The 576,716-nt window shown below is 43.9% G+C and overlaps 1 protein-coding gene across 1 annotated transcript; it reads left to right on the top strand.

The window, feature by feature from the left end:
- The first annotated feature begins 164,044 nt into the window (after positions 1-164,044).
- On the top strand, positions 164,045-553,256 carry LOC145356556 (ran GTPase-activating protein 1-like). The gene is made up of 12 exons (XM_080209327.1): positions 164,045-164,063; positions 164,950-165,077; positions 270,264-270,323; positions 372,940-373,119; positions 484,573-484,707; positions 497,856-498,014; positions 520,967-521,080; positions 535,433-535,551; positions 539,266-539,565; positions 541,350-541,450; positions 542,150-542,217; positions 553,011-553,256. Exons 1-12 carry the CDS (start codon positions 164,045-164,047, stop codon positions 553,254-553,256), a joined length of 1,629 nt encoding a protein of 542 aa, XP_080065453.1.
- The last annotated feature ends 23,460 nt before the right edge of the window (positions 553,257-576,716 follow it).

The raw sequence follows: 576,716 nt of genomic DNA, 5'->3' as shown, positions 1-576,716 counted from the left end.
CTGGATAACATCGATGCATTTGTGGAAACTGACCCACGATGATGTCAGATAGAAAATTAGCTATGAGGAGAGAGTGTAATATAGAGAATAGAATAGTCACATGGGAATAAGAAAAGCTGGTAGATTGAAGAGTGAAGGAACATATCCAAGGGTTAGGGGTCATTGATGAGGAGTCAGGAATTTAAAATTGAGAGCTCAGAAAGAAGTCTGGACTAATTGGAACATGGAACAACTTTCTATTGCATCTTTTAAGGGAAAATTACATGAATGTTTGTAGCAGTGGATGCTGAGGAGTTTTTGAGGAGTGCATGAGATGGTGAGTGTCTGTAATGCTTGTAAAGGTCATCATGGATGTGATGAATCAGATCAACGCTGCTGGTACCTGCTGTGTGACTGATAGATTAGAACTGTACTCCAGTCAGAGATAGCACCTTCAGAAGAGCAGAACATGGTCAGAATGAACGTTTATTTTGGCTTTGATTTTCTGTCCCTGCTTTAACAGTCTGTCCTTTGGGGGTGAAATTGTTAATCAGTACTTATAGCTCTGCTGGTCATTTTGGCTGAGATTCACCTGGGTAAGCACTAAATGCAGGATGTCACTGCACATGAGCGTTTGTTGACCTGAAACATTAACTGTATTTTTCTCTGCAGACGCTGTCTGACCTGCTGATTACTTCTGGCATTTGTTGTCTTATTTCTGATTTCCAGGAGCTGCAGTATTTTGCTTTGGTAACACTTAAATGAACTCCTCTGTTGTACAAAACAGTTCATGTAAGCTTGCTTATAGGTCAATTAGTGACATTTAGTAATGCTATAACGAGAGAGAATTCAAAGGGAAATTTTAATATGTTGCAATCACAGATGGCAGGCTACACAGGTGGTATTTGTATAATGATGCAAACAAAATGAAGGGAAATGCTTTGGCATCATTGTTGGCCAGTATGTGGTATTATTATGAAGTGGAAGAGAACAGGAAGCTGCCGGGAGGACCTGTATTTCAGTTTGTGTTGAACTTTCTGAAGGTCATCTATTTGATGCTATTTTAGCAGCTCTTGTTCCATCTCCACCCTACCACAGTGGAAAAGCTGCTCTTCGGTAAGTCTGCTTGAGATCATAATACCAGCTCTTGGCTATTTTTAAACAGCTATTTTCCAGTGTTAATTATGGATCGGTATAAAGAAAATAGGAAAACTGTCAATAGAAAGGATGCAGAGGAGCTTTTCCATCATGGTGTCAGGGCTGAGGGTGTTCAGTTATGTGGGGAGGTTGGAGAAGATAGCATCGTTCTTCTTTGAGCTGAAGATTGAATGGTGGGAGAATAATAAGAGTAATGGCAGGAGGGCCAGTATATAGAGAACATAGATTTAAGATAATTTGCAGAAATGTCAGGAAAGAGATTAGAATTTTTGCATCGTGTGGTTGCTTGTTGTGATCAGAAAGGATGTAGAAAGCAGCTCCAATAGTAACGTTCTAAATAGAATTGGATAAATATATGCATGGCCAAAGGGGATAGAACACGGGACTAAAACTATTAGCTAATCCTTTTAAAAACCTACATGAACTTGATGGGCCAAATGGCCTCCTCATTTTTTTTAATCATTGGTAGGACATTGGCATCACGGCTGGCCAGCTTTTATTGCCCATCCCTAGTTGCCCTTGAGAAGCCAATGATGAGTTGCCTTCTTGAACTGCTGCAGTCCATGTGGTGTGGGTTGACCCACAATACTGTTAGGGAAGAAATTCCAGGATTTTGACCCAGTCATTGCAAAGGAATGGTGATATATTTCCAAGCCAGGATGATGAGTGGCTTGGAGGGGAACTTGCAGGTATGGTGTTCCCATGCTGCCCTTGTCCTTCGAGATGGAAGTGGTTTTGAGTTTGGAAGATGCTGCCTAAGGATCTTTAGTGAATTTCTGCAGTGGATCCTGTAGATAGTACACACTGCTGCTACTGAGCGTCAGTGGTGGAGGGAGTGGATGTTTCTAGATGTGGTGCCAATCAAGTGGGCTGCTTTGTCCTGGATGGTGTCAAACTTCTTGAGTGTTGTTGGAGCTGCACCCATCCAGGCAAGTGGGGAGTATTCCTTCACACTCCCTTGTGCCTAACTTGTGCCTAACTTGTGCCTTATAGATGATGAACAGGCTTAGGGAAGTCAGGAGGTGAGTTACTTGCTGCAGTATTCCTAGCCTCTGACCTGCTCTTGTAGCCAGTGTTTATGTGGTGAGTCCAGTTAAGTTTTTGGTCAATGATAACCCCAAGGATGTTGGCAGTGGGGGATTCAGTGATGGTAACAGTGATGTCAAAAAGGGGCGGTGGTGAGATTGTCTCTTATTTATGATGGTCATTGTCTGGCATTTGTATGGCATGAATGTTACTTGCCACTTGTCAGCCCAAGCCTGGACATTGTCCAGATCTTGTTGCATTTGAACACGGGCTGCTTCAGTAACTGAGGAGACGTGAATAATTCTGAACTTTGTGCAATCATCGGCAAACATCTCCACTTCTGACCTTATGGTGGAGGGAAGGTCATTGACGAAGCAGCTGAAGATGGTTGAGCCTTGGACACTACCCTGAGGGACTCCTCCAGAGATGTCCTGAAGCTGGGATGACTGACCGTCCACTACCACAACCATCTTCCTATGTGCCAGGTATGACTCTAACCAGTGGAGAGTTTTCCCCCTGATACCCATTGATTCCAGTTTTACTAGGGCCCCTCGATGCCTCATTCGGTCATAAGAACATAAGAACATAAGAAATAGGAGCAGGAGTAGGCCATCTAGCCCTTCGAGCCTGCCCCGCCATTCAATAAGATCATGGCTGATCTGTCGCTGCTCAGTTCCACTTTCCTGCCCTCTCCCCATAACCCTTAATCCCCTCTCTTATCAAAAACCCATCTCATCAACCCGCGTCTTAAAAATATTTAGCGATGCAGCCTCCACCACTTCAACGGGCAGAGAATTCCAGAGATTCACCACCCTTTGAGTGAAGAAGTTCCTCCTCAACTCCGTTCTAAACCGCCCCCCTTTTATCTTGAGGCTGTGCCCCCTAGTCCTACTGTCTTTTTTGAGCGGGAAGAGTCTCTCTACCTCTATCCTATCCATCCCATTCATCATCTTATACGTCTCAATGAGATCTCCCCTCATTCTTCTAAACTCTAATGAGTACAAGCCCAGTTTATTCAGCCTCTCCTCATAGCTCAACCCCCTCAACTCCGGTATCAGCCTAGTAAACCTCCTCTGCACTCCCTCCAAGGCCAAAATATCTTTGCGCAGGTGCGGCGCCCAAAACTGCACACAGTACTCCAGCTGCGGCCTCACCAATGCCCTATACAGCTGCAGCAAGACCTCCCTACTTTTATATTCAATCCCCCTCGCTATGAAGGTCAATGTGGCCTTGATGTCAAGGGCTGACACTCCCACCTCACCTCTGGAATTTAGCTCTTTTGTCCATGTTTGAACCAAGGCTGTAATGAGATCAGGAGCTGAGTGACCCTAGCAATACCCAAACTGGGCGTCACTGAGCAGGTTATTGCTGAGCAGATGCTGCTTGATGGCACTGTCGATGACCCCTTCCATCATTTTACTGATGATCGAGGGTAGACTGATGGGGCAATAGCTGGCTGGGTTGGATTTGTCCTGCCTTTTGTACAGAACATACCTGGGCAATTTTCCACATTGTTGGGTAGATGCCAGTGTTGTATCTGTACTGGAAGAGCTTGGCCAGGGGAGCGGCAAGTTCTGGAGCACAAATCTTCAGTACTATTGCCGGAACGTTCTCAGGGCCCATTACCTTTACAGTATCCAGTGTCTTCAACAGGTTCTTGATATCATGTGGAGTGAATTGAATTGTCTGGACACTGGCATTTGAGATGCTGGGGACCATTGGAGGAGGCCGAGATGGATCATCCACTTGGCACTTCTGGCTGAAGGTTGCTGCGAATACTTCAGCCTTATCTTTTGCTCTGATGTGCTGGGCTCCTCCATCATTGAGGATGGGGATATTTGTGGAGGCTCCTCCTCCAGTGAGTTGTTTGTCCCCCACTATTCACAACTAGATGTGGCAGGACTACAGAGCTTAGATCTGATCTGTTGGTTGTGGGATTGCTTAGTTCTGTTTATCACTCGCTGTTTATGCTGTTTGGCACATAGGTAGTCCTGTGTTGTAGCATCACCAGGGTGACACCTCATTTTTAAGTATGCCTGGAGGGCTGCTCCTGACATGCCCTCCTGCACTCTCCATTGATCCAGGGTTGATCCCCTGGTTTGATGGTAATGGTTGAGTGGGGGATATGGCAGGCCATGAGGTTGCAGATTGTGCTGGTGCACAATACCACTGCTGTTGATGGCCCACAGTGCCTCATGGATGCCCAGTCTTGAGTTGCTGGATCGGTTCAAAGTCTGTCCCATTTAGCACGGTGATAGTGCCATACGATGGAGGTTATTCTCAATGTAAAACAGGATTTCATCTCCACAAGGACTGTGCAGTGGTAATCCTCACCGATACTGTCGTGAACCGATGCATCTGCTGTCAGCAGATTGGTAAGGATAAGGTCAAATATGTTTTTCATAGAGTCATAGAGGTTTACAGCATGGAAACAGGCCTTTCAGCTCATCTTGTCCACGCTGCCCTTTTTCTTAAACCCCTAAGCTAATCCCAATTGCCCGCATTTGGCACATATCCCTCTTTTCCCATCGTACCCATGTGACTATCTAAATGCTTTTTAAAAGATAAAATCATTCCCGCCCCTATTTGTTCCAGACACTGACCATCCTCTGTGTGAAAAAGTTGCCCCTCTGAACACTTTTGTATCTCTCCCTTTTCACCTTAAACCTATGCCCTCTAGTTTTAGACTCCCCTACCTTTGGGAAAAGATATTGACTATCTACCTTGTCTATGCCCCTCATTATTTTGTAGACTTCTATAAGGTCACCCCTCAGCCTCCTACGCTCCAGAGAAAAAAGTCCCATTCTATTCAGCCTCTCCTTATAACTCAATCCATCAAGTCTCAGGAATCTTTTCTGCACTCTTTCTAGTTTAATAATATCCTTTCTATAATAGGGTGACCAGAATTGCACACAGTGTTCCAAGTGTGGCCTTACCAATGTCTTGTACAACTTCAACAAGACATCCCAACTCCTGCATTCAGTGTTCTGGCCGATGAAACCAAGCATGCCGACTGCCTTCTTTACCACTCTGTTCACCTGTGACTCCACTTTCAAGGAGCTATGAACATAGCTATTATATAGATATGGAGCTACTTCCCTCTTGTTGATTCCCTCAAACCTGCCAAAGGCCCAGTCCAGCAATTATATTCTTTAGGACCCGACCAGCTCGATCTCTTGTGCTGCTGCTGAGTCACTCTTTGTGATGGACATCGAAATCTCCCATCCAGAGTATATTTTCCACCCTTGCCCTCAGTGCTTCCTCCAAGTGTTGTTCAACATGGAGGAATACTGATTCATCAGCTGAAGGAGGACAGATGGTATGTGGCAACCAGTTCATTGCCCATGTTTAACCTGAAACTATGGGGTCTGCAGTCAATGTTGAGAACTCACTTCTGACTGTATATCACTGTGCTGCTACCAGTTCTGCTGGGTCTGTCCTGCCGGTGGGACTGGACATATCCAAGGGTGGTAATGGTATTGTCTGGGGTGATGGGCGGCAGGTGGCACACTGGTTAGCACAGCTATCTCATGCACCAGGGACCTGGGTTCGATTCCTGACTTGAGTCACTGTCTGTGCAGTCTGCAAGTTCTCCCTGTGTCTGCGTGGGTTCCCTCCAGGTGCTCCAGTTTCCTCCCACAATCCGAAGGATGTGCTAGTTAGGTGCATTGGTGGTGCTAAGTTCTCCCTCAATGTACCTGAACAGGCATCGGAGTTTCGTGACTAGGGGATTTTCACAGTGGCGTCATTGCAGTGTGAGTTTATTTGAGACAAATAAATAAACATTAAGCTTTAACTTTTATCTGTAAGATATGAATCTGTGACAATGACTATGTCACGCTGTTGCTTGACTAGTTCTTGAGACAGCTCTCCCAATTTCGGCACAAGCCCCCAGATGTTAGTAAGGAGAATTTTGCTGGGTTTACAAGACTGCATGTTTTGCCGTTGTCTTTTCTGGTGCCTTGGTCGTGCCAGGAGGTCCATCCAGTTTAATTCCTTTATTGAGACTTTGTAGTAGTTGATACAACTGAGTGATTTGCAAGGCCATTTCAGAGGGCGGTTTAGGGTCAACCACATTGCTGTGGCTCTGGAGTCGCATGTGGGCCAGACCAGGTAAGGACGGCAGATTTCCTTCCCTAAAGGGCATTAATGAACCAGATCAGTTTTTTCCGACAATTGACGATCGTTTAATGGTCATTGGTAGATTCTTAATTCCATATATTTTTATTGAATTAAAACCCCACCATCTACTGTAGCAGGATTCGAACCCAGGTCCCCAGAACATTGCCTAAGTTTCTGGAGTAACAGACTAGTGATTATACCACTGGGCCATCATCGCCTCCCCTCCTGTGCTGTATCATCCTGTGATTCTATGAAATAAGCACAGAGTAAAACGGAGCCACAGTGAAATAGTTATCCAGATGATGAACTTGAGATTTCAGTGATTGGCAGTTCTGAGGCATTTTCACACCATGGTCCCACTGAAATGCAGAAAACGCTCAGAGAAGTGTCAGAATATGGTGAGATACTGCTGTTAGCAGAGATGAGCGGGGAGTGGGTTGACTGGGCCTGTATTCACTGGAATTTGGAAGAATGAAAGGGGATCTCACTGAAACATATAAAATTCTGACAGGGCTGGATGGAATAAACTCAGATGTTTTTTCCACTGACTGGGGTGGCTAGAATAAGGAGTCATAGTCCCAGGATATGGGGTAGTCCATTCAAAACTGAGAGGAATAAAGATTTCTTCATTCAAAAGGTAAGGAAACTGGAGAGGCCAGGGAGGCTACATCAGTAAATGTATTTAAAGAATGCGATAGATAGATTTCTAGATTCTAAAAGTGTCAAGGGATATGGGGAGAGCACTGGAGGATGGCATAGAGGATCTGCCAAGAATGGCTGACTGCTCCTATTTTCTATGTTTCCATCAATTTAACATTGTGTAATATTTTATAATTAGCGATATAGGTGGCTGAAGAACGTATCCAGTGTATTTCTAGCTCTGTTGTCAAGATCAGAAAGGGTTGATTTGATTTGATTTATTATTGTCACATACATTAGTATACAGTGAAAAGTATTGTTTCTTGTGTGCTATACAGGCAAAGCATACCATTCATAGAGAAGGAATGGAGACAGTGCAGAATAAAGCGTTACCGTCATAGCTAGGGTGTCGAGAAAGATCAATTTAATGTGAGGTTGATCCATTCAAAAGTCTGACAGCAGCAGGGAAGAGTCCTTGAGTCAGTTGGTACATGACCTCAGACTTTTGTGTCTTTTTCCTGATGAAAGAAGGTCGAAAAAAGGATGTCCGGGGTGCGTAGAGTCCTTGATTATGCAGGCTGCTTTGCAGAGGCAGCAGGAAGTGTAGACAGAGTCAATGGATGGGAGGTTGGTTTGCTTGATGGACAGGGTTTTGCTCATGATCTTCTGTAGTTTCTTGCGGTCTTGGACAGAGCAGAAGCCATACCGAGTGTGATACAACCAGAAAGAATGCTTTCTATGGTGCATCTGTAAAAGTTGTGAGAGCCATAGCGGATATACCAAATCTCGTTAGCCTTCTGAGAAGGTTGGTGGGTTTCTTAACTGTAGCGTTGCATGGGAGGACCAGACAGGTTACTGGTCATCTGGACATTTTGAAACTTGAAGCTTCCGACCATTTCCACCTCATCCCCGTTCATGTAGATTGAGGCATGTTCTCCTTTATGCTTCCTGAAGCCGATGACAATCTCCTTCATTTTGTTGACATTGACGGAGAGATTATTATTGTCACACCAATTCACCAGATTCTCTCTCTTTCTTGTACTCAGTCTCATCGTTGTTTGAAATCCGACCCACCACGGTGGTGTCATCAGCAAACTTGAAAATCAAATTGGAGGGGAATTTGGCCACACAGGAATAGGTGTATAAGGAGTATAGTAGGGGGCTGAGAACATAGCCTTGTGGGGCACAGGTGTTGGAGATGATCATGGAGGAGGTGGTGTTGCCTGTCCTTACTGATTGTGGTCTATGGGCTTGGAAGTCAAGGATCCCGTCACAGAGGGAGGAACTGAACTCCAGGCCATGGAATTTGGAGATGAGTTTTATGGGAATAATGGTGTTAAAGGCTGAGCTGTGGTCAATAAATAGGAGTCTGACATAGGTGTCCTTGTTATTTAGGTATTCCAGGGTTGAGCATAGGGCCAGGGAGATGGCATTTGCTGTAGACCTGTTGTGGTGATAGGCAAACTGTGGTGGATCCAGGCAACATGGGAAGCCAGTTCCGAGCCCAGAATTGATTTGTGCCATGACTTTCAAAGCATTTCATAATGATAGATGTCAGAGCCACCAGGCGATGGTCATTAAGGTACACTGTCTAGCTTTTTTTTGATACAAAGATGATGGTCATCTTCTTGAAGCAGATAAGGACCTTCGATTGTTGTAAAGAGAGGTCAAAGATGTTTGTGAATACCCTTGCCAGCTGGTCTGGGTGGGATTTGAGTGCTCGTCCAGGTACCCCATCCAGGCTAGTCACCTTCCATGGATTGAGTTTCGCAAAGGCTGATCTGAGGTCTGTGGTGTGAGTAAACTCTCCACTCACCTGATGAAGGAACAGCGTTCCGAAAGATAGTGGCGTTTACTACCAAATAAACCTGTTGGACTTTAACCTGGTGTTGTGAGACTTCAAACTCTATGCAAACAGTGAACTGACACCACCTGGACAGAAGGTGAGCAATAACAGGAAAAGACTAGTCTACCAGTGCACTAAATATGCTTACACTGTATTACTATCATATAGTGCAATTTGGAAGGGTGTTTTTTGCCCTCTAAGCTGTTAATGCCCACCAGTCAGTTTATAGATCTTATACCATTGTATAAGAAACCAAGCTTCTGAATATGAACCATTTTTGTAGTGGAAGTGCTTGCTGTTTGTTAGATACACAATATTTGACTCCAAGTAAATTCCTTACTTTTCTTTATTATAAAACTTCAGCTTTACCGACTAATGAAAATGTTTTATTTTGTTTAGTACACCTTGCGATCTTTGTGTGATATATGCCGTGGGGTGGAGAGCATTGTTGATGCATTTCGCTCTGTTTAGTCTCTTAGGAGAGTATTCCGGTTTGAAGCCAGTGTGTTTCATATTTCTCTCTCCTACAATTATACTGTAACATGCTGAGTGGCAAGAGTGGAATTTGCCCATGCTATGAAATTAATATCAGAGGGATTGAGAGAGACTGGGCACTAAGGTTGATTAAAAACACTGTTTTAATTATACCTAATCACCAATTTCTCAGCTAGCATCCTGTCTTCCTGAGGCAACCTTGTTGTTCAGGTCAGGGCTGTTCAAATTGTTGCCTTTTGCAGACCACATGTGTGGATACTGTGAGGATATAGGTCATTTTCATCATCCACTTCAGAAATATTTCATTGGCTGTGAAACACTTTTGGACATCTTGTGAGGTGATGGAGCCGTCACATCTTTCTCCACTTCACTGATTGCTGAGGACATTGCAGGCCAGTGCTTGGGAAGGGAGTCAGGGAGAAGGGAGTGATTGACGAGAAGCGGTCATTGAACCTGACAACGTGTAAAGCAAGTTGACTCTGTTTTTCAGAAGTTAATTGACAGTGGGGAGGAATGGATCCCCAAGTGTGTCACTCCGTAGTTGGTCTTTTACCCACTTCGGCAGTCAGTTCTAAGTACAAGTATCGATTGTACATTTTCACCCAACTCGAACTGAATGGTTTGTAGATTTGTTGTATATATTTTACTCACTGTAAAGGGGCAGTGTGTGGTTTGAAAGTTCAGCCTGAACAGTGATGGAGAGATATTTGTATCTTTTTTTTTAAATCTTTCTAATTGATACAGCAGGTTATGCCGTGAAATGGTAGATTTTTCAATACATCAGTGCAGCTTTATATTCCTAATATACACTGAGGATTGCAGGAATTGATTTAGGTCAGTCTAGCCCGATGGACTGGCTGAAAATCAGATAGTAATCATGACATTGAAATGTACTGTACATTACCAAATTCTTAAATGTACAAAGTACGAAGATGATGAGACAAATAATCTCAATGGCATCCAACTTTGGAGTGGTTAAAAAAAAAGTGCATGTGAATACCATCACCTCCAAGTCATACACATCTTTAGATACTAAGGGATAATTTAGCATGGCCCATCCATCTAACCTTCACATTTTTGGAGTGTGGGAGGAAACCGGAGCACCCGGAGGAAACCTATGCAGACACCGGGAGAAAGTGCAGACGCCAGACAGATAGTGACTGAAGCCGGGAATTGAACCCAGGTCCCTACCGCTATAAGGCAGCTGAGCTAACCCACTGTGCCACTGTGCTGCCTCTAGAAATGAACCTCCCTGTTTGCTTTTTTGTTCACTAGCCTATGACTTTTAGTTTTTTGTGTTATCTGTAGCCACTGATTTGTGTATCTACACATATCCTAAGAGTTAAATATCCTGGAACTCTCTCCCTATCAATGCTGTGGAAGTGGCTTCACCACACTGACAGTAATGATTCAAGAAAAACACCACAAGCTGGTGTGGCAACATAATCTCTCCCTCAATGTCATCGACTTCAGGAAACGTAAAGGAGAACATGCTCCGGTCTACATCAATGGGGACAAAGTAGAGAGGGTCGAGAGCTTCAAGTTTTTTAGATGTCCAGATCATCGACAACCTGTCCTGGTCCCCCCATGCCAACATTATAGGTAAGGAAGCCCACCAACGACTCTACTTTCTCAGAAGACTAAGAAAGTTTGGCATGTCAGCTACGATTCTTACCAACCTTTACAATGTACCATAGAAAGCATTTTTTCTGGCTGTATCACAGCTTGGTATGGCTCCTGCTCTGCCCAAGACCACAAGGAACTACAAAAGTTTGTGAATGTAGCCCAATACATCACGCAAACCAGCCTCCTATCCATTGACTCTGTCTACACTTCTTGCTGCCTCAGGAAAAGCAGCCAGCATAATTAAGGATCCCACGCATCCTGGACATTCTCTCTTCCATCATCTTTCTTGAGGAAAAAGATATAAAAGTCTGAGGACACGTACCAACCAACTCAAGAATAGCTTCTTTCCTGCTGCTGTCAGACTTTTGAATGGACCTACCTTGCATTAAGTTGATCTTTTTCTACACCCAAGTTATGACTGTAACACTACTTTCTGCACCCTCTCGTTCCCTTCTCTGTGAACAGTATGTTTTGTGTGTATAGCACACAAGAAACAATACTTTTCACTGTATGTTAATACATGTGACAACAATAAATCAAATCAAATCAAAATCAACTAAGGATGGACAATAAATGCTAGCCTTGCAGGGATTCCCAAGAATGAAAATCAAAAATATGCAGCTATATTAAATTTGAATATCAATCAGTGTATTTTATATATGTGAATTTTATTACCTTTTATGCTTTAAAATTCAAGGAATACTCCTCGTAATGAGAGCGCGATGTCAACACATCAATTTTGTATTGCACACATGCTAACAAGTGCAGCAAGATACAATGCTCTAATGATTTAACCAGCAATGTGGTTGAGTAATTTGGAGGCAGTGATTAGTCTTTGCATTCGTTCCAGAAATCTTCATACATAAAGCAAATTAAATGAGCTACTTTTGAGGATGTGAACCTCTGTTTCTTCCGTGGCTCTGAAGGTTTTCGCTGCAGCTGGTAGCAATGTTGTGCTGAAGTTGGCAAGAGGGTTTGAGAGGACAGCAGAAATTCTTTGAATTTCATCTTCACTCCAATGGGACCATGGCTCAAATGGCAAAGTGTGTGTGTGGAAATTGTGAATCCACTTCCTGCCACTCAGATGCACATATGCGTCAATGTGCTATTATGCTGCCTAAATGGAAATTTTTAATGAAATATTCAGTGAACCAAAGGCAATGTTTGTAACTGCAGTAAGTTTAATTAGCTCTGGGTGTTAAAATATGATGGCTCAAGCAGCAGTTTTCTTTTTAATTGTATAAAATTAAGCTGTCCTGATCGGATATATAGTAAACGTGGAATGGCATTTTTCTCAATTAAGTTCAGATATGTACTATCACGCTTTAGTCAATTCATCTTTACCCAAACTAAGTGGATGTTCTCCATTAAGATGTACTCCCCACCCCACCACCCCCCCCCCGCCCCCCCCCCCCCCGCTTCCCCGTGATCATTCTTCATGTGGTCACTGGCCAGGTTTTGGTGATAGGGGCACCACAATGAGTCTGTACCTCAGCCAGCATTCACGTGCTTAAAGCAAGGCGATCAAGGCCCCTCCTGATCTGGCCTTCAGGTGACTCCAGATCCACAGCAAGGTGGTTGATTCTTAACTGTTCTCTGAAATGGTCAACCAAGCCACTCTATCATATCAAACTGCTATGGAAAAGTCACAGAGGACTAAAACTGGATAGGCCTGCTAGCATCAATCTAGGCACTACAAATGAGAAAGGCACACCCTGCCTAATCGACCATCCAAAGTCCTCCTCATTATCATCTGGGAATTTGTCTAAAACTTGGGAGAGCTGCCCCACAGACTAGTCAAACAATTGCCTCATAAGGTCATGCTCACTGAGTCATACCTTGTAGCAACAGTCCTAGGCTCTTCCAGAGTGATCCTTTGGTTTGTTTACGCTTTACATAGATGATTTGGAGTTGGGGACCAAGTGTAGTGTGTCAAAATTTGCAGATGACACTAAGATGGATGGCAGAGCAAAGTGTACAGAGGATGCTGAAAGTCTGCAAAGTGATATAGATAATCTAAATGACTGGGTGAGGGTCTGACAAATGGAGTACAATGTTGGTAAATGTGAGGTCATCCATTTTAGTAGGAATAACAGCAAAATAGACTATTATTTAAATGGTAAAAAATTGTAGCATGCTGCTGTGCAGAGGGATCTGGGTGTCCTTGTGCAGGTATCACAATGAGTTGGTTTGCAGGTGCAGCAGGTAATTAAGAAGATAAATGGAATTTTGTCCTTCATTGCTAGAGGGATGGAGTTTAAAAACAGCGAGATTATATTGCAGCTGTGTAAGGTGCTGATGAGGCCACACCTGGAGTACTGTGTACAATTTTGGTCTCCTTACTTGAGAAAGGATATACTGGCACTGGAAGAGGTGCAGAGGAGATTCACTAGGTTGATTCTGGAGTTGAGATGAGGACAGACTGAATAGACTGGGGCTATACTGGTTGGAATTCAGAAGAATGAGGGGAGGTCTTATAGAAACATATAAGATTGTGAAGTGAATAGATAAGATAAAAGCAGGGAAGTTGTTTCCACTGGCGGGTGAAACCAGAATAGGGGGCACAGCCTCAAAATAGGGGGAAGCAGATTCAGGACTGATTTGAGGAGGAACTTCTTCACACAAAGGGTTGTGAATCTGTGGAATTCCCTGCCCAGTGAAGCGATTGAGGCTACCTCATTGAATGTTTTTAAGGCAAGGATAGATATATTTTTTAACAGTAAAAGAATTAAGGGTTATGGTGAATGGGCGGGTAAGTAGAGCTGATTCCCCAAAAAAATTAGCCATGATCTTATTGAATGGCAGAGCAGGCTCAAGGGGCCAGATGGCCTACTCCTGCTCCTAGTTCTTACGTTCTTATGTCCTGTCTCAAAGGCAGGATAGATATGATCATAGGAGATCAATCTTCTCAGTCCCTGGACACTGCTGCTGGAGTTCCTCAAGGTAATGTTTTAGATCTACCATCTTCAGTTGTTTCATCAATGATCTTCACTCCATCATAAAGTCAGAGGTAGAGATGTTGACTGATGATTGCACAGTGTTCAGTACCATTCATCATTTCTCAAGAAATGAAACAGTCTGTGCCTATATGCAGCAAGACCGAGACAACATTCAGGCTTGGTCTGGTAAGTGGCAAGAAACATTCATGCCATACAAATGTCAGGCAGTGAACCACCAACAAAAGAGAAATCAACCATCTCCCCTTGATTTTCAATAGCATTACCATCGCTGAATCCCCCAGTATCAATTTCCTGGAGATTACCATTGACCAGAAACTGAACTGCACCAACTACATGAACGCTGTGGATACCAGAGCACGTCAGAGGCTGGGAATTCTGCAGCAAGTAACTCACCTCCTGACTCCCCAACATCTGTCCATCACACACAAGTCATGGCTGTGCTGGAATATTCTCCACTTACCTGATGGATGCAGCTTCAACAACACTCAAGAAACCCAACACCACTCAGGACAAAAGCAGTCTGCATGATTAGCACTCCGTCTACTACATAAACGTTCACTCTCTCCACCCTGACACTCAGGAGTGTTGCTTCCCCTCCTGCACGGGAATTGAAGCGAGTGAGGGGCAGAACATGGGAAGGTCCATTGACCTCGAGCGGGATTTTATGGTTTTGAGACGAGCAAGGTCATAAAATCCCGCCCTCAATGTCAGCGGTGCGCACCATCTGCTAGATGCACTACAGCAACTTACCAAGATGCCTTTGACAGCAACTTTCAAACCCTGAACCTCTTATCACCTAAATAATCAAGCTCTACAGCTGGTTGGAACCCAACTGTTACATTCCTTACTAATGAGGAGTGGCCTCAAGAACTCACTCCACAGACAAGCATCAAGAACACAGATATTTATTGCAGTCTTACTCACTCCAGACTCCAAATGACAACTGCCCTCTCAGTCTGGTTGCCGGGCAGATCACCCCACACCCTGGGTCTCCTGACCCATTCCCTTAAAAGGGGCTATGTCCAACTACCACCCACCACCTGCAATTTTTCCTCAAACTAGCGCATCACCCTGTCTTGAAACAATATCTTCATTCCTTCACTGTCACTGGACAAATTCTTGGAGTTTCAGAGTCAGTTTCAAGACCAGTGACAGTGAAGGAATGAAGATATTGTTTCAAGTCTGGATGGTGCACGGCTTAAAAGAAATTAATTGCAAGTAATGGTGTTCTCAAGTATCTGATGCTCGTGTTCTTTGGGTGGAGAGATCATAAGATTTGAACGTGCTGTTTAAGAGCATTGGCTGTAATGCACCTTGTAGATGGTATGCTTTGCTGCCATTGTGAGCTGATGGTGGAATTAGCAGGGGTGATTCTCCCACCTCGCTGTGCTCAACTTCTCCAGCTTCCACCCTAAACACATTAAAGAAGCCATCCCCTATGGACAAGCCCTCCGTATACATAGGATCTGCTCAGTTGAGGAGGATTGCAACAGACACCTCTAGATGCTGAAAAATGCCCTCATAAGAACAGAATATGGCGCTCAACTCATTGATCGACAGTTCCTACGTCCCACAGTGAAAAACCATCTTCAGAAGACAAACACAGGACACGGCAGACAGAGTACCCTTCTTCGTCGACTGTTTCCCCCAAGCAGAGAAGCTATGACATCTTCTCTGGAGCCTTCAACATATCATTGATGAAGGCTAACATCTCGCCAACACCCCTATTTCTTGCCTTCGAACAACCGCACAACCTCAAACAGACCATTGTCCGCAGCAAACTACTCCAAAGATGTGCGGGTTAGGTTGATTGGCCATGCTAAGAAATTGCCCCTTAGTGTCCAGGGATGCGCAGGTTAGAGGGATCAGTGGGTATAATATGTAGGGATATCGGGGTAGGGCCTGGGTGGGATTGTGTTCAGTGCAGACTCGATGGGCCGAAGCGTCTCTTTCTGCACTGTAGGTTTCCATGATTTCTACTCAGCCTTCAGGAAAACAGTGACCACGACATCACACAACACCACGGCAGACTCTGCAAGATGTGCCAGATCATTGACACGGATACCATCATCTCACGTGAGAACGCCAACCATCAGGCATACGGTACATACTCTTGCAACTTGGCCAACATTGTCTGTCTGATACGTTACAGGAAAGGATGTCCTGAGGCATGGTACATTGGGGAGACCATGCAGACGCTACAACAATGAATGAGTGAACACCACTTGACAATCACCAGGCAGGAATGTTCCCTACCAGCCAGGGAACTCTTCAGAGATTGATAGCCAAGTTCCGTGCACATGAGGATGGCCTCAACCGGGATCTTGGGTTCATGTCACATTATCTGTAACCCCCGTGACTTACCTGGGCTTGCAAAATCTCACTAATTGTGCTGGTTGGAGACAAAACGCACCTCTTTAATCTGTGCTTGGCTTGACTTGATTACCTGTAAAGACTCGCATTCCAACCATTATCTTGTAAATTGAGTTTGTGTCTGTATATGCCCTGTTTGTGAACACAAGTCCTCACTCACCTGATGAAGGAGCTTGAGACTCCAAAAGCTAGTGCTGTCAAATAAACCTGATGGACTTTAACCTGATGTTGCAAGACTTCTTATTGTGCTTACCCCAGTCCAATGCTGGCATCTCCACATCATGATTCTCAATGGGCCAGCTGGATGGGCAGTTTTTCTCTTGTATGTGTACACATTTTGTGTGAGTGGGGATAACTTGCAGTCTGTAGTTGGATTACAATTTCTAGTTTGCCTTAATAAAATAATACTGGCTGCAAAGCCTGACATAGTCTGAAGGATTTGGTCTAGAGTCTATAACCATCTGTATTGCCTTGCATTTCTATTGGTACTGAGGAAAAAAAAATTACCTGAGTTTGGTTTCATCTTAGCTTTTCCAATAATTCAGAGGATACAAGTTAAAAAGTTGGTAAAATTCAAGAAAATGTAATCCTTCAGCTGCACTAAATTCACTGATTCCAGTTGGCACACAGGAGGGTTTGTATAAATTAACTCGGGTTAGGTAGGAGAATATTGGTTAGGCTGCACTTCACAGTAACTTCATTGCCGTGTTAATTTCTGCCTACCAAATAAACTTTAAACTTTAGAGTGTTGGGTTCAATTCTGTTGCCACACTACAGGAAAGTTGTGGAGGCTTTGGAAAGGATACAGAAGAGGTTTACTAGGATGTTGCCTGGATTCAAGGATATGAGCTACAAGGAGAGACTGGGCAAACTAGAATTGTTTTCTCTGGAGCGGCAGAGACTGAGGGGAGACCTGACAGAAGTCTGTAAAAAATTATGAGAGGCGCAGATACGATTGACAGTCAGAGTCTTTTTCCCAGAGTTAAAATGTCTAATACCAAGGAGCATGCGCTTAAAGTGGGAGGAGGAAAGTTCAAAGGAGATGCGAGGGGCAAGTTTTTTACACAGAAAGTGGTAGGTGTATGCAATATGCTGCCGGGGTGGTGCTGGAGGCAAATGCAAAAGGGGTATTTAAGGGGCTTTTAGATAAGCACATGAATATGAAAGGAATAGAGAGATCATAAAATCATAGAATCCAACAGTGCAGAGTGAGACCATTTGGCCCATTGAGTTTGCACCAACCATAATACCACACTGGCCTTATATCCATAACCCCATGCATTTACCCTCGCCAGTCTCCCTGACATTAAGGGGTAATTTAACACGGCCAATCCCCCTAACCTGCACATCTTTGGACTGTGGGAGGAAACCGGAGCACCCAGAGGAAACCCATGCAGACACAAGGAAAACCTACAAACTCCACACAGACAGTGACCCAAACCAGGAATTGAACCCAGATCTCTGGTGCTGTGAGGCAGCAGTGCTAACCATAGTGCTACCATTCCACCCCTAAAACAGGTCTCGCCCAGGATATGAACCCGGGACCTTTTGCATACTAATATCATCCCCTGAGGGAGAATCATACTCCTCGACCGACGAGACAACTGGCAAGGGAATAGACAAAGGACAGGCGGAATGGATTAGTTGAATTTGTCATTATGTTCTGCACAATATCATGGGCCGAAGGGCCTGTTCCTGTGCCACATTGTTCTATGTTCAAATATTGACCGAGATTCTTGCTCCTGATCATCCAATAATCTTTTCTGAAAGTGTGAAAAGACTATGACAGCCCCTATGGAAAAAACAACTTGCTACCACTCATTGTTGCAGTTTGCACATGCATAATGAATGTTTGGGTGAACTAACAGAGGGTTTTCAGCACCATGGAATGATAGCCCAATAAGGAGTTGATGACTTCAGAAAGAGAAAGGAGAAAACTTGAGAAAAGGGAAGAAATATAAGTTAGAAGGATGAAGAAAGATGAGATGGACCTGATCAAGGGCAATGATAGATGGGCAATACTGCTGGCCTTGTCAGCAATGCTCATCCCAAGAATGAATACACACCCAGAGGATAACACAGTTAGAGTTTCTTACCAGTGAAGGTCATTGTATCATTCACAACATCGCACTTTACATTTGGTGCGAGTGAGATGTCCTGATGATCAGGCTACTCCGTGTCTCCATACTATCTGCCCAAGCCTGTGCCCTGGAGAGGACCTTCCTGCTTCAGACTTTACATTGCTATAACACAAGAAGAAATAATCAGTGGTTATAAGCTCTCAATTGGTTGACATAGAGCATGAGTGCCAGTGACGTGTTCCACTGGCGACTTCTTCCATTGTATCTCACTGGATAGCTACTGCCTACCTCAAGCTGGCAGCCCCCAGTCAGTCAGGCAGGAGCTGGCCCGCCAAGACCTGCTCACTTAGAGCTCAGAAAGTCATCTCTCAACAGATAGGTTCTGAATCTACGTAGCAGGTATGACAAATTCAACAAAGATGACATCAGTCTTTCGCAGGAACAAAGCTGTAAACAGCACAGACCATTCAACATTGACCTCAGCAAGGGTCATAGAATCATAGAATCCCGACAGTGCAGCAAGAGTCCATTCCGCCCATTGAGCCTGCAATGACCACCATCACATCCAGAGCTTACCCCTGTAACCCCATGTATTTACCCCACTAATCCCTCTGATACTGAGGGCAATTTAGCATGGCCAGTGCACCTAACCTGGGAAGAAACTGGAGAACCCGAAGGAAACCCACGCAAACACGGGGAGAAAGTGCGAACTTCACACAGTTATCCGAGGGAGGAATTGAACTCGGGTCGCTGGCGCTGTGCAGCAGCAGCGCTAATCACCATGCCACCGTGTTGCCTTTCGTTGACTCTGTAAGCAGAGATGGACTTTTTAAATTGCTGCGGAAATGAAGCTGCCTGCCTGGAATCCTCTGGGCCATCTCTTCTTTCAGCAAGAACATTCACACAGTTTTGTCAGTTACAGTGGAACATATCCGTGCTTTTCATGATCAGAAGAGGGATAAAGCAAGGCTGCACCTTACACCAAGTTTCTTTGGCATATTTTTCTTCCTGCTGCCGTTGTACACTTTTGGCAAGCCAAATGTGAGAGCCTAAATTTACTAATTTCAATATTTGCCTACATTCCACATGTTAAAGAAACCCCTGATTGAGCAAAATAGAACAAATAAATTCATCAGAAAGCCCAATGGAGATGTTTGCTCATATGTTAAAACTTGATAGCAAGCTGTTCAAGCTGGCAGGACCGTGTATCAAGACCACAGTGTTCAAGTTTGTGAATTGTTTGCTGATGGCACTGCACGGGCAGTCCATACTGAAGTTCACTTGCAACTTCTTATATTTTGGTTCTCCCGGACCTGCAAGGAGTTTGAACTCACAATCGGTGTCAGAAATATGAAAGTAATGGACCAGGACAGAGAGACTTCACCTTTCAACAACATTGGTGACCTCACTGTGGAGGTCATTAACAGCTTCACACACCTCTGAGCATCAATGATCAGAAACCTATCTCCTGATGCCAAATTCAGCACCAAGATTGCCAAGGCCACAGCTGGCATCTCAAACTTGAGAGGTCAAGTGTGGATCAACAGCTAATTAACCAAAAATGCAAAGCTCCATGTGTACCAGGCCTGTGTTATCAGCACCCTCCTTTTTAGGAATGAGGCATGGACAACTTATGTAAATCAAGAAAAGTGGCTGCACCTTTTATTCCATTTCTCCAACAAATGTTGTGTATCTCCTGGCAAGACAAAATGACAAATATGGAAATACCTCAGTGTGCACAGATCCGTGGAATACTTGTCCTCTTGACTCAGCAGCAACACCATTGGTTGGGTCGTGTAAGTTAAGTGCATCATGGTTCCACTTCCAAAGACATACTGATAGCAAGCTTGCCATAGTGCATGAGTCCAATAAGAACATAAGAACATAAGAAATAGGAGTAGGAGTAGGCCATCTAGCCCTTCGAGCAAGTTGTCCATGTCTGTGATACAAGAATATCTGTAAGCAAGACTTCAAGTTGATCAGGATTAGAGTTGATACATGGGCTGTCCTTGCTGATGACCAGGGTGCCTGAAGACAAGCAGTCAGGAAAGCGTGGGAAAAGCGAGGACCAGTGCATTCAATACTGCCAGTTGCAGAGAAGACTGCCACTCAAACCAGCCTCAGATAATGTTCAGTTTAGCAGTGACATAAACCCTGGGTACAGTCCAGCATGTAGGAGATGGATCAAAGGATGCATCAACAGTTGTGTTGAACCAGGTTGAATTGTAGAGGTAGTGCCTCGACAATGGCTTGTAGCAGGGGAGTTGTAAACACTGTGCAGGTACAACCATTTGTTCTGCTTTATGGTCTTTGTGTGCAATTTTTGTGTTATTTATTACCAACTGAATGAACTTGGAATCGCAACCTGGCTATAGTTTCTCTTCCATTATTTTGTTATCTCTCCAATCTCACCCCTAAATGTTTTCCCTCATATCTGGCTCTCCTTGGAGGGTTGCAGATCTTGTAGCCTGCACTGCAGAGACTTAACCATCCTTCCTTATTAATTCCTGACCCTTCTGCTATCTTGAAGTGTTCTCAGCATTTTGAAGTTGACTATCAATGGGGTATGTAAATAGTGTGTGTGGAAATGTGCATTGATGTAATGGTTTGCAGCAAGGGAGTTGTTGTAAACACTGTGCTGGTACCATCATTGAATGCTAATATTTGAAGACAAGAAAACAAGTTTTAACACATGAGCAAGTATCTCCGTCGGGCCTTTCTGATGAATTTATTTGTTCTATTTTGCTCAGTCAGGGATTCCTTTAATACCTGAAGTGTAGAAAAATGTTGAAATTAGAAATTTCAAGTGAAACCAGTTTATAATGACCACCTGTTGGAAGTAATTGAAGGTGTCCCACCAATACTGAAATGTATCTCTGCATGGGCGGTCTTGGGACTAACTGTTTCTTTTACTGAATGCTGAATAAGAGATTCTCAACCCTTTTTCTGTGTAAAAAGTTTGCATCTTATTCTAACTTCCAAATGTATTCTTTTGATGTTTTTTCCTCTCCTACAGCTGTTAAGCTGACTGGTCTGTAATTCCCTGTTTTTTCTCTACCTCCCTTTTTGAATATTGGAGTGACATTAGCTACTCTCCAATCTGCAGGGACTGTTCCAGAGTCTATAGAATCCTGGAAGATGACCACCATTGCATCCATTATTTCTAGAGTCACTTCCTTAAGTACTCTGGGATGTAGATTATCAAGCCCTAGGAATTTATCTGCCTTTAATCCCATCATTTTTTCCAGCGCCACTTCATTACTAATATCGATTTCCCTCTGTTCTTCCCTCTCACTAAATCTTGCATTCTCCAACAGTTCTGGCATCTGATTTGTGTGCTCTTTTATAAAGACAGAACCAAAATATGTATTCAGTTGCTCAGCCACTTCTTTGTCCCCTATTATATATTCCCCTGTTTCTAAGTGTAGGGGACCAAATGTTTGTCTTCACCAAACTCTTTCTTTTCGCATATCTATAGAAACTCTTATTGTCAGTCTTTATGTTCCCTGCAAGCTTACTTTCGCATGTATTTTCCCTTCCTAATCAATCCCATGGTCCCTTTTGCTGAATTCTAAACTGCCCCAATCCTCAGATCTATTGTTTTTGTTGGCCAACCTGTATGCCTCTTCCTTAGGTTGGAAACTCTCTCTAATTCTGAGTCTTTGTCCAATTCTACAGTTGCTTGTTACACTCAGCTTATGCTCAGTTTAGCTAGCATCAGAGGCTATGTTGATTGCACAGGGCATTATAGCAGGACCCAGACTTATTTTCAATTAGCACCCAATGCGATTTGTGCATAGATGAAGTGACTATATGCAAGGTATTTTCAGCACAATCAGAAATGGTTTGCCGGACACATTTCTGTTGGTCAGTCTGCACGCAAATGAATGGTTAACCTTCCAAGCAGCTGATCAGGAGAAATTACTAGTAGAGTTGAAGAAGATGACTGGAACTGTGTGATCAAAGAGTAGATTTTGAGGAGGCTTTCAGAGATGGAAAGAGAGATGCCCAGATACTGCAGTTTAAGGAAAGTGCCTACAGCCAGACAGCTGAAAGCTCTCCCATTGAAGTCGGCCAGCGCTGGGAGGATTTAGCATAAAGGACTGGGAAAGGATCCAAAGGCAGAAAGAAAAGGCCATAGATGGGTTTTTAAATGAAGGGGACTTTGAATTTGTTCTGATGGGTAGTCAGGAGAGGTCAGTGTGTAATAGGCAGCAGGCAATCAACATTCACTAGAGGATGTAACATGGGAGACAAGTGTGTAGATGTCAGGTGCAGAAATCCATTACATGTTTTGAGTCAGCTGCTGAAATCCACGTAAGTAGAGCTTGTTTGCTTGATATGCAGTGCACTTTGTGCCTCTAGAGGACACTTTCTACATGCTCAGAACAAGCACAAGACTTTTGATAAAAGCAAATTACTGCAGATGCAGGAATCTGAAACAAAAACAGAAAATGCTGGAAAATCTCAGCAGGTCTGACAGTATATGTGGAGAGAGAATAGAGCCAATGTTTCAAGTCAGGACAATCCTTTATTGGAGCTTGGGATACTGGCTTGAAAGGATATCTGAAGCCAGTGAAAAGATCTAAGTCATAGTGATGGGACTGAAGGATTTAATTATCAATGAACCAAGCTAATTATTAACCATCAACAGCTCTGAACCTCTTTAATTTGAGTGCACATTTTGGGACAAAGTATGAGTAATTTGAAATGATTTAGGTGGTCTGTGTGGTGTGTTTAGGAAGAAAAAGGGAACTTTGGTTCTATGATCCCAAAGCTGTATTTCGCTGTATTTTTCCTCCTGCCAGTTTTTGTAATTGTAGACAAATTGAAACAGATTTATTGCATGGTTAATCAGCAAGTCCAGAAATGAATGCTGTGACTAGCAAAAGGTGAACAAGTTGGATATGGCCTTTTATTACTTAGCAATTTAACAATGAACAGAATTTTCCCCATAAATGGCAAATAGTATCAGATGCTGACTAAAAACCAGCCTGTTTCTCACCACAGCAAGAAGCAGGCTTTCTTTCCAGATCTTCTGACACTGTGAGTGAGACTCACTGGCCTCCCTTCAGCATGATTCTCGGTGGCAGGAGACAGTGCGCTGTTCACTGGCAGTGGGATACAGCATACCATTCACTGGTGGCGGGATACAGCACGCCATACACTGGCAGCGGGCTACAGCACACCGTTCACTGGCGGCGGGATACAGCACGCCATTCACTGGCAGCGGGATACAGCACGCCATTCACTGGCAGCGGGATACAGCACACCATTCAGTGGCAGCGGGATACAGCACACCATTCACTGGCAGCGGGATACAGCACACCATTCAGTGGCAGCGGGATACAGCACGCCATTCACTGGCGGCGGGATACAGCACACCATTCAGTGGCAGCGGGCTACAGCACACCGTTCACTGGCGGCGGGATACAGCATGCCATTCACTGGCAGCGGGATACAGCACACCATTCAGTGGCAGCGGGATACAGCACACCATTCACTGGCAGCAGGATACAGCATGCCATTCACTGGCAGTGGGCTTCGGCACGCCATTCACTGGCAGCAGGATACAGCACGCCATTCACTGGCAGCGGGATACAGCACGCCATTCACTGGCAGTGGGATACAGCACGCCATTCACTGGCAGTGGGCTTCGGCACGCCATTCACTGGCAGCAGGATACAGCACGCCATTCACTGGCAGTGGAAGACAGCACGGCAGGAAACAGCACACCATTCACTGGCAGTGGGATACAGCACGCCATTCACTGGCAGTGGGATACAGCACGCCATTCACTGGCAGTGGGCTTTGGCACGCCATTCACTGGCAGCAGGATACAGCACGCCATTCACTGGCAGCAGGATACAGCACGCCATTCACTGGCAGTGGGATACAGCATGCCATTCACTGGCAGCAGGATACAGCACACCATTCACTGGCAGCGGGATACAGCACACCATTCACTGGCAGCAGGATACAGCACGCCATTCACTGGCAGTGGGCTTCGGCACGCCATTCACTGGCAGCAGGATACAGCACGCCATTCACTGGCAGCGGGATACAGCACGCCATTCACTGGCAGTGGGATACAGCACGCCATTCAGTGGCAGCGGGATACAGCACACCATTCACTGGCAGCAGGATACAGCACGCCATTCACTGGCAGCGGGATACAGCACGCCATTCACTGGCAGCGGGATACAGCACGCCATTCACTGGCAGTGGGATACAGCACGCCATTCACTGGCAGTGGGCTTCGGCACGCCATTCACTGGCAGCAGGATACAGCACGCCATTCACTGGCAGTGGAAGACAGCACGGCAGGAAACAGCACACCATTCACTGGCAGTGGGATACAGCACGCCATTCACTGGCAGTGGGCTTCGGCACGCCATTCACTGGCAGCAGGATACAGCACGCCATTCACTGGCAGCAGGATACAGCACGCCATTCACTGGCAGTGGGATACAGCACGCCATTCACTGGCAGTGGAAGACAGCACGGCAGGAAACAGCACACCATTCACTGGCAGTGGGATACAGCATGCCATTCACTGGCAGCAGGATACAGCACACCATTCACTGGCAGTGGAAGACAGCACGGCAGGAAACAGCATGCAGTTCACTGGCAGCCGGATCCTCTGGTCCCACCCTGTCAACGGGAATTCTCATTGAAGCCTCCCATGCAGCCAGGAAACCCGCGGGAGGAGGAGCAACACAGGCAGAACCACAGAATCCTGCCGTGAAAGGCTGGAGACTTCCAACTTTGTCAACAAAAGGCAGGGTGTGTGTCTTTCACCATCATTCCTGCTGGGCAGGGCCTATAAACAGCAGCAAGGTAGCTCCACAGCTATTAAAGAGCACCTCGTCTCAAATTGAGGTTAAAGACCTCTCTGCCCCATCATCAACAGCATTGTGGCATCAAAGCCCCATTCCTCCTCCTCCGGAAAAACAGGCACCACCTCCTCCCACCCCATTGCAGTCATCACCCTCCCCTCCCTTCCCCACTCACCCACAATGCAGGAATCTGCACCCACCCCCTCAATGCATTCATTTGTCCAATCCCATTCCCCCCCACCAATGCAAGATTCCTCCCACATGTTGGGAAGCCTGCCATGAGGTTCCGTAGCAGCCAGGTTGACAGTGCCTGGCTGGCACTTCCAGATTACAAGGGGATAGCACCCGACCATTTCTCTCACCACCCGAGGGCTACATTCACCTCTGAACCCCCTGGCGCGGTCATCATCACTGGTTTCCATTTTTGGAAAGCAGTTGTGAAAGCAGCATGATGTCAAACTGGTGAGAACACACAATGAACCCGGAAGGTAAGGTGTTATGCCATTTAAGAATATTTAAATCTATTTAAATGGATACATTTCCATGCCGACACTATCGTTAATCCCTCTACTTTCTCAGAACACGAAGGAAATTTGGCATGTCAGCTACAACTCTCACCAACCTTTACAGATGCACAGGAAAAAGCATTCTTTCTGGTTGTATCACAGTTTGGTATGGCTCCTGCTCTGCCCAAGACCACAAGGAACTAAAAGAGGTTATGATTGTAGCCTAATCCATCATGCAAACCAGCCTCCCTTCCACTGACTCTGTCTACACTTCCCACTGCCTTGGAAAAGCAGCCTACGTAATGAAGGACCCCACGCGTCCCAGACATTCTCTCTTCTACCTTGTTCCGTCGGAAAAAGATACAAAAGTCTGAGGTCATGTACCAACTGACTCAAGAACAGCTTCTTCCCTGCTGCTATCAGACTTTTGAAAGGACCTACCTTGCATTAAGTTGATCTTTCTCTACACCCTAGCTATGACTGTAATACTACATTCTGCAGTCTCTCATTTCCTTCCTTATGAACGGTATGCTTTGTCTGTGTAGAGTGCAAGAAGTAATACTTTTTGAATCAAGTCAAATCAAATCAAAAATCAAATCAGGTTTGCAGCCTCACTGGCCGCGAACCTTGATTATGTCGCTGGCAGGAGGTGGGGAAGGGGGCAGTGCTGCAGCAAAGACCTTATTTTGATTTGCTGCAGCAAATGGGGCTGAAATATCATGCCCAAAATGCATTGGGTACATATGAAATGCCCCAGATTTGTTTTGGCAGCCAATCCTGTCTCAGGGTTAGATTTTGTGTCATGTATAAAATGCATTGCAACAAGAATGCTTGTTCTGGAAAGGTGTTGGGAATGGAAGTTGTAAATAATGTGTGATATCCCAGTCTATTCTTCCGCCATATTTCTCTTTGCCTTCTGCTAGCACTGGGAACTTGCTATGTAAATAAACAGAAAGTGAAACTGTGTCACTGTTCACAAGAGTTTAAATGAAGCATCATGGTTGCAGTGTGGGAATTTAAGCCGCAGAATTTGGTGCCCTCACGCCTGTAGTTTCAGCACTATACTTGTTATTTTGTGGAGATCAGCAGTATGGACATTACTTGGGCATGAAATGCAAGTGTACCTATTTAGTAGATTGATTTGATTTGATTTATTATTGTCACATGTATTAGCATTCAGTAAAAAGTACAGTTTCTTGCACTCCATACAAAGCATACTGTTCATAGAGAAAAAAGAAGAAGGTGCAGACTGTAGGATTATAGTCATAGCTAGGGTGTAGAGAAAAATCCACTTAATGCGAGATAGGTTCCTTTCAAAAGTCTGATGACAGCAGGGAAGAAGCTGTTCTCAGACTTTGGTATCTTTTTGGGTCTTTAATTATGCTGGCTGCATTGCCGAGGCAGTGGGAAGTGTTGACAGAGTCAATGGATGGGAGACTGGTTTGTCTGATGGATTGGGCTACATTCATGGCCCTTTGTAGTTTCTTGCAGTCTTGGGCAGAGCAGGAGCCATGCCAAGCTGTGATACAACGGAAAGAATGCATCTGTAAAAGTTAGTGAGAGTTGTAGCAAACATGCCAAATCTCCTTTGTCTTCTGAGAAAGTAGAGGCAATGGTGGGCTTTCTTAATTATAATGTCGGCATGGAGGGACCAGGATTGTTGGTGATCTGGACACCTAAAATCTTGAGGCTCTTGACCATTTCTACTTCATCCCCATTGATGTAGACAGGGTCATGTTTCTCCACTATGCTTTCTGAAGTCAATGACAATCTCCTTCATTTTGTGACATCAATCAGTATATTACATGGATTTGGCAGCAGCACTGCTATTCTCGACCTGGCCACTCTACCTAGTTTTTGGGTCTTATTCAATTTCTCCCTTAGTCGTGTCTGCATTTGGACTGTTGTAGAGCTCACAGTGACACAGAGTATTGATTACAGATGTAGGTTTGTCTCAAGTCTATATAGGGTTCTACCTCCAACAGAAATTGCCTTACTCCATCATTTGGATGCCCACGGATGCCATTTTCAAACAGTCCTGTAAATGGGTGCCCTGCAACCATCCCAAAACAGGCAGGTGGCTGCATGTATACACAAATCTAGGGCTGATGCTGGTTCTAAAGACCCATTTGCTTTTTCAAGTAGAAATGACTATCCGGTGGATAAGCTACCTAATCAGCAGCTGTTGAAGGCCGAAGGCTGGAATCTAAAATGGCCCAGAACACATTCATGCCTCCAACAAAAATACGGTGGTCCAGTCCAAGCTGGGCCTTCCTCTCCACTGCAGTATGTTTTACTGTCTTCTCTTCTTAGTTGACATGCTGCTTGAGCACTGGGTAGCATGTCAGCTGAATTTGATTGGAGCATGAACTTGCCAAATGGATTAGGCAGGCACAGCAAGTTCATTGTTGACTTGGAGACTGCTTTGGATGTCTGTTTAAAATTGTCCCTCCCACACCCCTTCCATTACGCTAAAGTGAAATACAACGAGTTACAAGCCTGTCACCAGCGAGCGCAATTTGAGTATTATGCTGCCCAAAGATGTGATAGAGGCAGATTCAATCAAGGGTTTCAAAAGAGAATTGAATCATTTTCCAAAGAGGGAGAATTTGCAGAGCTACCAGGAAAAGGCAGGGGAGTGACAGTTGGTAAGTTACTTCTGCAGTGAGCCAGCTTAGACATGATGGCCGGATGGCTTCTATAGTGATTGTGGTCTCTTTAATACAGCACAACACAAAAGGGTCATCTGGCTTGAGAGACTAATAGGAACTGAGAGTGAGTGATCACCTTAGACATCTCTTGGGCTGAATGCATCTGGAAACCATGCAGTAAGCGTGTAAGGACTGGAGTTCAGAGCTGCAAATTTTTTATTCAATAAATTCTTTTCATTCCTAATGAAGCTTGAAGTCTCTTGACGACACCTGGAGTGCCACTACATAGTACACTGGTGACGAGGTGGATCAGTTAGATGACAAAGCCTACCTGTGACTGTCAGATTTAATTGAAGTTTGGAAAAGAGAGTTACTCACCCGAGTGCCTATTTTAGAATGAATAGAGTCAGAGAGTTGTTGAGGTACTGCCAGATCCTAGAAGGCAGACAAAGTCACCAACCTCACTGTGATAATCCCCAGGACTTGCATGATTACTGATTAACCTCCCTGTAGGACTCATACAATATGAGCTCCCTGGTGATTGGAAATTACCTTACTTAGTGGAGCTCGTATTCTGAGCCCTTATAAAGCAGGCCCCTGAGTGGGTCCATTATTGAATTGTCCTGCTTGCCACCCGTTGTGTTCACCACAGGCTTGTACTCTTGTTTTACTTAATTTTAGGCAATAAAGCACTGTTCCTTCACAGCTGACTCCTGGAGTTATTATACTCATGTGGCCAGCGAGGCAAGATGTTCGAAAAGATATAGAAAATTGAAATCAAGACAGAGTAGCTCTCAGGACCAAGTAAAACTTGAGTGAAAGAGAAGAGGACAGGACTTGCTCCAGCATTTGTTTCAGGAACAGAGGATTACACAGGAAACAGAGCAGTGTTTGATGTAAAAATGAAGACATACCCAGCTAAAGGACAGCTGTATTTCAGGTTTAAAAAGATTTGGAAAGAAGGCAGAGATTTGCTGCAGTTAATGAGACTAAGAGGAGAAATAGGGGAAGAAAAGCCTCAGGGAACTTGTCCCAGAAACACAGGAAAGTGAGAATCTGAGATCTGCAGTTCTCCTGACCCGAACAGAATCTGAAGAGGTCTGGGTAGCGATCCCTGCATCGAGGGTCTGCAGCCAGTGAAGATTTGAAGTTTTGGAACAACTACCTGCTAAAAACAAGATAAGAAAATAACTTACGATTTTTTTAAAAGAAGATACTGTTCCCGACTGGACAGTGAGGGAATCACAAGTGAAATTGACAAAATGATCGCTATTCGAACAAGGGGACAACAATGGACTCTCCAGCCAGCCTGAAAAATGGGAAAACTACAGAAACTGATGTAGAAATTTTCCACCACCTAAAAAAGGGAAGTTAAAGAGTTTACGGGTCCGAGGAGGAGGAGCTCTAGTTCCTGCATGGGAAAAGCACAGTAAGAAATCTCACAACACCAGATTAAAGTCCAACAGGTTTATTTGGTGGCAAGAGCCACTAGCTTTCAGGCCTCTGACCCTTCGTCAGGTGAATGGAGAGTTCTGACTGTGTTTAGCCCAGTCCAACACCGGCATCTCCACATTGGGAAAAGCACAGACAGAGAGACGAGAGAGAGATAAACAGCAGCTGTGGCAGTTGACAGTCTTAAAGTGGTTATGTATTTAAACTTGTACAACATTTAATGCAACAACCACTAGAAGGAACAAAGGACAAATGATAGGAAAATCAAAGAAGACCCCAGATAGAGGAGACTCTCAAAAGGGGGTGTGTAAGCAACACAAGACCTCAGCAGTGGAAATTAAAACCTCAAAGGAGAGGCAGTGCTGGAGCTCAGAGAAGATAAAAAAGAATCTAAGAGAGAGGAGGAAGCACTGGAAAACTCCAGAGGGGAGGAAGCACTGGAAAACTCCAGAGGGGAGGAAGCACTGGAAAACCCCAGATAGGACAAATCACTGGAAAATCCCAGAGAGGGGGGAGAACTGGAAAGCTCCAGAGAGGGGGAAAGTACTGGAGAAGCCCAGAAAGAGTGAAGCACTGGAGAATCCCAGCGAGGAGGGAACACTGGAAAACCCCAGAATGGATAGCACTGGAGAACTCTGGATGGGAGAAGCACTGGAAAACCCAGAGGGAAGGAAGCACTGTAAAACCCCAGAGGGGAGGAAGCACTGGAGACCCCCAGTGAGGAGGGAGCACTGGAAATCCCTGAATGGGGGGAAGCACTGGAGAACCCAGAGAGGAGAGAGCACTGGAAAACCCTGGACAGGGAGAAGCACTGGAGAACCTCGGAAGGGGTGAGGCACTGGAGAATCCCTGTGAGGGTGGAGCTCTGAAAACCTCAAAGATGTGGGAGCATTGGAAGACCTCCAAGAAGAGGACACATGAGTAGAACTCAGAAAGGGGCAACTAGAAGTGACTGAATGAAGAGCTGAAGCAGCAAGGTTCTGTTGTGTTCCATCATTTGGTATTGTAATGAGAAGTTCCTTAAAAATTTAGCATTAATCTGAAGCAAACAATAAAGCTGTAATCAGTCAGGAAGTAAAATAAGCCACAGCAGAAGGAGTAAGAGTGAAGAGAAAAGACTTGGATAAACCTAATCAAGAACTACAACAAATAGGAAATGTGGTAAAAAGCTGTAACCCTAATCTAAATGAGAAACAACCCAGCTATATCAAAGCCAAGACAAATAACTATGGAAAAAGGTGGAAGCAGCTAGGAAATCTATTAGTATCGACAGTACAACATTCATCAGCAAGTGGTGAAGGAACTGACTTTAGAGCACGAAGATGTGAATTAAAAAGTAAAATGGATTGAGAGAAAAAGCATAAGCAGAACTCAGTAACAGAGGTTTTAGCATGGAACTTGAGAAGAACCGAGGAAATCCAATGTAATAACATAGAAAGTAGAAGCAGGAGGAGGCCCTTCAGCCCTATGAGCCTGCTCTGCCATTCATTTTGATCATGATTCTCCCTTTCCTCCCATATCCCTTGATCCCTTTAGCCCTAAGAGCTATATCTAATTTCTTCTTGAAATCAGACAACACTTTAGTCTCAACTACTTTCTATGGTAGTGAATTCCACACATTCACCACCCTCTGGGTGAAGAAATATCTCCTCACCTCTGTTCTAAAAGGTTTACCCTTATCCTCAAACTATGACTCCTAGTTCTGGATTCCCCCACCATTGCTGACATTATTTCAGAATCTACCCTGTCTAACCCTGTTAAAACTTTATAAGTTTCTTTGAGTTCTTCACTCACAATTCTAAACTCCAGTGAATATAATCCTTTCTGACTTAGTCCCTCCTCATATGACAGACGTGACATCCCAGGAATCAGCCTGGTAAACCTTCGCTCTGCTCCCTTTATAGCAAGCTGAGGAAGGACATTTGCAGCAAAACATCCCTATCCCTATACTCAAATTCTTTGCTATGAAGGCCAAAATACCATTTGACTTCTTTACTGCCTGTGGTACCTGCGCGCTTACTTTCAGTGACTGATGCACGAGGACTCTAAGGTCTTGTTGAGTATCCACTTCTCTCAATTTACACCCCTGGATGCTATCGATTTTGTGATGGGTACAAGAACTGCTAGTTTCAGAGTAAAACGCATCAAAGATTTGATCCATGTTACTTATGTCGGACATCCTATATCTTTTACTACAACACTATATCGTTGAGGCAGGGCTATTATTGGGAATTCTCTACAGGTCCAACTGAATGATCGAGCTACTGGTCTTCCATCTGGAATACACAAATGAGCTGGAGAAATTGGCATTCTGCAGAGAGGCAGAAATTGTCCAGTGTTTGGGAGTACTGAGGAAGACATAGCAATGGACAAACTCAAAGAGGGAACATGTTAGCAATTCAGGAGAATTGTCTGATAAGTGTAACAGGAAGAAGAAAGAAATGTTGAATGTAGAAGTCGAGTTCAATGCATCTACAAGAAAAGGAACATGGCAGCTATCTGAAGGGAGAGATCGTTATCGAATGATGTTACAAGGAATAATCAATTTAACTGGGAAGGAACTCAGAAACAGATAAACTAGATGAATTACAAAAGTAGAGAATGGACTGAAGAATGATTGTCATTCTCTTTGACAAGAGAAAGTAAATCTGATTGAAAAATTAGCTTGAATAAGAACTCCGATGGGCTCAGCAGTAGAGTTTTAAACTGAAAAAGAATGTCAGTAGCCTGCACATTTCTTACAAACGAAGCTGGAAGTTGAAGTTGGAATGTTGAAGGAGCATTGCTTACAAGAGGCAATAAGCTGAACTCCATGGAAAAATAACTAGAAAAAAAAAGTTTTAAAAGTTATTTATTAGTGTCACAAGTAAGGCTTACATTAACACTGCAATTAAGTTACTGTGAAATTCCCTAAGTTGCCACATTCTGTAGCCTGTTTAAGTCAATGCACCTAACCAGCATGTCTTTCAGACTGTGGGAGGAAACCAGAGCAGACATGGGGAGAACCCACGCAGACATGGGGAGAACATGAAAACTTCACACAGACAGTGTCCCAAGCCAGGAATCGAACCCGAGTCCCTGGCGCTATGAGGCAGCAATGCTAACCATAATAAGAGCAAGTTCAGTGAAGAATTGAAACAGGAGAATAAGAGCTTGAAGAAGAGAAGTTTGGCAATGAGAAACTAACTGAAGAGGTAAAAAAATCAACACTGACAGCAGAATCAGCAATTCAGACAGAAGAAGGTAACTGAGATTGCATTCCAGAAGAAGATTGCTGAAATGGTCACACTAATAGAAAAGCACAAGAACCAATATGATCAAATGGCTGATCAAAAAGATGCTGAATTGAAACGCTGGAAAGAAAAGAACTTTATCACACAGCCTAAGTACCAGAAATAGAGTAACATGACCATTTCCTTCACAAATAACGGACTGAGTTCATGAATGAAATGTCAGGATATAAGACTGTGTTGTGTTGTGATGATGGTGCCTGAATGCATTGTAGAGTAAAAGTTTAAAGTTTATTTAGTAGTGTCATGTGTAGGCTTTTCAATGAGACCCCTTCTCATTCTCCTAAGTTACATTAGTTTGAAAACCTTCTAGCCACTAAGGTGCTTGATTGAGAAAAAGGTCAACAAATGATTGGAGGCTGGCACTGTCCACAAAGTATAGTAAGTAATCCATGATCAGTGCACAATCTAGGACAAAACTTGGAAAACAGCACGCCTGTGTGGAAGAATCCCATGCATGACTATATTGAGAACTGTACCTAGTTGAAGCCCACTAGTAGAAATGCTATGTTAAATGCAAACCTCAAGATCTCATCATTGAACAATCACTACATCAATTTACAAATGTCTAATATGTGGTGTATAATATTTATTTAGAGTGTGGGTTTGAGGAAATCAATTTGGAAGATTGTATAAAAAAGTTAAAGGGGGAGGAATGTGGTAATTGTGACATCTGTCTCTTTAAGGCAGCACAGCAGAAGTGGGTTACCTGGGACCAATGGAAATTGTGAGTGAAAGATCACCCCAGACAGTGAAGTCCTGTCTAAAGCAGAATATATCTGGAAGCCATATAGTAATGTAAGGACTGGAGCAGCCAGGGAGGCTGCTCCAAGACAGCCTAGAGCTGCAAACCCCTGTACATAGTTTCTCCTATTCAATAAATACTTTTCATTCCTAATGAAGTCTGAAGCCTCTTACGATGCCTGGAGTGCCACTACATAACAGCCTCCTCCTGTACTCGAGCCATTCAATGATTCTCTGTTTAAATCCCTTTTCCCCAACATGTGTTGGTATCAAAGAAACATAAAAATAAGAGCAGGAGTAGGCTATTTACCCTTTGAGCCTGCTCTGCCATTCAATATGATCACAGCAGATCCCCTATCTCAATGCCATACTCCCACACTCTCCCCATACATTTTTAGAGTCCCCATAAGCCTTTAGAGTTGAGAAATCCAGCTATTTGCTTCTTAGGTAAATTCAGTGACTTGTCCCCCACTGCCTTCTGCGGTAGAGAATTTTAGGCATTCACTACCCTCTGAGGGAAGCAATTTCTCCTCACCTCAATCTTAAATGGCCTACCCTGTATCCTGAGAATATGACCTCTTGTTCAAGTCCTCCAAACAAGAGAAAACAACATTTCTGCATCCAGGATGTCCAGTCCTGTCAGAATTTTATTCTTTTCAATGAGATCCACTCTCATTCTCCTAAATGCCAATGAATACCAGTCCTGTCCACCCATTCTCTGTTCATATGACAATCCTGCCATCCCAAGAATCAGTCTGGTGGGCCTTCGCTTCACTCCTTCTCTGGTAAATGTATCCTTTCTTAGATAAGGAGACCAAAACTGCATACTATACTCCAAGTGTGGTCTTGCCAAGGCCCTGCACTTTACAGGGCCTTGTTCCTATACTCAAGCCCGCCTGCAATGAAGGTCAACGTATAATTTGCCCTCTTAACTGCTTGCTCTACTTGCATGCTTGCTTGCAATGACTGATGTACAAGGACAACATTTCCCAATCTATCACCATTTAAATAATACTGTCATTCTGTTTCTCCATCTAAAATGGATAACCACGTTTACCCACATTATACAGCATCTACCATGTTTTGCCCACTCACTCAACTTTTCTAAATCACCTTGACTTCCTCCTCATCACTCACATTTCCACTGAGTTTCATTCATCAGCAAACTTAGAAATATTACATTTGGCTCCCTCATCCAAATCATTGATATATATTGTGGAAAGCTGGAACCCAAGCACTGATTCCTGTGTGATTCCACTAGTCACTGCCTGCCACTTTGGAAAAGACCCATTTAGAATCAGAATCACAGAATTAGAACTCCTGCAGTGCAAAAGGACGCTATTTGGCCCATCGAGCCTGCACCGGCTTTCTGACACAGCATCTTATCCAAGCTCACCCACTGTCTGATCCCCGTAAAAATCCCCCTAATCAACACATCTTTAGACACTAAGGGACAATTTAACAATCTACCTAACTTGCACATCTTTAGACTGTGGGAGGAAACCGGAATACCCGGAGGAGGACCACACATTCCTACTCAGTGTTTGCTGCCTGCTAACCAATTCTCAATTTGTGCCAATATATTACCCCTAATCTCTTTTTAATTTAGTATCAGTGCATTAAATTATACTAGCAATATCTCCATGTGTCCTGTTTCCTGCAGTTGACCTGATTGTGTGTGTATAGGTAGGTTCATCTTAAACTTCAAGAAAGCCTTCTCCTTTTGATTTCCTGTAGTGGCACTCAGTGGTAAAATGTAGCAATGTGTGAATGCATCCTAAACAAAATGAGTCATATCTTCAGGATTATGCAGATCTTTAATTGATTTTTGTTTTCTCCTGATTTGAAAAGTATTTTGTCTAAATTTTTCCAATTTATCTGCAGCTGTACTGAAGATGGGATGTGCAGGCATCACACTGTTACAATGCCATATGCCCTTCAAGTATAATGTGCTCTGAGCTGCAGCCTGTAATCAAACAGCACATTCCAATTTGCAGTTCCCTAACCAAAAGAAAATATATCTGCTTTTATATTCCACCTTTCCCAAGCTCACTGCATCCGAAAGCACTTTACAACCAATGAAATGTTTTTGAAATGTGCTCACTATTGAAATATCGAAAACATGGCAGCTTACTCGATGCACAGCAAGCTCCCATAAACAGTAATGTGATAAATGACCACAAATATGTTTTGATCATAAAATGTCAAAGGCCAAAACACCAGAATGAATTCAGACACAAAATGAATGTTTATGTAATAATTTGACACCTTGGCCTGAAGAGAAATAGCCCAATCTTAGCAGCACAATATTATACCATGCATTAGATTATGTAATGGCCCTGTTTGTGTACAAAGTCACACCTTCCGACTTACCAGGGGCCATGACATACAATCCCCACCAGTTAATATTAAACCACTAACAAGTGGAGGAGGTCAGAGCACCAGACAGTCTGGGTACAAAAATGTTTTTCTCTGGTTTCCAATTGCTTTTGATTCCGTTATGCCATATGATGATACCGGGTCCTTCTTGTAGATGGAGCTCACTGCATCCTATGGATTAGACAGAACATTTAGGCTGGATTTGTGCAGAGTCAGGCGACTTAGCAGACCTTTAAATTGCAAGGTAAGACCTGGGTATAGGAGTCCAACCAACTCTCTTTTCCAATTGATCTTATTTTTGCCAGCAGGGTGGGGTTGGGGGGGGGGGGGTGCGGTGGTGGGGGAGGGGAGCAGCAGGATATGAATCACACAGGCAGGAAACCCAAACTCAGCAGGGCCACTTGAACTAAGTACAGAGTTCAACAAGCACAATTCTGGCTTTGGCATGGGACTTAACCCGCAGTGTGAGCATTATGAATTTGTGGATTAGGTGTAAATGCTGTTAAAGAATGGATAATGTCTGTTGAGTATCATGTTGTAAAGTCACTACTCTTTGAACATGAAAACACAGGCTTAGGCCGTCAACTGTCAGTGAGAATTAAAACAGTTGGATTACTTGGACTGGCAGGCTATCTGAAGTAAGTTACATCATGTGGTGCAGTTTCCATAGAGGTCTTTGCTGACATTTCTCCATGAGTTATCCTTATTAGGTAATTATGAATGCTTGGCTGTATTTCAAATCCTCCAAATTATCTCAGCATGGTTTCTGAGTTCACAGTTTGACAATGGGTCGGTATTGGGATACTTACTTTTCCTGATACATGATCTCGATCTTGGTGTGCAGGGGATAATTTCAAAGTTTGCAGATGATACAAAACTTGAAAATGTCGTAAACCGTGACGAGTGTAGAACTTCAAAAGGACATAGACATGTTGGTGGAGTGGGCAGATAGAGGCAGATGAAGCTCAACATAGAGAAGTGTGAGGTAGGAAGAACCATGGAGAGGCAATATAAAATAAGGGGTAAAATTCTTAAGGGATGATAGAACAAAGGGTGTATATGTGCATAGATCATTGAGGGTGGCAGAACAGGTGTATAAAGTGTATAATATTCTGGGCTTTATTAATAGGGGCCTACAGTACAAGAGCATGGAGGTTATGCTGAACTTATACAAGGCACTAGTTAGCCCTCAGCTGGAATATGTTATAGGAAGGATGTGAACACACTGGAGAGAGTGCAGAAGAGGTTTACAAGAATCATTCCTGAGATGAGAAACCTTACATATGAGGATAGATTAGGGAGTTTGGGACTGTTCTCTGTTAGATTGAACCAATGATAACATTTGATCCGTTGTAGTGTGAACAATAATAACATGCTGTGAGGGTCAGCTGACCCAGTAAACTGATGACAAAATGATTGGCGGTCAGCTGACCAGCTGACTCAGTATAAGTAAGAAGCTGTTGGAGTTTGTGAAAGCTTGGAATGATCCAGGGTGAGACCTCAAGTGTTGGAGTAATGAAGTTTCTTTATTAATCCTTTTTCTTTGATTTATAACATAGACTCCTACAGCACAGAAGGATGCCATTTAGCCCATTGAGTCTGCACTGATCACAATCCACCCAGGCCCCATCCCCACAACCCCATGCATTTACCGTAACTAGTCCCCAAGACACTAATGGCCAATTCACCTAACCTGCATATCTTTGGACTGTGGGAGGAAGCTGGAACTCCCAGAGGGAACCCATGCAGACACAGGGAGAATGTGCAAACTCCACACAGACAGTAACCCAAGCTGGAATCGAACCTGGGTCCCCGTTGCTGTGAGGCAGCAGGGCCAACCACTGTGCCACCGTGTGACTCCAAAGTTGGAGTCAGCCTTGTTTTATTTTACTGCCCACAATTGAAGAGTTCCTTCTGCTGAACCAACATTCTTCTTGGAGAGAAGAAGGTTAAGAGGCGAATTGATAGAGATGTTCAAAACCGTGAGGGGTCAGGACAGAGTAGACAGGGAGGAACTGTTCCTACTCATAAAAGAATAAAGAATGAGAGAGCATAGATTTAAAGTGATTTGCAAAAGAAGCAAATGTGATGTGAGATAAGCTTTTTCACACAGTGAGTAGTTGGGGTCTGGAATGTTCTGCCTAGGAGTTTGGTGAAGACATGTTCAATCGAGGTATTCAAGAGCGTATTAGATGATTATTTGAATAGAAACAAAGTGCAGGGGTACGGGGAAAGGCAGGGGAAAAGCACTAAGTCACGATGCTTGTTTGGCAAGCCGGTGCACAAACAATGGGCTGAATGGCCTCCTTCTGCACCGTAACAATTCTGTGATTCTGTGAATGTATGAAATAGGGATCAGTTTGGTCAGCATTTTGCTACCAGTTCTGTGATTACATGTTATTACTTGGCAAAGTAATGGATCACTGAACTGTTTCTATACCAGGTTTAAAAGCTTTCCTGTATATTGAGAGACATATCCAAAAGGTTACCGTGCAAGCACTTTGAAAAATCACTAAAAGTAACAGCAAGACCTTGCATTTATATAGCATCTTTAATGTAATAAAGATCACAAGGTGCTTCACAAGAGCAAATCTCAAATGAGATTTGTCACTGAAGCATGTAAGGAGATATTAGTGCAAATAACCAAAGGCCTGGTGAAAGAGAGAGGCCTTAAGGAGTACCATAAATAAGGAAAGAGAAGTGGTGGGACAGAGAGATTATCTCTAGGATTCTCTGGCATCACTGCAGTGTTTTTCTTGGTGGAGGGATGTTCTGCTCTCACTGCTGTCAATTTGATTTCCAATGGCACCCCACACATCTGGGAAACATGCAGTGGGTGTGCGCTGTCGGCAGGACCAGAAGATTCCGCCAGGATGAAGAGTCAGAAGATCACGCCGTTGAGGCAGGAAATCCAGAGAAAGGGGCCAGGCAGCTGAAAGCTGCCAATGATGAAGTGATTAAAATTGGGGATGAGCTTTGTGCTGGAGTTGGAGAAATACATAGGAACATATATAGAAACTAGAAGCAGCAATTGCCATTTGGCCCTTAAGAGTCTGCTCTACCATTCATTATGATCATGGCTGATCATCAAATTCACTATCCTGATCTCGCCTTCTCCTCATAGCCCTTGATCCCTCTGGCCCCAAGAACTATATCTAATTTCTTCTTCAAATCAGACAATACTTTGGCCTGAATTACATTCTGTGGTACTGAATTTCACATATTCACCATTCTCTGTATGAAGAAATCTCTCCTCACCTCCATCCTAAAAGGTTTATCCCTTATTCTCAAGCAATAACTCCAGGTTCTGGACTCCCCCACCATTGGGAACATTCTTTCTGAATCTAACCTGTCTAACCCTGTTAGAATTTTATAAGTTTCTATGAGATTTCCTCTCACTCTTCTAAACTCCACTGAATATAATCCTAACCGACTTAGGCTCTTCTCACATGACAGTCCTACCATCCTGGGAATCAACCTGGTAAGCGCTCGCTGCACTCCTTCCATAGCAAGAAAAACCTTCCTCAGATAAGGACACTTAAACTGCACACAATACTCCAGATGTGTCCTCACTGACGCTCTATACAATCGCAGCAAAACACCCCAATCCCCATACTCAAATCCTCTCGCTATGAAGGCCAACATGCCATTTGCCTTCTTTACTGCCTGCTATACCTGCACATTTACTTTCAGTGACTGATGGGCAAGCACACCAAGGTCTCACAAAGTATCCACCTTTCTCAGTTTGTAACTTCAAATGGTTAGTACGTCTGTGGAAATGTTGAGATTGTATGAAGTTAAAACAGTCTTTCCATCATGAAAAATCAGGAGTAGGCCATTTGGCCCATAGAGCCTGATACATCATTCAGTAAGATCACAGCGAACCCTATCATGGCCTCAACTCTGCTTTCTTGTTTGCCCCCAATAACCTTCGAGTTCCTTGTAAATCAAAAACCTGTCTGACTCAACCTTCATTATATTCAACAATCCAACCTCCACTGCTCTCTGGGATAGAGAATTCCAAAACTTAACAATCCTCTGAGAGAATAAATTCTTCTTCATCTCTGCCTTCAATTGGGGCCCCTTATTCTGAAACCATGTTCCCTAGTTCCAGGTTCCAGCACAAAGGGAAACATTTTCACAACACCTATGCTGCCAAGCCCCTCAAAATATCTCATGTTTAAATAAAATTTCTCATCTTCATCCAAACTGAATCTGCACCTTGATCTTTCGAGCCAAGATCATTTCACACTACTGTACTGATCTAATCCTTTATTAATTCAGCTATCCACCTCCTTTTCATTTCTATCCTTTTGATATATTGAAAACTGTTGAATATTCACTTCCCAGCTTTAGTCACCTGGCAACCATGTTTCTGTAATTGGAGATGAACTATAGCCGTAATGATTTGATTCAGTATTTAAAGTGTATTCTTGAATTCAGGGATAAATGAGTGGAAAGTTGTTAACCCCCACCAACAATTTGTTGGAAACTCATATTTGCTGTTAAATCCCTGTCTTTCTGCTTATGCCCTTTCACATTGGAATATAATGTTGTCGGTAGCATGAGCGTGAGGGAGACACTTGATGGATATAACGATGGGTTACTGATCGATGGGCAGCAAGTTTCAAATCTTTGATCTGCTGATGAGATTATTCTGCTCACTAACTCAGTGGAGGAACTGGTGGATAACAGAGATGAGGAGGAATTTTTTCAGCCAGAGAGTGATGAATCTGTGGAACTCTTTGCCGCAGAAGGCTGTGGAGGCCAGGTCATTGAGCGTCATTAAGACAGAGATAGATAGGTTCTCAATCAATAAGGGGATCAGGGGTTATGGGGAAAAAGCAGGAGAATGGTGATGAGAAAAATATCAGACACGATTGAATAGTGGAGCTGACTCAATGGGCCAAGTGGCCCAATTCTGCTCCTATATCTTATGGTCTTCTGGCTTATGGTCTTATGGATGGTCTTGATCAAATTATCCGTAGTCTCCTGATCAGTGTCAGCAAGCCAAAGGTGATGGGAATGGGTGGAAAGAGCTGCAAGATTCTGATTAATGAGTATCAGGTTGAACAGGCTGATACCATTCACTATTTTCGGTCTCATCACAGAAAGTGCAGTCTGTGAAAGAAATTTGGGCTAGATTTAACAAGGATCATGCATTTTGAACTCTCTTAAACCAATATTAGTAGCCACAGCACCTTGATCAGGACACAAATTTTCCTGCTGAAAAATCTTATGTAGAGCATTTGAAATGAAAGGACTGAGTTGGGTATTATGTGTGCTAAGAGGACAAATGAATGGATGCTCAAGAAAGTCAGTGTTAAGAAGAACTTGTTTGAGGCAGTGATATTAAGGAAGCTCATACATTTTAAACTTGTGATACAACCAGGAGAGGAGTGTTGGAACAAGAGGTTAAAACATTTGGGCATTCTTCATTCATCAACCTGAACAATTATCAAAGGACCATTCTGTGCATAGCATGTTAACCTGCTTGGTTAACAAATGGGAACTCATGCTGATATTTTATTTATTTTTTATTTTTTGATTACATATTATCCTTTGCTTGCTATTGCACTGACTGAAATGACAGAAGATAACAATCTTCTCAGATAGCAGTCTGTTTACCTGTAGACCATAGAATTGTAGAATGTACACAGAGCCAGGCCCTTTGGCCCAAACTGGTCCATGCCGACCAAAATGCCCATCTAAGTTAACCCCATTTGCCTGCATTTGGCCCATATCCCTCTAAACCTTTCCTATCCATGTATCTGTCCAAATATCTTTTAAATGTTTTCACTGTCCCCGCCTCAACCACTTCCTCCAGCAGCTCATTCCACATACGTGCCACCCTCTGTGTAAAAAAAGCTGCTCCTCAGGTTCCCATTAATTCTTGCCCCTTTTAACTTAAACCTATGTGCTCTGATTCTCGATTTCCCAATCCTGAGAAAAAAGACTGAGTGCATTCACCCTATCCACACCTCTCATGATCTTATACGCCTCTATATGATCATGCCTCAGTCTCCAAAGCTCCAAAAAAAAAGTCCTGGATATACTTGCTCAGGGCCAGGGGATTTATCCAACTTTCAATATGTCCATAATGGTTACTGTTGACAGACTGTGTGTAGGCCTCGAGCTCAGGATATGGACTTAGACTGAATCCTCCTAACCACCTCCTCCACCTACTAAATATATAACTATATATACATGTAATAGATGTAATTATTTTAGATAAGTACAGTTGTATGACTGCTAGTTGCTCTCTGGTGTCTCATTCAATATAATGTGTAAATTTGGACATTATCATTGTGCACAATTGGACCTGGGCAATCACACTCACCTCTTACCAAAGGTGACAATAGGATTCATTCCCCAGTCCAGAGACATTGAAACCAATTTGACATTTCAAAGGACAAAGAAAATTATAGCACAGGAGCAAGCCCTTTGGCCCTCCAAGCCTGCTGCTCAACTGAACTAAAACCCCCTACCCTTCCGGGGATCGTATCCCTCTATTCCCATCCTATTCATGTATTTGTACAGACGCCCCTTAAAAGTCACTATCGTATCTGCTTCCACTACCTCCCCCAGCAGCGAGTTCTAGGCACCCTCTGTGTAAAAAAACTTGCCTTGTACATCCTCTTTACACCTTGCCCCTCGCACCTTAAACCTATGCCCCCTTGTAATTGACTCTTCCACCCTGGGAAAAAGCTTCTGTCCACTCTGTCCATGCCCCTTATAATCTTGTAGACTTCTATCAGGTTGCCCCTCAATCTCCGTCGTTGTAGTGTGAACAAACCAAGTTTCTCCAACCTCTCCTCATAGCTAATGCCTTCCATATCACCCTTGTAAATCTTTTCTGTACCCTCTCCAAAGCCTCCAAATCCTTCTGATAGTGTGGCGGCCAGAATTGAATACTATATTCCAAGTGCATCTATCTAAGTTTCTATAAAACTGCAACATGACTTGCCAATTTTTAAACTTAATTCCCCAGCTGATGAAGGCAAGCATGCCTTATGTCTTCATGACTACCTTCTCTAGCTGCATTGCCACTTTCAGTGACCTGTGCACTTGTAAACTCAGATCCCTCTGCCTGTCAATATTTTTAAGGGTTCTGCCATTTACTGTATATTTCCTATTTGTATTAGACCTTCCAAAATGCATTACCTCACATTTGTCCAGATTAAACTCAATCCGCCATCTCTCCATCCAAGTCTCCAACCGGTCTATATCCTGCTGTATCCTTGAATGGTCCTCATTACTATCTGCAATTCCAACAGCCTTTCAGTCATCTGCAAACTTACTAATCAAACTAGTTATATTTCCTCTAAATCTTTTATAGACATTACAAACAGCAAAGGTCCCAATACTGATTCCTGAGGGACACCACTAGTCATAGCCCTCCATTCAGAAATGCACCCTTCCACTGCTATCCTCTGTCTTCTGTGACTGAGCCAATTCTGTATCCATCTTACCAGCTCACCTCTGATCCTGTGTGACTTTCACCTTCTGTACCAGTCTACCATGAGGGACCTTGTCAAAGGCCTTACTGAAGTCCATGTAGACAACATCCACTGCCCTACCCTCATCAATCATCTTTGCCTCATTTCTCTATTGCTGCACGGTGATGGAGTCTGGGTCCTTATGGCCCAATATTATAATATATGGCACATTTATCTAGCAGGGATTTCACAGTATTTTTTTCACCCAGTGTTTTGTTAACAATGAGCAGGTTTAAACATTGGTGTTGAAGTAAATTCCAAACTACCCTTGATCGCATGAATGCCCCATAGATTTTCTTCAGAAGGTACAAAGTGTTATCGATAAAAATTGTGTGCTGGCTAAATGTAATGATTCTCTATTGAGTGATTTGAAAGTCAGTCTTTCATTGTGTAGCCTTGTGTATTGTCTGGCATTGGGTTCATTGGATGTAACAATAAGCACAGGTGCAAGTTTTGTACAGTATGTGCTAATCTGACATTATTCATCTGTGCTCGGAGAAAGATCTTTGATTCCTTGCAGTTTCTATGAATTCTAAAATGTATATTTTTCTGCCAAGTTTCCTTTGCTGATATTCTCACCTTCTCACCTAAAGCCCATTGAAAGGTACAGTTGAGGGAGGCCATTCAACCCATCTTTCTATGGTAACACAATTCTCAGCACAACATTTAACATGGTTTTTGTTATCCCACCCTCAAAACCATTCTAAGGATTGAAAAAGACTGTTTTGTATGAAAGTGCTTTCTGACATCATTCTTTTGTCAGTTTGCAACCATAACATGTTGTCCTATAATTCTCATTTAATTTAAAATGATGCATGGGATCTATCTTTCCTATTGTAAGTATTTTATGTTATGATGTTATATGATGTTTGTGCTTCAACTTGAAAGAAAGAGCAATTTTTCTAGCTATCGTCAGGTAAGGTTGGAAAAGTTGTCAAATACATGTTTTTTTTTAATAATTCAGTCTGCTGGTACTGGACATTAGCCCTGTGATCCTTCTCTGTGTCTGACTGGGAGTTTTTCCATGAACACCCTGCCAAAATGGTCATTATTAATGTGAAAACCAGCAGGCTACAGGGAAATGAGGGTCACCACAGTGAGACCTGATTATGCTTTTGAGAAAGTGTTAATGTCCAGAAAACCTACAGCACAGGAACAGGCCCTTCAGCCCTCCAAGCCTGCACCGATCACATGTTCCTAACTGGACCATCCATTTCTGTCCCTCTATTCCCAGTCTGTTCATGTGGCTATCTCGATAAGTCTTAAATGATCCTAGCATGTCTACCTCAACCACCTTGCTTGGTAGTGCATTTCAGGCCCCCAGCACCCTCTGTATAAAAACGTCCCCCGCATATCTGTATTGAACTTGCCCCCCTTGTGTTTGTCATTTCTGACCTCGGAAAAAGCTTCCAACTATACACCTTATCTATGCCCTTCATAATTTTATAAACTTCTATTAGGTCACCCCTCAAGCTTCGTCTTCCCAGGGAGAACAATCCCAGTTTACTCAGTCTCACCTTATAGCTAATACCCTCCATACCAGGCAACATACTGGTAAACCTTTTCTGCACTCTCTCCAAAGCCTCACATCCTTCTTGTAGTGTGGTGACCAGAACTGGATGCAGTATTCCAAATGTGGCCGAACCAACATTCTATATAACTGCAACATCGTATGCCAACTTTTATGCGCTATGTCCTGTCCAATAAAGGCAAACATGCCATATGTTTTCTTCACCACCTTTTCCACCTATTCTGCCACCTTTAAGGATCTGTGGACTTGCACACCCAGATCCCTCTGTGTGTCTATACTCCTGATGGTTCTACCATTTATTGTGTCACTCTTCCCTGCATTAGATCTACCAAAATGCATCACTTTGCATTTATCTGGATTAAATTCCATCTGCCCTTTCTCCGCCCAATTTTCCAGCCTATCTATATCCTGCTGTATTCTCTGACAATGTTCATCACTATCCACAACTCCAGCAGTCTTTGTGTCGTCCGCAAACTTACTAATCAGACCAGCTACATCTTCTTCCAAATCATTTATATATATTGCAAACAGCCGAGGTCCCAGTACAAAGCCCTGCACAACACTACCAGTCACAGACCTCCAATCTGAAAAAGACTCCTCCACTGCTACCCTCGGTCTTCTATGGCCAAGCCAGTTCTGTACCCATCTAGCTAGTTCACCTTTGATCCTGTGGGATTTAACCTTTTGCACCAGCCTGTCATGAGAGACCTTATCAAATGCTTTACTAAAATCCATGTAGACATCCATGGCCCTTCCCTTATCAATCACTTTTGTCACCACCTCAAAAAACTCAACCAAATTTGTGAGGCATGACCTCCCTTATACAAAACCATGTCGTCTATTGCAGTGCTCGAAAGACTGGAGGGACTGATTGTGGACAAGTCCCCAGGACAGGATAGAATGCATCCAAGGGTTCTGAAAGAAATGGCGGAGGTGATAGTGGATGCCTTGGTGATTATTTTCCAAATGTCGCTGGATTCAGGGGAAGTGCCAGAAGATTGGAAAACGGCTAATGTTACGCTGTTGTTTAAGAAGGGTGGCAGGCAAAAGGCAGGGAATTATAGGCCGGTTAGTTTAACGTCTGTTGTAGGTAAAATGCTAGAATCCGTGATCAAGGAGAAAATAGCGAGGCATCTTGAGGAGAATTGTTTGATAGAGCAGACGCAGCACGGTTTCATTAAGGGGAAGTCGTGTCTGATGAATTTATTGGAGTTCTATGAGGATGTGTCTGGGGCGGTGGATAGAGGAGAGCCGGTGGATGTGGTGTTTCTTGATTTTCAGAAGGCGTTTGATAAGGTGCCGCACAAGAGGTTATTACAGAAGGTCAGGGGGCATGGAGTTGGGGGTAGGGTGTTAGCGTGGATAGGGGATTGGCTGTCAAATAGGAGGCAGAGAGTGGGGGTCAATGGGTGCTATTCGGATTGGCGGTTGGTGACTATTGGAGTGCCCCAGGGGTCGGTGCTGGGGCCTCAGCTATTCACCATTTATATAGATGATCTGGAGGAGGGAACCGAGTGTATGGTGTCAAAATTTGCTAATGACACCAAGATTGGTGGAACGGCAAATTGTGCGGAGGGTGTGGAAAGTCTGCAGAGGGATCTAGATAGGCTGGGCGAATGGGCCAGGAACTGGCAAATGGAATTTAATGTTGGCAAGTGTGAAGTTGTCCACTTTGGTAGGAATAATGGTAGGAAGGACTATTACTTACATGGCAAAAAACTGCAGCGTGCGATGGTGTAGAGGGACCTCGGGGTTCTTGTGCATGAGTCGCAAAAACCCAGCCTGCAGCAGGTGGTCAGGAAGGCGAATGGGATGCTGGCCTTCATCGCGAGGGGGATTGAATATAAAAGTAGGGAGGTCTTGCTGCAACTGTACAGGGCACTGGTGAGGCCGCAGCTGGAATACTGTGCGCAGTTTTGGTCGCCGCACTTATGCAAGGATATTTTGGTCTTGGAGGGAGTGCAGAGGAGGTTTACTAGGCTGATACTGGAGTTGAAGGGGTTGAACTATGAGGCGAGGCTGAATAAACTAGGCTTGTACTCGTTAGAGTTTAGAAGAATGAGGGGAGATCTCATTGAGATACATAAGATGATGAATGGGATGGATAGGATAGAGGTGGAGAGGCTCTTCCCGCTCAGAAAGGACAGTAGGACTAGAGGGCACAGCCTCAAGATAAAGGGGTGGGGGGGGGTGGTTTAGAACGGAGTTGAGGAGGAACTTCTTCACTCAAAGGGTGGTGAATCTCTGGAATTCTCTGCCCGTTGAAGTGGTGGAGGCTGCCTCGCTAAATATATTTAAGACGTGGGTTGATAGGTTTTTGATAGGCAAGGGGATTAAGGGTTATGGGGAGAGGGCGGGAAAGTGGAACTGAGCCACGACACATCAGCCATGATCTTATTGAATGGCGGGGCAGGCTCGAGGGGCTGGATGGCCTACTCCTGCTCCTATTTCTTATGTTCTTATGTTCTTAATAAGACTATTCAGTTCTAAATATGTACAGCTCCGATTTCTAAGAACCTTCTCCAACAATTTCCCCGCCACGGACGTCAAGCCCACTGGCCTATAATTACCTGAGTTATCCTTGCTACCCTTCTTAAATAACATGACCACATTTGCTATCCTCCAATCCTCTTGGACTTCATCTGTGTCCAGTGAAGAAACAAAGATTTCTGTTAGAGGGCCAGCAATTTCATCTCTTGTCTTCTTAGTAATCTTGGACAGATGCCATCTGGCCCTGGGGATTTCTCTACCTTAATGCTTCCTAAAATACCTAACACTTCCTCCCTTGTAATTGTGATTTGTTCTAACAGGTCTACACATCGCTCTGAGATACTACCAATCAACGTGCCTCTCTCCTTTGTGAATACTGATGCAAAGTATTCTTTTAGGATCTTATCTACTTCCTTGGATCCTAAGCATAATTCCCCTCCTTTGTTCTTGAGAGGTCCTATGTCCTCTCGTACTTGACTCTTCTACCCTAGGAAAGAGCATCTGACTATTCGCTCTGTCCATGCCACTCATAATCTTATAGACCTCCATCGTTCCAGTGAGAATAAACCAAGTTTATCCATCCTCTCCTCATAGCTAATACCCTCCAGACCAGGGAACATTCCAGTAAACTTCTTCTGTACCCTGTCTAAAGCATCCAGATCCTGCTGGTAATGTGGCAACCAGAATTAAAGTCACAAGTTTATTTTCCTGTCCCGAATCTGGGGGTGCTGTGGTCAGTGTGATGCCCTCATTACTGCTGGTGTTGTGAACAACCCAGTTGATACAAATCGGAGGAATTGAATGTGGAATTCTCCTTCCTGTGGTTTGTACTCACAGCCTTGGCAATTTGTGCTGTCAAGAAGGGCATTAAAATGCAATTTTAATATGAAAGTTTCATTGACCTGGAGAACAGAAATCACTGTCTACTTAGAAACTGTGAAGTTGAAATAGTATGTGGGTGCAAGCAATTGAGGTTCTAATTAAATGTCGCAATCTGCAGATTGAGATAATTTATCTCTCAACTTTGCCAATATTTTCTTAAACATATTGAAGGATTGCTTTTTCGACCTTGCTTAAAGAGTTGCCACCTCTTGTTGAGAAACAATAATTTCTGTAATTGGAATGGCTGAAACAGAAGATGTGATTCATCTTCGAGTTTGTGAAGTATACAGGGCAAGCAACTGTTGTACTGGGGCAAGAGGGATGTTTATTTCCTTGCTAGTGTTCTCCCTGCAGTATCTGGAGTTATTTATTTCAGAAAATAAGTCTCACCGCATCACTGTGCTCAAAGTATGGACCCCGTTTATTTTTAATTTCTTGCCTCCCTAGCTGATCCTTGGACTTCTGCTCACACCCTGACTGAACTCAGCAAACCTGATAGGACTGTAGGTGTCTCTCTTCATGACAGAGAGAGAGAGATACATTTGATTATATATAGCTTGAGGGGCAGCACTCCATAAGCAAGGGGCAAAGCAAAAAGGCAGTCCCCTATCAACTACTGTAGCTGGTATAAGGATTGAAGCTGGACATTGGCATCACTCTGCATCACTTCCTATAAATCTGCCCAGCTGAACTAGCTTGCTCCAAAGGATCATACATAGGCAATCTTGACCTGTACTTAATAAAATTAAACTTTCAGGGTGTCCTAAATTAAATGTTTGACTCACTGCCATTCGGCAATGTTCTTGCTATGAGCGTGGTAACTGCATCATGTTTCTATGAGGTGAGGCCTAATACACTGATAGGTTGGGAGCTACTGCAGAATTAATCACCAATCTTCTTCTGTGTAAACCTTGTATAATAAGTATCTATTCCTATTCTGTTGCATTACACTTTCAGACATAAGCAGCTCTGGATGGTCGGCACTGTTTCATGAATCCATCTATTAATCTTTAGGGGAAGTTAATCCAAATTTAATTGGTCCACATACAAACACATTGATGAGCACAAATTTGAGGTGTGATCAGCAACTGTCTTTATTCCTGACCTTCATTCCCGTGTTTCCGGTTTAAGTTCAGGTATTGAATTATTTTTGTACTGAGGCCTGAGTAACTATGGAATTGCACACAATGGCCCATGTAGTCAAATAGACTCTCATCTGTGGTGGGTAAATTGTTGGAAGGTATTTTGAGAGACAAGATCTACAGGCATGGCTTTGTGAGTGGAAAATCATACCTCACAAATTTAATTGAGTTTTTTGAAGGGGTAACCAAGGAGGTGGATGAGGGCAGTGCAGTTAATGTTGTCTACATGGACTTTAGCAAGGTCTTTGACAAGATACCGCATGGTAGATTGTTCCATAAGGTTAAATCTCACAGGATCCAGTGTGAGGTATCTAAATAGATACAAAATTGGCTTCTTGACAGAAGCCAGAGAGTTGTTTTTCAAACTAGAAGCCTGTGACTTGCGATGTGCCTCAGGGATCAGTGCTGGGTCCACTGTTATTTGTCATTTATATTAATGATTTGGATGAGAATATAGGCAGCATGGTTAGTAAGTTTGCAGATGACACTAAGGTTGGTGGCATAGTGGACAATGAAGAAAATTATCTTCAACTGCAATGAGATCTTGATCAATTGGGCCAATGGGTTGACAAATGGCAAATGGAGTTTAATTTAGACAAATGCGAGGTGATGTATTTTGGTAGATTGAACCAGGGCAGGATTTACCCAGTTAATGGTAGGACATTGGGGAGAGTTACAGAACAAAGAATTCTGGGGGTACATGTTCATAACTCCTTGAAAGTGGAGTCACAGGTGGACAGAGTGGTAAAGAAGGCATTCAGCATGCTTGATTTCATCGGTCAGAACATAGAATACAGGAGTTGGGATGTCTTGTTGAAGTTGTACAAGACATTGGTAAGGCTACACTTGGAATACTGTGTGCAATTCTGGTCACCCTATTATAGAAAGAATATTATTAAACTAGAAAGAGTGCAGAAAAGATTTACTCGGATGCTACCCGGGACTTGATGGATTGAGTTACAAGGAGAGACTGGATAGACTAGGACTTTTTTCTCTGGAGCGTAGAAGGCTGAGGGGTGATATTATACAGGTCTATAAAATAATGAGGGGCATGAATCAGCTTGATAGTCAATATCTTTTCCCAAAGGTAGGGGAGTCTAAAACTGGAGGGCATAGGTTTAAGGTGAGAGGGGAGAGATACAAAAGTGTCCAAAGGAGCAATTTTTTCACATAGAGGATAGTGAGCGTCTGAAACAATCTGTCAGAGGTAGTAGTAGAGGCGGTACAGTTTTGTCTTTTAAAAAGCATTTAGAAAGTTACAAGAGTACGATGGGTATAGAGGGATATTGGCCAAATGCGGGCAATTGGGATTAGCTTAGGGATTTAAAAAAAAGGGTGGCATGGACAAGTTGGGCTGAAGGGTCTGTTTCAATGCTGTAAACCTCTATGACTCCATGACTCTATGACCATTGGGGTTAGGTACTGCAGTGTGACTGCTACCTGTGGAACAGTACCTTAGTAAGGAGTCAATTCCTTCAGGGGAATTGCACTGAAAAGAAGTAGCAAATTGAGAAATATTCATGCTATTTAATGTGGTAGCATCAGGTATTTGGGCATAGGGTAGCTTGTTGTTCTAGAGCTTTGTGTAGGTAGCAACAATGAAAGTCACCAACAACCATCTAACAATTTGTGGACATCAGACTGAGAGCCAGTGCCCTTAATTCACGTTATCATGGAAACAGGCTTTTTTCATTTTTAACTGTTAGACGTTTGGGAGCTCAGTGATTTGAGTTTACAGACTTCAGTCTGGGAGGCTACATCAATTGGCAAAGTATAAAGACTGAAAGAACAGAGGAATTGTCAGAGAGTGAGATGGATGGATACTAGGGGTGGGGCTAAATGCGAGAGACAACAAAGTTGAGAATGTTTGTAAATAAGACAAATGGAAATATTAAAAAATTGCCTGAATTCATTTTGATTTGGCACAGTTCTATTTTGTTTCTCTTCCTTTTGCTTGTTATATGATTCCTTTTGCATTAGGTACACTTTTGTGCCTTGCCCAAATTACCTGTTTTGAATAATGAGCCTAAAGATCCCAGCAAGTGATTCAACTTTAGAAAGAGATGGAGTCTGATGGACTTACTGATGGCAATGAAGACTTGCAACCTCTTCTTGATATGTTCTTCTCTCTCTTTCACTATCTCATGGATGTTTAGATCAGTTTGAGCATCCTAACTCCTATACAGTATCTGCCACTACAGAGAGTCCCCCACCAGCTGCAGTGCTTGCTGCTGCCTGCACTCGGACCCAGAGTCAGAGCTAAGACCAGAGGCCAGCGCTCTAACCAGGTCTGTCCTGAGAGGCCGAGGTTGGACCCCATGAGCAGCAGCAGCCCCCTCCGCCCCCATTGCCCCCCCACACACTCCTAGCCCCCCCCCGACCCGAAACACAAAATAACCACCATGAAACAACTCCCGATGAGCAGCACGGAGCAGTCTTAAAGCAGAAACTTCCCTCCTTGTTCACCCTCTCCGCTCAAGCCTGCGTGCGACTTTTATACTTGAGGTGTTTCCCTGACTGATCTGGTTGCAGAGGTGGTTAAGGTGGGTGAATTGGGATGATTGGGAGTGAAGCTTACTGTGTACATTGTGATGAATGCAAAAAATGAAAATTAACCCTTCACCCGTTTTGGGTGTGGTCCCGATCGTGCTGATTTTTTTTTGAATGGTAAAATGGGAATGGGAAAGAAAATGTGCGCCAGTCCCACTAGTCACATTATGCCCGATTTTACAACATTTTCCCACCGCAAAACAGGCACAATGAGGTCGTATCATTCCGCCCTGTGTGTTTTTGGAGCAGCCCTTAACTTGAACAGAAACCAAGTGCAGGTTTGTGGGAGGAGGCGGTTAATTGGATTTCTTGGATATGACCTTAGCTTCCTGAGTGGTCAACCTGTGGCCGAGGAAGCTGATTGGCAGAAAAAGACAAAGAGTGGGCTGAGAGGTCAAATAACGCTGAGAGTCGCTGAGCAGAGACTGATAGCCAAGTTCTGCACACATGAGGACGGTCTCAACAGGGATCTTGGGTTCATGTCGCACTATCTGTAACCCCCGTGACTTGCCTGGGTTTGCAAAACCTCACTTACTGTACTGTCTGGAGACAATACACATCTCTTTAACCTGTGTTCAGTGCTCCTTCCACTCACATTGTTAGCCACTTTAGGACTTGAACAGCAGGTTAGGTGTAAAGATTCGCATTCTAATCAGTAATCTGTAAACTGTCTGTGCTTTATATGCTCTGTCTGAGGCCAGAACTCTCCATTCACCTGACGAAAGGGGTAACCTCGAAAGCTAGTGAGTTTACTATACTCCTGCTCCTATTTCTTATGTTCTTATGTTCTTAAATCGGTTGGACTTAAACCTGGTGTTGTCAGACTTTTTACTGTGTTTACCCCAGTCCAACGCCGGCATATCCGGTCAAATAATGGCCAGTGGTCAAAGCAGGCAAGGGCTTCTTGAAAAATTCTGAATCTCAGCAGAAGAAGAAAAGAGTAATGGTGAAAATGTGAGCGTAAGGCAACTTAGGTAAAAGTCATAGTACGGCTAAAGAAGGAGAGCAGGAAAAGTAATTCCTGAAGCAGTGCTGTGAAGCATCCAGAATAGTGAGCAATTGGGTGGACATTGTACCACATAAGAACATAAGAACATAAGAACATAAGAAATAGGAGCAGGAGTAGGCCATCTAGCCCTTCGAGCCTGCCCCGCCATTCAATAAGATCATGGCTGATCTGTTGTGGCACAGTTCCACTTTCCCGCCCTCTCCCCATAACCCTTAATCCCCTCTCTTATCAAGAACCCATCAACCCGCTTCTTAAAAATATTTAGCGAGGCAGCCTCCACCACTTCAACGGGCAGAGAATTCCAGAGATTCACCACCCTTTGAGTGAAGAAGTTCCTCCTCAACTCCGTTCTAAACCGCCTCCCCTTTATCTTAAGGCTGTGCCCCCTAGTCCTACTGTCTTTTTTGAGCGGGAAGAGTCTCTCCACCTCTATCCTATCCATCCCATTCATCATCTTATACGTCTCAATGAGATCTCCCCTCATTCTTCTAAACTCTAACGAGTACAAGCCTAGTTTATTCAGCCTCTCCTCATAGCTCAATCCCCTCAACTCCGGTATCAGCCTAGTAAACCTCCTCTGCACTCCCTCCAGGGCCAAAATATCCTTGCGCAGGTGCGGCGCCCAAAACTGCACACAGTACTCCAGCTGCGGCCTCACCAATGCCCTATACAGCTGCAGCAAGACCTCCCTACTTTTATATTCAATCCCCCTCGCTATGAAGGCCAGCATCCCATTCGCCTTCCTGACCACCTGCTGCACCTGCAAGCTGGGTTTTTGCGACTCATGCACAAGGACCCCGAGGTCCCTCTGCACCGTCGCCTGCTGCAGTTTTTCGCCACGTAAGTAATAGTCCTTCCTACCATTCTTCCTACCAAAGTGGACCACCTCACACTTGCCAACATTAAATTCCATTTGCCATTTCCTGGCCCATTCGCCCAGCCTATCTAGATCCTTCTGCAGACTCTCCACACCCTCCGCACAATTTGCCTTTCCCCCAATCTTGGTGTCATCAGCAAATTTCGACACCATACACTCGGTTCCCTCCTCCAGATCATCTATATAAATGGTAAATAGCTGAGGCCCCAGCACCGACCCCTGGGGCACCCCACTAGTCACCAACCGCCAATCCGAATAGCACCCATTGACCCCCACTCTCTGCCTCCTATTTGACAACCAATCCTCTATCCACGCTAACACCCTACCCCCAACTCCATGTCCCCTGACCTTCTGCAATAACCTCAATCCAAATTCAGGCCTAACTCCTGTGTGAATAAAATAATTGAGACTCTACCTGGAAAGAACAGTGATTTGTGAGATTGCAAGGCTGAAATTAGTACCACATATGTTGAAGGGACATTGTGAGAATTCCATGGGGCCTATCTTTATTCTATTGGCTATTTAACGCGTAATTTATTGTTTCTACAAAATACAATTTACCTACCAATTCATGCTTGATTTATATTGATTTTCATTTGCTTGCAACAGTAAAACTTCTAAGCAATAAAATCTTGTTCATCAGTTTCTTCTTTTGGGCTTGTTTGGGAAATCCAGTTCTTTGATATTATTGGGTGCAGGGAGATGGGATTAGAAAGGGCACCTGGGTGTCTTTGGGTTGGCATGGACAAGATGAGCTGAATGGCCCTCTTCTGTGGTGTATCATTTCCGTGGTTCTTTGTGTATCAGAACACCAGTCAAAATGAACTGGGCAGAAATGTGATCAACAGTGGGAAATCTTAGAATATATAGAAATATATCCAATCTTTAATCTATGAATAGGTAGGTAATAAATACAATAGCAAGTAGTTACTGGTCTAATACTCCAGAGGCCTGAACTAATGATCAATGATTAGTTAAATAAATAGAACCAGAGAACATTACAGCACAGAAACAGGTCTCTTGGCCCTCCTTGGCTGTGCCAAACCATTTTTCTGCCTAGTCCCACTGACCTACACCCGGATCTTATCTCTCCAAACCCCTCTCATCCATGTACCTGTCCAAGCTTTTCTTAGATGTTAAAAGTGAGCCCTCATTTGCCACTTCATCTGGCATTCCACACTCCCACCTCTCTCTGTGTGAAGAAGGCCCCCCCTAAACTTTTCCCCCTTCACCCTTGACCCATGTCCTCTAGTTTTTTTCCTCCCCTAGCCTCAGTGGAAAAAGCCTGCTTGCATTCACTCTATCTATACCCATCATAATTTTATACACCTCTATCAAATCTCCTCTCATTCTCCTGTGCTCCAGAGAATGAAGTCCCAACCTATTCAACCTTTCTTTGTAATTCAGTTTCTCAAGTCCCGGCAACATCCTTGTAAACCTTCTCTGCACTCTTTCAACCTTATCTGGAATAAAACATTGCTATCGGTAATAGTGATTGTGAAACTATGAGATTAGGGGAGGGGAGGAGGTGGTTCCATTCTGCACAGCTGTGCACTCAGCCCCAATGTATGCACATAGCTTTGATTTGAAGTTACTGAGGCTTCTGAGTAAGCTGAAACATTAGAAAACCTCCCTATTCCACTGAAAGCCTTGACCTGTCACTTTAAAAATTCAGATGTGAGAGGAGCCTCCATTCATAGCTGTGTTTATTGACCTTTCCCTTCATGCTTGAGTGCATCCCAAGTACCTTCATTGATCCTAACCGTAATGTTTACAAAGATTCTAAGCCTGATTGACAGTCTGTGGTTTCTCCAAAAGAAATGAGTGGTTTGCAAAACAGGAAGTTAAACCACTTATTCCTTTTTATTTTTTGATATATTGCCGCATTTTCTCCATCGCAAAAGGTGTGATAATGCTTGTGAATAATTATACAATGCTAGTCAATGTGAGTGTTGGCTTATCTTTGCAGGACAAATCCCTATGATGACTCACCACATTAAAAACACATCTACATTACAGTACAGCACCTAATAGCAATACTTTGCAGACTGTGGGCATTGCTGCCTGGGCGATATTTATTGCCTATTCCTAACTGCACTTGAAAAGGTGATGGTGAGCCACTGCCTTATACCACTGCAATCCATGCAATCAGATACATCCTCATTGAAATCAAACACTTAGAGGTGTCAAAACATAGAAACATAGAAGATAGGAGCAGGAGGAGACCATGCTGCAGTTGTAAATGCACCTAGTTTGGGGGCGTTTAAGAGATCTGTGGATAGGTTTATGGATGGAAAGGGAATGGTTTAGGTTAGAGGGTCATTGCTTTTTAACTGGTCGGCGCAACATCGTGGGCCGATGGGCCTGTTCTGCGCTGTAATGTTCTATGTTCTATGTTCTATTTGGCCCTTCGACCTGCTTTGCCATTCACCACAATCATGGCTGATCGTTCAACTCAGTAAGCTAATCCTGCTTGCTGCCCATAACCTTTGATCCCTTTCGCCCCAAATGCTATATCCGGCCGCCTCTTGAATACATTCAATGTTTTGGCATCACCTACTTCCTGTGGTAATGAATTCCACAGGCTCACCACTCTTCAGGTGAAGAAATGTCTCCTCATCTCTGTCCTAAATGATCTACCCTGAATCCTCAGACTGTGACTCCTGGTTCTGGACTCCCCCGCCATCGGGAACGTCCTCCCTGCATCTAACCTGTCTAGTCCTGTTAGAATTTTAAAATCTCATTGAGATTCCCCCCTCAGTCATCTGAGCTCCAGAGAAAACAATCCTAACCTAATCAATCTCCCCTCATACATCAATCCCACCATCGCCAGAATCAGCCTGGTAAACGTTTGCTGTAAGAACATCCTTCCTCAGAAAAGGAGACCAAAACTACACACAGTATTCTAGGTGTAATCTCAGCAAGGCCCTGTATAATTGCACCAACAAACACATCTCTACACTTGTACTCAAAACTTCTCACAATGAAGGCTAATATGCCATTTGCCTTCTCTACTGCCAGCTACACCTACAAGCTTACTTTCAATGATTGGTGCAGAAGGACACCCAGGTCCCGCTGCACACTCACTTCTCCCAATTTACAGCCTTTTTGTTTTCGCTTCCAAAGTGAATAACCTCACATTTATCCAAATTATGCTGCATCTGCCATTGATTTGCCCACTCACCCAGCCTGTCCAGATAGAACAAAGAACAAAGAACAACCCAGCACGGGAAACAGGCCCTTCGGCCCAACAAGCCCGCGCCGCCGCATCACCCTACACCTATTCTACCCTGCGTATCTACAGATAGAACCCCTGACTTAGCCAGATTCAGGGGAGAATAGTGTCAATTTGGTAAAACCAATCAGCCTAAGAGCACATCTTTGGGGTGTGGGAGGAAACCGGAGCGCCCGGAGGAAACCCACGCATCCACAGGGAGAATGCACAAACTCCCACAGACACAGGCCCAAATCCATGTATCTGCACAGCTAGCAGTGCTAGTCACCGAGCTGTTGCGGCGCCCTTCTACCGGTCCAGGATCAAGCACACACACCAACACAAAGTAGTAGGCCACTCCTGGAACCTCCAAGAGTAGCCCACGCATGACCCACCGTGTGCATGCCCCTCGTTTGACAACGAGGTGGACCTCCACCTGCAGAATAAAAGACAAAAACGTTAATCACAAGCCTGCCTTTCCGGTGTCTCCCGAGGTTCTAACCCTTATTTAATAACCCCTACCATAACCCTCCATCCTCGTTTCACTCATGTGCCTATCTAACTGAACCTTAAACGAGTCCAATGTTCCCGCCTCCACCACCCTACTCGGTAGCGCGTTCCATACCCCCACAACTCTCTGCGTAAAGAACCTTCCTCTCATATCCAAATTATATCTCTCCCCCCTCACCCTTAAATCATGTCCTCTTGTATTTGTAACCAATCTAGGGAGCAGTCTCTCACTATTGACTCTGTCTATTCCCTTCAGTATCTTATATACCTCTATCATGTCCCCCCTCAATCTCCGACTTTCCAAGGAGAACAGTCCCAGTTTCTCCAACCTTTCCTCGTACCCCAGCCCCTCCATGCCAGGCAACATCCTGGTAAACCTCCTCTGCACCCTTTCCAGAGCCTCCACGTCCTTCCGGTAGTAAGGTGACCAGAACTGGACGCAGTACTCCAAATGCGGTCTAACCAACGTTCTATACAACTGAAGCATTAGACGGCAGCTTTTAAACTCTATACCCCTTCCTATAAAGGCTAGCATTCCATAAGCCTTCCTGACAACATTCTCCACTTGTGTCGCAACCTTCATGGATTTGTGAACCTGCACTCCCAGGTCCCTCTGTGTTTCTATACTCCTAATTTGTCTACCTTTAATCTCATAGCTCCTCTCTACATTATTCCTTCCAAAATGCATCACCTCGCATTTGTCAGGATTAAATTCCATCTGCCACCTATCTGCCCAATACACCAACCTATCTATATCCTGTTGTATCACCTCACAATCCACTTCGGTACCCGCCAACCCTGCCATCTTGGTGTCATCAGCAAACTTGCTGATCACACCACCTACGCTCTCTTCCAAGTCATTTATGTAGACTACAAAGAGGAGAGGTCCCAGTACTGAGCCCTGCGGCACACCACTGGTCACTGGCCTCCAGCCGGACAAAGTCCCCTCCACTACTACCCTCTGTCTCCTATTACCCAGCCAGTTCTCAATCCACCTAGCTATCTGACCTCGTATCCCATGCGCCTTAACCTTTTCTACCAGCCTACCATGAGGGACTTTGTCAAACGCCTTACTGAAATCCATATAGATGACATCAACGGCTCTCCCATCGTCAACCGTTTTTGTCACCTCCTCAAAGAATTCCACCAGATTCGTAAGGCAAGACCTCCCTCTAACAAATTATGCTGAAGGATCTCTGCGTCCTCGTCACACTTCAGCCTCCCACCCAATTTGGTAACATCTGCAAACTTACATGTTACATTTTGTTCCCGCATCCAAATCATTAATGTATATGAATATGTTATTTATATATAATATATATATATATTTTTCACTGAGCTTTCAGAATGTTCCCAACTGCTCAGCAGGCTTTGTAGTTTCTTCAACAATTCTTAAACCTGGTACTTTTAAATTGAGAAGCTTACATCACCAGGCAGATTGTATGCAGGTGGAGATCTAATTTTTGCACCCCACCTCCCAGCACCCCCCCCCCCCCCCCCCCCCCCGCCACACCACCCTATTTAAACTGGGAAGCTAACCTCAGGAGAAGCACATGTGCATTTTGTATCCTAACCATTCCCGAACCACAAAAAGGCCAGAGGAGAATGGTACAGGGTGAGGGAGGTTGAGGAAAATCTGATTTTCCTCCAGAAGATTCAAAGCATGGCCATTAACACACCTGAAACATGCCTCTGCCCTTGAATGAAAATTTGGTCCTTAGAATCTATAATTAGAGATAAAAATATAAAGCATGGGTTAATTGCAGATAACCAGCCAGATTTGTTAAAGGCCTATCATGTTTGACAAATTTCGTTGAATTTCTTTTTGAAGAAATGACTGACTTCTTGAGAAGGACCTCCATAAAGTGCCCCATGAAACCTTTCAGAAAATTTCAGATTTATACTAGGGGGAAATGGGGGCATTTGCATAGAAACTTGGTTTATGGGCAGGAAACAAGAGTTGAAGAAGTGGGTCTTGTTTGGTTTGGAAATATTTACCCTGGTGTCAGTGAAGGCCCATTTCAGCTTCTTTAACTAGAGAACGTTTGTACTTTTGCATAGGAGGACAATGTTGAAACTGTCTGACAACACAGAAATAAGAATTTTGGCAAATAGAAGGACAGTAAAATCTTCAATAAAATAGATAGTTTAGAGGATGGAGAGGGAAGTATGAGATGCAACATGATGTGGACGAGTGTGAGTTAACAGATTAAGGAATGCATATGTATATCTGTGGGAAATATTGAGGGGTTTGGGTGAGTAAATACTTGGGAGCTCGAATAAATATTTCTTTGTGTAAGCGTTGGTTGAAAAAAGTGTGAAACTTGGAGAAATAATTGACGTAGAGGAAGATAGAGGTTATGGGAAGAGTGCTGGGCAGTGCAAAACTAGGGCTAGCACAAACAAGATGAGTTGAATGGCCAACTTTAGTGTTGTAAGTGCATGGTTCTGCATTTCTATGACTCCTTATCGGTTTGACCCCAGTCTGTGTTCAGTTATAATTCTATAATTTCTATAATTTCGAGGGTGCTACAATTTGCTTTTGTCGTTGGGTCAGTCCCCAGTGATCATCCCACCCCCAGCACAGAATTGTTGCAGTGCAGAAGGAGGCCTTTTGGCCCAATGATTCTGCATTGGCTCTCCAAATGAGCAATTGACATTTTCCCATCTTCTTCCCATAACCTTGCACATTCTTCCCTTTCAGATAACACTCTAATTTCCTTTGGAATACCTTGATTGAACCTACCTCCACCACAATCTCAGGCAGTGCATTCCAGATCTTAGCCACTCGCTGCATGAAAAAGTTCTTTCTCATGTCACTTTTGGTTCTTTTGTCTTTTGCCCTTTCATCAATGCCCTTTCATTCTCAATTATTTCTCCCGATCTAGTGTATCTATAGACCTCTCATGATTTTGAACACCTCTATCAAATCTCCTCTCAGCCCTCTCCAAGGAAAATAGTCCCAAACTCTCCAATCTATCACCATAATTGATATTCCACATCCCTGGAACCATTCTTGTGATCTTTTCTGCACTCTCTCCAATGCCTTTACCTTTCCTAAAAGTGCAATGCCCTGAAGTGGATGCAGTTGCCCAGTTGCACCTTTTTCTTTGCTTTGGATATTCCTGTGTGGCCACCAGTTGTGGACAGGATCTGCCTCAGCTGCTCACCCTGTCCTTGGCCTGCTCACCCTCACTGAATAAGTTTCCACACAGGAAGAGTGGGTTCTTGAGGTAGGCTTCTGGAGGGCTGATGGCATTGCTGAAACCATTCCTCAGCAAGTACCACAAGGAGAGACGATTGTGGGTGGTGGAGCAAGTTACAGAGGAAGGAACTGACTAAAACTGAGGTTTAAATTACCAACTTGCTTCTGAGTGTTTTTTTTACAGCACTCTTGAATGCTTTCATTAAAAGCATTGTCATTGTTTAAAAGAAAGATCAACACTGTATTCCTACAAAATGTCCACTTGTTAATACATGAATTACAAAGAATGGTTGGTGATTTGCTTTGTGTGGATATTGATCCGATCTTAATAGTTCACTGCCAACTGTACACTTAATCCTTACTTAATATTGTATTTTGCCAGTTCAGTAGAAATGTAGTGGGGATTTGTATAATTGTTTGGCAAGGCTAGTGTCAGATTATCATATTCATTGTGACAATAACTTTTGGTTGCTCTGGGCAAATGACTAAATGCAGGTATTCCGAGATGAATACTGAGTCTGTTGGTTTGCAGTTCTGTTATTCTGGCATGGTGCCAATCGGCCACTGGCACTCTTAATCACTTTAAATATGTTTTACATTTTGTGTTTTCATTTAGCCTTCGTTGAAAACACAGAATTAAAAAAGAATTGAAGATGTGCAATTCTGGCTTTATGGATCAGAGATGCTGAATTGCTGTAACGCGGCTCATGTAGCTGAGAATTACTGATGTGCTCCCTCGCACCTTCCCCGTCTCCTCATCTTTTAATAATAAAGCATGACAGATTTGCTGAGATGGTCTTGAGAGAATACTTAAAATATTGGGAAACCCACCCGCACCCCCCCCTTCCCACTTACTGTTCAGATACATCTCTGGAGTGCCAGGCAGTTGATGCAGTTTGTGAATTTACCCTCCATTGCATGACAGGCAGAAAGAAGAAGTGATTAGCTGTTTTGCTGTACAGATCCTAGATTCTGTACTAGAATGCTAAAAACCACAGCTTTCTTATTGGCATGAGGAGTGGTGAAGAGCATGGGGGTGACTAGGTTCACCTATGAGACTAGATTTTCCTACCCAATTCATTGGGAATTAATCTTCCAATATGGTGGACAGGGAGTATACACATGAAACAAGCTTGAAGCGCACTGCTCACTATATTGTCAAAAATCAACGTGTACCTATGCCCAAAATGGCGTCAGATCCGTTGCACATGCAAATAAGGGGTATGATATCTGTTTAGGCCCCTCCACTGCAAGACTAATTTTCTCTGAAGCAGTCGCCAGCAGCTGCACGCAGGAAACCAGGCTTATGCCAGGTCTACAGGTGATTCCCAAAGGGCTCACTGCCACAATCAGCAAGGTCAGGATTTAAAATATACCTGTTTGGTTAGCCGAGAGGCGGAGGAGGGGGAGGAGGCACCTGACTGAATATTCAAAAAACATGGGCCACTGACGCCACTGGGAGCTCTCTCATTCCCGCAGTCCCTATCAATACTTCCTTCCCATGTTGCAATAGTTAAGGATGAACTACAAAGAAATCTTGAGTCTATCAAAAGATCAGCCATAATCTTATGTTTCACACAGAGCAGTGAATGCCTGGAATGCGCTACCGGAGGAAGCGTTGGAAGCAGATTCTATAACAACATTCAAAAGGCAGGTGGATAGATAAATGAATAGGCAGGGAATAGAGGGATATGGATCACCTAGAGACAAGAAAATATTAGATTAGAGAGCAATCTGTGCAGGCACAGACTTAATGGGCCAAAGGGCTTGTTCCTGTGCTGTACTGTTCTTTGTTCACTTTGTTCTTTATTGAATGGTGGAGCAGGTTCGAGGACCCAGATGGCCTACTCCTGCTCCTAGTTCTTATGCTCTTATGTTAGTTTTGATGTTCAATGTATTTATCACTGTAGATCAGTAATCAACAAAACAAATAGTATTATTTAAGGCCAAAAGAGACAAATAAAAGCTAGAGCAAATCATCCTCAAACTGCTTTGTTGAACCATTCCTTGAGTACCAACTACAGTCTGGTCACCAAAGCAGAAGGTGCTGGTGGGAGTTCAGAGGCAGGCTGGGTTCCTGGAGGCACAGACCTCAAGTATAATAAAAGCTTGAAGAAACTTGTCTGACTGAGTGGGGATCATTGAGTGGAATGCAAAAGAAAAATGCAAGCAGTAATTTCAGATGAAACTTTAACAGTTAGACAAGATGGCATAGGTTCAAATTAGTAAAAGTTAGGCTTAAGATTAGATTCAAGTAGATTGTCACACACTCAGATTAATATACGGAAACAAGACTTCAGTTGTAGGACTGAATAGTCTCTGGATTGAACAACTGTGGTGATTAAATATTGAACAGAATAATGGCCCTGAAATTGCTGAAATTTTATTAACTTATCTATGAGGCATTGGAGAGTGCGCAGAAGGGATTTACTAGAAAGAGAGGCAACCTTGAGTTTTTGGAGGATGAAGTGGAGATTGGACAGAGGCATCCTAAACCATAGATGGTTTTGATGAAAGCAGGAAACTTGATTACGTAAGGAGATCAAGGATTACAGGGAAAAGACAGGAGAATGGGGATGAGCAAAATATTAGCCATGATTGAATGGCGGAGCAGACTCGATGGGCTAAGTTTGCGTAATGCTGTTCTTATGGTCTTATGGTTTCTAGTGGCACAAATGTTGGTAAACAGAGGACACAATTAGGGGATTGGCAAAGAAGCAGAGGTGATATGAGTAAACATTGTTTTACACAATGACTTGGTCTGATGAGGAATGTACTGCCTGAAAGGATGTTGGTAGCAGATTCAATGGTAACATTCGAATGGGAATTGTATAAGTACATTTGGGAGATCATTCATAGAGCTATCTGGAAAGAGCAAGGGAGCGAGTTTAGTTCATAGCTCTACCAAAGAACTGGCACAGGCACAGTGAGCTGAAAAGCTTCCTTTGGTACATTATAATTTTATGAGTAACAGAGACAAATTCCCTGGAGTTATTTAAGAAACAACAGGATGTTGCATTGAGAGAGAACTGTAAGTTCTATTTGGTTGGATTGATTAAAATGGACTGAATGGCCTTCACCATCTGGACTTATCTATTATGAATCGCACAATTAGTGGACATAAATAAAAAAAATTAAACCAAGTCTGCACAGGTACGATGGCTTACAAATGGTGCTCTTCTTCTGGGAAGAGAAAGTTTGTGATTCCTTTTCTCTCTGCACTATGGGGATTACTAAAGCTGATAAAGGCACAGATGTACAGTTGTGCCACATAGCAAGCACTTGTGAGAATTTTGCTGACAAAACATTTCTATGAAGGAAAGAGCTTTCACTGTTAGAACTGGAAAGTTGTCATGGGGTTGGCTCAAGGCGGTAACCTTAAGAGTAAGGTTTTTTCCTGTGGAATAGGAAGGGCTGAGGGAGGAATAGGATGAGGGCAAGCTTAGGTTAGAAATAATAGGGAAGCCATGCAACTTCCAAACTGAGAATTGTTCTAATGCTTTCTGTAAGGTTCTCATTCAGTGTTTTTCCAAACCTCACTTTACAGTCAGCAACTATAAAAATAGTTTTTCTTTGTTTCATCAGAATGTTTGCAAAAGGATTGCTTTTAGGGATCATTCTCCCCTTGACCCACGCTGATATCTCTTCTTTATTTTCCTCACTCTTTCAGAATAAGAAAATTGAAATAATGTAAAGCACTGATGGAATTTTTCTGCAGTCGGTGCAGTTTCATATAAATTGCAGTTATTGGTCCACTGTATCACATTTTATTTTGTATTTTAGGCTAGTTTTTACTTGCTCTGGGTAAATAATATTTGTCACCTGTGACCCTGAAGGGCAATAGCACGACAGAAATCTAATTTCATTGCCTCTTTCCTCTTTTTTAACTCTTCCATCTTTCCACAGTGAATGACTCTAACAACAACTTGCATTATAAACTGCATTTGAGGCAAGAGAATGTCTGAGTGCATCACAAAAGCGATGTCAGTAAAAGTATTTTTGACACTGAGCTATTGAAGAAGATATTAGGGTAAATGACCAAGAGCTTGGTCAAAGAAGAAGGTCTTAAGGAGTCTCTTAAAGGAGGAGAGAGAGTTGAGAAGTTTTGGGAGAGTGTTCGAAAGCTCAGGGCTAACACAACAGAAAATTTGTCTCCACCAGTGGTGGATGGATTTTAAATTGGGCATGCACAAGAGGCCAAAATTAGAAAGAGTCCAGAGATCTCAAAGGCTGGAGGAAGTTACACATTACCAGATATTTGAAAATGCTAAATGGCTGCGTGGTAGGACTCTCACTTCTGGGCTAGAAGCTCATGGGTTAAATCCCGTTCCAGGAACTTGAACCATGATTCCTATTTGCCACTGCCAGTGCAGTATTGAGAGAGTGCTGTACTGCCAGAGGTAAGATTTTTCAGATATGTTTTGTTTCCCAAATATTGAGCTTCCCTTCTTCATCTCTCCAAGCTGAGAGAGTAAAAGAATGCCTCCAGTATTAACGGATAGTTTTGTTTCAGCTTGCCATTTATTTTGAATCTAACATTACAATGAAAGTATACATTTTATCAATAGAAGCTTTTATTGATTTTTCCTCCTAAGCTTTGCTTTCTAAAATGAGTTTAATTTGCCATATTTCATGTCTATATACCTCTCAGTGAGAATCTTCATTTAAAATTTACCTTAAATATTTCTTACATTTTGAATGTATGACCTGTAACCTGTATTGCCGAACGAATAACTGACTGGATGTATGGGATGCAGAATCCCATCTTGGCAATGTGTTGTTGATGGATTCTGTTTATTTTATTAGCTGTGGTGCTCTGGTTGATTGCTTCACAGAACTTGTCTGCTGTACAATAGTTTTTCTTTCACCTTATTCTCTTACTGCTGATGAATTATTTTACTGGCAGTATCTGAATTTTGCATGGGCTAGCAATACCCTCATGACTGCTTTAAAACTTGGCATCATCCATTGTGTTTGCTCAGAATACATTGCAAACTTTGTTGCACTCTCCACAACCCCAACCCCTACCCCAACTCCAACCCCAATGCTAACCCCAACCCTGACCCCAACCCCAACCCCTACCCCAACTCCAACACCAACCCTAACCCCAACCCCAACCCCAGCCCTAAACCCAACCCCAACCCCAGCCCTAAACCCAACCCCAACCCAAACCCCAACCCCAACCCTAGCCCTAACCCCAACCCCAACTCAACCCCAACCCAACCCCACCCCAACTCCAACCCCAATACAACCTCAACTGAACCCCAATCCCACACAACCCCAACCCCAACCCCAACTCCAATCCAACTGCAACCCATACCTCAGCCCCAGCTCAACACAACCCCAACCTCAACCCAACCCCAACCCAAACCCAACTCCAACCCAACCCCAACCCCAATCTAACCCCAACTCCAAACCAACTCCAACTCCAACCCCTACCCCAAGCCCAATGCCAACCTCTACCCCAACCCCAACCTCAACCCTAACCCCAATCCCACCCCATCCCCAACCCCAACCCTAACTCCAACTCAACCTCAACATAACCCCAACCCCAAACTCACACCAAATCCCAACCCCAACCCCAACTCAATACCAATCCTAGCATCAACCCCAAAACCAAACCATAACCCAACTCCTACCCCAATGAAAACCAAATCATAATCTCAACCCCTACCCCAACCTCAACTCCTATCCCAACTCCAACCCCAGGAAAATACCACCCCAACACCAACTCCAACCCCAACCTAACCCCAACACAATACAACCCCAACCCCAATTCCAAACCCAACTCCAACCCCTACCCCAAGTGGAAGCCAACCTCTACCCCAACCCAATCCCTACCCCAACCACAACCCAACCCCAACTCCAACCCTAACTCCAACACAACCCCAATCCAAGCCCAGCTCCAACCCAACCCAATCCAATCTCAATGCCAAGCCAACACCACTCCCAGCACCAACCCCTACCCTAACTTCAACCCCAACCCCAACCCAACTCCAACCCCAACCCCAACCCAACCCTAACCCAATCCCAAACCCAACCCCAACCTCAACCCTAACTCCAACCCAACCCCAACCCAACACAACCCCAACCCCAATCCTAACCCCAACCCAACACAACCCCAAACGCAACCCCAACCCTAAACCCAACTCCAACTCCAACCCCAACCTTCATCCCAACCCCTACCCCAACCCCATTTCCAACCCCAACACAACACCAACCCAACCCCAACTTCAAACCCAACTCCAACCCCAAGCCATACACCAACGCCAACCCAACACAACCCCAAACCCAACCCAACTCCAATGCCAACCCCAGCCTACATCCCAACCCCAACCCAACACAACCCCAACCCCAACACAATCCCAACCCAACCCTAACCCTAGCCCCAGCCCCAGCACAACCCCAACCCCAACACAACAGCAACCCAACTCCAACTCTAACACCAATTCCAACACCAACCCCAACCCAACCCCAAACCCAACCCCAACCCAACCCCAAACCCAACCCCAACCCCAATCTAACCCCAACTCCAATCTAACCCCAACCCCAACTCCAAACCCAAATCCAACTCATACCCCAAATCGAACCCAACCTCCACCCCAACCCCAAACCCCAACTCTAAACCCCAACTCCAAGCCAAACTCCAACTCCTACCCCAAACCCAACCCCTACCCCAACTCCAAACCCAAATCCAACTCATACCCCAAATCGAACCCAACCTCCACCCAAACCCCAACTCTAAACCCCAACTCCAAGCCAAACTCCAACTCCTACCCCAAACCCAACCCCTACCCCAACTCCAAACCCAAATCCAACTCCTACCCCAAATCGAACCCAACCTCTACCCCAACCCCAAACTCCAACTCTAAACCCCAACTCCAATCCAAACTCCAACTCCTACCCTAAACCCAACCCCTACCCCAACCCCTATCCCAACCCCAATCCCAACCCCAAACCCCAACCCAACTCCAATCTCAACCCCAAACCAACTCCAACTGCAAACCCACCCAAACCCCAACCCCAACCCCGACCCCTACCCCAACCCCAACTCCTACCCCTCTCCACCACTAATTTTCTCACTTTACCTCCTGAAGGATACCATTTCATGACACCCTGTGACCTTTTTCTCCAAAGGCTATTCATGTGAGCAGACAGTGAATTTTGGAAGGCTGTTACCATAGATTGCATCATAGCAGAATCTGTTCTGTCTTGCATCCATGTCTAACAGCAAGAGTCACAGGTTAGTGGGCAAGACTGGAACTGTCACTGATTTATTTTTGTCCCTCTTTGAGATGAGATGACGACCCTGAAGTCTTGAATTTCTATGGTCCTTTTCTTAACCTCAGGAAGTCCCAAAAGCATTTCTCATCCAAGAAAATATTTTTGAAGCTTTGGCAGCTTTGTAATAATGTAGGAAAGGCAATAGTCAATTTGTACATAGCGAGGTCACACACCAACAATGTGATAATGATCAAATAATTTATTTTCAGTGATGTTGTTGAAGGGTTAAATACATATAAGCATATAAATTAGGAGCAGGAGTAGGCCACTTGGCCCTTCGAGCCTGCTTCAGCATTCAATAAGGTCATAGATGATCTGAATGTAACCTCAACCCCGCATTCTTGCCTACCCCCGATAACCTTTCAACCCCTCATTAATCAATAATCTATCTAGCTCTGCCTCAAAATGTCCAAAGATGCTGCTTCCATTATCTTTTGAGGAAGAGAGTTCTAAAGAATCACAACCCTCTGAGTGAACAGAACATCTCATCTCTGTCTTAAGATGAGCCCTTATTTTCAAACAGTGCTAAATTTTTGGACAAGAGGAAACATCCTCTTCTAACAAGATCTTAAAGTTTTCGGTCAAGTTGCGTCTTCCTCATTTAAACTCTGGGAGATACAAACCTAACCTTTCCAACCTTTCTTCGTAAGACAACCCACCCATTCTCGATGTTGGTCTGCTAAACCTTCTCTGAACTGCTTCCAACACATTTGTACACAGTACTCCAGATGTGGTCTTATGAGTGCCCTGTATAACTGAAGCATAAACTTTCCCTATTTTTGTTTTCAATTCCCCTGACAATAATTGATTACATTCTGTTACTTTTCCCAATTCCTTGCTATACCTGCACACCTGCCTTTCACAACATTTTCATCTTTGGATGTCTGCTTTTCTTAAGCTCCATATTTCAGTCCTGTATAAGACAGTCCTGATCATTTTTTCCTCTAATTTCTACTTGTTCCTATGCTGGGCAAGTCTTAATGTTTGGAGAATGCATTCTGTGCTATTGCAATTCTGGCTCAGATTTCTTTATGACAGTGGCTATCTTCTGACAAGATGTTCCTCAGGTATTTAAATTATGATACCTGTTTCACCTGTTGACCATTTACCTTGACTTCTAATTCTTCACTTGTACTTTGTTACATTAATTTTCATTTTGTAAGCTTTCGCCACTTCATTCATTCTATCCTTTAGGACTTGTAGATCTTTTGCTGTGTTAGCCACTTCTTCTCAGACACTCACTCAGAGTAGATTGTGATTTGCTTCCACACTAAAAATGAATTCTAAGGTGACTGAGGAGTCCAATGAGTGACCTCCAGTCTCTGTCACAGGTGGGCAGACGGTAGCCAGAGGGGCAGATGGGTGGGTGCCTGGGTTGCCACATGATCTTTTCGCTGTCAACACTTGGTTTCAGATTGCTCTCAGCGAAACAAGTCAAGGTGTTCAGCGCCTTCCCAGATGCTTTTCCTCCACTTTGGGCAATCTTGGGCAATGTGTTCCCAGGTGTCAATAGCAATGTTGCTCTTTTTCAAGGAGATTTTGAGGGTGGCTTTTCCTCCTGGGACTTGCTTGCTATGTTGAATCTCCGAGTAGAGCACTTGCATTGGGAGTCTCATAAAAGAAGGAATTTCATAGAATCCGTATGATGCAAAGAGAGGCCATTGAGTCCATTGAGTCTGCACCAACTCTCCAACAGAGCATCTTACCCAGGCCCTATCCCAGAAATTTACCCCACTAATCCCCCTAAGCTACACATCTTCTGACACTAAGGGGCAATTTAGTATGGCCAATCCACCTAACCTGCTCATTTTGAAGTGTGGGAGGAAACTGGAGCACCTAGAGGAAACCCACCCAGCCATGAAGAGACTGTGCAAACTGCACGCAGACGGTCCCTCAAGGCCGGAATTAAACCCCTATCCCTGGAGCTGTGAGGTAGCAGTGCTAATCACTGTGCCACCATGCTGTCTCGTGTCAGACATGTGGATAATGTGACCTGCCCAGTGGAGCTGATTGAGCATGGTTTGATGCTGGAGATGTCGCCCTGAATGAGATACTGACATTGATGTCAGTGAATGTGCAGGATCTTGTGGGTGGTGGTACTTTTCCATGGGTTTTGAGATGCCTGATGTACATAGTTCACTTCTCTGTAGTATCTTTAGATCCTTTGCTTTGTTAGCTACTGGGGCTTGTTCATCCACAAAGAACTGCACCACAAAATTCATTTACACACTAAACCACTAGGAAACATTACATAAATTCTAACAGGTGAATTAAATGCTTTATGGCTGTGTGAATCTGCAGCTGGTCGGATTTCCTTGCCGGCGTGCAGAGTTCGTAAGTATTGCTGGTAGTATGCAATGATGCAGACTAATGGTCTGATCTGGGTGAGCGATGAGCTGATACAGCAAGGCTGGCGGCACTAACACTTCAGGAAGAACTCATCAATAGGACAAGCAGAAAAGATAATGGGATCCAGGACAAGTGAAATACATCTCCTCTTGTCTGGCCGTGAGTTTCCACTGAAATATGGTGTAAGTTCCAATTCTCCCTCTAATCAGTTTTGTTTTGCATCAGCAACATTGCTGAAATTGATGAAGAAGGGTTGGCTTGAAGCATGTCCTACAAATTTACAAGATCAATAAAGTCGTAAGCTCCAGGGAAACATGCAAATAATGACAATCTCTAGTTCATAATAATAATAAAAAAGTCTGCTCTCAGTTGCAGACCTTAAAGTCTCACTACCTTCCCAGTCTTATTAACTTTCCCTCCCAATATGTTGAGTGTGTCGAATTTCATCTGATTTAGATCCTGAATTAAACTTTTGATATTGAAAGAAACTTGTAAAAGAATTGACTTTTCAGAGCTAAGCAGCTGTAGTTAGATGATGGTTTTTGTGCTGTATGATCCGATTATGCTGCATTCGCTCTGCTCTTGCATCCACAGCATCCTCCTTGATTTTGCAGTGGGCTGAAACTAGATGTGCCTGACATGCTCCAATCTACTTCAACTATTGTGCTCATGTGCACGCAGTGTTTTAGGTTAGCTCCCTTAAATAATCCAGCTTCAGTTTGATACTCCCATTAACACTTGTCCCACTGTGCCACTGGCGGCACTGGGCACAGTGGTTAGCACTGCTACTTCACGGTGCCAGAGACCTGGGTTCAATTCCAGCCTCGGGTGAGTGTCTGTATGGAGTCTGCATGTTCTCTCCGTGTCTCCGTGGGTTTCCTCCGGGCGCTCCAGTTTCCTCCCACAGTCTAATAATGTGTGGGGAGGTTGATCGGCCATGATAAATTGCCCCTTATTGTCAGGGGGATTAGGTGAGTAAATATGTGGAGTTATGGGAATAGGACATGCCCTAGGTGGGATTGTTGTCGAGGCAGGCTTGATGGGCCAAATGGCCCCCTTCTGCACTGTAGATTCTATGAACTATTAGATCACTTTATGGAATGGAAAAATTTGAGGCCAGATTGGTCTAAAGAGTCCCAGAAAATACTCATCTAAGGAGAGGGGTAAAATGGTTCCTACTTTCTTGGACTCTGCAAAATGTTTAAGGAGGATATACAAGGATTGGAGTAAAATAAGAACATAAGAACTAGGAGCAGGAGTTGGCCATCTGGTCCCTCGAGTCTACTCCACCATTCAATAAGATCATGGCTAATCTTTTTGTGGACTCAGCTCCACTTACCCACCCACTCACCATAACCCTTAATTCCCTTACTGTTCAAAGATTTATCTATCCTTGCCTTAAAAACATAAATAAACTGTTGTTGTTCGTCCATCGTCATTGATGAAGACCTCGACACCAGTAGTCATTTTGAAGCTGGTTGCGGTGTGTCCGAAGATGACTGATCAGGCCAGTTCGGGCACAGAATGTCCTGGCACATTCTGGACAGGCTTGTGTAGACACTGTAGTTGTTGCGCAGGTGGCTGTGGACTTGCGCAGCTCGCGCTTAAGTTGTGCTTCAGCAATACACCTTGCTTCATGAGCTTGACAGCCTTTATGGATGGGGCAGCACCAGGTAGGGCGGTTTTGTGCCAGTGTTTCCCAGGTGGTCGTGTCAATGTCAAGCAACTTCAGGGAGGCTTTGAGTGTGTCTTTGAAACGTTTCTTCTGTCCTCCATGCGAGCGTCTTCCAGCAGAGAGCTCCCCAAAAAGGAGCCACTTGGTGTGCGCTCGTCTGACATACGGATGACATGACCTGCCCACTGGGTCTGCACTCTCATCAGCAGTGTGTGGACTGATGATAGACTTGCTCTAGAGAGAACTTCAGTGTCTGGTACTTTGTCTTGCCATCAGCTGCGTAATACTCTGCGAAGACAAGTCATATGGAAATGATTGAGCTGTCTTGCATGTCTTCGATACACAGTCCATGTTTCACAGGCATACAGGCATATAGTACCACAGCACTGTAGACCTTCAGTTTTGTTGCTGGGCTGATTCCTCAACATTCCCATACAGTGGAGCGCAGACTACCAAAAGTAGAACTTGCTTTTGCTATTCTGCAGTTAACTTCTGCATCAATAGTCACTGCTTGGGAGAGGGTGCTGCTAAGATAAGTGGTCCACTGCCTGTAGTTTCTCCCCTTTGATCGTGATTATGGGTTCTGTATACGGTGCATGAGGAGCAGGCTGGTGCATGACTTCGGTCTTTTTAATGTTGATGGTGAGTCCAAAGTTGTCACAAGCCATGGAAAATTTGTCCACACTGACTTGCATCCCTGGCTCTGAGCCAGCATACAGGGCGCAGTCATCGGCAAAGAGGAAGTCTCTCAGAGCAGTCTCCTTCACTTTGGTAATAGCTTGAAGTCTCCTCAGGTTGAAAAGCTTCCCATCCACTCTGTACTTGAGACAAATTCCAGCAACACTGTCCTGGAAGGCATCATTCAGCATGGCAGTAAATATATGCTGAACAGTGTGGGTGCGAGCACACAGCCCTGTTTGACGCCATTGGTGACTGGGAATGCCTCAGAGGATTCTCCACCATCCAGTACTCTGGCCATCATGGAACTGAATGAATTTGGGGGCGCAGCCGAACTTTGACATGATCCTCCACAGGCCTTGTCGGCTTACAGTATCGAAGGCTTTCGCGAGGTCAACAAAGGTTGTGTAGAGCTCGCGATTCTGCTCCTGACACTTCTCCTAAAATTGGTGCGCAGCAAAAATCACGTCATAGTCCCACGACCTTTGCAGAAGCCACACAGTGATTCTGGAAACAGGCCCAGCTCCAGATGAATGACCAGACGATTTAGCAGGACTCTTGCGAGGGTTTTTCCTGTGATGGAGAGCAGTGAGATTCCTCGGTGGTTGTCACATACTTGCCGACTGCCCTTCCTCTTGTAGAGGTGTACGATGGAAGCACCTTTAAGTACCTGAGGAATGGATCCTTGCTTGAAATGGACTGGAATGGGAGTTTCTGGTCCAGATGTAGAGATGCAACCCTGTGCTGCAAGACTTCACACACACACACACACACACACACACACACACACACACACACACACACACACACACACACACACACACACACACACACACACGCGTATAATTACTTAATAAACATTATATAACCAAGCGAGTAAAGAGCACACAGCTATCAAAAGTCTCTCCTACACACTGCTTTTTATTTCATTATTTGACAACAAAAAATATAAAATACAAAAGCATTCAGGATCCGCTAACTCCCACAAAGTATTAAATTCTCGCTTCATAGGAGCCTCATATTATTGATGATGGATTTGGGGAGAAACACAAAAGCTCTGGCCCCAACATATGAAATGGGACTTCAAGGCTTGATCACTAGCATTTGACGATCACTGAGGGATGCAAACATAAGGGCCAGAATTTTACACTCATCTCTTCCAGCTGCCTCAGACGGATTCTCATTTGGGTTGCATTCCCCTTCGGGATCTGGGAGCTCCCGCCTTCCCTCCCTCTCTCCTGGCCTACCCCTCAAAGCTGAGATTGCCCCCCCAACTTGACCACCCAGGTCATCGCCCACCTTCCTGCCGCCAGGGCCCCTCACACTTCCCTGAAGTGCGGTCCCGGAACTTAGGCTGAGGCATGGAGCTGCAGTACCTCTTCCAACCACTACAGCGCTGTGTTTGGGTTGGCCAACAGCCCTCCAAAGTGGGATTTCTATCCAAGAATGGACCGAATTGCCACTTATTGCTAATCAATGTTCAGTTCTGTGTAAAGTAGCAAATGTAGTGGACCTGTTTCACACAGAGGGTGGTGAGTGTCTGGAACAAGCTGCCAGAGGCAGTCATAGAGGCAGGTACAATTTTATCTTTTAAAAAGCTTTTAGACAGTTACCCAGGTAAGATGGGTATAGAGGGATATGGCCCAAATAAGCTTAGGGATTTAAAAAAGGGGCAGCATGGACAAGTTGGGCTGAAGGGCCTGTTTCCATGCTGTAAATCTCTATCACTCTATGACTCTATGACTGGGAAGTGTTCTTCACCAACTCTCAGGACGGTGCATGCCCATGTTGTAATCTCTCTCGCTTGCCTTAATATTGGGTATTAGAAGATATTCTCATATATTCTTTACTTCTGATACTAGGTTGAGAACTAGGTAGCACTAAAAATTTGTCTAAGACTCTATTAATTCAAATCAATGATATAATGAAACGTACAGACAGTACACATGAAATATAGGTAGCAATCATCACATGCTAGACATTCTCATGATTTTATTTTTGATTTGATATGTTATTGTCACATAGAGTCATAGAGTTTTGCAGCATGGAAACAGGCCGTTCGGCCCAACTTGTCCATGCCACTCAGATGTATTTTGATGCAGTGAAAAGTATTGTTTCTTCCGCAGACAAAGCACACCATATATAGGGAAGGAAATGAGACAGTGCAGAATGTAGTGTTACAGTCATAGCTTGGGTGTAGAGAAAGATCAACTTAGTGCAAAGTAGGTCCATTCAAGAGTCTGACAGCAGCCGGGAAGAAACTGTTCTTGAGTTGGTTGGTATGTGACGTCAGACGTTTGTATCTTTTTTCTGATGTAAGAAGAAAGAAGAAAGAATGTCCAGGGTGCGTGGAGTCCTTAATTATGCTGGCTGCTTTTCCAAGGCCATGAGAAGTGTTGACGGAGTTAATGTACGGAAGGCGGGTTTGAGACAAACTATTGAAACAATAAGACTTTGAATCTGACTCAAGTATAAAAACTCACAATCTGAACTGCTGCACCAGCTTGGACTAACTAATAGAAACCAGCAATTTGATCCTACTATTTCTGTTGTATGTTGTGTACACCAGTTATTGTTATTGTGATCCCTCATCTATATTACTGAGTTATAGTCTGATGAAATTCTCCAATAATTGACTCACTGCAGCCCCAGGTATGTGGCGCTCAGGGTAGAGGTCAGTCAGGAACAGGCTGTTGATTTTCCAACATCTGACTCACCTGAAAAAAAGGATGTGGTCAAATGAATACACCATAATGACGAAATGCAGGGCAAAGAGAATCATACACAAGCTAAAAGAATGAAGAGAAAACTTTGACAAGGTAGGTTAAATCTCACAGGATCCAGGGTGAGGTAGTCAATTAGATACAAAGTTGGCTTGATGATAGAAGACAGTGTGTGGTTCTAGCAGGTTGTTGTATTTAGGAGGTATAAATTTGCAGATGACACCAAGATTGGTGGCATAGAGGACAGTGAAGAAGATTATCTAGGATTGCAATGGGCTCTTGATCAATTAGGCCAGAAGACTGATGAATGGCAGATGAAGTTTAATTTAGGTAAACGTGAGGTGATGCGTTTTGGTAGATCGAACCAGCGCAGGACTTGCTCAGTTAATGGTAGGTTGATGGGGATAGTTATAGAACAAAGAGATCCTGGGGTACTGGTTCATAGCTCCTTGAAAGTGGAGTCACAGGTGGACAGGGTGGTGAAGAAGGCATTCGACATGCTTAGTTTCATTGGTCAGGACATTGAATGCAGGAGTTGCACTCTTGTTGAAGTTGTACAAGACATTGGTAAGGCTACACTTGGAATACTGTGTACAGTTCTGGTCATCCTATTATTGAAAGGATATTATTCAATTCGAAAGAATGCAGAAAAGATTTACTAGGATATTACTGGGACTTGATAGTTCGAGTTATAAGGAGAAGCTGGATTGACTGGGTTTTTTTTCCTGGAATGTAAGAGGCTTAGGGGTGATCTTATAGAGGTCTATAAAATGGGGTATAGGTTAGCCAGAAAGTCAACATCTTTTCCCAAAGGCAGGGGAGTCTAAAACTAGAGGGCATAGATTTAAGATGAGAAGAGAGAGATCCAAAAGTGTCCAGAGGGGCAATTTTTTCACAAAGAGGGTGGTGAGTGTCTGGAACAAGCTGCCAGAGGTAGTAATAGAAGTGGGTACAAAAATCATTTAGACAGTTACATGGGTAAGATGGGTATAGAGGGACATGGGCAGGCAATTGGGATTAGCTTAGGGGTTGAAAAAAAAGGGCGGCATGGACATGTTGGGCTGAAGGGCCTGTTTCCATGCTGCAAACCTCTATGAGTCTAATGATTATTCTCTAGATTAAATAAATTCTCTTACAACATTAGCATCAATTTAATTAAATTCTGTGTAGGAGCCAAGGTATTCAATGTGAATCTGCTGACTATCAAGTTTTACAGACCCAACCCAATGAATATATTCAATTGTTCTATCTCCTGTGGGCACTTTACAGCCAAAATGCAATTGTGAGATATCCATATGTTTTATCTCCTTTGTTCTTGATTGAATTTCAAAAGTCATTTCACCTGTTCTCTGAGCCTGTCCACACAGGGGCTATACACATGTGATTCCAATGAAATCATATATAACTTATCAAACACACACAGATCTGCTTTTAGTGCTACTACATTTCATGACATTGTGTGTCTTTCTATTCTGCATTCATGCAAGGATTGACAATTGAACCTCTCATGAAACCACCTCCATCCACTGACTCTGTCTACACACGTCATATGGGCCAAATGGCCTCTTTCTGCAATGTAGGGATTCTATGATTCTCCAGATTTCAGGCTTGGTGCGAGAATTACTACTGGTCTCCACCGGCAGTAACCTGGCACAATGATTACGCCGGAGGCTCAGAGGCCCTTGTACCGCCTGGCTCATTGGGGGCATGGCTAGGCAGTGCCCATCGGGTAGAGTTCACCTGATAGGGCCCACCTGACAGTGCCCACTGGAAACCCCAGCACTGGCCATTGAACATCATGGAAGTGGCCAATTGGCACCACTGGTTTGCCATTTGCGCATCAAGTGTCTGAGGAGCAGTGTCGAGGGGGTGGGGCCTGAGTGGGGTATGCAGGTGATGTCATGATGGAGGTCAGGTCAGGGTCATGGGGTTATGCAATTGGACCCATCAGAAGAGCCCTAATGCTGGTGACCCATGTTGGGAGGTTGTGGGGGGGTGGGGGGGGGGGGGGGGGGGGGCGGCGGTAGGGGGTGGGGGTGGTGCAGATGGGGGGAAATCTGCCAATGAGATGGGGGTAGGTGTTCCAATATCGGTGGGTGGAGGGACGTTGTTTCCCAGTGCAGTTAGATCAGGACCTCATGGTGAAACTGTGCCTCTGTGCTCTGAAGCTGGGCTCGCCACTGTATTTATGCTGGGAATCTGCAGCAAACAGGAAATGTAAGAACTTTTTCTAAACAAAATTTTAAATTATGAGGTAAAATGAAGTAAATATTGTTTCCAGAGCTTAACATTCAAAGTCAGCACTATGTTGCCAAACTTGCTGAGGAATGAAGTGTCATTGATGATCAAGCTAGATATTTATATCTTCTCAAGGACAAAATTACAAATATAATCCCCAAAACCACCAGTTAATGTAATCAAACTGAGTCTGCCTTCTGTCTCGTAGGTGTATGGTTTGTGCCTTGGTGGTCAAATCTGGGTTAAGGGTTGCCGGTGTGCTCAGGATTCCCACCCTGGCATGGCTGTCTGTGCTGCAGTTTGCTTCAGGGGAGGAAAGTGGTCTCAGAAGGTATCTGATTTGCCTGGGCTCATTACTCAGCCAGCTGAGCTTTTCATTTGGTGAATTGGTGCAACAACAATAATCTCCCCCTCAATGTCAGTAAGAAGGAGAAGATAGTCATTGACTTCAGGAAGTGTAGTGGAGGATATTTTCCTGTCCACATCAACAGGGACAAAGTAGAAAGGGTTGAGACCTTCAGGTTTTTAGGTTTCCAGATCACCAACACCCTGTCCTGGTCCCCCCATGTCGACACCATAGATAAGAGAGCCCACCAAAGCCTCGGCTTTCTCAGGACGGTCAGGAAATTTGGCATGTCCGCTACAACTCTCACCAACTTCTACAGATGCACCATAAAAAGTATTCTTTCTGGTTGTATCACAGCTTTATATGGCTCCTACTCTGCCTAAGATAGCAAGAAACTACAAAGGATCATGAACAAAGCCCAGTGCATCACGCAAACCAACATCCCATCCATTAACACTGTCTACATTTCCCACTGCCTCGGAAAAGCAGCCAGCATAATCAAGAACCCGATGCACCCCGAACATTCTCTCTTCCACCTTCTTCCGTTGGAAAAAAGATACAAAAGTTTGAGGTCACATACCAACCGACTCAAGAACAGCTTCTTCCCTGTCGCCATCAGACTTCTAATGGACCTTCCTTGCCTTAAGTTGATCTTTCTCTACACCCTAACTATGTCTGTCACGCTACATTCTGCACACTCACCTTTTCTTCTCAATGAACAGTATGCTTTTTATAGTGCACAAGAAACAGTACTTTTCACTGTATACTAATACATGTGACAATAATCAATCAAATCAAATTGTTTCTGCTCACCTCTTCCAATATCATTCCAAACAGTTGGTCTTCAGAGGTCATGAACATCAGCTTCTATCCCCCAGTTGTCAATGTCATTATCCATCACCTTCATATTTCACTGGCAGACATATGGATGTCCAGAAGATTGTGACCACAGAAGGTATTTGGATATATGGCCATCAACCATCCACTGAGCATGGCCAAGCCAATACAGACATTCTTAGCTTCGTAATGCATGTATGCTGATGGAATGAGCACACTCCATGACCTTGTCTTGCTAAGAGATGCCGAAGATACATCTGAGACAGTGAAGGTGGAGTCTGTTCACCTTTTTCTCCTGCCTAGCATGAGCTGTCTGGGTCTCACCACTGCTGAGGATTGCATTGAGGATTCAGGCTTGGCAGACTTGCAGTTTGCTGTTCTCAGTCAGGTCCTTGTTGTTCCACACCCTGTTACTCAGCTTGGACTGAATAGCTGCAGCTTTGGTGATATGCGTGTGTTGATTTCAACATCAAGTGACAGATTACTGGTGATTGTGGAGCCTAGATATGTACAGCCACCAATAGCCTCCAGCATCACATTGTCAATGCTGATAGGTGATGTTATGGCAACACACTAGACCATGACATTGTCTTCCTGATGGTCAAACCAAATTCTTTACAGACAGCAAAGAGTCTGTCAATTTGCTGCTATTCCTCAGTCTGGTTTGCTAGGGTGGCATCATCAGCAGAGATCTATTCTTTGGTGAGAACTTGGCATTGTTTTGTCTTGGAGCTCAGGTGAGCAAGGCTGAACAGCTTTCCGTTAGTTCTGATGTGTATGTCGACACTGCCTGTAGGTGAGCTGAAGACAAAATGACACCAGAGAGAAAAGAATACACCAAAGAGTGTTGGTGCCAGAGAAAAACCTGTTTGACCTCGCTCTGAATCTCAGAGTGTCAATGTTGCCCCGTCATCACTGATCCTACCCATCATGGTGCTACAGAACGAGATTACATTGGGCAGCTTTTGGTGGACTGCCAGTTTTCTTGAACAGTTTATAAGCTGCCTTTGCTCACAAGGTGATTGGGAAGATTGATGAAGGCAAGATATAATGTTAGAGTGTATATAACCCTTTGTTCACAGCATTTCTCTTGCATGGCAGATGCCGTATAATGTGGATAAATGTGAGGCTATCCACTTCAGTAAAAAATAGGAAGGCAAATTATTATTTGAATGGGGGTAAACTGAGAGAGGTGGATACTCAGCGAGACATTGATGTTCTCATGCATTAGTCTCTGAAAATAGACACAGCAGGGAAATGGTATGTTAGCCTTCGAGTGAGAGGATTTGAGTATAGGGAGAGGGATGTTTTGCTGCAATTGTATAGGGCATTGGTGAGGGCACACCTGGAGTATTGTGTGCAGTTTTGGTGTCCTTATCTGAGGAAGGATGTTCTTGCTTTAGAGGGAGTGCAGTGAAGGTTTACTAGACTGATTCCTGGGATGCAGGACTGTCATATAAGGAGAGGCTAAGTAAGTTAATATTATATTCACTGGAGTTTAGAAGAATGAAAGGAAATCTCATAGAAACTTATAAAATTCTAACAGGGTTAGATAGGGTAGCTTCAGAAAGAATGTTCCAAATGGTGAGGGAATCCAGAACCTGGGGTTATTGTTTGAGAATAAGGGTTAAACCTTTTAGGACTGAGGTGAAGAGAAATGTGTGGAATTCACTCCCACAGAAAGTGATTGAGGCCAAAATATTGTGTGATTTCAAGAAAAAATTAGATATAGCTCTTGGGGCTTGAGGATTCAAGGGATATGGGAGGAAAGGGGGGATCAAGATATTGAATTTGATGATCAGCCATAATCAAAATGAATGGTGGAGCAGGTTCAAAGGGCTAAATGGCCTCCACCTACTCCTAGTTTCTATCTGTGTTTCTATGTATGTTTCTATGTACCACTGAAATGAGATAATGTCAACTGTAAATCTTCCAGTTCTCAAACTTCACTGGGGTTCAGGATATTGTTCAGCCAAGATCTATTATTTGACAACACTTTTCCCACAGTGGTAGATGCCTCAGTTGTTGAGTATGCCGAGTTACTGCACTATGAGTTCAGTGTAAAACACATAAAATTATGAAGGGAATAGATAAGATATAAGCAGGGAAGTTGTTTCCACTGGCAGGTGAAACCAAAACTAGGGGGCATAGCCTCAAAATAAGGGGAAGCAGATTTAGAACTGAGTTGCGGAGGAACTTCTTCACCGAAAGGGTTGTGAACCTTTGGAATTCCCTGCCCAGTGAAGCAGTTGAGGCTACCTATTTGAATGTTTTGAAGGCAGAGATAGATACATTTTTGAACAGTAAAGGAATTAAGGGTTATGGTGAACGAACGGATAAGTGGACCTGAGTCCATGAAAAAATCAACCATGATCTTATTGAATGATACAGCAGGTTCAAGGGGCCAGATGGCCTACTCCTGCTCCTAGTTCTTATGTTCTTATGATGTGCAACATTGCCATGACAGGCTGACTTTCTATGTTGTCTAGCTTCCATGGTGACAGTGTTTTCTTTAGAGTACAACTCAAAGTAATGTTCCATGCAGCCAGCATAATTAAGGCCCCACACACCCCGGACATTCTCGCTCCCACCTTCTTCCGTCAAGAAAAAGATACAAAAGTCTGAGGTCTGATTCAAAAACAGCTTCTTCCCTGCTGCTGTCAGACTTTTGAATGGACCTACCTTGCACTAAGCTGATCTTTCTCCACACTCTAGCTATGACTGTAACACTACATTCTGCACTCTCTGACTTCTTTCTCTATGAATGGTATGCTTCATCTGTGTAGCGCATAAGAAACATACTTTTGACTGTATATACTAATACATGTGACAATAATAAATCAAATCAAATCAAACCAAATCAAAATGCTTCTCTCCAACTGTTTATCGCAATCAAAGACATTCCTGTGGGTCCGAAACAGGATCTGTGTGAATTAAAATAAAAGATGGGATCAATTGTACTAATAGGAATAAACTACAGATCACCTAAGAGTGACAAGGAAATGGGAAAAGAAATTTGGAAATGAGTAAAGGATATAAAATAATAATCATGGATGATTTTAACGACTTCAAATGCATTTAAGGGGAGGCTGGATAAGTATGTAAGTGAGAAAGGAATCGGAAGATATACTGATGAGGTTAGATGGACTGGTTTGGCTAAATGCCCTGTTTCTGTGCTCTGCACTCTGTATAATTCTATATAAAAAGAAAATTAACAAGAATAGGCAGCAAAAGGGACACAGGAATGGTGTTTTTAACAATATGTGTAGTATTCCTTTCTTATCCAGTGTGCCAAAAGCTCAACAAGAGAGGAAGTATCGGTGCATTAGGAGGCCAGGAGAAGGGAACAAGCTGAAGCAGTGAATACTTTGGTGGGGAGAGGTTAACAGCTTGAATATTATTAAACAGTGATAAATTGAAACCACAAGCTGATATGATCACACCATCAACAGTAAATATATGTCTTGTATGTAAATTAAACCAAAGCCTTCTGAGATACATGAGTTCCAACCTGGACCACAGCTCTCACACAAGTCCCAAACGAAACAGTTCTCTCCTCCCAAGCCATTCACCATCTGACTTGGAAATAATTGCTATTCCTTCACTGTCGCTAAGTCAAAATTCAGCAACTCCTTCCCTGACAGCACTGTGTGGGTACCTACACCACATCGACTGCGGTTGTAGTTAATCAAAAAAAAGCTCACTATCACCTTCTCAATGGAAATTAGGGATTGGCAATAAATGCTGTCCAGCCAGTGATTCCCACATCACATAAATTTAAAAAAAAATAGATTGGTGTTTTTAAACATAAGAAATAGGAGCAGGAGTAGGCCATCGAGCCCTTCGAGCCAGCCCTGCCATTCAGTAAGATCATGGCTGATCTGAAGTGGATCAGTTCCACTTTCCCGCTTTCTCCCCATAACCCTTAATTCCCCTGTCTGTCAGACACCTATCTACTCGTGACTTAAATATATTTAGTGAAGTAGCCTCCACCACTTCAACAGGCAGAGAATTCCAGAGATTCACCACCCTTTGAGTGAAGAAGTTCCTCCTCAACTCCGATCTAAACTACCCTCCCCTTATTTTGAGGCTGTGCCCTCTAGTCCTGCTATCCTTTCTAAGCGGGAAGAATCTCTCTACCTCTACCCTATCCATCCCCTTCATTATCTTATATGTCTCTATACATCCCCCCTCAGCCTTCTAAACTCCAACGAGTACATACCCAGTCTATTCAATCTCTCTTCATAGGCTGAACCCCTCATCTCCGGTATCAGCCTAGTGAACCTTCTCTGCACTCCCTCCAAGGCCAATATATCCTTCTGCAAGTGCGGCGACCAAAACTGCACACAGTACTCCAGCTGCGGTCCCACCAGTGCCCTGTACAGTTGCAGCAAGACCTCCCTGCTTTCATATTCTATCCCCCTCACTATAAAGGCCAACATTCCATTCGCCTTCTCGATTACCTGCTGCACTTGCAGACTGGGTTTTGCAATTCATGCACAAGGACCCCCAGGTCCCTCTGCACTGTAGCATGCTGCAGCTTTTCGCCTTTTAAATAATTATCCCTTCTACCATTATTTCTACCAAAGTGGATAACTTCACATTTGCTAACATTATACCCCATCTGCCAGGTCCTCGCCCACTCACTCAGCCTATCTAGATCTCTCTGCAGACTTTCCACATCCTCCACGCAATTTGCTTTTCCACTTATCTTCGTGTCATCAGCAAATTTCGTTACCCTACACTCAGCCCCCTCCTCCAGATCATCTATGTAAATGGTAAACAGTTGAGGCCCCCCAGCACCGATCCCTGCGGCACTCCACTAGTCACCAACTGCCAACCAGAATAGCACCCATTGATTCCAACTCTCTGCTTCCTGTTAGACAACCAATCCTCTATCCACATTAACACCTTACCCCCAACTCCGTGCACCCTAACCTTTTGCAGCAACTTTTTGTGAGGCACCTTATCAAATGCCTTTTGGAAATCTAAAAACACCACATCCACCGGTTCCTCTCTATCTACCGCACTAGTCACATCCTCATAGAAATCCGATAAATTCGTTAGACATGACTTCCCCTTAACGAATCCATGCTGCGTCTGCTTGATCGAACTGTTCTTTTCTAGGTGCCTTGCTATTTCTTCTTTGATTTTATGTTCCACAGGAATCTCGCCTCATCTTCCCTCACATAACTACACCTTTTTTTATTTTCTTCTATTTCTTTCTTTGTTGTGTGCTCATCCAGCTTTTCTTCGATTCGATCTTTGCTTTTTGCTTCAACTATAACTCGTGGTAGCGAGTCTCACAGTCTAAACAATCCCTGGGTCAATAAATTTCTCATGAATCCTCTGTTGGTTTTATTAGTGATTTCTTTATATTGATGGTTCCTAGTTCTGTCTCTTGAAACATCTTTGCATTGACACTATCAAACTCTTTCATCACCTTCAAGACCTCCATCATGTCACCTCTTAGTCTTCTTTTCTAAAGGAAAGAGTCCAGCTGTTCAACTTTCAGTTCTGGTATCATTCTCGTCAATCTTTTTTATGCACTGCATATCTACATTTATTTAATAATATGGCGACCATAACTTTTATATATAGACATTATATTAACTGTCTGCCAGTCCTCTGCAATATTCACCTCTGTAATGGATTTATATATATATAATGATGTCACTAATATGCATCAAAGAAATCCACGCCTGAGAGGATGATGGGGGCAGAAACCTTCACCACATTTAAAAAATACTTGGATACGGATGTGAAAGTGCCACGATCTACAATTTTGTAAATCCAAATACATTACATCGACAGCATTTACCATTTCCATCCTATCAATAAGGTGAGCCATGCATGACCTTCCCTTCTGGAATCTGTGCTGACTGTGTTGTTATTACCTTTTCAGTTTCCAGATGCTTTGCTGTTGCACCTTTGATTAAAGATTCCATTATCTACCAATGACTAAGATAATTGGTCTGTATTTCCATGTGCTTGTTCCATTTGCACTTTTATATATTCAAGCTATTAACCTCTAAAAGAAGCTGCTGTTGGCTATCTACCATGTTAAAGGGCTTGCCATGGTTTTGTGTCAAGATTGGACTAGTTGGGCTGAATGACTCGTTTCTGTACTGAAAATACGTTGTACCTTATATGTGTTCTTGAGTAGCTTGAGGCATGTCTAGCATCTGTGAGGAGAAAGATTAAGCAAGTAGTTTCAGCTTGAATTATAATGTTATTGGACCATAAGATGAGAAATTCAAGTTCCCTCCAAGCCTTTCACCATCTGACTTGGCAATAATCACCATTCCTTCACTGTCGCTGAATCAAAATTCCGCAACTCCTTCCCTGACAGCACTGTGTGGGTACCTACACCATATGGACTGCAGTTGCAGTTGATCAAGAAGACAGCTCACTATCATCTTCTCAAGGGAAATTAAGGATGGACAATAAATGTTGTTTAGCCAGTGCTTCCCACGTCCCATAAATTAAAAAGACAGATTGGATCCATCCAAGGTCATCCTCCCAAGAAAAATTGTATTACTTTGTAACTGAAATCTTAATGTCTTCATTAGCTTACCTGGAAGATGATTTTAAATGTTTGTTCAGAGTTAGAGTGAGTTGATCTGACCTTTCCTTCTAACGGTATTAAAGAAATGAGGGAAGCGTCATGATCCTCCTTCATACCTTTTCAGGATGTTGGCTGCTTCTTTTCCTCCTTAGCCAGCAGGACTGTGCCTACTGCTGAAAGTCAGGTTCGAGGAGAATAATGTGCAGTTTCATGACATTATCTTTGTCTGTCACTCTGCTTATTTGGTAATATCATTCAGCATTCTGTTTGCTTTTTCAGTGCTGTTCACTGACTGGATGCATTAAATATTGACTCAACAATCACTTCCAGATCTCTCCTTCACCCTTTCTCTCAGCTAGTTCGACATTGACAAATTTACTGGAGTTCTATGAGGATGTGTCTAGGGCAGTGGATAGAGGAGAGCCGGTGGATGTGGTCTTTCTGGATTTTCAGAAGGCGTTTGACAAGGTACCTCACAAGAGGTTATTGCAGAAGGTCAGGGGACATGGAGTTGGGGGTAGGGTGTTAGCATGGATAGAGGATTGGTTGTCAAATAGGAGGCAGAGAGTGGGGGTCAATGGGTGCTATTCGGATTGGCGGTTGGTGACTAGTGGGGTGCCCCAGGGGTCGGTGCTGGGGCCTCAGCTATTTACCATTTATATAGATGATCTGGAGGAGGGAACCGAGTGCAGGGTGTCGAAATTTGCTGATGACACCAAGATTGGGGGAAAGGCAAATTGTGCGGAGGGTGTGGAGAGTCTGCAGAAGGATCTAGATAGGCTGGGCGAATGGGCCAGGAAATGGCAAATGGAATTTAATGTTGGCAAGTGTGAGGTGGTCCACTTTGGTAGGAAGAATGGTAGGAAGGACTATTACTTACGTGGCGAAAAACTGCAGCAGGCGATGGTGCAGAGGGACCTCGGGGTCCTTGTGCATGAGTCGCAAAAACCCAGCTTGCAGGTGCAGCAGGTGGTCAGGAAGGCGAATGGGATGCTGGCCTTCATAGCGAGGGGGATTGAATATAAAAGTAGGGAGGTCTTGCTGCAGTTGTATAGGGCATTGGTGAGGCCGCAGCTGGAGTACTGTGTGCAGTTTTGGGCGCCGCACCTGTGCAAGGATATTTTGGCCTTGGAGGGAGTGCAGAGGAGGTTTACTAGGCTGATACCGGAGTTGAGGGGATTGAGCTATGAGGAGAGGCTGAATAAACTAGGCTTGTACTCGTTAGAGTTTAGAAGAATGAGGGGAGATCTCATTGAGACGTATAAGATGATGAATGGGATGGATAGGATAGAGGTGGAGAGACTCTTCCCACTCAAAAAAGACAGTAGGACTAGGGGGCACAGCCTCAAGATAAAGGGGAGGCGGTTTAGAACGGAGTTGAGGAGGAACTTCTTCACTCAAAGGGTGGTGAATCTCTGGAATTCTCTGCCCGTTGAAGTGGTGGAGGCTGCCTCGCTAAATATTTTTAAGAAGCGGGTTGATGGGTTCTTGATAAGAGAGGGGATTAAGGGTTATGGGGAGAGGGCAGGAAAGTGGAACTGAGCCACAACAGATCAGCCATGATCTTATTGAATGGCGGGGCAGGCTCGAAGGGCTAGATGGCCGACTCCTGCTCCTATTTCTTATGTTCTTATGTTCTTATTATTATTCACTTAAGAATTTCCTCATTTTTTCCTTTCTATTGTGGAACATCTTGCACTTATCTCTCCACTGAATTTCATCTGCCACTGTTTGCCTATTTGCAATTTTATTTTCCTTTCTTGTGTAATTCCTTTAGCTGCTTCATAAACCTCATCTTCTCTCTCTAAATAAATTCCATCTGCAAATATGATCAACTTGTTTCTATAAACTATCAACAGTGCTCCCAACTTTGGTCCCCGGGGCAGTGCACACAATCTATATGCGGCATTAATACATTTTTTATTGGATTTTGGTCTTTATTTTCTGCTGAAGTCTTTAAGCAATTACTGAGCAATCCGGTTGTCCAGACTTGACGTGACATAATGTATAGTCAAGTTATTTTTATTATGCTTAGTCACTAGATTTGACCCATCTGAGCCAGACTAGTTTGTGAAAAAATTAAAAATGGCCTCAAGTTTGGAGTAATGACGTTTCTTTATTAAACCGTTTCTTTGATTTATCAGTTGGGGTAAGTTTTGTTGCATTTTCGGTATCTGCAAATTAGTTGGGACTCATACTGTGCAAATTGTTATCTGCTTTGCAATCTTATTGACCAGTGAAGGAACTTAGATCAACACTTAGATCTACATACAGTTTTTGAATGTGGTCAATGGATGCTGCTGAGAAAGTATTTTATTTAAAAATAAGACTTGTATTTATAATGCACTGTTCACAGCCTCAGGATAGCCCAAAGCGCTTTAAAACCAGTGAAGTACTTTTTAAAGTGTAGTTTCTATTCCAGGAAATTGCAGTTTGTGGAGTTTGAGAATTTTTGTGAACTTCCACAACACTTTGATAATGATTGGATAATCTATTCCTATGATGTTAATTTAGGGATAAACATTGGCCAGGACACCAGAGATCATTTGAAATACTGCCAGAGGATCCCCTATGTCCAACTGATAGGGCCGATAGGGACTTGGGGTCATGTCTCATTCACCTCTATAGCTCCCTCAATACTGCATTGGTGTGTCAAGTCCTGGACTGGGCTTTTTCTCATTACCTTGTGACTTAAAACACAGGTGTTACCAAGTGAACTATGTTTGATTTCTCCCTGGTAACATTCATTGTAAAGCATGTCTAATTATATCCTTGGACTTCCTAAATTGCTTCACAGACAGTGAATACTTCCTGACATTCAATACTAGTCACAGATTTGGAAAATAAAAGCAATCATCATTGGCCTCTCTCCACACCCTCAGAACCCTGGATACAGAATCTACATCCTCACCACACACTTTGCACCCTCACCACACTCTCCACACCCTTGCCACAGTCCACACCCTCTCTGTACCCTTGGCACACACTCCATGTTAGAATGAAACCGGTGACAACTTTGTATTGCATGTAATGTGACCAATGGGAACAAGATGTAAGGGTCAGCTGACCCAGTAAATCGTTGAACCAATTCCAGAGTGGTGTAATAGTCAGCTGACTAGCTGATTCACAATAAATAAGAAATTATGTAGAATTGTGGGGAGCTTGGAGTGGCCCAGGGCGAGGCCTCAAGTTTGGAGTAATGATGTTTCTTTATTAATCCCTTTCTTTGATTTATAAGTTGGGGTAAGTTTTGTTGCATTTCGGTATCTGCATTTTTGAAGAGTTCCTTCTGAAAAAACACTCCACACTCTTGTCACACACTCCATATCTTCACCCCCCCCCCCCCCCCCCCACTCAATGCTGTTAGCTACCCATTGTGTCAAGTTGAACCAGATTGTTTATAACTTTGCTATTCGATTTTACCCCAAGTTGAGCTTGCAGGCCTATAACTCTCACTTGTTTACCATAACCCTGCATTCTACCTAACTCAGCCCATCTGCTGCATAAGCTCCTCATGCTTTTGGCACTATTTAATGATCTATTTTCCAAGAAGATTTAAATGTTTAAGTTGCAATAAACTACGTCTCTTGAATTAAAGAAAGATCTTCTATTTATATCGTGTCTTTCATGACCTCAAGAAGTCTCAAAGTGTTTTATAGCCAATTAAGTGCTTTTGAAGTGTAGTCATCCTTGTAATGAATAGGATGAAAGTTACAAAATCTTATTGATTGCATTCAGTTACTCTGTCAATTTTTGAAAGAATGTTACACAGAATTAAAGAGGATCGCTGATTGGAAAACAGACATTTAGTCCTACAGGCTGGGAAGTGGGAGAGATCCTAAAAATTGTAGCAGGATGCATTGGAAGGGAAGACCTATGTGTCTTCACTGCTGCCAAATATTACCAAAGAGGGAATGGGATGGCTTATGGTGGCAAATTAAACTAACTAATTGGATTTTAATCAGTGATTTTACAGCCTTGCTGGCATTTTGCCGTTGTTGTAATGGTCTCCTGTTTCAGCTTCACCAAGGCAACCTCCCAGCAGCTGCCAGAGCAAGAGGCGGTCTGGCATGGCTTCTTTCCCAGCTCAGCGACCCACGGGCGGCAATGGACATCCCCATGGCTCCCACACTGCGCCTGGAGGGGTCACTCGTCTAATCACTCAGATCTACCTGCCTGTCCGGTCCAGAGACAATATTGCTTTTCCTGCTAGCCCTTCAGAAATCTCTCCATATAGAGGAGTTCTTTCCATCCCTTTACAGCTTCAGTAGGCACCACCTCTATCAATGGAATTCAGGAGAATGTGGGGGATCTTATAGAAACATAAAAGATTATGAAGGGAATAATAAGATAGAAGCAGAGAGGTTGTTTCCACTGGCAGGTGAAACTAGAACTAGAGGCCATAGCCTCAAAATAAGGGGGAGCAGATTTAGGACTGAGTTGAGGACGGACTTCTTCACACAAAGGATTGTGAATCTGTGAAATTCCCTGTCCAGTGAAACAGTTGCGGCTTCCTCGTTGAATGTTTTTAAGGCAAGGATAGATAAATTTTTGAACAGTAAAGGAATTAAGGGTTATGGCGAGTGGCAAGTAAGTCGAGCTGAGTCCACGAAAAGATCAGCCATGATCTTATTGAGTGGCGGAGCAGGCTCGAGGGACCACGTGGCCTACTCCTAGTTCCTATGTTCTTATAGTTTCTCCAGTTTGCGTTGGGTTCACTAGAACATTGCGAAAGGCCAAGGATGGACATGTGGACAGGAAAGAGGTGATAGAGGTTTATAAAATGTTGAGAGGAATGGATAGGGTGGATTCTCAGAGGCTATTTCCCCGGGTTGAAATGGTCGCTACGAGAGGACACAGATTTAAGGTGCGGGGAGGAAAGTACAGAAGTGATGTTAGGGGTAAGTTTTTCACTCAGAGGGTGGTGAGTGAATGGAATCGGCTGCCGTCAGTGGTGGTGGAGGCGAACTCGCTGGGGTCTTTTGAAAGACTTCTGGATGAGTATATGGGGTTTTATGGGATTGGGGGTTATAGATAGGTGTTGATGTGATCAGCGCAACTCGTGGGCCGAAGGGCCTGTTTGTGCTGTAGTGTTCTATGTTCTATGTTCTATGAAAGCAGGATGGTGAATTGAAGTGGCAAGCAACAGAAAGGTCTGGATTCTGCTTACAGACTGACTAAAGTTGTTCAGCAAAGTGGTCACCCAGTCCATGTTTGGTCTCTCCGATGAAAAGTAGATGGCATTGGGAGCCGAGAATACAGTAGACCAGATTGAAGAAAATGCTTCACCTGAAAAGAGTGTTTGGGCCCTGGGACAGTGAGAGGGAGGAAGTGAAGGGGCAAGAGTTGCACCTTCTACAATTGCCTGGAAAGGTGCCGTGGGCAGGGGGTGAGGTGTTGGTTATAATGGAGGAGTGGACCAGGATGTCCCAGAAGGAATGCTGACAGGGAGAGTGTGGGAAGAAAAGTTGAGAAGTGGTATCATGCTGGAGTTGGTGGAAATAGCAGAGGACAATTCTTTGAACGCAGAGGCTGGTGGGGTGAAAAAGGGGACCCTATACGGGTTCTGGAAGGGGTGGGGGTGAAAGCAGAGGCACAGGTGGTGGGTCAGACATAGTTGAGAGCCCTGTCAATCACAGTGAATAGTAAGCCATGATTAAGGAAAAAGAACGACATGTCAGCAACGCCATTTTGGAAAGTGGCATCATCAGAACAGATATAAAGGAGCTGAAAGAGTGGAGATGGATTCCTTACAAGACATGGCACCTGGAGAGCTGTAGGCAAGGCTGCTGTGGGAGATGGTGTGTTTGTAATGGATAATGGATACTAAATAGTTTATTTAAACCTATATAATGCCAGTGACAAAGGCGAATAGGCGAGCAGAGTTCTGAGGCTGAGTTCTGCAGCCTCAGAACTCTGGGATCAGCTCCAGATCATTAACCAGGTGCCTGTTTACATATTCCGCATGAAATTTTCTGGATTGTTAATTGTCTATGGTTAGACTGAAACTTGCGTAAGTGATAGCTCTGGAATGTGTATCATTCGGCGATGCAGAGTATTTGTAGCATTCAAAAATATGTATGTTGTTTTCTAGCAATGCCAGTAAGCTAATAACCCTGGCTCCTCCTTCACCAGTAAATATCTTCCCCGCACCCCCGCTGCTCCATCCCCATCTCCCCCCAGCCCACATTGCTGAAAATAAACTGTTAGTTTATACTGCTCCTACAAAGAAGTTAACATTACAGTGTGCACTGTCAGATATGAGAATAAGTGAATACATTCCTTAATATGCACTATGTTTTGAAATTGTATGATTCATCGGCAACACAACACACTGTCAGATGTTGGCTTCCTTGATTTAGTGAATTCAGAGCTCACACAGTTTATAAAAAGCAATGTTGACATTGAGTTACATATGAGCCATAGGGTAGCAGATGTTGGTGAACTGCCAGGTTTTCCCTGGTGACTACTGCATATGTACAAGATTCGACACAGTGATGCACATCAACTGTACAATACCAGATGGAAGTGAATTGTTAGTTATTGTCTCGGGTGTTGGATGCAGATAGAAAGAGAAGGTTTTTTTTTCCATCTTCTCACATGTAAGGTGTTTGGAGATGTGAGGGGTGGGTTGGTAGTTTGGGGGGGTAAGTGGGTGGGTGTGATAGTTTGAATGCAGCGGGATGGAGCACTGATTCAGTCTTGACTTTGTTCATTCCCTGTCAATCAGCTGAGTTAATCAGCGATAGTGTGCCAATCTGAGGGGGCATGAAGTGCACACTAAGTGGTCCCTGACATGAAGATATCTCTGTTAAAGCTAATGAAGTGTATTTGAAGTGAGTAAGCTGTTGTAAGTGTAAGGAACACAGCAGCCAATTTCCTCACAGCAAAGCTCCACCAACAGCAATAGACTAAAATAGAAAAATCTGTTTCCATTGGCAGGAAGGATGATAACCAGAGGGTTGTCACAGATTTAAGGTGATTGACAAAGAAAACCAAAGGCCACATGAAGATCAGTTGTATTACTTAACAATTGGTTAAGGTTTAGAATGCACCACTTGGTAGGGTGGTGGAAACAGATTCAATAGTGATTTTTAAAGCAAATTGAAGAAATACTTGAAGGAGAAGAAGTTGTACAAATATTGGGAATGATCCAGAGGAGAGGGCAAACTGGATCACTCTACAAAAGGGGCAGCACAGACACAATTGCCCAAATGCCCCCTTAGTGCAGTGCCATTTTGTGATCCTCTATAATAAGCAGATAATCTGATCCACTGATGTTGGTTTAGGGAGAAACATTGGTCAGGGACACTGGAAGAGTACTCCTTTGTTCTTCTTCAAAAAGAGGATTGGGATCTTTTATGTCCACCTGAGGGGAAGACTCTCACGGTCTTTCATGCCAGTGGGGTTTTCTGGTCCGCTGAAGTCAATGGACATTTGGCTGGACGCCAAATTCTCCGTTCTCACTACAGGGGGAGCGGGGTGGGAAGGTCATTAAGATTGCGCCCTCCCTCTCAAAGCACTCTGTCCGTAGTACACTGCAAGTGTCAGCCTGGATTATGGGCTCAAGCCTCATTCTGACTCAGAGGAGACATTGCTACCCACTGAACCACAGCTGATATTTAAATGTGTCATTTCAACACAATTTTAAATGCTGTGCAGTCTCCCTCCTGGTCCCTGCTGATGTCTAGCAGAGCAGCAGAAGACAAGAACTAGTTTTCGCCCTCAATTTTGTTTTGTCAAAAACTCACCTGGAACAGATCTATTGTCATTGAATTATTGCACAATTTATATCAGCTCATTTTTGCACTTGCATCTGAAATTTATTTACAGTTTGCACTGGAAATAAATTGGGCATGAAAAGCAGCATTAAAAACAAAAGCTTTCCAGCTTAATAAAAACTCTGTAATTTGTGTGTCATTTGTGCCGAATCAAATTTATCCCCGACTCAATTTCATACAAAATGCTTTGGACTTAATCCTGCATCCTACGGGTTGTTGCAGGGGGAGTGAAGCCTCTGGAAAGAAATTACTAATGCAGCGTGCAAATTAAATTTTAAACATATGAGGAATAACAGAAATGATTCTGGTACATTAGCTTGAAACGGAGGTGGTTTGACAGGACTGGGTCATACCTTTCCACATGTGCCAGTTCTCCCAAGCGAGTCAAAGAGCAGTGTGCACTCCTGGTTCCACTGTAATTTTGAGGAGACCAAGTGGAAAGCACTGTTTTTACTAATGGATCTAGTATAAACTGGCCTGGGGAAAAGAGTTCATTTCAATGGCATTGAATTTTGTTTAATGAAATGATGGTTTTTACATTTGTTGTGATTACCCCAAGAACACTGTGGAGTATTTGCTGCTCCATGTAGTGGATTTCCAATACAGGATGACAGTGTTGGCCAGGCATTGGGTGGAGTTTGAAACACTTCTTCTCGTTGCCTGGGGAAAAGCTGTTTATGATTATGGAAAACCAGAAATGTTCAGAAAGAGTAGGACCTAAAACCCCCTTTGCTAAGTTAAAATGCAGCATTTCGCCATTTCTTGGTCCTGTTTGGTTCATGCTAACATTTATAATGACAGGAAATGAATTAGGATGGAAAGTATTGCATGGTATAATAAATAAATAAATATAATAATAAATATAATTTATAATAAAAAATACGGCGACCTCCTGGAAGACAAGTTTCATTACTACCGGAAAATGTCCACAGCATTGGTCCCATTCACCATGTTGCTGCTGCTCTCCTGGCTTTGCAGCAAATGGTGATTTGATTTGATTTGATTTATTATTGTCATATGTTAAAATACAGTGAAAAGTATTGTTTCTTGCATGCTAAGCATGCTAGACAAAACATACCATTCATAGAGAAGGAAATGAGAGAATGGAGAATGTAATGTTATAGTCATAGCTAGGGTGTAGAGAAAGATCAACTTAATGGAAGGTAGGTCCATTCAAAAGTCTGATGGCAGCAGGGAAGAAGCTATTCTTGAGTCAGTTGGTACGTGATCTCAGACTTTTATATTTTTTTCCCAATGGAAGAAGGCGGAAAAGAGAATTTCTGGGGTGCATAGGGGTTCCTAATTATGCTGGCTGCTTTGCCGAGGCAGCAGGAAGTGTATACAGAGTCAATGGATGGGAGGCTGGTTTGCGTGATGGATTAGGTTACATTCACGACCTTTTATAGTTTCTTGTGGTTTTGGGCAGAGCAGGAGCCATACCAAGCTGTGATATAACCAGAAAGAATGCTTTCTGTGGTGCATCTGTAAAAGTTGCTGAGAGATGTAGCTGACATGCCAAATTTCCTTAGTCTTCTGAGAAATACTTTCTCAAAAGATTATGAAAAATGTGGTTTCCACATTATTCCCATTCCCTCTATGGTGTTGTTAACAGTAGATATGAAAGTATATAAAAGGGAAATAAGGCCAGTGGAATTATCAAGCTCACAATCATTTCCACCTCTTGCTCATTCAATTTTGAAAAAAAACTTTTTTATTCAATCATGGGAAATGGATGTTGCTCACTGGCCAGCATTTATTGCCTATTCCTAGTTGCCCTTGAGAAGATGGTGGTAAGCTGCCTTCTTCAAACACTGCAGTCTACTTGCTGTGGGTGGACCCACAATGCCATTAGGGATGGAATTCCAGGATTTTAACCCAGCGACCGTGAAGGAATAGCGATATATTTCCAAGTTGGGATGATAGTGCTTCCATGTATCTATTGCCCTTGTCCTTCTTGGAAGTGGTCATACGTTGCTGTATACCTGCTATGTTTCTCAGTTGAAAAATAATAGGTGCTTGTTATTTCAACAGTTGTTTGTTGCCTTTAGCCTGAAGTTATCGTTATAGTATTAAAACTGTTTTATTGCTTCCACAACCTATTATTATCACAGTAGGGTGTTTGCAAGTTCACAGTTTAATTGACCTTTCCCAAGTGGTTATGGAGTGATTAAACATCTTTGAGATGGGGTTCTGAATACAAATGTTTGTTTCTATCTGGGATTAAGTACCTGAAGGGGTTCAGATGTATTGAATGAAGTTTATCAATCAGAGCATTTTTAATGTGGGAAGTCTACATTAGATACTTATTTCATTTTAGCATGGTTTTTAAGGTCTGCCCATGGTGTGTACTCGGTGACCCGGCATGGAGGAGGTAAGGCACTAGGTTTGCATTGGCCGTTGCAAAGAACCATGAGAATAGGAGTCATGAGCAGGCACTAAATTGGTATAGATCTTTTAAAGTGGCCCATGGAGATTAGGTAGAGTTGAATATGTTGGCATGGAGGGTAAGAGGAGGATGGGGGCATGAAGCAACATGAATTGGCATGGGTGGGGCATAGGACATATGTAAAGAATGAGTGTTAAAGAGCCTTACTGCTTTTATTATAACTGGAACAAAGTTCTAGAGCACCAAGGTAAGCCTTTTAAACAGCATGCCCCAGCATTTGAGCAGCCCCTGTGGCTGCCTCCAAACTGTTTCCAGAAACAGTGGGTCTGACTCCAGTCAGCACCTGCTCTCCCTGGATTGAAAATCCGGCCGTTCCGTGAAGTTCCTCCCAAGTTGGGTTCTTTGTGCACCCATCTTGGGAATAAAACTTTGAATCCATATTTGGAATATTTTGGAGAACATTATTTGCCCTACTTCCAAAGAACATCAATGCTTTTGAGAGGATTTGGGGAAGAGTGGGTGATGAGGATGAATCAGTCCTAGGAAGAGAGTCACAGAACTCAACTTTCCTTTTGTTAATATTAAAAAGGATGAAGAAGAAGCTGAACCATATTTTTAACAGAATGAGAGCCATATCTGATGTAAGTGTAAGCAACTTATTGAACTTACAAAGGCCACAGGTTTGAAATTAACAAATCTAATGTACAGCTAGAGATTGGAAGATGTTACCCTTCACTGTATTCTGTGGCTATATCGCCAAGCTTGTTGAATATAGAGAATCCCAACCAATACCTAATTGGGGATAGCGCTGAAGGTTACATAGGGATAAGTGTGGCCTAAGCTGGTAAACTCTTGGGAGGTATTGGTTATTGGGCAACAGCCCAGGGCATATGACAATATGAGGGTAAGAGTGAATGTTATGAAGTTTTGACTGATGATTGTTTTTATACACAGAGAGTACTTATGCACAAATTCCCCTGGGGACATTACATGAATAGGGAAGGAGTGGGAGAGAGATTACACAACTATGTACATTATACATGGTAGGGGGATGAAATATATTTGATATGCCAAACGGCCTCCTATTTCCATGCTTGGTTTCTTAATTTAGGACATTTGTTATGGCAGAATTGCAACATTATTCATTTAGATCTGTCACAAGTGCTGCCTGCAGTCTTTTGAAAGCATTGATGAAGGCACTGCCTGAGGCTGGTGGAGTAAGTGTCTGTCTTTAGCTCTGAGTGCTGCTCAATACAAAGTTATTTTATCCTCGCTTCTGTTGAGTTGTGTCTGTAATACCCTGAAAGGCACTCCGTTTACTTGTGCTGTGCAATATTGATTGAACTTGTAACACTGGCAAGGTTGCAGGTGTATCGAAGGCACTGCCTTAGGCTTCCGAGATTGTATTCTCATCAGAAACATAGAAACAAATTGAATGCACAGATTGCTTCATATCCCAAAATAGTGCCACATGCTGGGATTTCCAAATGCTGTTGCATTAGTGCCAGCACACAGCATTTTGAAATTCATAAACTGTTTAATAATTCCTCTGGTTATTTCTCATGAAAAATTAGACTACAGCATTTTTATTCCTGATTTCATCAGATCGATCTGGCTTTGGTCAAATTCTTTCTCATTGTTAGAGTAGAGTGGGCCTGAGGGAAGTGGGCCAGAGAAGACATCTGGAGGGCAAAATTCACCTGCATCGAGGCACTCAGACCCACAGCCTGCTGCCTTCACGTCGAATTTCAGAAATATCGCTGAAGAACACCAAGGGTTGCTCAGGCTATGGCCAGCAGTGTTACCTGCCCCCGCAACACCGCCCCCCCCCCCAACCCCACTCCCCCTCTCCTCCTCCCACAACCACAGGGATAGGTGCAGGAATACCTACCACCATAGTCCCAGATCTTCAATAGGATAAGCCTAGTTGGATGTGGCACCAAAAATAATGTTTTGTTTCATCAGGTTTAGAGCTGGTTTCCCTCCATGACTCCATCTTATTCAGTGATAAGTCTTGAGCTATAAGGTTCCAGTTTCAATCTCAAGGCTGTACTAAGATAGTTGATCGAAGCTTGAAAGGACAGAAGGGGCACAGTAATTACCTGATGAGCCTGATTTAGGAGATAAATTAGGCTGCATTTTTTATCTTGATTGTTATGCAGGAACTTCAACTGGAACTGAATGTGTGAATGCTGGATGTGACAGATCACTTTCAACTACACCTTCCTTTTCTTTGCTGGTGATTAGACTAGACTGATGGGGCAATAACTGACCATGTAGGATTTGTCCAACTTTTTGTGACAGGACATACCTGGCAATTTTCCATATTGCCAGGTAGACGCCAGTGTTGCAGCTATATGGATTGGTTCAGGCTGCAGGTGGTTCTGGAATACAAGACTTCAGCATTGCCAGAATGTTGTTAGGGCCCATGGCCTTTGCAATATCCATAGTCTTCAGCTATTTCTTGATATCACCTGATATCAAGTGGTTAGCACAGATGCTTCACAGCTCCAGGGCCCTGGGTTCGATTCCTGGCTTGGGTCACTATCTGTGTGGAGTTTGCACATTCTCCTCGTGTCTGCGTGGGTTTCCTCCGGGTGCTCCGGGTTCCTCCCACAGTCGAAAGATGTGTGGGTTAGGTTGATTGGCCATGCTTAAAATTGCCCTTAGTGTCCTGAAATGCGTAGGTTAGAGGGATTATTGGGTAAATATGTAGGACCTGGGCGGGATTGTGGTCGGTGCAGACTTGATGGGCTGAATGGCCTCTTCCTGCACTGTAGGCTTTCTATGGTTTCTATGATGCAGACCCCTGTGCATGAAGAGCACAGGGGGAAAGAACAAGGAGCAGAAAGGCCACAAAAGCTACTTCTTCAGCACAAACTGTCAGAGCATTAGTGTGGCAAGAGGCTTTACCTTTCCAGGCAAGTAATTTCTACCTGAGATTTACCTCAGACCTTGCAGGTTTTGTGAGCATGCCAATAGTTATCAGAGGCACTTTTTAATTTCTTCACTTTGGGATCTTTGCAAGGATCGGTGGTGGACCTTGCTGGTGTTTTTCAGGCAACAGCACATCATTGCATGAAGAAAGTTAGTAAGGATGCCCTGTTTAAGACAGTAGGGGAGTGCATGGTGTTTCTAACAAATGGGGCAATGCAACCAGAGAGGACAGTGGAAGCTAGCCACTTGACTACTTTCTTTAGTTGATATTGAAATGTTCAATTGGTTTCACTTGGTTGTCCATTTGTACATTTATTTCTTGTACATCACAGACTCCGACAAGGTGGTCATGTTTTCTATGAGGACAGCCCTTATCATTATACCAATAGTTTCCATATAGTTATACGAAGGGTTCTTTGATCTAGTATCAGTTTGCTTCTTGTCACATTGCATACTTGCAAAGATTGTACTGAAGGGAAATAAATTGCCATCTAAACATAGCTTCCCTAATCTCCTCAGTTTGATGCTTGGGAATGAACAGATGCACTCAGACATTGTAGGAGAAGCTGACTGCCATTATGTGTGCATTCATCTGAGATTCAATCAGAGAGTCATAGGATGACATTCAGCCCATTGATCCTGTGCTGGCTCTTTCAAAGAGCAAGTCAGTTAGTCCCAATTCACTGCTCTTTCCACATACCTCTGCACTGTTTGCCCTTCAAGTCTCTACAGATATTACTGAAGGAGAATAATTAAGGTAAAGAAATTAAACATGGGGGTAAAAGAAAATCTCCGTAAGAATTTAACTATTTGAACTATTTCTATTTCTAGGCACAATAATTTATCTCTTTTGTTTAAACATTTAGTGTTGCTGAAGGTAATGTTGAATGCATGTGAAGAAATGTCCCCCTTTGTAAACTGAGTGATGTTTGGTTATTCTTACCCTTACCCCTTTGGTCAATGCCTTGAAGTGAAGTGCTATTAGATATTGATGACTGATGCATGGAACTTACAGGTTAATAAAAGCACATAGGAATGGTTGAAAATCTTCAAGTAATTGGGAATTGTCTTTCAAATACAAATAAGGCAGGCACAGCAAAGGAGATAAACACTTGGGAGCACACCCCTGCAAAAGCAAGCTCACATCAACAGCTCTGCTATTAGATCAGATAAGCGAGAAGAGGCAGTTACTTCTGCTTTGTCGCAACACTGTTCATCCATGTTTAATATCATTATGCTGGGCAGGAGTCCTCCGGGTTAGCTCCTGTGTCAATAAAGGTGTGCTCATAGAGATTACAACAGTGGAGAAGGAGAGGAGGCAGCATAATGCTGTTGTCCCAGGAGTCTTTTATTATCTAGTTTTTGATTGAGTCTGTGGTTCCCATCTTTACTCTTCTAGAATGGATGTTGCTATTAGTTGTTTGCATTTTCGAGCCATTATTTTTTCTTGCCTGTTTAATATTACTCTAGCTGACGTATTGTGATGATGAAAATAATTCACTCATTTGAAGCTCAGGGGTATTTCCACTCAGTCAATTGGACCTTCAGATTAGGGACTTGGATGTACAGAATTGGAAAGCATAACATCTTTTCCCATTTCCTCCTCCTTTCCTGAGTCTCAGCCTTGGAGAATTTACAGCACAGAAACAGGCTATTTGTCTCAATAAGCCCATACTCGTATTGGTGCTCCGCATTCACCCACATATGTTTATCCAGCTTCTCCTTAAATACAGCGATGCTATTCACCTCAAATACTCCCTGTGATAGCTGAGCGCACAACTCCATATCTTCTCTGTTACCAAGATCACCTCCTCCCATTGTTAGTCACAACATGGGAATTTAGTTCATCGTGCTGATAAAGGGAAAGAAATTGACGAACAGATAAAGACCAGTTGGTCCATGAAACCTGTGCCATATAGTCACAATGCAACTTTATACATGACCCCTATGGCTCTCCACCGAAAAACAACTGTGCCATTTCCTGGGAGAGGTAAAAGGTCAGCGGGAAAAATAACCCTAGGCCAATGGCAGATGTATGGGCGATTTTGGGAAATTCCTCCCCTATCCCTGAAAGTGATAAATGACATGGAGACATGTCACCCAATAGCCCACCTACCTTTCATATGCTGTGGCATCACCCATGGTTGTGAGTGTGCACAACTCTGTTTCGAATGCGGAACAGAGGGTTGCTGCTTGCCGGAGGTAACCTTGAAATGGTGGAGTCAAATGCCATAATAAATGAGTAGAATTGAACCATTTAGAAAGATCCATCACTGAAAATTATTTGAAACTTTGCTTGCAGTTGCCTTGCGATTCCCAGTTTGACCTTTTGGATTTCTTGTTCTGTCTTTTTCCCAGACACTCAGCCATTTCAGTAAAGTTTTATCTTTAATAGGTAACTGCAGCTGTCGCTATGAGTGCGAGGTAGCCCAGTTTATTTAGTTGGATGTGATGAGTACTGTTTGTGCAAATCAAGAAATGAAGATTTGGAAGGATATCTGTTCCTGTTTCATCCATTGCTTGTAGACGTGTCCTGTCCCATAACTTTGCTGTTACAGAACAAATAAACCTTGATGGCTGTTGGTTGCCTTTGAAGTTGTAGTTCCCAGAAACATTAGGTAGGCATAGAATCTGCACTCTGGTATTTATGGTTCCCAGTCACAGTCAACTTTCTTCAATATATTGACTGCTGTAGTATTGGTCGACGTAATGAGAAAAACGATACTTGTGAAGACAGAAGCACAAATTAAACTGCACAGATATTAATGTGTTCCTATTCGCAGTGTGAATTGGACATGGCTTGGTAACTGCCCTATAATATTGGGGAATTAAGATAATGACAAGAGAGGGATTCAGGCAGGTTTGTTGCCTCCTCTGCATTTGTTGAATGTTCATCATTACTGCCTTACTGCTGCTAAAGAGATTATTAATAACACAAAAAATCAGACATGGGCAGACTGAAAGGTTCATGCAGCACAATTTTCACCCTTTCACTCAGTAACCTTGTGAAAATTGCATTGCCATTGTATGGTAAAAATTATAATATTTTAAAGATGGATTGTCAAACTCAATTTGAAGAAAAGTCGTTGGTAATGGAAAGGAGGAGAGAGATGATGCAGGGGTTTAGACCCTGCCCTTAACACCTGGCATCAAGCTTCAATTCAGCCCCAAACAGCCTTTGTTTAAAAACGGCTGCAAGGAAAAGCCTGGAGACTATAGGCCAGTGAGCCTCACATCTATGGTGGGTAAATTGTTGGAAGGTATTTTGAGAGACAGGATCTACAGGCATTTAGAGAGGCAAGGACTGATTAGGGACAATCAGCATGGCTTTGTGAGTGAAATATCATGTCTCACAAATTTAATTGAGTTTTTTGAAGGGGTAACCAAGAAGGTAGATGACAGCAGTGCAGCTGATGCTGTCTACATTGACTTTAGCAAGACCTTTGACAAGGTACCGCATGGTAGGTTGTTGCATAAGGTTAAATTCTCACAGGATCCAGGGTGAGGTATCTAAATGGATACAAAATTGGCTTCTTGACAGAAGCTAGAGGGTGGTTGTAGAGAGTTGTTTTTCAAACTGGAAGCCTGTGACCAGCGGTGTGCCTCAGGGATCAGTGCTGGGCCCACTGTTATTTGTCATTTATATTAATGATTTGGATGAAAATTTAGGAGGCATGGTTAGTAAGTTTGCAGATGACAGGTGACAATGAAGTAAGTTATCTCCAATTGCAATGGGATCTCGGTCAATTGGGCCAGTGGGCTGACGAATGGCAGATGGAGTTTAATTTAGGCAAATGCGAGGTGGTGCATTTTGGTAGATTGAACCAGGGCAGGACTTACTCAGTTAATGGTAGGGTGTTGGGGGGAGTTACAGAACAAAGAAATCTAGGAAAACATGTTCATAGCTCCTTGAAAGTGGAATCACAGTTGGACAGGGTGGTGAAGAAGGCATTCAGCATGCTTGGTTTAATCGGTCAGAACATTGAATACAGGAGTTGGGACGTCATGTTGAAGTTGTACAAGACATTGGTAAGGCCACACTTGGAATACTGTGTGCAATTCTCGTCACCCTATTTTAGAAAGGATATTATTAAACTAGAAAGTGTGCAGAAAAGATTTACTACGATGCTACCAGGACTTGATGGATTGAGTTATAAGGAGAGGCTGAATAGGCTGGGACTTTTTTCTCTGGAGCGTAGGAGGCTTAGGAGTGATCTTATAGAGGTCTATAAAATAATGAGGGGCACAGATCAGCTAGATAGACAATATCTTTTCCCAAATGTAGGAGAGTCTAAAACTAAAGGGCATAGGTTTAAGGTGAGAGGGGAGAGATACAAAAGTGTCCAGTGGGGCAGTTTTTTTCACACAGAGGATGGTGAGTGTCTGGAACAAGCTGCCAGAGGCAGTAGTAGAGGTGGTACAATTTTATCTTTTAAAAAGCATTTAGATAGTTACATGAGTACGACGGGTATAGAGGGATATGGGCCAAATATGGGCAATTGGGATTAGCTTAGAGTTTTCAAAACAAAAAGGGCAGCATGACAAGTTGGGCCAAAGGGTCTGTTTCCAAGCTGTAAACTTCTATGACTCTATGATTCTGTGAGATGGAAATGAAAAGGGTGGTAAAGTGGCACAGTGGTTAGCACTGCCGCTTCACAGGGGCACGGGTTCGATTCCCAGCTTTGGTCACTGTCTGCATGGAGTTTGCACATTTTCCCTCTGCCTGCCTGAGTTTCCTCCGGGTGCTCCAGTTTCCTCCCACATTCTGAAAGATGTGCTGGTTAGGTGCGTTGACCCGAGCAGACATAGGACTGTGGCGATTAGGGGAATTTCACAGTAACTTCCTTGCAGTGTTAATGTAAGCCTTACTTCTGACTAATAAATAAACTTTAAAAACAAAACGCTACGGTGTGAGGAATCTAGATGAGAACCGCAAATTACTCAGCAAGTCAAGCAGCACCTCTGGAGAGAGAAACAAAGTTAATGGCTGAGGTTGTCAAAATTAATGTCTTCTGTCAACTGCTTTTAAAACTGCTTTTGTGAAATGTACATGGTACAGGCTCAGTTAGTTGCCAGTCTTGGCCACTGTATTGCTGGTCTGGGATTATTGGTAGAATAGAGGGTGTTCTAGTAGGTGTGTAAACTGACCTAGGATTTATGGTTACCTGTGTTCCATTCTCCAGCACAACACTCCTCACTGTCTGAAGTTTAAGGTGAACAGTAGTACAAAACTGTAGTTTTTGTTAATTAAGTACAGCTTTGTTAACAAAGTTTTGTAACTGAGCAGTGATTGGTGTGTCTGGATTAATGATTTGGAGCCAGGAGTTCAAATCCCATCATGGCAGCTGGAGAAATCTGCCACCCTTACCCAGTCTAGTCTGTGGGCAGCATAGTGGCACAATGGTTAGCACTGCGACTTCACAGTGCCATGGATCTGGGTTCAATTCCAGTCTTGGATGACTGTGTGAAGTTTGCACGTAAAGATTGGCCATGCTAAACTGACCCTTAGTGTGAGGAAGATTATCAGGGTAAATATGTGGGGTGATGAGGGTAAGGCCTGGGTGGAATTGTTGTTGGTGCAGGCTCACTGGGCCAAATGGCCTCCTTCTGCACTGTTGGGATTCTATATGGAATTCTGGACCCACAGCAAAGTGATCGACTTTTAACTGTCGTCCAAATTGTCCTAGCAAGGCACTAAGTTGTCACTAAGGCTCATCACCACAGTCTCAAGGACAGTCAAGGATTGACAATAGATGCTTGCCTTTGTCAGTGATGTCCATATCACTGAGAAGAGTGCATTATCAAAGATTATCAAGGAATCATAACTCAGTATTTGGAATGCAGTAGTATAATCAAACTAAGTCAGCATGGATTTACAAAAGAGAAATCATGCTCGATGAATGTATTGGAAATTTTTGAGGCTGTAACTAGTAGAGTTGACTGAGGAGAACCAATGGATGAGGTTTATTTGGACTTTCAGAAGGCTTTCAGCAAGGTCTCACATACCAGACTACTATATAAAATTAAAGCACGCGGGATTGCGGGTAATGTCTTGAGATGGGTAGGAAGCTGGTTAGCAGATAGAAAGCAAAGAGTTGGCATAAATGGTCTTTTTCTGATTGGCAGACAGTGACTAGTGGTGTACCACAGGGATCTGTGCTAGGACCCCTTTATATATTAATGATTTGGAAGAAGGAACTGAATGGATTATTTCCAAATTTGAAGATGATACAAAGTTGGATGGGAGGGTGAGCTGTGAGGAGGATGCAGAGATGCTTCAGCATGATTTGGACAGGCTGAGTGTGTGGGCAGATGCCTGGCAGATGTAGTATAATGTGGATAAATGTGAGGTTATCCACTTTGGTAACAATAATAGGAAAACAGATTATTACTTGATGGGTGTGAATTGAGAGAGGTGGGTTTTCATTGAGACCGTGGCGTGCTCGTGCATCAGTCACTGAAAGTAAGCGCGTAGATACAGCAGGCAGTAGAAAAGGCAAATGGTATGTTGGCCTTCATATTGAGAGGATTTGAGAAAAGGAATAGGGATATCTTACTGCAAATGTATAGGGCGTTAGTGAGGCCACACCTGGAGTATTGTGTGCTGTTTCGGTGTCCTTATCTGAGGAAAGATATCCTTGCTATAGAGGGAGTACAGTGAAGGGGTTTACTGGCCTGATTTCAGGGATGGCAGGACTGACATATGAGAGAGATAAAGTCAATTAGGATTAAATTCACTGGCGTTTAGAAGACTGAGAGGGGATCTCATAGAAACTTATGAAATTCTAACAGGTTAGACTGGGGACATTCAGAAAGAATGTCCCCAATGTTGGGAGAGTCCAGAGCTAGGGGTCGTAGTTTGAGGATGAGGAGTAAAGCTTTTAGGTCTGAGGCGAGGAGAAATTTCTTCACCCAGAGAGTGGTGAACGTGTGGAATTCACTACCACAGAAAGTAGTTGAGGCCAAAATGTGTGAGTTCAAGAAGAAATTTAGATGTATCCCATGGTGCTAAAGGGATTGAGAGAAATGCGAGGAAGGGGGTACCAGGATATTGAATTCGATGATCAGCCACAATCATCATGAATGGGGGAGCAGGTTTGAAGGGCTGAATGGCCTACTCCTGCTTCTCTTTTCTTTGTTTCTATATCAGTGAATGAATAAGAAAGTACTCAGAAGGACCATATTTGTTCCTGTGCTATATATATTGGTTTTTAATTGATCTTTTCATGCTCCTTTAAATGATTAAAACGCAGAATCACAGCATTCAAGGCAAATGAGAGAACATAGATTAAACTAATCGTGTTATTAATTATAAAGACGTAAAGATCTAGGCTAGAATCTTCTGGTCCTGCCTGCAGCAGGAAGCTTGGCGAGCAGGGAGCTTAATTTGGTATGAGGCCAAAAATCAGTTTCCTGACGGGGGGATGAACTTTTGCAATTCTGTTCTTGGGACTGTAAAGGCAGGTCAAGATTCCTAATGAGCAATGTCAAGAAGCTCTTTCTCATGCATTAGCAAGTCATGCTAGCTCATTAACAGGCCAGTTCCCAGAATTAAGTGCCCCCTTCCAATTACCAAAGCTGGCAGAAAGAAATTAAAACCTTCACATTTGCTATTGTGCGTAAGTAGCATCCAACGTGTAAGGATGACTTCTCCCTGGGTTTTAAAGTGAATAACTGCTGCTTTGGACATCTTGTTGACCACACAGAAACGTCAGCTTCCTGATTAGATTGAATGCTGGGAAGGCCAGGATGCATGAAGGCTGGACAGGTGGGAGGACCAGCTGGAACCGGTGAAGCAGAGACTGGACGGGGGGGGGGGGCAGGATTAGTGGGGAGTGTGGCTCAGAGGCTGGTCTGAATTAGAGAGGATCAGCAGGAAAATATGGATCAGAGACTGCACAGGGGGCAAGATCAGTGGGGAAGGATGGAGCAGAGACTGAACAGGTTTAGCACACTCCCAACTCCAAACCTCCATCTTCTCTGATAAATGGCCATGGATGACAAGGATTTATGTGGTAAATCTTTCTATGATACGAAGGCAATGGTCTCCCTACAGAGTCTCGAAGATAATGGAAGGAAGCTGAATAGTGTCTAATGGAAGGTTCTCCCACATGACTGTCATCACCTTGGTCAATGTGCAATGCCTCCACACGCAGTCATATCTGAATGGAAGGAACACTCATCTCTGGTCTCCCAGGATGTCCTTACCTGGAAAGGAGTGGGGATGCCATAGCTAGATGGAAGTCAGGAACAGGACTTAGCAACAACTTTCACTCAGCAATGGAGACAAACCTGAAAAGAATCTGTTCGCTAGATGGACCACTGCAATTCATTCATAGATCTGCTGAGGTAAAAATGATGAAGACTCCAGGCATCCCAGCCTCTCTACTGGCTCTCGTCCAAGTGAGAAGGAAGCTGCACAGGTTAGCCCACAGCCAGCTGGAGCAACAGCCTGAGCATTAAGACGATCAGTATTCTGATAACCACAGGCCAGTGTGACAATGAGGTTTGGTTCAAATTTTGGATTGGAAGATCCCACCAGTAAGAACGGCCTGAAAATTCTGACTGATATGTTTGATACGAAAGCAACATGAAATCTTACCTGAGGAGTACCCTCATGTCACCCTCACACCTGTTCCCAATGAGCAGACTTTGCAGAGACTCTTTCAGGTGGAACCAGATCTTTGGATGTACTGGGAAGAACAGCACGAGTAGACCATTTGGGATCGCTCCTCCATACAGATCGATCAGAGACGTTCTAGTTAATGGTCCACGATCATCACTTGCCCACCGTAATCCAATATCCCTTGACATATTTATCATCATGAAAAGTTTTGAAGCCACTTTGCAATCTACTCAATGACATTGCTTCATCTGCACTAGGGCGTGCTGAGTACCAATCTTTCACAACCCCCCCAGTTGCAAAGAACTTCCAAATCTCAGTGCCCTTCCTATTACTGAACAACTATGCTCTGTCATTCTGCACATCTCAGCCCAAATTAAACATCTCTCCTGCATGGATCTGCAAAGCCATGGAAAAGCTCTTGATGCTTCACAGGGATATACTCACAATCTTCCACAAGGCCTAGCATACAGACCCATTCTACTTACCCTCATCTGGTATTACCCTGGCCGTTCGCTATGGTTACAATCTCCTCATGCAAGGTCTAATCCAACTCTTGATAAGGAAATGAGCAGGCCAAAGAATTCTCCACATGAGGTCTGACAAAGCTGCAGTCAACTGTACACACACTGCTTTAATCCTACATTCAATCCCTCTTGCAGTCAAAGTCAGCTTGTTTGTGCCACCCAACTTGCAGCCTTCAACTGCGTGTTAGCTCAATGTGACAATTGAACAGGATAGCAAGGATGATTGACTCAATCATTTTCCTCACATCCAGGGAAGCCTCTGGTTTTCTATTATTAAGACCATGGTGGAGAACTTCAAGTTTCAACCCGCAAACGACATCTCCAGTCTTTCTTGCCACTCACATAACCTACTTATCTCTCCTTGAGGATTCTGCAAATATCTCACATCAGGGGAACAGCTGCAGGAAATGCAATGATTTCGCGGCACACTCTGCACAGCTAATTCTCAGAGCTCAGAACCTGGTGAGCTGCAAGTAATGGATTACATGATGTGTGCTCAGGCTGCACACGCACAAATGATGGCAAGTGCCTAAGCATCTTCATGTCAGAATATTCAGTGATCACAATGTTGATAATGTGAAAGAAGTGACTCCACAGAGGGACATTATCGAAGCCTGACAGAGAAACATATTCCAGACCTTTAAATGCCCGTGACCATTCAAGCAACACGCAGCAAGACGAGAATTCAGAATACTTCCAAACAGTGCAAGTGAACACATATTGACACATTTTTTGCTTTTATTCATTTTTCAGGATGTGGGTGTCACATTTATTGTCCATCATTAGTTACCCTTGAGAAGGTGGCAGTGAGCTGTGTTCTCGAATCACTGTGTCCAAGAGGTATAGGTACACCTACAGTGCTGTTGGGGGGGGGCACCATGATTGTGACCCAGCAACAGTGAAGGAACAGTGATTTATTTCCAAGTCAGGATGATCAGTGACTTGGAGGGGAACTTGCAAGTGATGGTGTTCCCAGGTATCTGTTGCTCTTGAGATATTAATGGTCATGGGTTTGAAAGGTGTTGCCTAAGGAACCTTCAGTGAGTTTCTGCAATGCATCTTGTTGATGGTACACACTGCTGCCACTGTTTGTCAGTGCTGGAGGGATTGGATATTAATGGAAGGGGGTAGCAATCAAGTGGAGCTGCTTTGTTCTGGATGGTGTTGAGCTTCTTGAGTGTTGTTGGAGCTCCACCCATCCAGGTAAATGGAGAGTATTCCATCATGTTCCTGATGGTGGATGGTGGACAGGTTTTGTAGGGTCAGGAGGAGCGTTACTCGCCAGAGGATTCCTAGCCTTTGACCTGCTCTGTTAACCACAGTACATATATGGTTAGTCCAGTCCAGTTCAGTTTCTGATCAATGGTAACTTCCAAAATGTTAATGGTGGGATTCAGGGATGGTAATGCCAATGAATGTCATGGAGCAATAGTTAGATCCTGTCTAGTTGCAGATAGACATTGCCTGGCACTTGTGTGATGCAAATGTTACTTGTCATTTGTCAGCCCAAGCTTGGATATTGTTCAGGCCTTGCATTTGGACATGGATTGCTTTGGTATCTGAGGAGCTGCGAATGGTGCTGAACATAGTGCAATCATCTGTGAACATCCCCACTTCTCACTTCATGATGGTAGAAAGGTCATTGATGAAGCTGCTAAAGATGGTTGGGCCTCGAACATGATCCTGCGGAGCAACTGCAGTGATGATTGATCTCCAACCACCACAAACATTTTCCTATGTACCAGGTATGACTCCAGCAGAAAGTTTTCACCCTGATTCCCATTGATTCCAGTTTTGTTAGAGCTCGTTAATGCCATACTTGTCAAATGCTGCCTTGATACTCACCTCTGGAGTTCAGCTCTTTTGTCCATGTTCGAATCAAGGTTGTAATGCATTGAGAAGCTGAATGACCCATACTGTGCATTCATTAGTAGGTTATTGCTGAGCAGGTGCTGCTTGATAGCGCTGTTGATGACCCCTTCCATCACTTTATTGATGATCGAGCATAGACTGATGGGCCGGTAATTGGCCAGGTTGGATTTGTCTTGTTTCTTGTGTGTATGACATACCTGGGCAATTTTCCACATTGCCAGTGTTGTAATGTACTGGAACAGCTTGGCTCAGGAAGTGGCAAGTTCTGGAGCACAAGTTTTCAAAACTACAGTCGGGATATTGTCAGGGCCCATTGCCTTTGTAGAATCTAGTGCCTTGTGCCATTTCTTGATTTCAAGAAAAGTAAATCAAAGTGGCTGAAGATCAACATCTGAGATGCTGGAGACCACTGGAGGAGGCCGAGATGGATCATCCACTTGGCGGTTCTGGCTGAAGATTGCTGAGAATGCACTGATTGCTGGACTCCTCCATCACTGAGGATGGGGATATTTGTGGAGTTCCCTCCGCTAATGAGTTGTTTAATTGTCCATCACTGTTCACGACTGGATGTGGCAGGACTGCAGAGCTTAGATCTGATCCATTGGTTGTGGGATGGCTTATCTCTGTCTATCCCTTACTGCTTATGCTGTTTGGCACTCAAGTAGTCCTATGTTGGAGCTCCATCAGGTTGACTTTTCATTTTTAGGCACAGCTGTGCTGATGCTGGCATGCCCTCCTGCACTCTTCATTGAAGTTGATCCCCTGGCTTGGTGGTAATGGTGGAGTGGGGGATATGCCAGAGAATGAGATTACAGGTGGTTGAATACAGTTCTAGTGCTGCTGATGGCCCACAGTGCCTGATAGATGTCCAGTTTTGAGTTGCTGGATATGTTTGAAGCCTGTCCTATTTAGCACGGTGATAGTGCCACACAACACGATGGAGGATAACTCAATGTGAAGACAGGACTTTGCCTTCGTAAGGATTGTATGGCGGTCACTCTAACTGATACGGTCATGGACAGATGCATCTGCAGCAGGCAGGTCGGTGAGGATGAGGTCAAGTATTTATTTCCCTTACCACCCGCCACAGTCCCAGTCTAACAGCTGTGCCCTTTAGAACCTGGCCAGCACAGTCTGTGGTGGTATTACCGAATGACTGTTAGTGATGGAGATTGAAGTCCTCTCACAGTACATTTTGCACCCTTGCCAACCTCAATGCTTCCTCCAAGTTGTCTTCAACATGGAAGAGCACAGATTCATCAGCTGAGAGGGAACGGTGCGTGGTAATCAACAGGAGGTGTCCTAGCCCATGTCTGACCTGATGCCATGAGATTTCATGGAGTCCAGAATTGATGTTGAAGACACTCAAGGCAATTCCCTCCTGACTGTGTACCACTGTGCCGCTACCTCTGTTAGTTCTGTCCTGCCCACTCATGAGTAGTGATGGTGGCCCCTGAGGCATTGTCTGAAAGTTATGATTCCATGAAGATGACTAGGTCAGGCTGTTGCTAGTCTGTGAAACAGCTTTCCCAATTTTGGCACAAGCCCCCAGATGTTAGACTTTGCGGGATCGACAGGGCTGGGTTTGCCTTTCTGCGTTCCCGGTGCCAATGTCGATGCTGGGTGGACTGTCCAGTTTCATTCCTTTGTTTTTCTTTGCAGTGGTTGAATGCAACTGAGTGGCTTCCTAGGCCAATTCAGGGGGCATTTAGAGCAAATCACATTATTGTAGGTCTGGAGTCATATGTAGGCCAGACAAGGTAAGAACAGCATGTTTCCTTCCCTAAAAGATATTAGTGGATGAGATTGAACTTTACAACAATTGACAATCATTTCAGGGTCATCATTAGATTTTATCTGCAGATTTTTTAAATCGAGTTTTTAAATTCCACAATCTGCCGTAGTGGGATTTGAACCCAGTTCCCCAGAACATTAGCTCTGACGAAGGATCATGTGGATTTGTAACATTGGCTCTACTCTCTCTCCTAAAAGGCTGTCAGACCTGCTGAGATTTTCCACATTTTTCTGGTTTTGTCCCCAGAACATTACCCTGAGTCTCTGGATTATTAGTCCATAGCCAAGATATATCCAATGGTTGCATTCCTGTGCCACCTATGTGCCTTCAAAACGTATTTATTTTTCTTTTCCTATTACTATACCTTAGTATAACTCTGACATCCATTGAGATGAAGGCAGCCTGTTGACTGTGAAGATTTGGGCAGGTGACCACTGGCCCAAGGCTGAAATGGCCCCAGCATGCTCAAGGTCTCCTGATGGACCCTCCTCAGCCAGATGTGCTGGAGTCAGTGACAGAAAGGAGGTGGAATGGAAACACACTCTTGGAATTTCAGTGGGATAAAGTCCCTAGGATGCCTTGTTGGTGCTCCTTCTTCCTGTGGGTGCCTGACCTTCCTGGCATCTTAAGAGGCACACCTGGAGAGTTGAGGTGCATCAGAGTGATGGAGTGCTACTCTGCGACATACTGTAATCTGCAGGAGGTATCTAAGAACATAAGAACATAAGAAATAGGAGCAGGAGTAGGCCATCCAGCCCTTCGAGCCTGCCCCGCCATTCAATAAGATCATGGCTGATCTGTCGCTGCTCAGTTCCACTTTCCCGCCCTCTCCCCATAACCCTTAATCCCCTCTCCTATCAAAAACCCATCAACCCGTGTCTTAAAAATATTTAGCGAGGCAGCCTCCACCACTTCAACGGGCAGAGAATTCCAGAGATTCACCACCCTTTGAGTGAAGAAGTTCCTCCTCAACTCTGTTCTAAACCGCCCCCCTTTTATCTTGAGGCTGTGCCCCCTAGTCCTATTGTCTTTTTTGAGCGGGAAGAGTCTTTCCACCTCTATCCTATCCATCCCATTCATCATCTTATACATCTCAATGAGATCTCCTCTCATTCTTCTAAACTCTAACGAGTACAAGCCCAGTTTATTCAGCCTCTCCTCATAGCTCAACCCCCTCAACTCCTTCTGGAACAATAGCCAGCCTACTGCCCCTAACTTGCAGTGAGTAATGACTGTCTGGCTGACCTTTAATTATAGTGCCAGGACCTTCAACCTTATGCGGCAACAGAAGCAGTGACATCCTGCCCATCCCGACTGTGGGATTCACTGTGCTCCTTGCTCAAGCATAGGTAATAAGCTAAACAGCACAAGATTGTGCAAAACCAGCTGTCCAGCTCCTGTATAGGAATCACTCTCATTTCCACTCCCACCATCCAACTAATACTCCAGAACGAAAGTTACTGCCCATAACTTCGGATTTACTGGACATCCTATAAGTCAAAAGGATATCTTGTGCATTTGTGAGATTCTACTTCAATATGATTTCCCAGAAACAAGAAGTCAGGCTAAAGGGGAATGCAATGTGATCTCATTCAGGTTTACAGTATGTTTATCTAAACACATGAAATGTGGTAAGTGAAGTTGATGAACAGCAGGTATAGATAGTTACATGAGAATATGATGTACCGATAATGGAGACCTGGCTCGATAAAAGGGCAGGTCTGGCTATAATTAATATTCCTGGATACAAGGTGTTCAGCAAAGATAGGAAAGGTAAGAAAGGAGCAGGGGTGATGGTATTGATTAAAGAGAATATTACAGAGCTGGAGAAAGAAGATGTTCCAGAGGGGTCAAGGACAGAATCTATTTGGTTGGAGCTAAGAAGCAATAAAGGGGTAAATTCTATTAGCCATCAACTCATAGGAAAAACATAGAGGAACATTACAAAGAGGGGCAAAAATTTGAAGAGTAATTATAATGAAGTGCTTTAATTATCCTAATTGAGACTGAGATAGAAAGAATGTAAAGGGCAGAGAGACGGAAGTGTCCAGAGTGTCTTCAGGAAATGTTTCCATATCTGTTTCCAAGCTAATGAGCAAGGAGGCATTGTTGTAGCTGGTTCTGGTGAATGAGGTAGGTAGCTGAAGTGGATCAGTGTCAGTAGGGGAGCATCCAGGTTACTGTGATGATCGTATCATAAGATTTAGGTTAGCTATGTGAAAGAACAGGACTGGGTTGCTGATAGACATGTCCCAGGTAAATTGGTATCAAAGATTGGCGTGGTAGACTATAATGGAACAAAAAACTGCCTTTTGAGAGCAGATGGCTTGGGAACAGTTGGAATGCATTATCATGATGGGGGAAGAGAAGGAAACTGAAGCTAAAGCTCCCTAGCTGTGGAAATAGATAAAGAATGAAGTGAAATTGTAAAGGCTGAGGATGCAGATGTCAGGTTGATAATATAAGTGAGAATCAATTTGAATATACAAAGTTCAGACAGAAGTTTAACCCCAATAAGTGTGAGGTGATACACATTGGAAGGAGTAATTTGACAAGGGTATTAGGAAGTTCTGTGGAACAAAGGGACCTTAGCGTGTTTGTCCACAGATCTCTGAAGGTGGAGGGCATAGGGTGATGAAAAAGGCATATGGGACACTCGCCTTCATCAATCGAGGTATAGGTTACAAAAGCATGGAAGTCAAGTTGGAGTTGTATAAAACTTTGGTAAGCCACAGCTAGAGTACTGTGTACAGTTCTGATCGCCACATTATCAGAAGGATGTGATTGCAATGGAGGGGGTGCCTGGGATGGAACGTTTAAGTTATGCAGGGAAGTTTATAGGTTTGGGTTGTTTTTTTTGGAGCAGAGAAGATGCAGGGGCAACCTAATCAAGATGTACAAGATTATGAGGGACATGGACAGAGTGGATAAGGAGCAGCTGTTCCCCTTAGTTGAAGGGTCAGTCACAGGGGGACATAGACTCAAAATGAGGGTAGGAGGTTTAAAGGGGATGTGAGGAAAACCTTTTTGCCCTCAGGGTGGTGACGGTCTGGAGTGTGCTGCCTGGGAGGGTGGTAATGGCAAGTTGCCTCACATCCTTTAAAAAGTATCTGGATGAGCAGTTAGCACATCATAACATCCAGGTTTATGGGACAAGTGCTGGTAGATGGGATTAGGTGGGAGTTCAGATGTTTCTAATGTGTCAGTGTGGACTCGATGGGTTGAAGGACCTCTTCTGCACTGTATGATTCTATGATTCTCTGAAACCGGAGGTGTTAGTGATAGACATCAAAAGAACTTAGACAGGCTGGTGGAATGGGCATTGAAATCTAATGCAGAAAAGAATGAGGTGATACATTTGATTGGAAGAGTGAGGAGAATAAAAGATACAATATAGTGTAAAATAAAGGGTACAATTCTGAAGGATGTGCAAGAACAGAGACATCTGAGGGTATATGCACAGAAAGCATTGAAGATGGCAAGGCAGACTGAGAAAGAGGTTAAAAAGGCATACGGGGCTCTGGACTTGATAAATGCAGGCATAGACAATGAAAAAGTGAATCTTCATAAAGCTCTGACATGGCCTCAGTTGGAATATTATGCACAATTCTGGGCTGTACACTTTAGAAAGGCTTTAAAAAAGGTATAGAAAAGACTTGTCCTTGAACCAGAGTAGAAGTAAATCATCCACAGCCTCAGAAGAGAAGGAGGAAAGAAAAAATTTAAAAGATGCTTCCAGGGATAAGGAATTCAATTAAGTGTATACTCTGAAGAAGTTGGGACTGTTCTCCTTGGAAACGAAACGAGGGTGAGATGAGATTTTATAGAGGTACTCATAATTATGAGTGTTCTCCACAGAGTAGAGAGGGAGGAAAAGTTTTCCACTTGCCAGACGCATAGAGAGCCAGAGGCCATAGAGAGACCAAGGCAATTGGGAAGAGAACCAAGGCCAACATGAGGAAATTCAAGTGGTTAAGATCTGGAATGCATTGATAATGAGAGTGTGATGGAGACAAATTCAATGGTGCTTCCTAAAGGGAATTTGAGAAGCACTTGGAGAGAAACAGAATGCAGGCTGACAGGGAAAGGCAGGGAGTGGAAATAGCTAAGCTACTGTTGTAAAGAACTGGCACAGACTTGACTGGCCAAATGGCTTTCTTTTGTCCTGTCACCATCCTATGATTCCATTAGACCTGAGGTTTGAATCACTAGGAGAATAATTTTGGCCAATTTGTTCTGAAAATGGATAGCATACATGTTGCCATCATGCCTTGCAAATTTGCGAGCACATTTTTGATAAAAGCATTTCTAGCATTGCAGAGGTAGACTTAGTGATCAACATTGAACAGGAGAGATTACATTCAGCAATATTGACAGGGCTTCTGCACAAAGAGTGGGGATTTATCATCCCTAAAGTTTGTTCACTATCAACAGATTAAGTTGTGAATTGTATAAGATCCCTTGAGAGGAATGGCATAATTTGCCCAAATTCCTATTTCTTGTTCCATGTCGTTTGCTTTTTTTTAAAAAGAAAAATCAATTTCAGCTGAGCTTGCAACTGACTAAACTCCACTGAATCTTTGGTCTGATGGAAGAATGAAACAAAGGCTCAGTTACATATCCCTCTTTAGTATTCTATTCCCTCTAGCTAGCCTCCTTTTCTTAAATTTAACTGCAATCGTTATAGCGTGTCATTCACCTTCATAAGGCTGCTTCTCAAATCATGTCTCCAGGATAGCTTGAGCATCCTAAGGTGGAATGAAAGAAGTGCTGTTATCATTTTGTTATCATGTTCAATTGGGCAGCAGTAACGGCATTGTATGGGATATGACCAGGAAACAGCCAATACTTACACTGTAGACAGCAAACCAATAGCAGCCCAAATTTATTTCAACAAGAATTCAGCCAAGAATTGTTGTCAAATTATGAGATGAATCAGGAAACAAAGGTAGTTTTGAGTAACCCATGTTTGCATTTATGGGTATCAGAAATAAATCCTAACTTTAAGTAGGTTCAAGTTTGTGGTTCTGCATTTGAAAGGATTAATGACTTCAGTTTGGTTGATGTGCCTGTATGGTACTGAGAGTTCATATTAGGAAAAGTATGAGGGGGTGATTTGTTTGAGGTTTATAAAATACCCAATGGGATTGAAAAATGTTAACCAAATGTTTCCCCTTTTAAAACAGTCTAGGACAAGAGGTCATAGTTATAGAGTAAGCAGGCGGGGGTGGGGCATGGGGGGCAGGGGGGCTTCAAAACAGAGATAAGGAGAAGCAACTTCTCACAGATGGTTGTGAGTCTATGGAACTCACTGCCCCAGAGTGCAGTGGATGCAGAATCCATCAATGGATTCAAGAAAGAGATAGATAAATGTTTGATCAAAAGTGGGATAAAGGGCTGTGGGGAAAAGGCAGTGGAGTTAGGGTGAAATGGAGATCAACCACAATAATATAGAATGGCAGAAAGCTCTTTTGAAGGGCTGAATTGCCGACTCTCGCTCCTAATTCCTCTGTTCCGATGTTCCGAACTAGATGGTTGCTGAACAACCACAGCCCACCTAGGACAGAAAGAACTTCTGAGTTAGTTTTAAGCCAGACCACCATTATACAGTGGTTAGCACTGTTAACTCAAAGCGCCTGGGACTTAGGTTCAATTCCAGTCTTGGGTGACTATGTGAAGTTTGCACGTTCTCCCTATGTCTGTGTGGGTTTCCTTTGGGCACTCCGGTTTCTTCCCTGGGCCAAAGGATGTGCAGGTTAGGTTGACCATCAGTGTAAATACATGGGGTCATGGGGATAGGGACTGGGTAAGATTGGTGCAGACTCAATGGGCTGAATAGCCTCCCTCTGCACTGTAGAGCTCTATGATGCTATGATCCTGTTCATGAAAATTCAAGTAAAAAGCAGAGAAAATGCTCTGAGTTAAAGAGACAGCTGCAAGAACCACATTGAAAGTCAGCTCAGTAAGAAACCAGACATCCGAGATAAATCAAATGTTTGGTGGCTATTGCTTGTTTAACAGTGTTCTGTTGGGTACCTGTGTGAAAGCTTGAATGTATGTGGCAATCCAAGGAATGCTGAAAGGAGAGATTGAAATCCCAAAAGTGGATGCTTGGCGAAGGCATCTGAGAAAGAGCATTGTTTGGGAGAAGATTCCAAGATGTGTTTTTTTGAGAGTGATGGTTGGGAACCCTTGCATGGAAGTGAGAATTTCAGTGAGACCAGTTGGCTCACAATATGGCCAACACCTGGGGGGATTTGATGAGAAATCCACAGAAGTTTTTTTCAGGTGGCATCTGCCACTTCAGTCCAGAGTGTGGTGTGTCTGACCTGTTAGGTTACCATGGACTGTGAACTTATTGAGAACATTAGAATAGAAGATATATTTTGTAGTTTTTCTTATCCTTACACACCTGTGTACATCTGTGAAAATACAGGTGGAGTGAAGTAGTGTATGATAGTCAATATTTTCTTGTTTAATCAATGTTTTATTCTTCTGTTATGAGTTAATCGGCAGTCAAAGAACAAAGAACAAAGAAAATTACAGCACAGGAACAGGCCCTTCGACTCTCCAAGCCTGCACTGACTATGCTGCCCGACTGAACTAAAATCCCTTACCCTTCCAGGGACCATATCCCTCTATTCCCATCCTATTCATGTATTTGTCCAGGCGCCCCTTAAAACTCACTATCATGTCCGCTTCCAGTACCTCCCCTGGCAGAGTTCCAGGCATCCACCACCCTCTGTGTAAAAAACTTGCCTCGTACATCTCCTTTAAACCTTGTCCCTCGCACCTTAAACCTATTCCCCCTAGTAATTGACTCTTCCATCCTGGGAAAAAGCTTCTGACTATCCACTCTGTCCATGACCCTCATAATCTTGTAGACTTCTATCAGGTCTCCCCTCAACCTCCTTTGTTTCAGTGAGAACAAACCAAGTTTCACCAACCTCTCCTCATAGCTAATGCCCTCCATACCAGGCAACATCCTGGCAACTCTTTTCTGTACTCTCTCCAAAGCCTCCACAGCTTTGTCCTGCGACTCTGTTCACCCACATCTCTAAACAAAAACAACTGGTTATAATCTGTTGAGCTGGAGTACCACTCTGGGATCTGACCTCCCAGTGGTAACATCGGCTGGGATTGTACCAAGTGAAAGAATTAATCTAGGATTACATTAGATTAGGGTTCTGCTGACCCCTCACTATATCTCTATAAGGGTACTTGAGCTTTGGACATCCCTGAGAATGGATAAAACTGAGTAGCGTGAAAGGTAAGTGAATCACTGAGATCCAGAATTAATTAAAGGATTAGTGAGATTTTCTCAAAGATCAGAGTTGATGTACTTACATCTGTTTGGTGACAATGTGAGTGTTTAATCACTGTAATTGGGTTGAAGGTGGTACTTTACATTCTTTTTATGTCATAGTGTACTGTGTGATCAGTTTATTATTTTAAAGAGGATTGGCACCGCAACTGGGTGTGGAAATATTTAGATGTACAAATGGGCTGATTACACGTGAGTAAATGGCAAATCATTTGATGTGTTAAAGCCTACTCCATCTTCAATTGTCAGTGATGTAAGATGATGAAGTTGGAAACTGATTATTATTCTGGAAGCATTATTAAGTCCCTGATGTAAAACACACTGAGGTAAAAGTTCATATCCCATTGTGGTACAAAATAAGAGATATTGATTGAAATAGATTGACCCAGATGGAATTGAATATCAAATACTGCTTAGAGCGTGGCCAATCCAATAGCGTCCACTTTGCACCCAACATCCAAGATGACTTCACCCCAACTGTGCCTTTGGGTGACTTCCAGACATCTACATTTAACCTTGTGGATGGACGAGTAACTGCAATGTTACTTATTTGATGATTTTTTTCAGAGTTCCATCTCTCATCCTGTGTTGAAAGTATTGATGCGTTACTTGAGATCTGGTTCCCCAAAAATTGAGCGCACCTCGAGTATCTTACTAATTGGCTATGTGTACACTTGGCTGGGAATACTGGCAGGCTATCTGGGGATATCACATCTGGGAGCTCTTTCTTGTTTCTGTCTTTTTGGGCTCTTCACATTCCTCCTGATACTCCAGCTGTAAATATGTAAGTCAGCACTGACTGCCGATTGAATCTAATTGTTGAACCCTTCGAAACTTTTAGTCACTGTGATTTTTATCCGTATCTCACCCTGTGTTATACCTGTCCTAGGAATGATTGATGGGGACAGTGTAGAGACAGCTTTACTCTGTATCTAACCAATGCTGAAGCTGTCCTAGGAGTGTTCGATGGGGACAGTGTAGAGGGAGTTTTACTCTGTATCTAACCCCATGCTATACCCATCCTGGGGAGTGTTTGATGGGGTTGGTGTGGAGAGATCTATACTCTGTATCTAACACTGTGTTACGCCTGTTCAGTGAGTGTTTGATGGTGACGGTGTAGAGGGAGCTTTACTCTGTATCTGACCCATGCTGTATCTGTCCTGGGAGTGTTTGATGGGGACAGTGTAGAGGGAGCTTTACTCTATATCTAACACCGTGCTGTACCTGTCCTGGGAGTGTTTGATGGGGACAGAGTAGAGGGAGCTTTACTCTGTATCAAACCCTGTGCTGTACCCATCCTGGGAGTGTTTGATGGGGACAGTGTAGAGGGAGCTTTACTCTGTATCTAACCCCGTGCTGTACCGGTCCTGGGAGTGTTTGATGGAGGACAGTGTAGAGGGAGCTTTACTCTGAATCTAACCCCATGGGTAAGATTTTCCAGCCCGTGTTTGCCCCAAGTCCTGAAAATCCCATCTGAGGTCGACGGACCTTTGCATTGTCCATGTCCCATCCGTTACGATTCCCGTGGAGGGCGGGATGGGAAAATTCCACCTCGTACTTCTTCAAGGAGTGAGTGACAATTTTTGCTTGGTGGAATAAGTAGAATAAAGTTTATTTTCTGATGTGCATAAAGGTTGCAGAGATTTTAAGATAAAAAAGCTGAAGTGCTGGTGCCCTGTAAATATTTTATACTTAAATGGGGGTAATGAAAAAATTAAAATGCAATCCTTGTGTTCTGGTTAGATACATTAATGTTAAATATTGGCTCAGTGCTGAACAGTTGTACACTGAATTTTTATTGAGAAATTAATTTTCTAAAAATTGATTTTCCTGGTGCATTTAATTTTAATTATAAAATGTGCAGTTATAACCACAGGCTGGAACATATCCAAAGTATGTTGTAGTGCGTGGTGCTGTTTAAAAAAATTATAACAAGAAAATGGCACAGTAAATGAAGCTTATAAATCTCTTCCTTCCGAGTTACTGAATAAACCCTGATGACGACGGAAATTACAGTGTGTTGTGATGGTTCACACCATCTGCAGTGATGACAAAGAGGAATTGTACAGTGGCAAACTACTGCATTTTCTCCTGCTTGCCTGTTGTGTGATAGAACCTGGCTCAGTCGACAGGAGATCCTTCACACCTTGCAATGTGGCATTAGTTCAATCCTTTTGCAATTTAGTGATGTAGTGATGCTTCAGCCTAAACCGGGCCATTCCTGATATCTGTCTTATCCCATGTAGCACCCTGGGCTGATTGCTGGAAAGAAATGAAGAATCCTGCGTCGCGTTTTAAATTGCTGTCTGGAGGCTATAAGCCAAGGACCGTTCTTCATGATTTTATAATGCCATTGTATGATTGAAAGGGTAGAATTTATTCAAAGGCCCTTAGGACATAAAGCAAAGTTGAAATTCCACCTTGAAACTACAACCTGCCCCATCTAATTCAGTGCTATTAATGAGATACAGTCCCTGTCCCTCTTTTTTTGAGAGTCGACATATACTGTACAAGACTTATTATTGGTTTCTGACATCGCTGGCCAGAAGGTCAAAAGAATAGAGTCGTTCAGAGACAGTGAACATTTCTTGGGAGAGTTTCTTGTTTCTCGTAATCCTAAATTTTAAATTGTAACAGTGCCATTTGCTGACCTGTCAACACTGAAGCTGGGGAATGAAACTTAATAAAGCCTTTCAGTTTTTTATTGAATGCTTTGTCCATATGTACTGTTACAGATAAAGCAAAGCAGCAGGTCCCATACAATTGAGGAATGTTCTTCAAACATCTAGTTCCCATCACTGATTCATTTTTATCATTTTCGCCCACGCGCTGCAGGGAAGAAGTCCTTCCAAAACTGAATACTTTTTAAGTTACCTGCTTGTAGCAGCTAAATGCTTATTGAGCTATTGTCAGCACCTTTCCAATTGCAGATGGAAAATTCGGAAGCTTGATGGTGTGCAACCCTTCTCAGAACCGATTCAGAATTTATATTGAAGAGACACATCTACCTGAGGCAGTGGCATAACACGGGACCACTCTGGCCCTGTAGAGCTAACCTGTTCCACTGAATCCCTACAGTGCAGAAGGAGGCCATTCAGCCCATCAAGTCTGCACTGACCACAATCACACCCAGGCCTTATTCCCATAACCTCACATATTTACCCTGCTAATGCTCCTGACACTAGGAGCAATTTAGCTTGGCCAATCCACCTAACCTGCACATCTGTGGGAGGAAACTGGAGCACCCAGAGGAAACTCACACAGACACAGGAAAAATGTGCAAACTCCACACAGACAGTGACCCAAGGCTGGTATTGAACCCGGATCCCTGGCGCTGGGAGGCAGCAGTGCTAATCACTGTGCCACCTCACAAACAAAAAAGCAGCCAGGGCTCAGATATTAATCATGTAATTACATACAATTTGGAGCATGGAAACAGGAGATTTGGAAATAAACCAACAGCTCTACATTGGCTCTCAAAGGTCAATTTCCTGAATACTTTGTGTACGATTTTCCAGCATTGCCACATCTAGTACAGATCGGATTGGGAGGGGGTCTCTCAGTGCAGTGTGAGATTGTGGCATTTCTTCAGAACAGCGCCCGATAGCTTTGCAGCTGCATTCACTGGCATGTTTCAGCCCTGCTAAGAACTGGCCCGCAACTCACCACTCTCCCAAAAAATGATAAGTATGGGACAATTGTGGTCCGAACCGCGTGGGACAGGCCTGTGTGGATTGCTCCTGTTTTCTTGCTGTTATGATACTTGTTTGCAGCCATGAACTGTTTATTTCCACAGATGCTGCCTGGCCTGCATTATCTGATTTTATTTCAGATTTCCATCATTTGCAGTATTTTGCCATTATATTTAACTCAAAACTGGTGTTAATACTCCACCAGAATCTTTTCCTACTACCACATTGCAGTCCATCTTTCTATTGCCTATGAAAGACCTAACCTGAGGTTTTAATTCTGTTTCTCTCTTCACAGATGCTCATAGATCTGTGGAGGATTTCCAACATTTCTGGTTTTTATCCCTCTTAAATGCATCCACGGATTCACTTCAACTATTCGCTGTTCCACATTCTTGTCACGTAAAGAAGTTTCTCCTAAACTTACCATTAAATTAACCTAATATTTATGGTTCCTAGTTCTGGTCTCCCGAACAAATGGAAGCATCCGGCATGTAAAGGCAGCTCGAACAAAACATATTAAACGGTGTCTTGGTGCATCTTCTACCTGGATGATGTGTTTGAACTTTGAGCCAACAAGTCTAATGGAGCTAATCCTGACGATATTGGCAGTGAAGTGGCACTTGTAACATTGAAACGGATTGTCTATTTTGCAGTGCTGCGCATGAAGTGAGCTTTTGTGGTCACAGTTATACAGTAAAGAACAGAAATGTTTAACTTCTGGCTGCTGGATTTTTCCTGATAACTCCAAGGAGTTTGCCTACGTCAGGAAATTGTAAATCATGTCCGTGCCCTGTGTCAGGACGCAGACTTTCTAGCTCACCATGACCAGTAATAAATGGCAGCTCAAGGCTGTGTACGTTGCTGCTCTTCCTTAGCTGTCTTTGGCAGGTGGAAGGTGCAAACTTTTATTATTGCTTGTCTTTAAAAGTCAGCATGAGTTTTAGGAGTGAATTGCTAAACTCCCAGTGCCACACTCTGCTTTTTCTCCTTCCATCTGTTGCTGTGCCTCTTATGACAGATGAAGACTTGACTCTTTTTTTTGATGATGGATTTCCAAGACCTGCCCAAGGTTGATCTCCCTGACTATCAGGACATAGGATTATGTGTAGTTTATCTTAGTTAAGAAGACAGCAACACGGTGACATAGCCATTAGCACTGCTGTCTCACGGCGTCAGGGACCCGGGTTTGATTCCCAGCTTGGGTCACTGTTTGCCGGAATCTGCATGTTCTCCCCGTGTCTGCGTGGGTCTCCTCTAGATGCTGCGGTTTCCTCCCACAGTCTGAAAGATATGCAGATTAGGTGCATTGGCCATGCTAAATTCTCCCTCAGTGTACCTGAACAGGCGCCAGAGTGTGGTGACCAGAGGATTTTCACAGTAACTTCATTGCAATGGTAATATGAGCCTTCTTGTGACACTAATAAAATAAAAAAGAGGAGAGGATTATTTAGGACCCAAGATGAGAGTCTAGTTGCATAGAGTAGTGGAAATATGAAACATTGTGCCACAGTATCTATATATGATGGTAGAAATACTCCTGGAAGATATGTACTCCTGGGGTGGCACAATGGCACACTGGTTAGCACTGTTGCCTCACAGTTCCAGGGACCTGGGTTCAATACTGGCCTTGGGTAATTGTTTGTGTGGAGTTTGCACATTCTTCTTGGGCCTCTGTGGGTTTCCTCCGGGTGCTCTGGTTTCCTTCCACATTCCAAAGATGTGCGGGTTAGGTTGATTGGCATGGAAAATTGCCCCTTAGTGTCAGGGAGACTAGCAGGATAGGTATATGGAGTGACGTGGATAGGGTCTGGGCAGAATTGTGATCGGTGCAGACTTGATGGACCAAATGGCCTCCTTCTGCATTGTAGGGATTCTGTGATTCCATGATTTGGAACAACTTTTAGGAATGATTTAAAGAAGGAATCTGTTTGGAAGAAAATTAGTAGAATTCAAGACTGATTATTCATTGGACCTAGATGACCCTGGATTCAGAGATTTGTCTCAATGCTTCACTCATATTTAGATGTATAAATGATGCTGTGGGACTGAAGGGTTGCCAATTTTGTACCTCTGTTTAAAAGGGAAGGGGAGGGTATACTGGATAATTATGGCTGGTTACTCTAACACCACCTGCGAGTTCTTAGAATTTATAGTGAGAGGAAAGATTAGTTTGTTAAAAGCAAGCTTTACTTAATGAATATGAGTTTTTGGAAAAGTGACCAACTGCATAGAAGAAAGGAGTGCAGTGAATATAGAGTTTATGAATTTTCAAAAGGCATCTCATAAGATATTTTTCCAGTGGTTTGTTAGAAATATTTGTATGGTGCAAGAATAAATGTCACAGCATGGCTGGAAAATCAGTTGACAGTTAGGGAAAAAAAGTGTTTTGAATGTTGGAATGTTGGGAGAAGTTTGGAACAGATGTATCCTAGAGTCAGCAGTTGATTCATTTTTTTGTTCTGTTTATGTGATTTGGACTTTAATAAGGAGGATAATGTTGAAAATTGGTGACCTAACAGAAGTAGGAGGTTTGACAAATGGTCAGGATGATCGTAAAAGGATTCAGAAGAGATCGCCAGGTTAGGAGATCAATCGACAAGTGACTGATTCAATTTATACTAGATGAATGTGGGGTAGTACATTTTGGCCAAGGAAAGGGAGTATATCCTCAATGGAAAGATGCTGAGAATATGGATGAACAAAGAAATGGAGAGGTTCAAATACATAATGATGTGAAAGAGCGAAAACAGGTTTATAAAAACAAAAGTCTTGACAGCATTTTGGCTATTATATGGGCAGGGAGTATCAGAGTGAAGGATTTCTGATAATTGTATATAATGCATTTGTTAGGCTACCCACAGAATATTCTGTGCTGTTCATTACAGAAAGAACACTTACAGCCATGAAGTGCTTAGTTTTATCAGGATGACATCGGGGCTGGGGAGCTGAGTATGAGGAGAGACTTTAGATAATGGGACAATTCCCATCAGAACAAAGAAGATTAGGAGGAGAATAAATAGAGGATTTCAAAATTATTAATAATTTTGATGGTTTCTGTCAGGCAAAACTGTATCCTGTAGCTGGGCATAAATCCCAAGGGGCCATCATTTAAAAATAGTGACTGAGAAGAAAAGTTGAGAGAAATGTTTTCATGCAGCATGTTATTGGAGTATGGAATGCTTTACCACAGAGCGTAGTTAGAGTCATAGAGTCATAGAGGTTTAAAGCATGAAAATAGGCCCTTCGGCCCACTTGTCCATGCCGCCATTTTCTTTAAACCCCTAAGCTAATCCCATCTACCCACATTTGGCCCATATCTCTCTATATCCATCGTACCCATGTAACTATTTAAATACTTTTTAAAAGACAAAATTGTACCTGTCTCTACTACTACCTCTGGCAGCTTGTTCCAGACATTCATCATCCTCTGTGTGAATAAAATTTCCCCTCTGGACACTTTTGTAGCTCTCTCCTCTCACCTTAAACCCATGGCCTCTAGTTTTAGACTCCCCTACCTTTGAGAAAAGATATTGACTATCTACCTTGTCTATGCCCCTCATTATTTCATAGGCCTCCTACGCTCCAGAGAAAAAATGTCCCAGTCTATCCAGCCTCTCTTTATAACTCAAACCATCAAGTCTCGTAGCATCCGAGTAAATCTTTTCTGCACTCTTTCTAGTTTAATAATATCCTTTCTATAATTGGGTGACCACAACTGCACACAGTATTCCAAGTGTGGCCTTACCACTGTCTGGTACAACTTCAACAAGACATCCTAACTCCTGCATTCAGTGTTCTGGCCGATGAAACCAAGCACGCTGAATGCCTTCTTCATCACTCTGTCCACCTGTGACTCCACTATCAAGGAGCTATGAACCTGTACCCCTCGATCTCTTTGTTCTGTAACTCTCCCCAACGCCCTACCATTAACTAAGTAAGTCCTGCCCTGGTTCAATCTACCAAAATGCATCGCCTCGCATTTGTCTAAATTAAACTTCATCAGCCATTCGTCAGCCCACTGGCCCAATTGATCAAGATCCCATTGCAATCGGAGAAACTTTCTTCACTGTCCATTATGCCACCAATCTTGTAGTTGATACAAGTCTGGTATGTCTTGTATGGGGCTGGAATAACCGTTTAAAGGCAATGAAACTGAAGGGGTATAGGGCAAGCCTGAGGCATTGGGGTTAGCAAAGAGGTGCTGGCACAGACACAGTGAGCTGAATGGCTTCCTTCTGCTTTGTAAACTTCTGTGATCCTGTTACTCGCTGCAAACAAATAGGCAACTGACAACTGGGAAAAGGCTGGCTGCCGCAACAAGCAAGAGGGCAGAATGTTTGCCGTCTTTTGCAGTTTTTAATTGTAAAACTGGCCTTATAAAGATGTGACTATAGCATTGTGGTGCTGGGGAAGACAGCACTCGAAGGTAAATGCAACTTTAGCTTTCTGTGTTCTCCCAGCCAGCAGCAAGCTCTATTAGATTGTCCAGCAACACTTTGTCACAAATGATCTGTCCAAAGCTATTATAATACCTTCTATCAGCTAAATGGAAAGAGACCATTTAAAAATGTGTTCTTGCTGTACCTGGCAAAGGGAAAAGTGGAATAAAGCTAGGAACTAAATGGTGGCCGGGGGTAATAGAAAGAGAAAATATAAACAGCACATGCTGGAAATCTATTTAAGTGTAAAGGCTGCTCAAAATGTACAGCAGCTCAGTCAGCATCTGTACAGAAACAAGCCAGGTTAACATTTCCAGTCCCTTCTTCAATGTTCATATTCCATACCTAGAGAAAATTGATTATTCAGATCTGATCATTTTTGCTCCTTGCAAAATGCAGGTAAAATCCAGTAAAACTGATTGTCGTGTTTTATGCCTGAAGCCTGAAAATCAGTTAAATCAACTCTGATGAAGTTCCGATAAAAATGACACAAAGAGTGATAAATGGTTCAGATCCAACCGCCATAGGCTGGGATTTTCCCATTACGGAAGCAGCTCACCATTGACCACCGCTTGGATCTTCTACTCCCACTGAAGTCTACGGCATTTTGCATTGCTTGCCTGCCCCATTGCCAGGAAACCCACTGAGGGGCGAGGGTAGGGGTTCGTCTTCAGCGGGACCAGAAGATCTTGCTGGCGGGCAGGGCTGGAAAACCCCACCCAATGTTGCAAAGTGACCAACGTAGGGAAATACATCTTGCAGGGTACAGGAATTTTGAAAAGACAGGCACGGGAAGGAGGAGCCCTGGTAATTAAAAATAACATAATGACATTACTGAGAAAGGATCTTGGTTTAGAAAATCTGGAAGTAAAATGAGGATGGGTAGAGATAAGGAATAGCCAAAGATCAGAAAACACTAGTAGGAGTAGTTTATCGGCCTCCTAATTGTATTTCTACCATTAGACAGAGCATTAAGCAAAAGAAAATGGGAGCTTGAAGGAAAATCAATGTAGTAGTTGTGGGAACTTTCATCTTCATATAGACTGGATCAATTACATTTTCAGAGATGGATGAATTTGTAGAATACTTTTGTAACAGTTTCCTGGAACAATATGCTGTGGAACCAGCTAGGAATAAAGTTATTTTAGATTTAGTATTATGCAATGGGCAGGGTTATTTAGTAAAGTTATTGTTATAGGGAAATAGCGATCATAATACGAATTCAAAAGTTAAGTTTAATAATGACATATTCCAATCACAAACAAGAATCCAAGACTGAAACAAAGCCAGTTACCATAGGTATAAGGGAAGAACAAGCTAAGGATGATTGAGTAAATAAACTGAAAGGTATGGTGGTAAACAAATAATAGGAAACTCTTAAAGAGGCAATTTGAATGTTCAGAAAAAATATATTCAATTGAAAGACTAAAACTCAGTGGGAAAAATCCATCCATGTTTTACTAAAAAGTTAAGGATAATATTATTAGATTAAGAGAAGTTATAATGTTGCAAAGAAAAATAGCAAGTGTGAGGGTTCAGAGTGTTTTAGAAACCAGCAAAGGGCCACAAAAAAGATGATTAAAAAGTGGCAAAAATGATATGACAGTAAACTAGCAGAAAAATGAAAATAGATTGTAAAAGCTTTTGTAAAAATATAAAAAGAATGAGTAGCTCAAGTAAACGTTGGTTGCTTAGAACAGAGACAGGAGAAATGATCACGGGTGAGGAATTGGCAGAGACATTAAACAAATATTTTGTCTCTGACACACCAGAAATAGAAGGTAATCTGGAGGCTAATAAGAGTGAGGAAATTAATGTAATTAATATCAGCAGATAAAACATACTGGAGAAACTCAAAATGGCCAAAATCTAACAAATCCTGAGAACCTAATGGCCTACATCCCAGGGTTCTAAACGACATACTTGCAAAGATAGTATATGCACTGGCAATGATTTTCCAAAATTCCTGAAATACTTCAATGGTTTAGGCAGATTGGAAGTTAGCAAATGTTACACCACTGCACAAAAAGGACAGCGAGAGAAAAGGGAACTGCAGGCCAGTTAGCCTGACATCAGTCACTGAGAAATGCTGGAATCGTTTGGAAGTCTTAACAATACACTAAGAAAAGTATACCACAAGTAGAACAAGTCAACTTGTGTGTACAAAAGGGAAACCCTTTTTGACAATTTTTAAAAAATGATTCATGGGATATGAACATTGCTGGCTGGTTCAACACTTATTGCCCATCCCTGAGGGCTATTAAGGGTCAACCACATTGCTGTGGGTCTGGAGTCACATATAAACCAGACCAGGTGAGGACAGATATCATTTCCTAAAGGACATTAGTGAACTGAATGTGTTTTTACAACAATTGACAATGTTAATGTGGTCGTCATTAGACTTATTAGGGTTTATTGAGGAGGTATCTAGCAGGGTAGATGAAGAGGAACCAATAGATGTAATATACCTGGATTTCCAAAACACATTCAGTAAGGCGCCACAAAAAAAGGTAATAGTCAACATAAGGGCTCATGGAGTTGGGGGTGATATATTAGCAAAGTTAGAGGATTGTGTTTACGGATAGGAAGAAGGAAGTAGGGATAAATGTAACACTTTCAAATTGGCAGGTTCTGACTAGTGGAGTACTGCAACAATTAGTGCTGGGACTTCGGGTATTTATAATCAATGTTGGTGGGTTAGATGAAGAGCCTGAGACAAATGTATCTAAGTCTACTGATGGTACACAGCTAGGTGGGACTGCAAGCTGTGAGGAGGACACAGGGTGGCTGCAAGGGGATACAGACAGTGGCAAGGTGGCAGGTAGAGTATAATGTGGGGAAGTATGAGATTATTTTCTTTGCTCATCTGAATTGTAACAATCACAGCTGATATTATTACTGGGTGGTCAGGTCCTCACTCGATAAATCCTAACATTTATTTTTTGTTTTGAGATTTGGATGAACAGAGTTTGTCTCTGCCAAACTGCCAAACAACAGAAGAATAAAAGATTTATTAAACAAAAGTGCAATGGCTTTAACGAGATTCAGGAGCTAGACCTGTTAGAATTTGAGCTCCCTGATTGAGTTAGTTAATGCTGTCGAATCCAGGAGTGTCCAGGTTACTGGCAGTCAAGGTGTATACTCTGTTCTGGGAAGTACCCTCTGAGAAAGACTAACTGTTGTAAATAAATTGGGATTTGGTGAAGGGACACCAGCTCATGGGAGTTATTTCAGTGGCAATGAGGATGGGATCATGAAACCAGTTCAATCTGTGGAATGGGCAATATTGGCTATAAAGCTGGAGGGATCAGTCTGCCTTTGCAGGGGTTTGAAACAAACTATTTCTCACAGCTGGATAAATGCCTGACCCCTCAGAATGAGGACTTACATGCAAAGTTAGCAGGAGTACTTGCATTTTTGAAACCTGATGTGAGTCACATTACAGCGAGATGTGAATTCCTGAGATATTCAACAATTAATATTTATAAAGACCTTTTCCAATACACTTGATTGCGTTTTGGGCTACCATCAGCCTGCACAGTTTTCCAGCAAATGATGAAGAACATTTTACAAGGTCTACCACAGGTTGCTATTTATCTGGACGACATCCTCATAACAGGAAAAACAGATAAGAAACACTTAGAGATTCCTGAGGAAGTCCTAAGTTAATTTTCCAAGGTAGGCATACAACTGAGAAGGGAGAAATGTGTTTTCCAGGTTCCCCCATGTGACCTATCTGGGCTACAGAGTAGACAAGTCTGGTCTATACACTTCAAAGACAAGGTACAAGTGATCAAAGACACCCCAGCTCCCACATCCATCCAGGAGATAATATCATTTCTGGATATATATTTCTGGGGTTGATAACCAATTACAGGAAATTTATACCCAATCATTCCTCCATCCTGGCTTCATTACACCAACTACTAAAAGAGGATCAGCCCTGGGAGTGGTCTTCCAGTCAATCTTTGGCTTTACGAAAAGGAACAGATTTCCCCATTGAACGTTTTGACACATTACAGTCATGGGAAAGAGCTGTTACTAACCTGGGAACCATCGCCAAATGAAATCAGGGTGGCATTGGCACATAGGTGGCCCAATTGCATATGCTTCCAGGATCTAGAGAATCATGGAATGCAAATACACCCACATTAAAAAAGAAGGGTTGCTAGTGATATTCAAGATTTAGAAATTCCACCAGTACCTGTCTGGGTGAAAAATCATCATTATCATGGATCACAAGCCATTACTGGGATTGCTAAAGGAAGACAAGATGGTGCTGCCTATACCATTGGCCCGAATCTAGCAGTAGGCTTTATTACTGACCACCTACAATTATCGATTGGAACATCATCCAGGAGACCAAGTAGCCAATGCAGAAGTCTTGAGCTGGCTATCGTTAGCAGACACTTCACCAATAGCACTCTAATGGAAGAGGAAGTGATGACAATCAACTTTTTGGAAACTCTACCGCTGGCAGAAAATAATATGTGGATGCAAAAACCCCCATCCTCACAAAATTGAAACAGTTACCGTTGACAGGGGAAACAAAAAGGCCATTACAGCCCACATTCCACCCATACTGGAGACAGAGAGAGCAGTGGACTGTGGAAGATGGCATTTTCCTATAGGGTTCCAGAGTTGTCATCACAAGCCCGGGCCACTACCCCATCCTGGCCGAACTTTACCATGGCCACCCAGGAATGACAAAAATGAAAATTCTGGCAAGGAGCTTTATCTGATGGCCAGAAATGGATCATGACATAACTGTGCTTCTGCCTCAGTGTCAGCAATGTCAACTAGGGCAGAATCTACCGCCAGCAGCTCTTCTGCACCCTTGGGAATGGCCGGGAAGGCCGTGGACTCGGCTACACAACAACTATGCCAGTCCATTCATGCGTTTAATGTTCCTGTTAATAATGATAGATAACCATTCAAAATGGATGATGTACACAGGGTCAATTCATCAAACACAAGAATGACAGTGGAGAAACTTGTGCCTCTTTTACATCACAGTTCTGGAGTTTCCATCACTGAATCATCCTTTATCAGTGAGGAATTTGTTTATTTTGTGAAGTTGAACAGAATTTGACACATTGGGACACCATATCTCCCATCATCTAATGGCCTGATAGAAAGAGCGGTCTGAATGTTAAAAGAAGGTTTAAGGGAATAGCCCACAGCTTCCTTGGACACCACAGTGCCCAAATTCCTTTTCCATTACGGAATGACTCCTCCCACCCCCACACCCCCCATGCAACGACGGAATAGCCCGAGTTGAGTTACCCATGGACTGACGACTCTTCATTAGGCTGAGGCTGAGCCTGATTATCCTGAACCTGGGGGGAGGGTGGAAAGGCATCAAGAAGCTGATTACCAAGACCGCAACAACAGCAGCCGGGAAAGACACCTAAAAGCGGGCAATAGGGTGTTATTAAAAAATCATGGGAATATCCCTGTGTGCTTACAAGGTAGAGTTCACTGAATGAGAAGATCAATTTCCTACAAAGTCCAAATGGGAGATACTATCATACAAAAACACCCAGACCATTTAAAAGCCATTAAACCCCAGGCTGTGCCAGAACAAATATCCAGCACATCAGGAGCCTTGGAAGAAATTCCAGGAACCGCCAGCTCCCACTCTCCATCTCTGTCATTAAAACCTTGGAATCGAAAATGGCTGTGGCTCATTTTGCCGTATTGATTCCCTTACCACCTGATGAAGAGAGTGAATCCATGTCTGGATGCTTGAGATGAAAGGGGCAAGTTTTGGTCCGCTGCACCATGTCTACTTCCGACACTGAGCTGGAGGAACTGGACCCAGCGTTGAAACACCGCAAGAGGCTCACAAGGCTCACAGGTCCCTTTGAAGCTCCTCAGACCTAGAGAGGGAGTGATGTAATGAAGAAGTCCATGAGATAAATCTGTTAAAATATGAGCTCTCTAAATGAGGCAGTTAATGGTATCCAATTCAGGAGCCCTGCAGAGGTATATAACATGGAGTGCCTGCGTTACCGGCGCACAGGGTGTACACTCTGTACTGGAAATACCTGTCTGAGAAGCACTAACTGTTGTAAATAAATCTGGATTTGATGCAATTAACTCGTGGGAGTTATTTCCAAAAAATTAATTATAACGCATTACTCCTTCACCCCAGCTGTACATTTACATATATACCAGCACTGTGGGTGTAGCTATTCCTCAGGGACTGCAGTGGTTCAAGAAGGCAGCTCACCACCACCTTCTCAAGGGCAACTAGGGATGAGTCATAAATGTTGGTCTATCCAGCAATCCCATGCCCCATAAATTTATTTAAAAAAAGATCTTTAAGGATAACACGAGTTGCGAGTTATATTCTGTTCTCAGTCAGTACACAGTTTACAGTAAACCAATTGGCCAACTTTGGTCAGAAATACCTCGGCCACAATTCTCCCATCATTATGTGGGATTTGTGCAAGAGTTCGTGCCCTTCTAGTGCCGGATTTCCAGCGTAGTCTGCTACATGCTGGAAATCAGTGGGGAGGCAGGGTTAACATTTCAATAACATTTTAAATATCATTTAAATACTACTGGTGGATTCAGGATTGAATTCTCTGGGCCTGCTACTCTCTCCCACCCCACCAGAGTGGTTCACTTCAGCGGGATTTAGAGTAAAACTGCACTTTCGGGCAATGAGTGAGAGACCCTGTTGGAGTAAAGGGTGAGAATTGGGGCCCTCCAGGTGATTGGGCGGTGAATCAGGTGCTGCTTCCTGGGCATGGGCACCCTGGCAGTGCCAGCTTGTGCCCCCGGCACTGCCCAAGTAGCAAAGTGCCAATGCCCAGGGGGCATTTTGACACTACCTATCGGGTATGGGGCAGTGTCAAGTGTGCATGGCTGGCTGGGGCAGGGGCTAGGGGTGGGGCCTGATGGGGCAGGACCTGATGGGGTGGGGCCTTGGGGTAATCAGTGGGGTTGGGCGGCCCTGCTGCCACTCTACCATTGGGATTAGTGAGGGCAGGAGAGAAGCCAGCAATCAGGGCGGGCTGGGGAGGAGGTTAAGCCGGTGGGGGGAATGGGCTGGGGCTGGGTGGGTCAGCTGGCAGGGGGTCGACCTGCAGGCATGGTGAACGGCGCTGTTGGGGGGTAATTTTTGAATGGGGGGGCTGGAAATTGGGGCAGTCCAGGACGGGGAGGAGGGTGGGGACTTTCCCAGGAATGGTCAAGGGGGGCTGCAATTGGACCATTGGGGGATTGGGGGGACAGGACTGCTAGGGTCCCGGGCTCGCCAGCAATCGGAAGGCTGACAGTTCGGAACCACCATGCGTGTGCAAAGGCCTCCTGGTTTCAGTTTCCTGGGTGGAAATAGATTTTTAATGATATTCAGGCTGGTGGCCTCTGCAGTGCAGAGAGTGTGGGAGATTCTCCTCTGAGCTCCCACTGAAAAAAACAGCGTGAATTACTCCAGATTTCCCGCAAATTCAATACTTTGAATTTTTGGGGGAGAATTCCACCCCACATTTTGAAACCAAGTGACAGATGCCACCCAGAACAACCTGTGTGGATTTTTCAGCAAATCGACAGAGTCTTAGATCAGAGTTGAGGAGGAACTTCTTCAGTCAAAGGGTGGTGAATCTCTGGAATTCTCTGCCCATTGAAATGGTGGAGGCTACCTCACTAAATATATTTAAGACATGGGTAGATAGGCTTCTGATAGACAGGGGAATTAAGGGTTATGGGGAGAAAGCGGGAAAGTGAAACTGATCCACTTCAGATCAGCCATGATCTTATTGAATGGTGGGGCAGGCTCGAAGGGCTAGATGGCCTACTCCTGCTCCTATTTCTTATGTTCTTATGGCTCATCACACTGTGAGCCAATTGCAACTCTGGCTTCCAAATGAGTGTTTCCAAACTCCTCTCTCTTGAAGTACACGCTTGCAATTTTCTCTCCAAACAATGCTCTCTCTCAGATGTCTCCATCAAGTATCTACCTCCAAGATTTCAGTCTCTCCTTTCAGTGTTCCCCTGTCTTGAATTGCCATGTGCATTTGAACTTCCACACAATCTCTCAGGTACCCAGCCATGCCAACTGAACACCACTGCAGCACAGGCTGTGTTTGATTTACCCTTGACGCCTGGCTTCTCACCAAGCCAACTTTAAACCTGGTTTGTGCAGCTGTCCCTTCACGCAGTGCATTTTCTCTGCTTTTTATTTTAACTTCACTCAACAGTACCTTGTTCAACTTCTTGTTTTTTGTACTTTTGACTTAACTGTCTTCCTGAGACATTCTTTTCTCCAAAGCCTCTAGTTTCTGGACTTTCTTTTGTTATTTTGGGCAGTCTGCTCCTTGTAGCTCCCTTATCCTGTCCGGCTCTTCCTCGTTCCAGCTTACAACTAACTCAAAATCTTTTTGTGTCCTCAGATGACCTTTGGTTGCTAAGCAACAGCCTAGTTTTCCTTTAAACCCTGTTAGCTTTAATGTCATAAACCTTCATTACCATGCACGCAGCTAAACCAAACTGAAGCCATTAACTATTTTAAATACAGAAACAAAACTTACTTTAAATGATATTCTATTTAAATGATATCCTATTTCTAATACCCTCAAATTTAAATATAAATTATTTAAACAAGCTCTGTTTCCTGACAAATAGCAAAGCACATTTTTTTTAAAGTTGTGGAGCTTGTAAATGTTGATGCTCAGAGACTTGGGTGTATTCATACAAGGGACACAAAGTTAGCACACAGGTACAGCAAGCAATTAGGAAAGCAAATGTCATGTTGATCTTTATCACAAGTTGATTGGAGTACATGAATAAAGATGTTGTACTACAATTGCAAGGGACTTTGGTGAGATGACACCTGGAATAGGTAGTGTGTGCAGTTTTGGTCTTTATATTTATAGAAGGAGACACATGCATTGGAGCAATGCAGCAAAGATTCATCAGGTTAGTCCCTGGGATGAGAGTGATGTCCTGTGAGAAGAGGCTGAGTAAATTCGGTCTACACTCTCTGGAACATAAGAACATAAGAAATAGGAGCAGGAGTAGGCCATCTAGCCCTTCGAGCCTGCCCCGCCATTCAATAAGATCATGGCTGATCTGTCGTGTCTCAGTTCCACATTCCCGCCCTCTCCCCATAACCCTTAATCCCCTTGCCTATCAAAAACCTATCAACCCGCGTCTTAAATATATTTAGCGAGGCAGCCTCCACCACCTCAACGGGCAGAGAATTCCAGAGATTCACCACCCTTTGAGTGAAGAAGTTCCTCCTCAACTCCGTTCTAAACCGCCCCCCCCCTTTATCATGAGGCTGTGCCGTCTAATCCTACTGTCCTTTCTCAGTGGGAAGAGCCTCTCCACCTCTATCCTATCCATCCCATTCATCATCTTATATGTCTCAATGAGATCTCCCCTCATTCTTCTAAACTCTAACGAGTACAAACCTAGTTTATTCAGCCTCTCCTCATTGTTCAACCCCCTCAACACCGGTATCAGCCTAGTAAACCTCCTCTGCACTCCCTCCAAGGCCAAAATATCCTTGCGTAAGTGCGGCGACCAAAACTGCACACAGTACTCCAGCTGCGGCCTCACCAGTGCCCTGTACAGTTGCAGCAAGACCTCCCTATTTTTATATTCTATCCCCCTCGCTATGAAGGCCAGAATCCCATTCGCCTTCCTGACCACCTGCTGCACCTGCAGGCTAGGTTTTTGCGACTCATGCACAAGGACCCCGAGGTCCCTCTGCACCGTCGCATGCTGCAGTTTTTCTCCACGTAAGTAATAGTCCTAGAGTTTAGAAGAATGAGAGGTGATCAGGTAGATAAGCCAGTGGATGGGGGGGAGGGGGTGGTTAGTGGGTGGTGGGGTAGGGGGGTTAGTGTGGGTGGGTGGGGGATGTGGGGGGGGTTCAGTGGAATGGGAATGTCAGTGATGGTTGTGGGGAGGGGGGAGATGGGAATGGATAGTCCCTTTTGTGGTGATGCAAGGGGGAATTAACTTTTTGTTCTGGTTGGGGGGGTTCTCTAAAAAGTGAAATGGGTCTTGCCGGGTGAATGAGGACCCGCCTCGCCAGAGGCTCTAAATCTGGAAAGAACATTGGCATGTGGAGCTGGGAAGCTTCGCACCGGCTCCCTGTCCGAACGTCACATATACAGAGGTTTTGGTAAGATTCCCCCGTGGATACTTAAGAAATAGTTTTGCTGCGCCCCACTTCCAAAATGCATTTCTTGGTTGGGTTGAGGGATAGGATGAAGCTGACTATGTGAATTCACTGTCAATTTTGATTTTTAATAGTGTGTTTAGTGTACATTTCAGTAACTTGGAGCAGTAAGTGTTGATTGTTGTCTATATCGATTGCACTGTGTAAGCAGCCATAATTTTATGGTTCTATTTTTTACTAACAGTCACCATAGAAAATGTATAATTTAGTTTGTCCATCATGAATGGCTGTGGCTTTGCCTCTTCCACTGCCTAAATCCAAACTCTGAAATCCCTCTGCAGACCTCTTCATCTTAATAAATAAAAGCAAATTACCATGGAGGCTGGAATCTGAAACCAAAAGAGAAAATGCTGGAAAATCTCAATAGATCTGACAACATCTGTAAGGAGAGAAAACAGCTGACGTTTCGAGTCCTGATGACCCTTTGTCAAAGCATACGTCCGTCAGTGTAACAGCATCGACAAAGGATCATCAGGACATGAAACATCAGCTCTTTTCTCCCCTCACAGATGCTGCCAGACCTGCTGAGATTTTCCAGGATTTTATCTTTTGGTCTCTTTATCTTACTGTTTTGTTCACATCCTTTGGGATGCTGCATGCAACCCAGAATTTTAAACAACTGTTTGGTCACCCGTCCTAACACCTCATTTTTTGGCTCAGTGTAAGTTTTGATCTGATTAAGCATCGTAAACTGCCTTGGCACAATAGGAGTTACTCAAATGAATGTTATTGTTGTTATTGGAAATATACGCCATCATAGCTAGATAGTAGCTGGCTATAATGGCAAACTGTTTTGTTGTCATAATCTGTTAAGAAAATTCAATGCCCGCACCTAAATCTTTTTGAAAGTTGTTTCTTGCTTTTCCATTCAGAGCAAAGAAGCTTGAATCAGTAGACAAGCTTTCCCTGGCCAACTCAATGAGATAATAAATCAGGCATATTCAAAAACAAATCTGTTTTGATTTTTCTTGGTATGTCTTTCATCTGTATTTTAGTTATCTAAAATCACTGAAAACAAAATCTGCGGGATTCACGATGTGCTTTTCTCACTAACCATCAGTGCATTAAAAGAAATGAAATAATGTTTTTATCAAGTAGCATGAAGCATTAAGCAACTGATTGCATTAACTGTCACCGTTCTTCATCTTCAATAATTCTGCATTGTGCTGTGCACAATAATGTAAGCGATAATCTTCTCAGCTTTGTAATATAAGACCAGTATTTGAGATGAAGCACTGCTGTTTTGTGATCTAACATTATTATTCATTTATGTTAACCTGACCCCGACCGGAGAAGGAACTGGGAAGAAAGAAATTTATAGCGGGCCACCAGGCAAACTTGCAATTGCCCCTCACAGCAGTTTGTGGGTGATCAATCCTCAATTCCGGGAGAACCCTGGACAATTTCGGAAGCTCAGCAATCATGCTTTTAATCATGCTTTTGACATCCTCAGGACATGTCAGTGGATTGCTTTTGAAATATTGTGTGGGAACACATGGTGGCCAATTTTAACACTTTATTCCTATCAAGTGCGGTTCCCACCAGCCTGAGTAAATTGTGGCTCAGTGGAGATCACCTTGATCTCCAAGTCAGAAGAATTTGGATTCAAGGCCAGAGACTTGAATACAAAATCTTGACTGACACTCAGTGCATTACACTATCTTTCATAAGGGACAGTAAACCAATGGCCCTGTCTACCTTCTAAGATGTAGGTAAAAAATACCATGCCTTTATTTTATAGCAGAGCAGGAAAGTCCTTCTGGTTTTGATGGAGTGCCACATCAAATGTTACTACACAAGACAAGTGTACATGGAATAGAGGGTAACATATTAGTATGGGTGTAGCTAAATGGAAACAGAGTAGGAATAAATGGGTAGTTTTCAGGTTGGCAAGCTGCAGTGTCGCAGGGTTCAGTGCTGGGGCCCTAACTATTTATGATCCATAACAATGACTTGGATGAAAGGACAGAATGTATGTTAGCTAAACCTGGCACAAAATATGCAGGTAAGAAAGTTGTCAAGAAGAGGTAGAGTCTACAAAGGGACAGATAGATGTTAAGTGAGTAGGCAAAAAATTGGCAGATGGAATATAATGTGGGAAAATGTGAACGCGTCCATTTTGGCAGGAAGCGTAAAAGATAAATTTACTACTTAAATAGAGAGAGATTGCAGAATGGTACCAAGGAACTGTCTATTCTGGTATGTGATTAACAAAAAGTTAATATGCAGGTAGAGCAAGTGATTAGGAAGGCAGATGAAATGCTGGTGTTTATTGCAAGGCAATTGGTATATTCAAGGAGTGAAGTTTTACTGCAGCTGTACAAGGACTTGGTGAGACCACATCTGGAATCAGAGAATTGACAGGGCAGAAGGAAGCCATTTGGCCCATCAAGCCTGCACTGACAACAATACTACCTAGGTACTGTACTATCCCTGTAACCCCACATATTTACCCTCCTAATCCCCTGACATTAAGAAGCAGTTTATCACAATCAACCAACCTAACCCACATATATTTGGACTATGGGAGGAAACCAGAGAATCTGGAGCAAACCCACACAGACATGGGGAGAACATGCAGACTCCACACAGACAGTGACCCAAGGCCAGAATTGAACCCAGGTCCCTGGCACTGTGAGGCATCAGTGCTAACCACAGAGCCACCATGCCGCACCTGGAATACTGCGTACAGTTTTGGTCTCCTTATTAGAAAAAGGATAAAATTGTGTTTGAAACAGTTCAGAGAAGGTGTCACTTGACCCATTTTTAAAAAAAATTCATTCATGGGACATGGGCATCGCTGGCAGGCCAGCATTTATTGCCCATCCCTAGTTGCCCTTGAAGGGCAATTGGGAGTCAACCACATTGCTGTGGCTCTGGAGTCACATATAGGCCAGACCAGGAAAGGATGATAATTTCCTTCCCTAAAGATGGGTTTTTACAGCAATTGGCAATGGTTTCATGGTCATCTGTAGGTTCTTAATTTTTTTATTGAACTCAAATTCCATCATCTGCCATGGTAGGGTTCAAACCGCAAGCCCAGAACATTAGCTGAGTTTCTGGATTAATAATCTAGTGATAATACCACTAGGCCAAAGCTTCCTGGGATGAGGGCTTACCTTAAGAATAAAGGTTGAACAGTTTGGACCTATACTCACTGGGGTTTAGTAAAATGAGAGGTGAACTTATTTAAAGAAATAGCACCATGAGACAGTTGGATACCAGGGATATCTGGAGAATATTTCCTTTTGTCGGCGAGGCTTGAACTAGTGGGTACAGGTTAAGGGTAAAACATTTCCCTTTTTAGACGGAGATGGGGACAATTTAATTCTCTTCCCCAGAAAGCTGTCAAAGCCAAATTATTGGATTTATTCAAGGCTGAATTTGACATCTTTTGAATAGACTAGGAGTCAAGAATTGTGAGAATCAGACAGGAGAGTGGAGTTGAGATCACACCCAAATCACCCATGATCGTACTGGATGGCAGAGCAGGTTTGAAGGGCCGAATGGCTTATTCTTGTTCCTAAGGTCTATGTTTCTATGTACTCTGGACAATGTTTATGCCTCAGCCTCAGCTCATGATCTTTTCATTTATCCTATTTTTGTGGGTATGAGAGTTACTGTGCATCATATTGCCTGCCAGGTTTTCTACATTATAGGAATGACTGCAGTTCAAAAATACTTAATTTTAAATATTTTAGGATACCCTAAGATCATGAAAGACTTGATATAAATGTAGGTTATATCTTTAAAAGCTGGATCAGAATGGCGACGTTCAGCTGTGAAAGTGAAATTGTGTGGAAGCTAACTCACCACTCCAGATAGTTACTGAGAACAAAAAACGAAGAAAATTACAGGAGCCGGCCCTTCAGCCCTCCAACCTGCACTGACCACACTGCCCAACTTAACTAAAAGCCCCTACCCTTCCAGGGAACATATCCCTCTATTACCATCCTGTTCACATGTATTTTTCAAGATACCCTTTAAAAGTCACTCCGCAACCGCTTCCACTGGCAATGGGTTCCATGCACCCACTACTCTCTATGCAAAAAATCTGCCTCGGACATCTCCTTTAAACCATGCCCCTCGCACCTTAAACCTGTGCCCCCTAGTAATTGACTCTTCCGCCGGGAAAAAGCTTCTGACTATCCACTCTGTCCATGCCTCTCATAATCTTGTAGATTTCTATCAGGTCGCCCCTCAACCTCCATCATTCCAGTAAGAACAAACCACGTTTCTCCAACCTCATAATGAATGCCCTCCATACCAGGCAGTATCCTGGTAAATCTTTTCTGTACCCTCTCCAAAGCCTCCACATCCTTCTGTTAGTGGGGCGACCAGAATTGAACACTTTATTCCAAGTGTGGCCTAACTAAAGTTCCGTATAGCTGCAACATGACTTGCCCATTTTTAAACTCAATGCCCCAGCCAATGAAGGCAAGCATGCTGTATGCCTTCTTGACTCCTTCTCCATCTGCATTGCCACTTTCAGTGACCTGTGTACCTGTACATCCAGATCTCTTTGCTTATCAATACTCTAAAGGGTTCTGCCATTTACAGTATATTTCCTATCTGTATGAGACCTTCCAAAATGCATTACCTCACATTTGTCCGGATTAAACTCCATCTGCCATCTCTCCGCCCAAGTCTCCAACTGATCTATATCCTGCTGTATCCTCTGATGGTCCTCATCGCCATCATCAAATCTACTAACCTTTGTGCATCCACAAACTTACTAATCAGTTACATTTTCCTCCAAATCATTTACATATTATTATAACCCACAGAATTTGCATGGGGAATCACTGATTGATCTTCCTGTAGGACTCATTGAATATGAACTCCCTGGGATTGGTAATTAATTCACCAAGTGGAGTTCGTATACCAAACCCTGTATAAAGCAGGCCCAAGTGGGTCCATTATTGCGTTGTCTGAGTTGGAACCTGTGTGTATTCATCATAGACTTGTGGTTTTGCTGTACTTTATTTTATGCAATAAAGCACAGTTCCTTTACAGCCGATTCCTAGAGTTATTATAGGCACAGACAAGATGAACTCAGAGAGGGCATGAAGGGAGATAGGAGAGAAAGTGGAAAAAGATGTGAGTTTAGATGTAGGGTAGGAGGGATCTTCAGATTAATTTTGTTCTGGTGAGCTGGTGGAAGGGGCAGGTAGAGGCAGCTGATCAGATGGTCTCGATCTTATTGAATTGTTGGAAGCAAAGCTGGAGGACACTGGGAAGAGGAATGTTAGACAGGGAAAAAAGTCCCAGTTGATCCAGCCTCTCCTTATAACTCAAGCCATCAAGTCATGGTAGCATCCTAGTAAATCTTTTCTGCACTCTTTCTAGTTTAATAATATCCTTTCTACAATAGGGTGACCAGAACACAGTATTCCATGTGTGGCCTCACTAATGTCTTGTACAACTTCAACAAGATTTTCCAACTCCTGTATTCAATGTTCTGACCAATGAAACCAAGCAAAGAATGCCTTCTTTGCCATCCTGCCCACCTGTAATTCAATTTTCAAGGAGCTATGATCACGTACCCCTAGATCTCTTTGTTCTATATCTCTTCCCAGTGCCCTACCATTAACTGAGTAAGTCCTGCCCTAGTTCAATCTACCAAAATGCATTACCTCCCATTTATCTAAATTAAACTCCATCCACCATTCATCAGCCCACTGGCCCAATTGATCAAGATCCCATTGCAATCCTGGATAAACTTCTTGACTGTCCACTAATCTTGGTGTCATCTGCAAATCTATTATCCATGCCTCCTAAATTCCCATTGAGATGATGATTAGGAGTAGAGAAGTTTCTTTGCATTGCAGTGTAATCCTGGAATAGTGAGGAGTTTGGGCCCATTCTTGTTTATATGAACCAATCAGACATGATGCTTCGTCATACCAGTTCAAGTTTGCTTCCCTTTGTCTCTGGGAGTGGAGATAAGGGTCACTCAGAGTAAGATCAAGGAATGATGTTATTGGGGATTAAGGATTAAACATAATGGTGATGGTCTGGTTGAGTAAATCAGTACTTGCAGAAATGTTAGTTCAAATGCAGACCAAAAAATACACAGTTAGGAATTTAAAAGCGCAGTTGTAAGTGAATTAGGGATAATTTTTTGCAGCTATGTGTCATGGAAGGGGAATGAGGGGGGAGAGTGATTCAAAGAAGTAATCAGAGATGGCCTAATCTGTGACTGATATGATCGAAGTAGTGAGACCACATGAGGTGGCAAGGACAAAGTTGTGGCTGTTAATATTTGTTGGAAGGGCAAATTTTCCAGTTCCACCCACCATGGGAATTGTAATGGGCGAGGGGCGGACCATGGAAAGGTCCATTGACCTCAGGCAGGATTTTCCGGTTTCAGGTTGAGCGGGGCCAGAAAGCTCCGCCTGGAAAGTTTACGTGGTGGGAGAGATTATGGGAAGGTACGAGAGCAGGGGAGAAGGAAGATGATGAGATGGAGATTGAAGCCACCAAGGATTCAGCGCAGAGCCTGAGGGAAGGAAACATGCTTTATCATACGTGAGTGGGTGGTAGAGAATGAGGTGCGAGGCTGGAAACAGGAGAGAATGCAAAGGAGGAGAAAGTGTCAGAGAGATAGTGGTTCAGCCTAGGAGTGATTCGTTGATGAGAGCCACATTGTCACTTTGACAGTCTTGATAGTCTTGACAAGTGGTAGAAGGTATAGCCAACTAGGAAGGTTCATTTAAGGAGAAGTTGTCATCACTCCTTCACAAAATTTCAGTCAAGGCCATGATTATTCAGTGTCTGTAAGTTCCTTAGGTCCAGGGCAATTTTCAAAATTCCCACACTAACTCAAACCCAAAATGAAATATAGCCAACTTGGTTATACTGTATACTTCTGGCTCTTTTGTATATAGATAGATTTACAAGTGAATGCTGGCACAGGTGGTGAGTACTAGCGGATAGCAGATGTTATCCTGATGCTTGAAAGAAGAGTGAGCGTGGGAATTATAGGCCAGTTAGCTGAACATGTAATAGGTAGTGTTCCTGAGAGCATTAAGGTATACTGCCAATTTTAATTTAAAGAGCACAGAGGCCTGAAGGAGCTATTGGCATTGATTTAGAAGTAATAGTTCATGCCTTGCTATCTGGTTAATGCAATTTGCCTGTTTTTTTAGAAGGTATTTGATAATATTCCAGAAGTGGGACTTCAATTGTAGATTAAAAATTGTGTCAGTAATGGAAATTGTGCCACTTGGGTTAGCAACTAGGTTGGTAAGAGGGAGCAGAAAGTGGTGACAAATGGAAAATATGGTGTCTGGGAGCCTGTGCGTTGTGGAATTCCGCAGAGATATGTTTTTGACTCCCTATTGCTCACACCATTTTGAGAATATTATTTATAATATTGTAGAATTTGCAGAGTGTATTAAGCTAAATAGCCAGGTGATGCGAAGGAAAGAGACACCATTCAAAATGTTTCAGATTTAAATAGATTAAGAATGTTGGATGGAGTTTAATATGGATAAATATATATATGATACATTTTGGAAGAGAAACATGAACACAGTGATGTGAGTCCATGCAATGTTGGTGTTTTAGAGGCAGGAATATTTGATTATGTAACAGAGGTCTGAAACAATTAATCAGATGGTGTAAGAAATGTTTGATTTTAATTTAGATAGCGTGTGGTAAAGCATGTTGGAAGATAAAAGGGTGTGTCCATTCATAATGATCAGAAAAGATAATGCTTTGGGATTAATTAATGATGAACAAAAGAACCTTGCTTGTATTTCACAGACCAGAAGGTTGTGATAAACCATAAGTCTGCCTCTTCAATAAGTACTTAACAATTCTGGCGTGCGGCCAAAATAGGTAAAAAATGTCCAGCATAGCTCACTTTTAGTGATGCAATATTATTTAGTTGCCAGCTTATTAATGCAATTCGAACACCTTGCACAATCTAAAATGCATCTTAACTTGGCCAGATGTGTAATTTTTTAATGTTTTGTGCTTTAAGATTTGCACAGACTGATTAGAATGATTCATGCCCACTAACATGATCTTCCATAGTGTATGGGGTAGTTGTGTAATGTTTATCATCATAGGTGAGTGGGAGATGTGATTAATTATCTCCAAAGTGTATATATATTGTATATATGTAACTTTTAAAGTACTCTCTGGACAGTTGAGGCACACAATGTAACTTGCACAAACCGTTTATAACTTATTTAAAGAGTACCTTCTATAACCCATTATATTACATGATGGCATGAAGGGATATGAAAATCCCCTCAGAGAAAAGCTAACATTTCCTTTATGAAATGCGAGACTCCAAAATGTTCTGAAAGCAAGTTGCTTGTGGCATGAGATCTGTGAAGGTGTGCCTTCAAACTTTATTGATTCAGAAGACCCTTTGGTTCCTAATATTTCACTCCCTGGAATCCCTTTGACAGGGGAGTTTTATGATGAAATCGCAGTTTGTGTTTGGCAAAAAGCCGACCCTATTGATTTTTAGTAAATTGTTGAAAGGTCAGGGTTTGTTGTGGAAGAGTAAGAAATGAAACTGGAAGCCAAGATCTATCAAATTCCCTTTGGAAGACTGTGTACACAAGCACGGTTCTTAGTACTTGGTCACAACTCTTTTGTTTTGTTCTGTTAATGCTACTTTGTGGTAGTCCCAGTGACCATAAGGAGAGATCAATGCATCAATGCCAGAGTTACTCAAGAATCTTTTCTTTAGGACAAGAGAAGACTTTGAGGTGACCGGATTGATTTTTTTTGTTTATGGAATGTGGGCATCTCTGGCTAGACCAGCATTTATTGCCTTTGGGAAGGTGGTGGTGAGCTGTTGTTGTTTTCAAAATGATGAATGGGTTGGTCAGGGTAGATGTGGGAATGGTGCTTCCACTTAGGGAGAATCCAAACCTACTGACCATAAGTAGAAGTTCCTTTACTAATAGATCCAGTAGGGAAATAAGGAGAAATGTCCAGAGAGTGGATAAAATGTGGAACTCATTACCAGAAGTGGTTAAGGCAAATAGCTTAGATGTTTACACAGGGTAACTATATGACAGAAAAGTATTCTGAAAGGGTGAGATGATATACATGGAATATGAGAAGGTTCTTGAGGCAATAAACACCATCATTAACACATTAGGCCAAATGGACATTTTCAGTGGACATTTTACATTCTATGTAAAAAGGGAAACCTGCAACACCAAATCTGATTTTGTGTGGAGTTGCTTGAATGAACTTTCTTTTGTGCTTATTTTGTTAAAGAATGTTGAGCTGAGAATGGCTAACACACAGAAGGAGGCCACGCAGCTCTTTGGATCTATGTGGCCTCTCCACAAAAACAAGCCAGCAAGTTAAAAGTCCCCACCTACTCCTTGAAGCTTTGCAAATCTTTTCTGTTCAGGGGTAAAATTTTAAAGGGGTGCAGGAGCAGAGGGAACTGGATGTCTCTGTACATAGATCATGGAGGATGCCGGGGCAGGTGGAGGGAGAGCAGTTAATAAAGCATAGTATTCTGGATTTTAGTAATAGGACCTTAGGGTAAAAGAGTAAGGAGGTTGTGCTGACCTTACATTTGATCTCAGTTGGATGTCTGCAGTTTTGTGCCATACTGGGAAGGATGTGAAGGCATTGGAGAGAATGCAGGTGAGGTTTACAAGAATGGTTCCAGAGATGAGAAACTTCAGTTACGAGGATAGATTGGAGAGGCTGGGACTGTTCTCCTTGGAGAGAAGAAGGTTAAGAGGAGATTTGATTGAGATTTTCAAGATCATGAGGGGGCTAGACAGACTAGATCGGGAGAAACTGTTCCTGCTCGGAAAAGGATCAAGAACGAGAGGACACAGATTTAAATGATTTGTAAAAGAAGAAAATGTGATGTGAGAAAGGCTTTTTCACACAGCGAGTGCTGGGGTCTGGAATGCTCTGCCTGGGAGCATGGGGGAGGCAGGTTCAATCGAGAGAATCAAGAGGGCATTAGACAATTATTTGAATGGAAATAATGTGCAGGGGTACAGGGAAAAGGCTCAAAGTCATGTTGTTTGTTTAGAGAGCCAGCACAGATATAATGGGCCAAATGGCTTCCTTCTACACTGTAACAATCCTGTGATTCTGTGAAGTAAATGTTGAATTCCCTTTGAAAGCACAATTAAATATTATTCCATCACAGTCTCAGGCAGTGCATTCCAAATCCCCTGAAACAAGGTTTTCTCATCCACCTTTAGTTATTTTGCCATTCACCTTAAATCTGTATCCTCTGGTTCTCTACTGTTCCACTAATAGATCAGTTTCTCTCTGTCGACTCTGGCCTCAAGAGTTTCAACATCTCCATCAAACCTCCTTTAGCTTCTCGTTGTGCAGAACAACTCCAGCTTCATTGATCCATCTTTGTAACTGAGGGAACCAAGCTCACAAATCTTTTTTGCTCCTTCTTCAAAGCTTTCACATTATTCCTAAAGTGCAGAGCCCAGAGTTGGGCACAATACTCCATCTGAGCGCAATCAGTATTTTATAAAGATTCATCATCACTTCTTTACTTTTACACACTTTGCATCAATTTATAAAGCCCAGGATCCCAAATGCATTTTTAGCCACTTTCTCAACTTGCCCAACCACATTCTGTGATTTGTGCACATATACCCAGCGGTGTCATAGACTATCTCTCCCTCTTTATTTATGCATTCATGTGTTCTGAGCATTGCTGGCAAGGACAACATTTATTGTCCCAATTGCTTTAAACTGCTATAGTTCATCTGCTGTAAATAGTGCTGTGAAGAAGGGAGTTCCGAGACTTTGGCCCAGCAATAGTGAAGGAACAGCAATATTGTTCACGACCAAATTGGTCTGTGACTTAGAGGGAACCTCGTGGTCATGGTGTTCTAATGCAGCTATTTGTCCTTTTGGATGGTGGAGATTGCCTCTTTGGAAGGTGCTGTTGAAGGAGCCTTGGCTAGTTGTTGCAATGTATCTTGTAGTTGCTACCACTGCGCATTGCTAGTGCAGGAAATGAATGTTTAAGGCAATGGATGGGTTTCTGATCAACTGAGCTGCTTTGTCCTGGACAGTGTCAAATTTCTTGGGTGTTGTTGGAGGCTGCAGTCATCAAGGCAAGTGAACAGTATTTTATCATTCTCCTGACATGTGCTTTGACAGGCATTGAGGAATGAGGAGGTAAGTTACGTGTTGCTGAATTCCCAGCCTCTCACCTACTCTTGCAGCTACTGTATTTATATGGCTGTTCCAGTTCATTTAAGGCTGGACTCTTTAGTTTGTCTTGTCTTTCCCCTTTCATTGTGTTCATCTTCACACTTACCTGCATTAAATTCCTCTTAAAGCTTCTCACTATCCCCAAACTGTTGACAATATTTCCAAGTTTTGTATCATCTACAAATATTTGAGCATAAACATAAGAAATCGGAGCAGGAGTCGGCTGTTTGGCCTTTCGAGCGTACTCTATCATTCAATAGGATCAGGCCTGATCCAATCTTGGCCTCATATCCACTTGCCTACCTAGTCCCATTAACCCTTCACTCCCCTGCCCTGCCTTGTTCCTCAGAAATCTGCCTAATCAGCCTTATATGTTCAATGGCGCACCTTCTAAAGGTAGAACATCTTTTTGGCTTGATGGCAGTATTCTATTGATGGAGACTGCTTCACCTTTGTGAAGACTATACAAGATATGCATATTGCTAGCAATGCTGTGCCCATGTATCTGACATTGCTAGCCCATTCATCAATATATTGCTCAAGGAAGCTATAGACAATTGCACTGCATCACTAGATAGCTTTTAAAATTTACTTATTATTGTCACAAGTAAAGCTTACATTAACACTGCAATAAAGTTACTGTGAAAATCTCCTAGTTGCCAGACTCCGGCGCCTGTTCGAGTAAACTGAGGCAGAATTTAGCATGGCCAATGCACCTAACGGCACGTCTTTCAGACTGTGGGGGGAAACTGGAGCATCTGGAGGAAACTCACACACACATGGGGTGAACATGCAAATTCCATGCAGACAGTGGCCCAAGCTGGGAATTGAACCTGGTTCCCTGGCGCTGTGAGGCAGCAGTACTAACTGTAGCTACTGTACCGTGCAGCTCCATTGTAGCGATATAGTTGCCCAACAATATCTGAATCTGAAGCCAAAAGAGAAAACGCTGGAAAACCTCAGCATGTTTGGCAGCATCTGTAAGGAGTGCAAAGAGCTGATGTTTCGAGTCTGGATGATCCTTTGTCAAAGATTTGACAAAGAGTTAGCTGGACTCAAAACATCAGCTGTTTTCTCTCCTTATAGATGCTGCCACTGACGTTTTCCAGTGTTTTTTCTTTTGGTTTCAGAGTCCAGCATCCACAGTAATTTGCTTTTATCCAGTATCTAAATCTGTGTTCAATAAGCTTATGGATTCAGCAGTTGAATTCAGTTTTAACAATGCCATGTTTGCCTAAATAGATTGTGTATCCGTGGATTCCCCTCTTGACTCAGCGCTACTAAATACCTTAATCATTTTCCATGAAAAACGTATCTTCGATGGGATGAAACTAACCTCCTAGCCCTTGCATATTTCTGATACATAGATAGTGGGCAGGGTTCTCTGGCCTCCCAACTGCTTCTTTCTCAGCGGTGGGAGGTTGCATGACATTTGCTGGCCGCGGAATTCTCAGGTCCCTTTGCCGTTAATGGGATTTCCGCTGAAGCCACCCCACACCACTGGGAAACCCACAGGCAGAAGCGCACTGCCAGCAGGAGCAGAGAATCCTGCCCCCAGCAAATGGCCAGAGGATCCCACTCAATATGTTTGCTCTATTGGAATCCACAACTGCATGTACGACCTTCCCCACGCACATTAATGGACTTCATCCTGCACTCAAATTCACCTGCAAAATTAACCAGTCAAGTGAGCTCCCTAAATGGAAATCTTTACCACAGAGGGATACGGAGGGTGGGTCATTAATTTGATTCAAGGCTGAGATAGACAGATTTTTCATCAGTAAGGGTTATGGGGATAAGGCAGGAAAGTGGAGTTGAAGATTATCAGCAGATCGGTCATGATCTCATTGAATGGCAGACCATGTTCATTGGGCCGAATGGTCTACTTACACTCCCATACCTTCTGGCTTTATGGTCTTTCCTCAACATGCTAATTGAGAAATCTGTCAGTGGGTTCTCTACTATTGTCTACTTTAACCTTAACTTCACTGCTCAATGCACACTTTAGCATTCACAGTTCTACTCACTGTAAGATTGGCCTTATCAACGACCTCATAAATAGGGCCTTAGTCATTTGCTCACTATACAAACTTTTTATTGAAATACTGTGTATCCGCTATGCTGCGAGATAATGGCTACCCTGATCAGATCATTGCTCATTGTATATCACACAAGCTCATGAATAGGCCTAATGCCACTACTTTGGGTCTTGAAAAATGCCCAAAAATTACCCTCAGAAAGCTATCTCAAAGATTTGAACAGCAGGTGAAGCTACCCATTGCACATTATTACTATGTAGTAGCAATACAAGGGATAATCTCCAACATCAGGATGCTGTCTTCCAGTAAAAAAGACATTCTGTCGATGACACAATGAGCAATGAGAGATGTGAATTTCAGTGCTGGTGTGGTGCCAGGTATGTAAGTCCCAAAGACTGCCAGAAATAGCACATCACTTTGGCCATTCACAACAGGTAAAGTACTGACTGCACTGAACCAACCCATGCTTGCAAAGAATAGAATAGAATAGAACTTTATTGCCCATGCAAAAGTAAAATATTGTCTTTGGCTTCACTTCCAGGATGACATATAATCATAGTTATTTATTTAAAAACAGTGAATATTTCATATAAACCTGCATTCATACATTTGTGCATATATAACATACATCCATATCATGCAAACAACACATTGCATTCTGCCATTACAGCACTTACTGCAGTTGAATAAATAAAGTAAATAAGAACAGCAGGTTGAGTTTACATTATGCCATTTAGTAAACGTATGGAACTGGGAACAAAAGACTTCTTGAACAGATTTTTCCTGGTATTAGGCATTGTAAAATCATTCCATTCCACCAGCAAAGAGGAAGTCTTTCAATTTGAGAGAGATCACCAATGATAACTCAAACCAGCCTCCCATCCATTGACTCTGTCTACACTTTCCACTGCCTCAGCAAAGCAGCCAGCATTATTAAGAACCCCATCCTTCCTGGACATTCTCTCTTCCACCTTCTTCCGTCTGGAAAAAGATACAAAAGTCTGAGGTCACTTACCCGACTCAAGAACAGCTTCTTCCCTGCTGCAATCAGACTTTTGAATTAAGTTGATCTTTCTCTACACCCTAGTTATGACTGTAACACTACATTCTGCACCTTCTCCTTTCCTTCTTTATGAATGGTATGCTTTGTCTGTACAAGCACACAAGAAACAATACTTCTTATTTTATACTAATACATGTGACAATAATAAATCAAATCAAATGATGGCTTGAGCTTTCCTAGGAATTGTGTTGTTAAATAGGTTATCGTGCTGTGTCCACCATCTTCCAATGATTTTACCTGCCGTGTTTGCAGTTCTGGCTAGCTTACTTTAGTATGTCACACTTAGGTTTCCATACCAGACATGTTGCCAACTTGGAAATGACCCATTTACCCCAATGTTTAGCCAAACCTTAATCCATGCGAACACCATGGGCTCTTACAATATATAGTAACCATTTATGTGGCACCTTACTGTTTTAGAATTCCAAATATACTACATCTACTGGTTCCCCTTTGCCTATCCTGCTTGTAATATCCTAAAAAAAAACTTAAACTAATTTTGCAAATACAATTTCCCTTTCATTACACCATGTTGGATTTTACTTGATCCTATTACAACTTCCTAAATGACTTGCTACTACTTCCTTAACAATTGATTCCAGCTTTTTTCTCAATGGTAGATATTAGACTAACTGGTCTATAGTTTCCTGCTTTTCATCTCCCTCATTTCTTGAATAGGGATGATACATTTTTACTTTATTCTCTCTACTGGGACCTTTCCAGACTCTAGGGATTTTTTGGAGATTGCAACCAACTATTCCACTATCTCTGCAGCCACTTCTTTAAAAATCTTTGGATGCAGCCATCAAATCTGGGAACTTGTCAGCATTTAGTTTTGCAATCTCGCTGAGTATTTTTTCTCCAGTGATTGTGATTACTTTACATTCCTCCACCCCTTTTGCTCCTCTTGATTTTCTATTATTCTTGGGATGCTTTTAGTGACTTCTATCATAAAGAGAGTTGGAAGATATTTGTTCAAAATCTCTTCTAGTTCCTTATTTCCTATTATTAATTCCCAGTTCCATTCTCGAACGGAACAACATTCATGTTAGCTACTGTTTTATCTTTCTGAAGGGTTGTAGAAGCTCTTGTTGTCTTTATTTTTCTTGCTAGTTTACTAAGGCAATCTATCTTTTTCTTCTTTGTTACTGTTTTAAAATTATCCCTTACCGGTTTATAAACTTTTCCCAATCTTTTGCACATTCACTAATCCTCACAACATGATGTATCTTTTCATTCAATTTGATACCATGCTTAACTTTCTTAGTTAGCTATGGATGATATACCCTTCCCATAGAATCTTCATTTCTCACTGGAATATACCTGAGAATTATTAAATATATCCTGAAATGTCTGTCACTACTTATCTATCATAACACCTTCTAATCTAATTCTCCCATTCTACTCCAGCCTTTGTTGAAGTTTAAAACACTAGTTTCAGACCCAGATTTCTCACCTTCACAATGAATATGAAATTTTATCTTTTGCCCAGAGAGGCTCCTTTAGTTCCTAGTGATGTAGATCACTAATTAGTTTTGTCTCATTACACAGTACCAGATCTAAAATAGCCTCTTCTCTGGTTGATTCCATAATATATTCTAAGAAACTGACCCAAATACAGTCTATGAGCATGTCTTCAAGGCCACCTTTGCCAATTTGATTCCAACCTCTGTGAAGATTAAAATTTCCCTTGATTATTGCAGCATTTTCTCGCAAGCCTCATTATTTTTTATTTGATGCTTGTACACCAGTCGCTGAAGATAAGCGCACAGACTCAGTGGTTGGTAAAGAAGGCAATGGTATTTTGGCCTTCATCGCAAGAGAATTTGAGTAAGGGACAAGGATGTCTTAATGAAATTATACAAGATGATGGTGAGGCTATACTGGAATATTGTGTGCAGCTTTGGTCTCCTTATCTGAGGAAGGATGTTTTTGCAGTAGAGTGAGTGCAGCGAAGGTTTACCAGGGTGAGTCCTAGGATGGCAAGACTGAGAGATTGAGTCAGTTAGATTATATTCATTGGAGTTTGGAAAAATGAGAGGATCTCAAAGAAACCGATAAAATTCTAACAGGTCTAGACAGGGTAGATGCAGGAATGATGTTCCTGACGGTGAAGGAGTCCAGAACCAGAGACCACAATCTGAAGATAAGGGTAAGCATTTTAGACTGAGATGAGGAGACATTTCTTCACCCAGAGAGTGGTCAGGCAGTGGAATTCATTACCAAAATGGTTGACACCAAAAAATTGTTGGGATGAAAACAATTCTAAGTGTTGAACAAGCTTGAAATTGGGAGAGTTTCAGACCCGTTTTTTCAACCAGAGTAAAAAATCAGATTTTATGATATTTAAAAACAAAATGAGGAAAAGTGTGGGAGTGAATGGAGTCTATCCACGCTGGGAAGCCAGCTGCTGACTGCTGGTGGGCACTATTGTGCATGTGCCATGATCTCCCACCGCACTGTGTCAAGAGTACACATTGTATTGGGCGATTATCACTTACCCACCCCCACAGACGTCATCGCCTCACCCCCCTCCCCCACAATTGCCATCTCAAACACAGCCCCCTAATTGCTACCCCTCCCAATTGTGATTCCCCCCAGCCGATCACCGTCCGTGATTACTTCCCCTTGTCCGATCACCATCCTTGTTCACCCCTTTTCCCTGCTCAATTGCCATCTCTGTTCACCCCATCCCTAGCCAATATCCAACCCTTTCAACCCCCTCCCCCGACTGATCGCCATTCCGGTGATCCCCGATTGTAGATTGCATCGTGCCCACATGGTGCCTCCCCTTCAGTCCCCTTATGCCCCACCCTCTTCCCTTGGTGGGCATTGCCAGGGTGTCCAGTGTGTGCTGCCAAGGTCCCAGATTGGCAGTGCCAGGCTGGCACTGCCCACCCCAGCCCCCGACCACCCAGGGGTCCTCAGTGGCCTCCAGCTTCAGCCATTGTAATGTAATTAATTTCAGTAAATAACTTCCAAGTTCGCCCCGTGTATGTTTTCAAGGAGCAGTTAGGTATAGCTCTTCGAGCAAAGGAGATCAAAGGAATGGGAAGAAGGTGAGATCAGGCTACGGAATTTGGTGATCAGCCATGATCATAATGAATGGCGAAGCAGGCTCGAATGGCCTACTCCTGCTCCTATTTTCTATGTTAAGAGCAGGGGAGTTAGTTACCAAAATTTATTCCTCAATCACCATCACTAAAAGAGGTTATCTGGCCATTGCATTGAATATCCTTTACCTAAGACTGATAGTGTTTTGGATTTCAGATGATTCAGATACCGCATATAGGCCTCGGCCTAATTACATTACAATGGCCAAAGCCAGTTTGAGTCTAAAGTAATAAAAATGACTCAAAGTAAGATGTATCACTGAATACAGGGTGCAGTTGGCAAGGTTCATGTCAGCTCGGGTTTTCCCAGCTCTGGGCAGGTTTCCCATGCTAATGTCAGTGAGATTCAAATAAGTGTGGATTTTGGACGTGTTCAGTTTTTGGAATTGTGGATGAAGGATATTAGACCTGCACTGTGTGAATTTCCTGCTGTCCTTCCAATGTTACAAGTCATTAGCTGTAAACACTGGGGCCTGGGTTGCTGAATGCACAACCACCAGTGATGGAGGGATTAAAATCGAGCACGTGAATGTGACCATAGTTGTAGGAGCTACAGGAGGCTGCAGAGATCGGGAGCAGTGAAGCCATGGTGTATAACAAAATGCTGCCAACAGTTAAATCAGCCACGGTCTTGTTAGCACTGGAGTAGTTATGTTTTTCATCTGTTTTCCTTTTTTTATTGCTGTTCAGAGCAGAGAACATCTAATTTTATTTATATAGAGAATATCAAATGTTGTCGAAAGTAAAGGCAAAATACTGCGGATGCTGGAATCTGGGACAAAAACAGAAAATGCTGGAAAATCTGATTCGGTCTGACAGCATCATTTTGAGTCTGGATGACCCTTCGAAGGGTCAGCATTTTCTGCTTTTCTATCTAATGTTGCTGGTTGTGTTCACACTCCAGGATTAGCAACTGTAGTGTCATCCCTGTAAATTAACACAAAAATATCCATCAGAATACAATTAACCGTTGTCTAAAAATGTTGCCATTTCTGTTGGAACATTTCAGGTATTCAGTTTGAAATTGAGTTCTGCGATGAAATGAAGTAAAATCAGTCTCCGCTGACTTTAGTGTCAGTGTTAGATTTGAAGTTTCTTTCGTGATCAGGAGCTCATCTGCTTCTAGTTAAGAGAAAATCGTTGCTGTTGAGAAATGTACGTATTATCAATCAGAGTGTTATTGTCTGCCAATCCCAGTAATATGACCGGGATTTGGGTGAGGCACAGACACAGTCCCTGGTGTAATCACAACACAACCATCACTGGCTGTTGGTAATTTACATACCTTGAGGTGGGAATTGGTTGCTCTTGGGGTCACAGCAGATCTTTCAGTAAGTAATTTTTTTTTACACACTCTGCAATAATGCCAAACATTGCTTTTGCTTCTCTCGAGTGTTTAGGAGGGAAGCACAAGGAATGTTTTGGTCATGGAATTGAACAGAACCATGCTTCATTTTCTGTTGTTGCAGGGCCACGTACTGCTGAGGCAGCTCCAAGATATTTTCAGATTCAATGGCAGCGCTCTTGTTTGAAAATTTAATTTCTCTTCTTCATTTGTCTATTTTAAAGTATTAAATACTCTGCGTGGGAATTTGGAGGGAAGTGTAAGGAATAGAATCCTACTGTGAAACTGGGATTGCTGCTTCTGCGGAGTAACCCAAGTCAGATTGGATTATTGCAGACTGATCTGTATTTTGCAGTTGCACGTTGCAATGGGGGAAACTGGTTATAGAGTTATAAAAGCAAATTACTGCGGATGCTGGAATCTGAAACCAAAACAGAAAATGCTAGAAAATCTCAGCAGGTCAGGCAGCATCTGTAAGGAGAGAAAAGAGCTGACATCTCGAATCCAGACGACCCTTTGTCAAAGCCTATGTTATATTCACTGTTATTCTTCTGACCAAGCGGCTGTGGGGGGAAGTTTAACATGGGGGGGAGCGGGGCTGGAGTCCAGTACATCATTATAGCATGTTGACGAGAGACAGCCTCCCACAAACAGCGACTGCAATTTCTAATTCACTCCTCCAGCACAGAGTGCTCAACACTTGGGAAAACTGGGCAGTAAAATAGAGGTGAGTAGAATTTCACAAGATTAGTAAAAGAGCAAGAGTCTCAATTTTAATAAAGATTCATCTCTCACAACTGTTCTCCCTGTTGCATCTGGTAAGTGATTTGCTGGGAGGTCTGGTATTGACAGAAATGTTGGTAAAATTCACATTTGAGAGCATCGGAATGGCAGGTGCCATGGCTGCCTTAGACTATGGTCACAAAATCCAATTGCCATTTACAGCAGAAAGTGCTGGGACTTACAGCTGGGCAGTGATATACAGATTTACAGATAGAGCGTGGACTTTCATGAGAAAAATTCTAAGTATCTAGCTAGTGTGAAAATGTGAGAGTTGCAGATCTGTTTTTTGGGTAAGATTTTACTCCCAATCTTATGCACTTTTCTTGTGCAAGAAAAAATGGGCTAGACTGTTTCTAGCTACTAGACACAGTGGGCGGGGCTAAACTCACCAGCCAGCTTGCTCAGGCAGCAGAGGGAGCTATTGTGCATGTGCAGACTCTGTGGCTGTACATGCACATTTGCAATAGCAGAGAGAGAGATATCTGTCAGGCCTCTGCTGTTGTAGTCAGCCTCACCCCAGCCCCCTCACCCCCCCGCCCCACAATCACAGGGGCCCATGGCTGATTACGAGCTCCACACCACATGGAAATATAGTCCTGCTGACCCCTCCCCCCCCGCTGCCCAGACCAATCATGTCCCTCCCACTGATCACAGGCAAAGCGACAGTGGACCCCGGTGGGCATTGCCAAGGTGCCAAACTGGTAGTGCCAAGGTGTCAGGGTGGCACTGCCCAAGATACACCACCTCTTGCCCTTGACCTCCCCAAGGACCTCAATGGCCTCCAGTTCCATGGGCGAGGGCAACACGACTGTTCCCCATTCTTGGGGAGCAGGTGTTTTCCTCGCCAGAGAGAACCTCTCCCGGCAAAGCCATAAAGGCAAGTGAGCCCGGACGATTGAGTGCCAGGCTCGCTGATCACATGGTAATGATGCTTAACATAAATTTAAATAATATATTCAGCCTCTCACTGGAAATAGGCGAGAGGCTGACCACGTTGGAAATCCAGTGCCGGTAACATTGCAAGAGGTGTAAAATTGAGTGTGACCCTGATTCCTCAGCTCTCGTGCAATTTTACTGGCTCACTATGTCCATTGGAGTAAGCCGGTAAAATCACGAGGAGAATGAAAGCTTCCCTGACCACTCAGAAGAACAATGCTTCCAAAGACAGTCGTAGACATCTACGAGCCCTTGGAATGTTGCACCTCAGATCGTACAACAGAATAGAATCCCTACAGTGCAGAAGAAGGCCATCCTGCCCATCAACTCTGCACTTACTCACTGACAGAGCAGCCCACCCAGGCCCTATCCCACATAATTTTCCTCTCGAATTCCCTTGGGACACAAAGATACAATTTCCGTGGCCAGCTACCTAACCTGCATATCTTTGGAGAGTGGGAGCAAATTGAAGGAAATCCATGCAGCCATGGGGAGAATGTGCAAACTCCACACAGACAATCACCCAAGCTGGGAATTGAACCCAGATCCCTGATGCTGTGAGGCAGCAGTGCTGACCACTGGGCCACCGAGCTGCCCCTATGAGCTAATAAAGGATGGAACTGGAGCCTAGTCTTGCCACAACTACAAATTTTATTTATAGAGACACACATTACATATTGTGCATAAGTAACCACAGTTTCAGCTTGTTTCTATATATGTGATTACAGGTGAACTCCCAGTTAGTCTGTTTTAGAGAGTGGGGGGAATGAGGTTTCTCAGCATCAATTGCTGAAGACATTGCGACATTAAGACATTTGTCTTAGTTCATAGCTATCACACAGTACATGAATCTATCCAATTAGTCTTGCTCCCTATGGACGTGTTTACCATCTCCCCCACTCCCGTCCAATTCCTGTTTCCCTTTCAGGCAGCACATTCAAGATCACAACAACTGTGGTTCCCTACCAATCACCTGAAATCGATGTGTAATGACTCAGAATCCTCTACAACTGGATCCTGAACTTCCTAACTCACAGACCACAATCAGTAAGGATAGGCAACAACACCTCTGCCACGATTATCCTCAACATTGATGCCCTACAAGACTGTGTTCTCAGCCCCCTACTATACCCCTTATACACCTATGAACGTGTGGCCAAAGCCCCCGCCAACTCGATTTTCAAGTTTGCTGTTGACACCACCATAGTGGGTCAGATCTCAAACAGTGACGAGACAGAGTACAGGAATGAGATAGAGAATCTGGTGAACTGGTGCAGTGACAATAATCTCTCCCTCAATGTCAACAAAAAGAAGGAGATTGTCAAGGACTACAGGAAGCAAACTGGAGAACATGCCCTTGTCTATATCAATGGGGATGAAGCAGAAAGCGTTGAGAGCTTCAAGTTTTTAGATGATCAGATCATGACCACCAACCTGTCCTGATCCCCCCATGCCAACACTATGGTTAAGAAAGCCCACCACATACCTCTACTTTCTCAGAAGATTAAGGAAATTTGGCATGTCAGCTACAACGCTCACCAACTTTTACAGATGCACCATAGAAAGCATTCTTTCAGCTTGTGTCACAGCTTGGTATGGCCCTTGTTCTGTCCAAGACCACAAGGAACTACAAAAGGTCATGAATGTAGCCCAATCCATCACACAAACCAGCCTCCCATCCATTGATCCTGTCTGCACTTCCCGCTGCCTCTGCAAAGCAGCCAGCATATTAAAGAACGCCACACACCCCGGACATTCTCTCTTCTACCTTCTTCCATCGAGAAAAAGGCACAAAAGTCTGAGGTCACATATCAACTAACTCAAGAACAGTTTCTTCTCTGGTGCCATCAGACTTCTGAATGAACCTAACTTGCATTAAGTTGAAATTTCTCTACACCATAGCCATGACCGTAACACTACTTTCTGCACCCTCTCATTTTCTTCTCTATGAGTGCTATGCTTTGTCTGTATGGTGCGCAATAAACAATACTTTTCACTGTATGCTAATACATATGACAATAATAAATCAAAAACCAAATCAAATCAAAGAAAGCCCAACTGGAAGGGAACATTGTTCTGTCCAGAATTCAAAGTCACTTCGCAGTCGCTGGGTCAAAATACTGGAATTCCCTCCCTAATGGCATTGTGGGTCAACCCACAGGACATGGACTGCAGCAATTCAAGAAGGCAGCTCACCACCACCTTCTCAAGGGCAACAAGGGGTGGGCAGTAAATGCTGGCCAACCAGTGATGCCCATGTGCCACGAATGAGTAAAAAAAGTGTAAAACCACTACTGTAGTGTACACACATTAGGACATGCTTGGGACTACAGTTCAGCAGGCCCAGTCCTGGGCCTGCTTTATAAAAGGCTCAGGTAATGAGTTTCAGCTGATCAGCCTACTTGCCTGTTACTAGGGGAACTCACACTCAATGAGCACCACAGGGAGATCAGTCAGTGATTCCCCACGGACCTCAGAGAGATCACACTGTGTCATCCAGTTGTCAATTACTCTGCCACGAGAAACAATTTCTACTCTGCCCAAGACCGCAAAGAACTACAAAAAATCCTGAATGTTGCCCAACCCATCACGCAAACCAACAAAATCAATCATATTTTGAACACCTCCATTAAATTCCCTTTTAGCCTTCTCTGCATTAAGGAGAACAACCCCAGCTGCTCCACTTCCTCCACATAATTGAAATCCCTCATCCCTGCTACCATTCTGATATATTTCTCCTGTACCATTTCCAATCCTTGACAGATAAATGAATAAAATAATTTCGCCAATTTAAGGGCCATTATTATGTTCAATATTTACACGGTCAATCAATCCAGTGACTATTCTCAACACATTATATCTGTAGGCACTTCCAGACTGTATCAGGTTTTATTTCTTCCAAAGGTTCACTTGTGTTCAGAGTTATCAGTCATTCAATTAGTCATGCCAGATAAGCTGTTAGTATGCTTTTTCCATCTCCTCTAATTGCTTTATAAAGACAGCACAGACGTAATAAGTTTAACAAGTGATAAACATGCAATGCCTGCTGATGAAATGACCAGTGTTCATCATTTAAGGCACTCTTGTCCAGCTGAAATTGCTGATGAACCAGAATTGTGACTATAAACACTGGTTTAACCACAACACACTAATTTTAGAAGAAAATGTTTAATTTGCCCTGTGGTTAATGCACTCTGTGTCTCCTGGATATCATTTACCTTTCAATCAACATCACAGATTCTCTGATCAATATTATTATTATTTGTGGGAAATTGCTGCATTGTAAATTGATTGCCACATTTTCCTACATTATTACAGTCACCACGTTTCAAAGGTCTTTTATTTTCCACAAAATACTATGAGAGGTTCTTTGGGAAAGGCCCAAGGGAAGCTCGAGTCTGCCTTTTTAACAAACATCTTTCAGATTAAGGCAGGAAAGCACAATAAAAAAAACACATCCTGCTTTTGGCCTCAGCAGGTTAAAGTTCATGTGTACATTGTGTGAATGACTCTTGGGCAATCATTGTTTAATTTCTATTTACTAATAAAAATGTGGATAGCACATCTGGATTCCCAATTATTTACACGTAACTAACAACTTGGGCAACACGGGATTGATTCGGGGATCTACATCACTGCGAATGATGAATCCTCAGAAATCTGTGCCCTTTTGTTTTTGATCCTTTTACAAGTGGGAACAGTTTCTCCCCATCTACTCTGTCCAGCTCCCTCATGATTTTGAACATCTCTATCAAATCTCCTCTTAACCTTCTTCTCTCTAAAGACAGCAGTTCCAATCTCTTCAATCCATCCTCATAATTGTTTCTCATCCCTGGAACCATTCTTGCAAACCTCTTCTGTCCTCTCTCCAACACATTCACATTCTTCCTATTGTGTGACTCCCAGATAGTGGCACAGTGGTTAGCATTGCTGCCTCACGGCACCAAGGACCTAGGTTTGATTCCCAGCTCAGGTTACTGTCTGTGTGGAGCTTGCACATTCTCCCCATGTTTTTTTTTACGCAGGGACGTTTTTTACACGTGGTGGGGGCCTGGAATGCGCTGCCAAGTAGGGTGGTGGAGGCAGACATGCTGGCATCGTTTAAGAATTACCTGGATAGACACATGAGCAGCCTGGGAATGGAGGGATACAAACCAATGGTCTAGTTGGACCAATGCGTGGCACTGGCTTGGAGGGCCGAAGGGCCTGTTTCCTGTGCTGTACTGTTCTTTGTTCTTTTTTTGTCTGAGTGGGTTTCCTCTGGGTGCTCCGGTTTCCTCCCACAGTCCGAAAGACATGCTGGTTAGGGTGCATTGGTCGTGCTAAATTCTCCCTCAGTGTACCCGAACAGGCGCCAGAGTATGATTACTCGGGGATTTTCACAGTAATTGCACTGCAGTGTTAATGTGAGCCTACTTGTCACAGTAATAAAAGAAAACAAACACAATGCTCCATTTGAGGTCTAACTTGTGTTTAGCATAACCTTCTTGCCTCTATGCCCCCATTAATAAAGCCCAGAATTCTGTATGCCTTATTAACTGTTCTCTCCACCTATCCTGTCACCTTCAATTATTTATGTATATGTGCACCAGATCCCTCTGCTCCTGCCCCCCTTTAAGAATTTTACCCCTTATTTTATATTGTCGCCATGTTTTTCCAATCAAAATGCTTCACCTCCCAATTCTCCACATTGGGTTGCATGTGACAACCCTCAGTTATTAGCTGGTCATCTTGTTTACCTCGGAGAGTGCAGCTCACACGCTAAACCATGTGCCTGCTGTGTCTGCACTCTCAGAGTGTAAAATATGCATGTACCAAGCTGTGAAAATTAACAAAACATGCTATTCTAACGGATTGGATCACCATTTCAAATTTAAAAATACTTAAGCGAATCGTTTGACCAATAATGAGTGAAACTGCAGGACAAACCTGTGTGTGAGAACATGAAAACATAATTAGTATGGAATTACCTGGGATTTCAGGACAGGATTGCTAGAGCTTAGAGGCCTGCAGGTTAGATACCCATGGCTTAAGGTGCTTTTTTCATGCTGTCAGGTTAATGCTGCTTAATGTTGCAATGGAAGCTGAAACTGCAGATTTCTGTACAAGAAATAATAGCCTTGCTTTTCATAGTTATTGGAGATCCATTTAATTGTTAATTATTCAACCATTCCATCACTGAAACTGTGCAGAGGTGTTGGAAGTGTTTGGCTTTTATCCTGAGGTGATGGCCTGTTTCACTGATGAAGTTGTCCAATTAGGATTCTGTCACTGAGACAATCTGGTGGCTATTGAAGATGGGTGGCTGGTATCAATGTTAATGAAGGATGGTACAGTACGGAGGGGGTGAGGAGGACTTCACCTCTGCGACCACAGTGTTGAAACACAGCGCTATAAAAGTGACTTCAAACACTGGCAAATCTCCTTCTTAAATCGTCAGATGTGGAAAGCGCTTGATTTTTTAATTCTTTACATTATTTCACTCCAAGTCATGCTAGCAGCACTGGCCAGTGACAGTACATCTCCTGGTGCAAAGCTGACCAGAAGAAGATTTTTTACACAAATTCCATGTCTTTCTTTTGTACTGCAAATTCATGCGTGTCACTTTGAAATGTGGCTGTTCATCCCTTTGCACCTCCCATATAATGCGAATAGCAGTCAGAATAGTGGCGACATTCACATTAGATATCCCATTACTTAGGGAAAACAATCCAATCTATGTAGGACCAACGACGTTGCAATTCATGTGTATGCAGACTCAATTCTCTTTCTATTGTTCCCAGCTACGCTTACATGTGCACCACATCCAGAACTTTTCAAACCTGTATAAACTCTGTTATGGCCATAACCCTTGTTCTTGATAATTCTCCAGAGTTTCCTGCCTGTCAGTGTATCAGTTTTAGAATTGGTGTCCTGATCTGCAAGTCCTTACCTCTGAAAATTTCTCCGGCCTTTCATCCTAGCACTTACCCTCTGCGTTTCTAACTTGGTTTCATTGTATCTGACCTTCTCCATCATCAGCAACAGAAGCTTACGCCACACCACGCTAAATTCCCCTCTTGAATACCTTTGCTTTGCTGTGTCTCTAGCCTCTTCCTAAACCCCAGCTTTAAAACACAATGTTCCACTGTGTTTCATGCATCTCCTTTAATTTCCCTCCTCCTTCTCTCTCAGCATCTACCAGCTGCTCCTGTAAAGCACCGTAAGACATTATCATGAGAAATGCACCGTGTCCTGAACAGTTAGAAAGTATTGGTTTGCTCATTTGTTTCCCAACCAAGGAATTCCTCATCATTCTTATGTCATTGATGGCAGCTGCTACTTTATAGACAGGATAGAACAGAAGGAAGCTGTGATGGATTTCTCTCGGTCTTTGAGAAAACATGTACAAGTCCCTATCTTCGTCAACTTCCCATCCAACCAGTTGTTTGGGCAGCACAGTGGCACAGTGATTATCACTGCTGCCTCACATCGTCAGGGACCTGGGTTTGATTCCGGCCTTGGGTGACTGTTCATGTGTAGTTTGCACATTTTCCCTGTGTCTGTATGGGTTTCCTCCGGGTGCTCTGCTTTCCTCCCACAGTGCAAAGATGTGCAGGTTAGATGGATTAGCTGTGTTAAATGCTCAGGGTTACAGGGATAGGATGGAGGGGAAATTCTAGATGGGATGCTTTATTGGAAAGCCGGTGCAGACTCAATGGGCCGAGTGCCTCTTTTGGCACCGTACAGATTCTATAGTTCTATGGTTTTTGAACAGAACAAAAATAAGCAGAATTGTACAATGTGTGCTTTATATATACTCTCAGTTCAAATTTAAACAGTTCTCTCATAGCATTGCTTTTCCACTCTCACTGGGCTGATTAACTGCTGTACTTTTTGGTGTTTTTCCAATACTGTGTTTTGTACTGCCCTTTGCAGGCATAAACCGTGGATAGTGCACTGGATGAACTGCAACCTGCACACCAGTTACTTCTGCTGGAGCATGAAGGCAGAATCCTCTTCAATCTCTCTCGTTCAATAGCAGCACTAACATAGCACACATCAAAATTCCGGCCAACATCCAGGCAGAGATTTTGCAGTCAGGTACAGATCTCTCACTTTTGTTTTTCCTTCTTCCTGTCTTTCAGCTGTGGAAATAACAGAAGCGATTGGCGAGTTTTCCTGTCTCCGTGCCCTGCGATTAGCGGGGAACACAGTGGGTGTTGCCGCTGCCAAGGCTATTGCTGAATCCTTGACCAAGAGGCCAGAATTGAAGGTGATTCTCGGATTTTGTTCATGATTTTTCTTTGTGTTTGTGCAGTCTACATTTAACAGAATGGATTTCAGCCTTGTTGTACTTCCAAGGTTGTGTGAAATATTCCGTGTTCAATGTTCCTCAGGTTCTGAGTATATATTAAACTTAGTGTTTGCATCCCTGGTCTAACATCATGTAAAGGTTTGTAGCCTTTCTGAACAGTCTCCCCTCTGGAGACTATGTGCAGCTTGTTCTAAACTTTATTCAACAAGTCTACATCCTTCTTGGAATTTCAAAATAAAAATATATTACTTGCTGGATAGAGCATCTGTACACCGCAGCTGGTGCTGATCCGTTTGTCAAGTTCACAACTTTGGAAATGTCTTTGTGAAGAAGTCAGCAAAATACCAATTAAACTCAATAATTGCTGCGTGGATCCAATTAAAGTCAACTTCTGTTTATTGAGAGGGCTGATTATTGTGTCTGCAAAACCATACTCTCAACGCCTCCCCTCCCATCCCTATCACGAATACAAGTACTATGTACAGTTCTGGGGTCCATACTATAAAAAATATATAGAGGCATTGGCAAAAAACTATGAAAAGATTTTAAATACATGAATAGGATGGGAATAGAGAGATATGGTCCCCAGGAAGGTAGGGGGTTTTAGTTAATCCGGGCAGCATGGTCAGTGCAGACTTGAGGGCCGAAGGGCCTTTCCCATGCTGCGATTTTCTTTATTCTTTGATTTCACAGGTTAATGGTAGAGAAGGTGGGGGTGGGGCGATGCGGGGGGTGGGGCGGGGGGTACCTTTCAGCTGCATTTGCCCAGCAAGATCATGTTGGGGCCAAGCACGCTTGGGCAGATGCAGTGGAGGGGCCCAGCAGATTTAGTGCTGGTTAAAACCCCCTTAGGGATTCTCCCAGCCCCTGCACCCAGACGTGATCTGGTACCCATCCAGTGAAGGCAGGAACCAGACTGGCATATCTGAATATTCATTTAAATATGCTTTCTCTGCTTCAAGCTCGATCCTCCCTACTCCCAAAATTGTCCGACCCTCAGATGCTGCAGGAACTCAGCGGAAATCACTACTGGTGTCCACTAGCAGAGACTGAGTGTGATGACCATACTAGGGGAAGGGGAGTGGCTCAGAGATCATTGAAGCCCCCATTTGGTAAGTGACCTGGCATCCTGGCAATGCCAAGGGGATGGAATTTGATAGAGTGAATCCTGAGGAGGTAGGGCATGAGGAAGACCCATTGGGACTGCCCCTGTGCCAGTGATCTATGTATCTATGTCTGGTGCTGGGAGTCAGGGAGGGGGGGGTGAAAGCAGGCCTGAGATCTATGTTGGGAGGGGAAGGGAGGGGGGGTGTTCATCAATTTCATTTTGAGATCAGGGGCGCCTGTTAAAAAGCATGCCCAATCTCTCTGAAACTGAGCTTTACCAGCATGCTTAGATCCTGTTCCTCTCGCAACATAGAAAAATTGCAATCCAATCGTAATCATTTTTTGGGTGAAGATGTTTCCACTTTTTAAAAATTTTTTTTACTCCACCCTGAAAATTACAAAGTCAATGCTGAGTGTGGAGCGAGTAAACTCAAATCCATTCCTTGCTTACTCCAAAAACCAAATTCAAAATCTAATTGATTCATAAGAACATAAGAACATAAGAAATAGGAGCAGGAGTAGGCCAACTAGCCCTTTGAGCCTGCCCCGCCATTCAATAAGATCATGGCTGATCTGTCTTGGCTCAGTTCCACATTCCGGCCCTCTCCCCATAACCCTTAATCCCCTCTCTTATCAAAAACCCATCAACCCGCGTCTTAAAAATATTTAGCGAGGTAGCCTCCACCACTTCAACGGGCAGAGAATTCCAGAGATTCACCACCCTTTGAGTGAAGAAGTTCCTCCTCAACTCCGTTCTAAACCGCCCCCCCTTTATCTTGAGGCTGTGCCCCCTAGTCCTACTGTCCTTTCTGAGCGGGAAGAGTCTCTCCACCTCTATCCTATCCATCCCATTCATCATCTTATACGTCTCAATGAGATCTCCCCTCATTCTTCTAAACTCTAACGAGTACAAGCCTAATTTATTCAGCCTCTCCTCATAGCTCAACCCCCTCAACTCCGGCATCAGCCTAGTAAACCTCCTCTGCACTCCCTCCAAATCATAGTCCCCATAAGAGGAACAAACAAGATCCATGCTAACAAAATAAGGCATTCCACCCCATCCTGGGCCTGTTCTGAGGCTTGATCTTGGCAAAGGGCCCAGATCTTTCCACTTTTGGGGAGTCTAGAACTCAAGGCTACAGATGGAACGGAGTCACTGATCAACCCAATAAACCCAATTCAGGAGAAACGTCTTTACCCAAACAGTGATGAAAATGTGGAACTAACCACATGAAGTGGTTGGGGTGAGTAGAATGGATATATTTGAGAGGAAGCTAAATAAACATGTGAGAAAAGAATAGAAGGATACGTGATTTTTTTTGCATTATATATTTTATTCATAAAATATCTGAAAGAGACATTAAAAAACATTTCAAATTGTCATAGCAGTAAAGTGCAATGATATTCACATATTCTCCAGAGATCAAGATGCACTCTGAGGTGCTTCAGTTCAGTAATGAGAACATTACAACGTTTAAATATTTTTGTTATAGAGAGTATAATTCTGTTCAAGTTAGGGGTGATTTTCTGGCACACCGTACTTGGCACAGATCATGCCGATCCTGGAAAATAATGTAACGTACCGGGATAAAAATGGGTTTCACGCCCAGCGCCAAATGGTTTGCAATGGTTTTGGTCCATTTTGATTGGCGCAAACTGGATCACACCCAGAAATGGCATGAAGTTGATTAGCACCTTTAAAATAGCATTTAAATATGCATAGCCCATTCAGAACCGGATTCTCCCAGCTCCCAGGATCCTGGGCACAGTGTGAGCCTGGTGAGAATCACGACTGTTCTCTACACTGGAGACCGGGCATGATGGCCTTGCTGGGGGGCCCAGAAGACATTGAAGCTCCTGGGTGGTCAGGGACTTGGCTGGGCAGTGTCCACCTGGTGCTGCCAACCTGGCACACTGGCGTGTACCAAGTGAAGTGCCAAGGGGTGGGGACTAAGTAAGGGTGGGGCTTGAGCAGGAACAATTATGGAGAGCTATGTAAGGGGGGAGGAGGGGGTTGTGATGATGGGAGTTCTGAAAGGGTGGGGCATGAAGGATTGGGGAATGAAGGGATGGGCATTTCGAGGGCATGAAAGGGAACCATTGGAAGTGACCCAATGCTCTGATGCTGGCAATCCAAGTCGGGGAAGAGGTGGGGAAACATGCTGCTGATGAGAGGGGGGTCCTGATGTCTGTGGGGGAGGGAGAGGATATCCCAGTGCACTGTGAGAACGTCAATTGCTTTGCAGTCAGACTCACTGACGTGTTTCTGTTCCACTCTTCCCAGAACTGGCATGCAACTCACCACTCTCCTAAAAAATGACTAAGAATGAGATGATTGTGGCCCAGACCACATTCACTCTGGTTTTTTTTACCATTATGACACATTGTGCGTGATCTTACAACCTCGTCCTGTCCTTGTTCAGCGAGGCAAGAAGCTAAGATTGTTTGAGAGGTGAAATATCAGGTTTGTACCTGTTTTCTCTCCTCACACAATTTTACCAGCCCAGTTTCACTGGCGAAATATTAATATTAAATATTAATGATATGCTTTCAATGTCATTAGTGAGTGCTGAATGCCATCATCCAGGATTCACTAATTTACCTCCTCACCAATCAAGCTTCACACTGGCGAGAATCACAGCTGGTCTCCATCAATGGAGGTCAGACATGATGGGCGTGCTGGGGGGATCGGAGGCCATTGAAGCCCCTCTGGGTGGACAGCTGGAGAGTGCCCATGGGGCAGTGCCAGCCTGGCAATGCCCACCAGGCACCAAAACTATGCCAGGACAGTGCGAAGGAGATGGGGTCTGATTGGGGGGTGGAGCCTAAGTGGGAGAAGGGCTATGATGGGGAGGGGGCAAGAAGGAGAGGTCAAAGTAGAGGCGGAGCTTTGCAAGGGGGAGGCAAGGGGGAAACTCTGCAGGGATGGCAGGGGTGTAAACAATGCAGATGGCGGGTTTGATCATAGGTGGGGGTGGATGGGACCAGCACAGGAAGTGATCGGCAGTGGGGGGCTGGGGGTGTGTGGCAGGAGATCTCCCAGTACACTGGGAGTTCAAAGCGCCTGTGCAATGGCGCCCTAGAGCTCTTCACTGGTGAGCTTAGGCTCTCCCCTGCCCCCTACTGGGAGGAATCACATTAGGGTTGTTCTTTTGCACTAATTGCAAAAATTGCGACCAGCGACTTGCTGAAAAACCAACATGATCCTTTCCCGTTTCCTTGCTCGTTCAGTATTTAGGGTGGAGTGTTCCAGCCATTCACACCGGCGGGATTTTCTAGTCCTACTGGTGTGACTGGAGATTTAGCTGAGCGTTAAATTCTCCATCTTCGCTGCAGCTGCAGTGGGACATCAGTGGCCGGTAAGATTGCGCCCTTAGAATTATGTTTCTAAGAACATAAGAACATAAGAACATAAGAAATAGGAGCAGGAGTAGGCCATCTAGCCCTTCGAGCCTGCCCCGCCATTCAATAAGATCATGGCTGATCTGTTGTGGCTCAGTTCCACTTTCCCGCCCTCTCCCCATAACCCTTAATCCCCTCTCTTATCAAGAACCCATCAACCCGCTTCTTAAAAATATTTAGCGAGGCAGCCTCCACCACTTCAACGGGCAGAGAATTCCAGAGATTCACCACCCTTTGAGTGAAGAAGTTCCTCCTCAACTCCGTTCTAAACCGCCTCCCCTTTATCTTGAGGCTGTGCCCCCTAGTCCTACTGTCTTTTTTGAGCGGGAAGAGTCTCTCCACCTCTATCCTATCCATCCCATTCATCATCTTATACGTCTCAATGAGATCTCCCCTCATTCTTCTAAACTCTAACCAGTACAAGCCTAGTTTATTCAGCCTCTCCTCATAGCTCAATCCCCTCAACTCCGGTATCAGCCTAGTAAACCTCCTCTGCACTCCCTCCAGGGCCAAAATATCCTTGCGCAGGTGCGGCGCCCAAAACTGCACACAGTACTCCAGCTGCGGCCTCACCAATGCCCTATACAGCTGCAGCAAGACCTCCCTACTTTTATATTCAATCCCCCTCGCTATGAAGGCCAGCATCCCATTCGCCTTCCTGACCACCTGCTGCACCTGCAAGCTGGGTTTTTGCGACTCATGCACAAGGACCCCGAGGTCCCTCTGCACCGTCGCCTGCTGCAGTTTTTCGCCACGTAAGTAATAGTCCTTCCTACCATTCTTCCTACCAAAGTGGACCACCTCACACTTGCCAACATTAAATTCCATTTGCCATTTCCTGGCCCATTCGCCCAGCCTATCTAGATCCTTCTGCAGACTCTCCACACCCTCCGCACAATTTGCCTTTCCCCCAATCTTGGTGTCATCAGCAAATTTCGACACCCTGCACTCGGTTCCCTCCTCCAGATCATCTATATAAATGGTAAATAGCTGAGGCCCCAGCACCTAAGATCGCTCCCTTAGTCATTTTTTGGGAAAATTGCAGCCACTATATACATTGGTCATGTTGCGCTCTGAGATGCTTCAATAGGGTTAGGATTAAGCACACAGTCCAAGGGATTTTACCCAGTTACCAGCCCCTTGGTGTACATTGGCTGAGTGGCCTTCCACAGTGATCTTTCGCCATTGTGTCTAAGCGGCGGCGCAATAGGGTATGTGATTGGCTTGGAAGGCGGGAATGGTTGAAAACTTGTGGGGGGAAACAATGGCCCAGACCAATTGGGCCATGTGACCTGTGCCTGTGCTGGAGACTCAATGAAAGTAAAATCGTGATGTTTCAATAACTGGTGGACCCCTGGTCTGAGTAGCTCTAACATATGGAGATTCCCTTGTACCATTAATAAAAGAATTATGTAAATCATTTCACTTATTTCATTCACCCAACTCTCCCAGCTGTATTTGTCTTTTATGAAAGGAACCTATCCAAAGTGTGATGGCTATCTTTAGACATTGATTGTGTTTGAAGGATTGCCTCTGTGTAAGATTCTGTAGTGTAGACTATCTCCACGTTGTCTGTCACTGGATGCAGGTTTCCTTGACACAGGCAGCACAGAATTTTCTGGTCCCACTCGCCATGGATTGGAGCGGGTACAGGGGGCAGGAGGCAGACCATGCAAAGGTTACGGTGGGACTTTCCAGTCCTGGGGTGAGCGTGAACGGAAAATGTTACTCTTTCTAATTCAACCAGCTGGACATCAATATTTTTGCCCAGATATTGCATTAAATGCGAAGGATTGCGACCAGCGACTTGCCGAAAAACCGGCGTGATTCTTTCCCGTTTCATAACACAACATAAAAAGGCATTTTATCCTCACAGTTCTTTCTTAATGAAACAAGGATAGTGAACTTGAGATTGACCCAATCTTTTATAACTCAGATGTTTCAACGAACTAAAATCACCAATGGACTTGGTGCGCTGAAGCGTATTTACATCTGTTTTACAGCCCTTTAAATGTTGACTTCTGCTAGCATTTGTCTTTTTTTTGTTTAAATAAAGTGATATTTTAACTTTATTTGCATAACACTTAAAAATATTGAATTTCGAGTACTCAGTTTCACATAAAATAAAAAAAAGTGACCATTACGAATGAAGCAATTTGTATCCAAACTCAGCAAGATCTAGACAACATTCAGGGTCAGGCTGATAAGTGGCAAGTAATATTAGTGTCACACAAATGCTAGGCAATATGCGATATACTTCTGCAACAGGACAGAATCTAATCCCCTTGACATTTAGTGGCATCGCCATCACTGAATTCTCCACTATCAACATCCTGGGATTTACCATTTGCAAGAAACTGAACCAGAGCATCCATATAAATACCATGGCTGCAAGAACAGGTCAGAGGCTGTGAATCCTTGGCGAGTAACTTACCTCCTGACTCCCCAAATCTGGTCCCCAAAGGCACAAGTCAGGAGTGTGATGGAATACTCTCCACTTGCCTGGATGGGTGCAGCTCCAACAACATTCAAGAAGCTTGACACCATTCAGGGCAAAACAGCCTGCTTGATTGGCACCCTATCTACCACCCTAAACATTCAGTCCCTCCACTACCTCTGCAAAGTGGCAGTTGTGTGGACCAGCTACTAGATACATTACAGCAACTCACCAAGGCTTCTTAAACTATACCCACTACCTAGAAGGACAAAGGCAGCAGGTATCTGGGAACACCACTAGCTGTAAGTTCCCCTACAAGTCTCTTGCCATCCTGACTTGGAAGTATATCGCAGTTCCTTCACTGTCGCTGGGTCAGAATCCTGGGATTCCCTCTCTAACAGCATTGTGGGGGTACCTGCACCTCAGGGACTGCATCAGTTCAAGATGGCACCACCCTCTCAAGGGCAATTATGGTTGGGCAATAAATGCTGACCTAAGCTGCGACCCCCACACCCCTTGAAAAAATAAATCCAGTAGGAGCTTATTTTCAGATTCCAGAGTATTGCAGCAGGAAAACCACTATTCAATCCATTAGGAGTGCGTCAGTGGTTTTTGTCCTTACCAGCCATCTATTCCAATCTAACAGGTTCGTTCTCCATATCCTTCTTTCAAACAATGAATTCATTTTCAAAAAATGACTTTGGGCAGAGAATTATAAATTCTATCCACTCTCTAAAGAATTATTTTTGATCTAACCTCCCTTTTATTTTGATTTGTGACAATATTAAAACATGAGCATAGGAATTAGGAGCAGGAGGAGACCACTCAGCCCTCCAGCCTGCTCCACCATTCAATCACACCATGACTGACCTGATCGTAACCTCAATCTCTCATTCCCACCCACCCCCCCATAACATTTCACCCCCTCATTAATCAAGGATCCGTCTAGCTCTGCCTTAAAAATATTCAGACTCTACTTCCACTGCCTTTTGAGGAAGAGAATTCCAGAGACTCGTGATCCTCAGAAAGAAATAAGTTCTCCTAATCGCCGTCTTAAATGAGCGACCTTTTATTTTTAAACAGTAACCCCTCGTTCCAGATTCTGTGACAAGAGGAAACATTTCTCTCCACATCCACCCTGTCAATAGCCCTTACAAGCTTAAATGTTTTGACCAGGTTGCCCCTGTTACGACATAAACTCTAGTGGATACAGACCTAACCTCTCTACTTTCCTCATAAGACAATTTGCTCATTCCTTTAGTTTAGTAAACCTTTCCCAATGCATTTACATTGTTTCTTAGATAAGACCAATACTCCAGATGTAGTCTCACTGATGCCCTATACAACTGAAGAATAACCTCCCTACTAGTCAATAGCTTATTCGCTTACTTGCTGTATCTGTATACTAGCCTTTTGTGATTCATGCACCAGGCCAGCCAGATCTTTCTGCACTCAGAGCTCTGCATTCTCTCACCATTCAGATAATATACTTTTTTTCCTTCCTCTCAAAATGAACAAATTCACATTTGCCCACATCACATTCCATTTGCCAGATTTTCACCCACTCACTTACCTATATCCCTTTGTAGTTTCTTTATGCCTTCTTCACATTTTCTTTCCTAACTATCTTTGTGTCATCAGCAAATTTAGCAACCATACCTTCAGTCCCTTCAGCATGAGATAGTGAGATAGAGAATCCGTTGAACTGGTGCGGCAACAATAATCTCTCCCTCAATGTCAACAAAATGAAGGAGATTGTCACTGACTTCAGGAAGCGTAAAGGAGAACATGCCCCTGCCTACATCAACGGGGACAAAGAAAAGGTTGGGAGTTTCATGTTTTTAGGTGTCCAGATCACAATCAAATTGTCCTAGTCCCCTCATTCTGACACTATAGTTAAGAAAGCCCACCAATGTCTCTACTTTCTCAGAAGACTAAGGAAATTTGGCATGTTAGCTACAACTCTCACCAACTTTTACAGATGCACCATAGAAAGCATTCTTTCTGGTTGTATCACAGCTTGGTATGGCTCCTGCTCTGCTCAAGACTGCAAAGAACTACAAAACATCTGAATATAGCCCAATCCATCACACAAACCAGCCTCCCATCCATTGACTCTGTCTACACTTCCCGCTGCCTTGCAAAGCAGCCAGCGTAATTAAAAACACTGTGCACCCCGGATATTCTCTCTTCCACCTTCTTCCTTCGGGAAAAAGATACAAAAGTCTGAGGTCATGTACCAATCAACTCAAGAACGGCTTCTTCCCTGCTGCTGTCAGACTTTTGAATGGACCTACCTTGCATTAAATTGATCTTTCTCTACACTCTAGCTATAACTGTAACACTACATTCTGCACTGTCTTGTTTCCTTCTCTATGAATGGTATGTTTTGTCTGTATAGCACACAAGAAACAATACTTTTCACTGTATGTTAATACATGTGACAATAATAAATCAAATCAAATCAAGTAATTTATATAAATTGTATAAATTGGAGCCCCAGCACTGATCCCTGTGGCACACCGCTCGTCACATCATGCCAATCAGAAAAGTACCAAGATATGCCTACTTTCTGTTAGCCAGCCAACCTTCCATCCATGCCAATAAAATACCCCTACACCATGAACTTTTATTTTATGGAATAATTTTTGATGTGGCACCTTATCAAAGAAATCTATGTGCAGTATATCCACTGGTTCCCCTTTATCCGCAGCACCTGTGGCTCCTTCAAAGAACTCCAATAAAGTGGTTAAACATTATTTCACTTGCAATGCCTGATGGCCTTGAAATTTCCAAGTGCCCTGCTATAGCATCTTTACCTAAGGATTCTACCATTTTCATCATGACAGATATTAGGCTAACTGGCCTGAAGTTTCCCGCTTCCTGTCTCCCTCACTTATTGAACAAAGAAGTTACATTTGTGCATTTGTTACATCTCATAAATCTGTAGTTAGAATCACTATTTCCCTCATTATAGTGAAATGCCCTAACATGTGCTGCCACTCTTTAGTAGCTAGCTATACTTTCTCAAAACACTACAAACTGATATATCTGACTGAAGTACCATCTCGCAGCTTGTGTCATCCCTTGGGCACACATGCATTTCCTTTTGTGTAAATATTGCCACAAATCTTAAGTATACATGGATGTGTGTCTGTGCATGCAGCAGTGGCTACAGGCTTTAATAATTGAGAACCACAATTAACACCATCTAAAAACACAAATTACTGCATATTGCTGAAGCACTCATTTCAGCATCAGAAACTGGAAACTGGAGGTGAAAGCTTTGGATAAAGGCATTTCACCAGAGTGCGTTTTTGCTAGCAATGTTAGCAATGTAAATTCCTCAGGTTCTGAGGTCACATACCAACTGACTCAAGAACAGCTTCTTCCCTGCTGCCATCAGACTTTTGAATGGACCTATCTCATATTAAAGTGATCTTTCTCTCCACCCTAGCTATGACTGTAATACTACATTCTGCATTGTCTCATTTCCTTCTCTATGAACAGTATGTTTTCTCTGAATAGAGTGCCAGAAATAATACTTTTCACTGAATTCTTTTTAATTCATACATGGGACATGGGCGTCACTGGCTAGCCAGCATTTATTGCTCATTCCTAGTTGCCCTTGAGAAGATGGTGGTGAGCTGGCTTCTTGAATCGCTGCTTTCCACTTGCTGTGGGTTGACCCAAAATGCTGTTAGGGAGGGAATTCCAGGATTTTGACCCACTGTCTGTGAAGGAATGGTGATATATTTCCAAGTCAGGATGGTGAGAGGCTTGGAGGGGAACTTTCAGACAGTGGTGTTCCCATGTATCTGCTGCCCTTGTCCTTCTAGATGGAAGTGGTCATGGGTTTGGAAAGTGCTGTCCAAGGAGCTTTGGTGAATTGCTGCAATGCACTTTGTAGACTGTACACACTGAGCATTGGTGCTGGAAGGAATAGATGTTTGTAAATATGGTGCCAATCAAGCGGGCTGCTAATGCAAATACATAAAGGGCAAAAGAGTAACGAGGGAGAGAGTAGGGCCTCTTAACGATCAACAAGATCATCTACGTGTGGATCCACAAGAGATGGGTGAGATCATAAATTAATATTTCTCATTGATATTTACTGTTGAGAAAAGCATGGATGTTAGGGAACTTGAGGAAATAAATAGTGATGTTTTGAGGAGTGTATATATTATAGAGAAGGAGGTGCTGGAAGTCTTAAAGCATATCAAGGTAGATAAATCCCTGGGACCTGATGAAGTATATCCCAGGACGTTGTAGGAGGCTAGGGAGGAAATTGCACGTCCCCTAGCAGAGATATTTGAATCATCAACAGCCACAGGTGAGGTACCTGAAGATTAGAAGGTGGCAAATGTTGTGCCTTTGTTTAAAAAGGGCTGCAAGGAAAAGCCTGGGAACTACAGGCTGATAAGTTGTGGGTAAGTTGCAAGAAGGTATTCTGACAAACAATATCTACAGGCATTTAGAGAGACAAGAACTGATTAGGGACAGTCAGCAAGGCTTTGTGAGAAGAAAATCATGTCAACAAATTTGATTGAGTCTTTGGAAGGGACAACCAAGAAGGTAGATGAGGGCAGTAAAGTTGATGTTGTCTACATGGACTTTAACAACTCCTCTGACAAGGTACCGCATGGTAGGTTGTTTCATAAGTTAAATCTCATGGGATCCAGGATGAAGTAGCCAATAGGATACAAAATTGGCTTTACGACAGAAGCCAAAGGGTGGCTGTAGAGGGTTGTTTTTCAAACTGGAGGCCTGTGGGCAACAGTGTGCCTCAGGGTTCAGTGCTGGGTCCACTGTTATTTGTAATTTATATTAAGATTTGGATGGGAATTTAGGAGCATGTTTGCAGGTGACACCAAGATTGGTGACAAAGTGCACAGTGACGAAGGTTATCTAAGATTGCAACAGGATCTTGATCAATTGAGCCAGTGGGCTGACGAATGGCAGATGGAGTTTAATTTAGATAAATGCGATGTGATACATTTTGGTAGATTGAACCAGAGCAGGACTTACTCAGTTAATGGTAGGAGATTGGGGAGTGTTGTAGAACAAAGAGACCTAGGGTACAGGTTCATAGCTCCTTGAAAGTGGAGTCACAGGTGGACAGAGTGATGAAGAAGGCATTCGGCATGCTTGGTTTCATTGGTCAGAACATTGAATACAGGAGTTGGGGTGTCTTGTTGTATAAGTTGTACAAGACATTGGTAAGGCCACGCTTGGAATACTGTGTGCAATTCTGATCACCCTATTGTAGAAAGGGTATTATTAAACTAGAAAGAGTGCAGAAAAGATTTACTAGGATGCTACTGGGACTTGATGGATTGAGTTATAAGGAGAGGCTGAATAGACTGGGACTTTTTTCTCTGGAGTGTAAGAGGCTGAGGGGTGACCTTATAGCGGTCTATTGAAAAACGAGAGGCATAGACAAGGTAGATAGTCAATATCTTTTCCCAAAGGTAGGGGAGTCTAAAACTAGAGGGCATCAGTTTAAGGTGAGAGGGGAGAGATACGTCCAGGGGATAGTTTTTTCACACCGAGGATGGTGAGTGTCTGGAACAAGCTGCCAGAGGTAGTAGTAGAGGCAGGTATAATTTTATCTTTTAAAAAGCATTTAGATGGTTACATGGATATGATGGGTACAGCGAGGCAATTTTTTTCACACAGAGGCTGGTGAGTGTCTGGAACAAGCTGCAGAGGTAGTTAGTAGTAGAGGTGGGTACAATTTTATCTTTTAAAAAGCATTTGAACAGTTACATGGATAAGATAGGTATGGGGGGATATGGGCCAAACATGGGCAATTGGGATTAGCTTAGGAGTTTTAGAAAAAAAAGGGTGGCATGAACAAGTTGGGCAGAAGGGTTGGCTTCCATGCTGTAAACCTCTATGACTCTATTAACGCTGCAATGAAGTTACTGTGAAAATCCCCTAGTTGTCACACTCTGGTGCCTGTTCGGGTACACTGAGGAAGAATTTAGCATGGCCAGTGCACCTAACCAGCGCATCTTTCAGGTTGTGGGAGCAAATCAGAGCACCCAGAGGAAACCCACACAGACACAGGGAGAACATACAGACTCCACACAAACAGTGACCCAAGCTTGAGTTATAAGGAGAGGCTGGATAGACTGGGACATTTTTTCCTGTAGTGTAGAAGGTTGGGGGGTGATCTAATAGAGATCTATAAAATATGAGGGGCATAGAGTCTAAAACTAGAGGGCATGTTTAAGATGAGAGGGGTGAGATACAAAGGGGTCCAGAGGGGCATTTTTTTCACACAGAGCACGGTGAGTGCCTGGAACAAGCTGCAGAGGTGGTACAATTTTATATTTTAAAAAGCATTTGAACAGTTACATGGGTAAGATGGGTATGGAGGGATATGGGCCAAACATGGGCAATTGGGACTTGCTTAGAGGTTGGGCCGAGGACCTGTTTCCAAGCTGTAAACCTCTATGATTCTATGTGACAATAATAAATCAAATCAAATCAACGCACCTACACTGACAGTAAAGCTGCTTCTGTTGGAGCAACTTTATTTAGCTTCAGAGTTGTTTCATAAATGAATACTCTTTAACCTGTTTTTTTTTCAGATGTTGACATGGGTATTTGTGGTATTTCGTGTTTATATTTTGATCTTTCTGCATTTGCTGTTAGGTCAGTGAACTTGTTCTGTAATTTTTTTTCAACACTGTAAAATTGGGCTCATGGAGAGCATTGACTTTGAGGCGTTCTGGAGACTGTGGGGATGTTGCTCTAAAAGTAGTCAAGGTAGAGCAAAAGGCCTGAGATGATTCAACATTGTGCTTATCAGCTCTGCTCACCCACTCTGCTGGATTCAGCAACTCTTCTGAGACTGAGATAAGAATGATAATCAGTAGCACTCATTGCAAAAGTGTTTCAAACAAATCAATTAAAATGGTTTAAACAAAAGAACATTTAATCATTCATAGCAGGTTGTGACATGGTTCTGACGTTGGAATATGTTCTACTCAGTTCCTCTTCTCCATTTTAATTCTCTTTAAACTGAATGGTTAGCAAATACTGCTGATGCTGAAATCTGAAATGCAGCAGGTCTGGCAGCATCTGTGGAGAGAGCTCTCCCCACCGACACTGCCAGACCTGCTGAGGTTTCACCAGAATTTTCTGTTTCGGCTAATTCTGACCCTGGAATGGCTTTTACAGATATCTTGTGCTGATGCATTACGGACATGTATTCCTTATTCACGGAATTGATTTCCTGATCATTCGCACTAAAACTGCATTGTCTAGTTCATCATTGAAGAGTTCTGATTATGCTTCACTGATGGCCTATATTCTAGGATCCTAAAAGAAGTAGCTACAGAAATAATGGATTCAAGTTTTTAGGTGTCCAAATCACTAACAACCCGCCCTGGTCCCCCCATGCCGACACTATAGTTAACCAAAGGCTCTACTTTCTCAGAAGATGAAGGAAATTTAGCATGTCAGTTATGACACCAACTTTTACAGATGCACCATAAAAAACATTCTTTCTGGTTACATCGCAGTTTGGTATGGCTCTTGCTCCACCCAAGACTGCAAGGAACTACAAAAGGTTGTGAATGTGGCCCAGTCCAACACGCAAATCAGCCTCCCATCCATTGATTCTGTCTACACTTTCCCACTGCCTCAGCAAAGCAGCCAGCATAATTAAGGACCCCCACGCACCCCGACATTCTCTCTTCCACCTTCTTCCTTCGGGGAAAAGATACAAAAGTCTGAGGTCTTGTACCAGCCGACTCAAGAACAGTTTCTTCCCTGCTGCCATCAGACTTTTGAATGGACTTACTTGCATTAAGTTGATCTTTCTCTACACCCTAACTATGACTGTAACACTACATTCTGTACTCGGTCCTTTCCCTCTCTATGTATGGTATGGTTTGCCTGTATATCGCACAAGAAACAATACTTTTAAAAATTATTTATTTATTAAAGTCACAAGTAGGCTTACATTAACACTGCAATGCAGTTACAGTGAAAATGCCCTGGTCGCCACACTCCCGTGCCTTTTCTGAGAGCCAATTTAACATGGCCAATCCACCTAACCAAGCATGTCTTTCAGACTGTAGGAGGAAACCAGAGCACCTGGAGGAAACCCACGCAGACACAGGGAGAACGTGCAAACTCCACATAGACAGTGACCCAAGCCGGGAATTGAACCTGGGTCCCTGGAGCTGTGAGGCAGCTGTGATAGCCACTGTGCCACGGTGCCGCTAATACATACACTAAAACATGTGACAATTATAAATCAAATCAAATCAAACTCTTTGTTTCCTATTTGCTAACCAGCTTTCTATCTATCTCAAGACATTACATGCAATCCCATGTGCTTTAACTATACATCGTGTGTTATGTGAGACCTTGTCAAAAGCTTCCTGAAAGTCTCAATAAACCGCAACCAGTGGTTCTTCTCGATCTACCCTACTAGTTACATCTTTAAAGAATTCCAATAGAGGGGAACCAGTAGATTTGTTGTATTTGGACTTCCAGAAGGCTTTCAACAAGATTGTCTTATGAGGACAGGTTAAATAGGTTGGGATTCTACACGTTGGAATCGGAGAGGTGACCTTATTGAAACGTATCGGATTTTTAAGGGACCTGACAGGGTAATTGCTGAGAAGATGTTTCCCCCTATGGTAGAGTATAGGACCAGAGTTTCAGAATAAAGGGAGAGCCAATTTAATCATAGAATAGAATCATGGAATCCCTACAATGCAGAAGGAGGCCATTTGGCCCATCAAACATGCACCAACAACAAGCTCATCCAGGCCCTTTTCCCAGAATCCCACGTATTTACTCTGCTAATCTCCCTGACATTAAGGAACAATTTAGCATGGCCAATCAACTTAACCTACACATCTTTGAAGTATGGGAGAAAACCGGAGCATCCAGAGGAAACCCACGCAGACACAGGGAGAACATGCAAACTCCACACAGACAGTGACCCGAGACCGGATTGAACCCAGGTCTCTGGCGCTGTGAGGCTGCAATGCTAACCACTGTGCTACCATATCACCCAGTATGACTATGATGAGGCAGAATTTCTTCTCTCAGATGGTTGTGAATCTTTGGAACTCCTTGCAACTGAGAGCTGTGGGGGAAGAGTCCTTGTGTATATGAGACAGATTTTTGATCTGCAAGGGAATCAAGGGTTATGGAGAAAGGACAGGGAAGTGGACACTAGGAATGTCGGTCGGATCAGCCATGATCCTATTGGATAGCAGAGTCATTGAGTCATAGAGGTTTACAGCATGGAAACAGGCCTTTCGGCCCAACTTGTCCATGCTGCCCTTTTAGGGGGGATCTTATAGAGACTTACAAGATAATGAAGGGGCTAGATAGGGTAGAGGTAGAGAGATTCTTAGAAAGGATAGCAGAACTAGAGGGCACAACCTCAAAATAAGGGGGGTGGGGGGTGGGCGCAGTTTAAAACAGAGTTGAGGAGGAACTTCTTCACTCAAAGGGTGGTGAATCTTTGGAATTCTCTGCCGGTTGAAGTGGTGGAGGCTACCTCACTAAATATATTTAAGTCACGGGTAGATAGGTTTTTGGTAGACAAGAGAATTAAGGGTTATGGGGAGAAAGCAGGAAAGTGGAACTGATCCATTTCAGATCAGCTATGATCTTATTGAATGGCGGGGCAGGCTCAAAGGGCTAGATGGCCTACTCCTGCTCCTATTTCTTATGTTCTTATGTTCTTATTTTTAAACCCCTGAACTAATCCCAATTGTCTACATTTGGCCCATATCCCTCTAAACCCATCATACCCACGTAACTATCTAAATGCTTTTTAAAAGACAAAACTGTACCTGCCTCTACTACTACCTCTGGCAGCTTGTTCCAGACACTCATCACCCTCAGTGTGAAAAAATTGCCCCCTCCTCACTTTTGTATCTTTTCCCTCTCACCTTAAACCTATCCCATCTTGTTTTAGACTCCCCTACCTTTGGGAAAAGATATTGACTATCTAGCTGACCTGTGCCCCTTATTATTTTACAGACCTCTACAAGATCACCCCTCAGCCTCCTACACTCCAGAGAAAAAAGTCCCAGTCTATCCAGTCTCTCCTTATAAGAACATAAGAACATAAGAAATAGGAGCAGGAGTAGGCCATCTAGCCCCTTGAGCCTGCTCCGCCATTCAATAAGATCATGGCTGATCTGTCGTGGCTCAGTTCCACATTCCCGCCCTCTCCCCATAACCCTTAATCCCCTTGCCTATCAAAAACCTATCAACCCGCGTCTTAAAAATATTGAGCGAGGCAGCCTCCACCACTTCAACGGGCAGAGAATTCCAGAGATTCACCACCCTTTGAGTGAAGAAGTTCCTCCACAACTCCATTCTAAACTGCCCCCCCCTTTATCTTGAGGCTGTGCCCTCTAGTTCTACTGTCCTTTCTGAGTGGGAAGAGCCTCTCCACCTCTATCCTATCCATCCCATTCAACATCTTATACGTCTCATACTTCTCAATGAGATTATAACTCAAACCATCAAGTCCCAGTAGGATCCTAGTAAACCTGTACACTCTCTAGTTTAATAATATCCTTTCTAAAATAGGGTGACCAGAACTGTACACAGAATTCCAAGTGTAGCCTTACCAATGTCTTGTACAACTTCTCCAAGACATCCCAATTCCTGTATTAAATGTTCTGACCGATGAAACCAAGCATGCTGAATGCCTTCTTCATACTCTGTTCACCTGTGACTCCACTTTCAAGGAGCTATGAACCTGTACCCCTAGATCTCGTTGTTCTGCAATTCTCCCCAATGCCCTATCATTAACTGAATAAGTCCTGCCCTGCTTCAATCTACCAAAATGCATCACCTCCCATTTGTCTAAAGCAAGCTAGAGGGGCTGAAAGGCCTACTCCTGTTCTTATTTCTCCTGGTTTTTTGCATGTTTCACTTTGAGCATTGAAAGGAAATGTTGAATCATCCAAGTAATGGGAAATGTATGGATTTCCCCATTGTACATATTTTTGAGGAGAGATTACAGGGCTATAATCTACTTGGATGGTTAAGGTGTCTTTAAACCAAGTGTGAACATGTGCCTTACAAATGTCCTTGTACACTTCCCAATGTCATTTTGCCATATTTTTACCTTATTCAATAAACCATTTTATGTCTTGTATTGATATCCAACAATGGAATAATTGAATTCTTACTCTGTAACCAGTAATAATGGAGCGTTGTTACTGGAAATGAATCTTGGGAAGTACAAATGTAATATACTGTTAACAGTGTAGTTAGATATTGGAAAAGTACATGTTTACAGTACTTCACTGTAACATGGCAGCTATTTACCAATGGAAAAAACTAACTTGGAAGAAAAGTGTAGGATTATAAAAAAAAGAGAAAGACAGGAAAAGTAGAATAAAAAAACCAACCTTGAAAGTCCAAAGGATCCATTATCCAATCCGAATTAAATACTCCTGCTTTACAGAATTCTCTACTGTTCAAGCATCAGCTTGTGTGATTGATAATACTTGTAGACTGAGAAGATTGTGGGGGTGAGAATCACTCCAGGTTTGAGCATATAATCTAAACTGATGCAGTCCTGAGGGAATGTGACACTGTCGGCAACCCTGGCATTCAGATGAGATGGTAAATATAAACCTCATCTGCCTGTTCAGGTGGATGTTAAAGACCCCACAACATTATGTGAAAAATTGCAGGGAACTCCCGCACTGTCTTGACCAACATTTTGCCCCTGTTAACAGCACAGAACCAGATCAATTCATTATTTGCTTTGCTGCTGTTTGTGGGGCCCTCTGTACTTCATTTTGTGAATTTGGGACATGTTGGGAGGTGGCACCTTGGGTCCGATTTTACCATTTTCGTTCTAAGTGCTGGATCTGGACGTAATTCAGATCCAACTTGGAACTCTCCTTTCAGGCACCCCCATATGCACGCAGCCTGAAAATAAAATTGCCAGTCCCATTCGCGGGGCTTTGCGCACCCAAATTGATCGAAGCTCTGAACTGCGCATGTGCAGTTAGAAAAAAATTGAAAAGGCGTGCCTGTCACATTCTAGGGAGTCACTGAGGCATAGTCCTAGGCCGTGTAAAGTTAGGAAGTTGTAGGTGCACTGAGATGGCACGGATGAAGGGCTGCACGAGTTAGAAAGAAATGTAAGCACCTTAAAGTTTTCTTTTCACAAGTTTTTATGTTTCACCAGCTTATCTTCAAGCCTTTTGGCTCAAATAGGATTCCTGCCCCATTGACGATCACCCAGTGGATGCCTCATGGTGATATCTGTTGGGGTGGCCTTTCAATACACTGTCACTGAGAAAAGGGAACCATTGGTTTCTTGTCCCCCAACCACTTGCCCCAGGGCCCTGTATGGAGATTTTGGATCCCTTACCCACGAGGCAGACATGGCCCAGGTGTTAGCGTGCATGTGGATCTCAGGCAGGAGTCAGACTGGTTTGCACCAGGGCATCATCAGAATGGTGCTTAGCGAGTCGTCATTACCCTCGTGCCTGGAAAAAGAATCACGAACACAGGTACCCAGGCCCACCACTCTGATGTGACAACGTGCAGGAAAGTGGAAGAGGGAGAGGGGAATGAAACTCACAATCACCATCCCCTAGCGACTGAACCGCCTGGTTATCAGAGCCTCCCCTGCTGCCCTCGCATGCCTCAGCTGAGATGCCACTTCTCCACCGCCTGGCTGGTGTTCCAAGGTGTTCTCATCCTCCTCTTCCTCCTCCTCCTACTGGTCATCCTGTCCAGTGACAGCCAGCTGGTCATCCTCCATGTCCCCTTCCTCCTCCACGAGGTCACGTCGCTACAGAGCCAGATTGTGAAAGGCACAGCACACCACAACAATGCGGGAGGAGATCAGGGGGCTATACTGGAGGGTTGAATTTGATGAACTGCCCAGCCCGGGCATACAGGGCTTCAGTGACCTGCTTGACACAGGTGTGGGCTGAAGATTGGGAGATGCCACTGACATCTCCACTCAGGCTCTGGAAGCCACCAGTTGCATAGAAGTTTAGAGTGGCCAACAGACACTGAGAGTGGGTGCCCCCCTCACCCCTAGGTGCCAGGTCCTGCAACAGGTTGCACAGGCGTCGCACGTTACCCTTTCAGAGTTGGATGTTGGCGACACACGGTGTCCAATATCTGTTCAAATGACACACGTGCACGGATCTGCCGGGGTCTCTGCTCCCTCCTTCTCCTGCACACCCACCTCTGGGTGAATGGCAGCCACCTCGTGCCTCTGGAGGTCGTCTCCCTCTGGCCCTGCAAGTGGTAAGGCCCGGGCCTCTTGGGCCTACAATTCTTCCTCCAGCTTCTCCTCCTCATCTACAGCAGCAACCAAAAGAACAGCAAGATTGATTGGTTGCATTGCATAAGCCATGTCGCCACTCTAAAGGGGGGGGGTGGGTTTGTTGGGAGGAGGTGGAGATGAACAAACGTGGAAGTCATGCAAAGCTGCTTGCCCCTAGCATATCGACAATCACGTTCCCCACCCCCCCCACAACCACCTCCCCCCATGCCCCAATCCCCCAGCCGCATGGTCCACACAATCACAGCTCCTTGTCATGCCCCCCAATTGCCCCAGCCACATGCTCCCCTCAATCACAGCTCCCCTATGTCCCCCAATCCCCACCCCCCCCACCCCAGCCTTATAATCACCACAATCACAGCTCCTGGTAAAGTTGAGAGGCTGCAGCAGTGCAATTTGCAAGAGCTTTGTGCACATCCTTCAGCCTGAAGTGAGCTGAGGCGCTCGGGCCTAGCAGCACTGCAAGACCCGAGGTCAGTGCTGAGACCCGGCTCCGTGCTGCAGGACAAGCATCGGAGACCATGCACAGCATCAGCCCGTCACCCCAACCCCCTCCACCTCCACACACTCACAGAGCCATCACCGACCTGAGACAGAAACTGGCTGCAACAACAGGACACCCGTGAGTAGCGCAGATACGTCAGACACCATGCACTTACCTCCTCACCAACCCTCACTGACGAAGCGCATGATTCAGATTTTTATTTAGCAGGTCCATCACAGCAGGGTTCTGAATTGGCAAATGCGGTGATAAAGGGGGAAATGCTGATAAAGTTGGGCAGGCAGTTCATTAATTCAATGCAAATGCATTTAAATTGCCGCTACACCCGTTTTGGGCGCGAAGCAGATTGCCGCCATTCCCCGCTTTCAGTCAAGTGGGCACCTGCGCGGACGTGGGCGTGGATCACGTTAATGGCCTCACACCCGACTTTACTATGTTTCCGCGCAATGGTAGAATCAGGCCTTACGTGTTACAAACAAGACAGACTTGCTCTTTGTTTATAAAGGTGGAAATTGGAGAAGTTTTTCAACTTTCCAATACAGCATTGGTTAAAGTTCTAGCTTTCTATCTAACACTGGTGCAAAAAGAAGGCAACCAGTATAAGTGTACCAGTGGCTCCATTTCTGCTTCACTCTCTCCACCTAATCTTGGAGGACCTGATCTCGAGAGTATTTCCTCTGAGACTGTGGAATTATTAAAACAGGTAAATCTGGGTTTAATAAAGTGAGGAGGAAATAGACTTTCAAAGCACACGCACACGGTGGACTTTCTGAAGTATGATGCATCTGGTGCCTCTGCCAGCATTGAAGAGTGATTAGCAATGTTTTCACACCTCAAGATCCAGTGGAGGCAAGCATGCGGGTACTGAAACATAGGTTACTGAAGCCTATGAGAGTGTGACAGCATCACAATTAGCCCCATTCAAGCCTGGAAGCTAAAACTTACAGCGATTAAAAACTGGCCATGCAAATAAAAGTGTAGCAGAACTGAACCACAAGTAATTGCACTGTCACCTGCATCAGCAGGAATTGTCAAGTAAATTACTTTTGTTATTGACTGATGAACAAGGAAAATGAGAACATGTATCCCCCCCCCGAAGTTCTTTGTCAGAATGTAGCAATTGTCAACAATTATTTAGAGTTGCTTATCAAGAAACTATGATGGTTACTGCAGAAAAGTTGGAGTGGAACCTGATAAGCAAGGGCTTTAAATCCACACAAGGGACACGGTCTATATTTCAGTTCAGTTTGGACAGTAATGCTCTACAATAATCACCTGGGCTCTACTGAAACAGCCTGAACAGTAATGGGGGAAGAAGCAGTTGACTCACTACCCTTAGTCTAAAGGAACAGGGGAAAGAAAATACTTGAGATTTATATGTCTGTCTGTGTGTGTGTGTGTGTGTGTGTGTGAGTGTGTTTGTGTGTGTGAGAGCATATGTCGTTGTGATGCCCGTCATAGTTGATCGACCTCCCCCCACACTATCTCTGGGATCATATATGGTTGGTGACAGGAAATAGTCACCAGAGGATGGCTGACTTCTGTAAATTTATATTACAAGTCAAGGAAATGTCAGCAGTGGAATGGAGAGAAGGACTTTCTTTCAATTAACTTCTGCAAAAACCCAATATTGTGAGTGGCAGCGAGAGCTGTCACGGTGAACACTGGGCTGTAAAACACAGTGGTAAATTGCTGTTTTGTGGTATTAGTAATTGAAGGTTTGAGCAACAGAAAAGCAGCAGAGTATAGAAGCAGAACACGCTCAGCATTGTGCCATTTCCCAGGAGAGCCACTGCTTTTCCCAGCCTTTCATATTCTGCTGCAGTATTGCAAAGTCGTTAAAAACTCCTTCATGCAGCAAGGACAAGAAAAAGATTCAGCCCTGATTGGGCAATTCATTAGAAACCAGAAACAAGATTTGAATTCAGAGAATAATTTATTTGTTCCTTTGTTAGACCAAAGATTTTCAAACAGATCTGCAAGGTCATCAGGTTTCCCTTACCCTGTGCCTTGCATTCTGTCTTCAGTCTTGATTTCTAAATTGTTCCTATATTTGTTGACTGACTGTAATGCAGGAACATTGGCAGACATTGGCAGGGAATCTGTGGGTGCATGTCTGTGTTTACTGGGCTCTCTGCAGACGGGACAGTGTTCACACGGAGGTTTGCAAACACAGAAACCACCATCTGACAGCACTGTAAAGACTGAAAAGTACTGCAAGTGGATCTCATTTGAAAGCCAAGGTGGAGATTGTAAAGAGGTGTTTGATTCAAGGGTAAATGGTGCTGCAATCTTCCTTGGACCATTGGATTATACTCTTCAGAAAGAAGCTTTGTCTGCCTATGACAGGTGTTTGGTCTGCTTTCAGAATCTGCTTGATTGCAGCAATTCTCCTTGACAGAAGTGTGCATTACTGAATTACGTTGGAGATTTCACATCTGATAGGTTTTGTGCTGCAATCATCAAATATAAAGCCGGATTAGGGACAAGAGTTTGCAATTTCGGTTATGAACTATCCCCAAACAGTGATGCTGCTTTGATCGGCCAATTAGTGGCCAGAGGGCATGCTTGTGGGCTCTTGAAACTTGAGAGCTAATTGGTACTGTCTGATTCCGAAGGGCTACAGCCTGGCATTACAGCAAAGAAAACAGAGGGTGCCCCACCTTTCAGCAACTTTAATATTTTTGAGTTAAAAATGGCCACAGCTGCTGGACAACCACAGGGGAGGAGGATCTCACTGCGTGTCCAGTATCACAGAATCACAGAATACCACAGTGCAGAAGAGGCCCTTCAGCCCAGCAAATCTGCACTGACACATGAAATGCCCTGACCTGCCCATCTAATCCCACTTGCCAGCACTTGGCCCGTAGCCCAGAATGTTATGATGTGCTAAGTGCTCATCCAGGTACTTTTTAAATGACGTGAGGCAACTCACCACCACCACCCTCCCAAGCAGCACATTCCAGTCACCACCCTCTGGGTAAAAAGCTTTTTCTCAAATCTCCCCTAAACCTTTTAACTTGTGGCCCCTCATAACTGACCTTTCAACTAAGGGAAACAGCTGTCCCCACCCTGTCCATGTCCCTCATAATCTTCAACACTTCAATCAAGTCGCCCTTAGTCTACTCTGCTCCAGCGGAAACTACCCAAGACTACCCAATCTCTCTTTATAAGTTAAATTCTCCATCCCAGGCAGCATCCTGGTGAATCTCCTCTGCACCCCCTCCAGCACAATCACATCCTTCCTATAATGTGGCGACCAGAATTGTACACAGTACGCCAGTTGTGGTCTCACCAAAGTTCTATATAACTCTATCATGACCTCTCTCCTTTTGTAATCTAGGCTCCGATTGATAAAGGTAAGTGTGCTATATGCCTTTTTCATCACCCTGTTAACCTGCCTTCAGAGAGCTATGGATAATCATGCCAAGGTCCCTTTGTTCACCGGAACTTCCCAGTCTCAGACCTTTCACAGTGTACTTCTTTGTCAAATTACTTCTTCCAAAGTGCATCACTTCACACTTCTCAGAGTTAAATTCCATCTGCCACTTATCTGCCCATTTGACCATCTTGTCTACATCTTCCTGTAACCCAAGACACTCAACCTCGCTGTTAACCACCCGGCCAGTCTTCGTATCTTTCTGTCAGTATCAGCAGACGTGAACCAAAATGGCGAGTGGTGCGAGTGAACACACCAAAATCTACCTTGAGCCCTGCAGCCCTGTCCCTCCATGCCCCCTCTCCCCCTGCTGAGTATGGCTGGACAGTTTAGTCCCCAGTGGCTCTGTGGGCGAGATACAACTCTGCAAATTGGGGATTGTGCTGTCAAACCAGCGTGTCAGTCAGCAATGAAAATGTACACAGCTGTCCACCTCCACTTACGCCACAGAGGGGCGAAAAATCTGTCCACGGTGGGCTGGCTGTGAGAAATATCGTTTAATGGAAAACCTCTTGCCGTTTAAATCAACGCTGTCCTAGTGGATCAGAGATAGATGAGGCTATTCTCTCTGCACCATTAAGCTGCCGTATGTCAGAGGTCTGTGGTGAATAATGTTGTCTGTACCAGCCACTAACCTAGTCGTTGTTATAAGTATTTTGTGCATTCAGACGTTGAGGGGGAGGGGAATTCCTGCTAGTGTTCTCCAGGGGCAGAAAGGGCAATATCAGTGGAAAATCTCACAAGAACCAGGGAATGAGAACCTTAGCACCAAGATCCCCTTCACTGATCTTCCCTCCCCCTCGCCGGTGATGTCACGACAGGATCATTTAAATCCATTTTGATAAATTTAAATACACTTGAAGGGCTTCCTTGCTGTGTGACCCCCTCCAGATAAAGAATCTCATCAGCGAGGTTTACAACTTATTTAAAAACATGAAGCAGTTGACGGGAACCTGCCGGGGGTGCAAAGGTAAGTATAACTCCCCAGGAGAGGGGCAAGGGTTTGCCCTGATGTCTGTGGGGAAGGGGGCTTCCCTGGTGCTTGTGGGGGAGGGGTTTGCCCCAGTGCTTGTGGGGGAGGGGTCTGCCCTGGTTCTTGTGGGGGAGGGGTCTTCCCTGGTGCTTGTTGGGGGAGGGGATGCCCTGGTTCTTGTGGGGGAGGGGATGCTCGGTGCTTGTCGGGGAGGGGTCTGCCCTGGTTCTTGTGGGGGAGGGTCTGCCGTGGTTCTTGTGGGGGAGGGGATGCTCGGTGCTTGTGGGGGAGGGGATGCTCGGTGCTTGTGGGGGAGGGGTCTGCCCTGGTTCTTGTTGGGGAGGGGTCTTCCTCGGTGCTTGTTGGGGGAGGGGATGCCCTGGTTCTTGTGGGGGAGGGGATGCCCCGGTGCTTGTGGGGGAGGCGATGCCCTGGTGCTAGTGGGGGAGGGTCTGCCGTGGTTCTTGTGGGGGAGGGGTCTTCCCTGGTGCTTGTTGGGGGGGGCTGCCCTGGTGCCTGTGGGGGAGGGGTCTTCCCTGGTGCTTGTTGGGGGGGGCTGCCCTGGTTCTTGTGGGGGAGGGGTCTTCCCTGGTGCTTGTTGGGGGGGGGCTGCCCTGGTGCCTGTGGGGGAGGGGTCTTCCCTGGTGCTTGTTGGGGGGGGCTGCCCTGGTGCCTGTGGGGGAGGGATTTGTCCCAGTGCTTGTGGGGGAGGAGACTGCCCCGGTGCTTGTGGGGGAGGGGATGCCCCAGTGCCTGTAGGGGAGGGGATGCCCAGGTACATTTGGGTGAGGGGTTTGCCCCAGTGCCTGTGGGGGAGGGGTTGCCCCGGTGCTTATGGGGGACAGGATGCCCCTGTACATTTGGGTGAGGGGTTTGCCCTGGTGCCTGTGGGGGAGAGGCTGCAGAAATCGAAAAATTCCACTCGCAATCCCATAGCAGGACAGGGACGAGGGATGTCTCCCATTGCTGAGACCACCCCATACCCTCCCCAGCCTCATTGATTATGCATCCGGTGGTTTAGTGTTGTATTATGCAGTGGAGTGGGCTTGTGGGCACATGTCCCACCATCATATCTGTGCAGCACATTTAAAAGGCACCTGATTCCTTGCTGTGAGCACCAACTACTAGAGAAGTCACAAAGGGAAGGCAAAGGTCAGGCATTGAGATTTAGTGACACCTTGCTGTGCATCCTCCCTGACCATTCCAAGGGCAGGAGGAAAATCATCCCATTAACGGGACGCACACCAGTTTCACACCTCCAGTGGGATTCCCAATCCACTACGGCGAGTATTCACCAAAGGTCCTGTGGGGAATTCACATCTCTGCAAAACAAATTTTTGGACTCCCCATTGAACCTGCTGGCAGAGGCATGAGAGAATTCTACCCAAGAACTTTTAGCAAAAGAAATAAATCATTAGATCCAAAAAAAAGCCCATCCCATCTTACAGTCCCATTCACAATCGTTTCTCTGTCCAGAAGCAACAAGGATTGTCATGTGTCCTTTTCAATGTCCTTATCTGCCACCAGCTTAGTCACTCTTTGTGTGAAAAATTTCAGTCCCATTTGCCTTTTTGTTCTTAACCATCGAATCTTTACCTTGTTTTCATTGATCCCTGAATGCTATAGCACAGAGTACTAATCTGCCCAGATTAGTTTTGACAGTTTCTTTCACAGTATTGAACAATTCTTTATTATCTGAATCAATGGCCAGGTGGGAGAAATAGTTGCAACAGTTAAACCCTCTCAAACATCTTAAAACATGTCATTTAGGTCAGAACGCTACCTCGCCCACCATGGAATCGGAGTGGGCGAGAGTCCGACAACGGAAATCTCCTGTGACCTCGGGCGGGAGTCTTACACAAATTTGGCCATTGAATTCCGTCCATCTGGTACAGTGCAGTGACTGATGTAGACAACTGCAGCAACTATTCTGCATTCAGCCAGATTCGACAGTCAGCAATCAAATAAACAATGGAAAGAACAAAAACTTGCATTTATACAGCACCTTGAGCATGGTAAAACATTTCAAGGCATTTAATTTCACAGGAGCCTTACGGTTTGACATTGAGTTACCTGCAAGGAGAGATATGGGCAGATGACCAGAAGCTTGGCCCAAGATGTTGGTTTCAAGCTGTAAGAAGTCTCACAACACTAGGTTAAAGTTCAAACACAGTTAACTGTGTGTGCCTTTATATGCCCTTCTCTGATCAGAACTTTCCACACACCTGACAAAGGAACAGCATTTCTGAAAGCTTGTGGGTTTACTATCAAATAAACTGGTTGGACTTTAACCTGGTGTTGTGGGACTTCTTACTGTGTTTACCCCAGTCCAACACATCATGGTTTCAAGCTGTGTCAGAGGCCAAGAGATTTAGGGAGGAAATTCCAAAGCTGAAGACCTGTGCAGCCTAAAGGCAAATCCCCCAGTATTACACAAATGGGAATTGGCCAGAATTGGGGGTTTGCCGAGATCTCAGAGGGTCATTCGTTTTGGATGAGATTGTAGAGATAGAGAAGGGTGAGGCTGTGGAGAGATTTGAAAACAAGGATGAGAGGAATAGTGAGCTTATCTTTTTATATTGATATTGACTGCAAAAAGTAATCTGAATGAGGACACATGAAGAGCTCTCTGCATCTCTTCAGTAGGAACTACTGGGGTATTATACATCCTGCTGAATTTGCGAAACAGACAGGAAACTCAGTTTGAATGTTTCCAACAATGCAGCACTCACTCAGCTCTGAACTGGATTGTTCACCTTGGCCCAAGAGCTTAATTCTAAATGTGGATATGTTATTTGCATTTCTTTGATTGGTTGTGCAACATGGAGGAAGTTCTTGTTGAAGCAGAGTCCAATCCTGGTGCTGAACTGGATTGTACCTTTCTCTGTGCTCCCACATTCATGGCCTATCGGTTAAAGGCTCACTGAGGATACATTTGGTACGACAAGGCAGGAAAAGATTGTTGTTTGTTTCATAGTGTTTACACATTTACATATAACCTAACATTTAATATTGGATTTACTGTACGCAGTTGGATAAAAAAAAAGAACATGGAACACTCTCCCACATCAATAGACAGCTTGCTTAGCTTAAAAAAAACTTGTAAATGTGCTCCTGCATTTTCCTTCTGGGCCTTGTCAAAAATTTGTCCTCATCGGTTATGTGTTTTGAAAAGAAAGCCTGATGGTGAGTGTCTCTCATAACCTTGGAAGTGAGGAAAAGCTGTACTTTTCCCCTTCTTTTCCACCTTTCGTTCCCCTCTCTTCCCATTCGAGTGCAGTCATATTTCACACTGAGCATTTGTGGGATTCTTTGTTTCATAAAAAGCACTCGGCTTGCTTTGGTGTAATCAAAATAATCGTCCACTTAAGGGAGTGGAGTATGGTTCTCTAGAGCTATTGGCTTATTATTTGTGACACAAGCCAAGTTTAAAGTGAAAGTTAAACTGTTTCAATATGAATCTTGGCACCGGGTACATATCTGAAACAAAGCTCCCTGCACCTTATCAATTAAATGCAGTGGGGCATTTTACTTTAATCCATTCTCTAGATGCTGCGGTGATTTATCACTCCGGTTTCTGACCATGGCAGTGATCATGCCTGCAAATTTAGCAAACAACAGGAGGGGAGACAGAAAACGGAAAGCCCCATTAAATCTCAAAGCCATTGATAAAACAATTCCAGCTTTTTCATTATCATTTGTTGTGGCATTATAAAGTCACATTAGATAACTGATCTCCCACTGAAATAAATGTAGGCGGTGGTCGTCAGATTAGTCAAACCTATATTTGTTTGGCACTCCCTGTTTTGTACCAGTTGTCTCTCCACCTCCTCCTCCCTAAAGGTGGGTGTTGTTTGATGTGCCTTCAGTCCTTTGTGCTGGCGGATAATGTAACTGTGCCTTGACAGTGAATGTCAGTATTCAGATTGACTTGTGGCAGAGCGAGTGCAATGCAGTGCAATGGAACCCAACTTTACCTTCACCAGAACTTCACCTGCATAGCTTTGCACTTGTAATTGGATAGCATCCGCAATTTTTTCTTGCCCTCCCTAATCTGAGGAAGCCAAGGCCAATTGTACTGCTGTCTTGACCATAATTAGCTAACTGATCTAACCTTAGGTTTATACAGCTTAGTCACTGCTTTTTAACCAGCTGAACTAATTGGGGAGCTTGACTGAATACATTCAATAAAAAGATGTGAGAGCTTTATTGTGTTTGAAACATTGGGATTTGTTGGCTTTTCCTATGTGTTAGAGGCATTGTGCTAAGCTGGGGATTAATTACCCTAAGTAGTAATGAACTCTTTATGGGGTTTTGGTTTTGTGTAGGAGGAGATATTTTGTATTGAATAATTCTTCTACTTTATAATGCAATGCATCAGATGTCCTTGGTACTAAAAGCTGGATGTTGGACTGTATCACTGACTTATGGTTTGCCATGCAGCTTGTATCACATTATGCTGATGCTGGGGAAAGGTATTCCATGCCTTGTGTGTCCTTTTTAAATGATTTCATTCACATTCCAACCATAGCTACAGAATGTGGCTTCTGAATAAGGATACTTGTTAAGAAACATCTATGATCCATTTGAACTGACAACCTGGGATTGCTATAGTGCTTTGCATTAGTGAATCTTTTGATTCTCTTTGAGCTCCTTTCAAGAACAACTCTATTTTGCTTTAATCTGACTATATACCGGGACTGAATGTGCTAGTTTCTCCATTTCATCAAGCTCCCTAATATCCAAGTTGACCTCAATGCAGTGAACTTGTGTTGTGCCAATGAGGTCTATTATAAAACGTCTGTGTAATTAAGTATGCCCGCCCCTCATCTGAACATTGTGATGGGTTTTGGTATGTTGAATCAATAGTTAGAACTCAGATTAATATGAAATGACCAATCAATAACTCCTCCATTGCTGCTGAATTATCTGAATATAGGAAGCATGGTGGGTAGTGGAATTTTGGAAAACTCTTCCCCAGCAGGCTGCAGATGCTCGGATAATTTAAATTTTCAAGACTTAAATTGGTTGTATTTGTTGGGTAAGATATGGTATGAACGTAGGGAAATGGAGTTGCAGTACAGATCAGCCATCATCCAAATTGAAAAGCTGCATAGAGCTCTGGTCCTGTTCCTCTATTGTAATCCAGTTCTCTAACTGAGTTGCACACATTCCTCACCCGGTAGCTTCATAAATCATAGAATCCTACAGTGCAGAAGGAGGCCATTCAGCCCATCAAATCTGCACCAGACCCCACCCCCATAACTCCATACATATACCCTAACTAGCCCCCCTGACACTAAGGGGCAATTTAGCATGGCCAATCCACCCAACCAGCATATCTTTGTGATTGTGGGAGGAAACCGGAGCACCTGGAGGAAACCCATGCAGACGGAGGGAGAATGTGCAAACTCCACACAGACAGCGATCCAAGCTGGGAATCAAACCTGGGTCCCTGGCACTGTGAGGCAGCAGTGCTAACCACTGTGCCACTGTGCTGCCCATAAATTCATGCAGCTATTAGTTAGGAAGTGCCAGTGTGTAGGTTCTTCTGTGATAGCAAAGTGCACTGACTAGCTTATCCTTGCTCCTGCAATTTTATTTTTGACTTTCTGCTTATTTGGTTATGTCAGAGAGTTCCCTTCCCATTTACCTCCAAATAGAGTTGAAATAGAGTGTTTCTTTGATAGTATCTTCCTGAATAGACTTCCTTTCCCTTGCCTTCCTTATGTTTTCCTTACTGGCCTTAAACATGCATTGTGATTAGGAGTTGAGTATTTTGGAGCATTGCGTTTATATAGTGATGGGCTACTGCCATTGGGGTTACATATTGGGACTCCTTTTAATTGGCGCGTCACTGTATCTCCATCTGTTTCGCTCAGTTTGAAATGCCACATTAGTAAGTGAACATGTTCACTCCTGAAGGAAATGACCAGGTGAAGTTCTTGCAGCAGAAATAAATGGTGTAAAATATTCCCAGCCAGATGTTGCGGAAACTTCGGATTTGTGTAGGTTGAATAGTTCAAGTCCTGGAGGCTAATTTGTAATTCTTGTACTCAGCCCATTTACAGTAATCACTGATGCCCACCGCTGAATTTAAATGCAAACTTTTTTTTTACAAAATTATCGTCTTTATTTTTCTAAATAAATTATTAGTTTGCAAAAAATGACAGACGTGCTTGACTGATGATAGTCAGCAAAGAGAGCTCTAAAATATGAATTATTCACTGAACTTTCACGTTTAAAAGAGGCTTCTGTTTCTAATTTCACACGCACAGATCAGGAAATCTGCAGAAAGAAACTAAAATAATTGGCCTGATAGGAACTCAGAGTGGAATGGAACCCCAGATTTACTTTGTCTCTCCAAACTGGAGATGACATAGGATAAGGAGTTTGTCTGGTACAGCTTCAGACTGGAAAATCAGCTGATTTTTTTTTCCCATTTGTTTTGAGGAAAGAGGTTTTCCAGCTACCTTTTCTTAGCATTTCTGCTTCAGCGCCTTTATTTTCTTCATGCCCTTCCACACGCTCGCTACACTACAGATTTCACATTTAAAATCCCTCACTGCAACCCTGTCAGAGATTAGAAGGGGTGATCAAAAGGAAGAAGATGTTAAGGGACCAGAGTGAGGTGGAAAGGTTTATGGAGAAAAATTCGGAGCATATGGACTGGCTGGCTGAAGATTGTTATGACCTGGATGAGAGGAGAACTCAGTTTAAACCAATGATTTACCTTCATTGATGTTTGACCCAGAATAAAAGAGATTTTAACTAGGCTTCTATCAATAACTTCGAATGATTGATTTATAATAAAACATAACTTCATTTTTAGAAAAAAATCACGAGATCTGGTTCAAAGCAAAATATTGCCAATGCTGGAATCTGAAACCAAAAGAAAAAACACTGGAAAATCTCAGCAAGTCTGGCAGCATCTGTAAGGAAAGAAAAGAGCTGATGTTTGAAGTCCAAATGATCCTTTGTCAAAGCAAGTTGCAAAATCTGGTTAACAGACAATCTGGAAGTAAAGCTAGAATGTGCTCACACACAAACAGACAAATGTCAAACAGATAGGGTCTTTTCAGAGAAGGGACTTGGAGGAGAGGCTTTATAAAATAAAAGATAAAGTTTGCAGGGTTTCAACACTGTTGACCTGGAGCTCCCTCATGTGAGGAGTACTGGTTGTACTAGTCCCAGTAAATGTCTGGAGCTTTTCGGGTTAACCCCGAAAGCTTGTGAGTCTATTATCAAATAAATCGTTTGGACTAAAACCTGGTGTTGTCAGACTTTTTACTGTGTTTACGCCAGTCCAACGCCGGCATACCCACATCATGGCTTTTCACCAATGCAGCTTCGGCATGGAGGAGAATACAGACGTTGATCAATTCTTCCTGCCTCAGCTTTGCAGGTTTCTACATGAAGACAAGTCATACCTAGATAAGGATTCCCTGGCTGCAGGTTGATAATTCCACGCAAGGCACGGAGAATGTGAGTTCAGGCAGCTTTCCTTCTTGGCTTATTCCCCAAATCTGAGTTCAAAAACAACTGGTTGAAAACTTAAATCTCCTCTGTCAGGTGATTTCCAGTTAATTACCAATCAGGCCTTTGCCTTTAAACATTATTTCCCCAACAATTCAAATAATTGCAGTTCAACCAAATAACCTTCTCCCCCATAATGCCCCCCCCCCACCACCACCACACTCCCCCACCTGCAAGGCCAAGCTGACTAAATCACTAAAATCACACCATTTCCTAGAAAAGGCATGCTTGTTGACCATCCAAAGTGGATTTATGACTGTCTTAAAAAATCCATCTGTACAAATAATGCAATGCCCTTCCAGATTTTAAAAGAAAAATCATTTCCTGAAGATATGGTTTTCCAGCAACATGTTGCACCCATGAGGCATGTGTTGTCTCTACTCACACAAAAGCAAATGGAAGAAGGTTCTCCATCTCCATATTACAGAATCAAATAATTGTTGTGGTATAGAATAAAGTCATTTGGTGCATCGTGTCTGCACCAGCTCTCCAACAAGCGTCATGGCTTCATACTATTCCCCTGCCTCTTCGCCGTACCCCTGCACATTGTTTCTATTCAAACAATTATCTAATGCCCTCTTTAATGTCTCAATTGAACCTGCCTCCACCACACTCCCAGATGATACATTCCAGACCCCAACCACTTGTTTGAACAAGCTTTTTGTCATGTCACATTTGCTCCTTTTGCAAATCATTTTGAATCTGTGCCCTCTAATTTCTCCCTATCTGCTTTGCCCAGCCCCTTTCATGGTTTTTAATATCTCCATTTAATCTGCTCTTAGCCAATCCTCCATTTAATCTCCTCTTAGCCTTCTTCTCTCCAAGGAGAACAGTCCTAATCTTTCCAATCTGTCCTTATAATTGAAATTTCTCATTTCTGGAACCATTCTTGCAGACCTCTTTTGCACTTTCTCCAATGTGTTTGCATCCTTCTTAAAGTGCGGTACCCAAAACTGTACACAATCGCAAGAATTCTACTGCCCCACCCGCTTCAGAATCCATTGACCTTGGGTGGGATTTTCTGGTCTCGGGCTAAGCGAGGCCATAAAATTCCACCCATTATTCCAAGTGACGTCTAGTGTCGTTAGGCGACATGCATTGGACATCGATCTTCTGCCCGCTCCTCCAATACATGCCATTGTTATGCTCACCAAGTGCCCATCTGATGTGAAGACCTGGAAGATTAAATAATTTCTTTAAGCTTAATGGCACCAAGGCTGCAGGAATCCATTGCCTAGCTAAGGCCTCAACTCCATCAACCTCCCAGCACTTAGGGCTGTATCAGACGTGGAAAATTTGCTTCATCTGCTTCACCCTGATTTGCTACATTTACTTTGCCAACAAGACAGCTGTCCTTTATCTCCACAACAATGTCTGCCTCCACTCATTACCTCTGCTTATTTAGCAACTTGAGATTGAGCCCTCTAGCACCCTTGTGGCTCTGCTCAATTTACTCCGTAGAGCTTACAACCACCTCAAAATGCACTGCACCAAGTCCTACAATGCCATTGTCAGTAAGTCTCACTGACTCACCGTGCTTCAAATTGATTTCAAAATTACCATCTTTGGTTTGAAATCTTGTTCATATGAGGAGAGACTGAGGGATTTGGGGTTGTTTTCGCTGGAAAGAAGGAGGCTAAGAGGGGATCTTATTGAAACATATAAGATGATTAGAGGTTTAGATAGGGTGGATAGTGATAGCCTTTTTCTTCGGATGGAGAATGCTAGCACGAGGGGGCATGGCTTTAAATTAAGGGGTGGTAGTTATAGGACGGATGTCAGGGGTAGGTTCTTTACCCAGAGGGTGGTGAGGGATTGGAATGCCCTGCCTGCTGCGGTTGTAAATGCGCCTAGTTTGGGGGCGTTTAAGAGAGCTGTGGATAGGTTTATGGACGAAAAGGGATTGGTTTAGATTAGTGGGTCAGTGTTTTTTTTAAGAAAAAACTGGTCGGCGCAACATCGTGGGCCGAAGGGCCTGTTCTGCGCTGTAATGTTCTATGTCTATGTCTATGTTCCATACCACATCTCAGTCCATATCTTCTGCCCATGGGACATGGAAAAATCAAAACTAGAAGCAGGAGTAGGCCATTCAGCCCTTCGAGCCTGCTCTGCCGTTCATCTTGATCATGGCTGGTTATCGAATTCAATACCCTGAGTCTCCCTTCCCCTATATTCCTTGATTCCTTTAGACCCAAGAGCTATTTCTAATTCCTTCTTGAAATCACACAATGTTTTGACCTCAACTACTTTCTGTGGTAGTGAATTCCACACATTCACCACCCTCTGGCTGAAGAAATTTTTCCTCACCTCATCATGGGCATGGGCATATCCTTGTCCTTTGTATCTCCATCCATTGTGCTTCTGTCCTCTGCATGTGTCCAAACTAGTTTCTTCTGTCGCCTTCCTTCATGCCTTCAGAAATCATTTTGAAATTCACCCTAATCCACTCCACTGTTTTGCTTCCCTCCTTAATTTACAGATTGCTAGTTCCCCTGACACTAAGGGGCAATTTAGCATGGCCAATCAACTTGACCTACACATGTTTGGAGTATGGGAGGAAACTGGAGCACCCGGACGAAGCCCACGCAGACTCGGGGAGAACGTGCAAACCACACAGACAGTGACCCAAGCCGGGAATCGACCCCAGGTCCCTGATGCTGTGAGTCAACAGTACTAACCGCTGTGCCATCATGCCACCCTATTGTATAACAGGGAACTTTCACGTAATGTAGAACAGAACCTACTTGTTTCAGGATAAGCCTTCAGTTTGGACAGTCTCACTTTAACAGCAGTTTAAATGGTATGATACTAATGCTGTTCTTTTTGCCTGAGCTGCTGTATGGAAATGGACACATCTCATTCAATTCAGAATCTGAAATGTGAACAGCACTTCTTCAGAGAATGAATCTGTTTTCCAACAATTTGGTTCATTCTATTGATTGTCTTCTTGAAAGTGAATTAATACTTGAGGTCAATTTTAATGACCTCGCAGCCTCTAACTGTGCACCTGATATGATGATCAAACCTGAGTGAAGCACAATGGAGACTGCGACCATTAACTCACTTTCTTGTTAACCTGCTGTCAGTCTAGTGTTAAAGGTTGGATGCCGTGCTAATCTAGCTGCATTTACACTTCAAGCATCAGTGACTTTAACTTTTCCCAAAATGCAGTTTGGCACTATACACAGCATGTAATTTGCATTTATGCAACATCTGTCCGAATGCCAATTTTAGAATTCCAGCTGTTTGCCTCCCATAACCCTGCCCCCCAACTCTTTTGTCTATCTTCTCTCTCTCTGTGAATTGTAGAATTATTACGTTTTGAATTTGCAGCTTTATTTGCAGATTCTGGATCAAACTGGAAGTTTGCTCCGAAACCACGTGGTAACTTTTATTTCTAAATTATTTTATGCATTCTAGAAAATCTTTCAATGAAACCTGAATGTCAGAATTAGAATTGTGCTCTGTCAAATGGAAAGGGAATATCTCCCAGGCAGATTCACATGACTTGTATGTATATAAAAAAAAATTTGATGATTTTCAGTCAGATAATCCTGTAATAAGTAAAGCTGGTTTATGATGTGGATTTTAAGCATTTCAGATAAGGTATTGTTCGCTTTTCCAAGCCGCCATCTATGCAGTTATGTAACCTTTCTGTGTTATGTGTTTTTTGTCCTTTTATAACTGACTTTCACTCTGTATTTTTGGCTTGTTTTAAATTTTTCATCCCTATATTCAGATCTCTCACGATGTCACCCTGCTCTGTCTGTGTAGCCTCCTGGAATGTAATTATTACTGTTATTAACTTATTTATATTTTAATTTATGTACGTAAATTGATCAGATCTAATTCTCTGATGCACTCAAAATGTTTTTCTAAATGTATGAGGTGTTCAAACTGTAACATCCTGCTTTGTTTTAAATGAGCTTTTCTCACTTCTCCCTCTTGCTACACAACTGTAAAACACTTTGCCCTCTTAAAACTGACCAGTGACTATATGTAACATCCTGCTAAGTCACAAGGCAATACTGCTTGAATTACCATTTCTACACTCTCAAAGCCGTGTCATTGACCCAAAGCCTGGGTTCCCCATTACAAATGCCTGCAGTGGATAAACAAGGCACTGCCTTGTTCCAGTAAAACCCAATTCCTCAGTTACTGCATCTAAAGGAACTGTCTACTATGGAGCGTGGTACACAAACATAATTAGCTTTGGAGCTGTTAATCTGACAGCTCAACAACACAAAGAATGTTAGCATTACATAATAATGTGTTTGGTGTCAATCTCTCCCGAGCCTAGTGTTAGTCACTTTAACATGCTGTGTGAGTCCTGATAGTTCACTTCTACTTGTAGCATGCGAAAGAATTATAAACCAGATCCTTCAGAAGACAAACACAGATTAATCATTAATACAATTTGATTAATATGCACTGTGTACATCTCTGCCTAAACTAAACACCAGTATTAACATTGCTCCATCTGGCATTCTGATTTTATAAATATAATCGGTAGATGTTTCTTCCATGCGTGAGAAGTAAATTCCACTTAAATTAAACGTTGTCCGTATGTCTGCATGGATTTCTCTGGGTGCTCTGGTTTCCTCCCACTCTCCAAGGATGTGTGGGGTAGGTTGATTGACCGTGCTAAATTGCCCATTAGTGTATTGGGGGATTAGCAGGTTAAACATATGGGGTTATGCTAGGGCCTGGGTGGGATTGTTGTCGGTACAAGCTCCATGGGCAGAATGGCCTCTTTCTGCACTGTATGGTTTCTATGATTCTATAGTTTTGACACCCACCCAGCTATCACATTTTGGAGGATAGTTTGGGGATGAGCGGGAAAGTGCTAGGCTTGACATCTCTTGCCTGGCAAGGTCTACTTATGCCTCTTACCTAGTTGCTAACCATTTTGACTTTCCACCTATCTCCACACTCCTCAGAAAAATAACCAAATTTGAAAATTCATACTGTCTAGCTTTACTTAATCATTTTTCTGCCAAAATGAATGTAATTTAGACACAAAGTCTAGCCTTGTGTACGTAAGGAACTGCAATGAAACATTTTATGAGGAAGGGTCTGTTTCCCCCCAAATCCCCCTCATGATTGGCTCAGTGAGTCATGGAGCTGCCATCTATCAACAAGATTGATGGACAGAAATGGCCAGCCCCTGTTTCTTGTCTCGTGATTCATTACACCCATGATTGAATTCCTTGATGTCCCACAGTCAACAGGTAAATGGTAAATGTAGCATTTTTATTTTAATTTAAAACCTTGATGACATTTCATGAGCAAAGCTCTAAAGTGGATATTTCAGAGCAGTATTGATAAATCTTACAGAATAAAGACAGAATGGAAAACAGATGATAGGGTTATGGGAAAGTGTGGGGAATATGCAGATATGATGGACCAATGGCCTCCTCTTGTGCTGTATGAGTTTCCATATAGTTTCATTCTGGAAGTAGTAATGGAGCTGATCTCCGACAGGGTAGGCCTCATATATAGTCCCCATCTTGATTAAACACACTGGCCTGTTGCCTTAGCATTTAATCTCCTCTGTGCCTTGTATGCACCTGATGAACTGAAGTAAGCAGTTACATCACCTCTATTCACACCCTGGCTGGTACCAATCGTGGTGGAAAGGATTGCAGAGATTGTGAATGCGTTCATCTGTTAAAGTAATTGATGAATTTTCTGGGTTTGAGTTTGAGTTAAATGAGAGGAGAACTCCCCTGGTTGAATAAGAGTAGTCCCTGTTGTGGAATATTTCTGTTCAAACAACCACCTCAGGCAATGTCATTGGTAAAATTGAAAATTAGGAGTTACTGAATGTGACAGTGTGCTAGAACTGAATTAACGTTGGCCACAATGTGGTTATTACTCTGAGGGTGATTGAATGATCCAGCCATTCTGAACAGAGCATTTGCTTTCTTTACATGCTCCTTCAAATCAGCGCTGTCCCTGGGCACTTCCTCTTCAAATACAAATATCAGAAAATAAATAGGGGACAGAAAATAAATGAGATGATATTGGGGAGCTGGTTAGCTTGGTTAACTAGACAGGTGGCATGTAATTTGGAATGATGGTAGCAGTGTGCAGTTTGACTCCCATTCTGGCTGAATTTGACTTGGAGCCTGCCTCCTGACCCTGGCTTGTAATCACAAAGTCAGGATGCTACCTGGAGAAGATGATGATCACGGTGTAACTTTGTCATTGTGCTGCATTTCAACACCAACTTGCTTTAACATAGTGCCTTTAACATCGTTAAATGTCTCTGTGGTATTTGACAGGAACGTTGTCAAACAAGTTTTGATTCTGAGCCACATGAGGTGACAGTGGGACATGTGGCCAAAAGCTCTACCAGAGAGGTAGAGTATAAAGATTGTCTTAAAGAAGGAGATTGCGTTATAAAGAGATGGAGAAATTTAGTGAGCGAGTTCCAGAGTTTGGAGCCCAGGCACCGATTGCCACCAAAGATGAATTGATGGAAATTGAATCTGAAGAAGAATTGAATCAAGTGAATATAATCTGAAGAAGAGTCATCCAGACTCGAAACTGTTTCTCTCCCCACAGATGCTGTCAGATCTACTGAGACTTTCCAACATTTTCAGTTTTTATTTATGACAACAATTTGGGGATGTGAAAGAGGGTAGCACAGGTGAAGTGCAGTGCTGTCCCACAGCTTGCTGCTATCAAAAGGATACCTTCAGCAGGAGCACAGTACGACACCTGAAACTGTTGTCAAGATCCCTGCTCACAGCAGCATCAGAGCAGCAGTGTATACATGATCACAGGCCACAGGCACGCTGATAATTCAAGATCACTTCAGATAAAAAGGCCCTTGCCCATTTGATTGATACCTTCCAGGTTGAAGACTCTGCACAGAATCACAGGGGCCAATCTTCTCCAGGTACTTTTGGTGGGAAGGAGCACCCAAAGTCACCAAGATGGGTTTTAAATTCAAGTTTCAGCTAGTAACAGGCACCAGAGCAGCTGCCTCTGACTTAAATCATCTTCCAGTGCTCATTAAAGAGGCTGAACAGTGTGTTTGTGGCTAACATTTGAACAAACTCTCTCTTTCAACTGTGACCAGCTGATTGGGAGTAAAGAAATTGTTGTTGAGGATTTCAAGCATTACTTAAAGGCTTTTTCCTGTTCATTTACTGCCGGAGGTTTGAAGAGCATCATTGAAACACATCACAAGACCCACATGGTACCCATCTGAAAATTCATTCAGGATCTCACCTAAAATAAGTAAGTATGTGTGAAGATATGAATTAGGAGCAGCAACAAGCCATTCAGTCCCTCTAGCCTGCTGTACCCTCGAACCTGTTCTGCCATTCAGTAAGAACAGGTCTGATCTGTTTCCTCAACTTTGCATTCGCACCTACCCCAATAACCTTTGACTTCCAGATTAGCCAAGAATCGATCTACCTCTGCCCGAAAAATATTCAATGATCCTGCCTCCATTGCTCTCAAGGAAAGAGATTCTAAAGCCTCACAACACCCTGAAAGAAAATAGTTCTTCCTCATTGCCTTCTCAAAACTGGAGACCTCCTATTTTAAACTGTGCTGTTCTACCTGTTATGATCTGGCAGATGATAAGGACCATGTCAGCCAAAAAGGGAAACCTGACAAGTGTTCACATCCAAAGATGTGCAGATTAGTGGATTGGCCATGCTAATTTCTCCCTCAGTGTTCCCGAACAGGGGATTTTCACAGTATATTTGTTACAGTGTTAATGTTACTTGTAATGCTTACATTAATGAATAAAACTTTAAAACTTTAAACTTTATTTTCTACTTTTAAGTTACTACAAGAATATACATGTACTGAACTCCAGTGACAATTTTGAAGATTTTAAATATTAAAATGAAAACATTTAATATCAAAAAAACCTAAACAACAAAGATTACATTTATATAGTTTAGATTAATACAACTTCCCCAAAAGATTCTTACTGCCTTTAGTCGGTAGCCCGTTTAGATATTAAATCTATAAAATTCCAGGCACAAGCTACTCATGCTGTAGAGAAGGTGTTTTCCAGGACTTCTCTCTGTTTTCCACTCAGATATGGAAATTCAAGACTTTAAAACAGGATCTTGCTTTCTAGAACAACCAGATACTTCTCTGGAGTGGCTGAAGGCTGCTCACTTTTTCTGTTTATGTCTCAGCACACAGAATTTATTCTCTTCAAGAGATCTCACATGGCCACATCTCAACACAGCTGTCAATCTCTTTAAAATTGTTTTTTTTCTTTCATCTTTTCCCATTATCCTTCTTTGAAATGTACCTTTCCCAGGATATACAATCTTTAATATTCTCTTAAGGCCACCACTTTCAGGTCAAATAAAATTTAATAACTTTGTCTTATTTATTTATGACCCTGTCTAAGTTGTAAGTTTCTTCTTATCTCCCTTTGAAATTCGACAGCTGAAAATCCAAATCCTCACTTATCTCCTAATGCAAAATTCTATCCATGTTATGTTTACTAGTAAAATATCTATGCTTCAAATGCCTGCCTTTCACACCTTTGATGGCCTCAACTTTTTAGACAATCAGTTTTAATAGTCATATACATACACGTGCGTGCGCACGCACACACACACACACACACACACACGTGAACAACCCCTACAATTCTGTTTTACAGAAAACCACAGTTGACCCCAGAAATATTACAAAATATGATTTCCTTAGCATACTGTACTTTATCGGCTACCTTATAAGAGTTACCAAGAGAATGGGAGTTTTTGGTCATGGGCATCGTACTTGGTATCCTCCTTGCCCTTCAGTGGAAGGACAACATGAAGCCAGGTAGTGCAATACCAACGTCTGTGGCAGAGGGCAAGGCGCCTCCCACACCCACCGCCCCCCCCCACCCCATACTGGAGGTACAGAACATCCCATCATCTGACAATTTGTGCCCAATCCCTTGATCTCTGAGGCGATTCTGCAACATGGCACTGTGTGTCAGCCAGAAGATGCCCAACACTAGTGAGAGTGAATGTGTGGAGCCCACATCTACTGCTGCTGCAGGTGTCTGTTTGAGTGCCCCCAAAATATGGTAATTAGTCATTTGGACCAAAGTATCATGTTAAAGCCAGACTGTCAAACAGACATATTAATGCCATGTCCATTTAACAGCTGCTTTCACCGTTATATCAAAATAACATGCACAGAGTCATTCAGTACAGAAGGAGGCTATTCTACCCATTGTCCCTCTTTGATGGGGCTACCCAATTCGATCGCCCACCAACCAACACATTCCTCTCAATCCTACAATTTTCCTCTTCTTCAAGTATTTATCCTATTTTCTCACTATTGAATATAAAATAAGGGGTAATATTCTTAAAGAGGTGCGGGAGCAGAGGGTGCTGGCTGTAGTTCATTGAAGGTGGAAGGACAGATGGAGAGAGCAATTAAAAAGGTGTATAATATTCTGGGTTTTATTAATAGGAGTACAGAGTAAAAGAGCAAGAACGTTACATTGAACCTTTAAAAGACACCAGTTAGATTCAGCTGGAATATCATGTATAGTTCTGGGCACCACAATATGGGAAGGATATCTATGCTTTGGAGACAGAGCAGAAGAGGTTTACAAGAACAGTTGCAGGGATGAGAAGCTTCAATTATGAGGATAGATTAGAGAGGTTGGGACTGTTCTCCTTGGAGAGGAGAAGGTTAAGAGGAGATGTTCAAAATCATGAGGGGGCTGGACAGAGTAGACAGGGAGAAAAAGGATCAAGAATGAGAGGGCACAGATTTAAATGATTTGTAAAAGAAGCAAATGTTATGTGAGAAACAACTTTCCACACAGTGAGTGGTTGGGGTCTGGAACGCTCTGCCGGGGAGTGTGGGGGAGGCAGGCTCGACTGAGGTATTCAAGAGAGCATTAGCTGATTGTTTGAATGGAAACAATGTGCAGGGGTATGGGGAAAAAGCAAGGGACTGGCACGAAGTCATGATGCTGGTTTGGAGAGCTGGTACAGACACAACGGGCCAAATGGCCTCGTTCTGCACTGTAACAATTCTGTGATTCTCTAGTCTCTCCACATCACTGAATTCCCCATACTTAATACAATTCTGGTAAGCCTGCTCTGTACCTACTAAAGAGCCTTGACACAGAATTAGTCACAAAACTCTGGTCGAGGTTTAAATGTCTACAATAATTTCTTTGCTTTTGTATTTCATGACTTTATTAATAAAAGTAAGAATCCCATCTGCCTTTTAACAGATTTATCAACAAGACATGCCACCTTCAGTAATCTTGTGTATGAACAGTCCCAAAATTTCTGCATTCTCTTTCGAATTTTACCATTTCCTTTATATTCCCTCTCATTTTTCCTTCCAAAATGCTTCATATCTTTCTGTTGTAGCACCTACTGATGCATCACACACTGCTAAATGCAAAAAGAAAACAACACTATCATAATGAACAACAATTAAATGGAATTTAATCTCAGAAACATGCCAAGTGTTCCTAGCCCTCTTCGACTAACCCCTATTCTAGTATTTCTCCCTACTCTGTTCTTTCATTTTACTTATTCAGCTTCTTCTAAAATGCATATTGGATGTAACAGGGGATGCGATGGCCTGGTGGTATTAATGCTAGACCATTAATCCAGAAACTCAGCTCATGTTCTGGGGATCCGGGTTCGAATCCCACCACGACAGATGGTGGAATTTGAGTTCAAATCGCAAACCACTCTCACCATCTCCCCGGCTCAAAAAGAAGCAGACAGTCCAGGAAGCGTGGAAAATGTGCAGGGCTGCAGGTGAGTGTGAAACAATGTGGTCCCAAGGCCCCCGCCTCCCCAGCTTACTCCTTGCACATGTCTAATCTCTGGAAAATAAGCTAGACGAACCTAGAGCCAGATTCACTTTCCAAAGAGAACTGAGGGATTGCTGTGTACTCTGTTTCACGGAGACATGGCTCACTCCTGTTTCACCGAACTGCGTCCTACAGCCAGAGGGCTTCTCAATCCACTAAATAGACCACATAGTGGCCTCAGGCAAGGCTAGGGGAAGTGGGGTCTGCTTCCTCACCTCGTGTTGCCTAGACGTAACAACATTGGCAACTTTCTGCTCCCCAGACCTAGAATACCTTACACTAAAATGCTGCCCCTACTACCTACCGCGGGAGTTTACCTCCGTTATCCTGATGGTAGTTTACATCCCACTCCTGTGGATGTGAAGATCGCACTGGACAAAATATACACAACTACGAATAGCCTTGAGACAAAACGTCCCGAAGCCTTGTTCATCGTGGCCGGGAGCATCAATCAGGCCAAGCTTAAGAGCGTACTCCCAAGTTACCATCAGCTTGACTCCTGCTCCACCAGAGGCCCAAACATTCTAGACCACTGCTACACAGATATCAGACATGACTACTGCTCTATCACCTGCCCACACTTTGGCAAATCAGACCACAAGGCTGTGCTCCTGCTCCCAGCTTACAAACAAAAACTGAAGTGGGAGATTCCATCAAAGAAAGTCATGCAATGTTGGTCTGAGGAGTCAGATGATCTTCTGCTGGGAGTCAGTGGACTGGTTAGTATTTAAAAACTCAGCCACCAGCCAGATTGCATACGCCACTACAGTAATTGTCTTCATTAGTAAGTGTGTAGAAGACTGTGTGCAAAAGAAGCAAATCCATGTGTTCCCCACCCGGAAACCATGGGTGAACAGAGATATCCGCTGCTTGCTGAAATCCAGGTCTCAGGCGTTCAAGTCAGGCAACACTGACCGATACAAGAAAGCCAGATACGATCTAAGGAGATCTATCAAAGATGCCAAAGGACAGTACTGGACCAAGTTAGAGTCCCAGGCTAGCTGCACTGACCCCCGCTGAATATGGCAAGGTCCGCAAGATAGAAAATGAAACCTTCATGATAGAAAATGAAGGTATGTCAAATCACCGGCTCCAATGCATCCCTCCCTGATGAGCTCAATGCATTCTACTCCCATTTTGAGCAAGAGATCAGCGAAAGTATGCTCTCCATCCTGGAAGCCCTTGATGAACCTGTATCTGGGTCACCATTGTAGATGTTAGAGCTACTTTCTTGAAGGTCAAACCACGAAAAGCGGATGGGGTACCCAGACGAACGCTCAGATCCTGCGTGGATCAGCTGGCGGGGATATTCACAGACATCTTCAACCTCTCTTTACAACAATCTGAGGTCCCTACCTGCTTCAAGAAGACGACCATCATCCCGGTACCTAAGAAAAACCAAGTAGCGTGCCTTAATGACTATTGACTAAGGGCCAGTGGCTCTGACATCCATCATTATAAAGTGCTTTGAAAGGTTAGTAATGGAACAAATCAATTCCAGCCTCCCGGAATACCTGAATCCATACAGTTTGCCTACCGCCGCAACAGGTCCACAGCAGACTCCATTTCCCTGGCCCTAAACTCAACCCTAGAACACCTAGATAACAAGAACACCCATGTCAGACTCCTATTTATTGACTTCAACACTATTATTCCCACAAAACCTACCTCCAAACTCTGTGGCCTGGTCCTTGGCACCTCCCTCTGCAGCTAGATCCTGAACTTACTAACTCACAGATCACAATCAGTAAGGATAGGCAACACTACAATCATCCTCAAAACTGGTGCCCCAGAAGGCTGTGTTCTCAGCCCCCTACTATACTCCCTATACACCGTTGTCTGTATGGCCAAATTTTCCTCCAATTTGATTTTCAAGTTTGCTGATGACACCACCAAATAATGACGAGACAGAGTACAGGAATGAGATGGAGAATCTGGTGAACAAGTGCAGCAACAATCATAGAATCATAGAACCCTACAGTGCAGAAAGAGGGCCTTTGGCCCATCAAGTCTGCACCAAACACAATCCCACCCAGGCCCTACCCCCATACCCCTACATACTATACCCAGTAACCCCTCTAACCTACACATCCCTGGACACTAAGGGGCAATTTCTTAGCATAGCCAATCAACCTAACCTGCACATCTTTGGACTGTGGGAGGAAACCAGAGTACCCGGAGGAAACCCACGCAGACGTGAGGAGAATGTGCAAACTCCACACAGACAGTGACCCGAGCCGGGAATTGAACCCAGGACCCTGGAGCTGTGAAGCAGCAGTGCTAACCACTGTGCTACCGTGCCGCCCTCTCCCTCAATAATCTCCCTCAATGTCAACAAAATGAAGGAGATTGTCATTGATTTCAGGAAGCATTAAGGAGTACATGCCCCTGTCTACATCAACAGGGACAAAGTAGAAAGAGTCAAGAGCTTCAAGTTTTTAGATGTCCAGATCACCAACAACCTGTTTTGGTCTCCCCATGCCAACACTATAGTTAAGGAAGTCCATCAGCGCCTCTACTTTCTCAGAAGGCTAAGGAAATTTGGCATGTCACTAACTTTTCCAGGTGCACCATAGAAGGCATTCTTTCTGGTTGTATCACAGCTTGGTCTGGCTCCTGCTCTGCCCAAGACCACAAGGAACTATAAAAGGTCGTGAATGTAGCCCAATCCATCACACAAACCAGCCTCTCATGCATTGACTCTGTCTACACTTCCCGCTGCCTCAGCAAAGCAGCCAGCATAATTAAAAACCCCACGCACATTGGACATTCCCTCTTCCACCTCCTTCCTTCGGGAAAAAGATACAAAAGCCTGAGATCACGTAACAACCAACTCAAGAACGACTTCTTCTCTGCTGCTGTCAGACCTTTGAATGGACTTACCTCGCATTAAGTTGATCTTTCTCTACATCCTAGCTATGGCTGTAACACTACATTCTGCACTCTCTTGTTTCCTTCTCTATGAATGGGATGTTTTGTCTGTATAATGCACAAGAAACAATACTTTTCACTGTATGTTAATACATGTGACAATAATAAATCAAATCAAATCAATAGAAATATCTGAAATTAAGAATCTACTGATTACCATGAAACCATTGTCGATTATCGGAAAAATCCATCTGGTTCACTCATGTCCTTTAGGGAAGGAAATCTGCTGTTCTTACCTGGCCTGGCCTACATGTGACTCCAGAGCCAGAGCAATGTAGTTGATGCTCAATTGCCCTCGGGCAACTAGGGATGGGCATTAAATGCTGGCCAGCCAGTGATACCCATGTCCTACAAATGAATAAAAAAGACCTGAAGCGATGTCACAGAGGGCCACATGTTGATGTTCTTTGATGGTTCCTTTCAGTTAGTTACAAGGTTGCAACAGGCAGAAACACAGAACATGGAATGTACTAGCAACTGAAAAAGAGCCGGAGTGAGAGGATGGGAAGAAAAACTATTTTATACAGGATAAGATCACTTTTAATTCAAGCTTGCATCCTGGGTAAACAAAAGACAGCTCTGCTTATAGCTGCACCCTTCTTAATATCTCTGCAGTTAGTATTGGATTGCATAGGGGAGAGGATTACTGGAGCAGCAAGAGAAGGTCAGGTTCCTGTACTGTGCACCGTCTTGGACATAATGGGCCCCTAGAGAATCTGAAGAACGTCCCTGTGCCATAGTAGACCTTGTGGAAGGTGGGCTGTACAGAAGGCTGGGGAAGGGGAAAGGGTGTTTCTATACAGTACAGAAGCTTGGGAATAGGAGTGGGCCTGGTTGTTGTCAGACCACAGGCCAATGATGCCATTTTACACAGTGCTGACCTTATGCGAACCTGCAGGGAAGTGAATCATGGTATTGAAATAGCCTGAGATACACGGCATGAACTAGCCCACGTGCTGTTTCGGGCAAGACACAAACCCTCTTTTCCTTGAAGCAGATTTATAATATCAATGCAGGAACAAAAATTGCAGTTCTGGTGACAGCTACTCTTTAATCATCGTCTAACTATGCAGTAGTGTTTATTTAAATTGTATGCGTGGTTCAAGAAAATTATGTAGAACCCTCTGAAGTCATTTGCATCAGTGCTTTTTGCTGGCATGTCATCTCCAGTGCTTCCAATCTTATGAGTTAGTTAAGCTGAGGCGATGCATCGCTCAGGGCGACAGATGCCAGCCCACAGACTCAAAGATATTACATGCGCACCGTAGCCTCAACTTGATTTGTGAGATTAGATTAGATTGACTTTTCCCCAGTTGCTGAAATAGGGACGCAAGATGCAGCGAAGCAGTTCAGAGTTGGAATTGTTTCAGATATTTATGCAAACATGGCTTTGAAGTTTCCACTCTTCCCTCAAGAAAGACAACAGAAATTGCGTTTCTTTTGTTTGTTGTGTCTCTGGCGTTGAGGTGAGAGGCAACATAAAAGGGATCAAATTGCTCCAGAGCCAGCCCCTAACTGCACCGCTACCTTTGTCTGCTTGTCTCGCAAAATAACACTGACATAGAGAAACTACAAATACAAGGTTCAATGAGGATGAGTTCTGGGTGTTGACACTTACAGATTGTATGCTCCAATTAAGGTGCTGTGTGAGCTCTAACCTACAGTAGCATGGGAGGTGGAGGGTGGTAATCAAGGCCATTGTAGCTGGATGAAAGAATCTGAGTGTGGAGAAATTGCTTCCCATGAAAAATTCATCCCTTCGAACAGGCAGTCAACTTACAGTTTTCTAATGAGGATGGCCATGTCAAGAAGGCTGAGTGTTATTGGTGGCAGCATCTTTAACAGATGAAGCTATAAAAATTTCATCTCATGATGAATTTGACATCTGAAATTTGTAAGATTGCTACCACTAAGGCTGCCAGTGTCTATTACAATGGAACCAATTTATTCATTTGTCAGGATTTCCTAACCTCTCCTCTTGCAATCCCTACCTCCCCACCAAAAGAGAAATAGTGTGGAGGATGACTAGAGGGTAGTGATCTATATTTCCCTCTTAATTTTGGAAAGCAGTAGGCTCAATTTTTCAGATGTGATGAAAGCCAAAAATCGTTGCTCAATTCTGATAAACACCAAGTGATAGCAACAGTTGATTATAGGGAAGAATAGAGACAGAGGATAATCCATGAGCAAGAATTAAACTGAGAGGTCTAGTTACATAAGAAATTGTAAACATGGAAACTGATTTTGCTGGCATCTTAAAATTATTTCATAGCCTTGGAGTCACTCCAGGGTATCTGTATAAAGGGATAGAACAACAATGGGAAATGTTAAAAAAAAATTGACTTATAATTACCCTGTTCATTCTTCTCTTAGAAACATAGAAGATAGGAGTAGGAGGAGGCGATTTGGCCCTTCGAGCCTGCTCCACCACTCATTAAGATCATGGCTGATCATCCAACTCAATAACTGAATCCTGCTTTCTCCTCACAACTTTTGATCCCATTCACCCCAAGTGCTATATGCAGCCACCTCTTGAATACATTCAATGTTTTGGCATCAACTACGTCCTGTGGTAATGAATTCTACAGGCTCACCACTCTTTGGGTGAAGAACTATCTCCTGACTTCTGTCCTAAATCATAGAAATCCTACAGTACACAAAGAGGCCATTCAGCCCATCGAGTCTGTACCGACCACAATCCCACCCAGGCCCTACGCTCATATCCCTACATATTTACCCACTAATCACTCTAACCTACACATCACAGGACACTAAGGGCAATTTTAGCATGGCCAATCAACATAATCCGCACATCTTTGGACTGTGGGAGAAAACCGGAGCACTCAGAGGAAATCCATGCAGACATGAGGAGAATGTGCAAACTCCACACAGACAGTGAGCCACGCCGGGAATCAAACCCAGGTCCCCGGAGCTATGAAGCAGCAGTGCTAACCATTGTGCTACCATGTCTACCCTGAATCCTCAGACTGTGGTTCCTGGTTCTGAACTTCCCCACCATCAGGAACATCCTCCCTGCATCCACCCTGTCTAGTCCTGCTAGAATTCCGTAAATCTGTATGAGATCCTCCTCATTTATCTGAACTCCAGTGAAAACAATCCTAATCTAGTCAATCTCTCCTCATACGTCAGTCCTGCCATCCTGGAATCAGCCTGGTAAACCTTCGCTGCACTCCCTCGTGAGCAAGAATATCCTTCCTCAGAAAACGAGACTAAAACTGCACACAATACTCTAGGTATGGCCTCACCAAGACTCTGTATAATTGCAACAACACATCCCTGCTCCTGTACTCAAAACCTCTTGCAATAAAGGCTAACATGCTATTTGCCTTCTTTACCACCTGCTGCATCTACATGCTTACCTTCAGCGACTGGTGCACAAGGACACCCAGGTCCCACTGCACGTTCCCCTCTCCCAATTTACAGCCATTCAGAAAGTATCTGCCTTCTTGTTTTTACTTTCAAAGTGGATAAGTCTGAAGTTATCCACTTATCCAAATTATGCTACATCTGCCATTGATTAGCCCACTAATCCAACCTATCCAAATCATTCTGAAGTATCTCTGCATTTTCCAATTTGAAAAGCACCCATTAATTCCTATATTTTTGTTTTCTCTCTGCCAACCAGATTTCTCTGCAAGTCAATACACTACCCCCCAATTCCATGCACTTCAATCTTGCACGATAATCTCTTGTACGGGACTTTGTCAAACGTTTTCTGAAAGTCCAAATATACCACATCGACTGATTCCTCCCTGTCAACTCTACTAGTTACATATTCAAAGGCTTCCAACAGATTTGTCAAGCATCATTTCCCCTTCATAAATCCATGCTGACTTTGATTCTGTCACTGCTTTCTGAATGCACTGCTATAAAGTCCTTGATAATGGATTTGATCATTTTCACCACTACTGATGTTAAGCTGACTGGTCTATAATTCCCTGTTTTTTCTCTACCTCCCTTACTGAATATTGGAGTGACATTAGCTACCCTCCAGTCTGCAGGGACTGTTCCAGAGTCTATAGAATCCTGGAAGATGATCACTAATGAATCCACTATTTCTAGAGCCACTTCCTTAAGTACTCTGGGATGTAGATTATCAATCACTGGGGATTTATCCACCCTCAATCCCATCAACTTTCCCAGCACCATTTCTCTACTAATATTGAGCTCCCTCAGTTCTTCCCTCTCACTAAATCTTGCATTCTCCAACATTTCTGGCATCTGATTTGTGTGTTCTTTTGTGAATACAGAACCAAAGTATGGATTCAGTTGCTCAGCCATTTCTTTGTCCCCTATTATACATTCCCCTGTTTCTGTCTGTGGGGGACCTACATTTGTCTTCACCAACCTCTCTCTTCACGTATCTATAGAAACTCTCAGTGTCAATCTTAATGTTCCCCACAAGCTTACTTTTGTCCTGTATCTTCCCCTTCTTAATCAATCCCTTGGTCCTTCTTTGCTGAATTCTAAACTGCTTCCAACCTATTATTCTTCTTGACCAACCTGTATGCTTCTTCCTTAGATCGGATACTCTCTCTAATTTCCTTTGAAAGTCATGGATTGGCTCTCTTACCCATTTTGTTTTTGTGCCAGACAGGAATAAATGGTTGCTACAGTTCCCCCACGTGTTCCTTGAATGTTTGCCATTGCCTATAACCACTGTCATCACTTTAAGTAACTGTCCCCCACCTATCAAGACCAACTCATGCTTCATAACCTTATAGTTTCCTTTATTAAGATTCAGCACCCTAGTCTCTGAATCAACTCCATCTTGATAAAAAATTCTCTCATGTTATGGTCGCTCATCCCCAAGGGGTCTCATACAGCTAGATTAGCAATGACTCCATTCTTATTACACATTACCCAGTCTAAGATGGCCTGCTCTCTAGTTGGTTCCTTCATATATTGGTCAGGAAAACTATCCTGTTTAACTCCAAGAATTCCTCCTCTACGGCATTGAGGCTAATTTGATTTGTCCAATCTCGAGTGAAGCTGTAAATTAGTTCCCCTTCAATCCCCTATCACAGTTACATTATAAGGAATATTGTGTGCAGAGACTTTGCTATCTCATCTCCAACTTCTGTCAGCAACCCAGGTGAAATAATTCCATCGACGCCAGTGTCCCTTCACCAAACTTAGAATTATTTACAATAGTTAGTTGCATTTGTGAATTGAGTTTTTTTTTGTCTATTAATGCTTGTATTCAAGAGGGCTTCAGCATCTTCTGTAACCCTGGGCTAAACCTGGATATGTTTGGGTTGAGTATATGCAGAGCACTTCACCTCCAGGAAACCATCAGTAAGTATCCTTCAGTCAGCTGTGCTGAGAGGATAAGTAAAGCTGGAAAAGACAGCAGTCATAGATATAGTTCAGGAGCAAGTGCAGCTTAACCCACTCTGGTATTAAACTCGAACAGGATCTGAGAAATTAAATCATCTGAAGTCTTCACCGGTTGTTCCTGTTTGACTCTCTCTCTTTCACGGAGCCTGAGTAGAAACCCTTCATAATGATTACCTCAACTGGGCTAGAGGATAGCCATGATGTGGAGATGCTAGCTTTGGACTGAGGTGGGCACAGTAAGAAGCCTCACAACACCAGGTTAAAGTCCAACTTTATCTGGAATCACACACTTTCAGGGTGCTGCTCCTTCATCAGGTGAGTCAATCACCCACCCACTCATCTGAGGAAGGAGCAATGCTCTGAAAGCTCGTGATTCCAAATCAACCTGTTGGACTTTAAGCTGGTGTTGTGAGACTTCTTACTGGGCTACGGGAGGGAGATGAAGAATTGAAAAATGCATTTAAAAGTCAGTCTCATTAGAATCTGCTGCTTCTATTCTAGTTATCAAAGCATGTCAGTAAGGTTAATTGAAATATTGGTGTTGGACTGGTTTTCATATTAATGTTTCTATGGTGATATATTTAATAACTTTGCATCAAAAATGTAAATAATTGACTGTTACATAAGCATTGTTGCTGTAGTATTTTTAAACATCTGCTTTAGGAATCTACCATGTGCAGATTAGCCTGATACCTAAAAATGAGGTGTCAACCTGGTGAAGCTACCAAACACTTATGTGCCAAACAGCATAAACAGCAAGTGATAACAGGGCTAAGCGATCCCCCAACCAATGGATCTGATCTAAGCTCTGCAGTCCTGCCTCATCCAGTCGTGAATGGCAGTAGACAATTAAACAACTCACTGGAGGAGGAGACTCCACAGATATCCCCATTCTCAATGATGGAAGAGCCCAGCGCAGCAATGCAAAAGATAAAGCTGAAGCATTCACTAGAAGTGAAGAGTGGATCATCCATCTCGGCCTCTTCCAGTGGTCCTCAGAATCACAGATGCAGATCATAAGCTCCACTCAAGAAATGTTCTGACAGCATCTATATAGAACCAATGTTTCAGGTCTAGATGACTCTTTGTCAGAGCTTCTGCTCTGTTTCTTCTGCACGCTCAGTTCTGTCCTCTCGACTTGCAAAGGTTTTGTGCCATAGCTGGTTCACCTTGCCTGCATGCATACACTGCAAATTGAGAGTGCCTCTCTCCACACTCTCAATTGCCCAAGCTATTACCTGCACTAGATGTGCAAAGGCAAAGAGCCCTGATAACATTCCAGCAACAGTGAGGGATTGGAATGCCCTGCCTGCTGCAGTTGTAAATGCGCCTAGTTTGGGGGTGTTTAAGAGATCCGTGGATAGGTTTATGGATGAGAAGGGATTGGTTTAGGTTAGAGGGTCATTGTTTTTTAACTGGTCGGCGCAACACCGTGGGCCGAAGGGCCTGTTCTGCGCTGTAGTGTTCTATGTTCTATGTTCTAGTACTAAAGATTTTTGTTCCAGAGCATGCCGTTCCCCTAGCCAAGCTCTTCCAATACAGATACAACACTGGCATCCTCCCGACAATGTGGAAAATTGCCCTGGTATATCCTATACACAAAAAGCAGGACAAATCCAACCCAGCCAATTACCACCCAATCAGTCTTCTCTCAATCATCAGTAAAGTGATGGAAGGGGTCATCGACAGTGCCATCAAGCAGCACCTGCTCAGCAATAACCTGCTCAATGACGCCCAGTTTAGGTTTCGCCAGCTCCAATGGGTCACTCAGCTCTTGATCTCATTATAGCCTTGGTTCAAACATAGACAAAAGAGCTGAATTCCAGAGGTGAGGTGAGAGTGTCAGCCCTTGACATCAAGGTTGCATTCACACACTCCTACGAGATGAAGTCCAAAAGCCACACCCATGCTGATGCATTGTCACAATTGCCTTTGACTATTGGTCGCTTAGTAGTTTCTCCAATATCTTTTATTTTTCACACATTGAATATGTCCCAGTGACTGCAGCTCAAGTCCTACAACAGACCAGATCCCATGATGGTGAAGGTACTAGAAATTGTGTTAAAAGGGAGAACAGGAATGCATCCCAAATTAAAGCCATATCTTTCCAGAATACTCAAGTTGATAGGACGATGTGGGAGTTTATTGTGGAGGATGAGGGTAATAATTTCTCCAAACTTATGGCAACGAGTATTGGAACAATTACATGAAGGGCACCCAGGTATTGTTCAGATGAAAGAACCTCCGAGGAGCTCTTTGTGGTAAAAGCAGGACTCTGCAGTCATGTGTGTGGATAAGGAATGCACCACCTCTTGGCCCCATTATATCCATAGGAATGGCCTAGAATGCCTTGGTAACATCTGCACATTGACGTTTCCAGTCCATGTGAGGAGCGCATGTTCATGGTTGTCATACATACACATTCCAAATGGCCAGAACCTGTGCTAATGAAGTCAACAACACTGGAACAAACCATCAAAAAGCTTGATGATATTTTCACCAGATTTGGGAAACCGGAACAAATTGTGAATGATAATAGACCACAGTTCATGGCTCAGGGGTTTGAAGATTATCTGAAAGTGAGTAGTATACAATACAGAAAATCAGCACCATTTCACCTGTGACAGTACTGTGTCTTTAAGAAATATATATTAATCATGTTCCTTTGCAGGATGTTTCTAACAGACCCTGAAAGTTGTCGGCACCAAGATATCTATACCTGGTGTGCTCTAATTGTTACTGATGCAATATAATTGTTATCATGTTGATTTTACTCTGGCCTAATGCAGTTGTTGTTGTGTATTCTGTGTTTTAATGATCCTTTTGGAATTGCTGGATGGAGCTTGATTGACAGGTCATATGATGCCTGGGGACAGTGTTTTTTCCACGGAAGAGTCCACATTTTTAGTTTTGCTTCTTAGTGGTAACCTGAGTGGAGAGCAGTGACAACACAATCCCCTCTCTTTGGAATCCTGCAGTCTATGAGTTGCTGTTAGAAGCTGGTGGATTACAGTGTCTCTATATGTCTTGTCTCTCCCTCTCTTTTCAGCTTTTCAGAAAGTTCCTGGACTGGGGAGCTTCAGAGATTTAATCCAATGTTCAAAGGACCAATTCACAGCAGGTGTTAGAATCCATGGAATCATAGAATCTTACAGTGCAGAGGGAGGCCAATCGGCCCATCAAATCTGCATCGACAACAAATCCACCTATCCCCATAACCCCACATATTTCCCTGGTTACTCCCTCTAACCTACACATCCCGGGACACTAAGGGGCAATTTAGCATGGCCAATGCACCTAACCCGCACATCTTTGGACTGTGGGAAAAAACCGGAGCACCTGAAGGAAACACACACTAACACAGAGAGATGTTGTCAGATGAAAGCAAACTCCACACACACAGTGACCCAAGGCAGGAATCAAACACAGGTCCCTGGTGTTGTGAGGCATCAATGCTAACCGGTGTGCCACCGTGCCGCCCCACCAAATCCCACCATGCCGTTAAAAAGCTGAAAGCTCAGCATCACTTGAGCTTACTTGCTTCTTATGTCAAGTCTAGAAAGGGGCATATGTATGTGGAATGTTGTTTGAATTGGAACAACATAGAGAGCTAGCTGTTAATGTTTAACTGTATCATGTTTGAAACTTGTAATTGGTAAAAGTTATGCTAATTCTTTTTATAATATTTTTCACTGTGTTCTTAAATAAACTCTGTTTAAAGTTTCCTAGTGGGTCACTTGAATCATACCTGGAGTGAAACACTTATGCTCACCCTAATGCCAAATTCAAAGATAAAAACTTAGGGTCTAGGCTACCTTCATAATATATCATGGAATTTCTGGTGTGGGCTTTAATGCACCCATCAGCAAATGGATTAGCCAAAAGATTTGTCCAGTCTTTGAAGCATTCGCTGAGAGCCTCAAAGGACCAAGGTTCATTAAATCACCATTTCAAATGTTTCTTGGTGATGTATTACAACACCACAGACGTAACCACTCAGAGTTCCCCAACTCTGCTAGTACTGAAGAGAACCTTTGATCTCTTACCACAGATAGTGAAAAGCAATCAGCAGTCATAAATCTGAACAAGAGAAAGTAATTCTAAAAGATGATTGTTTTGGCAAGGAGAACAAGTTTTGGCAGTCAGATATACCACAAGCAGAGAGTGGATTCCTGCAATTTTATTGGCTTATACTAGCCTTGCTAGACTTAAGATGAACTAGTGTGGAGATGACATCTGAATCAGTTGTTAGTTACACACACCGTGTGTGCCAGAATGACTTTGGATGAACTGCCACCCGCACCATCCAGTCCAGTAACCGCAACATTGGTCAATCAGCAGAAACTGAGATTGCTGAAGAATCCTTTGTTGCTGCTAGTCCTCCTTCTGTAAAAGAGACTGTTACACCCTCCAGGGTAGAGCCATCCTTTGAAGAACTGGAGAGTATCTTTGAGATCAAGAACATCCAACTCCCAAAAGCACAGGAACCAATGAGGTATGGATGGCCTGCCTGATTTGGGGGGCAGGGGGGTGGGGGGTGGGGAACAGTGGCACAGTGGTTAACTCTGCTGCCTCACAGTTCCAGGGACCCAGGTAAGATTCCAGCCTTTGGTAACAGTCTGTGTGGAGCTTGCACCTTTCACCTGTGTTTGCTTGAGTTTCCTCCAGGTGCTCTGGTTTCCTCCTACACTCCAAAGATGTGCAGGTTAGGTGCATTGCCATGCTAAGTTGTCCTTTAGCATAGGTTAGATGGATTAACCATGGGAAATATATGGGGATTATGGGTGTAGGGTGAGGGAGAGGGTTTGAGTAAGATACTCTTTCAGAAAGTTAGTGCAGACTTGATAGGCTGAATGGCCCCTTCTGCACTGTAGGGATTCTATGATTCTATTTTATGATCATCGTTCTTATTCACTGTATTCTTACTGTGTAATGATACATTGCCTGCCCCTGTGTTTGTGACTTGACGACAATGAAAAATACTATGATTATTTGTTGTTCTAAGACTTAGAAGTAAAAGGGGAAGGATGTTATATGTCTGGGGCTGTTGCGTTGTTACACTATCATTTTAAGACTCTAGTCAAGTGTTTAGTTTGTGGTGTCTTTGGCTGCTTCTTGGGCTTCTGCTTAGTCTAGATCAAGCTCTGTAGAATCAACAGCTTATCATTAATCCTGAGTTGTTGTTTTCACCTAACTATCACTTTGTGTTCTTTTACCCAAGTGCAGTATACAACAGATACCAATTATCTTTACCTCTTCCCAGAGAGAGTTAAGCTAGCTGTTGGACTTAAAGTGGAGCCCAGCATCTTCCCAGTCAGTACAGATTAATTTTACACCATGGCAGAAATTTACCATGCCAATAAATGATTCAGAACCCTTTAAGTGTTTTAGCAGTGTGTCATTAGTACTGGAGAAAGTAGAGTTACTAATGATCACAAGGTAGTATAATGCACAGATTCTGCTTTTAATGTGTTCTTCTTGAGGGGAAATTGAGATATCGGCTGTCGGTTTGTAAGTATGTAGTCTAGGTTCTGCACTGACATTTAAATCTAATTTTTTGACATTACTCACGCATTCCAAAGTGCTATACAACAAGCCAAAAATAAGTGGTGTTAAATTAGTAAGCATGTTTACCAATTAGTGATGCTGGATAATGGCAATTCTGTGTGTCATATTGCACTTGGCATTCTCACTTTACATTTATCCACATTTTATAGTTTCGACCAATATCTTTAATCTTTATTTAAACTTAAACCCTCACCATCATAAGATATATCTCTGAATGAAGAATAGAGGATCCACCGGGGGTGGGGGGGAGGCACACTTTGAATGCAATAATCCTTCCAATAAACCAAAATTAAAATCCCCATGCTTAACCAGTTAAGGAGCTACATTGTCAAAAAATATTGATAGCACTTGTCTCTAATGGTTTATTACCTTAATAAAAATAATGTAAAATATTACTGCTTTATTCGGAGAATTTTCCATAAATTGGAACCTTAATGAGTCTCCCTCAATGTTCATACTTAGACCTAGAACTTGAGGACTATTGCGCAGGAGCAGTGGGGCTCACCGCATCAATCAATATCTGTCTGTCTTGTCCAAGTAGCCACTCTTCACGTGTGAACCATGACTGTGAGGTTCAGCAGCTATTCAACTATTGATGCCTCATCACTAAACCTGACATTGGCAAACAGGCAAGTGTCAGCAGATGGACCTGATTTCTGCTCCTCAGGAGTGTGACACCTGCTCGTGGCCTTTGTTCTGCTGAAGCTGAGGCCTTTCTTGCGTGTGTCAGTCATATACATCATTGTATGTATCAGGGAAAATACTATATGTTGCCATTTTCTCTCCATGTGCCAATGGAACATTTTGAACACGAGCAAAGGATTTACCCCTGGTACCCTGGCAAATATTCATTCCTTAGTCAATGTCACAAGAAACAGCCTATCTGGTCATTATCGCGTGACTCTTTGTGGGAGCTTGCTGGTCATAATTGGCTACATTGCATAGTGACTGCACTTGCAAAGTACTTTGCTGTTTGTAAAGCACTTTGACACACCTTGTGGCCATGAGACACAATTTTAATAGAATTCTTTTCTCCCTTTCCCTTTCTGGCACCTTGCATTACATCCCTTCGGGGCTGGTAGGTAACCTGCTCTTTACAAGACCTCTCAGACTGGCAGCAGAGAGCGATGCAAGTACGGCTCAGGTTGAGTCGCCAACATTGCAGTTTTGTTCCCTACCCTTTTCTCCACTTCCTCTCCGGATCTGATACGTGAGCCTGCATCCTATTTCCACATGGCTCAGCACTCCAGTGTGCTGTCTCCCTGCACTCTTCTGCTGACATATAGGAAAGAGCTAGTATACTCCAGACTGTTTTAAACCAAGAATCCTGAAAACACAAATGAAAATAAAAACTGCAAATTGTAGATATCAAATAAAAACAGAAAATATTGACATAAACAGTGTCTGTAAAGCGAGAAGTCCTTATCTTCATTCACATTGGCTTCTTCATTACACAATAATCTGTATTCGAACATGTCTTCATTTTCTTCTATTACCGATTTGGACGAGAATTAAATTGAATATATGCCTGGATTGATAAATGATGCTTCAGGTTGGTATCTGATTACTTGGTTCTTTATCTTTTCACATTTGGTCTCTTCATCTAACTAGCGATGGTGAAACTCTCCATTAATGTGACAGATGGGCTGGTAGAGTCACCATTTCCAAAGATAAAAATAACATCAAGTTAAAAGCGGTGTGTTTAGTCAGTTCTCTGATGTGACAATATTTCAGCAATCTGACTGTTCATCTTTATTTATCTCGGAGCTATTCATACATTTAAATTTGGATGTGACATATTACATAAATGCAGAAATTTTTATGATTGTCCATTTATTTCACTGTTTGTTATTGCACAAGTCATTATTTTTTAACAGTTCACAGGGAGGACATATTTATTCCTGTCTTCTTCATTAGTCACTTGTAAAGATCATTGTCAAGACAATAAAACTGAACAAGAATGCTGGGGCTGAATTATCCCTAGGGAGAAGGGAAACAGTGTCAGGATTGTTCCCTGATCCCGAAATCATTTCCGGTGGGAAACCGATTATTTTCATGTGGGTGAACCTTTAATTGGAATGGTGAGAGTTTCCCTTCACAGAAGCTGCCCAATTGCAGTGCATGGTGAGTAATTGGGAGATTGCTTCAATCGGAAGGTGCCTACTCAGCTAGCTTCTAAGAATTTTAATAAAAAATACAAAAAGCAGCCAGGTCACCACGGTGATTGAGGGCATGGTTCTGTCTATATGCCAGACTTTGGTAGTATCCTGTCCGAAGCAGACAGACAGGGGCCCCTGCGCAGTGGATCTGTCCCCTCGTCACATTGACAAACTGGAGGGCACTTCCAGTCAGACCCCATTGCCTGCTTTTAACAAGGCTCTTCATGAGTTTCATGTTGGTTCAGGAGATAGACAGGTGTCCCTGAACAATTGCAAAGGGGATGGTCTATAAAAGTAGAGATATTGGGGTGATTGTCCCAGGCCACTGCACTGCTGTAGCCAGGGACACATTAACTGGGGCCATTTTGCAGAATTCCTGCCGGGTGCCATGGCCTCCAATCATTCCCCAGCTGAAGATTTCCAGTGTCATCAGCTCCAGGCCGGAAATTGACGCAGAGCTGTTTACAATAGGGAAATCTTTATTTTCGTTTCATTAGTGGGCCTGGGACTGATATCTCTGGGCCTGCTCACATCTCCATCCTCCCCCCACCCTTTCCCCACCATTCCAGTGGGGTTTACAACTGCTGCCCACCAACGAGGAACAGGTGGTCAACCTCGCTGAAGAGACGAGAGGCCATTCAGGTCCAGGACGTGGCAAGTAAGGATACCCTGGCTCTGCCCAACAGGCAAACTGACATTGCCCAACAAATACTGGGCGATGCCAAGGGGGCTGGGGCCAGAGGGGGCAGGACCAGAATGGGTAGGGGCTACTGGGGGCGATTGGTAGAGGTGGGGGGGGGATTGCGCTGCCACTCCACATTGGGATCGGTGGCAGAGGGAGGGAGGATGGCGACTGGGGCTGGCCATCTGAGAGAGTGGAGGATCAGGAGATCAGGGCTGGCCAGGTGGGAGGCCGAGGAGACTCAGGCTGGCTGGTGGGGAGGGGGACATCAGAACTTTCCCGCGGAGATCCTGGAGGTTAGTAATTGGAGGTGGGAGGGTCAGACAGCCAGCGATGAGGGGTCATGGAACTGGTGAACTATCAGACTGGCCAGCGATCAGGTGACCGGAAATGGGAGGGCCACTGCGCACGTCCGGATCTTCGCACTGAAAGATTGGCACATGCGCAGTGGCCCACTCAGCTCTATGCCTTTTGGGCAGGAATACGCCATGTACCCTGCTTTTTAGAGAGAATCTTGCTCAGGCATTCTGTGACGCAAAGAGTGTCAGAGATTCGCTCTGGAAATCTCGCTGAAAAACTATTAGGAGTTACTCCCATTTTCCCACAAATTGGGACTTAGAATTTTTTTGGAAGAATCCCAGCTGTTGTGATACAGATGTTAGTGAGACCATATCTGGATTATTGCCTACAACTCTGGTTTCCAATTTAAGGATGGATATACTTTTATTGGAGGCGGTTCAGAGAATCCTCACTGGACGGATTCTTGGGATAATATATGAGGAATAGTTGAAGAGGTGAAACCTACACCAATTGGAGTTCAGAAGAAAAGGAAGTAATCTTATTGAAAGAAATAAGATTCTGTGGGGGCTTGAGGAATAGAGGCTGGGAGGATGTTCCTTTTGTCGGTGATTCGAGGACTAGGGAATATAATTTTAGAATAGTAATTTCTTCCCTCAGAAGATCATTAATGTTTGGAATTCGCGATCCCAGAGAAGAGTGGAGGCTGAGTGGTTGAATACATACAAGGCTGAGTTAGATAGATTTTTTTACTGACAAGGGAGTCAATGATTATGGGGGTCAACAGAAATGTGGAGTAGGGCCACAATAAGATCAGCCACAATCTTATTGAATGGTGAAACAGGCTCGAGGGGCCAAATGGAAATCATAGAATCCCTACAGCGCAGAAGGAGACCATTCAGCCCATTGAGCCTGCACCAACAACAATCCGTATATTTACCCTACTAATCGCTCTGACACTCTGTGGCAATTTAGCATGGCCAATCAACCTAGCCTGCCCATCATTGCCTGTTACTCCTACTCCTATTTCTTATGTCCTCGTGTCTCAGAAAACCACTTGAAACAGACATTGGGCTTTTTAGGAGCAAATGCAAGGGGATAAGCACCTTGTTGAAATTAGTCAGATCCCCCAATTCCTTTAGGAGACTGCTGGAGGAAGACGCCAACGTGAAGGAATGTTTCTTCATTTTAACCTCACCTTATTGTGGAGGCAGGAGAAACTGGATCCAATACTATGGCACATTACTGCTGACCTTCCTGCATACCCTAGTCCCTTTCGCTTCCTTGTCCTGTCAAAGCCTACCTGATGTCCTCTCCAGCATGCCGACTGGTCCCAGAATTGACTTTGATGCTTTGGGATGTTCAGCAAACGTCCAGCAGCTCAGATGAGACCCCACAACCACCTGTGGCTGAGCTCTAGTGCAGGTTGAGGATAGTCGGACTATTACAGGCCTGAATGACGTCTTGTGACCCAAAATGGGAGAAGGCACATATGAAAGAGAAATTCTGGTCTTGGCCCAGAAAGTTGCAAAGTTGTGCGATCTTACTGACCATCACGTTCCCGCTGCAGCGAGATCAGAGAGTTTGGCACCCAGCCAAATCTCCATTCACTGCAGCAGGATGGGAAAATTCTGGCCAACATTCTGAACCAAACACCAAACAGCTCTGACAAAAGGTCATTCAGATTCGAAACATTGGCTCTATTTTCTCTCCACAGATGCTGTCAGATCCATTGACATTTTCCAGAATTTTCATTTTGTTTGATTTCAGCATCAACAGTACTTTGTTTTCAACTTGGTTTATTTTTCTGTTTTATAATGTGATAGTAAAATATGCAGATTTAATAGGCAACAGATGGAAGGGGATTAAATAATCATCATTGTTACAATTAAACTTCTGGTTAATTAGTCATGAAATACTTCTTTGAAATTATGCTCACTGATTCATTGGTATGAGTACATGAAGCAGATCAGAGATCTGTGCCATTTGTAATTCACGTTACGTTCCTGCATTTTTGAAAGCTGCCTCTCATTTCACTGGTTTCAAGAATCAGGTTTATTTGATGCGTAATGGGTGTTCACAAAGGTGAGCATTGAGCAGGCCATCACTGAAGAATGTGGTCCCAGTTGGTGGCTCCTTGCACTCTACTCCCACAAGTGCCTCGTGCATCTTTGTGGCCTGCTGCGCCCTCTGTAACATACTGTCCAGAAAGATGTGAACCTTGAAGAGGGTCTACCCGAAACTGACATAGTTCATCAGAAGAAGAGGTCCCAGGTTCCAACCTTCAGCCTTTCCTTTCTCATGTCTGCTGCTGCAACACAATAAGTATAACAGCAATAAGTTGTTGTAGACTGGGCCACACTCACACAGGGGTCCACCTCCATCAGCCACCTTCTGGGCCAATTAGCAGACCATCCCCATGAAAATCAGGGCCTGTGTTCTCCTTCATCCCCCTCTCCCACCCTGGGTTGGGGCTCAGGCTCCGGGAACAGTGACAAAATCCATTTCCAAACCTCCTGCCCTTCCTATGGGTTCAGCTTGCTCAGAATCTGTTTGCTTAATGGGATTCGAGGTCATGGGCATTGATTGAATTGGAGTGCCGGAGAATGATGAATATATACAGTTTTGTTATGGTGTTAGATGACAAATCGTGACTGTTGTTTGCCCTCCTAATACCTGCATCCTCGTTCTGCGAGGTTTTCATATTGGGGAGACTACAGGATCCTTCAATCTCAATATTCTCTGTGTTGTTCATATTCCTTTAGGTTTTAAATTTTTGTCCCCTACAGTTTTGTAGCCAGGGATTCAAATAGTTTTTCTTTAGTTTAAATGCATTCTGCTGAATATTCTCGCTGTGCTAGTGGTCATTATTTTTAATAATTGATGCAAAATTGTAACTGAAAGAGAATTCATTTTAAATCTTGAATGGCTTATTAATATTTCAATTTTTTTTTGGTCTGGTACAACTTCAATTTGCAAAGTCCCAATAACAAAGAGCATTTTTGACGTAGAAGGCTGCTTGTTTCCCTCTGCCAAAGTTGCTGACCTCAATGTCTGGACGGTGCATGTTGGCAAACTATTTGACTGTGGGGGCATCACAACCAAACCCAAGCTGTTGTCACCTGATGTGCCCAATCACATACTTCCTAGCAGTGGTGGTTGGATTGTGACTGCCACCCACCCCAGGTCAAGCACAACAGAAGAGATTCCAGGTAGACCCATCATCAGCATGCAGTCGCCATATAGAACATAGAACATAGAACATAGAACATAGAACATTACAGCGCAGAACAGGCCCTTCGGCCCACGATGTTGCGCCGACCAGTTTTTCTAAAAAAAAACACTGACCCACTAATCTAAACCAATCCCTTTTCGTCCATAAACCTATCCACAGATCTCTTAAACGCCCCCAAACTAGGCGCATTTACAACCGCAGCAGGCAGGGCATTCCAATCCCTCACCACCCTCTGGGTAAAGAACCTACCCCTGACATCCGTCCTATAACTACCCCCGCTTAATTTAAAGCCATGCCCCCTCGTGCTAGCTTTCTCCATCCGAGGAAAAAGGCTATCACTATCGACCCTATCTAAACCTCTAATCATCTTATATGTTTCAATAAGATCCCCTCTTAGCCTCCTTCTTTCCAGCGAAAACAACCCCAAATCCCTCAGTCTCTCCTCATAGGACCTCCCCTCCATACCAGGCAACATCCTGGTAAACCTCCTCTGCACCCTCTCCAAAGCCTCCACGTCCTTCCTGTAATGTGGGGACCAGAACTGCACACAGTACTCCAAGTGCGGCCGCACCAGAGTTGTGTACAGTTGCAACACGACGCTGCGACTCCTAAATTCAATCCCCCTACCAATAAACGCCAAGACACCGTATGCCTTCTTAACAACCTTATCTACTTGATTCCCAACTTTCAGGGATCTATGTACACATATACCTAGATCCCTCTGCTCCTCCACACTATTCAAAGTCCTCCTGTTAGCCCTATACTCGACACATCTGTTACTCCTACCGAAATGAATTACCTCACACTTCTCTGCATTAAACTCCATCCGCCACCTCGCGGCCCAGCTCTGCAACCTGTCTAAGTCACCCTGCAAACTATGACACCCTTCCTCACAATCTACCACACCTCCGACTTTGGTGTCATCAGCAAACTTACTAATCCACCCAACTATACCCTCATCCAGATCATTAATAAAAATTACAAACAGCAGTGGCCCCAAAACAGATCCCTGAGGCACACCACTCGTAACCGAACTCCATGACGAATATTCACCATCAACCACCACCCTCTGTCTCCTATCTGCTAGCCAATTCCTGATCCAAGTACCTAGATTACCCCCAATCCCATACATCTGCATTTTCTGCAGAAGCCTACCATGGTGAACCTTATCGAACGCCTTACTAAAATCCATATATACCACGTCAACTGCCTTACCCCTATCCACCTCTTTGGTCACTTTCTCAAAGAACTCAATAAGGTTAGTAAGGCACGACCTACCTACTACAAAACCATGCTGACTGTCTCTAATCAATTCATTACTCTCCAAATAACTATAAATCCTATCCCTAATAATTCTTTCTAAAACCTTGCCCACAACAGAAGTAAGACTCACCGGTCTATAATTCCCAGGGAAGTTTCTGTTCCCCTTCTTAAACAATGGGACAACATTCGCTGTCCTCCAATCTTCCGGTACTATACCAGAGACCAACGATGACCTGAAGATCAGAGCCAGAGGCTCTGCAATCACCTCTCTAGCCTCCCAGAGAATCCTAGGGTAAATCCCGTCCGGACCAGGGGACTTATCTATTTTCAAGCCCTCTAGAATATCCAGCACATCCCCGGTATCAACTGCAATACTTTCTATTTTACACCTCTGCACCCCAGTGTCCTCCTCAGCTACATTCATGTCCCCCTGCGTGAACACCGAAGAGAAATATTGGTTCAATGCCTCTCCAATCTCTTCTGGTTCCACACACAACTTCCCTCTACTGTCTGTAGCTGGCCCGAATCTTGCCCTAACCAACCTTCTGTTCTTGACATACCTATAGAACGCCTTAGGATTCTCCTTAATCCTATCAGCCAAAGTCATCTCATGTCCTCTTTTAGCCCTTCTTAACTCCCTCTTCAACTCCCTCCTAGCCAATCCAAAGCTTTCTAATGCACTACCTGAGCCCTCAAGCCTCATCCGAACATAAGCCTCCTTTTTCTTCCTAACCAACGAATCAACTTTTTTAGTACACCACGGTTCCCTAGCCCTACCAAATCCTCCTTGCCTGACAGGGACATACCTATCACTGACCCGCAGTAGCTGCTCCTTGAAAAAATTCCACATTTCGGACGTTCCCAGTCCCTGTAATCTCCTAGTCCAACCTATGCTTCCTAATTCTCTCCTAATAGCCTCATAATTATATGGTTTAATCTTAACACCAGGAGAGTATCCAAACAAGCAAAGAAATCATAATGATCCTTTATAAAGCACTGATTCAGCCTCTCCCACCTGAGGGAATGATGGTATAATAGTAATGTCACTGGACTAGTGACATCCAGAGGCCCCAGGCTAATACTTTGGGGAATCACACCATGCCAGATAGTGGAGTTTAAACTCAATTAATAGGAAAGATCTGGAGTACAAATCTAGTCTCAATAATGCTGCCAATGAAACTATCATCGATTATCGTGAAAACCCATCTGGTTCACTAATGTCCTTTAGGGAAGGAAGTCTGGACTGCGTATGATTCCAGACTCGAGATCAACAGTTGTGTGGTTGACTCTTAATTGCCTTCTGAAATGGCTGAGCAAATTACTCAGTTTAAGGGATTAAGGCATGGCAATAAATGCTGACATTATCAACGACAACCACATCGCATGAAACAATAAAAAAAGTGAAGTATTATGACCAGCTCCGAACACCACACATTAGGGAGTGAAGACATTAGAGAGTGCGCAGAAAATATTCCTGAGAATGGAGACTTCAGTTCCAAGGGTAATTCAAAGCCAGACTGCTCTCCACGGAGGAGGGAAAGTTGGGAAGAGATTTGATGGAGATGTTCAAAATTGTGATGGTTCGGATAGGATAGAAACTCGGCAGAAGATGCCAAGGACACAGACTTCAGGCAATTGGCCAAAGAATCTATGGAAAAATGAGGAAAACAATTTTTACAGAGCGAATATTTAGGATCTGGAATGCAGTTGCCTGAGAATGTGGTAGAGGAAGAGTCCATCAAGATTTCAAAAGCGAATCGAATCGTTATCAGAAAAGGAAGCTTTGGGGAAAAGCCGGGGGGGTGGGGTGCGGTGGTCACACTAGATAAACTATTCCTTTGGAGGACCAGCATAGAAATGATGGGCTGGACAGCCTCCTTCAGCACTGTAACCATTCTACTGGTCAGATTCAGTCATGTCTTTCAACGTGGTACTGTATTGGATAAGCACATGAAGAGAAAATAATTGCAGGACTATGGGGGAGAGGCAGGGTAGTGGGACTAGCTGAGTTGTTGAGGTATGATGGGCCAAATAGCTACATGATATGCTATAACCATTCTATGATTCAGTACCAGTGGGCCAGTTGCTCTGGGAGTGGAGGTTGTGCAGTCTGGGGTCTCAATTGCTTGGGAAAGAATTGTAAACGTTCTAGCTGTGCTTCACTTAAGGTTCGAAGCAAGCTGAGAATTTTGAAACGCTAGCTCCATGTATTGGAGAAGCTTCTGGAAATACAAGCTGGTGGATCTGCACCATCAGCACAAGTCCCTTTGCTCCTTAGGCTGGTACCAGACCTGTACTAATCAGTACATCTGATCCATCTGCTGTTGTCCTCCTAGTCAGACATAAAACAGGATGTTGTGCAGTCTGACTGACCAGCAGTCATGGTATTTCAGTAATTTATAACATACACTCAAGTTGCATTGAACTTGACACTAGAAATTAAATGACTTTCTGTCTATTCAGTAAAGTTCCAGTCCAGTAAGTGGGAACAGGAGCTGAAGACAGAGGAATAGGTTGTGAAAAAGAAAGGTAGCAGTACACAGGAAACTACCTTTTAGCGGTTTGCCATTTCATGAATTTTCTGGGAAGCACGGTGGCTCAGTGGCTAGCATTGCTATCTCACAGCGCCAGGGACCCAGGTTCAATTCCAGCCTCAGGTCACTGTGTGTGTGGAGTTTGCACATTCTCCCCTTGTCTGCATAGGTTTCCTTCGGGTGCTCCGATTTCCTCCCACACTCCAAAGATGTGTGGGTTAGGTTGATTGGCCATGTTAAATCAACCCCAGTGTCAGGGGGATTAGCAGAGGGTTTACGGGAAACGGGCCTGGATGGGATTGTGATCGGTGCAGACTTGAAGAGCCAAATGACCTCCTTCTGCACTGTAGGGATTCTATGGATTCTATGTCATTGCATGTGAGAAATGATACTTTATCACAGACAGGGAGTGTGTTACTGTCAATACGCCCTCCTTAACTGCAGTGTTGGCCAGAGCCTGCTCACTCCATATAATCATAGTTACATCTGTAAGATCACTCTGTAAGGAGTACGCACACGCGCCTGGCAGTCCAAGGGAATGATTGTTTACATTCATAACTTCTAGGTGTGAATAGCTTTGAATGGTCAGGGCTGTTGGTCGTTAAACAACATGTGCCAACATTCCTGAGTTTGGAATATTGCAATCACTAATTATTGATCATTTCCAGATTCTGAAAATTCAGATTGCTGTAGGAGTTGATTATTCTCATTTGGGTACATGACGAATACTTCTGGAGTGTACACACAGTTTTCGTACGATGAAAATTGCATTTGTGGAACATGTTCGTGAAGAGTTATTGAAGTGAGAGAGAGGAATGGAATGAGGCACAGACTGTGATCCCAGACCAGGCTAATCAGATTGTTGGAATCAGTTATCAGGAGTAGAAGTAATGATCGTCTGTACATAGATAATCTTCTAAACAGTGGTTATCACACACTCAGATGTGGAGGCTGGAATTTTCCGACCATTCCCAACCCCCCGTTGCTGCCAGCAAGGATGGAGAATTTAGCGCTCAGCCAAATCTCCGTTTACTGCAGCAGGACTGGAGAATCTTGTTGGCATGAACGGCCCCAGGAAATTCCAGTTGAAATATCTTACAGGCAGTAAACCCTATGATGTTGTACATCTAACTTTCCAAAAGGCATTGGATAAAGTTCCATGCAAACGACTATGGGGACAATTTTCCACCCACGTTTCCAGGGGGTGTGGAATGGCAGAGGGGGTGGAGACAGCACTGGAGTCCCAAAACGGCTTTTACAATGGAGGGATTTCCTGCTGTGATAGTCCTCACTTCCCCCCCCACCCAGTTACGTGACGGGAATCTGTGGAATTCTCTGCCGCAGAAGGCTGTGGAGGCCAAGTCACTGAGTGTCTTCAAGACAGAGATAGACAGGTTCTTGATTAATAAGGGGATCAGGGTTTATGGGGAAAAGACAGGAGAATGGGGATGAGAACAAAGTCAGCCATGGAACATAGTAAGATAGAGGGTTATAGGTAAGCCTAGAAGGTAGGGACATGTTCGGCACAACTTGTGGGCCGAAGGGCCTGTTTGTGCTGTAATTTTTCTATGTTTCTATGTTTCTAGCCATGATTGAATGTGGAACAGGTTCAATGGGCCAAATGGCCTAATTCTGCTCCTATGGTCTTATAGGAGTCCTAACTTTCAAAGTCAGGACCCTCATTTACATGCACTTAAACATCATTATTAGCCTTTAAGCCTCATAGTCATGCCCGCCCCATTCATATTGGTGTGAGGGTACCTCAATGACGTGGATGGGCACTTCTCAGTTGTTGTGGATTCTGAGGTTGGTCTAGTAACTGGCAGACAGGAAGCAGCTGCTGCCCACATCCAGGGCACCTTGAGAGATGTGTCTGGATCTCCCTGCTCACCACTGAAGGATGGGCACCCAGCTGAGAGATTGGGAGTTGCTTCCATCTCCCACACTCTCACTGACCACATGAGACCATTACCTGTATGAGGGCTTGAGGTCTGGATGCAATCTCACAAACCCCTCATTCCAGTCCTGGAGATGCCTCCCCATGAGAGTCTCTACTCTCTCTCCCTGGATGAGACTGTGTGCTCAGAGCTTAGGGTCACCACAGGGTTCATACTCAACAAGATCTTCTCCATGACTGAGACCATGGCATGCAGACCTGTAGGCACTGCTACCAGATCTCCCCACACAGCCTGCTGGACATCTGGCATTTGCTGTCTGATTGATGACTCCAGGAGCTCATCATCTGTCTCAGACTCAGCATGGCTCTGGTCTTCAGCAGGTCTCTGAGTGCCGGCACCCTGAACACTCCCTGTCTCCATCATCTGCTCAGGTAAGTGTGATGTGCCCTCATCTCCATGCACTATCAATTGAGCTGACACACTATTACCCACTGATCTGCCAGTATCTGTGCTGTTGCTTGATCTGAGAGCGAGTGAATGAGGGGGCATTTGCCATCCACACCTGCTCCGGTGTTAAGGGAGGGTCATTGGCTTCCCACTGGCTGTGGGGGATGGCTCATCTAAGGATGGAAGACAATTGGTCAATCCATTAGTCATATCACACGGAGTCAATGTCCATGATAAATGGCTGGGTGTGAGCGACAGCAATGGCATCACACTGACTTAATGATGAACGCATCACTGCACACTTTCTCAGAGGTCCTCCTTCTGACTCACTTTTCCCAAGTGGGTGCTTACCTTCCTCAGAGACACCAGCCTCTCCATGACCAGATGACCTCCCTCCTCGCCCGTCTTTGAACTCCAGGACTTCCAGCTCCTGGATAGCCGGGTCTGCCACCCTTCCACCAGTGGCAGATCACTCAGCGTTGTTAAGGCTGCATTTTTCCTGCAAGTGCAAAACTCCATTCAGTGCTGAACCCTCCATCCCCAGCCCCACACCTTACTGAATTGTTTAAGAAGTAACTGGATGGCATAACAAAATAACTCTGTCTCTGTGGATGGATGGGTTAAGATGGGCTGAATGGCACATCTCATTTGCAATCATCTTCTGATCAGAATGCGTACATGAGTTACCACTTGTAATACCAGCAGCTTGTACACCATGTGTGATATAATAATATAAATGGGTCCCAATAACTTGATGGTCTGGGCATCTCATCAGTTTCCAGTAAGTTTTATCAGTAGAATAAAAGGGTTAGTGTAAAGGGGTTTACGATAATAAAAAGCCCATCAATCACCCTCAAAAGTGAGAAGTAAATCAACTTTATTAATTACATGTCATTGAGTTCAAAGGTAAATGACTTCTGCCACTAGAAACAGAAGCTAATTATCAGTCAACTGCACTTAATCTCTCTCTCATTCGAGCAGACACTGTCAGTTACATATAAAGGACTTGAAATTGATTACCTTGTTCTGCTGCACAGTTGTCACTGAAAATGGTTCAAGTCTTCTCATTTCATTACTTGCATACAGACCTTGAGGGCACTTGGAGACTGGTCTTGTATACAAGTTGAGAAATTGGTATGCAGTAAGATTGGGAATGTCGCTGTATCCCCATTTTAAATAGGTCATTGATTTATCATCCCTGATCTTCTATTCAGTATGCAGAGTAAGTCCAGTATTAACGGAAAGGTTTCCTGTAAGCCAACTCTGTTGGCAGCTCCAAGGTTCACTGGCAGCTCTGGTGTTCACTGGCAGCTCTGGTGTTCGCTGGTGGCTCTGGTGTTCACTGGCAGCTCTGGTGTTCACTGGCAGCTCTGGGTTTCACTGGTGGCTCTGGTGTTCACTGGCAGCTCTGGTGTTCACTGGTGGCTGTGGTGTTCACTGGCAGCTCTGGTGTTCACTGGCGGCTCTGATGTTCACTGGCAGCTCTGGTGTTCACTGGCAGCTCTGGGTTTCACTGGTGGCTCTGGTGTTCACTGGCGGCTCTGGTGTTCACTGGCGGCTCTGGTGTTCACTGGCAGCTCTGGTGTTCACTGGCAGCTCTGGGTTTCACTGGTGGCTCTGGTGTTCACTGGTGGCTCTGGTGTTCACTGGCGACTCTGGTGTTCACTGGCAGTTCTGGGTTTCACTGGCGGCTCTGGTGTTCACTGGCAGCTCTGGTGTTCACTGGCAGCTCTGGGTTTCACTGGCGGCTCTCATGTTCACTGGTGGCTCTGGTGTTCACTGGCAGCTCTGGTGTTCACTGGCGGCTCTGGTGTTCACTGGCAGCTCTGGTGTCCACTGGCGGCTCTGAGTTTCACTGGTGGCTCTGGTGTTCACTGGCAGCTCTGGTGTTCACTGGCAGTTCTGGTGTTCACTAGTGACTCTGGTGTTCACTGGCAGCTCTGGGTTTCACTGGTGGCCCTGGTGTTCACTGGCAGCTTTGGTGTTCACGGGTGGCTCTGGTGTTCACTGGCAGCTCTGGTGTTCACTGGTGGCTCTGGTGTTCACTGGTGGCTCTGGTGTTCACTGGTGGCTCTGGTGTTACTGGCAGCACTGGTGTTCACTGGTGGCTCTGGTGTTCACTGGCAGCTCTGGGTTTCACTGGCGGCTCTGGGTTTCACTGGTGGCTCTGGTGTTACTGGCAGCTCTGGTGTTCACTGGTGGCTCTGGTGTTCACTGGCAGCTCTGGGTTTCACTGGCGGCTCTGGGTTTCACTGGTGGCTCTGGTGTTACTGGCAGCTCTGGTGTTCACTGGTGGCTCTGGTGTTCACTGGCAGCTCTGGGTTTCACTGGCGGCTGTGAGTTTCACTGGCGGCTGTGGGTTTCACTGGCGGCTGTGAGTTTCACTGGCGGCTGTGAGTTTCACTGGCGGCTTTGGGTTTCACTGGCGGTTCTGGGGTGCACTGATAACTGTTATGATTTTATAATGAAATTAGATGTGACTGTGTACTTAATTATTCTGATATTAAATGTCAGGGATGTGATGTTTTAATGCAGGCTTCCCTTGCAATGTGTGTGGACAGTGACCTGTACTCTGAGCTGCAGTGTAATCATGATAATGGTGAATTCATGCTGATCTTATTACCTCAATGAATAGAATAAAAAACTTAAATATTTGGGGAGGGCTGGGGGATGTGGGGCAGTGTCTAAGGGCATGTGAATATAAAGTGAGAAGGTGGGCGGGGGTGGGAAATCAATATTTTTAGACTGGCAATACAAATTTGGGGGCAGACCTTTTAGAACCAACAAGTTCATCCCCTTTCAATGTTTATTTTAATTACTGAATTTGCTTGATGAGATGGGAAAGATCCTGTTGGTAAATACTGTTGTGGCAATGGTGCACACTGTTAGTAATGCGCCAGCCTGCCAGGACTTCAAGTGATTAAGCAGTATTGTGTGAGTTGTGAATCTCGTGAATTTCCTGGTCAATTGTGAACACTCCATTTGCTTCACACCAATGACATCTCGCCCTTATTTTTCATAACTTTTCGCATTTGCACATTAATTGCTCATTAAACTTATCACAGAAAGCTGCCTGATGATTGACAGTGTAAGGTACTCTTAGCAATGTGATCACAGCTCGTACAATGCCAATCAATCTATCCAACTTAAAAAGGAGACATTTTAAGCAGATTTTCATTTATACATGTATTAAATTGTTTGAGATTTAAAAAATGACAAATTATAAATTTAAAAATCTTATATTACTTTTCCTTTCTCTCTTATTCTGCCTTCAATCTTTCCCTCTCTTTGTTTCTCTTTCTGCACCTGATTTGACTTTAATTTACTCTCGTCCTTCTGTTTCTTTCCCTATCCTTAAATCTCATGCATTAAGGAGATAGGATCCAATTATTTATTGAGATGACAGATGCCCCGTTGTCTTCACTGTGTTATTATTCGTTCACATTTCTGCAAAATTTCAGTGCAAAAACATTTTGAAGCGGAGAGAGCAGAAACAAATCCAAATTCCGGCGCACACCACAAGATGCCTCACCTCAGCAAGATCTGGCCCAATGCCTTCATAGATGTTACTGTAAGGAGCTACCACATTTTATTCCACCTGTAGCTAATTTGTACATGAGAAATTCAACACAGCAACAGGTGTAGGCAATCCAGTTCCTTGTAGCTGTTTCACCATTTGGTTAGATCATCATTGATCTCTACTTTAACTCCATCTGCTTGTTACTTAGAATCCCTACAGTGCAAAAGGAGGCCATTCGGCCCATCAGGTCTGCACTGACCACAATCCCACCCAGATCCCCATTCCTGTAACTCCACACGTTTACTCTGCTAATTTCCCCGACACTAGAATCAATTTAGCACAGCCAATCAACCTAACCCGCACATCTTTGGAGTGTGGGAGGAAACCAGGGCACCTAGCAGAAACCCATGCAGATACAGGGAGAATGTGCAAACTCCACACAGACAGTGACTCAAGGCTGGAATTGAACCAGGGTCCCTGTCGCTGTGAGGCAACAGTTCTAACCACTGTGCCACCGTACCGCCCCATAACTTCTGTAATCTTACCTAACAAAAATCTAAAAACCTCCAATGGGTAGAGCTGGAGGAAATGCCTGTGATAAATGCATGAAAAGAAGGCCTCTAAAAGAGCATCAAACAGCCCCACACTCCCCCCATTGTAACCAAGAACACCAGGCTCCTGAAATGTTGGCAATGCAGTTTCTGAGGGAGGTAAAAAATTAAAGTAAAAATTTCCAGTTGCCAATTTCAGAAATTGCTCTCTGACTCTGTAAGACGTGCAAACTCCACGGTTACCTATATATGTACTTAACTAGGATCCTCTTGCATTATTTCCTGCTGTGTCCCCAGCGGGCTAGTCAGATGATTTTATAACTCCAACCATCACAATCTGCAACTCATTCAAAGGACTCAGGCCTGTGTTTATCCTCTGTCCCTGCTGAGCTCCACAACCCCACCAAGATACTTGACCTCAACTTCCGATCCTCCATATGTCCTCATCTGAAGACTTCCAGATGTACATTTCTCCATGGCTCCTCCACCAAAAGCTTACTTCTTGCTTTCCATCTTACCATTGACGGCCTCTTAGATGGTCATTTTCTCTCTCCATTCTTTAATATTTTTCTAGGCCTCACTTTCAGACATTTTTCTCCTCTCCTTCAGTTCCTCTTTAACATCTGCTTTGTTCACTGTCATGCAAAGTGTCTGAATAGGAGTGAAATGTAAGATTCACTTGGTTGATGACTGTATAGCCAGTGGGGATACTCCCAGAGCAGAATCAAGTCAAGGTATCTACGCTCCTCCAATTCTGGCCTCTTGAATATCTCCAATTTTAACTGCTTCATAATTGATGGTCATACCTCTAGCAGCCAAGTTCTCAAACTCTGGAATACCCTCTGTAAATCTCTCCACCTCTCTACCACTCTCTCCTTCAAAATGTTCCTTAAAACCTAGCTGTTTGATCAAACCTTGGATCACCCACCGTCATTTCTTCAATTGTGTCATAGTGCTTAATTAATGCTTATGTGATGTAATGCAGGAAATTGGTCTTAGTTTAAAGTGCAAGTTGTTGGTATGGGATCTAGCTGATTTATATGCCAAATAATAAATCCCAGGGACATATTAACAGTTGGAACTTAATCAACAGGTCTGGATGGTTTATATCCAGAATAAAAGATCGCTGGGGCTGAGTGAAATTGTAATTGAGTATTTTAGATGAAGTGCTAACCTGGGAATGAGTTCTATCTGTTATTTAATCCTGATGTTACTTTAAAGCTTTGGGATTACTCAGTAGTATATGATCATTTTAACCCACATGGTGAACTTTATGGAAGAGATTTGTTCTGTTTGGTCTCTCTGCCAGCACGAGCTTTTAGTGTCACACTGACTTTGGTGGACTTTGCTTACTCTTCCATCAGCCTATGGTTTAATGCCACTCTGATACCCGTGGGCACTGTTTGCAGAAGTGTGATGACACTCAGGTTAAAACTGTAAATCCTTCAATGTCATTAACCTAAAATCATCAGATAGTTTGCCGTTGGTTCCAGTGGAATAAGATGGTCAGCGTTTACACTTAAACCCAGCAGCATTATCTGTAACACCTGCATATGTCTGTAAACTAGGACAAAAGGACTATCTTTAGAAAGTTTTGAAGGTAATTGAAGGGATGCTCCCACTCGTTAATGAGGGGAAAATTGGAGTTATGCCAAATTTGAGTTACGAGTAGTGCAGCACTTGCACTCAGCAATGGATGTTATGCCTGTTCTTTTTCTGATGATCTATTGTTTCATTACAAGTGCTGCATTAATGGACTATTTATTGTAAAACACATACATGCCATTTGTCTCTCACTGAACAGATATAATTCAAAAGTACTTTATACTCTTGTAGTTGTATTTTTGCATGAACTTAGTGGGACAATGGGTTGAATACAAAAGCTGTTTGTGCAACAGCTAAATAATGCATACGGGAAGGCCACCAGGGTTAAAAGAGCTTTAGTGGAATATAATCAATTATCTGCTTTATTGTAATTGCAATTTGGGGAATAATTTCTAGTTTCAGCCCTTGTGGAATAATACAGTGGTTAGCACTGCTGCCTCACAGCGCCAGGAACCCAGGTTCAATTCCGGCCTCGGGTCACTATCTGTGCGGAGTTTGCATGTTCTCCTGTGTCTGCGTGGGTTTCCTTCCACATGCCAAAGATGTGCGGGTTAGGTTGATTGTCCATGGAAAATTGCCCCTCAGTGTCAGGGAGACTAGTAGGGTAGGTATGTGGGGTTATGGGGATAGGGTCTGAGTAGGATTGTGGTTGGTGCAGACTCGATGGGCCAAATAGCCTCCTTCTACACTGTAGGGATTCTATGATTCTATAAACAAATGCGCCGGAGTGAGTTACAGATTGGAATCTGAAACCAGATGTGAGTAATAAATGATCTCTTACCGAGGGTGCCCCTGGGTAGTAGTGACCATAACATGATTGAATTTTACAGTCAGTTTGAGGGAGCTAAGAGTGGGTCTGAGTCTATAGGTGAAATCTTACCGAAAAATGGCAGAGTTTTGATTCCGGTTTGAAAAAGGGGATAATTCCCACCCACGGTGCAGGCATGTTTTTGGCCCAAATCTTATGCCTCACTATAATAATTACTATTCCCATGAATATCAGACTGCTCCTGTGGCGTGTTCCACCTAATTCCCCACCTGCAACAAATGCTGCAAGCACTGGGAAGCTCCATATAAACAGTTTCCCGGCACTTGTCCCACAGTGACTCAGGGAATGGCAGCCAGAAAGGCCACACCACACTTCTTGGAGGCGGCTCTCACCAAGATGCTGGATGGAGTGGAGCAGAGGAGGGACACGCTCTACTCTGCTCCGGGAGATGGCCTTCCACCTGGAGTCATGCTGGAGCTGCGAGCCCTCACATGTTTCGAGAAGCGGGCCCTTGGCCTGGCCAGGGAAGAGCATGCCTGCACTACTAGTAATGTGAGAGCAGCAGAGAAATGTGAGACTCCTCAACACATATACTGTAATTCCTCAAGTCTCAAGTGAGTGATCAATGTTCCCTCCATCTCCCTTGTAATGCTCTGATGCCAGGTCCCTTCTCTTGCAGGTTGACCAGGGGATCAGGCTGGACCACCCCTATGCATCCTGTACCCATGGGACTCCAGCAGCTCAGAGAGGACCTTCTCCAACCCCATTGTTGAAGAGGCATCAGAGCTTTCGCCCGCATCCAGCACCAACACAGATACCCACACCTCAGTAGGTCCAACACATTGGCAGGCTTCTGGGTCACTCAGTGGTGAGCACCTCACAGCTGAAGATCCACACCAGGTGAAGGCAGGGCTGAGCCAGAGAACAAGCACTTGGAGGGATGCCGGAGAACCAGCACTCAGTGGGATGCCAGAGGCCAGGACTCTGCTGAGCCCCTTGCCGATGATATGGCCCTGGGTCTTGTCATCCCACAGCTGCTGGACTTGCAAAGGCAGAGTTGCGAGTATGAGGAAGGGATGGCAGCAGCCCTCTCCTGAATGCAAGGCTGACTGGAGAAGTCCCATCGTCTTCTATCTGAGGAGAAGGTGCCGTCACGAGGCCAACTCCACAAGATTGTTGCACCCTGGCTCAGCACATGAATTCCATGGTGCTGGGGTTCGACTGCATGGTGCAGGATTGGTGGGAATCAGGTGTCAGCGTCAGAGGACAGCGGGGCTTCTGGATCTCACTTCAGGTATTCTGCATCCACGTTCATTATAGAGGATAAAGGTAACATCCCAGGAGCTGCTATAAACCGGGAAACGGAAGCGAGGAAGGAACTCAGGAAAATGACAGATACCAGACAACTGGTACTGAGTAAATTGTTGGAAGCGTGATCTGACAAGAGCCCAGATCCTACTTTATCCTAGGGTCTTAAAAGAAATGCCTAATGAAGTAGTTGATGCATTGCTTTTAACTTCCCAAAGCTCCCTAGATTCAGAGAAAATTCCATTAGATTGGAAAATAACAAATGTAACTCCATTATTCAAAAAGGGAGAGAGACAGAAAGTGGGAAACCATAGGCCCGTTAGCTTAACATTTGTAATGGGGAAAATGTTAGAAGCCAATGTTAAATAAATTATAGCAAGGCACTTGGATAAGTTCAAGGTGATCAGGCACAGTTAGCATGGTTTTGTGAAAGGAAAATCATGTCTAAATGATGTATGGGAGATTTTTGAGGAAGAAACATGTGCTGGAGATGAAGGGGAATGGATGGATGTTCTGTATTTACATTACCAGAAGACATTTGATAAAGTGCCAAATGAAAGGTTGTTGCAGAAAATAGAAGCTCAAGGTATAGGGGGCAATATATTGGCATGGATAGAAGATTGACTAACTAACAGGAAACAGAGAGTAGGCATAAATGAATGTTTTACTGGTTGGCAAAATGTAACGAGTGGTGTGCCACAGGATTGGTGCTGGGTCTTCAACTGTTTACTATTGATATAAATGGCCTGGATGAAGGGAATTAAGGGAAGATCACCAAATTTACTGATGCCACAAAGTTAGGTAGAAAAGTAAGTTCTGATGGGGATATAAAAAGGCTACAAAAAAATATAAACAGATTAATTGAATGGGCAATGATCTGGGAAATCGAGTATAATGTGGGAAAATGTGAAGTTGACTATTTTAGCAAGAAGAATAAAAAGGAAACATATCACCATGAATCACAAAAGGTACAGCAAGTAATTAGGATAGCTAATAGAATGTTTTGTTTATTGTGAGGGGAATTGAATATAGAAGTAGGGAGTTCATGCTTCAGTTATACAGGTCAGCACTGAGACACCTGGGGTACTGTGCACAGTATTTCTCATCTTATTCAAGGAAACATGTAAATATGTTGAAAGCAGAAGATTTACCAGACTAACATCTAGAATGGGTAGGTTGTCTCATGCAGAAAGATTGAATAGACTAGGTCTGTGTCTGCCAGAGTTTAGAAGAGTAAGAGGTGACTTGATTGAAACATATAAGATTCTAAGGGGTATTGACAGGGTGGGTGTGGAAAGGATGTTTCCTCTTGTGGGGGAATCTGGAACTAGAGGGTCACTGTTTAAAAATTCATTTAAAACAGAGATGAGGTAACATTTTTTCACCCAGAGGGTCAAAGGTCTTTGGAGCTCCCTTCCTGAAAAGACGGTGAAAAGAAGTTCTTGCCAGTACTAATCACACTGTGGCCCCTTCCCTATGATTCTGTGGCCCTAGTACAATTTTCACATGAGTCCACGGGGCCGGAGAACATCTTTTATGGAAAGTGGGTAATTATTTGAAACAGTTAAAGATCAGGGGCTGTGGGCTATGGGCAGAAAGTGACCACAAAGATGAGTTTTGGGTGACTTTGGGAAGGAGTCAACATAAGCTCAGTAAGGGTCTCGCTTCTTTAATATCAGCATCATGTGCATTTCTCTTATAGAATGACTTGTTGACTTTCTGATATAGCAGCAATGAGAGCAGATTGCTTTCCTTGTCTCGAAATGGGCAGCGCCTCTATTTGCAGCAAGGTTTACTTTAAAATCTGCTGCCAGTCACTGCTGTAGGCGTCTCCATGTTTTTCAACCGGTACATATCCTCAGCCAGTGTTCTGTAAAAAATCCCAGCTGATGTAAAAGTCACTCTGAGCTTTTATTTCCGAATACAATCAGCACTAAATCCAATTTTTGTAAGATTTGCAAATGTTGTTTCTTATCGCTAATGTGAAGTTTGCATATTAGTACGAGCAGTGTTGTTACCATCATTGTAAAATCTGTACTCTTGCATTTTGACTTTCTCTGAATCGCTCGATGATGTTACAGCTTATAAATTATAGAGCACTCCAACCTAGCTTTTGATGTGTATCTCATCTGTGACTCTGTCACTTGTGAGTTATGAGAGCCTGCCCTATCTTTTAAACAAAAAAAAGACCTGGGTGTTGTATACCTTGTTGTTGATGCTTTGTGAATCAGAATTAGTGTTCAGCTTGGTCAACAGAATGCCAACATCTGATGTGCAGTTGTTTGAAATTTTAAGAACAGTCTTTGGGAATCCTCCACACAACAGATTCCTTCAGCTCTGCTGCTTGATGTTCATTTATTTTGTTCTGCTTTTATGCTGTTCACCCTGTTATTAATCATTGCACTGGCACCAATCAGATTGATATTGTACGTACGGTACGGCATTCTAAATAGCTGATTCTCGGAAATGGTAATGATTTATAATATGTTTATGTGCTGCCCCTTCAGCTCCCTGAATTGAGAGCTCTGATTGTAACTATTATGAATGATGAAATCATAAATCTCAGAGACTTTCTCTTTCATCTGTGGCCAATCATGTATAAGATTATGCATTTTCAAACTCTGCTGGATTTTTCTAACCTCCCAGCTTCAGATCTAATGGGTCTTTCAAGGCTGACTGTAGTTGCAGGAATGTAGAAAATTGATTAGTGCACAAATTAAATTCCTTCAAAAAAGGAGCGACATGCACCTCACCATAAAGGTCTTCAATCGTCACAGTCCCTGCCACACTTCACTGTCGATTAAAATTGATGAGAATGCTGTCAGGTATATGTAGTGTTGTTCCCTGTAATGGAGCAAATGGATGGATCCTAAGTGCTGTTTTGAGCAGTTTAGCTTCTGGCTGAGTTATTCCCCATGTATATATGGTTACTGAGCTCTCTTTCTCTATCTCTCTGCTCCCTCCCCACTCAGGTGGCAGGTTGCAATAAATTAATATTTTCAACTTAATAGCACAGTGAACGGCTGTGAAGGAAATAGACCATTTGGCCCATTTAGGTCATCCCATCATTTGATCCCTGTTGAGCACCTTGTTGCTGGCTCAGTTTCAAACTCTGGTAGTGTTGGGGATTTGCCCATTTCTTTTTTCCTTCCTCTTCCACTGAAGGCTGCCTCATTCTCGTCGACTTTTCCCTTAACGTTTCCATCTTTTAAAATGAGCGCTGTGGATTCACGAGTCTCTGCTGCACCAGTTTGTGGCCTGTGGTCAAAATTTTACGCTTGCTCTTCACGGGGGAGATGATGACCGAGTGATATTATCGCTTGACTGGTAATCCAGAAACCCAGCCAACGTTCTGGGGACCTGGGGACCTGCATTCGAATCTCGCCACAGCAGATGGTGGAATTTGAATTCGATTAACAAAGAATATCTAGAATTAAGAATCCACTGATGACCATGAAACCATTTTTGATTGTCAGAAAATCCTTCATTTGCTAATATTCTTGAGGCAAGGAAATCTGCCATCCTCACCTGTCTGGCTTATATGTGGCTCCAGAGCCACAACAATGTGGTTGACAACCCTCAGGCACAGAAGCAGACCTTCTGCTTAGTACGCCTCTGTACTTGGCACTATCCATTTCAGGGGCAGCATGTCCAACTCCCGGAGAACTCTGTCACACTGGAATGAAAACCATTTGGGCATTTTCTCCTGGGCAGGGTCTGTGGAGCCAAACTGCGTTCCTGACCCAAGAGAGAAAATCCTTGCAGTGTTACCTCTGAAAACTGAAAGACCATCATGAAAAAGATAATCTATGGAGCACAGAAGTGATTTGTGATCAGTGATCAATCAGTTTATCATTCCTGTGATAGCTCTTCGAAAGAACAGCCCTACTTATCCTGACCGCCTCCCCACTCTGCCCACCACCGATCTGAGTTAGTGAGCCGCTGGAAGCTCTAAACTCACCTCTTCAGAAGCTGGAGAGCCCAAAACAGACCTTTGTCAAACATGTCTGTTTCGCGCCCAATCTGGATGCGTGAACGCGATAGTGAAGGGGGAAATGCCGGTAAAGTTGGGCGGGCAGCCCATTAATTCAATTTAAATGCTTGCAAATGCAGTTTGGGTGCAGTTTGGTTCACGGCCATTTTCAGGCCTTGGTAAAGTGGGCATCTGTGTGGACGCGGGCTAATCACTTCATGCCCGATTTTACCACATTTTCATACATGAAAACAGGCGCGACTCAATGGTAAAATCGGGCCCCTGGTCCCAAAATATAACAATCTTATAAAACTCACTATTGTAACACTTTCTAATTGCTAGCTATGCCTGCTTGTTAACTTTCTGTGTTTCTTGTACAAGGACACCCAGTCCTTCAGAACACCAACATTTAATTATTTCTCACCATTTAAAAAATAATCTGCTTTTTTTTTGAAGTGAATTTCAAAATAATGTTTTTTCAAATGTTATATTGTTCCACATTATACTCCAGCTAACCCTTTGATATCCTCTTGCAGATTCCTGGGCTCAATTTTAACTCTGACTAAGTGCATGGGTTTTGAGTGAGTTGAAATGGGTCCTTTGTGATTCCTACAGCATCATTTTTCCTCTTGTGCATACTTTATATGGAGCTGTTTTTTTGTCAAATAAAAACCTAGAACTTAACTTGTACTCATTAGAACGACTCACTGTCAGCACCTCAGTGGATAGAACTCTTGCCTCTTTATCAGATGTTGTGGGTTCATGTTCCATCCCAGAACCTGAGCACCGGGAATCGAGGCTATAATGAGCTAATGCTGTTGTTGTGATGGCCATGAAGGCCATGGAGGATTATCGATCCATCTGCCCATGTTCTTCATGGAGTACGAGCTTCTTTATTGAGTAACCCTTGTCACACACCCTTGTCCTGCACACTTGTCCCGCATCCTTGTCCTACACACCTGTCCCACATCCTTGTCCCACACCATTGTCCTGCACCCTTATCCCACATCCTTGTCCTGCGCCCTTGTCCTGCACCCTTGTCCCGCACCCTTGTTCCACACTCTTGTCCCGCACCCTTGTCCTGCATCCTTGTCCCGCACCCTTGTTCCGCACTCTTGTCCCGCACCCTTGTCCTGCATCCTTGTCCTACACACCTGTCCCACACCCTTGTCCCACACCCTTGTTCCGCACCTTGTTCTGCATCCTTGACTTGCACTCCTGGTCCAGGTTAAATGGTAAATACTGAAATCCGTGGCCCACCTGCCATTTTAAATAGTAATGAGTGGGCAATTGTAATGTTAACAAGCCAGTGACCCAAAGTTATGCTGTACAATGACAATATAGTGACCAAGGGCATGCAGTGGGAACTGGAAGGCTGTTCACATAGAAACATAGATGGAAAATAAAACCAAAAGTAGGCCATTCAGCTCTTCGAGCCTGCTCCACCATTCATTATGATTATGGATGATCATCAAATTCAATATCCTGATTCCCCCCGTGCCCCCCCATATTCCTTGATCCCTTTAGTCCCAAGAGCTATATCTAATTTCTTCCTGAAATCACACAACATTTTGGCCTCACACTCCCTGTATCATCTACTCCCAGAAGAGTGTCCCTCGTACTTTGTTCTGTGTTCTTTGTACTCCCAAAGCCTCACACTCTCTTTATGTGATTGACTGCCCTCAGGCATCTCGGGATGGGCAATAAACGCCAGTGAGTCAGCAATGCTCACATCCCATGAATGAATAAAACAAGCTCCCACCGGTCCCGAACATTCTTGAAATGGAGTACAATGAAGTCAAGTCATCACGCTGCCTCACGATATTTCAGTCAGTGGGTACAATATGGAGATTGTATACTGTTCTCCTCTTAAGAGGAAGAGTGGAGCAGAAAGCAGAAGAGGCCAGCAGCCCAGAGGCAGTGTCCCAGAATGGGCCCTGTGAATTGACAGGTCCAGCCAGAGGTGGTGCAGGGCTAGCAGGAAGTGCAAGACAGAAGAGCCTGGAAGAAGAGCCATCATCCAGCTGGTAGAATCTACAGGCAGTGCTCCTGATACCTGGACATGTGTCAGTGCCAAAGAAAGTTCCCCCTCTGCAGGGGACAGTCACTTCCTTATGTAAGGAGATTGGTCAGGAAATTGTCTCCAGCTGTGCAGGTGACCACCCTGTAGCAGTGGTTATTAGGATAACAGCTGCCCTGAGCTCTGGTTCTTTCCAGGGTAAATGGGAGCTCTGTTTGATGTTATCCAATTGGCTGTTCTCAGCTACATCAAGCTAGTCACTGATGGCCTGTTCTGAAGGGTCAAAACTCTAATTCACTGTCACATTGATGAAGCCAGACAGGCTGAGGCTTTGCAGGAATTCCTCGCATCCAGTGAGCCATTGACTACATGCATATGCCCATAAAGTTGCCAGCGGGGGAGTTGGGTGCCTTCATCAATAAAAATGGCTTCCACTCCCTTAATATCCAGATTGTGTGTGACCACAAGATTCTGCTGAGCCAATGAAGGGTCACCCAGACACAAAATGCTGGATCTATTCTCTCTCCACAGATGCTGTCAGGCCTGCTGAGATGTTCCAGCATTTTCTGTTTTTGTTTCAGATTCCAGCATCCAAAATATTTTGCTTTAATTTGACGTACATGTCAGCCATGGTCTATCAAGGCACACAATGTACCACACCACACTTTGCATATCACACCCCAACTACCAACATGTCTGCCACCCACAAAGACAACTAGCCACGATTCAAACTGGAACTAGTACTCACCATGCCAGAGTGCAGAAGATCATTGAACCTTTCCCAGCACTGGATCCAGGTTCCATGTGCCATCTTGACCGCTGGCCAAACCCACCTATCCAGGCCTTCATGATATGAAGTGGCTTCTTCTTGCTGTCCCTTGGCAGCAGGACATGACAACAGACGCTTACTGCCACCAGTAAAACTCCCAGGCACACAGCAGGAATGTATGCAGCAAGTGTGGATGAATGTTATCGACTGAGAATTGTCAAGTTAGCTAACAACTGAAGATTAAAACATTAAAGGAATCCAGAAATGGCTCCAGGTGTTGTTGAAAATCAGTCAGCCGCCATCTTGCTTTATCACTGAACCAAAGACCTGTAATCAGAATAACATTTCAAACAGTTATACAATTAATAGTGAAATGAAAAAGCTAACCTGAAGATACTCTCAGGCCTGCCTCAAACTGAGGACACTGCTGTTTACTTCTGTCGAACAACAATAAGGCTAAACCTCATTCAGAGCTACCCTTATCACCTGCCCTAGCTCCACAGCCACTTCAATCAGCTATGTGCTTCCTGAAAGCATTCGCTGTTCTTGGAACAGATTGCCTCACTTTTGGAATGAAAACAGGGATGCTCAGGCAGACATGGGGAAGGAGAAGTTTCTGTAATCCTTGTTTGAGGATTTTGGATGTTGGCAGTGTAGGGTAGAAAGGGAGATAAAACTTACATTTAAAATTATTGTCTTTAGAAAGCGATGATTCTGATGGAGTCAGGGTCAACAACTCTGGACACGTCTGAAGGTTTCATCAAATAATCTACTTCTGCCAACCATCTCGCCAAGTGGAGTGGAGTATTTTACTATTCGAACTGAATTTTATGCATGGGTGATTTGACTGTTAAAGGGTAAAGAGAACCCAGCTTGCTGGGAAGAAGGCGCAAGGTGTTTGTCCTTTGAGACAGTGGAAGAATTTATAAATAAATCATTTTTAAAGGGAGTTGAACAGGTATTAGAAACGTAAGAGTTGAAGACAAAAGCAGAATAAGTAGGGCTGTTCTTTCAAAGAGCTATCACAGGAATGATAAATGGATTTTTGTGATTTGTTAAAATATTTTAAGGCCCTCCTCTATGCTTCATCAAATATTATTTCCAGGAAAGTTATGCCTTAGCAAGGTATTTTCAGAGGTAACAGTGGATAGAGTGTGGGGCCTGGATATTCTCTCTTGGATCAGGAACACAGTCTGGCTCCACAGACCCCGCCCAGGAGAAAATGCTCAGAGAATTAGGCTTTCATTCCAGTGTGACAGAGTTCTCTGGGATTTGGACTTGCTGCCCCTGGAATGGGCAGTGCCAGGTACAGAGGCATACTAGGCAGAAGGTCTGCCTCTGTGCTCCAGTATTGTGTCCAAGAGTTTTAAAAACAATAAAACAATAAAGTAGACCTTCAGCCCTCACCCCTCACACTCCATGATACATCCACCCCTACCCACCTCATGGCCCTTATAGACTCAATGCCAACCCATACCCCTTCGCCATCGTCTTTGCCCTTAAAGTCACCATGTCAACTCACCCTGTATCCACCATGAATCCATCTGAGCTTAAACAAAACAGGGATGCTCAGGCAGACATGAGGACACTATTTTTAAAACTATTCTCATTCATTAAGGCCTACATCCTTACAACAAATGTTTATTTCAGGTGTTTAATTCTTCATAAAAACCAACATTTGAATTCATATTTCCGCTTCAAGAAGTGTATAATCACTTGGAATTGTCAATCATACTATGAAATGGAAAGCATCCTTCTCTGAAAATGAAAGGTTATGTTTTCAGTCAGGTAACACTAATCCAGTAATGGTAGACCTAAGACAAATGTCAACAGAATGAAATAGTAAGATTTTTTTTAAACACTCCATATTTTCTATTCAAAGACTTAAAGGGCAAAAGGCAGCTGCTGATTTATATGGGCATATGTAAATCTTGACCTGACCCCATTCCCAATTCCGCAAAAATGGTAGATGTCATGTTGAGGAATGGGACTTTCAATTTTCAGCCTCTTCAGACCATTTTGGTATTGATGAAGCAGCTCTCTTGTGTAAATCCAAGCCTCTGCCTCTCAAATTCCAGTCAAGTGTTGAGAATGTTGATCTATAAACAGCTTTGTTTAAGCTGACCATTTACTTCCAAGGTAAAAGAAATGTGGATCTGAAAGATAACTAATCAGTATCTCTATCTGGATATAAGACCCATGAGAATCATGTTGCATGATAATGATCTTTGAGATGGAAGGGTACAGAGGAACCTGAATGATGTTGTGTTATAATCTTCCCTAACATATAGCTGAATATCACTGAGAGATTAGTCTGCCAGAGTCCAGAAGAGGGAGATCAGCCAGAGGCTAAAAGTACCTATAGTTCCATAGTGCCAGAATGTAGGCTTGGACTGAAAATTCCAAATTTGTGAGGAATGAAGATGGGCAGAGTTTGCACTAAAGGGAGGAAGATCTGCAATAATACTGTAACGTTGAAGGACGATTCTGGAGTGAGAAATTATCAGACAGAGAAAGGAAAAGAACAGAATTAAACCCTCAGTAGCCAACAATCCTGTTTTATTGATTCTGGGAAAATTAAATGTCTACTAAAAGGACAGTGTAAAATACACACATGAAATGTGTTTTTCTTTTCAGTTGTGCTGAAGATAATATAGGGCATATTCCCTTTCTGCGGTTAAAAGTATGTTGCCCACACAGATCATGTTTAGCCAAAAGTGCTTTTAATCTTTTGTTATCGTAAATGGCTTGGATTCTCCTTTCCTGCCTTGCTGCTCAAGCAACACAGGGCACAGCAGCGGGAGGCATTTCGTGAGGTTCGTGACCAGCTGGATGCTGGTTGGAAGTCTCTCAAGCATTTTTTTTAGCGCAGTCAGCTCTGTGCTAAAAGTCTGTATTCTCCGGGTCAGCTAGTGTCTCCTGTGCGCCCCCCCACCACCCCCCCTATCCCACCCCTCCCAGCACCTTGCGAGGAATGGTTCCCGCCAGCAGGGTTTATGGCTGCTCCCCACCAATGGGGAGCAGTCACCTTCACCCCGCTGATGGGGATAGAGGCCATTGAGGCCGCCCTCCAGGGGGGCAAGAAGGGGGCCTCTTCAGCAGTGCCAGCTTGACAACCTGTCATTGCCCAAGGGCAAACTGGTGCTGTGCACTGAGCACCGGATAGTGCCAAGAGGACATGGCCAGAAGGGTAGGGCATGCTGGGGGCAGGGCCTACTGGGGACGAACTGTGGGGAGGAACTCACTGCAAGTGGGATCGGTTGGAGGAGGGAGGTGGGTGATTGGAGCTTGCCATCAGGGGGTGTGTTGGGATTGGCCATCAGCTGGGGGAGATTGGGGTGGCCTGGGGATAGGGGGGCAGGGTGAGGGGGGTATCAGGAGGCCAGCCAGCAAACAAAGAGGTTGGAAAGTCCAGCGTTTGGGAGGATGGTGAAGGGGCAAGGCAAATGCACCAATGTCCCTACTGATAGCGATTCATTCTGGTAAATACGCCAAAAGAACAGATGGGAACAATTGCTGTTTTCCCACTCATTAGGCACTTAGTTTTGTTTTGGGAGAATCCCAATATCTTTAAATGTGAAATCTTGATGTTTCATCCTTTCAGTTATTAACTGGAAGTTCAAATATCTTACCAAAATCTATCGGCTGTTTATAGAAAACTGAAGGCAAGTGGTATGTTGGTTTTTATTTATTGGGAGGACCACAAGGCTAAGGCAGCATTGCTTCAATTGTACAGAGCTTCGGTGAGGTCACACCCGGAGTGCAGTGTGCAGCTTTGGTCACTGTACCTAGGGTATTCTATACTGTCCTGCGGAGATGCAACAAAAGTTCAGAACATAGATTTCTGGGACGAGTGTGTTGTCTTTTTGAGAAATGAAAAGTTAAAGTTTATTTATTAGTCACAAGTAAAGCTCACATTAACACTGCAATGAAGTTACCGTGAAACTCCCCCAGTCGCCACATTCCGGCACCTGTTCGGGTCAATGTACCTAACCAGTACGTCTTTCAGAATGCGAGAGAAAACCAGAGCACCCGCAGGAAACCCATGCAAACATGAGGAGAACATGCAAACTTCACACAGGCAGTGACCCAAGCCAGGAATCAAACCTGGGTCCCCGGCGCTGGGAGGCAGCAGTGCTAACCACTGTGCCACCGTGCCATCCCTACGTTCTCTGGAGTTTAAAAGAATGGGAGGTGATCTTACTGAAGCATATAAGATTCTGAAGGACATACGATGAGAGGCTGTTTCCTGACTGGACAGTCTGGAGCAGTGATGGGCAATCCAGGCTAGTGAGTGTGCTGCAAGAGGCCCTTCTTCATCTCATTGGGAGTGAGATTGAAATTGGGCTTGTTCACTAACCATGACCCCATGAATAAGATTAAATGCATTTCATAACACTGAATATTTCATAATTAGTTATACAAAATATCTAATTGCTTATATACTGTCATCAACTTCAAATGGTAAAAACAACAGAAATATTTACAGATTGGACACAGAGCACGGCTCCGACCATCAATGTTGTGAGCAACCAGCACCCATCTCACTTCCCTTGCTCTTTCTTTACGTGTGTGAGTTCAGTCACACTGGCAAAAAAAAACGTGGACAGAAATTAGCAGAATGTGACAACCCTGCCAGGTAACGGTCAACAAAATATCTCGTGGATCACACTCAGACCCCAGTGGGCTGCACGTAGCCCTGAGCTGTGGCTTGTTACCCCTGGTCTAGAACTAGGAAAAGAGTCAGCTATTTTTAACCGAGGTGAGACATCTCTTCACTCACAGGGTTGCAAATCTTTGGATTTCTCTATTTCAGAGAGCTATATGGATGCTCAGTCATTGACTAAATTCAAACCTGATTCGACTGATTAGCTTTCGAATTTTAGGCATGAATAAAGATATGGGAATATGGCAACAAAGTGGAGTTGATGTCGAAGATCAGCCATGATAATCATAGAATCCCTACAGTGCAGAAGGAAGCCTTTTGGCCCATTGAGTCTGCACGGACAACAATCCCACCCAAGGCCCTATACACACAACCCCACACATTTACTCTGCTAATCCCTCTAACCTACACATCCTGGGACACTGTGGACAATTTAGCATGGCCAATCAACCTAACCCACAAATCTTTGGGCTATGGGAGGAAACCAGAGCACCCGGAGGAAACACATATAGACATGGGCAGAGCATGCAAACTCCACACAGATAATGATCCAGGAAGCCTGGAATTGAACCCAAGTCCGTGAAGCTGTGAGGCAGCAGTGCTACCCAAATCAGGGACCTTTAGATCCCATAATGAATGCCATAACCAGCCCAATAGCCTATTCCTGTGCCTATTTCTCACTGAGGCTCAATAGAGAGTGCAAAGCAAATGTACTGGGATGCTGAAGCTACAAATACAAAGAAAGAATTGAAAAGTTGGGTCATTGTTCATGCTTCTCCGACAGGATAATAAGTGTTTAAAATGATGAAAGGGTGGGCAGAAATAGATCAACTTGAGTGGGTGATGGGTCAAGAAAGAGGAGCCATTGACGCAAAATGAAATGTAAGTGATAAAAAGTAGAGGGCGGGAGAAAGGCAATCACACAGAAAGCAGTGAGGCTATGAAATTCACCTCGTGGCTTAGTGCACAAGACAACAACAATGTCAACAACTAAGATCACATTGAATTGATGGCTGATGGGAAAGGAGTTGAAGTGATGTGGGTGGGAACAGGGTAGATAAACGTAAATAAATTGTGCTAAATCAAACTTCTGAGGGTCAGTCCCACTGTCTGGAAGATAATCAAGTCAGAATAATAAAGGCATTCAATAAAAAAAAGAGAAAACAGATGGCATGAAGGGAAGTTAAAAAAATCAATGGGATGATAGAGAAGGGAGAATGGTAAATATCTAACATGAGGCATTGAGGGGAAAAAGTTGAGGAAAGTCAGAGCTAGTAACAGTAACATCCCTTGATTGTGATCTCTGATATCTTTAGTGTTACTGCAGTGGGGGCAACCCCTTCTTACCTTGCTGCTCAGCCTACCACACCCAACACATCCAGATCAACATCCTGCAGATGAAGGAGATTCAGAGTTATGAGCAAACAGTATTCTAAGAATATCTGTTTTCTTATGCAGCCATGAACATGCTGGAGCTCACCAAGAGTGACAACAAGGTTGCACCCTCAAGATGATACAAGACTATTGGAACATCCCCAGAATGTTAGTTGATTTGATTGAAACCTTTAAGGGGTATTGACAGAGTGGATGTGGAGAGGATGTTTTCTCTTGTGGGAGAATCTAGAACCAAGAGATCACTGTTTAAAAATAAGGGGTCGCAAATTTAAGATGAAAACTTGTATCCCTCAGAGGGTTGTTAATCTCTGGAACTCCGTCCCTCAAAAAGTGGTGGAAGCAGATTGTTTGAATATTTAATAGCTGAGCTTGATAAATCTTGATTAACAAGGAAGAATGAAAGGTTATCGGCAGTAGGTTGGAATGCGGAGCTGAGGTTACAATCTGATCAGCATGATCTTATTGAATGGCTGAGCAGACTTGATGAGCCAAGTGGTCTCCATTCCTGCTCCTAATTCGTATGTGCAGAACATCTCCCCACAGCTGCTGTCATCATTTGCACCAGTTGCCAGCTAGAGTTTCCCAGTTGTCCTGATTGAGGTTGAGGGTTTTCATGTCTCTTTTGATGACATATTTGAATCAGAGCTTTGGCCACACAGAACGATATCCATAGGATTGATGAGAGAGCATTCTTATGCAATTTTCATCATTATATATATTATTTGATACAATTTTATAGAATGTAGTTGGACTTAATATATAGCTGGCTATATTCATGTGGTTACATAGATTATTTGTTTCCATTATGGCAATCCCACCTGAAACAGCCCTTACTTTCATTCCCTTCCATTGACCACTTTTAATTTGGTTTAGAACATAGGAAACTACAGCACAAACAGGCCCTTCAGCCCACAACTTGTGCTGATCATATCCCTACCTACTAGGCCTACCTATAACCCTCAATCCCATTAAATCCCATGTACTTATCCAGAAGCCTCTTAAAAGACCCCAACAAGTTTGCCTCCACCACCACCGACGGCAGCCGATTCCACTCATCCACCACCCTCTGAGTTTCTGACTTTCCCTGCCCCTCACTGGTAAAGTAACAAGGTTCCCACCTAGGAAGGGTAGGAACCTCATTTTGATGCAGATTAAAGAATTCAAATATGCTTAGCAAGCTACCCCAGCATATGGCTCCCCCCACATTTAGAAATCCCCTTCACCAATGTGTCTTCACATCAGTTTACAACTGCCTTTCACAAATGTGAAGCAGTCGAGGGAAACCCACTGGGATGCACAGGTAAGTATAGCCCACGAGGGGAGGGACATACCCCTAAGCATCCCAATCTCGGCATCCCCCACTGCTGGCTTTTTCTGGCTCCCATCTCCATTGACGACACAAACATCATCACCAGAGGCTCTGCAATCTCTTCCCTCGCCTCCCACAGTAACCTGGGTGATTGTGAGAATAAATATCAGGCCAATGTTTTGTGCTCACAGGTTGAGCTGGCCAGACTCCTGGCTGGTGAGTAGTTCAGCATATTGGGATCTGAAGTTCTGTAATGTGACTGGTGAAAAAGACTCTATAATGCTACATCATATAGAGTTTACACATACCACTTGACACATTCTGGCTTCACTTATAGATGAAAGGTTAAAAAACCTCCTCAGCCTGCTGTCCAGACTATTCATTGTTCTTGGCCAAAAGCAGTCTTGTGAATTGAGCACTGATGTGGAGGCAAGTGTGGGCCTTCTCTGCTGGGTGCTGCAGGCAGTTAATCAGACTCAGACAGCTAGTCAGTCAAAAGCACAAGTAAAAAAGTTGTTTTGCTTTCAGTCATAGACAGTACTATTAAACACTAAAATAACTGTCTTTATGCAATGGGAGTTCTCATTGAAGAGATTGCTACAGCTGAACTCGTGATCAGTGCAACTAAACTGCTGGGATAAGTCACCGGGACTGGGTGGGATATACCCCAGGTTTGGAGGGATGTCAGAGATGGGACAGGTTCCGGAGGATTGGAGGATTGCGGATGTGGTTCCTATATTCAAGAAAGGGAACAGGGATAATCCGGGAAATTATTGACCGGTGAGTCTAACCTCAGTGGTTGGTAAGTTGATGGAGAGGAACCTGAGGGACAGGATTTATGAACATTTAGAGAAGTTTAGTATGAACAAAAGTAGTCAGCACGGCTTTGTCAAGGGCAGGTCGTGCCTTACGAGCCTGGTTGAGTTCTTTGAAAATGTGACTAAACACATTGACGAAGGAAGAATGGTAGATGTGGTTTATATGGACTTCAGCAAGGCATTCGATAAGGTCCCCCATGCAAGGCTTATTGAGAAAGTGAGGGGGCATTGGATCCAAGGGGACATTGCTTTGTGGATCCAGAACTGGCTTGCCCACAGAAGGCAAAAAGTGGTTGTAGGTGTGTCTTTTTCTGCATGGAGGTCAGTCACCAGTAGAGTGCCCCAGGGGTCTGTTCTGGGACCCTTGCTCTTTATAATTTTTATAAATGACCTGGATGAGGAAGTGGAGGGATGGGTTGGTAAGTTTGCTGATGACACGAAGGCTGGAGATGTTGTGGATAGTTTGGAGGGATGTCAGAAGTTGCACCGAGACGTAGGTAGGTTGCAAGACTGGGCGGAGAAGTGGCAGATGGACTTCAACCCGGATAAATGTGTAGTGGTTCATTTTGGCAGGTCCAATGGGATGAAGAAATATAATATCAAGGGTAAGACTCTTAGCAGTGTAGAGTATCAGAAGGACCTTGGGGTCCGGGTCCACAGGACTCTCAAATCAGCCTCGCAGGTGGAGGATGTGGTCAAGAAAGCGTATGGTGTACTAGCCTTTATCAATGGAGGGACTGAGTTTAGGAGTTGGGAGATAATGCTGCAGCTGTATAAGACCCTTGTCAGGCCCCACTTGGAGTACTGTGCTCAGTTCTGGTCACCTCATTACAAGAAAGATATGAAAGCTATTGAAAGGGTGCAGAGGAGATTTACAAGGATGTTGCCAGGATTGGGTGGCATGCCTTATGAGAATAGGTTGAGAGAGCTCGGTCTTTTCTCTCTGGAGAGACGAAGGATGAAAGGTGACCTGATAGAGGTTTATAAGATGTTGAGAGGTATAGATTGGGTGGATTCTCAGAGGCTATTTCTCAAGGCTGAAATGGTTGCTACGAGAGGACACAGGTTTAAGGTGCTGGGGAGTAGGTACAGAGGAGATGTCGGGGTACAATTGGTGTGTGCTAAATTCTATTGCTTTTTATATAAATTCTGGAGATATGGGCATCATTAGAATTAATTGCACATATTTAGGGATCCCTATTTGCTAGTTTGGTGTGAGGATGGGTATCACATATAGACTAAACCAAATGGAGTGGCAAGTTTTCTTCCCTGAAGGACAGCAGTGAATAAATTGGATTTTATAGCAATGTACCAGCATTATACTTCAATTATTTTTAAAGTGAATGGAAATTTAAATTCTCAAATTACAGTGGGAGGATTTGAACTCAGTTTCTCTAAATTGTTAGTGCAGTTATCTGGAATATTGCTCACTTACACTGCGGCACACTGTGCATAATCTAATGCTATTGTTCATTCGTTTTTGCCATATCCTTAGTTGGGCTCTTGACATCAACTTCTTTTCTGCTAATGCCATAACTTTTTCCAATTTAAAATCCTGGCTTTTCCTCATATTTTTCCCATTCTGAATGAGCTGTACAGTTTCCTAGGAATATGCAATTCCATATTTTTCCACAAGCTTGCTTAATAACATCACGCATACTGGTGCTCAGTGAGTTTGCATTAAAGGTCAATGCTGTGAAGCAAGCAGGCTGAAAGTGTATGGAGAAATCAAACTGTGCTGTGCTTATCACAGTGTCTATATTACGTAAACAGAAACTCCCTTGAAATGATTTGAAAAGATAATCATGTGGGGCACAGAATCATAGAATGGTTACAGCACAGGAGTCCATTCAGTTCGTCTAGTTCCTTCTAGCTCTCTGTACGAACAATTTAACTAGTCCCACTCCCTGCCCTCTCCCTGTAGTCTTGCAAATATTTTCTATTCAGGTGCTTGTCAAGTTTCCTTTTGAAAGCCATGGTTGAGTGTGTCTCCACCACACTCTCAGACAGCACATTCTAGATTAGCACCACTCATCACAATTATCACTTTGATTCAGTTATCCATCAAGTCGATCTGTGACCTGTGGTTCTCAACCCTTGCGCCAGGGTTTCTTTCTATCAAACCCCTCATGCTTTTGAACACCGCTATCAAATCTCCTCACTGTCTTCGTTTCTCTAAAGGAAAACAACTTCAATTTCAATGTCAGGGAGACATAAATGTAGCTGTGGAGAACACTGGGTTACAGGGTTGTAAACTGGATAGTATTGCAGTTGACAAGGAGGATGTGCTAGATATTCTTGAGGGTTTGAAAATAGATAAGTCCCCTGGGCCAGACGGGATTTACCCTAGGATTCTCTGGGAGGCAAGAGAGGCGATTGCAGAGCCTCTGGCTCTGATCTTCAGGTTGTTGTTGGTCACAGGTATAGTGCCAGAGGATTGGAGGATAGCGAATGTTGTCCCATTGTTTAAGAAAGGGAACAGAGACTTCCCTGGGAATTATAGACTGGTGAGTCTTATTTCTGCTGTGGGCAAAGTTTTAGAAAAAATTATTAGGGATAGGATTTATAGTTATTTAGAGAGTAATGAATTGATTGGAGATAGTCAGCACGGTTTTGTGAAGGGTAGGTCATGCCTTACTAGCCTTACTGAGTTTTTTGAGAAAGTGACCAAAGAGGTGGATGGGGGTAAGGCAGTTGACGTGGTATATATGGACTTTAGTAAGGCGTTTGATAAGGTTCACCATGGAAGGCTTCTGCAGAAAATGCAGATGTATAGGATTGGGGGTGATTTAGTTAATTGGGTCAGGAATTGGCTAGCAGATAGGAGACAGAGGGTGGTGATTGAAGGAAAGTATTCGTCATGGAGTTTGGTTACAAGTGGTGTGCCTCAGGGATCTGTTTTGGGGCTGCTGCTGTTTGTAATTTTTATTAATGATCTGGATGAGGGTATAGTTGGGTGGATCAGTAAATCTGCTGATGACACCAAAGTCAGAGGAGTGGTAGATAGTGAAGAGGGGTGTCATAGTTTACAGAGAGACTTGGACAAGTTGCAGAGCTGGGCCGAGAGGTGGCAGATGGAGTTTAATGCGGAAAAGTGTGAGGTAATTCACTTTGGCAGGAATAACAGATGTGTAGAGTATAGGGCTAACGGTAGGACACTGAATAGTGTTGATGAACAGAAGGATCTAGGTGTATGTGTACATAGATCCCTGAAAGTTGGGAATCAAGTAGATAAGGTAGTTAGGAAGGCATACGGTGTCTTGGCGTTTATTGGTAGGGGGATTGAATTTAGGAGCCACAACGTCATGTTGCAACTGTACAAAACTCTGGTGCGTCCGCACTTGGAGTATTGTGTGCAGTTCTGGTCCCCACATTATAGGAAGGATGTGGAGGCATTGGAGAGGGTGCAGAGGAGGTTTACCAGGATGTTGCCTGGTATGGAGGGAAGGTCCTATGAGGAGAGACTGAGGGATTTGGGGTTGTTTTCGTTAGAAAGAAGGCGGCTGCGAGGGGACCTTATTGAAACATATAAGATGATTAGAGGTTTAGATAGGGTGGACAGTGATAGCCTTTTTCCTCGGTTGGAGAAAGCTAGCACGAGGGCGTGTAGCTTTAAATTAAGGGGTGGTAGATATAGGACGGATGTCAGAGGTAGGTTCTTTACCCAGAGGGTGGTGAGGGATTAGAATGCCCTGCCTGCTGCAGTTGTAGATGCGCCTAGTTTGGGGGCATTTAAGAGATCAGTGGATAGGTTCATGGATGGAAAGGGATTGGTTTAGGTTAGAGGGTCATTGCTTTTTTAATTGGTCGGCGCAACATCGTGGGCCGAAGGGCCTGTTCTGCGCTGTAATGTTCTATGTTCTATGTTCTTCAACCTATCCATGTAATAAGTTCCTCATCCCTAGAACTATTCTCATAAATCTTTTCTGTATTTTTTCCAAAGCTTCACATCCTTACTAAAATGTGCCAGTAAGAATTAGACACAAAATATTTCATTTGAGGCCAGTATTTTATGCAGGCTCACCATAACTTCCTTGTATTCTATGCCTCTAATTATAAAGCCCAAGATGCCTATTGAACCATTTTCTCAACCTCTTTTATCATAGACCATAGAATCCCTACAATACAGAAGGAAGCCATCCATTTGCCACTATGTGTCCATACACTCCCAGATCTCTCTTTTAGAATTATATCCTTTATTTTATATTGCCTCTACTCGTTCATTCTACCGTCATGTATCACTTCACACTTGTCTATGTTAAATTTCATCTGCCAAGCATCCACCCATTCTACCAATCTGTCTATGTCCTCTTGAAGTCTATTTCTATCTTCCTCGCAGTTTACAGTACTTTCATCAGCGAATTTTGAAATTGTGCTCTTTACATTCAAGCGTAAGTCATTAACAGAGAGTGAGAAAAGCATCAGTCCTAGTACCAAGCCCTGGGGAATCTTCCTGAATGTTTTCCTCCAGTTTGAAAAACAGCCGTTTACCATTATTCTGTTTCTTATCACTCAGCCAATGTTGTGTATAACATCTGACCAACATTCACATTTGTTTGAGCTTTCCTCTCATGGTTCATGGAGTTACATGAACTCCTTGATTTCATTATGTCCTCGTAATTATTCCTACTTGCCCAATATTCTATATATAAACCAAATTAAATTGTAAAGTGAATGCAGCGGTGCACATTACCCTATTATATAAAACTATTAGCAATTCAGATTTGTTTTACTGGTTAGCATGTCATCCAATAAATTTAATCTCAATAAAATTAAAGAGTGAAAATGATTTGAACAAGGCTGGTAAGAAAAATTGCATTTAAAGGGGTTGATGCAGTTGGAGACCCCCTCTGATAGGCCATGGATGGATGCATCAAACAGATTCTGAGTGATGTGAGTCAGGAAGATTCCAGGTATATTGTGTTAGCTGCAGTGCAGTGCAAGTTATGGGCAGAATTGGACTTAGGGAGGGAGAGAAGCAGTCAGACAGGAATCCCTCTCTTGAAGTTAATTCTGGTTAAATTCTGTTGTAAAGTATTCACATGGAGACTGATAAGATAGGATTGGACTGTGCTGGTTTCCACATCGTTTCGTCTCACACATTAGAAATAGCCTTTTAAAATACGTATTTTTCTGCAGTTGATAAGGAGAGCATCTATTGTCATTTCTAGCAGCTGCCTTGAATAGTCTCTGCCTTTTAGAACTCTGCAGTTCTGTGCCATGTTGGGCTTCCCACATGATGATAGATGGAGAACTCCAGGGTTTTGACCCAGTGACAGTGAAGGAACAGCAATATGCAATGATGTTTCCTCTCCTAGTTTTCCTGGTTGGGTTTAGGATAATCTGATCCCATTCACTTTAAAAGGAGCTCACAGTACACTATTACCAACCTATACATTGCAATATTTATGCTTTTGATGTCAATTATCGTCCTACTTTTGGTTACCCTGCCTAATACTGCCTTTTTTGGGCCAATTGCCAATTATAGCAATTTTATTTCTCTGAAGTGTCTTGGGATGGTCTTCAAAGTTTGTTGCAGTAAATAAGAAAGATAACACATCAGTATTAATGTCCCATAATTAGAACTAAGCTTACATCAATGTAAAAAGCACAAATTGACTACCTTGTTATGTCAGTTGTACACTGACAGTTAATTTTACCTAATGCATGTGTTTCATATTTTGGCTGTCTGTGGATTCTGACAAAATTCTTACATTGAAGAATTCCTTGTTTAATCTAAATTATACCATGTACATGTAAAATTGTTTTAAATAGTCTATTTTGTAGCTTTCAATTTTGACATCTAAAGTGCTCTGTGTATAGATATGACTGTTAGCTACTTTCTTTGTACATAATAGTTTGAGCAAACTGGAGCTGAAATGATCTGACGTTATTATAAACATTAATGTACTTGTACATGGCAATTTCAGAAAATGAAATGGGATAGAGTGAATTAAACGTTGAGGGATTCAAGTTAGGGGAAGGGGATTAAGGCTGACTGATTGATGCTTACAAGGTAGAAACTGTAATGCAGTGTAGTTTAAATTAGTGGTGCAGTTTAAACTGACAGATGATCAAGTCAGACAGATGGTTTCCATTGTGACCAGTCATGGATCCAGTAATAAAATTCTAATTTGACTGTTTCAGGCAGAGCTTCGCATGTTGGGGAATTGGGCTTACGACTGGAAAATTTTGTTTAATTTGGAAATGCGTAGCGTTATACATGTGGGCAGGGTTCAACACACAGACATGCTTCAGGGAAAAACAGGAAGGGAAATGGAGAACAAATGGCCATTCTCCCACAAAGCTGTCAAAAGATTCACAAGTAATGCCTTCAAATGATAGCTAGATCGAATGCTGTGAGGTGTATTTATAATACTATCCAATTACGGTCACTCGAACATTCTCAATTCTATTCTGTCCACCATTGGCAGCCATGTCTTAAGTTGATAGGTCCCTCAGCTCCAGTATTTCCTCCCTTTAGGTCTCTGAATCTCTATTTTCTTTCCTGCTCTAAGATGCTCCTTAAAACTACTTTTGACCAAAATTGTATTAATCTAGACTAACACCACCTTATGTTGTTCAATGTCAAATTTTATTTGAAAAGTTTCTTGGGCTGTTTTACTAACTTAACATAACTAAAGTAAGGTGTTGTTGATTATAAGACAAAGCATACTGTTTAGTTCTTCTCTATCTGTTTGGCAGCCTTCTTTCTCACGAGATGGTGATTTGTACTTTGTTGGTCAATTCTGTGTTAAACATTGCTTGGTGTGGGTTGAGAGCTCCATTCTGGCATGGCAGTCTCTGGCACATTTATTGCAGGTGAAGACAGAGGACTGAAAAAGTGCAGGATTCATTTCTCTCAGTCAGGGGTCACTGTTGTTCCACATGCTGTTACTCAGCTTGGACAAAACAGCTGCAACTTTTGTGATGTGCGCATTAATTTCAAGTGACAGATTGCTGGTAATTGTGGAACCTAGATATGTGAAGCTACCAACAACCTCCAGTGTCACCTTGTCAACGTTGATAGGTGACAATATGGCAACATACTAGACCATGACATTTGTCTTACAGAAGCTGATGATCAAGCCAAGCTCTTCATTGGTATGAGAGATCTGTCCTTTTGTCTTGAAGGTGCTCCTCTGTATGGTTTTGTCCTTTTACAAGACCAAAGTCAGGCCTGAGTGGAACACTGTGTCATCTCACAAGGTGGGATTTGGAAAGGGTACAAAGGGGGTCCACTAGGTTACTTCCCAGTGTAAAGCATCTTACATTTCAAGATAAGCTTGGCCTCTACACTTTAGAGAAGCGTAATCTTAGGGATTATTTGATTGAGGTTGAAAGGATGATAGAGGGAATAGATTGTTTTTGAATTGACAGTTTGTTCTAATCAAATACGTTAGGGAGATCCAGGACTCTGAGTGGCAGTTGTGTGAAGTTAGATTGAAGTTAGATATCAGGAGGTGGTTCTATTCCCAGAGAATATACTGAAACTGTGGAACAAGCTGCTGACTCATGTAATATACAGTAATGTGCTGAATTCCTCCAGGTGAGAGCTGGACTTGATCCAGACTGAGGCAGGAGGAAAGTGCGCTATACAAAGCATAGATGTTCAGAATCAGAGTGATCTCCAAGGCTAGCTGTTGGTCACTTAAAGTGGGGCATGGGGATTTCCAATGGAGGCGTTTGCCTTATGATGTAAAAGGGATCAGAACTATGTGGAACAGGCTGGATTGGCCAGGAAGTCTTTTCTTTCATTATTCATATGCTCATATCAAGCATGATCTCATTAAATGGCAGAGCAGGCTCGAGGGGCTGAATGGTCTACTTCAGCTTGTTTTCATATGTTAATAATATTGTTATGGTCCTGGAACACAACCCCAAGGTACATCATGAAGCCAGACTAGATCCCAACAGTTTTAGAATTTTGGCATAAAGGTGGGGAAAAGGATGTTTTGCTCCAGGATTGATTCTACACTCAAATTCAGAATCCTTTATAAAAAACAAGTTTTATTCATAGCACAGTTTAAGTATAACTCGAACAAAATGAAGCAGCTTAACTCATACCAGTTAAACAAGATTTAAACATGAAAAGAAACAACTCTAAATTCTAACTTATCACAATTTCTGTCGCAAATAAGCAGCATTCTTCTTACAGGCTTAAACCCACTTCAGATATATTTAGCAATCACAAATAACTTGCTCTAAGTATAGCTAGCCTTGGATCTTTCAGAAAGATCTCGAGCTTTCAGAAGCCTGCAAAGTTTTCCTAACTTCAACCAGAATAGCCAAACTCCAACTCCATTCTGCAAGAACTGTCTCTTTCTCTGCTACATATCCAGGATGGCATATAAACCACAACATCATATGACCCTGTCAATCACTAATCTGAAACCCCAGGGGAACCTAAGTAAACAAAAGTCCATTAACTCTATTTAACATAACCATTTGCCAGAGTGAAATGAGTAATTATTCTCCTTCCCCAACATCTGAGCTTATTCCTTCCAGACATACCAACTACTTGTGGTGTAAAACTGAAATTTAAACATTCTCCTGAAATATAAACTCCCAATCATTCAGAAAAAAAAGTTTAAGTAATATGTCACGTTTTTCCCCATTAAGTTCACTTGAGAAGGAGCTATGATTTTGCTTATATTTAATACAAGTAAATGCCATTATCCTTATCCTTTCCAAAAGAATACTGCCAAACACAATGCAAGAACCTTTTACTATAACCAATCACCTGAGGTGCAGCAAATTTGGCATGTCAGCAACGACTCTCACCAACTTTTACAGATGCACCATAGAAAGCATTCTTTCTGGTTGTATCACAGCTTAGTATGGTTCGTGCTCTGCCCAAGACCACAAGGAACTACAAGAAGTTGTGAATGTAGCCCAATCCATCACGCAAACCAGCCTCCCATCCATTGACTCTGTCTACATTTCCCACTGCCTCGGCAAAGTAGCCAGCATAATTAAGGATTCCGCACACCCCGGACATTCTCTCTTCCACCTTCTTCCTTCAGGAAAAAGATTGAAAAGTCTGAGGTCATGTACCAACCGACTTAAGAACAGCTTCTTCCCTGCTGCTGTCAAACTTTTGAATGGACTTACCTTGCATTAAGTTGATCTGTTTCAGCAGCCTAACTATGACTGTAACACTATATTCTGCACTCTCTCCTTTCCTTCTCTATGAACGGTATGTTTTGTCTGTATAGTGCACAAGAAACAATACTTTTCACTGTATGTTAATTACATGTGACAATAATAAATCAAATCAAAATCAAATTAAAGTTACAGCAGATAGCCACATCTCCACTAATGTTTCAAGTGGTTTCATTTTCAGTTCTCGATCCCATACGTCATGCCAGAAAAGCCTGGGTTTTCATTGCAGTCCAGTTCCAATACGTTACCATGTGTGAACCTTGAAACAAATACATAAGAACATAAGAACATAAGAAATAGGAGCAAGGGTAGGCCATCTAGCCCTTCGAGCCTGCCCCGCCATTCAATAAGATCATGGCTGATCTGTCGTGGCTCAGTTCCACATTCCCGCCCTCTCCCCATAACCCTTAATCCCCTCGCTTATCAAAAACCCATCAACCCGCATCTTAAAAATATTTAGCGAGGCAGCCTCCACCACCTCAATGGGCAGAGAATTCCAGAGATTCACCACCCTTTGAGTGAAGAAGTTCCTCCTCAACTCCGTTCTAAACCGCCTCCCCTTTATCTTGAGGCTGTGCCCCCTAGTCCTACTGTCCTTTCTGAGCGGGAAGAGTCTCTCCACCTCTATCCTATCCATCCCATTTATCATCTTATATGTCTCAATGAGATCTCCCCTCAGCAGATTAATGAGGGGATCATTGTTGAACCTGACCCTGTTTTAGTGATAGTGATCTTTGATTCCAAATCCAAGTGTACTGAGTCCAGCTGTGTAACACCCTCAGCTTCTCTTGGAACTGGGATCAACTAACGCAGCACAGACATGGATTGAAACAAAAACAGAACATCTCAGCAGGTCTGACAGCATCTGAGGAGAGAGAACAGAGCTGACTTTTCAGGTCTGGATGAACCTTTGTCAGATGGGGATTGAAACTGGGGCCATCTGATCTATAAGGCACTATCTGTACGCCACCACCATGTTGCATTTCCTCGTTGAGCCACCTCATAGTTAAAAGGAAAATGTTGATGGCAGTTCTATGAAGATTTTAAGAGCTGCCAATATTTGCAATGTTTGAAGTGAAGCAGAACTGTTTAATTTAGCATTTCTATTCAGGTACTCTCTTGGACCTATCCAAGACAAACAAAACTCACTGACAAACTGAAATCAAATTCAGATGACAAGTATTACTGGGATATCAGAATGATGGACAGTCCTAAGGAAAGCCATTGCTTGTTAACTACCATGGATGGTAGGAAACTGTCATTGCTAAATTTGGAAAGGATGTTTCCTTCAGAAGCAGCTTCTCAGATATTAAAGTCAATATCTGTCTTATTGTGGTAACAGCTGATAATGACACTGGAGTTTAACCTGTGTGAGTTGTGCCGGGGTTAAATTGGGTATATAAGCATGACCAGTGCAATGCCAGATGGATAGGAAAGAAGGCTATGAAAGGCCAAGTGCTGTTGTGTCTGAACACCAATACCATTCATAGCCACACTGTTACCTGGAGTTACTTCATTATTAAAGATTCTGTCATCTCTGTGTATGGACTTTCAGAATAAATACAAATCATCCACCTATCTGTAGGACATATCTATATATTCAACTGTTGATCTCCTGTGGTATTATACATGGAAAGTCAGACCGTGTGAAGTAGGGTTAGAGGAAGAATGAATAATGGGAGCAGGGAATGCACTGCCCTATATTAAAGTCATGTATTATGTTGTAATTTTTATATTTCTATTAATATTAATTTAATCTATGTAAACTTGTCATGCTATAATTACAACCCCTATCAATGCTGGCACTGCAGAAAATATAATTACCGCTGATGTAAGCAGTTTTTATTATAAAGATGGACAGACACATTTACAATGGAAAACGTAGACAGGAGTCCTGTGCAGAGAAAAGGTGTTTGTATCCTATCTATGCATTTCTGTAATAAACTGGAAGCAAGTAGAAAGGCAGTCTTGTTATTTAATGGCAGTATTTCCAGTGTGTTTGACACTGAGCTGTCTCCGATCGACAGCACTCGCTGAGAATCATATTGAGCCATTCTATCACTTCAGATTTGTTGGGGGAGGTTCCCAAAGTAGATTTATAAACAGAGGTTATAAAACTTGCTAAATATAGAGGGTCGAAACTAGCTAACACCAAACAGATAAAAGGATATTTTTCAGGTTGACAAGATGTAACGAGTGGTGTGCCACAAGATCAGTGCTGGGGCATTGATGATAGGACTTGGATGAAGAGATTGAAGGGATGGTTGCCAGTTTTGCCAATGACACCAAGATTGGTAAGAAAGGATGATCTCAAGAGAACATAAGGAGGCTGCAAACATTATAAATAGGAAAACTGAGAGGGAAAAGATCTGGCAAATGGAGTATAATGTGGGAAAATATAAAATTGTCCATTTTGACAGGAAGAGTAAAAAGAAGCAGATTATCTAAATGATGAGAGATTACAGAGCTCTGAGGTACAGAGGGACCTGGATATCCTAGTGCATGAATCATAAAAGTCTGCTTTGCAGGTATAGCATGTAATTTGGAAAGCTAATAGAGTGTTATCTTTTATTGTGAGTAGAATTGGTTACAAAAAGAGGGAGGAGGTTATGCTTCAATTATACAGGACACTAGCAAGACCACATCTGGAGAACTGTGTACCTTATTCAAGGAAAGATGTAAGAAGCAGTTCAGAGAAGGTTTACCAGACTAATACCTGGAATGGGTGGGTTATCTTATCAGGAAATATTGAGCAGGCTAGGCTGGTATCCGCTGAAGTTTAGAAGAGCAAGAGACAACTTAATTGAAATATATAAGATCCTGAGGGATCTTGACTGGATGGAGATGAAGAGGCAGTTTCCTCTTGTCGGAGACTCTAGAACTAGTGGTTGCTGTTTAAAAATAAGGGATGACCCACTTAAAATGGAGACGAGGCAACCTTTTTCACTCAGAGGGCCCAGAGTCTTTAGAACTCTCTTCCTGAAAAGGCAGTGGAAGCAGAGTCTTTGAATATTTTTTAAGGCAGTGGTGGATAGATTCTTGGAATCAAGGGCGTGATAGGTTATTAGAGGTAGGCAGGATGCAGATTGGAAGTTACTATCAGATGTGACATGATCTCATTAAATGGCAGAACAGGCTCGAGGGGCTGAATGGCTTACCTCATCTTTTTATACGTTCATAGAATAGAAAGATCTAACTATCTAGCCAAAACGGCCACTCAGATTTCATTCCGGCATCTGGTACACGGAGAAATCCTTTAACCTGTATTTAGTCCATTCGCTTTGGTGCAGAGTTAGGATGAATACTTTTACACATTATCCTGTTGACAATAACATTTTACTTTCTCTTCACAGAGGGTTTACTGGAATGATATTTTCACAGGTCGACTGCGTAGTGAGATTCCACCAGCACTGGTAAGTAGGTCATTATTATTTCCTGTTCAGCACTCCTCTGTATTTTTCTTTGGCGCAAGAAGTGAGAATAAGTGGGGGAGAATTTTCTTGTACAAAGACTGATCTGAGAGAGCGGAGGAAAAGGAAGTCAGAGAACAGCACCTATCTGTAGTATTGTGTCTGTTAATGCTCCAGATATGCCTTGAGAGAATGGCCTTTTGCTGCATCTCTTCATGCTAATGACTGGTTTTAATCATTTCTAAATGGTATAGTGCGAGAAAAATGAATTACTCATTCAAATGATAGAAATATATGAATATAACAATGAGAAAAGGCCATTCAGGTCTCCAGGGCTCCATCTGACCACTTCTCATTTATGGGGAAGTTATTCTTTGTATTAAGTTCATAAATTAAGCCCGCTCTCTGATGCTACTTTTGAACAAAAGTTCTTTCTATCTCTAATTTACTGATTCCCTTCATCATCTGAACATTGGCAATCACGTCCTTCTCATTATTGACTCTTCCAATGAAAAAGGATTGAAATTCCATTTGTCTCTTCATATTTCAATGAATTAAGAGCTTGAATCTTCCTTTTCCATTTCTCTATGTCCTTAGCTTTTGTTGCACAGTGGCCACTAAAGAGACAGTGAAAAGCATGTGGTGTTTTTATCCTTCATGTATATGGACTTGTACTCGCATATAGATCAAAATGTTATTTGTTTTTCTGACAGTCAGTGTTTGATTTGACATTGCAGTTAGTTATTTCTGCATTTATCTCACTGAACAAAATGCCATTTATCATCTAATCATTTTTACTGAGCTGTTCAACTTTACACTTCATTTGCAATGTATCTGTCCATTTGCTCAGTCTCTGCAGATCACTTTGCATCTTTCACACACCTCGGCATCAATTACAAAGCTAGGCACTTGAATTTGAATATGTTCTTAAGTGTTATGAGCAGCAGAATTGCCACATTTGATATCTTGCTTGGTGGCACAATGGTTAGCACTGCTGCCTCACAGTGCCAAGGATCTGGGTTCAATACCTGGCTTGGGTCACTGTCTATACATTCTCCCTGTGTCTGTGTGGGTTTCCTCCCACAGTCCAAAGATGTGCTGGTTAGGTGCATTGGCCATGCTAAATTCTCCCTCAGTGTACCTGAACAGGTGCCAGAGTATGGCAACTAGGGGATTTTCACAGTAACTTCTTTGCAGTGTTAATGTAAGCCCACTTGTGACTAATAAATAAACTTTTACTTTGCATGTTCTGCCATTGCTGGTCATTAGACTTTCTCCATTGTCTTTTTTCCCTCGTATCTAACTAAATTCCCAGTTTCCTTATTCCTGTGTAACTCCAAGAATTTTTACTTAACTCACAAGTCTCCCAGTTGTAAGTGCTTTCTGAAAGTCAAGGTGCAAAACATCCAACAATTCTGTTGTGTGCTAAAAAGGAAATCTAGTTTGATTGTTTGATTGTGTTGATGCACCACACGCACATTTTTCCCTTTGAGGAGTATTTGGAAAGTGTTGGAAGGATTAGCAGGCTGATTACTAACCTGTTAAACTCCACCATGAACACTTCTTATATGGCCAACAATAAAGTGGAATTTGAAGCTGGAACTTCCAGCTCAGAAGTAGGTATTGGTTGATTATGCATTAATCTTTTGGCTGTCTGCATTATAATACACCCATTATACCTTGGAAGGTTTGCAGTGGCTACATTCTGACCTTTTTGGTTTTGGATCTGAGACTGACTGAGACTCCTCTGTCTTCATGTAAAATGATCTCTTCCCTAATGAGAATAAATCACTGGTCAGGAGAATAAATTTGTGATTTTCATTTTAAATAATTTCTGTTTTATGCAATAAAATAGCTCTGAAGGAGCAAGACCAGAAATAATACGGATCTACTGCAATTACCCTCCCTTGATGGATAATGGCACATATAGACTTCATTAGACTTGTCACAGATGATTGAACAAAGGGATTTATCCAGCCTTGCTTTATGGGTCCTGTACTAGACACAGCTCTGTATTGTTCCTTGATTGATCCCCAAGCTGCATGTCTGAATGGAAAAGGAAAAGAATCTTTTATCCAGGATGAGGTTTCAGTGCATGGGCCAGCCAAAATTAGACCTCAAAGCCAAGTGTCTAGCACTCAATTCTGCAGCTAATTTTGTGTCAAATAAATATTTACAAACAAAACACTTCAGGTAATTTCTTCATTGTGGGTTCAGACACAGTGTGTCAGCTGAAACATAAATACTCCATATCCATTTAGATTTACCTACTGTGTGATTTTACTATTCCAGGACTTATTGCTCTGTTTTATTTGCTTTAATGTGGAGATGCCAGCATTGGACTGGGGTGGGCACATAAGATGTTTCATAACACCAGGTTAAAGTCCAACAGGTTTATTTTGTAGAACGAGCTTTCAGAATCCCGGTCCTTTATCATGTGAGTGAAGAGGTGGGTTCATAAACAGGGCATATATAGACAGAGGCACAATTGCAAGATAATGGTTGGAATGCGAGGCTTTACAGGTAATCAAGTCTCTACAGGTACAAAGTGCATTTGGCCCATATCCCTCTATACCCATCTTATCCATGTAACTATCTAAATGCTTTTTAAAAGACAAAATTGTATCCACCTCTACTACTATCTCTGGCAGCTTGTTCCAGACACTCACCACCTTCTGTGTGAAAAAATTGCCCCTCTGGACACTTTTGTACCTCTCCCCTCTCCCCTTAAACCTATGCGCTCTAGTTTTAGACTCCCCTACCTTTGGGAAAAGATATTGACTATCTACCTTATCTATGCCCCTCATTATTTTATAGACCTTTATAAGGTCACCTCTCAGCCTCCTGCACTCCAGAGAAAAAAGTCCCAATCTATCCAGCCTCTCTTATAACTCAATCCATCAAGTCCCAGTAGCATCCTAGTAAATCTTTTCTGCAGTCTTTCTAGCTTAATAATATCCTTTCTATAATAGGGTGACCAGAACTGCACACAGTATTCCAAGTGTGGCCTTACCAATGTCTTGTACAACTTCAGCAAGATATCCCAACTCCTGTATTCAATGTTCTGATCGATGAAACCAAGCATGCCGAATGCCTTCTTCACCACTCTGTCCATCTGTGACTCCACCTTCAAGTAGCTATGAACATGTACCCCTAGATCTCTTTGTTCTGTAACTCTCCCCAACGCCCTACCATTAACTGAGTAAGTCTTGCCCTGATTCAATCCACCAAAATGTATCACCTCACATTTGTCTAAATTATACTCCATCTGCCATTTGTCAGCCCAAAGGCCCAATTGATCAAGACTGCTGACAGGAAGAGAACACTCCTGCCTGGTGATTGTCACGTGGTGCCCATTCATCTGTTGTCGTGATGTCTGCATGGTCTCACCAATGTACCATGCTACGGGACATCCTTTCCTGCAGCGTATGCGGTAGACAACATTGGCTGAGTCACAAGGGTATAGAACGTGTACCTGGTGGGTGGTGTTCTCATGTGAGATGATGGCACATTTTGCAGAGATTGCTGTGACAGAATTATGTGGTGTCGTGGTCACTGTTCTCCTGAAAGCTGGGTAGTTTGCTACATATAATGGTCGATTGCGCGATTGTTTGAGGGCAAGTGCGGGGGGGCGGATGTGGGGATGGCCTTGGCAAAATGCTTATCTTCATTGATGACATGTTGAAGGTTCCGAAAAAGATGTTGTAGCTTCTCCGCTCTGGGGAAGTACTGGACGATGAAGGTACTCTGTCCACCATTTTCTCTGTATGTTTTCTGAGGATGTTGGTGCGTATTTTTGCTGTGGCATGTCAGAACTGTCAATTGATGAGTCGAGTGCCATGTGCCATCCTTACGAGGGCTTCTTTCAGTGTCTGTAGGTGTTTAACCCTAATGCGTTCCTCCTCACCTGAGCAGGTCTTGTATATACGGAGGGCTTGTCTGCAGAGGATGGCTTCTTTAACGTGTTTAGGGTGGAAGCTGGAGAAGTGGAGCATCGTTAGGTGATCTGTGGGCTTGTGGTTTACTTACATAGAATCTCCTACCCTATATCATGGAATCATAGAATCCCCATAGTGTAGAAAGAGGCTATTCAGTCCATCAAGCTGCATCAACAACAATCCCATCAAGGCCCATCTTCATAACCCCGCATATTTACCCTGCTAGTCTCCCTGACACTAAGGGGCAATTTTGCAAAGCCAGTCAACCTAGCCTGCACATCTTTGGCGTACGAGAAGAAACCAGAGCACCTGCAGGAACCTATGTTGACAAAGGGAGATCACGCAAACTCTGTACAGACAGTTATCCAAGGCCAGAATTAAACCATGCTCCCTAGTGCTGTGAGGTAGCACTGCTCACCACTGTGCCAGTGTGGGCCCAATATCAACATTTTCCTAAAACCAGGACATGCATGGAAATGCTACAAGTGCTTTAACCAAGGGTCTCTCAGCCCTGTAGCATCAGATTAGATTATGTGCTGAAGTCATTGGATGGGTTCAACCCCATGGTATTCTGATTCAGATAAGGGATTAGCCACAACTAATACCCAAGCTTCAAAGGGTTTAAAGGGCCATTCTATTTCTTTACTTATACCATAGAAATACCATAGAAACTCACAGTATAAAATAGGCCATTCAGCCCAACTGATCTGTGCCACTCTCTGAAAGAGCAATCTTTCCTCACCTCCCTGCAAATCATTCCTTCACAAATGTGTAACTAAATCTCTTTTGAAAGTTACATAAAGCTATGGCATTGTTCACCATGTGTCATGTTAATTCCATGATGATTTCAGTAAAGAATTACGTTGTGAGGTGACATTGAGTTTATTTTCTATTATTACAAGAATGTGATACATCAGCTAAACCTACTGATTCCTATCTAAATGGTAATCTTCAGTTGTCTGGTAATTTAGATTATAGCTCATTGCCAATGGAAAACCCATTCTTAGATGAAATATTGTAAATTGGAGCATAACATGTTTAATTAATAAAGAAAGATGTTAATGTGTAAAGAGACAAGACAGTAGCTTGGTAAGAAGATGCGTGAATTGTGAATGAATACTGCAAGAATTTAATAAGCAGATGTTACTGAAGGATTTTTTGATTTGGTTTTTATTAATGAAATATATTATGAACTAGACTGACAGCACTGCAAATCTTTCTTGAGTTATACCCTGTGACAACCTAACCTGAGAGAGTACACAAGTCTGATTATTTGATTGAATGCATTCATTTAAAAGGATCATGCCATTCGAAAAAGAAATTGCTGGACAGCTGAGTTCCTGGAATAGATCAATGATTGCAGGGCTAATCTTATTTGGCAATGACATTCACCCATCATGTTCACTAACCCACATTGACTCCCAGTCTTGCTTCCTAGCCCAATTGTAAAATTCTTAACTATCTTTTCAGATCCCTCCATGGTTTGTCTCTCTGCATCTCTGTAACCTTGTGATCAGTTTAGCTCAGTTGGCTGAATAGCTGGGTAGTGATGCCAACAGCATGGGTTCTCTTCCCATACCGGCTGAGGTTATTCATGAAAGCCTTGCCTTCTCAACCTTCCCCCTCGCCTGAGGTGTGGTGATCGTCAGGTTAAATCACCACTTCTGCTCTCAAATGGTGAGCAGGCTATGGTCATCTGGGACTTTGGTGATTTACTTACTTTATTCCATCTCTGAAAACTCTTACAGCCTTTGATTCCCACGGTCCTCCAAGTTTGACCTCTTAAACATCCCCAATTTTCTTCACTCTACCTTGTGAGGCCATGCCTTTCAGCTGCCTGGGCCTTTAGCCTTTCATAAACCTCTCAGCCCCTCCACCTCCCTTTCCTTCTTCACAATTCCCTTTTTGACTAAGCTTTTGACTCTGGCTGAAAGTTTATTTTTTATCTGCTAATTGCTCCAACAAGGTGCCTGGGATATTTTGCTTTGTTATTGGTGCTATATAAATGCCAATTGTTGTAAGGGATGGAATTTACTGCATCACTGCTCCAAAATATTTACTGAATCCCCTAAAGAAAAAAATCAAGTGACTGCACAGATCAGTAATATATGAACTTGAGTTCCCTTCTTTTCAGATTTCGATTTTTAGATCAATCTGTGAGTCAAACTTCCCTTTCTTGTGCACTTGCTAAATTAATTTCTTGTTCTGTTAGCCATCTGTATAGTGAAAAACAAAACACTCTGGTTGGTGTAAATTTGAATGAGAAATTGAAACACTTGCCCAAGCCCAGGGAACCCATGTTTTGAAGAAAGGTTGAGAACAGAAATGCCACGTGTCTGTTTTGGTCTGGATAGTAATGGGCTCTTTGCAGCAAACTGTTTCAGAAAGGAGAGCTCATTTTGCCTCCTTACACAGATCACAGACTGGCACAAACCCTAATTTTAGACTAATTGCCAAACTCTCTCTGTCTATTCCCAGCACAGAGTTTCTTGTCCCCCACCATTTTTCCAGTGTTCCCTGAATCTCCTGTTGTTCTTTTTGTATATTTTGTATCTAAAACTGGAAATTTGATAGCTTTGATTTTACAGGTTACAAGTTCCAAACTATCCGTGCATCAAGAGCTGGATGTTAACAATCCTCTAGAGATGGGCTGGGAGGTGCGTGGACTGGTAAAAAGGCAACAAAATACTTCTAGAGGAAAACCTGACATTTTCCCACTGTTGTGGCACATTACCCGTGGTGGGCAGCTCAGCAGTGCGGCCAACCCCAGGGTGACCAACTAAGCTAACAAAGTTCTCAATTAAGGGCAATTTCCCACCCACACCATCACTTTCCCAGAATCATGAGGTACCAATGCTACATGGGGAGTCTTTCAGGTGTCCCTGGTGGCATCCCAGGAGTTTCTGGAGGAGGGGGTTGTTCCTTTATGCTGCTACATTTCTGGCTTGAGACAATTCACATCTCTTTGTACCTGTAGAAACTTGATTACCTGTAAAGCCTCGCATTCCAACCATTATCTTGCAATTGTCTGTCTATATATGCGCTGTTTATGAACCCACCCCTCCACTCACCTGATGAAAGAGCAGCGTACCGCTTGTGATACCAAATAAACCTGTTGGACTTTAACATAGAACATAGAACATAGAACATAGAACATTACAGCGCGGAACAGGCCCTTCGGCCCACAATGTTGCGCCGACCAGTCTTATTTTTAAAAAAAACATTGACCCACTAATCTAAACCACTCCCTTTTCGTCCATAAACCTATCCACCAATCTCTTAAACGCCCCCAAACTCGGCGCATTTACAACTGCAGCAGGCAGGGCATTCCAGTCCCTCACCACCCTCTGGGTAAAGAACCTGCCCCTGACATCCATCCTATAACTACCCCCCCTTAATTTAAAGCCATGCCCCCTCGTGCTAGATTTCTCCATCCGAGGAAACAGGCTATCACCATCCACCCTATCTAAACCTCTAATCATCTTATATGTTTCTATAAGATCCCCTCTTAGCCGCCTTCTTTCCAGTGAAAACAACCCCAAATCCCTCAGTCTCTCCTCATAGGACCTCCCCTGCATACCAGGCAACATCCTGGTAAACCTCCTCTGCACCCTCTCCAAAGCCTCCACATCCTTCCTGTAATGTGGGGACCAGAACTGCACACAGTACTCCAAGTGCGGCCGCACCAGAGTTGTGTACAGTTGCAACATGACGCTGCGACTCCTAAATTCAATCCCCCTACCAATAAACGCCAAGACACCGTATGCCTTCTTAACAACCTTAACAGGTTTAAGTTAAAGGTTAAAAATGGAAGGCCACCCCCACAACTCTCATCCCCCCCAGCAGCAATGGCCACCCCCATTGGAGGGTGGAATTCTTTGCCTCCTCTCCCCCACTTGCCAGATCCAGGGTATATTACAAATAAAATCTTGTCTTGCATTTGAGGGTGCCCAAACATGAAGGCATCCTCTTTCCCTAATGGCAACATCTGTAGCTGCCATCTCTAAGGATGGTGGTGTTGAACTGCCAGCCTCTGATTGGACCAACAGCTCTGCAGAGTGAGCCACTGCTGGTACAATGTCACTCAGCATCCCATTGCCCCCTAAGGATGGTTGGGTCCCCTTTTCTGACCCAGCATCAAGACCACGTCTTAAAAAATTCAGCTCTACATCTTTTTAACCTCTCTTACAATCTAACCACCTTTAAAACCCAAACTTGGCATCACCTAATCATTACTTTTTGATTAATCTAATTTTCTCTTTTATTCTTTTCTGCTTTGACAATGTGCTGCTCTCTGGAGCTTAGTCTTTCACCTCAATAAAGCAGGAGTTGGTGTTATGTTGTCTCAATTAATAAACAAGATCACCATCAATAATGAGAAATCCGTGAACCAGGCTCCTGGGCTATTGCGATGTGTTACGGTTCTTCTATCTCCTCTTTCCTATATATTTAACAATAGCTGCTGCTCTTGCTTTAATTACTGGAATGCTGCTCTGCAAATTAGGTACAGTTTGTGCTTCAAACATAGAGTTTAGACAAATCACTTTCAACCTGTATTAACTTAACCCACACAACACAACCTTTCATACAATGCTACATTTTCAGCCATCTCCTTAGTGTTTGCCCTGAGGGGTTCTTGGTTGCATGTTCAATTTAACTTTCCTATTACGAATGCAATGCTATTTTGTTCTCAAAGTTCTCAAGAAGTTGAGCTTTCAGAACCACAAGTTTGCAGTGGATCATCACTTCAGAATGGTTCAGAAACTATTTGCGTAGTGGCTCAGTCAAAGAAGACAGAGGGTAACAGTGAAGGGTATGTTTCTGAATGGAGGGATGTGACAAGTGGTGTTCCTCAGGGATCAGCGCTGGCATCTTTGCTGTTTGTAATATATATCAATGATTGGGAGGAAAATGTAACTGGTTTGATTAGTAAGTTTGTGGATGACGCAAAGGTTGGTGGATTTGCGGATAGCGATGAGGACCATCAGAGGATACAGCAGGATATAGATCAGTTGGAGATTTGGGCGGAGAGATGCCAGATGGAGTTTAATCCAGACAAATGTGAGGTAATGCATTTTGGAGGGTCTAATACAGATAAGACACATTGTTACACAATAAATGGCAGAACGCTTAGAGTATTGATAGGCAAAGGGGTCTGGGTGTACAGGTACACAGATCACTGAAAGTGGCATTGCAGGTGGAGAAGGTAGTCAAGGAGGCATACGGCCTGTTTGTCTTCATTGGCCGGGGCACTGAGTTTAAAAATTGGCAAGTCATGTTGCAGCTTTATGGAACCTTAGTTAGGCTGCACTTGGAATATAGTGTTCAACTCTGGTCACCACACTACCAGAAGGATGTGGAGGCTTTGGAGAGGATACAGAAAAGATTTACCAGGATGTTGCCCAGTATGGAGGGCATTAGCTATGAGGAGAAATTGGAGAAACTTGGTTTGTTCTCACTGGAGCAATGGAGGTTGAGGGGAGTCCTGGTAGAAGTCTACAAGATTATGAGGTGCACAAACAGAGTGGATAGTCAGAAGCTTTTTCCCAGGGCGGAAGAGCCAATTACTAGGAGGCATAGGTTTAAGGTGCAAGGGCAAGGTTTAAAAGAGATGTACAAAGCAGATTTTTTACACAGAGAGCAGTGGGTGCCTGGAACTCATTGCTGGAGGAGGTAGTGGAAGCGGATATGGTAGTGACATTTAAGGGGCGTCTTGACAACTACATGAATGAAGTGGGAATAGAGGGATATGGTCCAGAAGGGTAGGGGTTTTTGTTAAGTGGGGTAGCATAGTCGGTGCAGGCTTGGAGGGCCAAAGGGCCTGTTCCTGTGCTGTAATTTTCTTTATTCTTTGTTCTATGTTCTACCAAGAGGTTTGGAACAGTGTCGATAAAGTGGAGAGCAGAACAGAATATATCTAATGAGCATTGGAACTGATTCAATATAGTCAGCGTTAGAACAGTGCAGGTGTAATGGCATCAATATGGTGTTGACACAGTGGATGTTGGAATAGTTCTGATATACTGGGGGTTGGACAGTACAGAAATAGAGCCACTGCGACGGGAGACAGGCTGATTCAACAGCAGACTGGCCTGATGCCGAAGGTGAATATAACCCCAAATTGAATTTTGATTTGTTGTTTAATTTAGTATTTGTCCTCTTCATTTGTCCTGCTTGAGGGCCCTTTGTTCTCGAACATTCCAAGATCTGCTTGCTGCCCATTTCTTTCCTGCCCACCCTCTTGGACTGACTGACAGCAGTGCCGTTGGTCTTTCAGTATTGCACATGGCAGTGAGGGTTCACCGTTGTTCCTCGTCTTGTCTTCCTGTCCAGTTCACAAAGGCAGGAGAGGAGGAGCTTCCTCAGCATCTATCTGCAAGTTAAAGGGCCCAATTGAAGCATAGAATCTAAAAGCATTTGCTCCTGTGGACAGTGCCTAGTCCCCCATTTGCAACTGGTGCCAGTAGAGGCTTGACTGAGTGACGGGTCAGGTTTTGTTCCAACAATCTAACTGCGGCATGTTTCAGCATAAAACAATGCAGTGAGCCTCTTCTTCAATTCCATCCCTTCAATTCCCCCACTGCCCCTCCAATTTCCCACTGACCCTTCAATTCCCCAACTGCCCCTCCAACTTCCCACTGACCCTCCAATTCCCCCACTGCTCCTCCAACTTTCTAATGTCCCTCCATCTACCCCACTACCTCTCCAACTTCCCCACTGTCCCTCCAACTCCTCCACTGCCCTTCCAACTTCCCCACTGTCCCTCCAACTTTCCCATTGTCCTTCCAACTCCTCCACTGCCCCTCCAACTCCCCCACTACCCGTCCAACTCCTCCATTGCCCCTCCAACTTCCCCACTATCCCTCCAACTCCCCCACTGCCCCTTCAATTGCCCTACTGCCCCTCCAACTACCCCACTGCCCCTCCAATTCCCCCCCTTACGTTCCAAATGCCTCTTCTTTTAAAGCTCACCTTGATGACTAAGCTTTTTCTCACATCTTCCTTCACAGCTCATTCTTGAACAGTGTCCATTTTTAAAATCTCCATTTCCTGAAGAACCTTTGAATGTTTTGTTGCTGTACAAATGCGCATTGCTGAGAATGATATTGAAGCACCTTGCCTCAGAGCCTTGTCTTCCCCCAGCACCCCTGCAGAGAAATATGAATAGTTTTCTACTCAGCTCCAGCGCATCATGTCAGTGCCATGTGTTTACAGTGCACTGTGACTTAGCAGATTGTTTATGTAGAGCAGTTAAGAATGGAAACTTGGAAACTTGACAAATCCTTGCTTTTTCATTTAAGCTCTTCAAATAAATTAAAGCTGCTCTGTGCATGTTCGAATATCAATAGCTTATAAAACATGTTTCAGTGGACACTGTTGAAAGCCACTGTTTACCAGCTGGAGTAAAGCTTATCAATTCCCTCTCCCCCACCCTACTCCATTCTGTGTACTTATTTCCCAATTCCCTTCACAATTGTAGTTGCTCTTTCTGTTGAGCTTTCCAAAGTGGACCCTCTAGAATTTTTACTGCCCTTGAAACGCTGAGTGAACTGGCAAAGCATCCCTGGTCCTGCTGGAAATACGTTTCGATATTTTCCTGTTCTTTTTTAATGAATATTAGATAAATCACTTAGTTTCAGAAAAAAAGCAGATCCACTCAATATGCATTTCAACGTCAAACTCTTTATCCAGCATTTTGTATCTTGACCTCTATGTAATTTTGTTACAACGTAAGTGAAATTTTTGCAACCATCGATCCTTTTAAGTAAAAAATTCCAAGGGACCATTCACTGTGCACCATTTGTTCATTCTTTTCCCAATTCTCAAATAAATAGTATTTATAGAGTGCTCTATCACTCAGAAAACTCTCAGAGCACATGTAAGTGCAGCGTTTATTGTGTTCCATACATAGCAATGAAATTAACCATCGAAAAGTTGATCTGTGTGTTTCTCTCTGTGCCATTGAGTGAGGTGTACCAAGAGAGAACTGCTGAACTTTGAATAGAGCCATGGGATGTTATGATGTCTTCCAGAATAGACAGATGGAACCCATCATCCAAAGGATATCACCCCTGACAATTGGCATTAGTACTGACCCTGACACTGACCAGGAGTAGAAGAGATTGTTGGTGCGTGGAGGAGAGCTGTTAAGATAGACTTTCGGGCGACTGTTGAGAGTGGGGGAAGAGGCTTCAGGCGACTGTTGAGAGTGGGGGAAGAGACATAGGAGGTGGTGCTCGACAGACTGGTGGGGCTGATTGTGGACAAGTCCCCAGGACCGGATGGAATGCATCCGAGGGTCCTGAAAGAAATAGCAGAGGTGATAGTGGATGCCTTGGTGGTTATTTTCCAGACGTCGCTGGATTCCGGGGAAGTGCCGGAAGATTGGAAAATGGCTAATATTACGCCGTTGTTTAAGAAGGGTGCCAGGCAAAAGGCGGGGAATTATAGGCCTGTTAGTTTAACGTCTGTTGTAGGTAAAATGTTAGAATCCGTCATCAAGGAGGAAATAGCGAGGCATCTTGAGGGGAACTGCTTGATAGAGCAGACGCAGCACGGTTTCGTTAAAGGGAAGTCATGTCTGACAAATTTACTGGAGTTCTATGAGGATGTGTCTAGGGCGGTGGATAGAGGAGAGCCGGTGGATGTGGTCTTTCTGGATTTTCAGAAGGCGTTTGACAAGGTACCTCACAAGAGGTTATTGCAGAAGGTCAGGGGGCATGGAGTTGGGGGTAGGGTGTTAGCGTGGATAGAGGACTGGTTGTCAAATAGGAGGCAGAGAGTGGGGGTCAATGGGTGCTATTCGGATTGGCGGACGGTGACTAGTGGAGTGCCCCAGGGGTCGGTGCTGGGGCCTCAGCTATTTACCATTTATATAGATGACCTGGAGGAGGGAACTGAGTGTAGGGTGTCAAAATTTGCTGATGACACCAAAATTGGTGGAAAGGCAAATTGTGCGGAGGGTGGAGAGAGTCTACAGAAGGATCTAGGTAGGCTGGGCGAATGGGCCAAGAAATGGCAAATGGAATTTAATGTTGGCAAGTGCGAGGTGGTCCACTTTGGTAGGAATAATGGTAGGAAGGATTATTACTTACGTGGAGAAAAACTGCAGCAGGCGACGGTGCAGAGGGACCTCGGGGTCCTTGTGCATGAGTCGCAAAAACCCAGCTTGCAGGTGCAGCAGGTGGTCAGGAAGGCGAAGGGGATGCTGGCCTTCATCGCAAGGGGGATTGAATATAAAAGTAGGGAGGTCTTGCTGCGGCTGTATAGGGCATTGGTGAGGCCGCAGCTGGAGTACTGTGCGCAGTTTTGGTCGCCGTACTTACGCAAGGATACTTTGGCCTTGGAGGGAGTGCAGAGGAGGTTTACTAGGCTGATGCCGGAGTTGAGGGGGTTGAGCTATGAGGAGAGGCTGAATAAATTAGGCTTGTACTCGTTAGAGTTTAGAAGAATGAGGGGAGATCTCATTGAGACGTATAAGATGATGAATGAGATGGATAGGATAGAGGTGGAGAGACTCTTCCCGCTCAGAAAGGATAGTAGGACTAGGGGGCACAGCCTCAAGATAAAGGGGGGGCGGTTTAGAACAGAGTTGAGGAGGAACTTCTTCACTCAAAGGGTGGTGAATCTCTGGAATTCTCTGCCAGTTGAAGTGGTGGAGGCTACCTCGCTAAATATTTTTAAGAAGCGGGTTGATGGGTTTTTGATAAGAGAGGGGATTAAGGGTTATGGGGAGATGGCGGGAATGTGGAACTGAGCCATGACAGATCAGCCATGATCTTATTGAATGGCGGGGCAGGCTCGAGGGGCTAGATGGCCTACTCGTGCTCCTATTTCTTATGTGTCGAAAGTCTAAAGAGTGTGCTGCTGACTGTGAAGTTATCAACCATAAAACTACAATGATGGCTTATGTTTATACATAATGAACCATCCCAAAATTTTTCACAAGAGCACTACAAACCAAACTGTAACACTAACACTGAACTGCATTAAGAGATATTCGGTCAAATGATCAAAAGCTTAGTCATAAAGGTAGATTTTAAGGATTGTTTTAAAGGAGGAAAGTGTGTTGGAGAGGTAGAGAGCTGCAGGGAGGAATTCCAGAGCTTGTGGCCCAGCCAATTGAAGGTATGTTCACCAACGGTGGAGAAATTCTAATTGCACAAGAGGCCAGAAATAAAGAGGAGTGTAGATATCTTGGAAAATTGTGGAGTTGGAGGAGATTGCAGGGTTGAGGAGCAAGGCTATTGTGGGATTAACCAGGGATGGGAACTTTAAAGTCTAGGTGCTCCTTGACGAGGAGTGAGTATAGGTCAGCGAGCACAGGGATAATAAGAGAATGGGACTTACTACAAATTATGACATGGGTGGTTGTTATGAACAATGCCTAGCTTTAAGTTTAATTATATTTTATATTTCTGTGTTAAGAAAGATGAAACTTGATTTTAGGTTAATTTCGAGACTTTTTGTGAGTTGGGTGCCAGGAAATCTGGGGCACTGTTGTATACATGTATTTTTAAAGTGTGTCATGTGTGTACATGTTCCTTCTCTCTACACATTGCACCTGTTTCAGCTAAACTAGTGACAGCCATTTGCTTGCTCATTTCTCAGAGGAATGCCTTGACCAATCAGAGTTAAGCTGCCTGGTTTAAGTTCCAAACTATGTTAACTGTCAGTCACCATCAACTGGTGCATTCTCCATGGTGACACCTCTCCCAAACAGAGCCCACTTGTCAACTAATCATACAGTATGGATAGTCAGATGCTCTTTCCTAGCATAGAAAAATCAAGTACTCAGAGACATAGGCTTCCCCAACGTGGGGAAAAGTTTAGAGGAGATGTGCGAGACAAGTTTTTTACACAAAGGGTAGTGAATATCTGGAGAGATGGTGGGAGTAGGTATGATAGCGGCATTTAAGGGGCAACTAGACAAATACACGAATAGGATGGGAATGGAAAGGTACGGACTCTGTAAGTGCATATGGTTTTAGTTTAGGTAGGCAGCATGGTCAGCACAGGCTTGGAGGGCTGAAGTGCCTGTTCCTGTGCTGTACTTCTCTTTGTTATAGAGTCATAGAGGTTTACAGCATGGAAACAGGCCTTTCGGCCCAACTTGTCCTTGCTGCCCTTTTTTTTAAACCCCCAAGTGAATCCCAATTGCCCTCATTTGGTCCATATCCCTCTACTGGGACATAGATAAGCTGCAGAGCTGGGCCGTGAGGTGGCAGATGGAGTTTAATACGGAGAAGTGTGAGGTGATTCACTTTGGCAAGAGTAACAGGAGTACAGAATATAGGGCTAATGGAAGGACTCTCAGTAGTGTTGATGAGCAGAGAGATCTCGGGGTACATGTGCATAGCTCCCTGAAAGTTGGCACCCAGGTTAATAAGGTTGTTAAGAAGGCGTACGGAGTGTTAGCTTTTATTGGTAGAGGGATTGAATTTCGGAGCCGTGAGGTCATGTTACAACTGTACAAAACTCTGGTGCGGCCGCACTTGGAGTATTGCGTACAGTTCTGGTCACCGCATTATAAGAAAGATGTGGAGGCATTGGAAAGGGTGCAGAGGAGGTTTACCAGGATGTTGCCTGGTATGGTGGGAAGGTCTTATGAGGAAAGGCTGAGGGACTTGAGGTTATTTTCATTGGAGAGAAGAAGGTTACGAGGTGACCTCATTGAGGCATACAAGATGATCAAAGGATTGGATAGGGTGGACAGTGAGAGCCTTTTACCTCGGATGGTGACGGCTAACATGAGGGGACATAGCTTTAAATTGAGGGGTGGTAATTATAAGACGGATGTCAGAGGTAGGTTCTTTATTCAGAGGGTAGTAAGGTCGTGGAATGCCCTGTCTGCAGCAGTTGTGGACTCACCAACTTTAAGGGCGTTCAAATGGTCAGTGGATAGGCATATGGATAACATTGTGGAATAGTGCAGGTTCGAGGGTCATTAGATTGGTTCCACTGGTTGGCGCAACATTGAGAGCTGAAGGGCCTGTACTGCGCTGTAATGTTCTATGTTCTATATTCTATACCCATCGTATCCATGTAACTATCTAAATGCTTTTCAAAAGATAAAATTGTACCCGCCTATACTACTACCTCTTTTCAGCTCTGTGAAAAAATTGCCCTCTGGACACTTTTGTGTCTCTTCCCTCTCACTTTAAACCTATGCCATCAAGTTTTACACTCTCCTACTTTTGGGAAAAGATATTAACTATCTACATATCTATGCCCCTCATTATTTTATAGATCTCTATAAGATCACCCTCAGCCTCCTACGCTCCAGAGAAAAAAGTCCCACTCTATCCAACCCTCCTCATAACTCAATCCATCAAGTCCCAGTAGCATACCAGTAAATCTTTTCTGCACTCTTTCTCGTTTAATAATATCCTTTCTATGATACACTGACCAGAATTGCACACAGTATTCTAAGTGTGGCCTTATCAATGTCTTGTACAACTTCAACAAGACGTCCCAACTCCTGTATTCAATATTCTGACCAATGAAACTAAGCATGTCGAATGCCTTCTTCACCACTCTGTCCACCTGTGACTCCACTTTCAAGGAGCTATGAACATGTACCCCTCGATCTCTTTGTTCTGTAACTTTCCCCAACATCCTACCATTAACTGACTAAGTCCTGCCCTGGTTCAATCTACCAAAATGCATCACCTCACATTTGTTTAAATTCAACTCCATCTGCCATTCATCAGCCCACTGGCCCAATTGATCAAGATCCCTTTGCAATTGGAGATAACTTTCTTCATTATCCACTATGCCACCAATCTTGGTGTCATCTGCAAACTTACTAACCATGCCTCCTATATTCTCATCCAAGTTATTAATATAAATGACAAATAATCAGCACTGATCCCTGAGGCACACTGCTGGTCTCAGGCCTCCAGTTTGAAAAACAACTCTTTACAACCACCCTCTGGCTTCTGTCAGGAAGCCAATTTTGTATCCATTTCGATATCTCACCCTGGATCCCATGAGATTCAACCTTATGCAACAACCTACTATGCAGTACCTTATCAAAGGCCATGCTAAAGTCCATGTAGACAACATCAACTGCACTGCCCTCATCTACCTTCTTGGTTAAGCCTTCAAAAAACTCAATCAAATTTTTGAGACATGATTTTCCACTCACAAAGCCATGCTGACTGTCCCTAATCAGTCCTTGTGTCTCTAAATGCCTGTAGATCCTGTCTCTCAAAATACCTTCCAACAACTTACCCACCACAGATATGAGGCTCACTGGCCTGTAGTTCCCTGCAGCCCTTTTTAAACAAAGGCACAATATTTGCCATTCTCCAATCTTCCAGCACGTTTGTTTTTTGTACTCTCTCTTCATATAGTATAAATGTGTTATTTCCCCAACCTTGCTTTTCTTGTGAATTGTCCTGATGAATGCAAGACAAAAAGATTTGACAAAGAAATCTTTTTCTTAGCAGTCTGTACAGCTCTGTACCAAAAAATGTCTATTAAATGTCAGTGACTCATTGTAAACTGTGTCATTATTATAGAAAAGGTTGATGGTTTTTATGGCCTATGAAGAAAAATCTGTTGCAGTCTGACAGTATGCCAAGAGGGTCTTAGTTGCTTGGCCACTGAGGGTCAGATTTTGTAATCCATTCAGTTTCCATGTGAAACCTCTGTCCTTTTCCTTCCTTCATATTCCCATTGGTAACCAAACCTTTCAACTCCCATCTGGAAATCATTACAAGTGCTTGGGTTTCTATTTTGGCGTTGACATGCAGGAGTAGGGCAGGTTGTGTGATTGGCAACTGGGTATGTATTGGGTGAGTTACCGGGTGTAGAATTACCCTAATCAGCAGAGGTTACTGGGAAGATTTCCCAAGTTAGCTTCTGGTTTTGAATCAATAAAGATTCTTTTCTGTCTTGGAAGGGATGCACTAAACTTTGCTTTTCCCCTGAAAGTGGATCCAGTGGTGCTTTAAGCAGGGTTGGTTTCCAATGGCAGTGATACTTATCAAGACAGCATTCCTGCAATCTCGTACTGTATCAAATCTGAACAGAAAAAGATCTGCAGGGCTGAGGGGAAAAGCTAGGGGAATGTGCATGTATGGGAATGGGCAGCAGGGTAGCACAGTGAATAGCACTGTTGCTACACAGCACCAGGGACCCAGGTTCAATTCCGGGTTTGGGTCACAGTCCGTGTGGAGTTTGCATGTTCCTTTCATGTCTATGTGGGTTCCCTCGGGGTGCTCTGGTTTCCTCCCACATTTTGAAAGACGTGCTGGTTAGGTGCATTGACCCAAACAGGCACTGGAGTGTGGCGACTAGGGAAATTTCACAGTAACTTCATTGCAGTGTTAATGTAAGCCTTACGTGTGACAAATAAACTTAACTGTTAATGAGTTGCTCTTGCACAGAGCTAGCACAGACATTGGGCTGAAAGGCCTCCTTTGGTGCAGTATCTGTTCTATGATTCTATAAATATCTTCGTACAGAGCGAACCCTTGAAAACTGGAAAGAATTGAAATGTTGAGTGTATAATGAGTGATCAGCAACAAGTAGAAACCTTCCTATCCTTGGGAATTCCACCAGTCTGCTGAGCCTTACTTTAAAATGTTCCGAATGAAACTCCCAGACTTGCAATTTTTATTTTCTCTCTCTGTTTCTTTTAATAAGTATCTACGGTTCCCAACCCATTACATATGCAAGGGAACACATTGGTCAGGAATCTCAACTCAGCAGATCCAGATCAATTAAAATTTGACGGGGAGCAAAGGCCCTGGTAATAAAGCACTGCACTTTGCAGAAAGGTTTAATAACTCCGTGCTATTCACCAGTCTGGGGAGCTCGGTGCTTAAGCTAATGGTAATTTGTGTGTTATCCTTGTGCATTAAAGAATTACAAGCTACACTACATGGTGAGATTCCAGATTGAGTTCTCCCTAAAGAGCACAGCTGGTTACACAGAACCAGGCGAGAAATTGGGCATACCGGTTTTCATTTTCTTCAATTCATTATTGGCCATTCTTATTTTTGGATGAAGTACGTTAAAATATAATATTCACATTTCAATTATTAGCAACAATATAACTTAAAACTCCTCCCCCAGTGAAGTCTGAACACATGAATATCCATTTATCATATTCTTCTCAGAAATTCTTTTCAATTTCATCACTGTTGGGTGAGAACTCTCTTCTCCCTATTTTAAATCAACAACTGGCATGTTGATTTTAACAGAAGAAGAACAGCAATTTAATCCAAAGGGTTTATCCAATCTGTTAAGTACAGTGTCGGGTGTTTTTTACACATGGAGTTTCCTCACAATGTGAGGTTTTATACAACATGACTTATTTACAACCTTCAGCCAAAAGCTGTTAGTAAAATATATGAATTGGGAGGGGAGTGAGAAGAGGAGAGAGGAGTGCATCTGTATCAAATCAGTTTATGAAATGAGGTTGTGTGAGTTTGGTTTGAGGAGATTACAAACTGTGAGTGAGATTTGCTAGCCTCCCGTTCGTGTTTTCCTCACTGCAGGAGGCACTGCACTGTTTGCTTACTGACTCCTGACCCTGATATTTTCAATGGGAATTCCCATGGGAGCCACCCCACTGGGGAGCCCAAAACCGGAACGCAGCTTTGTCAGGCAGGGCCAGAGAATCCTGCCAGCGTGAAGGGCCAGAGATAAAAAACCAAACTCCAGTGCGCGTTGTGCTAGTGTGGTACAGTTGGAATTCTGAGAAATATTCTTAATATTGAGCATTGTGCTCCCTTATTTATGCTAAATGAGAAGTTGCTGCAGAGACAGCCACGAATAATAGAGTGTTTATGGTTATAGATTATAGTTAGACACTAACCTTTCATTTAATTCTATTTTGGAAAGTCGGTTAGGATCATTTGTGAGCTGGATTGATAGATTATCCCTCTTCTCCAACACTAGGTACGGACTGTGTTGTAATGCTGCAGGTACAGACTGTGCTGTAATGCTGCAGAAACAAACTGTGTTGTAATGCCACCGATACAGATTGTGTTGTAATGCCACAGATACAGACTGTGTTGTAATGCCACAGATACGTATTGTGTTGTAATGCTGCACTTACAGACTGTGTTGTAATGCTGCAGACGCAGTCTGTGTTGCAGTGCCACAGACACAGATTGTGTTATAATGCTGCAGGTACAGACTGTATTGTAACATCACAGATAAAGATTGTGTTGTAATGCTGCAGATACAGACCGTGTTGTAATGCCACAGATGCAGATTGTGTAGTAATGCCACAGATAGAGACCGTGTTGTAATGCCACAGGTGCAGATTGTGTAGTAATGCCACAGATACAGACTGTGTTGTAATGCTGCAGGTACAGAAAGTGTTGTAAGGTTGCAGGTACAGACTATGTTGTAATGCTGCAGATACAGAGTGTGTTGTAATGCCACAGATACAAATTGTGTAGTAATGCCACAGGTACAGACTGTGTTGTAATGCCACAGGTACAGATTGTGTTGTAATGCAGTAGGTACAGATCATGTTGTAATGCTACAGATACAGACTGTGTTGTAAGGCCACAGGTATAGAAAGTGTTGTAAGGTTGCAGATATAGACTTATCGTAATGCCACAGAAACAGATTGTGTTGTAATGCCACAGATACAGACTGTATTATGTGCCACAGATACAGATTGTGTTGTAATGCTGCAGATATAGACTGTATTGTCATCCTCCAGATGCAGACTGTGCTGTAATGCTGCAGATACAGACTGTGTTGTAATGCCACAGATACAGACTGTGTTCTAAGATTGCACATACAGACTGTGTTGTAATGCTGCAGATACAGACTGTGTTATAAAGCCACAGATACAGACTGTGTTGCAAGGGGCTCAGATACAGATTGTGTTGCAATGCCGCAGGTGCAGATTGTGTTGTAATGCCACAGATACAGCCTGTGTTGTAAGGCTGCAGATACAGACTGTGTTGTAATGCCACAGACACAGACTGTGTTGTAATGCCATAGATATAGACTATGTTGTCATGCTGCAGATACAGACTGTGTTGTAATGCTGCAGATACACATTGTGTTGTAATGCCACAGATACAGACTATGTTGTAAGGGACTGTGCTACAGATTGTGCTGTAAGGCCGCAGAGACATACTGTGTTCTAATTATGCAGATATAGACTGTGTTGTAAGGGGCAGTGATATAGACTGTGTTGTAGGGCTCCAGATACATACTGTGTTGTAATGTTGCAGACACAGACTGTGTTGTAAAGGGCTGTGATACAGATTGTGTTGTAATGCCACAAATACATGCTTTGTTGTGAAGGGTTCAGACACACACCATGTTGTTGAGCAGGCAGTTGTCTAACAAGATTGATGCCAAGGTTGAGAACTCCTCAGAGAATGTAAAGCTCCCTTTTGCCACTCCATCCTATCCCTTCCCATTGCAGCATCCAACTCACTGCTAAGTTATTCTAAAGCTGTTAGTCTCCTCTGCCCTATCCAAATTCCCAATCTCGGTGTCGATCACATTCTGGAAGACAATATTAGTTCGATATTTCGCTTTGAGATAAGAACCAGTGTGTCTTTGTCCTGTTTCTGATTTTTTTAAATTTGATTTATTATTGTCATATGTATTAAAATGCAGTGAGAAGTATTGTTTTGTGCACACTATATAGACAAAGCATACCATTCAGAGAGAAGGAAAAGAGAGACACAGTCACAGTCATAGTTAGGGTGTAGAGAAAGATCAACTTAATGCGAGGTAGATCCATTCAAAAATCTGACAAGGTAAGAAGCTGTTCTTGAGTGATTGATACGTGATCTCAGACTTCTATATCTTTTTCCTGACAGAAGAAGGTGGAAGACAGAATGTCAAGGTTTAACTTGAGGTAGTGTTCAGGATGTACTGATCTATCTTACAGCCCTGTATAAAGTCACTTCTCAGTGAATTCATTTGGAATTCCAAGTTTCTTCTGACTGTCATCATAAGGAATAATCTTGTTCATTATCTTCTCGTAGAGTCATTGAGTCATAGAAGTTTACAGCATGGAAACAGGCCCTTCGGCCCAACTTGTCCATGCCACCCTTTTTTTTGAAAATCCCAAAGCTAATCCCAATTACCCACATTTGGCCCATATCCTTCTATACCCATCGTACTCATGTAACTAAATGCTTTTTAAAAGACAAAATTGTACCTCTACTACCACCTCTGGCAGCTTGTTCCAGACACTCACCACCCTCTGCCTGCTCAACAACATGGTTTGTGTCTGAACCCTTTACAACATAGCATGTATTTGTGGCATTAAAAAAGTTATCCCTTTGGACACATTTGTATCTCTCCCATCTCACCTTAAACCTATGCCCTCTAGTTTTAGACTCCTCTACCTTTGGGAAAAGATATTGACTATCCAGCTGATCTGTGCTCCTCATTATTTTCTAGACCTCTATAAGATCACCCCTCAGCCTCCTATGCTCCAGAGAAAAAAGTCCCAGACTACCCCGCCTCTCCTTATAACTCAATCCATCAGGTCCCAGTAGCATTCTAGTAAATCTTTCCTGTACCCTTTCTAGTTTAATAATATCCTTTCTATAATAGGGTGACCAAAATGGCACACAGTATTCCAAGTGTGGCCTTACCAATGTCTTGAACAACTTCAGTAAGACATTCCAACTCCTGTATTCAATGTTCTGACCAATGAAAGCAAGCACGCTGAATGCCTTCTTCATCACTCTGTCCACCTGTGACTCCACTTTCAAGGAGCTATGAATATGTACCCCTAGATGTCTTTGTTCTGTATCTCTCCCCAGCACCCTACCATTAACTGAATAAGTCCTGTCCTGGTTCAATCTACCAAAATGCGTCGCCTTACATTTATTTAAATTAAACTCATCTGCCTTCGTCAGTCCACTGGCCCAACTGATCACGATCCCGTTGCAATTGGAGATAACTTTCTTCACTATCCACTATGCCACTAATCTTAGTGTCATTTGCAAACTTACTAACCATGCCTCCTAAATTCTCATCCAAATCATTAATATAAATTACAAATAACAATAGACCCAGCACTGATCCCTAAGGCACACCACTGGTCACAGGCTTCCAGTTTGAAAAACAATTCTCTACAACCACCCTTTGGCATCTGTACTGCCTTCAGCACTTGAATATCTTTTACAGGCCAAGCTGATCAGAAGCAGGAACATCTACAGTACTAGAGAAAGTCTATTGTGCCAGTGTCAGTCATTTGCTAGAACCGTCCACCAACTCGATCTTCTTAAAGTCCAGATTCTTCCTCTGATTTGAATGTTTACCACCTTCACCTTTGATTTGATTTGATTTATTATTGTCACATGTATTGGGATACAGTGAAAAGTATTGTTTCTTGCATGCTATACAGACAAACGGTACATAGAGAAGGAAAGGAGAGAGTGCAGAATTTAGTGTTACTGTCATAGCTAGGGTGTAGAGAAAGATCAACTTAATGCAAGGTAGGTCCATTCAGAAGTCTGACAGCAGCAGGGAAGAAGCTGTTCTTGAGCCTGTTGGTATGTGACCTCAGACTTGTATACCTTTTTCCCAATGGAAGAAGGTGGAAGATAGAATGCTCGGAGTGTGTGGGGTTTGTGATTATGCTGGCTGCTTTGCCAAAGCAGCGGGAAGTATAGACATAGTCAATGGATGGGAGGCTGGTTTGCGTGATGGATTGGGCTACATTCACAACCTTTGGTAGTTTCTTGCAGCCTCAGAGCAGGAGCCCATACCAAGCTGTGATACAACCAGAAAGAATGTTTTCTATGGTGCATCTGTAAAAGTTGGTGAGAGTCGTAGATGACATGCCAAATTTCCTTAGTCTTCTGAGAAAGTAGAAACATTGGTGGGCTTTCTTAACTATAGTGTTGGCAGGAGGAGACCAGGGCAGGTTGTTGGTGATCTGTACACCTAAAACCTTGAAGCTTTTGACCATTTCTACTTCCCCTTCATTGGTGTAGACAGGGACATGTTCTCCTTTACGCTTCCTGATGTCGATGACAATCTCCTTTGTTTTGTTCCCATTGACGGAGAGATTATTGTCATCGCACCAGTTCACCAGATTCTCTATCTCATTCCTCATCTTTAGAGGATGCAATCATCTCTACTTCAACCATTTCCCCTGTAAAGCATTCCTTGTTCTAACATTTCCGTGCACTGTACACTTCAGTCTCCTGATGAAAATTGATCTTCAAACACTCGGTAACGTTAACATCCAAAAATGGGAAGATTCAATTGGTGAGAAATGTTTGATCAGTCCCCAGGCAAGCTTTCTCCAAATGTGTTACTTGGGTGAGGAGGGATCAACTGGATCCCTTTCTTTATTACAGCTCCTTGTTTGATCACAACAAGATTAATTTTAAAAGGATTTCTTCCATCACAGATACATTCTTCTAGCCCAATATTTATATTGTAATAGGAGCCAATTTAACCAGGCCTTCTTGAGTTAAATAAGATGTGAGTTCATTAGTAACTAAATGCAAGAAAGGTGAAAGAGCACATGCATAATACATTCACACAGATCTGGAATGAGACTAGAGTCCAAAAGTAAGTGAACAGAAATATACAAATTAGTCTTTGACTTGTCCATGAAGAGTAAATGGTGAGATGTTATGGCCATTGCAATTTGTGATTCCAGGACTATTGACTTCAGCAGGGAAATAATCAGTGTTCTGCTGTTTGACTGAGAAACTGCTCTGCCTCCTATTCAACTGTAGTTTTGCTGAGTATATATATTTACAAATAATTCTGCCCATATGTATACATTACACATGAAGCAATGCATTTTGGAAGGTCTAATATAGAGAAGAAATATACAGTCAATGGCAGAACCTTTAAGAGTATTAATATGCAGAGGGATCTAGGTGTACAGGTAAACAGGTCACTGAAAGTGGCAACGCAGGTGGAGAAGATAGTCAAGAAGGCATATGGCATGCTTGCCTTCACTGGTCAGGGCACTGAGTTTAAAAATTGGCAAGTCATGCTGCAGCTGTATGGAACCTTAGTTAGACCACACATTGAATAGTGCTCAATTCTGGTCGTCACACTGCCAAAAGGATGTGGAGGCTTTGGAGAAAGTACAGAAAAGATTTATTAGGATATTGCCTGGTATGGAGGTCATTAGTTGTAAGTTCAATTACTGGCTGAGGAAAGGTTGGAGAAAGTTGGTTTGTTTTCACTGGAATGATGGAGGTTGAGGGGTGACCTGATAGAAGTCTACAAAATTATGAGGGGCATGGACAGAGTGGATAGTCAGAAGCTTTTTCCCAGGGTGGAAGAGTCAATTACTAGGGGGCACAGGTTTAAGATGCAAAGGGCAAGATTTAAAGGAGATGGACAAGGCAAATTTTTTATACAGAGGGCGGTGAGTGCTTGGAACTCACTGCCAGGGGAAGTTATGGAAGCAGGTACAATAGTGACTTTTAAGGGGCGTCATGACAAATACATGAATAGGATGGGAATAGAGGGTCCCTGGAAGGGTAGGGGGTTTTAGTTCAGTCAGGCAGCAGGTCGGTGCAGGCTTGGAGGGCCGAAGGGCCTGTTCCTGCTCCTGTGTTCCTATAGCTTTGTTTTGCTTTGGATTTTTATTGCTTTAAATCTAAGTAGAAACTTTTGAATTCCATGCATTGGAAGAGACGAACAAAAATTATCTTGAGTCTGAACTGTGAAAGAAGATCAGAGAAACTTTTGCCGGGGAGCGCGGGGGAGTCTAGAACAAGGGGTCACAATCTTAAAATCAGAGCGATGTTGTTTATGAGTGACATCAGGAAGCCTTTTTTTCCAAAGGATAGCGGAAATCCCTCAAAGGATACAGATGGACTACTGAAATTTTTAAGACTAGGATTGAAGATTTCTATTGATTAAAGATATCCAGGGAAAGGCAGATGAGGGAAAACTGTGATCAGATTGGATGCCTGAACAAGCTGAAGACAGTAACTGACTCTTCATTCCTTGTCCCAACAGTGGGTGGTTAAAGGCTGCTTTATTTAGGTATTTAAGCAGAATCCTTCCAGAGCTAGAAGGCATCCATTTAAAATTAGTGAAAAGCAATTTAAAGCTCATCTTGAAAAAGTCCTGTTCAATCAGAGTAATAAAGGCTAAAGTAATTAGTGGGTGATAAATGTTTGGAACAATCCACCAGAGAGAGTAGTGGAATCAAATGATGCATTAGGTACAAAGAATATGAAGCACACACAAAGTTCCAGAGGACCTGAGCAAACTGTTTGGTTTCTCATCTCTTGAGCTTGTCCCCCCGGTATTTTAAAATAGTTGTAAGTTCAGTTACTGGCTGAGGTTGGAGAAACTTGGTTTGTTTTCACCGGAACGGCAGAGGTTGAGGGGCGACCTGATAGAAGTCTACAAGATTATGAGGGGCATGGACAGAGTGGAGAGTCAGAAGCTTTTTCCTAGTGTGGAAGAGTCAATTATTAGGCGGCAAAGGTTTAAGACGCAGAGGGCAAGGTTTAAAGGAGATGGATGAGGCAAGTTTTTTACACAGAGGGTGGTGGGTACCTGGAACTTGCTGCCAGGGGAGGCTGTGGAAGCAGATACAATAGTGACTTTTAAGGGGTTCTTGACAAATACATTAATAGGATAGGAATAGAATACCGGGGGGACAAGTTCAAGAGATGAGAAACCAAACAGTTTGCTCAGGTCCTCTGGAACATTGTAGAAATGTGTGTGCTTCATATTGCAGGGCTTTCCACACTAATTGAGTCATCAAAGTCAAAGAGGGTGGCCTGGCAAGGACTTTCTCCCTCTCAAAGCCAAGCTGGCTGAGGTTAACTAGATAAATCTAAAATTTTCAGCTTTGCTCTTAATAAATATTTTCATATTTTATGTGGGAATTGATCCAGTTCTGTTGGATTTGTACTGAGTCATTTATAGAAAATGGCACGGTATTAGCTTGTTAGCAATGTAACAAGACTTTCCTAATATTCACTGACTTCCCCTCAGATTTCACCTTTCATCTTTCTTACTCCTGGATCAATGCCATTGATCTGATCCTTGGAGATTTATTTGTTCTGAGCCCCTTTAGCTTGTTCAGGACCTATCTCTGATTGATGTTGAACTGATTAATCCTTCTTGAATTGTTTCCAATCATAGAAAGTTTGCTTCCTAGCTCTTCTTTATGTATGTTAACTTTTATAATCAACTTTCATTGCAGCCTCATTAGCATTCTTGAGATCTTTTTTCTTTCTCTCTGATTGTTGAAGTACCTCGGATGACCTCAGCTTTATCTTTTTTTATTGGCTGCTTTTTCGTTGTTGAATTAAAAAGTTAAATCTTTAATGGTTTGAGTTTTTTAAATCAATCAGTCTCCTTTCAGACTGATGAGTGAGCTGGGACTGTGCGTGGAGTCTGGCTCATCAGAATGGGAGCTGGGTGCTTTATCTGGCTCCATGTCTGTCTCATTCGAAATCTACAGGCCCTCTGAATGCACAAGTTGCAGATCTTACAGCGAGACAAGAACTTCCTTCTCCACAGGGTCCTTTCTTCCTGGCAATGATAAAAAAAGTTTCTGTTTAAGGAGAGCTATTCCAAAAGAAAAGCCAATAGGAATGATTTACAACCTCACTCCCCACCCTCCCCCCCGTCCCAACAAACTTCTTTGCAAACCTTTCAGCTTTCCGAAGTAAAGCATTGTAGTGAGTGGGTGAAATTCACAAACCTGAACTGAGAGAAACGCCCACTGGTACCAGTAGATTCTTCCTTTCCAAAATTGGGTTGTGTTTGGAGGGAGCATTTGGAGCTGCGTATCACTGAGATAAGCTAGACCTGTCATTGATGGTGGGAGCAACTTTGGAAGATGAAATAAAAATATCAAACAAGCATATTGTGCAACATTAAAACACGTCAGTTTAAGTGTGATTCATTCCTTCCCTTTCCCACTATCAGCATCAGTGACAGCACTAGGCTCTAAGCAGCGATTGTCTCTTTGCTATATTTTGAGTAATTAATTAAATTCAAAGAACAAAAAACAGTGAAAACAATCCTAGTTTATTCAACCTCTCCTCATAGCCAACACCCTCGAGACCAGGCAACATCCTGGTGAACCTTCTTTGCACTCTCTCCAAAGCTTCCACATCCTTCTGATAATGTGATGACCAGAACTGCACACAATACTCCAAATGCAGCCTAACCAAGGTTTTATATAGCTGCAACATGATTTCCCAACTCCTGTACTCAATGCCTTGGCTGATGAAGGCAAGCTTACCATGTGCCTTCTTAAACACCTTGGCTGCCCATGTTGTTACTTTTAGGGAACCAGATCCCTCTGCATGTTAATGTTCCTCAGGGTCCTGCCATTTACAGTATAATTCACTCCTAAATTTGATCCTCCAAAATGCATCACCACACATTTATCCAGATTAAACTCCATCTGCCATTTCTATGCCCAAGTCTCCAATCTATCTTTATCCTGTTGTATCCTCTGACAATCCCCTGCACTATCAGCAACTCCACCAATCTTCGTGTCATCCGCAAACTTAGTATTCAGACGACTCATAATTTCCTCCAGATCATGTTATATATACCACAAACAACAGAATGCCCAGCACCAATCCCTGCAGAACACCATTAGCTACAGATCTCCATTCTGAAAAACACCCTTCCACTGCTATTCTCTATCTTCTATCACCAAGCCAGTTCTGTATCCATCTAGCCAGCCCACCCCGAATCCCATGTGATTTTAGTTTTTGTACCAGTCTACCATGTGGGATCTTGTCAAATGCCTTACTAAAGCACATATAAACTACGTCCACAGCCCTTCCCTCATCTTTGTCAGCCATTCAAAAAAGTCAATGAAGTTGGTGAGACATGACCTTCCCCATACAAAAGCCATGCTACCTGTCACTAACTAGTCCATTTTCCTTCAAATGTGCATGTATCCTGTCCCTCAGTATCTTCTTCAAAAACTTCCCCACTACTGCTGTCAGCTCCCCAGCCTATTATTTCCTGGATTATCCCTGCTTCCTTTCTTAAACAAGGGAACAAGATTGGCTGTTTTCCAGTCCTCTGGAGTCTTGCCTGTGGGCAAAGAGGATGTGAGGATATCTGTTAAGGCCCCAACTATTTCTTCCCTTGCATCCCACAGTAACCTGGGATAGATCCCATTCGGCCCTGGGGATTTAATACCTTAATTTAGGACACTCAACACTTCCTCCTTTGATATATTGACATTCTCTAGAGTGTTCACACACCTATCTCAATGTCCATCATGCCCTTCTCCTTGGTAAATACTGATACAAAGTACTCATTGAGGATTTACCCACTTCCTGTGGTTTCATGTATAACTTCCATCCATTGTCCTTGAGTGGGCCCACTCTTTCTCTTGCTCCTAATATATACATAAAAAGCATTGGGATTCTCCTTGATCCTGTTTGCTGAAGACATTTCATGGCCCTTTTTAACCCTCCTTATTCCACGTTTAAGTTCCTTCCTATTTTCACTGTACTCCTCGAGGGCTTTGTCAGTTTTTAGGTGCCTACACCTATTGTATGCTTCCTTTTTCTTTTTGACTAAGTTTACAATTTGTCATCCATGGTTCCTGAATCATGCTATTTCTATCCTTCATTTTATGGGGACCTGTCTGTCCTGCACTTCAATCAACTGGCCTTTCAAAGCTTCCCACATGTCAGATGTGGATTTGTCCTCAAATAGCCTCTCCCAATCCACATTCCCTAGTTCCTGCCTAATTTGGATGTAATTGGACCTCGCGTAATTAAGCACCCTCACCCAAGGGCTACTCTTCTCCTTATCCATGACCACCAGAAATCTTGTGGAATTATGATCACTCAGCCTAAAATGCTCCCCCATTGAAACATTGATCACCTGGCCTGGCTCATTTCCCAAAACCAGGTCTAGTATGGCCCCCCTCCCTGGTTGGATTGTCAACATACTGTATCAAAAAGCCCTCCTAGACACATCTAACAAACTGCTGTCCCTCTGAGCCCCTGGAATTACTACTCAACACAGTTGTGATCTGCTCCCTAATCAGCAATGTAACTTCCCCACCCCTTTTGTTTCCCCTTGTCTCCTGTCTAAAACAATGAGATCCCAGAATGTTAAGCTGCCATTCCTTCCCTCCTTTACCATATCTCCATAATGGCAATAATATCATAATTCCATGCAGTGATCCAGGCTCTCAGTTCATCTGTTTTACCTGTTATATTTCTTGCATTGAAGCAAACACACTCCACACTCCAGTCCCACTGAGCTCCATGGCCTCCCTCTGCCTGCTCTTACTCTGCACTATATTTATCTCAGTCTCACTTTTTTCTCCAGTCTCTACACTTACTGACCTGTTGCTCCCATTTCCACCATCTACCCTCCCCCATCCCCCACCCCCAACCCCCTGCACTAGTTTAAATCCTCCCAAACAGCACTAACAAACCTCCCACCCAGGATATCAGTGTATATCCTGTATATCCTGTGTTAGCGATGGAAAGATGGTAGGACTGGAGGGTCTCAATGACATTATTGTTACTAGAGAGGCAGTGCTCGACAGACTGGTGGGACTGATTGTGGACAAGTCCCCAGGACCGGATGGAATGCATCCGAGGGTTCTGAAAGAAATGGCGGAGGTGATAGTGGATGCCTTGGTGGTTATTTTCCAAACGTCGCTGGATTCCGGGGAAGTGCCGGAAGATTGGAAAGCGGCTAATGTTACGCCGTTGTTTAAGAAGGGTGCCAGGCAAAAGGCAGGGAATTATAGGCCGGTTAGTTTAACGTCTGTTGTAGGTAAAATGTTAGAATCCGTCATCAAGGAGGAAATAGTGAGGCATCTTGAAGGGAATTGCTTGATAGAGCAGACGCAGCACGGTTTTGTTAAGGGGAAGTCGTGTCTGACAAATTTATTGGAGTTCTATGAGGATGTGTCTCGGGCGGTGGATAGAGGAAAGCCGGTGGATGTGGTCTTTCTTGATTTTCAGAAGGCTTTTGACAAGGTACCTCACAAGAGGTTATTGCAGAAGGTAAGGGGGCATGGAGTTGGGGGTAGGGTGTTAGCGTGGATAGAGGATTGGTTGTCAAATAGGAGGCAGAGAGTGGGGGTTAATGGGTGCTATTCGGATTGGCGGTTGGTGACTAGTGGAGTGCCCCAGGGGTCGGTGCTGGGGCCTCAGCTATTTACCATTTATATAGATGATCTGGAGGAGGGAACCGAGTGTATGGTGTCGAAATTTGCTGATGACACCAAAATTGGTGGAACAGCAAATTGCGTGGAGGGTGTGGAGAGTCTGCAGAAGGATCTAGATAGGCTGGGCGAATGGGCCAGGAAATGGCAAATGGAATTTAATGTTGGCAAGTGCAAGGTGGTCCACTTTGGTAGGAATAATGGTAGGAAGGACTATTACTTACGTGGCGAAAAACTGCAGCAGGCAACGGTGCAGAGGGACCTCAGGGTCCTTGTGCATGAGTCGCAAAAACCCAGCCTGCAGGTGCAGCAGGTGGTCAGGAAGGCAAATGGGATGCTGGCCTTCATAGCGAGGGGGATTGAATATAAAAGTAGGGAGGTCTTGCTGCGGCTGTATAGGGCATTGGTGAGGCCGCAGCTGGAGTACTGTGTGCAGTTTTGGTCGCCGTACTTACGCAAGGATATTTTGGCCTTGGAGGGAGTGCAGAGGAGGTTTACTAGGCTGATACCGGAGTTGAGGGGCTTGAGCTATGAGGAGAGGCTGAATAAACTAGGCTTGTACTCGTTAGAGTTTAAAAGAATGAGGGGAGATCTCATTGAGACATATAAGATGATGAATGGGATGGATAGGATAGAGGTGGAGAGACTCTTCCCGCTCAGAAAGGACAGTAGGACTAGGGGGCACAGCCTCAAGATAAAGGGGGGGTGGTTTAGAACGGAGTTGAGGAGGAACTTCTTCATTCAAAGGGTGGTGAATCTCTGGAATTCTCTGCCCGTTGAAGTGGTGGAGGCTGCCTCGCTAAATATTTTTAAGATGCAGGTTGATGGGTTTTTGATAAGCGAGGGGATTAAGGGTTATGGGGAGAGGGTGGGAATGTGGAACTGAGCCACGACAGATCAGCCATGATCTTATTGAATGGTGGGGCAGGCTCGAAGGGCTAGATGGCCTACTCCTGCTCCTATTTCTTATGTTCTTATGTTTATGTTCTTATATCCCGGAGCAATCTGTCCTTGTATAGGTCCCACCTTCCCCAGAAGAAATCCCAGCGATCCATTTATCTAAAGTCCTCCTTCCTACACCAACTCTTTAGCCATGTGTTCAACTGTATTGTCTCCCTGTTCCAAGCCTCACTAGTACATGGCACAGGGAGTAATCTTTAGGTTACTGCCCTAGAGATCCTGCTTTTTAACTCCTTACCTAACCCCCTGAATTGTCTTCGCAGGATCTCTTCCCTTTTCTTGCCAATGTCATTAATACTAATGTTGACATTGATATCTGTCTGTTTACCCTCCCGTTTCTGGATGCCCGGGTGCTAGGATCCTGGATGTCATCAGGGAGTCAACATGCCATCCTAGAGTCTTGTTTCTGGCCACAGAAACGCTTGACTGTGCCCCTGATATCGAGTCTCCTACTGCTATCACTCATTTGGATTTAGCCCAACCCTGTCCTACAACAGAACCAGGAACGGTGCCACAGGCCTGGCTGCTGCTGGTATCTTCCCCTGAGAGACTATTACCCCACAATTACCCCTCCCCAACAGTATCCAACACAGTATATCTGTTTGAGAGGGGAATAGCCACGGGGGATTCCTATCTTACCCGTCTGCCTCTCCATGAGTTCACCCATTTACCTGTTTGAACCTTTGATATGGCCACCTCCCTGAAACTAGTGCCTATCTCCCTGTCGCCCCCTGTATGTTCCGCTGTGTATCCAGCTGCTGTTCCAACCCAACCATGCAGTCTATGAGGAGCTGCAGTTGGTCACACTTCCCATAGACCTAGTCATCAGGAGTGTCAGAAAGCTCCTTGATCTCCCACATCTGACAGGAGGAGCATATCACTGCCCTAACTGCCATCTCTGTCCTTGTGCACTTAAGAAAGATATAAGAATAAGAATCATACCTTTTCCTTTGCGTGTCCTCCTCACAATGCCTTTTTTTTGGTTAGAGGCAGAGGAAGGGGAACATGAATGTAGTGTCTCGGGCCTAACTGCTCCTTGACATCAGTTCTTCAGCGACCCACAGTACAGTTGAGGTGACTGAGTTGGCCTCTCCCAGAATCCTCTTCTGCTACCTCTGCTGAACCCCTCAGTGTAACAGGCATAAGTGCACTGATTCAACATTCGGAGATGCGTTGGTATAATAACTGTAACTATAAATGCAGCAGTGATGTGAGAAGCATTAGGATCTGAAGAACAGATAACAAACCGGAGTACTGTTGAGAAATCAAATGCAACCACTGCCTGTCCTGAAGCAGTGTATAACATGGATCCACTTTGAATGAAGTCCAGTCGTTTCCCGAGGACATTCTCATCAGAGCCCGTTTATATTTCCTGCAGCCAGGAGTTTAAATATTCCATCTGGTGAGCTGCAATTCCAAAACGTAATGTTTTCTAATAACATATAGTTCACACATAATCTCCCAGTAAGAGGCTGTTAATTATAATAAGATTTTGGATATTATTTCAAATTATTCATCATGATATACCTTATTACGTGGCACTGGTACAAATGTCATTAACTACTGGCATTTGCCAAAAACTGCTCCTTCGCAAACTAAGGATCCAAAATAGGATAAAGCTGCCATGAATATGTTCTTTTTATATATGTGTACAAGAAAAGAACCCCTGAGATTTTGAGGCTGTAATTGTATCTCTGGGTTCCAGTGAGGTAATAACATCCTCAAGGTTCACTGCTGCAATTTATGACATCATCTGAATTTCTCAATTAGATTACTGCCTTGTAATTACTCCCTATACTCTAGTATCCTCTCTGTATAAATGGTAATGTACAAAGCTGGTATTACTGAACTGTAAATTCAACTAAATATAGACTGATCAATAACAGGACTACTGGGTGGATCCTGGGTAATCCCCGCCTCCTTATGGAAGCAGAAATTTTTGAAAATAATCTGTGCATTATGATGCAGCAACAAACTTTAACATTGCAGTAACAAAGCTGCTGAAACACCATGGGGCAAGGTGGGCGAGAATCTCACCATGCAGTGGCAAAGTGTCAGGATCTGACTGAAAACCCATGTGAGGAACAGGCAGGTTATCGTCTCCAGATCTTATGGCTCTTTCTCAGAAAACAATAAAGGGGAGGTGTGTTTCACGCCGTCATTTTGAGGGGTGGGGCCTAAACACGCTGGCTGGAATGAGATCGGGATGCCCTGATCAGAGCAAAAAAATAACCTTCCCACCACGACGGATTCAGGGTCTCCCCCAAAACAGTCATTGCTGACACCTACCTCCACCCCTGCCACCCAATCCATCACCCTCCCCAACACTACCCCCATCATTACAGGCATTTCCTCCCCCTGATTCAATGCATGGTGCTCCCACCCCCCCTCCCTTTCCCCACAAGGTTTATCCCTGACACGATCCCATGGCATAGGTTGGCACTACCAGGTAGGTACTGTCCGATCCAACCTTGAGAGGTGAACCAAATATAAAGTTTATGCTTTGGTTGAAAACTGGTTGGAAATGTCTCTTTTTTTTAGTCAGCTTTAAGAAGATCAAGATATTTTAAGTGCAGAAATAAACATGAGAGCCAATGAGGCAGATCTTTATGTACAGATAGCTTGACATTCATTGCCTTACACCCACTCTGTCTACTTCAAAGACTTTCCCTGCTAATTAAGTTTACAAACCGACTATTACACACTAGGTGAAAGGATTTCCTATAGCTCCCTTATCTTCCAGCCATCTCATTTTACTTGGTGTCTATTGGAATTTGAATCCCATGTAATGGGCAAAATTGTACCAAAAAATGGCAAGAGTGTTGGTTTGGTGTGTTTCTCTCCAGATCTTACCACTGTCATGTAAGGGGTGGGGGGCCCTCAACATGCTGACAAAGCCCAGCTGCTCTGAAGTCGTGGCACCATGTTTAAAGGGCACCTCAATCAGACCAAAAAGTAACCTCTTCCCACCCACCCACCACAGCAGTTTCAAGAGCTTCCCCACCCTCCCTACATCAATGCCAGCACCCACTCCCTTCCTCCAGAACATTGGACCCTTTCCCCAAAGGTCAGTGTCGGTATAATAACCCCTCCACTTGCATGCACCCTTCCCCCTTCGAACATCAGACTCCAACTCCCACCCACATAATTAATGCTGGCACCTCCCCATTCCCCCCCCTGAATATCGGACCCCTTCCCCATGACCTCTAACTCCTCACTCAAACAGCCATCAGCTGCACCCCCAGCTCCCACAAGTGGGTGTTTCATTATATGGTAGAGTATGGAAATGTATTGAAATCAGGTTCACACCCATTGTGGGGCAAGGGGTGATGAAAACCCAAAGTCGTGACTTCCAGGTTTCACTGGATCTTGAGCCCATGCCGTCCACCATTCCCACGGACAGCATTCGCCCCCAGTGGAAAACTTGCCAACATCACTTATCAACTCCTTTAATAGCAGAGTTCAATAAATTCATCTGAAAATCAGCCCTTCAGGGAAGCTCATCCCAATTTTCTTCATTTTTCCTCATCACTTAAATCCAAGGCTTTTTTTTGTCTACCACTGTATGTCATGAAGGCACTAATATCCTGCCTGTAATTGTGTCTAGAATTTCACACAATGTCATAAATGTTAGTCCGAGGAACACCTAGTGCAGTGATAACAAAGAAACATTTACAGGAAAGATGTAAGCAAAGATGGCCAGACAACAGAAAGAGTGCAGAAAAGTTTTACTAGGATGCTACTGGGACTTGATGGTTTGAGTTATAAGGAGAGTCTGGATAGACTGGGACTTTTTTCTCTGGATCACAGTAGGTTTAGGGATGATCTTATAAAGGTCTTTAAAATAATGAGGGGCATAGATCAGCTAAATAGTCAATATCTTTTCCAAAGATTGGGGAATCTAAAACTAGAGAACATAGGTTTAAGGTGAGAGGAGAGAGATACAAATGGGTCCAGAGGGGCAATTTTTTTCACAGAGGGTGGTGAGTGTCTGGAACAAGCTGCCAGAGATAGTAGCAGGGGTGGGTACAATTTTGTCTTTTAAAAGGACAGTTACATGGGTGTGATGGGTACAGAGGGATATAGGCCAAATTTGGGCAATTGGGACTAGCTTAGTGGTTAAAAAAAAGGGCAGCACGGACAAGTTGGACCAAAGGACCTGTTTCCATGCTGTAAACCTCTGTGACCCCATGACAACAATGAAAAAATGTGTTCCAGTCTGCTTTTGAGCAATGTCACTCTCCCAGACCCTGAAAGCCCTTTGATCCATTTTACAAGAATACTATCCTATAATTAGTTAATTCATCGTATGTCCTCTAGATTGGAATATCAAATCCTTACAGCTCATACCAATTACTAAAATATCGTGTGTTGCTGTGTTTTCCTCTCTTTGCAAATGACAGACTGAAAGTATTGATCAAAATATTGCCCGTGATTCTCTGGAATGAAACGTGGTGCTCTTGCCATCAGGAAATCATGATGTGGAGATGCCATCGTTGGACTGGGATAGACACAGTAAGAAGTCTCACAACACCAGGTTAAAGTCCAAAAGGTTTATTTGGTAGCACAAGCTACTAGCTTTCAGAACACTGCCCCTTCATCAGGTGAGTCATGGATGAACAGCAGCGCTCCAAAAGATAGCGGCTTGTACTACCAAATAAATCTGTTGGACTTTTACCTGGTGTTGTGAAACTTCTTGCTGCCATCAGGAAAACCAGAGTGTTTGATGCTGGCAACATTAACCGGCTGCCATTCTGACACCCTCGCTGTGTAGTGACATGTCACCCTTTTCAAGGCTTTGAGATTTCCACAAAGTCTCAAAGATCTGGAAGAATGCAGTGTTAAAAGCATGGGGCTGAGTGAATAGGTGTGGAGGGTGAGGAAGTCCATGAGGTTTCCTGGATTGTGTCTACAGTGAACTGTCTGATCTGCTGTGCAGCTGTCAATCAAACCAGATCAAAATGGCTAGGCTGTACTGACTGCTCATTCAGGCTAAAATTGGGAATCCCCATTGAAACTGATATCTCTGATGGGCGGAGAGATGGCAGGTGTAGTTTAATCCAAACAAGTGTGAGGTAATACATTTTGGAAGGTTTAATACAAGTGGGAAATATACAGTAAATGGCAGAATCCTTAAGAGTATTGATAGGCAGAGGGATCTGGGTGTACAGGTATGCAGGTCACTGAAAGTGACAATGCAGGTGGAGAAGGTAGTCAAGGATGCATACAGCATGCTTGCCTTCATTGGCCAGGGCATTGAGTTTAAAAATTGGGAAGTCATGTTGCAGCTTTAGAGAAGCTTAGTTAGGCCACGCTTGGAATATAGTGTTCAATTCTGGTTGCCACATTACCAGAAGGATGCAAAGGCTTTGGAGACAGTACAGAAAAGATTTACCATGATGTTGCCTGGTATTGAGGACATTAGCAATGAGGAGAGGTTGGAGAAACTTCGTTTGTTCTCACTGGAATGATGGAGTTTAAGGGGCGACCTGACAGAAGTCTACAAGATTATAAGAGGCATGGACAGAGTGGATAGCCAGAAGCTTTATCGCGTGGTGGAAGAGTCAATTACTAGGGTGCACAGGTTTAAGATGTGATGGGCAAGATTTAAAGGAGATACAAGATTTTTTACACAAAGAATAGTGGGTGCCTGGAATTCACTGCCCAGGGAGGTAGTGGAAGCACACACGATAGTGACTTTTAAGGGGCGTCTTGACAAATACATGAATAGGATGGGATAGAGGGATATAGTCCCCAGAAGGATAGGAGGTTTTAGTTAAGTCGGGTAGCATGGTTGGTGCAGGCTTGGAGGGCCGAAGGGCCTGTTCCTGTGCTGTAATTTTCTTTCTTCCTGTCAGTCTGAGGACTTCACATAGCTGGGGTTTCTGAGACAATGCAAGGGGAATGGAGGAATGGAATGAGTGCTGCTGTGATTTTGAATGCTTCCAGTCCTGGTCAACTCTGTACAGTTCTGGTCCATTTGTGTGGACCAATGGTGATCGCCTCTGCCTCCACATCACGCCATTGCGTGTTTCTGGATATTTGAGTGTCAAGGCGCCTTTGCGTATTACATTCTATTTAAATGCATGGTATTCGCTGGATGTCAGCGATTATGTCTGACAGGGTGACCTGGGAACATCACAAACAGTTTGGCACCTGGTCCTAACCTCGATCCAGGGCTCTCCTGGTATTTTCCTGACATAGCAGGATTTGCACTGAGCACAAGACAGCCAGAGAATCACCCTCACAGTCGGTGAGACTGGTTGGCTCAGAACTTGAAAAGGGTCTTAGGGGAGTTGATGACAGATCCATAGCATCGGTGTGGCATCGTCACTTGGTTTTCGAGTGTGCTGTGTCCAACCACAGGTCACCTATTGGTTTACAGACTGTATACTTACTGTGGACTTTCGAGAGTAAGATAGATCTGGGTTATCCTTACAAACCTGTATATATCTATGACGGTATAGTTGTGGGTTAAAGGGTAATGTAATGTTTATTTGTATAATCTTAGTGTAGTCTTTCCTTTTAATGTTTTATTATTTTGCAAAAAGTGTGAGGGCTCCAAGGTATATTGTGAAGCCAGACTAGACCTCAACAATATTTTTCTTTTGGCATAAATGTGAGGAAAGGATACTTTGCTCCAGGAGTAATTTCACTGACAAATTGGAGATCTGTCATCAAAACAAGCTTTATCCACACCACATAACTCCAACAAAATGAAGCAGTTTCAGTCTTAACAGTTGAACAATCTTTAAACGTGAAAAGTGACTACTCTAATTTCTAATTTATCACTATTTCAGTTCCAAATAAGCAACATTCTTCCTCTATAATTAAAACCCACATTAGATATAGTCAGCAATCTTAGACATATTTGCTCTAATTTGGATTAACAGCCTTGGAGCTTCCAGAGAGATTTTTTTGGAGAGAAAGAGAGCAGACTTCTGTCTTTAAGTAGCTCCAATCAGCAGACTCAAATAGACTCAAACTGAAATAGGAAGCCATTTCTCTACTACAAACATAGCTCCTCCCATTTCCTTAATTTAAAAAAAAAGCTGCCATTCCTTTAATCAAAACAAAATGGGAAATCTCCATTTATAAGCAGCAGTCCATTAGCCTTCTGCTAAATGAGTACTACTACATTGCTAAATGGGTAATTATCCTGCTCTCCCAGCATCTGAGCTGTATGTTTTCCCACACATGCCAACTGTATATAAAAAAAACACTGAGAACAGTCTCCTTAAATATAAAATACATCAACTGGGATTGTAACAATGTAGATACAATTGTAAACCCACAATTTGGTTTGTTTCACACAAAATGCTTGAATTAACAGGATGGGTGGAATTTTATGAGTTTTTTCTAAGTCTCCAGCTAGCTAGTTTTTCAGGTGAGTTTTCGCTCTCAATTTTATGCACTTAATCTTTGAAATTTTGGGCTCGACTGTTTCTAGCTGCTGGAGGCAGTGGGCGGGGCTTAATTTGCCAGAAAGCCAACAGCTTAGATCAGAGCCACACACTGCACATGCGCAGGAAAACTGGAAATAAAACCCCATTGCTGCTGACAGAAACCCCACGGGCCAGGTACAGCCCCCCCCTTTTCCTCCCACGGACATTGGACAACACCCCTCAACATTACTGACCCCCTTACCACCCCCCCCCACCCACCCCACCCCCCACCCCTAGGCACTCGGGCACATCATCAGCCCATAGCCCCAGTGGCTGCCTGATATGACCCTCTTTCTCCCCTGCTCCCAATCATCACCAAGGCACAAATTCTATGCCCCACCCCGCACCCCACTGTTCCATCAGCCCAGCTGCATATACTGACTTGGCTTCTCCTCCATGATAACAGATATGAAGGCAAACTGCATTAAATTCACTGGAATACACCCAGAAGGTGGAGCCACAGCCGCAGTTTCCTGGGTGGAAGGCCCCAGCACGGGATTGAGTTTTTCCAGGAGCTCCAGTGTCACCTAGCCCTGCCAGTCCTCGAGGACCACCTGCATCCTTGCCTTGATAGCCAAGCCCTCTGCGATGGCCCTCTGCTCCAGGGGCCACCTGTCAGTGTATTGCATTGCAAAAGCCATCTCAACAATCTGAATGGGACTTGGGGAAATTTGGGGAAGGGGAGGGACAGATAGAGAGGTTAAAGAATTTGGCTCACTTCCAGACTAGCAACGCAGCTCCCCATTTCTTCCCAACAACCCCCATACTCTCCACAGCACCACAGCAACACACACTCCCCATCCCTCCCACACAGCCCCCAGCAACACACACTTCCCATACCCCCCAACAGACCCCCAGCAGCACCCACTACCCATATACCTCCCACATCTCCCAGTAACTCACACTCCCCGTTCCGTCCCACAACACCACAGCTATACACACTCTCCATACCCCCCAGAATGACAACACAGCCACCCTATTACCACCCCCCCACACTCACAAACACACACACCCAGAACTCATGCAATAGTGGCCATTCCGCAACCAGCAACTGTGCTTGCTGCTGCCATCACTAGGACCCAGAGTCAGTGCTCTGACCTGGTCTGTCTTGACAGGCCAAGATTGGACCCTGTGAGCAACAACTGCCTCCCAACCACTCCCCCCCCACTCACTCGCAACTCCTCCCCCAACCTGAACTATGGCCACCACAAAGCAACCCCCCCTGAGCAGCATGGAGTAGTTTGGAAGCAGAGACTTCCCTCCTCGCTCACCCTCACTGGTAATCCTCCTCGCTCACCTTTACTGGTCACCCTCCTCTCTCACCCTCACCGGTCACCCTACTTGCTCACCCTTACTCGTCACCCTCCTTGCTCACCCTCACTGGTCACCCTCCTCACTCACCTTCACTGCTCAAGCACCAGAACCTGACTTTTATAGAATCATAGAATCCTACAGTGTAGAAGGAGGCCATTCAGCCCATCAAGTATGCACTGACCACAATCCCACCCAGGCCCTATACCCCTAACCCCATGCATTTATCTTAGCTTGTCTCCCTGACACTAAGGGGCAATTTAGTATGGTCAATCAACCTAATCCACGCATCTTTGGACTGTAGGAGGAAACTGGAGCACCCAGAGGACACCCATGCAGACACAGGGAGAATGCACAAACTTCACACAGGCAGTGACCCAAGCCAGGAATTGAACCTGGATCCCTAGTGCTGTGAGGCAGCAGCGCTAACCATTGTGCCACCATGCCAGCACTATACTTGAGGTGTTTTCCTGACCGTTCCAGCTGCAGTGAATGAGGGGTTGAAGTGGGTGAGCTGGGACGATTGGGAGTGTTAAAATTAAAGTTATAAAAAGAGAAATCTCGCCCATTGGTTTTCTTGTTGCAGTCACTCAGTAAATTCAGGTTCTTTTGGTTTGTTAGACTCTACTGAGATTTAAAAAATTAAAAGCTTGTAATTAAAGCTTGAAATTAAAGATTTGTATTTAATTGGCAATGAAATAATCCAAAAGACTCCAAATGTTTCACATAAAATTAAACAGCATCATACGTTGAGGGGCTTATTGGCCCTAAGTTGCTTTTAAGGAGAATCTTAAAGGAGGATAGAAAATGGAGTGATATAGAGAGGGATTTAATACTTAGACTCTAGCCAGCTTGAAGGATATACAAGAGGCAATGCAAAATTGGATGAAATCAGTGATCTTGAAGTTCCAAAGAAGAGTCACAAAACATTAACTCTGTTACTTTCTCCAGACTGAGATTCTCCAGCCTCCTATCCATGTTTCTCAGCAGTGGAAGGTGGTGTGCTGTTCGTTAGTGGCAGGAATCCCTCATCCTGCCACCGTCAATGGGGTTTTCCATTGATGTCACCCCCATGCTGCTGTGAAACTTGAGGGAGGAGGTGTGCCGATGGCGTGAACGGAGAATGTCGCTGGTGTGAACGGCCGGAGAATTCTGGCCACTGAGATTTCCCAACACTTACTGTTTTTATTTCAGATTTCCTGCATCCATAGCATGGTGCTTTCTGGTTTAAAGAGCTTGGAGATTGTAGCCACCATACCTTCTCGTTATAAATTTTTTGCATAGTGGCACGTGCAGCAAGTTGAGAGAACCAACATGTGCATGGCCTATGCAGGAACCCTCAGCTTAGGGATGTTGTTTGTATGACTGGAAGAGATTACAGGTCACTGAGCAATTTGTAAACAAGGATGTAAATTTTAAATCTGAGACATTGCCAAAGCAGGAGCTAATCTAGGTGAGTGAGCACGGGTGAAGAGGACTATGAGTTACGATACAGACAGCGTAATTTTAGATGTGTTGAGGTTTACAGAGGAAGGAAGCTGGAAGACTGATTAAGATAGGATTGAAGTAGTCCTGTATGGAGATTGCAGAGTTATAAATGAATCTTCAGTAACTGATGGGCAGAGATGGTTACGAGAAAAGGTTACAGAGAAAAGAGAAAAAGACTTTGACCTAGTCCATGCAGACAGATAGGACCTCAGTTTGACATCTCATCTAAAAGATGGCACTTCTGGCAGTGCAGCACTTTAGCTTTTGATTTTAATAGAAACAAAAGAAGGAAAACCATCTTTTATAGCCTCAATATATCCCAAATATTTGTTACAAGGCAGAAACCACAATAAACAAGTTGCACAGAGCAAAGAACAACGGACCAGATCATGTGTTTTTATCCAGCTGCAGGTTGGGAGAACACCCCTTTTCTTCCAGAAGTGCTACTGGGTCTTTTACGTCAATGTAAGATAGTAGAGGGCCCTCGATTTTAGGCCTCATCTGAAAGGGGGTACCTCTAACAGTGCAGTACTCTCTCACAGCTGCGCTTGAAATATCAGCCTACACCTTTTTTGTGTTCAAATGTTTGGAATGGGACTTGAATCCATAATGTTCTAATTCAGATGACTGTCAACTGAGCCACAGTTGACATTGGAGTTTGAAGTGGGTGATCTTGTTGATGGCAATCATATGAGTTTAGAAGCTCAGCTCAGGATCAGATCAAGTGGAGCTACAGATGGACAGGGTGGTGAAGAAGGCGTTCAGCATGCTTGGTTACATTGGTCAGAACATTGAATACCGGAGTTGGGACATCTTGTTGAAGTTGTACAAGACATTGGTAAGGCCACACTTGGAATACTGTGTGCAGTTCTGGTCACCCTATTATAGAAAGGATATTATTAAACTAGAAAGAGTGCAGAAAAGATTTACTAGGATGGTACTGGGACTTGATGGATTGAGTTATAAGGAGAGGCTGAATAGACTGGGACTTTTTTCCCTGGAGCATAGGAGGCTGAGGGGTGATCTCAGAGGTCTATAAAATAATGAGGGGCATAGATAAGGTAGATAGTCAACGTCTGCCCAAGGTAGGGGAGACTAAAACTAGAGGACATAGGTTTAAGGTGGGAGGGGAGAGATACAAAAGTGTCCAGAGGGGCAATTTTCTCACACAGAGGGTGGTGAGTGTCTGGAACGAGCTGCCAGAGGTAGTAATAGAGGCAGGTATAATTTTGTCATTTAAAAAGCATTTAGACAGTTACATGGGTACGATGGGTATCGAGAGATATTGGCCTAACACAGGCAATTGGCACTGGCTTAGGGGCTAAAACAAAAGGACAGTATGGACAAGTTAGGCTGAAGGGCCTGTTTCCATGCTGTAAACCTCTGTGATTCTATGAACCTATGAGGTTGTGAATAATCTGGTTCAGCCTCAGACAGTGGGCAGAGAGAGATGGTGGGCACAAACATGAATCTGTCTTTCTCCACACACGAGACTGTGTCTCTCAACCACTGTCCTGGCATCACATCTTCAGTTTTAATATCCCTTCCCCCAATATAGAGGGATTTGGCTGCATTGCCTTTGTGCGTATTGTCATTAAACACAACATTGATAGGAGAACATGAGTGAGTTCAGTAAAAATTGCCTCATAAAGTTACGCTTTGAGTCTCAGAGGTAATTTTGTTGTGAGGAGCGCAGCATGCAGAAGGCATATCGCACATTAGGAATGCAGCTCCATGTTCCTGATGTTGTTTTCTTTATGGATCTAGAAATATTTATTAGCTGCATGTCTGCCAGGGATTGCTATTGACTGACAGAAATAGTTTCCAAGGCAAGATTCATTGATGCCAGTGTGCTGTATGTTAGTTACGTTGCTCGTAAAAGCTGTAATAAACAAGCTGTATAAAAGGAGCAGCAAAGCTGCACCCTGGAAGCTGCCACCATTGTTTAACCTCTGAGTCGCAGGAAACAGGGAAGCTCCCATCCTCACCTGTGACCCAAAGCAATACACTGTGGACATCTGACCTCCCATCACCTCACTCACTTTGTTGGAGAATAACAGGAACAGAAAATGCTGGAAATCCGCTGCCTCAGCATGTGATTCTGGAATTGTGAGGGGTTTTGATAGAGTTCAGGGAGGTACTGTTTCCACAGGCAAAAGGTTGTTCAGTAAGCAGGGGATGCTCATTTTTAAGATAATTGGCAAAGGAGCTGGGGTTGGAGGACATGAGAAAAAATGATATTGCACAGCGAGTTATTAGGATCTGGAATGCGCTGGCTGAAAGGTGGGTGGAAACAGATTCAATAATAACTGTCCAAAAAGAATTGGACTGATACTTGAAAGTGAAAAAAACTTTCAGGACAATGAGGAATGAAGAGGTATGGGACTGATTGTATAGCTCTTTCAAAGAGCTGGGACTGGCACAATGGGCTGAATGGTCTCCCTGGTTTTCATATGATTCTTTTCAGTGATCTGAAAGTGTAAAAGACAGATTGTCTTTTGTATAGAGTGATTAGAAGCACACAGAAATAAACATTAAGCCGGCTTTTAGCTTTCAGATGATGATGATGTTTTCAGATTGCTAGAATTTATCATCCATCAGCACCATTTTAATTCAAATTTTGTGAAACAACTCAAGGCATTCACGCTGCTAAACCCAACTTCCACACCCTGAAAACAGATTAAAAACAAAGATATAGGAGCTGGAAGAGGCCATTTGGTCTTCTGAACCTCCTCTGTCATTCAACAAGATCATGGCTCATCTTCTCTGTCAACTCCGCCTTCCTGCACTATCCCCATATCCCTTAATTCCTCTAATACAAAAAAATCTATCAACCTTTGCCCTGAATATACTCAACAACTGAGAATTAGCATGACAACATACACATGGAGGCAGTTTTTAATTTGTTTACAAATCTCCCGTGGGAATGAGAAACGGATTTTGAGGAGCTGATAGCTGGTATCCGTTTCTCTCTCTCAATTCAAAGAAAATGTCAGTTTTGACTTCCAGTAGAGTCCTGGTCTGGTCTGATGTGCTTATTTTCATAAACAGCTGCTAACTAACAGAGGGCTAAATGGACAAAGCGGGAGTTCATATATCAGCAGAAGAGACATAAGGTAGCAAGGAGCTGAGGAAGGATAAAAGTGTGTTAACTGTGCGTATTGTTTTCATGGGACTGAGGTTGTAGCAGATTCTTGGTTACTGTGTAATGTTTAACTGTTTGTGATTTGCGCTTTATTTAAAGCATTTAATGCTATAAGTGTATTGAAATCTTTCAAAGAAGTGTCAAAGTGATCAACTGAAAGATGAGCGTGTCCTTACGCGCTAGAAAACCATGCTGCCAGCATTATTTCAGTATTACCAAACGATGGTTTTAAAATAATACTGTTAGCTTTATTTACATGATTGCAGTTTTATATATATCAGGTATTAACAGAGCAAAGGGTGAGCATGCTTGTGTTCTGGCAACACCAAAGTCCCAAGACCTCCATCTTATGGTGGATCTATATTATAAAATTACCCCAGTTTTATCTCCATGTCACCTGATACTTGGGCTGCAAGTCCCCCATTTAGCTCATTCCTGCAATTTTTTTCATTCTTTAATGGGATGTGAGCGTGTATTTAGAGGTGAGGTCTGTCAGGGCAAAGTCATCCAGCATCTCAACGTAGAGGGGAAATCCCTCTGGATGCATCATTTATGTTGCAAGTATGGCCTTTCCTGCCCATGGCCCTCTTTAAAGGACAAGGTTCCAACAGCCCCACGGCCTGCCCTATTGAGGCCGTATCATGGAGGCAGCAAACTCTGACAAAATGCAGACACAGCCACAAAATGGGAGCCAATCAGCCGCAAATGGACTAGTTAGCCAAGTCCAATCCAAACTTCCCCATAGCAAACTCCATCATAAGAACATAAGAACTAGGAGCACAAATAGGCCATCTGGCCCCTCAAGCCTGCTCCGCCATTCAATAAGATCATGGCTAATCTTTTTGTGGACTCAGCTCCACTTACCTGCTCGTTCACCATAACCCTTAATTCCTTTACTGTTTGAAAATGTATCTATCCATGCCTTAAAAACATTCAATGAGGTAGCCTCAACTGCTTCACTGGGCAGGGAATTCCACAGGTTCACAACCTTTTGTGTGAAGAAATTCATAAGAACATAAGAACATAAGAAATAGGAGCAGGAGTAGGCCAACTAGCCCTTCGAGCCTGCCCCGCCATTCAATAAGATCATGGCTGATCTGTCGTGGCTCAGTTCCACATTCCCGCCCTCTCCCCATAACCCTTAATCCCCTCTCTCATCAAAAACCCATCAACCCGCATCTTAAAAATATTTAGCGAGGCAGCCTCCACCACTTCAACGGGCAGAGAATTCCAGAGATTCACCACCCTTTGAGTGAAGAAGTTCCTCCTCAACTCTGTTCTAAACCGCCCCCCCCTTTATCTTGAGGCTATGCCCCCTAGTTCTACTATCCTTTCTGAGCGGGAAGAGTCTCTCCACCTCTATCCAATTCCTCCTCAAATCAGTCCTGAATCAGCTTCCCCTTATTTTGAGGCCATGCCCCCTAGTTCTAGTTTCACCCGCCAGTGGAAACAACTTTCCTGCTTCTATCTTATCTATTCCCTTCATAATCTTATACGTTTCTATAAGATCTCCCCTCATTCTTCTGAATTTCAATGAGTATAGCCCCAGTCTACTCAGTCTCTCCTCATAAGCCAACCCTCTCAACTCCAGAATCAACCTAGTGAATCTTCTCTGTACCCCCTCCAGTGCCAGCATATGGTGTGACCCTGTCAGGGTGCTGTCCCTGTGCAGTTCCTTCATACTTTCTAACCCTTTACGTCTCCCAGCCCACTATCACAGGGCCGTGAAAATTCAACCCAAGGGTCCAAAATCACCTATTCCTGGAAAATACTTTCACCATACATCAGATAGAATGTTATCCCTGAGGTACGCTGTGGTGGAGGGTGTGGGGGGGAGGTTGCAACTAAGTGGGATGGTAGGAGTTATTTACTTTGTCCCACATTTCATGTAGACTGGAGTCCTTCAAGTTATTTAACCAATTGTCTCTCCAATGGAGAGAATACCGACAGTCATTTGATTTGATTTATTATTGTCACATGTATTAGCATACAGTGAAAAGTCTTGTTTCTTGCGCGCTATACAGACAAAACACACCGTACATAAAGTACATAGGGGAGAAGGAAAGGAGAGAGTGCAGAATGTAGTGTTACTGTCATAGCTAGGGTGTAGAGAAAGATCAACTTAATGCAAAGTAGGTCCATTCAAAAGTCTGACAGCAGCAGGGAAGAAGCTGTTTTTTAGTCGATTGGTACGTGACCTCAGACTTTTGTATCTTTTTCCCCTTTTGGCTAAGATCAAGTGTAGTATCGACATTCTGCGCTTGGTTGAAGTCATTTGGTTACATTTCAGCTTCATTTGAAGCAATTTTTTAAAGCAGCATCTCGGCCTTTTGGCTAAGATGCAAATGAGATTGAGCCTTGGAGTAGGAGCTAAACCTACTCCAATCAGCTTGGATCATGTAGATCCAGCCCAAAGCAGGAGGTGAGAGCCCTGTCTTGTCAGCTTGGGTTGGGAATGTCCCAACTTGTTGGGACTCTGAATTGGATTTGATTTGATTTGATTGGATTGGAATAAAGTTTAAAAATCTTTTTCCCGATGGAAGAAGGTGGGGGAGAGAATGTCGGGGATGTGTGGGGTTTGTGAACTATGGCTGATTAGCAGATTGTGAGATGAGACTTGTGTGCAGCACAATGTTCAGAGTGAATAGTTACTGCTCTGAACAAGCATCTGAAATTGTTGCCTTTGTTCCAAATAAACATCATGTGGAGCCCAGGTCCTGATATAGATCTACAGTGAAGTAGTTTAGTGATAACCTGGAGTAGGATTGTGAAGTTTAGTTGCCAACCTGGTTTATCATCTGGTGATGACCACAGTTGGATATGCCATGGCCTAATTAAACCCAGCCATCAATCAGCACTGCTTTTTCAGCAGTTTTCCCCAGCTTCAGGTCAGAATAAATATCATGCTTATTTTGTGTTTGTTTCAAATGGTGCAGTGGTAGTAAACTAGCTCAGAATATAAAAACAGATAGCAAATGTTTCCACAAAAATGTAAACTGAAAACGAGTGGCTAAGCTAACCAATGATCCTTCAGAGGATGAGAAGAGGGATTTAATAATGGGAAATGAGGAAATGGCCGAGGCATTGAACAGGTATTTTGTGTCGGTCTTCGTAGTTCAAGACACAAATAACATACCAAAAGTTGATTGCAAGAAGCCTATGGCAGGTGAGCACCTAGAAACTATCATCAGCACAAAAGAAATAGCTTTGGTAAGTTAATGGGGCTAAAGGTAGTCAAGTCTCTTGGCCCTGATGGAATGCATCCAGGGTACTATAAGAGATGGTGAGAGAAATTGCAAGTGCATTTGTAGTAATTTACCAAAATTCGCTGGACTCTTGGTTGGTTCCTGCAAATTGGAAAACAACAGATGTGACACCACTGTTTACAAAAGGAGGTAGACAAAAGGCGAGTAACAATAGGCTGGTTATCTTAACTTCTGTAGTGGGGACAATGCTTGAATCTATCATCAAGAAATAGCGAGATATTTGGATAGAAATTGTCCCATTGGGAAGACACAGCATGGGTTCCAGAAGGACAGGTCACATTTAATTAATTTACTGGAATTACTTGAGGATATTACTAGTGCAGTGGACAACGGGAAACTGGTGGATGTGCTGTATCTGGATTTCCAGAAGGCATTTGACAAAGTGCCACACAAAAGGCTGCTACATAAAATAAAGGTGTACAGCATTATGGGTAATGTAGTAGCACGGATAGAGGATTGGTTAACTAACAGAAAGCAAAGAGTGGGGGTAAATGGGTGTTTTTCTGGTTGGCGATCAGTGAGTAGTGGGGTGCCTCAGGGATCAGTGTAGGGACCGCAATTCTTTACAATTTACATAGATGATTTGGAGTTGGGGACCAAGTGCAGTGTGTCAAAATTCACAGATGACACTAAGATGAGTGGCGGAGCAAAGTGTGCAGAGGACCTGAAAGTCTGCAAAGAGATAGTCTCAGTGGGCGAGATGGAGTACAATGTTGGTAAATGTGAGGTCATCCATTTTGATAGGAACAACAGCAAAATGGTTTATTACTTAAATGATAAAAAATTGCAGCATGCTGCTGTGCAGAGGGACCTGGGTGTCCTTGAGCATGAATCACAAAATGGTGGTTTGAGGTGCAGCAGGTAATTAAAAAGGCAAATGGAATTTTGTCCTTCATTGCTAGAGGGATGGAATTTAAAAACAGGGAGGTTATGTTGCAGCTGTGTAAGGTGCTGATGAGGCCAGACCTGGAGTACTGTGTACAGTTTTGGTCTCCTTACTGGAGGGGTGCAGAAGTGATTCACTAGGTTGATTCTGGAGATGAGAGGATTGGCTTATGAGGAGAGATTGATTTGACTGGGACTATACTCATTGGAATTTAGAAAAATGAGGGGGGATCTGAGAGAAACGTACAAAATTATGAAGGGAATAGATAAGATAGAAGCAGGGAGATTGTTTCCACTGGAGGTGACACTAGGACTAGGGGTCATGGCCTCAAAATAAGGGGGAGCAGATTTAGGACTGAGCTGTGGAGGAACTTTTCACATAAATTGTAAATCTGTGGAATTCTCTGCCCAGTGAAGTAGTGGAGGCTACCTCGTTGAATGATTTTAAGGCAAGAATAGATAGATTTTTGAAATGGGAGCAGGAGTAGGCCATCTAGCCCCTCGAGCCTGCCCCACCATTCAATAAGATCATAGCTGATCTGAAGTGGATCAGTTCCACTTTCCCGCTCTCTCCCCATAACCCTTAATTCCCTTGTTTGTCAAAAACCTATCTACCCGTGACTTAAATATATTTAGCGAGGTAGCCTCCACCACTTCAACGGGCAGAGAATTCCAGAGATTCACCACCCTTTGAGTGGAGAAGTTCCTCCTCAACTCTGATCTAAACTGCCCCCTGCTTATCTTGAGGATGTGCCCTCTAGTCCTGCTATCCTTTCTAAATGGGAAGAATCTCTCTACCTCTACCCTATCCATCCCTTTCATTATCTTATACGTCTCTATAAGATCCCCCCTCATCCTTCTAAACTCCAACAAGTACAGACCCAGTCTATTTAGTCTCTCTTCATAGGCTAACCCCTCATCTCCGATACCAGCCTAGTGAACTTTCTCTGCACTCCCTCCAAGGCCAATATATCCTTCTGCAAGTGCGGCGACCAAAACTGCACACAGTACTCCAGCTGCGGCCTCACCAGTGCCCTGTACAGTTGCAGCAAGACCTCCCTGCTTTTATATTCTATCCCCCTCGCTATAAAGGCTAGCATTCGATTCGCCTTCTTGATCACCTGCTGCACCTGCAGACTGGGTTTTAGCGACTCATGCACAAGGACCCCCAGGTCCCTCTGCACCGTAGCATGTTGCAGCTTTTCGCCCTTTAAATAGTAATCCCTCCTACTATTATTTCTGCCAAAGTGGATAACCTCACACTTGCTAACATTGTACTCCATCTGCCAGGTCCTCGCCCACTCGCTCAGCCTATCCAGATCCTGCTGCAGACTTTCCACACCCTCCGCCCAATTTGCTTTTCCACTCATCTTTGTGTCATCAGCAAATTTCGTTACCCCACACTCAGCCCCCTCCTCCAGATCATCTATATAAATGGTAAATAGCTGAGGCCCCAGCACCGATCCCTGGGGCACTCCACTAGTCACCAACAGCCAATCAGAATAGCACCCACTGATACCAATTCTCTGCCTCCTATTAGGCAACCAATCCTCTATCCACACTAGCACCTTACCCCCAACTCCATGCACCCTAACCTTCTGAAGCAACCCTTTGTGAGGCATTAAGGGTTAAAGGAATTAAGGGTTATGGTGAGTGGGCGGGTAAGTGGAGCTGAGTCCACAAAAAGATCAGCCATGATCTTATTGAATGGCATTTCAGGCTCGAGGGGCCAGATGGCCTACTCCTGCTCCTAGTTCTTATGTCCTTATGGTCTTATCGATTTCACTAAGTTTGTAATCCAGAGGCCCAGGATTATGCTGAAGTGATGTGGGTTCAAATCCTACGACAGCATTTGTTGGAATTTAAATTCAAATAATAAATCTGGAATATAAAAGCGAGTCTCAATGTTGGTGACCATGAAACTATTGTCGATCATCGTAAAAACCCACCTGGTTCACTAATGTCCTTTAGGGAAAGAAATCTGCCATCCTTACCTGGTCTGGCCTACATGTGACTCCTGAGCCACAGCAATGTGGCTGACTCTTAACTGCCCTCTAAAATGGCCTGGCAAGCCACTCAATTCAAGGGCAATTAAGGATGGACAATAAACACTGACTTTACAAGTGACACCCATGAAAGAATGAAGAAAAAATACTTCCGATATTGGAAAGTGTTGGGTGTACACCGAATGCAGGGATCTAGCCACAAAACATGTGGCAGATAATTTTTTGTAGCTCATTAGGTGTTAGCAACAAGCAGTGAAGTAGTCCACGTTATTTCAATTCTTAAAGGTCAGGAGCATCAGCAGGTCTATCACAAGTCAATCACCTTGGAATTTATTTCAAAATAATGAGGCCATTGTACAGTAAGCAGTTCAACAATATGTAACAATAATAGTGATGAATTCAAACAGATATGTTCTGCGGACAGGCACACTAAACAAGGAACGTCTGGGAGGATATTTTCAGCATGTGGATAACATCAGTGTCATTCAGTATGTAAATCCACTCAGCTTTTGGCAAATAAGTGAACAGAAACAGGATTCAATGTTCATTTCACAGTCGGGGTTCAGATTAATTACAGTTTGCGGAGCTGGGGCTGGGTTTGATCAGTGACACAGAAACATCAAAGATAGGAGGATGCCATTCGGCCCTTCGAGTCTGCTCTGCCTTTCAGCACCATCATGGCTGATCATCCAACTCAATAGTCTAATCCTACTTTCTCCCCATAACCTTTGATCCCATTCGCCCCAAGTGCTACATCCAGCCACCTCTTGAATATATCCAATGTTTTAGCATCAACTACTTCCTGTGCTAATGAATTCCACAGGTTCACCACTGGGTAAAGAAATCTGTCCTCATCTCTGACCTAAATTGTCTACCCCGAATCCTCAGACTGTGATCTTTGATTGTTCTCCGTAGATCATATCTGGATTGCACGTATAGGTCAGAGATGCCTGACTTGAATGCCTGAGACCTGGACTTCAGCAAGCAGTGGATATCCCTGTTCATCCATGGTTTCTGGTTGTAGAACACACGGATTTGCTTCTTTGGCACACAGTCTTCCATGCACTTACTAATGAAGTCAGTTACTGTAGTGGTGTACTCATTCAGGCTGGTCGCAGAGTTTTTAAATACTGACCAGTCTCCTGACTCTAAGCAGTCCCATAGAAGATCACCCAATTCCTCAGACCAACATTGCATGACTTTCTTTGACGGATTCTCCCACTTCACTTTTTGCTTGTTTATGTTTCTACAAATGTATAAAACAAAAAAGAGTGGCGAAAGTAAACGTTGGTCCTTTAGAAGGGGATGTAATAATTGAAAATCAGAAAATGACTGAAGCAGTGAACAGGTATTTTGTGTCGATCTTCACAGTGGAAGACACAATAACATGCCAAAAATTGATAACAGGAAGGATATGGCAGGTGAGAACCTAGAAACTATTATTATCACGAAAGATGTAGTGTTGGGCAAGGGGGGTGCTAAAGGTAGACAAGTCTCCCGGTGCTAACGAAATGCATCCCAGGGTACTAAAAGAGATGGCAGGAGAAATTGCAAATGTACTAGTCATAATTTACCAAAATTCACTGGATTCTGGGATGATTCCCGCAGATCTGAAAACAGCAAATTTGACGCCACTGTTTAAAAAAGGATGTAGACAAAGGACAGATAACTATAGGCTGGTCAGCTTAACTTCTGTAGTAGGAAAATGCTTGAATTTATCATCAAGGAAGACATCTGGATATAAATTGTCCCATTGGTAAGACGCAGCATGGGCTCATGAAGGGAAGGTCATGTTTGACTAATTTGGTGGGATTCTTTGAGAACATTACATATGCAGTGGACAATGGGGAACCTGTGGATGTGGTGTATCTGGATTTCCGGAAGGTATTTGAAAAGATGCCGCACCAAAGACTGCTACATAAAATAAAGGTGCACAGTGTTACGGGTAATGTAGTAGCATGGATAGAGGATTGGTTAACTAACAAAAAGCAAAGAGTGGGGATAAATGAGTATTTTCCTGGTTGGCGATCAGTAACTAGTGGTGTGCCTCAGAGATCAGTGTTGGGACCACAATTGTTTACAATTTACATAGATGATTTGGAGTTGGGGACCAAGTGTAGTGTGTCAAAATTCGCAGATGACCCTAAGATGAGTGGCAGAGCAAAGTGTGCAGAGGACGCTGAGAGTCTGTAAAGAGATATAGATAATCTAAATGAGTGGACGAGGGTCTGGCAGATAGAGTATAATGTTGGTAAATGTGAGGTCATCCATTTTGGTAAGAATAACAGCAAAATGGACTATTATTTAAATGGTAAAAATTTGCAGCATCGTGCTGTACAGAGGGATCTGGGTGTCCTTGTGCAGGAATCTCAAGGCATTGGTTTGCAGGTGCAGCAGATAATTAAGAAGGCAAATGGAGTTTTTCCTTCATTGCGAGAGAGATGGAGTTTAAAAATAGCGAAGTTATATTGCAGCTGTGTAAGGTGCTGGTGAGGCCACATCTGGAGTACTGTGTACAGTTTTGGTCTCCTTACTTGAGAAAGGATATACTGGCACTGGAGGGGGTGCAGAGGAGATTCACTAGGTTGATTCCAGAGTTGAGAGGTTTGGCTTATAAGGAGACATTGAGTAGACTGGGGCTATACTCATTGGAATTCAGAAGAATGAGGAGAGATCTTATAGAAACATATCAGATGATGAAGGGAATAAATAAGATAGAAGCAGGGAAGTTGTTTCCACTGGCAGGTGAAACTAGAACTAGGGGGCATGGCCTCAAAATAAGGGGGAAGTAGATTTAGGACTGAGTTGAGGAGGAACTTCTTCACACAAAGGGTTGTAAATCTGTGGAATTCCCTGCCCAGTGAAGCAGTTGAGGCTCCCTCATTGAATGTTTTTAAGGCAAAGATAGATACATTTTCAAACAGTAAAGGAATTAAGGGTTATGGTGAGCGGGTGGGTAAGTGGAGCTGAGTCCATGAAAAGATCAGCCATGATCTTATTGAATGGTGGAGCAGGCTCGAGGGCCCAGATGGCCTCCTCCTGCTCCTAGTTCTTATGCTCTTATTTATGTTCTTATGTTTTAGTTTATGCCAAAAGATCTGAGGAAACAAGATATTCTGAGTAGAGATAGCATGCAGAGAGAAAATAATCCACAGTGCTGGTTGGTAGTTATTCCAAATTGCTAAGCGAGACTAATGAGAAGATTCATGAGGCAAAGATAATGATTATGAGGAAGTGAATGGGCCTGTGGGAGGCAGCAATAGGTTAGGAACATTCTGCACGGGACACATTATCCAAAATGTTGACAAAACAGGCGCAGATTAATTACATGCACTTTCATCTGATTTAAAACAGAGGAGGATAGAGAAGATGTTGAAATTAGAATTTAGTTCTCAAAAGAGAGAAACTAGACCCTGGTTTATTAGCCTGATATTTACTCAACCATTGTTCATTTGTCCATCGTCATCGTTCGATAAGGTGCCTCACAAAAGGTTGCTGCAGAAGGTTAGGGTACACGGAATTGGGGGTAAAGTGTTAGCATGGATTGAGGATTGGCTATCTAACAGGAGGCAGAGAGTTGGAATCAATGGATGCTTTTCTGGTTGGCAGTTGGTAACTAGTGGAGTGCCGCAGGGATCAGTGCTGGGGCCTCAACTGTTTACCATTTACATAGGCGTTCTGGAGGAGGGGGCTGAGTGTAGGGTAACAAAATTTGCTGATGACATGAAGATGAGTGGAAAAGTGAATTGCATGGAAAGCGCGGAAAGTTTGCAGAGAGATCTGGTTAGGTTGTGAGAGTGGGCGAGGACCTGGCAGATGGAGTATAACGTTAACAAATGTGAGGTTATCCACTTTGGTAGAAACAATAGTAGGAGGGATTATTATTTAAAAGGCGAAAAGCTGCAGCATGCTACGGTGCAGAGGGACCTGGGGGTCCTTGTGCACAAATCGCAAAAAAATCAATCTGCAGGTGCAGCAGGTGATCAAGAAGGCGAATGGAATGTTGGCCTTTATAGCGAGGAGGATAGAATATAAAAGCAGGGAGGTCTTGTTGCAACTGTACAAGGCACTGGTGAGGCCGCAACTGGAGTACTGTGTGCAGTTTTGGTCCCCTTATTTGCGTAAGGATATATTGGCCTTGGAGGGAGTGCAGAGAAGGTTCACCAGGCTGATACCAGAGATGAGGGGGTTAGCTTATGAGGAGAGATTAAATAGACTGGACCTGTACTCGTTAGAGTTTAGAAGGCTGAGATGGGATTGTATAGAGACTTACAAGGTAATGAAGGGGCTAGATAGGGTAGAGGTAGAAAGATGCTTTCCGCTTAGAAAGGAAAACAGAACTAGAGGGCACAGCCTCAAAATAAGGGGGGGAGGAGCAGTTTAGAACAGAGTTGAGGAGGAACCTCTGCAATTCTCTGCCCATTGAAGTGGTGGAGGCTACCTCGTTGGATACATTTAAGTCATGGGTAGATAGATTTCTGATAGACAAGGGAATTAAGGGTTATGGGGAGAAAGTGGGAAAGTGGAACTGATTCACTTCAGATCAGCCATGATCTTACTAAATGGCAGGGCAGGCTCAAAGGGCTAGATGGCCTACTCCTGCTCCTATTTCTTATGTTCTTATGTTCATCAATGAGGACCTCAAAACCATTAGTCATTTTGAGACTGGTTGCGGTCTGTCCAAAGATGACTGATCAGGCCAATTTGGGCACGGAATGTCCTGGCATATATTGGACAGACTTGTGTAGGCACTGTAATTGTTGCACTGGTGGTTCTGGACTTGCGCAGCTCTCGCTTAAGCTGTGCTTCGTAAGCTTGACAGCCCTTGTGTATGAGGCAGCGCCAGGTAGGGCGGTTTTGTGCCAGCATTTCCCAGATTGTTGTGTCTATGTCAAGTGACTTCAGGGAGGCTTTGAGTGTGTCTTTGAAATGTTTGTTCTGCCCTCCATGCGAGCGTCTTCCAGCAGAGAGTTCCCCAAAAAGGAGCTGTTTGGGTATGCGCTCATCTGGCATACGGATGACATGACCTGCCCACCGGGTCTGCGCTCTCATCAGCAGTGTGTGAACTGATGGTAGACTTGCTCTAGAGAGAACTTCAGTGTCTGGTACTTTGTCTTGCCATCTGATGAGTAATATTCTGCAAAGACAAGTCATGTGAAAATGATTGAGCTGTCTTGCATGCCTTCGATACACAGTCTACGTTTCACAGGCATACAGGAGGGTAGCGAGTACCATGGCACAGTAGACCTTCAGTTTTGTTGCTGGGCTGATTCCTCGATGTTCCCATACAGTGGAGCGCAGTCTACCGAAAGTGGAACTTGCCTTTGTATTCTGCGGTTAACTTCTGTATCAATAGTCACTGCCTGGGAGAGGGTGCTGCCAAGATAAGTGAACTTGTCCACTATCTGTAGTTTCTGCCCTTTGATTGTGATTATGGGTTCTGTGTACGGTGCATGAGGAGCAGGCTGGTGCATGACTTTAATGTTGATGGTGAGTCCAGCGTCAGCCTCACTCCCTCTTCCCAATTCCCATCTAGATCCAGTGGCAAGACAAGAGTCTAGACGGCTGGAGATGGGACTAGACGCAGTGGATGACCAGGACATCTTCTGTGTCTTGTCCTGTTCTTTCACATTCCACACCGCTTGCAGAGATTGCCTTCTTGGCCGTTGGACCTTCCATTGGTCTCTTACGCTCAATCCGCCAGAGTCTGTCTTCACATGCTGGGATAAACATCACCCTATCTCACCGAGGGTTGATACCCATCGGCTACCCTCACCTGGTTTAGCCGGCTTGTCGAAGCCATTGCCCAGGGTGTGGCCGCTGTTGCCTACAGGGAGCCACAGATGAGAGCTGAGTGCCAGGTGGGGACAAAGGATGGACAAACTGCCCTAAAAGGACACAACATGTTCCCCCACCAGAGGTACTACCCCTCCCTAACACCCCATAAGCCCTCAGACATTAAGGACTGAGTTGAATATCACAAGGGGGAAGTACTGACATTGTTGGGGAGTTCAGACATCAGGGGTGGGATGAGGGTGATCACAGTGAAAAGTGTCAGATACCAAGGTTAGACATCTAGAGTCATAAAGTCACAGAGGTTTACAGCATGGAAACAGGCCCCATTGGCCTAACTTGTCCATGCCCTCCTTTTTTTTAAACCCCTAAGCTAATCCCAATTGCCCGCATTTGGCCCATATCCCTCTGTGCCCATCTTACCCATATAACTGTCTAGATGCTTTTCAAAAAACAAAATTGTGCCTGTCTCTACTATTACCTCTAGCAGCTTGTTCCAGACTCTCACCACCCTCTGTGTGAAAAAATTGCCTCTTTGTATCTCTCCCCTCTCACGTTAAACCTAGGCCCTCTAGTTTTAGACTCCTCTACCTTTGGAAAAAGGTATTGACTATCTACTGATCTGTTCCCCTCTATTATATAGACCTCTATAAGGTCACCCCTCAGCCTCCTACACTCCACAGAAAAAAGTCCCAGTCTATCCAGCCTCTCCTTATAACTCAAACTATCAAGTCCTGGTAGCATCCTAGTAAGTCTTTTCTGCCCTCTTTCTAGTTTAATAATACCCTTTCTATAATAGGGTGACCAGAATGATACACAGTATTCCAAGTGTGGCCTTACCTATGTCTTGTACAACTTCAACAAGACGTCCCAACTCCTGTATTCAGTGTTCTGATCAATGAAACAAAAGCATGCCCAATGCTTTCTTTGCCACTCTGTCCACCTATGACTCTACTTTCAAGGAGCTATAAACATGTACCCCTAGATCTCTTTGTTCTATAACTAGGTGGGGATTTGAACTCACCAGGGCTGAATCAAATGCAGGTTAGCCTGTTAGGCCTAAGAAAAACAGTCCTGCTCCTCCTGGCCCACAAGCTGTGCTATAAGGCTGATAACTTCACTGATCTGGTCCTTCCCAAGGTCAGAGAATCTCACCTGCCTGACTAAAAATAAAGTTCCAGTTAAAATTAAAGCACACACCCTCAATTCCACTGACTCACCTTGTTCCTTGGAGTGGGTTTGTTGCCAGTTCCCTGAGTCACAGGCCGGTCGGTGTGTAGAAACTGGAGAGTTTACAAAAGCAACATGTACCTTGAATATTGGACAATGTCACCATTCACAGGAGCGTAATCAGTCAGAGAGTGACATCAATCCAAACAGGGAGAGTTGGTGAGAGATAACCCAACAGACTTCCTTCTCAACAAACATCTCAAAATGGTCGCTGTGATGAACGACCTCAGTCACCGTAACCAGGCTGCTCTCCACAAACTCTCATCCCAGCATTTCAGTCAAAATGGATTTCATTGTCGGAAAATATTTACAGAACAGCCTGCAGTTACAGTGCAATCAATCAGCTTTACATTATATAGCCTCAAATCATTGAGTTTCATTCAGCATTGGGGCTATTTATGGAGCTGAGTGTGGGGACAGCTCTAAGATTGATTGTTACATCCATGCATACCATTCGAGCACAATGAGCTGTTTGTACCTCACATATAATATCATGCCCTCGCTTTGCTCAATTGCAAAGTAATTCCAAATATTTAGTTAATCTGTTCTTACAGAGCTGTGCTGCATTGTTCAAACGGTAATCAATAGCTCAGTTCTAACATAAACTCAGTGGGTCAAGATCCTTTCACTTCTGGGCCTTGAGTTCATATCCACATCCCACTGCCCCTTTGGCGGACAGCATTTCTGGTAGATTTAAAAAGATTGAATTTCTGTCTTTGATTCTGCACAGTTCAAACAGTGACAGTTTACAGTGGAGGCTGTTCTGATGGATCACATGCACTTTGAAAGAACAAAATAAAGGACTTGCATTTAAGAAGCCCCTTTTTGATGTCAGGATGTCTCAAAGCACATTATGGTCGATCAATGAAGTACTGTTGAAATCATAGAATCCCTACAGTGCAGAAGGAGGCCATTCGGTCCTTTGAGTCTACACTGACCACAATCCCACCCAGCCCCTATCCCTGTAACTCCATTTATTTACCCTGCTAATCTCCCTGACACAAAGGGGCAATTTAGCATGGCCTAGCCACCTAACCTGCACACCTTTGAACTGTGGGAGGAAACCGGGTATCTGGAGGAAGCCCACGCAGACATGGGGAGAACGTGCAAACTCCACACAGATATTGACCCAAGCCAGGAATCAAACCCGGGTCCCTGGTGCTGTAAGGCAGCAGTGCTGACCACTGTGCCACTGTGCTGCCCCATGGTCACCTTTGCAACATAGGGAAACTGCAATGAGATAATGAACTGCCAATCTCATCCTTTTGTTTAGTGATGTTGATTGAGGGATAAATATTGGCCAAAGCACCAGGGAGAACTCTCACTTTTTCTTTCAAATAATAACTGTGGAATTCAAAGAGCTGACAGGTCCTTGGTTTAACCTCTCATCTCAGACAGTGCAGCACTCCCTCAGTACTTCGCATGGAGCATCACTCTAAACTACAAAGTCTTTGCAATGAGACTTGAACCCATAATTGTCTGGTCTTCAGGTGAAAGTGATACGTAGTTTGTTTAGCACGAACAGTTTAGAGTTGGCGTCACAAATTAGCTGATGAGCGATTGCCTTTGGAATGGGGGCTTGGCAAATTGCTTACAAAGTTAATGATGCAGGAAATAGTCAAGTACAGCAAATACTGGAACACAGAAATAAGGAGCAGAAATGCCAGCACTGTGTACACTCGTTCAGAAATCACTCAAAGTAGCTTTTCTTCCTGCTCCCTTTGGTATTCCCAATCTATCTTTACCCTTCCTATTTATCATCTACATGCTGCGTACATACTGGGGCAGCACGGCAACAGACCCTGGTTCGATTGCAGCTTTGGGTGGCTGATTGTGGAGTTTGCATGTTCTTCCCATGTCTGCGCGGGTTTCCTTTGGATGTACCGGTTTCCTCCCACAGTCCAAAGATGTGCAAGTTAGGTGGATTGGCCATGCTAAATTGTCCCTTAGTATCCCAAGATCTGTTCGTTAAGGGGATTAGTGGGGTAAATGCATGGGATAATGGGATAGGGTAGGGGATGGGCTTGGGTAAGATACTCTGTTGGAGACTCAGTGCAGACTTGATGGGCTGAATGGCCTTCTTCTGCACTGTAGGGATTCTATGATTCAGTGACAGCATCCAAAAGGACAGCACTAATGTTCATATGTACACAGTTGACACCCAAGTCGACCTCACCATCAGCTTCAGTCCAGCACTCAGCCTCCTTATCACAGTGCTCTTCAATATCCAATAAATGGATGAGTAGATATTTCCTCCAATTAAGCCTTGGAAAGACTGAAGCCAGCATCCCATTCAAAACTCTGTTTTTGAGCTATCAACTCTACCTCTCTCCGTGACATTAAGCTAGTCTGACTGCAACATTGGTGTCACATTTGCTCCTGAGATGAGCTTACAACCTCATATTCACACATTCACTATGTTAGGAAAGCAAAAGCAGCTTTAAGGGATTTGTATTTGTCTTGATAAACATTAGAAGGTATATTTCAAAGTTAATTTAATGATTCCATATCTGGAAGGTTCAACTTATAGTTAGATTTATGCTGGACAAAGGTGTTTGTATGTGTGGTGATTGGTTCAGTTCTGTTGTGTTTAGGAGATAGCTATAGCATGAAAAATAAATAAAAGGCTTAAGCAACTAGAGGCCCTTTTAAAGGGAAAAGAACTTTTGAAGTTTTAGTATCATCTGGGTTTATTGAAGTTGGAGACAGGATACTGGGGAGTGGAACTCTCTCAACTCTGCCCAGAAAATCTAGATAGGACACAAGGATTGCAAAGATGCAAGCTTCCTAAGGAAGACATTACAGTTCAGGTAACCAGGGAATTGGGACAGAAAGAATGTCTTAGATGGCTGAAGTTAAGAGGACACAGACCGAGGTATTGTTCAGAAAAAAAAATCAAGGAAAAGTAAAAGACAATTCTAATAATTAGATTTAAAGTGGGACATCAGACTTCAGAGGTAAATTAAATGCTTGATGCCATTTTAATATCATGTGGGAATTAAGGATTAAAGTAATTGTGAACAGTTTGTACAGAAGCAAGACAAAGAAATCCTGAAGGGCGTGGTATAAAATCCTGGACTGGATTCATTGTTAAAAGTGGAGCAGAAGCTTTGTTTAAAAATGTAATTTGGAAAAACTGTTCCGGATTTCAGATTGCAAACCACTAAGGGAAAGCATTTGAAGTGTGTTTTTCAGGATAGGGTTTGGAAGTTTTCATGTGACAATCATTTGAGGGGATTCTATAGAGAAAACCAGAGACACTGATTCAGAGTGGAGAGTGTGTATTTGACCACAGCCAATTTGTGTGCTTAAATGGGACTTTGGGTTAATGGGACCATTGTAGCTTAAGATGTAATTCATAATCCTTGTTAATCTTAAAATCTGTGTGTTTTTGTTAAGATAAGGAAGAAGTAAAAGAATTCGAGTTGGAGGGGAATTTGGTTCTAAAGTCAGAGGTTGCTTCTCGGCCTTTTGGCTAAGATCAAGTGTAGTGAATAAGGAGTGTAGTAAGGGGCTGAGGATGCAGCCTTGCGGAGCACTGGTGTTTGTAATGATCATGGTGGAGGTATTGTTGCCTATCCTTACTGATTGTGGTCTGTGAGTTAGGAAGTTCAGGACCCAGTCACACAGGGGAAGAGTCAACATCGCTGGACTTTGCTCCAATCTCAGCTCATCTGCAGCTGTAGCTCTCGTTGTCTTTGTTACATCCTTTCTTAACTATTCCAACACACTCAGGACTGGCTCCCACTCCATACGCCGTAAACTTGAATTATCCAAAACTCTACTGCCTGTGTTTACCAATATCAACTCCTACCGCCCTTTCACCTCTGTAGTCACAGATCTACTTTGACTCCTGTTCAAGCCATGCCTTGATTTTAAAATTCTAATCCTTGTTTTCATATCCTGCCATGACCTTGCCTCTCTCTGTCCCTGTAATCTCCTCCAGCCTCACAGCTCTCTCTAAGATTTCTGCACTCCCCTAATTCTAGCCCCTTTGTACATTCCCAATTTTAATCACCTCACCATTGTTAGCTGTGCCTTCAGTTTCCCAAACCCCAAACTCTGGAATTCTCATCTGACATTCCTCTGCGTCTCTACCTCATTTTCCTCCTTTAAGACACTCCAGAAGCCGACCTCTTTTTTCTGGTGACCTGAGTGAATATTTCCTCAGATAGCTTAGTCTGACATTTTGTTTTTTAATGCTCCTGTTTTATTCTGTTAAATATGTAATAAAAGTTGTTGTTGTTTTGATGGAGAGTCATAGACCAAATATTAATCTGACCTTATTCCCTTCTCTGTGGATGCTGCCAGACTGGAGGTGTGTTTCCGGAATTATCTGCTATTTATGGTACAACAGGCTGATGTTGCCTGGCTGCTGTACAGCTAAAGAGCTCATGGAGAAATATACCATGACCATACTGTCCATCAAGGTGTGAAAACCTTTAACATTTTGCTGTCGCTTCTGAATCTTTTAGCTAAGATCACGTATCAGATCAAGCCCAAGATCAGGTGCAGTTATCTTGTCAGCTTGGATCTTCTATGTGGGGACCATGAATTGGATTCAACTTGAATTTTAAATTGGTTTTTGGAGCAAGCAAGCAGATGGGTTAAAGGCTCATCTGGTCTACTCCATGCATTGCCTTTGTAACTTTTAGAATGGAGTAAAAATTTTAAAATAAATATTTTAGATCATAAGACATAGGTGCAGAATGAGGCCACTCGGCCTACTGAGTCTGCTCCGCCATTCAGTCATGGCTGATATTTTTCTCATCCCCATAACCCCTGATCCCCTTATTAATCAAGAATCTATCTATCTCTGCTGTAAAGACACTTAATGACCCGGCCTCCACAGCCCTTTGTGGCAAAGAGTTCCACAGATTCACCACTCTCTGGCTGAAGAAATTCCTCCTCATCTCTGTTTTAAAGGATTGTCCCTTTAGCCTGAGGTTGTGCTCTCTGGTTCTAGATTTTCCTACTAGTAGAAAGATCCTCTCCAGTTCCACTCTATCCAGGCCTTGCGGTATTCTGTAAGTTTCAATAAGATCCCCCCTCATCCTTCTAAACAATGAGTACAAACTCAGAGTCCTCAATCGTTCCTCATACGGCAAGCTGTTCATTCCAGGGATCATTCTTGTGAACCTCCTCTGGATCCTTTCCAAGGCCAGCATATCCTTCCTTAGATACGGGCCCAATACTGCTCACAATACTCCAAATGGGGTCTGACCAAAGCCTTATACAGCCTCAGAAGTACATCCCTGCTCTTGTATTCCAGGCCTCTTGACTTGCTTGAGCCGACTTAAGAACATAACAACATAAGAAATAAGAACGTAAGAACATAAGAAATAGGAGCAGGAGTAGGCCATCTAGCTCTTCGAGCCTGCCCCGCCATTCAATAAGATCATGGCTGATCTGAAGTGGATCAGTTCCACTTTCCCGCTTTCTCCCCATAACCCTTAATTCCCTTGCCTACCAAAAACCTCTCTACCCGTGTCTTAAATATATTTAGCGAGGTAGCTTCCACCACATCAACAGGCAGAGAATTCCAGAGATTCACCACCCTTTGAGTGAAGAAGTTCCTCCTCAACTCCGTTCTAAACTGCACCCCCCTTATCTTGAGGCTGTGCCCCCTAGTCCTGCTGTCCTTTCTGAGCGGGAAGAATCTCTCTACCTCTACCCTATCCATCCCCTTCATCATCTTATACATCTCTATAAGGTCCCCCCTCATCCTTCTAAACTCCAACAAGTACAAACCCAGTCTATTCAATCTCTCCTCATAGGCTAACCCCCTCATCTCCGGTATCAGCCTAGTGAACCTCCTCTGCACTCCCTCCAAGGCCAAAATACCCTTGCGCAAGTGCGGCGACCAAAACTGCACACAGTACTCCAGCTGCGGCCTCACCAGTGCCCTGTACAGTTGCAGCAAGACCTCCCTGCTTTTACATTCAATCCCCCTCGCTATAAAGGCCAGCATCCCATTTGCCTTCCTGATCACCTGCTGCACCTGCAGGCTGGGTTTTTGAGACTCATGCACAAGGACCCCCAGGTCCCTCTGCACTGTAGCATGCTGCAGCTTTTCGCCCTTTAAATAGTAATCCCTCCTACCATTATTCCTGCCAAAGTGGATAACCTCACTCCTGCTAACATTGTACGCCATCTGCCAGGTCCTCGCCCACTCGCTTAGCCTATCTAGATCCCTCTGCAGACTTTCCACACCCTCCGCACAATTTGCTTTTCCACTTATCTTCGTGTCATCAGCAAATTTCGACACCCTACACTCAGCCCCCTCCTCCAGATCATCTATATAAATGGTAAATAGCTGAGGCCCCAGCACCAATCCCTGGGGCACTCCACTAGTCACCAACCGCCAATCAGAATAGCACCCATTGATACCAACTCTCTGCGTCCTATTAGACAACCAATCCTCTATCCACGCTAACACCTTACCGCCAACTCCATGCCCCCTAACCTTCTGAAGCAACCTTTTGTGTGGCACCTTGTCAAACGCCTTCTGAAAATCGAGAAACACCACACCCACCAGTTCCCCTCTGTCTACCGCACTAGTCACATCCTCATAGAATTCCAGTAAATTCGTCAGACACGACTTCCCCTTAACGAATCTGTGCTGCGTCTGCTCTATCAAACAATTCTGCTCAAGGTGCCTCGCTATTTCTTCTTTGATGACGGATTCGAGCATTTTTCCCACAACAGACGTTAAACTAACCGGCCTATAATTCCCTGCCTTTTGCCTGCTACCCTTTTTAAACAGCGGCGTAACATTAGCCATTTTCCAATCTTCCGGCACTTCCCCGGAATCCAGCGAGGTTTGGAAAATAGTCACTAAAGCATCTAATATCACCTCTGCCATTTCCTTCAGAACCCTGGGATGCATTCCATCCGGTCCTGGGGACTTGTCCACCATCAGTCCTGCTAGTTGATCAAGCACTACCTCTCTAGTGACAGTGACTTACTCAACTTTTGCTTACTTGACAGCATCAAGTGTAATTGTTATTTTTCACATTGCTGTTTATGTACATTGGTTGCCACATTTTCTCTGTTACGATAATAAATACACTAAAAAAATTTAATTTTCTGTAAAGTGTTGTATAAATTCTAATAAAAAAAGTAGTTTTGCTTCAGTTTTGTGGTGGGGGGGTGAAGAGATGTGTGAGTGAGGTGGAACAGTTGGGGGAGAAGGGTTTGGGGGAAGGGTGGGGAGCTGGAGGATGGGGAAAGGGGACTGTGGCGAGAACATTATACATAAAGAAAGGTGCTCGTATCTGGACAGAATGAATTTGAAATTGTGCCATGACTAAGTTAGTCACTAATAAATGCAATAAGGACATAAGGAGACATTTCTTTACATGAAGTGGCTAGAATGTGAAGATACTTTCAAAAAGGAATTAGAGAAGTATAGAAGAGGAAAGGCAATAAAAAGATGCTTTGAAAGGTGGAGTTGAGGAGAGTCATGTGGAATATAAACAGCAACGCTATCCAGTTAGGCCAACTGGCCTGTTTCAATGCTGTATTAGTCTATGTAATTCAGTATGATATGAAATTGGTTATTTCTTTTACACTAAAGAGAAATAGACACCGAGTAAGGAGAGCTGACTAAATGTAAGGTTAAAGGTTTTGAAGATAAGGAGAACGGTAATAAGGAGCACGGGTTGAAGGGAGGAGTTCAAAGAGAAGGATAAAGAATTTATGATGGAGTGGAGTGGTGAGGAATAAGCATCATCTCTAAAACTGAATCAGCTTGAAGCAGATGGCAGAGATATGGTGGAGGGGCTTGGAATGAGGATGAATTGCACTGACTAGGAAACAGAAAGCACTGAGCTTGTGTTAACTTACAATAGCAATGCCTTGAAATTGTACGTGACTCTTTGGCACATTAACTCGTATCAAAAACAGTATAAGCAGTATATCTCCTTTAGAGACCAGAGAACAAGCTGCCAATTGCTATATCCTGATAATTACTAGTAATTATCCAGAGTGCTGTGCTCCTGCCATTATGCATTTAAATATAATTAAATAATCTCTATCCAAACCATTGATTATGAATTAGTTGCCTCAATAAAGCTAAAATCTCAGTTTACAACATGTAACCATTCAGTCACTCTCATTTCAAATGTGCTTAGAATTTTGCAAATGCTAATATAGCAATAATATAATTTTGAAAAGTATTCTGGTCATGTTTGTTCCAGTTAATGATTATAATGCACAAACAAAGCAACCTCCTCATTGACATTACTCACCAGCACTTGGTTGCATTGCCTTATTAAAGCCTTGTCTTTCTGATGGTGCTTTATTGTGAAAGGCTCAATTCATTGGCGATAAGTTATTGACGATCATCACAGAGCCAGATGAATCCTTGGCCCAACTGAAGAATTGGAGGAGTGTCAGTGTTCACTTCAGTTAGCAACCCACAGTCCCTTCGGGAAGTTGTTTTGGTAATGAGCTGGATTTTCATCTTCGAGGTGGTAGCTGGAGTCAGAAAATTTCCTACTTCAGCACGCCTGCCCTGGCAGAAAGTACCCTCAAAGGCAGGATTTTCATCCCGGAGGTTGGGTGCTGATGTGAGTCGAGAAAACACTTGGAAAACAGTGGCAGGATTGGACAGAGTCAACCTGGATTTATGAAAGGAAAATCATGTTTGACAAATCTACTGGAATTCTTTGAGGATATAACTGGCAGGGTTAGTGAGGGACTGCCAGTGGATGTGGTTTATTTGACTTTCAAAGGCTTTTAACAAGGTCCCACATTAAAGCTCATGAGATTAGCTGTACTGTATTGAGATGGATAGCAAACTCGTTTGCATACAGGAAACAAAGAATAGGTATAAAGGGTCTTCTTCCAAATGGCAGGAGCGATTAGTGGGGTTCTGTAGGGAACAGTGCTGCAACCCCAGCTATTCACTACATATAAGTGATTTAGATCAGGGAACTAAATTTAACATCTCCAAATTTACAGACACAAAGCTGGGAGGGTGAGCTGTGAAGAGGATGCAAAAATCCTTCAGTGTGATTTAGACAGGCTGAGTGAGTGGACAAACGATTGACAGATACATTATAATTTGGATAAATGTGAGATTATCCACTTTGGTAGCAAACACAATAAGGCAGATTATTATCTGAATGACCACAGACTGAGAGAGGGGAGTGTGCAACGAGACCTGGGTGTCCTTGTGCACCAGTCATTGACGGTAAACGTGCAGGTGCAGCAGGCAGTAAAGAAGGCAAATAGCATGTCGGTCTTCATTGCGAGAGGATTTGAGTACAGGATTTGGGATATCTTGCTGAACTTATGCAGAGCCTTGGTGAGGCCATACCCGAAGTGCAATTTAGATTTCCTTATCTGAGCAAGGATATTCTTGGTCTAGCGAAAGCGCAGTGAAGGCTTACCAGATTATTACTGGGGTGGCAGGTCTGATGTATGAGGGGAGATTGAGTCGGTTAGGATTGTATTCACTGGAGTTCAGAAGAATGAGAGAGAATCTCATAGAAACTTATAAAATTCTAACAGAACAAGACAGGGTTGATTCAGAAAGGATACAGGGTAGATTGTTTAGGACTGAGATGAGGATAAATTTCTTCACCCAGAGATGCTGAGCCTGTGGAATTCGCTATCACAGAAAGTAATCGAGGCCAAAACATTGAATGTTTTCAAGAAGCAGTTAGATGTAGCACTTGGGGCGAAGGGGATCAAAGGGTATGGGGTGCAGTTGGGGTCAGACGATTGAGTTGGATGTTCAGCCATGATCAAAATGAATGGTAGAGAAGGCTCGAAGGGCCAAATGGCCTCCCCTTGCTCCTTTTTTTTATGCTTCTATGAGCCCACCACCCTTAGAATCAGTTCAGAGGGAACCACAGGGTCTGCCAAGTGTCCAGTTGGCCTGTTTAAAAAGCCCACCTTAATGCACTGTGATTTTGCCCCAGTTATCAGAGAATATCTACAATGCAGGAGGAGGCCATTCAGCCCATCAGGTCTGCACATTGCTTGGAGAGTATGATGGGCCATAGTGGGTGAGTGGAGTAATGTAGTTTGACATGGAGTGTATGAAGGACCATGGGTAGTAAGAAGGGGCATACCTTGGCATGGGAACATGAGTAAGACCTTTTGAATTTAGCTTTTGAAATGTTGTCTCATCCAGTCTATGGTTCATGACACATGTCCTTAAACAACTGGCTCAACTCCATGAAAATAATGAAGGATTTGAACAGGCCTATGCCTGCAATGGAGCTGTCAGGAATGCAGGGTGTGCGCTCACAATTTGAAGCAGCCAACCCTTAACCCACACTTGTGAAAATTTGGGGTGCTAGAAATGGAGCCTGGAATCCTGGAATCTGGTCTTGGTCACCATTTGTGTATCTCCCAGTCTTCCCAATGCAATGAAAATTCAACCCAACATCACCAGTCTATTAATCCAGAGGCCCAGGCTATTGCATCAGAGACATGGAATCCCATTGCTTTTTAAAGATGTCCACCTAGGTTTATTCTAGAATTTCAATTCAATTAATTAGCTGATGTTCATAACCTCAGCATCTTATCCAAACCTGAGCTCCTAATCCTTCATTTCTTCATTACAAAAGCTGCAGAATATTGTCACTTTCCTCTGCCCATACACAACAGCTTAAAAACTTCAAAATGTCTTTGTCATTTCCAGACTCAATTTAATGCTTTCCTGATCAGCATTTTATCCTTCACACTTCATTAACTTCAACTCCTCCAGAGTCTGCTGTATCTGATCCCTCACTAAGTCCCGCTTACTTATCATCCTCATTGCCCTATGCTAGCTTCAGTAGCCAGATGAAATTTAAGTTCAGAATTCTCTAAAGTATTTCAATAGCTTCACCACTCCCTATTCTCTGTAAATTGCTCCAAAGCTGCAGTCCATGCATTACCAACAATCAATTTGTGCATCCTCCAAGCCCTTTGGTCCGTCTGTACCACCTCCCCTATGTTTTATCTTTAACCCCGTAATCATCAAGTTTCTGTAACCAACTTTCCAATTATTTATGGAATCAGCTTCAGCCACATTTTCAGGTTGAGTGTTCCAGGTCCCATCAACTCAGAGTAATAAACATTTCACCTTATCATCTCTCACTCTATTTTTGTCTGATTGCCATTCCTGTGATGCGCCTGGAAACCTTTTACAACTGTAATCCCTTCAAATTGCATAATCCTAGTGAGTCTGTGCCTGCTCCAAAGGCATCATGTCCTCCCTGAGGTGTGGCTCTGTAATGTTAGAGCATTCTTAGGACTCTCAAGTTAGCTACTATACATTAGCGCAGTTCTTGCACTGCCATTGACTTGAAGTCGTGACTCAAATCAGAGCCAACCTTTTAAGCTGTATCTGAGAAAGGAAAATCTCTTCCTTAGATAAAGTTGTTAAAAGAAATGGATGGTGGATAATGTGAGAATGCCTGCTCTGTGCTGCTGTTACACAATACACTGGTGGAGTGGGAATTGGTGTCATTCCAAACTAAACAGGTTTCAATTAATTGTAGTGTTTTTTAACAAGATTGGTGTTTGAAATGAGACACCAGGCTCTGCTATTTTACATCCTCTGAAATTACCGATTTGTTTGAGTCCATTTCTTGTATCTTAATGCAGGAGGGCTGGAGACATTCCTCCTCACACTGTGCTCAATGAATATTAAAGCAAGAAAAATTCTCTCCTTAATTTCCAAGCCTGTGGGGAATCTCTTTGCCTTTACATTAGCAGTCAATCACTCGCATCTACAGCAGTCTTTATTTCCTCGCTAATTGTGATTCAGCTTGTGAATTAATCGCAGTGACTGCTGCTGTTCCGTGTGTTCCACAGCTTCACTGTAGCTGGGTTACAGTAATAATATTACCTGACAAAGATTTTTGCACCGTTACATTGTGCTTTTTTGCTCGATTAAATTCAGTGTGCAGCATTCATTTACTTTACAACAGGGGAGCATCCCTGATTGCTAACAAAAGCAGAAGACGTTGAATGTATCAACAGGTCAGGCAGCATCTGTGAGGAAAAACAGAATCCAAAGCCTTTCGTCAGAACTGGAAGAAGTTTGAAACACAGCAGCTTGTTAACAGCCACAGGAGAGGTGGGACTGTGATAAGGTAAATGTTAGGAGAGATGTGATGGAATATTCCCCACTTGCCTGGATGAGTGCAGCTCCAACACTCAAGAAGCCCAACACCGTCCAGGATAAAGCAGCCCCGCTTGACTGGCACAACATCCACAAACATCCACTCCCTCCACCACCGACACTCAGTAGCGGCAATGTATGTTATCTACAAAATGCACTGCAGCAATTCACCAAAGACAGCACCTTCCAAACCCACGACCTCTTCCATCTAGAAAGACAAGGGCAGCAGATACATGGGAACACCACCACCTGCAAGTCATTCACTGTCCTGACTTGGAAATATATCGCCACTCCTTTACAGTCGCTGGGCCAAAATCCTGGAATTCCCTCCCTAACGGCATTGTGGATCAGCCCACAGAACATGGACTGCAGCGATTCAAGAAGGCAGCTCACCACCACCTTCTCAAGGGCATCTAGGGATGAGAAATAAATGATGGCCAGGCAGCAACGTCCATGTTCCACGAATGAATAAAAAAAAAATTAAGTGAGAAAGGGGATGATATTGGTCAGTCTCTAGCTTGCTGAGTGTTTCCAGCAGTTCCTGTTCTTATTTCCGATTTCCAACGTCTGAAGTACTTTGCTTTTCCCTGATTGTTTTACTGTAACAGCAATGTTCAATTCTGGTGGAGGAACTGAGTTCATTTTCAGGGCTCCAGGTTAATGCTGGGTTGCTGGGTGGACACTCCTGGGGGGGTGGGAGTGATGCTGCCAGTGGGCAGTGGGCCTATCCCATATTCACAAAGTGCCTTTGACAGGTGTTTGACACCTTACTTCCAGTTAACATGTGAGATTATGGAAAAGTACATTTTGTGCTTCCATTATGAGGTTACATTGGTTGGAACCAATGGTGAATTATACACCTATTTTTTCTAAGGGTCAGTGTTTCTCAGTTCCCAGTTGCAGAGTTCATTGTTATTTTAAAAGTGTCTACCAGCCAGGTTTATCCTATATTTCGTAGTTTTCCGAGTCAGGACAGTGAGTGGCTTGAAGGGGAACTTGCAGGTGGTGGCGTTCCCAGGTATCTGCTGCCCTTGTCCTTCTAGATGGAAGAGGGTCAGTGCTGAGGGAGTGCCGCACTGTCAGAGGGTCAGTGCTGAGGGAGTGCCGCACTGTCAGAGGGTCAGTGCTGAGGGAGTGCCGCACTGTCAGAGGGTCAGTGCTGAGGGAGTGCCGCACTGTCAGAGGGTCAGTGCTGAGGGAGTGCCGCACTGTCAGAGGGTCAGTGCTGAGGGAGTGCCGCACTGTCAGAGGGTCAGTGCTGAGGGAGTGCTGCACTGTCAGATGGTCAGTACTGAGGGAGTGCTACACTTATCAGAGGGTCAGTAATGAGGAGTGCTATCACAGAGACATGGTCGAGGGAGGGGCAGAACTGGCAGATCAATATTCTGGGGTATAGGGTGTTTAGGTATGAGGAGAGGGGGGAATGTAAAAGAGGAGATGGTGTCCCAGTATTGATCAAGGAATCAATTATTACAATGAGGAGGGATGGTATCTTCGTAGGTTCCTCAATCGAGGCCATTGGGTGCAACCTAAAAGCAAAAAGGGGACAGTGGTGTTGCTGGAAGTGTACGATAGGCCCCCAAACCATCAGGGCAGAGAGAGAAGAGTAGGACCAGGACTTTCCGAAAACAAAACTAAGTGCCAAATAGGCAAGCAGGAAAAGGTGAGTATTTCCTGTTCTCTTTCTGGGCGTATTTACCAGAATGAATCTCCAATACTTTGCATTGCAGAGTGCCTCAGCGTAATTCCTTCTGGAAAGCAGGGGGAGAGATCTATTCCCGCCTGAAAGGATGGCAGCATAGTGCTGAGTGGACAATTGCGCATGTGCTGATATGTCAGTGGAGAGATTGGCGCATGTGCACTGCCCTGCCCTATTGCCAGCCTGCTGAGCGCTGACCTCCGACCTCTGACCTTCCCCAAAACCCCCACATCACTGGTCTTTCAGACACCTTCACCCCCACCTACGCAGATTGCTGGCTTACTGGACCCCCCACCCTGGAATGTGATATAATTGAACAGATTAGCATTGAGAGAGAGGAGGTGTTAGTGATTTTAAAGGTCTTAAAACCATTCTCAGGCCCAGATGAGATTTGGGCTGCTGTGCAGGGCAAGGGAGAAGATCGCAGGGGTTCTGATACTAATTTTCAAATTATCACCGGCCACTGGAGAGCTGCCTGAGGTCTGGAGGACAGCTAATGTGGTACCATCATTCAAGAAGGGAAGTAGGGGAAAACCAGGAAATTAAAGGCCAGTACATCTAATATCAGCAGTAGGGAGATTTTTGGAAAAAAAAATCAGAGGGACAGAAATAATCTCCACTTGGAGAGACAAGGATTAATCAAGGATAGTCAGCATGGCTTCATCAAAGGGAGATCATACCTAACAAATCTGACTGAATTTTTTGAGGAGGTGACAAGGTGTGTAGATAAGGGCGGTGCAGTTGATGCAGTTTACATGCACTTTGGTAAGGCTTTTGATAAAGTCCCACACGGGAGACTGATCAAGAGGTAAGAGCCCATGGGATCCAGGCAATTGACAAATTGGGTCAAAAATTGGCTTCATGGCAGGAGGCAGAGGGTGATGGTCAAAAGTTGTTTTTGTGACTGGAAGCCTGTGTCCAGTGATGTTCCACAGGGATTGGTGCTGGGTCCCTTGCTGTTTGTAGTGTACATTAATGATCGAGATATGAATGTGGGAGGTGTGATCAGTAAACTCACAGGTGAATGAAAATTGTTAATGTGGTAAGTAGCCAAGAGGAAAGCTTTAGATTACTGGATGATGTAGACAGACTGGTTACATGGGCAGAACAGCAGCAAATGGAATTTAACCCTGGAAAGTGTGAAGTGATGCATTTTGGGAGGGCTAACAAGGCAAGGGAATAGCAGGCTGCTGGGAAGTGCAGAGGACCAGAGGGACCTTGGGATACATGTCCATAGATCCCTGAAGGCAGCAAGACAGATAGATAAGGTGGTGAAGAAGGCATTTGGGATACCTGCTTTTGTTAACAGAATATAAGATCAGATTATTATGAAAATGTATAAAACACTCGTTAACCCACAGCTGAAGCACTGGGTGCAGTTCTGGTCGCCACTCTACAGGAAGGATGTAATTGCACAGGATGGGGTGCAGAGGAGATTGACCAGGATGTTGCCTGGGCTGGAGCGTTTCAGCTGTGAAGTGAGACTGGATAGACTGGGGCTGCTTTCCTTAGAGTAGGGAAGGCCCAGGGGGGACCTGATAGAGATCCTCAAATTTATGAGGGATATAGATAGGGTAGATGTAATGAAACTTTTCCCAGTGGGCATAGATTTAAGGTAAGGGGCAGGAGATTTAGAGGGGATTTGAGGAAAGGTTTTTTCATCCAGAGGGTGATGGGAATCTGGAACTCTCTGTCTGAAAGGGTGGTAGAGGCGGGAGCCCTTACAACATTTAATAAGTATTTAGATGAGTACTTGAAAAGCCATAGCATAGGATATGGACCAAGTGCTGGAAAATGGGATTAGAATAAATGGGTACTTCATAGCCAGATGGGCCGAAGGGCCTCTTTCTGTAACTCTATGCACTGTTTGAGGGGCAATACTGAAGGAATATTGCAGTCCTGTAAGTCCTTTCTTTAGGGTGAGATATTACACTGTAACTTCACTTTCTCTCTAAAGGGGGAATAGGGGATCCCATTGCTCTACTTTGAAGAACAAGAGAGTTCTCCCCAGAGTCCTGACCAATATTTATGTCACTGGAACATCACTGGAACAGATGATCTGGTCATTTTCGAGTTACTGTGTGTGGGAGCTTGCTGTACACAAATTGATAGCTGAGTTTCCTACAGTAAAACAGTGACTACAATTTAAAAATCGCTTCATTGGCTGTTAGGCATTTTGGGGCATCCTGAGGTTGTGAAAGATGCTATGTAAAGTGCACGGTGGCACGGTGATTAGCACTGCTGCCTCACAGCACCAGGAACCCAAGTTCAATTCCCAGCTTGACTCAGTGTCTGTGCAGAGTCTGCACATTCTCCCCATGTCTGCATGGGTTTCCCCCAGGTGCTCCAGTTTCCTCCAACAGTTCAAAGATGTGCAGGTTAGGTGAATTGGCCATGCTAAATTGCCCATTTGTGTGAGGGGGATTGGTTGGATATTTGGTTATGGGGTTAGGACCTGGGTGAGACTGTGGTCAGTGCAGACTCAATGGGCCGAATGGCCTCCTTCTGCACTGTAGGGATTCTATGATTCTATGAAATGCAAGTCTTTTTTCAAGGACACTCAGTGAAGCTTTCTCACCTGCATCAGAATGTGTGGGTTCAAACCCTACTCCAGAACATGGTGACACTGTCACTCCCATTGGCGTTTGTGAGATCCTGCTGTGCATAAACTAATTGCTGTGAGTCCTTCCTCAACTTCAAAAGTATTTCATTGGCTGTAAAGTGCTTTAGGATATCAGAAAAGTCATTATAGAAACACAAACTACTTTTAAACTCTTCACGAAAGCACCCACAACCGAAAGCGTACATTGTTTATACATCTCCCTCAACATTTCAGGTATGCTTTCTAGCTGTACCATTCCATTGCCCTGGTTAGATTAATGTCCTCAGAATGTCCACATGCATCCCTGGGTTATCTGGGCTGGCCAGAGTAATTTGGAAGATCAGATATGCCGTGTAATGAACAATCTATTGTGAAGCCTTGACTAATGCTACTAGAGATCCACTTGGAGGCTTGTGGGTTTATTTTCTCAGTACATTGTGGCTGTTTACTCAGAACTGGTGTACCTAGTCACAGCCGTTCTGTAATCAGGAAAACTGTTCTTGGGCTGCTCTTCTGAGGAGGCAACACGTACACACCAGGCCGGCAAGTGACTGGATAGGAAATCTCACCCTCCATGCATTTAACAATCTTCTTCACAACGGAATTCATAATGCTCATGGACTTGGAGTGAATGATGTGGAGATAGGCATGAACCTCGGGTCAGCAATTTTAGCTGGGGTAAGGGCGATTATGAGGCTATCAGGAGTGAATTAGGAAGCATGGATTGGATTAGGGGATTACAGGGACTGGGAACGTCTGAAATGTGGAGTTTTTTCAAGGAGCAGCTACTGCGAGTCCTTGATAGGTATGTCCCTGTCAGGCATGGTGGATTTGATAGATCTAGGGAACCGTGGTGCACTAAAAGAGTTGAGTCGATGGTTAAAAAGAAAAAGGAGGCTTATGTTCGGATGAGATTGGAGGGCTCAGATAGTGCACTAGAAAGCTTTAGATTGGCTAGGAGGGAGTTGAAGAGTGAGTTGAGAAGGGCTAAAAGAGGACATGAGAAGAATTTGGCTGATAGGATTAAGGAGAATCCTAAGGCGTTCTATAGGTATGTCAAGAACAGAAGGTTGGTCAGGGCAAGATTAGGGCCAGTTACAGACAGCAGGGGGAAGTTGTGTGTGGAACCGGAGGAGATTGGAGAAGTATTGAACCAATATTTCTCTTCGGTGTTCACGCAGGGGGACATGAATATAGCTGAGGAGGACATTGGGTTGCAGGGGTGTAAAATAGACAGTATTACGGTTGATAAAGGGGATGTGCTGGAAATTCTTGAGGGGCTGAAAATAGATAAGTCCCCTGGTCCGGATGGGATCTACCCTAGGATTCTCTGGGAGGCTAGAGAGGTGATTGCAGAGCCTCTGGCTCAGATCTTCAGGTCGTCATTGGTCTCTGGTGTAGTCCCGGAGGATTGGAGGATAGCGAATGTTGTCCCATTGTTTAAGAAGGGGAACAGAGACTTTGCCGGGAATTATAGACCGGTGAGTCTTACTTCTGTTGTGGGCAAGGTTTTAGAAAAAATTATTAGGGATAGGATTTATAGTTATTTGGAGTGTAATGAATTGATTAGAAATAGTCAGCATGGTTTTGTAGCGGGTAGGTCGTGCCTTACTAACCTTATTGAGTTTTTTGAGAAGGTGACCAAAGAGGTGGATGGGGGCAAGGCAGTTGACGTGGTATACATGGATTTTAGTAAGGCGTTCGATAAGGTTCACCATGGTAGGCTTCTGCAGAAAATGCAGATGTATGGGATTGTGGGTAATCTAGGAAGTTGGATCAGGAATTGGCTATCAGATAGGAGACAGAGGGTGGTGGTGGATGGTAAATATTCATCATGGAGTACAGTTACGAGTGGTGTGCCTCAGGGATCTGTTTTGGGGCCACTGTTGTTTGTAATTTTTATTAATGATCTGGATGAGGGTATAGTTGGGTGGATTAGTAAATTTGCTGATGACACCAAAGTTGGAGGTGTGGTAGATTGTGAGGAAGGGTGTCATAGTCTGCAGGGAGACTTAGATAGGTTGCAGAGCTGGGCCGAGAGGTGGCGGATGGAATTTAATGCGGAGAAGTGTGAGGTAATTCACTTTGGTAGGAGCAACAGATGTGTCGAGTATAGGGCTAACGGGAGGACTTTGAATAGTGTGGATGAACAGAGGGATCTAGGTGTGTGTGTACATAGATCCCTGAAAGTTGGGAATCAAGTAGATAAGGTTGTTAAGAAGGCGTACGGTGTCTTGGCGTTTATTGGTAGGGGGATTGAATTTAGGAGTCGCAGTGTAATGTTGCAACTGTACACTACTCTAGTGCGACCGCACTTGGAGTACTGTGTGCAGTTCTGGTCCCCGCATTACAAGAAGGATGTGGAGGCGTTGGAGAGGGTGCAGAGGAGGTTTACTAGGATGTTGCCTGGTATGGTGGGGAGGTCCTATGAGGAGAGACTGAGGGATTTAGGGTTGTTTTCGTTGGAAAGAAGGCGGCTAAGAGGGGATCTTATTGAAACATATAAGATGATTAGAGGTTTAGATAGGGTGGATAGTGATAGCCTTTTTCCTCGGATGGAGAAAGCTAGCACGAGGGGGCATGGCTTTAAATTAAGGGGGGGTAGCTACAGGACGGATGTCAGGGGTAGGTTCTTTACCCAGCGGGTGGTGAGGGATTGGAATGCCCTGCCTGCTGCAGTTGTAAATGCGTCTAGTTTGGGGGCGTTTAAGAGATCTCTGGATAGGTTTATGGACGAAAAGGGATTGGTATAGGCTAGTGGGTCATTGTTTTTGTAACTGGTCGGCGCAACATCGTGGGCCGAAGGGCCTGTTCTGCGCTGTAATGTTCTATGTTCTATGTTCTATGCCAGTGTTGGACTGGGGTAAACACAGTAAAAAGTCTGACAACACCAGGTTTAAGTCCAACCGATTTATTTGATAGTAAATTCACTAGCTTTCGAGGTTACCCTCTTCGTCAGGTGAATGGAGAGTTCTGGCCTCAGAGCATATGAAGCACCGACAGTTTACAGACTACTGATTAGAATGCGAATCTTTACACCTAACCTGCTGTTCAAGTCTTTAAGACCACTTTAGGACTTGAACAGCAGGTTAGGTGTAAAGATTCGCATTCTAATCAGTAATCTGTAAACTGTCTGTGCTTTATATGCTCTGTCTGAGGCCAGAACTCTCCATTCACCTGACGAAGAGGGTAACCTCGAAAGCAAGTGAATTTACTATCAAATAAAATGGCTGGACTTAAACCTGGTGTTGTCAGACTTTTTACTTAGAGTGAATGACAGTTTTAGTGATGAAGTTGCATCATCACTTTGTGGATGCAGATTCAGGAACGTTCCTTCTGTGCTTTGTACAGTGGCATCAGAACAAGATTCACTCATTTCCTCCCCCAGGCACAAAGGATGCCTGATCTTTTACTATTGCCTTCCCACACACATACCCAAGGAGGTTGAGTGTGTGTCATTGTTGATGCATGACAGACTCTGGATTGTACAATTTTAATTTTGAGTTCTCAATCTCATTAAGCTGTACATTGTGTAACTTCACAACACCTTCAAACCAGCTAAGTGGACCTCTCGAGTCATAAAAGCCTGCCTGTGCCTCTGCACGGAATTTGTACATAGCAGTACCTACTTAACATTCACTAAAGGTGTGTCTGCAAACTTTTCCTCCACACCAGGCAGTCTCAGTCAAATCTTACCCTCTAGCAGTAGAGGTTATTGAAGATCTATCATGATGTGAAACCCCAGTGTTGTAATTGTATGGTGGAATTTTACAGTGCACCAGCACACTGTATGCAGGGAGAATTTTACAGTGCACCAGCACACTGTACCCAGGGAGAATTTTACAGTGTACCAGCGCACTGTACACAGGGAGAATTTTACAGTGTACCAGCGCACTATACACAGGTACAATTTTATAGTATAGCAGTACACTGTACACAAACATAATTTTACAGTGTACCAGCGCACTGTATGCAGGCACAATTTTACAGTATACCAGCACACTGTACACAGAATTTTACAGGGTACCGGCACACTGTACACAGGCACAATCTTAGTGTACCAGCCACTGTACACAGGGAGAATTTTACAGTGTACCAGCGCACTGTACACAGGGAGAATTTTACAGCTTACCAGCACACTACACACGGATAGAATTCTACAGTGTACTGGCACACTGTACACAGGCACAATTTTACAGTGTACCAGCACATTGTAGACAATTAGAATTTGACAGTGTACTGGCACACTGTACACAGGCAGAATTTTACAGTGTACTTGCAGCGCACTGTACACAGGGACAATTTTACAGTGTACCAGTGCACTGTACACAGAATTTTACAGTGTACTGGCGGCACACTGGGCACAGGCAGAATTTTACAGTGTACTGGGAGTGCACTGCACACAGGCACAATTTTACAGTGTACCAGCGTACTGTACACAGGTAGAATTTTACAGTGTACAAGCACACACACTGTACACAGGTAGAATTTTACAGTGTACCAGCGCACTGTACACAGAATTATACAGTGTACTGGTGGCACACTGGACACAGACAGAGTTTTACAGTGTAACAGTGCACTGTACACAGGCAGAATTTTACAGTGTACATAGAAATATAGAACATAGAAGATAGGAGCAGGAGGGGGCCATTTGGCCCTAGAGCCTGCTCTGCCATTCATCATGATCATGGCTGATCATCCAATTTAATAGCCTAATCCTGCTTTTTCCCCAAAACCTTTGATCCCATTCACCCCAACTGCTATATCTAGCTGCCCCTTGAATGTATTCAATGTTTTGGCATCACTACTTCCTGTGGTAATGAATTCCACAGGCTCACCATTCTTTGGGTGAAGAAATATCTCCTCATCTCCGTCCTAAATGATCTATCCTGAATCCTCAGACTGTGACCCCTGGTTCTGGACTCCCCCACCATCGGGAACATCTTCCCTGCATCTACCCTGTCTCGTCCTGTTAGGATTTTATAAATCTCAATGAGATCCCCCCTCATTCATCTGAACTCCAGTGAAAACAATCCTAATCTAGTCAATCACTCCTCATACATCAGTCCCGCCATTCCCGGAGTCAGCTTGCCCTCAAGGTCAAGAACATCCTTCATCAGAAAAGGAGACTAAAATTGCACACAGTATTCTAGCTGTGGCCTCACCAAGGCCCTGTATAATTGCAACGACACATCCCTGCTTATGTACTCAAAACCTCTCGCAATGAAGACCAACGTACCATTTGCCTTCTTTATCGCCTGCTGCACCTACATGCTTACCTTCAGCAACTGGTGCACCAGGAAACCCAGGTCCCGCTGCAAACTCCCCTCTCCCAATTTTCAACCATTCAGGTAGTAATCTGCCTTTTTTTTTGCTTCTAAAGTGAATAACCTCACATTTATCCAAATTATACTGCATCTGCCGTTGATTTGCCCACTCACTCAACCTGTCCAGATCATGCTGAAGGATCTCTGCGTCCTCATCACAGTCCACCCTCCTACCCAACTTGATATCATCTGCAAACTTTAAGATGTTACATTTTGTTCCCTTATCCAAATCATTAATATATATTGTGAATAGCTGGGGTCCCAGCACCGATCCCTGTGGCACCCCACTAGTTACTGCCTGCCAATTTGAAAAGCACCATTAAATTTCTACTGTTTGTTTCCTCTCTGCCAACCAGTTTTCTATCCATCTCAATACACTTCCCCTAATCCTATGCGCTTTAATCTTGCACGATGATCGCTTATGCTGGACTTTGTCAAACACTTTCTGCAAGTTCAGATATACCACATCGATTTCCAAGAATTCCAACAGGTTTGTCAAGCATGATTTTCCCTTTATAAATCCATGCTGACTCTGTCTGATCCTGCCACTGTTTTCTAAATGCTCTGCTATAACGTCCTTGATAATGGATTTGAGAATTTTCCCCATGACCGATGTTAAGCTGACTGGTCTGTAATTCCCTGTTTTCTCTCTACCTCCCTTTTTAAATATTGGAGTGACATTAGCTACTCTCCAATCTGCAGGGACTGTTTCAGAGTCCACAAAATCCTGGAAGATGACCACCAATGCATCCATTGTTTCTAGAGTCACTTCCTTAAGTACTCTGGGATGTAGATTATCAGGCCTTGGGGATTTATCCGCCTTTAATCCCATCCACTTTCCCAGCGCCATTTCTCTACTAATGTTGATCTCCCTCAATTTTTTCCTGTCACTAAATCTTGCATTCTCCAACATCTCTGGCATCTGATGTACCAGCGCGCTGTACACAAGCAGAATTTTACAGCATACCGGCACACTGTATACAGGCAGAACTTTACAGTATACCAGCACACTTACACAGGCAGAATTTTACTGTGCACCAGCACACTGTACACAGGCAGAATCTCACAGTGTACCAGTACACTGTACACAGGCAGAATTTTACAGTGTAACAGTACACTGTACCCAGGCAGAATTTTACAATGTACCAGTGCACTGTACACAGGCAGAATTTTACAGTGTACAGGCACACTGTACACAGGCAATATTTGAGAGTATACCTGCGCATTGTACACAGGCAGACTCTCACAGTGTACCTGCGCACTGTACACAGGCAGAATCTCACAGTGTACCAGCACACTGTACACAGGCAGAATCTCACTGTGTACCTGCGCAATGTACACAGACAGAATTTTAACAGTGTACCAACACACTGTCTCCAGGCAGAACCTCACAGTGTACCAACGCACTGTACACAGGCAGAATCTCACAGTGCACCAGTACACTGTACACAGGCAGAATTTTATAGTGTACCAGCATACTGTATACAGGCAGAATTTTACAGTGCACCTGCGCACTGTACACAGGCAGAATTCAAATTGCTTCGAGCACTGTGTTTTCTGCTGTGGAATCACACTTGGGAAAATGGTCTCAGCCCCCCATTCCCAGTGAGAAGTTAGGAAATGGTCTGATTTCAGTCCCTAGCTTTAGATTATTTAAATGAATGAGTAGTTAATCAGTAACTGTGAGTCATTAAAGAGATCTTTTTGCATTCAAAGAAGGAGCTGATGAAGGGGAATGATTGCAATTTGAATAGGTTCTGCCTTTCAGTGAAATGTATTGTTTCTTTGCTCACTGTGTCACCAACAAGGTCACTGAGGTTAAATGCAGCAGGCTATCAATTCAGGGTGATATCCAGGGCAAGGGCACCTTCAGCGCAGAACTAGGCCATTCAGGAGAAAGGTTAGCAAACATTTCATACAAAGGATGGTAGGCGTGTAGATTCTAGCTCAGTTCATCATTTAAAATTAATGGTTGATAGGCTTTTGTTAGACAAGGTAAATAAGTTAGTGGAGCCAAGGCAGCAGAATGGAGTTAGGATGCAAAATATCCATGGTCTCACTGAATGGCCTCCTCCTGCTGCTATCTCCTCAACGCCAGGAAACAAATCCTCCACCCCATCCATTAGGCTGACCTCGAACTCAAACCTTTATCCCCTGATGGATATTGGCATCTCTGACTAGATCAATATTTAATGCCCATTTCTTGTTGCCCTTGAGAAGATGGTGATGAGCTGCCTTCTTAAACCACTGCAGTCTTGTGGTGTAGGGAAATCACGATATGGAGATGCCGGCATTGGACTGGGGTAAACACAGTAAGAAATCTCAAAATACCAGGTTAAAGTCCAACAGCTTTATTTGGTAGTAAACACCACTAGCCTTCAGAACGCAGTTCCTTCATCAGGTGAGTGGAGAGTTCTGATCTCAAACAGGGTATATAAAGGCAGTTTAAGAAAATACATTCTAATCAATATTCTGTAAACTGTGTGTGCCTTTATATGCCCTATTTGTGATCAGAACTCTCCACTCACCTGACGAAGGAACAGAGTTCTGAAAGCTAGTGGTGTTTACTACCAAATAAACTGTTGGACTTTAACCTGGTGAGACTTCTTACTGTGTAGGGAAATCCACAGTGCTGTTATGGAGGGAGTTCCAGATTTTGACCCAACAACAGTGAAGGAACAGTGATATATTTCCAAGTCAGGATGGTGAGTGACTTGGAGCGAACCTCCAGGTGGTGGTGTTCCCAGGTATCTATTGTCCTTCGAGGTGGTCTGGAAAATTCAGTTGAAGAAAACACCATGGACAAAAACGTGAGCCTCTGCTGCCTGTGCAAATGCCAACAAGGGCTCAAGATCCAGAAATCACAGATCTCACCGGCGAGAATACACCACTGGGTCATCCCCACCTCTCACTGGTGACATCATCAGGTTCAAGCCCAGAGCCGACATAAACCTAACTTGCACGAATTCACAAACATGTTAATCTTATCAACACACGCCTGCTGTGCCGTGACCCCCGGCAGATATTGATACGTCGGCATGGTTCAGAACAGGTTTACACAGACATGAACCTGCCATGGTGGGGGGGGCCATGGTGGGGGGGTGGGGGGAGGTCTTCCTGGGGGCACAGAGGTAAGTACAGCTCTTGGGGGATGAGGAACATAGTCAGGCAGTGCCCTGGTAATGCCCCTTGGCACAGGTTGGCACTATGTCACCCTGACCATGCCAGTTTGGCATTGCCAATGCATGCAAAGAGGCATGCCCCAGCTGAAGCCTCATGTTTATGAGGGGGTGGGCTGGGGGGTTGGCGCGGTGGTTAATGTTGCTGTGGTTGTGGGCTGACAGTGTCTCAATAAGGAGAGTATGCTGGTGTGGTGGGGGATCTCAGCTCTGACTGGGGGAGAGAAAGAGTCAGTGATGGTGGCCGGGAGAGAGGGTGGAGAGAGAAGGGACCGATGATCACGGTGGGTGTGGGAGGGGGAGGGTCGGAGGTACAGGCCAGTCCAATCAGGGTGCAGTGATGGACTGTGAGGTCTCAGTGGTGGGGCGGGGGGGGTAGTTTGATTACAGTTTCGATCTATAAAGATATCACCCGATCTTTGAGCAGCCGGGTTTGCCGAGTGTTTAAGATCCCCTTGGTTTTATTTCAGCAGCATGTGGTAAAATCTGGAGAGAAACGCGCTGGCACTCTTGTCAGAAACAACGCTGCCATTTCTTGCTAAGATTCTGATTTATCTTCTCCATACCCTCCCATCACATCATTCCTTCACCCTGATTAATCATCTCTGTAAGGTTTGTGTCTATCGCCTCACTGATTGGTTGCTGTGCGTTCTGAGGCAACAGGACCTATGGCCACACAAGTCTGCTGTAGTTTAGAGCTCAGTGTGTTGAGAGCTGTCCACTTCAAATATAACTCCAAATAAAGTGTGAATGAAGTCCCACTAACTAGTTACTGATCTCCAGACTGCTCGATGTCAACCCATTTCCTTGGGCTGATTCACTGCCTGCTTCAAATCATCGGGAGTTGACTGGATGACACTGTTCACATTGAGAAGTCAAACACATGCAGTGAACCTGACAATTCTCACAGTAGCTCATTACTGTCAGCCAAAAGGAAGGCTTTTGATTTCACCCAATTGTATAATTCTCACCAAATAGTACAGAGGCTATTTGACTGTATGTATGTGATATTTAAGTTATATTTTGAGACAATAGCGCAAGAATTTTCTTTTAAATGCTTCAAATTTTCAAATATCTCAAATTTATCAGATGCAACAATCCTTAACATTTCTCACTGATTCAGTTAGCAATAATTATCCAATTTCCTGTCATTACTGTTGTTAGTCTGGCAACAAAAACCTCGGCATGATGTGAGTCTGAGTGCTTCTAAACACTAAGCTCTGAGACAGATTGACTAATCACAGGAATTTACAATAGCAAATATCATTTGAAAGGCTTTCTTTACTCACATTGGTCAGGTACAAGGACCAGATGAGATGCATCCAAGGATATTGAGGGAGGTGAGAGTGAAGAGGCAGTGCTGAAAATCCTCCAGTCTTCCTGAGACACAGTGCTGGTGCCAGAAGACTGGAGAATTGAGAACATTACTCCCTTGTTCAAAAATGGAATGCAAGGATAATGCTGACAACTATAGACCATTCAGTGTGACTTCAGAGGGAGGGAAACTTCTGGAAACTATTAATGGAATTTAACAGTCAGCATAAGTAGTCAGTGGGTGGAACCAGCCATGAAGCCTGGTTGGGCCCAATTCCAGTATAATCTCGCACTCGTGTCTGCATTGGGTGAGTGGGGGCATGGATACAACAGACACTGTGTCCAATGGCAGCTGGTACACAGACTGCTGATGAACTGGTGGCAGCAGAATGACATCTGCAGGGGGTCACAGCAGGCAGGACGCGAACTCCGGCAGCCAACGAAATCACAGAATTCTACAGTGCAGAAGAGGCCCTTCGACCCATCGAGTCTGCACTGACGCAAGTGCCCCATTTCCCTCATGACTGCCTCAGAATCCAGGCAGTAACAGAAAGGAGGGATTTCCTGATGCCAAGACATTGAAGGAGGAAGCCACCTCACCTCACCAAGAAGGCATGAATCAAAGTGTCAGTGCAGGTCAGCGGCCATGATCTAGTCTGGAGAACCTGGATCCAGAGCCAGAAACGGTTCAGTGGCCTTCTGCGCTCGGCACAGGTGAGTACTGAGTGATATTGTGCTGAATAGGGCCAGGGGGGAGGAGGGGGGTGCCCATCCATGGTTGTGAACATGTTTGTGTGTTTCAGGTGGTTTCCAAGCATGTATGTGACAGGACATCCCAAGGCTGGAGACGTGAATGTAGGAGTGGTGTTGACATAGTGGTATTGCCACTAGGCTGGTGACCCAGAGTAATGTTCTGGGGACTTGGGTTCAAATCCCAACACAGCTGATGGTGACATTTGAATTCAATAAAAAGTAAATTTGGAATTAAAAGGCTAATGATCATCCTGATTGTCACTAATGTCCTTTAGGGAAGGTAATATTCTATCCTAACCTAGTCTAGTGTACATATGACTCCAGACCCACAGCAATGTGACTGACCCTCTGAAATTACCTCACACTCTATTCAACAAAGATAGAAGCAGGAGGAGGCCATTCGGCCCTTCAAGCCTGCTCAGACCTTCATTACAATCATGGCTGATCATCCAATCCTGCTTTTTCTCCATAACCTTTGATCCCATTCACCTCAAGTGCTATATCCAGCCACCTCTCGAATACATTCAATGTTTTGGCATCAACTACTTCTTTGGGTAAAGAAATGTCTCCTCACCTCCATCCTAAATGGTCTACCCTGAATCCTCAGACTGTGACCCCTGGTTCTGGCTCCCTCATCATCGGGAACATCTTCCCTGCATCTACCCTGTCTAGATCTATTAGCATTTTATAAGTCTCTATGAGATCCCCCGTCATTCATCTGAACTCCAGCGAAAACAATCCTAACCTAGTCAATCTCTCCTCATGCATCAGTCCTGCCATCCCCGGAATCAGCCTGGTAAACCTTTGCTACACTCCCTCAAGAGCAAGAACATCCTTCCTCAGAAAAGGAGACTAAAACTGCACACATACCATTTGCCTTCTTTACTGCCTGCTGCACCTGCATGTTTACCTTCAGCGACTGGTGCACAAGGACACCCAGGTCCCACTGCACACTCCCACCTCCCAATTTACAGCCATTCAGGTAATAATCCGCCTCCTTTTTTTTGCTTCCAAAGTGAATAACCTCACATTTATCCAAATTATACTGCATCTGCCATTGATTTGCCCACTCACCCAATCTATCCAGATCATTCTGAAAGATCTCTGCGTCCTCATCACAGTTCGCCCTCCTACCCAACTTGGTATCATCTGTAAACTTTGAGATGCTACATTTTGTTCCCTCATCCAAATCATTAATATACATTGTGAGTAGTTGAAGTTCATGGGCATTTAGGGATGGGGAATAAATGCAATCCAGCAACATCAGGATTGAATTTAACAAAAAGATGACTCAGCAGCCTTTGGTCCATCAGAAATGCAGTTGTCCAAAGGGGTGGTAATGTTCCCAGGCCTCCCAGGGGGGTGGTTTGAGTTAGAGGGGCAGTATGGTATAGTGTTTGAGGTGAAGATTTCAGCACTCGATGGAACTCTGCCTTCCAGGAGAAACAGAGCCATAGCAATCAGGAGCGACCTGCCAATGGTGGATGGGTAATACCAAACCAGCAATCCTCACCAACCAGAAGCTGAGAGTCCTGGAGCCCGTGAGTGAGCGGGACAGCAGGTTACAGAGAGGAATGGTGAGTCTGAGGAAGATATGACCCACTGAGCTTGAGTGTGACAGATTCGGGCTGAAAGTGATGAATGAGCATTTCATCCATCGCAATGACCTCATTTATGCGGCAGTCAGTGAGAAACCTTAATGCAACTGAGACCAACTGAGGCCAGCGTGTGCTGAGACTTTAATCTGTGTGAGCTGAGCCATGAATCTTTGGATGGAATTATTCAATCCCGCCTGCCACTAGAATTTTAGTGGGCAGGTTGTGGACAAAGTGAAACCCCTTTGACAGCTGGGGGGGAATTTCCAGCTTTTAGACCAGCATGGCTGGAGAATTCCACCCTTAGCCTTTGTTTTCATCCCTCAGATGAGTCGTTCCACCAGAGCCAGCTATCAGGCCAATGACTCTCCCTTGATCTCTCACAATGGTCTCAGGATGAGGTAGATGTTGCTTCTGTGGATTCATCTCACAGAACCCCAGACGAAGGCAGGAGCTCCGCCATCTGTCTGTCAATCACTGTTTCCATCCTCTGATTCCACAGCGACTGGGTGTTGCCTGATGTTATGTTGTGGCTGTTATGGTGTTGTCAAGAGATTTCAGAACAAAAGGTATTTATTGATAAGAGAAACATGGTCCAGGAGTGTTGCAGTCTGGGCTGTCCCAGAGCACAGCTGGCTCCTTACATGGAGACAACTCCGCTCTAATTTCTGCTCCAACATTACAGTGACTCTTGCAGTAGATGATACTGAATTTCCTACATAAGCCATGGATCAAATCTTTGCGATGCTTCACTCAGACTAGCGCCGGGATGTTATGACCATTCACAATGGTGGGATTTTCCCATCCTGCTGCAGTGAACGAAGATGTGGCTGGCTTCCAAATTCTCCAACAGTGGGAGTGTGACATGAATGCCTAGTAAGACTGCACCCTCACCCATCATGAAACTGATAACATGAGATTTCCTTGATTCAGCCTGAGTTCCATGCTACAGTTACTGAGTCCTGCTTGTTCTTTTTCTCTCAATCTATTTTACATTTTATTCACATCTTTGTGCTCTAATTCCAGTTCTTTCACCACTTGCTGATGAATGTTATATTATTTCTTACTGGTCCTAATAAATTTCCCAGCTAATTCCAATTTTTTCACAGTGTGTGCTTTTGTTTTAGCTTTGATGTAGCTGGGCACTTCTCATTTAGACTAAGAGTCACAAACCTTTACTTCATTTTTTATTTACTGTGGTTCTCGGTGAAGTTTATCCAACTCGTTTTCTTCACTCTTCCTTCTTCTTCTGTGTCTTGACTGATTACAGCTTCATTGTTTGCTTACAGTTTATTGTTAAACTTTTCAAGGAACTTCTCAATACAGTAAAAGATGGGGCAGCCTCAGCTTTCTATTTTATGTCTTTTGGTGCCCCTTTCCTGGATCTTCAGTTGCCCTCCTGGGTTCTTTCATTGCCCTTCTTTTGGGGTATTTTATTGCCCTTCTGAGGTCTTTCAGTCGTTCCTGCCCCCCACTTTACAGGGCACTTATACTGAGTAGGGTGCTGCTTCTTGCTTGAGGGCTTATTACTTCCTCTGGGCTCAAGTGTTGCCTCTTTCTTGAGGTCTTAATTTCCTCTTTTGAGACCTTGTGTTGCTTACAGACCTTCTTTGTTTTTAGGTTTGCCCTTTTTCTGGTTCGTTTCTGATTTTCCTGTCCTTTCTTCTTCTTATGGTTGTTGCATTAAATGTTGTAGAACTTTAAATGCAATCTGTTTTAAGACTCTGAGCTTTGTTTTACTGCTTCCTCTCTGTGCTTTTCCTGTGATTTTGCAGTTTTGGTGGGAGGTTACAGCTCCTTCTTCTTGGACCCTTCGTAAACTGCATAATTTCTCTTTGTAGCTGCTGGAAGATTTTACAATGATTTCTGCAGCTATTTTATATTTCCTGGAAACTATGTTTTCCTTCTCTAAATGTGCTTTGTTTTTTGCTAATTTCACTTACAGTCGAAGCTGTCCATTTCAGGACCGTTGTATCTTTAACTTTTTAACTTCTTTTCTCTTATTTTTTAGCAGGTAAAGCACGTTCCATCTAAAAATTTCAGAGCTTCTCTGCTGGAAGTCTCTCTTCCCAGGGATCTCTACCCGGACCCCCTGCAGACCCTGTTCCCATCGGAAAAACTCCAAATCTGGAACAAACTTTGCAATTGCCTGAGACTTTTCTTTTTTTACCTCTGAACTTGTTCACTGCTGCCAATATATTCTTTTGCAGCTGGAGTACTGTGTGCAGTTTTGGTCGCCGCACTTACGCAAGGATATTTTGGCCTTGGAGGGAGTGCAGAGGAGGTTTACTAGGCTGATACCGGAGTTGAGGGGCTTGAGCTATGAAGAGAGGCTGAATAAACTAGGCTTGAACTCGTTAGAGTTTAGAAGAATGAGGGGAGATCTCATTGAGACATATAAGATGATGAATGGGATGGATAGGATAGAGGTGGAGAGACTCTTCCCGCTCAGAAAGGACAGTAGGACTAGGGGGCACAGCCTCAAGATAAAGGGGGGCCAGTTTAGAACGGAGTTGAGGAAGAACTTCTTCACTCAAAGGATGGTGAATCTCTGGAATTCTCTGCCCGTTGAGGTGGTGGAGGCTGCCTCGCTAAATATTTTTAAGACGAGGGTTGATGGGTTTTTGACAAGCGAGGGGATTAAGCATTATGGGGAGAGGGCGGGAATGTGGAACTGAGCCACGACAGATCAGCCATGATCTTATTGAATGGCGGGGCAGGCTCGAAGGGCTAGATGGCCTACTCCTGCTCCTATTTCTTATGTTCTTATGTTTATGTTCTTTACAGATTCCTCCTTTTAGAAGCTAAGAACAGTTTTCTTCTTAGCTGGATAGATCTTCCTTTTATTTCAAACTCTTATCCTCTGTTCTCAAGTTTCAGCTTCCTTGCCCCTGAAGAATAATCTCTCGTCATCTTAACTTTTCTTATGTCTTTCCAAGCCTCTTCAGTTGCCAGCCACACCGGCACTTTGACTGCCCCTCAGGGTCTGGTATTATCTCAACAACTCTCTCTGAGTCTAGTCACCCAGAACAGGCACTCGAGCGGCTATCCCTCTTTTCCATATTTCCATTAAATCGGGTATTCACAGGAGAGCCGTGCCATCCAATTGACCCACCTCATCGCCAGTATGTTATGTTGTGGATATTATGGCATTGTCAAGAGATTTCAGGATTTGTGAGGAACAGAAGGTATATATTGATAAACGAAACTTGGTACAGGAGATTTGCAGCTCTGAGCTGCCCTGGACCAGAGCTTCAGTCCTTACATGTTTAGAACATAGCTTCTAGATGATTCTGCCTGAAAGAAGACACCATTCTCTGGAGTGATCACCCTCTCTCAGTTTCCATTGGTCCCTCAAGTCAGGGGACTTATTCCTGCTGTGAACTCTTAAAAAAATCAGACACCACATACGCAACACCTGGCAATATTTCTGAGTGAACCCTTCAAGGCAGTGCATGCTCAGGTGCCAGAGAATAGCTATCAAGCTCCAACAGGGCAACTTGATCAGCAACATGCCTACATTGCCACTGTCAGTCAGAGGGGGGAGTGGGGAGTGGGTGGGGCACCTAGACGTAGCACCCGCAAACTTAAGCTCAAGCCATAGTGGTCAAGCAGAGGACCACACTGTGTGATTTTTTTTTAAAGAGCTAAGTTCATGATTCTGATGGATTTGCTTTCATTTGTTTGATCTCGATTTTATCACCAGGAATAACTGACTCAAGCTGGAAATGATTTGTGTGCTGTTGTAACGATTTTAATCAGGCAATCAAGGTTGGCCTGCTTGAATATGAGCTCCCTGATTAAGGACCTATAATGCCTTCCATGCCCGCTGGGCACCACAGAGACTGGGTTTTCAGCTTCCTTTATGCTTTATCTTTTGTTTCAGGCAGGTCTCCTCCTTTTTGAAGCTGCCCATTTTAATTTGTCCCTGAATTAATTTGAGTTAATTGTTTGGACCAAAAAGAGGTCCCTGATTAAGGGCCAAATTGATGGTCCAATCAGGGAGCCCCATGTTCTGTATTTAAACAGGAGTCTCAGTTCTTCTGGCACTCTGGATGCAGATGGCAGACTGAGAGCACTATGTATAGTGTTGTTGGGCCTTGTAAATAAAGGAATTCTGGGAAAGGGATTTCCGCCTCTGAGGACCTATTACAGCTGCCTTAGTCTCAGCATTGCCGGTTGGGTGATGTCTGCAGTATTATCTGGAGTGGCTGAGTGTTATGTGTTTGTGATGATAGTTGTGCCCACTGCTGATGCAGGAGGGCAAGCCATGCCAGCCTATCTGAAGCAATGGCAAATCAGGGCAGCCCAGGTGTCTCTGCCTCCCTGAAGATTCTGGAACACACTGCAGAATCTGGGTCTTGTGGTCACACACAATCTGAATGTTGATAGAGTGAAGCTGACTGCCTAGCTAGATGTTGATCATCACATGGGTACAATCAATGGCAGCCTGGGTCCAAGGGAAACCTGCAACAGCGGCAAAGCCTCGGATCTGCTCCACCTGGCTAACCCGGCCCATCCTGAAATGAATGAACATGCAGACATCTGAACTGAGTGTCAGTGAGCTGTCTGACACAGCTGTGTGCAGGTAACTGTGAGAGTCCACAGAGATCACCCACTGTGCGCTGGAACAATCTACAGGTTTAGTGCCACTGTGACCTACCTTCAGAGCTCTGCGTATTGGGTGTCTGCTCACACATTTGGAGGCTATCTCTAGCCCCATCACCTGGCAGATGGTTGTCACGGCTTCCCTTGAAAACCAGAGTCTCCTGCGGCACTAGACCTCGGTCACGTCAAGGTAGTTTAACCACTGCCTGAACACCCTGGCAGCTGGGTAGTGGCAGCTTCTGGAGAGAGTGGGGGGTGCCTGGAACGTGCTGCCAGAGGAGTGGAAGCAGGCACATTAGCAACGTTTGAGAGGCACCTAGATGGGCACATGAAGAAGGAGGGAATAGAGGGAGTAAGGGCAGAAGGGTTTTTTAATTTAGTTAGGGCATCATGATCAGCACAAGTTTGGAGGGGTGAAGGGCCTGTTCCTGTGCTGTACTTTTCTTGGTTGTTATTTCTGTGTTATGATCCCAGGTGATGTTATGACTGGACAGGAGATCCCAGAATGCAACTCTGGCTCAAAAGACCGTAACATTGAATTTTTTATATAAAATGTGGAGGACCAGTGTCACTGACAACTAACAGAAAGAAACATTTATTAAACATTAAAAATTGCATTATAATACTCTGTACCCACCACTCCCCTTAACAAATACACACAGATTTTAAGAGGAACAAGGATTGCAAAGGACATCGTAAGCTACAATGGTCTTATTAACACACAAAGTCCCTTCTAAGCACACAGGATGACCCTGGTCAAATACCCAGACTATACTCTGAACCCAAGTTACCGTCTGTGGATTTCTCCTCAGTACTCCCCCTGATGATTGTCACATGGGAGTTTCCAAATTCCACTCCAAAAAGAACAATTTAAAATCTTTTTTCACAATAGTGCCTCCCCTTCGCAGTTTGCATTCTGAAATCAAGTCCAGCTTTTCCAAATGACACTTTTAAACAAATCTTCTGCTCCACTTTCAATAGAGAATCCAGTCCAGGATTTTACAGGGTAAATGCAAGGAGTTACAGGGATAGGGCCTGGGTGGGACTGTTGTCGATGCAGACTTGATGGGCCAAATGGCCTCGTTCTGTACTGTAAAAGGTCTAGGTTCTTGCATTTCTTTGTTTTGACTGCTGGACAAACTGTTCACAATTGTTTTACTGCTTGATTCTCAGTCTAACAAAATGGTATTAAACCTCTGATTCATCTCTGAAGTCTGATTTCCCACTCTAAATCTGGTTATTACAACTGTCTCTTTAACTCAGATATTTTATTTACTTTTTCTTGAATTCTTCTGAACATGTTTTCCTATCTTACAAGGGCCTCCAGTTGATAAGCAGCCATTGCTTCTACTATTCACTCTTCATGTCGTAACCTTCTCTAAGCATGATAGAATCAAGTTGGAATCAAGACTAACCCCCACAATACAACTACCTTTGAACATGAATCTAACTACAGACTTTACCCTTCCAGGTACAGAAACATTAAATACATTTAAAACCATACCTTATTTCTAATGGTTACCAATACAAATATAAACCCCTTAAAACTATCTTTGTTATCCAAGCATCTTTCTCTGTTCTTTTTCCTGTACCGCTTTCTTTTCCTGATCCTTTTTTTAGTTTGTGAATGTACTGGGGGCTACAGAGCGACACTGCTTGTCTGTGCTTTGTGTGTAAACATAAGAACATAAGAAATAGGAGCAGGAGTAGGCCAACTAGCCCTTCGAGCCTGCCCCGCCATTCAATAAGATCATGGCTGATCTGTCATGGCTCAGTTCCACATTCCCGCCCTCTCCCCATAACCCTTAATCCCCTCTCTCATCAAAAACCCATCAACCCGCGTCTTAAAAATATTTAGCGAGGCAGCCTCCACCACTTCAACGGGCAGAGAATTCCAGAGATTCACCACCCTTTGAGTGAAGAAGTTCCTCCTAACTGATTTATCTATCTAAAGTTTGCTGTGGTGTTATTATTAATAAAGGATTACATCACATCAAGGCTGAGATGTTGGGGAAATTATGCCGCTGCTTATAAAGGGGGGAATCAAAACTCAGAAACTCCTTTTTGTTTAAAGACGGGTAGTGAAAAGAGAAATTAAATCTCTCCAGTCTGTAACATTCTTAATCATGTGTTCTCCATTAGTACATTCAATGGCCATTGTGGCTCACCATTATGTAGAATAGACTTTAAACAGTCCTGAGAGCACTGTATTCCACAGAGGAAAGCTCCCATTCTTATACCATTCAGCCACCTTGTGTTGCGTCCATGTACAACAGGATGCAGTGTCTCAATGCTAACCTTTGCTGTGGTTAATGTGTCTTAGCAACTCCTTTCCATTCCCCCATTCCCCAACCCTGCTCTGCTCTTGATTTGCGGTGTTGATCATTTAAGGTTTACATTTCTAAGCTGACTTGCAAAGCATGTCAGTCTGCTTTTGCCATTAATTTGTTTTAAAATATTCTAACAGCAATTAAAGTTAACTTTATCATCTGCCTGGGCTGAACCTCTTCAACTAGTTCACTACTGGATACCAGATTCCCTCTTCCCCACTCTCCCTTCCCAAGCAAAACTGACATTGAGAACATCAACATCTTTACAGCTAGTATGATTGTTGTTCTGTAGTCATAAGGGTTTGAACTTAATGCAGCTTTCAACATTGTGGCAATGTTCCAATGACCTTTTGGAACAGATCCAAGGACAGTGCAAATTCTCTTGATATGCAGCCTTTCCCACCTCCTGCCCCAACCCCACTTCCTTTCAAATTGGCCTCTATCAGCTATTTGTAGGAGCGTTGCTTGCTTTCTGTTGTGGAGGTTGTGGGTTCATGACCACTACAGATACTTGAGTGTAGAATCCAACTGACACCTTCTAGCAGGCCTCAAGTGGGCCTGTAATGCCAGAGTTTTGGGTGAGCTGTTAAAGCAAGGTCTTGTTCACCTACATGGTTGGTTGTGAAAATAGAAGAGGATCAAGGGCATTCTCCTATGACTCTCTCTTTTCTAATCCCATCGCTTCAGAAGATCTGAAAACTGAGGCCTACTTTCTGGGTTGCATTAGCTGGATGCAAAAGTCAACCAACCGGACCAGTATTATTGTGCACAACTCCCAGAATCACTGAGCATTGATGAGTATTCCCCTGTCACTGCATGCATCAGTGGTACGCAGAATGGACAGATTGTGAAGCCAAACAACATCTAACTGTCACAGTGAGACATTGAGTAGCTTCTGTCTCTGCTGTAATGTAAGCTCAGATACCCACCTATCAGAGGCTGGGTCCACAAGTGCTGTCATAGCATTATGAACAATAAAAAGCACACAAATTCAGAGAAGGAGTAGGCCACTGGGCACTTTGAGCCTGCTCCACCATTCTGTAAGATCATGGCTGATCTGTTTTGGCTTCAACTCTCCATTACCCCCAGCCGTGATAATCTCTCAACCTGCTGCTTAAAAAAATCTATCTATCTTTACCTCAAAAATATTCAAAGACTGTGCTTCTGCCACCTTCTGAGAAAGAGAGTTCCAAAAGCTCATAACCCAGGGAGAAAAAAATTCTCCTCATCCCTGTCTTAAATGAGTGATGTGATGTTGTAACTATGATTGGAGTGTGGGTTATTTTCACAAAGAGAAAAGATGTGATTTTCACATGTGGATTAAAATAACAAGAGATTTGTTGAAGTACTGTTCTCTGCTCTGCACAGCGTACAAACTGAAAGTAAAACAGCAGCCTTTGGCAGCACCCTAATGACATCACCATCAGATTATATGATCAGCTCTTAAAGGAACCTGAAACCCTTCTAAATTTATAACAGGTGGCCCCTTATTTTTAAACCGTAACCCCGAGTTCTAGATTCTCCCACAAGAGGAAATATCCTCTCAACATTGACCATGTCAAAATCCCTGGGGATCTTATATCTTTCAATCAAGTCACCTTTGACTGTACTAAACTCCAGTGGATATAAGCCCAGCCTGTCTACCCATTCCTCATAAGCCAACCTACCCAATCCGGGTTTTTGTTCAGAAGTGCTTCCAACACATTTACATCCTTCCTTAAATAAGGAGACTGATACTGTGCACAATACTCCAGGTGTGATTTCATTAATATTCTGTATAACTGATGCATAACCATCCTACTTTTGGATTCAATTCTCCTCTCAATAATTGATAATATTCTACAAGCTTTCCTGATTACTTGATGTACCTGTACACCAGCCTTTTGTGATTCCTGCACTTCAGAATCCTGCAATCTCTCTTAGATATTATGCTTCTTTTTCATTTATTCGACCAAAATTGTCAGCTTCACACTTTCCCACATTCTGCTCTGGGGAGAGGGTTTCTGTGTCTTTCTTCTAGCAGGAGGTGGTGCATCATTCACTGGCACTGCGATCCTCTGGTCCTGCTGCTGTCAATGGGAGATAGGAGTGCACCATCAGCAGGACCAGAATATCGAACTGGCGTGAAGAGCCGGGCGATTACAGCCCAGGTCTTTGTTCACTCCCTGTGGCACACCACTCCTGGCATCTTGCCAACAAGAAAAGACCCATGTATAGCTACTCTCTGCTTTCTGCCAGCCAGCCAATCTTCAATCCAAACTAAGATATCAGCCCCAACAAGGCAAGCTTTTGTTTTTCGCAGTAACACTCGATGTGGCACCTTATCAAATGCCTTCTGGAAATCTAGGAATAGTTGGCCCACTGACTGTCCTTCAACCACAGTACCTGACACTTCTTCAGAAAACTGCAATAAATGGCTATCGTTTGCTTGCAGGAGTGGATGCTCTCTGAGCTCGTTATGAAGACCTCTGCAAAGTTGAAGCTAGCAAGAGGCTGGCTGGCAGGACTCCCATTGCATCAAGCATCTCAGTGCAGATATCCTCTGCTGCAGAATGGATGTGTGAGCCCATTCTCCAATGAGCTGATACTCACCTTACCCTTTTCCTTTGGAATTCATGCCCAATAACTGCTCCCAACTTATACGACCCACTAAGTTATGTAAAAAGTATTATCTGATCTGGTGATTGCCAATGTCAGATCAATGATGTTGCCTCGGGTGCTCCCATGCTTCACAGCAGCTGATCAGAATGGGCACATGCTCCTGGCAACACCCAAGACTGAATGAGATTAAAGATCACACATTTACTTTGAATACAGGCACTTGAAAGGATAAAGGCAGAAGGGGAGATTTGGGTGAGGAAAGGGGTTGGAAAACAATAGGTCCAACATCTACAATTTGCTCCTTATTGCTATATTTCACAATGACTGTGAAATGAAACTTGAGAAGAGGCATTAGACACAAAAATACTGTTATCTGAATGTTTTTAGAGGGCTCAGTAGATGCAGAAGTGCCTGTTCCCTGCTGGTTCAATGTTGTCCTTATTTAGGACATTGTTCTGTGAGAGAGAGGAAAGAATATGCATTGGGGTAATGCTGTGGCTAGAGGTATATGGAAGCTGCAGTAGTAATGAGGCTGATAGACTTGGCCAGCAAGTGAGAGTGAGATGGACTGTGTGAATGTCAGTCCTGATTGCTGATGTCTAAGTAATGAGATGGTGGCTCTCTGAGTAGTGTGAGAAATAGATGGTACAGTCGATAGGAAATATCATTGAAGATAAATTCACTGCCATTGGCCACCCGGGCATTGAACTTTCTCTAGCCCTGCCGCTTGGTCCTCAGGGCAGACTCCAGGAAGTCATCTCCTGGTCAGTTTATCCATCATCGCACCCAAGAACATGGATTTGTGGAACTGACAACCTGCCATTGCTCTGCTGCTCCATTATGTCCACTTTCTTCCCAAAGCCCCCTTGACCTTCTTCCATTAGCTCCTGTGCCTCCTTCCTCTGCCCCCATCTTGATGAGGGACAAGTTGCCAGTGTGCCATCTTAGCCATGCTGGCTACTGAGTTTCCTGCTCAGAATGCAGCCAGTGAGCCGTGTGTTCAGTGTTGAGCTGTGTACTATAATCATGTTGATGAGCAGTCAGCACAGCATGTCGTTCCACCTCCTTCATCGGGACCAACATCAGGATTGTGCAATGTGGCCACTGCTCTCAGTGGAGGATTGACTGAATTTTTCTCTCTATGTCCCTTGAACTCTAATTCAACAAGAGCATCTCTCTCCCCCCGGCCCCAGCTGCCTGGTGTCATCTCCCTCACCCCAGCCCCAGCTGCCTGGTGTCATCTCCCTCACCCCAGCCCCGGGCTGCCTGGTGTCATCTCCCTCACCCCAGCCCCAGCTGCCTGGTGTCATCTCCCTCGCCCCAGCCCCGGGCTGCCTGGTGTCATCTCCCTCACCCCAGCCCCAGCTGCCTGGTGTCATCTCCCTCACCCCAGCCCCAGCTGCCTGGTGTCATCTCCTTCGCCCCAGCCCCAGCTGCCTGGTGTCATCTCCCTCACCCCAGCCCCAGCTGCCTGGTGTCATCTCCCTCGCCCCAGCCCCGGGCTGCCTGGTGTAATTCAGATTTTCAACATCAGAAATGGACCAATCGGCTCCAAATGAAGGGCAGTTTTGCGCAGCGTATTCGATTAAGACTGGGCGCGCCCATCCTGAGACTGGAAATTCCTGCCTGTCAACAGAAATCTTTCAAGGCACCATCAAATTGTCTATCCTGCCAGCGTCGATTCTGCAATGGGCGGGTCTGGAAAATAAACATATAAAAAGGAAGAGGCTGACTAGGGTGAACGTTGGACCCTGAGAGGATGAGAGGGGGGGACTTAGTGGTAGGGGATGGGGAAATGGTTGAGGCCTTGAATAACTTTTTTGTTTCGGTCTTCACGGAGGAGGACATGAATAGTTTGCCGGGTGTTAGCGATGGAAAGATGGTAGGAGTGGAGGGCCTGAATGACATTATTATTACTAGAGAGGCGGTGCTCGACAGACTGGAGGGACTGATTGTGGACAAGTCCCCAGGACCGGATGGAATGCATCCAAGGGTTCTGAAAGAAATGGCGGAGGTGATAGTGGATGCCTTGATGATTATTTTCCAAACGTTGCTGGATTCTGGGGAAGTGCCAGAAGATTGGAAAACGGCTAATGTTAGGCGGTTGTTTAAGAAGGGTAGCAGGCAAAAGGCAGGGAATTATAGGCCGGTTAGTTTAACGTCTGTTGTAGGTAAAATGCTTGAATCCATAATCAAGGAGAAAATAACGAGTCATCTTGAGGAGAATTGTTTGATAGAGCAGACGCAGCACGGTTTCGTTAAGGGGAAGTCGTGTCTGACAAACTTATTGGAGTTCTATGAGGATGTGTCCAGGGCGGTGGATAGAGGAGAGCCGGTAGATGTGGTGTTTCTTGATTTTCAGAAGGCGTTTGATAAGGTGCCGCACAAGAGGTTGTTACAGAAGGTTAGGGGGCATGGAGTTGGGGGTAGAGTGTTAGTGTGGATAGGGGATTGGCTGTCAAATAGGAGGCAGAGAGTGGAGGTCAATGGGTGCTATTCGGATTGGCGGTTGGTGACTAGTGGAGTGCCCCAGGGATCGGTGCTGAGGCCTCAGCTATTTACCATTTATATAGATGATCTGGAGGAGGGAACCGAGTGTATAGTGTTGAAATTTGCTGATGACACCAAGATTGGTGGAACGGCAAATTGTGCGGAGGGTGTGGAAAGTCTGCAGAAGGATCTAGATAGGCTGGGCGGATGGGCCAGGAACTGGCAAATGGAATTTAATGTTGGCAAGTGTGAAGTTGTCCACTTTGGTAGGAATAATGGTAGGAAGGACTATTACTTACGTGGCAAAAAACTGCAGCATGCGACGGTGCAGAGGGACCTTGGGCTCCTAGTGCATGAGTCGCAAAAACCCAGCCTGCAGATGCAGCAGGTGGTCAGGAAGGCGAATGGGATGCTGGCCTTCATAGCGAGAGGGATTGAATATAAAAGTAGGGAGGTCTTGCTGCAACTGTACAGGGCACTGGTGAGGCCGCAGCTGGAGTACTGTGTGCAGTTTTGGTCGCCGCACTTACGCAAGGATATTTTGGCCTTGGAGGGAGTGCAGAGGAGGTTTACTAGGCTGATACTAGAATTGAGGGGGTTGAACTATGAGGAGAGGCTGAATAAACTAGGCTTGTACTCGTTAGAGTTTAGAAGAATGAGGGGAGATCTCATTGAGACGTATAAGATGATGAATGGGATGGATAGGATAAAGGTGGAGAGACTCTTCCCACTCAGAAAGGACAGTAGGACTAGAGGGCACAGCCTCAAGATAAGGGGGGGGCAGTTTAGAACGGAGTTGAGGAAGAACTTCTTCACTCAAAGGGTGGTGAATCTCTGGAATTCTCTGCCCGTTGAAGTGGTGGAGGCTGCCTCGCTAAATATATTTAAGATGCGGGTAGATAGGTTTTTGATAGGCAAGGGGATTAAGGGTTATGGGGAGAGGGCGGGAATGTGGAACTGAGACACGACAGATTAGCCATGATCTTATTGAATGGCGGGGCAGGCTCGAGTGGCTAGATGGCCTACTCCTGCTCCTATTTCTTATGTTCTTATGTTCTGTCTCCAACTCACTTCTCAGCCTTTTGGCTCAGATCAACATAAGCTCAGATAGAATGCCCATCCTTGTCAGTTTGGATCTACTGTGTCTCTTTCGCAGGGACCATGAATTGGATTTAATTTGAATTGGATTTTGGAGAAACCAAGGAGATGGTTTGTTCTGTCCACTCTGCACATTGGCTGTGTAACTCTGAGAAAGAAATCAAAATTTTACAATGGGCCAGGAAATGGCAAATGGAATTTAATGTTGGCAAGTGTGAGGTGGTCCACTTTGGTAGGAAGAATGGTAGGAAGGACTATTACTTACGGGGCGAAAAACTGCAGCAGGCGACGGTGCAGAGGGACGTCGGGGTCCTTGTGCATGAGTCGCAAAAACCCAGCTTGCAGGTGCAGCAGGTGGTCAGGAAGGCGAATGGGATGCTGGCCTTCATAGCGAGGGGGATTGAATATAAAAGTAGGGAGGTCTTGCTGCAGCTGTATAGGGCATTGGTGAGGTCGCAACTGGAGTACTGTGTGCATTTTTGGGCGCCGCACCTGCGCAAAGATATTTTGGCCTTGGAGGGAGTGCAGAGGAGGTTTACTAGGCTGATACCGGAGTTGAGGGGGTTGAGCTATGAGGAGAGGCTGAATAAACTGGGCTTGTACTCGTTAGAGTTTAGAAGAATGAGAGGAGATCTCATTGAGACGTATAAGATGATGAATGGGATGGATAGGATAGAGGTGGAAAGACTCTTCCCGCTCAAAAAAGACAATAGGACTAGGGGGCACAGCCTCAAGATAAAAGGGGGGCGGTTTAGAACGGAGTTGAGGAGGAACTTCTTCACTCAAAGGGTGGTGAATCTCTGGAATTCTCTGCCCGTTGAAGTGGTGGAGGCTGCCTCGCTAAATATTTTTAAGACGCGGGTTGATGGGTTTTTGATAGGAGAGGGGATTAAGGGTTATGGGGAGAGGGCGGGAATGTGGAACTGAGCAGCGACAGATCAGCCATGATCTTATTGAATGGCGGGGCAGGCTCGAAGGGCTGGATGGCCTACTCCTGCTCCTATTTCTTATGTTCTTATGTTCTTATGTTCTTAAAACACTGGCTAGGATTCTCCCAAAACAAAACTAACTGCCCAATGGGCAGGGAAACGGAAGAATTTCCCACCCATTGTTTGGGTGTATTTACCTGAATGAATCTCCGACACTCTGTGCAATGCAGAGTGCCATAGACTGATTCACACTGAAAAGTGGGGGGATGGGGCCTCATCCCACTCCAAAGGCCAGTAGCATGGTGCTGAGTGAGCCACAGCACATACACCAATCTGTCAGTGGGGAGATTGGCATATACAAACTGCCTCCCACCCCATCGCCAGCCTCCTGATTGCTGGCTCCCCGGATGTTCCCGAACCCCCTCACCCAATTGATGGCCATCCCCCACCGCATTGTTGGTCCACTGGACCCCCTGCCCAGCATGGCCAGCCCCGATCTCTCCCCAACTGATCATATTGCAGAATGGCAGTAGGTCCCCACCACCACTGATCTCCCTCCCATAGGCTCTGCCCCCAGTTTGCCCTGCCCCTCTAGCCCTAGTGGGCAGTGCCAAGGTGTCTGGTGGACAATGCCAAGGTGCCAGGCTGGCACTGCCAAGCTACCGTCCTGGGCTTGCTAATCATATGGAAGTGTCAATTTCCAAATGGTAATCAGCTCTGCGCTGATTCCCAACATGGAGCTGATTGGAGTGAAAAAAAAGGGCCTTAGAGACTTGCAGTTGGCGGGACGCTGATCCCGAATCTTGCTAAAGGACCCCCGCTGCTATCCCTCGAGCAGTGCAGCAAACTGGGAGAATCCCAGCCACTGTCTCCAACTCACTTCATATTGAACCATCGGAGCTGATTCATACTGGGCGCCTGAGATAAAAGGAGTTTCTGAGACACTGCACACCCAGCTCCTTTCCTTCCTTCCTTCCTATCAAAAGCTTCCATCAAGGTTGCAGCTTTCAACTAGAAACCATCGTGAGTACATTCAAGGCTGCAAAACGCGCTCCATTAATCTATATTAGATTATGACAAGCACATCATTTATTGTTATCAGAAACCTAGCAACATGACAGTGCATAAAGAAAATGTTCAGCCTTCAGCATATTTTCTGGTATTAATTTTGCAGAAATAAAGTGTTGATTCATCGTGGCGACATTAAGCTTTAGGGTAATTACAAGGCCAGATTCATACTATCTCTGTGCAGTTTGCACAATAATATCCTGGGACTGTAAGTGTTTGGAAAGTTAGCCTATAGAGGGATATATATTTAATGGGCAAATGCCATGTTAATTAATATATTTTTCTATCTATTACTTTCTCAGAAGTCACTTGGTGAAGCTGTCATGCTAGCTGGTGCTGAGTTGACAGAACTGGATTTGAGTGATAATGCATTTGGCCCAGATGGAATTCAGAGCTGCAAAGATCTTCTGAGGAACAAGAGCTGTTTCACCCTCGAGGAGCTGCGACTTAATAACTGTGGCCTTGGAATTGAAGGAGGGAAGGTAGAGTGTGCAGACAAAGGGATTTCTTTAAATACTGGTCATGTTGGGATTGCATAATTAATGTGAAGCCGTTGACACTATTGTAAGAATATCGTTCTCTCGAGTGTTCTGCCAAACATTCCTTTGAAACAAAATGAATCAATTATTCACCTTCAACACAGAGCGAATCATGAAACAGCCTGCTGTGATGATCTGGTAGGGTGCAAATTCAAGGCGCTGCTATTCACAGGAAATGGATCAATACATCAATTTATTACCATGCCTGATGAACTGCCGAGTTTGGTATTAAAATGAGCTCAAATAAAAACTGTGCAAACCCTTGTGGGGAGCAGAAAATGAAAAATGAGCTCCAAGCTTAAAAATAAAATGAGTTTGTATGTGTTTGACATTTTGTTTAAATCTGTACTCAGCACAGGCAGGATTTAGATTGGTCTACGGTTTTACGTAACAGGTGCTGTAGTTTTTTGAGGTCTTTGACTTTTTGTACCTCTTCCTGCTTTGACAAAAATCCTATCCCATCTCTATTCCTCAGTCAGTCAGAAACTGTCACTTTAGAATGCTCTCTTGAGTGTTTTACAAAGAACAAGAACAAAGAAAATTACAGGACGGCAACAGGCCATTTGGCTCTCCAAGCCTGCGCCGACCAGAAGGGTAGGGGGTTTTAGTTAAGTTGGGCAACATGGTCGGTTTTGCCCTGCTTCAGCTGACCAAGCCGTGGTGGGGGCCAGAATTTACTCCCAACTGATGGTGAGATAAAAGACACTTGCTGCTATTTAATTTGTAAACTGTTCAGCAACTTGTGGCGAAGAAGCGATACCCTGTGGACTGTGATTCATTGCGAGTTGCTGAATGGTTGTTACAACCTCGTGAAAGGAACATTTCACTTCAGTATCACCACTGGCATTCATTGGCATCTTTACAACATTTTGCTCACCCGTTATGGGCCATTGTTGCTTTGCACATCTATTTCGACATGTTACTGTGGAAATAAACATTTCTGTTTGTATGTGGATATATACAGCGTTCTGACACTGCCTTTGTGATCCTGGACTTTTTTTTTATTTGAACCAAGTCTTATTTCAAGCAGCAGAACTGGGAAAAGCTAGATCCTGATTGGTTTAGTTTCTAATCATTCATTTGCTTCCTCTAACTGATGATGGGCTGATCAGCATCTTTCACCTCACCATCATTGGGAGTAAACTCTGGACCCACCACGGCTTGTTCAGGTGAAACAGGACAAAACACTTAAGAAGTTTTGAAAAAGAGGACTGGGAAGTAACATTTGAACAAGTGAAAGGCAATGACCATTTTCAACAAGATAGAATTTAACCATTGCCTCTAGACATTCAATGGCTTTACCATTATCAAAATCCCTCAGTATCAACATCCTGGGATGTTGACCAGAACTGAATGGGACTGGCTGTACAAGTACTGTGGCTACCAGAATCAGGCAGAGATTGGAAAGACCGCAAATAACTCACTTCCTGACTGTCCAAAGTCTGTTCACCATCTCTACACAGCACAAGTCGGGAACGTGATGGAATACTCTCCACTTGTCTGGATGAATGAAGCTCCAACAACACTCAAGAAGCTTGACACCATCCAGAAAAAAGGAGCCCCGTTTGATTAGCAGCCCATCCACCAACTTCAATATCCATCCCTCCCACCACCGACACACAGAAGCAGCAATGTGCACTGCAGCAATTCACCAAGGCTCCATTGACAGCACCTTCCAAACTGTGACTGCTACCATCTAGAAGGGCAGCAGACACAACGGGAACACCACCTGGAAGTTTCCTTACACACCATTCACCATCCTAATTTGGAACTATATCACTGTCACTGGGTAGAAATCGTGGAACTTCCTTACAGCATTGTGTGTGTGCCTGCACCACAGGAATTCAGCAGTTCAAGAAGGCAGCTCACCACCACCTTCTCAAGTGCAATTAGAGATAAGCAATAGAAATTCTGGCCTTGCCAGCAAGGCCCACAGCCTGTGAAAGAGTAAATAAAGAGTTGAAGTAGTGACAACAGAGCTGGAAGAGCCAGTGTGAGTGGTCAGGGACTATGCTCTGACCTTTGGCTGCAGTAGGCAGAACCCTTGTGACTCAACTAGTGTATTGGCTGTGTTTGGATTCCAGCAGAATCACAATTAAATGCTAAGTTAAGCTCCAAATTTATTTTATTTGCATTCTCTGAAATTCTTGCACCACACCATTTCTGTCTCTGTCACTTACATCTCCCATCGCTTGTTAAATATTTCAATTGAGGATCAGTACATACAGGTGGAGGATATTGATTGGGCATTTAATCAGCAAATGAAGTGTCACTTACTGACATAGGAATAGAGTGCAGTTCGGAGAAATAGACCTAGAATGTTCCATTCTGTGAATAACTCTATTCCATGTAAAGACCACATCTGGTTTCTTCCTTTAGCAACTGGCTATTGGAACCCTCTCTTCATCTTCCAGTCTACCTGCCTCTTCCAGTTCCATTTTGGGTTTTGTGCATTCTGAACTCTCTAAATTTCTGTCATTTTTCACTTCCTGCTGTGTCTTCTCCTTGAACATTAACTTCTGGCTCACTTGAACATTGAGACCAATGCTGACTTTCTCTATCTGTATGGTTCCCACTGGCAGCATCCTTCCTCTCCTTCAGTCAGCGCCTACCTGAGAAATCCACCTTACTGCAGCTTCCAGTCGGGGAAGCAGGAGGAAAGCTGCACTGCCAAATGTGGGAGATTACCATCATCTCCAGCACAGATTACAAAAAAAAATTGATTTCAGGACCAGATTCCAGGTTGTCTTTGTGCTAGTAGCAAGGATCCATTGCCTGAGCTCTGGGATAGTGTGGTGATTGTCCCTTTAAGGCAACACAGCAAAGTACAGATCACCTGCCCTGAGTGACATATTGGGAGTAAACACAGTAAGAAGTCTCACAACACCAGGTTAAAGTTCAACAGGTTTATTTGGTAGTAAACGCTACAAGCTTTCAGGGCTCTGCCCCTTCATCAGGTGAGAGGAGAGTACCAAATAAACCTGTTGGACTTTAACCTGGTGTTGTGAGACTTCTTACTGTGTTTACCCCAGTCCAACGCCGGCATCTCCACATCATGACATATTGGGACTCAGAGCGTGAGTCACTCCTGGGGAGGGAGTTCGCTTAGGCAGAGGCATTCCAGAATTGGTACAGACATGCTATTGCTCTTGTAAACCTTTATAAATAAATCCTTTATTCTTCACAAATAAAATCTCTGAAAATGCATCATTACACCTGGCTATAAGGATAAATTACCCAGTTACTGCCTCTGGTCCAACACTTGTGACTATCCTGTTTTAATTGAAATCTGAGAAAAATAAGAAAATACTCACCAGGATGCCTCTCTTTGGATGAATAGATCCACATGATTTCTCCATGGACACAGTACATCGCGCGCCTTGGATATTATTTCCAAGCAAATGAAATGGGGAGGAGGCAAACATGAAGTAATTCTTTTAAATGTTTGTGGAAGTCAGACCTGTAACCTTTTTTGCAGTCTTGCAGTCCAAGCACAGCCAAGTCCAAATCATTCAATGAGCTTGTGGATATAGTGCAGCCTCAATTGCAACCTCAAACATTAGTCATGCTCTAGAAATAAAAGTTTAATTTGACCCTAAATGAACTTACGTGGCTAAGCTGAAGCAATTGCCTAAGTATTGTGATTTTGGAGCCACCCTAAATGATGTGTTAGGAGCTAAGTTAATCTGTGGCATGAACAACTGTGGTTTTCAAGGTAGGTTGCTTGCAGACATAAATTTTAAACAAGCAATGGAGATAGTGCTGGCCATTGAAAGCACCGAAAAAAGTGCGCAAGAGCTGCAGAATGCACAAAATGGACCATTCACCCACCAGTCGGGGTGGGGGGACCCCAGAGCCAGCCATTACTCCAAAGCAGCCATGAAGTGGGAAATAATTTCAGCCACACAAAACAAAAAGATACAGGACAGGCAGTCAGTCAGTAATGCTTAAAGTGGAATGTTACTGCTGTGAAAGTACCCACAATCCTGAATCATATCAGTTTAAGGAGGCTGAGTGTCTTTGTTCTTGGCACAAAAGCAGACATTTGATAAAGCGGTGCAGAACTAAGTCAAAATCACCAACCAATCAATTAACCAAGATATTGCAAGTATAAAGTGTGGAAGAGCCTGCACCAGTTTCTCTGGTATTCACTCTCTATTAGGACATTTGAACTACACAAATCAAAAGGTTACAAAAAACAAAGAACAAAGAAAATTACAGCACAGGAATAGGCCCTTTGGCCCTCCAAGCCTGCACCGACCTTCTGCCCGATTTAACTAAAACCCCCTACTCTTCTCGGTTAGCCGAGAGAACCATCCAAATTTTCAAATTCAGCCTAAAGAAAATGTCAGGAGCAACCTGGGAGGCAGAAATCTCAGGATTCGCCCTGAATGACCATACCATTCCACATTAACAACGGGAGTTCCATCAACAGAACCTCTAATGAGACATCAGCTGGAATTTTAGAGGCCCACCCATCATGGGAATCGGAGTGGGGGAGGGGCGGAGCATGGGAAGGTCCACTGACCTCAGGCAGGATTTTACAGTCTCAGAACGAGACTGAGCCTCATGTTTCTAAATTTGGCAGGAAGGGAAGAGCCAGCCAAAGTAATCAACAAACAAGCCACGGTTCACATAGTGCAGCACCATTGTTTATGGTAAATGAGCCATATACATGAGAAACTTGGTAGTGGATGAAGTTGGATTCCCAGAATTATTGTCTCTAAGATCAGACTCCTGTGGTATCAAGTAGACATGAAGGGATGGATCGTTCATAAACAAGGAATACTTGAGGAGCAGAAAGACACTCCAGCAGTCATTACTGCCTTCAAGAATTTGTTTCCAAACCTGTAAACACCAAAGTATCTGACCGATCTGTTATTGACATAACTGATGTCTCAGTGGAAGTAATGAACTGCCTTTGCCAGGACAGGTACCTGTGATCACAGTTCCTTTTATTATCAATCCTGTGAAGGTATCTCAGACAACAGAATTACATCACCTGACAACAAATGGAAAGCCCCTCTCAAAGGCTCAATTTTATGATTGTCCAATTTATGTATATAATGTATAGCTGGAATTTAGGACTAAGTAAATTAGTTATTGAAGTTTTTTAAATTCATTTAAGGGATGTGGGTGTTTTTGGCCATTTCAGAGGGCATTTGAGAGTCAACCACATTGCTGTGGATCTGGAGTCACATGCAGACCAGGCCAGAATGGAAGATTTCCTCCCCAAAAGGACATTAGGGGACCAGATGGGTTTTTACAACAACTGACAATGATTTCCTGGTTACTGCTAGACTCTTATTTCCAGATTTTTACTAAATTCAAATTTCACCGTCTGCTGTGGTGGGATTTGAACACAGGCCCACATGATCTTGACCTGGGTCTCTAGATTAATAGCCCTGTGACAGTACCACTACACCACCACCTCCTGTAGTTGTATAAGGAAGTTAAAGTGGAAGGGACATGGTATTTGTTTCTTTAAGGGCAATGCAGCAAAGTAAAGGTCACCTGGCCTGGGTGACCAATCAGGGTTCAGAGGGGGGAATCACCCCAAGGGGAGGTGTTCTTTTAGGCTGAGGCTTTCCAGACCTAACGGCAGATACACTGCTGCTCTTGTAAATAAATCCTTTGTTGTTCATGAGTGACGTCTCTGCAAATGCATCATTACAGATAGATAAACAGGCTTATATATACAATACCTAGGTATATAATCTATAAAAACTCCCATTTGAACATCATGGCGCTAAAATCATTCAGTCATTTTGTCCAGCAGAAACTGCAGTTAAATTAAACCCATCTGGGACATGTAAGAGTTCATTGATAGGCTGACTCTGGTTTTGATCTCGTGGTTTGGATATCTTGTCTCAAGGGCCTGTAAAGGGGACAGAACTCCAAAGCTACTGGGAGCCTGTGTGTTAGGCAAGTAATCCTGGGAAAGATTCTAAGGACAGAACCAGCCCTGCGCTCACTATTGCAATCCAACAGTAGGCTTGGCTTGGCACAAGTACAGATGTGGAGTTGAAATACTCTATCCCTGTTAGAGACTTATTCTAGGAATATCCAGATTCTGTTGTCCTACGACTGAGTATTGTCACGTTTTTCATATGATCAATGGACTGTGTACAGTATGACAATTCGGGGGCGATTCTCCCAGACCATTGTGCTGTTTTTGTAGTTCAGCGAGCCAGGAGACTCGAGCAGAGGTTGCTTTGCGGACTCTCCACAGGGCGCCACAGCCTCCACGCATCTCCGGCAACCAGATTTCCATCACCGTGCCGGAAATATCATTTAAATGCCAATAGCAGGCCCGGGACTGAAATCTCTGGGCCACTAGCCTCTCCCCCCAACTCCCGCCAGAAGTATTCAGCGGTGTTTAGCGTAGTTCCCCACTTGCAGGGAGTTGGCAGCCCAACCCAGCTGGAGTGAAGGGGGGGATCAATTGAGGGTTGGGCGCCGAGAGGTGTACCCTGGGCATTGCCACCTTGATAGTGCCAGCCTGGGCCCCCTAAGCCCAAAGGGGCAAATTGCCAATGCCTAAGGGGCATCTTGGCACTGCCCATCAGTCAAGGGGGCAGGGCCTAATGAGAATGGAGCCTGATGGGGACAGGGCTGTGGTGGGGGGGGCCAGGACTGTGGGGGGGTGAGATCGGAGGTGGGGGCCATTGAGGCTGGCCCGGGCATGTTCAGGGGGCCAGCGATCAGGCTGTGGGGGGGGGGGGGGGGGGGGGGGGGGGGCGTCGTACAGCCGGCAATTTGGGGGTCATGGGGCTGGCCAGCGATCGAGCTGGCCATCAGTTGGAAGACCAGCAGATATGAGCCAATGCGCGTGTGCTGATCCCAGCACTGACGGTCAGAACCTGCGCAATGGCCCACTCAGTGCTATGCTGCCAGCCCCTCCAGCGGGAATAGACCCCTCTCCCAGCTTTTTGAACTGATTTATGCTCGTGCACCCTGCAGTGCACAAAGTGCAGGAGATTAATTTTGAAACTCCAGCTGAAAAAAACAGCGTGATTTACTCCAGCTTTTATGCAAATTTTACACTTAGAACGTTTTTGGGCGAATCGCCTACGACATGTCTGAGACCTGGCCTTCTCTTCCTTCAGTTAAATTGTTGTGGATTAATATCCAAGATCTCTCTGCTCAGACCCTATCCCCAAAAAATTCAGAAAGCTGTGTTCTTAGATTTGTTGTGGAAAAAATCTACTGGGAATGATGTTTAAAGATTTGGAAATCTATTTACTAAAACCTTATGCACTGTCTGTTCTGCTGATAATTTGTTCAGGCAATGATTTGACTGCACACATTGGGCTGCTTTAACTGTTGTGTGTTTTATTTTTATTTGTCTTGTTTATCTTTATTTCTTTCTAGATTTACATTGTTTTACTACCAGCTTGCCCACTGGTTATGAGCCACCGTTGCTTTTATCTATTTTATTTGCTGCTGTGAAAATGAAAGAGGGACTGTATGATCTACTTTTATTTGTCCTGTTTATCTTTATTCCTCTCTTTCCCTTCCCGTGTCAGATTCCTTTGTTCCTATTCTTTGTCTTGAGGTTTACCAGACTGATTCCCGGGGATGGCAGGACTGATGTGTGAGGGGAGATTGACTAGTTAGGATTGTTTTCACTGGAGTTCAGATAAATGAGGAAGAATCAGACTTATAAAATTCTAACAGGACGAGACAGGGTAGATGCAGAGAGGATGTTCCTCATGGTGGGGAGCCCAGAATCAGGGGTCACAGTCTGAGGATTCAGGGTAGACCATTTAGGACGGAGGTGAGGAGACATTTCTTCACCCGAAGAGTGGTAAGCCTGTGGAATTCATTACCACAGCAAGTAGTTGATACCAAAACATTGAATGTCTTCAAGAGGCAGCTGGATATAGCACTTGGGGTGAATGGGGTCAAAGGTTATGGGGAGAAAGCAGGATTAGGCTATTGTGCTGGACGATCAGCCATGATCGTGGTGAATGGCAGAGCAGGCTCGAAGGGCCGAATGGCCTCCTTCTGCTCCTATCTTCTATGTTTCTATGTATTTTTCTTATATTCAGCTCCTCCAATTCTGGCCTCTTGAGAATCCCTGATTTTAAACATTTTGTGGAGATGCCAGCATTGGACTGGGGTAAACATAGTAAGAAGTCTCACAACACCAGGTTAATGACCAACAGGTTTATTCGGTAGCAAAAGCCACTAGCTTTCAGAGCACTGCTCCTTTGTCAGGTAAGTGGGAACTCTATTCACAAACAGGGCATGTGAAGACACAAACTCAATTTACAAAATACTGATTGGAATGCGAGTCTTTACAGGTAGTCAAGTCTTAAAGGTACAGACAATGTGAGCGGAGAGAGGGTTAAGCCCAAGTTCAAGCGATGTGTATTGTCTCCAGCCAGGATAGTTAGTGAGATTTTGCAAGCCCAGGGGTTGGAGATCGCTACTGCTTCCTGAAGATACACAAGGCAAACACGCCCAGCTGTTCCATCACATCAGGCAATGGGACCCTGTGTGAGAACCTCTCCGGATACATAAAGGGCATCCTGAAACCCATTGTACAAAGAACCGGGTTCTTGGGTTCATGTCACACTATCTGTAACCCCCACGACTTGCCCGGGCTTGCAAAATCTCATTAACTGGCTGGAGACAATACACATCTCTTTAACCTGTGTTTAACCCTCTCTCCACTCACGTTGTCTGTACCTTTAAGACTTGATTACCTGTAAAGACTCGCATTCCAACCATTATTTTGTAAATTGAGTTTGTGTCTTTATATGCCGTGTTTGTGAACAGAACTCCCACTCACCTGATGAAGGAGCAACGCTCCAAAAGCTGGTGTCTTTTGCTACCAAATAAACCTTTTGGATTTTAACCCAGTGTTGTGAGACTTCTTACTGTTTAAACATTATACCACTGGCAGCTTTGCTTTACCTTCCTAGGCTATAAACTCTGGAATTTACTGGCTAATACTCTCTGCCTCTCTCCCAAAAATTTGTCTTCAGACACCTTTAACATCAAACATTTCCAGGTGTGAACTTTGACACAGAACCACTGAAAGCATTATTAGGGCAGACAGCTAAATGTTTGGTCAAATTCATTAATTTTACGGGGTGTCTTAATGGAGGAAAAGGAGAGAGAAAAGTGGAGAGATGTAGGGAAGGAATTAAAGAGCTTATGGCTCAGGCCACTGAAAGCATGTTCCCTAGGGTGGAGCTTTTAAAATTAGAGCTGCTCTTGAGGCCAGAATTAGATGAGTGCAAGTTTCTTCAAGGGTTGTGGAGCAAGAGCAGGTTACAAATTTCGGAGGGGTGAGGTCTGGAGGGACTTCAAAACAAGGATTAGAATTTTAAAACCTCGGTGCTGCTTAAACAGAAGCTTCCTTGTTGTATGTTCAGTGTTCTTCACAAACAGGTTCTGAACCTTCTCCAGTTAAAAAGTAAGTGTTTATTGGTAACACATAGTCAACCTGAGCTGCTCATGTTTCCTTCTTCACAGGTTTCTGTCCAATCCACAAGTGACCCTAATCTCAGTTTATGTCTCTTTACATCACATTGTGGGCAGAGTCCCAGTCCCACATTAACCCCGGCAATGCCAGATGCCATTATATGATAGAAATTACTCTCTAAAACCTACTTCTTTTACCAAGTTTTTTTATCTATTGTCTTAATGTCTCCTTATGTGGCTTGGTGTCAGATTTGTTTTTGGCAATGGTTCGGGGCAGTGTCTCGGGATGTTTTAATTTGTTCAATATGATGCGTGTAGGGTCAGATTCTCTGGCCTCTCCTCAGCGTGATTCTCGGCAGCGGGATCCTCCGTTCCTGTCGCTGTCAATGAGAATTTCCACTGAATCCACCTCATGCTGCCGGGAAACCCACGGCATGGGGCATGCCGCGATGGGACCAGAGGGTCCTGTTGGCATGAAATGGCTGGAGAATTCTGACTTTAGTTTCTGTTTCTTTTGCTGTTCCTTTCAGTTATTTCTTTTAAGGTTTTTTTAAGCATCAAAGGTTATGGGGAGAAAGCAGGATTAGGCTATTGAGCTGGATGATCAGCCACGATCGTAACAAATGGTGGAGCAGGCTCGAAGGGCCAAATGGCCTCCTCCTGCTCCTATCTTCTATGTTTCTACATTTTAACCCGTCTGGATAACCAACCACACAGTTTTTTCCATTGGTTAGCATTCTTTTTGTAACATTCCTCATCCCCTCCAGTGCTATCTCTCAGAGAGGTGGGCAAAATTCTATTGTTTGATTATTTTAAGAGTAATATAAATTAATTCCGAAACTGCCAGCAGGTTCCAGTAACTCTAGCCTCCCTTAGCTCAACATTTTCCTTTTAGATCATAAACTGTGACAGTAAAATAATATTACAGCAATAAAGCTATTCAACCACCTGTCTGCCTGTTCTGTTTTAGCCACAGGGTTGTTCCTAGCTCAGGTCTCACACTTGAGATTTTTGAATCACTCACTGAGGAAAAGCAGCTAAGGTGGTTTCTCTCGTGACTTCTTCACAGTTGCTTTTACCTTTGGACAACCTCTTTCTGTCCCCATCTCACTGAATATCATAGCCAGTTCTCCGATCTCCAATCACCAGAATGGGACTAAGAGATGGGAATATTGCCCCTGAGCCAGTGGGTCCATCGATTAAGAGATCAAAGCCCTGCTGGAGGTCAACACAAATATTGATGTCTGCTGGGATTTTCCACGCAACCGCCGCGTATTTTGTGGTGGTGGAAGTGGACCTCCATTGGCCAGCAGCAGGAGCTCCCAGTTGTTGACAGGTTTTCCCGTTGAACGCTCCCCACCACAGGGAAACCTGCAGCGGGGGCCTCACCGCCGAAAGACCCTGTCAGCGAGAAAGGCCGGAAAATTCCAGCTGTAATCTCCAATCACCAAACTGAATATTAAAGCAGATTGGGGGTAATATACTGGCACGGATTGAGAATTGGTTAACAGACAGGACACAAAGAATAAGAATAAATGGGTCTTTTTCAAAGTGGCAATGACAAGTGAGCTCTCGTAGAGATCAGCACTTGGGCCCCAGCTATTCACAATTAGGATAAGGGAACCAAGAGTAATATTTCTAAAGACGCAAAACTTGGAATTGTGAGGAGGATGTTGAGGGGCTTCAAGGTGATTTAGAAACGTTGAGTGAGTGGGCAAATACGTGGTAGATGTGGCGTAATGTGGCTAAATGTGAAATTACTCGCTTTTACTGAGAGAGTGACAGAATATTAGTGATAGATTGGGAAATGTTAATGTACAAAGGGATCTGAGTGTCCATCTACCTCAGAAATCAAGCATGCAAGTATAACAAGCAGTTACCAAGGCAAATGGTATGTTGGCCTTCATTGCATGAGGACCTGAGTACAGGAGCAAGGATGTCTTATTGCAGCTGTTATTTTCCAACCATTACTTTGTAAATTGAGTTTGTGTCTTTATATGCCCTGTTTGTGAATGAACTTCCACTCACCTGATGATGAAGCAGCGTTCCAAAAGCTAGTGGCTTGTGCTACCAAATAAACCTGTTGGACTTTAACCTGGTGTTGTGAGACTTCTTACCATGCTTACCCCAGTCCAACGCCGGCATCTACACATCAATACTGCAGCTGTACAGGGCCTTGGTGAGACCACACCTGGAGTATTGTAATCAGCTCTGGTCCCTTTATCTAAGAAAGGATATATTTGCCATAGAGGGATACAGTGAAGATTCATCAGGCTGATTTCTGGGAAGGCAGATTGTGATATGAGGAGAGATTGGGTTAACTGACCCTGTATTCCCTGAAATCTGAAAGAGTGAGATGGGATGGGCAGCATGATGGCACAATGGTTACCACTGCTACCTCACAGCTCCAGGAACCTGCCTTGGATGACTGTGTGGAGTTTGCATTCTCTCCCCATGTCTTCATGGGTTTCCTCCAGGTGCTCAGTTTCCGTCCAGAATCTGAAGGTGTAAAGGTTAAATGGCCATGGTAAATTGCCCCTTAATGCCCCAAGATGTGTAGATTAGCCATGAGAAATGTGTGGGGTTACGGCACGGAGAGGGCCTGGGTAAGATACTTTGTCGGAGAGTCGGTGCAGACTTGATGGGTCGAATGGCTTCTTCTGCACCATAGAAATTCTATGATTCCATCATCTCACTGAAAAGCATAAAACAGGCCTGTGTTGTGATGATCATGAGGGATCATCAATAGATTTCCCCATGAGCCTCTTTGAGTATGAGCTCCCTTATTAGGTGAGTGGAGGTTTGCCCAATGGGGTTTTAAAACCAGCTAGATCCACTCAGACCAGCAATCTTGGGACTGATCTGCACGCTGTAGTAGCTGAATGGTATTGAGATATCACTGTAAATAAAAGTGCGATTGGAGATGGAAGACCGAGGCCAGTCTGAGATTATTATTGGCTGACCAGGCTGGGATGTTGCTTCCTCTGGCTGTGAGTCTACAACAAGGGATCACAGGCTCAGGATACAGGGGAGGCCATTTACAACTGGGATTAGGAGAAATTTCTTCACAGACAGTGGTGAACTTGTGGAATTCCATATTATAGTATGTGTGGAGTGTTATGGTAAGGTTGTATAAGGCATTGGTGAGGCCGAATTTAGATTATTGTGTACAGTTTTGGCCACCTAGTTACAGGAAGGATGTAAGTAAGGTTGAAAGAGTGCAGGGAAGGTTCACAAGTATGTTGCCGGGACTTGAGAAGCTGAGTTACAGAGAGAGATTGAATAGGTTAGGACTTTATTCCCTGGAGCGTAGAAGAATGAGGGGAGATTTGATAGAGGTATATAAAGATTTTGATGGATACAGATAGAGTGAATGCAAGCAGGCTTTTTCCACTGAGGCTAGAGGAGAAAAAAACCAGAGGCCATGGGTTAAGGGTGAAAGGAGAAAAGTTTAAAGGGAATATTAGGGGGGGATTCTTCATGCAGAGAGTGGTGGGAGTGTGGAATGAGCTGCCGGATAAAGTGGTAAATGCGGGGTCACTTTTAACATTTAAGAAAAACTTGGACAGGTTCATGGATGAGAGGGGTGTGGAGGGATATGGTCCAAGAGAAGGAGGTAGAAGGGGGGGAGGGGTAGCATTATTAGTCAAGGATTGTATCACAGTGTCAGAGAGGAAGTTTGATGAGGACTTGTCTGTTGAGGTAGTATGGGCTGAGATTAGAAATAGGAGAGGAGAGGTCACGCTGTTGGGAGTCTTTTATAGACCTCCTAAAAGTTCTAGAGAGGTTGAGGAAAGGATTGCGGAGACGATCCTGGATAGGAGTGAAAGTAATAGGGTAATTGTTATGGGGGACTTTAACTTTACTAATATTGATTGGAATAGCTATAGCTCTAGCTCATTAGAGGGGTCAGTTTTTGTACAAAGCGTGCAGGAAGGTTTTTTGACTCAGTATGTGGATAGGCCAACTAGAGGTGAGGCTATATTGGATTTGGTGCTGGGTAATGAGCCAGACCAGGTGTTAGACTTGGAAGTTGGTGTGCATTTTGGTGATAGTGACCACAATTCGGTTACGTTCACCTTAGTGATGGAAAGGGATAGGCATGAACCTCGGGTCAATAGTTTTAGCTGGGGGAAGGGTAATTATGAGGCTATTAGGAGAGAATTAGGAAGCATAGGTTGGACTAGGAGACTACAGGGTCTGGGAACGTTTGAAATGTGGAGTTTTTTCAAGGAGCAGCTACTGCGAGTCCTTGATATGTATGTCCCTGTCAGGCAAGGAGGAAATGGTCGAGCTAGGGAACCGTGGTGCACTAAAAAAGTTGATTCGCTGGTTAAAAAGAAAAAGGAGGCTTATGTCCGGATGAGACTTGAGGGCTCAGGTAGTGCACTAGAAAGCTTTAGATTGGCTAGGAGGGAGTTAAAGAGTGAGTTAAGAAGGGCTAAAAGAGGACATGAGAAGACTTTGGCTGATAGGATTAAGGAGAATCCTAAGGCGTTCTATAGATATGTTAAGAACAGAAGGTTGGTTAGGGCAAGATTAGGGCCAGTTAGAGACGGCAGTGGGAAGTTACATGTGGAACCGGAAGAGATTGGAGAGGCATTGAACCAATATTTCTCTTCGGTGTTCACGCAGGGGGACATAAATGTAGCTGTGGAGAACACTGGGTTACAGGGTTGTAAACTGGACAGTATTGCAGTTGATAAGGAGGATGTGCTAGATATTCTTGAGGGTTTGAAAATAGGTAAGTCCCCTGGGCCGGACGGGATTTACCCTAGGATTCTTTGGGAGGCAAGAGAGGCGATTGCAGAGCCTCTGGCTCTGATCTTCAGGTCGTCATTGGTCACAGCTATAGTGCCAGAAGATTGGAGGATAGCGAGTGTTGTCCCATTGTTTAAGAAGGGGAACAGAGACTTCCCCGGGAATTATAGACCGGTGAGTCTTAGTTCTGTTGTGGGCAAGGTTTTAGAAAAAATTATTAGGGATAGGATTTATAGTTATTTGGAGAGTAATGAATTGATTGGAGATAGTCAGCATGGTTTTGTGGAGGGTAGGTCGTGCCTTACTAACCTTATTGGGTTTTTTGAGAAAGTGACCAAAGAGGTGGATGGGGGTAAGGCAGTTGACGTGGTATATATGGACTTTAGTAAGGCGTTTGATAAGGTTCACCATGGAAGGCTTCTGCAGAAAATGCAGATGTATGGGATTGAGGGTGATTTAGGTAATTGGATCAGGAATTGGCTAGCAGATAGGAGACAGAGGGTGGTGGTTGATGGTAAGTATTCGTCATGGAGTTCAGTTACAAGTGGTGTGCCTCAGGGATCTGTTTTGGGGCCACTGCTGTTTGTAATTTTTATAAATGATCTGGATGAGGGTATAGTTGGGTGGATTAGTAAATTTGCTGATGACACCAAAGTCGGAGGTGTGGTAGATAGTGAGGAAGGGTGTCATAGGTTACAGGGAGACTTAGACAAGTTGCAGAGCTGGGCCGAGAGGTGGCGGATGGATTTTAATGTGGAAAAGTGTGAGGTAATTCACTTTGGCAGGAATAACAGATGTGTAGAGTATAGGGCTAACGGTAGGACTCTGAATAGTGTGGATGAACAGAGAGATCTAGGTGTATGTGTACATAGATCCCTGAAAGTTGGGAATCAAGTAGATAGGGTTGTTAGGAAGGCATACGGTGTCTTGGCGTTTATTGGTAGGGGGATTGAATTTAGGAGCCGCAGCGTCATGTTGCAACTGTACAAAACTCTGGTGCGGCCGCACTTGGAGTATTGTGTGCAGTTCTGGTCCCCACATTATAGGAAGGATGTGGAGGCTTTGGAGAGGGTGCAGAGGAGGTTTACCAGGATGTTGCCTGGTATGGAGGGGAGGTCCTATGAGGAGAGACTGAGGGATTTGTGGTTGTTTTCGTTGGAAAGAAGGCGGCTAAGAGGGGACCTTATTGAAACATATAAGATGATTAGAGGTTTAGATAGGGTGGACAGTGATAGCCTTTTTCCTCGGATGGAGAAAGCTAGCACGAGGGGGCATAGCTTTAAATTAAGGGGTGGTAGATATAGGATGGATGTCAGGGGTAGGTTCTTTACCCAGAGGGTGGTGAGGGATTGGAATGCCCTGCCTGCTGCAGTTGTAAATGCGCCTAGTTTGGGGGCGTTTAAGAGATCCGTGGATAGGTTTATGGATGGAAAGGGATTGGTTTAGGTTAGAGGGTCATTGCTTTTTAACTGGTCGGCGCAACGTCGTGGGCCGAAGGGCCTATTCTGCGCTGTAATGTTCTATGTTCTAAGTGCAGGTCAGTGGGACTAGGCAAAAAATGGTTCGACACAGACAAGAAGGACCAAAAGGCCTGTTTCTGAGCTGTAATTTTCTATGGTTCTACAAAAGACTGTGGAGACCATTACTGCCAAACACATGACCTCTACCATTTCATTTCAAATGCTTGATTTGGGTGACTGCATGGAGTCTGCATGTTCTCCCCGTGTCAGTGAGGGTTTCCTCCAGGTTCTCCAATTTCTTCCCACAGTCCAAAATATGTGCTGGTTTGATGCATTGGCCACGCTAAATTCTCCCTCAGTGTACCCAAACAGGTGCCAAAGTGTGGTGACTCGGGAATTTTCACAGTACCTTCAGTGCAGTGTTAATGTAAGCCTACTTATGACAAATAAATAAACTTTAAACTTTATCTAGAAGCATAAAAGCAGCAGATACCTGGGAACACCAACACTGGAGGTTTCACACCAAGTCACTCACCAGCCTGACTTGGAAATATATCGCTATCCCTTCACTGTCGCTGGGTCAAAATACTGGAGCTCCCTCCCCAACAGCCAGGCTGGAGACAATACACACCTCTTTAACCCGTGCTTGGCCCTCTCTCCATCCACATTGTCATTACCTTTAAGACTTGGATTACCTGTAAAGACTCGCATTCCAACCATTGTCTTGTAAATTGAGTTTGTGTCTGTATATGCCCTGTTTGCGAACACAACTCCTCACTCACCTGAAGAAGGAGCAAGACCCTGAAAGCTTGTGCTACCAAATAAACCTGTTGGACTTTAACCTGGTGTTGTGAGACTTCTCACTGTGCTTACCCCAGTCCGACATCAGCGTCTCCACATCATAACCAGTGATGCCCACATCCCATAAGTGAATTTATAAAAACAGATGATTACTTGAATATGAATTGTAAATTTGTAAATTAAACAGCCACTTTTTTAATCAATTGAATTTGGATTGTAAATGTTTATTTTTATTCAGCATTAGTGAACCAGATGGGTTTTTACAACAATTAGACTTTTAATTCCAGATCCTTTTTTAATTCAAATTTCACCATCTGCCGTGGTGGTTTTGAAACTCAGCTCCCCAGAACATTACCCTGGATCTCTGGACTAGACAATCAATGACAATACCACTACACTAGCACATGGATGGTGCCAATAAAGTGGGCGAGATGGAACAATAATGTTTGTGGGTGTAAAAAGAATAAGTAAAAGAGATTTGTTAATTTTGAAAGCCGCAGATGTTGTGTGGCTCAAAGCCCCACACTGATCTTTCTGATCTGTTCCAGTGAACAGGAAACTTCAACCTGTAACAGTTTGAGAAGATGTCATGGAGTGTCTCCAAACAGTCTAGCTGGAGGTGTCTTACTGGAGCGTATCCCAGCAATACAGTTTTGATCGGAGGCCAGCTTCTGAATGGTACTGAATTGCAATGTTAATTAGGGTGGCTGTGATGCCAGCTTAATGACTCAAGTTGCAAGAAAGTATGTTTCAAATGGATTTGGCCATTCTACAGCTGGTTCTAAATCACCCTGTCTGCTGAAACAAGACATGCATGCTCCCTATCTCTCTGTAACCGCCTCAGCAGCCAATATTCCCATTGTCTTTCTCACTTGAATCCATCAGCAATTATCGAGGAAATAAATGATCTGCACAGCACAATGACTGTTTGCACTATCCTGGTGTTTGCCCTCATCACAAGTGGGCTTTTCCACACAGAATACAAAGGAATTCTTTAACTTTGGGGCAGTACGGTGGCACAACAGGTGGCATGGTGGCACAGTGGTTAGCACTGCTGCCTCACAGCTCCAGAGACCCGGGTTCGATTCCTGACTTGAGTCACTGTCTGCGTGGAGTTTACACATTCTCTCCATGTCTGCGTGGGTTCCTCCGGGTGCTCCGGTTTCTTCTCACAGTCCAAAGATGTGCAGATTAGGTGTGTTGGCCATGTTAAATTGTCCCTTAGTGTCCCGGGATGAATAGGTTAGAGGGATTAGTAGAGCAAATATGTGGGGTTACAGAGATAGTGTCTAGGTGGGATTGTTTTGATTTGATTTATTATTGTCACATATATTAACAGACAGTGAAAAGTGTTGTTTCTTGCGCGCTGTACAGAGAAAACATACTGATCATAGAGAAGAAAGTGAGAGAGTGCAAAATGTTGTGTTACAGTCATAGCTAGGGTGTAGAGAAAGATCAGCTTAATGCAACATAAGTCCATTCAAAAGTCTGACAGCAGCAGGGAAGAAGCTGTTCTTGAGTTGGTTGGTACCTGACCTCAGACTTTTGTATCTTTTTCCTGAAGGAAGAAGGTGAAAGAGAGAATGTCCAGGGTGCGTGGGGTCCTTAATTATGCTGGCTGCTTTGCCGAAGCAGCGGGAAGTGTAAACAGAGTTAATGGATGGGAGGCTGGTTTGTGTGATGAATTGGGTTACACTCACGATCTTTTCTAGTTTTATAGTTTTGTTAGTGCAGATTCGATGGGCCAAATGGCCTCCTTCTGCACTGTAGATTCTATGATTCTAACATGAAATGGCTCCCCTGCTGTACACTCCTAGAATCAGCCAGCATTGTGCTGCACAGGTTATGAAGTCTCTGCAAGAGGGACCTGGGTGTGCAAGTCCACAGATCCCTAAAGATGGCAGCACAGGTGGAGAAGGTGGTGAAGAAGGCATATGGCATGCTTGCTTTTATAGGATGGGGCATAGAGTATAGAAGTTGGCACATGATGTTGCAGCTGTATAGAACATTGGTTAGGCCACATTTGGAATACTGCAACTAGTTCTGATCGTCACACTACCAGAAGGACGTGGAGGTTTTGGAGAGAGTGCAGAAAAGATTTACCAGGATGTTGCCTGGTATGGAGGGTCTTAGCTATGAGGAGAGATTGGGCAAACTGGGGTTGTTCTCCCTGGAAAGACGGAGGATGAGGAGTGACCTAATAGAGGTGTATAAAATTATGAAGGGCATAGATAGGGTGAACAGTGGGAAGCTTTTTCCCAGGTAGGAGGTGACGAACACAAGGGGTCACAAGTTCAAGGTGAGTGGGGCAAAGTTCAACATAGATGTCAGGGGGACGTATTTTACACAGAGGGTGGTGGGGGCCTGGAATGCACTGCCAAGCAAGGTGGTTGAGGCGGACATGCTAGGATCGTTTAAGACTTATCTAGATAGTCACGTGAACAGACTGGGAATAAAGGGATACAAACGAATGGTCTAGTTGGGCGCATTGGGCTCAGGCTTGGAGGGCCAAAGGGCCTGTTCCTGTGCTGTGCTGTTCTTAGTTCTTTGTCCTTTGTAAAATGTCAGCTGATTAACAATCATTATGTATTTGCTATAAAACAACACACCAGCTGAGTCTTACTAAGCTAATATACCACTCTGAAACCTCACGACACGAGATGTAATAATGAGCAAGTCCATAGCCCTTGGTGCAGGCATTTTCCCAATGGTGATCAGCACAGATCATTAGGCCACTTCCATCCTCAGCAATTTTCATAACAGCAGCTCAGGATGAGAAAACCAGTTAGCAATGTGTGCCTGGCCAGTGGGAGGTGGGGAGAGATATAAATGTAATCACAGTATTTACCGGCTAATAGGCACCCTATTGATGGAAATGTTTGTTTAAAGAGGAAAACACATACTGTGTTTCGGGTTTCACTTCTCATTCATTCTACAAAGAGCATTTGAACAAATGAATGCTTGCCTCAACATGGGGGTGGTCCCAGTAAGACACTGTGAACTCTTCTCATACTTCAAACACAGGCAGAGATTGTCAGTTCTCAGAAGAGTTGATTGTAAATAGTTGTAAAGATGGTTTTCTATAAATTACAGCATGTCAGGAGGCAATTTGCTGGACAAACCTCTGCAAGTATATTACAGCTAGTCCAATTCTACCACTCTTACACTGTAAGTCATAGAATCATGGAATCCCCACCTTCAGAAGGAGGCTATTTGGCCCATCAAGCCTGCACTGACAACAATCCAACCCAGGCCCTATTCCCATAACCTCACCACCCTGCTAATTCCTCTCACACTAAAGAGCAATTTGACACAGCCAATCATCCTAACCTGTACATCTTTTGACTGTGGAATGAAACTGGAGCACCCGGAGGAAACTCACAGAGACACGGGGAGAATGTGCAAACTCCATATAGTCACCCAAGGCCTGAATCGAATGGGGTCCTTGGCACAGTGAGGCAGCAGTGCTAACCACGGAGCCACCCTGTTGCCTTTCCCTTCTGATGCTAGTCCAATTCCCAATCAATTTTGGTGTGAGATAGGGGATGAATTTTACTGTCCCCCCCCTCCAATCCCCCCCCTCACTCCCCACCGCCCCAACCCCCAGCCACGGGAATTGGAGCGGGTGGGGGGGAGGTGGACCATGGAAAGTTCTGTTGACCTCAGGTGGGATTTTCCAGTTCCAGGGCAGGCGAGGCCAGAAAGTCCTGCCCAGAATGTGCAAAGCTGTGTTTTCCTATCCTTCCTGTGGTGAATTTTCGTCACTGTTTAATTGAGGTGACTGGTGTCACTGCCAAATAATGGCACACACCTTTTATAGGGTTTCTCAGGTCAGTAGAGAAGATGGGTTTGATGCAGTCTCCACTCTGCCGAGTAAAGGTGCCCTTACCTGTCAACTGAAAAAATCATCCCCTCCTGCACACTATGATATTTCTCACTATCCTGTGTTCTCTGAAACTCCTGGCATTGTCCAGCCTGGGCTGGTCAACTTCTCCCAAACCCATTTCATATGGGACGTATTTATCCAATTGTTCTGAGCTGGTGTTAAACTGATGGTGGACAGCAGAAAAGGGCGGTAAAGAACACTGTTTGACCTAAATAACATTACATTTTAGATTTAGCCACGCATTAGTTCTCCAAAAAAACTGAGACATCCAGTTAGCTTACTTTAAAAAGGGAAAAAGAAACATATCCTTCATTTCCTCAGCAAGTTTATCCAATGCATTGAGTCATTTGAATGAGGAAAGTCCACAGGGTCTTCAGTCTTGACTGAGTTAGCCACTAGCAGTCGGAGTAGAGTTAGATAGAGCTTGGTCTCAGTATCCCTGTACTAGCCTCACAACACCAGGTTAAAGTCCAACAGGTTTATTTGGTAGCACAAGCATTCAGAGCGCTGCCCCTTCATCAGGTGAAGGGGCAATTCCACATCATCCTTGTATTAGAACAGAATCCCCCCGATAATAACGACCCAGTACCCCCTGAACATCAGTGGATTCTCAGCTGTGATGCCTGCTGCGGGTGAATAGTATGCCAGTGCTCACAGTAGAAGCCCATCCACAATTAATGCCATCTCAGATAAAGCATCGGAAACTATTCAACACCGTGAAACTGTACCCAGTGAGAAACTGGCACCTTCAGGATAGGAGAGAAATGGCAGGGGTCACAACAGAATAAAACTGATATTCCTGTCAAACTGTGATTAAAACAACTAATTTACAAAGCTTTGTTCGGCAGTTCATTTTAAGCATTCATTTGTTGATTAAATCTAAACAGGAAACACTTAAAATTAATATTTTCCACAAACATGATTAGAATTGTGAAGTATGTTGGCCCAGACCCCAGGTACAATTGGCATGGAATGACTAGTTTTAAACAGAACAAGCATTTTGGAACTCACACTTGGGAACTGTTTCAAGATTAGATTAGGACCTTGTATTCAACTGTTTTAATTAGATCAGGAATCCTACGCAGTGGGAGCAAACAGTAGGAAGAGTGGTTCGAATTGGAATTCTGTTCAATGTCTAGAAAGTGGTAGGAAGTATTGGAATATATCACAGAAAAGTTTCACACATTAGTTTTGGAGAGTTTATCACAGAGGCATCGTAATTATATACTGCCTAAGTGCTGAGAGGTGGAAAATAGGAAGGTTTGCCACCTGTGCTGAGTTGAGGCATCTCATTCTGAATGGCAATAAAGTGCCACATATAGCTTCAGAGATCCACGCCTTTGTCTGAAATGGCTGAGCTCAGGTGAAAATCAGTTACTTGGGTGGGCTAGTGAAGAGCTTGTGGAACTGCCCCTGAGCAAGAGGTCAGAACCTGCCAACAAATCCATAATAGGGTTAGTATTTCACACCTCACTGCCGCAAGCCTGGGATAATACATTGCTGGCTCTACTTGCAAGACCAACATTACAACAGTGACCTGACTTCACAAATACTTTGTTGGGCATCCTGAGGTCATGTAAGGTGTTTTAGAAATACAAGTCCAAAAATCCTGGAATGCCTACAATGCAGAAGGAGGCCATTGGGCCCATCGGGTCTGCACCAACCACAATCCCACCCAGGCCCTATTCCCACTACCCAATATATTTACGCCACTAATACCCTGACACTAAGATCAATTTAGCAAGGCCATTCCCCCTAACCTGCACATCTTTGGACTGTGGGCACGACACAGGGAGAATGTACAGACTCCACATAGACAGTGACCCGAGGCCAAAATTGAACCCGGGTCCCTGGCATTGTGACCACCTAACCAGTCTTCCTATTTTCCTCCTTACTGGACTCTAACTATCCTAGATCAGTAAAGCCTGATGTATTTGATTTCTTGTGGGAGACAGGACAAGGAACGCAGCAAAACCCTGCAAGGCTGAGATTCCAGATTCCCTTACCCATTTTCTCATGAAAATTAAACAATTTTACAGAGCAGCACAAAGCAATGCACAAATGCAGCAAATGGCTTGATACTTAAAAACTCTCATTGCCAATCGTCTGCAACACTCTCCAGCATTTATTTCTGCTTCAGTTTCTTCCAACACCACCTGGTGGTTTTCAATGATTCTCTCTTTCTGCCTTGCCAATCTGTTAACTATTGCTGTCGCCTTTGAACTGCCTAACAATGCGCTTTCAGATTAATCAGAATCATTTTTACTCCTGTCGGGCAACCAAACGCGAGTGCCCTGGATCAGCATCAGGAAAGAACATAAGAAATAGGAGCAGGAGTAGGCCATCTAGCCCTTCGAGCCTGCCCCGCCATTCAATAAGATCATGGCTGATCTGAAGTGGCTCAGTTCCACTTTCCCGCTTTCTCCCCATAACCCTTAATTCCCTTGCCTACCAAAAACCTACCTACCCGTGACTTAAATATATTCAGCGAGGTAGCCTCCACCATTTCAATGGGCAGAGAATTCCAGAGATTCACCACCCTTTGAGTAAAGAAGTTCCTCCTCAACTCCGTTCTAAACTGCACCCCCCCCACCTTATCTTGAGGCTGTGCCCTCTAGTCCTGCTGTCCTTTCTGAGCGGGAAGAATCTCTCCACCTCTACCCTATCCATCCCCTTCATTATCTTATACGTCTCTATAAGATCCCCCCTCATCCTTCTAAACTCCAACAAGTACAGACCCAGTCTATTTAGTCTCTCTTCATAGTCCAACCCCCTCATCTCCGGTATCAGCCTAGTGAACCTCCTCTGCACTCCCTCCAAGGCCAAAATATCCTTGCGCAAGTGCGGCTACCAAAACTGCGCACAGTACTCCAGCTGCGGCCTCACCAGTGCCCCGTACAGTTGCAGCAAGACCTCCCTGCTTTTATATTCTATCCCCCTCGCTATAAAGGCCAGCATCCCATTCGCCTTCTTGATCACCTGCTGCAACTGCAGACTGGGTTTTTGCGACTCATGCACAAGGACCCCCAGGTCCCTCTGCACCGTAGCATGCTGGACATTGCCATTTCCATTAGGTTCCCATTCCTTAGGGACAGGCAGCTTTCCCTGTGGCTGGGAATCAGGGAAGTGAAAATGATAGAGGTGGAATGTGTTGCAAATGGGCCCCACCATCTTACCCACATCCCACTCCCTAATATCAGCCCTAATATTTCCTCTCACGGACCTATCTGCGAGACAGAATTGAAGGGCTGCTCCGAAAGACGTGCAGGTTAGGTTGATTGGCCATGCTAAATTGACCCTAGTGCCAGGGGATTAGCAGGGTGAATATGTTGTTACGGGAATAGGGCCTGGGTGGGATTATAGTCGGTACAGACTCAATGGGCTAAAAGGCCTCCTTCTGCACTGTAGGGATTCTATGATTCTTGTTCCTTCAGGTAACGCTGAATAAATATTCCTATCTTCTGCAGCCTACGTGGTGTTAAAAACCACGAGGTTGCTCTGGAAACCAGACCTGCCATAACTAGGTGACCATCCTCAGCCTCAGCTGTGCTAATCCAGAACTAGTTCCACCTCAGCCTACATCAACATACAATAATATCACAGAATCTATCTCAGGCACAGACTGGAAAATGTTTTAAACCTATCCCACATTTCATTCAATGTTTTCAAGTTCATGAATTTCTTCTGAACACTTTCCACCACTTTTACTTATCTAGATTTGATTTCAGAGATATTACTGGCGGTTTACTCTGCTCCAGACAGTCTGCTCCTGTATCGCAGCAAAGCAAGCCTATCACAGAGTCACAAACAACCCCTTGCTGAATATTTAAAATAATGACAAACTATCAAATCAATGAGCAGACTGTATGAGTAATATGCACAAGAGGATACACTGATTTAATAAAACAAGTCATCAAATGTGTTGGCATGCACAGTTAGCTTATATTTTGTGCAGTGAGTGTCTCTAACACTCTCCTGCCTTTCTCCCAATATCATTGTGTGTGTACAATCTTGCTGTTTTTTTTTGTTTGCCCCACTTATAAACAAGTACGCATGTGAAAGCTGTTTAGCCTGCAGCAAGCTGTCTTTTCCCCATCTCCTGTGTTACCCCCACTTTCAGGCGAGCCCTCCTGTACAGGTGTTGGTGCTTTAATTATTTTACAATGTCTATCTACACTGCAGCACAGAGTGTGAGAGGCAGCAGTTGGGATAGATGACAGGCAGTAATTTGAGAGACTGAATCTTGACAGTAAGTGGGAGTGTAAATGCAGCAAAGACTTTGACATTTAAGTTCCACTGAGAATCAGAAAGAGGTTTGGCAATTATTAGTGTACACAGTTGACAAACAAGCTTGGCATAAAAGGGCTTGGTTTAGTGCTGTGTTAACCTGGGAAACGGGGTCTGCATGCTCATCTTTTTGCCACAGTAAGAAGTCTCACAACACCAGGATAAAGTCCAACAGGGTCATTTGGAATCACGAGCTTTCAGAGTGCTGCTCCTTCCTCAGGTGAGTGAAATTGAACGCTCCAAAAGCTTGTGATTCCAAATAAACCTGTTGGACTTAGCCTGTTGTTGTGACACTTCTTACTGTGCCCACCCCAGTCCGATGCCAGCATCTCCTCATCATGGCTACCAACTTTTTGGAGATCAAGGATTTAAACTGGCTTTCTTTAGTGATGTAGTGTAAGATAAAGAAGCTTCATTTATAAAGCATCTTTCATGACCTCAGAATGGCCCAACCCTTTTTATGGCTACTAGGGACGGCACGGTAGCACAGTGGTTAGCACTGCTGCTTCACAGTGCCAGGGACCCGGGTTCGATTCCCGGCTTGGGTCACTGTCTGTGTGGAGTTTGCACATTCTCCCTGTGTCTGCATGGGTTTCCTCCAGGTACTCTGGTTTCCTCTCACATTCTGAAAAATGTGCTGGTTAGTTGCATTGACCAAAAAGGCACCGGACTGTGGCAACTAGGGAATATCACAGTAACTTCATTGCAGTGTTAATGTAAGCCTTACTTGTGACTAATAAATAAACTTTAACTTTGAAGTCAGCTATCTATATGATGCAGATAGATTATGATTATTTCAAACAAAGCACCAGTTGTGGTGTATTTCTGCAATCAAATTCACCAGTCCAGTAGAACACTGATACAACTCCAAGTGGTTAGTTAGCTGCAAAGCACAATTATGGTTTGGTGTACCATTTGAATCGCTTGTTTTAAATGTTATTCCTTTCTCAGAGATACAAAGCTAATGTGCAAAGTGGATGGAGCAATCCCTAATCCATCTCCTTGCTTTCTCCAAAAACCAATTCATAGTCAAATTAAATCCAGTTCATCGTCCTCATAAAAGAGACATGCGAGTCTCCAGCTGACACGAACAAGCTCGATTTCAAAAATATATTTTATTCCTAAAATACCTGATAGACCTTTGCAATCATTTCAAGATGCTGCAAAGGTATTTAAGTTATTGGAAAAGTAACATGTGCACGCCAGACACTTTGCTACGAGGGGGAGAAATGGTTCCTTATTCATTGGCAGTTCCTAGGTTCGAAGATGATTTGCTTTCACTGCGGGGAGGTGGGTTCTGTGGTGGCTGTCAGGTCCAATCCTGATGGCGTTTGATGAGGCAGATGGGTGGGACACTCTGGATTGTGTGCTCTCTCTCCTCTGGTTACACTTGGCCTTCATGTACTCCACCCAGTGACGTTCAAGGCGATTGGTGCCTTCACGGACGCATCTTCTCTAGTTTATGTGCTCTAAGGCAAGAGACTCCCAAGTGTGAATGGGGATGTTACATTTATTTATGGAGGCTTTCAAAGTGCCCTTGTAGCGTTTCCTCTGCCCTCCTCGTGTTTGCTTGCCATTGCCAAGCTCGGAGTAGAGCTTTTGTTTTGGGAGTCTTGTTCGGGCATATCAACAATATTACCCACCCACCACAACTGGTCAAATGTGACCAATGCCTCGATACTAGAGATATTGGCAGGGGGGAGGACACTCATATTGGTGCTATCCCGCCAGTTGATTTGCAACGTTGGTGATATCTGTTCAGGGATTTAAGGTATCTGCTGTACATTTTCTGTTTCTGATGCATACTGGAGGGTGAGGATCATAGCTGCTCTGTAGACCATGAGGTCAGTGCTGGATTTGAGGTCTTGAGCTTCGATCACTCTGTTCCTCAGGCATCTAAAAACTGCACCAGTACATTGGAGCCAAGAGGAGGCTCCCAAGGTATGGGAAATGATTTGATTTGATTTATTATTGTCACATCTATTAGTATACAATAAAAAGTATTGTTTCTTGGACGATATATAGGCAAAGCATACCATTCATAGAGAAGGAAAGGCAAGGAAATGTTGTGCCATAGCTAGGGTGTAGAGAAGGTTAATTGTTAGACAGTTTAAAAGAGTTAGAATAGAAACATAGAACGAGAGTAACAGATAGAATTGGAGGGCATGCTGGGCACAGCTTGCAAGAAATTGCCACGTTTTGGGGGCATCTTGGATCATCTTTATCCACATTGTCCAGGGGCTCACTCTAGATCTTGATGGTTGGGGGCAGTTTTGTTTGGTAGGAGCAGGCTGGTAGAGAACTTTTGTTTTCCAGATGTTTAGTCTGACGTTCATTCTCTCATATGCCTCGGTGAAGGCATCAACGATAGTTCGCAGCTCAGCCTCTGAATGTGCACACACACAGACGTCACCTGCGTACTGCTCCGTGACAGAAGTTGGGGTGGTTTTGGTTCTGGCCTTGAAGCATTGGAGTTTGAACAGTTTTCCGCTTGTCTGGAAGGTTAGCTCCACTACAGCGGGGAGCTTCAAGGTGATGGAGTGGGGTGTTGCTGCAAAGAAGATGGAGCACAACATTGGTGCGATGAGACAGCCCTGTTTGACCCCAGTTTGCACTGGTATTGGATCTGTGGTAGTTTCATTGGTGAGGATAACAGCCGCATGTCATCGTGGAGCAGGAGGAGAATGGCGATGAATTTCTGTGGGCAGCTGAATTTGAGGATCATGTTCCACAACCCCTCATATTTAACAGAGTCAAAGGTCTTTACAAGATTGAAGAAGGTCGTGTACAGATGTTGATGCTGTCCGCTGCATTCTTCCTGGATTTGTCGCATGAGGATCATGTCCACTGTACCTGTTGAGGGGCAGAAGCCACATTGAGACTCGGGGGAGCTCTTCACCTACCGGGAGGAGGTGGTTGAGGAGAATTCTCGCAATGAGCCCTGGCGGAGAGTTGGGAAATCCGTCTGTAATTTCCACAGTCGGAACTATCTCCTTTCTTGAAGATGGATGAGGAATGTAGTGCCATTCTCAGGTATATTGTGGTACCGAGTGTTACCATAGGCCTGGGATTGCAGTTACCAACCCAATTAATCAGGTGTGACAGGAAGCATGAATAGAAAAAGAAGAAAGGTACTTTAATTTTTAGGCTGTTTATCGTGAACCCATGAGACTGAGTCAAAATGGAGATTGGATAATTTCCCCGCCAGTCCGGCCTGGAGCCCACACTGCTACGAGTGACAGGGAAAGAGTTTGTATTATTTGATGGTGTCAGTATCCTTCATTCACTGTATTTTGCTGGAAAAATTATCCCACATTTATCAAGAAACTTTCATACCGGGTTTTGTTTGGACACATTCCATACCAGCCTGTCCTGTTGCCATAATGCACTGCGGGCAGACTGAGAGGAGCAGTGTGGGACTTCACAGTAAAGGAGGCCCTGCTCTTGGGAGCTGCTATCCAATAGGACTGGCTGGCATCTCCATCAGTCCCAACAGCGCCAATTAGTGGGCTCTGCCAGGACTGCGATGAGGAAGACAAAGGTGGCACAATGTATCCCCAGAGCAGGGTCTTGGGCAAGATTGGTTGGGCGGGAAGGAGAGTCGGGTGGTGTGCTTTAGGCAGCAGGCAGGTCGAAAGAAAGGAGGGGTACTATTTTATGGGGGGGGCTGCCCCCTGAACCACAAAGGGCATCCTCCAAAGATAATGTCTCCTTCCTTCCTGCCCTTTGAAAACATTAAAAACGCAAGCTGCCCACACCTGCCCAACAGCCCACGTCAACCGTTTGACTTTTGAGAATGTTTCTTTCTGCCAACAGTTTGATGGTGGGGACAGCTTTTCCTCAGCATCAGTTGACTCTTGCTATCTCAGATGGACTGCCAATTCTGACAGTACCATGGGGTGGGCTCGGAGCTAGGTGGGATGGCGATGAGTGGGCACTGGCACTATTTTACATGGCCATCACCCCACCCCCCTTCTCCACCACAAACACATCTGCAGGAGAAGCTAAGTGCAGCACTCTGTTTAAATAGACTTGATTTTCAGTTTGCTGAGTGAATAACTGTTTTGCTCTGAGTCCTGCCTTAAATTCCAGCTCACCTCAAACTCTGGCTGGTGGAGTTATGTTCAAACTGGGTTTGTCTTTTTGACATGTCACTGAGTTACTGAAGCGAGAGTGTGCGCTGGACTTACAGAAACATGAGTGTTTTATCCAGTAAAAAGCAGGCTTGCCTCTGTGCTGATCACCTGTTAAATCTTCAGTTTCAGTATGGGTTTGAATGATTAGTTTGACCAGCGCTGTACTTCCTCCTTCAGCAGTCATTTAACAGTTTTGATGGCATCCTGTGCTTCCATCTGCTTTTCTCCCCATCTGTCTTGTTGACCCAGGCATGAGTGACTGCAGCAATGACCTCTTCATGCAGGAACGGATCATTACCCATCATTGCGGCTGTAAAACAAATACAGGCACGAAAATAGCACCAATCTTAAAGCTGCATTTTTTCAAAATGGACACAACAGTTTTAAGAGACTGACAATACGTCATGTGATTGGCACTATCGGCCCCAGAAACAACCTGAAACTCGAATATCAACAAGTCCTTTTGTTAAAGTTTAATTGTAAAGAGCCAGGATTGTGATACCAGCTGACTCTCACCATGGGCAGTGGGGACGTTGCAACTCAGAAGCACAGAATTGTTACAGTGCAGAAGAGGCCATTCGGCCCATTGTGTCTGTTCTAGTTCAGCAAATCAGCATGATGACATAGTGCCATTCCCCTGCCTTTTCCCTGTGTACGTGTACGTTGTTTCTATTCAAATAATCATCTAATACCCTCTAGATTGTGTCAATTGAACCTGCCTTCCCCACACTCCCAGGCAGAGCATTCCAGACCCCAACCACACATCACATTTGCTTCCTTTGAAAATCACTTTAAATCTCTCGTTCTTGATCCTTTTCTGGGCAGGAACAGTTTCTCCCTGTCTACTCTGTCCAGCCCCTTCATGATTTTGAACATCTCTATCAAGTCTCCTCTCAGCCTTCTCCTCTCCAAGAATGATTAGATTCAGCAGAGAGCAGCGTATGTGAAATGTGTATCATTGACCTTTCACTATATTGTGCTGACCTTTCATCTCAAAACACTCAAAGTGTGAAAGGTCACAGTACAGTATGTGTATCCATCCAACTCACTGAGATAAACTTTCCAATCCCACTCACCATGAGAATCGGAGCGGGCTGGACAGATAATTTTATGGACCATTTAAAGGTCCATGGACCTTGGACGGAAATTTCTGGTCTCGGGTGATCTCGACCAGAAAATCCAGCCTACTGTTTTATTTGGGAAAGCTCTTGGACTTGTATATGGTTCCTATGGTTAAGGCAGCCATGTTTGTATCTGCTTTTAAAAAGTTGCAGCAGTCGCTGTTTGGGTTTAAAGAATACCATGAGAGTTTCCATCTGAAAGACCATCTGTAAAACCATTGAATGAGCTGGAAGGCAATGCAGCCAAGGTACAACAGCCAAATCCTGAAAGAGAGAAAAGGAATTTCCCCCCAACCTGTTCTGAATACAACCTCCTGGCAATTCAACTCTTACTGAGAATCCTTCACTTTTACCTGACCTCTACTCCAGCAACAATATCAATTCACTAAAGAAACTACAGGTGTGCTACAAAAGAGACTGACATCATTTCAACTTGTATTGTTTTTTCTCTCATCTGTATCTATTCTTTGTGTGTCTGCTAGTTATGTGTAAGATGTTGCATTAAAACCTCCAGGGCAAGAGTGTGATGATAAATAATCTTTAAATTCACAAAAGCTTGCTGCTGGAAATGATTTAAATTGGGACAAACCACTCTGAGGGTAAGAGTGTACAGATCCCACCATGGACAAGAGTAGTGGATCGCACCCATATACTCTGTCCATGACACCACTCTGAAATTTTGAGTATATGCTGCATGTTTACCATCCTGGGGCATGTGACTGTCCGACGTTCCTCACTCCCCCAAGCTTTGTGTATTTCTCAAAGCTTCAGTTACATCACAGTGATGGAGCTGGAAATGCATAGGGAAGAACGTAATATTAAGAATTCCCCATTTTCTTATGTAATGTCAATGTCCCTAAAATGTATAAAACCTATATTATCTATATAAGATACATATATTTAAGGAGAACATATTGGATTACTTTATGCATCTACTGTTGTTCAAGTGAGAAAAAAACTACTGATGATAAAAACAGAAAGTGCTAGATAAACATGGCAGGTCTGGCAGTGCCTGTGGAGAGCTGCATTTCCAGCACTTTTCTGTTTTCATTTCAGATTTCTAGCATCCGCAGTATCTTGCTTTTAACTATTAATGATTTTTGGCTCAGCACCAAGGCTGTCAGTATTGATCCCTCACCCCCTTATTCAAAGTCATTGATCTAACTGCGCTGTGTTATAATTCAGATCAAAAACTCCAAAGTGTTTTATGAAGTCTGCCTGGTCATAAGTTGTGCATTTTGAATTTGGTTATGGTGAGCATAAGATGCTTCACTTCAGGTATGATTCAACTGACCCACGAGGGAGCTTTATCAAACCACATTTATTGAAGAATACAGTTAACATGTATAGGAAGAAAATTAACAATAACTTTTACCAATTACAAAAAAAATCAGGATACTGTATAATCCTTAACAACTATACAAAATGTTCCAATCAAACAAATTTCCCTACACAAAACCCTTACTACAGATTTAGCACAGAAAACACAACTGCTCATGTGATGCTGGAACTTAGTTCTCTTGTTGAATGTTGCAGCTCTCTTGCTGCACACACAGACAAGCCTGGAGTCAGAATAGCTTTCCAAAACACCAGAGGGACAGAGAGAGAGAGACTCTTGGAAAGCCAACCAACAACAGCAGATTTTTTTTCCATTCCAGGAAGGCCTTGTTTCCAGCTAACCAGCAGAACTTTCAATACCAGGGAGAGAGAGAAAAACACTGCTTTCAGTTTTTCTAAATTAAAACTGAAAATGAAACCTAAGATTTTTCTGGGGAGGAACCACCTGACTTTAACTTGTCAATCAATCTTCTCTTTCACAATGCAAGATCATAAAAAATCCCAAAAAATACCTGATTCCCCCAGTAAAAATAAACAACACCCCATTTAAGCCATTGACATGGCAATAAAAGGACTTCTAGCAGGCAGTCCAGCAACAATGTAACCAAAACTGCTTATAGCTGCAGAGAACATGATTAAAAATAAACATTTCTTAAAGGTACACTAAAATCACAGCTGTGACCTTAAGTAGGTGTTTCTTTCTGGTTTAAAATATACCTTCCACCATCATTCCTCAGCCTGAGCTCTAGGAATACCAGGCTATCCTTGCTTCACGTCACAAGATCCACACACCTGATTTAAGGCGTCTGCAATGTCTTCAGAATTGCATCACTGTGCATGAAAAATATTCTGAGGTTGTCAAGAGTTTGAAACAATGGAACAAGGGAAGATTGAGAGACAGTCATTACCACCTTGGTGTCTCTTGATATTTTCCTGATTGATGTGATAATGAATACACCTCCCCTTTCACCACAGAATATACTTTAGGGCCTTTCTTTGCGGATCATTTTAATTGCAGAAAACGTGCTTTACATAGTACACTAATAATTTAAAACATATTAGTACTGGAAATCCATTATGAAATGACCATTAATCCACAATAAAATTACCCTAACTAATTCAATTTACAGCATAGCTAAGCACATATGATCTGCATGTGTCAAGACAATGAGTTTCTGTAGTAGATCAGCTGTACAGTAGATGGTAGTCCTTGCGCAGTAAGCCATGCTAAAACTTTTTATCAAGTTGTGTTTACATAATTCTTGTGACATTTACTATGTACAACAAATCAATACTTGATGGTAGTCTGCATAATAAAAGTCAGTGTAGCCATTAAATCTTCTGAATACATTGTAATGTTTCAGCTACGTTGGGCAGAATCTCCCAATTTGTTTTACCTACTTAAAAAAATGTCTTTGAACATCAAAGGTTAAACTCAATCCCGCTGGGTGTCATGAACTATTTCCACAACTCAGTGGGTAGTACTTTTACTCCTGAGCCTGAGGGTTCTGGGTTCAAGTCCCTCTCCAGGGACCTGTGTCCACAATTCAGGCTCACACTCCCAGTGCAGTAATGAAGAAGTGCTTCATTGCTGGAAGTGCCATATTCCCACCCTCAATGTGAATGTAAGTGATCCTGTATCATGATTAAAAGAAGAATAGTGGTGTTTGCCCCGGTGTCCTGCACCAAAATTTATGCTTCAAGCAACATTACGTATGACCTGGTCATTATCACAATGCTGGCTGTGGGATCTTGCTGTGTATAAATTGGCTGCCATTTTTCTTATAATACCACAGAGATTCCACTGAAAAAGCACTTCATTAGCGCTCTTAAATTCATGAAAGGGTTCTACATAAATGCAAATAAAAGCAAAATACTGCAGTTGCTGAAAATCAGAAATAAAAACAGAAAACGCTGGATAAACACAGCAGGTCAGGCAGCATCTATGAAGAGAGTCTCTGCTGTAGGTCTGTGAACCCTTTTACAGCTCTGACTTTAAACATTAACTCAACACATTCTCTCTCCACAAATGCTGCCACACCTGCTGAGTTTATTCAACATTATCTGTTTTATTCCGTATAAATGCAAGTCTGTTTTTCTTTCTGAACATTGTGCTCAAATTAGGGTGTTAAAGCACGTTCCATTTTCAGGAATCTGCTGACCACACTGAGATATCAGGTATAGTGCGGGCTCAATGTAAAGCGAAATCTATCTCTACCCCATTCCACTTCTGTACCTGAGCCTCTGGTATCAGTAAAGCAGCCCCTACTGCACCAGAGTAGCATTGTTCTGGGTTCCTACACCTGTCCCTGCGCAGCTTCTCAGAGTAATGGGACCAATTAGTTCTGAGGTGCTGGATTTACTGCTGTGGATGTGCAATTGTGCTCAGACTGGCCAACTCATTTCATGTAATATCTGATAGGCTGCCAACAAAACAGACTCCTCTGCCAGACTGGGTTGGATTAGTGTCCGCTATGTAGGTGTCTAACCCACTACTCTATATCCAAGTGGATTTGTGAGGTTTTTTTATCCTATAACTTTGATCTTAGCAAATTCTCCCTTGAGTCCAGAACTATCACTGCTGGGAAGATGTTCGGGGCAACTTTCATCATTTACAAGAGAATCACAGATTATCAACTCTTTGAAACATGTGTTTAAATGAGGTCACATTTTTAAACAGATACTGACACAAAGGGCTGAATGGCTTATTTCTGTGTTCTAATGATTCTGTGATGATTGATACTCATAGTGAGTGATTCTTGGCAGATTAGGAATCTATGTGCAGGATGTGTACAATTACTTGTTGCAGAATACAAGCAGAGAATGGAACTAGTCATGATGAGATATTTTTGCAGTCTACTGCATATTGTTTAGTTTCTGATGTGGAATTGTTACATTGGCTGGGATTTTTCATTCTGGGCCTGAGCCCCGTGGTGGGGATGGGAACTGCAGTGAGAATTTGTGCTGAGTTATATGATCCTTGGCTAATTAATTATGCAATTGGGGCTTTCCTGATGTTTTGCTCAATGAAACATCCTCCACCATCATTTCTGGGCGCTATGTTTAAAAGGTGCCCAGACATCAAATTCTTTGCCACAAACCCACCCTGGAAGAAGAAGATGGTCTAGCAATCCCAAGGAGCTCCAGGCCCCAGATTTACTGACACTTCCCTCAATGTGCTGTTCAAAGTAGTGGAGGTCAGGAGGGACATCCAACTGACCCAAGGAACCTTACAAAGTTTGAGGAGCGGGTGGCTGAGCTGGCAGGGGAGGAACTGACCGAACCAGTGCAGATGCAGAGCGAGACGGACAGCCTGAATCCAGTGAGGATCCATGCATAATGTAGTCATAAAGAAACCTAAGGGTCATGCGTTCGTTTCTCTCTGTTGGAGCAGCTCTCTCCTCTCTCACTTACAGGTGCCAGCAGAATTGCAGTCCAGGAACCCTGATGCATTATATTATAGCACAGAGCCTATAACATTCATGCAACAGAACTCAGGAAGCCTACAGCTTTTGGAATGCTACCTTGCTTAAATGACACATCAGACACATGAGTTCCACTCTGTTCAATTCTGTTCTGTCAAAAAACAGCATCTCCTGTTGTCGTGCCTGCAACCTTTATGTTTGTGTTCAGTGACTCTCATTCTTTTCTTTATCACAGCTAATGTTGCAGCTACCACCTCCTCACAGCTAGCACAGGCTTCCATTCCCTTTGTTAAGAACACATAATGGCCAGTGTGCACTTTATGAGAATCCTCTGGAACAAGCTCTTTGGCTGTGAGAAATATGCAAGTTAATGGGCTTCTCTCCTAAAGCACATTGTGAGGAAGTATCATTGTCACCGACTGCCAACATTACGATAGTATCCATCGCTCTTTGTAGAAATACCTCATTACCTCTGGCTGAGGATAATTAACCCACAATTTCAATAGAGAAGAGTCATCAACCTTGATACAGGACCGCGTTTCCCTGCTTTTAGGCAACGAGAGAGGCTGCATCAAACAGCCTGAACTTTGCCTTCAGGAATCTCTTGCTCACCTACATGTCACTGATTCTGGGAAGGTTGGCTACTTTCACTTTTTCTGTGTCACAGGCTACATTTTTCACAAGAACTTACCTCCAGGGCTGTCAGATCTGACTGTCTAAACTTATAAATTTGTCAGTCACTCATGCTGTGGGCACTGGGAGCTGTTCCAGGTGCTGGAAAGCTTTCAGAGCAGCTAAGCTTCCACCAGCTCACTTACTTGATGCCCCCTGTTTTTTTGATTCCTACCTCTTAGATATTCCTCTGCTGCCTATAACAGTCACTACAAAACTGAAGCAGACTTTGTAGTGTCTTGCTGATTTATAAGCTTGAAGCAGAGAAAACAGCTTTCAGCACTGAGCCATCCTCTGCTTGACCTTGTTCCCTGATCTCCCAGAGCTCCTGTCAGTCCGTAGACTTTCCGAATCATAGTTCCACTCTTAATTTCATCCTAACATCTTTCATCGTCTCCAAACTGATAGATTCCCTCAGTGCAGTTCTTTATATGTTCTTCTTTTCAGACAATTCAATGAGTTTCCCTACAATCTTGTCAGGTACTGTAGCATGGTGGTTATAGTACTGGACCCCATAATCCAGAGGCCTAGTCTGATGGTCCAAGGACAAGAGTTTAAATCCTACCACACAGCTGGGGAATTTCAATTCAGTAAGAAGTCTGACAACACCAGGTTTAAGTCCAACCGATTTATTTGATAGTAAACTCACAAGCTTTAGAGGTTTCCCTCTTCGTCAGGTGAATCAGGTTAATTGCTCTCTTATTGGCCTCAATTGGTGGCAGGGTGAGAAAGTATTCCATGGGCCTTCCCGTCACAGTCTTAATCAGGGTGGAGACAGGAAGGTGACAGTGTCACCACCTGGTATTCTCCTACCAGGTCCACTACGGGATAGAACATAGAACATAGAACACTACAGCACAAACAGGCCCTTCGGCCCACGAGTTGCGCCGATCACATCAACACCTACCAACCTACAGACCTATCTATAACCCTCAATCTCATTAAACCCCATATACTCATCCAGAAGTCTTTTAAAAGACCCCAGCGAGTTCGCCTCCACCACCACTGACGGCAGCCGATTCCATTCACTCACCACCCTCTGAGTGAAAAACTTACCCCTAACATCACTTCTGAACTTCCATCCTTGCACCTTAAATCTGTGTCCTCTCGTAGCAGCCATTTCAACCCGGGGAAATAGCCTCTGAGAGTCCACCCTATCTATTCCTCTCAACATTTTGTAAACTTCTATCAGGTCGCCTCTCAACCTTCGTCTCTCCAGGGAAAAGAGTCCCAGCTCCCTCAACCTAACTTCATAAGGCATGCCTCCCAGTCCAGGCAACATCCTTGTAAATCTCCTCTGTACCCTCTCAATAGCTTCTACATCTTTCCTATAGTGAGGCGACCAGAACTGCGCACAGTACTCTAAATGAGGCCTGACAAGGGTCTTGTAAAGTTGCAGCATTACCTCCCGACTCCTAAACTCAAACCCTCGATTAATGAAGGCCAGTACACCATACGCCTTCTTGACCACCTCCTCCACCTGCGAGGCCGATTTAAGAGTCCTGTGGACCCGGACCCCTAGATCCTTCTGCTCTTCAACACTACTCAGACTTCTGCCCTTGATAGTGTACTCGTTCATCCAGTTGGTTCTGCCAAAATGGAAGACTACACATTTATCCGTGTTGAAGTCCATCTGCCACTTCTCCGCCCAGTCCTGCATCCTATCTATGTCCTGCTGCAACTTTTGCCATCCTTCCAGACCATCCACAACACCACCGACCTTAGTGTCATCAGCGAACTTACTTACCCATCCCTCCACTTCCTCATCCAGGTCATTTATGAAAATGACAAACAACAAGGGTCCCAGAACAGATCCTTGAGGCACTCCGCTGGTGACTGACCTCCATTCAGAAAAAGCCCCATCCACAACCACTCTCTACCTTCTGCAGGCAAGCCAATTCTGGATCCACAAGGCCAAAGGCCCTTGGATCCCATGCCCTCTCACCTTCTCAAGAAGTCTTGCATGGGGGACCTTATCAAACGCCTTGCTGAAGTCCATGTACACTACGTCCACGGCACTTCCTTCGTCAATGTGTTCAGTCACATTATCGAAGAACTCAACTAGGCTTGTAAGGCACGACCTGCCCTTGACAAATCCATGCTGACTATTCTTGATCATGTCAAACCTCTCCAAATGTTCGTAAATCTTGTCCCTCAGAAGTCTCTCCATCAGCTTACCAACTACTGAGGTCAGACTCACCGGTCGGTAATTTCCCGGGCTATCTCTGTTCCCTTTCTTGAAAATAGGCACTACATCCGCAATCCTCCAATCCTCCGGAACCTCTCCCGTCTCCATCGACGACGCAAAGATCATCGCCAGGGGCTCGGCAATCTCTTCCCTCGTCTCCCACAGTATCCTGGGGTACATCCCATCTGGTCCAGGCGACTTATCTACCTTGATAGAATTCAAAAGTTCCAACACATCCTCCTCCTTAATATTCACGTACTCAATCTTTTCCATCTGCTGCAAATCCATAACAAAATCTCCCAGATCAGCTTCCACTGTGAATACTGAGGCGAAGTACTCGTTAAGCACCTCTGCCATTTCTTCTGGTTCCACACAAACCTTTCCCCCCTCACCTTTTATAGGTCCTATCCCTTCTCTTCTTATCCTTTTACCTTTCACATATTTATAGAAGGCCTTGGGATTCTCCTTAATCTTACCTGCCAAGGTCTTCTCATGACCCCTTCTGGCTCTCCTAATTTCCCTTTTAAGTTCCTTCCTACAGTCCTTATACTCCTCAAGATCTTTAACCTCTCCTAATTCCCTGAACCTCTTATACACCTTCCCTTTCCTCCTGATAGGGCACAAAATCCTACCCAAGGAAACTGCTGGATTATTGTAAAAGCTCAACTGTCTTATGAATGTCCTTTAGGGCAGGAAATCTGTTGTCCTTATTTGGTATGGCTACATGTGACTCCAGGTGCACAGCAATGGAGTTGCTCTGAAATAGTCTAACAAACCATTCAATTCTATCAAAACCACTTCAACTGCACCATCTTCTCAAGGGCAATGAGGGATTCGCAGTTAATGGTAACCTTGCAGTGATGTCCATATCCTGTGAATGGAAGAATGAACACATTTTTAAAAATTCTTCAGTTGTAAAGTTCTTTAAGACATCTTGCGGTCATAAAAATACTATTTAGATGCAAGTCCTTTCTTTCTTCTCTCCTTCTGTCCACACTTTGTTGGTTCAGTGCAGTCTACACAACCATTGTTTCCAGAAATGTGTTACGAAGGGGAGGTTGATCTCACTCTGAGAACTAACACTCAATTACTCAAAGAGAAATACCTCCCTTCATAATCTGCGAAAGAGTGTGTGAAGAGGGGGATTATCTTCCCTTCAATAGTTTTCAGTGGTCAAAATTAAAATAACTTCTTGAAACATTCTCTGTAAAATCAACAAGAAACACTTTATTCTTCTAGCTAACAGGGAACAGGTTATCTAAACTATTAACAAACCCAATCAAACATGATTCTAATGGAATGCTGTTTAGATAAATACAATCCTCACTCATTAACAACAAAAATACACTTTTTAGTCACACTCAAAATACAATCAGGTTTGTCATCTTCCGGGACTCTCTGTCTTCTTTGCTGATTTCTTCTGCCTTCGCTATCTTCTTTTGATACTTTAAGATTGAGATGAGGCTTTCTCTTAAGACATAAATGTGGCTGTTACTCTGATAGAGAATTGCTGTCTATGCCTCTCTCTCTCGCTAGCTGTGAACTGCGGCAGCCACTGGCAGGTGGTCTTCTGGCAGTTTTCTGGAGCTGGGAGCTGGTTCTATGCCCACGATGACATACCAAAAACACCCACAATAGTTTTGGTTTACAAGTTATCAAAACATCAAATTCAAATCCAATAGGCTGTTGCTATTCAAATGCTTATTTCGAATTGATTGCTTAAACTTCAAAAACATGTTCTAATTCAAATGCCTAAAGCCTGTTACCAAGGCAACCATGTTGTTTTTGCCCCTGATATATTGTTTCAGTCTGGGTACTGCATGCCTGCATCTCTTTTTAAAAAAACACAATTTTTTAAAAGAACCATAACATTTTACAACTCCAAGTACAGAAAAAAACAAAACCGCCTTTTAAACAGACAATTCTTAGCATTTTTACATTTTTTTATAATTTTGCAAAACTAACTTCACAACAAATGGTAAAGCTGGAATGAAAGATCCAGTGACCATTCCCCAAGTGGGAGGTGATCCCTCAGAGTCTAGATTAATCGGATGGTGATTTTGTGTGTGAAGTGCCACTTAAATGAATGAACTTGGGGGCTGCATTTGTTCTGGAGCTGATATTGTGTCTTTTTTTTGGAAACACCTCCAAGAGGCAATTGTATGGTGGTGGTAACATATCTTCACACTCTTCCCTGCCACAAGGCCACATCCACTTTGGCATTATCATTGTGCTTACAGTGCCACGGGAACATTTAATTTTATGCCACTTTCAGTGTTCATTTGATCAATGCTTCTATTCATCGCCCAGGGTTATTTCTACAGGAATCAATTGCTTCTGCATCCCAGTTCATATGGAGTGGGCGTTGTATATATTATATAGTGTCCTTGGCTCCTACAATATTGCAACGTTCCTGTGACATGACATTCTTCTTTCCTATAACTGCTTTTGATGGCTGTGAGCTGCAAATTATGTTTTAAAAATAGGGACAAGAACCTTTTAATACCATAATAAATCTAATGCAGAAAAGTGCTCTAATTAAAAATTTCAAAACCTATAGTGCCATATATATGTCCACTATGCTGTCCAAACACCAAGATATTTTGATCTCAATTCACAGCATACAAATTAAGTTGTTATGTAACTCTTATGTAACTCATATAAATGCACAAAGTACATCTTCCATTTATTGCATTTTCCCTTTATGCCAATACTTTTGATTTTTTTTGAGAGTACGAATACGTCACTTTTTTCCTCTCTCTAGTTTACATGTCAATATGGGGAAATGTGAGGTATCCATTTCAAAGCTCATCAAACCAATTGGAATCTTTTCTTAATTGTGAGAAAGTGGAACCTGTTGAGGAAGAAAGGGAACTAAGTGTCCATGTATACCAATCACTAAAAGCTGGTTTACAAAGAAAAAATCAAAACAGTAACCAAAATCTTATCCTTTATATCAGGTTCCGGTGGAAGATCATCGATCTGAAATGTTCGCTCTGTTTCTCTCTCTTCAAATCGTAGAATCCCTGCAGTGCAGAAAGAGGCCATTCAGTCCATTGAACATGTGCCAACAACAATCTCACACAGGCCCTATCCTCATAACCCTGCGTATTTACCCTGCTAATCCCCCTGACACTAAGGGGAAATTTAGCATGGCCAATCAACCTAATCAACACTTCTTAAAGTTTTTAAAGTTTATTTATTAATGCCACAAGTAGACTTACATTAACACTGCAATGAAAATCTGTGAAAATCTCCTATTGGACCATGAGAGGAAACCGGAGAACCTGGAGGAAACCCATGCATACAGACAGTGACCCAAGGCCAGAATTGAACCCAGGCCCCTGGCGCTGTGAGGCAGCAGCGCTAACTGCTAACTGCAGATACTGCCATAACCTGCTGAGCTAGCATTCCTTGTTTCCATTTCAGATTTTTAGCATCTGCAATACTTTGACTTTTTCACTCCTGCCTTCTGGCTGCTGGGAGTGATTAGTTGATGAGTCAGCACCCAGACGATCATGCATTAAGCTGGCACTCTTCACATTGTTACAGGCAGTGATGAGAAGAAATGGAACCCTCAATTTCCTCCCCTTACTATCTGCAATAATTGCACTTTTGAAAAGGAAGATGTGTGTTTTCCTTCTCCCTGAGCAACCTCTCTATTTAAAAAGGGAGTTAGAACATAGAACATAGAACATAGAACATTACAGAGCAGAACAGGCCCTTCGGCCCACGATGTTGCGCCGACCAGTTACAAACACAATGACCCACTAGCCTATACCAATCCCTTTTCGTCCATAAACCTATCCAGAGATCTCTTAAACGCCCCCAAACTAGACGCATTTACAACTGCAGCAGGCAGGGCATTCCAATCCCTCACCACCCGCTGGGTAAAGAACCTACCCCTGACATCCGTCCTGTAGCTACCCCCCCTTAATTTAAAGCCATGCCCCCTCGTGCTAGCTTTCTCCATCCGAGGAAAAAGGCTATCACTATCCACCCTATCTAAACCTCTAATCATCTTATATGTTTCAATAAGATCCCCTCTTAGCCGCCTTCTTTCCAACGAAAACAACCCTAAATCCCTCAGTCTCTCCTCATAGGACCTCCCCACCATACCAGGCAACATCCTAGTAAACCTCCTCTGCACCCTCTCCAACGCCTCCACATCCTTCTTGTAATGCGGGGACCAGAACTGCACACAGTACTCCAAGTGCGGCCGCACTAGAGTAGTGTACAGTTGCAACATTACACTGCGACTCCTAAATTCAATCCCCCTACCAATAAACGCCAAGACACCGTAAGCCTTCTTAACAACCTTATCTACTTGATTCCCAACTTTCAGGGATCTATGTACACACACACCTAGATCCCTCTGTTCATCCACACTATTCAAAGTCCTCCCGTTAGCCCTATACTCGACACATCTGGAGTTGGAGAGAAAACAGGGAATTATCGACCAGTCAGCCTCACATGAGTAATTCTAGAGTCCATCATCAAAGATTTGATAGGATTAGTCTAGGTAGATTCAAAAGGCCAGAGTCACACCTCAGAATTGCTGGAGGATTTCCCTGAAGCAATAGATTTTACAGCAGGTCCCAGAGTTGGTTACTTGTGGTTTTCTTCCCAGGAGGTCAGGTTTCCGTATTGGTGGATTAGAAAGGAACAGACTGTGGAGATGTTTAAGATATAGCAGGTTCGAGGCTTTAAAAGCATAAATGTTTCTGCAAATTTCTGCTGCTATTGTTGATGCAATTAGTGCTCTGCGAGGACCAGTTTCTCCCTGAGTTTTGGAATAATAAGAGTCAATATCAATAGCTAATTTTAAAAAATATGTTTTAAGTTTACATTTTACTAAATCACACAAAAAAACCCAAATTACAGCACAGAATAATTATTATTCTACATTAAACTACAGAAAAGATCAGCAAATATCATTACAATTGATCTGGATTATCAATTACAGTTCGTTGTACTTGGTGCCTCTCTTTGCATGGATAAAGAAAGGATATCACACAGAGTGGGGGATATCAGGATAAAGTAATGAACAGTTGGCGCAAAGATGTACACCCTCACCCACTGGATAACAAAGACCAAGCTACACAGCACAGCAGCTACACAGCATAACCCCTGTGGGGCCATATACAACCAATTGGAACCTAAAACAACACCCAAGATCTCCGAATAATAAAAGAGGGGAACATCAGGATATAAACCCAAGGATATAAACTCTGACATATAGGATAACAGGAGCAGAGCTACACAGCCTCGTGGGTACAGTGCTGATAGAACAGAGTCCAGATATCTAAACTCGCCCTCGGGCTCCACAGAAAACAGGATACCTTCCACCAGGATTATAATCTCCACACCTTCCAAATACAAATTTTCAAAATAGCTGCTAGCCTTGCCTACACAGTCTAAGAAAATAAGAGAAATTTATACAGATAAGAGCAAATAGCAAAGGATTCTCGCACCATGCTTGGGCTCACCACAAAACAAGCCTCACCAGGTGTTCTGCTCAAGCCAAACCATCAACTGGAAAATTTAGCCAAGGAGACCCCCATCAACCGAAGGAGAATTGTCGAGACATCCACAAGTGGGATATCTCAGAGAGATACAATCAATCTCCTCCCTACAAGATGAGGGAAACTCTGTAAGACTAAATATATCAGGTTGGAGCCTATTTCAGGAACCCACTTACCCAGATAACAAAAGGAAACCTCAGAGAGAGAGGATACCAAGATAACACCATATATATAAGATGAGGTTTGACAATGGAGGATATCAGGAACAGAGTGACATACTCTACATACCTTGAAAGAAACTCTAATAATGTGGAGTTTATTATAGTGTATCTGGGCTCACACTAGGACAACAGGACATCAACTCTCCCCCTACACCCAGGGGATCGAAACTCAAGAAGGAGAGTTGTCTAGAAGTGATTTGATTTATTTCTGTCACATGTATTAGTATACAGTGAAAAGTATTGTTTATCATGCGCTATACAGACAAAGCATAGCGTACATAGAGAAGGAAAGGAGAGGGTAGAGAATGTAGTGTTACAGTCATAGCTAGGCTGTAGAGAAAGATCAACTTAGTATGAGTCCATTCAGAAATCTGATGGCAGCAGGGAAGAAGCTGTCCTTGAATCGGTTGGTACGTGACCACAGACTTTTGTATCCTTTTCCCAATGGACAAAGGTGGAAGACAGAATGTCCAGGAGTGCTTGGGGTCCTTGATTATGCTGGCTGCTTTTCTGAGGCAGCAGGAAGTGCAGACAGAGTCAATGGATGGGAGGCAGGTTTGCGTAATGGATTGGGCTACATTCACGACCTTTTTTAGTTTCTTGCAGTCTTGGACAGAGCAGATCTTGGTGGGGGAGGTGGGTGCAACCTTCTCCCTAGTCTAATATATTTCCCACAGGATCTGGAACAGATTATCAAAGTAACTACTGTCCTACACTTCCCAGCCAAGATAAGCTTAGGACAACAACATAATTAAAAGAAGGGCAGACGGGGCAGGGGTATTCACGCCACCTCTGGGCTTCAAACAAAACTTAACTTCCGCTATCTCCAGTCACACCGGAGGTGTCACTCAGATCCACCATCAGCAGCATTTCACCCGCTTTGCCCCTCAAGGAAACCCTGACAGCAGGAGGAATCACCCAGACATCCACAGTCAGGATATAGAATCATAGAATCCCCACACTAGAGAAGGAGGCCATTCAGCCCATTGAGCCTGCACCAACAACAATCCCACCATGCCCCCTACCCCCATGACCCCACGTATTTAGCCCACTAATTCCCCTGACGTTATGGGGCAATTTAGCATGGCCCAACAAACTAACCTGCACATCTTTGGGCGATGGGAGGAAACTGGAGCACCTGGAGGAAACCCATGCAGACACTGAGAGAATGTGCAGACTCCACACAGATAGTGACCCAAGGCTGGAATTGAACCCAGGTCCCTGGTGCTGTGAGGCAGCAGCGCTAACCACTGTGCCACCGTGTCAGTGAAAGTCAGGGAAAGACAAGAACCACTTTGTCCCAACATGATGACGTGCTCGCCTAATATTCCAGAAGCCAAACTACCAAGCAGCTCCTGTCATAACCCATGCGGCCAAGGAAAATGTAAGAAACCAACCTAAGAAAGGCTAGATAAGCAAGGATTCCTGATCACACTCGTGCGTGCACCAGTAAATATTTCTCCCACGTCCAGCTATGCTGAAGACGCCAGTGACTGTAAACCCAGTCTTTGCCAGGATACTTGATCTGTCCGTACCTTCACAGGAGAACAGGGATTCTTTAACCCCAAAGTAACAAAACAAATGAAAAATGCAAAACCCATTCGTTCTAAAGGGGCTTTCCTCACCCACGGCGAGGACCTCAAAAGCCATGCCCACCAAACTGCTTGCTCACCACCCTAATCCATAATTAAAATAAAGGATATCACATAATATACCATTATAAATGCCAGAATTATAATACAAAAACAGCAAACACTCACAAAATTAAGGACACAAACTTTAACAGCAAAGGTTCTCTGTGATCCATTGCCATAGAACATAGAACATTACAGCGCAGAACAGGTCCTTCGGCCCACGATGTTGCGCTGACCAATTAAAAAGCAATGACCCTCTAACCTAAACCAAACCCTTTCCATCCATAAACCTATCCACGGATCTCAGTAGATTTCAGTAGATACAGAATATTTGACAGTTGAAGGAAGATTTCAATTTCTCTCGCACCATTCACAATGACAAGACAACCCAAAGCTCTCTGCAGCCAATGAGGTACTTTTGAGATGACTGTTATAATTTTGGAAACCTAGCCCTGAATCAGCAAGATCCCTCAAAGCAGCAGTGTGGTAATGACCAGATTGAGGGGTAAATATTGGCCACATCATGGGGATAACTGTCCTGTTCTCCTTAGGGAAGAGAAGAGACGATTAGTCAAAGACGTTCAAAATCACGAGGGATCTAATTTGAGTAGACTGGGGGAAACTGTTCCCATTGGCGGACATCGAGTGAAGATACTTGGTAAAAAAAAAGCAACAGCAACATGAGGAGAAAGCTCTTACCCAGCCGATGGTTACAATCTAAAATGCCCAGCTTGATAGTACGATGGAAGCAGATTCAAGCAAAAGCAAATTGGATAGTTATCTGAAAAGAAAAAAATTGCAGAGTTACTGAGAAAGAGCAAGAATTGGGTCTAGTTGAGTTGCACTTATTGAGAGTCAGCTCATGATGGGCAAATGGCCTCCTTTCGTACTGCTAATGCTCTGATTCACTACAGTCTGAACATAAACATGTCAGCGATACTTGCCAGGTATTTCAGTCTTGGTGGTCTTCCTCACACTCCGATTAATCATTCTTCAGTTCATCCACAGTAACTCAGCCCTGCAAAGAAACAGCCGAGTTCAAAGGAAACCTGGCTACCAATTCACTCCACTGGACAATCATTTACGCTTGACAGATTAATGGTCATTTCTGTATACAGTTTCAGACAGAATCCTATATTTTGTCAAGGTGGGAGAGAAGGAAGCCTGCTGGAACAAACTACTTTGCCTGTATTTATCACAGCACAAAGCCTGTTTACTCCCAAATTTGTAACTCTGTGATCTTCATAGTCAGTCTAAATTGGTGAGATGAATGACTCAGTAATTGGAACATTTGGGGTGGTCCCTATCTGTTTGGAAATCATTGAGATGGAAGTAGATTCCATAGTGCATGTCATTTCCTTGCAAACTACTTCATTCATTGAAAGAGGGGCATTAAGAGTTTTTTGCCGGGTTGGAGCATCGCTCCTGTATCATTAAAGTCAGCTGGAAATCCATCTAACTCCAGGGTTTATCACAGGAATAATATCACAGAAAACAGCAAGATCTGTTTGTACTCTTCCTCGTAGTTTCCCTTGTGTTAACATGTCTAATACTAATAGTTTTGGAAAAGAACATTTAGAATGCTGTTTTATCCATGAGGACAGATACTGATCAATACAATTCTTTATAAGACATTCAGAATTCTTCATTAATACTGACTTTCAGAGATCATGGATGTGCAATATAAATCGCTGTTTTCTGTTCACTCACCAGATTGTTTCATGTGAATAGTTCAGGTACTCGAGAAGATGTTGTTCATTTACCTTTTCCTTGATGCTTCTAGCTCTTGATTAGTAATGACTGAAATAAGGTACAGCATGGGGTTAGATACAGAGTAAAGCTCTCTCTACACTGTCCCCATCAAACAGTCCCAGGACAGGTACAGCACGGGGTTAAATACAGAGTAAAGCTCCCTCTACACTCCCCCATCAAACACTCCTAGGACAGGTACAGCATGGGGTTAAATACAGAGTAAAGTTCCCTCGACACTGTCCCCCATCAAACACTCCCAGGACAGATACAGCATGGGGTTAGATACAGAGTAAAGCTCCCTCTACACTGTCCCCATCAAGCACCCCCAGGACAGGTACAACACAGGGTTAGATACAGAGTAAAGTTCCCTCCACATTGTATCTAACCCCATGCTGTACCTGTTCTGGGAGTGTTTGATGGGGATAGTGTCGAGGGAGCTTTACTCTGTATCTCTGTACAGTATGGGGTTAGATACAGATAAAGCTCCTTCTACACTGTCCCCCATCAAACACTCCCAGGACAGGTACAGCACGGGGTCAGATACAGAGTAAAGCTCCCTCTACACTGTCCCCCATCAAACACTCCCAGGACAGGTACAACACACAGTTTGATACAGAGTAAAGTTCCCAATATACTATCCCCACTAAAACTGTCACATGTCTCTACCCACAATGGGGCAAACAGCAGTAGTTTTTATCTATGTAGTATAAATGGGGCAAACAGCAGTATTTGGACATGTTGATATTCTGTCAAGTAACTGTGGCCTTTGTGGAAAAGTCTCTATTATTTGAGTGATTGAGATTGGCAAAACTCTGGTTAGCCCTCACTCCCCTTCACTTTGATTCTCTGGAATGGGTCCCCTGGTTTCACTTAAAGATTGTGAACTCCACACTTGTGACATTGCTGCTTTCCATTATCATTGGAATGAGATGTGTTTCCTGTAAATCTGTTTTGTAATGCACCCTCAAAGAATGTGCCAAAATTGCAATGGAGTGATAAATTCTTCAATGCAACAATATACTCTCACCAACTGTTCCTCTATGTTTCTGATTGCTGGTTCCAAATGTGCAGCTTTCCACTATTCTCATGGTTTAAGTTTGAAATGTTTCTTCAGTTGGTGATGATTGATTCGAATGATAAACATCAATCGCAATGTTGGGAGCACAGAGGTTTGTTCATGTGTCATCATCTGGTCCAATTTCCTTTGGCACATTGTTTTCTAATGCTCAAGAATTGCCTTATTCTGAGTCTTGACCTCTTCAATTTCACCTTCAAGTTCCAGAATGCTATTAGCTCTGAAAAACATCCATTCTTTCAGAGTTCTGGTGCTTTCAATGTGCCCCATAGTCAAAGTCAATGATTTACTGTCCAAAATCAATCCAGTTGGTGGTTGGAAATGTCTTCTTCACCAGGGAGAGATTGTAATCAGGTGGGCTCTGCAGCAACTCATTCAACTGTTCCAGAGTCTGATCCTGATACTTTATATCATGAGATGCAAACCTTACTAGGTGATCAGCAAGTTTGCAGAGTGATCGGCAAGTTTGAAGATGACACCAAGATGGCAGGGTTGGCGGGTACTGAAGTGGAATGTCAGGTGATACAACAGGATATAGATAGGTTGGTGCATTGGGCAGATAGGTGGCAGATGGAATTTAATCCTGACAAATGCGAGGTGTTGCATTTTGGAAGGAATAATGCAGAGAGGAGCTATGTGATAAAAAGTAGACAGATTAGGAGTATAGACATGCAGAGGGACCTGGGAGTGCAGGTTCACAAATCCATGAAGGTTGCAACACAAGTGGAGAAGTTTGTTGGGAAGGCTTATGGAATGCTAGCCTTTATAGGTAGGGGTATAGAGTATAAAAGCTGCTGTCTAATGCTTCAGTTGTATAGAACGTTGGTTAGACCGCATTTGGAGTACTGCGTCCAGTTCTGGTCACCTTACTACCGGAAGGATGTGGAGGCTCTGGAGAGGGCTCAGAGGAGGTTTACCAGGATGTTGCCTGGCATGGAGGGGCTGGGGTACGAGGAAAGGTTGGAGAAACTGGGACTTTTCTCCTTGGAAAGACGGAGGTTGAGGGGGGACATGATAGAGGTATATAAGATACTGAAGGGAATAGATAGAGTCAATAGTGAGAGACTGCTCCCTAGACTGGGTACAAATACGAGAGGTCATGATTTAAGGGTGAGGGGGGAGAGGTATAATTTGGATGTGAGAGGAAGGTTCTTTACGCAGAGAGTTGTGGGGGTATGGAACGCGCTACCGAGGAGGGTGGTGGAGGCAGGAACGTTGGACTCGTTTACTGTTCAGTTAGACAGACACGAGTGAAACGAGGATGGAGGGTTATAGTAGGGGCTATTAAATAAGGTCAGAACCTCGGGAGACACCAGAAATGCAGACTTGTAAGTTAACGTTTTTGTCTTTTTATTCCGCAGGTGGAGGTCCACCTCATTGTCAAACAAGGGGCATGCACACGGTGGGTCGTGCATGGGCTGCTCTTGGAGGTTCCGGGAGTGGCCTAGTACTTCGTGTCGGTGTGTGTGCTTGATCCTGGACCGGTAGACGGGCGCTGCAACAGCTCGGTGACTATCACTGCTAGCTGTGCAGATACATGGATTTGGGCCTGTGTCTGTGGGAGTTTGTGCATTCTCCCTGTGGTTGCGTGGGTTTCCTCCGGGCGCTCCGGTTTCCTCCCACACCCCAAAGATGTGCTCTTAGGCTGATTGGCTTACCAAATTGACACTATTCTCCCCTGAATCTGGCTAAGTTAGGGGTTCCATTCGTAGACACGCAGGGTAGAATAGGTGTAGGGTGATGCGGCGGTGCGGGCTCGTTGGGCTGAAGGGCCTGTTTCCCGTGCTGGGTTGTTCTTTGTTGTTCTTTGTTGTTACTACACCACAGTCTTGGAAAATTCTGATGAGCAAAGAGCTTCTTCCTTCTGTTTTTTTTTTGCCTCCCCTTATCCTTTGCCTGCTGAAGGATTTTGTTGGTGTCCTCTCCCTGCTGTGATCCGGGCTTGTTTCTACAGCAGTCTCTGGAGCGCTGGGTCAAAGGTCACAGCTCCAGGTACAGCAGGACATTAGTGCTCCCACTGTCTTCATTCACATTGGAGCAGGCCATTTCCTGGGCATGCAAAAACTTTACCCACACCTCAACAAACTTTCCGGAAGGTTGGATTCAACCCAGATATGGTCACTTCAACACACCCATCTGCATTGCCAATTTAGTAGCATATTGCATAGCACAAATGAAGTAAATGACAATAAGTATGGTCAGTTCACAAGTGTAAGTTCATTGTGTTATTAGACACTGCATGATCAAACATCACCACATTGATGGGATATTATGGGTGAATCATTAGTTCTGTTCACTGCTGTGTTTCATCACAGATTTTGTGATTGTGCCTGTTTTTATCATAAGGAGTGAAATTGTTCACTTTAACCTTTCAAGTTCCACTCATAAATCTCCATTTTATGTGTTCATGCATTTATTATTGCTTTTGATCATTGCCAATATTGCCAGCTCTCTCTCCTACACAGCAACATCTTATTGGTTTTTTGTGACTTTGTATGACTTCGATCCACTGAAAATGGATTTGGTTATTCCTGCAAATATGTGTGATTTGGGGGTAGGGTGTTAGCGTGGATAGAGGATTGGTTGTCAAATAGGAGGCAGAGAGTGGGGGTCAATGGGTGCTATTCGGATTGGCGGTTGGTGACTAGTGGAGTGCCCCAGGGGTCGGTGCTGGGGCCTCAGCTATTTACCATTTATATAGATGATCTGGAGGAGGGAACCAAGTGTATGGTGTCGAAATTTGCTGATGACACCAAGATTGGTGGAACGGCAAATTGTGCGGAGGGTGTGGAGAGTCTACAGAAGGATCTAGATAGGCTGGGCAAATGGGCAGGAGCTGGCAAATGGAATTTAATGTTGGCAAGTGCGAGGTGGTCCACTTTGGTAGGAATAATGGTAGGAAGGATTATTACTTACGTGGAGAAAAACTGCAGCAGGCGACGGTGCAGAGGGACCTCGGGGTCCTTGTGCATGAGTCGCAAAAACCCAGCTTGCAGGTGCAGCAGGTGGTCAGGAAGGCAAATGGGATGCTGGCCTTCATAGCGAGGGGGATTGAATATAAAAGTAGGGGGGTCTTGCTGCGGCTGTATAGGGCATTGGTGAGGCCGCAGCTGGAGTACTGTGTGCAGTTTTGGGCGCCATACTTACACAAGGATATTTTGGCCTTGGAGGGAGTGCAGAGGAGGTTTACTAGGCTGATGCCGGAGTTGAAGGGGTTGAACTATGAGGAGAGGCTGAATAAACTAGGCTTGTACTCGTTAGAGTTTAGAAGAATGAGGGGAGATCTCATTGAGACATATAAGATGATGAATGGAATGGATAGGATAGAGGTGGAGAGACTCTTCCCGCTCAGAAAGGACAGTAGGACTAGGGGGCACAGCCTCAAGATAAAGGGGGGGCGGTTTAGAACGGAGTTGAGGAAGAACTTCTTCACTCAAAGGGTGGTGAATCTCTGGAATTCTCTGCCCGTTGAAGTGGTGGAGGCTACCTCGCTAAATATTTTTAAGACGCGGGTTAATGGGTTTTGATAAGAGAGGGGATTAAGGGTTATGGGGAGAGGGCGGGAATGTGGAACTGAGCCATGACAGATCAGCCATGATCTTATTGAATGGCGGGGCAGGCTCGAAGGGCTAGATGGCCTATTCCTGCTCCTATTTCTTATGTTCTTATGTTCTTATTTTCACTTACTTGCCCAGTTCTACTGTCTTTGTGAAAATTGATTTTGGGCTGCCGTGGGTTAACATTCACAGTGCTGTGGCCAAACGCAATCCCGGTTGCTGGAACTATACTTTGGCATGGTTCTGAGAATCCAAATGGTTTGAGGCAATTTCAACATGATTCTTGCCAGCCGCAAATTCACAAGTTTAAATCTGTGATCTGACTCAGCAAAGGTCGCACTGACATATCAGTGAGGGTATTGACAAAGGTTGACAAAGAACAGAAAGGTTAAAGCACATTGTTGACTCAGAGTGGAGAGCAGTTTGTGTTGTTCCAGATATGGGAATGTACAAAGTGAGAAATGTTGCTTTTTCCACCACTCACGTCCTTGGTCACAAGAACTGTGTTCTCAACAAGACCTTGGAGAAGGGAGGAAGGGAGGGAGAAAAAGAGGATAGAAACCAACAAACCTCAGGATAAGGGTATCCACACCATACAAACATAAATAATCTTTCATCTGGTTCCAAATCTTGTTTTTCTTTGACTCTCCACATCCTAGGATTGGGATTTTCTTCCTATTTTTTTCTGATGATTATCTCTCCCCAATCTCTGCCCCTCTTTCCTCTCCTGGAGATGTTGATTTGTTGTTGAGCTTAAGTTGTACAGGTTCCACTGGTCCTCCAGTACCACCTTCAAGGGGGGAGTTGTTCAGCATTAGTCTGGGTGGCTGAGTGTCCATGGACTGATTGACCATGGCAGGCTTCACATGACTGTAAAATCTGATCCAATAGGCACATGTACCTGCATCCACGTGGCAGTATCTCATGGATGCTGCCACGAGATATGAACCCCAGCAGAGGCCACTTTTAGCACATGTATCTATTGTTGTGATTGACCAATATATATCAGTTTTGCTCTAAGCATGTGAGTTTCCTGCAAACAGATCTTTGGCCAATTGAATCTGAAAATTGGTGACATTTCCCTGATCTATCCTCACTGGGGTCGAAGTAGAAATGGTCGAGAGCTTCAAGTGTTTAGGTGTCCAGATCCCCAACAACCTGTTCTGGTCCCTCCATGCTGGCATTAAAGTTAAGAAAGCCCATCAATGCCTCTACTTTCTCAGGAGGCTAAGGAAATTTGGCATGTCAGCTACAACTGTCACCAACTTCTACAGATGCATCATAGAAAGCATTCTATCTAGTCATATCATAGCTTGGTATCACAACTCTTGCTTTGTCCAAGACTGCAAGAAACTACAAAGGATCGTGAATGAAGCCCAGTCCATCATCAAACCAGACTCCCACCCATTGACTCTGTCTACACATCCCGCTGCTTCAGAGAAATAGCCAGCACAATTAAGGACTCCATGCACCCTGGACATTCTCTCTTCTACCTTCTTCCGTTGGGAAAAGAATGCGGTCTGAAATTACATACCAACAGACTCAAAGACAGCTTCTTCCCCGCTGCTGTCAGATTTTTGAATGGACCGACCTCACATTAAGTTGATCCTTCTTTACAGCCTAGCTATGACTGTGACACCACAGTCTGCACTGTCTTGTTTCCTTCTCTATGTAGGGTATGCTTTTTCTGTATAAGGTGCAAGAAATACTTTTCACTGTATACAAAAAATGTGACAAGAATAAATCAAATCAAATCAAATGAGGTTCCTGACTTACAAGATTGAGAGGTTCCCTGATCACAGGGAGCTAACTGCAAACCGGATTAATTGTCGTTTTCCTCTTGAAGATCACCCAGAAACAGTATCATGAAGTTCCTATTTTAATAATCTCTTCGATGCTTCAAGCAGCCTAGTCCACTCCAAATTTGTGTTCTTCTAACACATGAAGTTTGCAATGAAAGTTTATCTTAGAGTCTGTCCCCTCCATCCTCACATTCTCAGAACCCACAGGTAATATTCTCACCTCATTAACATCCTATGAACCAGGGTACCTGCCAGATGGGATATGATCAAAATTCATAAATACAATTAAAAATTAAGTTGGGTGATAAGACTAGAATTAAAGAGGTCACTTCAAGAAATGTAGTCAATAATGCTTAATAGCATTTCACTCCAAATGTTTCCCATAACGATCAATTAAACAGAATCTTCTAATGAGACAAAGATACATCATTTTGCAAGCTCCACTTCATTTATACATTACAGATACACAGCGGCTAATTGCATCTCTTTATCAGGATGAAACACTTGTCCATTCACATTGCACCAGCCATTTGCAATTTACAAAAGCATGCTCATTTTAAGAGATTGATGTGCAGCTTAGGTTTTAGCTCAAAACACCATCTGATGTGTTTCAAAGGCAGTGGGTTGTGAGGGTTGGTATTTCACTTTACTCTGCCAGATCAATGAGACCTCTCCTGCCTTTCCTCATCATGCCGTTTGTTGGTGAAATAGCCAGGCCCATCAAAGGAAATGTACTAAATTACTGCAGACTTTTGAATACCCCTCCACCCCCACTCCTGTCTTCACACCACTATTTGATGCCCTTCAGCCACCTATGCCCCTCTTTGGAATTCCTTGCCTAAACTCCAGCATCTCCTCACTGCCCTATCTAATGTGAACAGGAATAGAGTGGTGGATAAGTGGATTATGGGGTTAGGGCCCAGGCGGTGGGTGGGATGAAGGTAGTGGTGGGTGAGAGAGGGTGTGGGGGTTAGAAGGGGGATGAAGGTGGGATTGTGGTGGGTTATCCGGCTGCCCTGTCAGCTAGCAGGCTGGGCTCTGGTATCACGCTATCCTAAAAATTGACTGCACGCACAACTGGATCCCACCTCGTGTGTTACCTCCAATGACAGAAATATTTGGGAATTCTCTAAGTGTAACCTACTCCCAAGGTAATCAAAGCGCTAATCTAACCCTAACTTGTTTTTTGTCAGTGGTATTGACCATTGCTGTGTCATTGGGTGCCTTTCTTCACTTTCTCTTTGCTGGAGGATACAAAAACAAGATGACTTGTATTTACGTAGCACTCGTATCTAATAAAATGTACCAAGGCAGTTTGGAGGAGTCTTACAAAACTCGTATAAGGAGATAGATATTAGAACAGATAACCAAAGCTTAGGGCCCATATAGCTGAAGGCACAGCAAATCCAGAATGCTGAACAGAATTCATCAGCAAGGCATGTCTGGAAAATTCATCAATGGCAATGACCTCTAGTACTTCAAGTTTCGTGAAACATGTTAATTCCTGTTAACCAAACCTTAGGTCAGATTAAGAATACAAAGACTTCTATCAACTGAGGATAAATGTTCTGGTTTGTCAACTTTCAGTTCAGTAGTAATGTTGGCAGCTCTAACTGTTATCATTGTCTGTAGCACCAAGAAAAGAATATATTAATAAAACCTAAAAGCCCGTGAGGCAGCTTGCCCTTGTACAATTGCTTCCAGTTTTGAGTTTGTATGAGGTGATAAATTCAGGAAGCCTTAATCTCACGAGCACAGTTCTTAAAATCTTTACAGCCTATTTCGTACCTCTTATGGCTTGTGTTTAATTTATTCATAAGCCCTTCTCCCTTAGTACATTGTGACCTAGAAGAGTTAGTTGCTGCAACTAAATGCATATTTCAAAACAAGAGTAAGGCAATAAATATCAACTAGACTGTAAAGAACAGCTCCCCACCTTCCCCCCCACCCAAGTTTCATTATTGTGTAATACACAGAGCTGTAACGTGGGGACTATTGACATTCACTGCATTCTGGAGTTATCCCCTCACCTGGCAGGCTGCTGACTGGGTTGGATTTGGTTTTGAATCCAGATGACTCTTTGTCAAAGCTCCAAGTATAAAGGATCACAAAAGGTCATCTGGACTTGAAACGTCAGCTCTTTTCTCTCCTTACAGATCCTGCCAGACCTGCTGAGATTTTCCAGCATTTTCTCTTTTGGATTAAGGTGTGACTATTTGCTAGTCTGGGTTTAACATGCCTTGTTGGGCCTAATTGTTAATGACCATATTTTGAATTTGTCTGGAGGTGCCAAACTCAGAAATCTGAAGATTTAGCACTCAGACACTGAATAGTTGCACATTTTTGTGAAACGGTGCATATGGGCTTCCACTGAAGGCTGACACAGTGACATCCTGCAGGATAGTTCAGGGCTAAAATGATAGAGCATGTAGACTTTCAGCCACAGCGCTGGAGATCCTGTTGGATGAGAAGATGGATGTCCTATAGCCACATTGGGAATGGAGTCCACCTCACCATCCTGGCCTTCTATCCTACAGCAACCACTGTAATTAATCTGGCCCTAAATCTCCTCCCATTCTTAACCCAAACAGGAGGGATCTCTAAGAAGATGTTCATTATGAAGCATTCCCTTTCTGGGTGGCTACTCTGATGTGCCATTCACCTGACGAAGGGACTAACCCCGAAAGCTTGTGAGTCTATTATCAAATAAATCGGTTGGACTAAAACCTGGTGTTGTCAGACTTTTTACTGTGGCGACTCTGAGGCAGCCAATACGATAGAGTGGCATAGCATTCACTCATTTTAGGTGAAATCCTCAGAATATTTCTGGGATAAAGTTTGTTCCAGTGGCCAGATGTCTCCCAATGTGTTTCAAAAATCCTTTTCCAATCTCCAGCAGTACATCTGTAGTAAAAAGTGAATATGACTTTAATTAGTCTTCTGAGTGCTCAGCAGCTTGTTTGCTGCCAATCAGTCAGTTGTTGGTAGGAGAAGGCGTCAGGTCAGATACTATCTGCCAAAATGGCATGCAGTCTCCTTAACAAGTGCTGGCAGACAATCTAAGCGGTTATCATCTTCTTAATGAACATCTGAGAGGATGTACGTAGAGCACATTTCAATTTCTTTATCAAGATGGCGCCTGCTGGTGAACACAAGCCAAACAAGCGTCTCATTCAAGATCTGCTCTTGGCCATTTCAGAGACTCGTTATCATAAATTTCCCTGTGGTCTCCCAATGTATCTTTATATTTTAGCCAAAGCAGCTTTCAATATAATCGTTCTTGAATTGTGGGCATTGCTGGCCTGACTGGCTACATTGACCATCCTTTAGCTGTGCTGTGTAGCTCATGGTTGGCCACCTTCTTGAACTACTACAGTCTGGGTGGTGTAGCTGTTAGATACAGCCCAGATGGCAGTTAAGTTTCAACCAAGTTGTGTGGGTCTGGAAGCACATTTAAAGCCAGACTGCATAAAAACAACAGGTTTCCTTCCTCAAAGAACATTTCTGAATCAATCTGACAATTTTGTGGTCAAAGTTACTGAGACCAATTTCTTACTTTTAGGATATTGATTCCAACATGGTACAATTTAATCTTGTTATGGACAAGGAAATAGGCAAGCTGCAAAAAGAAGTTTTTGATTTGGGGGGAGCGGATTTTAGTAAAATAAGACAGGATCTGGCCAAGGTAGACTGGGAACAGCTACTAAAGGGAAAATCTACAGAAGAGCAATCGGGGGCATTGGAAAAGGAAAAGGGGAGGTTGCAAGCCCAGCACGTTCCCTCTAAGGTGGTAGGAATAACAAATCCAGAGAGCCACGGATGACCAGAGATATTCAGAATACAGTGAGAAGGAAAAGAGAGGCTTTTAAAAAGTACAAGGGGAGCACATCAGTGGGAGACATTAGTGAGGTATAGAAAGTGCAGGGTGGGGCTTAAGAAAGCAATTAGGAATGCAAAGAGGGGATATGAGAAAGCTCTGGCTGGTAAAAGTAGGGAAAATCCCAAGATATTCTCTAAGTATATCAATGGAAAGAGGATAGCCAGGGAAAGAGTAGGGTCAATTAGGGACCAAGGGGGCAATCTGTGGGTGGAGCCAGAGGACATTGATAGAATGTTGAATGAATACTTCACATCTGCCTTCATCCAAGAGAATGAGGACTATGATATGGAATTCAGGGAGAGAGACTGTGAGATTCTTCAGCAAATTGAATTAGGGAGGAAAAGGTGTTGGAGATGTCAGCAGCCTTAAAAGTGGTTAAACCTCCAGGTCCAGACATATTGTACCCTAGGCTGCTGTGGGAGGCAAGGGATAAGATTGCAGGGGCTCTGACACAAATTTTCAACTCCTCTCTGGCCACCAGGGATGTCACAGTAAGAAGTCTCACAACACCAGGTTAAAGTCCAACAGGTTTATTTAGTGGTAAACACCACTAGCTTTTGGAACACTGTTCCCTCATCAGGTGAGTGGAGAGTTCTGATCACAAACAGGGCATATAAAGGCACACACAGTTTACAGAATACTGATTAGAATGTGAGTCTTTACAGCTAATCTGCTATTCAAGTCTTAAAGGTGCTGACAATGTGAGTGGAGATAGCATTAAGCACAGGTTAAAGAGATGTGTATTGTCTCCAGACAGGACAGTAAGTGAGGTTTTGCAAACCCAGGCAAGTCATGGGGGTTACAGATAGTGTGACATGAACCCAAGATCCTGGTTCAGGCCATCCTCATGTGTGCGGAACTTGGCTATCAGCTTCTGCTCAGCAACTCTGCGCTGTCGTGTGTCATGAAGACCACCTTGGAGAACGTTTACCCGAAGATCAGAGGCCGAATGCCCGTGACCGCTGAAGTGTTCACCAACAGGAAGGGAACTGACTTGCCTGGTGATTGTTGAGCGGTGTTCATTCATCTATTGTCATAGCGTCTGCATGGTCTCCCCAATGTACCACGCCTCACAGAGTCGCTGAGCAGAAACTGATAGCCAAGTTCCACACACATGAGGATGGTCTCAACCGGGATCTTAGGTTCATGTCACATTATCTGTAACCCCCATGATTTGCCTGAACTTGCAACATCTCACTTACTGTCCTGTCTGGAGACAATACCCATCTCTTTCACCTGTGCTTAATGCTATCTCCACTCACATTGTCAGCACCTTTAAGACTTGAATAGCAGATTAGCTGTAAAGACTCACATTCTAATCAGTATTCTGTAAACTGTGTGTGCCTTTATATGCCCTGTTTGTGATCAGAACACTCCGTTCACCTGACGAAGGAACAGCGTTCCGAAAGCAAGTGGCGTTTACTACTAAATAAACCTATTGGACTTTAATCTGGTGTTGTGAGACTTCTTACTGTGTTTACTCCAGTCCAACGCCAGCATCTCCACATCACCAGGGAGGTGCCAGATGCCTGGAAAACAAATAATGTGGTTCCACTATTTAAGAAGAGTTGTAGAGACAAACCAAGGAACTACAGATCAGTCAGTTTCACATCAGTGGTAGGGAAACGAACGGAGAAACTTCTGAGGGAGAGCATCTATCTCCACTGGAGAGGCAAAGCTTGATCAGGGATAGTCATCATGGCTTCTTCAGAGGGAGATCATGCCTAACAAATTTGATTGAATTTTTGAGGAGGCGACCAGGTGTGCAGACGATGTAGTTTACATGGATTTCAGCAAAGCCTTTGACAAAGTCACACATGGGAGACTTGTAAAGAAGGTAAATTCACATGGGATACTGGGTAATTTGATAAAGTGGGTTCAAAATTGGCTCAGTTGTAGGAGACAGAGGGTGATGACAGAAGGCTGCTTTAGTGACTGGAAGCCAGTGTCATTCCACGGAGATCTGTGTTGGGTCCCCTATTATTCGTCATTTATATAAATGACATTGATGACTATGTGGGCGCTAGGATTAGTAAGTTTGTCAATGACACAAAGATTGGACAGGTGATTAACAGTGAGGTGGAGTGTCTTGGGCCACAAGAAGCTAAAGACAGAGTGGTCACCTGGGACAGGTAAGTAGAGATGGAATTTAACCCTGAAAATTGCACTTTGGAAGGAGTAATTTGACAAGGAAGTATTCAAAGAGTGGTCGGATGCTAGAAATTTCTGTGGAACAAAGATACCTTGGTGTCTTTGTCCACAGATCTCTGAAAGTGGAAGGACATGTTAGTAGGGTGGTGCAAAAGGCATATGGGACACTTGCCTTTATCAGTTGAGGCATAGATTGCAAAAGCAGGGAAGTCATGTTGGAGTTGTATAGAACTTTGGTGAGGCCACAGCTAGTGTACGGTGTGCAGTTCTGATCACCACATTATTAGAAGGATGTGCAGAGGAGATTCACAAGGATGGAACATTTAAGTTCCGATGAGAGGTTGCGTAGGCTTAATTTATTTTCAATGGAGCAGAGAAGACAGAGGCGACCTGATGGAGATTTACAAGATTATGAGGGGCATGGACAGAGTGGATAAGGAGCAGCTGTTGCTCTTAGTTGAAGAGTCAGTCATGAGGGGACATAGATTCAAGGTGAGGGGCAGAAGGTTTAGGGGGATGTGAGGAAAATCGTTTTTACCCAGAAGCTGGTGATGGTCAGGAATGTACTGCCTGGGAGGGTGGTGGGGGCGGGATGCCTCACATCCTTTAAAAAGTACTTGGATGAGCACTTGGCACGTTGTAACATTCAGGGCTATGGGCCACGTGCTGGCAAATGGGATTAGGTGGGAGTTCAGATGTTTCTAATGTCTCGGTGCGGACACATGGGTCACAGGCCTCTTCTGCACTATATGATTCTATGATTCTATTTCCAGTGTTTGAGATTCTCAAACTGGGTAAATTTGTTTCCCCTTCTCTGGAATGCTAGTTCAGTAACAGAATCACTACACCACTGTAACCCTTACTTTTCTCCATTCTGATATGCCTGGCTCCCAGTTTACAATCTAAGAGCCTTATGTAGTACCTTATAGAGGCACAATGAGAAGTGTTCTTGCCTCTGAGGCAGAAGCTCCAGGTTCTGGTCCCACTCCAGGACTTGATGACCACTGAAGGTTGTTCATAGCACGGCCAAAGGAGTTGAGAATCGACCTGCCAATCCTTCCAACACACACCAGTGGCAGGCAGTAAGAGCAGGAGAGATTCCTGATCAGCCTCGTAATGAAAAGAAAATTGGACCCTCTGCCATCACTGTCCCGTCCATAGCTCTGGACTATAATGTACATGTTTATATTATCGCAGCAACTCGGAGTCTCTGAGTGATCTCACACCAGCACCATATCGTATTTAACAGAGATGATTCATGAAGAGGTGATACTGCATTAGAGTGGGCTGTTGGTATCAGTGCTCTAACGATGGGCGGTTAGTGAGGTAGATCTCACTCTCCCAGTTCAGATGATTATTCTTTTACTGCATCGTAGCTTAGAGGTTTTACACTTCTGTCGAAAGCAAACCTGCTATCTGTCTGAATCATGACAAGGCAACTGAAATCCATCAGATTTGCTCTAAATAACCACCGTAATCTCCCATAACAGATGTTCAGTCAAAGCTGCATGCATCAGCCTATGAATCCAGAGCTCCAAAGTGACAGCGCTCGTAATGATTCACCCTTTCTTCCCTTCACACCTGCCGGTTTGGATGCAGTTCTCTAGGATGTTGTCCTGTCCCATGCCACTGCTCCAAGAGCTGGTCACCGCTTACAGACAGGTCCTTACCTTATAATCATGTTACATCTGTGCAAGGATTTTCTGTCACAGGTTTCAGCATCGTGATCAGGAGCAGGAGATTTCCTTCTGATACCCAGGGCTGCTGTGACTAATAATTACTGTCCTGCTCTCTGTGAGCACTAGTTCAACACAGACTGAATATTTGCAGCTCTCCTGCAGTCAGTGTGCCTTAGAAGCTCCACAATGGATGATACAGTCACATCCTTGTCTCTTAGAAAACCATTTTAACGTTCTTCTCTCTTTCTCGGCATTGATAAATAAGTTCTCCTTTGACTTGAAAGCCACATTGTGCAAATATCGTGATGTGTTGACTTTTACAAAGAACTGAACATTGCATTTTTGAGTTTGTACATAATATAATTTTAACCGCAAGTTCTATTTGATACGTTGTGCAGGCTGAGTAATGTGTATGCTTTCTATTGTACGGTTAGTAAAGTTCAGCTTCCATTGATAAAGCATTTAGTGTGTGTATTTATCTGCTGTTCTATTTGGTCTGGATTTTTATCTTGCAGTTCATGCATCTCAGGAATGGGTTATCTCATGTTATCCCTGATAATGGACAACATTTTTCACAGACCTAAAAAGGAAAGTTTAGGGAAGATTGTTTTCTCTTCAAAGTGCTTCCTCAATGCTTTGTGTGAATTTACGAACATTACGAACGTCTAGACTTTTTGGTTTCTTTCACCTTTCTCCTGACAGACTGCAGAGTTTGTTTTTTTCTCAAGGTATCATCATCTTTCTTTACTCTGCCCTTTGCACACGTGTGTACAGTACTTCCCCTTGTATGCTGAGAATTCACGTCATTCATGGCTGTTGATATTGAGAATTGTAGCATAGCGGTGATGTTGATGGACTAGTAATTCAGAGGTCAGGACTAATGCGCCAAAGATATACACCGGAATTCTACTGCCCTGCCCACCACAGGAATCGGAGGGGCGAGGGGTGGACGATGGGAAGGGCCATTGACCTCAGGCAGGATTTTACGGTTTCGGGATGAGTGAGGCTGTAAAATCCTGTCCATTCGGTCAAATTTCATCATGGCAGCTGGTAAAATTCAAATACAGTTAACCAAGTTCATATCAAATAACAATTTGTCACAATAATGATGACTGTGAAACTATCATATTGTTGTAAAAATCCATCTGACTCATTAATGTCCTTCAGAGAAGGAAACCTGCTGTCCTTATCTAACCTGGCCTATTGTCACTCTAAACCTACAATAATGTAACTGATTCTCAGCTGCCCTCTGAAATATCATAGAAGCATAGGGTGATGTGGACAAGTTGGCCGAAGGGCCTGTTTCCATGCTGTAAACCTCTATGATTCTATGAGTCATAGAATGCCTACAGTACAAAAGGAGACCATTTACCCATTGGATGGGATTGTGGTCTGCACTGACCACAATCCCATCCAGCCCCTATCCCCACAGCTCCACCTATTTACCCTGCTAATCCCTCTGACAGTAAGGGGCAATTTAACATGGCCAATCAACCTAACCCACACATCTTTGGACTGTGGGAGGAAACCCGCACAGACATGGGGAGAAGGTGCAACCTCCACACAGACAGTTACCCGAGCAGGAATCAAACCCAGGTCCCTGGCACTGTGAGGCAGCAGTGCTAATCACTGTGCCAGCCCATGGCCCAAATGGCCTAGCAAATCATTCAATTACCACAGAAATGTCAAATAACAATAAAATTGACAGACTATTCAACATTGACCTACACCACATGAACAGCAACAGTTCAAGAAGTCAGCTCCCTATCATCTTCTCAAGGGCAAATAACAATAGGCAATAAGTGCTGACCTCTCCAGAAACAGCCACAACCCATGGATAAATAACCACACAGTAAGAAGTCTCACAACACCGGGTTAAAGTCCAACAGGTTTATTTGGTAGCAAATTTGGTGTGGCATTTGCTACCAAATAAACCTGTTGGACTTTAACCTGGTGTTGTGAGATTTCTTACTGTGTTTACCCCAGTCCAACGCTGGCATCTCCACATCATAAATAATCACAGTCAGACAGTGGGTAAGTCTAGTTCTGGCCTCTTGCGCATCCTCAGTTTTGATCACTCCACCATTGACAGGAATGCTTCACCTTCTGAGACCCAAATCTCTGGAATTCCTTTCCTAATTCTCACCCTCGCCATCTGCCTTTCTTTAAACTACTTTGGTCAAACTTTTCATCATCTCTCCTGATCTCACTCTAAGTGACTCGGTGTCAAGTCCTTTTATATTAATGACCCCGCAAACTGTCTTGGAACGTTACCTTATTAAAGGTGCTATAAAGGTGCATCCTGTTGTTGGCTAATGTAGGAAGTGCTAATCCCTAATTCAATCATGTTTAAACTAGGACAAAATGTTATTTCCAAATGAATTTTATCAAATTAAAGAACAGAATTCAAGCGTGATTCTCTGTGTTGGCGAAATGCTTTCTTTGTGCCAGACTTTTGCACTGTGTGTTGGGGATTCAGTTCAAGGTTAGATCTGTACAGGGTATAGTCGAGATCAAAGGAAATGGTGTTCTTTATTTCTATCTGTGCTGAACTGGTGAACGTAATCTAAAATAGAAGAATGCTGTTTAGGGAACAAAATTAAATCTCATCAATCCTAGTTTATACCACACATTTCTTTCCAAATCTCCTGAACAGTGTCGGGTTTCAGCCATAATCTGCTTTTATTTTCTCGCCCTAAGCCGATTTGAAGTAATTGATACAATGTTGTAAATCAATATGTGAAATTGACACAGGTATTTTTCTGATCAGCTCAGATAGGAGCAAAGCATTTTTGAAAAATAAGTAATTTTGGACTCAAAACGGTAACTCTGTTTCTGTCTTCACAAATGATGATGTGGAGATGCCGGCGTTGGACTGGGGTAAACACAGTAAGAAGTCTCATAACACCAGGTTAAAGTCCAACGGGTTTATTTGGTAGCAAAAGCCACTAGCTTTCAAAGTGCTGTTTCTTCAGAGCTGTCAAGTATTTCCAGAATTTTCTGTTTTTATTTCATTTCCAGCATCTGCAATATTTTGACTTTATAAAAAAATCTTGTTGTGCATTTAGCCTAAGTGTGCCAAGTAACAGTGAAAACATTGAAACTCAGCATCTCAAAAGGGGCCAGTAAACAGACCAGGGCAATTATGGATCTGTGATTTCTGTCCTGTGCTCTGTGTACAAGATTATGAGGGGTAAGGACAGAGTGGATAAGGTGCAGCTGTTCCCTTTAGTTGAAGAACAGCTTCTTCCCTGCTGCCATTAGACTTTTAAATGGACCTATCTCACATTAAGTTGATCTTTCTCTACATCCTAGCTATGACTGTAACACTACATTCTGCACGCTCTCCTTTCCTTCTCTATGAATGGTACGCTTTGTTTGTATAGGCGCAAGAAACTTTCACTTATGATAATACATGTGACAATGATAAATCAAATCAAATCAAATCAAAACTCATTCACGTGAATTAGGTTCAAGGTGAGGGGCAGGAGGTTTAAGGGGGATGTGAGGAAATCTTTTTCACCCAGAGGATGGTGACAGTCTGGAATGTGCTGCCTGGGAGGGTGGTAGAGGCTGTTTATAGCAAACTCAGAGTATCACTAATACCGGGACAGAGCTAAAAAAACATTGTCTTGATTTGATTTGATTCATTATTGTCACATGTATCAGCATACAGTGAAACGTATTGTTTCTTGCACACTTTATAGACAAAGCATACCGTTCATAGAGTACATGGGGAGAAGGAAAGGGGAGAGTGCAGAATGTAGTTTTACAGTCATAACTAGGGTGTTGAGAAAAATCAACTTAATATATGATAGGATCATTCAAAAGTCTGACAGCAACAGGGAAGAAGCTGTTCTTGAGTCTGTTGGTAAGTGTTTTCAGACTCTTGTATCTTTTTCCTGATGGAAGAAGGTGGAAGAGAGAATGTCCGGAGTGTATGGGGTCTTTAATTATACTGGCAGCTTTTCTGAGGTGGCAGGAAAGTGTAGACAGAGTCAATGGATGGGAGCTGGTTGGTGTGATGGATTGGGTTATATTCACAATCCTTTGTAGTTTCTTGCAGTCTTGGACAGAGCAGGAGCCATACCAAGCTGTGATACAACCAGAAAGGATGATTTCTATGGTGCAGGTGGTGGTGAACTGCCTACTTGAATGGAACTAGTAGCTGGGCAATTTCAGAGAGTGGTTAAGAGTCAACCACATTACTGTGGATTTGGAGCCACTTATAGGACAAATCGAATAAGGAAGACAGATTTCCTTCCTAACGGACAAGATTAAACCAGATGGATTTTTATGAAAATCTGGTAGTTTCATGGTCACCGTTTCTGAAACTAACATTTTATTCCTGACTTTATTTAATGAACTTCACTTAAACTCCAGTACCAGTGTGGGATTTGAATGCATGACTCTTGGTCATTTGTCCAGGACTATCAATTACTTTTCCAGCAAGGTATCCGCTATATTACCAAACCAGAAACACAGCAACTTAACCCTCTGGAGTTGAGAATCCGTGAGTGAGGAGATGACTCCCCATCCCAGTCTTTAACTGAGACAGTGGCACCTGGTTCTAGAATCTTCAGCCATGCGAAAACTGCCTCTCACCGTCTACCCTGTTGTGCTCTCATGGGTAAGAAGCCAAATGTTATCCCTCGTGATGGTACTGATCAACACATAGGGTACAAGCTACTGCCTGTCCCTGTGGGCATAAACTGAATTGGAGTGGGGATGGAAAAACAGAATGAGGAACTGGGTACATGAAAGAGGGAATTGAAGAGAGAGGGAAGGAAGGGTGAAGCAAGGGAGTGGGAGACAAAAGGGAGGAAACAGCAGAGACAGACAGGAGGAGAGAGTGAGGGACAGAGGAAAGAAGGGTCTGAGAGACAAAGGGAAGGGGACGAGACAGGAGGGACTGAGGAACAGAGGAAAAGTGGGTTTGAGGGACAGAGGAGAGGAGGGATTTAGAGATCGAGGGGAGGAGGGATTAAGAGACAGAGGAGAGGAGGGGCTGAATGACAAAGGAGAGAAGGGATTGAAGGAAAGAGGAGAGGAGGAATTAAGACATTGAGGGGAGAAGAGATTGAGAGACAGAGGGGAGGAAGGACTGGGAGACCAAGGGGAGGAAAGATTAAGAGACCGAGGGGAGGAGGGATTGAATTCAAGGTAAAAGTTCAGAACACAGCTGTAGCATAAAGTCTTTGATCAATACAAGAATATTTCTCCACTGAGTAATCTTGATGAATATCAAAAAAACTTAGATGAACTGGGGAGTGTGTAGAAGGCCCATGCATTCCAGTATTCAACCTCGATGTGAGTTTTACTGGAATAACATTTCTCCACTTTTCAAAGGCTCCTTGAAATTTGCATCTGAAAAATTCTTTACTCTGATGGCTTGAAAAATGAAGTTTGATAAATTAGAGGTGCAAGGCATGATAATTAAAAGCAATCCTCTAATGGTTTTATTTCCACCAAGATATGTGCATAGACACAGTTTTCTTCTTCCCTGCATCCTAACTTATTGAAATTAAAATGTATCACAATGCTTACTTCAGTTTATAATTTCCCTAGGCCTTAATGTTGTGTGCCTGTTCACCAAACACCATCCCGCCTTCTTCCCACAATCAGTAAGCTTTAGGTTTGCTGTCACAATCAATTCTCCCTTCTTCCTCCCTTTAGTTTGCTTCTCTTCCACTCGTCCCTATGTTACTGACCTTTGCTCCTCACCTGGTTTCCATCATTATAAAAAACACATGAGGTAGATGTTTTAAAATTAGAAGAGGAAAGAGACCTTGGTGTTCACAAACGTACATCTTTGAAGTTGGCAGGATAAGTCGATGAAGTTGTTGAAAAAGCAGACAGGATCCAGGGATTTCTGATCAATCTGTGAAAGAGTTGATCGAGGAGGTATGTTTGCCAGCGGGATTAAGCGAAGGATGAACAGAAAATGCTGGAAATGCTCATCTAGTCAGGCAGCATCCGTTGGGAGACAATCGATGTTAATGTTTCAGACCCCTGAGCTTTTATCCATTTGCTTCAGGAGAACTCCCTTGTCTCCTTTGAATAGCGCCGTGGGATATTTTATTTAAACAGATGCACATCAGTTTATCAAAGGCAGCAGCTCCAGGCTTTAATGAGGCATAACTTTGCTGGAGTGTCAGCCCACATTAGATAGTGAAGTCCTTGGAGTGAAGCTTCAACCCGTCAACATCAGCATCAGAGACAAGGATTGCTTTTTTGAGCTCACAGAGGGAGTATGAATGAATTTCTGACATGCTATCACCACAAGTTCCATAATGGAATCCCAGAGACAAGTGCTCGAGAGAGGGATTGCTGTTCCATGGATATAGACTGCAGAAGAAAAACATACTTTTAGAATTTCTGATCCATTTACTTTTATTTGCTCATCCCAATTGGAAAGCATTGGATGAAATTCTCTGGTCTCCCAGCTGCGTGTTTCCTGCCGGAAGGTGACGCGCTGTTTGCTAGCGGTGGGATTCTCTGGCCTCGTCACTGTCAATGGGAATTCCCACTGACATCACCCCACGCCGGTGGGATATCTGCGGGCAGGGGTATGCTTCCGATGGGATTGGAAAATCCCACCAGCGTAAACAGCTGGAGAATTCCCGCCCATGTTTGTGATTTCTGGGAGCACACTTTTCTCTGTGTCAGAAGGTCTTGAGAGAGAGACTTGAGCACAGAAATCCAGGCTGACCCTCTGAAAGGTTAACATCCAGAGCACCTGATACTGATGCCACTATGATGCAATGTCCCACAACCAAGAGGCTGAGTTCTGGCGAGATGCAGAAGTACAGCCTCCTGTAGAGCCACGGGGATGTAAATAACAAGAGTTGCTTTCATAGATAACAGTCTATCGTAGCATTCACAGGATAATTGGTAAATCCTAAAGAAACCCTTTTTAGACCCCACACCCAAGACCAAACACAATGGAAACTATTTACTTCTAGAGATTCTTCATGTGAACCACCCAAAATATTGTGGCATCAGACTGAGTGTAGAGACCCAGAAAAGCTCCAGTAAAAGACCACAGACTGAGGCCTTGGAATCCTCAGAAAAAGGTAAGTAAAAAGATTGAAACCTGAGAATAGAGCATTGTGGGAGCAGACAGACGGACCAAAAAGCAGTAAGCACAGATCACAGTCAAATAACGTAAAGCAAAGTTTATTTATTTATTAGTCACAAGTAGTCTTACATTAACACTGCAATGAAATGACTGTGAAAATCCCCCACGTAGCCAAACTATCAAAGGAGCAGCAGATCCAAAGCTTAGGGTATGTATCGTATATTGCTATTCCAGAGCCATTCCAAAGAGCTGAAAGTTCAGAACAAGTTCAACACAGGGGCAATTGGAGGAAGAGATTCTCCAGATAGTGAAGAGCTTCTGGTTTGCATCGGAAACAGAAGGACAAGGTTAATACTTTACCCAGTAGGGTCATAGCAGATGATGCTGTTGCAAGGCAGGGCATCGATGAGGCTTCAAGCTGATATGAGGAAACTCTCCAGGCATTTGTTTAACACATCAATGTTTGAAAATTTGTGATTACTGAGCAAAGACTGTGTGTTTCCCGAGGCTCATTTCTAAATGATCTGTACGAACACATGGAGAATTGTGAGAATGGGATCCTCCTAATATGCATTTGTGTGGTGTTTGTGCCCTTGGATGAAATACTGTCAGATCTTTTGATAATGAGGAAAGATTTAACTCTCAAAAAGGCAATACAACTGAAGTGACTGATTGAACTTAGGAAACAAAACAGCGCAGTTATTAGTGGGGAAAGTGATGTTCCCTTGGGGAAAAAAAAGGAGTGAAGCCATTTCATATGTCAGACCAAAAAGAGAAAGTGCAATGAAGCAAAAAACTGCAAAATTGGGAAAAAAACATATCAACCATCATCTTGAGATGCTCTCAGTGATAGAAAGACCCTACACAAAAAGGAAGATGGCCCAGAAGTTGGAGCTGACAGCCAAAACTATGAAAAGTTAGGACATTTTAAAATAGTTTTCAGATCCAAAGTGTGTATAGCTCACAGGGAAGAAAATAACAAAACCAAGTTAAATTCAAGAATTGGAAGAACCACCAGAAAATTCAAATAATCATCTTGTAAAAAGTTACCACAACAGAAAATAATAATTAAAGCAGTAAATTAGAAGTTGATGGTCACCCCACAGGATTCAACCTAGATGCTGGGGCAGGTATTTCAGTAATATCTGATAACGTTAGATAGCTTACAAATTCACATGACAGCCATTCTCCATCCCATTGTAAGGTTCAGGAGAGACTACGCTAAAGGGAATAGACCAACACCAGACAAGATTACAATGCAAGAATAAAGATATTATGGAATACTTGTTTGTGATACAGAGCCAGGAGCTACCATTACTGAGCAGAAAACATGTTTGTGGCTGAGGTTAATCTGCAAGGTTGATGAAATTGCTGATAAGCAGTTCAGTGAGATACCCAGGCATGGATTTCCATCCCTATTCAGGCTTTGGAAAGCTGAAAACGGAATACAGTGTAACTCAAAGGGCAGATGATAAGCCTGCATATCTCAATATAGTGAGGAAGGTCCCTCATCCAGCCTTAGAAAAATCAAGAGCAAGATTGAACAAGGGGTCATCTCTCCAGTGGCCTTACTGATGTTCAGGAATGGTCATAGTACCAAAGTCTAATGGTTCAATTAGATTCTGCGTGGACCTGACTCAAGTAACCATTCAGTGGAGTACAGGATCCACCCGATAGCATCAGATGATGAAAGTTTTGTTAAATTAGTAAAAAGCACTCTCTTCACAAAATTAGATGCTAACAGCAGTTTTTGGCAGTTGCCTCTGGATAAAAATCCCAGATTGTTAATTCCTTTTGTCACCTCATTTGGTTGTTATTGTTTTAACAGGGTACCATTCACATTTGCATCTGCAGCTGAGATATTCCAAAGGACAATGTCTCAGACTCTGAAAGGCATGGAAGGAATAATATGCCACATTGATGACAACTTCATACATGGCTCGTCAAAGGAAGAACATGACCATCATGTAAGAACAGTCTTCAAAGTTCTACAAGAAGCAGGTTTGATGTTAAACAACAAATGTGAATTTGTAAAACCCATGATAAAATCTTAGGCCACATTGTGCAAGCTTTGGGAATAACAGCCATCCCACAGAAAACAAGTTCATTGGTGAGTTCTCACAGCCTAAAGAGATCATAGAATTACAAAGGTTCCTTAGCATGGTAAATCAAGCGAGCAGGTCGTCCATAACAAACTTGGTAGAAATCAATGAGTAACTATCGAGACAAGGTCAACAGCTGTGCTGGAACATGGACCAGTAAAATGTCTTTGACAAGATCAAAAATATCTTCATTTCACCATACATTCACATATACTACAATCCAGAGTTGCAAGAATCACTGCAGCAGACATGGCGCCTACAGGCTAAGGCGCAGGACTGTTTCAAGTACAAAGAAATGGACAAGAAGACCAGTGCACCTCAAGATCTCTCACAAGGGATGTGCAATCATTGAGAAAGAAGCATTAGCAGCCACATGAGCCAGTGAGAAGTTCTCTGATTTTGTCACGGGATCAAGGTTTAAAATTGAAGCCAACCACAAACTAGAATGAACATTTTAGACTAAAACTTATCAGTTAAGATTCATTTACTGAGTAATTTCAAGACAACAGCAGATACATTATCAAGAATACCAATGGAAGGAATCAAACTGGAAGATTTATTGAGAAATTGGAAGCATATATCTTGCTCATTACCAAACATTTACCAGCCACTGACAAGAGATTACAAGAACCTAAAAAAGCACAGCAGTGGACAAGTGTATCACAATGAGAGAATATTCCAAAGTGAATGGTCAGAATGCACTCCAAATAATCCAATACCTCACCAATACCCCAAATAAAGAAAGCATCCCACAACCATTGATGATTTCTTAGTTTCTAACAACAGAATACCCTACTCTTAAACACTTCAACATGACATTCTTCAGAAAATCCATCAGGGTAACTTGGGAGTAATGAAATGCAGAGTCAGAGCCCAACAGTCAATTTGCTGGCCATTCCACTGAAGAGTTAATCACAAATTGCCTTGCATGTACCTTGCATAGCCAACAATAGGATGAACCACTTGCACCCTCTGCCCTTCCTCTGAGGCCTCTGTCTAGGAGCAGGTTCAAAGGCAAAGTTTTCATCATCATCATTGATTACTACCCCAGATGGTTTGAAATGAGTAGACTGCACAGACCGCAGCAGAGGCAGTCATTACATCTATCAGAAAAATCTTTACAACACATGGCATTCACAGACATTGTAGTATCAGCCAATAGTTCGCAGTTTGCTAACGAGCTGTTCCATAACTTTGCAAAGAATATGCTTTCATATCATTGACAACAGTCTGGCTTCAGCTAAATGGCAAGTAACATTTGTGTCACATAACCCCAGGCAATAAATATCGATAAAAAGAGGGATTCTAATCACCTCCTCTTGACATTCAATGGAACTAGCATCACTGAACCCCCCACTATTAACGTCCTGGGGTCACCATTGACCAGAAACTGAACTGGACTAGACAGATATGTACAATAGGCCAGAAGCTGAAAATCTTTTGGAAAGTAACTCACCTCTTGACTCTCCAAAGCCTATCCACCATTTACAAGGCACAAGTCAGGAGTGTGATGGAATACTCACCACTTGCCTGGATGGGTGCAGTTCTAGCAACACTCAAGAAGCACGACATTATGCAGGACAAAGCAGCCCACTTGATTGGCACCACATTCACCAACTTAAATATTCACCTCTGATGAAAAATAGCAGCATTGTGTACCATCCATAAGATGCACTGCGGCATCTCATCACAGTTCCTTTAACAGCATCTTCCAAACCTATGACTTCTTTCACCTAAAAGGATAAGGGCAGCAGATACCTGGGAATGCTACCTCTGCAAGTTCCCCTCCAAGCCTCTCACCGTCCCAACTTGGGAATAACTCGCTGTTCTTTTACTGTCACTGGGTCAAAAGCCTGGAATTCGCTTCTTATCAGCACTGCAGTGTACCTACACCATATGGACATTCGCAGTTCAAGAAAGAACTCACCACCACCACCTTCTGAAGGGCAATTAGAGATGGGGACAAAGACTGGCCTAGCCAGCAAACCCATGTCCCAAACACTGAGAAACACTGACTCCCTTGAGTAAAATTCCAGTAAACCAAATCCTTTCTGAGTCACTCTATTGTCAGAGAATATCAATGAGACAAATGCCTACCTATATCTGTCAGGGACAAAAAATTACTGAGCTAAGTTTATATTGTTGCTCAATTATTCAGTGTTTAATGCTTAGCAATCATTTTACTGCGGAGGCTGAGAACACTCTGGCAATATCATTGTTTTAATATAAAGTGCAGCTTCACTCAGTGATCTGTGCTGCTTTTGATGGAATTGGATAATTATGTGGATTTTGGGACACAGATTTCCACCTGCTCTTTTTGCTGTAATTAAGAACATACGATAGAGGAGCAGGAGAAGACCTTTCAGGACTGCTCCACCAATCAATACCATCATGGCTATCTATCCCAAAATCCACTTTCTGCCTGCTCCTTATATTGCATGATTATCTGAAAGACCAAAATTCTGTCTATCCCAGCCTTCAATATATTCAACAATGCAGCGTGTCCACAAACCCCTTCTGTGGTAGAGAATTCCCAAGATTCACAGCCCTTCGAGGTTTAAAGAGAAAGCGTTGTAGTGTGGGACTAATCAGCAATCTCATCAAAGAGCCAGCACAACACGAGGGGTTATATCTTATTCCTCCTGTGCTGTAAGCTTCAGTGAGCCTGTACTGTTTAGGAAGTTCCTCGGTCTGAAATTATCAATGGTGTAGAATTAGCTGAAGTCAGCCAGGTAAGTGGGAGAGTCACATTTGCCTGCAGTTTTCCTGGGCAGGGGAAAGAGGTCAAATTAACAAGCAAACCTACTTTCTGATTGATATCCAGTTTCTTCTGAATGGTTATTTGTGGGTTGGCAATTGCGTGGTGTTAGATTAAGATACAAGAGCTGGAATTTTCTGGCCATTCACACCCCATTGTCACTGCAAGCGAGGATGGAGAATGTGGCTCTCAGCAGCAAGACCAAGGAATCTCACATGAAAGACCAGAAAATTCCAGTCAGTTCACCCGCTCACTCCATTCCCCTACTCACCCCATACCCGCCTACTCCTTTGTCTAGCAGTCACTTTCTGGCATTCTCACTTATCCTCAAAGAATGTAGGAAGGATATGTTATCCTTGCTCATCCTCAAAGAACATAAGAAAGCAGTGAATTCCAGTGAAAGTGGAGTCCCCACACACATCAGTGCTTTGAGGCGGGGGCATTTGTCTGAGGGTGAGGGAGGGGGGGGTACAGGAATAGTTTGGGAAGAAATGGGTAAAAATGCCCACCACTCACCAGCCATCAATCCTAGTTTCCTATTCCTGCACTGTCTTAAAGAAAATAAAGGAGAAAAAAATGTTCTTGTTTTCTCGCAGGCAGCTGCTTTGACTTTCACGTCTATTGTTAATCTGTTTGTATTTCTGTCTGTGTAGGCCTGAGCTGTGCCGGTGAGTCTGATGCATTTCACATCAGTGTTTTATTCAGTACAAGTCTCTGTGGATTAGTTACAGACCCAGCACTCACATCAGCTCCAGGATATGGCAGACTGAAATGTACTTGACCACGTTGATTCTGAAGCCAAGAGGAGGGGTATTGATGGGGAAAGAGTTTGTTTTAAATTCAAGTGCTCGCCTCATAGATGTGTAGAGTATTCTGCAAGGAATTGGAGGCAGGAAGCCAGACAAAACCCAGCCTGACATAATACAAGGAAGATGTGTGTGATGAGGAATGTCACATGTTTATCAGTGTGACAGTAAGGTTCTGTGAGAGTGTGAGACAGGGATGGGGAGCGGGTGGTGAGTGGGGAGAATGCAGTGCTTCACAGCAACCTAGAATCGTAGCCTAGTGTGTAGCTCAACATGCAGTAAACTTTGCCATTTAACACAAGCAGCGAGCCAAGCTAACACTTGGCAATAATGAGGGCTGCATGATGTTAAGGGTAGTGCTTACGCATGCTGTGCACGCACTGCCTGCTTTCTGAATGCTGCCTGCTGTTAGAACCATGGATAATGCGCTTAAGGAGCATGTTTAAAATATATCTATATCTTAACAGTGGACTACTGACTTCCCTGAAAGGCTTCTGTACATTTGGTGTTCCTCAATCAGCCAAACCATAGCAAAGGCATGACTCAAAGCCCGATATCCTACTCTCCTGCAGTTACATCTACACTTCAGTTTCACTGCTCCTTCACATCTCCTTTGATTTATGAAGAAAGACTTGCACTTATGTGGCACTTTTCATAACCTCAGAATATCCCAAAGCACTTTATTACCAATAAACTACTAGCCACTGCTAAGTAATACACAAGGCAGTCACTTTACACACAAACAGCATCATGATCACGACCAGATGATGTTGATTGAGGAATAAATAACATCGAGGACACTGCACTTCTTTGAAGAGCGCCCTGGGATGGTTTGCACACATTGAGAGGATAGACATGACTTTGGTTTAAAATTTCATCCAAAAGACTGGTACGTCTGACAGTGTAGCAGACTTTGGAGACAATTCTGGCAGTCGTTTTGTACACAGTGTGATCCCACTAAAACTGCTGAGGAAACATGTTCCGCTGGAAGAACACAGCTGGCAGTGTCCTAGATTGGATATTAATGTTTGATTTAGTCACCCCATGGTGATTTACTATTTGATTACACAAAGTGGGGTATGTGCGTATAAAGATTCCTAGTTCCTCTTCTATCCTAAACTTATTTACATGTCCCAGTCCAGGGATATTACAGCAAAGTGACTCATTATGTCTCCTGCCGGGGTTAAACTATACATCCTACTTTGCATTTATTTCTGTGAACTGTAATTATCTTGCTGGCTTGCTCAATCCAGGCAGACGATTGGAGCTGCCATATTCGTGTGCTGAACACGTCTCACTCTGTTGCACTTTTTGAACGAACATCCTGCTTTCTGGTACAGTAATTCCTTGTTTTGACATGTGCTTGATCTATATTGTTCCCACAATGATAAACAGGAGAGAACTGTCATTGAAAGGTATGATGTGTGCAGGTTTCTTACTGAACAGAGGCAGAAATTGGCGTAATATGCAGTGCAAGGTTAGGAGGAAAAAAACAAAGGTTGAATGGCTGTTCCTACTGAAATTCATGGTCCTCTGAGTGGAGCAGGAAAGCACATTGCTTTTTATGAACAGAGGCACCGGCTGACCACAAATCAACTGGCCTCTGACCTCACTACCTACAACATCCTGTGTCACACATTAACACAAAATGAGTGGTGACTCACAATTCAGTGACCTAGTTGAGGGATTCAGGAGAGGACTGGTGTGATTGATGGTTCTGGCACATTATACTGGCTGTCGAGGCTCATACTTGAATTATGGGCAAGGGAACAGATGGTGAGAGGTACCTGGGGAATTGAACAGCAAGGAGGGGAAAAAATCCTGAATCTTCAGTTAGATTCCAGCCTACAAATCAGTTTCGGGTATCTGTTATTCTATAAATAACCATCCAAATTTCTCAGTTAGACTCCAGTCTGTAAATCACTACCGAATATTTGTTATGCTATATATAAACCCAAATTTCTCAGTTACATCCTCGCCTGTAACTCATCCTCTGGTATCTTTTATTCTATATAAACACCGCTAACACCTCAATTATATCAAGAGTGGTGAATCTGTGGAACTCTTTGCTGCAGAAGGCTGTGGAGGCCAGATCATTGAATGTCTTTAAGACAGAGATAGATACGTTCTTGATTAATAAGGGGATTGGGGTTATGAGGAAAAGGCAGGAGAATGGGGATGAGAAAAATATCAGCCATGATTGAAAGCTGGAGCAGACTCGATGGGCTGAGTGGCCTCATTCTGTTTCTATGTCTAATGGTTTTATGGACTTATATCCCAGCCTAGCAATCGCAGGTATCTGTTATTCTATATATAAAAGCCCCTCAACACTTTGATTAGATTCCAGTCTGTAACTCACTCCCGGGTAGCAGCTATTCTCGATATAAACCCCCAAACCCCTCGATTAGATTCAAGTCTATAACTCACTGCCAGGTATCTGTAATTCTATATGTAAACCACGCCAAACCCCTCAATTAGATTCCAGTCTGTGACTCAGTTATTCTCTACATAAACCCCCCCTCAAACCCCTCGATCAGATTCCAGTTTGTAACTCATTCCTGAATATTCAATAAATAAAGCCCCCAAACCCCCAATTTGCCTGGGCTTGCAAAATCCTACAAACTGTCCTGGCATGAGACAATTCACAGTTCTTTAACCCGTGATTATCTCTCCCTCCACTCACAGTGCCTGTACCTGGAAAGACTTGCATTCCAACCATTATCTTGCAATTGACCCTGTGTCTATATATGCTGTGTTTGTGAACCCAACTCTCCACTCACCTGAGGAAGGTGCAGCTCCAAAAGTTGTGATTCCAAATAAACCTGTTGGACTTTAACCTGGCATTGTAAGACTTCAGTTATTCTTTATATAAAACCCCCCAAACCCTTCGATTAGATTCCAGTCTGTAACTCACTCCCGGATATTTGTTATTCTATATATATTTGCCACCCCGAGCCCCTCGATTAGATTCCAATCTGCAACTCACCCCCGGGTATGTATTATTTTATGTATAAACCACCCCAAACCCCTCAGTTACATTCCAGTCTGTAACTCACTCCTGGGTATGCGGTATTCTATATATAAATCCCTCCTCCCCCCACGTCCCCCAAACCCCTCATTTAGATTCCGGTTTGTAACTCATTCCCAGGTATCTGTTATTCTATATATAAACCACCCCGAACCTCTCGATTTGAATCCAGTTTGTAACTCACTCCCAGATATCTGTTATTATAGACATAAATCTCCACAATCCCTTTGATTAGATTCCAGTCTGTAACTCTCTCCCGGGTAGCTGTTAATCTATTTATAAACCACTGAATCCCTCAATTAATGCCAATCTGTAACACACTCCCGATTATCTGTTATTTTATATAAAAGCCCAAACCCTTTGATTAGATTACAACCTGTAACTCACTTTAGATTATCTGTTGAAAGATATATAGAGCCCCCAAACTCCTCAATTAGATTTCAGCCTGCAACTCATTCCACGGTGTCAGTTATTCTATATATACATCTGCGAACTCCTTGATTAGATTCCAGTCTGTAACTCACTCCCGGATATCTGTTATTCTACATATAAACCACCCGAACCCCTCGATTAGATTCCAGTCTGTAACTCACTGCCGGGTGTCTGTTATTCTGTATATAAACCATCCTGAACCCCTCAATTAGGTTCCAGTCTGTAACTCAGTCTGGGATATTAATATTAGTAGAAAAATGGTTTTGGGAAATTGACGGGATTGAAGGTGGATAAATCTCCCGCTTCTGATAATCTTTATCTCAGAGTACTTAAGGAGGTGGCCCTGGAACTAGTAGGTCCATTGGTGGTGATTTTTGAAATTCTTTGAACTCTGGGCTGATTCCTACAGAAGGTAGCTAATATAAACCTGTTATTCAGAAAGGGAGGTAGAGAAGAAAACAGGGAACGATAGACCAGTGAGCCTAACGTCAGTATTGGGGAAGTTGCTAAGAGTCCATTATCAAGCATTTGGAAGGCAGTGGTATAATCAGATAAAGTGAGCATGGATTTACAAAAGGGAAATCATGCTTGACATAGAACATAGAACACTACAGCACAAACAGGCTCTTCGGCCCACAAGTTGTGCCGATCACATCTATACCTACCAAGCCATAGAACTATCTGTAACTTCCAATCCCATTAGATCCCATATACTCATCCAGAAGCCTTTTAAAAGACCCCAGCGAGTTTGCCTCTACCACCACCGACGGCAGCCGATTCCACTCACTCACCACCCTCTGAGTGAAAAACTTTCTCCTAACATCTCCTCTGTACTTGCTTCCCGGCACCTTAAACCTGTGTCCTCTCGTGGCGACATTTCAGCCCCGGGAAATAGCCTCCAAGAATCCACCCTATCTATTCCTCTCAACAGTTTATAAACCTCGATCAGGTCACTTCTCAACCTTCGTCTCTCCGGGGAGAAGAGACCGCGCTCCCTCAACCTATCTTCATAAGGCATGCCTCCCAATCCAGGCAACATACTTGTAAATCTCCTCTGCACCCTCTTAATAAATTCCACATCCTTCCTGTAGTGAGGCAACCAGAACTGCGCACAGTACTCCAAGTGGGGTCTGACAAGGGTCCTATAGAGTTGCAGCATTACCTCCCAACTCCTAAACTCAATCCCTCGATTAATGAAGGCCAGTACACCGTACGCCTTCTTGACCACATCCTCCACCTGCGAGGCCGATTTAAGAGTACTATGGACCCAATGACGAATGTATTAAAATTGTTTGAGGGTGCAACTGATAGAGTTGACCAAGGAGAACTGGTGGATGTGGTTTATTCAGAATCCCAGCAGACTTTCGACAAAGTCTTACATAGCAGATTACTATGGGATTGTGCGTAGAGTCTTGAGATGGAAAGAAAGCTGGTTAGCACATGGGAAGCATAGAGTTTGTATAAATGGGTCTTTTTCCAATTGGCAGTGACTAGTGCAGGGATCTGTGCTAGAACCTTAACTATTCACATTATATGTTAATGATTTGGAAGGGAGAATTGGTGGCATGGTAGCACAGTGGTTAGCACTGCTGCCTCACAGCACCAGGGACCCAGGTTCAATTTCCAGCTTGGGTAACTTTCTGTGTACAATTTGCACTTTCTCCTCGTGTCTGCATGTGTTTCCTCCGGACACTCCGGTTTCCTCCCACAATCTGAAAGACATGCTGGTTAGGTGCATTGACCATGCTAAATTCTCCCTCAGTGTACCTGAACAGGCACTGGGGTGTGGCAACTAGAGGATTTTCATAGTAATTTCATTGCAGTGTTAATGTAATCTGACTTGTGACACTAATAAATAAACTTTAACAACTTTAAATGTATAATCTCTAAATTTGCAGATGATACAAAGTTGGGTGGGAAGGTGAGCTGTGAGGAGGATGCAGAGATGCTTCAGCCTGATTTGGACAGCCTGAGTGTGTTGGCAGGTGCATGGCAGATGCAGTATAATGTGGATAAATGTGATGTTATCCAGTTTGGTAACAATAATAGAAAGGCAAATTATTAGTTGAATGGGTGTTAATTGAGAGAACTGGATATTCAGCGAGACCTTGGTGTCCTCGTCCATCAGTCGCTGAAAGTAAGCGTGCAGGTACAGCAGGCAGTAAAGAAGGTAAAGGGTATGTTGGTCTTCATAGCGAGAGGACTTGAGTATAGGGATTGAGATGTTTTACTGCAATTGGATAGGGTGTTGATGAGGCCACACCTGGAGTATTGTGTGCTGTTTTGGTCTCCTTATCTGAGGAAGGATATCCTTGCTATAGAGGGAGCACAGCGAAGGCTTACCAGGCTGATTCCTCGGGTGGCAGGACTGTTATATGGGAAGACACTAAGTCGGTTAGGATTACATTCACTGGAGTTTAGAAGAGTGAGAGGGGATCTCATAGAAAATTATAAAATTTTAACAGGATTTGACAGGGCAAATTCAGAAAGAGTGTTCCCGATGGTGGGGGAATTCAGAACTAGGGGTCATAATTTGAGGATAAGGAGTGAACTTTTTAGAACTGAGATGAGGAGAAATTTCTTCACCCAGAGGGTGGTGAATGTGTGGAATTCACTACCACAGAAAGTAGTTGAGGCCAAAATGTTGTCTGATTTCAAGAAGAAATTACATAACACTTTTGGGGCTAAAAGGATCAAGGGATATTGGGGGGAAGGAGAGATCAGGATATTGAATTCGATGATCAACCGTGATCATAATGAATGGTGGAGCAGGCTCGAAGGGCCGAATGGCCTCTTCCTGTTTCTATGTATCTGTTATTCTATATATAAACCATCCCGAACCCCTCGATTAGATTCCAGTCTGTAACTCACTCCTGGGTATCTGTTATTCTACATATAAACCATCCCGAACCCCTCGATTAGATTCCAGTCTGTAACTCACTCCCGGGTATCTGTTATTCTGTACATAAACCACCCCGAACCCCTCGATTAGATTCCAGTCTGTAACTCACTCCCGGGTATCTGTTATTCTATATATAAACCGCCCCGAACCCCTCGATTAGATTCCAGTCTGTAACTCACTCCAGGGTATCTGTTATTCTATATATAAACCACCCCGAACCCCTCGATTAGATTCCAGTCTGTAACTCACTCCAGGGTATCTGTTATTCTATATATAAACCACCCCGAACCCCTCGATTAGATTCCAGTCTGTAACTCGCTCCCGGGTATCTGTTATTCTATATATAAACCACCCCGAACCCCTCGATTAGATTCCAGTCTGTAACTCACTCCAGGGTATCTGTTATTCTATATATAAACCACCACGAACCCCTCGATTAGATTCCAGTCTGTAACTCGCTCCCGGGTATCTGTTATTCTATATATAAACCACCCCGAACCCCTCGATTAGATTCCAGTCTGTAACTCGCTCCCGGGTATCTGTTATTCTATATATAAACCACCCCGAACCCCTCGATTAGATTCCAGTCTGTAACTCGCTCCCGGGTATCTGTTATTCTATATATAAACCACCCCGAACCCCTCGATTAGATTCCAGTCTGTAACTCACTCCCGGGTATCTGTTATTCTGTATATAAACCACCCCGAACCCCTCGATTAGATTCCAGTCTGTAACTCACTCCCGGGTATCTGTTATTCTGTATATAAACCACCCCGAACCCCTCGATTAGATTCCAGTCTGTAACTCACTCCCGGGTATCTGTTATTCTGTATATAAACCACCCCGAACCCCTCGATTAGATTCCAGTCTGCAACTCACTCCCGGGTATCTGTTATTCTGTATATAAACCACCCCGAACCCCTCGATTAGATTCCAGTCTGCAACTCACTCCCGGGTATCTGTTATTCTGTATATAAACCACCCCGAACCCCTCGATTAGATTCCAGTCTGTAACTCACTCCCGGGTATCTGTTATTCTGTATATAAACCACCCCGAACCCCTCGATTAGATTCCAGTCTGTAACTCACTCCCGGGTATCTGTTATTCTGTATATAAACCACCCCGAACCCCTCGATTAGATTCCAGTCTGTAACTCACTCCCGGGTATCTGTTATTCTGTATATAAACCACCCCGAACCCCTCGATTAGATTCCAGTCTGTAACTCACTCCCGGGTATCTGTTATTCTGTATATAAACCACCCCGAACCCCTCGATTAGATTCCAGTCTGTAACTCACTCCCGGGTTTCTGTTATTCTGTATATAAACCACCCCGAACCCCTCGATTAGATTCCAGTCTGTAACTCACTCCCGGGTATCTGTTATTCTATATATAAACCATCCCGAACCCCTCGATAAGATTCCAGTCTGTAACTCACTCCCGGGTATCTGTTATTCTATATATAAACCACCCTGTGCCCCTCGATTAGATTCCAGTCTGTAACTCACTCCCGGATATCTGTTAATCTATATATAAACCACCCCGAACCCCTCGATTAGATTCCAGTCTGTAACTCACTCCCGGGTATCTGTTATTCTATATATAAACCACCCTGTGCCCCTCGATTAGATTCCAGTCTGTAACTCACTCCTGGGTATCTGTTATTCTATATATAAACCACCCCGAACCTCTCGATTAGATTCCAGTCTGTAACTCACTCCCGGGTATCTGTTATTCTATATATAAACCACCCCGAACCTCTCGATTAGATTCCAGTCTGTAATTCACTCCCGGGTATCTGTTATTCTATATATAAACCACCCCGAACCCCTCGATTAGATTCCAGTCTGTAACTCACTCCCGGGTATCTGTTATTCTATATATAAACCACCCTGTGCCCCTCGATTAGATTCCAGTCTGTAACTCACTCCTGGGTATCTGTTATTCTATATATAAACCACCCCGAACCTCTCGATTAGATTCCAGTCTGTAACTCACTCCCGGGTATCTGTTATTCTATATATAAACCACCCCGAACCTCTCGATTAGATTCCAGTCTGTAATTCACTCCCGGGTATCTGTTATTCTATATATAAACCACCCCGAACCCCTCGATTAGATTCCAGTCTGTAACTCACTCCCGGGTATCTGTTATTCTATATATAAACCATTCCCAACCCCTCGATTAAATTCCAGTCTGTAACTCACTCCTGGGTATCTGTTATTCTATATATCAACCACCCCGAACCCCTCGATTAGATTCCACTCAGTAACTCACTCCCAGGTATCTGCTATTCTATAGATAAACCATCTCGAACCCCTCGATTAGATTCCAGTCTGTAACTCACTCCCGGGTATCTGTTCTATATTTATGAACAATATGAACAAGATCGTTCCAATCCAATAAGCCTGTTAGAACATAAGAACAGAAGAACATAAGAAATGGGAGCAGGAGTCGGCCATCCAGCCCCTCGAGCCTGCCCCGCCATTCAATAAGATCATGGCTGATCTGTCGTGTCTCAGTTCCACATTCCCGCCCTCTCCCCATAACCCTTAATCCCCTTGCCTATCAAAAACCTATCAACCCGCGTCTTAAATATATTTAGCGAGGCAGCCTCCACCTCTTCAACGGGCAGAGAATTCCAGGGATTCACCACCCTTTGAGTGAAGAAGTTCCTCCTCAACTCCGTTCTAAACCGTCCCCTCTTTATCTTGAGGCTGTGCCTCTAGTCCTACTGTCCTTTCTGAGTGGGAAGAGCCTCTCCACTTCTATCCTATCCATCCCATTCATCATCTTATATGTCTCAATGGGATCTCCCCTCATTCTTCTGAACTCTAACGAGTACAAGCCTAGTTTATTCAGCCTCTCTTCATAGTTCAACCCCCTCAACTCCGGTATCAGCCTAGTAAACCTCCTCTGCACTCCCTCCAAGGCCAAAATATCCTTGCGCAAATGCGGCGATCAAAACTGCACACAGTACTCCAGCTGCGGCCTCACCAGTGCCCTGTACAGTTGCAGCAAGACCTCCCTACTTTTATATTCAATCCCCCTCGCTGTTGCTTCATTCTACTCAGATATCTTTTGTTCCCTATGCAATGTCAAACATTTAAGTTTCTCTGATGTTTTGTTGTGTTTTGGGATCAGTTATTCATGTGGAAGCTGATTGCAGGATCCTGTTTTGCTGTTGATGCAGGAACACGTTCCCACTACAGAAATAGTGATTGTACTCACAAGTTAATGAGGAAATAACTTACACTATTTTACTGGTTAATCTTGGTTACAACACATACCAGTCACAATGGTACAAGGTGCTCAGTTAATCAGGACATGTACTCTAACACTGATTTATTCTGTATGCAGTCTATCATATTGGAGCTGTTGGCTGCTAATCATTGTAAAGAGGAGGGATTGGTGCAGAGCAACAAAAGAAATAATATGAATTAGAAAGAACATGTAGAAAGGGTGGAAATGTTAAAAATAAAATGAGACAAACGGGATTTTATGCTTCCACGGTATAGCAGAGGAAACGGGGAGAGGAGCTCAGTAAAATTCCCAAAGCTATCCAATCCTGGATTATGTTCCAGCTGCAAAAGAGGCCACCAGCTGACCAGAGGCTGATTTCAGAGCCAACTGACAGCTACTTTCCCAGACCACCAGGATTTGGGTGGGGAGAGGTGATGAGATAAGAGTGGGGATAATCATTGTAAGATGGGAGGATGATGCTGATATGAGATGGGGGTGATGGGGATTATAAAATGGGAGGAGGTGACGATTATGGGATGGGGGTAGGGGTGGTGGTTGACATCAAGGCAGCATTTGACTGGGTGAGGCCCTAGAAAAACTGGAGTCAATGGGAATCTGGGAGAAAACTCTCCACTGGTTGGAGTGACACTTGGCACAAAGGAAGATGCTTGTGGTGGTTGGAGGTCAATCAACATCACTGCCAGAGTCCCTCAGGATAGTGTCCTCGGCCCAACCATCTTCAGCTGCTTCACCAATGACCTTCCTTCCATCATAAGGTCAGAAGTGGCGATGTGCAATTATTGGTGAACAATGTTCAGCACCATTCACAACTCCTCGGATACTGAAGCAGTCCATGTTCAAATGCAACAAGATCTGAATAATATCCAGGCTTGGGCTATTAAGTGGCTAGTAATATTTGTGCCACACAAGTGCCAGACAATGACCATCTCTGTCACGAGAGGATCTAATCAACACTCCTTGACATTCAATGGCATTATCATCACTGAATCCCCCCATGATCAACATTCTGGGGGTAACATTGACCAGAAACTGAATTGAGCTAGCCATATAAATAAAAATGACTACCAGAGTAAGCCAAAGGGTAGGAATCCTACTGTAAATAACTTAGCTCCCGACTTCCCAAAGTCTGTCCATCATCAAACAAGGCACAAGTCAGGAGTGTGATGGGATACTCCCCACTTGCCTGGATGGGTGCAGCTCCAACAACACTCAAGAAGCTCGACACCATCCAGGACAAAGCAGCCCCGCTTGATTGGCACCCTTTCCACAAATATTCAAACACTCCACCACCGACAAACAGCAGCAGCCACATGCACCAGCTACAAGATGCACTGCAGCAATTCTCCAAGGCTCCTTAGGCAGCACTTTCCAAACCCAAGACCACTACCATTGAGAAAGACAAGAGCAGTAGATATCTTGGAACACCACCACCTGGAGGTTCTCCTCCAAGCCACTCACCATCCTGACTTGGAAATATATCGCCTTTCCTTCACTGTTGCTAAGTCAAAATCCTGGAACTCCCTCCCTAACAGCACTGTGGGTGTACCTCAGGGACTGCAGCGGTTCAAGAAGACAAAGCAGCAACATCTTCTCAAAGGCAACAAGGGGTGGGTGGGCAATAAACGCTGATCCAGCCAGTGATATCCACTGTAATAACTCCACAGAGGTGAACGTCCCATTACCAAGTTACTTTATTTACACCATACATCTGTACACAGCCAAATCTCCAGTTACTCCCTGCTGAATACAGGTGGGAGTCTGACACACCTGCTTTAAAAAAAGGATCATGAGGCTCCCTGATTTAACCATCAGTTGAGACTCATCAGGTATCTCTTTCGGGTAAGAACATCAGGTAGCTCATACTCTAACAAGCCAATCTCATTACCCACATTCCCTAAAAAGAATTTAAAAATTAAGATGTGGATGATGGCGATCAGAAGATCGTGGGTGGTAATTCTGAGATGGGGGGGGTGACAGTGATTATACCATTGGCTGTACTGGGCACCCTTATAAATGAAGGCAATCTGCAAAGGTCAGCAGAAACTTATCTCAATCTCACACTGGTTGCCCTAGAGATACAGAATGGAAGGTGTCCCTTACACACAATCCAATTAAGGGGTAATGCCTTAAAATAGGAGGCGTCTGGTGACCCCACCAGAGGGAATGAAGCAATTGGTAAAGACTAAGGAAATTTGGCATGTCAGCTACAACTCTCACCAACTTAAACAAATGCACCATAGAATGCATTCTTTCTGGCTGTATCACAGCTTGGTATGGGCTCCTGCTCTGCCCAAGACCACAAGGAAATTCAAAAGGTCATGAATGTAGCCCAACCCATCATGCAAACCAGCCTCCCACCCATTGACTGTCTACACTTCCCACTGCCTCAGCAAAACAGCCAGCATAATTAAGGGCCCCACGCACTCTGGACATTCTCTCTTCCACCTTCTTCCATAGGGAAAAAGATACAAAAGTCTGAGGTCATGTACCAACTGACTCAAGAACAGCTTCTTCCCTGCTGCTGTCAGACTTTTGAATGGACCTATCTTGCATTAAGTTGATCTTACTCTACACCCTAGCTGTGACTGTAACACTACATTCTGCACTCTCTCTTTTCCTTCTCTATGAATGCTATGCTACCTGTACAGTAAAGACGGGTGGCACTTAAATCCCAGGGGGACTAATATCTTGGTGGGAAGACTGGCTAAGGCTACCGGGGGGACTTTAAACTAGAAAGGATGGGGGGAGGGAATTGTGATGGGGAGACTGGGACGGAGGAGGTTAGCTCCCAGGTAGGGGAGGACTGCAGGTAGTATGAGATGGAGGTTAGACAGGGGATGGAGAAGGGAAATGCCCAGACTGAGGGGCTGAAGTGTATATATTTTAACGCCAGGAGTGTAGTGAATAAGGTAGATGAGCTTAGGGCGTGGATTGCTGCTTGGGAATGTGATGTGGTGGCCATTACGGAGACTCGGATGTCTCAGGGACAGGACTGGGTACTTCAGGTGCCAGGATTCAGATGCTTCAGGAAGGACAGGGAGGGTGGCAGAAGAGGTGGTGGAGTGGCACTGTTGATCAGGGACAGTGTCATGGCTGCAGAGAAAGAGGATGCCGTGGAGGGACTATCTACAGAGTCTCTGTGGGTGGAAGTTAGGAACAGCAAAGGGTCGAAAACTTTGCTGGGTGTATTCTATAGGCCGCCCAATAGTGACAGGGAAGTTGAGGTGCAGATAGGGAAACAGATTCTGGAGAGATGTAGTAATAACAGAGTTGTCGTGATGGGAGACTTCAATTTCCCAAACATCAACTGGAATATCCCTAGGGTAAGGGGTTTGGATGGGGAGGAGTTTGTTAGGTGTGTTCAGGAAGGTTTCCTGACACAGTATGTGGATAAGCCTACGAGGGGAGAGGCTGTACTTGACCTGGTGCTGGCGAATGAACCAGGACAGGTGATGGATCTCTCGGTCGGAGAGCATCTTGGGAATGGTGACCATAATTCTATCTCCTTCACAATTGCATTGGAACGAGATAGGATCAGGCAGGCTAGGAAGGTGTTTGTCTGGAGTAAGGGGAGATACGAAGAAGTCAGGAAGTTGCTTGGACAAATAAACTGGAAGGAGGCGTTCTTAGGGAAAAGTACCGAAGGAAGGTGGCGGATATTCAAGGAATGTTTGTCTGGAGCTCTGCATGACAACGTTCCGATGAGACAAGGGGGTTTTGGTAGGTCGCGGGAACCGTGGTGCACGAAGGCTGTGGTGAACCTAGTCAGGAGGAAAGGGAAGGTGTACAAAAAGTTCAGGGAACTAGGAGATGTTAAGGATCTTGAGGAGTATAAGGACTGTAGAAAGGACCTTAAAAGGGAAATTAGGAGAGCCAGAAGGGGTCATGAGAAGACCTTGGTGGGTAAGATTAAGGAGAATCCCAAGGCCTTCTATAAATATGTGAAAGGTAAAAGGATGAGAAGAGAAGGGATAGGACCTATAAAAGGTGAAGGGGGAAAGGTCTGTGTGGAACCAGAAGAAATGGCAGAGGTGCTTAATGAGTACTTTGCCTTAGTATTCACAGTGGAAACTGATCTGGGAGATTTTGCTACGGATTTGCAGCAGATGGAAAAGACTGAGTATGTGGATATTAAGGAGGAGGATGTGTTAGAACTTTTGAATTCTATCAAGATAGATAAGTCGCCGGGACCAGATGGGATGTACCCCAGGATACTGTGGGAGGCGAGGGAAGTGATTGCAGAGCCCTTGGCGATGATCTTTGCGTCGTCAATGGAGACGGGAGAGGTTCCGGAAGATTGGAGGATTGCAGATGTAGTTCCTATTTTCAAGAAAGGGAACAGAGATAGCCCGGGAAATTACCGACCGGTGAGTCTGACCTCAGTGGTTGGTAAGCTGATGGAGAGGCTTCTGAGGGACAAGATTTACGAGCATTTGGAGAGGTTTGACATGATCAGAAATAGTCAGCATGGTTTTGTCAAGGGCAGGTCGTGCCTTACGAGCCTAGTTGAGTTCTTCGAAAATGTGACTGAACACATTGACGAAGGAAGTGCAGTGGATGTGGTGTACATGGACTTCAGCAAGGCGTTTGATAAGGTCCCCCATGCAAGACTTCTTGAGAAGGTGAGAGGGCATGGGATCCAAGGGCCTTTGGCCTTGTGGATCCAGAACTGGCTTGCCTGCAGAAGGCAGAGAGTCGTTGTGGATGGGTCTTTTTTGGCATGAAGGTCAGTCATCAGTGGAGTGCCCCAGGGATCTGTTCTAGGACCCTTGCTGTTTGTCATTTTCATAAATGACCTGGATGAGGAAGTGGAGGGATGGGTAAGTAAGTTCGCTGATGACACGAAGGTCGGTGGTGTTGTGGATGGTCTGGAAGGATGTCAAAAGTTGCAGCAGGACATAAATAGGATGCAGGACTGGGCGGAGAAGTGGCAGATGGACTTCAACGCAGATAAATGTGTAGTCGTCCATTTTGGCAGAACCAACGGGATGAACGAATACACTATCAAGGGCAGGAGTCTTAGTAGTGTCGAAGAGCAGAAGGATCTTGGGGTCCGGGTCCACAGGACTCTTAAATCGGCCTCGCAGGTGGAGGATGTGGTCAAGAAGGCGTATGGTGTACTGGCCTTCATTAATCGAGGGATTGAGTTTAGGAATCGGGAGGTAATGCTACAACTTTATAAGACCCTTGTCAGGCCTCATTTGGAGTACTGTGCACAGTTCTGGTCGCCTCACTATAGGAAGGATGTGGAAGCTATTGAAAGGGTACAGAGGAGATTTACAAGGATGTTGCCTGGATTGGGAGGCATGCCTTATGAAGTTAGGTTGAGGGAGCTGGGACTCTTTTCCCTGGAGAGACGAAGGTTGAGAGGCGACCTGATAGAAGTTTATAAAATGTTGACAGGAATAGATAGGGTGGATTCTCAGAGGCTATTTCCCCGGGTTGAAATGGTCGCTACGAGAGGACACAGGTTTAAGGTGCAGGGAGGAAAGTACAGAAGTGACGTTAGGGGTAAGTTTTTCACTCAGAGGGTGGTGAGTGAATGGAATCGGCTGCCGTCAGTGGTGGTGGAGGCGAACTCGCTGGGGTCTTTTAAAAGACTTCTGGGTGAGTATATGGGATTTAGTGGGATTGGGGGTTATAGATAGGTCAATGGATTGATAGGTGTTAATGTGATCGGCGCAACTTGTGGGCCGAAGGGCCTGATTGTGCTGTAGTGTTCTATGTTCTATGTTCTATGAAATAATACTTTTCACTGTATACTAATTATGTGACAATTCAAATCAAATCAAAAGGACCAAGGTTGGGCTGGGTTGAGGTGTTTTGAGCACCAGTTTGGTGAATTTGGATCTCTTGCCTGTCTGAAGTAAAAGGGATTTTGCAGATCCTGATAACATTAACCTTTCACTGCTGTACAAGGCTGACGGGCAGTGAGTGATGAGTGAGTGAATGTCTGTGATCTGTGGTGCCCTCGTAAGGTGTAACTGTGAATTGCAGCACTAAGATCACTCAGGAATCAGTACAGGAAGAAGATACATCACACTTTTGATTTCTCTTTCGTGCCGAACTCTGTCAAAATAAACAACACTGCAGATTGAAGTGTTGACGCAGGTATAATCCCTAACAACAGGAAATTGGAATCTATTGTGATCAAGATGCGTGAGGACCCATTGTACCTACAATATCAGCCCGTCACTGTTCATCGTTTGTGATAGACTTCCTAGCCATGCAATACACTCACCCTCAGGCAGCAGTTACTAATGAGATGAGGGAACAGTGTTAGAGAGAATAGAAGAGACTCTGTGAAGAATACAGGCTGCCTCCATCAAAATGCTGATAAGTCCCCGATAGCTTTCCTTTCGAGCAGTGGAAAATGCAAATTGGCTTTTTAAACTCTACTTAAAATGTTATTTTGCAACGAGGTTGAAATGATGAAGGTCAGACTATGTGTACGTATAAAGGAACTACAGGAGGACAGAACTAGCAGCGCACTGGGGACCTCAATGCAGAGCAGAAGACTGTTGCATCCACAGTCTTGGATTATATTATTTACTCACCTGTGGCCCCTACACTTTTACTCAAAATGCTGTTTAAAATCTGAGAAGGACGATGCTCAACTTCCCCGGATGCACAATGAAGGCAGTAAATGCAATCAGCAAGCCCCACATCCCATATATAAAAGATAGCAACCTTAAATTCTGCAAGAGGCAGAGGGAATATGTGGCTGTTCCTGTTCCAAGGACAGGTTTATCTCTGGAGGGGAGTGATATTTATTTTTGAATTGCGTTGCCCAGCACAGTAAATGCCTGCATCATTTTAGCTGATCGGACACAGTGACAGGTCCTGAACTTAATATCAGTGTTTTATTCAGGATAGCTGCTGTGGCCAGGTCATAACGCCATGCCAGCATTTAAAATGGCAGTGTAGCAGGATTAGTGCTCTCTTTAGGTGAACACTGTGCTGATCTGCCTGTAGGCTACACATCAAACTTCCCACCTTCCCTACCCCACACTAATAAAGGGTAAAGTTTAAAATGTATTTATCAGTGTCACAAGTAGGCTTACATTAACACAGCAATGAAGTTACTGTGAAAATCCCCTGGTTGCCACACTCTGGCACCTGTTCAGGTAAACTGAGAGAGAATTTAACATGACCACTGCACCTAACCAGCACATCTTTTGGGCTGTGGGAGGAAACCCAAGCAAACACAGGTGGAACGCACAGACAGCACACAGTCAGCCAAGCCAAGAATTGAACCTGGGTCCCTGGTGCTCTGAGACAGTAGTGCTAACCACTGTGCCACCGTGCCATCCCTGTAGCTGTGTATCACAAAGATAAGTCCATATACGGCTGGCCAATCAACCCATCCAGTTAATGAGAAGGGTTTTGATGCTGACATAGATACAGGATGCAGTCAGAATGGGCAGGATTTCCCTACACCAGCTAACACGCCAGCTCTCTGCCGTGGTCCCAGATCCTGGCCATTTTCCTCAGGACTGGATTTGAGCTGGGACACTTACTCTCCCACAAGCAGCAGCAGGTAACAGACAGATGCTAAACTAGGATTTTCCAATTGGCTGTGGGACCCCTGTGGTGTAGCCTAGAGATTGGGGCGAGGGCAGTGTTGCAGGGTCACAGAGCAAACCCCGCTCATTCCTGGCCACAGCTGTGAGCACAGGCCACTCAGTAGGGCTGTCTGCCGTGCACAATACTGACCTGGCAGCTGTGGCCACTTCCTTTCTTCAGTTTGTACATAAGGTCCTGACAGGTACTCCAAAGTCAGTGTCCCAACCCTAAACGAATGACCCTGCCCCATACTTCCATAACAATTCCCATGTTCCCCCATCAACTTATTCTTAAATCCCTTTCAAGCATAGTGATTTATGATGTATTTTAATAACTTTTTCTTAATTAGGGCTGGAATTTGCTGAACAAAATGAGAGCACATGAGTAACACACAACATTATCAGTATGAAAATTGTCCAGCAATAAGTAGTTGATTGTTCAGGAGGTAGAAATCTCCACAAGCTGATGGATAATTTGCATGATAATTTGGACTTTCCGCCATTTGCCTCATGTATGGAGAGATTGACTAGGTTAGGATTGTTTTCGCTGGAGTTCAGACAAGTGAGGGAGGATCTCATAGAGACTTATAAAATCCTAACAGGACAAGACAGGGTAAATGCAGGGAGGATGTTCCTGATGGTGGGGGAGGCCAAACCAGAGGTCACAGTCTGAGGATTCGGGGTAGACCATTTAGGGTGGAGGTGAGGAGCCATTTCTTTCACCCAAAGAGAATCATAGAAACCCTACAGTGCAGAAAGAGGCCCTTCGGCCCATTGAATCTGCACCGACCACAATCCCACCCAGGCCCTGCCCCCATATCCCTATATTAATCCCTCTAACCTACTCATCTTAGGACACTAAGGAACAATTTTTAGCATGGCCAATCAACCTAACCCGCATATTTTTGGACTGTGGGAGGAAACTGGAAGACACGGAGGAAACCCACACAGACACGAGGAGAATGTGCAAACTCCACACAGACAGTGACCCAAGCTGGGAATCAAACCCAGGTCCCTGGAGCTATGAAGCAGCAGTGCTAACCACTGTGCTACCGTGTCACCCAAAGAGTGGTGAGCCTGTGGAATTCATTACCACAGGAAGTAGTTGATGCCAAAACATTGAATGTGTTCAAGAGGCGGCCGGATATCGCACTTGGGGTGAATGGGATCAAAGGTTTTGGGGAGACAGCAGGATTAGGCTGTTGAGTTGGATGATCAGCCATGGTGGTGATGAATGGCAGAACAGGCTTGAAGGGCTAAATGGTCTCCTCCAGCTCCTATCTCTTTGTTTTTATGTTAAAATGGTCACTTAACCACCCTCTGAGTTTCATGAAATGAAGGGTTTTCACAAGATTGCCCATTAAATTCAGCACAGAAAGTAAAGGCTGGTAATTAATAGTGTAAGGATATTTTTAACAATATAATGATTGTTCACTGTGTATTTGTTAAGAAAATGAGGGGGTAAAAGAGTATTGTATTATATTCCAATATTTCCATAGTTAATAATTTTTTTGTTGTTGGAACTAATTTGTGATCCTGGGATTCTGTTCTTCCACATTTGTTAAAACAGTAAAGATTGTAAATCAGGGTTTCATTCTGAGATTCTTCCATCAGTTATAATATCAACATGGATCATCACATTGGAGATTCTCTGAATGTCAACATTTAAATTTTAGTTATTGCTTCTTATGGTGGCACAGTGGTTAGCACTGCTGCTTTACAGCCCCAGGGACCGAGCTCAATTCCCAGCTTGGGTCACTGTCTGTGTGGAGGCTGCACATTCTCCCCGTATCTGTGTGGATTTTCTCAGGGTGCTCTGGTTTCCTCCCACAGTCTAAAGATGTGTGGGTTAGGTTGATTGGCCATGCTAAATTGATCTTAGTGTCAGGGGGATTAGCAGAGTAAATATGTGGAGTTATGGGAATAGGGCCTGGGTGGGATTGTGGTCAGTGCAGACTCGATGGGCTGAATAGCTTCATTCTGCTCTATAGGGATTCTATGATTCTTTTCCTTTATCTTTTTCTTAATCCAAACTTCCTTTCTCTCATTTCATTTTCTGCAGCTGATTTGACTCTAATTTCAAAGAATCATTGAGGTTCACAGCATGGAAACAGTCCTTCAGCCCAGCTTGTCCATGCCATCCTTTTTTTTAAACCCTGAAGCTAGTCCGTAGGGATTAGGCCCATATCCCTCTATACCCATTTTACCCACATAACTATCTAAACGTTTTTTAAAAGACAAATATTACCAGCCTCTACTACTACCTCTGGCAGCTCGTTCCAGACACTCACCATCCTCTGTGTGAAAAAATTGCCCCTCTGGACACTTTTGTATCTCTCCCCTCTCACCTTAAACCTAGGCCCTCTAGTTTTAGACTCCCCTACCTTTGAGAAAAGATATTGACCATCTAGCCGATCCATGCCCCTCATTATTTTATAGACCTCTGTAAGATCACCCGACAGCCATTTTACGCAGTTTCCCTCTCTGTTGTTCCTCTGTTTCTTTCTCAATCCTCAAATTTAATTGCCTAAGATTCCTGCTACCCTGTTACCCACATTGTGCCTTTATTTGTCTGTGCCCCCAGCAATTTACTGTACTGGAGAATGTAAGAAGGTTTCTAGCTGACAGTGCACACCATGAGAAGCCCTCCTTGAGTGAATTCTGATGTAAAATATACATCAATTTAATCTGCCAGGCCAGAGAGTTGAAACAAGAACATGCTGTTCAGAATGCAGTTGGAAGCTGCAATTAAAAGGGTTAGATTTCCACAGAGCTAAGTGTCAGTAACCTGATGGTTTTTCACGTCCTTGACATCGCCAATGTTCTTAATATGTGGGTGTATAATTTGCAGATTGGTGTTACATACACATGGATTCTAGTACCAAGAACATCAATTAAGGCAAATGGCCCCTTTAAGATGACCTTTATACCTTAGTAGATCAGTGGTGCTTATTCAGTTGTTATTTATAAATTTTTAAACATTTTCTGGAGGCTGTTGATAATTTATATTAATAAGCTGGGTTCTCCTTCACAAGGTGATCATGGTTAAAAATTGCAGAAACTAAATTTAGCTTGTGTATGTATGCGTGACCCAGTAACAGTACAAATCATCGTGTGGATGTGAAACTCATGCAATTTTTAATCTGTGATGGAACTGTGACTTCTGTTCTTAAGATGAATTTCAGAAGCATAGAGAACATCCGGAGATCGTTCTGAGTTTCTGACCATTGAGCCACGAGGAGAGGGTAGCACTGACTTAAAACATTGAAGTGGAACATGATCCAGTGATTCAAAATGATGATGAATGTAGAGGTATTCTGTGTAATAGATATCATAGTGTCATGGTTAGGTTATTGGACCAATAATACATGAGCCTAGACTGATAATTCAGAGAATTTGAGGCTAATTTTCTTGTTCCGGCCACTAAAGGAATCAGAACAGCCGAGGGGCAGACCACGTAAAGGTTCATTGACGTCAGGCAGGATTTTTCAGTTTCAGGGCGAGCGGGACTGGAAAGTCCCACCCTTTGAGTTCAAATTCTTGCATCGGTAGTTTGAAAATTTGAGTTGTTTGAAAATTCTACAAAATAAAACGTGGCTTCAGGCTAAGTGACTGTGTTGGATTGTTGTTAAATAAACCAGTGCTTCATAATATCCTTCAGGAGGAGACTGCTGTTCTTACCCAGTCTAAGCCTATATCTGACTCCAGACTTGTAAGAAGGGAAAGTTGTTGTAGTCCCAGATGACCATGGATTACTCCCCCTTTTGAGTGAGAGCTGATTGGTGCTCATTTGACCTGAGAATCACCACATCTCAGGCATGGTTGAGAAGGCAATCTTCATCAATAGCTTCAACCAGAGAGGGAATTGAACCCACATTGTTGGCATTACAAACCAGCTAACCGAGTGAACCAACTCAGCAGTGCTGTACTAGCATGCTAACTGCTCTTTCAAGCAAGAAACTCAGTTGGATCCAGGACAACAAGGGATAATATGCGGCATTGCCAATGATACCCACATCTGCAGAATGAATTATAAAACACAAAAACACAGGGGCAGTTATAAACCAGAAACCACAAGTTGAACCGAGTGACTTCTTTCACTCTTAGACATTGATATCAGAAAGGAGTCAGCGAATGAAATAGAAATTGATGCAATGGGTGGAGGTCTCCATTGTTTTTTCTAAGTGTTGTCTCAGGTGGGAAGAGTGGAGGGTAGCCCACCAGTCACCTTGCTGGATTTTTCCATGGGAAAAAAAAGTTCAGGGGAACTTCATGTTGGTGTGTCAGTCTCTGAATGAGGCCCACCCCACCAGCAACCTCGGCCCCTGACAGAGTACCCAATCAAAGAAAAAATTTCTAGAAAGAACCCCACCCCCTCATCCCCATTGCAACAGGCATAGGTCTGTCATCCCTACCCTCTCCCCAAAGCCTATGGACCTCTCCACCAGAAGCCCACCCGGTAGAGTCCAGTGCCCAGGGTATTACCTGGGCATGACGCTTCCCTGCCCACCCCCCTCCCCCCAGGTACTGCACTTGTGCACCTTTGGCAGGAACCCTTCACCAGCTTCCCATTTGTCAGGGCCTGTTGTAAACCTTTCCGATGTGATGTCACACCAGCAGGATAGAAATCCTTTGTGGCAGGAGAATAGAGTAGGGAGACTCACTAAGGGCATTGAAATATTTGGTAACGGTTCCCAACCTTTCATGATGGAACCCCATTATTTCATGGGAGGGGGAAAGGACGATTTCAGCGGGAAATTCCACTGGGGTAGATGCTGCTTTGGGACTTTCGTTCAATTCTCCGTCCCCTCCAGTTCTCCCGCCCACTGAAACCAGGGCGGAAAATCCCCATCAGTGAGTAATTGGATCAATTTCTTATTATTTAAGAAGTGGAAGGAGACAGGGTTTGGTATAAGAACAAGGAAAAAAATTGGTCAGATTGGAGACTAACTGGATTTTTCTCCAAAGATATCATCTTGCTTGCTAGTTTTCTTGTTAATGCTTGCTCAGGGTCTGATACGGTCATGGGGGATGGGAGGTAGGGGGGCTGATAGGTTGTACAGTGCTTGCAGATGAACAGCTTTAAACTCTTGGCCAAGCGGAGTTGTCGAGCGAGATTCTCTGCCACCACCCCCCCACCCCCCACCCCGCCCCACCGGCAGCAGGAGGTGGCGCACCATTGGCCGGCAGTATGATCTTTTGTCCTGCCACTATCGTTGAGATTTCCCATTGAATCTCCCCCACACTGCTGGGGGTGCGCTGTCACGGGGCTGAAAGCTCTCGCATATTGTTTTGCCAATGGGAACAAAATGGAAATGGCCAAGAGCTTCATGTTTCTAGGCGTCCAGATCACCAACAACCGGTCCCGGTCCCTCCAGGTTGACGCTCCCGTTAAAAAAGCCCACCAACGCCTCTACTTTCTTGGAAGACTAAGGAAATTTGGCATGTCAGCTACAACTCTCACCAACTTTTACAGATGCACCATAGAAAGCATTCTTTCTGGTTGTATCACAGTTTGGTCTGGGCTCCTGCTCTGCCCAAGACCACAAGGAACTACAAAAGGTTGAGAATGTAGCCCAGTCCATCACGCAAACCAGCCTCCCATCCATTGACTCTGTCTACACTTCCTGCTGCCTCAGCAAAGCAGCCAGCATAATTAAGAGCCCCACATACCCCGGACATTCTCTCTTCCATTGGGAAAAAGATGCAAAAGTCTGAGGTCACATACCAACTGCCTCAAGAACAGCTCCTTTCCTGCTGCTGTCAGATTTTTGAATGGACCTACCTCGTGCTAAATTGATCTTTCTTTACACCCTCGCTGTGACAGTAGCACTACATCCTGCGGTCCCTCGTTTCCTTCTCCATGAGTGGCATGCTTTGCCTATATAGTGTGCAAGAATCAATACTTTTCACTGAATACTAATACATGTGACAATAATAAATCAAGGAAAGAATCTGGAAAACTTGCACCTCTGTCTTGCTCCCCCTACCTCCCACATAATTAATCCAACCTGCAGATAATTTCCTGGAAATCAGTAGCACACGGGGATTATTTTGGAGATCACTGGGACATGGAAGTGATCACGGAGATCATTGGTACATTAAGATGATTGTGGAGCTCATTAGAAAATGGACGTTCTCATTGGTACATGGGGTTGATTGTGGAAATTATGGGGAGAATATGATAGAGATCATTTGGGATATCTCCTCAGTCAGTGACACGGGAACAGATGCCTCAGAGCAGTTCTTATTATTTGCTTTTGGGATTGTGTATTGAAAAGAATGTTAGCATCTCATTCACATATATACACCCTGCATGAACCTCCATATCCATCATGCCTCCGAAGTCAATCTCTGCCCTTCCACCCATTCACTGTGGCCCCTCATATTCCATATGGCACGCTACGGCACTTCCATCCCCATTGGCTCACTGTACACTTTCTAGAACAAATGAACCCACAGTCCATAATGATGTGTTTTTAAAAAAGAAAGTAGTCCATTCATAACTTTGTCCTACATTGGAAGAAAAGACTGCACCACAAACTAAAGTGTTAATCATCCAAGCTCTTTAATGTATGAAAACCCACAAATCATAAACCTTTGAAACCACTTGATCTGTGTAAACACACATTATGAAACTGACAGCAGACATCAGAGAGCCTGAAACCAAAAGAGAAAATCTCAGCAGGCCTGGCAGCTTCTGTAAGGAGAGAAAAAGGAGTCCAGATGCCACTTTGTCAAAGCTAGAGAGGGTAGATGCTTTCTTTGGGGAGAAGGTGTTCCAGTGCTGTAATAGTTGCCTGGGCTGTCAGCCATAATGAGACCAGCAGTGTGCCTAAGGGATCAGTACTAGGCCTACTGTTATTTGTCATTTATATTAATGATTTGGCTGAGAATATTAGGGGCATGGTTAGTAAGTTTGCAGATTACACTAAGATTGGTGGTATGGTGGACAGTGAAGAAAGTTATCTCCAATTACAACGGGATCTTGATCAATTGGGCCAGTGGGCTGATGAATGGCAGATGGAGTTTAATTTAGTCAACTGCAAGGTGATGCATTTCAAAAGATTGAACCAGGACAGGACTTACTCAGTTAATGGTAGGGCGTTGGGGAGAGTTACAGAACAAAGAGATCTAGGGGTACATGTTCATTGCTCCTTGAAAGTGGAGTCACAGGTGGACAGAGTGGTGAAGAAGGTATTCAGCATGCTTGGTTTCATCAGTCAGAACATTGAATACAGGAGTTGGGATGTCTTGTTGAAGTTGTACAAGACATTGGTAAGGCCACACTTGGAATACTGTGTGCAATTCTATTATAGAAAGGATAATATTAAACCAGAAAGAGTGCAGAAAGGATTTACTAGGATGCTACCGGGATTTGATGGCTTGAGTTATAAGGAGAGGCTGAATAGACTGGGACTTTTCTCTCTGGAGCGTAGGATGCTGAGGGGTGATCTTATAGAGGTCTATAAAATAATTAGGGGCATAGATAAGGTAGATAGTCAATATATTTTCCCAAAGGTAGGGGAGTCTAAAACTAGAGGGCATAGGTTTAAGGTGAGAGGAGAGAGATACAAAACGGTTCAGAGGGGCAATTCTTTCACGCAGAGGGTGGTGAGTATCTTGACAAGCTGCCTGAGGTAGTAGTAGAGGCGGGTACAATTTTATCTTTTAAAAAGCATTTAGGTAGTTACATGGGTAAGATGAGTATCGAGGGATCTGGGCCAAATGCGGGCAATTGGGATTAGTTTAGGGGCTTTTAAAAAAAGGGCAGCATGGACAAGTTGGGCCGAAGGGCCTGTTTCTATGCTATAAACCTCTATGACTCTAAGACTAGGCTGAAGCCCAGTCAGCCGTTAAGTTTGTTAAAACAGCTGCCACAATTATGGGTACTTTCTCCTGAGGTAGGCGGGCTGTGCTGGGTATTTCCCCAAATCTCCCTACCCATCTTAAGGATGAAAATCCAGGCCCTTGTATCTGCCTTATACCCATAAAACAGGAGCAGCAATGAGCGATTTAATAGGACCAGGCTGCCTGCAAAATTGGCTTCATCTCAAAATTGACGTGTAGCTCCTGTGCCATTTCACACTGGATGTTTAAATGTCCTTTTAGAGTTTACAGCATGCTAATTCTGATCTGTTTTTCCAGGTCATGAGCTTTCTAATCAGTGCTCCCTCAGGGGCCCACCTGATACCACTTTATAAAATTTGTACAATTTTTTTTTGTGTGGAGTCAGAAGGAGCAGGTGCCCCCAGAGGCCATTCTGCGCCTTACCCATGCTATCCCCCTAATTGCGTTCCCTGGCGCCCCATATTAAGGATCTTGGGCCCCCGACTGTCATTGGTTTGGCCGCATGACTCTGGTTCCTGATTGGTGCCTGGCTGCAGCTCTGTCTGTTTATGGTGGTGAGGCCTAACCAATGTAGGCCCCACTGCTTCCGGTGAGCACTGGCCCATGGAGCAGGGTGCAAACTCTCTAGCATTGTCCTGGGAGACTCTAGGAGTGAACAATCAAAATTGGCTCTGCTCGAGTAATGCAGGAGAAAAATGTAAAGTTTATTTATTAGTCACAAGTAAGGCTCACATTAACACTGCAATGAAGTTGCTGTGAAATTCCCCTAGTGGCCACAATCCAGCATCTGTTCAGGTCAATGAGCCTAACCAGCATGTCTTTCAGAATGTGGGAGGAAACCAGAGCATCCAGAGGAAACCCACGCAGACACGGGGAGAATGTACAAACTCCACACAGGGAGTGACCCAAGCTGGGAATCAAACCTGGATCTATGGCACTGTGAGGCCGCAGTGCTATCCACGGTGCTACCATGTCACCCCATCATAGGGGGATTATACAAAATAGTGTGTTTTTTGCTTAATTTTCTTTTGGAAACTTCTGTCCATAAGATTGTGGTGGTGGGAATACAGGCAGGTGCCTGGCTGGAACATTTGGAGGTATTTGCTGAAAGCTCCAGGAGTAGATGTAAGGAGAGATAATGATATAGTGCTAATGTCAATTAATGTCACTGGACAAGTAATGCACAGGCCAAGGCTAAGGTTCTGGGGACACAAGTTCAAATCCCACTACAGGAGCTGGTAGAACTTAAATTCAACTAATCATTTTTTAAAATGTGGAATTAAAGCTCCTCTCAGTAGTAGTTACTGTGAAACTGGACCATCAATGTCCTTTAGGGAAGGAAATCTGCCATCCTTATCCGGTCTGGCCACATGTGACACCAGATCCACAACACTGTGGGTTGACACTTAACTGTTTTCTGAAATGGCAGACACTCAGTTCAAGGGCAATTAGGGATGGGCAATGAAAGTTCAACTTGACAGGGATGCCCACATTGCACGTAAGAATAAAAGATTCAAATAATGTTGGGTACTGTTGTGTGAGGAGCGTATAAAGGACAGGAAACACCTCCCTTAGTCTCCATTATTTCTGAAGCTCACTGATGTTTTCTGTCAGCTACTATAGCGTCATTGCCCAGTGCTCGACAGCCTTGACTTTACACTCTGCACTTGGTCTCTCGCACGCTGATTTGGTAGGCGGGCGGACTGGGAAAAGCATTCAATCAAACATTCTTTCAGAGCCGCCGTCACCATGGGGAAAAAAAATAAAAAATGTCTCCGTCTATAGAACTCCAAATAAAAAGGGAGCCTTTGAATTCTCAGTCTCAGTGTCCTTAACGTTTTAAGCTCATTGTGTTTTATTGGAATTGATCTGGTTCCGCTCTCACTGTGTTCAGCTCTACATACAGAATTGCCCCACTGCCTTATAAAATATTCACAGGCTGTCAGGATATATTTTTCTTAGCTGAAAGAATATGTCATTCTGTTCGCAAGATAGTGATAGGCGTCCCTTCAATTCCCAGTGAGGGCAGCCTGATTTCTGTCTTTCTATAATCTCGTGTTTGCAACTGCACTGGGGGAAGACTCTGTCCAATCAGCCTGCAGTTGAAGTGCTGTATTATTCATTTTTTTTTGGTTTTGATAATTTCCAATTTCCCCTTCTGTTCCCTGCTTCTCTCTGGAGCTGCTGTTCCTTTCCGCACACACTAACAGCCTCACTGTACAACATGCTAGTGCTCACATTGCACGTCAGAGCAAAGGCAACACATTGACCAGCTGTTGGACTATGTGGGGATCCCAATGATTAGGAAAATACTTCATGACTCACAAGAAAGATGAAGGAGAAGGATTCCAGGAAGGAGATTAAATCAACCAACGTTTAACCAAGAAAGTTAAGGATAGTTTAAAACCGAAAGAAGAACGCACTGGTCGGGAATCGGAGCAGGTGAGGGGTGGACAATGGAAAGGTCCATTGACCTTGGGTGGGATTTTACAGTTTCAGGATGAGCAAGGGCCATAAAATCCCACCCATAATGAGGCAAAAATTAGTGGTACACCAGAGGATTGGGAAATTTTACAAACCAACAAAAGATGACCAAAAATATAATAAAGAGGGAGAAGATAAACTATGAGGGTAAACTAGCAAATAAATAAAAATGGAAGTAAGAGCTTCTTTAAGAGCACAGAAGTGGCAGATAGAGTTTAATTCAGACAAATGGGAGGTGATGCATTTTGGAGGATCAAATTTAGGTGAAAATTGTAGTATAAATGACAAAACCCTTCAGAAAATTAACATACAGAGGGATCTGGCACGCAGGTCCACAGTTCCCTAAAAGTGGCAATACAGGTGGCCAAGGTGATTAAGAAGGCATATGCCATGCTTACCTTCATCAGCCGGGGCACTGAGTACAGGAGTTGGGAAATCATGTTGCAGCTATATAAAACCTCAGTTAGGCCACATTTGGAGTATTGCATGCAGTTCTGGTCACCCCACTACCAGAAGGACCTAGAAGCTTTTGAGAGTGTACAAAGAAGGTTCACCAGGATGTTGCCTGGTCTTGAGGGTGTTCACTATGTGGAGAGGTTGAATAAACTAGGATTGTTTTCACTGCAAAGACAGAGGCTGAGGGGAGACCTGATAAAGGTCTGCAAAGTTCTGAGAGGCATAGACAGGATGGATAGTCAGAGCTTTTTCCCAGGGTAGAAGTGTCAATTACAAGGGGCACAAGTTCAAGGTGAAAGTGGGACAGTTTAAGGGAGATGTATGAGGGAGGCTTTTCACACTTTCAGACAGGGTGGTGGAAGCAGGCACATTGGCAACATTTAAGAGGCATCTGGATGGGTACATGAATAGGGAGGGAATAGAAGGTTATGGTCTGAGTAAGGACAGAAGGTTTTTTAAAATTTAGTTAGGGCATCATATCAGCACATGTTTGGAGGGCCAAAGGGCCCATTCCTGTGCTGTATGTTTCTTTGTTCTTTGTTTTAAATGTATAAAAAGGAAGAGAGGCCAAAGTGAACATAGGCTCCTTAGAGAATGAGCCTGGGGAAATAGTAATGGGGGATCAGGAAATGGCAGAGGAGTTAAATAAAAACTTTGAGTCAGTCTTCACAGTGGACAATACTAATAACATCCTAAAAGTGCTAAACAATCAAGGGGCAAAAGGGGATGTGGAAATAAATACAATAACTATTGCTAGAGAAAATAGTACTAGGGAAACTGAAGGCGTAACAGGCTTACAAGTCCTCTGAACCTGATGGGTTACATCCCAGAATATTAAAGGAAGTAGCTACAGAGACAGTGGATGCACTGGTAATAATCTTCTAAAAATTCTTACATTCTGGAAGAGTCCCTTCTAAAAATTCTTACATTCTGGAAGAGTCCCAGAGGTCTGGGAAACTGCTGATGGATGACCCTTATTCAAAAAGGGAAGAATAGAAAAAACAGGTAACATATAGGTCAGTTAGCTTAACATCTGACTCTGGGAAAATGTTACAGTCCATTATAAAGGATGTAATAATAGAGCATTTAGAAATATATAATACAATCAAGCAGCATCAGCAAGGCTTCATGAAGGGAAATTATGCCTGATAAATTTATTAGAGTTCTTTGAGGAGGTAACAAGCAGGATAAATAAAGAGGAACTAGTAGATGTAATATATTTGGATTTCCAAAAAGCGTTTGATAAGGTGCCGCACCAAAGCTAAGAACTCATGGTGTTGGAGGCTGTATATTAGGATTGATAGAGGATTGGCTAACTAATAGAAGACAGAGAGTTGGGTTAAAAGGGGGATTTTCAGGATGGCAACCTGGAATGCAACAGGGATCAGAGCTGGGCCACAGTTAATTACAGTATATTTAATGACTTGGATGAGAGAATTGCATGTACTGTTGCAAAGTTTGCCAATGACACAAAAATAAGTTGAAAGGCAAATGGTGAGATTGACACAAAGAATCTACAGAGGGATATAGACAGGTTAAGTAGGCAAAAACTTGGTAGATGGAATATAATGCAGGGAAAATGTGGAGTTATGCACTTTGGTCGGAAGAATAAAGGAGCAGAATATTATTTAAATGGGAAAAGACTGCAGAAAGCTGCAGCACAGAGGGATTTGGGGTCCTTGTGCACAAATCATAAAAAGCTAGCAGGCAAATTCAGCAGGTGATTGGGAAGGCAAATAGAATCTTGACCTTTATTTCGAAGGGAATGGAGTACAAAAATAGGGAAGTCGTGCTAAAACTATACAAGCACTAGTTAGACCGCAAATGAAATACTATAAACAGTTTTGTTCTCCTTATCTAAGGAAGGATAAATTGGCATTGGAGGCAGTCCAGAGAAGGTTCATTAGGTTGATGCGGGGGTATGGAGGGATTTTCTTATGAGGAGAGGTTGAGTAGGGCCTGTTCTCATTGGAGCCTAGAAGAATGAGGCAACCTTATTGAGCCAAATAGGATTCTCAAGGGGATTGACAGGGTGGATGCTGACAGGAGGATGTTCTCCTGTGGGAGAGTCTAGGACCAGAGGGCATAATCTCAGAGTAAGGGGTCACCCATTTAAACAGAGATGAGAAGGGACTTTTTCTCAGAGGGTAGTGAATCTGTGGAATTCTTTACTGTAGAAGGCTGGAGAGCCTGGGTTATTAAGTTTGTTCAAGGCTGAGATAGACATATTTTTAATCCACAAGGAAATCAGAGGTTATGGGGATAAGGCAGGAAAGTGGAATTGAGGATTGTCATATCAAATCAGTCATGATCTCATTGAATGTTGGGACAGATACATTGGGCTGAATAGTCCAATTCTGCTCATTGGTCTTATAGTCACAACCAATCCTGACTCAAGTCTCGCCTAATGACCAAACAGATTGGGTTTCCTTGAAAGCCTTCGATCTCTCCGTGTCTCCCTCCCATTCTCTCTCTCTCTCTGTCTGTGCTTTGTTTCTCTATCCCTCTCTCAATCATTCTCCACCTCCTTCTGTCTGGTTCTGGATCTTTCTTTGTCTCCATTCCCTCTGGAGATGAGACCAACCAAAGCCTTATTGGATGAGTTAAGGGATTATAGCACCATTCAAAGAACAAAGAAAATTACAGCACAGGAACAGGCCCTTCGGCCCACCAAGCCTGCACCGATCATACTGCCCGTCTGAACTAAAACCCCCTACCCTTCCAGGGACCATATTCCTCTATTTCCATCCTATTCGTGTATTTGTCAAGTCGCTCCTTAAAAGTCACTATCGTATCTGCTTCCACTACCTCGCCGGCAGTGAGTTCAGTGGTTGAACTCAGGACCTGTCTGACTTGTGTGACTCACTTCCTCACAAGACAGCAAATTTAACTTCTAATTCTTTGTAGATGAAAAATAAGTTTTATAAAAAGCATACATTCCGAAAAATTAACTTCAAAATTCCATTCCTTTTCAGGGCACTATGTTGGACCATCTGTTCAAACCACTATAGTAACCTCTCTGTTAGAGAACAGCTCCCTGGGTCATTGTGCTGTCTCCAGCTCTGAGTACTCCTCCTCCAGCTCCCCCACAGACTCTGCATACCATGCTCCCAGTCCATGGGTGTGCTGTCTTCCCCACTCAGCCCCACACTATACTGCTACCACTCAGCCCCATGTTACACTGCCCCGACCCATCGGTACACTGCCCCCTTCCTGCTCCCCAACTCATTCCCTGAATCCACAAACTGAGATTGTAGGAAAAGTAGATTGGACAAAAGATGAAGAGGTTTCATGCAAGGCTAAGGTGAGTCACGTTCTAACCAGTGCCGTGTAAGAAAAATCTTCAGAGATAAGGAGTTGCTGATAAATGATCTGTGACAGCCATGAGTGGATTCTGGTCCTTACCAGTGAAAGTCTTGAATCATTCTGCTGCTTTTAACAACCTATTCATAATACTTGCTTTTCAATAGGACACACACATTTTCCATGGAGCTTTTCTTGCACAGAGCATGTTCCTCTTCCCCTTTCCCAGTTGCTGTTCAGCACACATCCCCTCTCTTTGAGAGAGTTTACTATGCCCACCCCAGTCTAACACCAGCATCCCCTCCTACCTGTCCTTGAGTGAAGTCAATGGTCACACATGATGAATGGCAGTGACATGTGTAGGGGCGATTTCCCCCAGCCTGCTGTGCTGCTGGGTGAGGGGATTTGAGTTTCTGGTGCCATCGGGGTGCGGAGCTGTATAATTTATTTAAATGCACATTTAAATCTGTTTTAGCTATCAGTAGCAAGCCAGGACTGAAATATCTAGGCCCCTTAGCCTCCGCGCCCACCGAGCCACCCCCCTCGCCTCCCCCCCCACCCCCCAACCCCGCCAGGAGTGGTTCACTCCCGTGGCGTTTACGATAGGGAAGTCCACTCTGCACTCGGATCGTGATCAGAGAGAGAAAGGCCAGCATTTGGAGCTGGGAATTGGGGTGGGGGGAGGGAAGGTCATCCTGCCAGCAGGGGGGATGTCGGGGCTGTAGGAGAGGGTGGAGTCAAGATTGCGGGTGGAGTTGTGGGAACTGCTAGTGGGGGGATGATTGGGAGATAGATGCTGTGGGGTGGGGAGGATGGCAGATCAAAGTGGGCTGGGGGCAGGGGAGTTGAGGCTGGCACAGACATGTTTGGGAGACCAGCGGTTGGGCCCTGATGGGGTCCCAGGGCTGGCCAACGATCGAGCTGGCCAGTGATCGGGATGCTGGCAGCGCGGGGCCAAAGCGTATGCACCAATCTCAGCGCTGACAGATCAGCACATGCGCAATGGCCCACTCAGCACTATGCTGTCGGCCTCTCCAGCAGGACCAGCGTTCCAAAAGCTTGTGATTCCAAACAAACCTGTTGGACTTTAACCTGGTGTTGTGAGACTTCTTACTATGCCCATGCCAGTCCAACGCCAGCATCTCTACATGATGTAGTGAGAAAAATACAGTAACATTTCACGCTATTGACACTGCATCGGAACTGTAGGCTTAACTTCCCTGCTCTTATACTCCATGTTAAAAAGGGAAAGCATTCCGTACACTTTCTTAACCACCCTTATCTATCTGTCCTGCTACCTTCAACCATCTGTGGACATCTTCTCCAAAGTTCTTCAGTCCCTCCAGGTTTCTCAGTATCCCATTATTTATTGTATATTCTCTTGCCCTATTTGCTCTCCTAAAACATTACCTCAGACTTTTGATGGCAGATGGGGATTAAAGATACAAGAGGTCCATCTGCCCATGTGAAAGGTGTCTCGTGGTGGTGGAGCTTGAAATGGAGATTCTACAGCTGTAAGAGACACAATAGAAAAGTAAACTCTTGCTTCCTGAAAGCCCTTCTCTTCCCTCAGTGCAGCTCACTCCAAGGTCCTCAGGAATCTATCGTGTGGTCCTGCTTCAACTGACACATCAGTGTGTCTTGATAACCTTTGTGGTCAGCCCCACTTTTATTCCATCAGCCACAAAGTACTTGCTTTGGAAACTGTACTTTATCCATCTTGACCACAGCGCTGAGCACTGATTGTTGGAATGTTCATGTTGATGCTGCCCCATTGCAGTGCAGTATTTTCAGTGATTGTCTGCAGTCCCACAGTACACTGACAAATTCCTTCCAGCTGCCGAATGCCATCAACACAGTCTCCATATTTCACAGGACATTGCTAAGAATATGCGCTATGCTAAACTGCAGCTCAGATGGAACCTGGATAACATTTTGGTTTGGATTTCTATGGGAACGGAGAGGGTCCCTGACTTAGCCAAAATGGTGTCAGAATCCTGATTCTAGAAGTCCTGCCACTGAATCCAACACCCTCTATTTTTGTGGGGGTGGTGGTCTTTTGGGAGAGGTTGAGTGCCCTTGGAGTTTTTGAAAATAGAAACAAATGAGCGTAAGAAGTGGATAAATTCATTGGAACTGACAAGCTGTCAAGAAATTTAAATCCCCATCCTTTAAATTTTAAAAACGCCTGTAGTTTAAAAAAATGCTGCTTTTTCGTCTGCCTGTTGCCATAAGCATGAGGTCAATATCATTGTAAGGGATCTGCTGTGTGACTGATTTCACAACCTATCTTGATTACAGTGGGGTACCTGTCAGTTCACTGTTTGATTGGTAGTTTCAAACACTTATGAAATCTATGATTTGGGACTGTGAATACAAACGCTTGTTTTTATAAGAGATTAAGTACTTGAATAAAATGTTTATTTTTTTTAAATGATTAAGTAATTGAAGGAAGTTAAATGTACTGAATATGTCTTTATCAATGAGAATGTTCTTTTAAAATCGTAAAGTCCATCAATAGACACTTAGATATTTAGCCGTCCTCCTGAGGCATGTCCATCTTGGATGCTAGGTACACTGGTATTGAGGATGTAAAGGCAATCAGTATCTGTATTTCATCGGCTGACATGAGATGGCACTATTTTGGTTTGGGACTGTAAAGGGGTATAGGGATGGGGTCAGGAGTTGGCATAGGGGGTATGAGGGACATGGAGGCTCAGTGGGAAAAAAGATGGCATGAGTTGCCCTGGATGGGGCAAGGGGAGTGTATGATGGGGTGTGAGGGGGGAGGGCTAGAGGGACTTCCCTGTGTTAAACTTCTTCTTATGGTTCCAGAGCAGTGAGTTGGGCTTTTCACTGAGCCAATCTGACTACACCCAACAGCCTCTGCAACTGCCTCTGCAGTGTCTTGAGAGAAGGCAAGTCCTTTTCCCATAAAAACTCCACAACCCCCAGAATGGAAATGGGAATGTCTGGGCCATTCCTGGATTTGCAGAGTCAGAAACTTTCCTGAGTGTGTGTACTCAAGAGCAAGAACTCAGCCCTTTGATTTCAAACATTCTTAAAAAGTCAACCAAAGGCCAAGCTTGCTCCCTGTACGTGAGCTTCCACATCAATTCCTATATCATCAGGTAATTCTGTTCCAAGATAACGGATCTCCATGTACACATTCAAGTTAGCTGCCAATATTCAATTCTCTAACATGTGGCTTCCCCGGTGCTTGTTGATGATCTTAGACAGACTCATATTAAGCCCATAAATGAGAGAATTCATTGTTCAGTATCATACAGATTTAACAAAGCACAATCCACTGAGTTCCTTTTGTTTCTCTGCTAATTCCCAGTACACAATAAGGACATCAGAAATGGAACAGGAGTGTGCCATTTGACCCTTCGGACCTGTGCAGCCACTCCACAACAGCACAACTGATCATCTGTCTCGTTCCATCTTTCTATACGCTCTCTATATTCCTCGATGAGGGAGGTTTATGGGGCAGTGGGTAGCATTCCCACCTCTGAGCCAGAAACTCCAGGTTTATATCCCACCCCAGAACTGGTAGCCATAGAATATTCATAACGTGGCCAAACATTTTAGTTATCATCCTGCAGATCCTTCTGACCCACAGACAGCAGGCACTGCACTAAGAGCAGGAAGGTCTCCTGGTTGGGCTGGACAAACTAGTAGCTACATTGCAACAGCCTTCCCAGCCTGCCCACATGCAGGCTCTTGCCAGGTACCCCATGACAAGTGTCCTCCTTATTCAAGAGACTGCTAGTGAGGAAGAAATAGTCTTCATTCTCCTGGTTCCTATCTATTGATATCAGTATTGAATGTATTCAACAACTGAGCATCCGTAGTCCTCTGGAATAGAGAATTTCAAAGTTTCACAACCCTTTGAATAAAGAAATTTCTCCTTATCCCAGGCCTAAATGATCGACCCCTTATTCTGTGTCTATGACCTTGTGTTCTAGATTTCCCAACCAGGGTAAATGTTTTCTCAGTATCTGCTCTGACAGGCCCTTTAAGAATTTTCTTTGATTCACTTCTCGGGAGGAAGGGCTAATCTACTCAATCCCTCTCATAGGACAATCACCTCTTCGCAGCAACCCTGTAATGAATCTTCTTCTCGGGCATGTATGTCCTGTCATATGTGAGGAGACTATAGATAGTGTTCCATCAGCCTCACCATTGTCCTGTATCATTCTTGAAGGATGGTGTACACCAAATGTAAAGCTGTATAACTACATGGTGCAGTGGAGGTCTCTTTCCTCTATGCTAAGCCTTTAGATCGTTCTTGGTGTGGCTTCATAGAGAAGTTTATGAATTCCTCAAGGTGAATGTTCTGTGAGCTTTAAAAGGCCTTTAACACTCCTTCCATGAACAGTGTTCTTATCAAGGCCGCCAATCCCAAATGTTCCCTGCTCTGTGGTACTGAGTTCTGTTGGTAATAGGGCACAAACTGAGAGGGCCAACTCTCAAATTCACTGTAGGAAATGACAACCACAAACTTTAGGGAAATCCACAGACCCACATTTGCCTGGGCAGTGTTTAATTCTGAGCGCATCGTGTTATTTGTAGAAAGAATGCAGCTGCCAGGCTGAGAATTAAGCATCTATTATTAGATCCCTACTTGTGTTAAACGTACCTCTGTGGAGTTAAATTGCCTCAGTGTGGAAAGTACTCCTTAAAAATTCAATGGTACTTTATACCTGTGTTCACGTTTCTGGAGATAATTACTCTGGGACTGTTTTAATTGAAGTTTGTTGATTGAATCAGATGAATCTTGTGTGTTGAGACAGTTTACAAACCTAAACATTCAATGCTGTATCACTTCTTCAAGTTGAGTGGCCAAAAGAAGTCTCTGACATATGTAGAGGGGTTGAGATCACTGTGTCCTGCATCTGTGACTCTATTAAATCTGCAAAGAATTAGCATTCACAAGCACTCCTAATGTTAAAGAAATCTCTGAGCACATCTCAGGAGAGCAAGGTGGTTGTTGGTGAAGTGAGATTGTTCAGGGGTGGGAGGGGAGGGGGCTACTGAATTTGTTTTGCAGCAGCCCCCCCAGGAGGAGGAGTCAGAGGGTGCAACGTTAAGGAGACATTTAGAGAGAGAGCTCCAGGGGAAAAGAGTGCAACAGAATTTTGGATGGGGTGAGAAACCTGCAATAATCTGTGGACTGTGGGATGGGGAGATTGATGCAACACAGTATCCATAGGCACTTGACAGGTGCTTCATCGGACAGAACATGACTCTGAGCCTCATAAAGAGATCTTAGGTGACTAAATACTTGTTCAGAGAGATAGTCCTTGAGGAGCATCTTATAGCAGGAAGGAGGCAGAGAGGTTTAAGGACGGAATTGCAGAGTTTAAGCAGTGGAAGGCACAGATGGCAATGGTGAAGAGATTAAAATTGAGGCTGCCAGAATTGGAGGAGTTTCCAAGGGTATAAAGTTGGATGAGATTACAGAGAAGGATCAGTGAGGCCATGCATAACTCCATTGAAATAACAGATGAAATATATTTATACTGCTCGGTAAAGTGTTCATTTGTTATTATCAGTGTTACATCTTTGGTCCTTTTTTGCTTTGAGATGTTGTTCATTATCTTAAACTCCAGTGGACATTACTGGATAGATTTTCCAGTTCCAGTTTGCGGGAATTGTTGCGGGTGGACAGAAAATTTGATGGACCATATAAAGTGGACCCTCTTAACAGAGTATCTTCCCCAGGCCCTCTCCCCTGTCTTATCCCCATAACCTCACACATTTCCCATGGCCAATTTACACATCTTGGGATACTAAGGGGCAATTTAGCATAACCAATCCACCTAACCTGCGCATCTTTGGAGCACGGGAGGAAACCGGAACACCCAGAGGAAACCCATGCAGACACGGAGAGAATGTGCAAACTCCACACAGACAGTGACCCGAGGCTGAAATTAAACCCAGGTCCCTGGCGCTGTGAGGCATTATGCTTCCTTGGGCAGGAATTTCCGGCTTCAGGGAGAGTATGACCTGGAAAATCCTGTCCTATATATTGACCCTTCAAATTGAAGCTCCATCTCTTGCTCCAAAAGAGAAAATGTTGGAATATCTCAGCAGGCCTGGCAGCATCTGTAAGGAGAGAAAAGAGCTGACGTTTCGAGTCCAGATGAGCCTTCGTCAAAGTTTTTCCCTCCTTACAGATGCTACTAGACCTGCTGAGATTTTCCAGTATTTTCTCTGTTGGTTTCACGTTCCAGCTTCTGCAGTAATTTGCTTTTCTCCACCTCTTGCTCGTTTTTCTCTAACTCAGGTAACGCTGGGCACTGCTACGGCCTCCAGTACCCAACACCCTGGTCTTAGCTGCAGTGGCATCGCCGCAAAATTGTGCCAAATCTGTCCTCATTCGGCTGCCATACTTTATTCAAGCTGATGCTTCTGAAAGTAATTACACTGAGCAAGCTGCCTATCACTTGTCGAAAACAGCTGGCCAGGCTTCACATGTTTCAGTTATACATCATTAAGGATTTTTCTTCTTCTCCATGTTTCCCCACCACCTCCCCACCCCCCAATCCCCTTTCTCTTTTGCAGATTTTAGCCAAAGCCTTAAAAGAATGTTATGAGGAATCAAGTGCCACAGGCCAGCCATTGGCTCTGAAAGTCTTTGTGGCAGGCAGAAATCGCCTGGAGAATGATGGTGCAGTTGCATTAGCAGAAGCCTTCAGGGTACGTAAGCTTTCTAATCCCCTATGTGGCAGTGTGTGAAAGATTGTTCAGAATTAAATAATCTCTCCATGATGTTTCACAGAAATTGTAGACATTCCCTGATTTGTTTTATATATATATATTAATGAGATGCTGTCGAATATAACTCTCTTGATTGTGATGAAGCTGCAGAAACAGCTGGCCTGAATTTATTTTTGCATTCTTCTCACTGAAAACTTCCCTCTTCCTCGTTTGCAGTCGATACATGAATTCTCTGCCCGTCCTTCTGTTTTTCTTGGGTTCTGTGTAATGTTGCTGGCAAAGAGACTTCTGGTCAGAGAGGTCAACCTGAGCAGAGGTGCTATTTGTCTTCCCCAATCAGAAACAGAAAGCCTCTCCTCTTGTGAATAAATCAGAGCAACAATCTCCCATGCATGTTATTTTTTATTCCTTTAAGGGATGTGTGTGAGTTGCTGGTTAGGGCAGCATTTATTGCCCATCCCTAATTTCTCTTGAGAAGGCGATGGCAAGGCACCTTCTCGAATGACTGTCTTTCTTGGTCTTTTCAGAGGGCAGTTAAGAGTAAGGCACATTACTGTGTGTCTGGAGTCACAACAGGCCAGAGCAAGTAAGGATGGGAGATTCCCTTTGCTAAAGGTTATTACTGAGCGAAATGGGCTTTTAAGAACATAAGAACATAACAAATAGGAGCAGGAGTAGGCCAACTAGCCCTTTGAGCCTGCCCCGCCATTCAATAAGATCATTTACAACAATTCATAGTCACAATTACTGATACTAGCCTCATATTCCAAATGTATTTAATTTAAAATCCCCATTTGCTGTTTTAGTTCAAACTCAAATCACTGGATCTTCAACATCGACCTTTAGCTTACCAATCCAGTTGTACTGCTGTAATACTCCTGTACCCCATTTATACTGTGAGTATTTGGAGCAGCTGACACCCAAAACAGCAGCTTGCAATTTCACCACTGGGAAGATCACAGAGACAGCAGAGGTCCTGGAGCAGTGCAGTGCTGATGACACTCACCAGAGGAGTGATTGAAGAACTACAATTTCAGGGGCCCTTTGGAGATGTTCAGAGAACATTTGAAGGAAGTGTTTACAGGGCCGGCCTGAGGCAGCAGACAGCTGTTCCACTCAGAGGCATCACCATGTTCAAACACAGTGCAGCCGCATTCAGCTACATTCAAAATGTCCACCTGAGAAAATCCTGCGCTTTGATATCTAACAAGACATTTCATAAAGCCCTGAGCAGATAATGTGGGAGGGAATTGGCACCAGATAGGCTCTGTTATAGGCTAAGGAAACAGGTAACCCTTCTGTCTTCCTCACCCACTTCTTCCGCACGCAACCCACACACACCCCCTCCCCTTCTAACTGACCCACGCCCGCTCCCCTTCCAACCCAGCTACACCCTCCCCTCCCCACTCCACCCACTCCCTCCCCACCCAACCCAACCCACCAACAACCCCTCCCCTCCCCTCCCCACCCACTCATACCCCCCACCCCACCCAACCAACCCCCACCCCCTACCCCTCACCAACACCCCCTCCCCACCCAACCCACCAGCACCCTGCCTCACCATTTCATCCAATACAGCCTCTGATTGTTCTTTAAATTACTTGAGGTGGGGGAGATGGCTGGGGAGAGCGGGGATGGGGGGGGGGGAATGGGGGGGAGGGGGATTCCTCTCCTGAATTTGGAGACAAATTTGTCAAAGAGGAGGATTTTCCTCATTTGGGTGAACCTCCACAGACTAAAATGGAATCAACAAGACAGATTCAGAGATTCAGCAAGAGCTGGCAAACACTGTGTGTGGTACGATGGCGCAGTGGTTAACACTGCTGCCTCACCGCGCCAGGGACCCAGGTTCAATTCCTGGCTTGGGTCACTGTCTGTGTGGAGTTTGCACATTTTCCCCCTGTCTCCGTGGGGTTCCTCCGGGTGCTCCGGTTTCCTCCAACATGCTGGTTAGGCGGATTGACCCAAACAGGCACCAGAGTGTGGCGACGAAGGGAATTTCACAGTAACTTAATTGCAGCATTAATGTAAGCCTTACTTGTGACTAATAAATTAATTTTAACTTTTATCATCCATCTTCAGCGTGGGCTAAATTAACCAGCTAGTTCCATTATTACAAAGGGCAAAGTGTTAGCTTCAACATGAAGTGCCTGTCACTTCTGCATGTGGAGTTTGACATTATTCTAAAGGATGCAGAGACTCAAACTCATGTAAGGTTGCTCTCAGGTTTCCTAAGTACGTATTATACCCTAAGACTTTCAATTCTGCATTTGGGATATCACTCCTTTGAAGCAGACCCTGGGAGCTTAGCTAAGCAGGCTGTCGTCTCAAGAAACAGTGCTGGCTTACACTGACAGAGGTGTTTTCATCTAAATCCTCGTCAGCTCTGTTGCCAGTGATCAGTTTCATTATAAACGACTAAGACAAATGAATGTTATTATCTGCATTCATTTTATCACCTTCACTGAAAATAGGTAGCTTGTTGGCTCATTTCCAAATAACTGGAATCTTTGCTTTATTTAATGAGGCCGACTAATTCAATGGATGGTGGAGTTAACGGAGAAGAATTTCCTAAAGAGCTACATGGAGCATTACATAAATGAAGGATGGTGAGCCATGCCGGGAGGTATTAAGAGGGGTTGACCTCAAGTTCGATCAAAGAGGAAAGTCTTACGGAGAGTTATAGAAAGGCAGAGGGATTCCTGTAGCAAATCCCAGAATGTGGGGCTGAGATCTCTTCAAGATTGTCAGCATTTTGTAGTCTTCTTCCCTACTTGTTTTGGCATGCTCAATTATATAGTCCACCCATCCGGAATTATTGCTTTTGAGCGCCTTATGTCCATCAATATCTCCATGTGAGTGATTGGAATGCTTTTTGAGTTCTGTTGCAGAACCTCTGATGGGTCCCATGCTATTCAAATGTTCATGATGTGGATGTGCCGGCGTTGGACTGGGGTAAACACAGTAAAAAGTCTGACAACACCAGGTTTTAGTCCAACCGATTTATTTGATAGTAAACGCACAAGCTTTCGGGTTAGTCCCTACCCGAAAGCTTGTGCGTTTACTATCAAATAAATCAGTTGGACTAAAACCTGGTGTTGTCAGACTTTTTACTGTATTCAAGTGTTCTCCAGTGAATTCTCCCAGAAAGTTATCATTCAATATGCTAACAATTTTTAGTTTAATCCAGCTTTAACTCCATTTTCATTCTCAAGAGATTATTGTGCTGCACTGATCACCCACTTCCTGCTATGATTCTAAAGAAGAATTTATTGCTATTTGCTAGATTTCAGTAGCAACGTTCAGAGCGAACTCCTCCTTTACCCCTCTGACTGTCATTATAAAAATATATATTGAAGGGCCCTGTCCCTCTCCAGTGGTTCCCTTGCTTCCTCTATAGACTTACTTAGTGCTTTTCATATAGCCTTGGAGCCACATTCCTGCAAACTACCTTTAATCCAGCCCTTATTATGTATTTATCTTGCATGTTCAGTAATATGATCGTAAAGGTAATCCATTCATTTTCAGCTGAAGTTTTCTTAAGTACAAAGGGTACAAGTAAGAAGGGTGTCATTAACCAAATAAACTTGCTCTATCATTTTTGCTAGCCAAGGTAAATCAAGTTTCTAATTCTCAATTCCTTACATTTTCTACATATTCCTCGATATCCATAGAATTTATCCTTCTTTTAATCTCCTTGACGAACTTATTTCATCACCTCCCTTCTCAACCAGTACATTGCACATCCTCACATGTGAAGCAGGGGTGACACAGTGGTTAGCACTGCTGCCTCACAGCTTCAGGGATCCAAGTTTGGAGTTTGCACATTCTCCCTGTGTCTGTGTGGGTTTCCTCTGGGTGCTCCAGTTTCCTCCCACAGTCCAAAAGACATGCTAGTTAGGTGCATTGGCCATTCTAAATTTTCTCTCAGTCTACCCAAACAGGCACCGGAATGTGGCGACTTGGGGATTTTCACAGTAACTTCATTGCAGTGTTAATGTAAGCCTACTTGTAATGTTAATAAATAAGCTTTAAACATTTAATCTAAGAAGATTGAACCCTTGCTTTTGGGTCACCACTTGAATTTGTGAGTTAGATTTCAGTGCCTCATGTACTTACAAACAGAACAGAGGAACACAATTCCTTCTGTACATCTATCAGCAGTCCCTTTGCATGTTCAGATCATTCTTCCGTCAGCAATTCTGACAGTGAAAGGTAATGCCTCACACATTGTTGTGTTAGACTGTATCTGCCGTCAGGCTGCCCACTAAATTACTTCTTGTTTATTTGCAACTTCCTCTCCTACGCAGTCATTCCCTCGCAGATCTTATTTTCGTTTTTATCGTGCATCCGAGGCCTCATTACTGGAACTGATATAATACTCATATATTATCCTGCAGCAATATTTCCACAGAGCTGGTGAATACTATTCAAAGTAATTCACTGTGTACAAACTATTGGATATTCTCTGGAGATGTAACATGATGCAATATAAATGCAAGTTAGCTTTGCTTTCCAGCATGAAATACTGCGTGGGACTTAAGAACAAGAACCTGGCTGATTATTTGTCCAAATTAGCCCAGGACACTGTTTGCACTCTGACTACTGCTTTGACTGAGATCAGCGTGGATTGACACTGGTGTACATATACCTCAGTACTGTATCCCATCAAAGCAAAGGAGATATACCCCAGTACAGTACTCCATAAGAGCAAAGGAATCTCACACTGCCACATCGATTGCTAAATTTCTGACTGGAGAATGACACAATTAAACGTTCTGATTTAAACTACATAATTACATCGTTAAACACACTGCCCTAAACAACTGCACTGTGTCAGCTTTCTCTAACTGAGTAGCACTCTCAACTCTGAGTCAGACGGTTGTGAGTTCCAGTCCCACTTCAGAGAATTCAACACGTACTGTAATCTAAACTGATGCTGAGGGAGTGCCGCACTGTCGGGAGTGCCACACTGTCGGGAGTGCCACACTGTCGGGAGTGCCACACTGTCGGGAGTGCCGCACTGTCGGGAGTGTTGCAATGTCGGGAGTGCCGCACTGTCGGGAGTGTTGCAATGTCGGGAGTGCCGCACTGTCGGGAGTGTTGCAATGTCGGGAGTGCCGCACTGTCGGGAGTGTTGCACTGTCAGGAGTGCCGCACTGTCAGGAGTGCCGCACTGTCGGGAGTGCCGCACTGTCGGGAGTGTTGCACTGTCAGGAGTGCCGCACTGTCAGGAGTGCCGCACTGTCGGGAGTGCCGCACTGTCGGGAGTGTTGCACTGTCGGGAGTGCCGCACTGTCAGGAGTGTCACACTGTCGGGAGTGCCGCACTGTTGGGAGTGCCACACTGCCGGGAGTACCGCACTGTCGGGAGTGTCACACTGTCAGGAGTGTCACACTGTCGGGAGTGCCGCACTGTCGGGAGTGCCACACTGTCGGGACTGCCGCACTGTCGGGAGTGTAGCACTGTCGGGAGTGTCCTACTGTTGGGAGTGTCACACTGTCGGGAGTACCGCACTGTCGGGAGTGTAGCACTGTCAGGAGTGTCACACTGTCGGGAGTGCCGCACTGTCGGCAGTGTCCTACTGTCGGGAGTGTAGCACTGTCAGGAGTGTAGCACTATCGGGAGTGCCGCACTGTCGGGAGTGCCACGCTGTCGGGAGTGCCACACTGTCGGGAGTGTTGCATTGTCGGGAGTGTTGCACTGTCGGGAGTGTTGCACTGTCGGGAGTGCCGCACTATCGGGAGTGTAGCACTGTCGGGAGTGCCGCACTGTCGGGAGTGCCGCACTGTCAGGAGTGCCACACTGTCGGGAGTGCCGCACTGTCAGGAGTGCCACACTGTCGGGAGTGCCGCACTGTCGGGAGTGCCGCACTGTCGGGAGTGTTGCACTGTCAGGAGTGCCACACTGTCGGGAGTGCCGCACTGTCGGGAGTGCCACACTGTCGGGAGTGTCGCACTGTCGGGAATGTCGCACTGTCGGGAATACCGTACTGTCGGGAATGTCGCACTGTCGGGAATGTCGCACTGTCGGGAATGCCGCACTGTCGGGAGTGCCGCACTGTCGGGAGTGTCGCACTGTCGGGAGTGCCGCACTGTCGGGAATGCCGCACTGTCGGGAGTGTCGCACTGTTGGGAGTGCCGCACTGTCAGGAGTGTTGCACTGTCGGGAATGCCGCACTGTCGGGAGTGTCGCACTGTCGGGAGTGTCGCACTGTCGGGAGTGCCGCACTGTCGGGTGTGCCGCACTGTCGGGAGTGCCGCGCTGTCGGGAGTGCCGCACTGTCGGGTGTGCCGCACTGTCGGGTGTGCCGCACTGTCGGGTGTGCCGCACTGTCGGGTATGCCGCACTGTCGGGAGTGCCGCACTGTTGGGAGTTTTTTAATTTCTTTGTGAGACATGGGCATCGCTGCCTGGCCAGCATTTGTTGCCCATGTCTAGTTGCCCTTGAGAAGGTGGTAGTGAGCTACAATGCCGTTAGGGAGGAATTTCAGGATTTTGGTCCAGTGACAATGAAGGAATGGCAATATATTTCCTAGTTAGGATGGTGAGTGGCTTGAAGGGGAACTTGCAGGTGATGGTGTTCCCATGCATCTGCTGCCCTTGTCCTTCTAGATGGTTGTGGTCGTGGGTTTGGAAGGTGCTGTCTAAGGATCTTTGGTGAATTGGTGCAGTGCATCTTGTAGATGGTACACACTGCTGGTACTGCGTGTCGGTGGTGGAGGGAGTGGACGTTTGAACATGTTGCACCAATCAAGCGGGTTATTTTGTCCTGGATGGTGTCAAGCTTCTTGAGTATTGTTGGAACTGCACCCATCCAGGCAAGTGGGTGTATTCCATCACACTCCTGACCTGTGCCTTGTGGATGGTGTTTAGGCTCTGGGGAGTCAGGGGGTGAGTTACTTGCCACAGTATTCCCAGCCTCTGATCTGCTCTTGTAGCCAGTGTGATTATGTGGTGAGTCCAGTCGAGTTTCTGGTCAATGGTAACCTCAAGGATGTTGACAGTGGGGGATTCAGTGATGGTTACACCATTGAATGTCAAGGGGCGGTGGTGAGATTGTCTCTAATTGGGGATGGTCATTACCTGGCATTTGTGCGGCGTGAATGTTACTTGCCACTTGTCCGCCCAAGTCTGGATATTGTCCAGATCTTGCTGCATTTGAACATGGGTTGCTTCAGTATCTGAGGAGTTGCGAATCGTGCTGAACATTGTGCGATTATCAGCAAACATCCCCACTTCTGACCTTATGATGGAGGGAAGGTCATTGACGAAGCAGCTGAAGATGGTTGGGCCGAGGACACTGCCCTGAGGGACTCCTCCAGAGATGTCCTGAAGCTGAGATGACTGACCCTCCACAACCACAACCATCTTCCTATGTACCAGGTATGACTCCAACCAGCGGAGTGTTTGCCCCCGATACCTTTACAGATGCACAATAGAAAGCATTCTTTCTGGTTGTATCAAAGCTTGGCTCCTGCTCTGCCGAAAACTACAAGAAATTACAAAAGATCATGAATGTAGCCTAATCCATCACGCAAACCAGCCTCCCATTCATTGACTCTGTATACACTTCCTACTGCCTCAGCAAAGCAGTCATGATGTGGATATGCTGGCATTGGATGGGGTAAACACAGTAAAAAGTCTGACAACACCAGGTTTAAGTCCAACTGATTTATTTGATTGTAAACTCATTTTATTTGATAGTTTACTATCAAATAAATCGGTTGGACTTAAACCTGGTGTTGTCAGACTTTTTACTCAGCAAAGCAGCCAGCATAATTAAGGATCCCACGCACCCTGGATATTCTCTCTTCCACCTTCTTCCGTCCGGAAAAAGATACATAAATCTGAGGTCTTATACCAACCGACTCAAGAACAGCTTCTTCCCTGCTGCTGTTAGACTTTTGAATGGACCTATCTCGTATTTTAGAACATAGAACATAGAACAGTACAGCACAGTAAAGGCTCTTCAGCCCTCGATATTGTGCCGAGCTATACCCAAACCCAAGATCAAGCTATCCTACTCCCTATCATTCTGGTGTGCTCCATGTGCCTATCCAATGACCGCTTGAAAGTTCCTAAAATGTCCGACTCCACTATCACAGCAGGCACTGCATTCCACACCCAAACCACTCTCTGAGTAAAGAATCTACCTTGGGCATCCCTCCTACATCTCCCACCATGAACCTTATAGCTATGCCTCCTAGTAACAGCTACATCCACCCGATGAAATAGTCTCCGCACGTCCACTCTATCTATCCCCCTCATTATCTCATAAACTTCTATTAAGTCGCCTCTCATTCTCCTCCACTCTAAAGAGAAAAGCCCCAGCTCCCTCAACCTTTCCTCATAAGACCCACCCTCCAAACTAGGCAGCATCCTGGTAAATCTCCTCTGCACTCTCTCCAATGCTTCCACATCCTTCTTACAGTGAGGTGACCAGAACTGAACACAATATTCCAAATGTGGTCTCACCAAGGTCCTGTATAGTTGCAGCATAACCCCACAGCTCTTAAACTCAAACCCCCTGTTAATAAACGCTAACACACTATAAGCCTTCTTCACGGCTCTATCCACTTGAATGGCAACCTTCAGAGATCTGTGGATATGAACCCCAAGATCTCTCTGTTCCTCCATATTCCTCAGAACTCTGCCATTGACCCTGTAATCCACATTCAAGTTTGTCCTACTAAAATGAATCACCTTGTACTTAGAACATAGAACACTACAGCACAAACAGGCCCTTTGGCCCACAAGTTGCACTGATCATATCCATACCTACCAAGCCATAGAACCATCTATAATTCCCAATGCCATTAGATCCCATATAATCATCCAGAAGTCTCTTAAAAGACCCCAGCGAGTTCGCCTCTACCACCACCGACAGCAGCAGATTCCACTCACTCACCACCCTCTGAGTGAAAAACTTACCCCTAACATCTCGTCTGTACCTGCTCCCCAGCACCTTAAACCTGTGTCCTCTCATAGCGACCATTTCAGCCCTGGGAAAAGCCTCCGAGAATCCACCCTATCTATGCCTCTCAACATTTTATAAACCTCTATCAGGTCGCCTCTCAACCTTTGTCTCTCCAGGGAGAAGACACCTGGCTACCTCAACCTATCTTCATAAGGCATGCCTCCCAATCCAGGCAACACCCGTGTAAAAGGGTTAAACTCCATCTTATCAGGGTTAAATTCCATCAGCCACTTTTCTGCCCAATTCTGCATCCGATCAATGTCTCTTTGCAGCCTGCAAGAGCCCTGCACCTCACCCACTACTCCACCAATCTTGGTGCCATCAGCAAATTTACTAAGCCACCCTTCAGGCCCCTCTTCCAAGTCATTGATAAAAATCACAAATAGCAGAGGGACCCAGCACTGATCCCTGTGGTACACTGCTGGTAACTGGCCTCCAGTCTGAAAATTTTCCCTCCACCACCACCCTCTGTCTTCTATGAGACAGCCAGTTACTTATCCAATCGGCCAAATTTCCTTCTGTCACACACCTCCTTACTTTCTTCATGAGCTTACCATGGGGAACCTTATCAAACGCCTTACTAAAATCCATGTATACGACATCAACTGTTCTACCTTTGTCTACACACTTAGTTACCTCCTCAAAGAATTCAATCAAATTTGTGAGGTAGGACTTACCCCTCACGAAACCGTGCTGACTATCCTGGACTAAGCTTTACCTTTCCAAATGGTCATAAATCCTATCTCTCAGGACCTTCTCCATTAACTTGCTGACCACCAAAATAAGACTAACTGGCCTATAATTACCAGGGCCATACCTGTTTCCTTTCTTGAAGAGAGGAACAACATTCGCCACCCTCCAGTCCTCTGGCACAATCCCCAAGAATAGTGAGGACCCAAAGATCAAAGCTAAAAACTCTGCAATCTCATCCCTTGCCTCCCAAAGTATACTAGGATGTATCCCATCTGGCCCAGGGGATTATCGAGCCTCAAGTTTTTCAAAATTGCTAATACATCTTCCCTCAGAACATCTACCCCCTCCATCCTATCAGCCTGTATCACACTCTGATCCTCAAAAACATGGCCCCTCTCCTGAGTGAACACTGAAGAAAAGTATTTATTCAACGCCTCACCTATCTCTTCTGATATTAAGTTGTTCTTTCTCTACACCCTAGTTATGACTGTAACATTCTGCACTGTCTCCTTTCCTTCTCCATGAATGGTATGCTTTGTCTGTAACCCGCACAAGAAACAATACTTTTCACTGTATACTGATACAGTATGTGACAATAATAAATCAAATCAAATCAAATCCATTGATTCCAGTGCATCATTCCAGTGCTAACTGCTGACACTGTTGGGAGTGCTGCACTATTGGAAGATGATTTGGAGTTGGGGACCAAGTGTAGTGTGTCAAAGTTCACAGATGACATTAAGATGAGTGGCAGAGCAAAGTGTGCAGAGGACGCTGTAAGTCTGCAGAGGGATATAGATAGTCTAAGTGAGTGGACAAGGGTCTGGCAGATGGAGTACAGTGTAGGTAAATGTGAGGTCATCCATTTTGGTAGGAATATCAGCAAAATGGACAATTATTTAAATAGTAAAAAATTTCAGCATGCTGCTGTGCAGAGGGACCTGGGTGTCCTTGTGCAGGAATCTCAAGGAGTTGGTGCAGCAGGTAATTAAGAAGGCAAATGGAATTTTGTCCTTCATTGCTAGAGGGATGGAATTTAATAACAGTGAGGTTATGTTGCAGCTGTATAAGGTGCTGGTGAGGCCACACCTGGAGTACTGTGTACAGTTTTGGCCTCCTTACTTGAGAAAGGATATACTGGCACTGGAGGGGGTGCAGAGGAGATTCACTCGGTTGATTCCGGAGATGAGAGGGTTGACTTATGAGGAGAGACTTAGTAAACTGGGACTGTACTCATTGGAATTTAGAAGAATGAGGGGAGATCTTATAGGAATATATAAGATTATGAAGGGAATAGATAAGATAGAAGCAGGGAAGTTGTTTCCACTGGCGGGTGAAACTAGAACTAGGGGGGCATGGTCTTAAATAAGGGGGAAGCAGATTTAGGACTAAGTTGAGGAGGGACTTCTTCACACAAAGGGTTGTGAATCTGGAATTCCCTGCCCAGTTAAGTAGTTGAGGCTCCCTGATTGAATGTTTTTAGAACATAGAACTTTACAGCGCAGTACAGGCCCTTCAGCCCTCGATGTTGTGCCGACCTGTGAAACCAATCTAAAGCCCATTTAACACTATTCCAATATCATCCATATGTTTATCCAATGACCATTTAGATCCCCTTAATGTTGGCGAGTCCACTACTGTTGCAGGCAGGGCATTCCACACCCTCACTACACTCTGATTAAATAACCTACCTCTGACATCTGTGCTATATCTATCACCCCTCAATTTAAAGCTATGTCCCCTCATGCTAGCCATCTCCATCCAAGGAAAAAGACTCTCACTGTCCACTCTATCTAATCAGCTGATCATCTTATATGCCTCTATTAAGCCACCTCTTAACCATCTTCTCTCTAACAAAAACAGCCTCAAGTCCCTCAGCCTTTCCTCATAAGACCTTCCCACCATCCCAGGCAATATCCTGGTAAATCTCCTCCGCACCCTTTCTCATGCTTCCACATCCTTCCTATAATGCAGTGACCAGAACTGTATGCAATACTCCAAGTGCGGCCACACCAGTTTTGTACAGTTGTAATATGACCTCATGGCTCCAAAACTCAATCCCTCTCTCAACAAAAGCTAACACACTGTACGCTTTCTTAACAACCCTATCAACTTGGGTGCCAACTTTCAGGCATCTATGTACATGGACACGGAAATCTCTCTGCTCATCCACACTACCAAGTAACTTACCATTAGCCCAGTACTCTGTATTCCTGTTACTCCTTCCAAAGTGAATCACTTCACACCTTTCCACATTAAACTCCATTTGCCACCTCTCAGCCCAGCTCTGCAGCTTATCTATGTCCCTCTGTAACCCGCAACATCCTTCCGCACTGTCCACAACTCCACCGACTTTAGTGTCATCTGCAAATTTACTAACCCATCCTTCTATGCCCTCATCCAGATCATTTATAAAAATGACAAACAGTAGTGGCCTCAAAATAGATCCTTGCGGTACACCACTAGTAACTGAACTCCAGGATGAACATTTCCCATCAACCACCACCCTCTGTCTTCTTATAGCTAGCCAATTCCTGATCCAAACCGCTAAATCCCCCTCAATCCCATGCCTCTGTATTTTTTGCAATAGGCAAGGAGATAGATTTTTTAACAGTAAAGGAATTAAGGGGTATAGTGAGTGGGTGGGTAAGTGGAGCAGAGTCCATGAAAAGATCAGCCTTGTTCTCAGGCTTAAGGGACCAGATGGCCTACTCCCAATCCTAGTTCTTATGTTCTAATGAGTGCTGCACTATTGGGAATGTTGCACTATTGGAAGTGCTGCATTTTTGAAACAGCTGCAATGTTGGGAGTGCTGCAATGTTGGATGAAACATTAAAGCAAGGTCCTGTCTGCCCTCTCAGGTGAACATAAAAGATCCCAAGGCACTGTTCCAAAGACAAGCAGAGGAATGTTGCCAAGTTTTACTGCAGTCAGTAATATGCTCTCTTTCAAATATTACTGGCCATTTATCTCATTGCTGAGTGTGGGATTTTACTGTGTGCAAATTGGCTGCTAATTTTACACCAATGACTATATTTCAAAGGTGCTTCATTTATTGTAAAGTACTTAGTGTGTCCTGAGATCATGAAAAATGCTATCGAAATGCTAACTTTCTCTGAACTGCAGAAGTCGATTCTAATTTGTTTGCTGCAAGTTTCTCTTGTGCAGTTTAGTCAATGGTGCTGCGTCTGATAAGACTGGTTAAACATCGTGTCTCATTTACGTTGACTCTGAAAGAGTTACCCTTTCAAACTGGCTTCTAACAGAACACCAGTGATTGATTATCTGCCCTAAGAAACCAATTTGCAATAAGATCAACGCATACATTCTGTTACCCACCAATCAGGCAAAGCCACAATTGCCAGCTCCCTAACCTGTGTCCAACACTAGAAATGTTACATGATTTAATGTCTCTGTGCTGCAGGAGAATTTGAAATATTTCTCTTTTTGTTCAGCTCATTGGAACTTTGGAGGAAGTGCAGATGCCACAGAATGGAATTACCCACCAGGGCATCAGGGCTTTGGCCTTGTCTTTCACAAAGAACACCAACCTCCGAATCCTCAACCTCAATGACAACACCTTCACTGAACCAGGGGCAGTCAGCATGGCAGAGGTATGTGTGTATCTGTGGGACAGCTACTCCTTCACTGTTCCACGGTACCTCAAATGTTGCATGGACAAACAGTGCAGGAAAGAGGAGAGAGTGAAAACAGGTAACAGAGTACATAGCATTGCCAGCACAGGCCCAATTGGTCCATGCTGGTGCTCATGCTCCACACAACCTTCTTGTCACCCCATCCAATCCATCAACGTTTCCTTCTATTCCTTTCTCCCTGATGTTCTTACCTAGCTAATTTCTCACTTCAGCCACTCCCTGCGATAGTGAGTTCCACAATCTCAGCACTCTCTGGGTACAGGGGTTTCTCCAGAATTCCGTGTTGGGTTTGGGTGGAGATTTGGAAGTGGGATAAACCCATCATGGATGCAAAGGAGTGAAATTGTTTACCTATTAGCTAATAATTTCTATTTTCCAGTTGGAATTGTGGCAACTAATAAACCACTGCATAAACCAAGCCTCGCCTGACCACCCCAACACACCCCACCCCCAACCCCCCACCCCCAACCCCCCACCCCCATCCCCATCCCCATCCCCATCCCTACCCACCTTCCTTCACACATAAGGTCCCCTGTCTAATCTGCACAAATTGATCTGGATAACACAGATTCTGGGATGTTTGGTATTACATATCCACAGGGGATTGTAAATGAGAATGGTGAAATGATTGCAGGAAGAAAAGCAGGCAGATTTTATTTGCAGCAGGATCTGCTCCATATTTAAAGGTTTTCATAAGAAATTGCAACCCCATATTTGTTTCTGAATAATGATGCATGTAAATAGATTGTTTATCATCTCTCAGGAGATTAGCAAAAACAGATTGTATTTATTCAGCCCTTTCAATGTAACAACACATTCCAAGTTGCTTCACAGAATCAAGAGGATAAAATGGATATTGATCCAAAAGAGGAGACACTAGGAGGGTCAAAGAGGTGGGTATAAAGGATGTCTTAAAAAATGAGAGAGAAATGGAAAAGCAGAGAGAATTGAGGAGGAGTTTCAGGCTGTCTCAGTAGCTGAAGTAAGGCAAAGATAGTGGAAAGTGTGAGGCAGAAAAATGCAGTGATCTCTGGAGTTTACAGAGCTGGAGGAAATTGCAGGGAATAGCTTAGTTGGCTGGATGGCTGGCCTGTAATACAGAGTGATGCTAACAGTGTGGGTTCAATTCCCTGTATTGCCTGAGGTTATTCACAAAGGTCCCACATTCTCAACCTTCTCTTGCCTGAGGTCTGGTGACCCTCAGGTGAATTCACCACCAGCCAGCTCTCCCCATCAAAGGGGAGAACTGCCTCTGGTCATTCAGGACTCTGGTGACTTTATACCAAACTCTGGTTTGAGACTGGTTCCCAATTAGAATGGTACAGGACTGATTAATTAAAAATAATTGTTTGTGAAAATTGGTGTGTACTTAGAAAGAAAGAAAATGCGTTTCTCCAGCTCATTGTACATCCTAAAACAATTCACAGAAAATGGAGTGGAGTTGTGAGAACAGAATTATACTGCTGGCTGTGTTACTCTCCACCCACCAAGCTCCGTATCACTCACACTCCATGGAATCTGAAAGATGTCAACTATCCAATGGCATTATTGGACTACCTGCAAAAGATTTATGTTTTCTTTGTCAGCGATTGCAGGCATGCCAAACCTGTTTGAGACAATCTACAACTGCAAAATTGTAGAATGGTACAAATAAGCCACTGAGGCTATGCTGCTGGTGGTCTACCCACCCTAACTCCATTTGGCGGCTCACTGCACCTAACCCACAAGATTCCTGTTTTATGTGACTTTTGAATAGATGCAAACTGCCCAATAGCTTCATGTACAAGTAGCCATATCACTTCTACTAATGAAAGGCAGTAAGAAAGAGTTTGAATTTATACAGCGTTTTATCCTGTTCTCAGTGCCTCATATCCAGTGAATTACTTTTGAAGTACAGTTATTATGCAGACAGTGAAACTGAAATGGGTGACCCAGGACACCTTAAATATTTTTTGCTGTAAGTTAATGTGTTAGGAGTCAGTGCGTTGGGGTGTGAAAAAGAGGAGAATGTAGTCGTTATCACTGGCATAAAACATTCATACTGATGTTATATTAGAAAATCCATTTGTTCATGCATAGAAAACAGTAAGGATTTCAAATGTGTGTTTGGTTCAATGTAAAGGCTAACAGGATGGAATTTTCCCATATTTTGACTGAGTGGGTAGTGGGCAGTAAAAGCAGCGATAGCCCACCAGATTTTGTGCCGTATTTTTAGGGATTTTGAAAAAATAATTTCTTTATTGGTTTCAGATGGTGCACAGCCTCCGAATCACCAACCACACCACCGGCTGGGCAGTTCAGTCAGTGGGGCACTCCATTCAAAGGCTTCCCCCGCCTCCAGCGACCTTCCCCAACCACTTGTAGAAGGTCCAATGCAGACGATGGCTGTCAAGAAGGATGCCATGGAACAATGATGTCCCCTAGCCAGACACAAGAGCCATCACAACTGTCACCTACACCTTCCAGCAGCACAGGGTCACATTCCTCAGTGGAACTCAGTATTAAGGAGGCCTCAGCGATCACAAACTGTGAGCACCATGCATTCTCTGATCCATGGCAGAAGGAGGCAAGAACTTTCCAGGATGCCTGTACTCAGAGGATTGCTGGAGGCCAGGAACGTGCTGAGCCTCAGTCAGTAGCTGGACCTACGAAGGCAAAGTTGGGAACATCAGGAAAGGATGTCAGCTACACTCCTCAGAGTGAAAGCCAGGATGTCCACTGTAATTGTGCTGAATGTCTGAGGCAACCAGGACGTGGGAATGCCGGTGTTGGACTGGCGTAAACACAGTAAAAAGTCTGACAACACCAGGTTTAAGTCCAACCGATTTATTTGATAATACTCACAAGCTTTCGAGGGGACTGCCTCTTCGTCAGGTGAAGGACACACAGCGAGGCTGACAGCCACTATGGGTCCCTGGTGCAAGAGTTCTGTCCTGCACTGGTGGAGGGACTGAACTCTGTGCTGCATAGCATGCACTCAATGGTGCAGATACTTGTGGACATCCAGGGGTGCCAATGTCAGAGGATGGTGGGCTTCTCGAACTGACGCCAGCTGCCCCTGTATCCCAAGGAAGAGGCCAGGGGATCTTGAGCACCCATTGGGTGAAAGAGAAAGCTGGTGCACAGGCCGGGACAATCCACCCAAACGTCTGCAGGAGTGTCCATCCTGTCCAAAACCCGTCTTCCTGGGAACCCTTCAGCTCCAGCCCCGCAAGCCAAGGCAGGTGGCATTGCCACACAGCAGCAACCCAAAACAGGCCAGGGCCCTTCAGCTGTTGGCCATCCAGAGAATGCCCGCCAAGGCCATCACAGACAAAAGTCATGGCAGACAACAGACTGCCTCCATCTCTGCTATGGATCCTGGGAATACACCAAGACGTAGCAGCAGGGTTAGAAAGGTTAAGGTCTAGTTACACAGTAGATAGATAGTCACTTGTAGATAGAGTCCACCTTTAAAAATAAACTCTCATTCATTGCAACCTCTCAATGGCTCCCTGATCTTCTTGTAGTGCTGCTGACACAACTACATTTGAGTTGAAAAAAGAGCTAGATGCTCAGTCCAGAGCCTCCTCCATCTGATCGCTGCACGGTTGCCAGCACACTGGCTCGCATCCCCTCAGAGCAACAAAATGCATCGGTCACATCCATTTCTCCTTGGTAATGAGGACATTCCCCACAATGCTCAGGGCACTGTCACTCAACCCAGTCATTGTCAATGTTTGCTCTCTGTACATGTGACCCAGTGGTGAGAGCCTTCTGAACAGTGTGCATCGGCCTTCAGTGATGTGGAACCTCAATAGCACAGATAACTAAGGGGAAGCCTGGATCAGGAGACATGAAACTCTCCAAGTGACATCATAGAACATAGAACATAGAACATTACAGCGCAGAACAGGCCCTTCGGCCCACGATGTTGCGCCGACCAGTTAAAAAACAATGACCCACTAATCTAAACCAATCCCTTTTCGTCCATAAACCTATCCATGGATCTCTTAAACGTCCCCAAACTAGGCGCATTTACAACTGCAGCAGGCAGGGCATTCCAATCCCTCACCACCCTCTGGGTAAAGAACCTACCCCTGACATCCGTCCTATAACTACCCCCCCTTAATTTAAAGCCGTGCCCCCTCGTGCTAGCTTTCTCCATCCGAGGAAAAAGGCTATCACTGTCCACCCTATCTAAACCTCTAATCATCTTATACGTTTCAATAAGATCCCCTCTTAGCCGCCTTCTTTCTAGCGAAAACAACCCCAAATCCCTCAGTCTCTCCTCATAGGACCTCCCCTCCATACCAGGCAACATCCTGGTAAACCTCCTGTGCACCCTCTCCAAAGCCTCCACATCCTTCCTGTAATGTGGGGACCAGAACTGCACACAATACTCCAAGTGCGGCCGCACCAGAGTTGTGTACAGTTGCAACATGACGCTGCGACTCCTAAATTCAATCCCCCTACCAATAAACGCCAAGACACCGTATGCCTTCTTAACAACCTTATCTACTTGATTCCCAACTCTCAGGGATCTATGTACACATACACCTAGATCCCTCTGTTCATCCACACTATTCAAAGTCCTCCCGTTAGCCTTATACTCAACACATCTGTTATTCCTACCAAAGTGAATTACCTCACACTTCTCCGCATTAAACTCCATCCGCCACCTCTCGGCCCAGCTCTGCAACCTGTCTAAGTCTCCCTGCAAACTATGACACCCTTCCTCACAATCTACCACACCTCCGACTTTGGTGTCATCAGCAAATTTACTAATCCTGATAGGACCCTGGTCGCTGAGAGTAGCGAGCTGCCTTCAGTCAGTCAGGAGTCAGAGTCTCGCAGTAGCTCTTTGTGTAACAATGCACTGTCCCCACTGCACGCCATCACCACCCTGCTGCAAAGTAGGATCCCTGAACTGTGAAAGATTGTAATCAATTGCAGTTTTCAACAGATCAACAGAGTTCTGTTGGACCAAAGTGTCATGGAGCAAAGGCAATGGCAATGGAGTCGATCAGGTAATGGTTTTATAGAATTTATAGCATGGCAGAACAGACATGGCTGTGAATGCTGTCCGCCTGTGCATCTTGGAATTCTGTCAGAGTGATTGTTCATGTTCAGGTGTTTACATTGATATTGCTGTATATATTTAACAGCTAATCATTGTAAAATATTCACAGAACACAGAATACGATAGTGCTGAAGAGGCCCTTCAGCCCATCGAGTCTGCACCAACACATGAAATGCGCTGACCTGCCCACCTAATCCCACTTGCCAGCACTGGGCCCCTAGCCCTGAATGTTATGATGTGCCAAGTGCTCATCCAAGTAATTTTTAAAGGATGTGAGGCATCCCGCCCCCACCACCCTCCCAGGCAGTGCATTCCAGACCATCACCACCCTTTGGGTAAAAAAGCTTTTCCTCAAATGCCCTCTAAAGCTCCCACCCCTCACTTTTAACTTGTGTCCCCTTGTAACTGACCCTTCAACTAAGGGGAACAGCTGCTCCTTATCCACTCTGCCCATGTCCCGAATAATCTTGAACACCTCAATCAGGTCGCCCCTCAGACTTCTCTGCTCCAGAGAAAACAACCTGTCTTCATAACTTAAATGTTCCATTCCAGGCAGCATCCTGGTGAATCTTCTCTGCACCCACTCCAGTGTGATCACATTCTTCCAGAATGTGCACACCAGAACTGCACATAATACTCCAGCTGTCCTGGCACATTCTGGACAGGCTTGTGTAGACACTATAGTTGTTGCGCTGGTGGCTCTGGGCTTGTGCAGCTTGCGATTAAGTTGTGCTCCAGCAATACACCTTGCTTCGTGAGCTTTACAGCCTTTGTGGATGAGGCAGTGCCAGGTAGGGCAGTTTTGTGCCAGTGTGTCCCAGGTGGTCGTGTCAATGTCAGGCAACTTCAGGGAGGCTTCGAGTGTGTCTTTGAAATGTTTCTTCTGCCCTCCATGCGAGCGTCTTCCAGCAGAGAGTTCCCCAAAGAAGGAGCTGCTTGGTGTGCACTCGTCTGACATACGGATGACATGACCTGCCCACCTGGTCTGCACTCTCATCAGCAGTGTGTGGACTGATGATAGACTTGCTCTAGAGAGAACTCCAGTGTCTGGCACTTTGTCTTGCCATCGGATGCGTAATATTCTGCGAAGACAAGTCATATGGAAATGATTGAGCTGTCTTGCATGCCTTCGATACACAGTCCATGTTTCACAGGCATACAGGCATATAGTACCACAGCACTGTAGACCTTCAGTTTTGTTGCTGGGCTGATTTCTCAACATTCCCATACAGTGGAGCGCAGACTACCAAAAGCAGAACTGGCCTTTGCTATTCTGCAGTTAACTTCTGCATCAATAGTCACTGCTTGGGAGAGGGTGCTGCCAAGATAAGTGAACTGGTCCACTGCCTGTAGTTTCTCCCCTTTGATCGTGATTATGGGTTCTGTGTACGGTGCATGAGGAGCAGGCTGGTGCATGACTTCGGTCTTTTTAATGTTGATGGTGAGTCCAAAGTTGTCACAAGCCGTGGAAAATTTGTCCACACTGACTTGCATCCCTGGCTCTGAGCCAGTATACAGGGCGCAGTCATCGGCAAAGAGGAAGTCTCTCAGAGCAGTCTCCTTCACTTTGGTAATAGCTTGAAGTCTCCTCGGGTTGAAAAGCTTCCCATCCACTCTGTACTTGAGACAAATTCCAGCAACACTGTCCTGGAAGGCATCATTCAGCATGGCAGTAAATATATGCTGAACAGTGTGGGTGTGAGCACACAGCCCTGTTTGACGCCATTGGTGACTGGGAATGCCTCAGAGGATTCTCCACTATCCAGTACTCTGGCCATCATGGAACTGAATGAATTTGGGGGCAGCCGAACTTTGACATGATCCTCCACAGGCCTTGTCGGCTTATAGCATCGAAGGCTTTCGCGAGGTCAACAAAGGTTGTGTAGAGCTCGCGATTCTGCTCCTGACACTTCTCCTGAAGTTGGCGCACAGCAAAAATCATATCAGTAGTCCCATGACCTTTGCAGAAGCCACACTGACTCTGGAAACAGGCCCAGCTCCAGATAGAGTGACCAGACGATTTAGCAGGACTCTTGCGAGGGTTTTTCCTGTGATGGAGAGCAGTGAGATTCCTTGGTGGTTGTCGCATACTTGCCGATTGCCCTTCCTCTTGTAGAGGTGTACGATGGAAGCATCTTTAAGTACCTGAGGAATGGATCCTTGCTTCCAAAAGGACTGGAACAACTCGGTTAGCTTCTTGATAAGTGCAGGACCAGCAGCTTTATAGATCCCTGTGGGTATGGCATCTGCCCCTGGGGCTTTGCCACTGGATAGCTGGCTGACAGCTTTCGTGACTTCAGCTACTACCAGTGGGTCATCCATGGCGCTGTTGATATCAACCTGGGGAACCTGTCTATTGCCTCATCGTTAATAGATGATGGTTGGTGATGGCTTCAAAGTATTCAGCCCATCTCTGCAGGATCTGAGCCCTCTCTGTAATGAGAGTTTTACCATCTGTACTCAGGAGAGGGGAACTCCAGAGAGATTGAGGTCCATAGAGAGTGTTGAGGGCTTCATAGAACCATTTCAGCATATCCCTGTATTTCGTCTGCCTTAGCGCTCAACCAGGCATCCTGCATTTTACGCAGTTTATTCTGGACTGTGGAAAAGCACAGTCTTCATCGGGCCTGTCAGAACGACCCATCTTCAGCTGCCAAGAAAAACGCTTTTACCGGTGCTCGCAGGACAAGACATTGGTAAGGCCACACTTGGAATACTGTGTGCAATTCTGGTCACCCTATTATAGAAAAGATATCATTAAACTAGAAAGCGTGCAGAAAAGATTTCTGAGAATGCGATCCAGCTTGATGGTTTGAGTTATAAGGAGAGGCTGGATAGACGAGACCTTTTTCTTTGGAGCGTAGGAGGCTTAAAGGAAATCTTATAGAGGCCTATAAAATAATGAGGATCATAGATAAGGTAGATAGTCAACATTATTTCCCAAAGTTAGTGGAGTCTAAACCTAGAGGGCATAGGTTTAAGATGAGAGGAGAGAGATACAAAAGGGTCCAAAGGGGCAATTGTTTCACACAGAAGGTTGTGAGTGTCTGGAACAAGCTGCCAGAGGTAATAGTAGAGGTGGGTACAATTTGTCTTTTAAAAAGCATTTAGACAGTTACATGGGTAAGGTGGGTATAGAGGGATATGGGCCAAACGAGGGCATTGGGACTAGCTTCATGGGCAGCATGGACAATTTGGGCGAAGGGCTTGTTTCCATTCTGTAACGCGATGACTTTATGACTCTGTAACTGGAGAAGGACCCATTTATCCCAACCTTGTGCTTTTTACCAGTCTGACAATCCTCAATCCAAGACACTACTCTACCTCCAACCCCTTGGGATATAATCTTCTGGATCAGTCTCTTGTGTGGCACCTTATCAAATGCTTTCCGGAAGTCCAGATAGATCACATCCACAGGATCCCTGTTATCTATCTTGCTGGTTATATCATCAAAGAACTCTCGCAGGTTTGTCAAACAAGACTTGCCCTTCACAAAGCCATGTTGACGCTGCTGAATTGAGCTTTGCTTTTCCAGATACTCCATCACCTCCTCCTGAATGATTGACTCCAGCAACTTTCCCACCACAGAGGGCAAGCTGACTGGTCTGTAGTTTCCTACTTTTTGTCTCTCTCTCCTTTCTTGAATAGGGGCGTGATATTCGTATATTTCCAGTCCACCGGTACCTTTCCAAAATCCAGGGAATTTTAGAATATCATAACTAGTGCATCCACTGTCTCTGCCGTTACTTCCTTTGACACCCGAGGGTGGAGGCCATCAGGTCCTGGGAACATATCTACTTTTAAACCCTTCAGTAACTGAGTACCTTCTTCCTGATTGGAGTAATTTCACCAAGTTTCATGGTATTAGTTGCAGTTATTCTCTTCTACTGTGAAGACCGAGACAAAGTATTGGTTTAGTGCCTCTGCCATCTCCGACTTTTCCATTATTACTCCACCATTTCCATCCTCTAAAGAGCCAACATCTACTTTCACTATTCTCTTCCTCTTTATATACTTCTAGAAACTTCTGGTGTCAGTGTTTATGTTTTCAGGTAGCTTCCTCTCAGAGTTCATTTTAGCTTTTTGGATATTGTATTTAGTTACCTTTAGCTGGCATTTGAAGTTATCCCAATCCTTCACCCTGCCACTAACTTTTGAGGTATTGTATGCCCTCGATCATGCCCTTATATTATCCTTAATTTTCTCATTAAACCATTGATGATTTTTCACCCTTTTGTAATTCCTCTTCCTCTCAGGAATGTACCTTAGTTGAGATGTCTTTAATATCGCCCTGGACAACTGCCACTGTTCTTCTCCCATCCTCCCCTTCAAACTCTTGCCCAACCCACTTGGGCCAACTCTTTCCTTAGGCCTGCATAATTACCCTTGCCCAATGCTAAAACTCGAGCCTGTGATTCTGCCCTCTCATTTCCAATCTGGATTTGAAATTCTATCATGCTGTGATCGCTCCCTCCGAGTTGATCCTGAGCTATAATCCTTCCTCATTCAATAATACCAGATCTAAAGTAGCCAGTTCTCTGGTTGGATCCATAACATGCTGTTCTACGAAAGAGTCCCTCATACATTCTGTGAACCCTTCTTCAAGGCTACCCTTGCCAAGTTGATTAATTCAATCAATATGCGTGTTAAAGCTGCCCCTAATTACCGCTGTACCCTTTTCACAACCCTCCTCATTTCCTGATTGACACTATGCCCTATTTCTAAAGTACTGTTCAAGGGTCTGTAAATTACAAGCAGTGTGTTTCTTTCCTTGCTTTTTATCTCTGTCCAGACTGACTCAACATTTTGGCGTCCAGTGTCAACATCATTCCTGAATGCATCCTTAACCACTGGAGCAACTCCACCTTTAACTTCTCATCATCTGTCCTTCCAGAATATTTTGTATCCTTAGAGATTAAACTCCCAGTAACCCCCACCAGGTCAGATCCACTTGTCACTATTGTGCTGTCAGCTCATCAACTTTGTTTCAAGTACTGTGTGCATTTTGGTATAAGGTCTTTAAATAAGTCTTACTGATTTGTGTTTCTCTCTCTTAGTCCTTATTTGTTGATCCCTAATAACATTGGGCCTTATCTCTAATACTTACTTAAAGGAAAATACTCTTCAGGAATTAAAGATACAGCAGTACCTGTATCAACCCCCATCTTCAGAAATATCCAAAATCAATGTGATCCATCCAGCATGGACAAGGTGTTCACTTGATCATATCTATGGATATTCTCTTCTTCACAGTCGTAATGTCTTCCTCCCATGTTGCAAATTATTTTTGTAGAATACATCTTGTTTTTCTTCTCAAAGATACCCAGATTCTTCTGAATATTTTCCTCAGGGGAAGTGGCCCAGTCCAACAAGCTTTTGTACGTGATCCATTTTGTCAATATTCTTGCATTGACTATCCTTGCTCTACTGAATAGCCCATTTTGGGCACACCTGTGACATGTTTATTGCTGCTTTAACTTCTTGTGGATCTTCATTCCTGCACCGAATTCTGAAGCCTCTTTAACAGCCATTTCTATTGACACTGATTTCTGCTGCTGTCTTCAAAGTCAAAGCTTGTTCAGTAAGCAACCTTCATTGGATAGCCACATTTTGTAGACCACAAACTAGACAATCTCGAAGAGTATCTTCTAATGACTCAAATACTCACAATGTTGTGCAGCTTTTTAAGATTGCCACAAACTGAGCAATGCTTTCACCTTCCACTTGATTCCTTCAATGGAACCTGAACAGTTCTGTGTTGATGAGTGGGTTTGGAGATTAATGTTCTTCAAGGATCTTTGTCAAGTCAGCGTAAGTTTTGATTCTTGGCTTTGCTGGATGAACCAAGTTCCTGAGCAAATTGTAGATTTTACTTCCTATTGTACTGAGAAAGCTGGTGCAGGCAACTGATTGGCAATTTTATTCAGTTCTACAAATTACTGAAAGTGCTCAGCATAGGAATTCCATGATTTATTTTCTTCATTGAAAGGATCCTTGGCTCCTAATTGACCCACCATTTTTTTTTGCAGGCACGAGCGACTCGAGACTGTTCAGTATATATTTTTTACTGTCTTCCCTGTACTTTCTTTTTTACCCTAGAGACCAATGACTTGATGTATTTTATTTTCAAATGGCCCCAGCTCTACAGCAGAGCATCCCTTCTTTTCAAAAATGCCAGATACTGCCTGGAATCTCGCCTTTGTCTAACACACAGAGAGCATCCGTCCTTTCTCAGCTGCGTGCTGCTTCTCCCGCTCTGCCACTGAACACTGCAACACATGCACAGACCCTGCAGCTTAGACAACTCTTCCCCATTTTATTTCCGGTAAGGAACACAATGGCTGGGATTTTACCGTCCGGCCCACCATGGGAATTGGAGCAGGCGAGGGGCCATCCATGAAAAGATCCATTGACCTCGGCTGGTTTTCCTTAACTGGCACTTCAGTCTTTAATCCTGGTGTTGATCTTCCCCCAGCCTTCTAATACTCGGAGTATAAGGACCCAGAATATTTTATTAAATTTGGGGTCTTTTCTCAATGTTCTCAACAAAACAAAATCCTGACTGGTTGCCAATTTTATTTTTGTAATGTCCTAACTATGTTAGGTGTTGTGGGTTTAAAACAAAAAGAGAAAGATACGAGGCACAGTCTTATCGGCCTTTCACTCCCCACTGCCGCTGCAGCGAGGATGGAGAATTTGGCACTCAGTCAAATCTCCGTTCACTGCAGCAGAACCAGAAAATCCTGCCAGAGCGAACGGCCGGAAAATTCTGCCCATGGCTTGTGCATGTAGATCCAAACTGACAATTTATTGCAGAGACTATTGCCTGTATAAAGTAGAAAATAAAACTAATGTAGGAGACTCTGAAACAGCCCATTACCATCAAATCATGTGCTTAGCTCTTAAAGCAATCATGCAAAAACTTAAATATATAGCACATTGGAATGAGGTAAACACCAACAACTTACATTTGAAGAGCATCTTTAACATGGTAATATGCCCCAGGGTACTTCACAGGAGCATTGTTAAACAATACTTGACATGGAGGAGATATCAGGATAGATAACCAAACATTTGGTCAAAAAAATCAGCTTTAAGGAGTGCCTTAAATTTGGAGAGTGAGGTAAAGAGGCAGAGAGGTTTAGGGACAGAATTCCAGAGCTTGGAACCTAAGCAGCTCAGTGCATGGCCATTAGTGGTGGAACGATGGAAGCGGGGTTATGCAGGGTGTCAGAATTGGAGGAGTAAAGAGATCTGGAGGGTTCTAAAACTGGAAGAGGTTTCATAAATTTAATAATTGCTTCACTATTTAGAGAGTTTCCTCCTTACTGAACAATTAAATTGGGAAGCAGGAACTTTGAAGGACTTACATGCATTAGTCTCCTTTAAAATAATGACTACATTTAGAAACTACTGATGTCTCAACTGATAAACCATCTTCAGTCCCCATAATGGTGTCGGGCATCTGTTTCCCATTACCCTGACTTTCCCCAGTGCTGTCCAGGAAAAGAAAAGGCAATGGGTTCAGGTATTCATAAAACTCATAAAATGCCTACACTGCAGAAGGAGGCCATTCAGCCCATCAAATCTGCACTGACCACAGTCCCACCCAGGCTCTATCCCCACATATTTACCCTATATAAGACTGTGGGAGGAAACTGGAGCACCAGGAGAAAACCCACACAGACACGGGGAGAATTGCAAACTCCACACAGACAGTGACAGAAGCCTGGAATTGAACCCAGGTCCCTGGTGCTGTGAGGCAGCAGTGCTAATCACAGTGCCACCATGCTGTCTAAGTACAATTGCAGGAACAGAATGATACACATGAATGGCCAGCCATAGTCAATATTATTTGCTGAAAATGTTATATTTAGGTGCGGCATTGCTGCCACGTTTAATGGGCCACTGGTTGGGTGGACACATTAATAAATGTGGAATACCTGTCTCTGGCTGTGGAAAACTGAGCAATTGTTAAAGTGCAATGCTGTCTCCCTCTCTCATCTCCCTCTCTCATGTTGCCCCAAGTTCAGAGTGAAGCACAGTATATGGAACACCCTAAGATTAAGCCATAGGCTGCCTCCAGCAATGTTTCCCTCTCTATTTTGGAATGACTGTCAAGGTGACCTAAACAGGAAATTTACCTCTTGCATCCCCTTCCCCATACCCCACCGTAGCACTCCCAGTGTGACGTGTGGGATAGTGGTGAATATTGATTGTACTGAGTTTCTTTTTATTGATTGATGGAATATGGGTGTCACTGGTTAGACCAGCATTTACTATCCAACACTCATTGCCCTGGGGAAGGTTGTGGTGAGCTGCCTTGTTGAACCGCTGCAGTCCCTGATGTGTAGGTACACCCACAGTGCTGTTAGGGAGGGAGTTCCAGGATTTTGACCCAGCGACAGTAAAGGAATGGCAACATATTCCCAAGGCAGGATGGTGAATAGCTTGGAGGAGATCCACCTGTTGGCGGTATGCCTAGGTATCTGCTACTCTTGTCCTTCTTGATGGTCGTGAGTTTGGAAGATCAGCTGAAGGAATCTTGGTGAATTCCTGCATTGCTTCTTGTAGATGATAGATGGCACACGTGGAGGGATTGAATATTTGTGGAAGGGGAAACCAATCAATTGGGCTGCTTTGTTCTGGATGGTGTTGAGCTTCTTGAGTGTTGTTGGAGCTGCACCCATCCAGGCAAGCGGGGAGTATTCCATCACACTCCTGACACGTGATTTATAGATGGTGAACAGGCTTCGGAGACCCAGGAGGTGAGTTACTCACCACAGGATTCCCAGCCTCTAACCTGGAGCAGAGTAACCCTGGCAGAACCCAAACTGAGTAAAAAGTCTGACAACACCAGGTTTAAGTCCAACCGATTTATTTGATAATACTCACAAGCTTTCGAGGGGACTGCCTCTTCGTCAGGTGAATGGAGAGTTCTGGCCTCAGACAGAGCATATAAAGCACAGTAATCTCTAAACTGTCTGTGCTTTATATGCTCTGTCTGAGGCCAGAACTCTCCATTCACCTGACGAAGAGGCAGTCCCCTCGAAAGCTTGTGAGTATTATCAAATAAATCGGTTGGACTTAAACCTGGTGTTGTCAGACTTTTTACTGTGTTTACGCCAGTCCAACGCCGGCATACCCACATCAGAACCCAAACTGAGCAGCGTCACTGAGCAGGTTGTTGCTGAGTGAGTGTCATTTGAGAGTATTATTGACAACCCCTTCCAACACTTTATTGATGAGCAAGTGTTGACTAATGGGGCAGTAATTGGCCAGGTTGGATTTGTCCTCTTTCCTGTGTTCAGGGCACACCTGGGCAATTTTCCACATTGCCGGGTTGATGCCAGTGTTGTAGCTGTACTAGAACATCTTAGATGGGGCATGGGAAGTTCTGGGGCAATGTCTTTTGCTCTATTGCTGGAATGTTATCAGGGCCCATTCTCTTTGCAGTTTCCAGCACCTTCAGTAGTTTTTTGACATCATGTGGAGTGAATCGAATTGGCTGGAGACTGACATCTGTGATACTGGGAACCACCGAAGGAAGCTGAGATGGATCATCCACACGGCACTTCTGGCTAGAGATTGCAGCAAATACTTCAGCCTTATCTTTTATACTGGTGTGCTGGGCTCCTCCATCATTGAGGATGGGGATATCTGTGGAGCCTCCTCCTCCAGTGAGTTGTTTAATTGTCCACCATCATTCATGGTTGGATGTGGCAGGACTGCAGAGCTTAGATCTGATCTGAGTATAAATTGTCTTGCATAATCATGCAAGATGAGTAGAGAACATAACTTGAAAATGAAATAGGAATTCCAGCACCATTGGTTAAGAAGCTCATTATCTGCCCATACCAATTATTGCTGCACTGGTCAGCTCTATCTGACTAAACTGGTCTTCACAATCGGTTCTGAGCTCAGCTTTGTCCAGTTCTAATACAAACTCAGTGGTGTTTTTCTGAATTTTCCACTTTGACTTCCAAGACCCGAAAAGGCGCACGTTCTGGCTATTGAAAACCAGCAAAGCTTTAGGTTTTAAACAGCAATGTGTTAAAGTTGTGGCTCCAATTATTGTAGGCACATTTCCAGTAATCTCAAGGACTGGCACATATGTACCCCTGAGTCACTCTGAGTCACTACTGAGCACATAAACCCATCGCCAGGCATAGCAGCTGGACAACAACTTGGGTTTAACTGTTAATGTAGTTGTCAAGATCCTTTTCTGTGATGAATGGGAGGTCGCTGCAGATGGACAGGACTGTCAGGCGAAGATACCCTGGAAGGGTCAGAACATTGTGCCCTCACAGCACCAGAGGCCTGGGTTCAATTCCGGCCTTGGGTGATTGTCTGTGTGGAGTCTGCGCATTCTCCCCATGTCTGGGTGGGTTTCCTCTGTGTACTTCAGTTTCCTCCCCCAATACAAAGAAGTAGAGGTTAGGTAGAATGGCCATGCTAAATTGCACCTTAATGTCCCACGATATAGGCTAGGAGGATTAGCAAATGCGTGGTGTTATAGAGTAAGCCAATAAATGAGGTGGTGCAGACTCATTGGGCTGAGTGGCCTCCTTCTGCACTGCAGGGATTCTTTTTTTTTATTCATGGGCCATGGGCGTCGCTGGCTGGCCAGCATTTATTGCCCATTCCTAGTTGCTCTTGGAGGACAATTGAGAGTCAGTCACTTTGCTGTGGCTCTGGAGTCACATATAGGCCAGATCAGTTAAGGACGGCAGATTTCCTTCCCTAAAGGACATTAATAATCCAGATGGACAATCGACAATGGTTTCATGGTCATCAGTGGATTCATAATTCCAGATATTTTTTATTGAATTCAAATTCCACCATTTGCTGGGATTCAAACCCAGGTCCCCAGAGCATTCGCTGGATCAATCGTCTGGCACTGATACCACTCAGCCATCATCTCCCCTTCTATGATAAAGGTCGATGCTGACGGTTTTAATTATACCACAGAGGTCTCACAATCACAATCGACTACTGGCTGTCAAAAACTTGCCAGAAGGAACACCATAAACCTTTCAAATCAATTGCTGGTCCGACATACTCTGTACAAGAGAGTTAGAGTTACCCATCTCTGGGCTGGTTCATCATTGTGTACACAATGTGTACCATGAATCAAGGAGAAGGCCAGATCAACATTGATCAGTTCCTGCAGAATGGTCAGCACCCACATGTTACCAGTACCTTATTCTGTATCATTTCACCTCTGAAGTATTGTGATGATGCACTCTTCTCTCTGTCCAAAAAATAACTAACAGCCCCTGGAATCCAGAGCACCTCTGAATCACTGAGCCATTCAGCTTTCTCACATAGAAACATAGAAGATAGGAGCAGGAGGAGACCATTCAGCCCTTCGAGCCTGCTCCACCATTCATTATGATCATGGCTGATCATCCAACTCAATAGCCTAATCCTGCTTTCTTCCCCTAACCTTTGACCCCATTCACCCCAGTGCTATATCCAGCCGTCTCTTAAATACATTCAGTGTTTTGGCATCAACTACTTCCTGTGGTGATGACTTCCACATCATGGTGGAGCTCGAACATCTTCACTTTAAAACAATTCCCTCCTCACTCTGCCTCTATATTTAAACCCTGTTAAGATTTGGATGCTTTCGGTCCATTCTTGGCTCCTCCAAACCACCCTGAAGCAGCAGAAGTGCTCCAATCTCTATGTTTGACTAGTGTTTCTGTGGCAGCTTCAGTGTATGATTCAGGACAGTGTCTGAGTGGACATCTCACTCTCAGGGGCGAAGTGACAAAAATGAAGTATTGTTCATGTGTGGCTATTGACCTTCTGCTGGTCCTCCAATGGGGGAGGGGGGGTGGGGGTTGGGCAGCACAGTGGTTAGCCCTGCTGCCTCACAGTGCCAGGAACCTGGGTTCGATTCCTGGCATGTGTCACTGTCTGTGTGGGATTTGCATGTTGTCTGTGTGGGTTTCCTCTGAGTGCTCCGGTTTCCTCCCACAGTCCAAAGGTGTGCAGGTTAAGGGGATTGGCTGTGCTAAATTCTCCCGCCGCGTACCTGAATAGGTGCCAGACTGTGGCCACTAGGGGATTTTCACAGTAACTTCATTGCAGTGTTAATGTAAAACTACTTGTGATTAATAAATAAACTCTAATGTTAAGCTGGCAGACTGCACGTCTACGGGGTGGATGGAAGGGAAGGCCATGTTGCTGAGCTGACTGTTACTGCGGTCCTGGCCAATACTCATGGATGCCGCAGTATTTCTGAAATGATCTTTCCTCTCCAATCTTTGGTCATATTTTCCAGGCCGGGAGGAATGATGATGAGTTTGACCCATTCGATCCCTTGCAAACTGATTTGGTGGAAGTTCTGTGATCTCATCACTTTATCACTCGCTTTCAGCCAGATTCTCTGGGTCATAAACCTAGGCTTTTCACGCTGAAGTCATATCGACGAGTTTTGCTTGCTTTTTGAAAGCAGCCATTGGTGTCAAGCTCTTTCCCTGACAGCCTCACATCTGATCCCGCTGATGGGTTTGACATGATGATTGACTGCCTTTTTCCTTGGTTAGATATGATGCCATTGCACCAGAGTAACTGGACAGTCATTGAACCTGATCTCTGATCTACATCCTTTTCTTTACCCACCTCTATAGCTTTTGAGATATTTGCTTTCTGTGTGGTTGCTGGAATTTTCAATGAAGAAAATATTTCACTCTGTGCTATAATGTGTTTGTGGACAGCTTCTTGCAGGGAAGTAATGCTGAAGATCTATTTTGGTGTTATCACATGCTGCAGAGTGAGTGATGACAGACCTGGGAATTGAAATATTTTCTCACTTGTAGCACTCAGTGCTGCTATTGCATGTCGTAGGAGCTGGATGTAATGAAGTGTTGCCCCAATATCACTGAGGGAAACTGTTTCAGCGCACAGATCAGACAAGTGTGTATTTGTGACTTTCCCCTTTTGCAGTTTCTGAGATAGTTACAATAAAACATAGAACATAGAACATAGAACATTACAGCGCAGAACAGGCCCTTCGGCCCACGATGTTGCGCCGACCAGTTACAAAAACAATGACCCACTAGCCTATACCAATCCCTTTTCGTCCATAAACCTATCCAGAGATCTCTTAAACGCCCCCAAACTAGACGCATTTACAACCGCAGCAGGCAGGGCATTCCAATCCCTCACCACCCGCTGGGTAAAGAACCTACCCCTGACATCCGTCCTGTAGCTACCCCCCCTTAATTTAAAGCCATGCCCCCTCGTGCTAGCTTTCTCCATCCGAGGAAAAAGGCTATCACTATCCACCCTATCTAAACTTCTAATCATCTTATATGTTTCAATAAGATCCCCTCTTAGCCGCCTTCTTTCCAACGAAAACAACCCTAAATCCCTCAGTCTCTCCTCATAGGACCTCCCCACCATACCAGGCAACATCCTAGTAAACCTCCTCTGCACCCTCTCCAACGCCTCCACATCCTTCTTGTAATGCGGGGACCAGAACTGCACACAGTACTCCAAGTGCGGCCGCACTAGAGTAGTGTACAGTTGCAACATTACACTGCGACTCCTAAATTCAATCCCCCTACCAATAAACGCCAAGACACCGTACGCCTTCTTAACAACCTTATCTACTTGATTCCCAACTTTCAGGGATCTATGTACACACACACCTAGATCCCTCTGTTCATCCACACTATTCAAAGTCCTCCCGTTAGCCCTATACTCGACACATCTGTTGCTCCTACCAAAGTGAATTACCTCACACTTCTCCGCATTAAATTCCATCCGCCACCTCTCGGCCCAGCTCTGCAACCTATCTGAGTCTCCCTGCAGACTATGACACCCTTCCTCACAATCTACCACACCTCCAATTTTGGTGTCATCAGCAAATTTACTAATCCACCCAACTATACCCTCATCCAGATCATTAATAAAAATTACAAACAACAGTGGCCCCAAAACAGATCCCTGAGGCACACCACTCGTAACTGTACTCCATGATGAATATTTACCATCCACCACCACCCTCTGTCTCCTATCTGATAGCCAATTCCTGATCCAACTTCCTAGATTACCCACAATCCCATACATCTGCATTTTCTGCAGAAGCCTACCATGGTGAACCTTATCGAACGCCTTACTAAAATCCATGTATACCACGTCAACTGCCTTGCCCCCATCCACCTCTTTGGTCACCTTCTCAAAAAACTCAATAAGGTTAGTAAGGCACGACCTACCCGCTACAAAACCATGCTGACTATTTCTAATCAATTCATTACACTCCAAATAACTATAAATCCTATCCCTAATAATTTTTTCTAAAACCTTGCCCACAACAGAAGTAAGACTCACCGGTCTATAATTCCCGGCAAAGTCTCTGTTCCCCTTCTTAAACAATGGGACAACATTCGCTATCCTCCAATCCTCCGGGACTAGCAAAGAATGTTAGAGAAGTAACCACTGCAAATTAACTGTTTCATTACAGAATGTGAGCATGGAGGCCATTCAGCCCATCATACTTGTGTTAACTAGCTGTAGAGAAGACTTTTAGCAAAGTCAAAATGAAGGGTCATAAGTATAAGATAGTCACTAATAAATCTAACAGGGAATCCAGGAAAAAACTCTTCAGCCAGATTGGTGGGAATGTGGAACTTACTATCCAATGGAGTGAATTAGGTGAATATCATCGATATATTTAAGCAGTATTTTTCTATAAGCACCCGAGGGAGAAAACGCATCGAAGGTTTTGCTGATCGGGTTAGATGAAGAAATGCAAATTCCAGGTTTGGCCTCAGCTGGGAGACTGGGTCAGGGGCAGGGAGCTCTCAACAGCATCACTCAAGGGATTGTCAGAGAAAACAAGCTTCTCCCCCATGCCAAGGTGACGATCCAACCAAGCAGTCGTATCGCACATGGACAGAGAGACAGGCCACAGCGTGGCCCAAAAAGTCCTCAATGGCAGAATGGGTGGAGGACTGCTGGGAATCTCACTGGCTGAGAAGATGGGAGAAGGCTGCAGTGGCAAGGTGGTCCTCGTCATTGTGGCTTGACACATGACTGAAATCTGATCATCAGCCTGTCAAGATCAAATGACAGTGCCCTACATTAAACAAAGTCATGCACAGATTTCTATCACTGTACATTTGCTAAGTGCCGGGGCGATGGGGAATTGGTGACAGGGACAGCGCTGTGAATCTGGGAGTCCCAAGTCAGTTTTGGGCGCTGCACCTGCGCAAAGATATTTTGGCCTTGGAGGGAGTGCAGAGGAGGTTTACTAGGCTGATGCCGGAGTTGAGGGGATTGAGCTATGAGGAGAGGCTGAATAAATTAGGCTTGTACTCGTTAGAGTTTAGAAGAATGAGGGGAGATCTCATTGAGACGTATAAGATGATGAATGGGATGGATAGGATAGAGGTGGAGAGACTCTTCCCGCTCAAAAAAGACAGTAGGATTAGGGGGCACAGCCTCAAGATAAAGGGGGGGCGGTTTAGAACGGAGTTGAGGAGGAACTTCTTCACTCAAAGGGTGGTGAATCTCTGGAATTCTCTGCCCGTTGAAGTGGTGGAGGCTGCCTCGCTAAATATTTTTAAGACGCGGGTTGATGGGTTCTTGATAAGAGAGGGGATTAAGGGTTATGGGGAGAGGGCGGGAAAGTGGAACTGAGCCACGACAGATCAGCCATGATCTTATTGAATGGCGGGGCAGGCTCGAAGGGCTAGATGGCCTACTCCTGCTCCTATTTCTTATGTTCTTATTATGTTCTTATGACACATGCAAGTTATTGGGTCAGGAGTGTCCTTGGGCAGCAGCATCTGTGACTGATCAGTTCTCCTCAGGATACCCTCTGCTCACCCCAAATAGAAAAGTAGCTAGAAAGGGGGAGCTAAAAACAAACTGTGCCACTTTCTCGCAGCTGGGGAACTGAGGCATCACCATCTCTGTGGTCAAAGATGGAAAATGTTTACATTTTGCCATTTGGAATGTTAGAACATGTGTAGATGATCCCGGCAGTGACTGTCCAAAAAGAACTATGATCGTATGCACATGAACTATCAAGACCCCAAATTGACGTCACTGATCTCAGTGAGACACAGCTCCCTGGGGAACAGCAACTGAATGTTCAAGCAGGGAGGTGGACCAAGTAAAACGGAAAAGTTGACAGGGAATCTCATATCCACAGAGTTTTCTCTCCATCCGGAATAGGATCTTGGATACACAGCCAGAACTCCCCAAACGTATAAATGAAAGACTCAGGTCACTTCACCAACAGTTCAGCTGGAATCAATGGGCCAATCTCATCAGCGCTTGTATCCTGATGCTTGATTCCAATGAAGATGTTGAGGAAAGGTTCTATTCTGATCTTGACAAAGTCCTCACTGTCCCAAAAGGAAAAAGGTCATTCTTCTGGGGAACTTCAATCCCAGGCTTGGCCATGACTCCGATGTCTGGTGAGGAACCGTTGGGAACATCGAGGTGGGAAAAGCCAATGCAAATGATGTCCTCCTGCTAACAAAGTGTGTTCAGCACAGCCTCATTATAACACAACACCTTCTTCCACCAGAACAAACACAAAACCACACAGAGGCATCCTGGATCAAAGCATTATCACCTCCTGGATTATTGCATGTTTCTGGTCAAATATCTAGGTGATGTCTGTAGCACTCGATCCATGCGAGGGACTGATGCTTCATCAACTTGTGTGATGAACATATCTAGACCCAAACGGCCAAGAGGGAAGAAGTCAATGCTTTAGCCCCAAAGCAGCTGCAGTCGGAGAGGGTTAATTTGTAAGATTGTGGAGAGGAAGTTGGAATGTGCAAATTCCAGTTCTTTCAAAGAACCTGCTCAGGTAAAATGGGCTGAATAGCCTCTTCCTGTGATGTGAGATTCTATGAGGGGATTTTATGGTGGTGATGAGAGTCTTGGCCAGAAGCAGAAAGCCAGTTAGAGACTGTGTACTTCCTTTAGGTAAGGCTCACTGAATTATCAATTAACAGGCTGTCAGCGGGCCTGCCATGGGGTCAGGATCCTCAAGGCAGGAAAGGTAAAGTTTTAAAGTTTAAAGTTTATTTATTAGTCACAAGCAGTCTTACATTAACATTGCAATGAAGTTACTGTGAAAATCCCCTCCTTGCCAAGAGCTGCTGGCCAATCAGAGGCCAGCTGTTCATTTTTTGCTCAGCAGTGCCTCCAGGGAGGTGGTGGCTACTGCTGGAAATGCAGCCTCCAGAGGCCCTGGATTACGGGGAACCCAAGCCAGAGGTCAGTGATGGCGAAAGGGGCTTTACAGGATCATGGGGAAGGGGAAATGGGCAACAGGGGCAGGGAGTTGGCTTTGAGTGGGCTCTCCCATTCCCAATTCCGGGCTCCAGAACCAGGCACTGAGTACCTTTATACGAGGACCCTCTGTGAGATTACGAGCTGCACTAGTTTTCTTATCCTGCTTCCCACATGGAGACCCCTCCCGCTGCCTGGATGAGATCCTTTAGTGGGTATTAATTGTCCATGGGCTTCAGTTTGTGGCAGGGTGGGATGGCTATCCATGTTTGGAGCAGGGTGCCCACCCGCCATCTTCCTGTCTGGTTAGATGCCCCTACCACCAGTCTCGCCATGGGGAAGGGCATTAAATACCACCCTTTGATTCTAAGCACTTTCTCTATGGTTGGTAATGCCATGCCACCATTTAGAAAATTGCAGAACAAGCATTTGTGTTGGATTTATTATTTGTTTGTCCCACAATTCCTATTCCGTGGAAACTGAGTCAAAACAAACATTCTGTGATCCTGGGAACAGTGTTCATTCCGTAGTCAGACTCGAGCTGTTAACCTGTTTTCTGCTCTTCTTCCTATTTAAGGCATTGAAAACTCTGCAGAAGCTGGAGGTCGTGAACTTTGGAGATTGCTTGGTTCGATCAATAGGAGCCTGTGCTATTGCAAAGTCCCTGCAGGATGGACTGAACAAACTGAAGGTAAGTCCATGAGTTCACCTCAATAACCCCCATCCATCTCACCGGGGCTCTGCTCCATATGCAGATTCGGGAGTGTAAGGAGGAGTTGAATCAAACAAAATACTCGTAGCTTTAAAAAGGTTTTGCTACAGCTACCAACCCCAGAATGTTCTTTAATATCTCCATTGAAGAAGAAACAGGAATGAAAGTTTTTAAACTAATCTGGGTTGGAACTGAGGACATTTTTTTTTGGCATGTTGAAGCTGGCTTATATAAACATACAAATTAGGAGGAGATCACTCAACGCCTCAAGCCTGCTTCGCCTGATCTGATCGCTCGACAATTCCTGCCTACTCCCAATAATCTTCAACCCCCTCATCAATCAAAAATCTCAATTTTAAAAACATTCAAAGATTCTGTTTCCCTGCCTTTGAGGAAGAGTGTTCCAGAGATCCATGATCTTCAGAGAGAAAGAGTTTCTTCTCATCTAATGAGCAACACCTTATTTTTAAACAGTGACATCTAGTTAGAGATACTCTGAGAGGAAATATCCTCTCCACATCTACCCTGGGGCAGCAGGATGGCACAGTGGTTAACACTGCTGCCTTACAGCGCCTGGGGCCTGGGTTCGATTCGCAGCTTGGGTCACCCTCTTCCAAATCTGCACATTCTCCCCATGTCAGCATAGGTTTCCTCTAGGTGCTCCAGTTCCCTCCCACAATCTGAAAGGTGTGCTGGTTAGGTGCATTGGCTATGCTAAATTCTCCCTCAGTGTACCCAAACAGGTGCCAGGGTGTGGCGACTAGGGGATTTTCACAGTAACTTCATTACTGTGTAAGCCTATTTGTCACACTAAAGAATAAACTTGAGCTGACAATACCCTCAAAATTTTAAAGGTTTCGATTAAGTCACCTCTTATTTTTCTATCCAGTGGGTACAAGCCTAACCACTCCAATCTTTTCTCATAAGATAACCCCACTCATTCCTGGTATTAGTGTGCTAAACCTTCTCTGAACTGCTTCTAATGCATCTACATCTTTCCATAGATAAGGGGACCAATACTGTACATAAAAATCCATGTATGGTCTCACCTGTGCAAAGGAAGCATAACTTCCCTGCTTCTGCAATCAATTCCTCTCTCTTGGCAATCAGGCTAATTGCTCAGAATGTGCCTCAGTTGCAATCAGTCACCAATCCTAATGTGTAGAGACCAAAACGCTGGAACTCTCCTGATAAGACTCTGGCAAGTTTTAGACGCTTGGCTGAACTGATGTGCTCATCCACAATTGGATTGTCCGTGGAGGGTTCAGGTCAACGTGTGTTGACATCGGAAGTAATAGTGGCAGAAGTAACAATGTGGGATCCTCTGGCTGTAATTCACGCAGAATAACTATTTAAACCTCAGTGCCTCTCAGACTGGGTCAGTGCACTGCTAAACTCTCAATGCTGTGCTGCACATTCACAAATTAAGGACAGATGGTGCTGCCTGAGCACAGCCCACATCCCTCAAATCACATTTGTTTGTGTTATTACTGTACTTGTAAACATTTTCATGCAAAATAGCAACAGGAGGAGGTCATTCAGTCCCTTGAGCTTGTTCCACCATTTAATTAGATCACCCAGAGCTATTCATCAACTCCAGTTACCTGCCTCCTCTCAATATCCCTTAATTCCTAATTTAGGAAAGTCAATACAGATTCGTTAAAAACCAATTGGGTTTAACCAAGTTAATTGGGTTTTTTGATAAAGTAGCAAGGAGGGCCAATGAAGGTAATACAGCTGATGTGGTATACATGGACTTCCAGAAGACATTTGATAAAGTGCCACATAAATAGGCTTTTCAACAAAGTTATAGCCCATGGAATAAAAGGGATCTTAGCAGCATGGTGGCTGATTGGCAGGGAATGCAGTGCTGAACAGCTGTTTCTCAGACTACAGGAAGGTATGTGGTGGGGTTCGCCTGGGACTGGTGTAAGGGCCACTTCTTTTCTGGATCTCTATTCATGGTCTAGGCTGGGAGAAATTTCAAAATCCACTGTTGATATAAAACATGGAATGACTGTGAACAGTGAGGAGGATAGTGACTTCAAACAGGCACAGAGAAGCTGGTGGAACAGGTGGACGTGTGCAGCTGAGAACTGGGCTTGGGTTAAAATCTTGGACTCTGTCCTGAACAACACTCTGGGAGTAACTTCATCAAATCAGTCCTGGAACACGGCTCACCACCACCTTCTCAGGGACAATTAGGAAGGGCAATAAATGCTGCCCTGGCCAGAGATGCTCCGATCCTATAACGAGTAAAAGAAATGAACAAATCAGCAGAGAGCACCCATCCTCACATCTCAGAAGAAGTATTGTATTACTGACAATACAGCGCCCCCTCGCCGCCCCCTCGCTGCCCCACCGCGGCGTCACTCTGCGAGAGGAAACTGGAGCACCCGGAGGAAACCCACACAGACACGGGGAGAATGTGTAAACTCCACACAGACAGTCAGCCAAGCCGGGAATTGAACCTGGGCCCCTGGTGCTGTGAAGCAGCATTGCCAACCACTGTGCCATCCCACTGCCATATGTTCATGGGTAATAAGGGTTAAACAGCTTACCCTCACTCCCATGTTAAAAATGACAGAACATGTTGAATATACTGTTTCCACGTGTGTTCAAACAGTTAGTGCATTGAAATAAAATGAAGCTGATCTTATAGTCTTGCTTCTGGCACTTTAATGTTGCTCTAATATGAAATGATTTTCTCTTTGTACAACACTGTTGATGTTGATCACCTTCATGCTAACACTACAGCCTGATCATAGTTACTGCTGGAGAGGATGATGGAAAAATGTAGTGGCAAGGATTACCAGAACATCTGAGCAGTTTGCTGTTACATCCAGGACTTGAAGGCATACTGTGCACACATTAACACAGCAGAACCTAATTAGAAGGCAGCAAGCTGTTTGTCCCATATTTAAGAGTGGTGAAAGCACATTGCAACTTCTCAAATTCATTTTGTAGCTCTATAATTACTTGTAATAAGTCCAGCTTTCAGAATGTGATCCCAGAATAATAATTAACAATGCACTGGTTCCATGTCACCATGTGCTTGTCATAAGCCAAGCTTCATAAATAATGATCCATGTAAAACTTGGCAAACATGCTATTGTGTTTTAAGCCTTAAAGTGGTGGTTAGCAATTTCCTCACACTGAGTGGGGGACTCCCTGAAGCTACTGATGCATTCCTGTGTCCTGTGCCCACAAATATTGACACGCTCCTGTACCCCATCCCGACTGTAAAGGGATCCTGAAAGTCTCTTTGAGTATTGGTGCCAATAGGCAGAATGGCAGCATTCTCAGCCTGTGTGGCAGTAAGTTGAAATTTCCCAATCTCTATTTGAGTTTCCCCTGCTGCACTGAGTTGTTAAATGGCTTTTGACAGTGGAAGCTGAGACATTGGCCCTCAGTTGCTGCATCATAGTTGAGTCCTCAAATGTTCTCATGAAGTTGGCTGCCACCTCCACTCTCTAAGCTGTGCATGAAGCCCGCTGTGCCAACATGGGGCTGGATTCTTCCCTGCTCCTGACAGTGACAGCAGGCTTTGTGGAAAGCGTGCCAATGCACCAAGCATTTGCTTGTGGCAGCCGTGGCTCAGCTGGTAACATTCTCACCTCTGAGTCAGAAGGTTGTGTGTTTACATCCCAGTCCAGGACGTGAGCACAAAGTCAAGGCTGATGCTGCCGTGCAGTGCTGAGAGAGTGCTGCACTGGTGCGGTGCCACCTTTCAAACTGAGGCTCTGACTGCTCTCTTCTTGGGCATAAAATATTCCATGGTACTGTTTTGAAGAAGAGTGAGGGAGTTATACCCAGGGTCCTCAATTTACTCCTCAATTAAAATCACAAACATACAGATTATGTGGTCATTATCACACTGCTGTTTGTGAGATCTTGTATTTCTTATATCATACTCATAAACACTTCAGAAGTACTTCATTGACTGTAACACACTTGAGATGCCCGGTGGTTGTGAAGGATGCTATACAAAAGTAAGTATTTCTGCCTATCAGCCTTTATACACTACCTCATTTGAGTTCTCTGCAGCAGAACGTGTCAACTCATCCTCCAGGGAGCTGGCACCTAAGCTGCCCTGTCCCTCTAAACCTTGTCGTAGCCCAGTCATGCCCCATGACTTATCACATGTGGATCCTGGGGGGATTCTCTGGTCTCACTGCAGTGAACAGCGACTTGGCTGAGTGCCAAATTCTCCACTCTGGTTTGCAGCGATGGCAGAGGATGTAGGTTCCAGCCCCCTGTCTCCAAGTTAACCTGTGAAGATTTCAGAGTCAATGGCTGTGATTGTGAAATCGAACAACAGCTTTCCTTCTTCAGCAGTGTCTTCTTCCTCGGAGACTCCATCTCCCACATCGTTCCCTGGCCAGGCAGCAGCTCCGGGATATCTGAAAACATAATGACAGGAGAGTGGGAAAGTATAGAATTGAACAATAGAACAGTTGCAGTAGGATGTCCTTCAATCCACTGAGTGCTTGTCAACTCTCTGCATGAGTAACTCAGCCTGTTAGGGAAAGGGGCTGGGGTTAAGCAGTTCAGGCTAGTGTTTAGGTGGTGTTAACCTCACATGAGCTTGGGTAACCCGGTGGTGCTTTTAGGCCTGAATTTTACTGTACAATCATTGTATTAGCCAGAGCACCAGGTCTGTCTACTGCCTCCATTACTTTAAATGGGCGAGGAGTCATCACATTTTTAAATTCCAGCACTCCATTGCCACGGCCTCCCAAAGTTTACAGTTCTGTAGCCTTTCATCAGAACTGGGAAAAAGTTACGGATGTAACAGGCAGGATACAAGTGAAGGGGCAGGGAAAGGCATGAGAGGGGGTAAAAGCAAAGAATAAAGAACAGGACAGCACAGGAACAGGCCTTTCAGCCCTCCAAGCCTGCACCAATCACATTGTCCAATCTAGACCAACCGCTTCTATCCCTCTATTCCCCGTCTGTTCATGTGCCTATCCGGACAAGTCTTAAATGTGGCTAATGTATCTGCTTTAACCATCTCACTTGGCAGTGCATTCCAGGCCCTCACCACCCTCTGTGTAAAAAAAACGTCCCCCGCACATCTCCACTGAACCTTTCTCCTCTCTTGAACTTGTGCCCCCTTGTAATTGTCATTTCTTCCCCTGGGAAAAAGTTTCCAACTATTCACCTTATCCATACCCCTCACAATTTTATAATCTCCTATCAGGTGGCCCCTCAGCCTCTGTCTTTCCAGGGAGAACAATCCCAATTTATTCAATCTCTCCTCGTAACTAATATCCTCCATACCAGGCAACATCCTGGTAAACCTTTCTGCATTCTCTCCAAAGCCTCCACATTCTGGTAGTGTGGCGACCAGAATTGGACGCAGTATTCCAAATGTGGGCTAACCAATGTTTTATATAACTGTCACAGAATTTGCCAATTTTTATACTCAATGTCCCATCCAATGAAAGGATACGGCATGCTTCCCTTCTCCACCACCTGTGCTGTCACTTGTAAGGATCTGTGGACCTGCACGCCCAGATCTCTCTGTGTCTAAACTCCTGATGGCTCTGCCATTTAAAGCAGGGGGGAAGGTGTATGAAAAGATGGAAGGCAGGCAGTTAAATAATAAAAGGGGTGAGGCTACAAGACAAAGGTGATGGAACAAGTAAAGGAATGATCTAGAGGAGGATTGATGGTAATAATAAATTGCCAATAGCTGCAGCCCAAAAAATATCCGTGCAATGGTCATGACCTGAAATGATTGAGCATTGAGTCCAGAAGGATGTAAACATGACAAACATATTTATTATTGGCCCAATGTCACTGCGTATTATTCTGTCTGCGCATTCAGACTCCTGGGTAGAATCAGCAGATGTTTTGTGTAAACTCCACTGCATTAATCTGAATGGGGACCACAATTTGAGGCTGTGTTTTTCAAGATGTTCATCTGCAAGAACTTTGAATTAAATGTACTTGACATTTCCCTCCAAAACATTTAGGATAATGTGTCAGTTTATCAGAAAGCAGTCCTGTGATGCAGTCAGTCTGCAACAGTCAAATACAAAGGACACTGAGTGTGGAATTCACGGAAAATCATTCACAGGTATATTTTGATATTTTTAATGGCATTGTTAGAATTCAGACTTTCTCCATCAACTCTCTTGACAGTATGTGTCACAATCACTGCAAGACACATCCGTCGAGTACCCACAACTCACAGGGATAGCACAGTGGTTACTCCTGCTGCCTCACAGTGCCAGGGACCCGGGTTCAGTTCCGGCCTCAGGTCACTGTCTGTCTGGAGTTTGCACATTCTTCCTGTATCTGTTTCTCTCGTGAACTGAAACTTGTAACTTAATGTGTGAAAAGTGCGCCAATAGTACTCAACTCAATATCCAAGGATGTGCTTTAATCACATTAATACTTCCCAGAAGTGACCTGGGCTGCCAATGACATACTCCCATGTGCAAGAACTCTTACCATCTAATTTTCAATCCCCGCTTATCTCAGCACAGACAAGAAACTGAGTGGACCAAGATGTGCTTATAAACTTAATCAGCATTATGTGACCATGCTTGGTGTCATTCTGATTCTTGGCCACTCAATTCCCAGTTAATTTATTGATAAATATACAATAATGAAATCACTGTCACAATGATTTTTTCTTAAGCATTGTCACTCATGGGGGCACAGAACTCCCATCCCACAGCAGAAAATGAGCCAAAAACAAAATGATCCTGTCTAATACTGGAAAAGTTAACATTTTAAGTATGGGGGCGTGTTTTCAAGTCTCTAATCCAATCTGAAGGCTCTGTTAGTTATAATCCAGCCCCCCTGAGCTTTGCGATTTCAGTTTGATATCATTCAGGCTCTTGATTGGATTATCGCTCAGTAATTACGCTTCGTTAACCATTTTAGTTGTGGGATTGTAACAGAGAAAAGGCTAAAGTGCAAGTGAGCCCATTAGTTGTAAAATAAGTGGCATCTGCTGTATATCCCACACAAGTCGCCTTTTGACAGCTGCTGCGTACAACCAACACGCATGTTTATTCTGGGCCTTAATAAAGCACAAGAGCCACATTAGTGCTGGTGCCTTTTTAGCACCTTTTCCCCTTACCTGTAGGAATGTACAGCAGTATTTACAGAGTTTCAATGAAATTAATATTCCAAAATGGTGGCTGTTTTCTGTTCCCAGTGTAAGTAGAAAGAGCTTCATGTTTGTAGGTGTCCTGATCACCAACAACCTGTCCTGGTCCCCCCATGCTGACACTATAGTTAAGAAAGCCCACCAACACTGCTACTTTCTCAGAAGACTAAGGAAATTTGGCATGTCAACTATGACTGTCACCAACTTTTACAGATGCACCTTACTGGTTGTATCACAGCTTGGTATGTGTTCCTGCTCTGTGCAAGACCGCAAGGAACTACAAAAGGTCGTGAATGTAGCCCAAACCATCACGCAAACCAGCCTCCCATCCCTTAACTTTGTCTACACTTCCCGTCACCTGGGCAAAGTGCCCAGCATAATTAAGGACCCCACGCACCCCTGACATTCTCTCTTCCACCTTCTTCCTTTGGGAAAAAGATACAAAAGTCTGAGGACACGTACCAACCGACTCAAAAACAGCTTCTTCCCTGCTGCAGATTTTTGAATGGACCTACCTTGCATTAAATTGATCGTTCTCTACACCCTAGCTATGGTTGTAACACTACATTCTGTTCTGTCTTTTCCTTCCCTATGAACAGTATGTTTTGCCTGTATAGCCTGCAAGGAGCAAAACTTTTCATTGTATATTAATACACATGACAATAATAAATCAAATCAAATTGAATCAAATAAAGGAATGTTCTGTATCTAGGAAGTTTGCTTACATAAGAGGAAGGTAACTTAGTTATCAGGTCATTAATTTCTCCTGTCCAGTTGATGTCTCTGTGATATTTAGAGCTGGAAATTCTGCTCTGTAGTTTCAGAAAGGCATCACAGTTCGTCCAGCATGTCCCCCACATGATGCACCATGCTGTCAGGGTGGTAGTGCTGTATGTGCACAGGAAGCTTCCCAGTTGATCAGATGGTAACAACTGATTTGATGTCTGTTTATGAAACGCAAACCATATTTGGGAGGCATGCTTAGTAAGTTTGCAGATGACACCAAGATTGATGACATAGTGGACAATGAAGAAGGTTATCTCGGATTGCAGTGGAATCTTGATCAATTGAGTCAGTGGGCTGACGAATAGCAAATTGAGTTTAATTTAGATAAATGCAAGGTGATGTATTTTGGTAGATTGAACTAGGGCAGGACTTACTCAGTTAATAGTAAGGCACTGGGGAGAGTTACAAAGCAAAGAGATCTAGAGGTGTGTGTTCATAGCTCCTTGAAAGTGGAGTCAGAGGTGGTCAGAGCAGTGAAGAAGGCATTTGGCATGCTTGGTATCATTGGTCAGAACATAGAATACAGGAATTGGGATATCTTGTTGAAGTTGTACAAGACATTGGGAAGACGAACTTGGAATACTGTGTTCAGTTCTGGTCACTCTATTATGGGAAGGATATTATTAAACTAGATAGAGTTGAGAAAAGATTCACTAGGATATTACCGGGTCTTGATGGTCTGAGTTATAAGCAGAGGCTGGATAGACTGGGACTTCTTTCTCTGGGGTGTAGGAGACTGAGGGGTGATATTATAGAGGTCTATAAAATAATGAGGGGCATGGATCAGCTTGATAGTCAATATTTTTTTCCAAAGGTAGAGGAGTCTAAAACTAGAGGGCATAGATTTAAAGTGAGAGGGGAGAGTTACAAGTGTCCAGAGGGGCAATTTTTTTCACGCAGACGGTGGTGAGTGTCAGGAACAAGGGGTAGTGGTAGAGGCGGGTACAATTTTGTCTTTTAAAAACCAGTTTCATGGGTAGGATTGGTATGCAGAGATATGGGCCAAATGCGGGACTAGCTTAGGGGTTTAAAAAAAAGGGCGGCATGGACAAGTTGGGCCGAAGGGCTTGTTTCCATGTAAACATCTATGACTCTATGACTTTATGTGGGTCCAGTGAATACAAACACTGCCCACTCACAATAGAACATGCATTCAGCTGCCTGAGGAAATCCGCATTCGTGCAAAAAGGTTCAACCATCTAATTTGGAGGGAAGGTAATTTAGACCAAAAACTGCTGAGTGCTGTGGAGTGTTTTTGAAGGCATTGGGGTGAATTGCTGGGTTTGACAGAGGGTGTTGCTGCATCCTTACAGTTAAGACAGAGGATTTGGTGACTTGGTCACACAAAGGCTGTGATATGGGTCTGCAACGTGAGAGAGAGAGATGGACAGTTGCTGCAGGAAGGGGGATCTTTATCCCGGTGCAGAGGGACCTCGGGGTCCTTGTGCATGAGTCGCAAAAACCCAGCTTGCAGGTGCAGCAGGTGGTCAGGAAGGCGAATGGGATGCTGGCCTTCATAGCGAGGGGGATTGAATATAAAAGTAGGGAGGTCTTGCTGCAGCTGTATAGGGCACTGGTGAGGCCGCAGCTGGAGTACTGTGTGCAGTTTTGGGCGCCGCACCTGCGCAAGGATATTTTGGCCCTGGAGGGAGTGCAGAGGAGGTTTACTAGGCTGATACCGGAGTTGAGGGGATTGAGCTATGAGGAGAGGCTGAATAAACTAGGCTTGTACTCGTTAGAGTTTAGAAGAATGAGGGGAGATCTCATTGAGACGTATAAGATGATGAATGGGATGGATAGGATAGAGGTGGAGAGACTCTTCCCGCTCAAAAAAGACAGTAGGACTAGGGGGCACAGCCTCAAGATAAAGGGGAGGCGGTTTAGAACGGAGTTGAGGAGGAACTTCTTCACTCAAAGGGTGGTGAATCTCTGGAATTCTCTGCCCGTTGAAGTGGTGGAGGCTGCCTCGCTAAATATTTTTAAGAAGCGGGTTGATGGGTTTTTGATAAGAGAAGGGATTAAGGGTTATGGGGAGAGGGCGGGAAAGTGGAACTGAGCCACGACAGATCAGCCATGATCTTATTGAATGGCGGGGCAGGCTCAAAGGGCTAAATGGCCTACTCCTGCTCCTATTTCTTATGTTCTTATGTTCTTATGTTCTTTATCTGGAGACGGGAGGTAGGATGTTTCTTCAGTACCTTTGCTCCAGAGGGGTTGCCCATGAGTGCCAACTCAGACCTGGTTTCCTTAGAACCGTCCTCAACGTCATCACTCCATTATGCCAACCTTGCATTCACCTGCAATGTCCCATCACAGCATGCCGTTAGCCAGTATATTACAATAAAAGACATCAGCAAAAACTTTGCCTTTACATCTTTATTAATATCCAATCATAGAAGCAATAATTATCTTCACTCACAACCTATTGACCTCCTTCACGAAAGCTGTATCCATGACCCTATCAGCCTTTCTTCTCTTTTCCCTGTTCCACTAGCTCTTGCAGCCAGTATCAGTAATAGGCAGGCGGCAGCGCCACTGCCTCCTAATCAGCGCAGCCTCCCGTTTAGAGAGGCAGGCAAAATGCACTGAGTGTTGTCAGCACATGGAGCAGGGATTCTGAGCACTTGGCTAACCAGTAGCAGAGGCCCCACATAGCCAATTGCTACAATCACTTCAAGGCAGCAGCATGGAGTTTGTGTGCTGACGGCCTCGACAGGCCTGGGCAAGTCACAAATCCAAAAAGAAGCTTGAATGAGTTTTCAGTCTGAGATCATTTCTAATCTGTTGCATTGTTGATGTGGCCGTGTGTATTTGAAGAAAAAGTTTCTTGCAATTCAAACAAAAAATGTGCATGTCAGGAAAGAGTTAATGCAATATGAGGAGCTGAGGACAGGTCCAACTGGCCACGTGAACAATTAAAGTAGTTCAGAACTCAGAATGAAGGAAGGGGCTGTGTTGTGGGGTAAAATCAAGACAACCAGTACTGTCTTAACTTTAAACAACGAGGCAGATATCTCTGTAACATCTATTCAAAGAAAAACAAGCAGCTGCAAGGAGATTAGATGGAGAGACTCTTCCCGCTCAGAAAGGACAGTAGGACTAGGGGGCACAGCCTCAAGATAAAGGGGGGGCGGTTTAGAACGGAGTTGAGGAGGAACTTCTTCACTCAAAGGGTGGTGAATCTCTGGAATTCTCTGCCCATTGAAGTGGTGGAGGCTGCCTCGCTAAATATTTTTAAGAAGCGGGTTGATAGGTTTTTGATAAGAGAGGGGATTAAGGGTTATGGGGAGAGGGCGGGAAAGTGGAACTGAGCCACGACAGATCAGCCATGATCTTATTGAATGGTGGGGCAGGCTCAAAGGGCTAGATGGCCTACTCCTACTCCTATTTCTTATGTTCTTATGTTCTTATTACCAAAAAGGTTAAATAGCCCTGAGATAGAGCGACAGAATCTGTCCAATAAATCGAATGATACAGTCAAAAACAGATCAATTACAGATTTTTCTTATTAATCATTCCTGCCTTATATGAGCTTAAAATCAATTACATTTAGTATAGACATATCAGTAATAATCCCTCACATTCACCACAGCCAATTGCATTCTACCATCCAGCATCTCATTCATCCATTAAATCCGGACGCTAACTCCCATCTTGGCTATAGTCACTTCCCTGTTGCCTAGTTACCTTATACGCTTATTACAGGGGTCAAAGTGGATGTTCCCACCGGATCATTGCCAAACTGGACAGACACGTGATCCTGTGTCCGGGCATGTTTCAATCCTGAGTCTGGACAGTGAATATACCTATTCTTACATGTTGCAACATGTGTTCCCGCATCAGCAACTTTCTGGTATGAATGTTGCTAACTACAGGGTTTCCAGGACTTTGGTTCTGAACTATTCACCTTTACCATCATACCTTGCGGTAACCTGCTTTTGGCTGAAGTGAACAATGATTCATACAACACTTAAAATACATTAAAATATCAGCGTATATGCTTTAAATCATAATTAATTCTCTTACTTCATATGTGTAAACCATTGTCTCGTTAGCTTTTTAACTTGTTCCAAGAATCATTTAACTCTTTGCTGGTAGTCCTGTCAGTGTCTTAATGTTTTCTGTATAAAAACTTTATTAACTGGTTAGAAATCTCCCACATCAGGCTAAGTAAAAATCCACTACAGAACTACATACCAGGGATTACACATCATGAATTGTGTGATGATTGCAGTGATCCAGGGAGCTTTGCAAAATAAACATCTAAATCGGAATCCTGGCTGGTGTATGGCCTGAAGTGTATTTGGATGCAGACAGTCCACAACCCTTTTATGGTTGATCCTTTGAAAGTGTCTCTCTTCCCCTGACTCATTACAATTATCCAGCAGTGTGGACAAGTGATGCCTTTACTATCTGCTTATTAGGGACAGACTGGCAAAGAGACAGTTGGCTTAAGTACACACATTTCATAGTTGTCAGTCCAAGCTGGAGGTCTGGCATTGCACTGTCTGTTTCTCAGCTGATATATCGATGGACAAGGGCAGGGTGGTGAGGAAAATGGCTTTGGTTTCATATTAACCAAGTACTGACCTGTGTAAATGCTCCTTACGCTATAAGGAACAATGATTCTCATCAAGTTTTGGACAGAATTGGTGTTTGGATTGAAAAGCAGTCATGTATTAAAGTTCCTTTCTGGGCATGCTGTAGTCATGTGACTGGAGGCAGCCATGTTATGTTCAGTTCCAATAAAGACAGGTGCCAAAACCCTTCATCCCGATTGGCGACTGGGATTCTCTGGTGTTACTGACGGGGATGGAGTTTTGGCTGGAATGCCACTGGCAGGAGGGTGACTGTGGATGAGAATCTTGCTCATAGTGCAAGAAACATTGTACTTTTTGAGTTTATAACAATTGGTATTCTAGAAGATTCCAATGTAATCTTGTCTCTCTTCACACTACCTTTCCTCCTCCCATACACTTGACCTAATTCCTAACCACCATTACTGACCCTCTGGGGCTGACTGCTGGTTTTACTGGGGTACAGAGAGACATGAAAGGACTTTTCTCTAGCTCTACAGGAAGAGTTTCAGTTCTTGCTCCCTATCGTCTCTTCCTCAGTTTGAGTGACATATTTCCAGTGAGAAAGTCAGGGCAAGTCTCTTCACCCAGAGAGTGGTTAGAATGTAGAACGTGGAGCAGTTGAGGCAAATAGTAAAAATGGATCGAAGGGGAAACTGAGGGAGATGGAATATAATATCAATATGGTGAGATTAATAGGGTGGAAGAAGGCTCATGGGGAGCATAAAAACCAGACTAGATCATTTGGGCTGTGTGGCCTATTTTTGTTCTGACACAATGGATGGTCTTGGAAAATGGTCTATTAACAGAAATCATGTTTTCCCTAACTCTGCTTCTCATCAAGCTGCCCAAGTAAACAGGGTGTGAAAGACAGCTCGGCATAAACCAGGAGTATAGCTGAAAGTCCTCACCAGCTCCAACATCACTGCATCCTTCCAGTTAGAAGGATAAAGGCAAAAAAAACTCTGTGGAACCTGTGCTTGTGTTACTCAATTCTGTTTGTAATTAAGGAGAAACTTGGCAGATTTCCTTTTATTTTGCTAGTATGGACAGTCATTTCCCTAGCCAGTTCAGAACTGAACTTATTTCTTAGCACTTATTTTCCCCGTTTTACCGGTGTTCCATTTTCAAATATACAAGACCCAAATGGAGCAATGCACCGTGGGGGCCTATTTCCCAACTTAAGCAGAAAACCTTTAGAAATTGGGACCAGGATGTAAATGGCAGAGCAGGAAATGTTCCAAACTGACTTTAACCACCATAGCATGGATTTGATAAGGGAGGCACATGGGCATGGGCATAAATTATTTCCACAATCAACACTCCAACAATGGCCTTATGGGACAGGGGTGCTTAGTCAAGCGGGCATACCCCTGGCACTCACTGGTAACAGTGGTAAGGTATGAGGCAGATAGAGTGTTATCTGGCCATCATCACTGAAGGTGTTGGGAGAAGCACTGAGCAGGTGAGGTTTGGCTAAGGAAGGGCATGATGAGTTCTTCGGTTAAAATACATTCCTTTCGTGAAATAGAGTACAGCAATTTAAAGAGTGAAGTTAATGCTGCAAAAAGGAGCTAGACAGATTTTTAATTGGTAATTGGTTGAAGGGTTATGGGGAGAAGGCAGAAAAATGGGAATGAGGAGCATATCAGCCATGATCAAATGGTAGAGCAAATGGCCTAATTCTGCTCCTATATCTTATGAACTTATGGATTTATGAAAATCCAGTAGACAATCACAGAGCAACCAGAATATTATAAAAACCATGAATGAGCAGCTCAGGAAAGTGAACTAATTTCTCCCCCAGGTAGTGACCTGAATTTCCTGTGTATTGAATAGGAGCTGAATCTTTCCTATGGGGAAATAAAGAAAGAAGCAGCGAATGAGGTGGTCAAGGCCCTGGCATCCAAGGAGCACCTGCAGAAAGTCGATTTAAATGGTGAGTGCTTATTTGGGCTGTTTGATGTTGAATGATTTTCGGACAGTGCACCTGTACCATGACTGATCACAACTGCCCTGCAGCTCTGTCTGAACTCAGCATAATAGATCCAATTTGATTGCATTATGTAAGAACGCAATACTGTCTGTGCATTGCATTGACACAAAACCAGCAGTATAACCAGAGAACAAAGGTGCACTTCTCTCAAAGGGCACCCTTGAGTGGATATTTCTGGAGCCCAGTTTCCTCTGAACTTTTCAATCCCCTTTCCAGAGTTTCCAGAGTGGCTGAAGATTCTTATGGCAAAATGATCTTGAAAATTCCATGCTATTCCTCACTGTGGGAGCAATGCTCTTAGTAAATATGGGAATCTCTGAAGAGATGGGAATACTGTCCCGCACACTACTCCACTCTATCCTCTAACATGATATTAAACCATAAGTAGGTACATTTCCTGCTGATCATTCACTTTCACAAAAGAATAGACATGAAGACAGAAGAACAGGAGGAGCCATTTAGCCAATTCAGATCTTGGTTGATCTGTGATCCAACTCCATTTATCCATCCTTTAATATCTTTGGTTAACAGTGTGAAGATAGTGTTGCTAAAGTTAGTGACTAGTTCAAGATGCACCCATGATCTTATTAGTGTTTTACTTGAGACTGGAGAATTCCACTTGTGCTGTGTTTGGCTGATGGGGAGTTGAACTTGCCAAATACATGCTTCTCTTTTGATGTATAATTCATTTCCTGGGTTTCCAATTCAATTTGGACTTTCTATGAGTCAAAGGTTGACTCAAACTGTTGCCTGCTCTCCACACAATCAGGAGCTCTGAACCATTTACTATAACACTGTTTTTACCGGCAATGTTTTTGCAAAATAAAACATCCCCACAGTGGAGTCTGTGTGAGGACGATAGAGATAAATAGTCTCTCGCATGCAGACATGTGAATTCTGACAGACTGTGGGACTTAGCTTTTGGGAAAATGAAAGGTCACAAGTTAAATAAGTTAGCTGTCTGAGTGTAGTCCCAGTGGGAATCTAGATATCCACAGTGCTGTTCATGACTTTACAATAGTGTGGAATCTTTCTATTAAAGGACATTTGACATCTGCAGGAAAGTCAAGTCTTAGCGAAAACTGTGTGTTATTTTTCTTCTATCAAGTTTTCGAAAGTTAAATAATTTTTTTTCATTTTACGGGATGTGGGCATTGCTCGTAACACCAGCATTTATTGCCCATCCCTAGTTGCCCTTGAGAAGGTGGTCGTGAGCTGCCTCCTTAAACCACTGCAGTCCCTGAGATGTCGATACTCACTTAGGGAGAGAATTCCAGGATTTTGACCCTGCAACAGTGAAGGAATGGCGATATATTTCCAAATCAGGATGATGAGTGACTTGGAGGAAACCTCCAAGGTGGTGATGTTCCCAGGTACCTGCTGCTCTTATCCTTCTTGATGGTGGTGGTCATGGGTTTGGAAGGTACTGCCTAAGGAACCTTTGAGTTCTTTCAGTGCATCTTGTAGATGGTACATGGCTGCCACTGTTTGTTGGTGATGGAGGGATCGATTCTTTTAGAAGTGGGGCTGCTTTGTCCTGGATGGTGCTGATGTTCTCAAATGTTGTTGGAGCTGTGGAGCTGTACCCATCCAGGCAAGTTGTGAGTAGTCCATTTAACTCCTGACTTGTGCCTTGTAGATGGTGGACAGGTTTTGGCAGTCAAGAGGTGAATTAGTTGCTGTAGACCCTCAGCCTCTGGCCTGCTCTGGTAGCTACAGAATTTATACGGTGAATCCAGTTCAGTTTCCAATCAAAAGTAACCCCCCAGAATAGTGAGAGATTCAATGATGATAAATCCATTGAATGTATCAGGGCAATGGTTAGTTCAGTCCTCTCTTATTGGAGATAAGAACATAAGAACATAAGAAATAGGAGCAGGAGTAGGCCATCTAGCCCTTCGAGCCTGCCCCGCCATTCAATAAGATCATGGCTGATCTGTTGTGGCTCAGTTCCACTTTCCCGCTTTCTCCCCAAAACCCTTAATTCCCCTGTCTATCAGAAACCTATCTACCCGTGTCTTAAATATATTTAGCAAGGTAGCCTCCACCACTTCAACGGGCAGAGAATCCCAGAGATTCACCACCCTTTGAGTGAAGAAGTTCCTCCTCAACTCCGTTCTAAACCGCCCCCCCTTTATCCTGAGGCTGTGTCCTTCATTCCAGGACCATCCAGGACAAAGCAGCCCCACTTCTAAAAGAATCGATCCCTCCATCACCAACAAACAGTGGCAGCCATGTACCATCTACAAGATGCACTGAAAGAACTCAAAGGTTCCTTAGGCAGTACCTTCCAAACTCATGACCATCACCATCGAGATGGTTATGGCCTGACACTTGTGTGGTGCAAATGTTATTTGTCACGTCTCAGCCCAGGCCTGGATATTGTCCAGATTTCGCTGCATTTGGACATGGACTGATTCAGTATGTGAGGAGTCGTGAATGGTGCTGAACATTGTGCAATCATCGGCGAACATCCCCACTCCTGACCTTCTGACGGAAGGAAGGTCATTGATGAAGCAGCTGAAGATGATTGGGCCGAGGACACTGCCCTGAGGAACTCCTGCAGAGACGTCCTGGAGTTGAGGTGATTGACCTCCAAACACCAGAACCATCTGCTAAGGAACTGTTAGTTGTCCTTTCAGCCCGATTTTGGACACATTACACTGTGAACCCAGAGGTTTTTGAGGTGTCCAGATTGGGTACCTGGTCACTGCAATAAAAATGATGCATTATTGACCCCTGTTAGCTGAAACACTTCCCCTTGATCTGATCATTAATGAGAGATTTACAAATTGAACAGGAGCTCCGCAAGATAACTGAGGATAAAGAATGAGAGTTAACAACATCTGCATTTATATAACAGAAAATGTCCAAAGTGCTTCACAAAAGTCTGACTGATCAAAATGAGCATCAAGCTAAAGAAGGAAATTAATCTGGTGTGAAAAAATGTGTTCAAAGAGGCACGTTTCCAGAAGTAGCTCAAAGAAGGAAGTGAGTTAGAGAGGTGGAGAGATTTAGGGAGGGAGTTCCAGTACATAGGGCCCAGGCAGCTGAAGGTATAGCGAACAGTGATGGAATTATTATAAACTGGAATGTGCTGGAAGCCAGAATTGGAGGAGTGCAGATATCTTGAAGTGCTGTAGGATTGGAGGAGATTGCAGAGGCAGAGAGAGGCAAGGCCAGAGAGGAAGATAAGAATCTTCAAGGCTTCAGGACCCAGTGTCTGGTAGGCAATGGCCCAGGGGGTACTACACATGGCATAGGGAGATTACCATGGGGCTTATCCGACTTTGAAGATACCTTATGTGTCCCTGGAAATACACCCTATGCCTGGAGGATGCAAGAGGAAGCTCAGTCAGTGACCCCAATTAATTTCCATGTAATGCTTTAAAAATGGCAAACTGGAAAGCGGAGACAAGTGGCAGAAATATTAAAGGAAGAAGCTGTGTCCCACATGATTGTTGTCTGCTTCTGTAGGTAAGTGTCATTTAGCTCTGTAAATTGCCATCTCTGATGGAGTCAGTGCTGCCTGCCAATCAGCAGAATGAACCTTTAGGCTAACTCTGACAAGCTGACAGTCATTTTGTTAAAGTACCTGTTACTGTACCTCACTCTCAATGCTCACACTGACTCAGTTATCATTCTCAGTTAACAGTTTGCACGCACAACTGTTCAGGTACCCGTACCCTGATTATTATACCAGGCAAATTGACCACTTCCACATGAGCTGCCCAGCTGTGAATGGCTTTGTGAGACAGCATCGAGTTCAGGAAGAACTGATCAGGACCCCAACTAAAGAAACCTCTTTTCGTAACGTCACTGAGACGAAAACCAGTGTACGGTCACCTGAAGTTGCAGGATGTTATTACGGGGTCCAGGATTGTGACATGGCAATGGAATGGGGGTCAGGAGTCTGCACTTGCCGGCAGCAAGATTGGTCCGACTGGACACCCCCGGGCCCACTGTCCAATGAAGGGTGGGATGTAGATGCTGCTCACCCAATCAGGGCAACAGGACCCACCGGGAGAGTGAAACCAATCTAATGACCCAGGTCTGAACTCACCACCTGAATGTTTAGTTTTAAACTAAAGTTTATTGTAAGAAGTCTCACAACACCAGCTTAAAGTCCAACAGGTGCTGCTCTGAAAGCTCGTGCTACCAAATAAACCTGATGGACTCTAACCTGGTGTTGTGAGACTTTATTACTGTGCCCACTCCAGCCCAATGCCAGCATCTCCACATCACATTTATTTATTAGTCACAAGTAGGCTTACATTAATAATGCAATGAAGATACTGTGAAAATCCCCTAGTCACCAGACTCCAGCAGCTGTTCAGATACACAGGGGAGAATTTTAGCATGGCCAATACACCTAACCAGCACGTCTCTCGGATTGCGGGAGGAAACCCACACAGACACGGGGAGAACATGCAAGCTCCACACAGACAGTGACCCAAGCCAAGAATCAAACCCGGCTCCTTGGAGCTATGAGACGGCAGTGCTAACCACTGTGCCACCGTGCTGCCCATTAGTAGCTGGTAATGAAGGAAACACTCATCACATTTACAAACTACTTGGATATATACTTAAATTGCCGTAACCTACCGGGCTTTGAGACAGATGGGATGGAAAGTGGGATGAGGCTGGATAACTCTTTATCCCCCAGGCATGGACACAGTGGGGGTGATTTTGAGCTCATGTTGGCCATCAGCATAAATGGTGACACAGGCCCAAAACCTCACTAGTGTCAGGGAATGAGTTTCTCGTCAGCGAGATCTCATTTCCCAACTTTCCAAACCCTTTAACTGTGATGTAATGAAGGTGGAAACCTCATTTCAATTAACTATAACAAATTTACATATCATTATAGGGCTTCCCCGCAGTATCATCTCCTCATGAATATTCATCCCTCATGTGTCTGCAAACTTGAAGCAGTCAAACAGAACCCACAGGAGGCAGGGTGCAAAGAGAAGGATAGCCCCTGGGGGGAGAGGGACATGCCTCAGCAGTGCCCTAACACTGTCACCTGACATCCTGGCATTGCCCTGCTGGTGCCAGCCTGAGCCCTCTGTGGAGTCCCATGGGGGACCTTTTAAAAATGGTGCCCCAATCTCTGTGGAGCCTCTCAGACTCCACTCCACCAGAGTGTCACCAAAAACTACGACCCAGTTTCTTGGTGTACAGAGTGCCAGAGAATCTGGAGTGAAACTCGGCTGTGCAGCTGGAGAGTTACACGCCGGTTTTCTAAGTGAAACCAAATTCTGGGAAGATTCCACCCGGAATGCGGAATGGCTTCCATCAGTGCCATAAATTCTCCAATCCCATGATGAACTTCAGTTCAGATTATTTCAGGCAGTCACCATGACAGCTTTTCAAAAGGCCCTGAGCAGTTTAGAAGCAGTGCAAGTGCCCCTGGAGGCCCAAGCCAGGCTAAATTTGGTCTTGTTGCATCTATTTTAGGCCCAAAAATAAGCACAATGATATTAAGCTTGGGTGCCTGGCTCTGATTTTAGACTAAGTTGAGGAAAGAAGTAACTAATTATTTTGTAAAAGAGGAAAAAGAAGCAAATAAAAACAACACTTCCTGGATCGATATTATAGAACAATTAATTGACAAATAGAATGACTTTATAGGTTGCTTGTCATCTAGCCTATGATTTTTCAGAAGATCTTTTGCGGTAAATAAATGGTTGCTGCTGATAATCACTGCTTTGTGGCATCTGTTGCTGCATCACCTGTTCAACTCATCATGTTACACAGCTGTTTGGTGACAGGCAAAGACAGGGTGAATGCTTTCAAAGAGCAGTATGATTTATTTGTGCTCTTCAGCTTTGAAGATCCCTGCCATCGATGGACAGAAGGTATATTCCGGTATTCCACCTCCTCTTCCCGTGTCCTGCCTCAGCTAGCGGGAGATGTGAGGTGACATTGGCCAATCTCTGTACCCACAGAGATGAGGCAGAAAGTAGAGGAACTGGGAAGACTCAGTACTGGCTCTGTGTTATACAGCTCCAGTCAACCTGAAGATTCCCACAGATTCTTTCTCCAAATAGCTTACGATGAATCAAGTAATAAGTCTTTGAAGGCAGAAGTCCCTTCACCAAAATCCCTTAATTTACAATTCTAACACAGAGTGCTCACAGTCAGCAGTCTACCTTCAGGAGTACCAGAGGAACTGACATTCCCGGTTAAATACAAGGAAAAGACCCTCTGATTGGCTCATCAATTGACTCCTTAATAAGGGAGTTCATATTCCAATAGCCAACCTCAATGGCCTGATTGAAGCCATTACATTAACTCAGCACCTATCTCCTTCCTGACATCATCACCTTGTAGATTTTGTTTGAAGCCCACCTGTATTTGGCAGCCTGCTTAAGGTAGCATTTGGATTATATTGAAAAGGCTCTTTACCAAAATCTAAGCCTTTACTGGGACAGAGAGGCAGCTGAATGTTGGTTGTAACTCAGAGTTTGTTATTAAAAGGTGCAGGTGTGAACAGGGTGGAGACGCGCTGCTGTTAATTTGAGTTGAAGTTGTATTGCCGCTGTTATCCGCTGTAGCTTTTAATTTCACGCGGAGAGTTATGATGGCCACAAAGTCCATGGAGGAATCATCAATAGATCTCCCTGTGAGTATGGGCTGCTTTATTAAGCAAGTGCTGGCTTATCTGATAGGGAGCATTCAGTGGGGGCCTGTTTCATCTGGACCAGTGTTGTAGATCCCGAGGTGTTGTGTAGTGTGAGCTGTGGGTGTGGTCTCTTTCTTGGTACACAATAAAAGGTGCTTGGTGACTGGAAACTGATATTTGGCTGAATGACTAGCTGTCTTCTCCACTCAACCTCCATGAGTCAAGAATCTTCTCTGGTTTTTAAAAAAAAGCCATTATACCTCTTTTCGGGAAACTTGAATCCAGCGGGGAAGACTGAACCCAATACGCTAAGCACACACGTTACTTCTCTTGTGCTAACGAGAAACAAAAGGTGATATTGCTGATGGCATGCCGGGCCCCAACTTCCAGTGTGATTAAAAAGTCTGACCTATCTGGATGTCCCTGATTCAAATACTTTTAATGACCTGATAAAAACCCCCAACAACCTGAAAGCCCCCTGTAATCCCCAGTGATATCACTTCAACATGACTGAGAGAATTCCTGGGGAACCTGTCACTGAGTTCTTGACTAGGTTATGGAAATTGGCCAAATATTGTGAATTAAGATTGGTATGTGACTTAATTGACCCAACCGCCCAAAAGAAGCTCTTGGCAGAACCCAATTTGAACTTTAAAATGTCCATTGAGAGAACCTTTTCACTTGAGAATGCGGAAAAGAGGCTCAGGAAGTACAGGGACAGCAGGCAGCAATGTCTTGTGTAAATCAGGTGTAAAAGGGCCCCAGTTGATATAGAAACTCTAATGTCACCACCAGACAGACAAGGAACAGCAATGATAACACTAAGAGTATCAGAGAACATATTTCAGAAAGGCAGACGACGGATTATTGCAAGTACCATCAAAGGACACAGCTCAGGTGAAGTTTCAGGAAAAGGCAAAACGTTTTGTGCATGGGAAAAGGCCAAGATCTACACTGACTCTGATGATACGCCTCGGTATTTCAACACAAGCCGAGTGAGTCCCTTACTCTATGCTGGAGAAGGTGGAAACTGAACTTGGGCACTTTGAGAATCTAGATATTGTAAGGCCTGTACAGTTTGCAGAAAGGGTTGTCCCATAGTCCTTGTTCTTTCATTCCCACAATGAGTTTTTCCCTTCAAATGGAAAATATTCTTCCTAAGTCTTTCTTGCTGTCATAAATAGAAAGGGTTTTGTCCTCGCAGATTGCACATTGGTCATTGAATTCAATGCACTATTTTAATCCAATCATTAATCCATTTAAAATATCTCCCAGGACAGGTACAGCATGGGGTTAGATACAGAGTGAAGCTCCCTCTACACTGTCCCCCCATCAAACACTCCCAGGACAGGTACAGCACGGGGTTAGATACAGAGTGAAGCTCCCTCTACACTGTCCCCATCAAACACTCCCAGGACAGGTACAGCACGGGGTTAGATACAGAGTAAAGCTCCCTCTACACTGACCCCATCAAACACTCCCAGGACAGGTACAGCACGGGGTTAGATACAGAGTGAAGCTCCCTCTACACTGTCCCCATCAAACACTCCCAGGACGGTTACATCACAGGGTTAGGCATGAGTAAAGCTCCCTCTACACTGTCCCCATCAAACACTCCCAGGACAGGTATAGCACGGGGTTAGATACAGAGTAAAGCTCCCTCTACACTGTCCCCATCAAACACTCCCAGGACAGGTATAGCACGGGGTTAGATACAGAGTAAAGCTCCCTCTACACTGTCCCCATCAAACACTCCCAGGACAGGTACAGCACGGGGTTAGATACAGAGTAAAGCTCCCTCTACACTGTTCAATTTAATAGTTCAGGAAAAGGACCTTCTCTATTGTCCCATCAGATACTCCAATTCTCTTCCTATGCAGTGCTGCACATAAAGACTAGCTAGATAGGTCAGAAAGCTCTCCCCTCTCTGTTGCATAAAGTGCACAAGGCCTAATGGTGAATGAACACTTCCTTCTGACATTTTAATTCCAACCCCAATTATCATGTGGGCCTGCAGTAAGCCAGCCTGCTTACCCCATCATGATACCTGTGTAGTCAGTATGTCAGTGAATGTTGCTGTCCAGATAAAGTGAGTTCAGTTTATGGGAATTGTAAAAAGCAATCTTACCCTGTACTAGACAAGATAAAGACAGGTTTACAACACCAACATTAGTGGACCTGTCTGCACAGAAGACTGACTGACTGAACATTTTGCTCAATAATCTCTGTGAAATTCAATCTGACTGAGATTGGCATTGATCCAAAGTCTCACATCAGTAAATTTCCAAAGCGGATTCCCTACTTGGGGTATCAGGAGTCGATGTTCTTCATGGAGAGGTACATGATAACTCGAATACAAATCAATCCATATTATGCCATAGATAACTAATCCAGTGACAAATGTGGAGAGTGGAATTGTTCGGGTTTGGGGATATGTTCCACTTCAAAGTCAGAAATACTGAGAATGTACGGGGAGAAAAACACAGCCAGCCACCACAGCAGAGTCTACAGCAGGAAAACATTTGGCCCAACTGGTCTGTACGAGTGTTCAAGAGACTCCTTCCACCCTGCTCCATCTCACCCTATCTCTATCCTTCTGTTCCTTTCTCCCTTCAGTGCTTATCCAACCTCTCTAATGGATATACCTACACTAATCACCCCAGCCACTGCCTGAGTAGCAAGGAGAGTTCTCACCACTCGCTGGGTAAAGATGTTTCTCCTGTATTCCCTGTTGGATGTATTCTTGACCACTTTATATTTATGGCCCCTATTTAAGATATTGCCCAGCAACCTCCCCAAAAACCACATCACTCTGCCATCCGGCTACCCCGACCCTTCTGGATTTTGGACAAATAGCTGAAATGAGCTGTTGTAAGTTGTAGTTGGAAATATATCACTTCTAAAACTTGGAGTTTAGAAGGATGAGGGGGGATCTTATTGAGACGTATAAGATGATGACGGGGATGGATAGGGTAGAAGTGGAGAGGTTCTTCCCGCTCAGAAAGGACAGCAGGACTACAGGGCACAGCCTCAAGATAAAGGGGGGCGTGGTTTAGAACGGAGTTGAGGAGGAACTTCTTCACTCAAAGGGTGGTGAATCTCTGGAATTCTCTGCCCGTTGAAGCGGTGGAGGCTGCCTCACTAAATATATTTAAGACGCGGGAAGATTGGTTTTTGGTAGGCAAGGGGATTAAGGGTTATGGGGAGAAAGCGGGAAAGTGGAACTGATCCACTTCAGATCAGCCATGATCTTATTGAATGGCGGGGCAGGCTTGAAGGGCTAGATGGCCTACTCCTGCTCCTATTTCTTATGTTCTTATGTTCTATAACTGTATATAAGCAACCAGCAGGAATGACAATAAGTCCTAGCTGGCCATCCCTGCATTACTGTTTTAATGTGAGCTGCCTGACATTCCTTAACTCAGGAGTAGAAACCAACTCTTTCAGGAGTCATACCAACTCCTGACGCACTCTCCAACTTCCCTTCTGTCCAATGTTTGAAAGGAAATGTAATTACTGTCTAAAAATCTCCCAATTAGCTGCAAGGAGCTGTGAACAAGTGTAAATGCTCTGTGATGCAGAATATGCAAGGCTGGGATGCCCAGGCCTTGTGGGGCGGTAAATGGCCCACCAATTACTGAGACTCCCCAGCATAACCACAGAGCCTTCTTTTTGTGTCAGTCTGATTTGCTGTGCTGGGCAGGGATCTGACTGGATCATTTCCACAAAGACAACTTGCATTTATATCGAACCTTTATCAGAAGAACACATCCTAATGCTCGTTATGAACAGGCAACCAGTCACTCACAACATGAGAAATTTAAGTTCTGTCAGTGTCTAAAGACATAGTGCGATCCTAAAGGGGCTTAAACAGGAGGACAGCTTGTTGGAGGCCTTATAAGATGAATAATTAGGGCTGATGTAGAGGAGGGTAAGCTCACTACCGGGATATCTATAATACTGGGATATCTATAACTGGGATATCAATGGTACTAGGATGTCTATAATTCTGGAATATCGATAACCGAGGTATCAATAATACTGGGGTATCAATAACTGGGGTATCTATGACAGTGGGTTATCTATAATACTGGGATATTTATAAGGGAGGTATCTATGACACTGGGATATCAATAATTGAAATATCAATAATACTGGGATGTCTATGATACTGGGATATCTATATTTGGGGTATGTACCTGACATTTGGCGCTGGTAAATTGTAATGCAGACATGTAATGCCAGGTCAGTGTGTGACTAAAGATTTGTACAGTACTAACGCCTGGGCTATTTTCAGCTATCGCTAAGTATAATGGCTTCCTCCCAAGTTGCTGGGCAGTGCAAGTGAGCCCTTGTCAGCTGACATAAGGCTTGGGTTAGAGATTGATCACCCTGTTATTAGAATCAACTTACTAAATACCAGCTTTGATAAAGGGTCATCGAAACATCAGCTCTTTTCTCCCCTTATAGATGATGCCAGACCTGCTGAGATTTTCCAGCATTTTCTCTTTTGGTTGTTAAATACCACCTTGTGCCTCTCTGCCAGACATCAGTGACCCCGTACATCTCAATTTCACAATTGTGCAAAATGTGATGAGGAGATACCGAAAGAAGAATCGCAAAGGTTGGGAATCTGAAATAAAACCAGAAATGCTGGAATAATAAATGACAGTTTCTGAGGAGTCCAAAAATTGGTTCACGTTTTAAATCCTATTAGCATTTAGTCATGATGAAGATCTCCACCAAAATATTCACCAGCCTTTTCATTGAAAAATGCCTCCTGTGCTCTTTGTTTAGTTTTATTAGTACATACTATCATCACCAGGATTCCTTATGTTACATTCTCCTTTGACTTAAACATGCAAATCATACAGAATACTTGGTGAATGGGTTTTTTAATCTGAGGATAAAATTCTATACAGATAGCGTGTACCAGGCACAGAGAAAGATCACAACCATAGCGAGGGGGATTGAATATAAAAGTAGGGAGGTCTTGCTGCAGCTGTATAGGGCATTGGTGAGGCCGCAGCTGGAGTACTGTGTGCAGTTTTGGGCGCCGCACCTGCGCAAAGATATTTTGGCCTTGGAGGGAGTGCAGAGGAGGTTTACTAGGCTGATACCGGAGTTGAGGGGGTTGAGCTATGAGGAGAGGCTGAATAAACTAGGCTTGTATTCGTTAGAATTTAGAAGAATGAGGGGAGATCTCATTGAGACATATAAGATGATGAATGGGATGGATAGGATAGAGGTGGAGAGACTCTTCCCGCTCAAAAAAGACAGTAGGACTAGGGGGCACAGCCTCAAGATAAAGGGGGGCGTGGTTTAGAACGGAGTTGAGGAGGAACTTCTTCACTCAAAGGGTGGTGAATCTCTGGAATTCTCTGCCAGTTGAAGTGGTGGAGGCTGCCTCGCTAAATATTTTTAAGACACGGTTTGATGGGTTTTTGATAAGAGAGGGGATTAAGGGTTATGGGGAGAGAGCGGGAAAGTGGAACTGAGCCACGACAGATCAGCCATGATCTTATTGAATGGCGGGGCAGGCTCGAAGGGCTAGATGGCCTACTCCTGCTCCTATTTCTTATGTTCTTATAGTAGGTCCATTCAAAAGTCTGACGGCGGCAGGGAAGAAGCCGTTGCACTAAGGAGCAATTTAACATGGCCAATCAACCTAACCTGCACATCTTTGGAGTGTTGGAGGAAACTGGAGTGCCCGGAGGAAACCCACGCAGACACAGGGAGAACATGCAAACTCCACCCAGACAGTGACCAAAGCTGGAATCAAAGCCGTATTCCTGGCACTGTGAGGCAGCAGTGTTAACCACTGTGTCAGCTTCACTTACATGAAAGCAAAAGATAATAACTTTTGGCTATAATTTCCAAATTCCAGGCATATTGGAGAGGGTGGATGGGGGGCCAGGGTGTGCTGGGGAACTGCCCCCACCCCACCCCAGATATTCCCAGGTAAGATCTGCATGGTAATTGCCTGGAAGTGTACAAACTCTCCTGGACAATTGCCTGCTCCCAATGGGTCGGTTAGTGAAGGCAGTGTGTAATAGGTCAGTCAGGTTTCCGATGGAATCTCTGAATGGCAGTGCAATTGACCTCAGCAACTCTAATATAAAAAGGAGAAAACCTGCCAACAGTGCATCGATACCAAACCCCGACTAGAATTGAGTGCGTTAGTGGGTGTTTAGGAGAGTGTATGTGTTTGTCTGTATGTGTGTGTGCATGAAAAACGTAACTGAAATCACTTGAGGTGCTGCAACAATTTTTAACCAGTCAGAACCCTGCTTGGTGCTCCAAAACAAGGTGACAGCAGGCTATTCCCTATTCGGGCGAAACAGCTTTATGAACTCTCTGTCCTCACCTATCACTTTCCTCTCCTGAGGTAAATGTTTTGCAAACCAGAAGCCAAGGCCCTGACAAAGGTCCATTATTCTGTCAGATTGAGTGAAGAATAACTCACACTGTAGAACGCACCTTGCATTTGTTTTAACCTTTCGACTTCAACTTCTGTTTAACATCCTAAAATATCCCAAAGCGCTTCACAGGTATCCATCAAAATTAGACACTGAGCTATTTAAGGAAATATTTGGACAAGTGTTCAAAAGCTTGGTCAGAGGTAGGGTTTAAGGAGCATTTTAAAGGAGGAGAGGAAGACAAACAGGTGATGAAGTTTAGGAAGGGAACCTGGATTTTGGGTCTTGGCAGCTGAAGAAGCCACAATTACCAATAATGGAGCGATTGAAATCTGGAGTTGAGAGGGTTGATTTATGAGGGGAAACTGATTAGACTGGGGAAAACTCATTGGAATTCAGAAGAATGAGGGGAGATCTTATAGAAACATGTAAGATTATGAAGGGAATAGATAAGATAGAAGCAGGGAAGTTGTTTCCACTGGCGGTGAAACTAGAACTAGACGGCATAGCCTCAAAATAAGGGGAAGCAGATTTAGGACTGAGTTGAGGAGGAACTTCTTCACACAAAGGGTTGTGAATCTGTAGAATTCCCTGCCCAGTGAAGCAGTTGAGGCTCCCTCATTGAATGTTTTTAAGGCAGGGATTGATAGATTTTTGAACAGTAAAGGAATTAAGGGTTATGGTGAGCGGGCGGGTAAGTGGAGCTGAGTCCACCAAAAGATCAGCCATGATCTTATTGAATGGCGGAGCAGGCTTGAGGGGCCAGATGGCCAACTCCTACTCTTAATTCTTATGTTCTTATGTAAGAGAAAAAAGTGTACAGAAATCTCAGGTGTGTTTATTCTTCCATGGGATATGAACATCTCTGGCTAGGCCAACATTTGTAGCTCACCCTTGATTGTCCTGACAAAGTGGTGATGAACCACCTTGTTGAACTGCTGCAGCCCATGTGGTGTAGATACAGGGCTGTGAGGAGGAGAGTTCTGGGATTGTGATCCAGTGCAGGTGGAAGAACGGTGATATAATCAGGTCAGGATGGTATGCGACTTGCAGGTGCAGATGCTCCTATCCGTCTGCTGCCATTGTCCTTCTGGATAACAGAGATCATGGGTTTGAAAGGTGCTGTTGAAGGTGTGCTGGAGGGCTAAAGAAGATTCACTTCTTGTGTTAAATTTGTTTGTGAACACTTATGAAGGGTCATTACCAAAGCAATCTCTACTGTGCTCAAACGAGATGGAATCACTGTGAAATGATGAAGTAATGGACAACTAACTTACCTTGTTTATATTTCTTTTCATGGCAGAGGTTTTATTAGGAAGAAATAGTAAGATTACAGCCCACAAGCAATTTTAGATCATTTTGTAATGCGTGTGTTTATGGTGGGGCTTGTTTGGTGCCCCGTTTGACCTTTGTAAAGTCAGCGCAGGGCCTTTGAATACACAATCTAAGTGGCTTTGTTACAGCCTGGCTTCACAGTATCCTTGCTGGATGGAGCATGAAGTGCAGGAAACAGATGGGGCTGAAAGCCAGTCAACCAATTTTCACAAGTGTTCCATCCATTACCTGGCTAATGGAAAGGCTGAAAGGAAGTTCTTACAGGATTGAGTATTTAAACGATTGTCTACGTATTTCAGTGCTCAGGGTTAAGAAAGTTGGCCTGCTTTCATTGGAAAGGAGACATTGAAAAAAAGCTAGTTTTAAACTGTTGAGGGAGGCTGATCCAAGCTGGCTGTTCACATTGGTTGAGGGGTTTGAATCTCAGGGCGAAGGGGAATGAAGTGAAGGTAAGCGTAAGGGAAGTCACGTGGAACTTTTATCCCAGAGTCAGGGAGTCAGAGTGTTGTGGATAGTCTGGAGGGATGTCAGAAGTTGCAGCGTGACGTAGATAGGATGCAAGACTGGGCAGAGAAGTGGCAGATGGACTTCAATGCAGATAAATGTGTAGAGGTCCAACTTGGCAGGTCCAATGGGATGAAGGAATACAATATCAAGGGGAGGAGTCTTAGCAGTGTTGAGGAGCAGAAGGACCTTGGGGTCCGTGTCCATAGGACTCTTAAATCGGCCTTGCAGGTGAAGGATGTGGTCAAGAAGACGTATGGTGTACTGGCCTTCATTAATCGAGGGATTGAGTTTAGGAGTCGGGAGGTAATGCTGTAACTTTATAAGACCCTTGTCAGACCCCACTTGGAGTACTGTGTGCAGTTCTGGTCGCCTCACTACAGGAAGGATGTGGAAGCTATTGAGAGGGTGCAGAGGAGATTTACAAGGATGTTGCCTGGATTGGGTGGCATGCCTTATGAAGATAGGTTGAGAGAGCTTGGTCTCATCGCCCTGGAGAGACGAAAGTTGAGAGGGTTTATAAAATGTTGAGAGGAATAGATAGGGTGGATTCTCGGAGGCTTTTCCCAGGGCTAAAATGGTCGCTATGAGAGGACACAGGTTTAAGGTGCTGGGAAGCAAGTACAGAGGAGATGTTAGGGGTAAGTTTTTCACTCAGGGGGTGGTGAGTGAGTGGAATCGGCTGCCGTCGGTGGTGGTGGAGGCGAACTCACTGGGGTCTTTTAAAAGACTTCTGGATGAGTATATGGGATCTAATGGGATTGGGAGTTATAGATAGGTCTGGTTGGTATGGATATGATCGGTGCAACTTGTGGGTCGAAGGGCCTGTTTGTGCTGTAGTGTTCTATGTTCTATGTATCCTGAGACTATGACCCCTTGTTCCAGAGCCAGAGGAAATAACATCCTGCATCCATTCCATCCAGCCCTGTCAGAATGTTATACTTTGTATATGAAACAGTTTTCCTTATTCCAGTCTCTCCACATGATTGAAGTCACTCATTACTGGCACCATTCTATTAAATCTCCTCTGCACTCTTTCTGTAATAAATCGAGAGAGACTCGAGGGCCACAAACTGTGAGCAGAATAACCTTCTACTTCATTTGAGTTGTTAACTCATTTGCTACAAAGAAATACAGTCATAGAGGTTTACAGCATGGAAACAGGACCTTTGGCCCAGCTTGTCCATGCCGCCTTTCTTTTAGTGTAGTCTTTCAATATACTGCCCTCAGCTTTCTACTTTGGGGTCAAATTATTGTAACTTCCTGTTTAAAGGCATCTTAACATGTGCCTGTACCTTGCTTCTTCTTAGTCTCTTGTGCCTCTAGCTGTGTACTGCAATTCCAAGGACTTGGAAATTTATTCCTTGTTGCCAATGTAATAAATTGAGGTTGACTCAATGGGGCGGTGGGGGGGGGGTGGTGTGTGTGTGTGTGTGTGTGTGTGTGTGTGTGTGTGTGTGTGTGTGTGTGTGTGTGTGTGTGTGTGTGTGTGTGTGTGTGTGTGTGTGAAATGGCCTAGTGGTATTATCGCTAGAATATTAATCCTGAAACTCTGCCGATGCACTGGGGGTCCAGTTTCGAATCCCACCATGCCAGATGGTGGAATTTGAATTAAACAAAATATATCTAGAATTAAGCATCGACTGATGACCATGAAACCATTGTCAATTATCAAAAAACCCATCTGGTTCAGAACCACAGCAATGTGGTTGACTCTCAACTGCCCTCTGAAATGGCCTAGCGAGCCACTCAGTTTCAAGGACAACTAGGGATGGGCAATAAATGTTAGCTAGCCAGTGACGGCCATGAATGAATTTAAAAAATGAACAAAAGGCATTATTGCCATTAATAACTATGTCTACAACAGGGCCAGACAGAATAACTATGCGATTGGACACTACTCTTCCCTACTCCAACTGCGGATCCTCCCTCAGCCTGCGATATGCAACCTCGCACTGGATTGGCTAAGCTTCCCGCCTCAACGCTCCATTGGGTCCAGCCTAACCGTGTGGCCCTTAGGGAACTGTTGGTAGAAATTGCCCCTGGCAGTGCCCAGAACAAATGGCATTGGATCAGTTACCTGTACACATCCTGCCTGATATTTAATTCCATTGACTGCAGTGAAATTGAATATCCGGTGTTGAGTGTGGCAAATAGGTGATTCAATATCGTACATTCTGCACCAAGGCTCAAGATGAATTTCAATCCTGTGCTTTTACTTATAAAGCCAAGGATCCCATATGTCTTCTTAACAGTTTAACCAACTTGTCCTGCCACCTTCAATGATTTCTACACACACAAACCCAAGACCCAAGTTCTGGCTCCCTTTTCAAATTGTATCATGCGGTTTATATAACTGGATTCACTTCCACAGAGAGGATTTGTGAGAGGGACAGGCTTTCCGGGCCAAATCGCCTTTTCCTCTTCCTGAAGATAATTTTACGTCATCCTTGTGAACATTCCCATTCGGGGACTGAACATGGCTCTGTAAGTCAAATGCACAGTTCCAATTGCAGTGTATTTGTCTGAAACCAGGTTTCCAATGGCAAGCTTGTTAGCCAATGGCAATGCGTTGCCACCTGCTCCAGGGTGGAGGTTATCGAGTGCGCCCCTTCTGTCCTGTGGAAGGGTAGGGGGGTGAGGAGAAGGCAGCTGGTACTGTTGCTGGCATTGCCCACTGTGCTTGAAGCTGCTCGGAGCCCCTTTGCAGTTGGCAATCAGCTGAGGCAGAAAGTGAAGCCGTGTGGAAGGTTGGCGGAGAAGAAGAGCAGCCTTCAGTGAATGAAGAGATGGACAGGAGACTTCCGAGAATTTATCACTGATCTGTCAAGCAGTGAAAGCACACTGAGAGAAGGAATGCTTTAAGCAGCAGTCTGTCATAGCTGGAAAGCTTTAGTAGAATTGATCTGTCTCCCTGTTTGTCTGTCTCACTGAAAAAGTTCTTCCAGCTGTGCACTCTGCGTGGTGACCCTGATCAGGTGCAGACACAGCTTGGAACCTGTGTGCTGGTGAGAAAGAATGAATTCCTGGTTAAAAAGACTGTTGTTTGATCAGTTCAATTGCCTCCCTGACAGATCCACAAAGGATCCCCACTGGACTCACAATCTTCTCCAAAGAAAACTGCAGGAGGAGGGGGTCACATTGGGATCCCCTCCAGCATCAATTTCTGGGATTTCCCCACACTGTGCTATCCAGAACCAACCTCCACTGGCCTGGGAAAATCCTGCCTGCTGATTCTAGTTCATTCCCCAAACTTCCCAGGCCCACCCTCAGTGAAGAGGTTTATGATTTTCTCCTGTAACAGTGCCAGAGATCTCCTGAGACAAAGCCACATTGCAGTGACTTGCTGTTTTATTTTGCCCACCTCTCCTGCTATTTATGGATTGTCTCTCCTTCACTAACAGCCTGACTGAGATAAGACACTTATCAATCTATGCAGTCCTCGTTCCTCTTACTCTGACAATGTGATTAGACTGTGTTACACAATTGGTATTCTTTGTAAACAGACCCAGTCAATGTGTCACGACCTGTGTGCCAGCAGAAGCCTGTATTTTCTTCAGAATGGCCTCCTGCAATGCAGTGCTGCTGAATTAGAAAGAGCTTGACCTCCCCCCAGCTATCAGCAGAATTCTTGCTGACACTGGTACCAAAAGCTGGAAAAACGTTTTGTGCAGTGACACAGTGCGACTGGTTTCAAGATAATTAGTTGAAAGGAAATTTATTTTGCTTCAATAAGCCAGACAGAGTATTTGACCAGCTGTGTATGAGTGTAACTGATGTCAGTCTAACAGCACTAGCCCGGCTAAGCCAAATGGTTAAGTCCTCTAGCACTCCATTATGTGCATTAGGTTAAGGGGTAATTGCTCCAGCTGTCTTTTGGCTTTTGTTGTCTGTTCCTGCAAAGTGGGCAGGGATGGTGGGTGAATCTAGAACATAGAACATGGAACATTACAGCACAGTACAGGCCCTTCAGCCTCGCTGTTGCGCCGATCTGTGAAACCAATCTAAAGCCCATCTAGCCTACACTATTCCAATATTATCCATATGTTTATCCATTGACCATTTAAATGCTCTTAATGGCAAATCCACTACTGCTGCAGACAGGCCATTCCACACCTTACTACTCTCTGAATAAAGAATCTACCTCTGACATCTGTCCTGTATCTATCACCCCTTAATTTAAAGCTATACATTTTGAATCTGTCATGTCACTGAGTAATTGGTTTGGGTCCTCAGACTAAAAGGTCACAGAAACTCAAACATAACTTGTAGTTTAAACTGCTTTTGGGTTGTCACTTGATTAGGATGAATACGGTAGGCCAGAGTACGAAATTCCATCTTAAATTAGTCTGTGCTTCTGTCACAGGGCCATGTGGGTTAGATTTAGCCATGCGATCGCTGAGAGCTGGCACCAGCCTGGGCAAGCATCAGTATTAAAGATAAGACTACATGATGCTTCATCCTTGTAAAAATTGAGCCATTACTGAAGAAGTGCGACTCACATCCCTCGCTGTTTGATTTCCCCGATTTCTGTTTGATTACTTTCAATAGATTTTGATTTTAGAATGAGTGGCAATGACATCATCGGGGAGAAACTGGCTGAGTGAGGGAGCTGGAAGAACACGTGTGCACAGTGGGAGAAGTGAGATGAGTGCAGCACCCCAGTGTTACTGTCTGTGTCTGTGCTGTTACGAATGCAGCTCATTTACATTCAGGCTCTGGAAACTGGTCCAAGCCAGTCTCCCTCAGTAATCCCATCGCTTCTCACTAAAAATATAGAACAAGCCCAAACAAAAGTACCAATTACCGTCTCATTTATTTCTGTAAGCACACTGCCAATGAAGCTCTCTTTATAATTACTTCCTCATCAATATTTCTCTCGCCTTCAGCTGGTACTGCCTCTCGCTCACAGATCACAGGTAGAATGTACCTCCTCGAGTGAAGGCAGATGGCAGCACTGTGGGCAGTTCAGCTTCCTGGTTCCAGGAGATTGTTCTAATCTTGTGTCTTACTTGGTGCCATCTCCATTGCCACTTTGCTCAAATCATGTGCTCCTGTAACTCTTTCAGACCCCTCCAACTCAGCCTTCTTGAATTGCTGATTTTTCAATCACTCCACCATCGCTGGTGTGCCTTCAGTTCTTAGATCCCACACTTTAGGAATCCCTCCACAAACCCCTCCGAATCCCGTCCTCTCTCTTTCCTCCTTTGAGATAATTCTTTAAAATGTCTCTTTGACCAAGATTTTGTTACCTGCCCTATTAACCTGGTGTTGTGAGACTTCTTACTGTGCCCTGTGGTATCTCCCTGCGTGACTCAGTGTCAAATGTTTAATACTGTTCTATGCAGCTTCTTTGTCAGGGTACAGTGTAAAGGTGCTGCTGTTCTGTGGTGTTAAGGTCACAGTGACTCCAGAGCAACATTAACATTGCCTCCACATTGTTTCAAATTTCATGAATGAGTGTAAATCAATAAGGGGCTTAAAGAGAAACAATTTCTTTGACAAATCAACAAACAATATCCATATAGTATTACTGGGTGACTCTCCCCACCATCTCACTGTAACTCACTCCTAGTATCTGTTATTCTAGGACAACATTTTGTTAAAATGGCAGTGCGGGCTTGTTGGGCCAAAGGGCCTGTTTTCTGTGCTGTGTTGTTCTTTGTTCTTAGCACAGGGGTTAGCAGTGCTGCCTCACAGTGCCAGAGGCCCGGATTCAACCCTAGCCTCGGGTGACTGTCTGTGTGGAGTTTGCACATTCTCCCCGTGTGGGTTTTCTCTGGGTGCTCTGTTTTCCTCCCACATCCAAGGACGTGCCAGTTAGGTTGATTGGCCGTGCTAAATTGCCCCTTGTGTCTGGGGAATAGCAGGGTAAATATGTGGGGTTAAGGGCATAAGGGCCCTGTTGGGATTGTGGTTGGTACAGACTTGATGGGCCAAATGGCCTACTTCTGCACTGTAGGGATCCTATGGATCTCCTGTGACTATCTTTTGCAAATTCTTTAATGATTGTGAATAATCCATTCGTTGTCTAAAGTAGACACGATCATGAATCAATGATCTTTGATGTGTGCTTGCTGTCAGCCGGACAGACTGCAAAGATTATGAAGAAATATTTAACAATTTTATCACTTGCAGTCTCAGAGGTAATTTCTGTGGTTTACAGTTTGTAAAAGTTATATTTGTTAGTAACCAGGAGCAGGGGAGAAGGGGCGGAGAGAATTGGGTATGTTCTGACACAAAACATCCTTCAAAAGTTTAATTTAAATGGGTATGCCATGACAGGAGAGTTCCAGGCCATGGTCTGCTCTTCGTGCTCCATGTGGGAGACTGAGAACATTTCATGCAGGAAGTGTCTCCATCTGCAGATCCTGGAAGCCTGCACTCTAGCAAGGCTTGCATTAACACTGCAGTGAAGTTACTGTGAAAATTCCCTAATTGCCACACTCCGGCATCTGTTCAGGGAGAATTTAGCATGGCCAATGCACCTAACCAGCACATCTTTCAGACTGTGGAAGGAAATCCATGCAGACATGGGGGGAATGTGCAAATTTTGCACAGACAGTGACCCAAGCCAGGAATCGAACCCGGTTCCCTGGCATTGTGAAGCAGCAGTGCTAATCACTGTGCCACTGTGCTGCCCTTATCTGAGAATGTCTTTGCTATCGAGGGTGTGTTGCAAAGGCTGATTCCTGTAATAGCAGGTCTGTCGTATGAGGAGATACTAAGTCGGTTAGGATTATACTCACTGGAGTTTAGAAGAGTCAGTGGGGGACTTATAGAAACTTATAAAATTCAAACAGGGTTAGACAGGGTAGGTTCAGAAAGAATGTTCCCGATGGTCGGGGAGTCCAGAACTAGGGGTCATAATTTGAGGAAAAGGAGTGAACCTTTTAGAACTGAGATGAGGAGAAATTTCTTCACCCAGAGGGTGGTGAATCTGTAGAATTCACTCCCACAGAATGTAGTTGAGGCTAAAACATTGTCTGATTTCAAGAAGAAATTAGATTTGGCTTGTGGGGCTAAAGGGATCAAGTGATATGGGGGGAAGGGGGGATCAGGCTATTGAATTTGATGATCAACCATGATCAAGATGAATGGCGGAGCAGGCCCGAAGGGCCAACGGCCCGACTCCTGCTTCTAGTTTCTTTGTTTCTATGTTAACTTAAATGAACGGCACAATACCATAGATGGGCGGCACTGTGGCCCAGTGGTTAGCACTGCTGCTTCACAGCTCCAGGGACCTGGGTTCGATTCCGGGCTTGGGTCACTGTCTGTGTGGAGTTTGCACATTCTCCTCGTGTCTGCGTGGGTTTCCTCCAGGTACTCCAGGTTCCTCCCACAGTCCAAAGATGTGCTGGTTAGTTTGATTGGCCATGCTAAACATTGCGCCTTAGAGTCCTGAGGTGCATAGGTTAGAGGGATTGGGGGTAAATATGTCGGGATATGGGGGTACGGCCTGGGTGGGATTGTGGTCAGTGCAGACTCGATGGGCTGAATGGCCTCCTTCTCCACTGTAGGGATTCTATGATCTTCGGGTGAGCAGGAAGCCCAGCTGTGAATTGTAAAATTCTTCACGTTTGCTGTGCTATTTTACGTGATCCAACTCCTTCAATCACAGAGCAGCCTGTAAACGGTGCCGGGAGTCAATAGAAAATCTATCCAGAGCATGTAAAACAACCTAAATGTAACCTGGAGACTGGACCATATTGCAAAGTTATTATCACACCCACAGTGTTACACAGTCCATATCGTACTCCGATTGGAGTGTGTTACACAGTCCATATCGTACTCCGATTGGAGTGTGTTACACAGTCCATATCGTACTCCGATTGGAGTGTGTTACACAGTCCATATCATACGCCGATTGGAGTGTGTTACACAGTCCATATCGCACTCCAATTGGAGTGTGTTACACGGTCCTGATCACACTCCGATTGGAGTGTGTTACACAGTCCATATCACACACCGATTGGAGTGTGTTACACAGTCCATATCACACACCAATTGGAGTGTGTTACACAGTCCATATCACACACCAATTGGAGTGTGTTACACAGTCCATATCGCACTCTGATTGGAGTGTGTTACACAGTCCATAACATACGCCGATTGGAGTGTGTTACACAGTCCATATCGCACTCTGATTGGAGTGTGTTACACAGTCCATAACATACGCCGATTGGAGTGTGTTACACAGTCCTGATAACACTCCGATTGGAGTGTGTTGCACAGTCCTGATCACATTCGGACTGTTAATGCTTTGCTGACTTTTTTTAACGCAGTGAATCTTTGATGAATTATTAAACTGATTTTAAAATTGTCTCTTTGACGATGCAGTTGAAGCAGATCCTTGCCCATGCGCTGAGCTGTTGGCATTGCCACTGCCCTATTTATTACATTACTGCTGGAATTTCATTTTTTACATGTAAATATTCTTTTGTAATTAATTACCCACTCAGCATCCCGTGTATGTAATGAATGGTTAATTTGTTTTAATCAGCATGTTTGGATCAGGTTTTATTTATATTTTTCAGCCAGGTTGGGAGAAAAAACAGATGCACAGATTAGCAAGATGGCTAACAGTTGGGGAATAATGCCTGGTGGCAGAGTGGAGAAGGACATCTTCCTGTTCTCTACAGCTGTTGTGTAGTCTGCCGTGTTACCCAATCTGCAGTCTCATTTGCTACTGCTAATCTTGCAGCGTTTATGGTGTTCAATCTGTTAAAGGGATCTTTATTCAATTGGAACATGGTACAGGTGCAGTTAGACCTGAGTGGAGTATTTTAGACCCTCCCTACAGGCAAAAGGTTTTGCTGCACCATCTGCCCTGTTGTGAGCTTTACTGTACCCATTCCAGCAACCAGCATTGCTCTATTCCTGGAAATTAATTTTAAATGGGCAACATCCAAATCAGTTACAAAAATGATATCAGTTGAAACAATAGCTCAGAGGTTTTTTTAACCACGGTAGCTCAGTGGTTAGCACTGCTGCCACACAGCACCAGGGGACCTGGGTTCGATTCCCAGCTTGGGTCACTGTCTGTGTGGAGTCTGCACATTCTTCCTGTGTCTGTGTGGGGTTTCCTCCTGGTGCTCCAGTTTCATCTCACAGTCCAAAGATGTGCGAGTTAGGTGGATTGGCCATGCTAAATTGACCCTTAGTATCAGAGGGATTAGCAGGGTAAATGCATGGGGTTACAGGGATAGCTCCTGGGTAGGATTGTTGTCAGTGCAAGCTTGATGGGCTGAATGGCCTCCTTCTGCAATATAGGATTCTATGATTATGCAGTGGAACCTAAAACATTAGGTGTTTTCCCTAGTGTTCTCTGTAAGAAATACTGCCCCCTGCCCCAGTCTACAACTTGCATTTACAAAGAACCTTGAACTACAGCACTCCCAGTGCCACTAAACATGAAAACGTCCCGAGACCCTTCACAGGAGCACGATCAAACCAGATTTCCAACCCAGCCGCATGAGGCAACATTGAGGGTGAGTTTCAGGGAACATCTCAAAGGAGCCAAAGGGAGGTTTTAGGGAGGGAGTTTAGGGAAGGAACCTGGGACCCAAACAGCTGAAGGCAGGGCCACCGGCTGTTTGGGTCCCATGTTCCTTCCCTAAACAGGAGCGACTGTAAATAGGAATGCGGAAAAGGCCTGTGCTGAAGAAAAGCAGATATCTCAAAGCATTTCAGCTCTGGAGAAAATTGCAGATTACACGGAGGGGGAGCAGACTGGCAATGGAGAGATTTATAAAAAAGGTTGAGATTTTTAAAATTGTGGCATTGCCAGATTGGGAGCTAATGTAGGTCAGTGAGCACAAAAGTGATGGGTAACTGGGATTTGATGCAAATCAGGATATAGGAAGCTGTGTTTCAGTCTCAGAAGGAGACACGGTAGCAGCAACAAATTCACTCCCCTCTGCAAGAAGTAGCTCCTCCTCATCTCAGTTTTAAATCTACCGCCTCTCAACCTATACCTGTGACCTCTTGTTCTAGATTGCCCCACAAGGGGTGTAAGCTTACTTTTTCAGTCACTTTTAGTATTTTGTATACCTCAATCAGATCCTCTCTCATCCCTCTAAACTCCAGTGAGTACAAGCCCAAACTGTTTAATCTCTCCTCATACACCAATCCTTTCATCCCTGGAATCAATCTGGTGAACCTCCTCTGAACTGCCTCCAATGCCACCACATCCTTCCTCAAATAAGGAGAGCAAAACAGGACCCAATACTCTAGATGTGGTCTCACCAGCACCCTATACAATTGCAGCAACACTTCTCTACTTTTATACTCCAGTCCCTTTGCAATAAATGCCAACATTCATTTGCCCCTTTTGTTACATGCTGCATCTGCACACAACTTTCTGCGATTCGTGAACACAGACACCCAGATCCCTCTGCCCCAATGCATTTTGAATTTGCTTTCCATTTGGGCAATAATTTGCCTTTCTTTTCTTTTCTGACAAAATGGATAACCTCACACACATCCACATTAAACTCCATCTGCCAATTTTGGTCCATTCTCCTAGCCTATTTATATCCATCTGTAAAATCTTAATCTCCTCTTCCCTGCTGCTTTCCCACCATGAGCAGCATACTGGCACGGTGGCACAGTGAATAGTACTACTGCCTCACAGCGTCAGGGACCCGGGTTCAATTCCCAGCTTAGTTCACTGTCTGTGCGGAGTCTGCACGTTCTCCCCACTGTCCGAAAGATGTGCTGGTTAGGGTGCATTGGCCGTGCTAAATTCTCCCTCAGTGTACCTGAATGGCGCCAAAGTGTGGTGACTAGGGGTTTTCACAGTAACTTCATTGCAGTGTCAATATAAGCCTACTTGTGATACTAATAAATTAAACTTACATCAATTTAGTCAAATCTGCAAATTTTGCTATGTTACACCCTGTCCCTGCTTGCTGATCATTTAAATAGATTGCAAACAGTTGAGGTCCAAGGACTGATCCCTTACACCAAAGAGCAGAATCTTTGGAAGATGAATTTTGGAATCATATTTAATTTGTAGAGTTAGTCAGGAAGCTAATAGAGTGATATGAAAATTCCACTGCATCAATCTCAGTGATCAAATTAGTTCACCTGTGTCATAACCATTCTGCCAACAGCTTTTGGGAAGTAACTCGTTCTAACCCAGGATGTGATAGGAGACCGAAGACAGATACTGCAGGCTATATTGAGAGCACCGACATCCAATATAGTACGGGTTAGGTCAGCAGTATACTCATTAATCTCCCAGTTAAAGAGAACAGCACTTACTGCGACGGAGGGAGATTCTCTATTTCCTCCAGCAGCCTTTCTGAGCCAACCTGCTAATTGCTGGCAGTTTTGTCCTGCACACAAACCACCACAAGCTTCGCCCACTCAGAATGTTTTTACACAGCTTTCCTTTGGCTGGTCAGGGTAGGATTATACACCCACACCAAGACTGAGCTGCTTTGTACATCGAACTCCTCAATTCTTGAGTCTGCCTCCAGCAGCTCTTCCAAACTTTCTAGAAAGCATGCCATCTTTACTTCTTGATGGGTTTACCTAAATAGTGTGGAGTTCTGTGTTGTGGTTGAATCAAGTTGTCTCTGTGACAGTAGTGGCAGGTTTCAACTCTTGACATCCCTCCATTGTTCACCTTCCTGGCTTGCTCCCGAAACACTCCAAACTAATCGGATTGGTGCACTGTGAATTTCCTGTTCTTTGTCTTAGGTGGCTGTCCAGTCCAGTGTTTTCTTAAGTTGTCAGTCTGTGGAGATAGATCCCATATTATTAATTATATCTGACATTAGACAGTTGTCATCATGATTCAGTGAGTAGCAGTTTCGCCTCTTGAAACAGAAGATCATGAAATTAGGTCCTGCTCCTTGACTTGAGCCCATAAACCAGGCTGACACTCCAGTGCAGGTGTGGAGATGCCGGCGTTGGACTGGGGTAAACACAATAAGAAGTCTTACAACGCCAGGTTAAAGTCCAACAGGATTATTTGGTAGCAAACGCCACTAGCTTTCAGAGCGCTGCTCCTTCGTCAGGTGAGCTGGAGATCTTTTCACAAACAGGGCATGCAAAGGCACAAACTCAATTTACAGAATAATGATTGAAATGTGAGTCTTTACAGCTAATCTAGTCTTAAAGGTACAGACAATGTAAGTGGAGAGAGCATTAAGCACAAATTGAAGAGATGTGTATTGTCTCCAGACAGGATAGTTAGTGAGATGTTGCAAGTCCAGGCAAGTCATTGGGGTTACAGATAGTGTGACATGAACCCAAGATACCGGTTGAGGCCATCTTCATGTGTGTGGAACTTGGCTATCAGTCTCTGCTCAGTGATTCTGCGCTGTCATGTGTCCTGAAGGCTGCCTTGGGAGAATGCTTACCTGAAGATCAGAGGCCGAATGCCTGTGACCACTGAAGTGTTCCCCAACAGGAAGTGAAAGGTCTTGCCTGGTGATTGTCGAGTGATGTTCATTCGTCTGTTGTCTTAGCGTCTGCATGGTCTCCCTAATGTACCATACCTCGGGACATCCTTTCCTGCAGTGTATCAGGTAGACAACATTGGCCGAGTTGCAAGAGTATGTACTGTGTACCTGGTGGATGGTGTTCTCACGTGAGATGATGGCATCCATGTCGATGATCCGGCATGTCTTGCAGAGGTTGCTGTGGCAGGGTTGTGTGGTGTTGTGGTCACTGTTCTCCTGAAGGCTGGGTAGTTTGCTGTGGACAATGGTCTGTTTGAGGTTGTGCCTCTCACAATCTTATAGACTTCTATCAGATCGTCCCTCAACCCCCGTCGTTCCAGTGAGGACAAACAAAGTTTCTCCAACCTCCCCTCATAGCTAATGCCCTCCAGGCACAAACATCCTGGTAAATTTTTCCTGTACCCTCTCCAAAGCCTCCACATCCTTCCAGTAGTGGAGTGACCAGAATTGAGCACTAAATTCCAAGTGTGAACTAACTAAGGTTCTATGGAGCTGCAACATGACTTGCCAATTTTTAAACTCACTGCCCCGGTTGATAAAGGCAAGCATGCTGTATGCCTTCTTGACTACCTTCTCCATCTGCGTTACCACTTTCAGTGAGCTGTGTACCTGTAAACCTAGATCTCTTTGCCTGTCAATACTCTGAAGGGTTTTGCCTTTTACTGTATATTTCCCATCTATATTGGACCTTCCAAAACGCATTACCTCACATTTATCCAGATTAAACTCCATCTGCCACCTCTCCACCCAAATCTCCAACCAATCTATATCCTGCTGTATTGTCTGATGGTCCTCATTGCTATCGGCAAATACTCTGACCTTTATGTCGTCTGCCAACTTACTAATCAAATGAGTTACATTTTCCTCCAAATCATTTATATATATTACAAACAGCAAAGGTCCCAGCGCTGATCCCTGAGGAACACCACTTGTCACAGCCCTCCATTCAGAAACACACCCTTCCACTGCTACCCTCTGTCTTCTCTGACCGAGCCAGTTTTGTATCCACCTTGCCAGCGCACCTCTGATCCCATGGGACTTCACCTTCTGCACCAGTTTGCCATGAGTGACCTTGTCAAAGGCCTTACTGAAGTCCATGTAGACAACATCCACTGCCCTACCCTCATCAATCATCGTCACTTCCTCAAAAAAGTTATTGAGACACAACCTCCTCTTCACAAAACCATGTTGCCTCTCGCTAATATGTCCACTTATTTAGCATGGCCAATTCACCTAACCTGCACATCTTTGGATTGTGAGAGGAAACCAGAGCACACAGAAGAGATTCACGTAGACACGGGGAGAACATGCTGACTCCACACAGCCAGTGACCCAAGCCAGGAATTGAACCCCAATCCCAAGTGCTGTGAGGCAGCAGTGCTAACCACTGTGCTACAGTGCCTCCCTTGTGGCAACTAGGGAATTTTCACAATAACTTCATTGCAGTGTTAACGCAAGCCCACTTGTGACACTCATAAATAAATAAAAATAAATAGGATAGTAATCCTAAATTCATCAGGAGGAATATGAGGCCCTCTGGTACTAGAATACAGCATAAATTAATCAGAATAGGTACAGAGAACATCCCAGTATATCGGAGGCAGACAGGGTGAAGCATGCATTCTGCTAACATCATAGAAGGTGACTGGTATATTGAGTGTGAAACCCAGGAGCTGCCTGTGCCCTGGGCAAGCAGCCTGGGCACTGTGGCAGGACCTGTCACTCTGCAGCCTGCCTGCTGCTCAAACACACCTCATCAATCTGCCAGCACAAATCAGTGAGACCAAAGACAGATTTACTTCCAATTGTGCCTGCTCCCCGAAGTAAAACGGTTACCAATACAAGAAGCTAATAAACTGGCCCTGCATGTTAAACAGCTGCACTGTGACTGCACTGCCAAGTAGAAATCAGGATTTATTTATAACCTGCCACTATCTCCTTCCTCGTCCAGCCTCATTACTTGTGAACATAATTGAGCGAAAAAAAGCAGTTAATTTATCAATTTCCACAAATATTTTAAGGACATTAAAAACGAAGGAATCGGAGGCTTTATATACAGAATACCAGATACCCAGGAGAGAGTTACTGAGTGGAATCTAATCAAGGGGTTTGGGATGGTTTATATATAGAATAACAGATACCCGGGAGTGAGTTACAGACTGGAATCTAATCGAGGGGTTCAGGGTGGTTTATATATAGGATAACAGATATCCGGGAGTGAGTTACAGACTGGAATCTAATCGAGGGGTTTGGGGTGGTTTATATACAGAATAACAGATACCCGGGAGTGAGTTACAGACTGGAATCTAATCGAGGGGTTTGGGGTGGTTTATATACAGAATAACAGATACCCGGGAGTGAGTTACAGACTGGAATCTAATCGAGGGGTTCGGGGTGGTTTATATACAGAATAACAGATACCCGGGAGTGAGTTACAGACTGGAATCTAATCGAGGGGTTCGGGGTGGTTTATATATAGAATAACAGATACCCGGGAGTGAGTTACAGACTGGAATCTAATCGAGGGGTTCGGGGTGGTTTATATATAGAATAACAGATACCAGGGAGTGAGTTACAGACTGGAATCTAATCGAGGGGTTCGGGGTGGTTTATATATAGAATAACAGATACCCGGGAGTGAGTTACGGACTGGAATCTAATCGAGGGGTTCGGGATGGTTTATATATAGAATAACAGATACCCGGGAGTGAGTTACAGACTGAAATCTAATCCAGGGGTTCGGGGTGGTTTATATGTAGAATAACAGATACCCGGGAGTGAGTTACAGACTGGAATCTAATCGAGGGGTTCGGGGTGGTTTATATATAGAATAACAGATACCCGGGAGTGAGTTACAGACTGGAATCTAATCGAGGGGTTCGGGGTGGTTTATATACAGAATAACAGATACCCGGGAGTGAGTTACTGAGTGGAATCTAATCGAGGGGTTCGGGGTGGTTTATATATAGAATAACAGATACCCGGGAGTGAGTTACAGACTGGAATCTAATCCAGGGGTTCGGGGTGGTTTATATATAGAATAACAGATACCCGGGAGTGAGTTACAGACTGGAATCTAATCGAGGGGTTCGGGGTGGTTTATATATAGAATAACAGATACCCGGGAGTGAGTTACAGACTGGAATCTAATCGAGGGGTTTGGGGTGGTTTATATATAGAATAACAGATACCCGGGAGTGAGTTACTGAGTGGAATCTAATCGAGGGGTTCGGGGTGGTTTATATATAGAATAACAGATACCCGGGAGTGAGTTACTGACTGGAATCTAATCGAGGGGTTCGGGGTGGTTTATATATAGAATAACAGATACCCGGGAGTGAGTTACAGACTGGAATCTAATCGAGGGGTTCGGGGTGGTTTATATATAGAATAACAGATACCCGGGAGTGAGTTACTGAGTGGAATCTAATCCAGGGGCTCAGAAGGTATGCCTTTAGGGGTCCTGAAGGAGAATGTTTTTGATATTTTGCGAGACTCCCTTTGCACAGGGATTTATTTTCTCTTTATAGCTCTCATGTAGGCATTAATTCTAACTTGAAAAGAACAAAGAACAGTACAGCACAGAAACAGGGCCTTCAGTCCTCCAAGACTGAGCCATTCATGTTATCCTATTGAGAGCAACCACTTATACCCCTCTATTCCCCATCTGTTCATATGTCTATCAAGGTAAGTCTTAACTGTAGCTGAGGTGTCTGCTTCAACTGCCTCACTTGGCAGTGCATTCCAGGCCCCCACCACTCTCTGTATAAAAAAACTTCCCTCGCACATCTCCACTGAACCTTTCCCCCCTTATCTTGGACTTGTGCCCTGTTGTAATTGTCACTTCTGCCCTGGGAAAAAGCTTTTCACCCTATCTATACCCCTCATATTTTATAAACCTCGATCCGGTCACCCGCCCCCCCCCCCCCCACCCCGCCCCCCAGCTTCCGTCTTTTCAGGGAGAACAATCCCAGTTTATTCAATCTCTCCTCATAACTAATACCCTCCATACCAGGCAACATCCTGATTAAACCTTTTCTGTACTTTCTCCAAAGCCTTCTGGTAGTGTGGTGACCAGAACTGGACACAGTATTCCAAATGTGACCTGACCAATATAACAAACATAAGCTGCTCCTTCCGATAAAGACAAGCATGTCGTATGCTTTCTTCACCATCTTTTCCACCTGAGCTGCCACTTTTAAGGATCTATGGACCTGATCTCTCTGTGTGCCTATACTCCTGATTGTTGTGCCATTTATTTTGTGGCTCCCAACTTGAATTGGATCTACCAAAATGCATCACCTCATATTTGTCCTGATTAAGTTCCACCCGGCATTTCTTCACACAATTTTCCAGCCTATCTATATCCTGCTCTATTCTCTGACAATCTTCATCACTCTCCGCAACTCCAGCAATCTTAGTATCATCCACAAACTTGCTAATCAGACCAGCTACGTTTTCTCCCAAGTCATTTACATATATAACAAACAGCAGAAGTTCCAGCACTGATCCCTGCGGAACACCACTAGTTACAGACCTCCATTCTGAAAATCACCCTTCCACTGCTACCCTCTGTGTTCTATGGCCAAGGCAGTTCTGAGTTCACCTCAGATCCCATAAGATTTAAGGTTTTTGGTTTCGGCTATTCTCGAGACCATGTCAAAATCACTTTCCTTCAGATGGAATCCTTGATACAGTGACAATGAAATTGGTCTTTGGAATTAACGCAAAGACAGACATTATTGAATTTACAGGAAGATGAGTGGAAATGGGATATTGGTGAGATTAAAGCTACCTGCTCTACAGTGCCTTCCAAGGTGAAGTTCACTCTCTCCAATGAGGAGGTGATTTGAGTACAGAGGGCAGCACTGTTAAACTTAACCCTGAGTTTGCCTGACATCTAACACCAGCATGGGTCCTGACAACTTCCTCCAATCCTCCTTTCCCTCCAATTCTCCCCCAAATTATTGGAGGTTTTTCTCTTTACTGCTGACACCAGAATCCATTTCTTTGATGATTATGTTTTTGTGCAAAAATAACTCCCAAGTATCAGCGTTTCCTTCACCTCGCATTTTAATTTCTCCTGATTCTGCAATAGTTTGCTGTCTCAGAAACCTCAGTCAGACTACCACTCTGTCACCTGCTCACAAGCCTGAATCTCGTCAGTCTTACTTCAGATCTCCATCATCGGCCTTGTGGGTCTTCCAGCATTTAAATATCTCCCTCGTGTCTCAGTGAATAGTATTGGATGGCAACAATGTTCAAGGTCTCTTTCAATTTGATCACTACTTTCTCAGGGCTGTTCTCTCGCACTTTGTCTTTACAGCTCAGCTTTCTTTGGGCATCTCTGCACAAACCTGTGATGAAGTCAGGGAGATTTCCTGCTCCCAGCATTGGACCATCTGTTTTCCCTCTTTCCAATACTTTTCCTCTCCTCTGTTACGTAGGTGTTAACTCGATGATAACTGTCTCAGGCCCATTTCCCAATGTTGAAAGGCACAGTTATCCATGCCATTACACTATTTGCATTCCTTTATCCTTGCCCTATCACAGTCTGAGTCAGAGTCCGCAGAGTGGTGCATTGACAATTCTCCTGATCTGTCACACCCTCAAGCTCTCTAAGATCTCTGCTCTTGTGCCTCTCCAGGTTTAATTGCTCCATCGCTGGCAGCCTTGAGCAGCTTGGCCCTAAGCGCTGAAACTTCTGCTAAACCTTTGTCTCTCTATCTGTCCTTCTTTAAGAACCAGCTTAAAAACCTATCGACTTTTCCTAATATCACCTTAAGTGGCTCAGTGTCAAATTTTGCCTGATAACATCCCTACAATGCAATTTGAAATTATACTAAAGATACTTTTTGAGTAACAAATTAAACAGCTTGCCTTTCACTTGGGTGAATGTAGAACATAGAACAGTACAGCTCAGTCCAGGCCCTTCGGCCCTCAATGTTGTGCCAAGCTTTGTCCAAAACCAAGTTCAAGCTATCCCACTCCCTATCATTCTGGTGTGCTCCATGTACCTATCCAATAATCGCTTGAAAGTTCCTAAAGTGTCCGACTCCATTATCACAGCAGGAAGTCCATTTCATGTCCCAACCACTCTCTGAGGATGGATGTAAAAGATTTCCTGGTCCTATTTATCCCTCAGGGGTCAGCGCCAACACTACTCATGGGAGCTTGCAATCTTCAAATAGTTGCTGCATTTCCGATATTAGAAAGGATAGGCAACAACACATCCTCCACAATCATCCTCAACACCGGTGCCCCACAAGGCTGTGTTCTCAGTCCCCTACTATACTCCTTATGCACCTACGACTGTGTGACCAAATTCCCCTCCAACTCAATTTTCAAGTTTGCTATTGATACCACTGTAGTGGGTCGGTAAACTGGTGCAGCAATAATAATCTCTCCCTCAATGTCAACAAAATGAAGGAGATTGTCATCGACTTCTGGAAGCGTAGAGGAAAACATACTCCTTTCTACATATATCAACAGGGACAAGTAGAAATGGTCAAGAGCTTTAAGCTGTTAGGGGTCCAGATCACTAACAACCTGTCCTGGTCCCCCCCATGCCAACACTATAGTTAAGAAAGCCCACCAATATCTCTAATTTCACAAAAGACTAAGGAAATTTGGCATGTCAGCTTCAACTCTCACTAACTTTTACAGAGAAAGCATAGAACCATAGAAAGCATTCTTTCTGGTTGAATCACAGCTTGGTATGGCTCCTGTTCTGCCCAAGACTGCAGGAAACTACAAACGGTCATGAATGAAGCCCAATCCATCACACAAACCAACTTCCCATCCATTGATTCTGTCTACACTTCTCGCTGCCTTGGAAAAGCAGCCAGCATAATTAAGGACCCCATGCTCCTCGGATATTCTCTCTTCCACAAGAAAAAGATACAAAAGTCTGAGGTCACGTACCAACCGAAACAAGGACTTCTCTGCTGCTGTCAGACTTATGAATGAGCCTAGCTTGTACTAAGTTGATATTTCTATACACCCTAGCTATAACTGTGACACTACATTCTGCACTCTCTCATTTCCTTCTCTTTGAACTGTATGCTTTGTCAGTATATAGTGCACAAGAAACAATTAACAAATGTATGTAAATACATGTGACAATAATAAATCAAATCAAATCAAAGAATGATAACAGTGGCTGTACTTCAAAAGTACCTCATTGTTGTAAAGCACTTTGCAACATCCGGATTTGCACCATTCAGAGTCCCACCATCAGTGGGACCAGAAGATCCCAGCCACAGGAAGGGAAGGAAAATCCCACACTTTACACCTTTCTGTTTCTTTTTGTTGAAAGGCTCGAGATTGAATCGATAATTTTTGCTTCATAACTCAGGGCTGAACAATTGTAAATCCATATCAGTCACGGAAAGATGGTAACAGACTTTCAGCAAGAAGGTCACAGATATTTCATCCAAATAAAGGTATTGGTTCCAGATGTCGCTGTATACACGAAACAATTGAAAACAACAGCTATTAATAATGCATTACCACTGTATCAATACAGGGAAAGCAAGACGTATGCCTCAACAAGCTTCTGTCTAAGCCTATTGCAACAACCCCAGAAAGATGTCCCTTACTCATTGGAATTCTGGCCTCTCTGCCTGCTGAATTTCACTTCTCACTTACTGTGATAAAACCTAAGACAATAACCTCTGATGGGTTGAAAAATACATAAGATGTCAGCTGCACCTTTCTCAATAGGTCTTGGTATATTTTTTAAAAATCTTCAGTTGTTCTGTGCTGTAATGTATGACCGGCAGTTGTTCTGTTCTTGAATGTCATCCCAGAATTTGAATGTGACACAGCTGGGCACCAGCCCCCTGTGCAATATAAAGTTGACTGCCAGGACTCATCAGTCATCATTTGAAGACAATATGCTAGCACGGGGTCTTTTTTATTAAACTAGCAAAACATGTCCCGAGGATGACAGCTGTTTAAACTGGCTGGCCCCTTTAAGATCATTTTAAAGCAGTGAGTCACGACTAAGTCAGAGCTCCCGCCTTTTAAATGTTAAACTGAAGCTTCATCTGCCCTGGTTTCAGATACGCTGAAGATCCCTTGGCTTTATTTCAGAGAAGACCCCAGGGGAAGTGTGTCCAAATACAGGCATTTAGAGAGGCAAGGACTGATTAGGGACAGTCAGCGTGGCTTTGTGAGTGGAAAATCATGTCTCACAAATTTGACTGAGTTTTGTGAAGGGGTAACCAAGAAGGTAGATGAGGGCAGCGTAGTTGATGTTGTCTACATGGACTTTAGCAAGGCCTTTGACAAGGTACCACATGGCAGGTTGTTGCATAAGATTAAATCTCACAGGATCCAGGGTGAGGTATCTAAATGGATACAAAATTGGCTTCTTAACAGAAGCCAGAGGGCGGCTGTAGAGGATTGTTTTTCAAACTGGAGGCCTGTGACCAGCGGTGTGCCTCAGGGATCAGTGCTGGGCCCACTGTTATTTTCATTTATATTAATGATTTGGATGAGAATATAGGAGGCATGGTTAGTAAGTTTGCAGATGACACTAAGATTCATGGCATGGTGAACAAAGAAGAAAGTTATCTCCGATTGCAATAGGCTCTTGATCAATTGGGCCAACGGGCTGACGAATGGCAGATGGAGTTTAATTTAGATAAATGCGAGGTGATGCATTTTGGTCGATTGAACCAGGACAGGACTTACTCAGTTAATGATAGGGTACTGGGGAGAGTTACAGAACGAAGAGATCAAGTGCACATGTTCATAACTCCTTGAAAGTAGAGTCACAGGTGGACAGAGTGTTGAAGAAGGCATTCAGCATGCTTGATTTCATGGGTCAGAACATTGAATACAGGAGTTGGGATGTCTTGTTGAAGTTGTACAAGACATTGGTAAGGCCACATTTGGAATACCGTGTGCAATTCTGGTCATCCTATTATAGAAAGGATATTATTAAACTCAAAAGAGTACAGAAAAGATTTACTAGAATGCTACCAGGACTTGATGGTTTGAGTTATAAGGAGAGGCTGATAGACTGGGATTTTTTCCTCTGGAGCGTAGGAAGCTGAGGGGTGATATTATAGAGGTCTATAAAATAATGAGGGGCATAGATCAGCTAGACAGTCAATATCTTTTTCCAAAGGTGGGGGGGTCTAAAACTAGAGGGCTTAGGTTTCAGGTGAGAGGGGAGACTTACAAAAGGGTCCAGTGGGGCAATTTGTTCACACAGAAAGTGGTGAGTGTCTGGAACAATCTGCCAGAGGTAGTAGGAGAGGCAGATACAATTTTGTCTTTTAAAAAGCATTTAGACATTCACATGGGTACAGTGGGTATAGAGGAATATGGGCCAAATGGAGGCAGTTGGGATTAGCTTAGGGTTTTAAGAAAAAGGGCGGCATGGACAAGTTGGGCCGAAGGGCCTGTTTCCATGCTGTAAACCTCTATGACCTTGGCCAGTATTTTCCCATCAGTCAACATCTCAAAACATCAGCATCGTGGGGGTTACTATTAACCACAAACTGAACTGGACTAGCCATATCTGAACTGTGGCTACCAGAGCAGGTCAAAGACTAGGAATTAGAGGCAGTGTGATGGCACAGTGGTCAGCACTCCTGCCTCACAGCGCCAGGATCCCAAGTTCGATTCCCACTTGGGTGACTGTCTGTGTGGAGTCCTCCCACAGTCCAAAGGTGTGCAGGTTAGGTTGATTGGCCCTGGTAAATTGCCCCTTAGTGTCAGGGGACTGGCTAGGGTGGGGATAAGGGGAGACGGCCTGGGTAGCTTTGTGGTTGACGCAGACTCGATGGACTGAATGGCCTCCTTTTGCACTGTAGGGATTCTAATAAATGAATCCTGCAGCGAGTAACTCATCTCCTAACTCTCCAAAGCTGTCCTCCATCTACAAGGCACATGTCAGGAATGTGATGGAATATTCCCCACTTGCCTGGTGAGTACAGCTCCAGCAATACTCAAGAAGCTCAACACAATCCAGGATAAGACAGCCCGCTGGATTGGTATCCCTCCCAGAAGCATTCACTCCCATTCTCTGGAAGATGATGCCCTATACCTGTAATGGAGAGGGGTTGCACCTTATCCCTCCAGCCCCTCTTTGTTGCAGCACTTGGTGCTGCTCTAACTGGCCCCTTAGTCTCCTACACCAAAGGGGATCCCAGCACAATGCCCATGACCAAGTATTCTCTTTCTTCTGCTAACAGCATGGTGGCACACTACTGCCTCATAGTACCAGGGACCCAGGTTCAATTCCAGCCTCGGGTGGCTATGTGGAGTTTGCACATTCTTCCCGTGTCTGCATGGGTTTCCTCCCACAGTCTGAAGATGTGCACAATCCGGTGGACAATCTAGGCTCACACTTCAATGCAGTACTGGAGTGCTGCACTGTTAGGGGTGAGTTCTTCATGAGTCATTGAACTGAAGATGCATCTACTTAATCAGGAGGATATAAATGCACTTTATCTCATACTTTGATCTTTTCTACTCAGTCAGTTCTGTCTCTGTAATAAGCCGTCAATCCTGTGGGAAATGCGCTTTTGCGAGGGCTTTGGTCAATTTGTACATGGCCAACAAAAGCGTCAAATGCTGGAGTGCCAGCACCAGCTTGAAGTAAAATTGGCCAAAACAGCGAGGGAGTATGGTAAGAACCCTGGAGAGGGAGTGAGAGAGGGAGTGAGAGAGGGACAATGAGAGAGTAAGAGAGGAAATGTGAGGGAGTAAGAGAAGGTGTATGAGGGAGTAAGAGAAGGTGTATGAGGGAGTAAGAGAGAGTATGAGGGAGTAAGAGAGGGAGTATGAGAGTTTGATCCTTGGTCCTTATTTCTGGAGCTCCCGGACAAAAGATAATTGATGCCAATGAGAAAAGTCTGTGCAATATCCTAATCTCCTACTGTACAGAATTGGTATAAAATTATGATGGAATGTATTCCAATGGAATTCCTGTGTATTCCAATCCAGATGAGATGCATTCTGGAAAATATGGAGCCCTTGTCTCAGATATCCAGCTTCCATAATCTTGGGTGGCATGGTGGTACAGTGGTTAGCACTGCTGCCTCATAGCACCAGGGTTCAATTCCCGCCTTGGGTCACAGTTTGTGTGGAGTTGCACATTCTCCCCGTGTCTGCACAGGTTTCCTCCTGGTGCTCTGGGTTTCCTCCCACAGTCCAAAGATGTGCTGGTTAGGGTGCATTGGCCATGCAAAATTCTCCCTTAGTATACCTGAACAGATGCCAGAATGTGGCACTAGGGGGTTTTCACAGTAACTTCATTGCAGTGTTAATGTAAGGCTACTTGTGACGCTAATAAATAAACTTTAAATATAATGTCTGACTTACCCCCATAAGTTTTTCCATAGATTATGTAGCACTGCCTCTAATACATGAGGGTGTGCTCCACTTTACCGTGTCTCCATGTCATTATCCTCTTTCTCCCTGTCCATCCTGTTATTTGTCCTCTCTATTATTTTGTATATGCGGAAGTGCCAGCCTGACCTTCCTGCTCTTGTGTTCTATGCCTCGGCTAATAAAGGCAAATATCTGTATGACTTCTTAACCAACTTATCTACCTGTCCTACAATCTTCAGGACACACTGATCTTCAGTACTTTCCTGGATCCTACCAATTATAATGCAATCCTTTGCCTTGTTAGCCCTTCCCCAAGTGCATTACCTCACAGCTCTGCCCATTGGACCAGTCTGCTAATATCTTGTTGCAGAGTCCAACTAAGAGAGAAAATGCTGGAAAATCTCAGCAAGTCTGGCAGCGTAAGGACGCTTTGACAAAGGGTCATCCGGACGCAAAACATCAGCTTTTTTCTCTCCTTAAAGTTGCTGCTAAGATTTTCCAGCATTTTCTCTTTTGATTTCAGATTCCAGCATTTGCAGTAATTTGCTTTTTGCAGTCTCCGGCTATCCTCCTCACTGTTTACCACCTTACTAATTTTCATGTCATCCACAAACGTCCTGATCATACCCACCTGCACGTAAACTCAAATCATTAATCTACATTATAAAGAGCAAAGCTCCAGCACTGAGCCCTGTGGAACCCTAATGGAACTCCCAGCCACCTGATGAAGGGATATGTTACTCTTATCAACATTCCTGGGTTCCTCCTCAAAGAATTTGATTACATTTGTCAAATTCTTGACAACCTTCCCTTAACAATTCCTTACTCACCGTGATTAATCCCTGTCTAACCAGATATATTCTGTCGCTCAGGTTTCTTTTTAGTGACTTCATCACCACCGAGGTTAGACTGACTTTTATTTTATTTTCACTGGTAAATGTCTATAATATTGCTGGGATTTAAATGCGTGCAGTAAGTGCTGCAAAGAGAGCACTAAATAAAATATATAGATAAAAGAAAATGAATAATGTAATTAAATCATTAATTGATGGGAACTTATTAAGGATGCCAGGGCAGATGATGTGTTGCAATTGTGGAATGTGGGAGCTTTAACTACTTTAACCACAAAAGGGTGAATAGGAATAGAAAGGTGAATGTGTGATTCGAAGACTGGTGTGAGAGAAATGGGTTTTGGCATCAGTACTGGACAAGGTGGGCGCTGTACCATTGGGAATGTTTACACCTGAACCGTGCTGGGATCGGTGCTTTGGCAAATCATCCAGCCAGTCTGGTAGAGAGGGTCTTCAATTAAATAGTGGAGGGAAGGGATCCTGTGAAAGGAGATACAGGAAAGAGAAACAATAAACTAATAGAGTAGAACAGCAATTTGGGGAATGAGAATCAGTGTGTGACAGGAAGAGACAGGACAGAAAGTCACAAAGTGCATCAGCAGATAAGGCTGGAGATTGCGAAAGACTTTATTATAAACAGAATTTGATGTCCTGTATCTGGATGCACACAGTATTTATAAATAAGGAATGAATTGCTAGCACAGATAAAGTACATATGACTTGAGGCATTACAGAATCATGTGCTCAATGTTTTGGCCTCGCTCCCACTTCAGTCCCCACTCCTCTCCCCGCTTCACCTCCCCACCCCATCTCCCTACTCCCGCTCCTCCCCCAACCCCCTCACCCTGCTCTGCCCCCATCCCCTTTCCCACTCCACTCCCAAGGGGCGCAGCAAGGAAGGGTCTGTTGATAGCGGGTGGGATTTTACAGTTTCGGGATGAGCGAGGCTGTAAGAATCCCCCCCAGTATCTTGTTTCCTGTTTTCCTCCTATCTCAAATAAAAGACAGCAATTTTCCAATTCACTGGGACCTTTTGCAGAATTGAGGGAATTTTGGGAGATTACAGCCAATACAGCTCCAACCTCCGCAGCTACAATGAGCACTAACTGCTCCAGGGGATTCATTAACCTTTAATCCTGTGAGTTTTCTCAGAACCTGTTAGTGAGTGGTTGTGATTAGTTCATTTCCTTCCCTCCCTTGAACCTCTTTATTTTCAGTATTTTTTATTAATTTTTGATGTTTTTCACTGTGCAGAGGGCAGGATTCTGCATTAACTCCACACACAAATCCTGTAACGGCCACTAAATCTTGTGAGAAGCCAAAACTGGGATTTTCACCAGCAAGATTTCCCATGGTGATTTTCTCGGGCCCTCCTTGGTGACAAATCGGGATCGTGCCTCTGGTATGAACCTGATTTGCATGAATTTAAATCCATTACCATGTGCTTAGTGTGGTGAGCATCGCATCTTCCACCCCCATCAAATCCTCCCACACACGTCACGTGCGTACGGACTGCTGTTGTTTTCTATAAACCAGCACCAGGAGCCATGGTCTCCAACAGG

This window comes from Carcharhinus amblyrhynchos, chromosome 21, assembly GCF_965287045.1.
Source record: "Carcharhinus amblyrhynchos chromosome 21, sCarAmb.v2.hapA, whole genome shotgun sequence".
Lineage (NCBI taxonomy): Eukaryota > Metazoa > Chordata > Chondrichthyes > Carcharhiniformes > Carcharhinidae > Carcharhinus > Carcharhinus amblyrhynchos.
Note: the sequence above shows the minus strand (reverse complement) of the source record. Positions and strands in the feature narration are given on the sequence as shown.

Bases quoted from the DNA above. Each gene is read 5' to 3' on its own strand.
- LOC145356556 (XM_080209327.1), top strand. The intron at 521,081-535,432 runs GTAAGTCCATGA...TGTATTGAATAG, and splicing joins ATGGACTGAACAAACTGAAG to GAGCTGAATCTTTCCTATGG. The intron at 542,218-553,010 runs GTGAGTATGGGC...GTCTGAAACCAG, and splicing joins AATCATCAATAGATCTCCCT to GTTTCCAATGGCAAGCTTGT.